The sequence below is a fragment of the Caretta caretta genome, chromosome 8 (genome assembly GCF_965140235.1).
Source record: "Caretta caretta isolate rCarCar2 chromosome 8, rCarCar1.hap1, whole genome shotgun sequence".
Lineage (NCBI taxonomy): Eukaryota > Metazoa > Chordata > Testudines > Cheloniidae > Caretta > Caretta caretta.
In genome coordinates, this window is record NC_134213.1 from 2348738 (window position 1) to 2925453 (window position 576716).

General features: G+C 43.2%; 1 protein-coding gene and 1 long non-coding RNA gene across 11 annotated transcripts; one reads left to right on the forward strand and one right to left on the reverse strand.

Annotated features, from left to right (window-relative positions):
* The first annotated feature begins 14288 nt into the window (after nucleotides 1-14288).
* On the forward strand, nucleotides 14289-345090 carry EBF1 (EBF transcription factor 1). 9 transcript variants are annotated; one of them, XM_048861294.2, is made up of 17 exons: nucleotides 14289-14838; nucleotides 16552-16708; nucleotides 17278-17341; nucleotides 18021-18076; nucleotides 29318-29391; nucleotides 38172-38240; nucleotides 218204-218285; nucleotides 227831-227972; nucleotides 252402-252535; nucleotides 260050-260176; nucleotides 306255-306343; nucleotides 329342-329407; nucleotides 330038-330215; nucleotides 331517-331696; nucleotides 336360-336554; nucleotides 336919-336987; nucleotides 341976-345090. In XM_048861294.2, the coding sequence occupies exons 1-16, from the start codon at nucleotides 14705-14707 to the stop codon at nucleotides 336984-336986; spliced, it is 1815 nt and encodes a 604-aa protein (XP_048717251.1). In that variant the 5' UTR covers nucleotides 14289-14704; the 3' UTR covers nucleotide 336987; nucleotides 341976-345090. The 9 variants fall into 9 exon arrangements, with proteins under 9 accessions (XP_048717251.1, XP_048717253.1, XP_048717254.1 ...); XM_048861296.2 differs by having other exon boundaries at nucleotides 227831-227948; XM_048861297.2 differs by having other exon boundaries at nucleotides 227831-227948; nucleotides 252405-252535.
* On the reverse strand, nucleotides 314649-442378 carry LOC125641886 (uncharacterized). 2 transcript variants are annotated; one of them, XR_012669546.1, is made up of 4 exons: nucleotides 442303-442376; nucleotides 340340-340454; nucleotides 316393-316464; nucleotides 314649-314783 (listed from the first exon to the last, which is right to left on the reverse strand). It is a non-coding gene; the product is annotated as an uncharacterized LOC125641886 (long non-coding RNA). The 2 variants fall into 2 exon arrangements; XR_007358183.2 differs by lacking the exons at nucleotides 314649-314783; nucleotides 316393-316464; nucleotides 340340-340454 and adding exons at nucleotides 380899-381552; nucleotides 382849-383038 and having other exon boundaries at nucleotides 442303-442378.
* Between the last annotated feature and the right edge of the window lie 134338 nt (nucleotides 442379-576716).

Here is a 576716-nt window from a genome sequence, read left to right on the forward strand (position 1 = left end):
TTACACCGTGCGAGTTGGCAAAGGGAGTGTTTACAGTGCATACAATTAAGCAAGTGCATCAGACTTCGCAGGATCAGGACTATGTAGGTAGTAAACTACGTTAGACCCATAATGTCCCATTTGTTGCTTTACTCACCCTCTGCAGAAAGAACTTGAGGATGTTCTTTACCCTGCTGGACACCATCAAGCTTGCGTTCCCTATTCAAATCACAACCGTTTTACCTAAGTGCTGCTTCAAACTGAAAATGAAAAGTTCTTCTTGGGGGCTATGCCCCGAGGGGTGCTCGATCACAGGATGTGCCCAGGCCTGTGCAATCTCCCAGGGATGGTGTAAAGCAGAGTCTGCGGCCCTGGGCAGAGCAGCTCCTCGTGGGCCTAGCGGGAGGTGAGGCCCCACCCTCACTCAGTTTGTTCTCGACCACCTGCAACTCAGGAGCAAAACTTGGTGTCTGCAGTTCTGCAGCTTCCCGCCTTTTCTCACGTACTGTGATGTTTCCCCCTCACTTTAGTTATTTACTTGTTATTTTGATTTAATTGCAGCACAGATGTGCTTTCCAAGGAGGCGGGTTGGCTCCCCCATTCAGGACTTTAGGTTTAGTGCTTTGCAAGCCAGATTATGTGAATACCCAGGATTTAAGGCCAGGTCTTTCCCCCGTAGTGACAGACCTTATAGCTGTCTCCTGTGTCTCAGAGACACCCACATCGCACCAAGGTGCAACGTCAGCGCGGGCTTTACAGGCAGGCCTAGAAAAGGCAAAGAGGCTACTTGAAGCTTATCTCACTGGACCGCTCCTGAGGGTCCATTTCCGCTCCTTGTACATTGGCACATCTCAGGCCACTTTGGTAGCACTGGACCCTTGGCAGCAGCCCCAAAGACTAAGACTTCTAAGACAAAGAACCCTCTGTCCCAAAGAAGTGGGGTAGGTCACCCCATCCATCTCACTCCTGGGAGACCTTGGGTCCCTTGTGTGGTTCTGTGGAGACCCTGTCTGAGATTGGTACCAAGGAGTCACTATGGCGGAACACCCCTAGGGATATATACTCAAAGAAGAAGGAGCGGTTACTTACCTATACAGTCCTTTGAGTTCTTTTGTCCCTATGGGTGCTCCACCTCCTGCCCTCTGCTGCAGAGTCTCTGGCTTTGCAGTTGAGAAGGAACTGAGTGATGGCAGGTCTGCACCTCTATATACACCCTCATATGGGAGCCCGAGGAGTTGCTCTGTGCAGGGGTCGTAAGGACCCGGGGACTAGAGCCTGGAGTGGCTGATATTCTCACAGTGCCACCAGCGGGCCATGCAGAGGTGCAGCTAGGGAGCAGTGTAGCAAGTAGGTGCTGCCGGAAGTACCACCCAGGAGACCCCGAGTGGCAGTACCCTGCGGCCCTCTGATTGGCCAAGTGCCCCTACTTAACCCCAGGGATTGCCCCAGGAAGCTGTCTGGGGGATTACACAGACCTTGGCTTGCTGTAATGTCAGATTTTGTCTTGCCTCCTGATCTCTGGTCTCTGACTCCAGCCTGACTCTTGTTTATGGGACCTGGCCTTGCGATTCCTCTAACTCCTGCCCGGTGACTCCCGTCCCTTGCGTGCAGACCTCCACCCAGCTGTGACCGCTAGACCAGACCACCTTGCAGCCTGGGCCAGTGGACACTGCTTTAAAGTCTCCATTTGAGAGCGCACAGGTGTGCATGCCTCTTACAGTGGAGCCCTTGTTTAATCCTGAGCTGATGGTGTCAAATCAGCTCAGGATTAAACAAAGACTGTGACTGGCTCACCAACTAGGAAAGCAGTTTCTCCTCCCTTGGGGTTCACACCTCAACTGCTAGAAGAGGGCCTCATCCTCCCTGTTTGAACCAACCTCGTTATCCCCAGCCTGATTCTTGTTTGCATCCTTATACCTGCCTCTGGAAATTTCCACTACGTGCATCTGACGAAGTGGGTGTTCACCCACGAAAACTTATGCTCCAATAAGTCTGTTAGTCTATAAGGTGCCACAGGACTCTTTGCCACTTTTACAGATCCAGACTAATCTGGCTACCCCTCTGATAAGTGACCATTAGTTAAGTCTGTTGTTGTTTTATTAGGCCTGGTCTACGCTACAGGGTTAGGTCGAACTTAGATGCATTAGGTCAATTTTAAAATAAATGCATCTACACAACCAAACCCGTCCCGTCGACCTAAAGGGTTCTTAAAATCGACTTCAGTACTCCTCTCCGGGGAGGGGCGAAGCGCTAAAATCGACCTTGCTGGGTCAAATTTGGGGTAGTGTAGATGCAATTTGACAGTATTGGCCTCCGGGAGCTAGCCCAGAGTGCTCCATTGTGACCGCTCTGGACAGCACTTTCAACTCCGATGCACCAGCCAGGTACACAGGAAAAGCCCCGGGAACTTCTGAATTTCATTTCCTGTTTGGTCAGCGTGGCGAGCTCAGAAGCACAGGTGACCGTGCAGTCCCCCCAGAATCGCAAACGAGCTCCAGCATGGACCGAAAGGGAGACGCTGGATCTGATCGCTGTATGGGGAGAAGAATCTGTGCAGGCCGAACTCCGATCAAAAAGAAGAAATGCTGATATATATGCCAAAAACGCACAGGGCATGGTGGAGAGATGCTACACCAGGGACACACAGCAGTGCCGCGTGAAAGTCAAGGCGCTCAGGCAAGCCTACCAAAAGACAAACGAGGCAAACGGTCACTCCGGGTCACAGCCCCATACATGCTGCTTCTGTGATCAGCTGCATGGCATTCTCGGGGGGAGGCATTGGGAGCTTAACCCAGAATTCCAATGGGCAGTGGAGACTGCGGGAACTGTGGGATAGCTACCCACAGTGCACCGCTCCGTAAGTCGATGCTAGCCACGGTATTGAGGACACACTCCGCCGACTTAATGCGCTTAGTGGGGACATACACAATCGACTGTATAAGATCGATTTCTAAAAATTGACTTCTATAAAATCGACCTAATTTCCTAGTGTAGACATACCCTGAGTAACAATGTATTTGGCCTGTTACAATCCAAACTGTGGTGTAATACATTTACAAAGCTACACCCGTGTGTAACAATACCAACCCCCTGTCGAATCCTTCTTTAGGACAGTACAGCAAATTCCCTGTCAGTGTATAATAATGCCACAGCTGAACCTTGCCTACGAGTTTGTGCATTCAACTCAGATATTTACTGTGTACTTATCCGTAAATATCCCCATACAACACAGACATGATTCTACTTCAAATAATTGTTAACCATATAATAAAGATAAGGGGCCTGTCTCTGTTGCCCCTGGCTTCAGCAGAAGTAGATCTGGGCCCTGTGGGCCCAAATGGGAATGTGGAATTTACATCCTCTACAGGGCAGGACCCTAAAGATGAGAGCCCTTTTCTGGTGAAGACTTCAGGGGAGGTGGATCAAGTGAAATGACTCCTTGCAAGTGTTTTTTCTTTCTCAGCATTCATCGGTCAAGCCTAACTTACAACAGAGAGAGGGATACCTACTTAACAGGATCTATGGCATGGCCTTGACACTGATTTCAATGGGCAGAAGTCCGCTCCCGTTGTTGCCAAAGGGGAAGCCTGCCCCTGGTGTCAGTGGGGGAACAATTCAAGCCCCGTGTGTCTTATTGAGGGTACAGTTTTGTTTTCTCCCCTTTTTACTTTTAACATTCAGCTGGTCCTTGGGCAGCTGGCTAGACACGTACTTCTCTCTGCATCAGCAGAGAGCCTGAAAGGGGAAAGGAAGAGGCATGTGAGGCCACGGTGAGAAAGCAATCTCGGGTAGTGCCAGGTGCGGGAGCGGAGGCTCTGTAACAGGCAGAGTGCAAGGCCGAGCCAATGCTCGGGAAGGGTGTGAGTCAGTCCCCAGCGTGACTCCCTCCTAAGTAATGGGATGCGAGGCTCGGGGCAGCCGCCCCCTCCATTACAGCGCGGACGGCCAGCAAATATCCGGTGAAGTCATAGGGGATCTCACAGGCCATGGTGTCATGCAGACAGTCCAGCTGGAGCCAGAAACACCCCCGGCCCGCAGGGCGACGGGAACCGAACCCGCGGCTGGAAGGGGGCAGCTGAGGCTGGGGCGAGGCACCTCTCAGCCGCAGACAGCCCAGGCCGGGGCCCGGGAGCGGGCGAGGGGTAACGCTGCCCTTCCCCGCGCTGCCCGCTAGAGGGCCCCGTTGTTCCACACAGCCAGGCCCGGAGCGGCAGGTTCGAGGCAGCGCTGGGGCGAGCCGGGGCTCGGCTGCCCGGGGCCCAGGCAGGGCTGGCTGGGCGCTGGGGCTTTGGGACGCCCCTTCCCCGGACAGCGCTGGGCAGCACCTGCTGGGGGGGAGCCTGCTCCGTGTCCGGCGGCGCAGGGTCCTTGGGCCCGGGCAGGAGCGTGTGGACAACGCCGGCTGGATTCCCAGGCAGCTGGGGGTGCGGGCGATTTTAGAGGGAATATTATTAAAGGCATCGTCAAAACCATTCCCAACCCCCCCCCCTCCTTAGCTTGTGCCCCAGTTGAAGGAGCCCCTCCCCCCTCTCATCCGCAACTTCGGGGAGGGGCTCAGGTGCTGGGACTAGGGGGGAGCTGCTGCACCCCCCCCCCCGACTTGAAGTGGTTTCCATTATATGCAGGATTTACAGGCTGGTTCAATAAATCTCAGCACCCCCACTCTAGCGTTCCGGGGTGGAGGGAGGGGAAATTGACCGTTTAATTTGGGAAGCCAGAAAAGGAAAACTAGCGCTCTGCAGAAGGGTGGAGGCAGGAGCCCAAAAGGAAGAGCTGACCCCCCCCCCCTTTGCTGCATTAATTCAGCCAGCTAAACTGTGTCAACTGCTGCTGCCAGGGTCCCTCCGGCGTGTGCACTCGCCAACTGGGGCTGGGCCGCTGGTGGGGGTTTTTTTTTGCAACAGACAAAGGATAAGGATCAGCCAAAGAGGCAGCCCCCCCAGTCCCTTGAAAACAGAGGCAAATAGAGAACTTAGCGCCCAGCAGCCTCTGGAAAAAGCTGCGAGGGATTCAGTGATCTGGTGACTGTTTAATTCAAAATAAAGGACCCCCGGCCTTCCTCTGGCAGGTGAGCCAGAAGCTGCTCCCCACCTGCTTGACACAGGAACTTTTCTATAGTTGAAATCAGCCAGTCTCAACCCAGGGCACCTGCACTCCTGGGGGTGCGCAGGGGTCTTCCGGGGGGGACATCAACTCATCTAGCTATTTGCCTGGTTTTACTACAGGCTGCATAAAAAGCAGGAGCCTGAAGTCAGGACAAACTAAAATGTCACACAATGACTTGTTCAGACTGCTCTATGCACTGAAATGTAAGTACAATCTTTCTATTCCAGCCGATGTATTTTATTATTGTATGGTAGAAATGAGAGAGCCAGCCATTTCTCAGCACTGGTCTGGGGGTGACACTTTGTACATCTGATTTTGTAAGCCAGTCGTTTTTAAGTGAGGAGTAACTTGGGGGTATGTGAGACAAATCAGGCTCCTGAAAGGGGCACAGCAGTCTGGAAATGCTGAGATCCACTGATTTAAATGAGCTGTGGGGGATTCAGATAATAAACCTGTTCTCTGGGTGACGATTATTATTTGGGGAAGGTTGAGGCTAAAATGTGTGACACTTCTGTGAGTAAACCCGGCATTACCCAGGTGTAAACAGAGTCCCTCCTGCCTTGTACCAGAGGGAAGTGACAAGTAGGAACAAGCCCCTCTGTTTGGTGGCTGTCCCCTCCCCTCTCTCAGGGGGCGCAGGGCTTGCGGTGGCCTCTGCTCTGGGATGGGGCCCAGGGCCCAGGGAGTGGCCACTGAGTCTGTCTCTTTCACTGCACAGGATTTGCGGGGTGGGGGTGCCTATTCCATTGCAATTAGATGCAGGAACACCCCACCCCCCCGCCCCATGTGAGGCCCAGGGGCAGTTTAAGCCCTTGCAATAAGATCTGTAATACAGGATCCCGCGTTGGCCCCCAGGCAGATGGTTCATGGGGGGCGGGGGAGGGAGGTACGCAGCTCTGAGCGCAAAGCAGATCACTGAGCTCAGTCTCAGCCTAACCTGCCCCTTCCTAACCTCCCTATAACCTCCTCTTCCTCCACCTACAGGGCCAGGCAGACAGACCCTGTAACCTTCCCCAGCTCATCCATGCAAGGCTGGCAGACAGCTCCTAAAAGCCCACAGCTCAGTTCAGAACCAGACTAGTTAACCCCCCACGCACTCTCCCTCCAGGCTAGGCAGCCTCCCCTCCATTCAGGAGCAGATGGACTCCCCCTGCTGCCTAGACATTCAGAACCAGACACACCCCATAACTGCAGCTCCAAGCATCCAGGGCCAAACTCACTCACCTAAATCCCCTCCCCAACCCCGAACATTGTAGAATTCGGAGCGGGGGAGCGCCTATCCATGACATCACCTGTGACACAGGGTATGGCTGCGTTGCAACACCCAGGACAAAGGTGGGATCCTAATGCACATTCCCCATAGGACAGACCCTAACCACCCTCCACTTCCATCCCATTCTCAGGCAGAGAGGCCGAGCCCTTGTCACCCTGACCCCTGCCTCCTTCCTAACAAGACAGATGGAGCCTAACACCCCTGCCCTCCAACACCTGCTTTCTAAACCGGGGGAGGGGGGGGGGCAGATAATTCTCCCCTCCCCCCGCCCTTCAGTCACCAGTAATGAAAAACCTTGAGTTTCTCATTGAGAGAACCAAGAGAAGAGTTGATAATCCATCGGGAAATGAATGGGAAGTGGGTGACTTTTACTGGTGCCAGGGCCTGGGTTACACGGCAGCAGCCAGGCAGCCGTGCCGCCTCCGGGGTGGTTTGGTTTGATAGTTGGTTTATGCCTCAGGTGGACTCTCCTTGGATCTAAGCAGGAGCCAGGTGGCTTTCTTTTCTTTAGCAAACAAACATCTTCTCTATGGGGATACACATGAGGTGTGCCCCAAAGCAGGGGTTCTCAACCCTTTTCTTTTTGAGCCCCTCCTGCCCCCCAACATGCTATAAAAACACGGCCCACCTGTGCCACCAGTAACTGGTTTCCTGCATAAAAAAGTCATGGCTGGTGTTACGGGTTAACAAGCCAGGCGACTGCCTGGGCCCCACGCCACAGGGGGCCCCGCAAAGCTAAGTTGCTCAGGCTTTGGGTTCAGCTCCGGGTGGCGGGGCCCGGGCCCTGGGCTTCAGGCCTGTGCCGTGGGGCTTCAGCTTACTACCCTGGGCCCCAGAGAGTCTAATGCTGGCCCTGCTTGGTAGCCCCCCTGGAACCTACTCAGGCCCCCTAGGGGGTCCCAGACCCCTGGTTGAAAATCACTGCCCCAAAGCACCCAGTCCTGTCCCTTCTTTCGTGCATAGGAAACATCAGGTTAACGTTCCGCTTGCAGCTGCCCTGCTCCTCAAACCCCACCTTGACATAAGGCACTAGCTTCGCCTTCTTGAATCCCATAGATCCGCGAAAGTGGTGTTATCACCTTCCTCCCCACACCAATGCTGGGCAAGGGCAGGGCGTGTCCTGGGACCCAGCTCTTAGCTAGCCAAAACCACACTTCCTCTCCCCTGGAAGTCCCAGGTTCCAACCAGGCCTTCACCCCTTAGGGTGAGGCAGGAGGAAACAGAGGCCTGATGGTCCCTGTGGCTGGCTGAAAGCTGGGGCTCCCAGGAAAGAGAGGCTGCAAGGCTGGAAGACAAGATACTAGGGAAGAGGAGTTATCCTATCTGGAAGCTCAAGAGGGGACTTGGTCCCAGCTAGAAACCAGGTCAACAGACAAAAGGAGACTTGCTCCTGCACAGCTGGAATCCTGGGCTCTGGGGACTTCTGGTTTCAGCCTGCTAGGGCCTCTCTCTTTATGGGTCTCTATTTCCAGTCTTTTAGGACTAGACCTTCCTGCTCCACCAGAGGTCTCAGCTTTCAGCCTGGGCCAGGCCTCCATGTCCTAAGGCTGCAATTACCAGCGGCTCCCTGGGGCCTTGGCTTCTATCCATGCAGGACTCCAGCCAGCTGGGCCAGGGCTCTTTGGGTATGTCTACACTGCAATTAGACACCCATGATTGGTCTGAGTCAGCTGACTTGGGTTCATGGGGCTCGAGCTGTTTAATTGCAGTGTCCACCTTGCAACATCCTAGAGCCCGATCCCAAACACCTACACTGTAGTGAAACAGCCCTGCAGCCCAAGCCCTGTGAGCCCATAGGCAGCTATATAAGACAAAGCACTGAACAGCAGGACTGTCCCTATAAAATCAGGACATCTGGACACCCTAAGTGTAGACACACCCTTTCACTTCCATCCCTTCCCCTGAGATCGAGATTCCAGCAATGACCAATACCTGCTGCCCATGCGAGTCCAGGCAGCCCCTCCCCAAAGACATTGCTCTCCACACCACCAGATCCAAGCCCAAACCCCAGACCCTGCAGCCCGTTTCACAGTCTGTTCTTCCTTGCTATCTCGACATTGTAGGTATTGGTTCACATTGCCTGGGTAAAATCCACAGCCCAAATGTGCTATTCACACAGGCTTCGGGAATGAAGCAATTTTCTCCCATGTGTGAGTAAACACAAGGCTCCAAGTTTCTGTGTGTTTTATGTTGCATTGTATGGTGAGAGCACGTAACTTCAAATTACAGGCAAGCGACATCTTAATGTGCTAGAGTTTCTCTCTGCAGGAAAAGAACAATCAAATGCACCTTCTCAGCCTCCCCCATGCAAACACCCTCGTGATACTTTGTGTAGTAGCCCCCCCCAGCTAATTTGCCATGCTGAGGAAAGGACACAAACACACTCCAGTCTTACAACAGGCATGGTACCGCTCTCACACTGGTGCACAATCAGGAGTAATTCCTCTGCAGCCCATGAATTGACTGGGGTTCAAAAGAGCGCAGCCCTGGCCGATCCGGGGAAAGGGAGGCTAAATGTAAGTGGGAACTTTTAAAGATAAAAATCATAAGAAGTTGTGTGTGGCGACGGCAGGCCTCGGAGTGCAGCACTCAGATTCCCTGCTGCCTGCCCCTTTCTGTAAAATCCAGACTTTCTCACCCCCTCTGTGTTTCAGCGCTACGTTTCCTTTCCCACCCCCTCTGTGGGGGTCGAGCAAGCCTTTAACTCCTTCACTCTTGCAACAATTAGTTGCTTACAACCTCTGAAAATGTGCAGAGCCTGAAGTGTGGCCTCTCCCAGCCCCTACGCAGCTGGGGCCCCCAGAGTGTCAGATGCTGGTTAAGCATAGTTGGGGCCAGAGAATTGCAGCAGTTTAGCAGCTAAAGGCAGCGTGTGTGTGTGTGTGTGTGTGAGCGAGAGAGCGACAGAGAAGTCAGCAGAGAACTTGTGATTTTCACTATAGTAGTGAATGGCCACTGTGGCTCAGTGAGGTGTTCAGACCCTGCTGGTGTGTTCTGCCCCAGAGCAGGAAAGCAAGCAGCCCCCTGTTCCCTGGAGAGATTTGAAGGGCAAAATCCACCAACAAGCTCAGTGCATTCACTCCGAAGCACTGATGTGATGATTATCCCCCCTTCTGGCAGGTCCCTGCCCTGGGAAAGGAACAATTGCTGCAGGTGCAAATTGCTTTTAATTGCAGAGAGTCTCTCTCACCATGGAGACATTTAGTCTGGGTATGATACAAGTCATGCAGGAGCGGCCCAGGGACTTACCCATGCCTCTACAATAAACGTGCCGTATAGACTCACCTGTGACTGTGTGTATTCACTCTTTTTCTACATCCCTAGGGGATGCCTCATGCATGACATGGTGTCCTGGTGTGAAGATTCAAATATCACTCCAGGGTATGTGAAATCATATATATTCATAGGCGAGTAGATAGGGCATATATATTAAATATGAATAAGTAAGTGCTTATACATATCTAAGCCCAAGGGTCAGGCAAAACTCCCATTGTCAATAACTATTTGGGAAGCTTTGCTGGCTATTTGAGACACGTGTGCATACATACCTCCAGTGTCTACCCACGGACAATATTTAGGCATCTACGTATCACACACACATTGATACACACGTATAAGTGCGTGAAGCTATATCCACATATTATATATGAGTGTCTATCTATGGTGTGTGGCTGTTATATTTTTGACTGTATGGACCTGATCCAAAGACCATTTAAACCCATAGGAGTTTTTCCATTGACTTCCGTGGGCTTTGGACCAGTCTTTTAATGAATGTGTTTATTGAACTCCAGGTGAGCTAGAGAATCAGACACCTGCAGCGTCAATCTATTGATTCTGTCTACAAAGGTTTGGAATCAGGCCCCTTTCCCGTTGGAAACGATTGAAATGGAGTGAAGACTGCAGGTCCCCCCTTCCACAACACCCACCTCTCCTCCTCCATCAGCACCCTTCCCAGGCCGAAGGGCCAAGGGGCCGGGGGACTTAGGCAGTGGGAGAAATTGCAAGGTAGCACTTGCAGCCAATGATCCTTTAGTTGGAAAACTCAGGGCAGCACCATGCCTGGGTCCCGGAGCTGCAGCCTCCCCGGGGTTATGTCTGTGCGCTCCCAGGCGGGGGTTATGCTGGGTGACATGCTTTAGAAATGAGGGGTAACGTTGCCGGGGAATGAAGCAGCCGGGCTTGCTGGTGTTTCTCTGTTTCTCTTTGGGGACTATAAACCTATAGTTGGCGAGACCATCGAGTCGGTCAGGACAGGACAGCACCCTCCCTGTGCAGACCCTCTGGCCCCCAACAGGAGCGGGGCGGCGTGGGGGGCTATGACTTTGCAGCAAGTTGACGGGGTAGGGAGGGGAATTTCACCTGGAGCAAGTCGGACAACCCACGGACTGGGCTGTAAGTGCTGCGTCGGTGGGAGTGTGTGAGACAGAAGGGCGAACGCCGCCGCTTCTGCTTCCGCTCGTACCGCAGCGCTGTGGGCCGGAGCCCACGCAGTGCCCTGGGGAGAGGAGGGTGGGATTGTCCTGGGGATAAGTCACACGCACTTTCAACCACGCTTCAACCTTCGGGCTGGAGCCCTAACCAGCCACGTCTCATTTGAACAGTGGCTCTTGGTTCGGCTTATTTAAGGCGGTTTTAAAAGGTCTTTGGGGTGGGGGTGGGAGGGGAGAAGATGCTGCCTTCTTGAAGGGACCCTTAAAATCCCACTCAGCTCTGCACGGTTTAGATCTCTCCCGCCTTAAAAATGCTACCAGCGTGAGAGACAGCCCTGGAGGTGCTGGGATCCACAAGAAAAAAAAATCATGTCCCTTTTCCCTAAGTAAAAGTTTTCGGCTACTCCAGCCTTCTCCGGTGCCAGTCCATCTTCCTCCCCGGCTAAGAGGTGGCTCCCTCCCTGGCATTCTGCAGCCCTGGTTGCTGCTTTTCGGCTCCGGTACATCCCCCTCCTCCCGTTGCTTTAGGGTCAGCTTCCTCCTGTTGACACCGGAATATAGTGAATGGGCAGGAAAAGCAAACGCCACCTTTTACTTTCCTTCAACTTTCCCTCCTCCCGCGCCAGGTTGTGTGCGCGCCTCTCCCTCCTCCCGGCCCGCTGCTGCTGAACCCGCGGAGAGGAAAGGTGCCGGTCCAGAGGGGATCCTTGGCCTCTGGGCTTAAACTTCAGAGCAGAGGGAGGCGGAGTGAAAAGGAGACTAGGAGAGAGATCGCAGGGAGTTGCCGGGGCAGGGCATGTGGGCAGAAGAGGGGAGAGGGGCAGGTAGAGTGGGGGGCTGCTCGGAACAGCTGCTCTCCCCCGGGGCCCCCAGCCTGCTCCCCCGGAGGCCCTAGAGCCTTCGCTGCTAGCTCACTGAGCCAGACAAAAGACCCCCCCCACCCGCTCTTTTCCCTTCCCAGCCCGGCTCCCCCCAGCCACCCCCAGCCTGGTTCCTCCTCCATCCGACCCGGCTCCCCAGCCGAGTTCCTCCTTCGACCCCCGCTCTCCAAAGTCCCTCGCCTGGCTCTACCCCCCGAGCTCGGCTTCCCCTTCTCTTCCCCCGCCTCTGTTCCCAGCCTTGCCTGCCCCCCCCCCCCCCCGCCTGGCCCGGCTCCCCAGCCCGGTTCCTCCTCTGCCCCCTGCTCCCCAAAGTCCCATGCCTGACTCTACCCCCCGAGCTCGGCTTCCCAGTCTCTTCCCAGCCTTCGGGTCTCCCCCTCCGCTGCTCTGTTCCCAGCCTTGCTTGCCCCCCCCCCGGCCCACCTCCCCCTGCTCACTCACATGCAAACTTTCGCTCCTGGCCCCCCGGCCCCCAGCTGAGGAGTGAGTGGTTGCAGGGGAGGGGCCAGGGAGAAGCCGGCTGGCCCAGCATTGCAGGAGTCCGTGCCCCAGCCAGGGAGGGTGGAGCCCCAGATTGTTGGGTGCCCCACTCTGCGTACGCCTAAGGACGGGTTAAAGGCCAACGCGCTGTTCCCATCATCCCTGCCCCTTCAGAGAGCCCCGCGCCCGGGGGAGAGGGAGGAAAGTTGACTCTCCTGAATATTGTTTAGCTCATGACAGCCTGGGTTATTGACGGCGGGAGAAAAATAATCCTATTTCTCTCCTGTCTTTGGTGCTGACACGACCCGCATCGCACCCGGACTCTGCGTGTAGACACGGTGTGGTGCGGGGCGGGTAGGATGGAGTGGCTGAGTCTGTTAAACACGTGCAACCCGGGTCCCGCGGGGGTTATTGGTGACAAAGCGATGCGATTCACCTCCTGCCATCTCCTGAGTTTCGTCTGGCAGGAGGCAGGGAATTTCGGCTTCGGAGGGGAGTTCTGGTCCCTCTCGCTGAGGACGCTCTTCTGCGATAGAGGGGAAATAAATCCGATTCATAGCCTGTTCGTGGGAGGGCAATGTACCGCGGAGAGGAGGATCTTTAAACGGGCACAGTGGGAGAGCAGAGGGGGTTTTTTGGAGGGGGGGGTCAGTGTCCCCTTGAAAGATCCTTTTACCCTCCGGCTGCTGATGGCGGTTCTGGCAACAGCCTGTCGCTGAGGGTGAATCCTAACCTCGGCCGCGCGAGTTGTGTTAAACAATCATCTGCAAAGGCGAGTATATTTCGGGGGGGAGGGAGGGGGGGGTCGGCCGTGCCTCTGAAACACCTCGAGCTCAGGGGCATTTTCCGGCCAGCCACGCTGCAAATAACCCGCTATTACTGAAGAGGAAATCGAGGACCTATAGTAGGGTCTGTGTTTTGGCTTCACACGTGGAGGGTCTTTTTGTCGGTGGTGGTGGCGGCGGGGGGGGGGGGGGGGTTGGAGGGAGTGTGTTTATTAACTCCCTGTAGCTAATCACCCCTTGGCTAATTGCTGGGGGGAGTTAAGAAACAAGGATAACTGGGTGCAAGCCAGGGGCCCTGCCAGTGTGTGCGCGCACTTGCAGAGCAGTGCCCCCAGTGTGTGCGCGCACTTGCAGAGCAGTGCCCCAGTGTGCGCGCGCACTTGCAGAGCAGTGCCCCCAGTGTGTGCGCGCACTTGCAGAGCAGTGCCCCAGTGTGTGTGCGCGCGCACTTGCAGAGCAATGCCCCAGTGTGTGTGCGCGCGCACTTGCAGAGCAGTGCCCCCAGTGTGTGTGCACGCACTTGCAGAGCAATGCCCCAGTGTGTGTGCGCACTTGCAGAGCAGTGCCCCAGTGTGCGCGCGCACTTGCAGAGCAGTGCCCCCAGTGTACGCGCGCACTTGCAGAGCAGTGCCCCCAGTGTACGCGCGCACTTGCAGAGCAATGCCCCAGTGTGCGCGCGCACTTGCAGAGCAATGCCCCAGTGTGTGTGCGCACTTGCGGAGCAATGCCCCAGTGTGCGCGCGCACTTGCGGAGCAGTGCCCCCAGTGTGTGCGCGCACTTGCGGAGCAGTGCCCCCAGTGTGTGCGCGCGCGCGCGCGGTGCCCCCCCCCCCAGCGAGGCCGTCGGCTTGTCCGCGCACAGTGCGCTGACGCTGCGCAGTGACAACGGCCTCCCGCCCCGCGGCAGCCCCGCTACCGCGCGCTCGCCCGCTCCTCGCCCGGGAGAGGCGGGGCGATGCTAATGAGGGGGGCGGCTCCCAGCGGCGCTGGCCATTCGCGGGCGGCGGCGGGGGCGGGGGCGGGGGCGCGGCGACCGGGGGCCCAGGAGTGGGCGGGGCCGGGCGGCGGGGCCCCGCCCCCTGCCCGCGGGGGCTGGTGCGCTCCTGGTTCGCGGCGGGGAGAGCCGAAGTGGATTCCACGGGGAGCGCCCGCAAATCACTCCTGTTTGAGCAGGGCCGGGCGGGAGGGCGGGAGGGAGGGAGGGGGGCAGGCGAGAGAATCTCCATCCACCCGGGCGGCTGCCCCTCTCTCTTTGCCTGCCTGCCTGCGCCTGGCTCCAGCAGCCCGCTCCCTGTCCTGCGCGGCCGAAGGAGGGGGCAGCGACCCTGGGCTGGGGGGGGGGGAAAGAAGAGAAAGAAAAGCGGAGACGGGAGAGGGGGAGAGAGAGCGGGGCGGCGGAAGAGGAAACTTGCCTCCCTTGTCCCTGGAAAATGACACTTGGTGTAGCCCAGCCTGCAGCGGCTTCGCGTGATCCCATTGTCTCCTAAACTGCCACCCCAGCTCCCGCCTGCTCCTGCCAGCCCCGGGGGTGTCCTCCTGCGCAGAGCGACCCTCTCCGGCTTGTGGGAGCGCCACCCACCCGCCCGCCCCGGGGGCCGCTTGCCTGGCGAGCCTGGCTTGCTTGGGGCGCCGGTAAATGTGTGTGGCCGCCTTTGCGGAGCCTCCCGAGAGCCGCCGCCGAGCGCAACGATTAACGCGACCCTCCGCTGCCCGGCGCTGTCCTCGCTGCTGTTCGTGCCCGAGCTCAGGCGGGCGGACAGTTCGGGATTCATGTTTGGGATCCAGGAAAGCATCCAGCGGAGTAGCAGCAGCATGAAGGAGGAGCCCCTCGGCGCGGGGATGAACGCGGTCAGGACCTGGATGCAGGGAGCCGGCGTCCTGGATGCAAACACGGCCGCGCAGAGGTAGGTAGGCTTGCGCCTCGCAGCATCAGTTGCTTCCACTTCCCCCTCCCCGCGCGGCCGTAGAGCCGAGACCCAGCCTGGGAGCCCCGGCGGCGCTTCGCAAAGGCAGCACCAACAGAAAGAGGCACTCGGGGCTTGTGCAAGAAGCGGGGAGTTTTACGTAGGTGTAACCAGGAGATATTTATTCCTACGGTCTTCCCAGAATCACTTTTTTTTTTCTTTTTTTTTTTGTGCAAGAAGCGGGGAGTTTTACATAGATGCATCCAGGAAATAAGTATTCCTGTTGTCCTCCCATGATCACTTGGCTGGCAAGAAGCTGAGTTTTCCAGAGCTGGATCAAAAATATACTTACTGTATATTACTTGCATATTGCTTATACTGACATGTATGCAAATATACAGATACTGTGTGACGATATTATCCGTCCAGTATCACTTTATTGTTACAGCAGCACTGGGTTTGGCGAGGCTGTAGTCAGCGTATGTTTATTTCTGTTAGCCCCTCAATAGCACCTTCCACCCCCCCCCCCCGAAGTGGTGAGTTTTGCAAAGATGTATTCAAAATATGTCTCCTCCTTATCCCCACGAGGATCGCTTTTAAAAACAACAACCAGTGAGTTGAGCAAAGCTTTGTCCAGGATATATTTAATTCTAAGCATCCCTCTAGAACCACCCCCCCCCCGCCATTTTTCTTTACAAGCACCAGTTAGTTGTCTTTTGCAAAGCTGCATCCACGATAGCTTTAATTCTTGTCATTCGCTCTCCTGCCGCCGCCGCACAGTGATCTAGAGTATGGAGCTGGAACCGGCGAGACAGCATCAGCTAACAAGTTTAATGTTGACATCTTCTGGTATATTTCACAGCATCCCCCACCCCCTCCCTTTGGAGCCCTCTAAGGAAGGGAAAGTTCTGCAGCGACAACCCAAATGCTGAAATATTTAAAGTTTTCTACTCAGGCAGCTTTGGGATGTTTACCATGAATCAAAAGCCTGGGGGGAAGGGGGGCAGCGCTTATTGCTCAAGCTGAAGGAGAAGGCACATGGTCGATTTACTGACAGCTCTGACTAGAGTTTGGGAAATGGCAAAACAACCCCACTTTGCAATAACACGTTACAGATTTCTTGTTCTGATCTGCACGGCAGTTAGCTTCATGCGGATGGGGGGAAATTAGTATGCATCTCGGGGGCGGGATGAGATTTTATAAGTTGAATGGATAAATTTCTCTCCTTGGATGCCTGGGTTTTGGGGGGAATCACACACCCATCTCCATCTCGAAATCAGGCAATGAACTTTGCTTCCCTGGGCTACTTTGCCGACTGGCTTCTTGTTTGCAATGTGGACTTGTCATTTGCACCCGTAACGAACAGTGATGGGTCGGGGGCAGCACAACCTGGCTCCAGGCTCCGTTATTTTTGACAAGTAGGAACCTTCCCAACCACCGATCCTGCTGCAAAACTGGGGTGCCCCCTCCCCAAGAACAGAAATAGGGACGGGCGGGCTTCACCTGCAATGCAGGCTTGTTCTGAGAGCCCAGCTTTCACGCCCTGAGTTTTCATGGGCCCCCAACAGCCGCCCGCTGCTGCTCTGGGCTGGGGAAGGGCGCAGAGCCTGTGGGGAGCTGCTTTGGGGTCCCTCTGGCTGGTGCTGGGAGGGGAAAGGGGTGCTGAATGGGGCTCTGTGCTCGGTCTCTCTAATCCGGTCTTTTTGGCCGCAGCGGAGTGGGGCTGGCCCGGGCTCACTTTGAGAAGCAGCCCCCCTCCAACCTGAGGAAATCCAACTTCTTCCACTTCGTCCTGGCTCTGTACGACAGGCAGGGGCAGCCCGTGGAGATCGAGCGCACTGCCTTCGTGGGCTTCGTGGAGAAGGAGAAAGTAAGTGGCCCACGAGGCGTGGCTGCTCCCTCTGGCTCCTGCCCGGCCCCGGTCTCTCGGCTACGCCTTGCATGGACCCCTCTGCACCGCCGGTGCGCCCCGGGGGCTCTGTTTTCCAGCTCCCCGCATGTTGCACCCCGTGGGGATGGGTCCGGCCCAGCCGAGGCTCTGGGCAGCGGTTTCGCGACAGCGCCCCCCCCCCAGGGGTCCCGATCCGTCTGTCCCTCCCCCCCTTGCTGGGTCCCGTTCTCAGATATTGGCAGAATCACTCCCCTGCCCCCTCCATCATCCCCCCTTTGGGGACTTTGACAACTTCCAGCCACCAACTCGCCTAATCACCCGTGCGCCCCCAAAGCGCGCTCCGGGCCGGGTAAGATGCCGGATCGGGGGGTCTCTGCCCCCACGCCGCGCTCCCGGTTTGCGCTCGCTGCTCCGCGAAGACCCCGGGCTGATGGGGGGGAGGGCGGGGTAGGGGGCATGAACCCCGAGCTGGAAGCGCCGGGCTTTGCAAGCGCTGCGGGCGATCGGGGAGGTTTAACGCTGGCTCCATGTGTCTCCCTCCAACGCAGGAAGCCAACAGCGAAAAGACCAATAACGGGATCCATTACCGGCTGCAGCTCCTCTACAGCAACGGTGAGCCGCTCCCCGCCCGCCCGGGGCCGATCCCGCCCGCCCGGCCGGGCAGCTCCGAGCCGCGGCCAGCGCGTCCCCCTCCGGGGACAGGACTCCCGGGGCCCCGCTCCCTGCTAGTCCCGGGGCTCGGCCCGCGGGGGAGTCTGGCTCTGGGCTTGGAGCGGGGCCCTCCAGGAACAGAAGGACCCACCGATTGCAAAGCGAAATGAAATAACCTCCCCTTGCTCCCTGGCTTCCCACGCGCGGGGCTGTCGGGTCCAGGCACACGCTGCCTTTCCCCCAAGAGGCGCCCAGCTGAGAATTGTTTTCTCTTGTCACATTTCCCTGCCCCCCCCCCAGTATTGATTGAAAGTCCCCCCCCACACACACACACCGCAAAGCAAAACAAGGCCACGGCTGAAGCTTTCCAGGGGGCAATGTTAGCCCCGACTCCCTTTCCCACGGACATCCCACGCGAGAAGGGGGAAGCACGTTTTCCTGGCGGGTGCATTTGTCTGGCCTCAGGCTGTTTTGCGTGGGGTGCTTTGCTGTGGAAGGAGATCGCTTCCCCTCGCGGCCAGGCGGGCAGCACCGGGCCCAATGCTGCTCCGCTCCCCAAGGCCCCCGGGCGCGCCGGGAGAGTCAATGAACTTCAGCAACTTGCTCATCTTCATTCCCCCTCCCCCCCTTTTGTTTTAAGGGATAAGAACCGAGCAGGATTTCTACGTCCGTCTCATCGACTCCATGACCAAACAAGTAAGTGAAGGTGCCTGGATCGTGGCTCTTCATTCATTGTTATTAGTCCTGACAAACACCCCCCATTGCAGCGTGCGCGGGGCTGGATACCGGGGGCAGCCCAGGGGCTGTTGGAAAGGTGGCGTCTGTGGCCCCCTGGCTGGTGAGGGGCAGAGTTGGGCTGGTTCCGAGCGGGGCCGGGGTGCTGGAGCCGGCTGCGGGGGGCGTGAGGGTCCTTTGGCGTTGGTCAAGTTCCCTTTTCGTTGTGTGAGCCCAGCCCGTCTGCACCGAGCGCCCGGGTCCGCAGGGGGCCGGTGCAGCCGGGGAAATGAAACCCACACTGGCTCGGAGCCTTTTACACTCAGCCCCCGAAGGAGGTTCTGGGGGACCAGCCCCTTCCCCGCGCTGGGCTCCCTCGCAGCTCGACTTCATTGCCCCCAAACCAGCCCCCTTTATTGGCCACTCCGGCTAGTTAAAGAGCTTTGCGACTTCGAGGGCGCTTAGCTGCAGCCGTCCTGCTCCGGGGATGGGGAGGCTGCTGCGCGCATGAAACCAGCCCCCAGCTCTCCCCAGCTCCCCTCCTGAAATCCTGGGCACCGCGCTGCAGCCAGGGCCAGGAACGCAGAGCAAAGGCCCCGCTGTAACACTGAACCCCCCAGGGACAGGGACAATAACAAACAATGCGATCCAAGCAATAAAAGCCCAGCGCGGAGCGCAGGAAGCGCGGCTCCCTGACTGGGAATGCAAACAGCAGCTTCTCGGACTGCGAGGGTGGCTGCGAGGGGGAAGCCTAGTTCCAAAAAGCGCCCCGGACCCTCGCTTTTAGATTGGCTAGGATCGAGCCGGTGCACTTAAGCTGGGGGTTTAAAGGTGCAGAAACAGCCCTGCTTTGAGCTTCCTCATATCCAAGGTCCAGTGTACATCCAGTCTGAGTTATGTCCCGAAAGAAACATTTATGAACAGAGACAGGATTTAAAAAACAACAAAAACCCAGACGTTTTCCCGTAGCTTTACAAATAAAGACGCATAGCTCCACATTCCCTAAAGGCTTTTCGATCCCAGGGTTTTTGCTTTAATTCTGAGAATGAAAAGACATAAGCAACCAAACATATCAGCACAAAACCCCAGCCAGGCACCGTAGCAAATATTTATCCTTTGTTTATGTGCAATTACTTTGTTAGTTGTTTTAAAGGAACAGTGATTAAATCATGAGTGATTTTCATTGTGTAAACAGCCACTGAAAATGTGCACGCAGGACAAGTAATTATTTTATACATGTCACAGTCAAAGATAACGGTAGTTTTAGAACAGCCAGCTTGAAAAAACTGATTGAAACTAATTTTAAACATGGCATTTAGTTTCCAAATCAGGAATTAAGTGTGTATATACCTACAAAACCACACCACTGTATGTGTGTGTGTATCTATATATAAACCAGTATTTTTGGGTAATAATTTTTTGAAAAAAATCAGATATTATTTTTCCAAAATAATTAACATTCTGAAGATTCTAGTATTCTATCCTGCTAATTTTAAAGAGCATTGATATGTTATCATAAATTTCCATTTAAATACATTTAAACAGCCTCCTGCTCCCCTAGAATTTTCATCTTTTTAATCAGTTAGTGGACTTGTTTCCAATTCTAATTCTATAGAAAAAAAGTTCTGTGTATTATTTACAAAAGCAAATTAAAATATTAAATGTCTTACATAGAAGAAGAAATGTCAGTTCCTGTATGTTCAAAATACTGTCATCTGCTGAGACACTCTTCCTGTGGCTTGTAGCATGGTTCTTTTTTGACACCAAAATGTAAAGTTCCATGTGCTGAGTTTGTTTTAGAAAACTGGTTTTGATGCTCTCAAAACATCTTTTCCTGCCAGTGAAGACTGGCCTTTCTTTAAAAAAAAGAGGAAACTTGGAGTAATTATAATATACAATTCAACCATGCATCTGATCTGTGTTAAATATACACTTCTAAAACATAGACCAGAGCCTGTGTGAATTAAAACAGCAACAACGTACCCTTGAACAACACATCTTGGAAAGTATTTCCTGTGTCACTCATATTTTTCAGGCACAGATTGGTCAGGTCATGTTTAAAGTAACAACATTCCTTCTGATATATCAGCTTTTTTTTTTTTTTTTAGTTGTTTTGGATCCCACATATTGCATTGTACACTGTACAACAACCATTATCAATAAATATGATCTTTAAACAGCTTTCATATCATTACAGAAATGCAAAGCTATTTTTTCCCCTCTGTATGCAACTCAGTTGAAAACAGATCTTTTAATTGATGTAGAGAAACGGATTCAAAATATTATTTTTTTAACAAAGGCATCTTGCATATGAGCAGTCCATCCTAAGGCACTGTTTGACCTCTTGCTCTCTCATTATTATCAAGCCATCAGAAGGTCTTTTGGAGAGAGAGAGAGAGAGAGAGAAAAGAGATTACAGTTTATTTGTAAAACATAATAATGCAGATATAAAACATATTTACAATTAAGGGAAATTGTCTGCTTTTAATTAGTCTTCATGTATAAAGCTAGTGCAAAATATCTACTTTATTTTATTTGGGAAAGCACAGTAGAGTTGATGAAGATAGTGTTTAAAATATCTGTCTGAATTTGGACTAAGAAAACAGTGAAATAAAGGGTATTTGTAGGAGAAAACTAATTTGCTTTCCTACTAGGTATTTGTAGGGGAAAACCCATTTGCTTTCCTATTAGTTGCATGAATGTCCTTTATGTAGACCTACTTATCATTTTTTTAAACAAAACTTGTGAATGATCATGTCATAATTGTGGCATGTCCTAATACTTATTTCTGAACAGTAAATCTCCTTGTTTATTCTTTATTCTGAGTGCAATTGTTCAGAGGTTTGGTAGCTTTTATTGCAGTCAATAAAATACTCATTAGACAGCAAAGTACAGCATATGACACAGATTTACCCAAATATGACTATAGCATTTATATTTTAGCCACAGTGAATTATATAGGGGATTCTCAAGTATCTTTCTAACCATCATATTGTAATTAAATATTAAACTATGTCTGAAATTTCTCCAGGTTTTAATGAAAGTTAAATATATATTGTCAGCCTCCGCAGAGGGGTAGTAGTCTAATACAAGAGGCGCAGAACAAATTGGATAATGAAACGATTACTTTAAAATGACGCTGCTGCAGGAGCATACACATTTGAGCAAGCAAGAGTCTTCTGGATGCTCCTAGCTGCGTGCGCGTGTGCACACGCGCACACACACATATTCAGTAATTGTGAATGTCTGGACTGAAATTACAGCTGCTCTGAGGTTTCTGGTGACAACTTAAAAATCCCACAAAAGCGAAGCTTTGAGTGGGTTAGGCCCCCGGAATATATAGTAAAATAGCCTCAGATTTTTGTAAAATTTGATATAATTGGTCTGATTAATGTACATTCCTGACGTCAGAGCCGTAAATTGCAAATGTTATATCACTGTGAATTGCGAAGGAGTTTTACGTTCAGTAAATCAAAACCATGATCTCTCTCTCTATAACACATTTCTCTTAATTTTAGCGAAAGCTGTACATGAATGGTTATTTTGTATTATAATAGCATTTAGAGACCACCGACTGAAATAGGGCCCCGTTATGCTCGGTGCTGTAACCACACAGAATAAGAGAGAGTCCTGGTCCCGTATGGGTGTGTCTACACTCCAGCTGGGAGCGAGATGGCCAGCACTGGTACACAGACTCAAGCGAGCCGGGCTTGAGCCAGCACACTCCAAATAGCTGTGTGGACACTGTGGCTCGGGCAGCCGCTCGGTTTTCAAACCTGCCCCGTCCCCTGGGTCTAACCTTGGCTGACTCGCCCAAGTCTCTTCCGTAGATGCAGTGTCTGCATTGCTAATTTTAGTGCCCTTTAGTGCGAGCCCTGCTAGCCTGAGTCTGTCTACCCAGGCTTGCTCCCAGCTGGAGGGCAGACATACCCTGAGTTCCTAGTCTAAACAGAGCGGGCCGCGTTAGTATTTCTTGGGTGGCTGAATGTTCAACACACACACAAACGGACAAAAGCTCTGTCATGCCTACGGCATGGTAATTCACCGTTCGTGGGGTGCGTATGTATTCTCTGTCACCTGCGATATTCTGGGGGACATGGGACAGGACCCTGCTGGCACTGAACTCATTGAGAATTTCAACATGGACTGCAATGTGAGGTGGATCTGGCCCATTGTGCCTGTGTACACACCAAAATTGGAACCTGCTGTCTTGCACATCTCAAACTGGAGTGGCTTCCATGGCAGTTTTATATGGGCAAGGAATGTAGAATTGGGCTCAAAATGTGTAGTATCATGCTATATCCAGGCTAATGCTTGGCCTTTGGTGGTTTCACCAAAGAAGTGGTGGTATGACCAGCTAATTTCAGCCCTTTGAGGTGACTGCAATGTTTGTAAAATGCATCAGTCATTTCTAAATTGTAAATACTAGATACAAATAATTCATTATATGGATTAATCATATGGGGAAATTATTTTTCTAAGGGTAAAAGCGTTAAATGTTAATATTGTCTTAATTAAATTTTCTTTTATGTTATCTCAGCACCTCATTGGACATCAGTATCACATTCCTACTGCCTTCAGAGCCCTGTAGGGTCCCCAGGTTTGTAGCTGTTGCTTTCAGTAAACCAGCAGCTCCTAACTGTAGTAGGTCTGTTGCTAACAATGATGCATTTTGAATTTGTCTGCAATATGTGAAATGCATCCACTGCCATAAAGCTGGTGCTTTCAGACAAGGCCGAGGATATAGCTATCTAAATGCCCCCAGTCCTTCAATCGCGTTTTCATAAAGTTTGAATATTTCATGGTTAGGAAACATGTAGGAAAATAAAATAGTAAATACTTTACCTATCCCCTTCTCTTTTTTCCCATCCATTCATGTACATAGAGATCTGGTGAATAGAAATAAGGCTAAGGAGTCCTAGTATTTCAGGTCATGTGTGATACCTCTAGTCCAGTATCCAGAGTCCTACTGAGTTAAAATCCTTCCTTCAGCCTCACACACTTTGTTTATGGTTTGATTTTTTTCAGTACTTTAAACTCTAGTTGCAAATGCATTTTTCTGTTGATTGCCCTTTCGCATCCTGCCGTGCACGCAGATATTTGATCACCTCTCGATTCAGTGCCTAGCCTGATTCTTCATTGGCAGCCACATATTTGTGTAAAGAAAGAAAATGTTATCCATAAGTTCAGAAAAGACTCAGTAGAATATCAGATATTCAGCAGAAACGTGAAACAAAACAAGGACGTTTTCATTGTGCCAGATTTTAGCAGCTTTCTTGTTCCTTTGGTAACATGTCAAAAGCGCAGGTGATTTTAATTTTCTTGGACAGAGAGGAATGAAGAAGTTTGGAATTTGCATGCACGATCAGGACCTGTGTTTGGGAAAATGTAAACTCATCACAGTGGAAAATGTGTTGTTTGGAGTCTGGGGGTGAAAACAAAGCTGAGGATTTTGGAGAGACTGCTCAAGCCAGATGGCCTAGTGCATTCCCAGTCTGGCAGCCCAACTGCTGCCTCCTGTGTAATATACAGCCATTTGTTCGGGGATATTTACGCTAGAACTGTTTCCATGTGAATGTTTGAAAAGCATTAAAAATAAACATATTAGGAGAGAGAAATTATTTAATTCGTCTGAATAAGTTACTAAGCTAGCTGGCGTATCAGAGATGTAGAGAGACTGGACAAAATAATTAGATATTAGTGAATTCTATTTAGAGCTTTATAGAAAGAATTAAACCCGCTCTCTTTGAGACCCACTGCTGCATTACTTGTGCAGGCTAAATCCCTGTTGGAATCATTGGGAATTTTGCCTGAGTAGGGAGTGCAGGATTCGGTCATTAATGGCTAATCAATCATTCCAAGTCAAAATAATGTATTGCGCTGTTATAGCTGACAGCATTTTATATATAGGTGATGTCGCTGTAACTCTTTCTGGGTGAAGTCCTGGCTCCATTGAAGTCAATTGCAAAACTGCCATTGATTTAAATGGGGTCAGGATTTTATCCTCTCTATACATATATGCAATATATATATATACAAAACTATATCACTGTATATTACCAGCCAAGACCCTTTGGTCCCATCTTTAAGAAGCCCCTCTTTTTTTAAATCTGATTGTTTATCATTCTCCTTTATTTCAATTAATGAGACATTTTGTTTTGTGAAACATAAATGAAGCATTTAACGGTGCATGGCTTTCGGTGCATGTGCTCTCTCTCTCTCTCTCTCTTTTGTAAATCAAGGCTATGACATAACCAAATAATATACTCAACATGATCTCATTCCTTCAGGATTGCTTCTAATCCAGTTCTGAAAACAGGACTGCTTGACTGGTAAATTGACACTGGGAGCCATATTTTTGCCCTCAATTATACTGGCATAAATCTGGATGATCCTGGAATAGCAGAGGGCAGAATCTAGCTCTGTATCTTTCCAGTTTATACACCAGTTATTTCATGGCTTGATCTGGCAGTCTTTACTCAAGCAAAAACTCCCATTGACTTAGCTGAGGATTAGACCCTTATTTTGATATTTCCCTTTTTCATGTATTCAGTGTCACTGAATACATGAAGTCAAGGAATGACTGTAGTGTGCCCAGTTGAGTAATTTTCATAGTCTGGAAACAAGTGTTTTACAGCTGATACGTCTTCATACTCTGTTTCATTTCACTGGAAATCAGTATCTGTCACTATTATATTAGGGGCCAATCTTGCAAACTCTTTTGTATGAGTAGGTCTTACTCAGTGGACTTCTTGCACGAGGATTACTTACAGGCGTAAGGTTTTACAAAACAGAAGGTGAATTTTAAGGCAAACGTTTAACATAAAGTCACGCAGAAGGAAGAAGAACCCCTTTTAAAGTGTCTTCCCACTGTAGGAAATAAATTGAGTTAAAACTACAGTAGAAGTAAACAAAAATGAAAAACAAAATATATAATTGTGTATTTCCTTTGGCGTTCTTTTGCCATGTGATTCTGCTGTGTATTTGCAAACTTATTTTTAGCCCAACACTCGCCCCACCCCATCCCCTGCCCCTGTGATCTAACTTTGTACACCGTAACTTTCACTTTAACTCTTTGTTTAGTGCAATAGCTGTTTGGCATGATTACGACTTGCCAGAGCTCTGCTGAATCCTGGTGCGATGACCCAATCCAAAGCTCAGACTTCACAAATTAATATTTAAATAGGTTGGGAAATGAAGATAGTTTTGGTGAAGGAATGCCTTTATTTAATTTAACGCTGACATTTTTCACTGCAGCACCGTTTTAGCCTCTTCCTGTAAAGTAATCTGTGCTTGTGGCAGCTGTAAAGATCTGAAACTTTAGCAGTTCCTGTTTCCTTTTCAAAACAAATTGTAGAAATAATTTTTTATAACTGCACAGTTTGAGAGTGAATAGAATAACGATAAAGCCAGTAGACATATCAGCTGATCATTTTATTTTGTTGGGCTGCTGAATGTGTGCTTCATGTAAATGAACAGTTGTGTTCACACACCCTTTTCACAAAGAAATTGGGAAATAGACTATGGGAGGGTGAGTTTGGGGCAAACTGCTAAGAAAATAATTTTCTGATCAAGCCCATAATACTTTCAAGGAAAGAGAAGACTGAGCTCTAGAGATGTGTATACATTATTTTGGGAAGTTACAATATGTATAGATTCAGTAACAATAGTCAAGTGCAAACAAAGCAAAAAACGAACCTTTAATGTACTGGAAGGCTAAAGAACGTCATGCACCCAAGCAGAGGATCACTGATGATAAACACAACCGACAAGGTGATTAGGTACCATATTGTTGACTCTGTGTGTTCATTATTGCTATTTAGTTGGGTTATTTAAGTGGGTACCTGGAGGTTAAGTAAACATAGCAGCAGGAAGAAAGAAGGGAGAGGGAGAAAAGGAAAAGAGGAAATTTAATTTCCTCATTCTCATTTGTAGTTTCTGGCAGACCTAATCCTGCTCTCATTGACTTCAGTGGGCCCAAGATTGGCCCACATTTGGTGAACCATATTGTAAAAAAGCAGGGCTTAAACATAATGGGTCAAATCCTTATTCAGGCAAAATTGTGACTGGGTCATATTGTGCCAAGGATTATTACACAGAACTTAGTGGGGAATTCTGCATGATAAGAAATGGCATGACCATTGATTCCAGCTGGCATTTCGCCCAGCTAAGGGTGTCAGGAGTGGTCTGGTGTTTCTCCAGTCAGTGACTTGATTTGGGGGTAACTTTTGCTTTATCCCAGGTTAGCAGTCAAATTCCGCACTGAACCCCTTATTAGATTGTCTGGATGATTTGTTTGTTTCCCGTTTGGTCTCCAGATTCCCATTTGACACGTCAAATAAAAATAGGGCTCTTTTGTTGCCCAGAGGTCACAGGCTCTCACCACAAGTTTTCATTATAATTGGTTCATGGTAATTACTTTTTAGAAAGCCCTCCTGGTTTGACTGGTGGGGTAATCCACCCCCTGAGTTGACTGATTTCCACCATTGCATGTGACAATCCAGCTCTTCCAGTGTGTCTTTCAAGCCACCTGCTGCTGTCCTGCAGGCTGATTTGAAACTAAGGGCCCAATCCTGCCAGGTGCTGAGTGACTCCTGGGGGGGAGGGGAGGGGCTTGACTTCAGCGGGTGTTGAACTCTCTCAGCAGTTGGACTCGTGGGACCAGACTAAGGTGGGGTCGGACTTGTGGGACCAGACTAAGGTGCTCAGTGCTGACTGTCAGCAACAGCAGCAGCCTTGACTGGAGTGAGATGGGATCGGAGACCCGGGATGAAACGCCACACCCATTAGACGGACTCACAATGGAGTGCTGGGAAATCCAGTCCCTTATGTCTTTTGTTTTATCCTAACGGCAAAAACATACCGGTGGTTGCTTTGGGGAGACACACACTGATGTCGGAGTCATGCAATGAAAATTAGCATGGATCCTGTGCAGGGATAATACTAACCAATCCCTGATATTATTTGTGGTATTGCTAAATCCATATTATAAAGCATATTGTTAATATGACATACTATTGCTGTAATACCCTGTTTAAAAAATCAGCTCATGGTATCTAAGATTCATGACTCTGTATAGGAAGAACACTTATTGATTTCAGTGGGAGATATTTTTGAATTCAAACCAGTCTATCATCATCTCTTTTTACCATATATTAAGATACCTTAATTTGTTACTTATTGTTTTCCATATTTCCATTTCCATTTTATCTTGTAACATAAGAGACTTTTTTATTTACAATAACTATTTTATTGCTGGTTTTAGGGACTTCATCATATGTAGCTTAGTTGTATTTTCTTTAAATATAGTTTTACTGGATCAGACATATATGGGAACACGTTTTGTGCTAAGCAAACCTCGTCCCCCTCCAAGCATTATATCTGAGGCCTTAGTAGCTGAATCAACTAGTGATGTAAAGGTTCCCTTGGTTATCTTATGTTATACCGCAATAATAAAAGTAAAGGTTACTGAGTAATGGGAAAACATTTCCTAAGGGTGCATGAAATCCTCCGGCAGGGTCCCTGGGAACGGACTCCATGCTGTCCACCTCACAACATTTCCTTCTAATGCTCCCCTCTATGGGGTGGTGTTTATGGGCTTGTGGAGGAGGCGGAAGGCATGAACCTTTAAGGCACCAAAGCCCTGGGATCTTACTGCGTTATGTGAATTGCAGTAGTGCTTACAGGCCACAGCAGACTTCATGGCCTCATGTGCTAGGCCCTGTACAAACACAGACAGTCGCTGCCCCAATGAGCTTGCGTTCTAAATAGATGAGACAGGCAAAATGGGGGTGGGCATAGGTCTCCTCACTCCCAGTCTAGTGCCCTACCCACTAGACAACACTGCCATGCCTGAGGAACTGTACTCCAAACCCATGACTCTTGGGCTGCCCTAAACAGGCCTGGACCCTCCAGTGTGTTCTCCAGCTCCCCGACGGCAAGGTGACTTTGTGCTGCCATTGCCCGCCCCTGCTGCTCATTTCCTCTCCCAGGGCAGAGGGCAGTGCAGGCTGCTTCTTGCCCACTCAGCACCATGGAGCTTCAGCCCCACACGGATGCCCTGGTACATCTTCTCTGGGCTTCTGGGAAGGGCAGACCCCACTGGGGGTGGGTTGTTGGGACTTGGTGACATTTTCCAAAGCGCCTAAGTGACTTAGAAGCCTAAATCCTACTAGAAATTATGTGGGTGCTTTGGAAAATGTCACCTGGTCCCTCTGTGCATTCTCGTTGACTCCCCTCCCAGGGGACTGGTGCATGGGGCATTGCTAGCAACGTGCAGGGCTGTGCCGTGTTAGGGTGACATTGTGGTATGGCACTGACCTAGTTTAAATGTTTTCTAGGGCAAAACAATAGTGATAGATCATCCTTTCTTGCTACCAGCAGCAAATGCAGCTATGCCGCTGCTCAATGCATACCTATCACTGCTAAGCAGGTAGGAACAATTCCTAATCAGCTGTGAGCAGCGTTATTCACTTAGCCTGGCATGTAACGCCAGTCCATTTACCATATACCCGTTAGCCGGGTGCCATTTGTGTGTACATTGTAGGGGTAGACCCTATTTTAGATGTGACTGTATCATATTCCCAGCGTTTTTGCAAATAATAAGGATTTTCCTCCTAACTCAGCTAAGATCATGTATCCATGCCTATTTGTTTTATCCTCACCCACTTCCCAGTGGTCTTTGCATTCAGAGCCCCTGATTCTCATCTCATTTATACAACTGTAAATCAACCGAGCACTGTGGGCGGGAGTGGAGAATCCGTCAGACCCTAACTTCTTTGGTAGCAAGTAGTAACGTGCCCAGGTGGTACAGCAGACTTGCTTTTGAAATAAAAAATACATGAGCTGTTTTTATTTATTTATTTAATTATTTAAAAAAGAATAGGCCCCGAAGTATGCTAAGCCCTTCTGGGTTTTAATGCTATTAGGTCTATATTTTATTCTGAATTAAAAGGGAAATTGTGGTTGTCTTGACTACTAAAAAAGCCCGTCCTACACACTGCTCTGAAGATGTGCATAATGTATTGGTTGAGAGGAAGGAAACTACCTCTAGTCAGCCTGTGTTCTCCAACTACAAACCTTGAAAGCAGCCTTTACGGTGACGCAGTCGGTTTAAGCAAGCCATCCAGCCCGCAACAATAGTTCAGCATTCAGTTATTGTGATGCATTTTATTTTCTCCAAACTCAGTTTGGCATGCAGCTAAAAATGTATTTTGTTTCTAGGCGATAGTGTATGAAGGCCAAGACAAGAACCCAGAAATGTGCAGAGTTCTTCTCACACATGAAATAATGTGCAGGTAAGAAAGACCCTGTTTCCAGTTAATTAGCAAGGAGAAGATGAATTTGTCTCTCAAAATCTAGGTTGGACCTGGAGCTATTTTAGGACTTAAATGTATCTTTCTTGTGTTAAACAATCCCAAAATAACAGAGTTCTGCTCATGTAATTAGCAGCAAAGTCTCAGTCATCATACCAGTTTTCAATTATTTATAAAGGTTTGTCCTTAGCAGTCGGCTACTGGTTTGCATTTAGACACCTTAGCATTAATGGGCCCAGAATATGTTTCCTCACCAAAAATAATAAAATAAACTGCAATCTTGTTAGCTGTAATTATCTAACCTCACAACCATAGCTGCACTAATAAAATGACAAAGCATTCTGTTGATGGCCCAGGTGGCTTTAATTCAGCCAGCTTCAGACTTGAAATTTATAGCTCTCTCTTCTTCCACTTAACGCAAACCTTCCTTGCAGTTTGTCTTTACTGGGGCTGCGCTTGTCAGTATGGGTTGCAGAATTGGTTAGCCCTCTGTTCAACTAGCAACATCAAAACACAGGGGACTTTTCTTGGTGATTTCCTAACTTGCCCCACTGTGGGTCTGCTCTCTTTTATAGGAACTTCTCCCCCCCCAGCGTTCCTTTCTGGGGCTGGCCCTTTAAATTTGGCAGAGCCAAGCAGTTGCTCTCCCTAAGGTGGCCATTTTAAAACTGGTGGCTGCCCCTGTCTCTTTTCTAGCTGGTAAAAATGCTTAACTCCTGTTTTCTCTGTCTTATTGCTAAGGAAATCTTTTCACAGAGTCCTTAGAACACGCTTATGACCCTGGCTTTGCAATCCCAGGGAAGTTAGCGGGTGTTTTGCCTGCTTGAAGAGTGCAGGAGCTACACAGTAGACAGTAGCAATGCTGAAAAGAATGAATTCTCCAGTGAGACACAGGGAATCTTGGCATGAGCTTGCTGTTAAGAGCAGTCATTTGAATGTGTGAAAAATGCATGCTCAGTACTTGCATGCATGGTGGCCTTTAAAAATATTTACTAAACAGTAGCAGTTTGGCCCAAATCCTGATGCCCGCTTCTGAGCGAATGAGCTTTGCTCCGGCTTTCCCTGTGGATCTGAGAGTGCCTGGGTAAAGTCTCCAGGTGGATTTTCCACCACCAGAGCCTACCTATTGGGTGGGCTTGGCCCATTGATCTGCACTGTTGCTAAGCCACTGGCTTCATCGTCAAGCCCAGATCTCTTCAGATGCAGTGTTCTGCCCCTGGCCATGGCACGTGGGGTAAGTGGATTAGGCCCTTTGCATGGCCAGTCTGTGGCTGGGACCCCTGTGCAGCGGAACAGCATTGATTCAGCTGTCTGTGAGGCTGCCTGCCGCCCTTTTAATAGGATTTGGCCCTTTAGCTTGCAACTCAGTTTTGCTAAAATACACGTTTTTCAAGTACATTTGAGATCATCAGTTGTAGCATGGAATGATGAGGCAAACTAAGGTCTGCAAGAGGTGCCTGGTGCTGCAGTTCCTGACTGCCGTTGTGATTTTGCTTTTCTGTGGACTCCCAGGCCATTCTCTGATCACAGATGGAAGCAGAGTCATGTCAGTAGCTGAGGGATCACCCTAAAATAAGTGGGCCCTGTTTGCACGGCTTGCTGTCTAGAGACCCAACAATGAACTGTACATACTAAATAAGGCCCCTGAGCTGCACAAGTGTCACTTTTTGCACATAAATAATCCTAGAACAACAATGGCACTGGTTACTTGATCGAAATTAAACACCCACTGGAGAGTTTGGAGGGTCAGTGTCCATATTTGCTGCTGTTACTGGATAATGGGCTGATCAGTTCTTAAATTCCAGGTGCTTTGGGCACGGATTGTCTGCCTATTTGTCTGTATGTACGCCTGATTAGGGCCTCTGGGTGGTACCACAATACAAATAATAATCATTCTACGTGGAGGACCTGACCATGCTGCCATTGAAGACACTAGCATGATGCCCCTTAACTTCCATTGGAGCAGAAGCAAATCCCCATTCTAAACCCAGCAGAGTGGCTTCATTTTTCTGCAGAGCCAGCGCCAGCAGAAATCTCACTCAATGCTCTTTGAAAGACCCCAAGAGCTCTGTGTAGTGCAAAAGCTTGTCTCTTTCCCCCACAGAAGTTGCTCCAATAAAAGATACTCCGTCGCCCACCTTGTCTCTGTTTGAGAGAGTAGGAATTATAGAGACTTTGATGCATTAATTTTCCTAGATGTACTTTTTTTAAAAATTGGAGAATATACACACAGCTAGATTTCAGCCAACAGACCAGCACATATTGACATCTAAGATTTACACTCATGTCAATATACTTTGACTGAAATAACATTTATTCTATTATTGGAATGCTGAAAAATATGACATTCAAATGCTGTCTTCCCTTCTATTAATGCAGTTTATGCTAAAGTTCTTAAAATTCATTGGCTCAAGCACTTTATTATGATTGTCTTCCTTTATCGCTAGTTGCTTTCTGTGTTTTTCAAAAATGCAAAGTACGGGTTAGAAAAAGAATTCTCAGACCATTGCAGGCAAATGTTACATGCCTGATAGGGAAAAACCAAATTCAAATTTCATACTGCAAATGTTAGAGATTACAATTTTCCTGGCAGCCCACAGATTTGTAAGGAGTGCTGTTTGTTTACCAGGCTGCTTGACCCTATTACACAAATCTGTCATCTATTGTGTTGCTAACACTCCTTTAAATTGCAAATCTGATGCTCTTTAGGGGACTCGAGGAAAAAAAAATCTCTCTCCATACCATTCTATTTCTCTTGATTTCTTGCCTGTTTTAAGTGGAAGTTGGGATGTGCTGAATTTGCACCAGGGGTGCAAATGCAGCCTCAATTATAAGCATAAAATTAGAGTCTGTTCCCCATTAATCAGCCCAGCTAATTGCTATGCACTACCATTAGCCATATGGTGTGAAAGACAGCTTGCTGTCCCTAAGATGAAATTTCTTCATTTCAGGCATGAAATAGTGTGGGCTCTATATTTTAAAATAGCTTGTTTTAGATATTTAATTCCTAAATAACTTTCTGCAGTGCTTTCTATCAAGACTAACTGCACAATAAAACTTTGCATTTATGTGACAAAAGTGGTTTATTTATAGTGTACTAAAACAATGGGGTGGATAAGACCAAGAATTCAAATGTACAGGAGAGACCCCTGACAATTGTAGAGAAAAGTGAGTGAGTTACATTTCAGGTGTTTGTTTATCTGTGGGGATTTCATTGTTCTTTGCAGATTACAAAATAAGGCTGTTCTTTTGGCTGACATGTTAATGGTTGGGAAGAATTCATTGACTCAGTGGAATTCATTATTGTTACAGGCAGCGCAGGTAGGGACGCCGATAGTTAGAATTGCCTGACACTTTCCTTTGTAAAACCCTGTTTTCAGTCGCTTCTAACTTTGGTGAAGTTGATTACTGTTCAGGCTTGAAATTCCCTCTGCATGGTAAATGGCTAAGGCTGTATTTTTGGGGAAGTTTAAGCTACTATGGCTGTGCCATTTCCAAGAATGAAGTTAGGGAAAATATGTTGTTTTGTCCATGTTAAAAAAAATATGACAGCTGTTGTGCTGAGAAACTCTACCATCTCCATGCTGTGGAGCAGGGACTTGAAATTAGGCAGCACGGTCGCCTTGATGTCAGACAGCTGCCTAGTGCCATCCCCATGAAAAACCACGCATATTTGGCTAAGTTATCAGCCTCTTGAAAAAACGCAGTTTGCACATGCTCAATAGAGACTTGTTGAAGTTTGGCATCAAAATCTCGGAAGATGCCCTCTGCACTGAGCATGCTCCAGCCCCTCACAGCAGCCCGGCTGCAGCTCCGCTCCCATCCCAGGTGGCAGCCCTGGCCCAAGCCTCTGCCCCCTTGCCTCTGCCCGTGTCCCCCACCCCTGAGCTGCAGCCCCATTCCTGACCCCAGCTCCGGGAGGGTTGAGGGGGCATGGACAGGGGTAAGGGCAGGTCTGACCCTCCAAAGTTTGGGGACGCTGCTCCAGAACAACTGAGCAGCTTCTGCGTGAGAATGCATGGATTGAGCAGGACTTTACCTGCAGTTGCTCCTCCTAGCTGCCAGGGGCAACCATGGTACTGGGTTCCAGGACTGAGAGAAGGGGGACTGTCTGTCCTGTGCTCTCAATAGAAACCCCCCCACACACACACACTCCTCACCAGAACCTGGAATCCAAACCCATTATTCCTGAATCTCAACGTTGTGTTGCTGTGAATCCCACTGCCAAAGTGTGTGTCTCCATCTCCCTCTGGTGGCAGGTCCATGCTGAAGATAACAGCTTTCTACTGCTACCAGTTTTTCTGTTAGCTCAAGGGGCTGTGGACTGTGTGGTGGATCTCAGGATCCCCACCCTGCTGATGACCCATGTCAGGTGCAGAGTGGGGAATGAGGCCAAGCCCCTGCCTTCTCCCCATCCCCTTTAGGGACATGGGCGTCCCCTAGGAACCATAGAGGGACTAGTCTTTGTGCTCCCAAGTGCAGGGACTGTCATGTCAGGAGGCCCTTCCATGGCGTGTGCAATGGGAGGAGGCTCCCTGTATGCTGCTCCCGTCCCCTTCCAACCGCACAAGGGCCAGTCACAGCCTGGGCCTAGGCCAGGCAAACATCATCGATGATGTTGGCCAACAGCTCAAGGGAGGGAGCATATAGGTGGTTGGTGTGAAGAAGGCAGGAAGGATTGTGGGAGGAAGTAGGCTATACGGAGGGGAGAGATGGTACCTGGTGGATGGGAAGCAGGAGGCTGGTCTGGACGTGAAGAGAGCAGCATCCGTCTGATATAGAGAAGGAGAAGAAAGCAAAAGGAGCAGAAAGAGCTAGATGAGAAGGGTACATTAGCATACTCTCTCTTTCCTGTATTCAGGTCAGATTTGGTTGAGAGCCTCTTGGTGGCTTCCTTTTTAATGCATGTTAAATCAGAGAGAGATGCAACCATCAGTCTCTGGGTACCACTTCAGAATGGGCACTGGCATTCTTGCATGGTGCTTGAGTTTACACGTGCCCAAATATGCCAGCATTACCGAAAGGCCTAATGCAAGCTGCCTGGCCACTGTCCCATGTGGACCTTCTCGAGAGGTCAGCAGGGGGAAAAGTTGAACCTCCATGCACACTATGTTTCCTCTTGGTTCTTCATAAGAAAAGCATGTTTGAAAAGTGACCCGGAAGGGAGGAAAAAATTGGGATTGAGCCCTTTCCCCGCATTCATTATGGTGATAAAGAAAAGTATTTCTTTTATTTTTTTAAAAAACAACCCTTTTCTTTGGTACTTTTTAACCTTGGAAGCATCAAGAATGTCAAGTCTCACCTTCCCTGTTTTAACTAGAGGATTTCTTGGAGGACTCAGAGAAGAGTATTGAGAGCTTTCTTGGTTCTTAGCTGAAGGGATGAGGGAGGTGGATATTTAGCACAGACAGTTGTCTTCCCAAGTGTTAATTAGCTATTCACAAAACTCAGAGTGTTTGAATCAGACTGAATACAAAAATCACTTCTCATGTCAGTTTATGAGGTTTCAAACTGACGCTTTCTGTGATGTCTTAATTCTCCAGTTGTCCATAGAAAAACCAGGATTAGACAATGCTTGAATTTCTACTGTAAAAAACAAGCAGGGGAAAAAACCACTTAAACCCCAGCATTTTGGCCCTACCTTGTATTTCATTAAGCTGCAAGGAAAAGGGCACAGACTCTTTATTTTTCACCTTCACATAATACACAAGGCTGCATTCGTCCACCCTACTCCTCTTTACGGGTACCTTACTGCTCAAGAAGCTCTGTTCAATGGCCACTCAATAAGGAAGGCAGTGTTTCCCAGACTTTTGAAAGGGAGCTTCCCTGCAAGGAAATGAAACCATTCCATTCCCCCTTTAGCCTTAGTATGTGTTAATCCTCCCCATCTTAATTTATGCATCTTCACTCCACCTTGGCTTGTTCTTTACAGGGGTTCTTTTCAGGGGGTGTGTCCCAACACTAGAGTGAGGTGTTTGGCCCTGATCCAGGAACTTGTTTCATGTGGACAGGCCCCTCTTGGGTAATGTGTGGACACTGGCATCTGCCCATGTGGATCGGCTTCTAGGGTTGGGGCCTTGAACAGCATAAGTAAGAGTGGCAGATTCTGGCCCCGGGGGCCAGGTTTTGATACCCGCACATTCAGTGCCAGCTTGCTCTAGGAATAATCCTTTTGGAGTTGATGGGGCTACTCACGGGATAAGGTTCTTCTAAACTTCAGTGAGAATGCCAGAATCTGGCCCTGCTTCACGTTGGTCACAAGAACTATGTGTCTTAACTTGTGCCAGCTATGCTTCTAATTAAAATTTAATCATTTAAAAATATTAGTGGTTTTTATTACTTTGTTTTTGGGTAAATTTTGCCATCCCACATATGCTAGCTAAATTTCCTTTTATAAACAAAAAAAGGGGGAAAAAAGGCCCCAGGACCTATGAGCTTATTTTATTCCTTCCTAAATTCTGATATATTTTGTGTGCCAAGGCTTTTAATTTTGTTGGTGAATCAGTTATGGGGTTGTACTGTGGAATGATACAGCTTTTTGGGCTGTCCTAAACAATGTGACTTGCACAGAATTGAACATCCCTCAAATGCATTACCTGTGAAAAGTTTCAGTCCTGAATAGTTGCCTTGAAGCTTTGACAGTGAAAAGCATTATGTCTTTTTTTCCTCTTCAAAACTTTTTTTTTCCTGTTGGAAACCACATTTCAACAGGCTGGGTTTGTAAAGCCCCCCCCCTTTTTTTTTGGTGTTTGTTATTTTTAGTGTGGCTAGTGGCTGTCTTGCTAGTCTTGGTGGGTTACTGTACATTATTCGCTCTATTGTTCAGAGCATAAGAGAACCTTTGTCATACTCCCAGCAGAGCTATTTATATAGTGTGGCATTTCTAATGACTGCTTCCTGCGCTGGTGTTCTTCCACATTCTGCAGGAACAAAATAGTCCCTCTTCGATGAAGTAAGAGTAGCCTACCAGTAATTCCTACCAGTACCCTAACCCTGAATGTTGAAATTGAAAATAGAAGTGACGTACAATTTACAGTTTTCTTCAGTTCCACCCAGAGCATAGCTGGCACTTACAGAAAGGTTTGTTGTATGTGGTGAGGCTTGTCGGTCCCAGTCAGTTCGGGTGGCCAGATAGCAGGCGTGAAAAATCGGGACAGGGTTCGGGGAGATTATCGGCACCAAGATAAGACAAAGCTCTGAATATCAGGGCTGTCCCTATAAAATCAGGACATATGATCACCCCACAGTCAGTAAGTCTGCCAGATGCAGAGGGGCCATCTAGGTACAAACTAGGCGTAATATAGGCAGAGCCATCCCTAGGGTATGGCGAATTGGGGCAACTGCTCTGGGCCCTGCACTTTGGGGGGCCCCTGTGGGCCGGCGTGATTAGCTGGCGCGGTCAGTCCCAGAAATGACCGGTCACCCCTGAAAGCAACGGAGTCGTCACTTCTGCCCTGGGCCTTGCACCCCCCTGGGAGGGCCCTGAATATAGGGGACCCCAGCCCTAGATCCACACACAGACAGGTTCCTCCATGAACAGATCTCCACCCCCTGGCATGACAGGAAAGCCTAGTAACCGCTATGGCATTGTAAGCTCGGGCACTGCTGAGGGCACGGTAGGGATCTGTGTCAGGGCTGAGGAATGAGGGGCAGGCCGGGGCTGGGGCTGCACGGTTGCCCTGGTTGCACAGAGACAAAGTGCCCCTACGGCCCGGGGCTGTGTTCTTTTACTTCTTTTACTCCCTTATTAAGGGGAGTCACGGGGGAGGGGTTGTAAGGGGGAATCCTTGGTGGGTGGATATTTATGTCCTGCCATCAGGGAGGTGAAGGAAGTGGGTAAGAATCTGATTGGTTACATGGGACTGCTCATGAGAGTAAGGGCTTTGAGGTTTGGTTCCCAGGAAAGTCCGTATCCATCTCTAACTAGTTATGTCCTGGAGAATTTTCTGCCCTAAGTGGAAGTGGGTATATATTGTGTGAGAGATCATGTGTGATATTTTAATGAGTCAGGCTCTTAATAGACAATAACCCCTGACGAAATCATCACAAACAACAACTTAACTCTCTTTGGAAACTGAGCCATCTTAGTTCCTTAGTTCAAAAGAATCCAAGTCTCAAGGTCAGCAATGGAGCAATTCTTTGGTAGAGGGAGCTTACGTTTCACATGCCTGCTTTGTCTCTGACCTAATACAGGGCACCAGCCGGCAGCACTGTGCTTTCCATAGTACTGTTAGCAATCATTAAAATTCTCTGAAAACTTAGAGAAACAGATACACTCAAGCATAAAAATCATCAGCCAATGGCGTTTCTGGTTTAGCTTCCCTGCTAACAACAGTATTTTAAAAGGGGAAAATATTGTGCTGGGAATTTCTGCTTCCCCTAGAAACCAGTAGTATAATATGAGCACCAGCCCAGATGTTAAAATTATGTACACTGGAAAAATAGCCCACTCTTGTTACTGGTCTTGATATATGTGTATTGGCCCTGTGAAAAGGGGTAGACCACGCTCCCCATTTGAAGTGATCCCTGAACTATTGTTCCTGAAAGCAGGCAAAACCCCTTTCTCTTTATGTTTGCCGTTACTAACCAGCTGTGCAAGAAGTTAAACATAGTAATTAACCCATATGTGACCCACTAAATTCGACTGATTTCCAGACAGGGACAGAATGGTAACTCTAGCTTGCAATTTGAACCTCCTGTGTTCGTAATGATGATTTTACAGTGTAATGGTTGCACTAAATCCTCTCACTTTTGCTCTGTAGCCGGTGTTGTGACAAGAAAAGCTGTGGCAACAGAAATGAGACTCCATCAGATCCAGTGATAATTGACAGGTAAGGACCGCTATTGTTTCCTTCAATTTTATTTTATTCCTCATTATAATGAAACACCTGCACTGTGTTGCTAATGGGAAAGGGGCTATGTGTATATATATGGATGAAATTTTGTTGTTGATACCGAATTCGTTGCGCTGTGCAATTGTGATTCCCGTGGAAGGGCCATATGGAATGTAACTGTGAGACCTGCTCTTTGGAATGCTCTAGTTTTTGTATCTGATTCATGTTCATAAAGGGGATATTTTTCTTGCTGACTTTCTGTGGCCCAATTCACATGCTGTGCCAGGGAAGCTTCAGGAATAAAATAATAGTTTGTGATTTATGGAATGTGGTTGGGTGCTTATAAATATTTAACTTTTATTTGAAAAATGTTTGAATCATTATCACTTTTAGCTACAGTAGTTCTATTGGATGCAATCCATCTACATTTTAAGGTTTTTATTTATGCATAAGAACAGTTTAAAAAAATCTGCAAACTAAGATTTTCTCCAGTTATTTTCTTTGGTTGGAGTGCTATTTTGACTATATTGTCAGTTGATTAATTCATTTTGCCTGTCTTAATTATTGTGTTTTTAAACAGATCCATATTACTAATCTGACATGACCAAGTAAATCACTGTAGAACGATAAATCTGTTTTAGTTGTTCTGAGCAATTTGCAGTCTATTTGCAAATTATGCAAAGTTGTAGCCAAATAATCATTTTTATATTTTAATTATTGAAATTCATTGTACGGAAACATATATGATAAACAGTTTATTATGTGGCATTACTCTGCGAGAGTTAAATGGCCATGAAGGACTGAAACTGTCTGTCATCAAACAGGGAAAGCAATACCGTGCAGTAATCGGTGAATACAGGGACCCTGAAGGGAAACTAACCTATACTCAGAGAAGGCAGAGTATAGAGTATAGTTCTTCTTTGTCTTATTGTCTGAGTTAATGTTCGCTATATTAAGTTCAAAATACCTTCTGTGCTGGAGTGTCCATTTTTATGAAAAAAGGTAAAGAGTCAGATCTGTTCAGCACCACATCAAAACAGAATTATATAAAAGAGAACATAGCAGAGAGGCACCACTTGGCACTGTGCTTAGGCAATCTTTCAGGTTTATGTCTTGTTTGAGTTTGTTCAGCAAGCGCATTCTTTGGCAGCTTAGAGAAAACGTTTTGGTTAGTTACAATATCTAATCTTGAGATCGTTTTAATCTCCGAACATATATATTTTAACTATGCCTCCGTTCACCTGATATTAGAATTAGGTAACACCAGGGGAAGTAAAAGAACACATATAAAAACACATCTCTGTAGAGATATCTCTAAGTAGGCTGCAGAGTTGAACAGTATAAAATAGGGTGTTAAAGTGGCATTTTGAGCCACATGAAAGCTACAAAATTCACATGCATTTTTCATTGTACTGAAAAATGAAATGTTAAGATGCTAATACCTGGTTTACAGAAATATTTTGTTTAACGATCCAATATGCAGAGGCAGAGCTGTTAGTTGCAACTCATTTAAACTGTGAACCCTACAGATTTTCAGCAGCTTTAAGGGAAAAAAAACAACAAACCAATTATATGAAAAAATGGATTTAACTTCCTAGTAGTGATCAAATTAGCAGTATTTACTTAAACTGATACAAAACTTGCAATTTTGAACACCAGGTTTAAAAAACAAGTTGAATGCTGTTTAGATTATAATATAAATCTTACCTCACCACCCGCACTGAACCCCCTTTTGCTTGTGAATGGGTTAAGCTTTTAAGTTCTTCACTTGGTTTTAAATTGTGACTTTGATACCGAAGGTTGATATGACTGTGGTTTGAATAACATTTGATTTTGACCTGTTCCTGTGGGTTGCAATGGGATAAGAAATTTGACTCAGCAGTGCTGTAATTAGCCTTCCCTGTGTTTTTGAAACAGGATTGTGTTACCTGGATCGCATTAGTGTGGCTATTGTTGCTGCTTTGCATCTGTCCCAGTAGGGTACTTAAAACCTTTTCTTGGCCCTGGCTAGCTCAGACAATTTAGGCCAAATAAGTACGTGCTTTATACAGTTAGTGGCTTTAGTGATGTTTCTTGTGACATTTATCCTATTCATTTTTTCCCCTTTTGGTTTGAAAAGTATAAAGACATCTAGATGGAGCTGCTATAGCTTAAGAGGAGTACTTTAACAATTGTTGTAAAAAAAAGTCTTCACAAGTCAGAACGTGTGTTTAGTTGCGCTTGTTGTCACTTCTGCATGCATTAAATCTTAAACTATTGTGTCAATTGAGATGCAAAACCATATTTAGCTATTTTTATTTGCATGTGAGCTTGCAGAATTCATTTGACGTTTGGGCTGAAGCACTCCCACATGCCTTGCAGTCTGATAAAGCCTTATCTTTGAATTTAATCTGACTTTAACACAGAATCACCACTTAAACTCTTACCGTTTTTTAGACAGCCATACTTATATGAAAAACCCTGCCCTGTTCTTCCCCGTGACTGTCTTTTTGATTGGTTATTCAAGAAAGCCATTTGTGGGATACAGATAGAGCAGTCTTTATGGCTACAAAGTTAACATGTACAATCAACTTAAAAGTTAGATTTTTTTTTACTAGATATTTAAGAAATATGGACTGTACCTTTTTATTTACTTAAAAGTGTGGTTAAAAATTTCAGTAGGTGCATGTGAGAACAGTCCAGAAAATTACTTTATATTTTAGTCTATTATAAAAGTGAACTATAGAAATTTAGCGTCCTTCTCTTCTCTGAAGAGAGGTATAAATCTATTATTGTTATAGACCAGTCATCTCAAGGAAGCTCCTGGAAAAAACAGTGGAATTATCTTTTTAGAATTGCCTGTATACTTGATCACTAACTCAGCTTTACATGTATCTAAGTGAAGCTCTATCACCAAGAACTAATTGTAAAAGGGGTATTATTGTCACAACACAAATGCACAATGATTCCTGTTACAAGCGAAGCTATAGGCTGTGTAGTAATCCTAGATAAAGTAAAATGTAGCACTTGCAGTTATTATATTAAATTCTAGATTGATTTAACATTCAAATTATAACTCATATTTGAATTTAAAAGATTTGCAATAAAATTCCTGTGCAGAAATTGAATAAATTGTAGTTTTATTACCACACTAGATATCCCTGTGTCCTAACCTTTTCCCTTACAGTTATCGTAGTTCAATAAATAAAACCTCATTAGACTATTCCCATTTCAACGAGTTTATTAAATTTTACAGGAGTAATTAGCATAAGCTGTGCTAATTTTTCTGGAAGACTAATGAGAGAGCTTCCTAATTAGGTTTGCTTTGTAAGAATCAGAAAAGACGATAATGACAAAAGTCACAAAGGGTGGAAAGTGGAACTTTATATTATTTCTTGATTTGGGAAAGCTGCTTCCGTATCTTGGCACCCTTGCAAACTTTCTTTTAACCCACCTGACCATTGTAGATCTAGATATTCAATTGAGATACCAATGCTTGCTGTGTTTTTCTTTACCTTTTATGGATGGATCTAGGAAACAGTAGTCCTGCTGGTTAAGATAAATACAGATAGTTGTTTCAATCTCCACCATGCGGCAGATTAACTTCAGCATAAAGGGTCATGTTCAGTCTACAGGTTCTATACTATTCCTGAATTCTGTCATTTTCCAGACGGCATGGTTAGTCAGTGTGATTGTGATGACCTGAAAATGGACGGTGCTGCAATTTACCGATTTTAAAAGAGGACCTATTTAGGTAAATTTCAAGACTGATGTCTTCCTAGAAGATGCAGTCTAGTTCGACCGTAAGTTGTTAGGCTTGATGGAATCCTCACCAGGTGAATTTCTATACTCTCTGCTATGCAGGAGATCCGACTGGTGATCATAATGGATTCTTCTGGCCTTAATTTGTGAAAACTTGAAAGAGCTTCTCGTACTGCCATCTTTCCTCACATTGAAATGGACCCAACTTCTGAGGAGTAAATTGCATTTGTCATTTGCTTACATATTTTGGCCCAATCAGAGCTATTGTCAATAGGAGTTATCAGATTGATCAATATTTTTCTCTAATCTATCTGGGATGCACCCAATCACCAGGGTGTCTAGGGAACTGACTTGCTTACAGGTGTTTTTTGAAATCTTTCAGTCTCTAACCTGAAAACATTTATATTTGCAGATAGGATTTCATAGTGCAGTGACATGAAAAGAGGCGTGAATGACTTTCACTGCCTCTGTTTTACTGCTTTAAAAGTCATCGTGTAGCGGATTGTATTTTATGGGCCTGATCATCCTCTTTCATGCCAAAATGCTGTGCAGGGGAAATACAGGTGTTTTGCAGGAAAGTAGCACCAGTTATGCCCTATTGCCTCCCCAAGATGTGCGGTTCCGGCCTAGTGCAGACTTGGCAATGAGTGCCTTTAACAGTAGCTTTACATGCCCAAGGAAGGTCTCTGAAGTGCCGTAAAGTCAGGTCATTTTTTGGAGCTTTTCCATCATCAGCGAGGAGAGGTGATGTCAGGATGGGGGTTTTGCTAGTGAGGAAGCAATGGGTGTTTGGATGCAAGGGAATAGCTCAGTGCCCACAGAACCTTGATCGTGAAACAAGATGGCACAGGCCCAGAGTGGCAAAGGAGATTTCAGCACATGCCAGTGACCTTGGAAACAGTCTGAGATGGGTGCTAGTAACACCTAGTGAAGGGACATCTGTCCCTCTGGTAGTGCACTCTGTATTCTGGTCATAGACATACCAAGATGTGCCCAATTGGCTGTATCTGCATCCCAAGTCCCATTACCAGCGGTGAACTGAACTGAACTAAACTACCAGTGTGGTCTACAAGACTGCGTTTTAAAGCTATCTTCACCGGCCTTCATTTATGCTCCCTATTGGCCTATTTTTACATACGGTCAGTAGAGGAACACGGGGGATAGCCCTGTTACCCTGGGCCATACCTCCATTTTGTCTTGCAATCAGGCATGGGACTTTGATGGCAATCACTGCTAGGTGTATTTTGGGAGATAGGAGGTTTGTCTAACATGTGCTGCTTCTCCAGCTTGGTCGGCATCAGAAGGCACGATGACTTTCATGGAAACGTAGATTGTTCAGTGGATAATACCAGCAAGGGAGTCAGTATTAATGCAAGTGTAGAATAAAATGAGAAGCCATTTTGGTTTCACTTATCCAAAACAAGGTACATTGTAGGAACAGAAAAGTGGAAGTTAATGATCATACATTGGTGAAAGGAGGATTGTGGCAAAGGGAATATAAAATATGTTACCTACATGCACATACATGAAGTAGGCTGTCTTGTCTGTACCAGCAGACTGAGCAATATCTCCCCTGCCCCCCCCAGTAAAATTCAGCTACTCTTGTATCATGCAGACTAAATGCATTAACGCTCCATGCAAGTTCTCAAAAGGGACAGAATTCAGCCTAGATCAGTGAATGTGATTTGCTTTAAGCCTGTTACTTGACTTTTTGAGAGGGTAGCAACAAAACAGCACTCTACAGGATTTAGTTATGATTGGCACATCTGCAAAGTATTATCTAAAGTGTTTTTGCATGTAAACTAGGTGACCAAAAGAGTCTTGAACCTTCATACAGTACAATGGAGGCTCCAGTCAGTACAAACTTGTCACCTAGGAGAGTCAAATACAAATGTCTGAAACCCTCCCCCACCACTAAATAGGCTGAAGAGCAGTGGTTCTCAATTCTGGTCCATCGCTTGTTTAGGGAAAGTCCCTGGCGCGCCGGGCTGGTTTGTTTACCTGCTTCATCTGCAGGTTCGGCCGATAGCGGCTCCCACTGGCCGTGGTTCGCCACTCCAGGCCAATGGGGGCTGCAGGAAGCAGCGCGGGCTGAGGGACGTGCTGGCCTCCCTTCCTGCAGCCCTCATTGGCGTGGAGTGGCGAACCGCGGCCAGTGGGAGCCACAATCGGCCGCACCTGCGGACGCAGCAGGTAAACAAACTGGCCCAGCGCACCAGGGACTTTCCCTGAACAAGTGGTGGACCAGAGTTGAGAACCACTGCTCTAGAGGTACTCCTAATTGGCATAGAAATGAACCCTGATGTGGCTTCAGTCCTGCTTCCAATAAAATAGAATTGGGGGAGAACGTCACAGGGGTTTATGCAAGTATTTTCTTTGGTTTCAGTCCATGTGGGTTGTGTCTCTCTCCCCAGCTCTTGCTTACCCGCACTCCTGAGTTCCACTTTGCGTTTCAACTTTGAACCCAAAATCTCAAAGCAGAAATTGGCCTAAACCAAACGATTTCCACTTGTTTATTTGTGGGATTTGATGGAAAAACCCAAAGAATTTCATATCGTTTTAGAACTATGGTACAAACCCCTAACATGGTCTGAGTTTTGCTCAAGAAGTTTGTGAACCTCTCGGAAACCCAGTTCCGAATTTCCAGCTGGTTTTATGTTTTCTGGGTTTCTGTAAAAACATGACACACTGCACTAATAGTTACTTGCTTCTCTCAGAAATACCTTTTCAATCTGCAGTTAGGGTTATGAGCTTTGTTTCATTCAGATCTTATCCCTGATTATCATTATTTAATATCACATTAGCGTCCAGAGACTCCAGCCAGGATCAGAGTCTCATTGTGCTAGATGTTATCCAGTTTCAGGTAGATAGATGGTCTCTGTCCTGAAGAGACTTTTTACCTTTGTATGGTTTAAGAATTAAAGAATCCAACAGAATTAGGCATCCAACTTCCATTTAATTTCACTGGGATTTTGGCACCTAATTCCTTTAGGCTATCTTGAAAATCCTAGCCTTGGTCACTAGGGGCCAGCGTTTTCAGTGGGCATTAATTTTGTGTTCTCAATTTTTAGCAGTGCACTCGAGGGGATCTTTGGCTTAATTTTTCCAAGGTATACCTCAAACTCCAGTTATGTCACTGCGACCTGCCCAGAACTTCAGAAAATGAGGCCTCGGGGTGGAAAGCTGGGCACTCAAGATTAAAGGGCATCTGCAAAAATTTTAGCTGATGGTGCCTGGTGCTACAGGCCCCCTACGAAGTTCAGAGCATGCTCAGCTCTCCCCTGAAGTGAGCCATTCCCAGGAGGAACTCAGAACCCGCCTTGACTGGGGACTTTCCTTTGTTTCCATTCACAAAACTTAAAATGTGCTCTTCATACCTATCGATTTCTTAATGCTAACTGCTACCTCAAAGAGTGTCATGGAGCTGAGAGGACGCGCTCAGCCTAGGGAGTTTCCTGAGTCCATACAACTCAGCATAACTCTCTCCTTTTTTGGGGGGTGGGGAAGAGTTTTTGAAAATAAAAAAATTCAGAAATGTTGCGTTATCTAAACTGTCACTGCTGAGGATAAATTTACCATCCTTTCTTCATCCCCTGATTTATTTCAACATTTGCCATCGCAGTGGGAGTACACACATGATTGCTAGGAATGAGAAGGGTATAAAATGTGTTTGTGGAGATCATACTAAATTTTACTGTGGATTGGCTAAAATTGTTTTGAATATGAAATGTGTAGCCTGTGTCTCTGGCAGCTTTTTGTGCAGAAGAATGTAACCAACAGCTCCATCCTGCAATTGCTTATGCAAATGAGTAACTTTCAATGTGCGAGCTGTCCCGCTGACCATCACATGCATCACGGTTTCCAAAATTGGCCCCTCATCCAGCGTTTCCCAAACTTCTTTGGCCACGGAACACCTGATATATATTTATGGAACACGTCTAATATTATTTTGTAGTCGTTTGGTTTTCAAATAAAAAATTGCATTATTTATGCTCAAATGTATTTTATTTTATAAAACAAAGCAAAAATACAAATTTAAAATAACTTGAACTAACATTTTCTAACTGGAAAGTGCGTATAAAGTAGTACAAAAATCAAGTGCAAGACCCTTTTTTTTAATTATGATTCTTTCACGGACACCTATTCACATGGGGCGGAACACCAGTGTTCCGCGGAACACAGTTTGGGAAACGCTACCCTAATCTAATAAATAAATGACAATCTGTATGTTTGCATTTTATTGGCCACGCCTGTGAAGATAACCATGATATATTCAAATGCCCTTCATTACACTGGAGATATATCACTTTAACACAACATACTGCTAATAAATATAAAATACAGTAAAAAGCAAGTAGTGGTTTCTATGTAGATCGTAACTGGGGTGACATCCTAGAAATGTGTTTAACTTAGTGTCTGAAACAGCAGCATGTCATCCAGTAGAAATGATAAATTCTGGTATGAGTTTTCTCTTTTCCTGTAGTATCAGTTTTTCTTCTGTAACAGTTCTGGAAAAGTACAGAAAAGCCATACAAAGTTTCCAGTGTGTCACATTAGCAATTTTGCAGAGGTAGTTTGTGATCAGAATACATTACTGTATCAAATAAGTGTTTGCTTTTTTGCTAAGGACAGTATTTTAGACTTTTAAAAAGTGGCATAAATAGTTTTCTGTACTACTTTTAAAATTTTGATACAGGAAAGCAATACTTCTGGAGGTTTTCATTTGTGCTTTATGTGAAGAAATTATTAAAATATTTTATTTCATTACCCTGAAATTATATCCTGGACAGTTCGAAAGTAACCCAGATATACAGACTTTTACTGCTGTCGTTGAAATACTACAAACAGTACTGTTTTGTCTTTAGTTTCTAGCTGCCTCTAAAGGTAAAGCCGATGAAGATAAACCTAAGAAGGGCTGTTTCTCCAATTACAAGCCTTTGTCCTAGAGAAAATAAAGGTTTAGACTTGTAGTATTCATTTATAACAGAATTTTAATTTCCTTAACCTGGCAAAACTGAGTCTGAATTTTTTTAAAAAAGATATAGCAGAAGCAATCTGTGAATTCTGCATATTCCATGTCCTCTCTTATTAAGGGCACAGATTTGAAATGCAATGAAACTAATTCGGGAGCAGGGTGGAAATCGTAGTGGCTGATCAGTGTAACACACACCATGTTTGTAGTGGGAACAGAGTGGTCCTCAGTACACTTCTGGACTCTTTTTCTTTTGACGGTGAAGTGCAGGGTTCTCTTTCCAGCAACACAGGGCAGAGGAAAGAACAAAAATAAAATAAAATGTAATGTTTTAAGCAGACAAGCTGGCAAATCTGTATAGCTTTATAACAGCTCAGTAACCTCCAAAATGGCATACTGCAACTATGCCATCTAGCTAACTGTTTGAGACACAATAGTTTTGTAATATAATATAAAAAGTAATAGTGTTAGCTAACACATCTTTAATAAGATATTGTCCACTGCTCTGCCATATGCTACAGGGCAGGCTCTCACTCTGTGGGGCTTTTGATTCCTCTCAATAAGATTATTTCAAATACTCTAATCCTGAATCATTGACATGAATACAAAAGCCTAGTGACATCTAATAGATGCCTCTTAGCTTTGCTTTTTCTCTTGTTCCTTTCCTTTTTCTTCTCTTTTTACCTGACAAAAAGCTTCCAGATACTTGGGCTCTGTCTCTCAGTAGCAGCATGTGGGTCTCCTCATGAAATATAAAGGAGGAAAAAGGACTGACATAGGGCTGATAAGCCATAGAGCAAAGGACCATAGATTAAAAGTAAATGCCAGTAAATCCTACCCTGTACACTTGTTCTTTTATTGTTTTCTTTAACACTTTCAGTGCCAGAGAGAGAGAGATGAGATTTTGTTTTTAAGGATACAGGGTATTGTTGGAAAGATCCTAAAATCTTGCTGTGTAATCAGATTTAATTGACTGATTTCCCCCCCAGCCCTCCGACATTCTAAATGGTGTAATAAAATGTCAATTTCAGCCAATAGGATTGTTCAGTCAGCTCCGTGCTCAGATGCTTTTTTTAAAAAGTGATCTTTTCTTGCACAGAAGAAAGTCCATCGTACCAAGCCATTGTCCCCTTCAGAAGGGGCTGTCATCTGAACTGAATTAAAAAAATATTACAATAACATTCCTAGATGTCTGGTAATGGATTAATAAGTTCCCTTTTCATGTCAGGGTCTTGCCAGGCTGGCTGTTTGAGTCAGGAACTCCTTTGCCTTTTCTTCACTATCCTCTTGGACGCTTCCAAAACTGTTCATGAACTCAATATCAAAAGCATTTTTGGAAGAGTTACTATTATAGGATATAGTCAGCGGCTCTGCTGGGTAAAAAAAAACAAAAACACAAGGACTGAAAAACCATGGTTAGATCAATTCTTTTAACATCAGATGGTATTCAAAAAATCATTTTCAGTAATTTTCTCCATCATTGTCTAGGCTGCCTTCCAGGTTTTTTGACTGGGATAACTATCCACTTCTATCCAGTTGGATTCTCATCGTTTTTGTAATCTTTTTGAATATAATCTTTCAGTTAGACTTTTTGGCATCTATATCACTCCATAACCATTGGCTGACATCCCAGATGTTAAGTCAGTTTGATAAGTGGATGTTAAAAAACATATTACCTAGTTTGGATTTTGTAGAAGGCTGTCACAAGAAGGGGAGAAATGTATTCCATTGTCATTATAAAGTTCTGTGCTTTAAAAGAAGAAGAAAATTAGCCCTGCTTGGAGCTATTAAGCGCTGATGTAAGGATTCTTCCTAACACGCTCCATGTTTCTCTGCATGACTTCAGTCTTGTAATGGCCGAGTTCTGATCCCAGATGCATCTCTGCATACCTTGGAAAAATCTACTGTTACCTGTGTGCATGAGCAGACTCCAAAATGCATTCTAACGGATGCCACTCATCTAAGATTGGAGTCTGGCCCCACGTCCAGAAGTGCATTTAAAAAAAAAATTATACCCTTTGGATTCCCACTTCTTAATCCAGCGTTGGATTCTTCTTGGTCTAGAGCAGAAACATTGACACCCCGCCCTGGAACCCTCCTTCCATCTAGCTGGGCCCCGCTGCCATTTAGCAATTTGGTGACGTCAGGATGGTCCTGACTCCTTGACACCTGTCTGTGATCTTCCTTGGGGGTCACAGTCTCTCGGCTGAGAACTTCACAGTTGGAGCTCCTTACATTTTAAAAGCCTCTCCATAGAATTTGCTTTCTTATTAACGATCCATCGGAGGCTCCCTTTTGTTCCATGGCATGGCATTAATGGCTCTGTGGGTTGTAACTTTCTCAAGGAGTGGAGCAGTGGGCAGCTGTGTGGTTTGGGAGAGCCCGTGGCAGCATGTTCCCTGAGGGAGCCGCTCTCCTGCTGTTAGGTTGGCCTTGTCCCAGGTTTCATTGTGCTAGGCACTGTAGGGTCACATAGTAGAGACATTCTCTGCCCCAGCAAGCTTACCATCTAAATAGACAAGACAGGCTCTTGGCTATGTCAAGCTACTTTGTTTTAAAGCCTAATTAGTCCAGCTTCAGGAATAGCTCTGGCACTCTGGAAAACTGAATAAACCATGCTCTGACGAAGGAGGAAAACCCCTAGATAAAATCCGTTATGCATAGGAATTGTCATATCTTATACAACTTACAATATGAGAAAAGTTCCTGTTTCAAAAAAGTGCCTCACTCTGCCAGTGGTAGCTTAATTTGTCAGAAACTACAAGAGTATTAATACAGTAGAATATAAATACCTTAAAAACAGGGATTTCTAATACTGGAATATTAATGCCCATCAAATCATCGAGGGTTTATAATGCCTGGAGTATTAATATCCTTAAAGGCATTGGGGCTTTGTAAATGATTGTTTCAAATATTGTAACTAACTTACTTAGCTATTTTTCCTGATTGTTGTTGTTATTAACTCTTGGAGTGTATTCCTAACAGAGCCAGCCCTGTTTACATTCGCAGCCATCCATGCTTGAGAGGGTAACATGCTATTAGTTAATATTTATGTTGATGTAAGTAGCATGATTTTTTTCAAAAAATCTGAGATTGTTCTGGGGGAAATAAAAGAGAATTTTGTGAATACTTTTTTGTCATAGTAACACAGTTATGTCCCATTAGTCTGTCAAATATGAAACCAGTTTCCAACTACAACACATTTAAACAAGCCATTGTTTTACACAGCCCTGCAGAAGGTTGGAGAGTCATAGCCTTCTACCTCTTGCATGCAGTTATTATATTCATGGGCTGCTTTAGTTATTGAAGGGTTAATGAATTGCAGCCTGCTCCCAGCAATCCCATCATGTGCCTGGTTGACTCCGAAAGAAGGGGCTTGCAGTTGCCTAAAGGGCATCCTTTCCCAGCTTTCTTGTAGGCCACCTGGGCAGATGAGATCGTGCACAGTCTATCCCTAGGACACAAAATCCAATCAGGCATTGCCTCTTCTGGTCTCAGTGACCTGTATGCTAGGAAAGGAAAAAGAAACTGGGGAGCTAATCATTGATAGGTTGCATCTTTCTGGCTTTAGGGGACTCCTATCTCTCCATGAGGAAGGAAGTTTTTCCTTCATTTTCAAGATAAGGTGTCATTCATGAGAGCAGTGTGCTGAACTAATCAGGTTAATTGAGAGGCCCTGAATAGCACTCATTGAGCTGATCTCTTCTTCCTGTTAAAGGCAGATAGTGCAGACAGAGATTACACACGTTTTAAACTCTTTCTTACCATCTCTGAATTCTGTGCAGAATCCAGAGTGGTGAATGTCATTAGAGACAGGAGCCTACCAATTTATTTTTGGTGTGAATAAAGCATTATTTATATGACACACATAGGGCCAGGTTCTCAGCTGGTATGAATCACATCGCTCCATCAAAGGCAATGAAATGATGCCTGGTGAGAATCTGACCCACTGTTTTCTGAAAGACATGGCCAACTAATATTGTCAGAGGATTGGCTCAAGTTTGACATGTTCTTGAGTTTTATTAATATTAAAATTATTTTAGACCTAGCTCATGGCAGGGCTGCAGGAAACATTAATTTTGAAAAGATCTTGTCAGTGTTTGAAGCAGATACCGTACCAGTTGTTTTTATTGCTGTTACAGTATCATTTCCCTTTAAACCCATTCTGATCTCAGTGGCTGCACATGAGTTTATTCAAGTTTACCAAAACCCTCTGCTCTTGCCAAATTAGGAACATCCATGCTCCAAACCTCATTCTAATCTTCCTACTAGCCGCAATCTATTACATTTTCTTTGCAAATGTTGTAACTATTAGAGGAGAGGAGAGTTAAAAAAATCTATAAAAACAGGACTTTTTTTTGCCCTTCTCCAAAGCTAACTGGTTGTTAATGTAATTTAAACAAGGTCAGAGGTTCCCCTATTTTCCCCCTCTTCCTTGGAAGTTTTGGGAATGACTTTAATTATCTCTACAGTCAAATTCTCACTGCTATCCCTGTGAAAGCGTGTAGTCGTGGATTGCTGGGATTATTTTCTTTAGCACTTGGGGAATAGAGAAACTGGTTGTTTCAAAATTAGAACCAGCTGGGTTCTCATAGCTATCATTTAGGGAAAGAGGCTTGGCACACAAAGCCATAGCCCAGGTTAGTCATTAACTAAAACCCTAAATAAGCAAGGTTTGGTTTACCACTCTTGATTATGCAATGTGAGGAATGATTTTGTTTATCTCATTAATATGCATCTTCAGTGCTGCTACGTTCAGACCTTACTTTAAGATCAACTACCTTTCAAACTTCTTTGCTACAGCTCATTTAATAGCACAGGCTTCTTGAGACTCAGTCCTCAGCATGGTATTTTGATATTCTAAAAGTAGAAAATAAAATTAAGCCTACAGTACAAGATTTTCTTGTGTCTGATGTGCATTATACAGATGAAAGGTAAGCAGGTAAGCTGCTGAACAGATTAATAGAACAAAAGGAGAAGGAGAGAGAACTTGTATTATCTAACATCTTTTGTTACCTTGTAAAACAAGCAGCAGGGGTGATATACTGTATATATTCTGCCTGTCTTTTCAGCCTGGATAAATTAGTTGTTTGTCATACCTTATTAATCTGTATTAGTGCCAAACTCAATTTGAAATTAGGATCACACCTTTTAGTCAGAAATTATGTGAACCCAGATTTCTTCCTGAGCATTTTGTCAAAGTGAAAAATGCAGGGTCCTATTCTGCTCTTAGTTATATGAATATAAATATGAAGGAACACCACTGAATTTAATGGAGATGCTCCAGATTTGTAAGTGTGAGAAGGATGTGCTGTTTGATATATGAGAATCTCTCTCTTTGTGTCTATATCTATATAGAACGACAGCCTTCGTTGGTGGACTATGCTTAACAGTTTGCAATTATCAGGGTGGTTTATTCTTGAAGATGATTTTTTTAAAATTTCTAAAACTCAAATGTTTATTAAATCAGGATTTAGAGAAAGAGGATGTTCCAGAAAGACATTCTACAAGCTTTTTTTTTTTATTTTAAAGAAAGCTTATAGCACAAAAATGATCGATTACTCAGCTTTGCATAACTAATTTGAATGCCTTAATGCTGTATTTAAAAAACAAAATAAAAAAGACACCTGAAATGTAAATTTTTTTGACGCTGTGAATAACTTCTGAAGCACAGCTAAAGTATTTTTAAAGACCGATGAAACCATTTAGTGCTGCACATATTCACATATTGACCTGAATATTCTGAGATAGAAACCTTTTCTTAGGATTTCATATTGAAACAAATATATTATAAGCGCTGCTGATCTTACATTTATTAGGTTCTTAATTTTGCATATTTTTTCCTGGAGTACACTCATTCGATGCTTCAATTTGTTATCATCCAATATATATATTCTGTCTTTCTTAAAAGGTGTTCTTTTAAACAAATAACTGTTACATTTCCAGTCACTCAAATTTGGACAGAATTTTACTTCCTGTTTCAAAGGTCAAGGAAAGCTGACCTCAACAGCAGTGTTGAGACTGCTGAATTATTCATATCATTGACTTTGTGTCAGCTTCCACATTTGTGCAGAGGGATGTTTTATTCATTTATCTCATTTAGGGTCCTTCTCTGCACCTGTTTCTACCATTAAGTACCCTGTAATTTGCATTTGATGCTAATTTAGTTTCATATCAGCCTGGTCCCCCCTTGTTAATTTAATTTTCTAAGACCCTTTTCATTACAGTAGAAATGTTTCTCTCTTTAAAGCAAACATCTATAGAAGTAATTGTATAAACTGCCTTTTAAATAATATCTTTTAGAAGATTCCATCGTTTAATTCCTTAATTCCTATAATTAGCCATGGTTTGATTAATGTTTCAAAGGGTTAAGTTAAAATGCAGAGTTACGCAAATGCATACTTGAATAATTTTCTCTGCAGATAATATTTCTGCATTGCTGCCTTTATTCTATTTATGCTTCTGATAATTACGTGCACTAACAAGCCCTAATTTTCCTTACTTAATTATTTTTATTTTGTTGACTAATAGCTGTTTTAAAATATATAATCACCAGGATCTTAACACTGCTGATGTCATGCTTAATTTTTCTTCCAATAGATTGTAAATGGTTAAAAAGAAATGCTGGAGCTGAAAAGCTACTCTAGGCTTCTCTCAGAGCTGTAACAACATAAAATATCAGTGCAGTTTATTTCTCCAGAAAAGGAGATTGAAAATATCACTGTGGTGCTCTCTCAAACAGCGTGATTAGCTGTGATGTCTGACAGTGGTATACTTGGGAAATATTTTAGTACACTGCCACTGTATGTTTGTTTTTACAGGTCAGATTTTTACATAGAGGAAGCTACTATGGGGCAAAAAAATTACATGATTTTCACGTCCAAGGAAGTTTGTTAGCCTTGGTCTAAGAAGGAAAAAATAAATGAACAGAGGGCCTGTGATGGAAAAATCAAGTAATTTTGCCCTCGTGTGGGCTTGTTTAAAACCAAATTGTATAATTGCTTCTGTGCAATGGGTATTGTGCTCATATCTCCAGGTTGGAAGGTATTTAGACTGTCCTCTCCGCCCACCCCCCTTTAGGGCAAGAGAAAAAAGGAGAATCTGTTTTCATATACACATAACACTAAGTTACTAGCTCTCTTCCTTTCTAGTTACTAGCTCTCTTTCTTAGACCTGAAAACATAAATTGGTGTAAATGCATTCCTGTGGTTGAAAGGAACAAGCAGCTGGGGTTTGCTACTGCAGCAAAAGAGTGTGTGTGTGTGTGTGTGTGTGTTCACTCCTGTGTGTAGCAGTGGCATAATGGTGGACAGGCGCACGTCACTCCTAGGAGGTCTTTGACCAAAAACTTGACTGGCAGCCCTGTTGCAAAATTCCAGAGCTAGCCCTGTAGGCAGGATGTCACCACTTCAGCTACCAGCACCTCAGATGAAATGTCCTTTAAAGCTGTGAAGATTATAGGTACTATGGGCCAGATTTTTAAAGGTATTCAGGTGCCTGAAGTTGTAGGTAGGCACCTAGTGGAGTTTCCAAAGCTCCTATGTGCCTAACTCCCATGGATTTCAATAGGGCTGCTCACCTGGGGAAAGATTCCTCGCCTCAATGAGGGCGCCAGGGTTAGGGCTTTGTCACTCTCTGTGACAATATGCATCCGATGAAGTGAGCTGTAGCTCACGAAAGCTTATGCTCAAATAAATTGGTTAGTCTCTAAGGTGCCACAAGTCCTCCTTTTCTTTCTGTGATTATAGTTCAACTTTTAAGAGAAAAAGTGGGAGCCCCATGCTCTGCGTCCATGGGGGAGTTTGTCCCCAAGTTTGTGTAGTTGTGTTTTACCCAGCGTGTTTAGACTATAGGTTACAAACCAGAGAGGGCTGGGAAACCCCTCTCTGGGTATTGCATTTAAATATTGGCGATATCCTCCCTGGTCACTCAGCTGCAACATTTTCCTGATGCTCTGAACCATTTGTATGTTGCGTCAGAGAGTGATTTTTCTCCCTGCTGGTACATTTCTGTCCAGGGATGACTCTTTTGGGGGTGGAGGAAAGGAACCAATTCCAGAGCATGCCCATCTCTGCATTAGCTTGTCACCTAACCCAGCCAAGAGGTGACCCTCCTGTTCCTGGAACTCCCATTGGAGTCCCTGGGAGATCCAGAGGTGGAATGTTTTCAGGTTCAGGCTGCTAGCGTTATGTTCTGCTTTCGCATTCAGCCTGCGTAGCTCCCACTGATGTTAATGGGGGCCCTGTGCGTGCATCCTGGGTGCAGGATTTAGTCATTGAGCTGGGAGCGGTCCTCCCGACAGCATGCACTAATTTATACACTGCTCCTTTTAGAGTCATTAGCCTGAAACTTGGACTCCAGAGCTGCTGCTCTCATGAGCATTTCATCTGCAAAATATGGATTAAAACACAAATTCTGTAGTTGTGTTTATCTGACCTGTCTTTAACCCTAAATGTAGTTTAGGGAATATGTCATTTGTGCCTGATTCTGTGCCCATTACAGCCACTGTCTGTAAAAAATCCCAGAACCAGGTTCTGTATCTGAGGATGCATTATCAGGTGAATTCAATGCTGAGAGATGACCTAGGCAGTATGGATAGCTAATGTAGAGGAGCTGAATGCCCAGTACGTAACTGATATGACATCACCAACAAAAACATCTGTAAGCTTACTACTCTTCCCCCCCCCCCTTTTTATCATATATTCACAATAATGACCTTAGTGCAGGGTATTTCCTGAGTATTAATGACCTGCTGAGGTTAATGGCCCTTGGTTATACCTCGGGCCATCAGCTCCTCCTGGCTGGTCATTAATTCCTAGGAAATGCCCTACGCAGAGGTCATTATTGCTTAATTATCTCCATACACTTTAATGTTAGTTTTGACAATATACAGTCTCTTACTATGAATTGTGTACTTTACAATTCATTAAACAGCTTATCGTTAAAACTGTAGATGATCTTGATTATTATTTATTGTTTTCCCCTTTGATTTATCTGGTGCATACATGTTTGTACCATGGAAGGGACAAAGGTATATTGGGTATGTGTCTGATGGTGCAAGTCAGCAGGCAGTAGCCAGGGGTGGATTAATGGAAGATGCCTGGTGCACTCCGTCTGGATCTGGGCTTGTGGAGCAGTGGTCTTCTAGGCATCTGTCATCAGCAGTATGGGAGTAGCAGCTTGCACCACAGATGTGTAAGCCTGACGGCTGCATGGATTGCCCAGGGCTCAGCTTGCTCTCTGTTTGAGGGCAGACATAGGGAGCTGAGGGAAGAAGGCCGATGAGTGAACTCAATACCAAAGACACAATGAAGCAGTGGAAATTGGAATCCTCCCCTGTTCATATGGGAGGGAGCATGAAAGGGCCGCCCGGAACCTCCTTCCCACATACAGGAGTGAGGAAAAGGAGCGGAGACTCTCTGCGGATGGATAGAAAGGGAAAGCAGCCTCCAGCCAAGGGGCTTCCGCCATTCCCCTTTGCAGGAGCTGCCCCACACCCTACCTCACAACAGCCAGAAGGAGGGGTGCGCCTTGTTCCACAATGAATGTATGTTTGGCCTGATCTCCGCTGGGGGTCAGACTGTGAGCTCCTTGCTAGCCTTGGTGAGCACTTACTAATGGGTATGGCGCCGTGAGTGCCATGTGGACAGCTGGCTCAGGGGTTCACAGTCTGCCCCTTTGTGTCCTGCATTAAAGTGCCAACGTTAGGGTTTTTAGTTTACTTTGCTGCAGTGGAGAATAAAAGGGGCCAGAATTAGCCCAGGCAGTAGGGCAGCTGTAATTCCTACATTCTATAATTTTTTTTTTCCAGAGGAACCTTATTTTTAACTTGCTCATTTAAGCAAACACCGCCCCCCCCACAACACACACACCGTATGGCATGGCCCGCCCCCCTCAGTTCCTTTCTTGGATCCTCTGTGGTTAATTTGAACAAGGCCAGGGTTGCAGGGGACATTTCTTTGAATGACAGAAGAATACACATTCTGCACAATTTGAACCAGACAGCTGTGCATTTGGTTCCCTCATTTAAATTATGGCCATAGACGGTGGTAGGCTGCCATTAAGTGATGTAAGGATCTGGTCAGAGAGATCTAATGATATTGGGAGCCCTCACCTGTATAACTCTGAATGCAAGGAGAAGTTTTTTTTGTTTTTGTCTCGACCAGCCACCTTGGTGCTGCAGTCTTTTTTCAGAAGCGCTCCTACTGGCTGCAGTGTTTTCCCGATTTTTTTTGTTCCCCAGGCTTAAAACTGAAAAATCAAGAGCTAGGGATTCTAAACCTTTGTGTTTTCAGCTCCCCTATCAGGTTCCTCCACGTCCACGAGGCATTTGAATGTTCAGGTGTGACCTGCTTCCAATGACTGTCTTGACAGTCTGGGACTTTGATTTTAGAAACTCCCCAAAACAATCAGAGGAACGCTGAGAGTTTGGAACGACAGAGCAGGCTCACAGAGTTGATTCATGGAAATGTGGCAGGTCTAACTGACAATGCCACTGCTTTTACAAAGAACTTGTTGAAAAGTTTTATATATGGTTGCTTACAATGCTTTTTGTAATCTACATCCCCCATATCTCTATAGTGCCTGTCTAATTGCAGGATAGCTTTTGTTCTTTAAAAAAAAATTATGATTCTGAGCCATATCATCCCACATCTTTTTTGTTATTGTAATTATTTTTGTGATTGCTGGGAAGAAATTATCTGTGTGGGCATATGAGTAAAATACTGGCCCCATTAAGTTTTGCCATTGACTTCAATGGAGGCCAAGATTTCACCCATTATATTTGCTGCTCTCCCTCCCTGAGGTCTATGTCTAGAAAACCTTCTTCTGAACGGATTTTAACCACCCAAGCAATCATTTTACAGCTCATCTTTCTGGCCTTCATTCTGAACAAGATCTTTCCGAAAGCAGGCCAGGTTTGATTAAACTCTGACTGTCTTTCAAAAACAAACATATATACAAAGAACGATGGAAAGTTTGAATGTAGCATGTTGCTGCTGGGGAAAACAATCAATGGATCTCCTCTTACGACTGTCTTAGGAGAAAAACAGCGGGTTGAAGCTGATCAAAAGTTGAAAGTGTAGAAGAGAAAAAGACAGTGAAAGGAAGCAACATTTATTTATCTAAGGGCGGGGAAAGGACTTATGACAAAATAAAGGAAAAAAGGTCAGTGTTCTGGATTAATGCCGTGTGCAAGGCACAGGATCAGAGTCAGGATTTCAGGCTGAAGGGCTGCAGAAGTGGGAACAAACTGGTATTTCCCCCGCCCCCCTCCTCTCAGTAGTGGCATTGTAGGTAGCCATGAATTAGTTCTTAGATTGGTGTCTCCTTGCTATAAATCCTGACCATAGTGCTGCGCTCACTGTGGGCAGTGGAGCACAGAGAAAGGGCAGGCGCTGTTTGTGTTGTTGTTAGCGACACGTAGCAGAGTTCCTCCTGAACGGAAAAGCTCTGGCTCCAGATTGTCGCCAGTGAAAGCAGAAACATAAGTGGCACATGTGGTGAGAGAGAGAGAGAGAGCATTGCCTCAACCAGGGGGATTCACTCCCTGGCTGCAGTATGACTTGGGGCAGTGTGTGTGTGTTTGGGGAGGCGGAGCGAAGGGGTGAGGAGGGGGGTGTCAAAGAAAATAGCTGCAGGGGAGCTAGAGAAGTGCTGCTGTCTGGTGACTTTCCTCTGTCATGTTTAATTGTTCCTTCACTAAAAAGTCAAAGGCAGAGTTAAAAAAATATCACTCCTGCGTTGTGGCGTATGGGTTTGTTCGGAGGTATTTTTTTTCTGCTCCGTAACTTCCTTTGGGATCCTCAGTTTTGTGAAAGGTAAAGACTCTTTCACCTTTAAGAGGCACAAAAGCATGTGGAAACGTTAAGCGTAAGAGACATCTAACACTTTTCCCCGTTCTCGACATCCATATAATTACTGTTAAGCCACATTGAAGAGCCCGGGGCTTGTGATCACTGGGGTAAAGTTACATTTCACAAGCAGAAAACTGAACTTTTGGTACTTAGAAAAATTGGCTACCAACTATAGGTCATATGCTGTAAAACCAGACAAGATTTTTTGCTAGCACAAGCGAGTAAGCGGAGGCATTCAGATTTGTTACCATATGGAGTAGATTCCTTTAGTTTAATTTAAATCTGACTCTTTCTTCCCCGTTCATTGAGACCGTCCTCTGCAACGAAGCATATTGATCTCTTTGTTAAAAACCATAAACAGTATGAATGAACAAAGCAGGTTTTTGGAGAAACAGATTGCAATATACAGTGATGTTGTTGCTTTTTATTAAAGTTTAAATTTCAGGGTGGGAGCCCTGGAGAACAGAGGATGAGAAATGTTTTCATGCAGCGGAAGGCTGCATTTGAATGCAGCTCTTTTTGGTTTACATTTTCAGCAAAACCAAGATGACACAGCTGGGCATTGTCAAATCAAAATAAAAACTGGAGTGAATAAATAAATAGGAGTAAAGAATAAAAAGGAAACAGCAGCATGCTGAGCATGGCACAGGGCACCCTCCACCTGGAGAAGAACAGTCAGGCTGGGAACATGGTGTGAGCAAGGATCAATTCTAGGAAGAAACTTGGTTTGGTGGCATTGGGAGGAAAAGGAAAGCGGTGGAGACTGGCACAAGGGGGTGGGAGTGTTAGAGCCCTAGATCTTCAAGGGGGACTCTTCCTCCTGCACGGAGCCCTCTGAAGCCACCAAGGCAGAAGCAGAGAGTAAGGAGTGCATGTTGCAGATGCCTTCATGGGGCTGGAGTGCTACCTATTTTCCTGCACTATGAAGGACAGGCGAAAGACAGTGCATTGTTTTTTCCCATTCAGCTTAAAAGGCCAGATCCTCAACTGGTGTAAATCACCTTCTCTCCATTGACTTCAACTGAGCTATTTTATTTTTTTACTCTACACAGGGCTCTGGCCCAACTGCCTTGTCTACACTGGGGAAATTTACCAACCGAGCTGTTGTGGGGCCCCCCTATAATGTGTGTTGCAGACTCAGGCACCTAGGGTATGTATATGTGCCAAGCGCCATATGGGAGCGTGTGTGAGGCAGGAGAGCTGGGGTGCGGGGTGCAAGGAGTCATGGGAGCAGAGGGAAAGGTCATCAAGAAGAGCCTGCTGCCTTTAAACAGAAAAATGGGAGGGGGGACTGAGGACGCTCAGAGAATATGGGGGCCTGGAAGCTGAATGAAAAAGTGAGGATGGGAGACCTGGAAATGGCAGGCAGGCAGACAGAGATAGATCACAATTAGGATCTAGAAGCAGACTGGGTGATAAGGAGTCACTGAAGATTTACTGTCTGTATATGGACAGGAGGAAAGAGAGAGTACATTGAGAGCGGAGAGGGAGGTGTGTACATATAGTAAATCTCAAGTGATACCATATCGCTGGCTGCTTCTGCATCCGCCTTGCTGTCTCTCCCTCTTTGGCTGCTGCTTTCGGGGTCCAGCCTCTTTCTCTCTGCTCCCCCTTTCCACCTCCACCCCCTCTTCACCTCCTCCATTAATTCCCTGTATTATTGAGCTACCCTGGGATCAGCTTAGCTCCCAGTGGAACTTGGAGTAGCCTCCTCAGGGCTGCTCTTCTTTGCACTCTGTGCTCTGTGGGCTCTGATGGGCCCTGGGAAGCAGAGAATGGTCCGAGTGCAGAGTGCTCTGGCCGCACCCCTGGTGTTGCCCCTGCACAGGGGGCTCGGGGCAGGTTGGTGTAGAGCCCTTAGCGGGTTCTCCGCTGGCCCAGGATGTCTCCTGCAAAAGGGGGCCTTTCAGGAGGCTTTTTCCGCCAAGTATAAGGTTCCCATATGCTGCCAGAGTGATGTAAAAGGGCTCTGGCGTAAGCGAGGATCAGGGCCACTGACTTTAAGGGGTGTGGACCAGGAGCATTTCCTGCATCAGCTTTTTCCCCCGCTGGGTGTAACAGAGCCTAGCAGCTGGCAGGATCAGGTTTTCAATGAGACCATGTTACTCTGGTCTCAAGAGATTTTTAGTCACAGCCACCACTCTGAAATTCACTTTCATGATTCCATTCTTCACCCAAAAGAAACCTGGAAACGTCTTACTCTGTGGAACGATCTTTCTTTTTTACTTGACAACATGCATACCCAAGGAGATTTGTGTTTGATTTTTCTCGAGTCAAATTCTGTTTGCTTTGCTCACATGAGTAGCGCCCAGGACCAACTCATGAGTAAGGTGAGCAGGATTTACCCCTTTACATCAACAGGGTCGTCGTATCTTCGTTATTCCAGTGGAACTCTGTGTAGCTGTAACTTTTACAGAGAATTTTTTTCCAGACAAGAATAAAGTCTTCAAATCTGAATTATCTTCTTCATATTCTGCACATCTGAGAGACCATTTCTTGATTAGTTTAAACTCGTGCTGGTGTATCAGTAATGCCTAATTGGAGTAGTTTTATATCAACTAAATATTTTCTTAAATGTATAATTCATTGTGTAGGGAAGGAAGAACTGCAGGAATGGAAATCATACATCATTTCATTATTAATGGCAAAGTCTAAATAAAATGCAGACCTTGTCATATCTAATGGATGGCTGAGTACATTCTGCTTTAAAACACAAACTGCTTTTTTTAAAAGTGGCTGCATACTTTCAATTGGCTTAGGTGGAATTTAATATTTTTATAAGTCTATTCACAGGAGCTGAGGTCTAAAAATGTTTGGCAGCAAAATTGTAAGGGAATGGTATTGTCATGTTTTGAAAATCAATGCTTTGAGGGGGTTTTCTTGGAAAAAATATATTTGGTTACTTATTGCAAAATACATCATGCCTGATCATTTTAAATAAACCGGCCTAAAAAGTATGAATTCAAATATTAAAGTGCAAGATGGATTTTCAATTATTGCATAAATTTGCTACAATTATATTTGGGGTTAGATTCTCTACCAGAAAAACTGAGTCGAATTCTGCTCACTGTAAGTTTCTGTTACTAACTCATTTCTATTATGGCAGTGCCTAGGGACTAGCTGAGAACAGGCCCCCTGGGTTAGGGAGGGTACAGAGTATATTTACAGTGGAGGAGCTGGAAGGTGTAATTTCCAGTTCCTGGAGTCATACCCAGGCTAGGTCAGGTTGTGCTAATGTATTAAAGATAGAAGTGTAGCCAGGGCGGTGGGACAGGCTAGCTGCCCTGAGTGCATTTCCAGGGCCTCAGGGGATTATACTCGGGGTGGCTAGCCCCTCCTGCTGTTCGTTGCTACATTTCTGTAGTTAGCTGCGACTGACCTAGTGTCCTGGTGCAGTGATGTTTCCTGGAGCTGGAAGTTCTGCACGAGGGCCGGAATGTGTACATCTCTAGAGAGTAATCGGCAGTCCCTGTCAGGAAGAATTTACAATCTAAATAGACAAGGCAGACAAAGGGTAGGGGAGAGAGGTGTAATGTACTGTCTCTTGACGTCAGTGGGATTATTCACCTGAATAAAGAAAGTAGGGTTGGTTCTATCAAGTAAAGAACAGATCCTGCTTTTGCTGATTTCAGTGGAAGTTGAGGGTACTCAGGATCACCTTGGCCTTCACTCTCCCTTGGGAAGCTTTCCATAGTTTCCTGTGTGCAGCAGTCTGAATTGCAATACTAATCCTGTTTAGCTGGGGAAAGCGGGTCTAAAATTAGATCCAGGGTGGAACAGTTGTGAGGCATAGGCCCTTCTCCTGTGCAGAACCCCACTGAAGGCAACAGGACTGCACAGGAGAGTAAGGAATTTGCGTTTGCAGATACCCGTTTGGGATCAGAGCTCAAAATATTTTCTTGTGCTGTGAAAAGGATGTGCAAGATACCATCCATTTTGATTAAACGCAAAGGGCCAGATTTTCAGTTGGGGTAAACTGGCCTCTCTCCATTAAATGGAACAAGGCTGTTTTACACCATAAGAGGTTCTGACCCTTTAAGCTTAGTCAAAGAGGGTAGATCTTGCCTGTACTGGAGAATCTTACCAAACTAACTGTTGTGTTAATCCCCAAAGTGCTCCGCATGGTGTAGACTCATGCCAAACACTGTGTGGATTAGACTTCTGGCAAGGCTACTGATCGTATCAGTCTGCACTGTGTTAGTTCCCGGGGTGGCAGTGGGTCAGTGGTGGAAAAGCATCATGTGAATACCATTTGTGTCCGACATGAATTGGTGACTTTTCAAAGTCTACCAAACTCCCCTACTTCTGGGAACTGTGCTGGGAACTTTGAGAAAGGCACCCGTAGAGCAGAGTGATTGCAATGATGGAGTGGAGCACTAGAGTGGAGGGGGAATAAATGACCTTGAAATATCATGGCTCCCGTGGATATGCTGTATTATTGGTATATAATTCGTTCAGTTCTCTAGTGTAGACATGGCTGGAGTGCTTGGCAGAACCGTCATCTGTTCCTTGTCCAGGGCAGACCACAGAACCTTCTGATCTGAATTCTAGAGACCTCCATCTCTTCCTCATCATAAAATCTTTTTAAAATATTGCAGATCTGTTCATTTTTGAACAGCTTTAAACGCAAACCTTTGATGCTGCTTTTAGGAAGTTAAATTATAAACCACAGTGTTCCCCAAACGAGTGCTTTTGTAAGAAAACCTTGCTTTCCAGTGAACAGAAGGAAAACATAAATAAACAATACTCAAATATTTATAAAGGCATTCAGCAGATCAAAATGTTTCATTCTGCATTGAGTTTGTTACTTCATGTCTCCCTGTATGAGGCTTTTATTTATTTTTAGCTATGGTACGTAGAAGAAATTTTGCTTTTCCTTTAATTAATTTGCGGTATTTAATTGAGCCCTTTTTGGTAGGGAATTGGCAGGCATCAGAGGGGTGTGCAAATAAAGGCACGAGCCTGTGCTATATCCATTTTGCTGGATGCTCTGCTCCTAGAGGGGCTTCAGGATGGGGCCCTCTGCGTGGGGTGGGGAAGAGGTAGGGGTGATGGTGCAGTACATTAATCTGAAGTGATTGTTCGGCATTTACCCTCGAACGCTATTCGATTTGGGGGTGTACATATTTGGGAAATGCTCCTACCTGTGCATCCAAATATTTTTATTACTAGCCCAATTTCCTGCTAGGACTCCTGGGTTCTCCACAGTCATCGCTCCCCCAGATCCAGGACTCCCCTTCCTTCCCTTTGATGTGTTTTGGAGGAAGGGCCAGAGGCCCGCCGTCCTTCTCTCTGCACTGGCATTGAAGGGCAGCTCTCACTTCTGCACAGGTTTTCATGCGGAGCTGGCCATTGTTCCCTCTCGCCAGCCCTTTCAGGATTAAACTGGGGTGGTTCTTATGCTCAGCCTGGAATCCAGGAGGGGTCTTCTCTGGGGGCTGGGAATACTGCTGCTCTAGTGGGTCTGCCCATAATGCCTCGCTGTACCAAACAGCTCTGGGGCCTCAGGTATTTGCTCTGGAAACCGGGGGTTTGAACTTCAGGGTATTTGTCTCCAGCTCAGGCTGAAGAGTTTCCAACTTCCACGGCTGCGTGAAGTGGGATTGGTGGCCTCCAGGGTGCATAGGGGGCAGTGGTCATTCCAGGGGATCCCTTGAAGGTGGCTGATAGGAGGCATATCCCGGGGTGGGGAGGAAGACAGTGGAGACTGGGAAACAGCAAGTTGCCAGGCAGTAGCCCCTTATAAGACTAATCCAGTAGTGGTTCCTAGGTCCTTTGGTCAGGGAAATTGCCTAGCGCCTGTTGGGGAAGGAGCCCTAGGATGTAGGGGCAAAACCAGAGTGACTAGGAGCCATGTGTTTTATGATCAATATTTGGGATCATTTAGCACTGAGCTATTTGGGACAATCTCTATTCACATCCCATCCCATATATTTTCACCAGTAGGACCTGGCCTTGTTTCCACTGAAGTCAGGGAGAAGTCTTTCACTGACATCAACAGGAACTGGGTCATAGAACATAAGAAAGGCCAGACTGGGTTGACCAAGGGTCCATCTAGCCCAGTATCCTGTCTTTCGACAGTGGCCAATGCCAGGTGCCCCAGGGGGAATGAACAGATCAGGTAATCATCAAGTGATCCATCCCCTGTCGCTCATTCCCAGCTTCTGGCAAACAGAGGCTAGGGACACCATCCCTGCCCATCCTGGCTGATAGCCATTGATGGACCTATCCTCCATGAATTTATCTAGTTCTTGTTTGAACCCTGTTATAGTCTTGGCCTTCACAACATCCTCTGGCATGGAGTTCCACAGGTTGACTGAACATTGTGTGAAAAAATACTTCCTTTTGTTTGTTTTAAATCTGCTGCCTATTAATTTCATTTGGTGACCCCTAGTTCTTGTGTTATTAGAAGGAGTAAATAACACTTCCTTATTTACTTTCTTCACACCAGTCATGATTTCATAGCCCTCTATCATATCCCCCCTTAGTTGTCTTTCTTCTAAGCTGAAAAGTCCCAGTCTTATTAATCTCTCCTCATATGGAAGCCATTCCATACCCCTAATAATTTTTGTTGCCCTTTTCTGAACGTTTTCCAGTTCCAATATATATATTTTTGAGATGGGGCAACCACATCTGCATGGAGTATTCAAGATGTGGGCGTACCATGGATTTATATAGAGGTAATATGATATTTTCTGTCTTATTATCTATCCCTTTCCTAATGATTCCCAACATGCTGTTTGCTTTTTTGGCTGCTGCTGCACATTAAGTGGATGTTTTCAGGGTCAGGTCCTTAGACCTTTGCTGTGTGACTAATATTGGATACCAAATCAAAGTGGGAGAAAATTGTTTGTTAGTCGTAGTACGGTACCATCTAAGATCTGCAGTCAAGGCTCAGGGCCCCTTGGTGCCAGGTTCTATACAGAAAACAAGACCATTCCTGCCCCAGCGAGCTTACAATCTACGTGTCTGCTGGACATGACAGATGGACTAAACAGAGCAGCAGGATGGAGTGGGTGGGAGAATGAGGTAATAAAGCAAATGGCGTTTAGCTGAAAAATTGAAGTCTTCACTGGCATTTGTAAGTGCACATGTCCAGGTTGTTTGATTGGAGGGAATATGCAAAAAGTGTCTTACGATATATCTGGGGGAATTCTAAATAAAGATTTTAAAGGTGATTCTGAATCTGCAACATTGGCATCTCCTTCACATGTTAATTTTCACACTACTCTTTTCTTGAATGTGAATACAAGTTTTGTTGTTTTACTATTAATCAAGTTCTGTTTTGCAGGCTAGCGCAAAAACAATCGGCACTTACTGTTAAGCACTTTTAATTCTGCTAAGACCTAAATCTGGGTGAGCTGTAGCTTTTGGTCCTAGAAACTCAGATTCCTGGGATCCTCCTGTGAGAATAAGATTATCCTATTTTTGCAGTTGTGAACTCATCGTATTAATCTTTTGCTTTTTGTTGTTTAATCACTGTCAAGGTTCCTCCCCCACTCTGAACTCTAGGGTACAGATGTGGGGACCTGCATGAAAAACCTCCTAAGCTTATCTTTACCAGCTTAGGTCAAAACTTCCCCAAGGTACAAAATATTCCACCCGTTGTCCTTGGACTGGCCGCTACCACCACCAAACTAATACTGGTTACTGGGGAAGAGCTGTTTGGACACGTCCTTCCCCCCAAAATACTTCCCAAAACCTTGCACCCCACTTCCTGGACAAGGTTTGGTAAAAAGCCTCACCAATTTGCCTAGGTGACTACAGACCCAGACCCTTGGATCTTAAGAACAATGAACAATCCTCCCAACACTTGCACCCCCCCTTTCCTGGGAAATGTTGGATAAAAAGCCTCACCAATTTGCATAGGTGACCACAGACCCAAACCCTTGGATCTGAGAACAATGAAAAAGCATTCAGTTTCTTACAAGAAGACTTTTAATAAAAATAGAAGTAAATAGAAATGAAGAAATCCCCCCTGTAAAATCAGGATGGTAGATATCTTACAGGGTAATTAGATTCAAAAACATAGAGAACCCCTCTAGGCAAAACCTTAAGTTACAAAAAAGATACACAGACAGAAATAGTTATTCTATTCAGCACAATTCTTTTCTCAGCCATTTAAAGAAATCATAATCTAACACATACCTAGCTAGATTACTTACTAAAAGTTCTAAGACTCCATTCCTGGTCTATCCCCGGTAAAGACCAGCATACAGACAGACACAGACCCTTTGTTTCTCTCCCTCCTCCCAGCTTTTGAAAGTATCTTGTCTCCTCATTGGTCATTTTGGTCAGGTGCCAGCGAGGTTACCTTTAGCTTCTTAACCCTTTACAGGTGAGAGGAGCTTTCCCCTGGCCAGGAAGGATTTCAAAGGGGTTTACCCTTCCCTTTATATTTATGACAATCACCCATAGTCAAAAAGAGATCCCATTGTGAAAAGGCAGTTTGAAATGGGTTAGAAAAACTGCGACAGGGGTTCTCAAACTTCATTGCACCATGACCCCTTTCTGAAAACAGAAATTACTACATGACCCCAGGACCGGGGGCTGAAGCCTGAGCTTGCCTGAGTCCCACCGCCCCGGGTGGGGAGGGCAAAGCCAGAGCCCAAGGGCTTCAGCCCCAGATGGGACACCTGTAAGCTGAACCCCGCCACCCAAGGCTTTGGTCTGGGCAGGGGGCTTGGGCTTCGGCTTTGGCCCCAGCAAGTCTGATGCCAGCCCTGGTGACGCCATTCAAAACAGTTTGCGACCCACTTTGGGGTCCCAACCCAGAGTTTGAGAACCTCTGAGCTAGGAAGCCTTGGAGAGTAAAAGTTTTGAGAGATCAGTACTTCAGTATCTGGATTTTCTTGGCAGGTTAGGTGACAACTGCTATGTAGAACTGTGCAAAACACTTTCCCTGCTGGCCCAAAATACAAAAAGAAATGGTGACGGCTTAAATTCTCAATGTAACTAGTGATTTGGGTGCTTGGATTTTTGGGGACCAAACCTGAGTTTTACCTTAAGGAGGCTTAATTTTCCCAAGAGAAGACTTCAATTCCAAGAGCCATTTTGTGTCTCTCAAGTTGGGCACCCCAAATCACTCGTCCCTTATGAGAACATAGGCCTCTGAGTTTTGGGAGCTTTGCCAAAGAATTTATGGGCATTTTCTCTGGAGCATGAAAAAAGAAACAACCAGTGAAATCTTCGGTTCCTGCTCCCAGTTCATAGCCATCACTGGTATAGTTCTGGGTGATATGTGCTCCCAACCATCATTGCATTCAATTAACAGAGGTATTGCTTGTTTATTTATATCCCCTCTAGCTACATGGTCACTTGCGGGTAGAGCGTGGCTGGAATTTCCCTTTGCCCTGTATTCTGTGATCTTATTTTAGTGCAGAATGTCCTGTGCAGTGCGTGTGAGGGGGAATGCAGTATGATGGACCTTGACAGGATGGTGTTACCAGCCGCAATCATGTTGCAGTAACGCAAGTAAATCTGTTTCCTGACTTTTTCTTTCCGGTGTGGGTATAACACTGTGTGGCCACATGGCATCACTTTCCATACAGTCCCCTGGATGAGATCGTGAGAGATTTCACTGTGTGTTGTTTCCCACCCTGGATTTTTCATGAAAAGAGTAGACTGAAAACTGTCATTTTGCTGGGGGAAAAAATGCCCTGTGGTATTTTGTGGCTGTTGTGTGGGTGCTGGCAGGGAATTCACAATGGTGACTGAGCCCCATGCAGAGAGGTCAGCCAGGAAGAAGACTGGCTGGCCACAATTACTGATTCCCTACCAGCAGCCTCCAAGGTAAAGGCCACTCAGAAGAAGGGGGGAAGGAGGTGAATTCATAAAATGAGTGAAAAGAAACTCACACTGTTCACTCTTAAGGGGGTGACACAATGGTGGTGCTTCCCGTAAAACGTACGAGAATGTTTCAGGAGCATGAAGTATACACACAGTCTCTCTCTGTATATAGGCATGAGCTTGGTGTTTATGGTACCATCTGCTGGCGTTTGGCTGTTGATTGGTATCTGACACGTAGCAATGGCCGGGCAGGTGATGAGCTGAGACTGCTGCTTATTAGTGCAAAATCATGCTCATTTTACTGTTACCTCATCCTTGGCATCAATCTGTTTTGTGTTTTGTCAGAAACCTGGCCCCAGACTCAGTGTGATATGCCTGCGCGAAGCCCCGCTGTGGGGTTTGGTGTGGGTTTCAGTGGGGTTTGGTGTGGGGGTGTGTGGGTCCAGCTGGGTGCATCACGTTGCGGGATTGGGGATCTAGGCCATAAACTGGGATGCAGGTTTCGCTACATGTTTATACAGCACCTAGCGCAGTGGGGCCCTTCTTGGGATCTCTAGACACGAGTGTAATACAAATAAATAATAACAGCAATAAAACCCCTTGGGTCTGCTTGGGGGAATAAAGAGCAAAAATCAGTAGCTTTTGACAATTCCCCTGATCTAGCCACACATTCATTCTGATATGATGCTTAAATAAGACTAGCTTTCTGCTCCGGCACATACACAGTGCAGCTTTCCAGCACCCAGCCTTGGCACTGAGGAGAAGAGTTGGGATTGGGGCCTGTTTCTAAATGAGCAGGATTAAAATCAGGTATGTGAATCCTTTAATTCAGACAAGCCTGTCTCTTATTGTTTGGCAGTTAGACTGTAGCTTCGGTACATGGGAAAAAATTCTCTTCCAATTACACAGCAGTTCTGTGGTGGCTGAGTGCTATAATGGGAATGCTTTGCAGCCAAAGATATCTCATTCATAAATCCCACTCTTCCACTCTATAATTTTTCTCTTTTGGATAGATCAGTATTCTGTGGTCATATCAACCACAATCATGCAAGCAAAAATGAGTAGTTAAATATTATGACAGTCCTATAAGTCGTCTTAAGGCATTGTGCATAACACAGTTATTCAGAAGTGTCACTCAGTGTGTGGAAGGGAATTGACCCTTCGCTAATATCTTCCAGTCAAAACTCTTCACTTAAAAAAAAAATCACTGGAGAAAGCTCTAGGTGAGAATGGCTACGTTGCTCCATTTGTTAATTTTAGAGTAAATACAAAATGTTTTATCATGGGGAAAGGTTACAGTATCTCCATTTCACACATCAATATCTGTGTGTGTGTGTGTGTCCATATGTGCCATAAAAATGCAGGTACGGTATATGTACTCTCATACTTTATCCATTTTCATGCTCATGCCCTTTATACAGTGTGTGTTTATGAATTTAACATTACACACTCACTCTCTCCCCCTCCACCCCGCGGGATCACCTCAGCAGGTAAGCTAAGAAAATTAAATACGTAGCCAAGGAAATTTTCCCATAAAGGAAACAAATACCCAATACCAATGCTCTGCACACATGTACATATTAAGATACACTACTTAAAATACATCCCGTGAGTCCAATTCTGTATTCTTTGGGGACCCGGAACGTCCATACCCGTGGTGTAAATTGGTTTACCAGCTAAATCAGTGCGGTGCTGGTTTACATCAGCGAGGATTTGGCTTCTGAAATGAATGGGGGCTCTGTCAGCGCAGGATTGGGCCTCATACATACACCCAGCGGGTTGTGAACGTCTTCAGATGCATGCCTCCAAGCCCCATTTATAGGAGCTGGAGTTCACGTGCACCCTGGAAGGAATGTGTGTGCGTGTGTGTATGCACACACGTTTGTGTTTCTGGTAAGTGTTTAATTTTTCAAATCGGCTTGCCTATCTGAAATGCATGGAGCAGAATCTTTGTTTTCAAAACACCAATAACGGATTTTTTTTCCTATTGCTCTCTTTCCCCCTCCCCCCGCCTTTTGTAGAGCTGCCTGTCGAAGTATAAATTCACAGAGAGAGGTCTAGTTAGCCCTTATTAAGCACGTGTAGCTCCCATTAATGTCAATGAGAACTTCACCTGCATATCAAAAAGGAGAATAAATTCATATGCTGTGAGCTGGATCTGAAATTCACATTTCTAGTTCATGTTGGATTGAATGGATAAAGTCTTTGGCACCGAGCTAAAAACTCTGAGGTGTTTAAAACATTCCAAGCTCCCTCCTTTTTAGTTAAAAGCAATAGCAGGGAGCAAAATGTAAGTCGGTTTCTCTTGAACTCAAAATGCACATAGAGCAGAGTAACTTTTTTCTCACTCTTCTAATTTCTCTGTAATGGCTTTCCTGTTTTTAAAAACTCACAGATAGTGACCTCCAGGGGCTCTGAGGGCTGGACACACTTGTGTGGCCAGAGACCAAACTAAAATGAAAGATTAAAGCAATTCGGAAAGATTTCCTGATAGGCCCCTGCCAGCGCTACTTCAGAAGAAAAGTCCCCTACAATCTGGACAGCAGCCATTTTCATGGCCACCTCCGTGGATTTCAAAGTCTGGGCTCAGAGCTTTTGTGGAACTGTTATTAAATATTTAAGCTTTTCCTTTTTTCTGCCTCTAATTCAGCCATGTGAATGAGAACAGTCTTTTCTGAGCACAGTGTAAAATTGTCGCTTGCCTTAGTGTAGCACAGTGCCTCATAGCACCCAATTTAGGGGGATAGAAATTGGCCTTTATTGCACAGTCCCAGGCTATAGAAGGTTTTCAGGACTGGCTGTCTAATATTTATTGTCTCCTGTTGGTTCGAAATAACATAGGAATTGCCATAACCGATCAAACCACTGTTTTCTCTAGTCCAGTACCTTGTTTCCTTTCTGTTGGCTATACTTGGGCCAGATTTCCATTTTCTGAAGGCTACTTATTTTGCTCAAATAACCTCTCGTACTATGCCATTTAAGCATGCTGTCTTTTTTTTTTTTCCCCTGTTGCCTTCCTGGGGTGAAATCTTGGCTCCGCTGAAGTTAATGGCAAAACACCCATTGATTTCAAGGAGGCCAGGATTTCACCCCGCTTCCTTTTCAGGTCAGGGGTATACATGCTTTCTGTGACTCTGTTATTCTGTGCTTAAATAGCCTCCATGCTGAGCCTAAGGATTTTAATTTTTCCTCTCAACCACCTGGATAGGCAGTCATTTTTATGGTCTTTCACTGAGTTAGCCTGAAAGGAATCACAGTTTAGAGCTCATGGAATGGTTACTATTGTATGTGAACTAAAGAAACAAAGTCATTGATCTTAACACCATATATTATATTTAAAACATTTTTCCATTTAGAAATATCATCCTTCTTTGGGTCTCTACAAAGTGCCAGGATTGTTTAGGATTTTTTTTATAGATCTAATAAAACCTTTTAAAAACATTTGTCAGATAAATTTGAATCACAAATACATTTGAGGAAGTCTTAATCAGCTTGAAGAAAAAGATACTAAATCCTTTGAGCAAATTCTTTTCTGCGGATTTGTTTGTGTATGCCTGTTACTGTAATGCGATACAGCCCAAATTAAATTCTTGACACTCTATCTTGCATCCCCTGCCCCCTCCCCCCCAAATATTGCTCAAGATCTTTGCTAGGTAACGTAGTACAGGTAAGGTGAAATTCACCCCAGGGTGTGGATAGTTGTGTCCAATGCAACATTTAAACTCCAGTGGGAGGCAAGGGGGAAGTGTAGGAGACTGTGTGTGTCCGCCCAGGGAGGTGTATTCCAGGTTAGCTCTGTGTAGTCTGGTGTGGAAGGGGGCGATGTGTTTTAGAGAGCTCACTGGATCCTGGGCTGTGTTATCCAGTGACCTAAATCCTGCAGAGGAATGAGGGGGTTATAGTCTGGAATAAAGGGCAGGGAGAACCTGAGTGGCCTGCTGTATGGGTGAACTATATCCCCGGAGCCAGCCCCTCTTACTTCTCCATACTGAGCCCAACTGGCTGGCTCCTTGTAGTGAAGGGTTATCTCACCATTATTTACACAAAGGTTTTAAGTGGAGTGAGTGTTTAGAAGTTTATTCACAACAAAACCAAACCCACTATTAACATTTAAACATTATTTCCCCCCTAAAATCAAATTTTAAATCTGAAGGCAGTTTTATAGTTGAATTACTTTAGTCACTAGATTTATGGTTCAGTTTGTTTTTTAAATTGACAACGGCCCTAAATTAAAGGCTAATGTAATATGTAAAATAAATACACATAAAAACTGAAAATCCTGCCTCACCACATTGGTTGGGGAATGTCAATGTACACAGAAGCCTACAGTGGTTTTATTTGAGCTAGTACAATATAACAACGTGACATGCTGTGAAAAATAAATAACGTTTGAAAATGCATTTTCCAGGAATGAAAGTAATATTGAGAAATGACTGAAGTAATCACTTTTGTATGGATTCCAAGAGTGAAAGAGACAAAAAGAATAATTCAGGGCTTAATGCACAGGGCTACATGAAAATGTAAAGGGCTTTATAAAAAATACAAGGCCATGTTGTAATGTTACTTAGGGTCTGATTTTGTGAACTACAAGTTGAGTAGTACCTTATTTTGCAAATAGTCCCACTGAAACCAATTCGATTGCGAGGTAAAATTCTAGCCAACGTGAATAAAGATGACAGAATGTGGCCCATAGAAAGTACCTGAGCTTGTGAGGCTTCCTAGGTCCGCTTTGATTTTCAACAGATACCCTTGTTTGGAAAGTAAATGAAGAGTAAACTGGACAAATTTGGATCTAATCTGGCTCCTGTTGGCCTGGGAATATCTACACTGCAGTTAAACACCCGCAGCTGGCCCATGTCAGCTAGGGTGACCAGATGTCCCGATTTTATAGGGACAGTCCCGATATTTGGAGCTTTTTCTTATATAGGCACCTATTACCGCCACCCCATGTCCCGATTTTTCACACTTGCTATCTGGTCACCCTAATGTCAGCTGACTTGGGCTCGGGCTCCCAGGCTGATTGATTGCAGTGTAGACATACCCAGTGGGAACAGAATCATGTCTTCACTTTCTTTTTTGTTCGCTATGGTCTCCCTAGGAACTTTCTCTTTTGCTGTTATACCTTGCTCATGTGTTTTTCAGCTCTTCGATCAGAAATTCAAGTCCAATGAACTATAAGCAAGTCTTGGAGTATTTACCTGTATTTTCAATATTGTTTAAATTTCATTTTAGGAGTTATTGACCTTGATTTTGAAACTATTGGGCCAGGTTCTCCTCTGGAGAACACTCGTGTAAATTGGGAATAACTCCGCTGGAGTCAGTGGAATTCCTGTGATGTGGAAGAAGCATTCTCTTGGTAACACTGTCGGAGAATATTAGAATAGTCACAAGTTTTGCCTATTTCCTGTAGACATTTTAAAGAGTACTTTACAAGTGTAGTGTAATTCACTGCTCAGTGTGTTACAAGTGTCCCTGTACAGATAACATGAGTCTGTTGCAGCTCCAGATGTACAGTTTCTCTTTAGCTCAAGTTGTAAAGAATTGTACTTTTAATTCTGGAGGTCCCCAGTTCAATGCCTGGGGTTGGCCACAGTGGCAGCAGTTGTAGCAACATGTGGCTGAAACTAAAATTTTGCAGTTCTGCTAGGTTTTTAGAAGGAGGTAATGCATGATTTGCAAAGCATGTGGGTGTTCTGTGACGAAGGGGGCCTGAGGATTTTTAGGGGCTTGGCTGGCGCTGGTGGGGCAAGGAGGGTGTTTCTCTCTGTGGCCCTGACCTCTGTGCCTAGATTTATCCATAGAAATTTGGGCTACGGATAATATAGCTCAGTGCTGAGTGGCCCTGGGTTGGCAAGGAATCCTGCACTTGGATCCACATGAGTGGGCCTCTGCACCCACACAGAACCCCAGTAGGATGGATTCCAATGAAACGCTGGTGGTGCAAAGCTGCTTGCCGGCTAAAGCCCTGAAATAGCTTATCTGTGTACATTGCCTCACCCTGTACTTCCCTTGCAGCAGAAATTCCCATTGGAGTCAGTGGGAGTCCTGGGTGCACAAAAAATACAGAAGCAGACCCTAAGTAATTAACCTGCCCAAAAGGCACTTTGTGTGGCTTGATGTTGGTTTTAATGTCCTGGTGGAAAATGCTGTTAATCGCCAATGTTCTCCGTACACATGCAAGACATCTATTATTCCTCGAGTCATCTCGCCACACTTTTATTGAGTAGCCCATCTTTGTGGGGCTCCAGCACCACTCAAACATTGTACCAAGTCGGTAGGGGTGGGGGAAGACCAGCATGAACGGGACTGGTTCTGTGTCTGTGACACACCTAGGACATTCTTTGCATCCTATTAATTAGGTTGGTCTTGGGATGGACTTGAAAACCTGCACTGGGGCAAAAATCTGTGTTTTGAAGCAAGAACAAAAGGAGTCTGTTAGGCTTGCTTTAGCTAGACCTACGGAGCAGCATTGAGCTGAAAGAGGCCTGTCACTTCCCTCTTACAGCAGTTCTGTATGTGTAAAATGTTATATACGGGCAAGAGGGGGTTAATTCAATAAAATAAATATAAAATACTCTCTGGGCTGTCGGACAGAGCTGGAAGGGGGTCGGAGGTCACGGAGCTGCTCTCCTAGCGTACTAATCGATTTGCTGTCAAGGTAGTGGTGCCGGGGTTTCAAGTCAGAGAAGAATTGAGTGCTGCTCGGGCCCAATTTCCATAATTGCTCACTGCCTTTAGTGTACAACCTTTTATGAAACACAAAAAATATATCACTGAATTGTATCGATTAGCCATTGGGCTGAATAATTCACTTAGTATTTATTACCTGACCCTCAGAGGTTAAATAAATCCACTATCTACGTTTGGCTTGTGAAAATATTATTTATTCATAGAAATGTGGACTGATTATTACACAATAGGAGTCTATCTTTGTTGTTCTTTTACTCTCTCTCTCTCTCTCTCTCAAAGCTTAATCCCTGCTGCATTTTAATGGCAGTGAATTAAAAGGAATATTTACTGATAGCCAGGAGCGCTTTCCAAAATAAATACTGTTACATTCACAATGATATCATGGCTTGGCTTTCTTTTTGAAGCTATTTGTTTTCACCCTATGTTTTGGATCAAATTATGGGGGCAAATTTCAGAACGGCCCATCTTGAACTTTTAAGCGTGATGGTAAAATATATTCATAAACAAAGTTTTCATTGCAAACATGGAGTCTTGTCATAACAGACTTATTGCTTGTGATGGGATCCAAGTCCATTTTTATGACACTATTTTTGGATCGCTCCTGAAGGACATAAATCTTCCTTTCATATTAAACACCCTCTGCTAATTAAATTCCCAAGGAAAACAGAAACCTTTCCTAACATGAAAAGATAAAATTTAAACCAGTCAACCATGGACAGCTCACTGTCATTACAACAAAAAGTAATTTCACATCTCCTTTCCAGTGTTTTGGATGTAACCTGTAGGGCATTTTATGGCTTTGTTAACCATTAAGGCAATAATCAAATATTTAGCAGTGGATACTATTTAAACATTCTGCATATCTGCCCAGTCAGATCGCCCCGCCTTGTTGTTGTTGAGGGTGATACACCTTTTCTCCCAACACGTGTGCTCTCTCTAAATTTAATTATTGACTCAGTTACCGTAAGATCTCATCATCATCTAGGTACCACTGTGCAGTTGCTTGAAGTATTCCCTCCAAAAAAGATTTCCTAACTTTGTGTAAAGTCTTTCCTCGATTTCCGGCCTGCATCCTCCAACATCTCAAAGTATTGTTTTTGAAGTTCGATGGAATTTGTGTTAGGTCAAGAGGAGGAAACTATGTGAAGCCTTTTTTTTCCTCTTTTCGTTAAATGTAAAGGAAAAACCTAACGTGATCTCAGTGCTCCATGGTGTTTGTTGATAGTTGTGTATGTCTGTATCCAGGATCTGGGCTTATAGTTAGCAGGAGTTAGAAACCTGTGTTCTTGGTGTTATAATCCAAAACCTCTTTTCCTGTATCACATAATGGAAGGAAAAGTCTGTCCGAAAATAATGGGTCCTAATATGCACAAAACTCTCTAAAATGTTTCAGGTGGCCAGCTTCCTGTGTTCCGAATATAGAATAATAATGTCTGACAGCATATAGGGCTCTTCATCCCACGTGATTCAAAGTGTGTTGCAGCCTGTGTACATACAATACTAATGAAATGCAGCCAAATGCGTGTGTGTGTGCATGGGGTAGCCAATGCATTGCACAACAGTGGGTGGAGAGGAAACTTTGTCCAAACAGACCAGACAGAGCCTCAGTTTATAAAGAGTCCTCTAAAGTGCCTTCATACGGTAACCTGCCTGAAACTCAATTTATCCCTCTCTTGAGGGAGGCAGCTGGAGGAGACCTGTTGAGAGTTGCACCTGTGGATCCAAAGATTCTAGGTAATCCAAACTGTGTGCTTTACGTGGCTAGGGAGTCATTTCTGCAAAAACTTAAGCAGAAGCATAACTATACGCATGTGAGTACCGACTACTCCCCTACACAGTGTGGCTTCAGTGAAGCTGCTCACATGTAAGTCTCTGCAGGATCAGTACCTACGAGCTGGAGAGTTAAAGGAATTTAAGGGCCTACGATGCAGATAGGTGCTACTGTGATTTTCAGAAGTGTCTTAGGTGCATTTTTAGGCACCTACTTCCCTTTAATAATCTGGCCCTAAACTAACCCCTTCAGGTACACACATTTCTCCTTTTTTTTTAATGACTGCTTTACTTATAATTTGCATAAAAGTGATTTACTGCTTTAAGTGATACCTTAATCAATTTATATCTTTTTGCCCTTATTAGCATCACTTTGCTCCCCGCCCCATCTCTTTTGGTGAGGGAGGGAGTAGGAACTGCATGTACATTTCACCAACAGAGATAAAGAGATAAAACTACTTCTTTCCCTTTAGCATCCCTTTGCCTGCATAGGATTTCCTTAGTTGGGAAGCACAGTTAAGAAAATGATTGTAACGAGTTTATGATGGCATCTCAGGATAATTCTGCTGCACATATTGAAGGAAATATGTTATCCAAATGCTCTCATTTGGAAAGGTAATTATACAAATAACATTTTAAAGTAAGCTAATGTCATAATAAAGTCCATAATAACAGGCAAACAAGCTATTAGCATGAAAGTCCTAAAACAGCAACTACCAAGCTGAGAATAAACAGGGTTTAAAGATCTACCCAGCTCCCCAAGTTCATTTATTTTGGGGAAGTTTCCTAGCTCAAGTTTCTCCTACCCTTCCTCCTCTGGCTCTGGTCTCCAGCGGTTTAGCTCACGCTTGTCCTGCACCATGTGTAGTCATTTATACCAACACAGAGAGGGTATAAAAACACAACACCATGAGAATGGTAATGTTGTCCAGGGTGGGCAGAAAGTGGTTGAATATGCATTCCCTTGTAATTAGCTGTCCTCTGTGTGCATTTGAATTACTGTGTTTTCTTAATACTCCTGTGTCCCTGGCTGTCTCTTCAAAAACAAGAGCAGTCCAGCGTTCGATAGAACCCAATAAGGGTCTTTTAAAATAATCGAATGTTAATTGTTTTCGGTGGTTGTTTGTTTTTGGTGTGGGGGGAAGGTATCTTAAGTTCCTCAGAGGCTGTGCCTCCCCTGACAGAAATAAGCCCTGTTCTCTGTCTTGCTGTGACATCTGATGGAGAACTCCCGCTCCTTGGTCCCAGCAGAAGGAGGAAAGCAGCCCGGCTGCTGAAGTGAGCACGTCATCAAATCTGGGTCAGAGTGGACTAGAGCAGGGCTGTGGAGGGGAAAGGGATAGAATCAAGCAGTCCCTCCTCTCCCCAAACACTCCTGTCACTCCATCACAGCCTTGAGGTACTAAATCATTTCCATCCCTCTATCAAACTAGACCCATAATGGCGTGGGATGATGGATGGCCCATGCATGTTGAATGCATATGGAAAGGCTCCCGCTGCAGCCTATCTCTCCTATGGCGCATGCACACAGTGCCAGCCACAATCCATCCCCGTGTTTTTTGGCCAGAGATTCTTGTGCATGTATAAATCATGGTGCTACTTAGCAACACAGTGGTGCCAAAGATGTACATTGCAACTCAGATAGTCAGGGTCGGGGAACGGGTGTGGAAAACTAGCTTCTTTCTCTTTGTCTCCCTCTCTCCCCTCTTAATGCATCTTGGAACTTGCATTTTCTTTTTCTTTTAGGTTGCATTGTACATAACGTTTGAAAAGTGCTGTCAAAACAACTCGTGAAGGGAGGGGGGAGTAATTGTCCTGATGTCGTGATTATCCAGTTCTTAAGCTGCGCAGAAGGGATGGTTATCTTGTTTGTGATTTAAGTAAAAGTGCCCAAGATTTCCCAACTGTTCTATTTTTACAAATGTACAAGTTTCATAGAAGGTCAGCTTTGGGCCTTGTGTGGGAAACAACTGATACTGCCAGCAACAGGGCAAGATCACTGCTGTGTTGTGGTTTACATGTCTTATTACATTCCATGCATTGCTGAACTGTATATAGAATGACTGACTCTAAATCTCTAGTACTTTGTGTGAATTAGCAACCTTTTGATTCTGATTCAAAGTTTATGTATTATTTTTAACTCTAGATGTTTGTGACTGTTTGGTCAGGATCTTCCCCCAGTAAATGAAGGCTATGGTCAGATTATAACACAGGAAACGGTTGGGACGGTAACAAACGAACCTTAGAAATAGTGTCCATATTTATTTATTTTTGCTGGAATGTTGTTCTCTTCATTTTTCTCATCTGAACTGTTTTGGCACAGAAGGAACTGCAAAGGGAGGGGTGGGGAAATGACCATCAGCACAGAAAATGTATAGATTTCACGTGTAGCAATGATGTATCACAGTAGATTTAAGAGAACTGGGGATGTCACATTCACAGCTGGTTAACATTTTACACTTGAAGTCCTCATAACATTTGTATATGTTTCAACACTTCTTTTTTCTAACTTGGGACCATCTGCATTTCTCATATGTGACACTGACTTGGAAGAACAAACTTTCGCAGAACTAGCAAATGACTGGTTATCTCTAACAGATGTCAGTGCCTCTCCCAACTTTATTGCTCTGGATTGCTATTCAATTGAAATTAGAGGGCCAAATTCTGATCTCAGAAGGGCGTCCCAAAGAAGTTTCAGGTAGAGAGTTTAGTTCATGGGGTTTTTGCTACACTCATAATGATGATGAATTTGCACAGAGAGGAGAAAAAAATTCTTTAGGTTTTTAATACAGATAATCTTGAAATAGACTCTAAGAATTTAATCCATCAGAAAGGAAGGCTGTTAAGACTGATCAGCCTAAATTCCAACTTGTCCTTCTTTCTTTGTGCAACCTATATAATTCTTATGATGGTCCCCTTTTTGGAAACAAATGTTCAAGTTCTCATTCTTCTCAAGTATAAATGGATGGAGGGAAAAAAAAAGTTTTCTACAACTCATCTTCCATAAGGAAAATCCTGCAGTAACAAACCAGCATGTTTATCACAGCCATTCTGAGCAAATCACTTTTCAAACACGAATCATAATTTGGACCAAAGTATTTTGGTCATTTTGCACTGAAATACTGTTGCTATATATTTAAAAAAATTAAGAAACTGTGTGCATTTCAGTGCAGATTTAAATGCCCAATTTGGGAAAAGGCTCAAACATAATCAGTCATGTGGAATAAACAACTGCTTTGTGTTATACAATACTGTATGATGGGTATCATCTGAAATTACTGACCTGAATTCATTACTTTTAATCAACCTATGCTGAACAACTGAGCTAGGCACATCAATCTATCGTGTTACTGCTTTAATGTCCGATTTATAATCTGCATTGAGGTTCAAGGGAATGGATGTGACCACTCCATTCTGGCACTTAACTGAGAAAATCAAAGATATCTTCCAATGAAAGATCTGTGAGTGTGCCCTTTAAAAAGTGATCTAATGCTTGAAAAGGCTGTCACAAAGTTGTTTCACATCACATTACTGTGAGTGTTCACTCAAGGGAAAACGTACTCCTCGTATTCTAAGGTGTACATAGCAGAAACGAAAGGTAGCAGGAATCTGAATCCATTTTTAACATCCAGACAGACCTGTAGAGACATATTAAGTAGAAAACCCACAGAAAAGGAGAACCACCAATAGGAAATCTTGCAGGGTTCAGACAAGGGCAGTTTCATGTGACCTCGTAGATTGGATATAAAAAGGCGGCTATTAGTTCCATGTCAGTTCTTATAGTGAATGTTGCAGAGTAATGGAGGGTGTTAAGCTGTCAAATACTAGCAAGGGTTAATAAGGTTAAGGAAGAAGTAAAAGCAGGCCAACAATAAAGAACCACGGATAAATACTCTTTAATAAATAAAGGATGTCACATCACGTGGGAAAACTAAAATCATAACTCAGGAGCATAACAATTGCAGAATTCTTAACAGGATATCAACATGTTATTTCTTTAATAGGGGTCAACTGGCTTGTTCTGTGCAGTGTCTGGTGCTGGCTTTTTAGCAAATACCAAATCCCCCCCCCCTTCCCCGGCATTAATTTGGGGGAAAAACATCGGGCTGTGTCATTGAATGCCCAGAATACTCTAAATATAAATTTGAGGGATGCAGATTAGTGCATAAATGCATAAATTAACTAGTTAATTAAATTAAAGAACCTCAGCAACAGTACCAAAGCACCTGGAGTTAGATACAAACGGTATTTTGACATTGTCCTCAGGGACAATCCGGGATTGAGTTTCAGCATTTTCTTCTGTCTGAATTCTGAAGTGAATTCAGATCTGTGATTTTTAATGAGTTCTGAATTCTTATTATTATGGAGTTACAATGGTGGCTGCATAATGGGGGTTCTAAAAATTTATCTCCTCAATGAAAATTTGACCCATCCCTTTCCCTACAACTTTGTGGGGTAAAGAGGGAAAATATTACTTTCTGCCTAATATTTCCCCATGCAATGTCTACATAAATGAGAATGTAATTATTTTTGCAACCCATTTGGCAAAGGATCTTGGATTATGAAGTGTTGAAATATTGGTAGATTCATACTCTTTGAAAATTGTTTTAATGCTCTTTTTCTTGTTTCATATTTATTTTATGAATTATGGCTTCAGTTTTGCAATTTTGCTCTTACACATGGGCTTGGCTTTATGGATATGATAGTTTCACTAAGATCACTATTCACAGGCATAAAGGTAGGCACAAGGGTAAGTGTTTGCAGGATCAGGGCCTTGGAGTTGAAAAGGTATTAACTATTTGAGTACAAATCTGTCTCCCGCTTTTTTTTTTTTTTTGGAAGTTGGTCTTGTATGATTGTTGTGGTGATTTTAGATCTTGAATAGGATGGTATAGTTCAGAAGAGAAGGTATCCTTGAGAAACGCCAGAGTTCTAAAAACTAAGGAAATCTGCTGCTCAGAATCCAGTGCCAGCTTTAAACTTGTCCTCATGAATTAGCCCACTCTCCATCCGTTGGCTGGTGACCCTCACATCTTATCTCCTTTCCATTTTGGGCATCTGACCACAAATAGCCCTCACCTACAATTTATATACCATCTACATCATTCTACTGTGGGCCATATGGTCCAGTCTGCCTCATCCATCCTCCATGTATGGGCTAGGAACATCATAGACGTGCATGGTACTTTACAGCCATAAGAAGACAACATCACTGCCCGAAGCACCTTATACTCTAAGGTCCCAATGCTGCATTCTGCCAAGTTGCAGGGAAGGGAGCCTGTTGCCATGGTTCCATAATAACCTTTTAGGCTGGCATTTTCACAGAGGCCTAAGGGAATTAGGTGCTCCACTCTCCTTGGTTCTCAATGGGATGTGGGTGGCTAGAGATACCGTGTGATGGGTTATTCCCATTGTCCGCAGCAATGACTTCTCACCCTGGTGTTAACAGTCTTTATGTTGTGCTGATTGAAGATGCTCACTTAAGTGATTAACATTAACATAGGTTATTGCGATTTTGTGTGAATCTCTGTGTTCTCAGCCCACAGGTGTTCATGTAGACCTTTCCCTTGCTTTTGCCTGGGCTCATAAGCCCTGAGGTCTCTGATTCACAGAAATCCCATAAGTGGATGGGAAGTTCCATGGGAAACAACTGTTCCTTCTGATTCAGAAATCACGCTGTTTTCGCCCATGAGCCAGCCTGAATATCCAGGTTTGCAGACCTTGTGGATAGAGCTGGTTGAAAAAATGTGATGGAAATTGAGGAAAATTGGAAAATAAAATTGTTTGAAAATTTTGGCAGAATTTTTCATGTTTTTTTGGAAAGTGAAAAACAAAAAATGTGTGTTTTCATGTATCCCCTCCCCTTTCTCTCCATTCTCCACTAAAAAGTGGGGGGGGGGAGGGGGGGGGAGGGAAAGAAAGGCAGGAAAAACCCAAATAGAAATGTTTTTGGTTTCTGAAACCCAAGGTTTCCATTTTTCTGTGCTGTTTTTTTTTAATCAAAACCTGGAAAATTTCAGCAAATGAACATTTTCAATGAAAAATGTTTCTATGAAAATGTACGTTTCTGTTGAAAAGCCATTTTTTGCGGAAAAAATATTTTGGCCAGCTCTACTTCTGCAGAACCTACCTCAAATTTCAGGTTTGTCATTCAGCCTGGCATGTTGCTGGTTCTGGGTGGTGTTACAATAGTTACATATATCTCTAATGGATACAGTATAGAATGCTTGGAGAAGAGCAATATGTTTATGACTGTTCTTTTATGATGCTGCTGGCTTTCACTATAAATTTAAGCTAAGTGAGCGGTATTGGAACCAGCTGCTAGAATTTTCTGTTTGTTTTCATGAGAAAAATGTCAATGCAATACAATAAATTAAACAATGTACATATTTTTACATAGCCCTCTCTGTAAGCATTTAAGTGCTAGAAAATTACACAAGCCCAGGGCAGTGCTGTGTGCGGCGTTCATTTCACACGCATTGAAATAAGGCGACAAATGTTACAGAGTAACTGGATTTCCTTTTTAAGTGACACTTTATTTGTGCTTGAAAAATGTAATGAGCCTTCACTAACAGACTTTTTCTGACCATGTTCCTTTTCTAATGACATGCCCATTTAAAAAAAAAAAAAAAAAGAGCTAAGGAAAAAAGAACCCATTTGGTCAACTTCTCTTTTCATTATACCTTTTGAAAAACAGTGAGGCTTTAAGTTGAGGGGAAAAAATGCAAAGCCCATCCTTAATTAGTGTTTTATGGTTAATCTTCATCATATATCTTTTTAAGAGTTTCACTTGAGTTGGCTCCCTACAAGTTTTATTGCATTCAGAATACTTAAAGTGGCACACTGGCAGCGTGTTGTGGTGGGAATATATGCGGCCTCCATGAGAGGGGATAGCTGTTACCCATAATTGATTGCTCACTGGAGCTTGCCCTGGCTTCTTACCCCCAGGCCTGACTTTACTCCATATGCCTGGTGTCAAAGTTTGGAAGCCAGCTGGTCAGTCACAGCGTATCCTGTGGGAAGCAGGCTGAGCCGAGCCGTGGCATAGCCATCAGTATGCTAGAGCGGATTTTACTGGTGTTTTGATAATAGTTCTGTAAGCTTTAATTATGCTGTATGACAACACCATTCACAAACTATCAAAATACATCCTTGGAGGAGATGGGCTGTTAACAAGTTTTGAAGAAACAATGCTTTGTTGCAAAGTAATACATAGATCAGTCCCCGTCCCTCCCTCCCCGATATCAGAAAACTCTGCCTTGTTTTGTAGCTGATGAAATATTTTTGTACAAAAGGTAGGTTTTTTTACATACACAATTTTTGAATTTATCTGAAGACCTTATTTTGTCATGGTACATAATGCAAGTCTTTTACAATTAGCAGCTGTAATGCGAGCAGATGAGATCTCCACCAATATCTATAATTAAAAAAAAACACATTAAGGCCATTTAAAGTTGAGACGGAGACTAATGGTATTAAATTATTATAGTGATTGCAAATGAGGCATTACAAGTTAATGCCCACAAGTGTAAGAGGTCACTCTGTGTGGTTTTGTCAACACGGCAGGACTTTTAAGAATATTGCCAGTATTTGTGATAATTTAGGCCTAATCTTGTGTACTTTTTTTATGAGATATAACTAATACACAGCAGAGGGGCTGTGCATTCGCATTTGAGTAAACTCAGTTTGGAATAAATGACATCTGGTCGTCTTGGTTTAGTCCAGTGTATGTTTATTTTGCATTCACATAAACTGCATAGGAGTGCTGGGCTTTCTTGTAGGTTTGAAATGATTTTCAGTAATTAAACGGAAGAGGAATGACTTCCTCCCATCCACACTTTACTGGTTTTATGAGGACATTTGCCTCCTCTCTACCTCAGCTCCATCAGCCTGCAGGTATCAGCTGAGTAAGGTTGTAGTTTGTGCTACTTTGTAAGGATTTCAATTCCCTTGCTTGCAGAAATCAAGCTGCTGGAGAGTTGCATGCGCTGCAAATGGAAATTAAGGTCTAGGTTTCAATTTACGAAGCAAGAAAATTGCAAAAGGGAATTTGGAAGGGGAAAATCAGAGTGCCTTAGCACTGCTGCCCAGTTGTAATGCTGTATATCGAACAAGGAATGGCACTGGCAAATATTCAAGAGCGGGATGCCTGCAGCAATATTGATGTCCAGCCATCTATCCACCAGTAGGTGCAGCAGATCAGAATTAAAAGGAGCCAATACAAATTGGGGAGAATTCAGGAAAGGGAGAAAGATGCCAAGTTTTCTTTTTCTCATTTTCTTTTGTTTGGCAGACTGGCTGGTTTATTTTCTCCTGGCCACTGGACTCAATTCTGTTATAGTTATTGTAATTTTTCACTGCATGCCAAATACCGTTTTAGGGATGCAACAGAATTGTCAACATAAATAAGTAGTACCGTGGTTATGGCAGACATATTAAATGATATTCAGTGGTAAACCTATTCCAGAACTTGACAGCAAAGCAGAAATCTTTTGCAATCTTTGTATCCCTGACTTTGGGAATAGCCAGAAAACAAGTGAGGAATACAAACATTAATGAGCCTGATATAAAACATTTTTAAAGCAATTTTTATAGTTGCTATAGAAACACGTTGGCCTTCATTCTTGCTAATTAGTTGGATTTTGCACATTTTGTATTTGGAAATACAAATCAGATTTAATACATTATTACTTATTTTTCATTTATATTTACAGTACTGTTTTCCAGATACACACAAGATGTGTGAGATATTAATTAGTTATATAACACAAATAAGCATGACATTTATGGTCACAAAACACTTCTTTAGTTTAAATATTTGTCTACTAAATGTTTGGAGGAATTATACAAAGATTCATACTTTTTAGAGATGAAAATGGATAAAGATAAATGAATGGGATTTAAGGTTTTCATAAAATGCTTTTTTTTTTTTTTAAAGAGGAATTGGGAAAATGTTAACTGTCTAACCCAAGTAACTACAGCACCTCCTAACTGATAATGCAGGTTTTAAGATTGTGGGTCTGACTTTTTCCTCTCATTTACACTGGTGTAAATCAGGAGTAACTCCACTGAAGTGATATTGCATGACCACTAGTGTAAAACAGGGCTTGATTCTAGTCTCACTTATCCCATTTCTTTAATTATACGGAAGTGAGAGTTAATTTTATTTTCAGAATCCTTGTGTACAAATGTGCCAACCTCACCTCTCCAATTTTGGTTTCTTCTATCCATTTACAGTAATCTTATGCAATTAGACAAAAATTCTAAAGGCTTCTAACAATACACAATGGCCTGAATGCTGCAGTTCTTGCTCAGGCAAAAATCTCCCTGACCACTGTGATGAGCACACGTAGACAAAGGCTACAAGGATTACATTCACGTTTTTGTATGTGTGTACAGATGTATGCACAAACTGTGAGTACATTTTGAAGACCCATTGAAAATCTGGTTCTCTTCCATCTTATTTAGTCTGTGTATTTTCAAAACAAACAAAAACCTTATTGCCACTGTGGTCTGGAGGATTTTCTGTTTGACTTCACTAATAAACAAGAATCTTCCTCTTTCCTGAGCTTGTAGTTTCATATAAATCCAGGTTTTTAGATGTGATGAATGGTAACTATTTTTAAGAAGACAGTTAACTGAATTTTTAGAGATATTTATTTTGTTCAAATTTTATCATGCTAGCCAGTGACTTTCTTGGATGGATATATTTTGGACTGCAGAATGTATGGTTTAAATGATATCAACTGCAGGTAGGAACTGTCCATTAGAATCACACAAAATAAAACCCAGTAACATAGGTAACATAAGTTTGCAGAAGTCCAGTTCAGGTTTTGGTTTTGTGTGTGTGTGTGTCTGTGTCTGTCTGCCTGTCTTTCATGGCTTGAAAATGAAACTGACTAATTAAACTTTTTTTTAGGTCAGTTATAAAAATAACCCTCCATAGCCAGTAGCAATCCTAAGTATTGCAAACAAATCTAATTGAACGATACCTAGTTTCAGAACATTTCTGTTGGCTATTTGATGCCTGAAATGCCAGCAGACAGCCAATCTGAAAGGGGAAAAAAAACAATTACGTTTCTGATATGTTACATTGTGTTAAATTGGATTCTATTGTCATGCTCTGTACTATTATGTCATTTCATATATTGACTTTTAACAGGCTGGACCCATGATATCTTTAGAGATTGCGACATGACTTAACCCAACATGCATTATTGAAATGTCAGTATTATGTTTTGGGGTACCATAGATGGGGGACAATCAAGGGCCTAAACATTTATGGACTGAGTTGCATTAATGACAGGTACATTTGTAGACTGATTACTAGATTCCTGCTAGTGATAGGAATATTGGCAGTCTGGGATAACCAGGGCAGTGGTTGTATAAGCAAAGGCCCTGATCTTGCAAAGTAAAACAGTTAAACTTGTTCTTAATTAAGTTAAATATTTACATATATTCTTGCAGGAGTGGGGCCTAATGTGTGCGGATGCCCATCTGCAGTGCTGAGCATGGAGTGATTGTTAGGGGAGCTAAAAGGCACATTCAAACCTTTAGCAGTTCCCCTCCCTCCAGCAGCTTTTCATGGGGTCAGTTTACATGCAGCATGAGTGTGGGACATAACTACCAGATTCATAGACACCTATGTGCCGCATACATTTGGTGTCTTAATAGCGTGGTGATTGGTGCACTAGAAATATGGATGGAACAACAGCCAGGCAGCATTCCTTTAGGAAGCCAACTGTGCTTTGTGCTACTTGAGACGCTGACTAAAAGGGGAGGAGAATTTGATCTCTTTTAATGATTTCTGAGTTTAAATGTGGGGCACAGAGATACTACAATGATCGACGCATTAGAAACCCTTAGTGAGACGAAATGACACACAGTCACTCTCGGGGAAAAAGAAATTAAACTGTTAGATTAAAGTAACTTTTTGACATTCTGGGGTTTGGGAATGACAAATATATTTGCAGTTCTGCGCCCTAGTGCTGCAGGGTCTTGTGCACATGTTTAACTTTACACACATGAATAATCCTATGGATTTCAAGGTGCCTACCCATGCGCATAAAAGTAAGCATGTGCGTAAGTCTTTCCAAGATCCGCGCCATATGTATCTCTGCATCACTTCCAGGTCTGTCACACTGCGTTTGTGTAAGCAGCGGAACTCTTGGTGTAGGCAGGGCTAACTGCCGAGAGCAGATCTGCATGCCGTGGTATGTAAAATACCAGGGGCTGCTTGGTGCTTTGTGTATGCTGACGTTGGGAGTGGTAGGGCTTACCCCACTTTAGCAGTGGTGAGACAATATTAGCGAAACAAAGCCTCATGTAGACAAAACTGTAGAGTGAAATCTCCATGTTAAGCCTCATTGATGTTAACTAATATGCAAGGTGACCTGCATCTTAAATAACAAGTAAGCCCTTTCGCAACACAGGTCATTTAGCCAACTGTTTAGTTAAGAGTAGGGGCAAAACCAAATAATTTTGACTATAACAACAAAGTTAAAGAATAGGCTTTAAGGTACACCTCTGTGGGAATTCAGGGTGTATTGTGTGCACCAGCCTTAGGTCTGACTGCACTTGTGGTTTTGTAGTGAGTTAGCTGCACCAGCGGTAACCACTAGTGTAGACACATAATACAAGTGTGAAAACCTTGTGTTCAAATTGGGGTGAGTTGCAAGTGGGCAATTCTCATTTTTTCCCCCGATTCATACACAAAAAGCTCTGAAAAAATACCCTGAAAACATTCTGGTTTTTGGAATGAAACATGCAAATCTTTTGGGTTTTTAGTTTTTGAGTCTAACCCCCCTTTCTGCCTCCCATTTTTAAGTGGCAGAATTGAAAAAGGGGGCGGGGGAGAAAAAAACTAAAAATTCAAAAACCCAAACTTTCTCTTTCCGAGTTCAGTTTTGGTTTAAAAATTGGCAGTACTGTGCGACTGTGAGGCAATGAACATTTTTCACAAACTATGCTGGTCGTTTTTCACCCAGCTGCAGTAACTGAGTTTGTCTGTTTTTCTATCTGTCTTAATGAAGTCAATTTTTTCTTTGTGACATTTGCTCTTAATCTGAGGAAATGCTCCTACGTAGGCCTATATTGAAAATGTCAGTAAACAGAGCAATAAAATAGAGGAGAGGGGATTAGTAACAAAAGACATTGTTTCTTGGTATGTGATGAACAACAGGCTAGAACCCAAGTTTCTCAGAATAGAGTTGATACTTCATGACCAGGCCCTCATGCTCCCCTCACAGAGCAATAAATTAAATAACAAGGAATTTACCAGTCCTAAAACCCACCAAAGCAAACAAACTCTTGAATTCTGTGCTGTCATCAGACCCAGGAAGGTTCTTGTGGGATCACAAAACAAATCGAGCAGTTGAGGGCTTCCGGGCAGCTAGCTAACAAAAATATACTATCAGAGGATGCAGTCCAGTGAGCTCTGCGTCCGTCACAGCAGTAGGCCGCAAACCTGGGCTTCCGTTAGAGAGCTTCACCCCCACATCTGGTGAAGTTGTGACAATCAGTGTCAGACCATTTTAGAAATCAGATACTCTGGGTACCAGGAAGTTGATTCGACTTCCACTTCCTTAACAAAACACACATTAATATTTAAGCTTCACTTTTATAAAGCTGGGTTCTGTCTTAAGCACAAGTTAAAGTTATGCACTGGGAAAATTCACTTGCATGTAGCAAAAGCTTTTCCAGTTATTTCTAACCATTTTTTAAAAAGCAAGCTAATTGAATCCTGCAGGTTTGTTGTTGTTGTTTGACGGCTTAATATATGTACTAATCTTAATATTAAAAAATATATATCTCGAGAAAGCAGGAAAAACATCTATAAAATATTTCCTTATTAAGTAGAAATGAAATCATGTTTATTATGCTCTATTCTGTATTGTTTTTCGCATCTTTCTTCAATTAGATGGCCAGATGACACGGATCATCATGTTACTTTCATTACTGTGAACACAGGCTTTTCTCTCAAGGTTGGACCTCTTGCTTTTCCTTTTTTATTTTTTTTAAAGATCATTCCGCTTTAAAAAAATCCCATATTTTATTGTAACAGATTAATAGGGTGCCATACAACTGATAACACAATCTTGAATGCAGTGTGGGATTCCAGTTCAAATCCAGAGGTCTCATTTTTCAGACATTAGAAAATGTTTCTCACTTACGAAAGTTTCTTTTTCTTTTCAAATGTTGGTAAGATAAAAAGGGAAGCAGAAAAAACCCTCTTTATTTAAGAGCTTTGCTGAATTGTGTGAACAATCTATTTTTTCCAAATAACCATTTTGTATATGTTAATCTTTGTTATCTGAAGTTTCATGGTCTGCAGACGTTGACTGAAATAATATGCAAAGGTTTCAATTCAGTACCCACTGAATGTTTCTTGTATGGAAAGTTTACCTTGTGTGTAGATCCAGAATTGTTTATAGAAATGATAAACCTTAGTGGTGGTTTAGTCAGTCAGAATGTGCCTATTCTTCGAGCTTTAGTCGTATATGCCACCATTTAAAACAATATACATAATTTAGTGACGTATGTCAACCCAAAGGGCTCCCTCCCCTCCCTGGGTAACCTCATTCAGGCCAAACAGGCAAATGCAAATAGTTGAGCCTTGCAGCACACTCTGAAACTCAACAAACTGTGTTTCTGCCGGACCAAGGGATTAAATGCATTGCAGATCTGAGAGCCTGGTATCCAGAAGGCCCTGCTTCCAATCCCCAGATGTTCATATGTGGGAACAATTGACAAAAGGGTCTGGACGGATCCCAAATGATTGGCTGGCACATTGGGAGAGAAAATGAAACCATGGCTTTGTACGTCTGTGGGTGAGATTTCCAAAATCACGTTGGAGCCCAACTGCCCTTGACTGCTGATCACTTCAGTCACTTGAGGCAATTCTCACCCTATCACAGCATCGCACCCTGATGTGAACAGGAAGTCAGTGCAGCCTGCTGAGGGAAGAGGTGCAATGTACTTGGCGAAGCAAGACCAACCACTTTGCACTAACCAGATCTTCCAAGTGGTCTCAGATTAATACTAGAGAGGGGGATTTTGTTGGCATTCAGGTCATTTAATAAGTTGTCAGAAAGGAAAAACTGATTGCCATGGCCTTTCTGCAGTACAAACTGCAGGGGTTATTGTCTCATTGCCTCTCCTTGCTGCCCAACTCCTCAGGCCCCTTCCTCTTGACGTGGGGAGAATGGCTCACAAAGGCTTTCATGTTACACGTAACATACGTGGGTCTACCTTTATCGTGTGCTTGTCCAGTATATGCATATGGCATAATGCCCATTCTACTTGCTTTTGTGCAGCTGGTGCATATGACACTGAAGAGAAATTAGGGCAGGCTTGAACCAGGCATCTTGGTGATAAAGCATCACGTAAGCCTCTCACCCACCACTCTCGCCGGCGCCCTTCCATCCAGAGCTGCAGCAGCCCTTGCCATTCTATTCCTGGGTGTCGCTCCAACAAAGAATGCCAATTGCTGTCACATTAACTCCCAGCTCATCAGCTGCGCAGCCTGTCAGTCACAAACCCAGGGGCTTGTAAGTTTTAGGCATTTACAAGAATTTCAGCACTTTCCCCCTGGAAGAGCATGATGCGCAAACCTACCTCCAAGCCCTAGATTGGCTGACAGTGGGTTACTCAGATGTGGGGCTAGGATTTTAATTGGTTGTGAGGCCTCGCTCCGCATGAAAGAGTTCTTTCAGTGCCATGAGGAGGTTTGTGGTGGTGTTATTTTTAGGGTAGGTGAGGAATATTATTGGCTGCGATTTTCAGAGGAGCCTAAGGCAGTTAATTCCCAACTCCTTTGAAAATCTGAGCCTTTACCATTGTGCTACCATGGCACAAGAGAGTTGCCGATAAACAGAGCTGTGCCTGTGATCTCTAGTGCACTCTCCTGAGCATGTTGGATCTTTTATGCAAGAGAGAGGTTGTCTATTCTGCAGGTGAATATGAAAGAATCAGTGAGGTCCTCCGGGTGATTGTTAAAATCATACACAGCCTAGAGGTGCATCTTTATCAGATCTCATGGCTGCAGCTGTTGTGAAACTCACTTAAAGGCCAGTATTGCAGAGTACCATCAAGTGCCTTTTTGTGCAATCTCAGAGCATCAACAGAATGGTTTAATAGATGGACTGCAAAAGCCTTAACTTCCTATGTCCCTAAAATAACACCCCTTTTTGGTGGTATGTTTTTTTTTAAACCATTTTCATTTAAAAAAGAAAGAGTAAAGCTAAGAACAGTGAGTGATTTTCTTTAAAGAGGACAAGAACCAATTTTTTAACTGATGAATGGACATGAGGTTGGAGAATGTTTCTATGTATTTTAAGACTTCATTTTCCCTTAAAGCTTATGGAAAACACCAATGTTCTCATTGTATATGGTGTTAGTGAGTGAGGTTTTGTTGGAATGGATGAAAGTATGGTCTTGTGGATAAGGTACTGGGGTGAGGTCAGAAGATCTAAGTTCAGTTCCTGAGCATAGCTTTTCTATATGACCCTGGGCAATTTATTTAGGGTCAGAAGAGCTCAGAACATCAAGTGCCTGGCCATAAGTATCAGGATGGGAGCTGCAAGGTACTGAGCACTATTGGAAATCTGGTTCCAGCTGCAGGTGGTGAGCTCTTGAAAATCTGGCCCTGAGTTCTTTGGAACACCGGGGGTGAAATCTTGGAGTGGCAAAACTCCAGTTGACATCAGTGGGACCAGGATTCCACCCCCAGATGTGCATCTTTGCGCCTCAGTTCTCCATCTGGATCATGTGACTATCTAGATAGCAGGTGACTCTCCTCTCCTAGCTAACATTCTCCATGTGAATCTGCACTGCTGTGGTTAAAAACTCCAACACCTGTTTTTCAGTTGTTTTAGCCCACATCCCCTCTGTTACATCTGCATGGAGATGGATACAATAAAAGTTAAATGCTCCCCCAAACATCCTTACTTTATGCATTAACCTATTGTTGGAAAAAAATTTTTTTCTTTGTTGAAGTGTGATTTCCCCGTTTAAGGTATGAATGCTTCCCTTTAGGCTCTGTCTGCTTCTTGGCTTATGTACCCCTTGAGGTGCTAAAGCAGTGGCCATTTGGTCATTCATGAGGAAAAATACATTTCACAAATGCTTTCCTGACCCATATCTTGCTTTTAGGTGTGTGTGGGAGGGGTGGTCTTAATATATTCCACACTCTTCCTCAAGCACAGAGAAAAAAATTTACATAGACAGAGAGTCTGGTTTTTCCATGGATCAGACTCAAAATGGTTTTATTACCAAGGTCTTATAATTGCTTATATGATGCATAATATTCTGTTTTGTAAGACAATCTGAAATGTTCTTTTAAAACAAAAATGCTCATTCCAAAGTGGTACAACTTCTCTCATGTTGTTGAAGTCTGATTAAAAAGTGTGTGTGTGTGTGTGAACTTTTTATTTAGCAAAGATTCTTGAGAGATTGACACAACTCTCTCTAAACCCCCATTCCCCTTCCGAGTGTTTCCTCCATTTGTATGATACCATGTGCAGCATCCCTTTATTTAGTTGACAGTGTCTTATTCATTAGCCTTATTGTCTGGGCTCTTGAAGTTGCTGGGGAACTGTATTGACAATGATCATTTCTGATTCTATTACACTGTTCAACCACCATACCTTAGCAAATAGGCAACTCAACCTGTGTAATAGCACTCTTTGCGTGTTAGGTTTATATGGTGGTGGTGTTGTGCGACAAAGTTCCTGCTCTACCTTGCTGGGTCTTGCTCTTATTGGCGGATTTGCTCGCCTTGGAGCTTCACGGCAGCCCTCAGCTTGGCCGTTTTTCTGAATTCACAGTCCAGGTCGACTCCTCCTGTGTCTGACCAGGAGTTGGGAGGATTTGGGGGGAACCCGGGCCCGTCCTCTACTCCGGGTTCCAGCCGAGGGCCTGTGGAATGCAGCTGTCTAGAGTGCCTCCTGGAACAGCTGTGTGACAGCTACAACTCCCTGGGCTACTTCCCCATGGCCTCCTCCCAACCCCTTCTTTATCCTCACCACAGGACCTTCCTCCTGGTATCTGATAACGCTTGTACCCCTCAGTCCTCCGACAGTCCGCGTTCTCACTCTCAGCTACTAGCACCTCTTGCTCCCAGCTCCTTACACACACACCACAAACTGAAGTGAGCTCCTTTTTAAACCCAGGTGTCCTGATTAGCCTGCCTTAATTGATTCTAGCAGCTTCTTGATTGGCTGCAGGTGTTCTAATCAGCCTGTCTTAATTGTCTCCAGAAGGTTCCTGATTGTTCTGGAACTTTCCCTGTTACCTTACCCAGGGAAAAGGACCTACTTAGCTTGGGGCTAACATATCTGCCTTCTGTTACTCTCCTATAGCCATCTGGTCCGACCTTGTCACAGTTGCAAAAAATAAAAATATATGTATATAAAAAGATTAAAAGAAATCTGCAAGCAGTAGTTCTCCGTATTGGTTGTATGGAAGCATGTAAGAGTCCAATTCTGTGCTATTGACGTTGGTGGGATTTTTGCCATTGATGTTGAATGGGACTAGGAACACACCTGAATTGCTGAGCTGTCCTGTGATAGCACATGGCATAGATAATAGAGCTAACAGGTACTTTCTTGACCTCTGATGGATCTGAACTTCGTTGTGTGTAACTATTGCACTAATGACACTTAATAGTGAACACCAGTTCACTTATTTACTTTCTGTTCCAGCTACATAACGCACTAAGAAGCTCATACTCTGACTTTGCTCGCAGGGATATGTAGAACTTTATGTATTTTTAAAGATCTGCTGTCCCTATTACAAACCTCATTTATGCACAGCATTAAAAACTCTTCTGGTTTGGGTTTTATTTGTTCTCTTGATCTGGATTATCTCAGAGTAGCCACTTTTGCTGCACTCTGATTTGGTGATTATTGTTCTTGACATTTTTCTTCACGGAAAAAGAGGAAACTTCCTTGTGACTGCATTCTGCTCTTCCAGTCATGTGCAATGTACAGCATCTTTACTATCTACTGATACCATTTCTGAGGTTAATCTATTGTAAAATTAGATTGTAAAATTGGACACAGTTACCACATTTACTTGCCAGTGCCAAAGGACTCATGAAGTAATTCAGATACTGTACAATTCCTTGTGCAGAAATCACTGCAAAATTCATTTGTAAGTGACATGTAAACCATGCAAATTAGCATGGATTCTTTTTCAGTTCCATTAATCTTTCAAAGGTTGTTACCCTCCCAATCTGATTGCTTTAAGAACACAAAAACAAAAGGAGGACTTGTGGCGCCTTAGAGACTAACAAATTTATTTGAGCATAAGCTTTCGTGAGCTACAGCTCACTTCATCGGATGCATTCAATGAAGTGAGCTGTAGCTCACGAAAGCTTATGCTCAAATAAATTTTAGTCTCTAAGGTGCCACAAGTACTCCTTTTCTTTTTGCGAATACAGACTAACACGGCTGCTGCTCTGAAACCTGTCATTATTTAAGATCACAGATTGTCTTTTCTTGATGGTGAAACTGCTTTAATCCCTTTTTGCAAAGGTCAACTAATCTCCAGTTTTAAGTGCAATAGATGCAAATGCAGTTCTCTTGCAATGTTCCTCCTAATTTAATTCTCTCCTAAGCTTTCATGTATAAACCTAGTAATGGATCAAGTTTGGAAGGGGTCAAAAGGTTTCTGTTCTAGTAAAATTTAAATTGACATCACATACTGATAATGGTGTACTCTACTTTACTATAAACACTAGCTACGACTCTATTGGCATATCATTTTGTACAATAACACTGATATTCCAAGATGAGGCAAATAATATTCTTTGCTTTGTTGGCAAACCTAGTGCTTGCAACTGAAAAAGAGAAGAGACAAAAATACATTAATTTCGTTCATGGCTGTAGTGCAGTGTCTTCGGCTTAATGTTTTTGTTCCATCATCTCTAAATGTACACATTTGTGGACTACAGATATGTATGCAAGTTGCATATGAACATCAAGTTAATAATTCCTTGAATTATACATGGAAGAGGCCTCAAAGTCTAAATATTCTCTTCCACTCCAGCCTACTTGGAGAAAAAGACCCTGTATAACCCTCCTGTATAGCTCAGATTTTATTCTTTTTCTTTCTTTTTGGCTTACAGCCCTTCGCCTCTTTAAAGAGGAGCGAGGGCGCACTCTACCATCTTCTTGATTGTAGACAAGAGAATGGCAACACGCAGTGAAATGTTGGCAGCATCTGAAACATGTATGTGGTGGCCTCCAGAGTCAGAGCAAGCTTCATTGTTAAATTCAAAAGAGGGCCGGCGTTATCAGCCAGGGACACTTACAGGATTTGATTGATAAATTTACTACTCTTGTGGATTACCTCTTCCTTTTGTGCAGAACTCCGGCTGTATGTCTGGGCTGGGTCCTGACAGAATCCAGAACTTATGTCTATACTAATTTACTGTGAAGTACTGAGGAGCCAGAGTATTGTTACACAGGCCATTGTGACACAGAGAACAGGGCCTGGATTTTGTTGGATGGCACTTTTTCCTCTTTGGAGCACAGTCTTTCTTACAACTGATTTTTGTTATTTCCTGATATTCTAAAAGTGTTGTTATGACTATTCAAGGAATATATGGAGATGTATTCTCATAAAAGACAGTGTTCCTGATTACTTTTTTAAAAAACAAATCTAGTTGTACACAGCACAACTTTTATGCAGAGCATTTCAAATAACTTTGTTCTAATCCCTGTCTAACTCCCTGGGCTGTCATCACTACAACCAAGCAGGGAAAGAGCTTAACATCACATTGGGCAACACTTATTATGGTGGAGCAGTACCTTATCCCCCGAGAAGTCCCAGTGACGACTTTTGAACTAAGGTGCTGCCCTGAGGATTGGAATCCGCAATAGAGATTATTTGAAATCAAAACAGTTCTTTCTGAATAACGAGTGAGGCATTAAGTAATGGGCAGCTTTTAAATTCTCAAAACACAAAGGAATTAAGGCCAACTGAAACTTTGGTGATAGTGAATTTCTTTATTTTTGCATGCAGTGTTGTTGTAGCCGTGCTGGTCCCAGGATATTAGAGAGAGAGAGAGAATGTGGGTGAGGTCATATCTTTTATTGGACCGACTTCGTTTGGTGAGAGAGACAAGCTTTCAAGCTACATAGAGCTCTTCCTGAAGTCTGGGGAAAGTACTCAGAGCATCACAGCTAAAGACAAAATTGAATAAATAATTTAGCCATAAGCAGTTAGCACATATTGGAAGAGCCCATTCAAGGTGAAGTGGCCCATTAACACCCCTGTAGTCATAGGACAAAAAGGAGGGATAGTGGGTTACAGTGTGTTGAAATAAATAATAAATCCAATGTCTTTATTAATACCATGATTTTTAGCATCTAAAAAAGTTCTGAACATAAGTTCCCTGGTTCGTCTTTTGGAAGTGTTTTGCAGGTTTCCTTTGAGGACAAGGACTGAGAGGTCAGATATGGAGTGATCACTTTGTGAGAAGTGTTCACCCACAGGTGATGTGGTGTTTTTGTCTTTTATTATTTTCCTGTGTGAGTTCATTTGAGAGTGCAGTGATAGTCTGGTTTCCCCCATGTAGTTGTTGTTGGGTGAATTTAGTGCTCTGGGTGAGGTACACCATATTGTGAGAGGCATGTGTAGGACCCCCTGGATTTTGAAAGGTGTGTGTGTGGTCGGGGTAGGGGAGTTGGTCATTGTAGCAGTGGAGATGTGTGCAGGTTTTGCATCTGTTGTTCTGGCAGGTTGGTGCTGCTTTGAGTTGGTGGGTCCTGGTCTATAGGAAGCTTGCTTCTGAGGGAGAGGTTGGAGGGTTGTTTGAAGGCCACAAGAGGGGGTTCACGATGGGGTCCCCATTGAGTATGGGTGTAGTTGTTTGATGGTACCCCCCCTATGGTTTCCAGTGTGAAGTGGTAGGTGACAACTAGCGGTGTGTGGTCGGAGGGGGGTTTTATTTCTGTGTTGAAGCAGGTTCTCTCAGGGTATTTGGGTGGCCCATTCTTTGGTGGACTGTCCTTGTTTGGTGAAGGCAGTTTTGAGTGTGTTAAGGAGTGCATCCTGGGCTTTTTCCTTGAAACATATTCTGTGGTATCTAAGTGCCTGACTGTGGAGAACAGATTTCTTGGTGTGTTTGGGGTGCTTACTGGGTCTATGAAGGTAGGTGTGGTGATCTGTGGGTTTCTTGTATATAATTGTCTATAGGGTTTTGCTGGAGCAAGGACTGCAGGATCACACTTTTGTCTTATTGCTGCTTTAGTTAAATGAGTGTAAAATGTAGTCGGTGTGTCTTTCACTGGATTTGCTATGACTAAAAACCTCCTCTGAACAGGCCGAATGTGCCCTGCCAGCCTGCAATAGCTCGCTGCAGCTTTGAAATCCATTTCCCACAATGTTAAGAATTAAAAAGCCACAAAAGCCGACCTGTACATTTGTGCTGTATGAGGACTGCTGATACACAGCAGAGCTGTCATTTTAAGAGGAAATCATCCATCATCTGCCTGCTAGTCCTCAATAATCACCTTCTATTACAGTCAGATAGAATCTTCAATCGGTGGCCTGGTGCCAGCTTTTCCACAGTTCCCAGTTTCCTGTTCTTTACAGAGGTATTCAAAATAATTCGCCATTCAACTCAACAAATGTAGCATTTGAGGAGAATATTGTTGTCTGTTAGCATATTACCTCCAAAGAAAATCCGGGTTGGGGTGTAATTTGCAGAATTAAACATTGTTAACCAATTCCCCTGCCTGAACTGTATTTCGTAATTACTACTGTTTGTTTGTTTTTCGTACAATGTAAAACTTGAAAGACGTTGAGCAATGACCCTATTATTAACAGTATAAGCAATGACCTGATTAGAAGGATTCCATGAAGCAGAAAGGTAAAGGTGCCGGTGCAAGGGGAAGTCATGGAGATAAAATGCATTGGGAAAATGGCAAATGTTAAGAAATAGTTTGATTGTTTTTATAGTGTCTCTCTTTACTGTTGCTTGGAAAAAATGCATCCAGATTAAAATATTTTTCAAAGTATCTGACTTTTAAAATATTTTTTTCTCATCCAGCTGTGAAATAAAACACAGCAGAGTAGTGAATTGAATCTATCATTTATGGTGCTAACGGTAACCATATGCATTATAGCCTTCACCGAAGAGCAGGTCTTACCTTTTGCACAAAGTTGAAGTGCTGCACTAAAGCAAAGACATTGACACACATCACTGGTTTATCCTTTTGGAACATAAATAATAGTAAAATTGTAAGATAGTAAAAAAAAAAAGTAAAATTGCTCTCTCTTCCTGGTCTTAAAATAAATAAGTAGAAGTTTGGTTCTGTATTCAAAGTGTAGGGTCCTACTTTGCGATTAAAACTAGATTGTATATTTTGAGAGCAGTGCACAGAATACACTTGAATTCACCAAAGGAAAATAGGAAATAATTCACTCTGGCTTGAAAAGGGTGGGGGTTTCTTTGTTTCTTTTTATATTTATTCAGGAAAAGCTGACAATCGTCCCACATTTAATGAACAACACCATCAATCACTGTGCTGACAATGAGCGGAAAAGAGAGGTAGATGTCAGACTGACGGCATATTGCTTTTTTCAGCTAGGGTTTGGCTGTTTATAACACTTTTCACTGGCCCAGCTCTTGCTGGACTGGGACAGGAATAGAAAGAAGAGCCAGAAATTGGGTGGGAAGCTGCTTTTGCTTTTGTGCTGTGCAACCTGAAATAATCCTCGAACACACGGTAGCTATGGTGTAACTTTCACAAGTTTACTTGGCCAGATGACGCCATTTTCCTGTCTCGTATCGAGATTGTGGAAATTGGATTCAGTCACTGAGAAAAGGCTAGATTGCAACCTTAAAATCTGGTCTGAGTTAAGGGGTAGCACATAGCAGTAACAAAGTACCACCATCCCTCTCCAGCTCCCCTCACTCTGGGGAGGCAATCGGTGACTTCACCCCGTTTCGTGGAGCCATTTACTCTGCCCTATGTGCCCAGTCAGCTCTTCTAGCTAGAACTGTTTTTTCTGCACCCTCCTTGCCTGCTTGCCAGCAGTGGTGAGGAGCCCTTGCTCTCCCTTCCACAGTCAGGCTAAGCAGGGTTGACCAGTGGGGTTGCGGGCTGGAGAGGGCCTTTGCTCCCCTTTGTGACAGTCTAGCCCACCGGGAGGAGGACACAGAAGGATTTTAATGCTCCAGTTATGAAGGATGAGATGTGGTCTCAGCTTGGCTGGCTGTGGAGACAAAGGCTCTGACCTAACATAGAAAGAGAACATTCTGAGCCATGCCCAATCATGTTACTGGGAGGTCATCTTCATCCTCCTCATGTCCTCAGTCTGCAAAATGTGGGTCAGCCCAATCAGCTCTTAAAATAGCAGTTTAAATGCCTAACTCCGGAGACGTTTTCTTCTGCCCAGCATTTGTATTTTAAAATACATTCATCCACCAAAAAAGAAAAGAAGGAACTGATGCCAACTTCAGTTTAAATGCCTGGCCTGTCACCACCACTGTGTCCCCCCCATATCAAGCCATTGTGACTCCATTATTTTCATCAGCAGCATAAAACAGGAGCAGCATCGTAGTACAGTTTCTTTCAGCCATTTTAGAAAGAACAGTATTATAAGCAACAGCTTAATTTATTGGCCTCCTGTGTGATCTTGAGCAGGACGCGTCCCCTCTCCATGCCTTTCTTTTTGCTCCCACCCAGAATTTCTTGTCTGTGTAGATTGTAAACACTTCAGAGCAGAGACTGTGTCTCACAGCACCTGGTCCAATGGGGTGCTCAAAAATTAGGAGGGAAAATCATGGAAAATTTCAGTTATTTTAATTTCCATCGATTCCAAGGCCAGAAAGGACCACTGTGTTCATGTGCTCTGAGCTCCTGTAGAACGCAGGCCAGTGAACTGCCTCAAAATAATTCCTAGAGCAGATCTTCTAGAAAAACATCCAATCCTGATTTTAAAATGGTCAGTGATGGAGATTCCACCACGGCCCTTGGTAAATTGTTCCAATTTTGCAAGTTTCAGAGAGGAACAATTTTCTGCTTCAAATATTTTGGTGATGATATTTATTTAAAAAAAATTGTGAGTTTTCTTTCTCTTTCTACCATGGTTTCTTCTCCCCCCTTTTCCAATTTTGCCACAGCGAAAAAGGAGGGGGCAGGGGAAGAATCTTAACATTCAGTTTTTGATTGAGTGGCTGAGTTTCATGTTTCCTTTGGCTGCTCTTTAATTATGCCAAACGGGAGGAGGTTTTGGAAAATTAGAGCAGCAGAAGGAAAAATGGAGAAATCCCCTCCCCGTATTGGACGACATTCATTCTAATGCATTTGGTGGTGAAAAGGTGGGGAGGTTTTTTTTCAGTTAAAAAAAAACAGAAAATTCTGAAAACTTTTAATTAAAAGTTTTTGGTTTCAAAAAATAAAAGGCAATTTTTTTTTTGTTAGAGAAAAGCTTCAAACAAAAAAAGTGGACCAGGGTCTTTAACCACCTGCTGCGCAAGCACTGAACAGCAATACCTCTGGAGTTTGGAGAGTTTTAGGTAGGGGTTTGGCACAGCAATTTCCTTCTCCTATGGGTTTTCTGTGAAAAGAAGTAATATATCCCCAAAGGAAGTAGCTACACAACTGGGTTTGGTCTGGTCCAGATGGGAAAGTCTTACCCCAATGTCCTAGGCACTTAGTACCTTTATATCTCAAACTGGCCTATCAGGCATCTCTGCCAAGTGAGTGGACGGTCTCAGTCTATTTACTTTGGACAAGAGTTCACACCACCCCAGTTGCCCCCTCCGCAGCAGAGAGGCCAGGAAGGACAGGCTAGGTAGACTGAACCTCCTTTCCCATGCTAAGGGGTGGTGCCTTCACGTTAGGACTAAAGCACACCGGTGGGATGGGAGAAGCTGGTCCTGCTGCTCCTGCTCTCTCTGTGCTGTGGCTAGAGAGAAGACCTAGATCTCTAGGGCTGCCAAAAACACATCCTCAGCTGAACAAAAATAGACAAATAAAGAGTTTAAAAAATCACCTTCCATAGCCCCTGTTGTGTAAGATGCAACCTAGCTGGGTTCAATCCCTGGCTGTGCTATAGACTTTCTGTCTGGGCAAGCACTCCGTTCCCAGCACCTCCTAACCTCCTAGGGGTGTTGTGAGGGTAAATGCATTACAGAGATTGGCAGGTGCTATGTTAACAGCCATCTTGAAGTAGCTTTAATAGATAGGAATAAACAATCTATGCGAGCTTTCACATACAAGCATGGAGAACTACATATACAATCCAGTTTTGGGGGACATCTTGTAACACTCCTGCAGGAAATTCAGATCCAATAAACTTGCAGGTAAAACTCCTCCTTTTAGGTAGTGTTGTCCCTGTTTGATACTTACGCAATGGGTAATATTCTGCACCTACGCAGTAATGAGAGTCTAATCAAACCAAGATATCGATGCAGTGAGGAATGTTCTCTGCTTTGTTTAGCTGGCTCAGAACAGTGCATGAGAGAAGACACAACTGAGTGGATAATGTTTGTGAGACAGGGAGGGGCTTGCAGCATTTTGTGGCGCGTCGGACGCCTCTCAATGGAGTGGAAAACATCCACACGGGCTTTTTGTCTGTGGCATGCCTTTTGCTTCCCTGAAATGCATTCGACATATCACAGAATGCTGCCACCCTTACTGCTGACTTGTCAAACATAACCTTCTGCTGACAGTATGCATGATTTGCTGATGGATCCAGCACACAAGTTACATGGTATTTGGCTTTCCTGAGACATGTGACTTCTTTGATACAAGTTGTCCCGGGCAATCTGTCTTGGAATAATGTTTCAGATCACCTTCTGGATCTTTAGTTTTTCTGCTGAAATATAGTTGTGCTTCTAGTTCCAGACACTGAGTTGGACAAATTTGGCATAAGGAAATATCAGAGGAGTGATGCTGAATTGCTGTATAATGATAAGAATAAGGCATACTGCACATGGAAAGCACCTAGTGGGCAGTATACTGACTATATTGAGCTCAGGGAAACGGCTGCCCTTGCATCTCCTCCATCATTTGAAACAAATGAAAACTGTGCCGATAAATTTCATGATCTATTCCCAGATGTTTTGTTTAAAGGAAAATTTCCTTACGTGCAAACTAACTGCAAACTAGAAATGTAATTGCTATGAAACTTAAAACTATCTAGAGAAAATTATAGCTACTCGATGAAATATATATTTTCTCAGCATAAAAGAAAGAACATTCTCATCCAGAAATGGTATGTAAATAAATAAACTCTAATTGGTTTGACAATGCCCCTTTTCCTGGCAGTGCCAAGAATCCTAGCATTGTAATTACACAGTTCTGGGCAGACATGTGGTTTCCATTAAGAAAGACTTGTGATTGACTGAGTTCATGAGCCATGTCAGAAAAAACACATCAATGTCTTTATAAAAAGAAAAAAAAATAGATCCAAATTTACTTCTAACTTCATGAGAACTGTGCATTTGTAAATAGTTTTAAAGCAGTATGATGAATCGGATAAGTGAAGCAGGTCACTATCAGGAAAGCGTGCCAAGTTGATATTTGTATATAATCTTAGATGAACTAAATGCAACTACTTGCATTTCTACAATGAAAAGAAACAAATTATTGTAAGCTTTTGATGGGTATTTTTTTTTTTTAAATCTTTGGTTCCAACCATTTTTTTCAATTGTTGCTTTTCAGCAACATGATGTTTGTAAATGTTTTCAATTAAAATGAAAAATATGTTCAAAGTGTGAACATACTGTGTTTGGCTTGCATCAGACAAGAACACCGAAACAAAGCTAATATACTTCCAAGGTTTGAGAGCAGAAAACGGCCCATATTTTTCTAGAAAAACTAGCTGGTTTAGGAAAGGGAGCAATTTTAAACTAAAAATCTAATGACTTTGCCTTAATCACCAAAAGTGACTAAAATGTTGGATAGTTTATTTTCTGCCTTCACATAAATACTTTTAAAATGACAAACATTTTAGGAGGCTGCCAAATACTGTCATTTCTTGGCAACCTTAACATTTTATGCTAGATGTATTTTCTTGACAACAAAACAATTCTGTTTCCCTCCCCCCTCCCGCCCCCCAACTTGAAATACTGTTTTGTCAAAAAGTAGTGGCAAAATACTTGCTGATTTCTTTTAAATGGATAATATCTGTGATGGCTTTAAAAAGTGATTATTTAGACTATTTAAAATAGTGTGAAGAGCTCACCAACTGTGCTTTCTGCCCATGTGCTGAACAATGAGATTTCTTTTGTTGGACGCTGATTTTTTGCAATAGTAGCCATATCAATAAATAGATATTTGAATATTTTAGGCTCCCTTGTAGGGAGAAAGAATGGTCTAATTAGAGTGGTTTTCAACCTTTTTTCAGTTGCGGCCCCCCGAAAAAGTTTCTAATGGAGGTGCAATCTTAGAGATTGTCTGTGGACCCCCAGGTGTCCACGGACCACAGGTTGAAAACCACTGGTCTAATGGTTAAGTCACCAGGCTGAGAATCCAGGGACCTGCATTTTATTCCTGGCTGTGCTGCAGACTTCTGGTGCGAACCAAGGGTGCTGGAACCTTTGCTTCACACCCCCAGCAGTGCCCTGCCAACCAGTCCCTTATCCCACAGCCTCAGCAGTGCCCCCTGTTGCCTCATCCAGCCTGGATGGGGTCTCTATGAGCCAAGACCCTGGCCCCCTCCAGGCCCCCGCTTGCCCCTCTCTTTGCCAGGGCTGCCTCCCAGCCATGATCCCAGAGAGGCAGCTTTGCCAACCGAAGCGCGAACCCAAGCAACAGCTGCTGCTCAATGGAAAAGAGCCAAATTAAACAGGGCAATCTGCTGCCAGGAGTGCCACCCAACCACAAGGCACTGCGGAGTCCAGGCCTGCCCCTGCCCAATGGCCACTCGCCATGCAGTGGGGCTAGCTCTGTGCAAGCCTCTCTGGGAACCGTAGTTTTCATAGCCCACTAGGGTGGCCAGCAGCAGCCTGGAGGTGTTAGCTGCCTTTTGGCACTGTGTGGGCAGGAAGGGATAAGCTGCTTCCAGTTGCAGGGGGAAAGGGATGAGCTTGGCAAAGACACGGGCCAGGTCATCCCTTCCCCCTCCCTGGAAGCAGATGCCATCCCTTCCTGCCCACACAGTGCCGAAAGGCTGCCGCTGGCCATAAACCCTGGCAGAAATCGGGGGAGGGGGGAAGGGGTGCATGTTTCTTTTGTTAAAAAGTGGGGGCATGGCCCCTGGCTTCCCCTGTTACGGTGCCACTGATGTGAACATGGGCAAGTCACTTAATCTACCTTGTGCCTCAGTTACCCATACCCATCTGGTGATAATACGATGCTACTTCACACAGGTGTTGAGGATGAAATCCATGAATTGTCATGAGGTGCTCACATATGATCGTGAGCAGGGCTATACAAATACTGATATAGACAGATGCAAAGGATTTTAAGTGTACAGTCCCTATTCAAATAATGTAGGCATGTAGCTCTGTGTCTAAGATGGCTCACTCCCCAGAGCTGGGTGCTCCAAAATAGGTACTTTGTCCCAAACTTCAAAGAAATGTTAACTGGGCATCAAAGACCATTCTTGATTAAAATATAGTGTGGAGTCTCATACATTTCTCAAATGCATCTGAAGGTTTAGATGATCAGAATGCAGGACCTTTATAAAGTTCCTGGAGCAAATTGACTCACAGGAAGACATTAGATAGTCCATTTCCGAATCTGATTCGGCACAGGAGACCTGTACCACAAGCAAACCACTGTGGACATTATCCACTTGGGATTTCTTTGCTTATTGCTTGCTTGCTAGAGTCTCTTTGGAAATGTGTCTTCTTTCAGTCATTTGAAGCTGTCACTCCAAACTGCCCATGACTCAGGCAAATTGGCATCTCTGTGCACCTTTTAACTATCCAGCGCATGGTGTCAAATTAGACATAGAGCTGAATTCTATCCAGAAATTTTGACTTTGAGAACTTATTATGAATAAAACTGGGTTTAAATAACCTAGTTTGATGTTACAACATGTAATCAACAGAGTTTTGAGAGGCAGAGAGAGTTTCTGGGGGGCTTCTTTAATGTAAGAACTAAGCTTAGAAATGTGGGTGCACATCTTGAAAATCTGTATCCTACTGGGTGTGCAAAAACGGGCAGTTGTGTGCCAGATTGTTAACTGCCCATGTGAACGGCTCTCCTGTGGTTTGCGCGTGCAAATGCTGGTTTGCCATAGGTGTGTGTGCACATTTTTGTGGCCCACGCTTGAAAATCTGGGCCTAGGAATGAGTTTGCAAATGCAGACAATCTGTGCTGGTTGCTTGAATGGATTTATGAAATAGGAACCTGATCCCAAACCCACTGAAGTTAATAGGGGACTTCGTACTTTTGGATCCGGCTCTATATGCTTTCAAAGATGTGGTCAGCATGAAGCTATTTTGGAAAATCTCAGTCCTGACTTTCTTCTCAGATTGGCCCTTTCCTACATGAATAATATTGTAAAGGTCTTTCGGAGTTGGTGAGGGTTTGAAGTGCCCAGTAATTGCAGGATCAATCTCTTAGCCTTGAAAATGATAAGCAGTTCTTGGAGTCAATGCATGTTTTATGAAAAATGCTTTTCATAGCAATTTTTTTTTGTCTGTAATTTTTTATAGTACAGTTTCATTCAACCGTGCTTTCCCACTCTGGATAGTCGAACTTATACTATTATTGAAATGTCCTGTTCATGAGATTGCAAAAGAACAATTGTCTGGTTAAAAGTCTTGGTACACCAGTTAAAAATAGGAAACCCCAGACTAGTCATAGTGTCAGCAACATGCCGACTGTAAAAGAAAAATCTAAACTATGGAAAAAGAAGTAAGTTTTTGCCTGTTTGGTTTTGCTGAGCATTTGCATGTCCGGTTGCATTGGTTTTCAGAGCTAGAGGGCTGGTGAAATATCTGACTTTGCTGACACCAAAGTTTTCCTGGGTAAGCAGAGGGCCCCAGAACCATCCTTCTCAAACTGAAATTCTTCATTGGCTGAGACACGAGACTAGGACTCGGGAGATCTGGGCTCAATCCTCACCCGTGCCCCAGGGAGCGTAATGACACCATGTGCTACTCACTTTAGGGCTTGATCATGCAAGGCACTGATCACTCAGGTAGTTTAATGGGTCGGGACCAAAGCAAGTGAATAGGCCCTTTGAAGTCAATGGTATTTCACTAGTAATAAGCCATGGTGCAGACAGGACTAGGAAAAGGATCTTCCCTGAGCTTGCATAGCAGCCTACAGTCTCCACCTGGCCCAGCTCTCTTCCTTAGTCCCCTGCTGTTACACCACATGAGGTCACTCCTGCATTCGGACTCTTTCTCCGGTTCCGTTCGTCGTCCTACCAATGGGGCACGGAGCATGTGGTAGGGTGTTTGCTGGAGCAGGAGCGTTTAGCTCCTTGCAGGATCGCACGTGTAATATTTCCATGCCTCGGTTCCCTCTCTGTGTTCTGAGGAGAATAATGCTTTGCTCCCTAATTGGGTGGTGGGGGTTGTGTAATAAAGAGGATACATTCCTTAGTGCTGTGATGGGGCTCAGTGCTATGGCACTGGGCGCCATCTCAGTAAATACATGGAAAATGACTGCCTGACATTAACCTGAGCTGCAGGGAACTCAGCATTTTTTTGGCGCTTAACTTCAGGCTCTTGTTCCGTGTCCATTGTGTTTGCACCGGATGGAATGTCGCAGCAGTGGTGTCCCTCCCCCCCCCCCCCCCGCCCCTTAGCTGTGTTACCTTGTGAAAATAACTCAGTGGGGGTGTTGCAGAGTTGGGACGGCTGGGTGGGAATGTTGGAAAACCGAGCTTGATACTGGTATAAGAAGGGGAGGGAAACCTACAGAATCCGCTGTGAGAACCCGGCAGGCCTTGCCATGGTCTTGATGCATTCGGGGCTTTGTAAGTTTTGAAGGGGTGTGAACAGCAGACTCAGAGAGTGGCCGCTCTGCATGGGACGGCGCACCTTTGGACACTCCTCTGGACGTAAAGCTATTCAGGCTAGGGTTAGTGAGTGGCAGATAGGACTTCAGACCGGATCCAGCTGTGCTGCCTTGCGGGATGGGAAATCCAGGGAGCCTGGCAGAAAGGCCCCAGGATCAGTGGTTCTGGGGCCATATTCCTCAGGATATTCAGGTTCTGTTTGGTTAAGAGGCTATGCCCTCTAACCCCTTCTGGTTTTCACTGGTTTCAAAGCTGAAGCTACTGGGTAAATATTCAAAAGGTCCTATGGAGACTAAATCCTCACTTCAAGTCACGTAGGAGCTTCTCAATATTTTACCCATTGTGTATTAATTTGTTTCTTGCTTGATATTTATGGGGAAAGGTTAGGGTTAGGCATGGGACTGATTTAGATTAGGACTTTGCACTCTTTGTGATGTTGCAGGATACATTCCTCTTCATATAAAACCAAACTCAACAGCTGCTGAAAATCCTTTAAAATTAAAAAGAACACTTGGAAAATATTTTTAAAGCTTTATGCTGAGATCTGAGCAAATTGCACATTTGTGTGTGTGTTTTTATTCATGTTCAGTCTTGAGCTGAGACACCAGAACCATCTGACTTGCTAGTTCCACTACCAGAGACATAAAATCCCTGATGGAAATAGATGTCCTATAGTATTGGAGTGAATTTTTTGGCAGGAAAAGGCATCATTTGTCTTAAGCTACAGAAAATTCCTCTTTCAGGATCTGGTGTAGATAGGAAATTACTCCGTCCATGTTTGGTGGATAAACCCCCATAAAAGGGCACCAGGACTTCTCCAAATGGGTTAGAAACTTCTCTGTTTATCAGCTCTTGAAAGATGTCATTCCCTGCTTGGGAATCTCAGCCCACCAGTCAATACACCATGCTACATTTACCTAAATGGCATGTCCTCCTCCATGTTGTTGCATCCACGCAATAATTAAATGTGCCTTCAAACAGTATTGAAGGTAGGTAGTCTTTGAGCTTATTGGTTAATTAGTTTAGCTTTGTCCTGTAGCTTCCCATCACTGTGTAATCAATATTACTCTAGAGAACATTCCGTCAATATTGGAAACAGATACCTCCTGCCTTAAGGTCTGGCCTCACTGCCATTTAGGTTCTACTGTAAAATAGTTTTAGTGAGAGCATAGGGTCAGTTACACTTTCAGGAAGGCTGATACATGAATGTACCTTTTCAAAAAGCATATTTATATACACAAAAATGACTCCTCATATTTCCTCTGGTTCCTTTTTTTTCTCTCTTTAAATCTTTGGATTTCCAAGAAATGGAACCAAGTAAGACAAAGCTTTTCAGTGCAGCTGCCAAATAGAGCATTTGTTTTATTTAAATACCGTCCTTGGAAAGCAATAATCTTATATTTAAAAAAATTACAATGGGGGATAGAAGTGTAATGAAAAATGCAGAGACTAGGTACAGTTACCTCTTCTGAGGGGGGACAGTGTTCTAGAAAACTTTATAATGAAGTGAATGTGTTTTAATGCACATTAGAATTTTTAACCCTCTAGCTATTTCTGCCGACTGCTTTAAAAATGTTGTATGCAATGGTGTTGTAGCTGTGTTGGTCCCAGGATATTACAGAGAGAGAGAGAGAAGGTGGTTGAGGGAATATCTTTTATTGGACCAACTTTTGTTGTCTTGTTTATCTTGCTCACCAACAGAAGTCGATCCAATAAAAGATTAAAATGTGACTGTTTTATGCTTTTTGGATTTAAGCCGCACCTTGCTGCTTAAACTGTCTTATTTATTCTAATGTAAGCAGAATTTTAAATTAATAATAGGATGTCCATGCTTCTTGAATACATACATATTCAGGAAGAATGTACATGGATGGATATATGTATATAAATAAATACAGTATTTTCTGCATTCAAAAGTGATATGAAATAATTATTCAGACCTACCAAATATTAATTCGTATACATGTTTGTGGTTTTGTGTATAAAAATAGCACTTTGAGATCTACTGATGCAAAGCACTATATCAGAGCTGGTGTGTGTGTGTGTGTTTAAAAAGGAGTCTTTTCTGATCCTGCAAAACTGCAGCAGCAGAATAATGATAAGAAGGTGTTTAAAACAGAAGTGGTAATAACTTTTCTGGTACCACTGAATCAATGTTATTGAGAAAAGTCTTGGGGCATTGCAACACCTGTAGCTCACGTAGGTTGTAATACTACAAAGTGATACAATGACATCTGTTGTAGCATAACCAATAGCACATATTAGGATATCAAGCTAGGAATTTTTGTTTGTTAGGTAAAGTGGTTTTCAAATTAGTTTTTAATGAGTTCTAATATTTTTATCTTTCATGAGATTTTGAATAAGAGGTGCTTATATTAGATGATGGTATACAATATTACTTCATGGGATAACATTTAATTAAAATACACTAATTTATGTATTTGTATATTAGTTTTATCCCTAAAGCAGCAAAAAAAGTGTGTTTTTATGAAAAAATGTAAATGAGGACTTTGGCATCACTAATAAAGGGAAATTAGCATAAGTTAAAAATTTGTTCTTTCACTTTAGTAATGTTATAAAAATAACTTCAAAATAACTATTTGATTAGAAGCATGCTCAGTTTCCATTGAGAAGGTGAAGAAGCCAGTCCTACTCCCATTGGTCCCGATTTTGCTACCCTGACTCATAATGTCATTCAGTGCAATGGGACTCCATGTAAGGGACTCCTTAATGTGCCAGATTCTCATCTGGTGTAAATTACCTGAGCTCCATTGGTTTCAATGGAGAAAAACTAATTTACACTAGTAGAGAAGTCAGCCTAGCATGAGTAAGTGCATTTGGCTCACTGATGTTTAAGGGAGTTTTTACAGTTGGCTTCAATAGGGGCAAGATTAGGTTGCTGTGAGAATAACCTTCTATTTTCCTCATTTCCTTTTTGGCTTTATTAGGTTTTACCTGATTAGTTCTTGTCTAAAAATATGTTTCCTCTTAGTACTTTAAACATATGAGAAGTTGCAATGCAAAAGCCCCATCTCGATACTGACAAACTTTCCACTGACGCTTATGGGAATTCTGCCTGAATAGGGATTGTTAAAATCAGGGCTCAAATTTTTGTTTTGTGGTGATGTATTATAATAACAAGAGAAATAAGGTTGTTAGTAACATGCTAATGAGACGGTTTTTGTTTGAGGTCTTTTTTTGTTTATATGTATGTGTGCAAAATTCTGTACTCCTTGGCCCTGATCCAGCAAAGCACTTTATAACCTGGTAGTCCCACTGAAGTCAATGGGCCTCTGCCCATGCTTAAAGTTAAACAGGTACTTAAGTGCATTGCTGGATGTTCAGCAACTTTGGATTGGCCCCTATGTATGGAGCTCTATTAAAGTCAATAGGGCTCTGTATGGACACAGCTAATTGCAGGATCTTAGTCTAAAAGGATGGTTTGGTTTGTGTAGGATTATCTGTTGCCAACTGTCTGCGAACAAGGGGAGAGAAATCAGGAAGCAAAAAACCCCAAGTTACTCTATTTCTTAATCTGCGTGTACAATTTGTAAAACTAAGATCTAAGAAGGTGAATCATTTTGGAGGAAGTCAGTGCCTTGCCTGAAAACGAAGTCTCCGGTATTAGTTGCAGCAGAGTAAAATGCATGAGAAGACATTCCCTGAGATTTTTTCCCCCACGTTCTCCCTTTGTTACTTATTTACATTCACACTTCTTCACTTCAGTACAGTTTTTAATAAACAGCTTGTGGGGGGGGGTTACTGTTTGTTAATGAACTGTCAATAGACACATGGTTTAAAAAAAGCGTTGCCAGTTTTACAGAAAAGTGTTTACGCCATTAAGACAGAGAGAAAAACAGCTTTGGCTGAGGCTGCTTGTTCGCTCCGTCCTCAGCAGCACCGCTTCAGGTTGGATGTTGGGACTTAGCGTTTAAGCAGTAGGGGAAGTGGCAGGCTGTTTGCAGAAGAAGTGCCAATAATCATTAAGAAGAAGTTGTGAAGTGTTTTAAAACATGGCTGTTCACATTCTCGACAAAACAAGAGCTGGAGTCACACAAAAGTACATAGAGACAAATGCACACGTTTTTATGCCAACTTTTCCCTTGTTGACTTAGAAGTGAAAGTGGGACGACTGATGTTCGCTCTTAGTCAGAGCAACTGGGTTTGAAAGTAACTGGGTTTTATGTTGTTCTCTCTCTCTCTCTCTTTGCTGTAAATTATCTACATCATAGACGTGTTTGAATGAGGAAATTGTGCCTGTAAAAAAAAAAAAAAAAAGCTCAGCGGATGAAAAGCAGAGTTGATTTTAAAAATAACGCTCAGGTTTACTGTGCAGTCAACTCCCAATGCTTTTTAGGTGAAAGGAAAAGAAAATCTTGAAAGCAGTTAAGCAATAAAAATACAGCAAGAAAAAGCTCTCTACTATTCTTTGGTTGGCATGAAGTGGTAATGTATACTGGGAAAATGGCACAGCTTTTTAAAAAAGCAATTTACAATGTGAAAAGTAATACAACAATACATACCGTGTGTCTGTGGGTATTATACGTACCTATATGTACCTGGAATCGGGCCTGATTCCAAAAAACACTTAAGCACATGAGGTATTCTGCCTTTGTTCGCAATCAACTGATTAACTTTACAATTTTGTAATTAAATCATGTACTTAAATATGCACAGGGCCCATATATACCTATATGTGTGTATATATCATAAACCCTATAGTTTTAAAAACAAATTAGCCAAATGTGACGGATACCAATTTTCTCCCATTTGGGGTCCTTTAAAATTGATGTTTCATTTTGTAATATTTTTCTACTTTTGTCCTTAAAAATTTTATGTATCTTTTGTGTGTGTGTGTGTGTGTGTGTGTGTGTGTAAAGTCTAGCCTCGGTCACAAATGCATCCTTTTTCTCATGTATATTTGATACCAGGCTCCAGTCTAATCTGATAAAGTGCACTTTGCCTGTGGTGTCTTACAATAAGCTGGCTGCATTAGTGCCGGGAAAAATCAATACCGATTTATAATTTACCATTGCAAAAACCTATCACTTTTTATGACCCTCTATCCTGGCTCATTAATATTACATTAAAACACGCCCCCCCCTCCCCCACTGCAACAGGGTGAAATTGTAAGCTGGTCAGGTTTGCAGTCATAAAGAAAACTGTAATTGGCCTTAGTTTGGGAATTAACCTCAGATTTTGTTTACTTATGTGATTTAAAAAAAAATATTTACTTGTGGTGGATTTTTAAAATGTCTCACGGTACCACACCGTTCCGTTTCTCAGACCATACAGCTGCTTTCTGACTTCTTAACTACCAATGCTAGAAGACATTGCTTTCCTAACATGACTATTGACTTGGTCAATCACTCAGTGCCTTTGCTTGTTTATTTGCATTTCTTTTACTACAGTGACAAAGGATAACAAATCACATTCACTAACAATATTTTCTTCTCTTCTTCTAGTCATAGTTGAGTTATTTGCTGTTGTTGGTTTCAGGAGCACTATGAAGATATTTTGGAGAAAAATTATGGAAACCGAATCATGATACATTGTATTGTCTCTCTCCTTTTTTTTTTTTTAAAAAAAAATTCCTTTTCTTTTCTGAATTGGCAAGAGAAGAGTCAGAGTTGGCTGTTACTGGCCTGATCCTGAGGGCTGCTGATGGCTCCAGTTGACTTCGTTGGGGCAAGAGATGCTCAGCACCTTACACATTTGGGCCTAATATTTTGCTCTCTCCAGTGCACAGTGGAGACCACGACAGGAACTGAGAAATGTAAAACCAAAAATGCATTCAGTGGTTCTTATATTTTTAGAAATGAAGACACCCCCCAACAAAAAGTACTTTGCCCCCTGCAAAGGGAATTAAAACAGTTTCATGCTCATATGTTTTTAGACTCCAAAACTCCTTATATCTAAATTCTTTCCAGATAATGTCGAAAATAATGATGTCAGTGTTTATGTTGGCAAGAGAAAGGTGCTCTTTATTTATTTCATACTATTCACAGCGTTTCCAGGGAATCTTTTTTTTCCTCCTCCTTCTTCTTCTTCTTCTTTTCTTAATAACATGAAGATCCCATCCTAACCACATGTTTTGTTGTCTTCCTTGCTGCATGAAAGTTAAGGAATAAATAAGTAAACAGAGTGTAAACAGAGAAGCAAATAAATAAATTGGAAATTCAGTGTGTTTTCAAGTGTGCAGTAGATCCACACCATGCAGCAAGTACATGTCGTGATTGGGTTTTTAAAAGACATTCGCCTCCCTACTGACTGACAGGGCCTATTGATTTTTTAGGTTTCTGCCGTCATCAGTTTTCAGCCTCGCAGCGGCCATATGTCGAGGTCAGGGCGCGCGGGGGCTCAGGCAGGCAGCCTTCGCCACATCCCAAAGTGAAGGGCCGCTGAAAGAAAATCAATCATGTCATAAGTGGGAAGCATCAAAATTTTTCCCCTGTATAGCCAAAGCCCATCAGGCTGTCTCCACTCAGTAGCTAAGGTTAGGCATCTGTCAAGTCAGGCTAGGTGAAAAGTATTAGAAATGCCAGTTAACTCATGGTAAAGCTGAGTGGAGCAGTGCTTTCTTTCCTTTCGTTTGCCCGTTGGGTATGACAAGGTTAGCATTTTCACTTAATTTTTGAGACAAGGTAGCATTCCCTGTCCCCCGTTCCCTTTGCAGTTAATCTACACAGTATATTGTACTGGGTCAATTTTTTAGCAACTGATTACACAGCCAATAAGAACTAGTATAATACATATAAAACCTGATGTTTTTCTTTCATGATCCACTGGGAGGTCAGCAAAGTTGTATATTTATAAAGTCCCAAAATGTATACCCTAAATGAAGGATTATCCGGAGCACAGCTTTTTTGAGCAGTTCTCGGCACATGTAAGTTTTAGTGATTTAAAATTAATTGCCCATTTCACATATTGGTATGAATTTTACTTGACTCTTATTCCAGAATTTCTTCACTGAATTGACAGTAAATATTTTCATTGTTCTCTAATTGGAGAAAATATATTTCATGCACTTTGTGAAAGTATACTGCTCTGCTGTATGATTTTAATCTTTCCCCTCCCTGTACCATTTAAAATCCATACAATTAGATTGGGCAATTATGCTAAATAATGGATCTTCTGTATCTTGTTTGCCGTTTATATGATACCTCTTGCAGAGAGGAAAACATATCTGCGTATGTCCACTAAATTTGAAATACTGATTTGGTAATACAATGGGATAGTTAAGAGTATGTTTGCAATCCTTCAAGGGTTTTGATTGCAGATCATGCACCCTCAGGGACATTGCAATAGGCCATGGATAACTAACTGTGTGTAGACTTATTGTTAACCAATTAGACACAAAGAAAAACAAATTAATCAATATAAAAATGGGAGAGTAGCCCAAATGTGTTAAACTTGTGTGGAACAAAAGCTCTAGTTGCCATAAAGATAGGTTGTTTGTTTGGTTTTTTTTAATACATTACTTTCATATTTTAAAACTGTCCTTTATCTTATCTCCCTGGGTGACTCTTGTCTTTTCTGAGAAGGGGGAATCTCTTCCAAGATTGATGCTGCCAACTGAAACTCAGGTTCTGAAATCTCATGAGAGGAGTTGTTTCTGTGAGCATTTGATCTAGGATTGGAGTTGGCAGCGTGGTTTGCTTGAGAGATCATTCCACGTGGAGTGGACACACCAAAACCAGTGAGGGAATGAAGTAAACGACTGAACTAAGCTGTGCTTTAACTTTCCACTTCTAAATTGACATTCATTGCCCAAACCAAGATGTATACTTACTAATAAATGTTTTAGCTGTCTGTGCTTCAATAATTACACTCTCCATTCCATACAGATAAAAAGACAAAATGTTTCTTTAATCAGCACTGTGATGTGAGACCGTTAAGGTAATAGTGCTTGAAACTATTAGAAACTCAAAGATATTGACTGGCTTGCTTTTGGCATTGCAGTTATAATTACATTTTTAGGTTATATTATGTGGGCTTATACGAGTTATTCTAACACAGAAGATCTCACTGTCCACAGTTTTAACAGTGGAGAGAGTGATACGGGGTGGAAAAATCTGTGTTTGAGAGCTTTTGGGGCTGCTAAAGTGTGACCTAATTGGGACTGATGCTTTCTAGTTCCTGTAATGACGAGGCCCTGCCGGGGAATCTAGTCCATCCCTCTGAAACCCATGATGAATGAACTTGGCTAATTGGGGCAAAATGATTTTTGAAAGCTTTCTTAAAGTGTATTTGTTGCATTTGGTGATGCATTATGGGAAAAGACCAGTTAGAGAACATCACTTGTGTGAATTCAACCCACAGGGAAATCCCTCTCCCTTTGATGTGCAAATATTATTCCCCATAATGCAGCTGAGAGTTAAGAACTTTCACTGGAGATTCTATAGACCCCATAGCATCCAAGTGTTTGGCCTCATCCTGCAAACATCAATGGCTATTCGCTAAGATGGTCAAGAGTGCAACTCCATGCTCTGGTCATCCCTAAGCCTCTGACTGCCAGATGCTGGGACTGGATGACAGGGGATGGATCACTTGATAAGTGTCATGTTTTAGTCATTCTCTCTGAAGCATTTGGCGTTGGCCACTGTCAGAAGACAGGATGCAGGGCTAGATGGACCTTTGGTCTGACCCAATATGGCCGTTCTTATGCTCTTAAACACTCAGGATATGTCAACACTGCAATAAAACAGCTACAGCTGAGTCAGGCTCACAGGGCTCAGGCTGCAGGGCTACCAAACTGCACTGTAGATGTCTGGGCTTGACACTCGACGGTCGCAGAGTCTGGGCTCCAGCCTAAGTCTGGATATCTACCCTGTCCTGCAATTTTATAGCCCAGCAGCCTGAGCCCTGCGAACCCAAGTCTGTTGACCCTGGCCAGCTGCAGGTATTTTATTGCAGCATAGACATACCCTGAGTAACTTTACTCCTGGGTCCGCAGATTTTTTTTTTTTTTTAAGGCAAGAAGGGACCACTGTGACCATGTAGTTTGACCTCCTGCATAGCACAGGTGGCAGAATTTCCCTCCATAATGTCTGCATTAAGCCACAACTTGTGGTAGAACTGGATCCCTGCTCTGAGAAAGTCACACAGAGACTCCTGTGAGTAGTTCATTGGGACTCGTCACAGGAGTAAAGTTAGTTACGTGCTTGGGCCCTTTATTTGTGATGCTGGCAGAAGAAAGTGACCAAAGAGGGTGGGATTCTCTCTCACTTACAGTAGTGAAATCCAGGAGTGACTCCAGAGTAGTCAGCAGAGTTAGTGAGAATGTGAGAGGAGAATCAGGCCCAACCATTGTTACTATGTTGAATTATGAATGTCCAGATCAGAGAAGAGATTATACATTTGTGTAAAAAGGGCAAGAATGATTGTGTCTCAACAATAAGGCCTTATCTAAACTAATCTAGGTAAGGGTTAAACTGGTTTAAATGTGTCCACATTAGGAGTTTGCACCAGTTCAGTTAGATCCATTTAGTTAAACTAATACACTTTTCTAGTCCAGCCAAGAGCTAAGGTAAGATTTACTTTTGGAATGGACCTATGGTATATGGTATTATGTGGGTGTCGTAGCTTTTGTTTGACGGACACTGAACAGTTAATTCCATCTATTAAAGAGAAATGTAAACATTTGCAGTGAATATTTTAGAATTAAACCAGATTTGGTGGGGGGCTTATCCTAATTGCATTGTCCTTTTTATGCACTGCATTGTTATAATCAAATCCTGCTAGCCATCCACAAAGCGTGCATTAGCCAGATGTAACCTATCGACAACAGGTAAAGCTCATGAGGAAGTATAGAGCATACTTCACAATGCTGTGGTTGAAAAGTATTTTAAATATAGCAGAATTGGTAGGCTGAGCACATGGAAGAAGTCAAAGGCTTTTTCTGTATTTTAACTGGAACCTAATTCATGAGTACACAAATAGTTGGCTGAAATATTTTTTCCCCAGGCCCAAAAGTTTCAATCAAGAAATGAACATTTCTTCCCCAAAATGAAATAAGATTAAATAGCAGCAATGCAAAAAGGACGGAGACTTGTTATGGCAGCAATTGACCATCAGGTTTGTGGTAAGAAATAGTACAGAGATGAGATAAAGAAGACAGTTCCTATCCCAGAGAACTCTCCATCTATATGGGACAGAATACAACAGATTTCCCACTTGCTCACTTCAGGCCCCAGTGATAGTTTTGAAGGACAGGTGGCTGCAGGGTCAAAGCCTGTTGAGTCATCTTTGAGGGACCGCATCCCCTCCATCTTTTCTCTTGAAGGACTGCATTCGGCTCCCTTTGAAGGCTGATCAGTTAATGTTTGTACTATTGTGCTTTGAGAATGTGAAGTGCTGTCAAAATGTTACCATTAAGACCATCCTTGATCAGCCAGAGTGAGAATACTGCTGAACAATATGAACCAATCCTTTCCCACTGATGTAAATGAACTACCTCTGCAGACTGTCAAGGGCCTGCCAGGATGAGTATCATGAGGTGGCTCTGACCGTTAAGCCTAGGTTCTCTCAGGCACTCACTACAGAGGGAATGGCCCCACTGCTTAGCTTTTGGTGTAGGAATCTTTTTTTCCACCTCCAACCATTAGTCCATAAGGTGGATTAGTTACTAGACTGGATCAACCTAATGAGTATCCACGGACCATGAAATGTCCATTCTCCTGCACTTTCTTAACCCTTTATGTGCCCCTGTGCAAAGGCTTACCCCCATGCTCACCCTGTATAGCAACCCCATCTTTCACCAGACGGGGTTCTCCTCAGCCAGCTCTTTCCCATCCAGTCTCACTGTTTATACTACTCTCCCTTCCCAGCCAGCATACGCTTCCCCTAAGCTGACCACAAGTGTTAAATACTTGCTGGGAGCCCAGCCACACCTCAAGGAGTCTGTGGCTGCTAGGGTACCCTCACTTCTGCTTCTCTCCTCACTGCCCTCCGGCCTCTCCAGAATGGCACCCCCAATACAGAGCATCTTAAGCTTTGGCCATATGGGCCACTTCTGCATTGACCTTTACAGGATATAGGGTAGAGACCACAAAGTTCTGTTTTATTTGGAAAAAAATTGTCTACTGCGGCACACAAGAGTAACATTGCTCCAAACATCACTTCCAAAGGCATTTCCGCCCTATTAAAACAATAAATTCCAATGGTTCCAAAGAAGCTGTTTAAGATCTCTTGGGCCAGAAATCCATTTTAACAACAACAACAACAAAAAGTCCCTGAATACAGATGTACCCAATACACTTCACAACTGTTATGGTCTTCTGGAAAAATAAAATTCATTTTTAAAATGTCTTTATAATACACATTTAAAAATGTTTTAAATATATTTTTATGACAGACCAGGCTGGGTTCTAAAGAGCCATTAGGGCTTAGTAGGGAAATAATACACATTTAAAAAATTGTGTTTTAAATACACATTTTAGGACTGTCACAACACCAGTGAATTTCAAGGAAATTATTCTATTCTCTTTTCTCCAACTAGCATAAAAGAAATGAACATTTCCACACACATGTGTCTACTTTAAAACTGAATGCTGATGGTTGGTCTTAAATGGATGCAAGCTAGGAAGCTCCAAATTTAGGCTGAAATGTCCTCCTTTAATTAGCTCAATGCGTGGTGCAGCTGATGTGATACCATCCTGAGGCAACTTCAGAACTGTGGGTGACATTACATACCATATAAGCTATAGATGCAATACCCATGTACAGCTGGGAATGTAACAGACAGCACTGCAGCCTTGCTTGTGGATTATTTTTGGCTTTTGTCACTTCAGGGCAGACTCTGTGACTTCAGTGGAGTCTCACCGAGAATGAATTTTATCCTCTGTGTCAGATCCAGCCGCAATGTGCCTCTGTGGTGGCTGGACCATAGCAGTGCCATAGTAAGGGTTTGTTTATCTGGGGAAGTTATTCTGGAGCAAGGTAGGCTGTGAATTTAAAGGACTATAGATGTGCTGGCATAGCTCCCCATAGGGGCTCTCTAGAATAAGCACCAGAAAAAGGCACTCTTAATACACTTCCAATGTGGATCAAGGTAAATCAGAAAAAGGCACTTTTATTCTAGAGTCAGTGTCCAGAGAGCCACTCTGGTGAATGTGCCCATGTAGACAAGTGCTGAGATTCTTGCTCTCCGCAGCTAAGGAGGAGGTGCTTAAATGTGAGAGGAAATGCCCCTTTTCCAATAGGAAAGTTTGTGGGAAATGGAGGGCTCTTTTCCTAAGGCAGAGATGAGCTCTTCACAGTCTGGGTGAACATCAGCCTGGGTGTGTGCCCTGAATACAGAGGGTATATCTTAGATGATGTTTCCGTTCAGATCAGCCAGAAAGAGGAGAAGGTAAGGGGTTCATCCACCGAAAGAGAAACCTCCAGGGAAAACCCCCAAAATGATTAGGGGAGGAGAGAGCTCCCCACCAAAGACTGTACGGCAAGAAGAGAAAAGTCCCCCAATGACACAGCTGCCTTCAGGGAACTTGCTTCCCTCACAGTTTTTGAAATGTGGCCCCATCACCATAGGTGAACACCATGTGATTGGTATTTGTGGAAACTGATCCCAGATGAGAGGCCTGGTATGTCCTTCTCCTGTCCTGTATCAGTTGACTGGGGCCTGGAAATAAAGTTGAGTCTTTTATCAGAGATTCGGTGTGTGTGTCACACCATTATTACATGGTGTTAGAAGAAAACTAACTTAAATACTGGAGAGAAAAGAGCAAAGGAAGCCAGATGAATCCGTTAGTTTGGAAGGGAACCTAGCAGAGAACTGGAGGGAGGTATTTATAGCACTTCCAAATTATCCTGGAAGCAAGTGGCATTCAAAGAAGCTAGACAGGGTGAATGGTTATTTGCATTGTGGTATCATCTGGGGTCCCAGTTGTGGATCAGGGCCACATTGAGTTAGACACAGTACAAACACATGACAGCTGTGACAGGTACATTGGCACTGGAGATTACTATACATTCTGGTGGCATCATAAACGGGACTGATGATTGCTAGGCTACTTTGTGCAAAAATGCAAGAATACAATGATCCGTGTAAACATGTTTCTTGGCTATTATGTAACAGAGCTAGGCAATAAAGCTAATACATATGCATTGGAACAGTTAACAAATGGGTCAGAGCAAAGTTATTGTGAGAAATAGTGTAGACTTTGCAAAGAACAATGGATATTTGAAGAGCTAGTAAAAATTGTGCTTCCCAAATGAAAGTATTATAACAAGCATGAAAAGAACTGAAGTGCACCGAATTCAAGATGTATGTCTCAAAGCATCAGGATAAAATACAAGGGTAATAGAAGGTGGACACAAAATTTGTTTGAAATAAATGTGCAGGTAATCATGACACAACACAAAGGTATATGGCACAAGGGTTGAGCTAACATACATGAAATAAAAGCAGCCATTTTCCAAATGCATGTGTGCCGCTCTGCCCAAACAACAAAGAAATACAAAATAATGTTAATTTGGGACCGTTTAGCTGGTGGACAAAGCCAGGATGATGATGCAGAATTAGAGCTTTTTGTTGGATCTCTTAAGTTTACAAAGCCAGACTTTACAGATTGATTTGATACTAGGAATAAATGAGGAAAAAGTTAATTTCACAATAGAGGCTGGAGCTGCATGTGACATTACCACAGTAAGTGTATACAAAGCATATAGTGGTAATATGAAGATGAGGCTTGTTTCAAATATCAGACACAAAATGAGCCCACTACTATAAAAATTATATCTGCTAACTGACACAAGTGCATTTGGTTTAAATGGGAAAGATTACCTCTGATTAAAGGGTTAAATTTTTTACCCCAAACCAAGTTGTTGTACAACACATCAAGTAACAATGTAATAACTCATTATAAATCCATTTGCTCACCCTGGGATTCCAAATGAGTTAAATAACAGATTATGGCCCTCAATTCATGCATGGCTTTTTTTTTTTTTTTTTGGTAATTCCCTTCGATATGTCAGTTCAAGCACACCCTGTTCAAGCCCTGAGTGTACACACTCACATGGTTTAGCAGAAAAGTCATGATAAATAGCAAAGCATTTGATTTTGGAAAAAGAAAATACCCTGGCCGGATGCAAAGGAGCAGTACTTGGCACTGTTAGAAGATTCCAGTATGCCTCTCCAGGCTGTGTTGGGATTACCATTCAGAGACTCACCAACAGAAGGACAGACACCTTAGTTCCAGCATCGAATATCCTTCTGGAGCCAAAGATCCTGAGCCCTGAAGTTGTTATGAAGGAGGAATATACCACAAAGCTAAAAGAAGAAATATTAGGGTAAAGAATACTCAACAGTTGCTCTCACTGCAGGTGGGAGAGAATGCTAGATGCAAAGAGAAAGTGGCTAGCGACCTGCCAAAATTCATGGCTATATTATGAGCTCTCAGGTCCTACGTCCTAACTCCTCCCCTTTAGGGGCAGCCCAACTGGAGGACTTGAAGATAGCTAACTAAGAGCAAGAAGATGCTACTTGCTGGCTGTCTCTTGAACAGGCTACTGCAAAAGGAACAGAGCCTGGGATCACCTGTTCTATGCATCATTAATTCCCAGCAGAGCTACATATATTCCAGTGAGATTAACTTCAGTTCCTTGCCTACTTTGCCTTCTGAGGCTGTGAGAGTATGCCTATTTGGGCAGAGAACAAAGAGCATGGTTGTGGACAGGGGGAACTGAGTAGCTTGGCAGTAGACCTCTTTGCCTTCATACCTAGAGGGTGAGGGACAAGATTTCCTCGGAATTCTTGGGATCCGTGTTGTACCTTTTCTCTCTGTACATCTGTTGGTCCAAAAATGTCTTCCTCCAAGGTGGTGTGACATGGACTTGCCTTACTAAATTTTCTCTTCCTGTGGGATTTTCCCTGGTAAGGAATGGTTGGATCCTGTAACTTTTTTGTGTGTCTGTCAGAGTTACCGTCACACACACCCATAGAGGAAGAGTTTGTGAAACTACTCTTAACCTCCTGAAACTCCAGATGCGCATGTTCATATCACGAGTAGGTCACAGTCAGTGACCAGTGCCGCTGAAGTCCAATACAAGCAAACTGGCAAGGAATGTCTATAAACCAAACCATTTTCAGCACAAACTATCACAATAGTTCGTTGGGGGGGAGGGATAGCTCAGTGGTTTGAGCATTGGCCTGCTAAACCCAGGGTTGTGAGTTCAATCCTTGAGGGGGCCATTTAAGGATCTGGGGCAAAAATTGGGGATTGGTCCTTCTTTGAGCAGGGGGTTGGACTAGATGATCTCCTGAGGTCCCTTCCAACCCTGATATTCTATGATTCTATGAATAACTCATAACGAGGATAATTAATAATTGTGCCAGTGACCTTGAAAATTAATATTGTTTCCTATTCCTGTAAACAATCTGAGTTTCCTTTTTATTACTATTTTTTTTCCACAGTAATTTGGCATAAACACTCCTTTTCACATAATTTCCCCAGTTGACTTTTGTCTCCTTGGCAATTTCTGGCTTTAATAAAGAAAACCTAATTAAGAAGGAGCTGTTGATTGGTTTGCTAGTGTAATTAACACAGGTGATGCTAATGAGTTTCAATGAAAACAGTGGTTTATAGGGAAAAATAAACAGTTGTACTGCATATGGCTTGAGTGATATCTGCACTTTGGGAAGAAATTATGATGGTTTTTGAGCCTCATGTGAGTGGTTTGTGAGCGTGGGAAGGGGGAGATAAAATATTTTATAAGATGCATTAGTGGAGCTAGACCAAGCTGAGTAAACATCATGGTTTGGATGTATTAAAAATCAGATTTCTCCAAACTCATTAATAGCACTCACAAGTTTTATCTGGCTGAGGAGAGGAAGAAATAATTAAGTTTTGCCTTTTTCTGCGTGTGTCAAAGCTGCCGTGCAACCATAGCATCATGAAGAAAGAATCTTGGGTCTTTGCTTTGTGATGGTCCTGAGATTGTGGTTTCAGGGGTGGGAGTAGAGTTGGGAGGGAAGCCCTGTCCCTCCCTGTTTTCCCACTCCATCCCCTAAAAATAGATGGCTTGGGTGGGTGGGTCTGTGAAAGGAACCTTGGGATTTTGGACCACTGTTTTCATCACCTTTTGTGTTTTTTTTTCCCCTGTGAAGAGGCAGTCAGGCCCTGAGAGCAGAATTATGACCCTCCAAGTCTAAATCAATGCAACACTAGCTGCTTTATCTAGCTTTGAAGAGCCTGTCTTTAGTGGAGTGGGGCATGTTGAATTTCTGCTAGAAACATGAAAACTGTAACGTTATCCAATTACCCTTTCTGCACTGCAGTTTCTTTATAAGGAGTCTACTTTTCCAATAACATTGACATTAAAAAAGGGGGAGGGATAGCTTAGCGGTTTGAGCATTGGCCTGCTAAACCCAGGGTTGTGAGTTCAATACTTGAGGGGGCCATTTAGGAATCTGGGCCAAAAATTGGGGTTTGGTGCTGCTTTGAGCAGGGGGTTGGACTAGATGACCTCTTGAGGTCCCTTCCAACCCTGATATTCTGTTACATCATTTTTTGTACATGGTCTACATTTCTAGAAGGCATTTGTGGATGCCTAATTTACATAGCTTTCATTTTGCAATGTGAAAGAAAGTGATGGTTATATTTTCAAGGGTATGCTCTCTTTTGTTCATCCCCATTCTTTCTTTAAATCTTCCTTTTATTTGTTTTTTCCTTTTTTTCTTTTCATTTTCATCTCATTTTTCATCATCATGTAGTTAGTTCTTTTTTTCAGGCTCATGCTCCACTTTGTCTTGTCTATTGCTGTGTGACAGAAAAGCCAGAGACATTCCTTGTCTGGCAGTACACCTCCAGGGACATCTTTTGAACTCTCATAATTTGTATTTATTGCCACCCACTTTGTAAGTTCACAGTTTAATTTGCCAGCAGTGGCAGCATTAGGCCGACACAGTAAAACAAGATAACGTTAAAATGTCAGAACGAGAGGGGGCATGAATGATGCATTACCCACTGCTAGAACTTGCACTTGTCATGCCTTTCCACCAAAGTGATGTTAACTACCTTTCGAGAGCCTTATCTGACTGGTATTACTCAGAAATAGGATCATTAGTTCACTGCTCTGATTAGGAGGTTGCTATGGTTGATTAACTCTTCTGGAACTGGGCTTACGGTAGAAACGTTAAATGAATCTCACTGGGTTATACATCTAGAACTAATTTTATAATTATTTATTGCAATTATTTGTAGTTGTTTACATGTGTATTTCCATAATATGGGGCTGATCTGATTGAATCAAAGACATAGGGGATACATTTTAAACCATATTTTTTGGGGGGATATTTGAAATTGTCTAGACCAGTGCTACTCAAAGTGGTGGTCCATGGACCGGTGCTGGTCTGCGAGCCATCGGCTGCCAGTCTGTGTGCACATTGTGGGAAAAAATTGCCGGTCCCCCACATCATAGAATCATAGAATATCAGGGTTGGAAGGGACCTCAGGAGGTCATCTAGTCCAACGCCCTGCTCAAAGCAGGACCAATCCCCAATTAAATCATCCCAGCCAGGGCTTTGTCAAGCCTGACCTTAAAAACTTCTAAGAAAGGAGATTCCACCACCTCCCTAGGTAATGCATTCCAGTGTTTCACCACCCTCCTAGTGAAAAAGTTTTTCCTAATATCCACCCTAAACCTCCCCCACTGCAACTTGAGACCATTACTCCTTGTCCTGTCATCTTCTACCACTGAGAATAGTCTAGAATCATCCTCTTTGGAACCCCCTTTCAGGTAGTTGAAAGCAGCTATCAAATCCCCCCTCATTCTTCTCTTCCGCAGACTAAACAATCCCAGTTCCCTCAGCCTCTCCTCATAAGTCATGTGTTCCAGACCCCTAATCATTTTTGTTGCCCTCCACTGGACGTTTTTCAATTTTACCACATCCTTCTTGTCGTGTGGGGCCCAAAACTGGACACAGTACTCCAGATGAGGCCTCACCAATGTCAAATAGAGGGGAACGATCACGTCCCTCGATCTGCTGGCTATGCCCCTACTTATACATCCCAAAATGCCATTGGCCTTCTTGGCAACAAGGGCACACTGTTGACTCATATCCAGCTTCTCGTCACCCCTAGGTCCTTTTCTGCAGAACTGCTGTCTAGCCATTCGGTCCCTAGTCTGTAGCGGTGCATTGGATTCTTCTGTCCTAAGTGCAGGACCCTGCACTTATCCTTGTTGAACCTCATCAGATTTCTTTTGGCCCAATCCTCCAATTTGTCTAGGTCCCTCTGTATCCTATCCCTACCTGCCACCGTATCTACCACTCCTCCTAGTTTAGTATCATCCGCAAATTTTCTGAGAGTGCAATCCACACCATCCTCCAGATCATTTATGAAGATATTGAACAAAACCGGCCCCAGGACCGACCCTTGGGGTACTCCACTTGATACCGGCTGCCAACTAGACATGGAGCCATTGATCACTACCCGTTGAGTCCGACAATCTAGCCAACTCTCTACCCACCTTATAGTGCATTCGTCCAGCCCATACTTCTTTAACTTGCTGACAAGAATACTGTGGGAGACCGTGTCGAAAGCTTTGCTAAAGTCAAGAAACAATACATCCACTGCTTTCCCTTCATCCACAGAACCAGTAATCTCATCATAGAAGGCGATTAGATTAGTCAGGCATGACCTTCCCTTGGTGAATCCATGCTGACTGTTCCTGATCACTTTCCTCTCGTGTAAGTGCTTCAGGATAGATTCCTTGAGGACCTGCTCCATGATTTTTCCGGGGACTGAGGTGAGGCTGACTGGCCTATAGTTCCCAGGATCCTCCTTCTTCCCTTTTTTATAGATTGGCACTACATTAGCCTTTTTCCAGTCATCCAGGACTTCCCCCATTCGCCACGAGTTTTCAAAGATAATGGCCAATGGCTCTGCAATCACAGCTGCCAATTCCTTTAGCACTCTCGGATGCAACGCATCCGGCCCCATGGATTTGTGCACGTCCAGCTTTTCTAAATAGTCCCTAACCACCTCTATCTCCACAGAGGGCTGGCCATCTACTCCCCATGCTGTGTTGCCCAGCACAGCAGTCTGGGAGCTGACCTTGTTCGTGAAGACAGAGGCAAAGAAAGCATTGAGTACATTAGCTTTTTCCACATCCTCTGTCACTAGGTTGCCTCCCTCATTCATTAAGGGGCCCACACTTTCCTTGGCTTTCTTCTTGTTGCCAACATACTTGAAGAAACCCTTACTCTTAACATCTCTTGCTAGCTGCAGCTCCAGGTGCAATTTGGCCCTCCTGATTTCATTCCTACATGCCCGAGCAATATTTTTATACTCTTCCCTGGTCATTTGTCCAATCTTCCACTTCTTTAAGCTTCTTTTTTACGTTTAAGATCTGCAAGGATTTCACCGTTAAGCCAAGTTGGTCACCTGCCATATTTACTATTCTTTCGACACATCGGGATGGTTTGTCCCTGTAACCTCAATAGGGATTCCTTGAAATACAGCCAGCTCTCCTGGACTCCTTTCCCCTTCATGTTAGTCCCCCAGGGGATCCTACCCATCCGTTCCCTGAGGGAGTCGAAGTCTGCTTTCCTGAAGTCCAGGGTCCGTATCCTGCTGCTTACCTTTCTTCCCTGTGTCAGGATCCTGAACTCGACCAACTCATGGTCGCTGCCTCCCAGATTCCCGTCCACTTTTGCTTCCCCCACTAATTCTACCCGGTTTGTGAGCAGCAGGTCAAGAAGAGCTCTGCCCCTAGTTGGTTCCTCCAGCACTTGCACCAGGAAATTGTCCCCTACGCTTTCCAAAAATTTCCTGGATTGTCTGTGCACCGCTGTATTGCTCTCCCAGCAGATATCCGGGTGACTGAAGTCGCCCATGAGAACCAGATAGCTTGAGAAGCACTGCTCTAGACTGTTGAGCTCCTCCTCCAGCATCAAGTACCCTTTGTTTTTTTGTGGAGTGTTTGAAGTAACCTGGTTATGCAAATTACTTTAAACCTCGGAAATACTGCAATTGGATTTTCTAGTTTTGGACCAACTGAATTTTCTACTGATAGTGCTAGGGGACGCCGCAAGCTTCCTTCACGCCACTGCTAAGATCAGGCTTTATGCACTTTTCTGGGGTGCGTAGAAAAAGTGCTTTGTTTAACAGCACGCTGGGGCTTCCAGAAAGATCAACGAGCATATGCCCAAGGAAACACACTGGTTAGTAGCCATCTGGTGCTTCCGCCTGCGATGTTGGCAACCAAACTGGATGCAAAATTATTGCGAACATTTCTTTTTCTTGGATTGTTTGCCAAATCTGAAAAAATTAGAGAAAACAAAACAAAACCAAGGACAGTAAACATTTCAAATGTTAGAAGATTTGCTGCACTGACACATTCTGAATCAATGTGGGAATGTATTTTTCCAAATCATAGAATCATAGAATCTCAGGGTTGGAAGGGACCTCAGGAGGTCATCTAGTCCCACCCCCTGCTCAAAGCAGGACCGATCCCCGACTAAATCATCCCAGCCAGGGCTTTGTCAAGCCTGACCTTAAAAATATCTAAGAAAGGAGATTCCACCACCTCCCTAAGTAACGCATTCCAGTGTTTCACCACCCTCCTAGTGAAAAAGTTTTTCCTAATATCCACCCTAAACCTCCCCCACTGCAACTTGAGACCATTGCTCCTTGTTCTGTCATCTGCTACCACTGAGAACAGTCTAGATCCATCCTCTTTGGAACCCCCTTTCAGGTAGTTGAAAGCAGCTATCTAATCCCCCCTCATTCTTCTCTTCTGCAGACTAAACAATCCCAGTTCCCTCAGCCTCTCCTCATAAGTCATGTGTTCCAGTCCTCTAATCATTTTTGTTGCCCTCCACTGGACGTTTTCCAATTTTTCCACATCCTTCTTGTAGTGGGGGCCCAAAACTGGACACAGTACTCCAGATGAGGCCTCACCAATTTCAAATAGTGGGGATTGATCACGTCCCTCGATCTGCTGGCAATGCCCCTACTTATACATCCCAAAATGCCATTGGCCTTTTTGGCAACAAGGGCACACTGCTGACTCAAATGCTGCCTTACCTTGGTTTATTCATTGTAGAGACTGCTTCTCAATGACATTATGAACCCAGATACCACAGTGCACAGTTAGTTACTGTGTACTGAAAAAATTGGGATCCACTCAAAGGGGAGATAAGCAACGGAACATTAAAAATAACGTATATTCTAACTGTGTCTATTTGTTGTATAATCCAGTGTCCATTTGTTGTATAATCCAGTGTTAACAATTTAGCTGCTTATTATTTCAGTGCTTTTTCATTTTGCAAAGAGTTTACTTTATGTGCCCACCTGGCATGAATAATTCCAAACTGATTTAAGACAATGCATCAGAAAGAGCGAGATGAAATAAGTGCTCTTCTACCGCTATTATGTAATATTCTACCCAGCTCTTATTGACTTCAGTGGGAGTTGGATCAGAGGCTAATCCAGGGCCAAGTTGTGGACTCCTTACGCATGTGGGTCGTGCTATTGACTTCTACAGAGTTATAGCTGGGAGTAAAATGAGCAGGATTTGGACCAAGATTAGTAGTTAAAAAAAAAAAAAAGGTTTGAAGCACCAATTCAAACCGTTAACTCACTTTAGTGAGTGGATTTTGACCATTGGAAATGAAGTTTTGCTTTGATAAATTGACATAAAGATCCCCGTGTTACCAGAAACTCTTTTTTATTAAGCTGAACTGAGCCATCTGAGGCAGAATTTACAGTTGCCTCCTGCCATTGTACCAGCTGACTGTACGTTATCCGGTGAGTTAAGGCCAAATCCTGTCTCTTACTCAATCCTTAGACAAAAGTAAAGTAATTGCCTAGATTTGGGCCATGCCTTCAGCAGGGCTACTCACATGAATGAGGGCTGCAGGACCACATCACTGATTTGCAGTGGGTTTTCACCCATGCTACTACCACCATCCGGAGTGCGTGGGTGAAATTCTGTGGCCTGCGTTGTGCAGGAGATCGGACTAGATGATTGTAATGGTCCCTTCTGACCTTAGTATCTATGAATCTATAATTGTGCTGTATTTAAAATGTAATCTCTTGATGGATTTACAGCTGCTGGTCCGACTCCAGCTAGGTCCAAACCACACACAGAGCAAGCCAGAAGTGTGTGCCTGCAAAGGCGGCATTCAGCTTACTTCCCCCATCCTGGTGGTGGTTTTGCGCAGGGCCAGTTGTCTTGTGTGAGCTGGAGAAGCTTAAGAGGCTGTCGTACCTTACCTGATGTTAAAAAGGCCCCAGGAGGCCAGAACCACAATCCTGCATTGGTGTAGCATAGGTGTATCCTAGCGACTCGCCCCTCTTCACTGCCACTTGAGCAGACCCCCACGTTAGCTCTTCACCGCTGGATGATTCGCCTTACACCGGGTGGACCCTTTGGCCACTAAATCTGGTTTTAGGGCCAGATTATTCCAAGAGCTAACTCGGATCAATGAAGTCGAGACTTGCCACTACCTTTCCATGGGTTGCATTGTAGGACCCGCATCCTCAGTTGGTGTAAATCAGCATTGTTCCTTTGAATTCAGTGGAGCTACACGAATTTACACCAGCTGAGGATCCAGCCCTACACTTTTATTGCAAGGAGATCTTCCGCTTACCAGCACGAGCGTTTCTTGCCTGCAGAGTCTGGAATTAGGTGTCTGCTTTTGAAGACAGGATCCTCATTTGGCTTTAAAAAAAAAAATGGATGTTCCATTTGGAAACAGATAAGCCAAGCGATCGGAAAGAACCTTTCCTTTTACTAAAATTAAATAAATTGCTGTGACATTTCCCACTTTTATGATGTGTTTTAAATGTGTTTCTTGGGAGAAAAAAGGCTTAAGTGCAGACCCGATCTGTTAGACTGACAAGAAAGACTTGAAATTTTTTCTCATCGTGGCAGAGTGTTCTTCAGGGACTGGTGGATTTGTCTGTCCCTATAAAACAATTATTGCATCTGAATTGTGGTGCTGTTTGACACCTCCTGTTCTATGAGCTGCCTCCTCAGTGCCTTTTTGCCTTGTTGCCCAAATAGTCACACGTCTCATGTCATGTAAGAAAAAGAGAGAACAAAAAAGAAAGTATCACCAATTTTGCCTACCTCTTTTTGCTCTGAGCCAAGGCTTTTGCAGCACCATTAGGATGTAGATTATCATATTTAAAACCTATGATGACACCATTGTACCCATCTGAATGATTAATCTGCTCATTAAAAGAGTGCCGATGGGCTAGTCTAATTGGAACATGGATCTTCTTAAAGGACGTTGCAGGGTCGGGAATAGGAAATATTACTCATAACATAAAGTAGGGATTAATTATGCTACTAAATACTACTGTGTGAAATTTACATATGGGTTTGGTCATTGGCAACGGGTTAGCAAAAGTGTATCATCCCATTTTGATAACCCTAAAGGCATAAGGAATAGGTGTCTAGGAAAAAGCATGAATCTTCACCCAGTGTTGTTTAAAAGCCAGATGTATAGTCAGGTGCCACAGGAAGGGGCAGTAACACAGGTTTGTATCAATTCATCACAACTGTTTAAACTGAGATGATTTTCAAAGTGGAAATTGCAGCATTGAGACAGTTGGAACAATACTTCCTTTTAAAACATTCTAGCAGCAAATAACTGCACCATGCACCCCCTTCCTTCTGGCTTGTTGGGGTGCTCCGTGGTGGAATGTGCTATGGCAGGTGCGCAAGGTGAGGAAAACAAAACCAAGCATACCTACCCTTTTCTTTGACAGTCACCTCTGATTGTCCCCTGTCAAACAGCTGCCTCCCTTTATAGATGGGGTATGGAGGCACAGGGTAGATAAGGGACTTGCCCAAAGTCAGAAAGGAAGTCTTCCCCAGTCTCCTGAGTTCCAGTCTAGTTCCCTGTCCACTAGATCTTCCTTTCTGGTGAAAGTAAAGCTATATTGTAATCAGAGTTGGGGCCACTCATGGAAAAGAAAAAATACAGTTGTCTTTGAGTCCTTTTTTGCCAAATCTCACAGGAACATCATCAATGTAAACATATGAGTACATAAGTAGAGTTTCCTTAATGTAGCTAGAAAAGGTGTTAAATATATCTGGGTGATATTCCTTATAGAAAAGCCCCATAGAATCAAATTTAAAAGGCTAACTTTTCCAGAGTTCTTTCTGGACCATCTTATGGAATTCTAAAAATTTATTCAATTCTATGGGATGATCCATCAAGGAAAAGCACTATAGAAATCTTAACATTTGCTGTTAAATTCTGTAGCACATTGAGATATTTTGATTAATAATTAAAGGCCAGCTCCAGCAAACGCTTACTCACACAAAATCCCAGTGGGACTACTCATCTGAACAAGTATTATTCATGTGAGTAAAGATCTTCATTTAATTAAATATATAAACATTTCTGTATGTGGAATTGCTGTAGCCATGTTGATCCCAGAATATGAGAGACACAAGGTGGGTGAGGTAATATCTTTTATCGGGCCAACGTCTGTAGGTGAAAGAGCTCCTCGGAGGCTTTCTTCAGAGACCAAGCTTGTCTCTTTCACCAACAGAGTTGGTTCTCACCATCTTGTCTCTCTCAAGATTTTCTGTGTCATTCATGGCTCTGTTATCTGGTCGCCCTAATGAGTTTATCTAAGAGATGGGTCAACATTATTATCCCAGTTTTGCAGATGGGGGAACTGAGGCATGGACAGATTAAGTGACTTGTGTAAGGTTACATGGGGAGTCTGTGGTAGAACCATAACGTGAACTTAGCTCTCCCAACTCCCTGTCCAGAATCTCAACTACAAGTCCATCTATCCTTCCTCTCTTGGCTTGAACATCCCAATCCAGCTGAGCACTTAAATATGTTCACAGTCATTAGGGGCTTCAGAAGGAGTACTCATGTCCTTAAAGTTCTGCACATGGTTAAGTGCTTTATTGGTTGGGGCCTTGATGCTTTCAGGAATTGTTTTGAGGTCTGCTGTTCATTTTAATCCTCTTCTCCTGACTTGGTTACAGGTTGGTTCTGCCATGGAAAGTCCTGTATCATGGAAATAGGCTTTGATCTGTCATAGATTACAAGAAGAGGTTTGGTGTCATGTCCATGATAAAAGGCTCTTGATAATTACATCTGGTACGTTCCCAATGTCAAGTCAGCCACAGGAGAACCTGTCTCCATAAAAGGGACTCATCAGTGCCCGGGTACTCTGGTGATTAGGGCTGTATAAATATATGGAGTAGCTAGCCAGCTAGTGATCCAGCAAGCCAGATGGACAGGATTCACTGAGCATGGCTGGCAGCCAGTTGTTATAGATAGTAGTTTGCCTTGAGGGTATGGGAGGGGATGTAGAGCTTCTTACTGGCTTCCAAAGTGGGAGCTGATCAAAATGTTGGCTTTCATAATTGCAATCCGCCTCCCCAGCAGCAGAGTTCAGGATCCCCTTGGAGGCTGTTTTTTAATTCCTTAAAGCAACATAGAAGACCCAGAAGTACTCTTCAGTAAAAAAAAGAATACCAGAGTTGTGCTTTAAAAATAGGCTTTTGGGATATTGCAAGTTTTTGCTGGCAAAACAATCATCACAAGCCAGTATTTTTCCTGTAAGTAATGAGATCACTTGGACCTGCATGGGAAAACTTTATGAGCCACTTTTACAGTAGGTGAAAAAGAAAATACAACGCGTGATTTGAGCTAGCAAAGCATGTCTTGGAATATTTAGCCTCTGTTGCATATAATGACCTGCTGCTGTGGGGTCCTAAGTGGTAATGTTAAAAGTAAGTGTATTTCTGACATGTTTGTCAGTGTTTCACTGAGCCCTGATACTGTGTGGTGGTGATTTGTGGCTACGGACAAAGAATTTTTTAATAACGAATGTGTGAGAAAGAGGCGACATTTATTGATGGGCTGTGTTGCTGATAGTGTTGTTTATGTATTTGCAATGACGCCGCCCCTCAAGCTGCTGCAAACTTATCAAATCACTTCAGCTAACTCCCATGCTAGCAGTGGTCTAAACCTGTCACAAATGGCAACCTTCAGCGTGTGTTTGAAAAGATGGTTAACGGGGCTGAGCATTTGCAGAGATGCAAGGCATAGGCAAATGAGATTATTGCACAGAATATATGCTGTTCAATGGCTGTATCATATAAGATACAGAGGCTACTTCTGAAACTATTTGAATATTTTATTGATAATGATATTGCCTTGTGCTTTTTTCGGTTTTTGCACAGCTTTTCTTTTTGAGACTCATGTCTGGTGAGTTTTTTTTCTTTTTCAAATAATTTTTTTTCCAAAAGAGAGAGGGGAGATTGCCCATCTGTAAAAGAAATAAATGGTATTTCTCCTGTCAGAAAGGATAATTTCCTTTTTTTTTTTTTTAATGCTGTGAGGTTAAGAATCTCGCAGGAAAAGAATGGCACAATGGAGAATAAATTTTACCCAAGTTAAGTGTGTGTGAGGATTAAAAAAGAAATAGTGAGTCCTTGATCAGGACCCAATTTAAAGCAAGATGTTCAGCTAAGGCCAGACAAAATAGCTTCTGTGGGGCTTTGTGTGACGTGGAAGCCGAACACAGAGTATCTTCTGTAAAATTGCCCCCCTTTGGCTTACAAGTGTCTTAAGTTACGTGAATGGGGAAAGTTTTTAAACAGGCCTTAGAGTTTGACATAATATCTCTCAGCTGGAATCAGTGCTTGTTACAGTGAATAACAGCGTGGTTTTTTTTTTCTTCTTCTTCTTTTTTCATGTCTATAAAAGTGATTGGGTGACTGTTAGTGAATCCATGATGCTCCTGGTCTGTGTGTTTGACCTGGGATCTGAGAATCTCTTGGAGCAGTGGGAAAGGCTTAAAGCAATAATTTAGTTAATCACTAGTGCATAGGCCAAACAGGCTTGCTTTGCCTTGATGTTAATCAGGAAGCAGTCAGATGGAGTATATGGGCCAACCTGTAACAGGACTGAGGGTGAAGTCAGCTGTCACCATATTAAAAATTATTGCAATCTGTAAGTGTGCTGAGCTGTGTGTGATGGGCATGTCATTCTGTAGCTGAGCTCTGAATTTAAAGGTGTGGCATCCTAATCAGCACCACAAATTAGAATTGTCTGATTTGCATGGATTAACAAGGGGAGGTCATTGCCTGGAGACAGGTCAGTGATACCACCAGGGATTTGAAGAAAAACTTTGATTCTTCTTCCTCCCCCCCACCCCTCCTTTCCATGAAGTAATCATGCTGTTCTATTGTCAAAGGAGCTCCATTACTTATAAAGGGAGACTTGTCATTTAAATTCATCTAAGTTAGGACACCACTGAGCGCTGTCAGATGTCAATCACAATACAGCAGGGAAATGTTTTTCAACAGATTTCTACCTTCCTTTCTCCATAGTACAGAGTAGTGGTATAAAGGGGAGAGGGGGGTGGGGGGAAGGGGCCCTGAATGTACTTCTTAGAGTTAGATTTTGTTTTTCATCTGTAAAGCAGTGTTTTTGAAGCTCTGTAGTAAAGAGTCATTGTCATTTCTGTCATGGCGAGAAAGGAGAATACAGGAATATTATTTAAAAAAATCTAAAGTTTTTGGTATCTGTGGATGTTTTTTTTTATGGATGGCAAGGCTTGGGTTTTTTGTTCATTTTTTGTTTTGTTTTGCTAGAAATGTCGCTTGCTAATAAGAGTCTCCTCTGCTGAAGTAGCTTTGAAACATTTTGACTATACAGGGGGTGGCTTGGGCTCGCCCCCTTTCACCAAACCTCTTTCGCCTTTGGGTGGCTGTCTTACAATTCTGGTTTAAGTCTGGTAACGATTGAATGTCCTCCCTACTTGACGTGTGTTCAACCCAGTTTCATCACACCCCGCCCTTCCCCCCCATGCGATGCCCTCATTGCCAGTTTCAGCAGACAACTTAAGGATTGCATGAGTCTTAGGGTTGAACTGCTAAGGCAAGGATTCCCTGAGTCTTCAAGCTGAGCTAAGAGATGTCGTCTGTTCTGGGTTAGGGCCCACTCTTTGGCGTGAGAAGGCTTGGACTACCACCAGCCAGGGTGCCCAATGGATAAACGGAGGACTTCACGCCTCTAGAGATACGAGACTGGTACTTCTTGCTCGGTTTAGAAAAGTGGGCTGGGGAGGAGGGCAGAAGCAGACAGACCTGCTCTAGCTGTGAGAATGAATTTGTAAATCCCTGTGATCACTTAGTTTCAATCTGAGTTTTCTCAAACCACGTACTAACCCCAATAAATCATCACCAGCGTCTACTGCTAAAGGCCTCTCGCTGGGCGGTGACAGGCTCAAGAACCTCTCACATTAGTCTGTTCAGACCCCAGTTCATCCAGTGGCCATTGTGTAGGTCGGAGCTTTTTCTCTTGGAAGTGATACAAGACCGTGTTGGCGTTTGCCCCTAGGAATGAGGGGGGAGGGATGACCATAAGGTGCCTAGTAATGTTAAAAAAAGAGCAGATGCTGGGCTCACCAGCAATTTTGTGGCTGAAGATCAACGGCAGGGGAGCTCCTGGCAGCTGTTGGGGTGGCCTGTGCCAGTAGGTGTCACCACAGCCAGTCGATGGCAGTTTCTGGGAAGCATTGTGTGTTAGATGTGATTCATTGGTAGGCGCTTTTTGCCCTGTCTCCAAGAGTTACTAAATTAAACACTTTTTTTCCTGGTAAACTGTAAATCTGGAGAGGCACATTAACAGAACGGACTGTTCTGAATATTACTGAGAGGCAGATACACCGTCCTCTTTTTTTTTTTTTTTTTTTTAATCAGTGTTTTTTAACCAACTCAGTCTTTCCAGGCTGAGCAAAGTGCAGCTGTACTGTAGTGTCCTTCTTGACTAAAATATGCCTAAGTGTTTATTGAGATATGGATGGATTTTAAGCTCGCACGCCCCAGGATCAGCCGTGCCTTGATCTAAACGTTTACTGAGAACCAGGCAGTTGGCCACAGAATGCCCTGAGAAAATGAAGTTTAATCATGTGGAAAACTTTGCCATTTGCATCAGCACAATAATACAGAGATAAGTGTACTTTCAGTTCCTCAAACCAAATAAATGGCGTAACTAAATGCTCTATGAAGTTGAACATCATATTAAATACAACTCCACTGTAAAACCATTAGAAAAAATACAATGAAAATCCCCTATTATGCAAAAAGGTACATGTAATAGTTCCTGAGCAAAATGAGATACAGTAAGAGGTGTAACTTTATGGCTCATTTTCTCTCCATTAGCTTCTTGTTTACAGAAATCAGGTGCAGTATCCATCCAAGCGTAAATCTGCTTTGAAACAAGATATCTAGGGCCTGAATCAGCAATATTCTCAAGTATATATCGAACTTCAAACAGGTGAGTCGTTGCATTGACTCACATCTTAAGTTAAGCGCACATACTTGGTAAATCTGGGCCCTAAACTACAGTTTTAGGCCCCAATCCTGTACTGAACTCAAGAGAAGGCATGAGTCGACCCATGCGGGGGCTCATTGGACAATCATGGTCTTTCACTGTAGAGCATTGTTTTTTTCAGTACTATCTACTCCGGGCCAGATTCTGATCTTCAACCTCTGTAAACCCATTGATACTATCAGTGAGGAGAACCACCTCTATTTAACATAACAGCATTGAACCAGGGATGGGAAGACCAATACTGAGTCATAAAACCCAATTATCGCTTTTCAAAACATTCTCAAAATACACTTAAGTAGAGGTTTGTTACACAAACATCCAATTAAAGAAAGAATTTGTGATGGATGCAGGAATACACTACTCACAGACTGACTGTTTACTGCTACAGTTAACAGATGGATAGGCCAACTGATCCACAGATGTGTGGCTTATAAATATAAACTAACGTCTTACTAGTGATGTATATCTGCAAGTGGCAACAAATTACTTTCTATTTAACTCTTGGCTGTATGCTAGGGGAAGATTTGTAATAATACAATAGCTGTCTATAGAACTGGTGAATATTTAACCATTCATTACGTCAGTATAAGTTGGTAACTACTGATCAGAAAAAACCCTGTTCCTTCTGAATATTAGAATGTATTGCTTTAAAGTAATAGTGCCAGGCTTTAAAATGTTTGATTTGTACTTTAAAGCACACGGCCCAAACCTTGTATTCCAAACTGTATTTTTCAGTTGCTTTAAGCTAATTAATTCCTATTCCCCACTCCTCCCCCCAAAAAACCCCATTCTAAATTAGAATAAATAATTTTTCAGCGGGGAGAGAGATGAGTCAAGTTTTAGCCAGAAAATGGAAACCGGTCCTTGTGGCATATAATTATTTCAGCTAATAAAATGTAATATCTCTGTTCATTTCAAATAATGCATTGATGAAATGCAGACTGAGGGGATATGCATTCTATTGTTATATTTGCTGTTTAAATAATTTATTTGCAAAAAATCTGAAGGCTGCTTTAGCTGTAATTAATTATTCATTAATGACATGCTAATTGCACGATACCTTTGAATATTTAACTAAATGCAAAAATAGGCACTCTGGTTAAGTTTTTAATGTAAGGAAAAGATTCTTTCCTACACCACCTCTTTTGAGGAAAAAAAATAGGTGGGATAGAGTGAGTGATAGTAGTGGCCTACTTTCCTTTCACTCTCTTCAGTCACTCTTTGTACAGTGGAATATAATGTCCTTATCTAGACTTAACAATTGACAGGGTGGCAATCCCTTGACTTTTGTCCAAATGATTTCTCAACAAAAATGGGTTAATTATCGCTTTCCAGAGCTTTTTGACTAACAAAAGGCCACGGTTCCTTTTCTTCCTTTCTTTCCTATTTACTGTATATGGAACCCTTTGAAATGCGATAGTTTAATCGGCGACACCTTCTAACTGGGGGATTTCTCAGTGCCGGAGCCCTCTGCAGTGAGCTCATATTGCTGTGTGTGAACATTACCCTGATTAGGAGATATAACCTTTATTATGACAAAGCCATTCTGGACTTCAAAAATGGGGGTGGCGGGGGAAGTGCCTTTCCAAGCCCCTCCATGCACGACAGCAGATTTGGTTATTTTCAGCTAGTAAAAGCCAAGCAGTATGATAACAATGCTCCTTTAATAATCCGTGTCTGAACAAGAGCAGTATTTTGGCAAGCTCGTTAAAAATGTTAATTGTTATTACATACCTAACGACCATATCTTTCTGATTTTTGTGTGTATGTGTGTGGGTGAGAGAGAGTTTATAAATAACTTGTTAGTCATTCCTTTAAAATATTTTTAATTTGATTTGTTTTGTTTTATAGTGGCAAAATATAAGGCCATGAACATCAACCTTTAGAGCCACTGACCTTGGTTTTGGTCAAAAGTATGTTTTCAACCACAGTAAGGTAAATTGCATGGGCACTCTTCTGTTTGCCTCTATGGCTGGCGGTCTATCCTATAGACTGGGTTGTATTCTCGTGCTTAATTAGTTGGTAACTCCCCTTAACGTTAATAGCACTTACCAATGTGCATCAGTGAATCTGAACATTATTAGGGTGATTTGAAATTAGCATATACTGTACTTCAAGCTCTGTTTGAATTTTATGGCTTGGTTACATTATTCCATGTTAAGATGAAGAGAAGAAGAAATCAGAAGTACTCGAATACTAACTTGCCAGTAATTGGTGGCCAAGATGGTAGGCTATCAATGCATGTAAAGCATGTACAAGTTTATGCAGGTAATTTAGGATCATAGTAGAAGAACCAAAGAGGCATTAGCTCAGACAAAGTTTTCCCAGCCTGTCCTGTTGTTGTTATTTGCAATTTTGATTATGTCTAAAATAGTATTTGTTATGCTAGGCGGGCTTCTGACAATACCGGTAAAGTGACAGGATTCCTCCTCTGAGGAGCTTACCAACTAATTTCAGACATGACAAAACCAGGAGCGGCGTCAAGACAATTGGAAGGGGGTTGAAGGATGGGGGATGACATCAGTGAGATAGTGTGGTTACTCAGTGAGGCCTCTGTAGAGAATGATGGAGTAGAGGGTCTTTGTTTAAATTAATAAATGTAGTTGTTGGTTAATTTCTTGTAGGCTTCGCAATAGAAGTAAGTCTTAAGGGGAGGCTATTAAGGAGGAGACGGTAATGACCTTGTGGGCGACCTGAGGAAGTGGGTTCCCTGTGTCTAGGATGGTGTGGAAGGAAGTGCAAAGGCAGTCGTGGGAGAAGGGGACAATGGGGTGTGCAGGTGAGCATCATGGGCGTAGGAGGGGGTGTAGTAGAGACAGATAGAATCTCCTGAGCTGGATTTATTTGGACATTGACAGTGGTGTAAATTACTTATTCGTGTAAACTCGTCAAAAACCAGGTCAGAGTTGGACTTGCACAGGCCTGGCATTCAGTGGATGTGCAAAGCTAATGCAGGTCACAGAGCGCCAGGGAGAGTAGCATGAGGAGCAAGTGAGTGGAGGGTGAAAATAAGGCAGATTCAAACACCTACACTTTAATGCATGCCTGCCCTGTCCCTGATGCACCCAGGGCCAAATCCAGCCCTGGTGTAAGTGAGCACAACTTCCCGGTCTGATGTTATACTGGTGTAGTGCCCAGGGAGTGACTTTTGGTGGAAATAGAATCAGCATTGGGCTGGACTCATTTATGCCAGGGCTGAGTTTAATCACCACCAAATACCATGTCAGAGTAAATTGCCCTTGCTTTTCACTCCCAGCCTGTGCAAACTCCTTCGCTTTACCATACCGACCCGTTTGCTCCTGTGGCTGAATGCACTGTGCCGGAGGTGTACCTTGCAGCACTGCTTGCATCATGGTTGGATTTGGCTCTGTGGCATGTTTCCTCTGTCATTCCTAAGGCAAGGGGACAAACTGTATGGCAATTACACGAGCATACGGGAGAGCAGAATTTGGTCTGCCTTAGCCCGGGAGGACATTTCTGTTGCAAATGTGACTTTTAACATTGTATGGCAATTAAATGGCAGGCTCCTGCCTATAATTAAGAGTTTAGATTATGAATTAATATTTGAGAGTTTTCATGGCATTAAATATAATAAACTAAGTAGGAGGAAGAGGCTGAAAATGAGGAAGAAAGGTCCTGTTGAAATATATTCAGACATGACATTTCCTTATGTCGATAGCCATCAAGAGCTTTGCTTCCCCATCCATGAAGACAAGAATGTCACGTGTCAATCAAAGGGAGAGTCGCCAACAATGGATCAAGAATGAATGAAACAAAGTAATGGCTGCCTGGCTTTGGAAAAACATTGGCTGCGTTTTGGTGGTTTAATATAAATGAGGCCCGCATTCAGGCACAAGGGATATAGGTGGTGGGGATTAAAAGTTACAGTGCCTCGTTTCTTTTCAAGTTCGAGACTCCAGTGCGGAGGTGTTCTAAAAATAAGGCATTATGAGCCGTCACAGCAAGACCCAGATTTTTAAGTCGTTTTAAACTTTTTGCTTTTGTTATTTACCATCACTTTCTATCACCTCTGTATCAGTCAGATTTTCTTTTACAAAATATGCATACTTCCTCCTAAATGACAAAGGAGTGGCTTTGCTCACAGTCTTCCAATTTTATTGTGAGTCTCACAGTATTTGGTGCATTTCTTAAGTCCTCAGCTCCTGGAGTCAGGTGACTATGTGAGACAGTCAACTTCCATTTTTGAGAAAAATAAGTATGTAGCCCTCATGATTTCAGAGAAATGCTTGAAAACGTGACTCCTCCTAAAGGCTCAGAAATCAAATGGTGTCTAAATAGAGCTCCAAAGTTATTTAAAATTTAATGACTTGTAACCCAATCTCATAATTTTTGGGGTCTGACTCATGGCATAACTATTATTCTGTTACTTTTAAAGTTGAGAGAGAAGCTCGCAAAAACAATTAGTATCACATACACAAAAAGTTTTATCTGGTACTTTTTGTTTTCCTCCAGATGTCACTCATTGTCTTTGTTTGCCAATGTCTCTTTGGTACCGTGATGCACAGACTAGAAAGCCATGCTTCAGGTGCAGGCCCAGCGATATAGCATAAAGAAGGGCTTTTACCTCCTTGCTTCGTGACATGCTGCCTTTGTGTATCCAGCGCCAGCTGGTGCTGGTCTTCTCTGCAGCCATATCACATATCTCATTTAGTGTACACTAGCAGTATGATGGTCTATGGTTTTCTAGACATCCCCACGGTGACCAGATGGAAACGTTGGCCACACCTGTGAATCTTTATTCAGATAATGCCTTGATCCCTAGCATGCAGGATGTATTAAGGGACTTCTTGTCCAATATTACAGTGCCAGCTACTTCTGGAGAAGTGCCTCTCAGAGTATTTTCACGTTCATGTCCAGCTTAGTGGCGTCTTTTGGAGCTGTTACCAGCACAGATCAGGTACCTCTCAAAAAAGGTACGGAGATGAATTGGCACAGGGCAAATGCTTAGCACTGGGGATTCATGGTTAACCTTTTCCAGTGAATGGCATCTATTCTCCTTCTGTGAATATATGTAGCTCGCAACTGAAGCCGGTGGGGGTGGACGGGGGTGGACAGAGAGGTGCTTATCCACTGAGGGGAGAATAGGATCAGTGCTGATTGAATCTGTTTGATTGACCATGTGGGGATGGATCCATTACCGTGAGCACATTCGTGCTTGAAGTCAGCTACAAATAATTGAACTGCCTCCTCAAACACGGAGTTTGGACACCCCCGTGACTGCCTGTAATGGTGCTTTCCTGATTTCAGTGAACAACCAGTGTGTAATTTTTCTTGTAGAATCTGAATGTACCTGCAATCATCTGAGAAACAAAAAACAATGGAGATTTTCCCTTGATGGACCTCTCATGTTCTGATCCTGCCACCTCCATGGCCCATGGTTGCATTGTGTGTGGGTAGAGAGCAAGCCATAGAGAACCGGCCTCCTATGTGTGCTGCAGAATCTAAATGTTGACCTCCCAGGTGTCTGTATCCCAGTGCTCTTTGTCTGTTTTAGGTGCTTTCCTTAGGAACCAGAAATCAAGTTTCTTTTGGTCTTTTAAATTTCAAAAAGGAGAAAGGCATGTTCTTTATTTTTGAATGGGAAGATGCATGTGATTTCAGGTAGAATGTAGATGCCTCAAGTGGACAGTTTTCAGAAAGAAGCTAATGCCTGCTTCAAAAAGGTACAATTTAGGCAAACCAACCTTTTGACCTTCTAACTTTGAACTGACAAGATTGCGTGTACAGAACATCTGTTTTTGTCTGTAATTATAGTCCTCTGCAGTGATGATAATGACATTTCTATAGCAGAATAAACCATGTTTTGAGGCTAACTTTCCCAAGGGGAATGTATCTCTTAAATTTTTTTCTTCCTTTTGTCAAAGCAACCAAACCCTAATATCCCATTTGGAAACCAGAAGCCAGGAAGAAAGAGTTAAAGTATCAAGTGCTGAAAGTACTTGGATGTCAATGGGAAGTACTGTAGAATGGGGTTACTTTAAAATGGCAAATAGTCCCAGACCTTGTTGAATGAAAAAGGGCAAATGTCACAGAGCCTGATGGAAAAATAAAGATAAGGTTAGGGGTCATGTGACCCAGACACATCCCCAGCCATCCAGCTGAAGGGTGTACCCAACCAGCATCCTGCACCTCTCCCTGCCTTTAGGTCTGTACGGACAAAGCAATGATTTATGGTTCGCTCAGTGCGTGCGTCCGTGTGCGTGTATTGTTTGCTAGGGATTTCTGATTCTCTGGTTCCAACTGTAAAGCAAAAATCTTTTCATGCCTTTCAATTAAAGTATGATCAGTGATGGTGCCCCTCTAAACATTATTTCTAAAATCATTTTGGGGCCTATTTAATCCTTGTCCCAGACTCAGTTCTGCTCCATTGAAATGAATAGGAGTTATGAAAGAGTAATAACTGAAAGAAAGGCAAAGGCCTTTAACTTTGAGCCACAAATCGTGTTCCTGGCAGCACAGGACGTATCCCCACAATAAGAGTATGGAGGGGACGCTCTGCTCTGGGATCTCCCCATTCCTCCATCGAAGCAGGAAGTGGCCACATTGCCCTCTCCTTTCCCCATGGGGCAAGGACTGGGGAGACTGGAGGCAAAGAGCGGATGGTTTTGTACTGGGCAGGGCTGGGGCATTCAGATCGTTCCCCCTCCAGACACACAGAGGTTACACAGGAAAGCAATACAGTCTGGGTTTGGTGTTTCCAGGATTAGGGTTATGCACAGCCTGGTACATTTCACTTAGTTACCAATAAACCACAGAAAAGTGCCCAAGTGCTAGTTACTAAATGGTTGATTTTCTTTGTCAAGGTTTTTTTGGGGTGAGAAAGGGGGTTGGGATTGATTTGACAAAGCTTTTTAATTTTTTCCCCATGGAAATGAAATGAAAAAATGTGACCGAATGTGATTGAAACTGGAAAAAATCCCCCCCCCCCCGTCCTTCCCTATGGGAGGGGCAAAGGGACCACTCAAAACATCCCCTTCAAACCTAAAACTCCACATTTTTCATGTCAATTCAGATCTAAACAAAATTAAATTTTACATTTTGTTTTGATGAAGAATCCAAAATGTCCATGAAATAAAAAAAAAAAAAAAAAAAAGCTCTCGGAAAACCCTGGCATTTTTTGACTACTCCTAGTATTTACACAAACCCTGTTCGTTATTTTCCAGCCTATAGGAGCAGAAGTTGACATTTTGACCTTTTTCCAAGTGTCCTACACTATATTTTGAATGAGGCTGAATATCAATTCATTTTTCCTCTTGCAAAGCTTAAAAATAAAGTAAATGTAAATCCTTCTCATGCCCCTGAACATGTTCACCTTAGAAATAGGTGGTCTGCCTTTATTGTGAATGCCGTTATTCGAAATAAACATAAAATGCCAGTGCTGATTTTTGGCATTTAGAAATGTGATAGTCAAGAAATGAAATTTAAACATCATCAGTGGAATGGGACAGACTTGTGTACATGAGTGTCGCTGCACAGCGGTCTGTTGAGATTTGCCCATATATATTGGCTGAGAATCTGGACCGATGCGCCTTATGTGTTTTGGACAGCAATCCTGGAAACACTTAGGCATGAGAAAAGGAGTACTAGTGGCACCTTAGAGACTAACCAATTTATTTGAGCATAAACTTTCGTGAGCTACAGCTCACTTCATCGGATGCAAGTAGATCCATTCAATGGGACATGTCCACGGGTGTAAAGTTACTCCTCTGCCCTAGTGTTTGCAGGACTGGGGCCTTTGTTCAGTAAACTAATAATAGGGGCCTGCCATGGCAGAGATAAGCCCAAGGTGGAAGGGCAGGCTTAGCCTGTCGTGGCCCTGATGTGTGGAGTTGTAGTATTAATTGTTAGTGAGTATTCACTTAACCACTGGGCACTTGTGCAAATGTTCATAGATCCTGAATACTGCACTCGTTTTAGTATGCATTAATATTCACGATTCCCTATTCATTGTGCATTATTCTGTTCTTTAAAACATTTGCTATCCAATCAAGGAACAGAAAGAAGCACCACAGGGCTTAGGTGAGCAATCATATGATACTAGTACAAACAGTTTGCAAATATCAAACAGGCTGAAAATTTTGACAGGTTTCAGAGGAACAGCCGTGTTAGTCTGTATTCGCAAAAAGAAAAGGAGTACTTGTGGCACCTTAGAGACTAACCAATTTATTTGAGCATGAGCTTTCGTGAGCTACAGCTCACTTCATCAGATGTATACCGTGGACCGGTATACATCTGATGAAGTGAGCTGTAGCTCACGAAAGCTCATGCTCAAATAAATTGGTTAGTCTCTAAGGTGCCACAAGTACTCCTTTTCTTTAGGCTGAAAATTATTTGTCCAAACTGTTTGGTTACAGATAATGGACGCATTCAGAGGAAATCAGGATCTGTTTTCAAATGATTTGCTAACCAGAAAATAAGGATGACATTCATCATGAATAAATAGACTGGCCAGCGCTAGTAAAACCAAAAACAAAGAAAACTTAAAAACAAAGCTAACGTTTCCTTTGTTTTTAAGATATAGTTTTAGATGCACATTCATTTGTGGAGACAGACTGAAAGAAATGTGGAACAGACACACCTGACTCACTTGCATTTTGTATTTCTAACACTCCAAAGTAGAATGCTTATGGTAATGAATTTTATCTATTACAAGGGAAAACAATCACCTTTGATGACATTATAGAATAAACACATTTAACAGCATGCTGAATTGCTGAAGTATCATTTTCAACGACCTCATTAGTGTCACTTAATTAAAACTTCCTGCTCTTGACTTTGATGCTGGTGCAGGCAAAAACAGAGAGGGAATTGAACAAACAACTGAAAAGGGAGGGGGCATCTTCTGGTGATAAATAGCAGTAGTTTAATGAAACCGAATTATGTCCCGTTTTCCTGCAACTCCAATAAAATAATATGAAATGCACAGCAACTTTGCATCAAACAAATTAATCAGCCATCAGCAGATTTGCCTGATAATAATCTCTTGCCCTTATTGATCATTTAAAAAAATTTTTTTTTTCCTGTACACAAGCATTAGGTTGGTGATAATTAAAGCTTCAGCTTCAGAAATGCCATAATAACCGTTAATTAGCAGGATGCTATTTTCAACATAATTTGCTAATTAGGCAGGGAGCTTATATAGTGTATGTACCTAATTACGAAAGGGTCTTGCGCTGTAGACTCATGTGACTGGGGTGTAAATGACACCATTGGGGGGCTCTGGCAGGTTTTAATTATTTATTTTTAAGTATATTGTGTTCAGAAACATTTAGCCAATTTAATTGTATGGAGTAACTGCTTCTTTTTTTTCCAACTGGCTCACTTTTGCCTGATGGTTGGTGTATCCCTACAATGAATAAATACCAGGGGGTCAAACAATCTGCTGGCTAAACTCTGTTGATTTCAATGGAATTAGGCCAGCAGGAATTTTGGCCCAATTCATCCTTTCATGTGGGCTTTGTGCTGGGCAGAAGACAGGGTTTTAAGCTTATTTTGATTGTTGTGTTCTGAGTTTGTAATTCTGGCCTGGAAATTGTGTACATGGTGCTTGTATGGAATTAATCTCTATTTGTCTGTCAGATGCAGTTCATGCTCTGTACAGGACCCTGTAAATCTGCTCCTGCTGCGTGACCACAGTCTTTTGATTTCTCTACCGTGCAGCCATAGATAACACATCTAACATACACCTCTCTGTCTCACTTAACCATGTTTGGATGCCAGGCATAACTTTTTTTTTAAGGGACATTCATTTAATTTATTTGCAAGAAGAAAACTTGACTAAGATGGATCTATTTTATCTATAAACATTAAGAAAAAGAAATCATAAAATTTGCAAAATGCAAATTATGGCCATAATCCTGCAAAGACCTAGATGCTTAAAGTTAAGTATGTGCTGAGTAGGCCCATTGATTTCAATGGAGCTACTCGTGCTTAAAATTAAACATATGCTTAAGAATTTTCAGGATCAAGGCGTATATATATTTCACTCAAGTCTCCATATTGAATTTATTAAACAATAGATTAAACTGGGATTGGCCCAGCCACATGACGAACAACATTATATATATATATAGTGTGTGTGTGTGTGCATGATTATAAATACTTGTGCTTTTTTGTACATAGTGATTAAATTTAGCTTTTCACACTTGCAAAAGTAACATCTGCAGAGACACATGCTGGCTTTCTGGATCATAATAATTGATTTCTTTTAGCTGTTTTACCTTTTTTCAAATGAAACTGTATTTCTCTTTTCCCTTTTCAAAAGAAATGAAAACTTAATTCAATAATAAATGAGCTCCAGCTTAGCCTAAGAGTCACTTAACTTAAATCTTTTTGTAGAGGTTCCCACTTAAACAGCTTGAAAGACAGTAAATCATGTTGGGGAACGGACATCCCGGTTTCATTGCCACGCTGCGGAGCTCGGAATTAATGGCCATCTCTTTAGAATGTATGGATGTGCCTTCCAGCTGCTGGGCCTGACAGTGTTATTGCTCAATTAATGGGATTTTGATGTAATTGCAGATCGGAAACATAGCGCCTAAAAATTATATTTTTCCATAAGAATTGCATTTTATCATCCAGTTGTGGGGGTGAATATGCTACGTAATGGGGCTTCTATCAGTTTTTATTTTCCGATAACTTATTTATATTGGTTAGTTGCTGCCAACTGCAACTGCTCAAAGGCCTGCAAGAGATACACAACTATGTTTATAAGGGTTGCCCTGCCTGCCTATGGCTCATATGATAACTAATCTCTCTGTCTCATGGGACAGGATTCAGGAGAGACTGTGAGGCATCTCCCTCCTGAACATGGTAGGAATAGGAAAATTGTGGAGGTGTTTTCCTTGAGTTCTAGGGGTAGGCTCTAGCTCTATCTAATGCATTCACTAGCTGCTGGCTGTGAAAAAGCCTTGCTTCTCTTTGAGCCCTAAAGGGGTGGAATTAGATTATCATTATTTTAAAGCATGCACAGCAAAGAGATGGAAAAGGACGCTGCAGAATGGTTTATTGCAGTCAGATTACATGGGGATAAAGCATGTTATCCAGTGGTGAAGGTTATCCCTTCTATGTCCAGACAGCACCCAGCATGATGCAGCCCCTTTGCGCGTTATCACAATATCTATGTTTACCACTAATAATCTCAGAATGGTGGGTCTGTAGGACTCCCCATCTCTGTGGACTCAGAGGACGGTTACAGTAAGCATCACGGCAAGGGTGGTTCCGGGTTATCCTTATTGCATGGACTGCAGACATACGGTGAAATGTATGATTAAAATAAATATATATAAATTTTCTTAAATAACACATGGAATAAAGCATATGCACATACAGAAGACTCCTAGGTAGATGAATAAATAAAAGCCCTGCCCAGACTTATTAGAATAAACATAGTAAAGAGCATAACAGGTTTCCAAAAGGAATGATATAAAATTCACACTTCAATATGGGTCACATCTTTTCTCCAGCATCTTTAGGTGATCTCAGAGTTGATCAGTAAGGTTCACTATTAATGACGCCTGCTGTTTGATTACAAAGCTGCATCCGATGAAGTGAGCTGTAGCTCACGAAAGCTTATGCTCAAATAAATTGGTTTGTCTTTAAGGTGCCACAAGTACTTCTTTTCTTTTTGCAAATACAGACTAACACGGCTGTTACTCTGAAACCATTAAAAAGACTGTTTCAGATTACTAGTGTCCTGTCTAATTCCAATGCTAAGAACATGCCAAGAATGGCCATACTGGGTCAGACCAGTGGTCCATCTAGCCAAGGATCCTGTCTTCCGACAGTGGCAGGTGCCAGATGCTTCAGAGGGAATCAACAGAACAGGTCAAATATTGAGTGATCCATCCCCTGTCATCCAGTCCCAGATTCTGGCAGTTAGAAGTTTAGGGACATCCAGAGCATGGGGTTGCATCTCTGACCATCTTGGTTAATAGCTATTGATGGGCTTATCATCTATGAACTTACCTCATTCTTTTATGAACCCAGTTGTAGTTTTAGCCTTCACAACATCCCCTGGCAATGAGTTCCACAGGTTGACTGGGCATTGTGTAGAGTACTTCCTTTGGTTTGTTTAAAACCTGCTGTCTATTTATTTCATTGGGTGACCCCTGGTTCTTGTGTTGTGTGAAGGGGTAACTAACACTCAAGTCTCCATATTGAATTTATTAAACAGGGATTGGCCCAGCCACATGATGAACAACAACAGAGGCCAAACCATAGTTTCCCCTCTTTACCCGTTTCTCTGCACTTTGATTGGTTAAGGGTGTCTAATTTGCATAATCACAAAAATATCATTTCTTTATAACTGCACTGTATGGAATCTCAGTACTCTGACTGTACAGCTGTTGTTTGCAAATCAGAGTGTGGCGATTTGCATAATATCTGTGCAGTTATTTTTCAATAACTGTGGTATAATTATGCAGATCTCTTTACTCTGATTGGCTACTCTAATGCCTCTGCTCCTATTGGCTCTGGTACTTGGAATTTTCAAACTATTGTCTGTTGCAAATGTGCCAGTGGCATTGGGTTCTCTCTCTCTCCCTTCAGCAGGGGCATCAAACCCCTAAAATAGTTACTTGAGGCCAGATTTTTAAAGGTATTTAGTCACCTAAAGAAGGAGATGGTGCTTAGTGGGATTTTCACAGGCCCCTTGAATTTAGTTAGTTTTGGTGTTTACACCGTATGGACCTGTGTCAATGTGAGTTTTTACTGTTGGTCTCAGCGGGAGGAGGAGTTTCCCCTGTTGTTTTATGTGGATCTTTCACACAGCAAAGTGTGTATGGGTGGGAGGGGAATCCTTTAAAACACTCCAAGAAGATGTGACTATAAAACTTCAAAAAGTGGCAGGAGAGTGGGGTTGTGCAGTTGTAAATCCTGAAACCTCATTTAATATATATACATTTTAAATTTACGGTCCTTTTATTACCTCAATAATACACAGTAAATTAATTTTGATACATAATATTTACTAATATCCCAAAGCCAAGATATTTAGCACGTGGTGGTGCCCACAAACCAGTACATTTATTAAAAATTAACACTAACTTTTAGTCGGTATTAACAAATATTAAATTTCAGCATGATCTTTTTGGGTGGACTCATGCAGATTTCTACTGAGGCCAAATGGACTCAGCAGGGGCACAGGGGTCTGTGGATGTGGATCTTGATGCCAGATTTGGGGTCTGAGTTTCTAAGAGTCTTACTTTTTGTCTATAAATACTGCAGCATTAGATAAACAGTAATTTTGGTCACTGAGGTTACTGAAATGTTGACAGATGATGAAATCTAGGCTTTTATTGTTTTATGATACATCCCGTACATAAATTAACTTATTTTGTTAAAAAACATGACCCCTGACCTGTCAATGACTGACCGTAGTTTAGGATAGGGAACAAATCTAAATAATAAAGATACAAAATGCTGAAGGTAAAATAAATATTAAGTGTAATGAGTATGTGTAGCCACTAGATGGCAGTGCTATGTGGTGTTGAGGTTTGTGGATGATGTAATTGGTGACTGAGGGTGACAGGAACTTCCTGTCAGGATTCTAGATTAGACCCATGCTTTTAGATCTGCGGTATCTTGTGTAATCCATGTCGGAGCTATTGCACTCGTACAGATCAAAATCATTTGCTAAGAAAATCTTCATGCAGAAATATTTTTTTGCCCTTTTCTCATTATTAGGACAATTCCTTCTCTGTCACACTGGAGTCAATCCAAAATGACTCTGTTGACGTCACCAATTTACTCCAACGCAACTAAAAGAAGAATTTGCCCAACTGGTTTAATGGAATCACATGCATTTTCAAGATTATGCTGCCTCATGCTTTCCGATACCAGAATCTCCGAGCCATGGACTATTGCTTTGCTTTATATGCTCAGGGGTAAAGCCCGTGGGTAGGTGGACTGTGTGTAAGATGGACAATGCCGCTCCCACTAATGGCTGAAAGGAAAAGAAGCGATTTTAAATGATGTGCATGTTCCTTGCATATTGGTTGTGCAGGGTCAAAGGAAGATGACTAACCCAAACCAAAGAAGGTTAGATGGCCTCATCTCATCAGAGCTTCATTAAGTGAATGTAGGTGCATTGTGCAGACCTGTTCAAATATTAATTCACACACCATGGCAAGATGAATACAACCAAAAGGGATGAAGGAATTATATGAAAACAGCTACACTGATGTGCTGGTGCTGTTTTGAGTCTGGGGCTGGCTTGATTTCAGATATGAATTAGAGCAGTTACAGGCTTGCTCTAAACTATGTCCCTCTGACTCTGGCTCTAAGGGGCCATTCTGGCAGCTGAGAATAGCCGGTGTTAATACCTTCTAGATGTGTTTCTTATGCTGGCTTGGAATTCCCAGCTGGCCAGATCAATTGGCTTTCGGCCCCATTATATTGGCAGGTTTCAGAGTAGCAGCCGTGGCAGTGTATCACAAAGGGGCCATCTGGGAAGAGAGAATTGAACCTACCATGAGCTCTTCTATGGTTACTTTTAGTCATTCTTCTTTTATTGTTTTCTTACTGCAAATTAGAAGTTGTTCAGATTGTGAAAGTATTTGTCTGCCCTTTGAGTATGAAGGTACATACCAGTAGGGTCTAGCATTGTCAGGACATCACTGCAAGCCAAATCTCCTGAGTTAAAATCCCAGGTTTGGTTCCTCTGTTGTCCAAACAAATCACATAACTCCTTGGCCGCAGTTTTCACATCTGTAAAATGGGGTGAGAGTCACAAATTTAAAGGAGTGTTGTGAATGTTAATAAATGTTGAAGTGCCTCGAAGATAAAAAATATTGCATGAGGGTTTTATTACAAACTACAAAGCATTTGTGTTATCAGCATGCCAAAAAACAGTGAAATATTTTTAACTGCTTAAAAACCCCATTTTTTTCATTCTGAGAGCGTTCATAATTGCCTAGCTGGATTTTCTTCAAACTTTATATTAAAGTGTCCTTTAGAGGGACATATGTTTAGAGGGAACATAAGTATGCAAAATTTGAGCTCAAAAGTCATTTTGGGGAAAGTTATAAGTCACTGAAAATAGGGGCTAAGAATAAGTACTTTGTTAGGCCTAGATTACACAGTACGATAGATAGTTATAACTATCATCGCTTTCCATTCTTTGGCTTTTAGCAATTTGCATGGAATGACAAGAAAAAAATGATGCCTCGGGATATTCAGAGCTAAATAATAGCCCATCAACCTAGAAGTAGATCGTCCCTTGAATACCTTGAAGCAGTCCATGATTTTCTCAGCTGTAGGTGTTCAGGTTTTTTATCACATTCTGTGAACACATCCCATGTTTACCTCTTGTTTCTCTACCTTCCATTGTAATTGGTTACTGTACACAGTGTGATGTGTGGATTAATCTTTCGAGATCTTTATTAATTCTCACGGTAGTGTGTGAGTCTCTGCAGTGTTTTAAGATCTGTTTTTGTCTTTGACTACTTCCTTGAAGGACTTGGAAGCTCCTGTTTTTCATTGTTAGATAACGCTGGTCATTACTAACTCACTTTTCTGAATGTGGGCTTGGAATATCAAACTGAGCTGTGTGTCAGTTTCCACAACACACTGAAGAGATTATCAATTTTCTGTAAAAGTCTATTTTAAAAAAATTGACAAGGAACTGGACGGAAACTCATTTTTTTGGGGGGATTACAAAGAGTTGATTGTGACCTCCCATGCTCTGTAGTGTCAAGGACAGATGGGAAGATGGTATGAATCAATATATGTCAACTGCACAGATGGTACAGTCATGCAGTGTCCATAACCTGATCTCCTATCCCCTGAAACAGAAATTAATAATCCCTTCGTTATAGTCAATGGCTGCCAACCCAGCTGAAAGATCAGAGTGCGACTTAGGCTGGAATTCTCCACGAGGTATTTGAAACAAGCTTGTTAGTTGTTTTAAAAAGGGGTTGGGAATACATTCTGGACTATCGTCTATGGGCATGTGTCACAGGGTCCACTCACTGATGGTGGCGCCTCCTTCTGGCCATCCTGGGGATTAGCTCTGCTCAGAATCATAGAATCATACAATATTAGGGTTGGAAGGGACCTCAGGAGGTCATCTAGTCCAACCCCCTGCTCAAAGCAGGACTGACCCCAACTAAATCATCCCAGCCAGGGCTTTGTCAAGCCTGATCTTAAAAATATCTAAGGAAGGAGATTCCACCACCTCCCTAGGTAACCCATTCCAGTGCGTCACCACTCTCCTAGTGAAAAAGTTTTTCCTAATATCCAACCTAAACCTCCCCCACTGCAACTTGAGACCATTACTCCTTGTTCTGTCATCAACTACCACTGAGAACAGTCTAGATCCATCCTCTTTGGAACCCCCTTTCAGGTAGTTGAAAGCAGCTATCAGATCCCCCCTCATTCTTCTCTTCCGCAGACTAAACATCCCCAGTTCCCTCAGCCTCTCCTCATAAGTCATGTGCTCCAGACCCCTAATCATTTTTGTTGCCCTCCACTGGACGTTTTCCAATTTTGCCACATCCTTCTTGTCGTGTGGGGCCCAAAACTGGACACAGTACTCCAGATGAGGCCTCCACCAATGTCGAATAGAGGGGAATGGTCACATCCCTCAATCTGCTGGCAATGTCCCTACGTATACATCCCAAAATGCCATTGGCCTTCTTGGCAACAAGGGCACACTGTTGACTCATATCCAGCTTCTCGTCCACTGTCACCCCTAGGTCCTTTTCTGCAGAACTGCTGCCGAGCCATTCGGTCCCTAGTCTGTAGCGGTGCATGGGATTCTTCCATCCTAAGTGCAGGACTCTGCACTTGTCCTTGTTGAACCCCATCAGATTTTTTTGGCCCAATCCTCTAATTTGTCTAGGGCCCTCTGTATCCTATCCCTACCCTCCAGCGAATCTACCTCTCCTCCCAGTTTAGTGTCATCTGCAAACTTGCTGAGGGTGCAATACACACCATCCTCCAGATCATTTATGAAGATATTGAACAAAACCAGCCCGAGGATTGACCCTTGGGGCACTCCACTTGACACCGGCTGCCAACTAGACATGGAGCCATTGATCACTACCCGTTGAGCCTGACAATCTAGCCAACTTTCTATCCCTCCTATAGTCCATTCATCCAGCCCATACTTCTTTAACTTGCTGGCAAGAATACTGTGGGAAACGGTGCCAAAAGCTTTGCTAAAGTCAAGGAATAACACGTTCACAGCTTTCCCCTCATCCACAGAGCCAGTTATCTCGTCATAGAAGGCAATTAGATTAGTCAGGCATGACTTGCCCTTGGTGAATCCGTGCTGACTGTTCCTGATCACTTTCCTCTCCTCTAAGGGCTTCAGAATTGATTCCTTGAGGACCTGCTCCATGATTTTTCCAGGGACTGAGGTGAGGCTGACTGGCCTGTAGTTTCCAGGATCCTCCTCCTTCCCTTTTTTAAAGATGGGCAGTACATTAGCGTTTTTCCAGTCGTCCGGGACTTCCCCCGATCACCATGAGTTTTCAAAGATAATGGCCAATGGCTCTGCAATCACATCCGCCAACTCCTTTAGCTCTCTCGGATGCAGCGCATCCGGCCCCTTGGACTTGTGCTCGTCCAGCTTTTCTAAATAGTCCTGAACCACTTCCTTCTCCAGAGAGGGCTGGTCACCTCCTCCCCATGCTGTGCTGCCCAGTGAAGTAGTCTGGGAGCTGACCTCCCAGAGACATTGCATCCTGCTCTGGAGGGGTCTCTCCTGCCATCCTCTCATCCTGTGGACCCCTCTCGCTCCAGGAACTGCAGCCTCCTTTTCATGACTCAGCCCTCTGGTTCCTCCTTCTGTGGAGCAAGGGTATGTGTATGTGTGTGTGTGTGTGTAACAAAGTCTTTCTGGATCCAATCAGGCAGTCCATCTCCTCTGCCTGGTCTGTGTCATGTCCCCAGTGGCTGGCAGGGGAACCTGGGCACGCCTGCTACTCCGTGTACCAGCTCGGGGCCCTCAGGTCAGCAGCCAAGGCCTGCACTATCCTACCTTGCTGCTTTCCCCCTGAGCCTTTCCTATCATCCTGGCTTCCCCGCTCTCTGGGTTTGCCAGCCTCCCAACTCCCTCCTCTCAGAGAGTAAATATGGACTACCTCCTAGCCCCCAATGCACCTCCCTTCTCCCAGACTCCTTCCTTGCAGGCTGCTCTGTTGCCAGCTTCCTGGCTTCTATCGGGCCCAGCTGAGCCTTGAATCACTGCTCCCTGTCTCTTTCTTCAGGTGCTGCCTGGACAGTTAACTGGCCATTTAGCCATCTTAACCCTTCCAGGCCTTGTGTGGGGTGAACGCTCTATTACAGCATGGAAGGCCTTAAACATAGCGCAAAAGCTGGGGTGCTACTCTGCTGGATGGGGACAGGCCACTGATAGGAGTGTGAGCAGATTGTCCAGTCCACAGAGCCCTGTTCCACGGTGTCTGTGTGTGGCAGAGGAGTGGGAGCCTGGAGGCCTGTGGAGTAGAGAAGATGCCATAGATCTGCCATTATGTGGGTGCTCAGGCCTGAACCCCTTGCAGAGTGGGTGCAATAGTGACTCAGTGAGTGGGTTGGCAGTGGAGTGGCTGGGCAGCTGCACTGCACTGACTGACTTGGAGAATTCATTCTCCTCTAGTCCTCTTGAATCCCCTCTGCACAGTGGGGCAGCGTGCAGTTCTTGGGACAAGGTAGGGATGTCCTTGGACCTTTGTCCAAAAGAATAAACAAATCGCCACTGGAAGACGTTAGTGATAACTCTCACCATTTTATTGAGAGTCTGGGTCTTTCCCCAAACCCCAGCTCCAGGAGTTATGGGTTTACATAGGAATCTTCATTTCTGTTATTTTTTTAAAAAAAGGTACTAACTCCAATGGCTCGAAAACATCAACCCTAAAGGTGCAAAAGCCACATGGTAAAGAAAAAGAACCCCGAATGTGTTATTTCTAAGCCAATCTCCTGATCTGGGGGGCTGGACTTATGATTTTTGAACCCTCGGAGTTAACAATGTTGTGACCCTCTTTCTGCTGGGTATACTGCCCACTAATGTCTGTGAGTGGGGAATCAAAACCATGGCTGTGGGAACCTCCTCTGCGTCGTTCTGCGTGGAACTCTTGAAATACAGATTGTCAGGGTCGCTATCTTCCCATGGGAGAGGGTTGGCTCATCCTTGCCACTTTTCTGAACAGCAAACAATTCTTGGTATTAAAGGCTGCCCTTAGAAGGCGGCTATGTAATATAATCCGCTCCTGCAACCCACCAAAACAAGTGTTGGCACGCCTGCCCAAGCGCCAGCCAGTAATGATGAATTCAGGATTCCTCCCATGGACTAATTAATGCGCTATAATGTATCCCAGTGCAATTTGCAAGTCACAGATTGCATTAGGTGATACAAATGACTCATTTGTGAACCTGAAGGATGACCTTTGGCAGGACTAACTTCTGACCTCAGAAATATTAAAGAAAGGTTATTTCACCTTGCCATTGTCTCCAAATGCCAAAATAGCCCAATTAAAAACCTTGACATGGAACTATAGGAGCAGATGTGAGTCCTAAAGGGCATTAATTATTTTCAGTGTCAGCTGGTTGTATAACTGAGGCCAAATGGGAGTTTGGAAAGCTATTAAGCCCCTGTCTTACATGCATTGGGTCTAAGGTTTGAATTCAAAATTAGGTGTATGGTTTCATTTCATTTGGGTAGGCTACACTGAGTTAAAGTGCTGGTTGTCCTAGCAAGAGACGTGAGCTACCTTTTTATATAGTTACTGTAAGAAGACCTTTAAAATATACCCCCTCAGGAATAGCAGTCTATTTTAGGGTCTGTATTTATGACGAAATAATCATGAGTCGCCATGCTGAGAGGTCAGAAGCCCATGCATATGTTCAGCATTGTTTCCCTGTGTGCTGTTTCTACCCTCCTTCCATGACTGAGTGCCAGTGATCTTGTTGTGCCATGTGCTTGCTTTCTTTTTTTTTCCAAATGTGGTGACAGATGAAGATATTGTATCAAAACTCAGTTCCCATATGGCTAATTTCTACATTTGTTTTAACAACACACAGATTTATAACAAATGAAAACACAAAGACTTGAGTAATCTTGGCATTCTTTCTACTGCTGTGTAATTTCTTCCTCCAGGTGGGCTTTTATTGACACATACTGAAATGCCTTGATGTGTCTTAAAAAAGAAACTCGTCAGACCGTAATTCACTCAAAGACTTTCATTTGATTGGGGCAGCGTCTTATGTAATGCTCAACCTATTTCTCCTTTCCCCTCTCCGCAACCACAGTGGTTTTAAAATCACACATTTTCTCAGAGGGGATGAGCAAAAGATATGTGAAAAGTTATTCAAGCAGTACGAGTAAGAAGTGTCGTAGTCAGGTCTAATTGAGTGGGGTTTATATGCCTAAAACCTGTCTTGGAGTCTTTTTTTTTAAATTTCCCCCCTGCCACCTGTTCTCCCTTTTTCCAGTCACAAAGAAGGGCAAATGACAATAGATCTTGGATACCACGGTCATAAGCATGGAATAAAAATAGATAGATTGAGTTTGATAAAATGGCTTCTGCTACCATCCAAGGGAAAGACTTCCAAACTTCAGTTATTTCCTGAAAGGTATTTTTTTCTCACCTGCCAAGGACTGTATGTTCCCAATGTGACACTAAATCTCTATACGTCACATGTTGTATTTTATTTATCATGCTGGTACGTATTGCATAAAGGCACCTTCGCCCATCACAGCTTCTTCAATAACACCTCTGATGCTGGTTATTAATGGTCCCATGAGATTTCCATTGCAGGCTGACCATCTGACCCCACCTCTTCCTTCCCCATTAGAAACAAGAGCTTTGTTGCTCCAGCACTCCCACATTGCGTAAACTTTAGGAGGGAGATGATGCTGGGGAATTTGGGTTATGCTTTTGTTAAAGTGTTGTGTTGTCATGGATATGGTCTTCATTTTGTTCCTGGAGTCATGTGATGTAGTGAACGTTCAATGTAATGTGTCAGAAATATAAAATAAAGGCTTATTTTCCTAATTTTAGTTTGGTTAGTGCCTGTTTGATCCAAATTAATCTGATTAAAATCTTCTCAAACCCAAATAGCTAAGGATCGTGGCTCTGTTGCTATTAGGCTGGTGGGCATGCATGCAGGGGAAGGGGCAGATTAGTCTTGTGGTTTCGTCACAGGATTTGAAACGATGAGATCTGGGTAGTATTGCTCTCTGGCACAGACTTACAGTAACTTCGGGTGTCTCAGTTTGTTCTTTAAATTGGGGTAATAACGCTTTAATATGATGATAACAGTTAAATGGGGTAACTGCTTTAAGATCCAAGGATGGACAGTCCAAAGTAGAAGTGTCATGAGGTCTGGCAGACAAATGACAAAAACACTAGTCCCCAGATTGTCAGATAATGAGTCTCCCACCAATACAATCAGAGCAGAATTTTTTCAAAAATTGGAAAAGAAAAGTAATGGAAAAGCAAAATTATCAAATTGCAAACTGTTTCTGTGTGCTTCTGAAGAGTTAAGTCAATGGCATTCCTGTCACCTTTCTCGTATCTATGTGCCCTTCTGCTTAGCTATCACTTCCATGCACCTGTAAACAGGGGTCGCACTTCATGCAAAACGTGGCTTTACCACAATGAAACCAGATAGATGAGAGAAAAGAAGGAAAGTGAAGGGAGAAGAAGAGAGGAGGAGGAAAACCTCTGTCGGTCTATTGATTCAAAACTGTCCTGATTGCATCAGGGGAAGCAGGGAAGAAATTGGTCCATCGGCAGATTATGGCATGGTTTCTCAGTGGGGTCTTTGGCTAGCTATGGTCATAGGTACTGTATAATAATCTAGACATGTAGATAGCTAGGTGAGTCTGATTCCACTGTACAGGGTGGCGGTACAGAAACCATTTCTTACTTGGTGAACTAGCTGAAGATTCTTTAAAGAAAAAATGGTGACAATATAAATATAGGCCAGCAAAATGAATCCACATCCAGCTTTGCAAATTTCAGTAATGCATACTTGTAACAAGAGCTCTGGTTATGGTTGCCTAAGCATTTCTGTTCCAAAAGGCCTTTTCCAAAAGCTTATAATTTTGGCGAACTTTTACCTTTTTGGGTTGACATTTTTCATGTTTATTCAGAGTCAAGGTGTGAAACTTATCAGAAAGCTCAAGCAAAATCCGTTATGCAATTTTTGAATACGGCCAAAATAAATGTTGTGACCTTGCTATAAGCATGTCTGGTGCGTCAATGGTTTGGGTGTATCAACTGGATATTTAGCCAGTTGTAGAAGGGTCTCCTGGAGATCTGTTGAAAATCTGTCTTGAGCTGGCAGAGTTGCAGTGGTTTAAAAATTGTACCCTGCTCATGCATGCAGGCTTCAGTTATACAGCACTGGGCTTTTTACAAATGATCTCCCAGAATTCCAGTGGCACTGTGCCCACATACATGTGTATAAATTGAGTGGAAATTCTCCCTCAGTATGTGATCTCACAACTTTCTACTGTTTCGGTACATATATGGCTAGGAGAGTGGACTGGAATTCGTGTGTGTGTGTCCCCGTCCCCAGAATATGTGCTTGGATGTGCTTGGAATGAAACGGGGCGCTGAAGTGCCCTATGGAATTTTTCTGTTATAGATGTAAAGGTGGTGTGGAATAATTCCATGTAGTAGATGAAGTTTCTTATGAAACCATTTTATAAGCCAGGTGAAGATGCACAAGGAATGAGACAGGTCTCCAAAGGAGCCTCTGATGCTGATCCTACATCAGTGGTTTTCAGCCTGTGGTTGGTGAACCCCTGGTGGTCCACAGATTATGTCTAAGAGGTCTGAGAAAGGTTGTTGTCACTATAGAACAGTGGTTTTCAACCTGTGGTCCGGGATCCCTGGAGGTCCACAAACTGTCTAAGATTTCCAAAGGGGGTCCACACCTCCATTTGAAATTTTTTAGGGTTCTGCAAATGAAAACAGGTTGAAAACCACCATTCTACATCATATATTAATGTGTTCAGTGGATTTCAGGCTATGGGATGGAGCAGCAGCTGCAATCCCTTGTGCAGCTTATGCCAAGATTTTGCACTGGCTCTGCACGGTTGAGAGACAAGGAAGAACATGTGCCTCAATCTCCACCCCCGCGCAACATGAGTAGGATGGCATATCTGGTTGAACACCAAACTCAGAAGGTTGAGCCCAACTGGGAACCTGAACTTTGAGGCTTGCTTGTGAAGATTTGACCTTCTCACTAAAGCTCTCCCATGTACCTTACACAGGATGGCATTTTGCAGATGACCAGAAGTGCTGGCTTCCTCTTTAAAGTAGAAAGAGGAGCAAATTCTGCATAGGATTACACCCGTGTGACCCCACTGAAGTTAATGGGATTACACAGGGGTGGGTACATTCATGTAGAGTTTGGCCTTCCAAACTCATTTCTCTCCTTGGTGGTAGAATCCCACCAGTGTCAGTGAGCATGTGGAATAAGGGATGCAAGTGCAGGAGAAGTTTTCTTTAAGTGCCTCTTATAGTAAATGGAAACCAATGCGTTAAAATCCTCTCACTCTCAAGCAGTGGAAACACACATTTTTAAAATGGTGCTCCTGCATTCCTGTAGGGAATGCACTTTTTTAACCAGTGGAAATATAGTGTAAAATATCTGTGATACATTATAATACTTTGTTCCACATGGTTTGCATTGGCCTTACTTACGTTTATTGTGTGAACATTTTTCCTCTCTTGGAAGCAGCTGGAAAGTGTAAATTTCAGGTTTAACTAGGTGTTTGCTCTTGCCTGTGGATTTTTTTTTCTGGGAGCAGGTAATGGTGTGACTCTATTTTGGAGACGGCTATCCTGACCAGTTGGGTGCAGCTCACTCTGCTGTACTGTCTCTTTAAATAAGGCACGCAGAGTTCACTTTCTGAAGTTCATTAGCTTGTGTTATCAATAATTTAGGGTAATATTCCAGTGGTGCCTCAGTGCCTGGACCACCTTATTTTCTCTGTCAGCTTTCTCATACCCTAGCAGTCCAGTGAACTTGATAAGTGTCCCATCATCCTGTTAATCAAATTACTTATGAACCAAAATTGACAGTTTTCATTAATTATAAAGGATTATTCTAATTGCAATTCAAATTTATTCATTTAGAACAGACGGCATTCAGTAATATTTCAGGAAATTTGCATATTAAATGGAGAGGGTCGTCCATTAAGTATGGTAATGTATGCATATTTCCTTATTTTTAACTTCTGGGCCATATGCACTGCTGCTACTTCAGCAGGTGAAAAACCAGAACGTGCTTAATTTGTTCAACAAACACAGGGGCCATAACACATCTTTTGGCATGAACCGCCATTGTCCTTCTCCCTTTTTATTCCTTCCGCTCTCAGCCCGAGAATGACTGTTATCCTTCGAAGAAACTTTTGATAAACCTGTTTTTTTAAAAAAATTGTAGGCACAGCTGGTAAGAGTTGATTGAAATGTTTTGCCATCGAAGCTGTGTTCATTAATTTCTTCAAGATGCTGAAGCAGGCATTAAGGTTGCCTGCTGGAGTCCTTCCCAGTGTCATGTGGAACAGCAAGGGGGCTAATCGTCATCCTTGTAACATCAACTGGTTACCCCCCTCGTGCGATATGAACCTTTCCCCTCCAGTGAAAAATGAACCTGTCTGAGACAAAAGCACAAACTATGCATGCGATGAGACAGTGTCATTATTCAAACCTGTATAGGGCTGTGCTCCCAGATCATTAAGAATCAGATCTTCATGACAATAATAAGCAACCACCTAAACCCTGATCCAAAGACACATACAGGTATATTTATATCAACCCCTTTATCAATATTTTTTTAGCTCAGGAACACAAAATGCTGTAGATGAGCTGTAGCCTTATTCTTTGGAGCATTTGCTTGACTTTTAAACAGTTAAACCGTTTAATTACCTATGGGGAAAATGGTGGTGTCATGAATCATATGACCCACCTAGTAAGTCATTTAACTAACATACCCAGAAATTACTGATATCTTGTCCTAATGGTTTTAGTAAAACTTCTGTCAACTCGTTCATCTTTTTTTTTTTTTTTAAATCCTTTTCTTCTAAGAGGCCATTGCTCATTTAACTTGTTCTTAAGCAGGTTTCTTTCACTTTCTGGGCAAAACAAAAATCTTTGCTGTTTCTATCTGCAGATATTTTATTTTTGTTGGACACATTTCATTTAGGCTACTCCTATCTGTCTGTCTGTCTATTTCACATTAAATTATTTTTTAAACTGTGTTATGGATTGAAGGTTAATTCTGAATAGCAGTGTGAAAATAAGTGCATCTTGCAGCAAAAGCAAAGGGAAGTGCAGATGAACAGAAAATATATTGCAAAAGTTAATTATACCAGGTTGGGCTCTGATGCTCATGGGTTCTGATTTTGCGTAACACTTGATGCCAGTGTGATGTAAGCACCTGCTTAAGTATTTTTCTAAATACCGATGGACTTATGCTTATCTTTTCACACATGCTCAAGTTAAAGTGCTTTGCTGATTTGGGGCTGGAGGCAGTAACTGACAGCTAGTACTGGGAAACTAACCGTGACTTTCTACATGAGCTCTGTGAAGCTGAGGCTGAACACATAAGGAGGCGTGCTGTCCCTGTAAAGACAGTGGGGTGATATACTGTATTATCAGGAAGGTATCTTACAGTATCTTGTATCTTAACCCTTGTGTTAATTATCTTACGGAGGTGTATTAGGGAGTCATGTGTCTTGCAGCACAAAGAAGAAATCCAGAGGTTTGCTTTGCAGACACTGATGTGGAAAAAATACTCCAACCCGTCCGAGGGACTAGAAAAGCCTTTATACTCTGGGAAGCTACACTCTTGGTCCCTGGCTCAGTGCTTTGCTGGGTCAGGGCTATCACTCTGAAAATTACTCCTCCCAGTTCAGTGCCAGCGAGTTGCCCTGTGGCCCAAGAGGAATTCCCCTGAAGGAAATCGCATGGTTTTATCATCATTGCTGTCCCTTGGAGTTTCTATCTGGGTGGGGAAGCAGTTAGTTTATGTATGAGCTCTAGTGTTTGTGGTTGATGAGACAATGTTCTGAATCAATGCTTCCCTTGGTGCCTTGAGTTACCTCCCTCTGTCAAAGCCCAATGAAGCTTGTGACCACTTTGTGCCAGTGAATTCTGCCTTCGTAGCATTTCTGCCTCAGGTTCCCCACTGTAGGAGTAAATCTGGTCCTATAACTGTACTTGTTGGGGGAAATTCTCAGGCAAACACTCTTCATTAGCCTGGAGTTAAGAGTGGAAGATTCTTATCACTCACTTCAGCCAAAAATCCCTTAAAGGAATGTTGTAGTTTTCTCCAAAACCTTTAACTTACCCTTGAGTTCATAGACAAGCCTTACCCTTGGTCAGCCCCTGAACTGTGAAACTTCGGCTGGCTAGACTTGGTTTTGGCTAGTGATGGTGGTGGTGGTGGTCATTGGGAAGAACTCATGTTGCAAATATTCCCTTCTCCTGTGGTCGTGAATTGTTCTCAAATGTACTTGATATTTACTAATTTATTCACTATTATTTCCTATTCATTTAAGGGAAAGCCTCAGGCCTTTGGAAGCTCATAGGCTTTTGCCCTTTGGCTGCAGATATGCCTATGAGGCATGTGTATATTATCCTGGTCTTTATGCTGTCCAGCTCAGAGTTAGATTTCTACATTGAGTACAAAATGTTAGGAAACGCACAGCGGACATCTGCATTTGCCCCAGGGCAATATGGGAATGTTATGGTATTACCCTTGTGTTAATTATATGGAGGGATACGGAGAGAAATGCCTATGTGACATCCATACTTGTTCATTTACATGGAATCTACATGAAACTTTACAAAAGTAGTTAAAAATAATTTTTTTGTTACAAGGCCAAATTGGGTAAATCGGGTCTGATATATGTAGTGTAAATCTTAGAAATATGGTGAAAAGTGAAAAGCCAGACAGTTTTTGAGCTCCATATCTCTGAAATTCTGTGGGTAGTTTGTTCCAGACTTTCCCCAAAAATTCTACCTTGGTATAAGATTGCAGCATTTGGCATTTCAGGTGTGTGAAAATCGGTCTTCTAATGGGAAGACCAATGAAACTTCAAACACTAGACCCCAGATATTGCAGTGGTTAAATGCTCAGCCACAGGCTGGTTGAGGCGTTTAATAGTTAGAGCAGATGTTTCTTGAAACAAATAGTAGGTCATTTTTGCTGTATATTTTTTATAACAGTCCTGCTATAAGATCTAAATTTGCAAGTGAGATGCTATTTTCTACTGTACAGAACAGAACTTGGACTAGCTCTTAATATAGTGGTTTTGATGCAGCAAATGTCCACGTATGTGTCTACTGAGTAATCTATTGGTGAGAAATGGGTCACTATGAGTGGATAGTGGTGCACATAGGATAACTTATTAGCAATGTGTCAGGGGCAGATACAAATGAAGCTGAGGTGCTGGCTACCTCTGGCATGCCGCAAATTTAGACCAGATCAACAAGATAGAAAAAGAGAGGGAGGTTGTTGTGGCCTGAGGGGAAATGCAGAAAACACAAAGAAAAGGACACCTCTTCTCCTTTTTGTTTCTGGATGTAATAAAATATGCCGACTGGCATTCTGAATTTGTTGCCCCTTCTGTTTAAAAAGTGACCTCAAATGAGCTACAGTGCAAAAGCATTTATGGCATTGTGTCCTATAGTTAGTCTTCATTTTACAGGCAAGAATTGTAACTATGAACCGGAAATACCTGTGTGTGTGTGTACACACGTACTTTCTGTGTGTTGTCCAAAATATAAAAATGATATCAACACCCCACCACTGCCGGTCTGGATTTCAGCTTATGAGTCTCTTTGATTAAACGCCGCAGCAAACTTTTGTCACTTTCAGCTTCTGTCTTATTTTTCTGAGGGTTGTAGGTAGATGGCACAGAATGAACAGGCCTCAAGAAAGCAAACTGAGAGCAATAAATGAGAAACAGGAACTCAGGCATAGAGCGCATATGCTAAGAACCCAAGTACATTTGTTCTAAGAAATATTTAAAGATGAGAGAAAATGACCAGGTATTGCTGAGATTAGTCAGTGAGCACACATTAATACATTTTTTATTGAGAAAAGGAAATCATATCTAAATAAAACATGTGGTTTTAAAAATCATCTCTGCCTCAGAGATTAAACATACGATTTCTTTACTCAGGCATCTAATTTCACCAAGGTAGCTGAAGCTCACAGGTGTCTTCGAGATCTTTTCTGAACAGTAGGTATATAGAGGATTTCATGGGGTTTTGTTTTATTTATTTATTTATTTTATTGTATTCTCTGGTTAAGTTCCATAAACCATTAATGGCAAGTGAGACTACAATGTTTTTTAATAAGTTCAAATGGCAAATTATGCATCCAGGCAAGATGTTTATGTGGACAATACATTTAAATCTTTTTTAAATACACTTGGAAATGGAGAATTTATTATACCATAATTCAGACTTGGAATCTGTGTACTCTAGTGTTCTGCTTCCAGCAGTGGCCAATATCTGGTGCTTTGGAGGTGGAGGGGGGGAAGCTTGTATTCATGCATGCACTTATCTAGAATATTCCGCCAGAGTGAAATTCTGTCCGTGAGATGGGGGTCGGAGGACCCTTCCTTGTCCATTTGGCAATTCGCTTATGGTCTGAAGCTTTGGGTTTGCATACTCCTATCTTTAGCATGAAGTTCGACAACTGATTAAACAGTCGTTAAATTATCCAGACCTTTCTAAAATCAAGTTACAGTTTCTTAATATTCTTAAGGCCGAGCATGCCCAACTACTTGATTGCAGGTGCAAATCAAATAGTTAAAGAATCTGGTTGAAAGGATGGCCTTGTGGTTAAGTTACTGGACTGGGTCTCAGAAGACATGGATTTTAATTTCTGGCTCTGCTACAGATTTTTATTGGGATTTTGGACAAACTGCATAACCTCTCTGAGCCTGAGTTCCCAATCTGCTGCTTGCATGTTGTATCGCTTTATCTTGGCTGCTAAGATTGTAAACTCTTCGGGGCAGGGCCAGTTTCTATGCGTATGTGCTCTCACCTAGTACAGTGAGGCTGAAGTGCGCTAGGTGGAACTGTAATACACAGAATAACCATCTTAACAGAGGCACAAGCACTGTGGTTTGCACCTACAGTGTGCTTTGTGGATATAAAAATGCAGATGAAAATTTGGCAGGCAAAGGTAGTGAGCACTTTCTAACCACGCAGTGTCATGTGTGACAAGAAGTGTCACATTTCACTTTATCATTTGCTTTGCTGCTACCAGTGATTTTTTTTTCCTGGTGTGGCATAATATTAATGTTTTTCTCTGATGGCTTCCAAGCCTGGGGGTCAGAGCTCATGTTTCACCGCACGAGACACCCCACCATAAATCTCCTTAAATAATACAGAAGGCTGGAAAGGGTCACTGCAGAAAAAGCCAGCCAGTCTGAACGAAATGGCATTGATGCATGGCAGAAAAAAGAGCTTGGATTTGGGCTGTGCTGGGTAGGTACCGTTTAGAGGACAGCTTTCATGTACAGAGGAAGGATATGCTTTGGTTTTCTTGTGAAGAACCCCTGTGCTCGATTGCAGCCAACCACCAAACTTTCTTGAGTTAGTGCTCCATTGTGCTCCTTGACTCAAAGCTTCATTAATATTTTTACTCCTCAAAATTATAAATCAGACAGAGACTAATCCTGTTGCCTCTGCACACACGGAACTCCCATAGATTTAACGTTCTCTTTGTGCAGCATTTTTAGCACAGAACCCATTGTTTGGCAATAAATCTGCATTGCCTTACCTTGCATGATTTGTATTTATACCACTTTTTGTCCTGGCAGGACAGAAGTAAGTCATAGCTGCCCATAACACAATCTGTGCAGTACATAGCAATTTCTTGCTGCATAATACATAGAGGTTATTTTATGGGGTTTGCACAAGACCATGGGGATGAGCAAGGCACAGAATCACTGATAAAAATTTTAAAAAAATAAACAGTAGCTTTATTAAAACAGCTTTTTCTACTTACTTGGAAACTTTCTGTTCCTCTTATAGTTTTAATAATGATAGAAATAATCATAATTTCTTGGCACAAATGGCTAAAGACCTCTGGATGTCCTACCAAACTTAAAAAGCACAATTATAAAAAATAAGGCAATACCTTAATATAGGCCACTCTACATGGTGGTATGGAGGGCTATAAATCTTTTATCATCATGTGTTTGGGATAAGTACAGTAGTCACAAGTGATGACGGAGTTAGAGACACAAATGGGAGTGAAAACTTCCTAGGAGATGATATATCTCTCACTCACACACAGCATTGCATTTTGATGCCACTTATTTGTGTCTCCTCTTTTTTCTGCAAGTGACACGTTATGTAGAATTGAACTGTTGCACCTTTCCCTTGAGTGGTGCCTTGAGGAAGAGTCAGTGGCCTTTGGTGTAACTCCTTGGAGGTCTGTAGGGTTGGTTTCTAGCTGGGACCTAATTACAATAGGTGCATCTGATCCTAGTTAGGCTCAGCACCTGAAAGAAGAGCTCTTGGGGAAAGAGACAGGGATCTGCTGATCAGAAGTCTAGAGAGGGTGCTTACGGAGCAGCACAGTAGTTAGGAGACAGTATCTTTGAAGGACAGTGTTTGTGAGTCAGGCCAAGGGCAAGCAGAGGGAGAAAACCATAGTGGGAGAATAGAGAGGAGTCAGAATGGAGAGAAGAAGAGACCAGGAAGTGGTAACTAAGGAGAGACCATCTAAACATGACCTAGCTTGTGGTTAGGGAGAAGTGATATTTCATCCTATTCAGATGCAGGCAGAGGAGGGGTGATGCCCCCTTTTGGATCAGCTCAGGCAATGTAGGAGAGACTTGGGGCTAAAACCCCATGACGGGGAGCATGGGACACGCCCCTCAGTACCTCTTGCTTCACTTGCTCATGACCTGGCGAAATATCACTCAAGCAGCCACGCAGAATGTAGATGCTATCAACATAGAGGAATCAGAGCAGAAAACATCTTTGATCTAGAGTCCTCAGGCACTTATCTTTATTTTGGTGTCTCCCTTCCATTCCCTCTCTCTTTTACATGGTAGGTATCCAGCTCAGTGAACGAGCCCCTTTGCTGTATTGCTGACAATTTGGGGTCTGATCCTGCAGTCTTTTCACATCCAGAACCCCCACTGACTGCAGCAGGAGCTCGCAACACGGAAGGACAGCAGGGGTCTTAGATCAGTACATGCTGTTGTGTATTCTGTGGGGCTGTGGAGAATCTGGGCGCAACAGGGATAAGTGCAGGACACAGTGTTAGCCTTAACTCAGGGTTCCCCGGCACTTGCTGGTTGATTTCATGCCTTTAATATTAATGATATGTCTACATCTATATATAAAATACACACTTGCGCATCGCCACTGATTAAAAGTGCTTTATAAGAGCTAGATATTAATGATCATTTACAGATTGCTACTTTAACCTGCTGCTATTTCTGAAGCCACTAGTTGTGGTTGTGTGGAACCGTTGCAAAACGAGCTTTCCTGTTCCCGTTAATTAACATTAGAAAATACATTACTCTGAGTACACACCAAGGAAAATAGATTAGCCTAATGCTGTACACTTATAAAGATCAGTTTTGATAGGATTTTAAATTCAAAACCTCTTGCTTGTAATCAACAATTGCTTTTACTCTTTCTTTCTTTCCTTTTTTTTTTTTTGGCATCTTAAACTAAAACATCTATTACACGGGCCACCTGTGGTGATAAGTGAATATGCTCTGTGAAATTATTTTAAACACCACCAATTCACTAAAAGTGTGTATTTATTCCTTGTATTTGCAAGCTTCACATATAATTTCACTCCCGTACTTATTTGCACTATAATATCAAATTACTCTTAAACTGTTTTTGTGTAAGATGTCTGCCTTAAAAAAAAGATGCATTTGACTATAGTGTGTCCTCTTCCCCCCCCCACCCCCTTCCCTGCTCATTTAAAATACTTTTACTTTAGTTAAATGCTGTTGCAGGTGGTGTATGAATGGCAGGCGGATCTAACCCTCCTAAGTAATCTATTGCAGATGGGATAGTGAAGCTGTCACTTAGGATGTTATGGTATGAAATGAAACTTGAAACAACTCTCCGCCGGAGAATAAGGAAGTATTCGTTAAAGATGCAGCTCCTAAAAAATAAATAGCAGAGCCAGCTACTTATAGGGGCAAATCCTGGGTAATGTGGGGATTAAGACAGGGGATCTTCACTGGAATGGGGGAGGAATCTTCTCCCAAAGTTTATGGCTGCTCTGACTTTCCAGTGCAGGCTCAGGGTTTTTGCCTCGGTTGTGCCCCTGCCAGGTGTGCGTGGTTGTGTGTGTGTGTGTGTGTGTGCGCAAATAGAAGGGCAGGTCAAGTGGCTCTGCTCACACTCACCCCCAACCCTCTCTCTGTCTGCATGGAAGGAGCAGGACTTGGAGCTACATCCTCACAACCCCCCATGTAGGATCCTGGCTTCCTGCTCTCCCATTGGGCTGGAATGGCATCACATTTGCTGACTGGATGAGCCCTTTTCAGCGGTGGGCGGTGCCAAGAATTGCTGGAGGGTGCTGAGAATTTTGGCTGGCAAAACTCAGTGGCAATGCTGCTACTTTGGGAAATGATCAGAACGTTTATCTCCGAGTGTTGCTATCTGTTTCTCAGAAGCACCTCAGAGAATTATTGCTCCATTTCCCCGCCTAAGTGCTAAAAGTGACAGGAACTTAAATCTCTTCAGTGCCTTCCTCTGCTTAGAGGGATAGGGGCAGAACAGACAAAAGTGGCAATCCCCGGTAGCCGTGCCTCCAGAACACCAGTCTCTGCATGGCAGTGGCCTTACATATTTCTGTAATGAGTAAGAAAAATTGTTTTATGGTAGTTTAATAAAGCAGGAGACAAATGTTGCCCCTGTGCAAAGGGACTGAATTACACACTTCATGAACCAAATTAGTACCACAACGCTTTGCTTTGTTCGAAAGGTGATATGCATTTACGGGCCCATTTTTCAGCAAGATAAATATGACACACGCCAAGACTTCCCTGAAGTAAATATTGTAAATAATAAAAGACACTGCCAAGGAAAGCTGAAAAATGACTTAATCCTCACCCATTTATACTGCAATGCCAAAATGCCGCTGACCGAATTGTATAACAAACTGCCCATTTAATCAGCTCTCCTTAATATTACAGCACAGGTTCACAGCGTTTCCAGGGATATTCAGTATTCCTTGGTTTAATTGTTCAGCATTTGACTTGAAACATAATGCATGTGCACACAGGAATATTTTATACCATTAGAGTACTGAATTAGTACCATATGTTTTCTGACTGGCTGCATTTCACATTTGTTTTACAAATGAATTCATTTACTCTTTTGTTTAAATATTTTGTCAAAGCAGTTTGTCTTTCTGGAGAGTTCTCTGCTTTATTTTTATTTCTGCTTTGCTGCAAATGTTTGCCAATTTCCCTTGGACATAAGGATTGCCAGGCTAGATCAGCCCCCAGGTCCGTCTAGGCCAGTATCTTGTCTCTGACAGTGGCCAGTATCAGCTGCTTCAGAGGAAGGTGTGAGGACCCTGCAGTGGGCAGATGTAGGCTAATCTTCCGCTCACTTTATTTTTTATCTTTATCTCAATTGTTAGAGATTGCCATGGAGTGTTGTGATGGCCAAAAGTATAACTGGGTTGAGAAAAGTACTAGATATATTCATGGAATAGGTCTCTCAATGGCTATCATCCAAGATGGTCAGCAGTGCAACCACATGCTCTGGCTGTCCCTAGACCTCCTACTGCCAGAAGCTGGGAGGGGAAGAAAGGGGCGGATCACTCCAACTGCCCTGTTCTGTACACTCACCTGGAGCTCTGCTTCTGGCTACTGTCTGAGACAGGATACTCAGCCAGATGGACCCTCTCTGACCCAGTTGGGTGGTAGTTATATCCTTAAACCCTGAAACATGAGATTTAATGCCCCTTTGAAAATAACACCATTAACTGTGGTCACTTTAGATAGTCTTGTCATGAAACCTGCTCCACAATGATTAGTACATCAGGGAGTTCAGTCTGCTGACTAACTGTAATAACTTCAGCAAGTCTCCCATACTAGTGGGTATGGACGGATTGGGAGGAGAGACCTGCTACACCACAGCTCAATATGCAGCTGCTAGGGGCCAGATCTTTGAAGTGTGGAGTGCTCTCAAATTGAGTTCAACGCGCTTCACAGAATCGGAGCCTGGCACAGTAAAGAAACATTGAAGGCTAGTGAACGCTTGGTGAATTATCAGCATGAAGCTATTTAGCATAAGTTCATGCTTCAGCGTTTCAGCTGGCCATGGACTGAGGGCAGGAAAGGATTACCCTTCCCCCCAATATATTGTTTTTTTTAAATCTCCTTCTCCCCCTCCCCCCCCCCAAAAGCATCAGGGAATGCCAGGTCAGGGTGTAACTGATCGCCATGTGTGGGGTCAGGAAGGAATTTTCCCACAGGTCAGATTGGCAGTGATCTTTTTTTGTGAGGGGGGGGGGTTGCCTTCCTTTGCAGTGTGTGAGTGTGGGTCACTTGCCAGGATTATCTAGGCATAGCTCATTTGATCATCTTCCTCCCCTTGCAGAGTCCTTGGGCACTGGTGCCCCTCAGTCCTTCCTATTCTCTGCCTGTGGCGTGTCCTAGTCCAGTGTCCTGTGGGCTATAATATATTGGTCTGATTTTGGTTGTTGGGTTTAGTGTGTGGGTGCTGGTGGCCTGTGATATACAGGAGGTCTGATGAGATGATCCGGTGGCCCAGTCTGAGCTTAGATTCTAAGGCTTCTGAAAATAAGATGTCTGGGTAATGCACTTGATCGAATTCTTCTCTACATGGGTATGAAATTGGAATAATTTCACTAAAGATGATGGAGTTACTCAAGATTTACACTACGAATGGAGACCAGAATCTGGCCCACTGTTTCATGTTAAGGCTTTGTAAACATGAAAAGATCTCTGCAAACATGTGAGGTGGAATTTTCAAAACCATTATAACGTTGGCCTAATTGGGGATCTTCACCACTGAATAGAGTTGGGCCTGTGCTGAGTGCTTTTGAAAATGCCACTCTGATAGTATCAGTGTTTTAACAGACAGACTTCTTTGCTGTGGTGGTTCACCATAGCGTGTACTCAGCAAGTGTGAGATCTTTAGTCATGGACAGTCAGACTTGTAACAATGAGACATGGGCTTTAGGGAAACCACACTGTGTTATGCTTTGAAAATAGTGTAATAAGCTAATTGGAAAGCTACATGAGAAGAGGTTTTAGTGGTCACTTTGAATCCAGCCCTGAAGACTGACTACCTTCAGCTTCCATTGACTTTAACTTTTGTGATTAGAGCAGCAGTTGGGGGCACTTAAGACTCTGGAGGAGGCATTCAGCTCCTTGTAGGATTGGGTCCTTAATGCATATAAATAACTCACAACCCCAGAAAAAGAACTTTGACCTAAATTTATGTGCTTAAAAAATCAGAGAAGCTGTTGAAAATTATTTATGCTTGTATGCAATGAGTGATATTCTTATATGTATATACATTAACTGATCAAAGAGTTTGCACCTTATAATCATAACGAAATATAAATATAATCCATACTTATCAACCAATCAATCTTGTTCTCAACAAAATGAAAACATTTCATAATTATTTCCACCCGCACAATACTAGGAAGGCCCTGTGCTTGACAGACAGAGAGAACTTGGTTCCGAAGGTATGATGCATTTATAATATAAATGGCTCTCAATTAGTGTGTAGGTTTGTATACATCACAAACGTGGGCATGACAAAGAGAGGCTTGATTCTAATCTCTCACCGGTATGAATGAGCAGAAACTACATGGAAGTCAATGGTGTAAAACTGGTTGTGAGAACAGAACCAGGCTCAGTGACTTCCCTGTTTTGCCACCTTGCTTTAAGGGGGCAAAGTAGGATCACCATCTCCCACAAATAAAAAAAAGATACATTCTTCAATGCCCGGTATTGCACAGGGAAGATTTAGTGTAGCATGTCCATTGACTTCCGTGTGCTTTGGATCAGGCCCTTGGAGAAGAAGGGCAGCCCATTCACACGGTGAGCATGTGTCCCATCCAGAGGGAATGCCAAAGCTTTAACGAAAACCATCCCGAGGATGCCTCTATTAGGAGAATGGCAACCACAACTTGATGTCTGAGCCCCAGGGCTGCCATCAGGAGAAGAGAAATCGCCGCTGTGAGGGAGGGTAACTATATTTAATTATTTTTTTGCCTGACTCGTAAAAGAAAATAAGAAATTACAGTACCCTGGCACATCAAGATGGTCCTAATAGAACCTTGTGGTGTGGGAATTTCCCTCTGAATCCCTGGTTTGTTTCTGTTTGGAAACAGGGTTGAGAAGGATTCTGTACATACCCTTTGCAGTAGGTGCTACAGTCCTTTGTCATCTTAGCAATTTCCCTAACCCGAATCACTGTGTCACTTGACATAATTGAAGAATGTCCGCTACATTTATTAACTACTGATAATGGGCTCTGGCTGTAGAAGACCCAAATAATGACAAGCCCTTCCCCCCAAAGCTTACAGTCATAGATCCTGATCCAGCCGTGCCTGTGTGGAACTCCTGCGCAGGTGCAAAGGTTGCCCACGTGGATCCTGTTACAGGATCAGGGCCCAAAAACATGCACAGCCAACACCAGGCAAACTAGGGGACCTAGTGGAAAGTATCAGCTGAATTCCTCCCCCACCCTTATACAATGTAGGGTTAGAAAAGGGCATTTTTGAATCTGAGGAAGAAGTTTTGTATCCTGGTCAGAAAAACAAAGCCTGATACATTACAATATCCTCCTCCTTCGTTCAGGAACTGCACTTACCTGCATGAGCAGACATGACGCTAAGGGGGATGGTGCCCACAGTAGTTGCAAGGGAAGTTGAATAGGGAGACCCGGGTTCAATTCCCTGCCTTACCACAAACTTCCCGTAAGACCTTAAACAAGTCACGTAGCCTCTCTGTGCTTCAATCCCCCATCAGTAAAATGTGGCTAATAGCACTGCCCCATAGGCACTGACTCTGTGAGTGCTCCGGGGCTCAAGAACCCACTGAAAAAAATTAAGGGCTTGATTAATCTTTTGTGGGCCCTCTGGCCCTACCCCCGAGGCCCCGTCCCCACTCGGCCTCTTCCCCCAGAGGTTCCGCTCCAAGGCCCCCGCCCCACTCAGCCTCTTCCCTTGAGGCCCTGCCTGCTGCTTGCACGGGGGGCGGAGAGGAGCACCCACCGGCAAAGACAAAAGTCAGCGCCTGTGTACTGCCCTGCCTTTGAGATCCATTGAGGAAAAGCGCTCTGTAAGAAATGGATATTTTTATTAGTGTTTGCAAACTGACTAACTGCACCATTCCATGGAATCACGCTACATGAATTGCAGTCTGTGATGGCAATCGGATGTTCCTCTGTGTTCATAAAACACGTGTGTGTGTGTCTGTATGTGGACGACGAGTTCTAGGTTTTATTCTGGTGTTGGTCTGTTGACTATGAGCAAGCAGAGCTGTAAATGACAGTGTTGTTGGCAGATTTATGTCTCTAGAACAGTGACTGTCCCCCTTGCAGGAGTCTCATTTATCTTGCGTACCCTCAAGTTTCACCTCATTTAGAAACAACTTGCTTACAAAATCAGACCTAAAAATATGAAAGTGTCAAAGCCAAACCAGTACTGAAAAAATTGTTGACATTCTCATCTTTACCATATAATTATAAAATAAATCAGTTGGAATATAACGATTGTACTTACATTTCAGTGTATAGTATATAGAGCAGTATGAACAGGTCATTGTCTGTATGAAATTTTAGTTTGCGCTGACTTCGCTAGTGCTTTTTATGTAGCCTGTTGTAAAACTAGGCAAATCTCAATATGAGCTGATGTACCCCCAGGGGTATGCATAACCCTGGTTGAGAACCACTGCTCTAGGACACTGCTTAGGGCCTTGGCAATGTAGTAATTCTGATGGGTGTGGTAACTGTGATATAAGCATATTTTAAAAGTTGTTTGTTGATATGGTGCACCTGCCTGGCTTGGTGACAGCACACGCTTTAGTTTGTGCATCCTGCAGCAGGTCTAATGGCTCAGGCTTTAGAATGAGGTATGGAGGCTTTGTCACTTGTTCTGCCCTAGCGCACCTCAGCAACACGAGGCAACCACTTTCAGTAGTTACCTGTTGATGGCTCCTTGGGGGATTTTGTGAAGTGAGTTGATCTCCATCTATCTACTGTTTAGAGAGAGGTCTACCGCCACAGTGGGGCTCCCTGGGAGTCTCAGCAGAGCGGGGCATGGAGACAGAGCTGCTCTTCAAGGTCACTGTGGAGGGACGCTTGTGCTGACGTGTGGATGCTGAGATGCCCATGCTGTCTTCGTGCAGGCATGTCTCCCATTGATGTCAGTGGGAGATTTTGCCTGAAGATGGGTGGTGTGATTCAGACCTAGGGTATTGATCCGTGAGGTGAATTTGACTGTTCCCCCAACAACCTCCACCCCACCCAACATGTCTTGTACTCTTTTCTCCAACACACTTCCCTGCTCTCTTTACTCATCTAGCACTTTATCTTATGCCAATTGCCAGCGGTCCCAAGGGGATGTTCCTTCTTTAGTAGATATCAGCCAGCTGTGTCCCTTACCCCTTAGACTGGAGTAAGGGGTGGCAGGCAGGAGGTTGACATAGGATCTGCTATGCTAGAAGAGTCCTTAGGTAGCCAAGTCTGCCAGGTATATCGTCATATTTTGCCAGGAAAACAGTTGCACCTGAGGTCAGAATCTGGCCCAGGGTCCCTCTCTTTTAGTTGAGGTTTGGCCTGACGTCATGTAGGCAGAGATGACAGGCAAAAGGGAGGGAAGTTTGCATAAAATAAGGAGATGATGTTTGTTGTTTCCCAAGTTATGCACCATCTTGATTCACAGTCCTTTGAAAAATAAGAACGATAATGTAAATAGGAGTATGTCACTGCTGGAGAGATTGTGGAAAGAGGTGGCTATTGAATTGGTGGGTATGAAGAAAATAATTATTCTGTCACACACACCCCCTCCCCCCAAAAAAAGAGATTGAATTTAACTGAGATCTTAGCAAACCAGGTTAAGATGACTTTCTCCCTGTTGTCTCGCCTTGTCTGTTCTCATCAGCATTGCTTAGGAAATTTGTAGCTCTCTTCTGGTCACACACAAATCCAGTCCTCCCTAAACACACAGACAATGTAAAACACCCCTGTGCTAGTTTTCCAGAAACCCAGATTGGATCATCTAGATAAAATGCTAATATGTCTTTTTACCCAGGTTTGGTCATTTTCCTAATTCTGTGGCCAGATACCCTTCAAGATGATTTTTAATGAACCCCTTTTATTATTATTTTTTAATGACACATGCCTCCAATCATTGGGGATGCTGTAGCCAAGCTCTGAAGCACACACAATGCCTGTAACATTTTTCAGATAATTTTGTCACATACTTGGAGCAGGAGGCCCATTTTGAAACAGTAATTTGGTCCCTAAAGAGTTCTTTAGCCTCTGCCTTGCCTGCCCACCCTGGCCAAGCTGTCGAAGAGAGCAGCCCAAGATAGATGGTCTGGATTTGTGTATAGTAATTTAAAGCATCCTGCCTTTCTGTGCTCTCCTGCTGGAGAATTTATTCAGGAATCTATTTTATCTGCAGCATTACTTGCATATACAGCTCCTTGATTTTTATTTTCCCTTTTAGTAAAACCTTTATTAGAATGCAGATGAACCCTGACCGCAGCAAAGGATTAAGTGAACAGATTCTTTAAGTAATAAATCTAAAGGCATATTACATGCAAGGAAAAGGGATTTCCCTAGTGTTTTTGGATTTATAAGTGCCAGAGGCTAAACAACTTACAAGGGCCCTAAGATTGCTCCTTTTTTCAACCTGGGACATGTTCTAATATTGTGACATAGCTAAGAATTAAGCTGGCTTACTAAGTAGAAAACATGTAGCGTAATTGAAAATGCACCATACAGCCCGGAATGCTTGATGCAGCAACGTCCTGTTACAAAGATTACACTGATTTATAGGGAATGTCTTAACTCCTAATCCCAGTGACACAAGATCACATCAACCGTGTATTCTTTCCTAACTGGAAAAATAAAAAAGGAGGTTAATAATATATATGGTGGAGATGGAAAATAAGGTAGAGAGGGCCAAGCCAGCCTTTCCTTTCCCTTTAAAAGAATTTAGCAATGACAATATGTTTATGATGATGTTTTTGTGTTTAGCTTGCATGGGAAGCATGGGTATTTTATATTTCTGAAATGGTAGCTGTATTGAAGAGGGAGAGACAAAGAATTGGGGCTGGATATTGTGTGGCGTAAGCTGTTTGGAAGAGCTTAGAAGGGAGAGGAAATGGTTGAGGGCAGGGGGCGGTGGAGGCAGCCAGAGAAATAACCTTGTATGTAAAGCAGGGTCTGGGAAGCAGCTGAGAAAAGAGAAGAGTCGTCATGGCTTGAAGCTAAAAGGCAATAAAGAGAAGATGGTGAAAACAGGAATTTTCTGCAGACCATTGGAAAGGGAAACTTCAGGGAGAACACCAGCTATCCCTCAATATCACTAGAATCAGAGATGGCGACCTGCTTTTGGACAAGTCCAAGGGCAGCTTTTCCTCCATTTCTTTGCCACGATCAAAATAATCAGACATGCTACTTTCTGCTCAACTCACTTTTTACCATCAGCTTTTGGTTCTTCCTGCAGCTCTCTGACCACGCCACCATCTTATTCAGTATAATCTCTTCCTCCCCATTTCTGTTCACTTGAAAATCCAGGGGACCCTGTTTTTAGATACATCCTTCTCTCTCTCCATTCATCCGTACATACATCCATCCCTGGGTGACTTCATCTGCTCCCATGGTTTCAGGTACTGTCTCTGTGCCTTTGTCTCCCAAATCTACTTTTCCAGCCCTTTTCCTCTCTCCTGTCTTTAGTGTTGTCTCTCAGCCAGCATGTATTTGCTGCTCCAAAACTTTGCTTCAAGCTTTCATTAAAATAAAGTGGTTTCTAATCCTCAAGTTGGTGAAGATAACCTTGACAGCATAAACAGATTGGAAGTTGATGCAGTGATCTCTTCCTGAGCCTGCAGAGAGCCTGAAACAATAACTCTAAGTGTATACCATCTCAGTTATCTCAAAAAGAAAAGGAGGACTTGTGGCACCTTAGAGACTAACAAATTTATTTGAGCATAAGCTTTCGATAGCTACAGCTCACTTCATCGGATGCATGCATTTTCCACTACATGCTTATGCTTATGCTCAAATAAATTTGTTAGTCTCTAAGGTGCCACAAGTCCTCCTTTTCTTTGTGCGGATACAGACTAACACGGCTGCTACTCTGAAACCTGTCAGCTATCTCAGTGGATTGTTGACTCTTAAACCTAAAGACAGCAGCATAAACTTCAATATTGTTAACTGTTTCAGTGCTGGTCTTTTGAGAAGACGCATCTGGCTAATGTGCATAGGCCACAATTGCAAACAGTCTCCAATGCATTCCCAGCTGTGAAATATTTCAGCTTCCTCCCTGGTGACTTGTAGACAATGTAGTTACTGTCCCTACAAAAATCTGTGGCGCATCAAAAATGGAAAATGTGGGTACAGCATAACATACATTGAATTCAATGTCAAAATCAGGGACATGCGCACTTCTGTGCTGATTGTATATTATTTTTGTGCATTTTTTGTTGGCTTACAGATTTCTCCCCCCCCCCGCCCCGTTTATTGTGAAGGGGATCATATGGTAGCATGTAAAAGGAACTTAGAAAGAGATCAGTCCTAGAATTTGGCATAGTACAGAGACTAGATCTTGAAATGAAGGATATTTTGATAACTTAATTATGCAGACCAATAAAAAGGAAAATTAAGTTGTATTTCAAATGAGAACATTTTGGAAGCAAGTAGGAAGAATTGGTAATTTTTAAATATGTGGTGGAAGAAAAGTCCTGGGGGAACAGGAAATAGCCAACAAATATTTTAATATTTACAAAGGAGATCTGCATTTGTAATGAGGACTGGAAGCATAATGTAGGTTTTGTCTCCCTCTAATGGCTGGTCCATATAAGAGGCTTATGAGTCTTCTACTTAATCCTTTAATTGATTCAGTAGAGGGTTCATGCTCTTAGCTCCGGGAGCTCTACAAATCTTGCTGTCAGCCCAAGAGGAGTTGGTTACACATGCCATCAAGTAATCAACATACTAAGTGTAAAAAAAAAGGGTAATATGAATAAACAAGATAATCCCAAAAGTAATGATAAACATGGGCTACAAACAGGCGGGTAAGATTTGCAGAGTGCAATTAACAGTGCATGGAAAAAATGAAGTTGATGAATGGGAGGAAGTTTCCACTTCAATAAAATCAGTAAGGAATGTTTAGAAGCCCAAAAGCAATAATAATAAGGTGCCATTTAAGGAGAAAGCAGGTCCTGTAGGTAGATGACAAGGATGATTTTTTGACAGAGACCAAGTCATTGCTATAAAATATCGAAAGAACCCTTTGCCTCACTGTTCAGAAAGGAAAATCTGGAGAATTGCCATTAACTGATATAATTTTGCGGTACGCTAAGGAAGAAGAAATAGTTAGGGATATTATGAGAACATCCAAAGAGAGACTGAACCTGGGGACCAGCTGGGATGTGTGCATGTATTCTGAAGGGAGTGACATGCAAGAGAAGGAACTGTTAACAAGTACCTTTGAAATATTTGTTTGAGAATTACCCATGGGCTGTGGAAATGCTTGTTGGTCACATTGGGGAGTGGGAACTCGGTGTGACTGCAGGCCTCTAAGCTGAAAGCTGTGGCAGGGAAAGTACCTGCAGCACTACTGACAGGCAAAACAAGAGCTGAGGTGTAGCTTGGAATAAAGTCACAGTTGTGACCCTCACTGCACAGCCAGAGGGGCTGTAAGGGGCCAGACAGCCCCAGGAACAGACCAGGGACAGCCACACAGTCACTGCTTCCCCTTTGCTCCAGGTGAGACGTAATCTGTGCCAAACCCATAGGTGGAATGGGTTAGTTTCCCTTCCTTGCCGGTTCAGCTGCACTTACTGGTGCACTGAGGGGATTGACAGGGATCAAAGCACCTGATCCTCATCCACCTGCATGAGCGGGGGAGTGGCAGCCCCATGGACACTGCTCTCTCCTTCACGCTGCAGGCTGTGATGTGAATAGACTGCTCAGGAAGTTGCCATGTGCCCCCAGATGCCTCTGCATGGTTGTGTAATGGGAGGTCAGAGTTGTGCCCTGAAGCAGCAGCTAGAAGGGTATTGTCTGACTTGAACCTCTGAGAAGAGCAATCAAACCCAACGAATGAATAAAAACATTGTAAGAGAACAAACTTGTGGCAGGTTAGCCATGGACTTAATATACCTTGATGTGAGCAAAGCTTTGCTCATCTTCATACACAAGAGATTAATCTACAAGGTCACTCCATGGATTAGCTGACTGAGTGGGTACAGAACTGGCTTCAGGAATGAAGACAACACTTTATGAGCAGTAACTATTCAAAATGGAGGAAAGCGACTCCTTGTGCATGCTACAAGCATGCCAGGTCGCTGATTACATTTGTTGAGGCTACAAAACTAGAAGCACTGGGAGGTGGTCAATCCATTAGGAAGAGGGCTCTCAAATTCAAATGATGTGGGTAAACAAAGAGCATGGCCCAGGCTAGAGAAATCCCCCCCACCCCCCCGAAAGTTGTGTACAGCAGGGGTTCTCAACCCTTCCCATAGCCTGGACCATGTCTTATACAGCATTCACCTCATGGTCACCTACTTTCTCATTCAGCATCATGCAGGCCATCTTCCTTCCCACTGGCAATCGTGTAACATCCCCATGGCATCGACGCTGCCCTGGAAAAGTAACCTTAGGAAAGCACTTTTTTTTTTAAGCTTCTTTTCATGTGATCTAGCAGCTGGAAACAAGGAGGAGGGAAAGCAACAGGGGCCAGATTTTTTTCAGAGCTCTGCACATTATGACCCTGATTCATGCAGGTATTCCTGTTCAGGAAAGCACTTCAGCACATGATTTATTGAAAGCGTATGTTTAAATCCCATTAAAGTCAACGAGACTTAAGCACGTGTCTGAAGTTAAGTATCTGCTTAAGTGCTTTCCCAAATTGAAGGTTACAGAGGGGTTGGTAGGTGCTGAGCTGGTTAGAAAATCGGGTCCCTGTGGAGCACTTGTCAGTCTGTCTCTGAGCTGTTTTGGGTATCGGGCCCCTTGTTATAAGTAAGCTTTCCCTGCACCAGCAACAAGCACTGTGCATGGCACTGATGGCCCAAGGATGGCCGGTTGGGGACCAATCTTGGGTAAAGCCTTTCGGATCAACTGCTACAAAACTGAGAGATGGAGAGAGAGACTATTGATAGCTATTGTGGCTTAAACCCTGAAACCTTTGGTGCATGGACTTAAATAGCACTAAAAAGAAAAGGCAAAGAAAATGTTGAGTCTAAATAAAGTTGGAGAATTCTTTTACCACTGCATAAGGTAGGAGAAAGGTCACGTTTGGAATCCTGAGTGCAAATCTATTCCTTATTATGACAGGGTGATAGAAGAAGAGAAGGTATGGCTCCATGTTACAGGGGCACCCGGACTGAATTTCAAGTCACTTCCGAAACACGTGGTCTGTATTCTTTAGGAAAAGAGATTCAGAGGGGCCCATTGACATGCACAGTTCTAAGAGGAAGAGAAGACTGATGGCAGGATGCTACTTGAGCCGGTGTCAAGCACAGGAACAAGGGAGCTGGGGTGGGAAGACAAATAAGCTTTGGATGGTGAAGGAATTTAGGAAGAGTCACTCTTACAAAGAGAGCAGTCAGGCTGTGGAATCAACTTCCAAGTACAAGGAAAGCCGTGCTGCTTTGAAGAAAGAATTAGACAAGTCTTTAATGTTCGAGCGTAGATCTACTAATGAAAAGAGAGGGGTGGACTACATAGGTCAAATCCTGCTTGGTTTGGTGAAAATTAAAACACACAGAGCAATATGGACAAAACATCAGAAATGCCAAAAGAATTCTTTATTTCCCCAACTCTTCCTGTTGCCTGTCCCTTCAGGGAAACTTGAGTAAATGGGTAAGTTTTGCAAGTCCCCTGAAACATATGTGCCTCTGAGCCATTGGAGGAATGGAGTTCCAGAGTGAAAGGCTCTTCTTCTGTCCCTGGAACTCTAGACCTTGTCATCAAAAGAACAGCAATGCCAGCCCCAAGTCGTCAAAAGAGCCAAGCCCTGGGGAAAAAAAAAATCTTGAGACTGGCTTAAAAATCACCAGATCTTAAAAATAATAACCTTGGGGCTCTTTGTCTTTGCCTTCTGGTATTTGAGCCTTTAGGACTCACATCTTCAAGCATTTCTCCATTAACGTGAGGGCCAGAAACTTTTCCTTTAAAGTGAGAGTGGAGGTCCTTACGCAGTATCGTGGGTATTTAAGAAAAGCCCCCAATTCTGTGACACTTGGAATAAAATGGCGAGAGTCGGCAACGCTGGATGAGTCTTTCTGACCTGTGCTGCTGGTTTAAGAATATGGAGAGAGAGTTCCTCAGCTAACCAGCATCCGAACCATAAAGGACTTTGTAGGTCAAAAGCTGGATATTGCTGGGAACAAACAGTGCAGGTTCCAAAGCACTGTCCTAATAGGGTCCAGTTATGAAACACTTCGTTCTCAAGTATCTAGACCCCAAATGGTGTGCATTGCAGTAGTCCAGTCGGGACTGAATGTATCTACACAGGCATCCCTATAGCTGTCTATAAACCAATCTACCATCATTCAAATCAATAATCATAGAGCTCAGAGGTCCCACAAGAGATTAGGGCCGCATTGTGCTATGGCTTGTGCTAATGCATGGTAAGAGACAGTCCTTGCCCTAAAGAATTTGCAGCATAAATAAACACAGTAGGCAAAGGATGGCAGGTGGAAGCACAGGTGCAGAGAGGTGAAGTGTTTTGACCAGCATCACGCAGCAGGTCAGTGGCTGAGCCAGGACTAGAACCCAGGCATCCTGAGTCGCAGTCCAGTGGACCATGTGCACGGGCAAACATACTACATGGCATCTTGCTGCTTTAAGCTGTAAGTCTGGTATTAATCTATATCAAAAATATCATGTAGGCAGAGTAGACTATATTTTAAGAACCTTTTTCTTTATTTCTTTCCTGACTGGAAAAGATGGCCAAGAAAGCTGAAGTACTAACTGTCAATATCTGATGCCTTTTGCGGCTCTCTTTCGTGATCAAATAAATAATTTGTAAGGTACAAGGATGTACCCTCCGCTTAGCTCTCACCTGCCAGCACTGCTCTGTGCAATCTGATTTAGAGATTTCAGCATAGAAGTCTTCCTTTCGGCTGTTTCCCTTGGAAACAGAGAGCCCAGTGGGGAGGTTAATCATTTGGGTTTGCAATTCATAGTCAGGGGAAGCCAGAATAATTCCTCACTTTATGGAATCTACAATGTTCTACTAAACTTTTAGTGTTTGGAAACAAAAATCATGGTGTTTGGACCTGTGATATAACAACACTGTTATACTTTGGAAATACTGGTTTAGAATAGATGGTTCTTCACAACAGCACATGCCAAAAAAAAAAAATGCATTAAATCCAGTGGAACACGGAGGCCTGCAGGAAAGATGAGAACAGAATCCATCCCCCTGGTATGGGTGTTGCTCTGTGCCACATGGACTCCTTGTGCCCTGAAATTGCAGCCTTATAACATGGGGACGCAGCTATGTGGATCTACCAGGCCTTGTCCCCTGGGGTGGAGAGTGCATTGGGCATGAGGGGTACTTCAGCTCTGAGGCTGCAGTACCAGCTGCTCAATACCCTGGATTGGGAGGCTTCTTTCTCACTAGCCATTGCACAGCCCACCAATTTGCGCTGCTTGCAGCATTTAGCCCACGGCGTGTGTAGATAGAGTAGAGTTCCATTTGCAGAGAAGTAGAATTCAACAGCTGGGTTGTTTCATTGAATGCCAGTGTCCATGTTACCCAGGCAGCTGCTTATTGTGAAGCCAAGATCAGTAGCCCACATGGGAGCGAGGAAGAGGGCGCTGGAGAGTAGTGGGCATGTGACTAACAAGGTTATCAATTGCCCGGATCCAGTGGTTCATGGGACGCTGGAGTAGATGGTAGCAAGATTCAGCCACTACTGCCGTCCATGAGCTGCAGCGGAAGCTGCAGCATGAGGATTTGCTTGCATGTCTTTTATAGACAATAATCTGCTAAATCCCTGTGCCTCATGCTGCATGTAAGCCCCTTGTGTTTAAGGCTAACAATCGTTCTTTGTCTTCCTCCTTCTGTGCCAAGCTGTTGCAGCACATGCCACACGTGGTAGGTGAAGCCATGAACTTGCAATATCTAGGCGCAAGGGTGAAGTCTCAGCTTTAGCTCTGTATTTATTTGTCTTGGTTCTGTGGGATTAAGGAAAGCCAGCCATAGAGTGTTGGGTGTTACATTTTCAAGTAGCTGAAAAGGTGCTTTAAAAAAACCAAACAAGAACAAAGACTAAACAAACCTTTCTTCTTCCATTGTGCTTGTCAGGGTTGAAACCCAATATGTTGAATAGGACCCATTATAGTTTCCCATTATGACCATTCCAGTGGTGCCATTACTATAGCAAGCGTTTTCTGTGTTTGCATCGTGTTCTTCAGCTGCATTGCAATGGTTCCTGCAAAGCAATTATGGTAATTGCTGTCAATGCATAGTAAGAATTAATTTATCCTTGTGCAACTCCACTTACTCCACCCCGTAACATCCAGGATGAATTTGGCCTACAATATATTGCAGAAGTGTTCTCATAACAATAAAGTTCATTTGAAATCAGTAGCACTTTGCTTATTATTATTATAATCATTCCATAATATGCAGTTGGGGTGGGGGAAGTGAAGCAACTGGGAACATTATGTAAAATAGGTGGTGCACGGATAATCTGGGTTTGCCTTTCTAATTTAAATTACTTGGTCATTTAAATTTAAAAAAGACAGCGATCGTACCAATAGACTCATATTGGTCTACACAGTCCCATTTCTTGGGATCTCAGCAGTTTGCATGCTCTGGAGAGATGTGTATTACAAAGGATTTAATTAAGGGGTCCTCAGTGGATATGAAAGTCTGAGTACAGTAATGAAGAGCCTCGTATGGAAAGGATGATGTGTGTGCGTGTGTGTGCGTGTGTGATACATACATCTCTGTGTATGTGTATAAAAATAAGATTTGATAGAACTATACGCATGCGTGTTTGTGAACACACACATACACACCCCTCCTCTGTGTTAATGAGTTTTCCCTCTGGAGAGGACAAGTCGAAAGGAGCCAGTCCTTCCAGCCAAAAAAATCAATCGTTTCTTCATGAATTATTGAGATGTTTGCCATCAGTTTCTTTACAAAAAAGGAGTCATTGTTAGATATTTTCCCTCCAGAGTGTACTCTTTGCATTTAGCTCATGATGTCATGACATAAAGACGCAAATACTTATGCATAAAAGATTTTAATTCTTTGTTTGTAAGGTGTGTCTGATCAAATATTTTAATATTTTTTTCTCTTCCAATGTTGGCTGTATTTACGTACATGTAGCAAAGGTCAGATCTGCCACATCATTTAGCAGAGGGGTGGCTTGCAAGGGATTTTGCAAATTAAAATTAATTTCATAGCAAATGTACAAAATTTCCTCTGCCAATAAGGATAACACTCATGTGCTCATGCTTGCTAACGGATTGAAGGCTCTTACATTGAACTGCAAGACGTTACTAAATGAACATTTCTGCCTGTTGTGTAAATAGATAGATTAATGACATTAAGTGAAAGCCCAAGCCTGTGGAAATGTTAGTTTCCTTATGGGGTTTTGAATTTCTCTTCTTTTTTGATAAATGAACCAATCTGGCAATAAAATCCGTGCACAGTAGGTTAATAATGTCATAGCTGAACTGTGAAATAATAATGGTGTGTACTATCTCTTTGCAAACAATAATCCTTGAAGCCTGATAAATCTATTTGCAACCAACTTGCCTGTTCATTGTTACCAGGCGCTCCTCCTTTGTAAACACAAACAGTTTGTTGTCAAGAATTTTCAAGTCACAGGAGATTACTGGGGCCAGGAGAAGAGGCACAGAGATTTATAGGACAGAAGGCAGGTTAACACTTCTTCCTCTGCCTTGCCTTCCTGTCGGTCTCTCTCCCCTAGTAGCTTTGTGAGGATTTTAAGAAGGGTTTCTTTGCTACCTTTTACTGTCAAGCCCACCTCCCAGTTTGTCTGTTGCAACACACTCACTCATTACTTGCAGAAGTACCATTTCCCCTCCATGGCTTGTGAGGAGAGCTGGAGAAATGGTGGAAAGCTGTATTCACTAACATGCTCCCTAAATCCGGCTTGGAATTTGAACCGGCCACATCTCAAACCATTCTTTTCGTTGCTTTTCTATGAATGTATCCATTTTTGTTCCCAAAGGAGATCTGAGAGGAGCTTTTATTCATATGTGTGTTTGTACAGGGATCACCTTATTCTGTGCATGTAGGTGAGAGTATCTGGACACCAGTGACCTTATTCCTTGCCAGGAATGCTTGAACGTGTACTAAATATGTAAATACACACAAGTCCATGCTATATTGGCTTTGTGTGCTTGTGAGTGAGGGTGTTAGGATGCAGAAGGGGATGGAGACTATGGAAGCCAGTGATGCTTAAACAATCGAATGACCCCGTCAGCATGAGAATCAAGAAGATTGGGGTGGGGTGCGCGGCCAGCAGAAAAGTCCTTTGCCTGGAGAACCTTTGCGAGCGGTCCATGCTCAGAACAAGGAGGGAAGTGTCTACGCTTGGGCCAGATATGGACCTGTGGGGATAGGTCCCCAAAGACAAACCCCACACGGAACCCACACTGTTCACTGCACAGCAACTCTTATAGGGTGGCCAGATGGGTCGCTTGCCAGCTCAGCGTCCGAGAACTGCTGCCAGAGAAGGGGGCCATTGGAGAGACATGGCAGTTCCCTAGGCCTGATTATCTCCTGTTTATGCATCTCACCTTAAAGCACGCCCTTCCCGCACCTGAACGAGCAAGTGCTCTACTGGCTTCTTGAGGCACTCCTGTGTCTGAACGTGGGCACCTCCAATGAAGCAACGTATGGCGTCGGTGTCCAATCACAGCGAGTTCTCTCCAAGGAGTTCACGAAAGCCCCAAGTGCTGGTGAGGCCGGTGCTGAATAGCAGACAAATGTCTAACCCCTGTGGTTGGATGGCAGGCCAAAGGGCCAGACCTTGCCGGCAACGAACGATTCAGCCGCCGTCTCCAGTGCTCGTGAGCTGCTGCTCCCATCCGGATGGACCGATTTAGCGCGGCGAGGCGCAAAGCGAAGCCCTGGCAATTGGGAGCAGGAGACGGAATCGCGAAAAACCGAATACAATCTCCCATCAAATGGTTAGTAGCAAAGAGACAATTGTTCCATTTACAAGAGCTTGCCTGCCTGGAGGAGAGGCAAAAAAATGTATTGGGACAAGCATTTCCTCCCTGTAATGATAAGGAGCTGGTGCCTGCAGCGTTCAGACTACATGGTTTCACAGATGTTTTTTTAAAAAAATAACAACCAACGGCCCTTCAAACTAACTGTAGGCGAAACTCAATTGTATGTCAGCCTCACAGAAAGGGGACTGGAAATACTGCCCTGCAGCTTCTTTAAGTCCCAGGGACTTAGTAAAATTAACACACAATGTTTTAGAAGAAGCCCTATCAAAAACCACTGATTTCAAGTTACTATGTGAGCTTAGGGGGTCTAAGTAGCTCAGGGCAGCGCATATAAACTTGACAAACAGGGTACGTTAGTGCTGCCTGCCCATAGCCACATAATAGGGCGATGCAGCTTTTATTCATTCAAAGAAAGGTTGAGTTTGATTGGCAGGTCAGCCTGCCTGAACACGGCAGTCTTTTCCCTAACGCTTCACTGCTATCAATTACAGTTTTAAATATGACTAGTTTCTAATGTAAAATAATGCCAACTTCTGCCTCGAACCTCAGGCCAAAAAGCTCTTTTGTGCTTTTTTATTCCTGTTCTCAGACTGCCTCAGGACTCCTTGCTGCTTTGTATTTTCTTTTAGTATCTCACTGAAATGCTGCCATCAGAAGCAGGAGTCATGCAAAACCATGTATTTTCATTACATTAGTAACATTGTGGGTGAGGGTCATTAAACTGAATAGTTAAAAAGCTAGACAAGTTTTCCTATATTCAGAGGGGTAGCCGTGTTAGTCTGGATCTGTAAAAGCGGCAAAGAGTCCTGTGGCACCTTATAGACTAACAGATGTATTGGAGCATAAGCTTTCGTGGGTGAATACCCACTTCGTCAGTTGCATCTCTTTGCCGCTTTTCCTGTATTGTATCTCAAATTCTATCCCTCCCTCTCTCTCTCTCTTTCTATTTTGTAATAATTTTATTATCCATTACAAACAAACGTGGCTCTGGAATTGCTTGAATTTTATCTAGCAGTCAACTTAAATTCTCTTTGGAAAATTTGCCCTACTGAATTGAATACAGATCTCATTTAAATCAGGCAATTTGGTTTAGCTGCCATCTGTTGGCCAGTTCCCTATTATAATTCTGCCGTTGATAATAGTTGCCTGATTTCATGTATTTCAGTAAGATAGACATTAATTTAATAAATACTTGGGATGTTGCACAATGACTTTCATCGTGCGGAATTTAGGCTGGTTGTGTGTGTGTGTGTGTGTATATGGATGTATACGTATATATGGACGTATATGTATATAATGTTTTTAAAACCAAAACTTTCTGCATTCTGGATGACAATGTATACTGAAAGATACGTGTTGCACTGCTTTCAAACCACCCTCCCTCTTTAAAAACGAGCTGCTTTGGTTAATATTAAAAACGATGGGTGTTCAGTATCGCTGCAAAGCTGCATGCTCTCAGGGGATGGTGTTTTCAGCATGATTCCAGAATAGGCTTGTATGTTGGGACACCACAGTGTCTGGAACCGCTGTGAACAGTATTTTAGGACTCTGTTGTACAGTATAGAACTTAGCCCCTTCTTGTTCTGTCCCTTCTAAAGCTTTCATGTGATGGGCTCTGCTCCCAACTATATGAACCCTTAACTTAATCTGTATCTTTTTAAAATGTGCATCTGATTATCCCCTTACACAAATTCTTGAGTTCTAAATGATCCCTCAGTGTTGCAAGTGTCCATTGTTTATCTCTTTTTTTCATCGGCATTTATCCTCTCCCTTGTGCTTTTCATCTCCCCCATTCCATTTTGGAGCTACATAATACAGGGTGTGCTGTGCCTTTGGTGACATCATTTGAAGCTTTCTCCCAACACATCCATTAGTGTCCTGATAGAGATGTGCAGGAAAAACCTTCCTCTCCTCTTTCGTCTCTCTAGAGACAGCCTCTCTGCAAAGTAACCTAGAAACCCACCATCCCTCTTGGGTGCAGTTGCTTATGATACTAGTTTGGGGCTGGAACAGGAGTGTGCTTTGCACAATAACTCTCCCTTCTAAAACACTGAGACATTGTTTTGAATGTCAAATTCACTTTATCCTGTGTGGTTTTTGTGGGAGGTGGTGATTGTTTTGGGGAAATCATGAAGAAGAACATGGGTAATGATACACGTTAGCCAGGTCATACACCATGTGCTCAGCACTGCCCACTGCTGGATGGAGTCTGTGTGGCTAAGCTGTGTGTGTCAGACTCTATCCTGCTACAAGAGATCTGCTACTACCTAAAACTGAGTCCTTTCCCTGCTGCTGTCATGAAGTTCCAGAAGTCTGTGGCAAGCAGCATGGTGGCCAACATGAAGTCTGAGAAAGCCATGGATTTATTACAATAGTGCCTTGTTTTCAGCTAGACCTGGTTGAAAATTTTTCAATGGAACAGTTTTCTGTTGGGGAATTGAAACATTTCATGGGAAGGTACTGATTTAGTTGACATTTTTGATGAAAAAGTATTGAAGTCAAAACAAATCCTTCGACCTTCCTTCCTTTCCTTCAACAGGAAATGTGTTGACAAGGTCATTTCAGTATTTCCAAAACAATTTTGACTTTTTGTTCCAGTTGGGGAAATTTTCAGTATGTCAGAATTTCCTGTGGAATAAAAATCCCAAGTTTTGATCATCTACTTTTAATGATCTCTAAGCTCCTTATATACATTCATTAAGTCTTGGTACATCTCTGGAAAGTAGGTAACTATTATACACATTTTGTAGATGGGGAAATTGAGGCAGCGAGATTAGTAACCCAGTTCCTGTCGCTCACCAGTTTTACACATGGGCAGCTCTGTTGACTCAAGTGGAGAAACTCCTGATTTACATCACAGTCACAGATCAGAATTACACCCAGGACACCTCACCAGAATGTTGGCCCCTAGGTAGTGCCAAGACTAACTTGGGAGGTGTGATACCCAGTCCCCTGCACTGAATGTGAAACCACACTTGCAGAGCGTGTGTTGTGTGGTTTCGGGGCAAGCTCCATGCCAAGGGTAAGACCCTACAACCCCCACTTTGAAAGGATGTGTTCCTGATAGTTATTGCATTGCATGGCTCAAACCTTTGGTGAGATCAGTGACAGTAAAGAAGAGACAAGGATCAGATGCCTTCCAGTCCAGTTCCTCCTCCCAAACAAACACGCAATGCAAATACTTTGTGAATAAAAACGTTTTCATACACCGCTCTTTTCATCGGTGGATTACAGAATATCAGGAATTGTACTGGCAATCTAAACATTTCCTGGATTCGCCATTTGAATACTTTCTTTCCTGTGTATTGATTTAAGCCTCAAGAGCAAACAGCAGTCAGCTCATAGGAAGACAGCATTTGTATGAAACACCGAAGCATTGCTAGTGACTGACAGAATCAGAGTTTGGTTTAGTCAGTGACACAGGGTTACATTTCTTTCCAGTGCAACTCTGCGCCAGCATTTGCATGCCATCTCAAGGTGGCTTACAATCACCGGAAGCCATCATTTCCATTGCAAGTGGTGGCAGGCGGAAATGATTTTCCCCTCATTACTGTAATAAAGCATAGGCATTATCCTGCAGTAATGAGGGGGATCATGTTTATCTCTTGTTACCTCCACTGGGCTATGAAATGTCTAAGGCCCGATTAAGGAAAGCGGTTTAGCACGTGCATAAATCCATCCTGGTTCAGGACAGCCCCTAAGCATATGTGTATCTTTGACTTCAGTTAAACTTAACCACATGTTTAAGGTGTCATAGGTTTTTAAGGCCAGAAGACACCATTATGATGATTTATTCTGACCTTTTGCATAACACAATAAGTACATGCTATATTCCTGAGCAGAGATGTTTTCCTGTATAGGACTGAAAAGATTAATTCGCGGAAGATTTTGTTATGATATATAGTGCACAAACTTTTCTTTCCAATCGGAGGGCACAACGTAAATTTAAATGACTTAGCCTATAGTTTTACGAAGCAATAATATTTTGGAATAGTCAGCAGAATACCTCCTAAGTTGTGTGGAAGCTTAAAGGGTTTAGAAAGTTCTTCCGTGGAGATAAATAAGCTGTCAATTCATGATGAAGAAAATCAAACTCGCGCTGTTGATTTTGGCTGTGGCGCTTGCAAAAGTATGAGAGAAATTTCTGCCGAGTCTTAGAGTGCTCCATGTGTTAGCATTTAGCTTTCCAATGCCACATTGTGCTTCTGATAGCATTTTGAGAAGGTAAACAGAAATGTCAAAATAATGAAAATAAAAGATTAACCCATTCAGATATTTTGAGTAAGAAATCAAGCCTATATTGGAAATGAATAGACAGCCAGATTAGGTTGCAGAAGGTGCATTTTATGCCAGGAGTGAGTGTGTGTGTGTGTGTGTGAGAGAGAGAGAGAGAGAGACTGTTTTCCTGAAGGGTTTTTCAGTCCTAGATCGTGAAACGTTAAAACAAAGATTCTAAACAGAAACCTTGGAGGTATAGAAAATATGCCAACAGCAAATTAGTTTACTTAGTTCATGACTTTAATAAACCCTTGCAATTAGCAGGGCATTTCCTTTTGACTTGTGGTCTCAAGCTGTACATTTCTGTGTGTAATTTCCCCCACCCCCCACCCCAGCCCTTAAATGAGGAAAGCAAAGTTGATGATCCTGCTTTGCTACAGGCCATTTATACAGGCAGTTCAATCATGTGCAAGGCTGTGTTTGAATCACAGCTCAACCTCTCCGAATTCATGGACTGGTCAAAGTGAAAGGGCCAAGTTGTGGGGAGGTCGTCAAGACTATAAAATCTGCCTGTAAACCCATGTTCTCATACACTTGCTCACAATGAGTAGTCCCATTGGAGGCAATAGAGCTACTTGCTGAGTAAGGGATCAGAATCTGGCCCGAAGTGGCCAAATCCCCTTCTCTAAGAATGAGTATTACTGGGCTACTCTCTTATCTGCTGCGGGTATTAAAGGTCTGAATTTCAGGCTTTCCCAGTGGTGGTTCTGTAGCAGCAGACTTTGCAACTAGTAGTTTACTTTTGCCAACCACATTTTGTGCACAGGAAAAAGTAGTTTGGAATCTCTGCTAGAATCCTTGAACAGAAATAAACAGTTTCACCCTTAATAAAATGATTTTCTCTGCATTCGCTTTATTTATTTTTTAATATCTTTTAACATATAAAAATACAGATGTAACTTCTGCGTTGATGAATTTCTTTAGGTGTACGAGGGATCAGATGTAAGCCATGTCTGGAAGCAATACTTGGCCAACAGCTGAGTCTTTATATGGGTTGTGTGTGTGTGTGTGTTCATCTAACCATGATTCATTCTGAGGGCTGTTTTAGCCTTCATAAAATATTCATGCTGGTTGTGCATGGTTCTATAATTGCCATCTCAGGCCTTGAATTATTTATAGGTTGTACTGTTCACGTAGTCTCATTTACTGATAGAGCAGATAACACCATACAAGAGGATCCCAAACACTCTAATGCCTGTTACTTTGCATTAAGTAGTGGAATTATATTACTGTAGGTGTAAAATGCTGGCCTTTTCCTCCTCTTGCTTTAATATATCATTTTTGTATTTATAATATGCTAATTGTTGAGATGCTGTTAAGCCTCATAATTCCTGCCGAGTTTTACAGAAATCAAGATGTGGCTGAAATGGTTTATCTCTTGATCCTAAAATGATTGTTCTTAAAACAACAACAAACCTGCCCTAACCAACACCCAGACTAATTCATTAAATTTATACATACCTGATCTCCTTTGTTTTGGGCTATTGATTAGCTTGTGTATTTAAGTGCGAGCAAACATTCAACAATCCAGCTAACATAAGACATTTACCAAGTGTATTTTCAAGTTCATTGTACTCAATTAAACACTGACTCTGAATTCCTCCATGAAAGGAGATACCTTTTCTCTCTTTCATAATATTTCCTACCACCCTCTGCTATGGTTCTTTCTGTCATTTTTTCTTGTCCACTTCATAGTTGTTGGGGTTTTTTTTACTTAATATAGAGAATGAGCTGCAAACACAATGTGTTACATTTTTAGTTTTATTTGAAAACTAGTTTCAAAATAAAAACCTAGTTTTAGACTGGAAAGGTCACAGAGATGGAATTTACATCTCTTTAAAAATCACCTTCCTTTTCTATCTAAAAATTAATCAGTGGAGCACATATGTGTTTTCAGGAGAGGTAGGATGGCGCAGTGGTTAGTGCACTGCCTGTGACTTGGAGTACCTGGGTCCAGTTCCCTGCTCTGCTACAGACTTTGTGTGACTTTGGGCAAGTCATTAATTCCCCATGTGTGAAATGGGGATAATGGCATTTCTCTGCCTCCTGGGGGGGGGGGGGGGGGGGTTGTGAGGATAAACACATTCCAGATTGTGAGGAGCTCAGCTACTGCAGAGAAGGGGGCCAGATAATTATCTCGGCGAGAGAGATAAAGCTACAGTCGCACTGGAAAAGCGGCAGACTTGGCAAAACCCCTACCAATGATTTCTGCAGTGATGCCAGGTAACATAAGCAGGTGGTGAGTAGAGCTGGTCACAGCATTTGGAAATTCTCAATTTCAGTGAATTTTTTTCATAATGATTGTGAATTTGAATGAAAAAATGTTGGCTGAAAATTGTGTTCCATTTTTCAACACATGATAGAGATGGTCTGTCATTTTCAAAAATTGCAATTTCAATTAGATTTTTGTCATCAAAACTGTGTGTTAACAATGCGAATTGGAATCTTTGACAGAGGTTACACCCCCCCCCCCCAGCTGTAGTGGCGAATTGTGTTGTGCACACACGTAGCCTATGAGAAAAGGAGCTTGGAATATAGTGACCTGCATTTGTTTCATCCAACTGCTTTAATAGAGATTCTCGGTTTCTTAGGGCAAGGACCTTTTCTTTGCTATCTGTGTACAGCACCTGCCACAATGGGTCTTTGATTAGGTGCTGCAGTAATCACAGAAAGAAGGGGCATCAGGTTGGATTCTGCAGTAGAAGCTGCTTACGGCCTCGTAGGTATAGGGTTAGGGGTGGGGGATTTGCGCCGCCCATAGGACATACTCACTGGAAGAGCCTGCCGGAGAGAATTTCTGTGCGTGCCCACGTCTCTTGCCAGGGAAGGCGGGTTTTGCCCCACCCTATGGAAGAAGGAGGGATTCCATGGATTCCCTGTGCCTCTAGAATGTAGGTCTTTGTCTCATTCTAGTGGCTGGTCACCATGTAAGGACTAGTGCTGCTAGTATAATGGAGCTATTCCTTTCATTTAATCAGTAGCGACTCGTGCATTCATCACCGAAGATCCTGTGTTAAAACCCTGCTGTTGATCCAAGCAGGTTTGGTTTATGTCTCCACATCTTTCTTCCCCGTGTGGCTGTTTGGCAGCATGGGGCCAATGGAGCTGCACGACCTGGGAACCTCACATAGGGAGCTGCCTCTAGAATCCCTTCCTCTGCTTTAAGGCAGAGGTCAGCCAGTTTCTTGGGCAGTGTCCCAGAGGTGAAAATTCTGCAAAGTCCTGATGGTTGTCAGTGCTGCTCAGCTCGCATCTTCATCCATTCATGTTCTCGCAGCGGGAGTCCCCTTGACTTTGTACCGCAGTTGGCTTGTTGAGTGCCAAGCATAAATGTACCTTTCGCGGTCCACATACAGGACTGGTCAGTTGCTCGTAGCTGTACTGTGTGTAAATATTTATCCTATATAGTGCCCCCTGCTCCCACTCCTCATTGCATCTACCAGTGCCCACTCCCCGAATGTAACTGTATCGGGTCCCATCAACCCGCTCTTGGGGTGAATCTTGCTGCAGGGACTAGGGGCATGGAAAACTCCATGAGGGTTCCCTGGCTGAGTTTTCTCCGCAGTCATTTTATCAGGATGGGCCTCCACACCAGCCAGGCTGTAGGACAGCCCTCCAAACCCCACCCCTCACACTGAGCCCCACGATCTCCACGCCAGCTGTCCAGCTTTGGTAATCTCCAGCCCCCTGTTCCAGGTTCCCTGCAGCAGCAACTGCCTCTTAACTGGGGATCCCCACTGCAGGACTGGGAGTCTGTGTGTGTACCATGATCGCACTACATCTGTCCTGAGGTCTGTGAGGTTGGAATGTGGATGGTGCCTGCCAACCCAACCCCTTTGTGCCAACCCCAACCTCTTCATGGGAGCGGAAGGGGTAGTGGCAGATGGCACCAGAACCCCATGCCCACCTGTGGGGGGAATCTTCCTTGCATGGATCTCCAGGGCCACAGCTGATTGTCAGGGTTCTAAAGCTGTGGTTTTCAACGTGTAGTCCACAGGCCCCCTGGGTGTCCACAGACTATGGTCTAAGATTTCCAAAGGGGCCCGCACCTCCATTCGACATTTTTTTGGGGGGTCTGCAAATGTAAAAAAGGTTGAAAAGCCCTGTTCTGAAGGGAAGGCACCAGCTCAGCGTGGTGCCGGGAAAACGAGACTGCTGTTCAGGAATGACTATGAGACGTGTCACTCCTGTGTGGCACACGGCAGCGGGCAGCACAGAGGAGGACGATTTTAAAAATTATGCCTCTAAGAAGCAAAGGAAAGCGTGGATGAAAGCGGCTCCAGGATGAAGCCACAGGGAACTGCCAGAAAAAAATAGAGGGAAAAGAAATGTTTCTGCAAAACAAACCACTTTGGTGAACAATAAATTCTTGAGAAGATACGTCTCGCCTGAGCCCTTATTTTCCCTGATAATAAATTATTATAAAATAAACCTTGCAACGCTCACGTTCTACACAATGGGCTGAACTGAAAAGTGCCGTGTTTTTCTGTATGATTCCGCCAGCCTTGTTAGGGCCTTTGGAGGAGAAAACAGTGGGATTATCATGCAGATTTCTTTACTTCCCTGCACAATTTCACAGATTCCGTGAATCCCTCGCGACAGGGATTATTATTATTTTGCAACTGACTCCAGAGGTGCTGCTCCTGAATCTGTAGAGAGGGGCTCTGACAGCAGGGGCAGCAGCTTCCACCTATTCATGGAGTATCCAGAGTTTTCAGTGATGAGAATGAGAAGTCTGGGGGTGAGGGGTTACGCATGACCACGTTTCCTGCTGGGGTTTGTCTACACTGCGGCTCACGTAGGCATGGAGGCACTGGCTTTAACCTGCCTAGCCTGGCTAACAATAGTTGTGAAGCCACCGTGGTGAGAGTTACAAACCCCTGCAGCCCTGGGCATGTTACCAGTGTTCCTAGACTGTTCTGATGCTCGCACCATGGGAGCTGCACTGCTATTTTTAGCCACGCTAGTTAGAGTAAAGCTAGCACTGGTACGTCTGCCCAAATAGCCATCACACCTCCAACTGCAGTGTAGACAGACCCTTAGTTACCTGCCTCAGCCTGTCTTTGTTTTTCACCAGGCCCCCCCTTTACTAGTGCAACGTGCATGCAGGGAAAGGAAAGCCTAGTGCTTCCCTTAAGCTCTTGTTTATTGTGTATGTTGCAGTAGTGACTGTTGCCCTCAGCTGGGCCAGAGCCCCCTTGTGCCTGGCTCTCTACAACCAGTTTAAATGACAGTTCCTGCCCCAAGGAGCCTACAGTGCAAAGGGCAAAACATGCCAGGTGAATGAAACAAACAAGTGGTTGAGGGGGAGGACAGGTTAATGGGATCTTTTAGCACAGACTAACTGTGTGCCCAATTTATTGCCAGTCCATAACGGTCATCACCGCTTGCTGCTTGCCTCGCTGTTACCAAGTGTAGTAACATTTTTTGGAGGGGGAATGTTTTTATGCGATACTTTTCCCCTGAGTACTATGCATGGACTGAGAAATCCTCCTCAGCGACTGCTGCTTTTTAGGTGAATCACTGGTACATATTTTTATAGCTGGTTGCATATTATATTTCCTATCCTGAAATTGTTAAAATATTTAATATATTTGGGGGTTTTTCTGGCTAGGTTTCCTTGATCTTCCCAGGTAGGAGGCTCGACTGGTCCTGGATCTTCAGGGTGTTTATTGCCTTTAAAGTTGTGCGAATGGCAGGCTGCTAGAACACCAAGGCATCACTGAACTTTAATGGGTCAACTAGCCTTTGCTGCTACGCACTGCTGCACGTTGCCTGACCTCAGCCTGTATTCTGAAAGCGTTCTCTTCAGCACTCGACATTTCCCAATTATGCAGAGTGTAGGAACAGCAATGCCCTTGCTTTTCAACAAAATTTTACCATACCTATTAGTGTGGATGGATTGAACAGGTTAGTACATATTGGAACCAAAAAAACCTACACGGCCCCAGCAAAACAATTTGGGAAATATACTTGCTTCATAGATATTGTGTAAACTGAATAATTTTCTAATAAAAATGTAAAGAAAAGGTATCTGTAATTCTAGTTCCTTTTTATTTTCTCTTGGAAAGTGTTGCAGGATATGTGAGCTATTTAATGTCAGCAGTATGAGACTATCTACGTACGATGGCTCCATTTTCCATAGTAGTTGAGTACTCTCTCTCTCTCCATCTTTCATAGTTTTGTACTCTCAACACTTGTGAGGTACGGAACTGCTATGATCCTTATTTTACACATGGGAAACCGAGGCACATAAAAACGAAGGGCCAGGTTGTGAAAGATATCTAGGCTCTAAAGATGCAGATAGGCACCAAGTGGGATTATCAAAAGCCCTGAGGCACCTAATTCTCATTGAAATCAGATTTCGTCAAAACCAACATTTCCTCCTGAACAGTTTTTGGTTTTGATAAATTGGCATTTTCTGACCCCCCCAACCCCTCCTCCCCAAAAAAGTTGAGTCAGAAAATTCCTGACCCCCCTCAGTGCCAATACACTGGGTCAGCTCTGCAAGCTTTTGGGGGGCTTTATGTCCAGTGTAAGTGTACAAAAATATACTGGAGAAAAAATTAGAAACAAATTAAAAACAATATTCAAAAAATGGTGCATGTAATGATTAGTTTCAAAGGCAATCTGTTGCTGGAATACAGGTTCCGTCGCTAGAATAAAGGGTAAAACAAGCATCACCATCTGGGGAATTCTGGGAGAAGACCAACAGTGCGATCCCAGCTGCTAATAAGGACTACTAGCAGGGGTGTTGCAGGGGTTAAGAACTCAGTTTGCAAAGGTGCCTGTCTTATCTACTGCTTCCACTGCTGGCAGGTGGGTCGAGTTCTACTAATGCTGATTCCAGAGGAAACCTGCTCTCCTGGCCATTTTAGGCATTTGCAACATGCAGGGGGTTAGACTAGATGAAGGGGTTAGGCTAGATGACCCTTGCAGTCCCTTCTAGCCCTATGGTTCTAGGATTACTTCATACAGTACGTAATGCAGCCGTATGTAGATCCAGATGTCTTTTATCAATATGAAGCTGCCCATAGCTGTAACCAAAGTAACCAAAAAGGCATGTGTTTCCCCCCCCCCCCGTTACTTTGCAGTGAACACATACCTTTAAAAAACAGAACAACTAATAGTAAAAATATTACTGACACTAAAATCACACGTACTGGGTTTTCCACACATGTTTGTGCCTTTAAGAGCTAATCTAGTGAATTATTTATACCCATTAAAATATCAATTTTGGTCTCCTCTCTCTCTCTCTTCCACCTCTCCCCCCAAAGTCAGCCACCTAACTCAACTATTGGTGCCAGGCGAGTCATATTCGGTCTAACAGCACCTTTTGCAACACAGCTGTGTTCAAACGTTCCATTGCTATTTCTGTCCCTGGGCTGCATTTTTGAAAGTGCTGAAAATGGAAATATCACAGGAGCTGGAACCAATAGTAAATCGGCATTGACCACACCTATGAGAAGCATTGTTCCAACTAAACTGAATTGGTTTTAAAAGAAACAATGTAAAGAGGACTGTTAAATGTGTCACATGCATACCTTATACTTTTGGGGGGTAAACCTGTTTATAAAATACAGACATACATATATGTGTACACACACTTCCATATTATGAACCATTTATGCATACAAATCGTGTGTGCACGCATGCAACTTCAGCTACTATGGTCCCCAGTGTATAGTTTGCAGTTTGAAGAGAAATCATCCTCCATCATTCGTCATTGCCTAGCTGCAGTAGACTGGGCCAGCACATCATTTGTTAACAGCGACAAAGGCACACTCATAAATGCCGACATGTTACATTAATTTATAGGCACTGAGTGACTTATTAAATGTGATGTGTGAAATATAACAGGGCCCGGTATGGATGATTAGGTTTTGGGCTTTGAATTGTTGACAAGGCAGGAGTAATGAATTGAGGGACACAAGCTAGTATGTTTCCCCCTCATTAGTCAGTATTAGCTGCATTAATAGTAATAATTGGATATATTCATCATTTAAAATGTTTTAATAAATGTTTGGACAGCACCTGATCGAGGCTGTCAAGTGTTAGACTGGAAGGTTTGTGATGTGAGAAAAATGACGACTTTCCTTGGGAAGAGATTTATCCAGCCTAAAGGGTGCTCCGCTTGCCAATGTCTCTTAAGGAGTGATGGGTAGAGACGGTTTGGGGGAAAAAGTAGGAAACGCAACAGTGAGGGAACTCAGCATCTCTTTCACACTTAAAAGAAATGATAGAGAGATTTCCAAGGACAGTGTCACCCTAGAGACATCCTGATCTTCTACTCCAATCTCCAAGATGGGTCCTGAGCTAGAAATTTCTGATGAGCTTCTAGATTGAAATTTGGACTTCACGGAAGTTTGTGTGTGTTCCAGTCTGGATTTTTGATTCAACCCCATATAAAGCAGGAGTCCAGCCACAAAGTTCTGATCTGGACTCAAAGTTCCCCAGGACTGAGAAATATTTTGATTTAGGGTTTTGGCTTGGAGCCATGTTTTTTTCTAGACTATTAACACAGTAGCATTCCAGACAAGTTTTCTGCAGAGCATCCTAAAATCGTTGGCAATGCTGAAGGCAAATCATTTTCAGAGGGTGTTCTTCTGCCGGCCTCCACCTTATTTTTGGGCTGGGCGTGTTCTTATTCCGAGTGCATTATTGCCTACAATTTCATACAAGACTTCCTCTGATTAAGAAAGCAGTAAGATTATTTCTATTACTGTTTGCGGTCCTCAAAAGTAGAATGAATACCCCCCAACATTTACTAGGACTAAGGAAATCCGGGTGCATTCTACTCCTGCTTTGTGAGAGACGGGTGCTCTGTGCAAAGTGAAATGGTAGAATGCACCTTCTAAATGAATGGTGATTGGGCATTGAAAACCATGTAACATGTTGTTGATTGCAAGCAGCTGATGTCGCGAAACTTGCCATGTCTCATCACTTGGCTGCAACTGATTTTTGTGCCAAAAATTACTGGGGTATTTTTTTTCTAAAAAAAAAAAAAGTAACCTACAGAAGATACAAAAGCAAAGAAAGTGACTGTAGAGCTGCATGGAGTTCTCTGCAGTGCGTTAATAGACTGGATTTTTATTTAGAAAGGTGAGACCTCGAAGGAAAATACCCAGGTGCTATAGCAGGTGGAGTTTGGTGACTCAGTAGAGGATACTCTTCCGTTTTAGTCATGACTGAACCAGTCTCTCACTGGGAGCCATTGTGCAGCGGTAGGTGCTCTCTTTCAGGAGAGACGTAAAATCAGGGCTTTGACCACCCGTAGTCCTTACAAATCTCATTGCACTTGTTGCAAGGACAAGAGTTTTATCCTCGGACTCCTTCCCAAAATCCAGCTCAGGTACTTTTCGTTCTGACTGTCTGAAATCCTCTGTCTCGCTTCAGTGGATAAGAGGGTCTTCATTTCTCTCTAAGTGCAGTAAGCCAAATCCTGTCCTTAGTAGCTATATCCATTAGCCCCCACTACAGAAATACTCAGTGGAGATGCCTTGTTATAGCTGAAGGTAGAATTTACCCTATAGTTGCGTAGCTGGGGACATTTAAGTCATTTTGTGTTTGTGTTAATAAATTCTGCACAGTACACCCCAAAGTTAGAACCTTTGTCATTTCTCTGGATTTTTTTTTCATGATTCCCATTGTATTAACAGGAGTAATGTTGTTTAATTTATTAAACACCCAAACCATATGGAATTTGTTCTAACATCTGTTTGATTTTATTTTTTTCTTCTGTTGGGTGGGTCATTAAGTATTAACCTATCAATGTTGCATGTTAGTTGGGAGGTGTTGTCTTTGTTGAAAACTGGTTTTGAAAGGATTTTTGCATGTTGTCTAGCATTACAGCAGATGTGATTGTTTACAGGTTTGTCAATGGCAGTGTACAGTATTTCCTTAAACTTTCTCTTAATTTATGTGTGGACAATAAAGAGAGATTAAGAACTAAGGGTATGTTCTGATATGCTATAACAATTATTAAAATTATTTGTTGAACATACAACAAATCAGCATTTCTTTGGCCTTTTGGGCATATGTCTTTACTTTCCATTTATGTTTGTCGTGGTATAGCAAACCATGCAGGCACAGATTCTAATATCAGCCGCACCTCTGTAAGTCTGTGAAGTTAATCTGGATTTACATTGATATATCTTGAGATCAGAATCTGGCCTATGACTTCTGAGTTTACAGTGCTTTGGCAGTTATCATGTTATATTGTTTTAATTGACTATTAGCTATATTTATGTATTTATAGATAGATTAATAGTTTTAGAGTCTAACTGGATTATTGTGCAGTTTGGGTCTTCATAAATAAGACTTTCCTAGGGCTTTGGAAAGGCTGCAAAATTAAGCAAAAATCACTCTTGACATTCAATATTCATGTGCAATACTGATTAGTTTTAAGTCACTCTCTAGTTGAAAGGTTTCAGATAAAACCGGTTGCTGAAGTTTACGTTAACAGGGAATGACTCTTTGGATATTCTGAAAAGGCTCAGCTGTACATTTTTGCTAGTTTTCCTGGTTCTCCAGCAGTTGCCAACACAGCCATTCTTAAAGAAACAGCGATGGAATCGTTGGAACCCGTTAGGTTGTAAGCACTTGCTAGTCAATGGAATTAATTGTAACTTCTCTTGTTCTGAAGAGGATGAGCCAGAGCTCCTACTTTTCTGTCCTTGTAAATTGGTAACTAAAGGATCATTTTAGCTCTGCTTGTTGTCACCACAACCATTGCTACTGCTGACCCACTGTAAGAATAAATAATACAGCATACTTTGTGATTCATATAGAACTTTGCGAAACCCTCTGTCCTAAAATCTACCTGAGGAATAATGAAGATGGGATCACAGATCTTGTAGCTGTTTTCGCCCCAGTGACACACCCAGTGATCCTATAGGGTGGGACTAACCCGGCTTCCTGTCCTGTAATGTTAACAATTCTGGTTCCAGCAAAGGCATGTCTGGCAGTCCTTGCCAGAGATCATCCTCCTTCCCAGAAGACACCATCACACACTGGCCCCTGCCACTGGGACTAGGCCTGTCAGTGGTCTGTTGTCATTCTGAGTTTTTGGTTTGGTCTGTTTCCCTCTTGTCCTGGGGGCATCCTTAGATGGAAATGGGCAGACAGACAGAAAAGTTTTTCACTGCCATTCCCTGGCTGCACTGTTCCTGCTGGCCAAGTGACCTTGCTGAATTGGTGTGAAAGGTAACAGTGCAGCTCAGTGCCCCTTCCACAACCCCAGAGCTGCGATGAGAACTTCAGCAGCTGGCTTACAAAGTTCTTTGTCCTGTGTGTCCAAGTCTCACTGCTTTGTCCAGAGTTCTTGTAATGTTGCACCTAAATTACAAGTGAGGCAGCGGGCAGATTTTGTCTGGCTTTGTTTTAAAGACTGCAACAAAATCCAGGTGTGACTCCTGCTGGGGCTGGTTGTTTTTCGGAAAATGAATAAAACTTTTACAATGTCTTGTTCCAGCGAGGTTGATATAATTCTGCAGCATATGCGGTATTTATGGATGGCATCTCCAGCCCCATGCATGGTGTCGTCCTCTTTACCAAAAACCCCAAATCAATCTCTCTCTCTCTCAGCAACAGCTTGCAGGAATCGTGTCCAATGCCAGGGTTCCTCCTGCACGTATATGAGGAAAAATTCTACTGAGAATAAGGTGTATACCTTGTGACAATTCAGCATCCCCAAAACACCACTGGCCCACCTTCCCCTGCTGCACCGCCGCGCACAGAGCTCAGGATGAGTGCCTCAGCCTTTCCACTGAACAGTTCCTTGCTTCCTTCCAGCACTTAAAATAGCAACAATGCTCCGGATCCCATCCACATTGCCAGAGCGCCTTGCTGCAAAGGAAGTGAGAGAGCTTTTTGCTCTTAAATACTGTGAAACAATGGGAATACAAAATGAACTATCCAGCTTGTGTTAAGGAGCTCAGTGCAGTGTTCAGTTCTGTTCTTTAACTTTTTTTTTTGACTGGTATTTATTTATTTTATTTGTTTATTATGTAGCATCCATTTCATGCCATGGGCATCCTCGACAGACTCTTTAAGAATATCCTGTATACTCCTTATTTAGGCTCTTCCTGGATTGCAATAACCCAGTAACAGTAAAGATACAATCAACATATAAACCTCCCAGCAGTCTCCATCAGATTGAACCCCCTCACCTAATCTACTCAGCCTTCAAATGTACTCCCTACTTATGAGCCAGGGAGGAAAGATACAGGGTGAAATCCTGGCCCCGTTACTGTGAATGGCAGAACTCCTGTTGGTTTAGATGACATGAGGATTTCACTCGTGGTATAATCTGTGACCTGATTTTTCCATGTCAACATATGTCCTCATCAGATACGGCACTTCACTCCTGTTGCTCCATCTCACACAATCCTTCCACATGTACTTTTTGGGGTGATATTTGCATGCCAAGGGGAGGTGGCCTTTGCTTAACCACATCAACACCTACAGGGATTGCTCTATAAATATCCAAAGAGGTTGGGTGAAATAATTCCCACTCATCTCCTTAGTAGGACTGTGTGAAGAGGAGATTTACAGTTTAGGTTCTAAATCAGCCATGGCTGTTAGAGTTTTGCTGAGGATTTAGTGCGGCTAAAGACGAAACTGGGTGTCATCCCAGAGGTTAATCCAGAGGCTCTGGAATGTATCTCACACTCTCTGTGATACTGACACAGAGGAACAGCTGAAGCCGAGAGCCCTTTAACTTGCATATGTGCAGGATGTTGTGGGCAAATGTAATGACAGTGATGTCAATGTTATAAGTCAAAAGGCTTTTGCTTATAGACATGAGTGCCTGTGACTGGGAGACCCAGGACATTAGCTGGGCAAGATTGTTGATCCAGTGCAGTGATTGAACTGAAAATGTAGAGGTCTATTAAGAGCAATTAGAACACTGAGTTATCTGTTTCAGAGCAGCAGCCGTGTTAGTCTGTATCTGCAAAAAGAACAGGAGGACTTGTGGCACCTTAGAGACAAACACATTTATTTGAGCGTAAGCTTTCGTGGGCTACATGCAGCCGATGAAGTGAGCGGTAGCTCTCGAAACCTTATGCTCAAATAAATAAATAAATGGGTTAGTCTCTAAGGTACCACAAGTCCTCCTTTTCTTTTTGAGTTATCTGTGCAATTTGAAAGCCATTATGACCACCATTTTTAAAAGAAAATACCAATTCCAAACTGAATTAATGTTGCTAATGTGTTGTTTTTTAAAAAAACAACCTGGTAGTGTTGTATCAGAAAGCCAAATCATTGTCCTCACCCTTTTTATTTAACAAAAAGATAAACATTTTTATCCTTATGAGGGTCACACATTGCTATGGTATGAAATGTAGCCTCTTTACTCGCGGTGGATTTTCAGAAGCACTCTGTGCTCCCCTAAGTCTGCTTCTGCTGAAGTCGATGGTAAAACTCTCATTTGACTTTTGAAAGAGCAAAGTTAGACCGATACTGAACACTGCTGAAAAACCTTTCCCTATGCACGTGCGTGTACACACACACGCACACACACATGCACACACACGAAGATTGTGGAAATCTGGTTGGTTGATCATGTCACCAAATATGCAGGCATCCTGTATAATAAAACAAATACAGACTCATTTTCCAGGTTTTTTTTGTTTTTAGTTTTTTTTTTAGGTTTTTTTTTTTTTTTTTTGCTCAAATGTAACCAAAAGCATTTCAGTAGCATGTTTCAGGGCATGCATTTGTGTTGTACCAGATCGCTAAACATCTCAGCTGATTGAAAGCTCTTGGGCCATAGTGTCAGAGGGTCATAATACTCTCCAGACATGGTGCATTTTAGTAGTGCACATCTCTGTTTCTCATGTGTTGTTGCTTATGGCGCAGTATGGATATACACAGATTGCAAATGGCAAAATGCACACACAAATGGTAAAAAGGCCATGCAAATGGCCTTTCTCCTCCTCTTTTCCCTAAGAAACCTGTCCCCAGTGCCAGTCAGAAATTTCCATGTCAGTCTGAGCAAATGACATGGTTTTTGTTAATACTAAATAATTACCAGATCTTTTTTTTAAGAAGATCAAGGGAAAAAAATTGAAAGCAGGCTTTGGGCGTTGCATGTAAAGAAAATATGGTTGAGATAAAGTACTGTCTCGGTTTAACCTGATCTAGGTAGGGTTACGTTTTCAGACGGGCTTCTACCCAGAAGTGCACAAAATTGCATCTGCACTTTGTAGGTTCAGACACCAGCTGAAAAGTTTGCTTGGCACATGCCCTTTAAGTAGTCTGACACCCTTGGGTTTTGTAGGTTCATAGGCTAACACTTGTAATGTGCGCAGGTGTCAGGCTATTTAAAGGCTCATTAGTGTATTTGCAAGCACAAGTTTGTGCATGCAGTTTTACACACAGGCTAAGGGGTGAACATCTGATCTATGTATCTAATTGAGCCACAAACAGTCAGTCAAAAAGAAGGGAGGGGTTATTAAATATTTTCACTGTGAATCTGGATTTCATTAATACCTCAATGAAAGAATTAGCATCACCACAGCATGCAGCTGAGGGTGACGTTTTAAGACACCTTTATTTTCCCTAGTTTAAGACAGAAGTGGAGATTAAGTTGACTCTCTTTGTTTTCTTTAACAAACTGTATCTTGGATGTTACTGATGCCTAAGAACGGTTACACTAGTTTACCACGAGAGAACAGGCAGTCGAATACCAGTATCCTATTACAATTAACAGTAATTCTGTTATCTGTCATCACTTACACTGAACACAGGTTCTTCTAGCACAAGTATGACACAGTGATGACTGCTAATGCACTGGCATTGTGTGAACTATGACAGACCCCAGTGCTGCTTTTATACTTATCCCAGGGAATAAAGTCTAGCATTTTAAGTGGAATTAAAAAACTAGTTTTAACACATTTTCCTAGCCTGGTACTTGAAGGGTCAAATAAGGAAAAAAAGTAGTGTAAGGAAGAGTAATTAAACAGCGGCAGAGTGATTGAATATTAGTGCTTTTACTGAATCCATGAGGATAAATTCTGTTAGCTATGTGACTTCTCCCTGTACTAATGTGATAATAAAGTACTCTAATTCTGGAGAGGCCTGTCACAGTCTCAGCTAAAGCACTGACCTCTCAGCTCATAAAGAACAAACAATGACTGCAACGGTCTTAAAGAAAAACACAGCTTAAGACTTCCTTATCTGCACAGAGTAAAGTACCAACGGCAGTTGTGTATCTGTGTATGTGTAGATGGATACACCCTCCCTCTATGCCCACATAGTGTATGTGTGTTCACACTATACATTGCACCTCGGTATTCTAAGTGAACCTCTGGATACTTGGTGCACAGATGGTGTAAAACCCTGCAAACTTTTGTTTATTTGAGGTATTTAGTTCCAGTTGGATTTCAATAAACATTGCAGTTAAATGGAATGCTGTACAAATGGGAGCATATAGAAATATTCAGTCCCCATCAATCACTGAATAACTTTTTCACCCGTTTGAGAAGAATTGTTGAAAAGCCAGTCCCCAGGGGAAAAATTAAAACAGGGAAAAGCGAGAATTCAGACCTGTCTCTGAATTATTTTGCAATGTTTTTATTTTTATATTTTGCCCTATTTTGCATTGTTGTCTTTTGGTGCTGGGCAAATATTCTGTGGCCTCATTCAATTGCTAATGAAAGGTTGAAAAGCTCTCTGGGATTTTAACTCACTTGGGAGGGAAAATTCAAAACAGACTTTTCCAAAGAAGCCTAAATTTCTCTGATGCATTAGAACACTTGGTATTGGAGAGCTGAAGAATGTAGAAGATGAAAAATTGCTATACTGTAGTTCGCTGCACAGAGCACACAGACCTACGGAAAACCAACTTGAAACATTTGGTGAAGCAAGCAGTGAGTAATTTAAGGCTGCCTTTGGGCAGTTCTAACTTGTGATTTGGTGATTATATGAGTTCTTCTCCAACTATTTGCAGTGCTGAAGTATTTATTATACCCACAGCAGCAAAATGCTTCCTGCGCCAGCTCTGGAATTCAGAACAGGTTCACAAAACTACCAGTCTATTCTGTCTGTATTATTATGGGAGCACCAATAGAAGCTGTGAGTAATCAGAGCCCTGTTGTGAGAGGCTCACACGGCATGTCGTATCACATCTCAGGGACCTTTTCTGGACTTCAGCTGGCAGATGTGTATTTTTCAGAAAAAGAAAGTTATTCCCATAATTTTGTTGCTGGGTTGCGCTTTCTTAATAAATCGTTTTGCATTCCGTAAATACAAACTATGGATCTGATCCGGCGCCCCTTAGAACCACGGAGAATGTTGAGATCAGAAAGGGGAAGATTGGGTCCTTTTTTTTTTTTTTTTTTTAAATTAAGGCAGTCTGACAAATGAGGAATGGCTACATTTGGGGAAGAGGTAGTGAGGCTGACTGCAATGTTTAATTTCGCTTCTGTAGAATAAATTTTCAGTTGTAAAAATGCCACAAAAGGTGGCTACTGCTGTTTATTGACTAAAAACCCAGCTGTGATCGTGTGGGTAATAGGCGGTTTCCCCCATGCCTGTATTTGATTTCCATGCACAGTCTCACGCTGCTAAATATCAGTGTAAGCCGTCAATTTTTTTCTTTTGTGATCAGGGTACTTGATTTGGCCCCTTACTTGTACACGGAAAATGGTGCAATGCTGGATTTGGGTTTAAATGGAAATTACAGCTCTTTAAATACATAGTGTGTTTTTCTTCTTTCTCCTGAAGTTATCAGTAGCAATTGTTGGGGTTTTTGAATACTAGAGTTTCTCTCTGCTATCCTCACATATGCCCCATATATGTTGGATTTGTGCACAAATGGCCGTGGTTAATATTAAATGGCAATAGTCACATTGGTTGGCTTTCATTTGAATAATTTAGTGTAGGTATCCTTTGTCTGGTGACATTAGCGCACTAGGAAGGACTGTGATTAACAGCAAGACATGGTGGAGGTGACTGATGGAGAAGGGGAGGTGGTGTACTGAAAAGCAGATAGAGAAACTTGAATAAGTGGATCAAATGGCCCAGGTGTCTGTTCCGGTGTTGCTTTGTGGTGTGTGCAAGGAGACTGGTGCCTAGTGTCAGATTGGTAGGAAGGGCCTGGTTTGCACTAGAAATGAAATAACTTGCTCTTGTCTGCTTGATATTTTCCGCCACTACTGTCTTTGCACTAAGAAAAGGAGTACTTGTGGCACCTTAGAGACTAACCAATTTATTTGAGCATGAGCTTTCGTGAGCTACAGCTCACTTCATCAGATGTTTACCGTGGAAACTGCAGCAGACTTTATATACACACAGAAATCATGAAACAATACCTCCTCCCACCCCACTGTCCTGCTGGTAATAGCTTATCTAAAGTGATCAACAGGTGGGCCATTTCCAGCACAAATCCAGGTTTTCTCACCCTCCACCCCCCCACACAAATTCACTCTCCTGCTGGTGCTAGCCCATCCAAAGTGACAACTCTTTACATAATCAAGTCGGGCTATTTCCTGCATAGATCAAGGTTTTCTCACATCCCCCCCACCCCCATACACACACAAACTCACTCACTTTGCACTGCAACTCCTTGCCTGCCTCCCTTCCCATGGTTTTAGCACAGGAGGAGGTGGCTGAGCTCATAATGGCCCTGGTTCAGCAAGGTATTTAAGCACGGGAGTACTCCCATTGGCTTCAGTGGGGCTACTGCTGTGCTTTAGGTTAGACACATGCTTAAGTACTGTGCTGCATTGGAGTTTTCATGTAAAATGACCCTGAACTTCTTTCATCTGCTGGACGGTGCAAGGTATTACATCGGTATTCATATTTTGAAGGTTTTGCTAATTTTACAGAGAGACAGACACGTAGAGAACCTTGTTTGACAGCCCCTAATCCCAGAGTCCAGAATTGCCCTGTGCTTAAACCTTGGGCAGGTTTTGTTTGTCCTCTGAAACCTTGGGCAGGTTTTGTTTGCCCTCTGACAGGTTTAAGTTGTGCAAGCAGCCCTCACTCACTGGATGGCCACAGGTCTCGCTGAGCTTGGCAGCCTTACAGCTGTCATATTTTCACATGGGTGAACTGTTCTCAAACAATTTCTCCAATGTACTGGGAACAAACTAGCTTTTCTTCCGCATCAGGAATGCAGGTCTTCCCTTTCCAACTATGTTTTCCCCTTCAACAGACATATTTATTGTGGCAATGGCAAAGAAAGTCCTACTGCTAACCCTCCATGTTTGAATTCTCTTAAATCTCCCTCTGGGCCATGATGGAGAGGTGCATCTTGCTCCCCACGCAGATCTTATTTTATTTTTTAAAGAAAGTTCAGTTTTAATTTATAATCCTCCTCATGTTGGCCTGAAAACGCCCATGGTCAAATCCTTTGAATATTACTATTGTTTTGTTTGTTTGTATCACGGGCCAACCAAGAATGGGTCCCTACTGGGCTTAGCATGGCTGTCCAAAAACAGGATAATAGACAGTCCCTGCCCCGAAGCCCTTACAATATAAATAGAAAAGACAGATAAAGGGATATAACCCACAGGCAAAGTAGACAATGGGATGGTCAGCAAATGGCTAAAGGTGGGGTTTAGTTAGGAGGGCATCAACTGGAGGGAAGGGCAAAGGAAAAGAGGGGACATGGGAACAAGGCTGGGGAGAAGTGCATTCTGGGAGATGTAGTCCGATGAAGGAGGCCAACCTGTAGAGGACAGTGGGAGCATGAGGCACTGCAGTGGCATTTCTGAACCAAACTGTTCCAGTTTTGGCTCAACTTTGGTTTTGTTTTTTGGTTTTTGCTGAAAATTGAAAAGTTTTGACAAAATAATATTTTTCTTTGTTTTCAACCTGGGGGAATAAAAATCATTTTCTGGCCGACTCTACCGGTGAGTCATCCTGATGGGATTGCTTGAGGAGTAAAGTCCTACTCGCCATGACTCAGACCTGTAGGCTTCAGTGCAGTATTCCCCTTGGACGCAAGATACTGCGCAAAGTGCAGCTTTCTCTGAAGCACCCAGGCTGCTCCTTTCAAAGGACAAGGGCTCTGTGCTGGCTGCAATTGCAGTCTGTGTTCAGATGCTCCACGGTCAGAGGCCAGGACGAGAGCCTACGTTCTTGTTACCATGCCTTGCGTATACTCTTAAAATAGCTTCAACAGACACTACGGGTGTAAACAGGTTTCTTTTTAATGCCTTCCATTATATCTGTTTTTGTTGTTGTTCTGTGACTGTGGGCATTGCGGGGACTGATAGAAACATCTAAACATGATTTTCCAGGGGTTGGGAAGTCGGTCTGCACCGTCTGGATCTCAAACAATGTTTTGCATAATAATTAATGATGTACAAGCTGTTACCTAATGAACTGTTTTACTGTGTTTGCCCTTCAGTTCTGTCTTCTAAAATGTAAATATGGGTTTAGGATGATTTATTCCATGCTTACGTCCTTTGGGGAAGTTCTTCAGAGTGGGTTTTTCTTAATCTAGAGCCAAATTCTTACCCTAGATGCATGAAGCTGGCCGAGGGCGTATTGTTGCGTTGAGATGAGGACTGAAGCTGCATCGTACATGCAGCTCACCTTGAACTGAAGTTCTTGCAGTAGAGTCTGACCCTATGGGAGTTCCTCGTGTGTACCTGAGAACAGAATTTGGCCTTTTAATGTTGAACCATAGTGTGGGAGTAGCCACTGGAATCACTGAATACGGACCCCGGCCAGGTGACAGCGGTGTTAACCTTTCAGAACCCTGACCCTTGTCAATGCTCTAGGAGCAGCAAATAAGCCACACTTTCTTTCCAGCAATCCTGTGTGTCACGCCTATAATACAGGGTGTCAGAAGTAAACTAAATCCCTGGCAAAACTGGTGCAAATGAAGCCACCTCAGGCTCGGAGGAAACCTAGTATATGGCTGGAAGAGATGTCTGCAACAGTTCCAATTTTTCTGGAAGGTAAATGGTCTTGCAAAGAAAGCTGTGAGGGTGAAATCCTCCATGTTGTTGTGGTTTGCAAGCCCAGAGGCATTGAGAAGCTACCGTTGATTCCAGTGGGAGCGTGGAGGGGTTTTGCAAATGGCTAGACAATTATCATAGAAGGCAATTATCAGAGAACATCAGGGTTGGAAGGGACCTCAGGAGGTCATCTAGTCCAACCCCCTGCTCAAAGCAGGACCAATCCCCAATTTTTGCTCCAGATCCCTAAATGGCCACCTCAAGGATTGAGTTTACAACCCTGGGTTTAGCAGGCCAATGCTCAAACCACTGAGCTATCCCTCCCCAAAGTCACTGAAAAAATTTCCAGAATAACTTGATGCATGCAAAACCGAGAAATGCATACATAGAAAACCAAGCTGTCGAGGGAGGTCATTGACAATAATATTACAGCCCTACATGAAAAAGCTAAATCTAGACTAATTGGAGACCTAATTATCTATGATATAATTGATCTTTCGGTCCAGAGAAGGTTATCACTTGCAGATGAATTAGGGACTGCGCAATGCTAAAATAAAAAATATTGTTTTCTATAGTGGGCAAAAAGTGAGCCTAAGTGGCAAGACCACCCTGGGATGTCTGTCACTCTGCGGAGTTTGTAATGGCAGACTGGGATGTCCCAGGTGTGCTTGGTTGAAGAGCAGTCTGCAAATGCATCTGATCAAGCAGGCTGTCTTCTGAGCAAGAGGCAAAATGTGCTCTGAAAGAATCCAAAGTATTTAAGGAGCTGGGATGCATGAAAGATACAGTACATTGCACTCGTAGAGATCCCAGTGTGCCGCCAAATATGCATGCACCAAATAATGTCCCGAAAGCAGAGGGCGAAAGTGAAAGTTGTACTTAATAAGATGATAAAATAAGATGTTCTTGAGTGAATTCAGGCACCAGCTGACTGGATTTACTGTATTGTCTCTAGTAAACCCAAAGCAGTTGAGGATTTATATAGATCCAAATGGTTTGACTAAGACCATGAAACGCTAGTGCTACCGGAAGAAGCAAGTCAAGGAGACAGTGTCTAGATTTCAAAATCCCTGAGTATGTTCAGTTTCGGATGGAAGCTGTGAGTTTTGGAGGTCTGACTCCATCAGAAAGTGCAAAGGTCTTCAGCTTCAATTCACTGACAAAGTAGCTGGCAACTTCTCAAGATAACAGCTATGTTACCCAGACCAAGGCTTATCATAGCCACACCCAAGGGGCAGTTCGGCAAGAGGAATAGGTGACCTCTGAACAAAGCTATGGAGGACATGGGCTATGTTTTCCCGAGGACACCCAGAATGCTACTGATGTGTTCGTATATTGACAAAAGTAGTCAGCCTACGGCTGATAACGCACATCACCATCATCAGCTAATGTAGACCCCAGGTGGTGGATTCAGATCAGCACCTGCACAAACCACTGCAGAAAGTTATTTTCTGAGAACAAGTGGCCTTGAGATCGGAAACCACAGAGGGACAGAGATTATAGTTATGGGCAGATGCCCAATAAGCAGAATAGTACTTCCATCTGTCATATGGGGTTCGAGCCTCTACCTTGACCTCCATGCTAGACATATCTTTTGCTTTAGCTCATTTCGGAGGCATTTTGCTAGCCTCCAGTGTGACATCTGGCCAAGAGAGGGGTCCCCTCCGGCACAGGAAGGATGGTCAGCAAGGATCAGGCTCAGGAAGGCGTCGGGAACGGGAGGCAGCAACCTGGGAAATGATTGCAGAGTGAAGGACAGGTAGCCTGGGAGCTGGAGGAGAGAGGCTGAGAGCCAGGCAATGACGCAGGCTGTTACTGGCAGATGGGCAGCAACCACTACAAAAAGGCAGACCTGGGAGTGGTCTGCAAACAAGGGGGCTGTCTAGACAGACCCCAATGAGGCACAAGGGCTGAACAGTGCTCAGGGAATCTGCAGGCCGGTGTGGTTGCCTCCAGAAGAGCAGTGGCCACAAGGGGCTATTACTGGCACTTGGCCTGAGGACCACCCCTTCATACCGTTGTAGTGGACGGCCCCTAGGGGCTTGGCTGGGAACTGTTGTGTTAATCCATGTTGGAACCATTCGAGTAGTTGTGTCTAGGGCATGTGCACCACTTAGTTTCTTTCAGCCCTAGTACAGCCTAGTACAGCAGCTCTGTGTCACCTGAAGGGTGCAGGTATTGATGGGAAGTGTGCAGTGTGGCTGCGTTGGTGGGACAGAGACCTAGGGGGGCTTGTACCCCAGCCGCACTCTACAGCGGGGTCAGTCACAGTGTGTTTCCTTCATTGGCTGTATTAATCTGTGTGTGTGTGTTGGGCAGGAGGGGCTAGCCAATGTGTTTTGTTTGATTGTAAAAACCCAAAGCAGATGTCCCAGTAGGCACAGAAACCATGGGGGGGGGCTGACTTTTGTCACGTGACAGGGATACAATGGTGCTGGAACTGGGGGTGCTTGAAGCAGTAATAACAAACACCAAATACATGGTTTCCATCATCAGCACCCCCACTATACAAATTGTTCCAGCACCCCGGCAGGGGTACTAGCCTTTGGCAAACCTGACCCACGTCAAGTGGCTGGGGCTCAGAAATTAAAGTTCAGGCTTTTATCAGCACTCCTGGGCATTGCACATGTATTCACCCAGTGAGCAAATTTCAGACTTCGACAGTTAGCGTGAGTACTATTCCCCCCCATCATATGGGGAAAAAGTTAGCTCTGAAAAAATAACCTGATATTAAGAAGTTAGATGTAAACAAATACACATGTAAGTTATGTTTATAATGGGCCCAGTTTTGCCAGCATTACTCCTGGGCAAGTCTGACCTGTTATAATGGGATGACTTGCAGAGTAAGGTGGCAGAATGGAGCTCAAGGTGAAGAATGCGGCAGAACTAACAATTCTAAGATAATAAGTAAAAACTAGAATATTCTTGAGTTAAGCCATCGTGTATACTCATGTGACCCCGTTTCTATATTATTATTATTTGTATTATTGTAGGGCCTAGCAGTTTCATTTGTGGCCTGGGACCCCATTGTGCTAGGCGCTGTACAAACCACAGAACAAAACCAGTCTCTGCCCCAATGAGCTTCAAATCTAAGAATAGCACAAGGGACAACAGATGGATACAGACACACCAGGGAGTACAAGGAAACAGTGAGAGAGTATTTGTCAGCATGATAGGCAGTGGTATTCTAGCCACCTGGTTTCCAGCCAAAGTGGTTCTCCCTTCAGAGCCAACTAACATTGGGTCAGCTTCTGCACTCCATTTCACCTGTGCGACCCAACTGAAGCGGACCACAGAGATTTGTGCAGAACAGGATGTGAGGCACTCTGCTTGCCAGGAATCAAACCCAGGTCTCTCACGGGTTAGGGCAAAACATGACTCTCATGGCCACTGAGCCTGCTTGTAGCTGGTGCTTTCTAAGACAATATTCAGCCCATATTTTGGTTTGTTTCTCGGTAGAATAAGAATTCAGGATTGGATAGAGTATTTTATCAGGTGATTTATTTTTAAAACAAAGTAAGAGAAAATATAAGAGGCAAGCTCTGTGTTTGAAAACTCCTCTCCAAAATGCTGTGGCTTTAAAAAAAAAAAAAAAAAAAAAAAAGCTTTCCTGGAGTTTACAGAATTCACCAGTTTTTTGGGTTTTGATAGAACTAAATAAGTGCGCCTCAATTCTTCTTCAGCTTCTGTGGATGAAACACCCATTGACTTCAGGAGCGATGCACCCATGTAACTGTGGTAAAATTTTGGAGCTTTTGAATTAGACTTTGCAGACCCCAGACACCAGCTGTTGTATTTCATGTAGGTGTTTGGTGCTTTTGATCTGGTGCCAGCTTATAAAACAAGAAAATGACATAGCTTCTTAAGCAGAGAAAAAGCTTAGAGTTTTGCTAAAGAGGCTCTGTTAAGAGCTTTGCCTGTTTTGGGGGGACTTTTGAATTGATCAGCATGCATGCGTGCGTGAGCGCACACATACACACACGCCCCCCCGTGTTTACACATGCCATGCAAAGTTAACATGATAAATGTTTTCTACGTTTGCATGGCACGTTTGACTCCGTCTTTCAATGCAGATATTTTTAACTGTTACATCTCCCGCCCTCCCTTCCTGGTAATATATTCCTTTAGGGAAGTTCAAGCCAAAGTGGTCAGCTGCTTGGCTCCTACATTCTGGAAAACTCTGAAGAATTCTCTAGTAAACCCTTGGGGCAGAGCAGACTTTTCCCTAAAGAATAAGTGGTTCTGAGAGACTTTGCCACATAAGGGCCTGTTTGAGGCTCCAGGCACCAGTTGACAGGGACGTCTTTGCCTCCCAACAGATGGCCAGGATTTTTATTTCAGCCAGCAATCTCTCGCAGAGGGGTGGTCTCGCTATTCTGCCAGCATTCCGCATGACAGGGCCAGCTTAGGGCAAGAGGGATCTAATGTCCGTGCCCTTCATAGCTCACAAGCTAAATGATGGGCTGTTGACAGGAAAGCCATCATCTGAAGTGTAAGATCCTGAACTCTCCCTGCAGTTCGTTTTTCTTTGGCGGAATTAATGCCCTATTTGCTTGTCTCTCAAAATCCATTCTGGCACGAGTACAAACCTTTGACTGGTGGCAAGCAGTTGTCTGGATTCAAGATGCCAGGATTTGTGCTGACAGCTCCTTCTACACAATCTGAGTCAGGCTGTCACAGCTGGCCATTAGAGGCTTAAAAAGACACACACATGACAAATAGCACCAACTTTCGGTTATTGAATATCCAGACCTTCTTGATGAGAAAATGCAATGGCTTATACCCCTCTTTAATTGCGAGTAAACAAACAGCGCCCTTGCCATCCACCGTTGAAAGTGTCTTATGGCTCCTTATCGTTTTATATTGGTTGGTCTCTTTGATTTCCTTTAATGAAAGTAGCCCCTTGGAGTTTAAATTTGTCACCATGGCCATTGCCTAAAATGATGTTTAGAGCGTGAGGGAGCTGACACAACAGTCAGACAGGCCTCTTTAGGATGCAGTTCCACAACGGTGCAGGGGAGCAGCATCACAGAACACCAACCAGCAAAATGCAGCTGTGTGTTTCCATGCAACAAGCCCAGTTTTGCCCTTCTTGATTTCGGCATATGCAAATTATGCCACTTAGTGGCCACTGTGGGTTCTCACCGGGGATCAGGACGGACGCTTATAAAAAATTACCTTTCTGATTTTAAGTAAAACAATAACAAACAGTCACTCCTTGATGCCTCATTATAAGTGGAGACAGGGTAAATTAGCCTCTGCCTGGTTAATCAACAGCTATTGCAGGTATAATGATGCTCTGTCTGGTTGTGCCTGGTTTTAAAGCTTGGTGCAGGATTTAATTTTACACAGTTATCTTTAGTAGAGCCCTGGCTGCAGTTTGTTTTGGACAAAAGGCTGAAAAACCCTGGTTCCTGGGGGGGCGGGGGCGGGCAGGAATATGAGACCCACTATTATTCATCAGCTTGTCTTTATGGGTTTGTGGTCCATTGGTGCATAACAGTGAAGAAAATATTTTCAGAAAAATGTTTGCTTTTTGGGGGCTTGTAAAATGCAATGTCTCTTCTTAAAGCAACATATAGGTCTGGGCAGTCATTTCATTTCTTCCATGAAATCAGCCTTTTAATCAAGACTTCCCCTCACGCCCACAGTATTTTGTTCATTCATTTATGTGATTTGTCATGAACGAGCTTTAATTTTGTTGACAAATTTGGTGTAATTGTTGGATCAAGATTCAGATTGTGCAGAATGCTTTAAATTTTTTGCATAAATTGAGGTTTATAGGCTACACATGAACTTATGAGATGAAACCTCTTATATGCAAAGATGCTTTCTTGGCCAGCATTCTTCTGCTTTCTCTTTGCTGTACTGAAATTGTCTCTTTAACTTCCTGGTCGCTGTGGAAGACAGCATGATTCCATGACGCTAGCCATTTAAAGTGACATAGGGACCAATTCTGCAAACCTGTATGGCTATGACAAAGCAAAGTTCTTAAGCATGTGTCACTTTTAGCACATGCTGAAGTGTTTTGCTGGTTGGAGGCCATGTGAGCAGTCCTTACCCATGTGGCCAGTCAAAGGCACAGCTTGTGTGAGTAAGGATTGCTAATTGGAGTAAGGATTTGCTGGATCAGACTCAGGAAAGGGACATGGTGCTATACGCTGCATGCATCTGAGAGGCTAATGGCGGTGTCTCTTTTCTCCACAGGTTCTTCTTGAAATTTTTTCTCAAATGTAACCAAAATTGCCTAAAAAATGCAGGAAACCCCCGGGACATGCGGAGATTCCAGGTCAGTATGTCATGCTTCCTTCTTTAAAAATAATCTACTGGTGGGGTAGAAATAAATTTGACCCAAACTAAGCTGGTAATTAACTGGAAGATGCTGAAATTTACTATACTGATCTCAGTTTTGGAGATTCCCAGTGACAACAGAAATTAGCAGGAAGTTCTTGGATTTTCTTGCTCTCGGCAAGAGAAGACTTGAAGATGATGCCATCCCCGTGGGAAGTAAAACTGTGACGGGAAGAAACAGAAGTGGCCTTGTATTGTTGCTGTGTTGAATCACATGGCTGCTTCTCTCTAGGATATCCTGCTCTGCCTTAAGACCTAACTGTGCCTTCATGTAAAGATTTTAAGTGAGCAAGCAATATTTATTAGTGGGGGAAATCTTGTCACCAAAACAGATGTATGGTTATGCTGAAAATCTAAACAGGTTCCCCTTGGGGAGTCATTTGCTGCAGTTTGAAATATTTTTTTTATTTTTTGAAAGATTGTATTAATTTTATACTGGCCCAGTCCTCACTGAGGCAAAACTCCCACTGTCTGCTCTTCACTAGGGTATTTTTAGCAAATACTTCCCTACCACTGTAAGCTCCTACCCGTGGAAACATAGGCTGAGTGCTGTGGGGTGAACAGAGTTCCAGCTAGCCACCAATATTTTTCCATTATGTTGTTTAACCATGCTCAGGACCAGTCTAAAAGATATGTAAGCTCCTTCGTTTTCAGTTTAAACCAATTTTTAACAACAAATTCCCAGGTTTTACAAAAAGTATTATTCATTTTTTTCTGATTTTCACCTTATTTTTGTATCACTCAAATATATAAAAATAGCTTTTGTTTTATTAGGAAAATACAATACATTCCCTGAGATAGCTGTATTATGATAACACATTGGTCTCTGTGTATATGCAAAGCTGCCTGTTGAAGTAAGGCTATGTGTTTATTGTGTGTATCTTCTAGACTAATAAACAGGCACACATGCAAGCTCTGAAGTGCATGCGCATCTGAATGTACTGATGAATCTCATGCCTGCCACGTACACATCTCAAGCTGCTAGCAGATAACTGTTCAAAGATTTGACACAGTAAAGTGGGAAGAAAACAAAAATCTGTATCAGAATATGTTTCGGAACACAAGGAAGTATTTGAAAGTTTTTAAAAAAACAAAAAACAGGAGAAAAGGATGAAGTTGAGTGTATGCACCGCAAATGGTGTGGTCCAACTATTAAATGCAAATATTTATAGCCTAATAGTTCTAAGTCTACAACAGTAAACTGTTTTATTCAAATGAAAAGTTTTATTTGGGTATTGGTGGCATTGTGTTTGAGTTCTGTTTTAGTTCTGCAGTAAACCACATTGATGAATGGAAATCAAAGCATTAATCTACTGAATACTTTCCCCCCATCTTTCTGTCCACCAATATAAACCCCAATATTTACCCAGAAAAATTATTAATAGTTTTTTGCACTGATTTTGACCGGTTTTTGTTGTTGTGACTTGTGGTAATAAACACTAATAAATTCCTGGGAAAAAATAAATAAAATAAAAACTGAACATGAAGGGCCATAAAGATATGGAATTAAAAACATCACAGATCATGGGAGCATTGTCTACTCTAGACCTCCCAATGCTGGAGCCAGCGGGGTGTAGGCAGTGGTGGGAAATATTTGCCCAAAGGACCCCCCTGTGTGATCGTTCAGAGGGTGTTTTGCCTACAAGGGGTAGGTAAGGTGGAGAAATGACCCTCCCTCGTTGGGGGCAATGCAGGAGTTTAGTGAAGACAAGCTCCGTGAGGTTTCTTACTCAGGACTGTCCTCAGGGGTTGGGGTTAACCTTCACCCAGAAGCAGTGAGGGGTTTATCCCGCAATCCATGTGGGTCATAGAAGGGTAGCTGAGGCTGGAAGTGGGCCAAGGACCATCTGTTCAGAAGCCCAGCATGTGTGAAGCAGTTTAGGGTGCTCTGAATCCCCTTCCAGCCACCGCAGCACTTAGTCGTATGGGGTACGCGTTGTATGAGTGGTTATGATACTCAATGCCTCTTTCTTTTACTGTACACATGCTAACAGGTTAATCCCTATAGTTCCCCACAAAGTAGGTGAGTATTATTTATTCCTGTGCAGCTGAGATACAGGAAGGGAAGTGACTTGGCCGAGGTCATGCACCCAGTTAGTGTCAGAACTGGGATTGGAATGCCAGGAGTCCCTGATGTCTGGCTGCATGCGTCTTCCTCTATAGCGTGCTGCCATTGGGAGCTATTCCCACTTATTAAAATATATATTCTCCTCTAAGAGGAAAAGTATTCTCCAAGGGTGCTCTCGCCAGTAGGGCAATCTAGCATGAACAGCCAGGTCTGGGGCCTGTCAAAGCACACGGTTCGTGATATGTACGCACTGCCAGTTTTGTACTCCCCCAAGATATGGGCTGATTTTCATATGGTAATGCCTTTGTATGTTCCCTCAGAACAGCAATCAGGAGCCTGTGTAGGTGAGCAGGTAGGGCATAGGAAAGGTGGTTGATCTCTTCACTTGTAAAGACATTCTGTCATGCAAACCCAGCTTCACAGCAGTTGAGCTTTCAGTGTGTAAACAGAGACTGCTTAATTACACAGGTCATGTCAATTAGCGTGACCTTAGCATTTTCAAGAAATTAATCACTTTCAGCAGAGCAAAGCACGGCTCATACATTAATACAGTGAGCTATTAAAGCTTGTAGAAATCCATTAAATGCTGGTGCTTTTTTTTTTCTTTTGAAATAGCTGGGTTTTCTTCTCGAACTTGTTGCTCTCACAACAAACTTCTTAAAATAAAGCAACTGGTCACTGTAGAGGGTAGAAGAGACAGGATTCATTTTTCACTTCTAGGGGAGAAAAGTATCAAGCAAAACCACAGTGAGGTCTTACAGAGGACCCATCTTTGGTGCATGGGTGTAAACGTGCTGGGTGAAATCCTGGCCCCCTTGGGCATGTCTACACTGCAGCTGGTAGCCAGAGGCCTTTGCCCTAGCACACAGAAATGTGTGGACAGTGTGGACATTGTGGCTCTGGTGGAGACTCTGGCTAGCCACTGAGCTCAGACCCAGGGGTTAGGTGGGATTAAGAGAATGAGCTGCTGCCCGAGCTGTAATGTCTACACAGCTATTTGTACTGTGCTACCCACTCTGGGAGACTCGCTCCCAGGGGCAGTGTAAACCTCCCTTTGAAGTCAATGGGAGTTTTGCCACTGACGTCCGTGGGGCTCGGATCTCACCCACTAACCTGAAAGGCTTGGGTCAGTGATGAGATCGAAGCAATTCCAAGTCCTATTCATAGCTGGATAGCCGGCGTTTCTGGAAAGGATCAGATTGTCCCATTTGGCCCTGTCTGCGTGGCTCTCCACCTTTCCACACAGAAGTGAGGGAGTTTTGTTTTCACAACATACCTCCTCCTTCCTTACTTTATTGCCATTTTTTCCCACCCTGCTCCTGGTGTCATCTGGGAACTGGTTCGTCTTTGGGGCTGATCTCCATTGTCTGCCTGGAAAAGGCCCCAAGCCAAGGGAGTCATTAGGGATTGCTGGAATGCAGCCATGCTCTTGCCCTGCCTTCTGTTGGGGAACACGGGGTGGTGGTGGCAAAGATACGGGCCCAGGTACACAGGCTAATGCCACCTGAGGATGAACTTTGCAGAGTTTCCATCCTCTTTCTCTCCTCCCCTGGTGGGCTTCACTGTGGAAGGGTCACCTGGAGCCTAACTGTCTCATTTAGTCATAAAGTGGCTAACGAGTGAAGGGAAGGGGACAGAGGGTATGCTGGATTTGGGGAGCCGTGTGTGAATTTAGGCCCAAGTGTGGAAAGGAATGAGGGGTCCTGTCCTGTCCTGAAATGTATTTATGTCCAAGTGTGCCCTCCCTGGCAGCCTAAGGAGTCCAGGGGGAGGGAGGGTCCCAGAGCTTGGCCTCCAGCCTGAGCCGGAATGTCTACACTGCAATTTTATAGCACTGTGGCCCAAGCCACGGCGACACCTTGCGTCTTTTATTCCAGTGTGGATGCACCCTAAGTGCTGCTGCAATACAAATAGTAATTAGATGGCATTATGGGGGCGGGTGAGCAGCTTGCTGTGAATGGTGGGGGGGAGGCAGAGGGGGAGTGATGGGAGCTACTGAGATGCAGCTGGGGGAGGAGTATCCTGGGTGTTCTTACCGCATTTCCTTGGTGGCTGACAGCTGGTGCCATGTACTCCCCGCCACCCTTGGTGGCTGGTGCTGTTTTCTCCCTCTCACTCCCTCGGTGGCTGGCACCTGTGTGCCGACACCCCATGCCCCCCGCCCCAGGTGCTGGTGCTCTAGCCCTCACCCCAGCCTGGCAACTGGCACACATGCTCCTGCCCCTCCCCAGGGCTGAGTGTCTCCGCAGGACCCAGGGTGGCTGGAAGGTGGGGATTGGTCTGGGCTGAGGAGTCACATAAGCGACCACCTCTCCCAGGCGGCTGGAGGCATTTACTGTGTGACTCCGGCATGTTCCCTGTACGCTGGCCCTGGCCAGCATGGCTGCGTAACAGAAGCTAGGGAGAAGAGAGCTAATCCTACCCGTTCTCTGGTGTCTGGCCTGCTCCCACACCTCCCAACCCCTGCTCTGGGTTCTGCTCTGTCCTGCCCCCACCTGCATGGGGATGGGATATAGCTGGGTCCCCCTCTTGCTTCTGCATCAGCTAGATCTGCTCCCCTCAATATTCCCATTGTGGGGGCAGTAGCCCCCACTACCCCTTGCTCTGCTGCCCCCTGGCGGTTCTCTGCCCTAAAATACCACACAGAACTAAACCACGTGTTCTATACTTGTGTAATTAACAAACCCCAGACGACCTGGGTATTTTGTTGTTGCTGTGATAATAAAACTGCTAACCCGTGTCAGGTTTCAATATGGAGGAAACCTTTATGGCTGAGTCAGGGCATAAACCCCTCAAAAGGCATTTATTATGGAAACCCGGAAAGCCACGAACACATCACCGTGCTGGCTGATGGGTTTACCCCACAACCTCCACCTCAGCCTAAGCTTCAAACGTGTCTTAATGGGATGCTGCCAGTCAGGTTTGAATTGTAGCCATTTGTGTCCTGCTGTAAATCTGCATAAGAGACAAAAATGATGCTTCATGAATCCCAGATAATGGAGTTAGGACATGCAAGGTTCTCTCCCCAGAGGGATAAGGAGGAGGGGGGAGTTTGGAAAATAGCAGTGTGAGCTATGACCCCAGTTCAGCAAGGTATTTAAGCATGTGCCTAACTTCAGGCATGTGAGTAATCTCACTGAGTGCATTGCACATACGTGCTTAACTTTAGGCACTGTCTTAAGTATCTTGTTGAATCAAGGTATATTTGGGTTACCAGAATGACGGAAACAAACTTCACGAAGCAGTCTCCAACTGGTGATGAAAATAAAGAACTTTCCCATCCCTTTTTGTCATGACATCCATTAGGAAGCAGGGACAGCGAGATATAAAATCAGATTAGTGAATCCCAAAGACACAGGCCTAAAGCAAATGGCAGCAAGAGACATCTCAAACCTGGAAATTAGCGTCGTTGAATTTCTGCAGCCTTTGCCAGGAGGTGCCTGGGGTATAAACCAAAATATCAGGGCACTGCCAGGAAAATGGAGAAAATTGAAAACACCAGGAACATGTTATGTATTAATCAATTAGCAAAGCTTAATGGGTTGTGGTTAAAAATGAGGAGTCATGCGATGCTTAATTTTGATATATTAGGTGATGCACCATAACAAACAAACAGGCCCAGCACTAAACCTGGATAAATAGTTTGATCTCCAGCGTTCTTGTTTCAGAAGGTTTTTTAACTGACCTCCCCAAAACATTCACAACTGAGCTATTTTACGGCAGGCAGAATAATTTGCCGAGTCATTATATAATGTAGCGTAAATGATAGTGGTGGCTGGCTGAATAAAGTTATAACATGATGGGGGGGGAGGGGAAGAACTCTTCCCCCAATTTCCCCCTGTGTTGATACAGGATTTAGATTAAAAATCTATGACGGGTTGAAGCTAAAGCTCAAAATAATTTTCCATGTTTGCCTGACCCAAATTAAAAATGTGTTTTGTTGACAAAATTTGAAAAGGTTTGAGATTTGGCAGGCTTGGTTGTCCCCATGTTTACATTACTATGTCAGCACCTCATTAATCATTTATTAAACTGTCATGTTTCTTTTCCCTCCTGCTATAGTCTGTGTTCTACGGATGTCTCACTGGGCACTCCACATCTAGTTTGATTTCCCTCCCACACACACAATTTTACGATTTCTCCACCATTAGTTTTAACATGTGCTTTAACTTAAACACATCCCCATAATTTCAAAATCACAATGAGAAAAGTGTTGTATTTTAGATTAAAAATCTAAGTGTACCTTATAAGCCTGTATGTGCACTGAAAAAGTCCAAGTATATCATTGCAGTGCATAACAAATACACAGTCTATTTTTTCCCTCTACATAGTCATGGCATTAATATTTAGCTAATGCGTGTCTGCTAAGTCCTTTTTACATTCCTAGCAAAACAGAGTGCTTACATTAATAAAATTGTATATTTTAAGAAATAAGCAGAGCATGTGTGCTGCTTTTTACAGGTGCACTATGAATAATCATTTTTTTTTCAGACAGACACCCAGAGTAACCACTTTTTTTCTGCATTTCCTGACACTGGAAACAGATTCTCATGGTGATTCCTTTTATAGTTGCTTCTGCTAACGACTCCAGAGAACCACTCCAATGTGGTCTCTGTGCAGTAAATCAAACTCCCTGGTCAAGAGATAGGTAGGAAGGTACAGTTCAGTAAATCAAAACGTGGCACATCAACAGGTTCCAAAACCTGAGGGAAAAATATTACAAAGGCCTGATGCCGTAAATGACCTTGTTGGATCTACTCTTACGAGTAGAGTTACTCCCATGTTAGGATTTCTTATGTGAGAGAGGTTACTTACATGCGCAAGTCTTTGCAGTTTTGGGCCATAAGCTAGTATTATTTTTAACTTAGGAAGACTTTTAAGTCTGGATCCTGGAAACACTCAGATGCTTAACTTTAAGCATGTGCTTAACCTAATTGACTTCAATGAGACTACATACATGCTTTAGGGGAAGCACATGCATAAGTATTTGCAGGATTGGGGCCAAGTTGTGGGGAAAAATATTTCAACCTTTTGATGTTCTAGGAAATTCAAATTCTTCTGTGGCTATGATCATCATCATCATCATCATCATCATTATTATTTATTGTATTTATTAGTATTTTATTTTATTTATTATATTTCTACATCTAAATGTGCCTAGTACTTTACCAACTAACACAGAAGACTGGTCTAGAAGTCAATGGCACTATGACAAGTGACGTCAGCTGAGGATTTGTCCAAAAATCCTTGTCCTACGGAATTTACAGTGGTTGCAATCTCATTTGTGCCCTCACCAACTATGTGCTAATCACTGTAGGCTCACATTTTAGTGGAAACAGCAAAACCTTGATTCTACCCCCCAGGAGCGAAAAGGATAAATTCCATTTGAAATCCTTGTGGAATTTTACATTTTGGCAGTGTTTTTCTCCACTAATTTGAATTCAGAAGGATTTACCTACAGTATTTGGTGCGGTCTTTTCCCCCTCCAAATTACTGTTTGTAAGAGCTGTTGAATCCTTTATTCTGTATTTTAATAATATGTATTTAAAAAAAATCCATGGCAGAATGGCGTTCCGATGGACTATATCAGAAATCCTGAAATGCAAACTGTTCTGTTGTGTCCCCCCTTTAAAGACAAAGGCTTCCTGGCTTGGCTAAGGATGGTTTAGCCACTTGATTCACTTTGTATTTTTAAGTGTTTAATAGGTGGTGAGAAATAGGTAGAATGGCAAAGTTTTTAGTTTCCCCTCTTTATCCAATTCAAGTGATGACACTGAATTGTTGTAAGTGATCCCTTAAGTGTCCCCATTCGACCACTGCTGAGAGGTAGCAGCTTCCTGGGAGCGTTGAAGCAATGTTTGCCAATCCTTGTAAAGCATTTCACCTCTTCAGAAGCTAAAGCCTCTCAAAACCAAGAACAATTAAAGCAAGAGCCTGTCAGAGTGACTGGGGAATTCAGCAAAATAAATCAGAAATCCTCTGCCCTGCCTCTGGAGGCTCGCCTCATTATAAGAGCAGATCTATTAGCCCCCTTGCCATTGTCTTTCATTTCTCAAGTGAGGTGATTCTAATTAAATTAATCTGCATGTCAATCTATCGGTGATCAATCAAGAGGGCTGAGGTCCCCCTATGCGGCAGTGTGCTTGCGGCTGACAGGGACTGATAATGGAGGAAGAAATAAACTGTCGAGCAAAGTTAATTAGTCAACATAATAGGTGGATTAAACGGAGCCGCTGATTGCTGTTTCACATGTCGAAGCATGAGGTGGGAGCTGAAACTGCAATTAACAGACAATTATTATATTTGGTTGTAAGAGGTCGCATGAATAAACATATCTCTGTGGGTTTCAGTTTTTAATCCCTTTCCCTGTTTAATATAAGGAGAAGTGTAGGTCATTTCTTCTTATTGTTTTAGTTAAAGTTCTCTATGGCAATGCATGCTCTTGGAAAACTGGCAGTCTACCCAGGGCCCCGTCTTCAACTGGGATAAAACCCTGAAATGCTGTACTTCATTAGTATAGGACATAGGGGTCAGAGCGGGGAACAGGGTAAGAGAAACAGTGTGTGGTCCTGGAATTAGGGTGGGGAACTGAGTGACCTGGGTTCTATTCCCAGCAATGCTTCCAACCAGCTGTGTGACCTTGGACAGTCACTTTCCCTCTTTGTGCTTTAGTTTCCCCTCCCACACTTTGTGTCTTATCTATCCAGATTGGAAACTCCTTTGGGCAGGATCCATCTCAGATCGTGTCTGTATAGTGTCTAGGACAGTGGACCCTGATCTTGGTTGGGGCCCCTAGACATGAGGATAACGCAGATGGTAATAAGGGTGAAACGGAGACTGTCCCCAGACTCACTCAAATGCAGCTCAGAGCGGGAGAATTTGGGATAAATCCAGATATCCCCTGGTGACTGTGGCTAAAATATTGGAGGTTGGGGCTGGGTGAGAAACAGAACTCTGCTCTCGTCTCAACTTCACAAAAAGTGGTTTTGTTTTCTTTTATTTTGAATCGATTCTCATTTGCAATGTCAACAGCGCTATCTACTTCAGCAGAGAAACTGAAGGATAATTTAGGGTGAAACACAGCCGCCCTTGTATTTGCAGGGGGGAGGGGCGGGAGAAACCCTTAATAAAGATCTTCTTGTTAAAATGATGGCTAACAGCGTACCTTCTGCCATACAGCTACAAACTCTGCAATTTGACTTAAAGCTGTATCAGAAGGTTTCTATGCCAAAGACTCACTCATCAATAGCGTCTCTTGTTAGATTTGTACAGCATAAGCACCAGTTATTATGCGAAATAGCTATGCAATTTTCTGCAGCTCCCAGCTGTTATTTATTTAACTGAGTTTATTACAATCTGTGCTCTTTTTTTTTTAATATATCAAACGTTGATCCGTTTTACTCTTGTGCTCGCAGGTTGTGGTGTCGACAACAGTCAACGTGGACGGCCATGTGTTGGCGGTGTCAGACAATATGTTTGTACACAACAACTCCAAGCATGGGCGGAGGGCTCGAAGGCTCGATCCCTCGGAAGGTACGCCTTCTTATCTGGAACATGGTAGGCATATCATTTTCGTTGGTTGACATTGCTACTTTAAATGTGGATTTATTTGGTTTCTCTCTCATTTTTCATTTCAAATTGTCCTGCAGTCATTGAAACAAACTTCCGGGCCAAATTTTTAAGAGATCAGTCTCCAAAAACTGGGTTTGGATTTTCAAAGCAGCAGAGCACTAGAGGTTTCGGTGGTGGTGGTGGGGAACCTGAGAAAATGCTCATGAAAAATCTGCCCCTTCCTTTACTGAAAAATGTCCATTTTTGGGATCACCATCGCTCAGCACCCAAAATTGGGGTCAGGTTTTCAAAATGGCACAGCTCCCCCTGGCATGTAAAAGATGTGGGTAGATTTTCAAAAGCGCTTGGCACCCACAATTGGGACCAGATTTCTGGTAGCTGCTGGGTGCTGAGCTCTGTCGAAAATCTGGCTACTACGTTGAGTTTTTTAAATGAGAGCTGCTTTGAAAATCTGGACTTAATTAATGTTTTGTTTTTGCTTTGTCCTCTAAATTGGTGACTGCTTCTAAAAATTAAACAAAACAAAACAAAATCATAGGGGAATTCCCCCCAGCCCCTTGGGAGAATTGTCCCTTGTCTTTTGAAGTGGGTTATAATTCTGAACACATTAGGCACTTGCTCCCATTGACAGTCATGGGTGTGGAATGCACCCAACCCCTTGCATTGGTTTGTGCCATAAGTGTTTGCCATGGATTGCATGGGTAATTGGTTATATTCTGCCAAATAGTTAGAAGAAACCAGATAAAATTTGTCTCAAGGAAAGTGAATGCCACTTGGAAAAATGTAAACTACATACGTCAATACAAATAACAATAATGGGGGAATATGCCATTTTCCACCCCTCAGTGAATTGCTGATGAAAAAGAGTTCTATTCTACTCATTCTTTTGGGCTCCGATCCTGCAAACACTTAGTCATCTGCTTAACTTCCTGCACGTGTGTAGCCATATTGAAGTCACTGGGACTGTTTGCGTGAGTGAAGTTGAAGGTATGGATAAGTGGTTGCAGGATTGAGGTTGTAGTTCGCACTTACTAACCTAAAATTCTTAGCTCAGCAGCATTTCTCATTATATAAACATAACTTACATCTGTATTTATTTAACTCTAACTTTTTATGTAGGTCATGAGCCATTTTCAGCTATGCTTCTTCCTATAGAATTTTTTTTCATCCCTGCCAACAACCTAATCTAATAAACAAACCACTGTCATAATGTTTGCTCGATTTTTGTATGGAATGTGCAAACTGTGCTTTTATTAATTAACAAGAGGCAGAGCCTTACAAAGGACACGTCACTCTATTCAACCTTGCAATCTTTTTAACATGAACTCTTGTCTTTCAAAACCTGTTTATTTTTTGGCTTTGTTAGAACTAAGCTAGATACCCTTTTTTTCCCCAGTGAGGACCTTTGAATGCCTACCTGTGATTAAGTTTATACTTTTTTTCTTATAATTATTCTTGTCTTCACACATACTGTAATACTCCCTCCTTTTCTTGTATCTACCACTCACGCTCCCACTGGGTAAGGTGCTCTGGGTGCAAAAAGAAGAAAATGATAAAATTATACCTCTATTTCCAGGTAACCCTCAGGTCCAGTGGTTGCCATTAAATGTCAACATTCGCCAACAGGCACCACATAATCACCACAATTATCTCCTCTTCTAAATCCTGGGGGGAAAAGTGATTATCTAATCCAATCTAATTCTCGGGTACCTCTCGGACAAAATTATTTGGCCACCGCTGGCAAATTCTCATTACTGGTGAGCACTGCACTAAAAGATTCCTTCCTTCCTTAAGACATGCCAGGCATTTAACCCTTTTTCAGCTAAACTTGTGTCTCCTCCGACCACTGAACTCTACTCATGTTTATGTGCATGTGATGGCAACAAAACTAGCAAGTACTTTTGTTGTATGTTGTCCAAAACATCTGACCGAACTCAAGGGTGGAAAAATGTTAAATGGGGTGCATACCCACCAAAGTTTTGAGCAACCACCAAACACTTAAACCCCATTCCTGGAACAGTCGATAGCTCTCTCCACTGGAATAGGCTTCCCTCATAGTTCCCTCCCCAAAATGTGTCCCTCTCTTACTCCTACTTCTGGATTCTTGGTCCTAAGGCCTGGGCTGTCTTCCCCAGATTTGTGCATGCAGAGAACCCTTGGCTCTCCCATCTTCTGTGGTGGTGTTGGGCAGGTGGGGGAGAGGATGATCCAGGCCATATCAGGTTGCCGTAGCTGTGCTGCTCACAGCTACTTTGGCCCAGTGCTCTGACTGATCATGAGGTTTGGATTGCAAGAAGTGTGCTATAATACCCTTCTGACCAAATGTACCCATGCACTTATATAGAAATTTTGAGCCCAGAAGCAAATAATGAATACCTGATGTTGTTTGTAGAGAAGTGGGGGCAGAAGATAGTGATGTGGGGTGCTTGCTGGCTGGTTTGGTTAGGCATTATTTACCTTGCAATTTTCTTTACCAACCTGTATTGGCAAATGGTGCTTTTAAACATTGAGTTCCAGTGCGTGTGACAGCTAAAAAAGACTTTGGGTGCCGAAAAGCACAACCGGACAGAAAGTTTTACCTTCTGAGCCACTCAGGAGCCTTGTGTCTCCACACTTGGGTTTTTACCATCTCATTTGCAGGTAGCCTGGATTATTTTTGGGATCTCCAACACAGATCTCTGTTTATATCCTGCTGCTCGGACAGTAAAAGGAAAGCTCCTTTTTAGCGACTCATCTCTCTGTATATAAGTAGAAACCAGGATCATGGTTTCACATCCCCACACTATACTCCTTGATTCTGGAGAGTTAATAAGCTCATCTTTCAAATAAATATATCTCTTTTTCAAAAGGCAGAGGCTAATTATTTCATACCACTCTGTGAGGTATAAATAGGGTAGGCCACAGAGATCTGTGGTTTGCAATAATTATCACATTTTCACTCACAAATAGTTGGACCCTTGCTTGTTTGATATTTATGGTAAACCATGGGGCTAGTGTGGTTGACCTTTCTAAATTATACAAATACAGTAGGATGTATAGAGAAGAGCTAATCTAGATCAAAATTAGCGTATACTATATATTGGTTTATACTTCATCTTAAGGTGTAATTTTAAAAGGAAAACCTTTCCAAAACAACTTAAAGGACTAAACCCAAACAGGCGGGGAAAAGGAAGGGTATGCAAGAGGAAGCATTCAAGCAGGCCTGGAGGGACTCTTCCAGGTTTCTTAGCATGAAGTCCACACTCTAGATCTCTGCAGAGCTTTTGGCACAAACTCTTTTACCTTGCTTCAAAGTAATTTTTCAAATCTCTGGGTGTATTTACTTGAATTTAAAGCCAATTGCAGCATCAGTTTCTCTCTTATTTTTCCTCTCTGGCAGAATGCGGTGCCCTCAAAAAATGATTGTGCCGGAGACCCTGTCAGTTTGCATGCTCTAACACTTTATTATCTAATGATCTAATATGCAACAAGGCAAAGAGGGGGTGCTCGTCACTCTGACAGGATGCCTAAGAGAAGTGACTAAATTACTTTATGTACCATTAGCGCTAGCAGCTACGGTGAACTCACTGCGAGCGTTTATGCAAATACTCCTGAATACATTCAAGTGGCCTTGTCAGGCAGACGACTGACAAGCAGTTTAAATGCTCTTTTTTTTTTTAAGGGCCAATTTTATTTATTCTCCCTTCCCATTCCACCCTCCTCCTCTTCTCCACGGTGAGATCATTGAGGAATTAGGCTCATTGGTGACTGACTTGGTTCTGTGTCAGTCTCACCAGCAGCAGCAAAAGAAGAAATGAATCATCTATGTGCTTCAGACAAGCTACAGGACTTGATTTTGGAACTGTAGATAGAAGCAAAGACAGCTGTGATTTCTAATGCAATGCCCTGCCACTGCTGTTACATTTCTGATTCTTTTTATAGGCTGTTTATGAATCCAGAGACTGTCCTATCCTGCAAAATATAGTGACTGGTCAGATGCTGCACCTATGCAGAGTCTAGTAACTTTAGCGGGACCTTGTGTTGATTATATTAGTTGCAGGTTTGGAACATTAGTACACAACCTCCTCTCTAAAGAGACTGAGACAAATTCTGCTCTGCCTTTCTTGAGATACCACCTCTGTTAAATAACCATTTTTTGTTGGTGGCTTAAGGCAGGCTTCCGTGAAATAACGTTCAAGTGCCTTGTTCTTACAAAGCAGTATTTCCAGTTAAAAATCTGTCAGCTGCTCAGCAATACATACCTGCTGACTTTATTCCTGGAGACTTTATACCAGCATATCTCCCACTGAAAGCTGTAGGAGACCTGAGTGTGAAAGGTTTGCTGGAGGTTTTTAATTGGTGTCTTGTTTTCTGTTTTACATTCACAATATGGTGCCATCCACCCTCCTTTATAAATCATTCTGATAGGACAATCTGTAAGATGAAGCCTCGGTTCTGAATGCTTTTAAACCTTGTTGTAACTGCCCAGATTATAATAACACTATACAGACAGAGATGGGTCATTTCACTTCTAGAATTTTGCTAGATGTCATTGTCATATCAATTCATTCCTCCTAAAAGATATTCAGAAATCTGACTTACTGACCTAATTCTTGTGCTGCAGATGATTTGGCCACAGCACTTAGCTCTTCTTTTAACTGGTGTGAACTTGAATGACATGAAGAAACTTCCTGTATCAACTCCATTTTAACCCTTTCACCCCTGCATTCTTTAGTACTGCATGCAAAACACACTGCTTGTGTGTGTCTTAGTAGTTAAGTTGTTAATATAAAATGGAAGTACTAAATGGAATAAATGCCACAAGGAAAACATTAATGAGCTGAGAAATGGGGTCATGCTTTAAAAAATGACGTTTATCCTTCCCCTCAACTGGTTTTAGTCCAAAAATTGCTAGTCAAATATGGGGACTAATGCAATTTGTAAAGTGGTCCCAGGTTAAATAGGCAAATGTTGGTGTTTGTCTGACTGCTCCTTGTGGGGAGGGGCAGCACCTGCTACATCTGAGATGATTTTATTTATTATTTATTTACCAGGAAGTGAAAAATAGAATCACATGTACAGACACTTTTATTAAGCATATCAAGAGTTATATGGCATTAAAATACTCAGAGAGATGCCAACATTTGAATACAGCTTAATGGGACTTTGCAGAAGGACCTTAAAGCCATGGGGAGTTGAAACAGAGACATGTTTTATTTGTCCCCACACATACACCCAGACATACTTTGGACTTAGTTTATTATATAGGAGGGCAATATTGAAATATTAAAAATATTAGGATGGTACCTCTTTGATAGAGTATATAGGATTGTTGGACATCCCTAAGTTTACACAAGGCAGAAAAATTTGACTATAACAACATTGCACAATTTGGATATTAATAATAATAAGTGAACCTTAATATGCTGAAGGGTTGCAGAACTTCAAGCTGGAAATAATTTTCTTTCTGGTGTTTGACTTTTGCCAAGTCCCCTTTCTCGTATCGGTTCCCTCATAAATGTGGTGACTCAGAAATTCAGGCAGATTTTTACATAATGGTTTGTTATGTCTGTTTGTAGCTTGATATAACTGGGTGCATGATATTAACCTCTTCCCTGCCCTTTGAATATATAGAAGCCACATCATCTCAGATGTCAGGGAGTGCACCACAGCTGGATTTAATCCATTAGGTATAGCCAGGTGGAGTTGCAGCCTTCTGTTCATTTGGATGGACAAAGCAGGCCATGAAGAGTCTGGTTTTTATTTTTAGAAAACATGTAGTTCTCCCCCTAAAAACAAATAGCATTCATTCCCAGAGATCCCTGTGCAATGCCATTGGGATTTCTACAGTAAGGTCAATTAACCCCTGGAACAATTTACCTAAGGATGTCATTGAATCTTCTTCCCTTGCACTCAGGTCAAGACTGGATGTCTTTCTTAAAAATAACCTGTGTCTGAGCTATATCCTACGGGCTTGATGCAGAAATTATTGGGTGAGGTTCTTTGGCCAGTATTACGCAGGATGTCTGACTAGATTATAATAATAATAATAATAATTAATAATAGTCCCTTCTGGCCTTAAGATATATGATCGATCAAAGTAGTAGCAGCAGTAGAACCTGAGATTTATGCAACTCCAGGTTCTAGATTGCTAAATTCTGTCAACCAAATTATGTCCCACTGAGCTGCACTGATGAATTTCTGCTAATGCAGATCCTCCACAAGAGCAAAGGAGCTCTCCTCAGGACAAGAGCTCTGCTTCATAGTGCTTTCAGAGCTCCACAGGAACTAGGGGAGAGAGCAAAGGAGCTGGCTTCCTCAAGGCCAGGCATCTCAAACAGGAGTTTATAAAACTCTCTGTGTATCTGGGTTATTATATCGCTGTCCGTTGCCAGTCTTGGAGAAACTGGCAACTTAGGAGCTGTATCTTGAACTTTTATGAAGGTTTTGGGAATTCTCCAAGACCTTTATGGAATCAGAGCACGATTACAGAAAACCCTTAGCTGCTGTGTTTGGCTGAACCTTCATAGTTACCAGTACATTACTGCATTCAGCAGCACTCAAGCAGGCAATGAATATTCATAGGTAATGAACATTCGTTACATGTCAATTTGCTTTGCTGGCTGCCATGTCACCAGTACAATGGCGTCATGGGGGGATAAGAATGACACTAGGATTAGAGAAATGTTGGAGGGATGCTTCCCTGAATGGTGGTGAAGTTTGCCAGACGTTCCCTTCCTAACATGTCCCAAAATGTGCACACCAGTCAATTGCAAAGCCATACATTATTATAACATAATTAATATTTATTTCCAAAGATTTACCAAGCAAACGAATGCCTTCATTCGATATCTCTCAATTTGAAAAACACCCTGGCTGCTGTTGCTCTGGTAGAAAGAGGATTCTTTTCCCAAACACCTGGGGGAAGTAGGATTTGGCTGTGTGTACTGTGATTGGAAATAAAGGCCAAGAACTTTTAAAGTGACTGCAGATTTTGGATGCCCTTCTGGAGGCAACTCAGAGGAGCCTGATTATCAGAGAATGGGTGCTCAGCACTTTGGGAATATCAGGCCACTTCAAGGTATCTCAGGCGGGACACCTCAAAACTGATGCACCTCAAATCTTACTTTTGAAAATCTTAGCCAAAGGATCCCATTCCAGTTAATGGCAAAATTCTCATTGATTTCAGTGATGGAAAAATCGGGCTTAAAAGCTTAGTATTGACGAAATTTTATTTCCAATTTGTTGGTTTTTTTTAAAAAAACCCTATTTATTATTTTAAAACGCCGCCAATAAAGAAATCCTACATTTTCCTTGCAAAGCTTCAAGATGATTTCAACTAAAACAGTTTCCTGGAGCCATGTGAGCATATAGATCAACATCAGGATTTCTCCCCTAATATCTGTTGTTGGGACTGCAGAATGCTTCTGCTGTCAAATGGATATTTGACAGTGCTCCTCCAAAACCAGTGAACTGAGTCAGCAGCATGAGCCAGGAAACTGATGCAGCAAATAGCACCCAATGGGTTGGTATGAGCCACTCAAATCCAAATTGCAATCTCAGTGCTTATGAAGCACATGATTAATACTATAAATGAGCACAGGCTTTGTCTATGGGCCTAATCTGGAGTGCATTGAAGTCAATGAAAAGACTCCAACTGATTGCAATTGGCTGTGGATTGGGCATATATATGCGTTACATTTATGTATGTAGTGTGCCATGTAACTAGATGCATGGGCTATACAATGATATTTACACTACTGTGCTTATGCACTGCAGTTGTAGCGGTGTCAGTCCCAGGATATTAGAGAGACAAGGTGGGTGAGGTAACATCTTTTATTGAACCAGTTTCTGCTGGTGAGGGAGACACGCTTTCGAGCCACACAGCGCTCTTCTTGTATCTGACGCATCTCATCTCGCTGCTATGCTTCAGTGTTGCATCGTTAGCCATCGTAATATCATACTTAAAGTTTCCAAAAGTGGTGGAGAAATGTGCTGTACATTTTGCTCATGAATGTTGATCTGATAACTTCAGGCCTCTGAGACGGCGGTTCTCCAGGAAAGTTCAGGTGAAATTCCCTGTCCACAGTTTTAAACATAAGACAGTGTAGCAGCAGCAGTAGGAATACAATAATAAAATGTCCTTGAAATTTCCATGCGAGGAGAAGTAGACGTGGTAGAGTCGCAATCTTTAAGATATTCCTTCAGGCAAGGTAGGCAAGGAGACAGGCGGAGAGAAAGGCGGGCCTGATTCTGAGCTCACCCCTGTTTTGTTCCAGTTGTAACACCTTTATTTTCAGTAGCATTTCCTATGGTTTCTGTAGTTTCCAGTAGCAATTCCTGTACTGAAAATGTGCTTAAATGCTTTGCTGAATAAGGGTAGGCTGCTAAATCAGGACCCGTGCGGTGGTTTCATTTGATAATTTAAAACATTTTCTTTTTCAGTTTTTCAAGACAGGATTTTGAAGGCACCAATGGTAGGAAGGTGCCTCGTTGACTTTCAGTGGGAATTGTATTGGGCGCCTCGCTTCCCTTTGTGCCTTTGAAAATCTTCCACAGAATCAGGTTTTCCTAGGACGCTGTGCAGGAGAGTATAACAGGTAGTAACCACATACGGCTGATTCCTGTCATCAATATTGCCGCTGACGTCCGTGGGCCTCGTTGTCTGGGCAGGATCTGGCCCATTCAGACCATTCTCAGCATTACATCTTTGTTGGCTTCTAGCTGGTGGGTCTGTACTGATGTAGTTTATCATTAAAGGACAGCCAGTGGTTTACCACCAGTAACTGCTTGGGTGCATTTGGGCTGGGATTTCCAAACATGCTCCATCCTGGCCTCACCCTGCTCCCACTGAGATCCAGGAAATGACTCCCACTGAGTGTTTTTGGCAGTGCCAGACACATTTTTCCCGGAGTAGAACCTGACGCTTTTCTCTTTTCTAATCCACCTCTTCTGCATTTCTGATTCATTCCAGGCATTCACAGTCCCCTCTTTGTGCACAAAAAATCTTCAGCATGAAAGCAACTGTGATGTCACACACACACTGGCTTATGACCTCGCTGAGTGAAATGGGTGTGGTGAGGAGCCTGGTTACAAAAGGGAAAAGGGACATTTTTCAAAAAGCATCTAAATGGCTTAGCAACCGAAAATCATTTTCAAAAGCGAGTTAGGGATTTAGGCTTACATTAGGGAGGCAGTTTCCCTTAGGGGCTAGATCGCTGGACTGGGACACGGGAGGCCAAGAGTCTGTTCCTGGCTCTGCCAGTGGCCTGCTGGGTGACTTTGGTCAAGTCACTTTCCCTGCCTGTGCCTCATTTTCCTCATCTGTAAAATGGGGTGATGATGTAACTCCTTTGTAAAGTGTTTTGAGATCTGCTGATGTAAAGCACTAGAGAAGAGGACGGCGGTGTTAGTATTTATTCTTATTTTCAAAAGTGACTAGTGATGCTCAGTTTGAGATACATAAAAGGGGCTGACTTTCAGAGAATGGATGTTCAGCACTTTCTGCAAACAAGGCTCCCATAAAGGATGTCAAGTTGGGCACCCCAAATTCTCTAGTCTTTGGGCCAGATTTTCAAATTTATTTAGGTGGCTAAAGATGCAGATAGGCACCTACTGGGATTTTCAAAAGCGCTTAGCAGATTAGGAACCTAATTCCCGTTAGCTCCATTTCCATTTCCCTGTTAATCAGCAATGCATGTGAAAGGGAATTCAGACACTATATTCAGTGGTTTAACTGGTGTTTTGATAAATAACCGTGATTATGGTATTTTGGTAGCTGTTTAAGAGGCTCTGTACATATTCAACATGAGATCAAAGCAAGTTTCCTTTCCTGGTGTCGAGGGCGGGGCTATACACTTCACTGAGGTATTCCCTGAAAATGCAAACTTGCCTACAGAATTATGGATTTGGGGTTATCTGCTCCTTGCTGGAAGGGAAGGTTAGAGCTCAGAGTTAGTTTCAGGCATAACCATGAAGCGGCCCCTATTTCAATGCTGCGGTTCTCATTGGGTGGATTGGGATTTGAAGTCACAGGGACATGGAGCAGTGTGTCCAGGTTAAAACAGGTTGTTTACCATTCTCTGGCTCTTTGATGATAAGCAGAGGGTGAAAAAATGCTGAACAAATTCAGATTTCAGAGTAGCAGCCGTGTTAGTGTGTATTCGCAAAAAGAACAGGAGGACTTGTGGCACCTTAGAGACTAACCAGTTGATTTGAGCATAAGCTTTCGTGAGCTACAGCTCACTTCATCGGATGCATTTCCTTATATTAAAAGTGAGCTCTGTTCTTCTCCTGTGTGTCTGGTAAAGCGCCTAGCACAACGTGGCCCTGGCCCTTGATTGGTGCCCCTGGTGCTACTACAGTTTAAATAAATGAATAAAGTCGTATTATTTTATTATTATTTTATCAGCTGCATTGAAAGAGCAACTTCTCTAAGCATTTCTAGGCCTGGGTCCAAAGCATTCACTCTTCAGATTTTCAGCATGCTGGTTTTATGTGCTGTCAGTGCTGGACAGATACGACCAAGTACAAATATGTTTTTATGCTTGTGTTTTTGCAAGTAAAACCTAAATTATGGGAAAGAGGTACTTGACCCTTCCATTTACTCTAGTACAAAGAACAGAGGCAGGAACATTCTGAAAGACAAGGGTCTCTCAGTCTTTAGGATGTAACGAGGTCTTCTTCCTTAAATGCAGTCCAGGTTATGGTGGCTGCATTACCGTCCCACTGCCATCACAAACATGGGCTAAGCGCTATTTTCTTTCCTGCACCAAACCCTAATTATTATTAATAATAATTAATAATAATATCAATGGAATCATTGTTTATTTTTCTTTGCCATCTTCCTCCCTGTTATTCATTAGCCTGTAGTGTTTTTCTGGCTAGGAAAGCAGTTGAGTTAAACCATCTGACTACTTGGGCTGCTTTTCTTATAAAACAGCCAGTTTCTCTACCTATTCCCTTGGCCCAGAGCCTGGACACCTGAGGCCATCCTTCGGACCCAGATCTCTCAGTTGGCAACTCAGTGTAATCTGTCACTGAGCCTGGCTGAGCTGAATTTTTGCACGTGTTGAACATGCATCCTTGCTGCATCTGGCAGGTTGCAACAATGAATGCAAAAGCCTGTGTCTTTAAAGGTATTTTTTACAGGCCTTTTTTTCTTCGCCTGTGACTAGACTGAGACAGTAATAACAGGTATCTACACTGTTTTCTTTTCTTTTTTTTTTTTAATCTTGAATATTTAACCATGATATCTTCAAAGTGAAAATATATCATACATTCCAATACTGTGATAGATTTCAAAGATGAAGAGCCATGCTACTTAATGTTTAGTCATGCCTTCATTTATAAATTTATGGCAGTATTATGGTTTAATGAATTGAACAAGTCCCAGAACAACAACAAAAATCCTTTTTAGTTTGAATTTTGATACTGCTTACTTCGTTCTTTAGAAGAAGAATAAAACCAAGATGTTTCTTTAGTGGTAAATCGTAAAGCTAACTTCATCCCACATTACTAATTGTGTGTGTGTGTGTTTAAATGGCTGCTTTTAGTCAGGCTACTAGTCATACACTAAAAATTCGTATTCTGATAGGCACAGGCAAACCTCTGAGAACAGATGGAGCAGAGTGCAGCACAAAGGCTTAATCCTATCACGACGATTCCTGTACGGCCATCTGGATAAACCGGCGCACAAATTCAGCGCCTGTTAAAAATATGACTTAGGCCAAGATTAACGTCACAGATTTTCCACTAGACTTGTTCATATTTGACTTTATAATTCTCCAGAAAATTGCATTAGAGTACATCGTCTGATTTGTAAGAGAAATCAGAACAGGGATAAGAACTCTTAGGGTACTTGAATTTTCCTTAGCATAACTGGATTTCAGTTCCCTCCCCCTCTCTCCTCCAACTGCTTTGTGTTTCTACATGGTTTGTTCTGTTTTTGAACGATGATTTCCTCAGCCTCTTTTGTGGACTGTTCTTAACCAGAAGAATTGAGCTAAAAGTTAATTTTGGTCAGGAAACTTATTTTTCCGGGAAGAAAGGAATGATTCATTTGTTGTACAATCAGAGGCAAATAAACGTCTTATTGTTACAATAAATATCGCAATCAGCTGTATGAATAATTCATTTCAGATTGGTTTAAATAGATTTGTTTTTTCTTTCTTTTTGCAATAGGGTAAGTGACAGAAAAACTAATCTGATGTTAATGTTTGATTTAGGTTGGTTAGAATTAGAATGGCATACATTTCTATATTTTGTTTGGCTGCGAGGGCATTACTGGAATATTTGCGTCACCAGCTATGCTTCCTGAATTTGAAGAGTTAAGACTGCATTTGCATGTAGATTAGCTTTTAGATATTGCTAAATATTGTTATTGAACAATTCTTTCCACTGTGGCTATAAAACTACACACTTGTGTCCCTCAAAATGTCAAGACTTTACACTGTTGAGCAATTGAAGTAGGTCTTCTATCACTGAACTTTCTCATTCTTTCAGAACCCAGGAAACATTTGCTTTCCTAGAGCCAGATTTTATATTTTCTCTAACATTCTACTGGAATCTGAGTTTGTATTCTCTTCCGAACTGGAAGAATTAAGAACATCTCTCCCCAGAAATTGGGGAAGACAGAAATGTGATTTTTCTTCTGCAATTATATTAGCAAATGATTGATTTATAAAAGCTCAATCCCTTGTTCTAGGTCCTGATTCAGCAAATCACTTAAATACATGCTTAAATTTAAGCGCATGGATTGTCTGATGAATCAGGGCCTTAATTAGCACCATTCAAGGGGCACTCCTTTAAATTCACTTGGGGTCTGGGGTGAGCAAGATATGCAGCTAGATTGCAATACTTCTAGGGTTGAAATAGACCGCACTTTTCGAACCTTCATTTTCAGCATAGGTCTTGTCTCCACACAAGAATTGCCCTGATTTAACTAATTTAAAAAATCAATGTAAATTAATGCAAGCTTTTATGTGGACACACTTACTCGTTTAAAATTGGTTATATTGGTGTAGCATGTGCCTGCAACTTTACCAATGGAGCTAAACAGATATAAGCGAACTGAAATCATTGTGAAAGTCCACACAGGGTTTTGCACTGGTTTAATGAAATTGGTTTAAAAGAACACACATCATTGCATCTTTGTGCGTGCATTGGGCCTTAGATAGTACTTGCATTTTCCTGTTCTTCAATTTCTTGTTCTTAAGGGACAAACTGTGTCTTTGCTTATTTTAGGTACTCCCCAGTGGGATGGGATCGGGGGGGGGGGGGGAATGCATTGTTGTGCAAGTGAATGGAGATGCTGCAAGGCATTCAGCCTGCCCAGGGCAGTGCATGCAAATGGCCGCTGGGAATGCATGCTGTTGGGTGTTCATTGCATCAGCTTGTGAACCCTAGAGAGCTTGCAACCAGTCATGGAGTGGGGGCTATTCCAACAGCCTGGTAGGCCATGCAGTGGTGGTACTGGCTGATGCTTCTGGGTGCACTAGTCTCTCCTCTCCACTAAGGACTCTGGGCAGTGCTGATGTCAGCCTTCCGCCTCAGGGGAACACTTAAGTCCCATTTTCAAATGTGAAAGTTAATGGAACTTTGGCTCCTCTGGGTCAAATTTCCAAAGGTATTTGAACACTCAAAGATGCAAATAACCGCTGAGTGGGATTTTCAAAAACACCTGGAACCCAGCTCTTTAAAAATATGTATGTGTCTATCTGCCTCTTTCGGTACCTTTGTCCACCTAAGGCACCACTGAACTTTTCAAAGCCACCGTACAGTCGCCACATAACCCTGCCGGGACCTGAGTCTCCTAGTGTCTATGTTTATATCGGTTGGCATTTGCAAAGCACCTACATGTGGATGAGCTGTTCAGAACCCTAACTCAAATCAATGCCTTGGAAGCCCCAAAATGGGATTCTCAAACTGTGCAGGGGAATGCCTATCTGGCCAGCATGGTCTAATCCTGAAGGCATGCTCACCTATGATCTGCCAGCCCCCGCTCCACCCCCCCCCCCCCCGGCCTCATCAGGAGGGCTGGAGGCAGGCATAGTACCCCCACAAAAGACAGCTGGGGCACGTCTGGCCTCTTTCCTCCCCATGCACTCGTGCTGAAGCAACCAACGTTGAGAACTGTCGAGGAAGGGGTTGAGTGGAATGCACAGGACCATTTTCATCCTTCTAATTTTAATCTTTGAAGTGTGCTGTTATAGTCTGGCTGTGGAACCCTGGGTAAGGAGGAGGTGTATTATATCCTTCATTATTTAATGCTGCCTTTTTCATTCCGTGCAATAATGTGTCTCAACTGCTGGCCAAAACCAGAAAGCTCTAGAAATAGGGTTTAGGTTAAAGGAATCCTCCAGGAAAGAGAAACACAGAGGAGTCAGCAAAGTGTAATTTCATTAGCTGAAGCTTCAGTAAAGATAAGAAAAGGAAACATTGGTTTTAAGTATTGATTGTAGCAGGAATATGACACCAGGGGATTTGCATTCCCAATTTCCGTTAAAATTAATGGGAACTGGCCATCCAAAATCTTAGGCAGCTTTGAAACTCTCAGTTAAAACCTTTAATTCCACTATTAAACCAGACCAAAACCCAGCCCACAAGCGTGGCATGATTTGTGAACTGTTTGACGATGATTATGTCCAGCACTGGTGTCACACAGATCCAGGGGGGAGCTGCCATTTTCAGAGTGGTGTGAATCGCTAAAACTCATGTATTATCATTCTTAAATACAGAGATGCCTAAACCAGGGGGTGGGGAATATTGCAGCCTCCTGCATGTGTTGTATAAAGCTACATGAGTAATCTTTTCAAGAGGGAAACCTCTGTTACCCTGTTTCCTGCATAGCAGCTGCTTATTGTCAGAGCTGAATAGGGAGGGGAGCCGACCATACTGCCACAGAGGAAAGCAGGAAAATCTTCATTTTACTAAGATAAACAGCAAATACGTTGTTTAGATTTGGAGGGAAGATTTAATGCTGTGGGTACAGTATGTGAAACACACTGTCACATTCTCTTTCCTTCAACTGTGAAACACACTGTCACATTCTCTTTCCTTCAACTCTCTATGACTAGTACTTTAGACACTTACTTATGGGGTGATCCGGCAGCCCTTATGTATGTGGCTAGGCTCAATAAAGTCAGTGGATCAAATTCAACTGTTTTCAAGTCTCTTTGGTGAAAAGCAAGTGGGATTTGGCTTCATAGGTGCAAAATCATGTTTTGATTTGAAATAGGAGGGATGGTAAGTGGGCAGATATCTAGGCCTCAGTCCTCCAAGGCAGCAAGTGCTGCTGATTAAAACAAAATAATTTCTCAGGGTGGGGAGCAGGAATTTCAGAAATGGTAAGGTTCCTAGTTTGATTTTTTTGCAACAATAATAGTTTATCTTTTCTAGGGCTGTCGATTAATCGCAGTTAACTCACGCAATTAACTCAAAAAAATTAATCACGATAAAAACATTAATTGTGATTAATCGCAGTTTTAATCACACTGTTAAATAGTAGAATACCAATTGAAATTTTATTAAATATTTTGGATTTTTTCTACATTTTAAAATATATTGGTTTAAATTACAACACAGAATACAAAGTGTACAGTTCTCATTTTATATTATTATTTTTGATTACAAATATTTTCTCTGTAAAATGATAAACAAATGAAATAGTATTTTTCAGTTCACCTCATACAAGTACTATAGTGCAATCTCTTTATTGTGAAAGTGCAACTTACAAATGTAGATTTTTTTTGTTAGATAACTGCACTCAAAAACAAAACAATGTAAAACTTTAGATCCTATAAGTCCACTCAGTCTTACTTCTTGTTCAGCCAATCGCTAAGACAAACAAGTTTGTTGACATTTACAGGAGATAATGCTGCCCGCTTCTTATTTACGTCACCTGAAAGTGAGAACAGACATTCACATGGCACTTTTGTACCTGGCATTGCAAAGTATTTACGTGCCAGATATGCTAAACAGTCGTGTGCCTTTTCATGCCTTGGCCACCATTCCAGAGGACATGCTTCCATGCTGATGATGCTCGTTAAAAAATAATGTGTTAATTACTCCTTGGGGGAGAATTGTATGTCTGCCATATATTTCATGTTATAGCAGTCTCGGGTGATCACCCAGCACATGTTATTCATTTTAAGAACACTTTCACTGCAGATTTGAGAAAATGCAAAGAAGGTACCAATGTAAGATTTATTAAGATAGCTACAGCACTCGACTCAAAGTTTAAGAATCTGAAGTGCCCTCCAAAATCTGAGAGGGATGAGGTGTGGAGCATGCTTTCAGAAGTTTTAAAAGAGCAACACTTTGATGAGGAAACTACAGAACCTGAATCACCAAAAAAGAAAATCAACCTTCTGCTGGTGGCATCTGACTCAGATGATGAAAATGAACATGCGTCAGTCTGCACTGCTTTGGATCGTTATCAAGCAGAACCTGTCATCAGCATGGACCCATGTCCTCTGGAATGGTGGTTGAAACATGAAGGGACATATGAATCTTGAGCGCATCTGGCATGTAAATATCTTGCGATGCCGGCCTACAACAGTGCCATGCGAATGCCTGTTCTCGCTTTCAGGTGACATTGTAAAGAAGAAGAGGGATAGCATTATCTCCTGCAAATGTAAACAAACTTGTTTGAGTGATTGGCTGGACAAGAAGTAGGACTGAGTGGATTTGTAGGCTCTAAAGTTTTACATTGTTTTATTTTGAACGCAGTTTTTTTAATATAATTCTATGTTTGTAAGTTCAACTTTCATGATAAAGAGATTGCACTACAGTACTTGTATTAGGTGAATTGAAAACTACTGTTTCTTTTGTTTTTTACAGTGCAAATATTTGTATTCAAAAATAAATAGAAAGAGTGAGCACAGTACACTTTTTATTCTGTGTTGTAATTGAAATCAATCTATTTGAAAATGTACAAAACATTCAAAATATTTAAATAAATGGTATTCTATTATTGTTTAACAGTGCGATAAATCATGTGATTAATTGGATTATTTTTTTAATTGAGCAGTTAATCACAATTAATTTTTTTAATCGCTTGACAGCCCTAATCTTTTCAAAACTTTTTTTTTTTTTTGTGTGTGGAAAAATGATCATTTTCAGCTCTAGAAAAAAGAAATCCCACAGTGTGACTAAGCTGAGTGGTCAGAATGGGGAATGCAAGCAGCCCACAGTGAATGATGAATAGGAAAGAAATTCATAGAAAGTTAAAAGAAAAGTAAAATTTGCAGGAGGGGAAACAAATTTTCATGAAAATTGCCATTTTTGAAAATGGCCAAGAGGCAAGATTCTCAGCCCCTTCCGTTCCCACAAAGGGTGAGCATGGGGGCCTGGGTTCTGTAGAGCACTTCAGTGAAGTTCAGTGGGACTTAAGTACTTGCATAAATGCTTTGCTGAATCAGGGCCCAAATGGGGCAGGAGGTGAGGACTCTCAGCACCTTGCTGGATCAAGCCTGTAAACTCGAGTTTAGTCAGTGGCTGATTTCCATGAAGAGTTTTGGCCAGAGGTTCTAGCTTGGAAAATGTAAAATAAAAGTAAATACATGTCATTTCAGGCAGACATTTTAATCTTACCTGACTTTTAAAATTTCCTTGAGACGTATGGAAGCTGTATCTGAATTCCCAACTTTACCTGGCTATATGCAATTGCACTGTGTTTGCCTATCAGAGTCCGTCCTATGAAAAAAATGCAAGCCCACATCCCATAATTTTAACTCCTGTTGTGTTGATGCAACTGTTGCCAGAGCCTCCTCTCTGGATAATGAAGGGCGAAACAATATTTCATGATACAAACGGCACACCGGCTCACTCCTACAGTCTCGAGCACAAACGAGATATTAATCATAGCGCAAGTAGATTCTAGAAACAAAATAAGAGCAGCCCCAGAACCCTGCTGGTAGCTGTGCATCCTGCTAATTCACCTCGGGGAGCATGAACCTCTGAGCTCAATTAACCCTTCTTCCTGAAGCCACCCATAAACCCTGAAGTAAACACCATTTTCCCTCTGGCCCCTCTTTTCTATCAGTGACATAGATCATTTCTACGGTGCGGGTAAAATGTAATTCCTACTTATAAATTCAGGTCCCTAATGAAGAGTCTGATAGGTCTGGTGCATGTGTGCGGGGCACTTGACTCACTCTCGCATTGATTCTGTAAATCAGGATGTTTGATGGTCCTGAAGGCATCTGCTGTTTCTTCTGTCTTCCGTTGCTCTTTGAGTCTCCAGTGAAATTGTCTGCATGCAGAACATTAGTTGTTAAATATGTACGAGAGGCTGTAAGGGTTTTTTATTATTATTATTACTCCTGGTCTCCCTCCCTCCCAACCATTGTTCAGAGGCAAATTGGAAATCTGGTAATTAGGCCCTGACTCGTAGTGTAGTATTAGCGGCCCAAGCCAAAGTTCAACACCCTGAAATGAAATTTAAACCAATTAATCTGTTAGATTTTTATCGCTTGTCCGTGTTTTCTCAGCAATTCCCCCAGCACGTGGCCTTTGATCAACTCTCATACAAAAGGTAAAATGTGTGCCTGCTGCTAGCGAGATGGGGCTGACATTAACATGGCACTCATAAAACAATCAGAGCAGTGAAGCCTTCAAACAGACAGGGCATAGTAATATTTAATAAAAGCGCACACATAATCTTCAGAATTAGCATTTTGTGCCTTGCAGTACCTTTGGGAGAAGAGCTTTTATTTGTGGAGTGATCATTATTATAACAAAGAAGAGCTACCTAATAATTTCCACTTTAACTCTGCAATATGCCACAAGCATTTCTGAACCATTATGCTAAACTGTGGCGGGGTAATCATTTTATTGTCACAGTTTGAAGGAAGGAAAGTCTCCTCTACTTTGGTGTCTGGGGGGAAAAAGCAGACATACATACACATACATACACACCCAACTCCTCGGTGGAAAAAAAAACTTTTCTCTTCTCTTTTGTTTCTTATGCGCTGAAGTTGGTACATAGCATCCAGTTGTGGAAAGTTGTGAAAATTCACCAACACTCCAGAAAAGAAGGGGAAGATTTTTCAAAAGCACCTAAGTAGCATGAGTTCCCTTGAAAGTCAATGGGATTTGTGCTCCTAAATCCCTTAAGCGTTTTTGAAAAATCTCTCCCTGAGGATGAAATCCTTGCTCTATTGAAGGCAGTGGCAAATCTCCCAGACTTCACCCTAGATGCTTAACATCTCTCTCTGTTAATACAGATAGCAGGAGCTGCACAGCAAAACGCATGTCAACATTTATTTTTCTCAATGTCTTGCAAGGAATGAGAGGATCTCGTTAATGCTCATAACCACAAGCAAACTTTTATGGGTGTAGGATATGGCCATATCATCTTCAATCAGGAGTGGCAAGGTTCACATGTGCTGTTTGAGAGGTTGCAGTTAATGTGGTCTCCCGTGTTTATTCAATCCAGAGACTCTGCTTTGAGAAGATGCTGTGAACGGAGTACACTCACACTGAATGTCTGAGTGATTTTTTTTTTTTTAAATGGCATCTGGCAGTGACACTTACAAGCTCTTTTGGTTCAGGATACAGTTGGGTTGTCTGCCTTTCATTATTTAAAGTGTGTGTGCATTCACTGTTGTTTATTATGATAACTCTTACGGAAGCTTGGAATTGAATTCTGCCCTGTTTTATCTAGTGGGCATGTGTCACTACTTTACTGTTAGAGTTGGTCAAAAAATTTTCACTGACAGGTTTTCCTGATGAGATGTGGAGTTTCGTCGAAAACAAAATTATTCACAGAAAATGTCAATTTCAGTGAAATTTTTCGGGTTTTTGATAGGAAAATTCAAAGCAAAACTTTTAATTTCAAATGAACATTTGGAACTTTTGAACTGTGAACATTTTGAAACGACATTTTTGTTGTGGTTGAAAATGTTAACATTTTTCATTTTGATATTTTGGAATGAAACTTTTTGGAACTTTTTGTTCTGCAGTTCCCCCTCCCCCCCCATTTAAATGTTTTGTACTGTTTTGGAACCAAAGCAAATGTAGAAATATCAGAATTTTCCACAGGACATTATTCAGTTTTCTCGTCCATTTTTGTAGCGTTGCTGATAAGTAAATACCTCCCAGGAAGATAAATACAGTTAAAGATGCCAAATGATTAACAGATATACGCGGCACTGGGAGCTGGACCGTGCCTGCCCTGGTGCTGAGGCAATAAATAGTGGGCGGGTGTTGAAGTTCCAGTGAGCTGCTCCCCCATGTGTCACTTGCACTGTGCTGGTGCTGGATACTTTGGGAGCACTGCATTTCCATAACTCTTCCAGTGCCGGGCTGTGACTTGTGCAGTGATGTAGACCTTTACATTTACAAACCAAATATGTTTAAAACAAAACACTGTGGGTGCATGGGGGGAAGGTGGGAGGTGTAACTTGAAAGTGTATTGCCCCAAAGGGGAGAGATCCTATGGCTCCATGAACAATCAGAAATGCAACCCCACTGTAAACGGATCACATCTCCGGTGACGCACACTGTATTTCTAAAACGAGTCCCTTGTTCACTAATTTGCCCCAACCTGAGTTCAGGTCCTCAGGGTACTATATTTCCAGTGCTATTGTTGACAATTTCACTAAGGTAGTTAAATGTGTGTGTCATGTTAAATGTTTGAGAGAGGAGGTGAGGGAGGGAATATCTTTTCTCGGCCCAACTTCCTTTGGGGGGAGAGACACGTTTTTGAGCTTTCATGTTCACCATTCACTGGGACTGGTCACATGTGCACAAGTGCCTTGATTAATCAGAGCTCAGAGCCTCAATTTGGGAAAGCGTCTGGGCAGCTCCTTAAAGTTCCATTGATCTTGATAGGGCATAGACATATGCTTCAAGTTAAGCAGGTAACGTAAATGTTTGCCGGATCAGAGCCAAACATGTAAAACAGTGCAAGGAATTCAGCGCCCTTCACTGATTTCCATGTTGAGGATACAAAAGAAAAGTTGCAAGGTAAACATCAAGACGGTACGGACCTGTAATTGGGTCTCGCAACTACAAAAAATATTTTACGTTCATTTTAAAGATGAACTGAATCTGTAATTGTGAAGGCTGCATACTGTTTCAGTTAATGATGTAGGGTCTCAAATAGTTTTTATGACTGGAGTGGTTTTTTTTTTTGAAGTTTGTCTTCTAGTCCTTAAGAAGAGTAGCTCCTCTTGCTGACATGTGGAGAACTGATTATGTTTGGATTTTTATTGCAGTGTGCATACCCACCGTCAACTATAAATATCAAGAATTGTGTAATTTGGAATTGATTTTAATTTTTATTGGTGAAATGATTGGATTTTGTGAAAGGGCTAGATGACATTTAGAAAAGCTGGTTTCGTGGTAAGTCCATTGCTGTGAGCTCACTCAAAAGGAAAACGTTTGGTTTGGGCTTTCCAAAGTTTTTATGCACAGTTTTATGCGACAAACGTGAATCCAAATTAAACATATTGAAGTTACTTCTGTGTGTGTGCTGCCTTTTCATGCCTGTAATTTTAGGATGTTTCTTTTGTTAGTTCATGTAAAAGTTGAAGTGCTGCCCACTGCCAAGTTTGGAGCAATGTAATGATTTTTGGCTGGGGTTTTTTTCATGTTAGCTGGCACGCCCATCATCTTAAGTAGTGGAAAAGTTTGTGCCTGACTCTTACAGCCTTTGGCAAGTGGCGACAGGGTCTGTTTGCATCCCATGTACATCATCTGTCACTCTGGAGCTTTTCTGCATCAATATCCACAGAAACATCTCATGCTAGTGGCGATTCAACAAGTTCCAATTCCTTCCTTATTCCCATCCCCTTGCCCGCCCACCTTCCCAGTTGGCTCAGCGGAGTGGTCTTGTTGGGTGCATCAATTCAACTCCTACCATCTGGCACTTACCTAATGAATAACATTAATACCTAGTGTTTCTTTAGCGCTTTGTGTTAAAAATGGTTTAAAGCACGCTGCCTGCCACGGTCTCTTTTATTTCCTTGTTTTATTTACTTCCTTTAGGTTTAGACCAAAAAAATACCCGCACACAAGTTCTGAGCACCATGGCAATTATTTCAAATGACTAAACCAGGGGTCTCAAACTCAAATGACCATGAGGGCCACATGAGAACTAGTACATTGGCCCGAGGGCCACACCACTGACCACCCCACCCCATGCTGCCCCTGCCCCGCCCCCACTCCACCCCTTCTGTGAGGCTCCGCCCCTGCCCAGTCTCTTCCCACCCCTTCCCTGCCCCCATTCCAACCACTTCCCTGAAATCGCCACCCCAACTCTGCCCCCTCCCTGCCCTCAGGGGGTGCAGGAGGGGTGCAGGGTGCGGCAGGGGGCTCGGGGCAGGGGCTCGGGGTTCAGGGTGGGGCAGGGGATCAGGGTGCGGCAGGCAACTCAGGGCAGGGGGGGGTACGGGGTGCAGCAGGAGGCTTAGAGCAGGGAGTCGGGGTGCAGGAGGAGTGCAGCAAGGGGCTCAGTGCAGGGGGTTCGGCTACAGGAGGGTTCGAGGGGTGGATCCGGCTTGGCACGCACCGGGGGCAGGGCAGGCTGCCTGCCTGCCTGCCCTGCCCCCTTGCCGCTCTGGGAAGCGGCCAGGACCTGGGTGGGGGGCACAGGGGTCTGTATGTTGCCCTGGCTGCACCTCCAGGTACCTTCCCCGATGCTCCCATTGGCTGGGAATGGGGAACCGCGGCCAATGGGAACTTTGGGGGAGGTACCTGGAGGAGCGGACAGGGCAACACACAGACCCCTGTGGCCCCCCCCCGGCCTCCCCCAGGTCCCGGCCGCTTCCCAGAGAGGCAAGGGGGGGCAGGCAGGAGGGGAGCCTATCCTGCCCCCGGTGCACGCTGGGCCGGAGCCGCTCTAGGTAAATGCTGGGGGGGCAGGGAGGCTGCGGGGAGCTAGCGGACGGCAGGAAATAGCCCCACGGACCGCCGCGTGTTTGAGACTCCTGGACTAAACCAAACAGACAGTTCAATCTGCCAAGCCTTTCTACTAACATGCAATCCATGATCAGCTGCTAATGACCTCCACATAAATTGGCCTATAGCTGCAGATTGAGGACCCCATTCTCAGTGAAGCTATGCCAGTAGACGTAGGGGTGAAATGCTGGCCTCAATGAGCAAAACTCCCATTTGACTTCAGTAGGGCCAGAATTTCACCCCAATGGAGGACCTGGCCCCTCGTTTATTTCTAATACAGGCCTCTTTTGTAAAACTTATACTTATTGATGGGTTGGTTTTTTAAACAATTCCTCTTGTATAGCTGTTCAAGGAATAGGCACAAGTGACATATTGTGCACAAATATAATGTAAGGATTGGGTCCCACATTCTTTGTCCACACAGCGCCTTAGATGGGAGTACTGGGTGGTATGCAGGATCAAGTCCTATGCTGCTCTCCGTCTGTGCCCATATCTCTAATATCTCTGCCCAGGTCTGGCTCTTGAGAGTCTGCTACTGCAGGCAAATTGGCAAATGGCCACTCCATCAGCCTGCACTGACGCAGTTAACTGAGGGCCTGTTTGTCCTCTCGTTTGCATTGTTTTTACAGCAGCATAACGCCATTGGATTCAGGCCAGTTAACTCCTGATTTACTCCAGTGTAAGTGCAGAGAATCAGGCTATAAATATTTTGCTGCCCTGTTCTGCCTGCATGCAGTGCTCAGCTCGCTTGTGACTCTAAAGTCCTAAAACCTACAGGGTGTTGTGGCAGACAGGTCTAGCCCTGAGTGCTGACAGCTTTAACTCTGACTGCCCTCTCAGCACCCTCACGAAAGGTACATAGCCTATATCGTGCAGGAAAGGCAATATGTGAGAGTGGAGGTTTGCTGTGCACACGTGGCAGGGGACTTCTTCTGTCTGAAAGTGCATTGCACATCTTTCTTAATTGCACGATTTTTGACCTGGTAGCAGATATTTATTTTGACAGTTGCTGCAGGATTGCAGCGCGGCAGGGTAGTTTGACCTTGGAGCAGCGTGGATCTTGTTGCAGAAGAATTAAAGTAATATAGTTGTGTGCCCTTTTTTATTTAACGAACATTTTCTGTAGTATTTATGGTTAGTTTATATTGTAATGGACAATAAAGGTAGCCGGATTATCTTTTTGTTGAATCAAGTACTCAGCATTTAAATATACACTAACTATCGGAATATGTTCTGTTTTACCGTCGGTCTATGTCTATCATGCTGTGAGTTTCTTCGCCTAGGCTAAAAAACTGTTTATTGTCTTGACAGAAGCACAAAGACAAAAATTAATGGGCAAAAAAAAATCTCCTCTCCAAAGATCTAATTGGGGGCACATGCACATGCAAGGAAGAATGAGCTTTCTGGAATCTTCATGTTAGTGGGGGGAAGGGAGGGAATGAAAGCTCCCCCCCCCGCTCAAGTTGTCTGTCATTAAAATCCAGTTCTAACAGCCAAATACTTCTCTTTTTCATGTGTGTTGAAAAGCAGCTACACCATGTATCAAAGCTATCAGCCCGAGTGAAGGATGGACTACAGGAGGTGCCACTGTCATCATCATAGGAGACAATTTCTTTGATGGGTTACAGGTCATATTCGGCACCATGCTGGTCTGGAGTGAGGTAGGTGTTGTCTGAACGTTAATGTCTAATAGCTTTGTCTAGTTTATAGTAGGCCTGTCTTTCTTCTGGGCCCAAAGCTAAATCAGCAACAAAGGTTTAGATGTGAATTCCTTCTTTTGCTCCTCCAGTTCTGTGCAAACAGGATCAAATTTGCAAGTGGCACAAATCCAGTGTAGCCAGTGTAGCTGCACCTGCTTACATCAGAGCTGAATTTAGCCCAGTCGCTTTTATTTCAGGGAGGAGTAAAGGATAAGCTCTCATCTCTGTGAAGGATTCTGCATTTAACATGACAGTGGTCCAGGGCCCAATGAAATAAAGATGTGCGAGATCTTGATTTTTCAGAGGTGCTATGTACCGGAAGCGCTCATTTGCTTCACCGGGGGGTACAGAAGCCCAAAACCTCAGAATAGCAGGTCCTAAATTCTAGTTATTTTGTTCTAAGCATCAACTGGAGAATTTTCATTTGATATACTGAACTGTACCCACTGTGGGAAAGTATCCCACCAACCGGAGTCCTTCATGCTTCAAAGCAAGCCTTTCTTCTCTCTCATTTCTGTTTTTTTTACTCTATTCCATTGCTCATTTTTCTTAATTTCCTTCTCCATCTCTTCTCTCATATTATGGGTTTTTAATTCTGTTGTTTCCCAAACACCAGTGAAACATTACATCACAAGAGATATCAACAGAACTATCCTCCTGTAACATACAGGCCCACAGAAATCCATGCAAAACTCCCACTGATTCTCTGGCACCAGGATACTTCCGACAGAGTGACTTAGATGTTGCATTCATGAGGCTTTAAAGGCAGCATTGGAAGTTTTACCTCGAGTTGATATTTATGTGACTTTAGTACTGCAGTAAACCTCCTAATGTTAGTTACAAGCCAGCATTACTGCATTAATTATATAAATACACACCCAGTGACATTGAGATCATGGCACGATAGTCAAGGTTCCTTGGTAATCAGGTGCAGAGTTGCCTTTTGTGATTCCTAAACTAAATAGGATTAAGTCAAAAAAGCTTAAAAGAGAGGCTTGCCTCCCCCTCCCTTTCTTCTTAATCCCCAGGACTGTACATTTTAAATATTAAATCAGTCCTATAATTTGCTTCAGATATTACCCTTTTACCCCGGGTGAGTCTGCTACACATTTGGGAGCAATTTCCATAGGAAGGGTGCCCTCTACAATTTGCAGTGGACTTCACTTCTCTCTCTCTCATTCCCCCCTCATGGAAGACCAGTGCAGATGGATGAAAGGGTATTATTACAAAGCAGATGTAATAAATGGGATCTATTTTGAAGCCCTTATGTAGACCAAGCTTCCCACTGACTTCAGTGGGGGCTTTGCTTGTATGAGGGTCTGCAGGAATGGAGCCATTATAGTTAAAGACTTTTAATGGGAAAGGTGAAGAGGTTAGGAAGGGAAGAGGGTGTAGAGGCTGCAGCAGGAAATGTACCTAAGATTGGCTTTTCCATTTTAAACTCCAGTTCTAGTGATTAATAAAGGTAATTGGTTGGTAGCTTCAGAGATTGCCAGGTTGAAAGCTGGTGAATCAATTGTTATTGTGGATGGTGGAAAGGCCTTGTCATCAACTCAGACTATGGGAAAATTCAGACTGAAAGGAGTTAGTTTGTTTCTTTGTGAATTTTAGAGAGTGGGTTGTAATTGGGCTTAGAATGGAAATTGTTTTACAGCCTTCACTATAAAATTGTTACTGCAGTTCTGTAACCTAGAAATGGAATATGAAAATCCCAAAGGGAAAAGATATGACTGTGGAAAGAACCAGGAGTCCATTAAAAGCAAACCTGGAAATGCGTGAAGGTAGCTGAATGATCTCTAAATAATTCAAACTACACACAGTATCCACATACACAAGACAGGATAAGCCAGCCATTATATTTTCTCCTTTCGAAACATGTCCACTGGATTTTCAGTACCCAAAGTGAAGGTAGCTATCCAGTACGAATGTTTTAGCTGCCCTTTGCTAGAGGAAGAAATGAAGCTCTTCAGATTTCTGGATTTGATTTGCAAGCGCAAAACTCAGAGCAGGCTTGTCAGAAGTTTTGCAAATGTGAGGCTAGCTTTGAGCAAACCTGGTTGGATTTATGATTTTATTTTCAAAACCATATGAAACGTTTAGTTTCTCATGATTTTGCCATAGAACCAAGTGAAGCTTGGTAGTTTTTGACCAAGCTGCACAAAACCCAAAGCAATACTTGAGTTTTGGGAGGAAAGCAAACCCATGTGGATGGAAACCCAAGAAATTAGACCCAGTCCTACAAACAGTCCATTCACTGTGCTCTCCTTGGCAGCACTAGGAGTTCTGATTGCAGTGGACTTAAGGGACTAGGACAAATGTTTGGACTAAGCACAATTTTGCAGAGCTCTGCTAACCACTAAATTACCTCGGACACCAGTAAGCTCTTCTCAAGTTTAATATGGGATACACGTGCAACTTTATTTACATGGACTATACTGGCATAGAAAAAGTAGGTAGGGCTCCAGCCTTGGTCTCAGGACACCTGGGTCCAATTTCTTGCTCTGCCACAGACTTCCTGTGTGATCTTGGGCACATCACTTAGGGCCAGATTTTTTAAAGTATTTAAGCACCCAACTCGCATTGATTTCAGTGGGAGCTAGGCACTTAAATACATTGAAAATTCAGGCTCTTTGTGGCTCTGGGCTTCAGTTCCCCATCTCTGATACGGGGTAGCAACACTGCTGTACCTCACATGGGTGCTCTCAGGATAAATAAACATTAAAGATTGTAGGGTGCTTTGATAGTATTGTAATGGGGACCACGTAAGTACCTAAGATAGATAGATATTTCCAATACAATTCCCATCACATGTCAGACGCAAGGTAAAAAGAAAAAAGTTAATTTAAAATTTTTTATTGCTGTCAAGCTGTATATGTTATAAATAATTTGGAATGTAAATAACATAGTTTTAATTTATTTTACATGTAGTCAAGGTTTGCAATTGAAATATTCAGAGGCTTGAAATGGAGTTGATTATGTTAAAGAAGCAGATTTAAAATGATTTCTTGAAACACATATTTATTATTTAAAGCTATATTTTAGTTGTAAACACTCTAACATAATTACAACCTTTCCCAGATAGAGGAGAGCTAAATAAAAACTTAATTTGTCACATTAATTTTGTGCAGAAATGCAGATACCTTAAGCCACTGAGTTCAGTTCATCTTTAACTCTCATAGTACTTTAAAAATATCACATTTTAAAATCATTTTCATAAAGAATAGTGAAATGGGCTCTCTAATACCTTTCTCCATGTGACTTCGGAAACTGACAAACTATTTTGGTATAGGTTTCAGAGTAGCAGCCGTGTTAGTCTGTGTCCGCAAAAAGAACAGGAGTACGTGTGGCACCTTAGAGACTAACAAATTTATTTGAGCATAAGCTTTCGATAGCTACAGCTCACTTCATCGGATGTAGCTCATGAAAGCTTATGCTCAAATAAATTTGTTAGTCTCTAAGGTGCCACAAGTACTCCTTTTATTTTGGTATAGTTTGCGCACATTGGAACTGGGCAAATGACTCACAACAAATAATCTATTCAACAAACTTCATCTCTTTCTGTTTGAGGACAGTCTTGAACAGACTGATTTGTTCCTCAGAATTTGTTCCTCAGTGAATGTTCTTGGTTTGTGAATTGTTGTGAGTATTCCACATCCGAGCTGCTGATTAGACGCATGGGAGTTTCTGGCCCCTGATTGGAGGAGTTTAACTCTTGGAATCAGGTTTCAGGGCCAATACTCGTGACTATGAATTCAAAATTAGTTTCTCATCAATATTGTGCAATATTTGCTTAAAATTGATTGTTTCGTTGAACATTCTCCTGCCCGGGAACATTCCTGCATCTCCACAGAGTCAGCTGGAAATGTGCTTTTTACTTTTATGCTGAGAAAAGATGGAAACCCCCTGATATACCAGCTCCGCTACCCTTGCACAGCACAGAAGCTGGGATTGATTTTTATGCTGCTGAATCAAATTCTATGGCCAAGATTTCCAAAGCTAACTATTAATTTTGGGCGCCTCAATTTTGGAGGGCCCAGTTCGGGACCCTTTAATGGAGCCTGGTTTTGAAAAAGTGCTGGGGCTTTCGCCTTCTAAGTATCGGGGCTCTTTAAAACATCTGAGGCTGGGCATCCAAAATCACTTAGGAAAATTAGGCCTAAACCTCTGTGCAGACCCTGTTGGGCTCAAGGCTGCTTCTGTTGGAAACAGCAAAACTCCTACTAACTTAAATGGGTCCAAGATTTTGTTTTTTTGTCCTCACTTCTGTTTTAATGGCCCTCTTTATAAAGAATCCAAAGTAAATTTCTGACCAATTGTAATCACTTCTGTAACCACAAATCAGTGCTCACAGAGGCAAAAATAGACTAGTGACTAAACGTAACACCATCTTCTTAACTTTATATAATGCCACTTTTTTCTTTTAAGAAAATAACCTGGCAGTCTCCATAGTGTGAAATGATGCTGCATCACACAAGAATGTCTAGAATATATTAGCAAACCAAAAAAAAAAAAAAAGAAAGAAAGAAAGAAAAGAGGCTTGTTGCACAAATACAAACCCTAATATGTGTTGGATTTTAAAGCACAAATTCCTCCCTCTCTTTTGAAGACCTCTGTATCTGTGGTATTAATCCTATCCATTCTGGGTCCCAACTGACGTTAAGAGAGATGATATAAAATAGCCGATGCAGATGCCAGAAATTTAGCCCAGTTTAGTTAAATATCCCAGGAGAGAGGGGCCCAGTGCTAAGTTGATGTCCAGATCAGACTTGCCCCAAAGTTTGGGGGAGGCGGAAGTTAATGTGGGGTTTGGGTTTAATCTCTGAATCACAGAGCCTGCTTCTTGGCATATCTCTATTCTGACTGTTAATTATTTGTCCTATCACTGCATCTAGACTCTGAAGTGCCTGTCTGAGATCAGGGCCCTACTGTAGATACACATAGACATCCCCTGTCCTGAAGATCACACAAGGTAGAGAGACTAGACTAGGAGGAGTGGGAGGGGACCGGAAGCAGGGGCAGAGAGGCGAAGTGACTTGCCCGGTAGGTCATTGGCATTATGGCATAGCTAGTAGGACCCGGGGATGAAATCCTGGCCCCACTGAAGTCAATGGCAGTTTTGCTGTTGATTTGAACAGACTCAGGGTTTCACACTAGGTCTCCTGAGTCCCAGTCCGGGGCCTTATCCACTGGATCACAATGCCTGTCATCATGCTGTCTCTCATCATGTGTGACTACTGTGAGGCGTTTGTCCCACTGATGTCAATGGAACCACCCAGGGTAGTAAAAGTTCCTGGCATGGACCAGACCCTTAGATTGCAAGTTGGATTCATAGAGCTAGGCAGCAAATTTGTAAGTGCCATGGAATTCAGTTCTCACTTCAGTTCCTGTATGGTGATCAGTATTCCTCAGGGCAGTGAAAGCAATCTAACCGGATCATTTACGTTTCTGATCCTTGAATGCAGTCTCTCTGAGGCAGAGACTGCCTCCTTTGTTACTTGTCTGTACTGTACCTAGCACGGTGGGGCTCTGGTTTTGCCTGGCGTTCATAGGTGCAGTGGTGTTATAAATAACAATTAATAATGATCCTGAGAAGGCAGTTTACTGAACCTTTCCCTAGACACTAAAGACAATCCCTGACATGTCACCCAGCATTAAGCACTGTTGGTGGTTGTGACCTCTTGCAGACCGATGTCGAGCATGCTTGTTTATAAAATGGAATTACTTGATCCCTTTTCATACCCACCAAGGTCTAAATTAGACATGAACAAAATATAACCCAGGCATCCTGGAACATAGGACTTTAGGCATAAAGTTCACCCTTTGAGAATGTGTGGGTGACAGTGTTGTATGTAGAAAAGGAGGACTTGTGGCACCTTAGAGACTAACAAATTTATTTGAGCGTAAGCTTTCGTGAGCTACATGCATTCGGTGAAGTGAGCTGTAGCTCACAAAAGCTTATGCTCAGATAAGTTGGTTAGTCTCTAAGTGCCACAAGTCCTCCTGTTCTTTTTGCAGATACAGACTAACACGGCTGCTACTCTGAGTGTTGTATATGTGTGGCTTTAAACACAGCTAAATATACTTACTTCAGATGACAAAGGAAAACCAAACTGTTTGTTTGTGAAGAACCAACCAGCAAACTTGCTGAGCTCTTCCCATCTCTCACTATGTAACAGTGTGCCATAAATAGGACAGGCACTTCTTGGGAACCAGGGAAGAGGTCTTGGAAAATGCCACAAGCTATACTTAAAGACCACAAAAGTGGTGACAGACCAGTAAATGCTGAGAAATTCTAAGCTGTGGGTAGCCGTTGCCTCTTCAGATCAAGCCATCCTGGAGGGGAAGAGGCACAGAATGATGTGATGGGGGGTAGCACGTCAGTCTTTAATGTTAAAGTCCTTGGCTGTTTTTCAAAAGATGTCTTAGACATGGCACAACCAGCATAGGGCGAGCTGTAATAGCTAATGAGCCTGACTTGGCACTGCTGCGCCCCCTGGGTAATCAGTTACATCACTACAAGATGAGGGTGAGAGGCTCCCAAATGAAATTGGTAGCTTGCTGTGCACTCAGTTGGTACAGAGGTGAGTGCTGGCAGACTCAGAGTTAGCATGTTTCAATGTTTGGAATGGCACATGTTCTCCAGTGACTCTGAAGGCCTAGTGCACTTCACGTTCAGACTGTATGTGCTGTATTGCAATGGTCCTTGTTCAGACACTTAAAACTTATACGGCTGACATTTTTGGGGTTGGGAAGGAATTTTCCCACAGGCCAGATAGGCAAAAAAACAAAACAACCCAAGGCCCCTGCCATTGTCTGCACCCTGGGGAATGGATTGCTTGCTAGAATCATCCGGGTATATCTCACTAAATCAAATCCTTGCCCTAGCAGGGGCTTCAGGCACTGGTGCTCCTTGGGTGCGTCTCTGCCTGTGGCCCACAGTCATTTAGTTCTCTGAAGGCTGTAATATTTTATTCTAATCCAGGTTATTGGGCTCAATGGAGGGGTAACAGGGTGGAGTTTAGTAGCCCATGATGTGCAGGAGGTCAGAGCAGATGATCTGGTTGGTTCTTCTGGTCTTAAACTCTGTGGCTCTGTGACTCTATTTAACGCATCCATCATCTTATTGTAAAGTATACTTGTTGGTGCGAGGACTTGAACTTGGTATTGCCATGATCCCTGCATGTGCTAGGTGTGCTTATTGCATTCAGGCAGGCTTAATTTTCCCACTAGGAAGCATGTGCCTACCATGTATGAAAACAGAGATAATGTTGTTTTGGCTGGGAAGGAGAACGCTTGTAAATATTGGTGTCACTGGCTTTTATGTGGGTTACATCAAGACTGTATTCAAACATTGACAGGTTAATTACACGTTTCAAAGCTTTGTTTACTGAGCTCTAGGAAGAAAGTGTTGTTAAAGAAGAATTCTGCATCTAACTGTGCTTTTTTTTCCCCCCTCTCCCGATGGTGTCTTCTAGCTGATTACCCCTCATGCAATCCGAGTTCAGACACCTCCCCGACATATCCCTGGTGTGGTAGAAGTCACATTGTCCTACAAGTCTAAGCAGTTCTGTAAGGGAACACCTGGAAGATTCATTTACACAGGTAAGCGTGCGTTCGTATTAGCTACAACATGTACAGCTAGGGCATCGGGCTCTCAGGCACTCTATGGGATGTTGCTGTCATTCCTTAAAAGCTGCGCTGAGTTTTGCAGTTGTGGCTGAGTGTATTTGCCTCTGTCTCCTCCCGGAAGGGGGAATGAAAGGAGGAGGAGACTCAGGAGACAAGCAGGTACATGGGTATCATGGTGGCAAGCGCTGTATCCATGCCTAGACAGACAAACAGGGAGAGCGCGAGGCCCAAAACATCAAAAGGCACGTAGAGCATCCCACCCAGGAGTCTGTCTACACTACAGAGAGACCTCTATTAAATGCAAGCAGCCTGTGATATCCTCATCTGATGCAGGGACAGCAGCACATCTGTCATATCCAGGCCTCAGCGATTTCCCAAGCAGAAGCATGTTGGCCTGCCCACAGCTACAATGCTGCACTGTTGTGTTTGTCTCTGCATTCTAGGAAGTCTGGGCAGCCGCCCCATGCTGCCTCAGCTCCTGTTGCCAGGGTTAGAGAACGGAGGTGCACTGGTGCTGAACTGTATTGCATCTGGGGATATTCCTGCCTCCAGCGTCTCTGGGTGGGAGATGGGCGGAGCTGGTTTTAAAGACACTGCCAGGAGGTCCCATACAGTTAGGAACCTTATTAACCCTTAACATGCGTGGATAAGAACTATCCTTAAAATAGTTCAGGCGGTAAAATAGCTACTGACTTTATAAAAATGTGTCGTGTCGATCCCATAGGACCCAGCTGCACTACAAAAAATAATGTCATTGGACCAGCTTCCACCCTGCTTGTCCCTAAATGTGGTTTGAGGGTGCCTAGACCTACAGTGTAGACAGCGCTACGTGTTCTTTAACTGTGTTCCCGAGTTGTGGCAAAGACTTAGCCAGTATAGATCCCTTCTCCCTTCCTGTTATCTCCCAGAACATTACATATAAGGTATATTCTAAAAGCTCGTGGCTATGAGACACATTTCAAGCACACTAAGACCCAGATATTGCTCTTGATATGTGCCGAAGGACTAGGGTGACCAGATGTCCCGATTTTATAGGGACAGTCTAGATTTTTGGGTCTTTTTCTTATATAGGCTCCTGTTACCCCCCACCCGCTGTCCCAGTTTTTCACATTTGCTGTCTGGTCACACTACCAAGGACGTCTATCAGAGCTGCACGTAGGGGTGGAGGGCAGACTATGGGCTTTTGTGTACCAGCTGGATAGGCTAGTTTTGGTGTGATTTCATTAACGCAGAATGAGTTACTTAAAGGTGCTCGACAAAGATCTGTTGTTGTTCCCCCTCACCCTCTCAAAATTGGGCTTGTCATTTGCTTCTTTATGATGGAGAAAGAAGGCCTGTCAGTGCTCCAGTATGGTCTTTCCTGCTAAGCTGCAGACACCAGTTGGGTGTCTCAGAGCTGGTTTATTGTGAGTGCTAGCACTTTAAAAGAATGAGTAGGAGGCTCGAATCTTTAACAAACATAAAGCTGATTAAGCATGGGAGTTAAATAAACGTTAACAAGAGCAGAAGAGAAACAAGGGGCCAGACTGCCAGTTGGTGTAAACTGGCTATTTCAGTTTATACCTGCTGAGGATCTGACCCAGAGTTTTAAACAGTTTCACTGAAAATCCTTCTCCCTCTCAATTTTCATTCTCATGATTGTCAAGATGCCATCATTTCCTCAGTCATCAAAGACTATTTCTTGAGTAGATGAGGCCCGCAATGCAGATGCAAACAAATAAAAAGCAGCAGGAAACCATCTCCCCAATTTTTCTCTGGGAGAGAATTTTCAGGTCTTCGTTATACAACACAAAGAAGGGCTTAAGCTTGATTTTCTTTAACTTTTCCCATCTTTGTTTGCAGTGTTGTAACCATGTTGTTTCCAGGATATTAGAGAGACAAGGTGGGTGAGTCCATATCTTTTATTGGACAACTTCTGTTGGTGAAAGAGACAAGCCTTTGAGCTACACAGAACTCTTCTTCAGGCCCGGGAAAGGTAACCAACCTTGCATTTAGTTGTGACACAGTGAGCACCTTTCACAGACCGGAAGAATAGCTCTGTGTAGCTCGAAAGCTTGTCTCCTTCACCAGCAGAAGTTGGTTCAATAAAAGATATTCCCTCACCCGCCTTGTCCCTCTGCCTTTAATAATGTCATTCCAGTAGAAAAGAGGCATATTTTGGCCTTTCTGTACAAAAGCAGATAACTGCCTGATATGATGCTAAATTGTTCCAAGTTTTAAGAATGTTTCCTTATATTTTATTGTTTTATTTGTGCCATGTTCAGGTTAACATTTAAAATACTTTATTTTCATTCAATAAATGAAGGAGATGGAAAACTAAGCAAAACTGACAAAGAAATTCAAAGGCATGGAGTGGAAGACTCTGTTTATTGTACAGATGTAATAAAAATGTGATAAATTCTATTTTGACTGACCTTTTACCTCACACAGTCTTCCTTTCTGTGCCCCTTTATTGACACTTGAACTGAAACCTGGCTTCCTTTTTAAAAAAGGAAAACTCTTCTCTAAGAAAGAAAAACCTTAAACTAAAATAAAAACAATTAATGCATTCTGACCTTCAGAAATGCCTTGCAGCCCTTTAAACAAAATGCAGGTTCAGTGCATGCCTGCCGATTAGTTTTAGTTAATTGAAAATTATAGGATTGACCCAAGAGGAAAATTTTGTTTGCACTCCAATCACTTTTACAAATTAAGGAAAATTACCACAATTTTGTTGAGCTAAGGTTTCACACTGAGTTCACGAAATTAGCTCAGCCATCCCAAGAAAGTCAGCACTTTGTTAGTGAGCAGTAGGGAAAAAAAGGTCTATGGTATGTACAAACGAAGCATAGAAAAAGCTATGATGCTTTATAGAACTAGGCCAAGTGTTTCTAATTAGGATTATTGGTTCATTGTAAGTTTTGAAGAACAATCAAACTAGCAGATTAGCTGTTTTTTTAAAGCTAGAATTTCTTGCCATTTATTTTTCCCATGAGAACTTGTTTTAACTCCCACATAGCACTATTTTTTTATTTTATTTTTTTACAAGACTCATTATGGGCCTACAGGAAATGGACCAATTGGAAGTTCTGATACTGTAACATTCCACAGCATCATTCCAATAGATGGGAGTTTTTCGCAATGTTCTTCAGTGAACTCAGTGTTCTGGAACATATTACAAAACCACAGAGGCCAAATGTTTTCTCAGAGGAGTATGGCCTCTGTTTTTGGCTAGAAACATTTCAGCATCACTTGCTGCTCTTAAGAACAAAAAACGGGGAGAGAAGGAAAGAAGTGGGAGAAAGAAAAGAAATGGGGGTTTGTGGGCAGTACAGGAATTAATCAGGCATGGCTTCCTTTCTAGTGAGAATGTCCCTGCACCTTATGGCCCTATTTTGTGGTCAGCTCTCATTTAAAAGAAATTATTTTTAATTAGTGTTCAACAAAATATCCCCTCAAGCTACCTGGCTATAGACTGCTTTTTTCCCCTTACTGTTAAGTACTTAAGTTTTCAGAAGAAAATACCAAGTGACCTATTAATTTTAGCCTTCCCACCCTCTTTAACTACAAACAACTTAGTAACTTGATCTCTGAGTCCATGTGCCATCTAGGAATCAAGGTCACATACATATGGAGAAATCCTAGCTTTTAAAAATTATTTTAGAAAGAATGAAACCCATGTTGACTGTGCTTACAGGGAAATGCCCTTCTTTATGTTCTATCTGTAAAGCATATCAGAAGCAGACACTTAAAAGAGCAATTATTGCTTAGATTTCAGGGTTTGAAGTTCCCTGAAAGATATTGTTTATTAGGAATCTATTTGTAGAAAATACAAAAGCTCACACGTTTTACAAATAAACTATCAGCTTCTAAACAATGTTTTATATCCACTCCATGCAGAGGAATATCCTGACCAATTAACAAATTGAGGAACTGATTCTGCGACTCATATAGCGCCTTCTCTCTATAGATCTTTCAATGCACTTTGCAAACATTAATAAATTCAGCCTCATGTCGCATGTTATGAGTCAGGCAGGTATCATTATCCCCATTTCACAAGTGGCAAACTGAGGGTCAGGCAGAATCAAATCAGGGACCCAAAGCCCTCAGTAATTTGCAAGATAACTCAGGAAGTATGTGGGTGAGGATGAAAATTGATACTAATTGGTGATATACAGATGGGCCTGTGATTTCTTTCTTTCTTTCTTTCTTTCTTTCTTTCTTTCTTTCTTTCTTTCTTTCTTTCTTTCTTTCTTTCTTTCTTTCTTTCTTTCTTTCTTTAAAAATGTATGGATCACAGGCAATGTGCTTGTCACAGATGGATTGCTCAATGAATGGTGCTACTAATCCTTATGATTTACACATACTGAGACTTTACTAGGATTGCAGGGTGTAAATGAAAGCAGAAATTCACTCATTGCATACAGTAAAGGGCATATGGAAGGCCCATAACAATTAATTCTTCTTCGAGTGCTTGCTCATGTCCATTCCATATTAGGTGTGTGTGCTCACCACACGCACCGGTGCCAGAAGTTTTTCCCTCAACAGTATCTGTAGGGGACTGGCTCTAGCGCCCCCTGGGGTGGCACCCGCATGGTGCGGTATAAGGGGAGCCGCCTGCTCCTCCCACCCTCAGTTCCTTCTTGCCACCAGTTACGGTGCTAGAACATCTGCTGCTTCTGCCAGCGTTATTTTGTTTTCTGTTCTTGTGAACTTTGAAAACCTGTAATATAATTATATATAATTAGTAGTTTCCTAGTTACCCTTAGTAGTAGTTCTCAACTTTTCGGTAGTCCCAAACGGGTCTCAGCCGGGGACGGGGAATGCCCCGGTCCCCAGGCTTTAAGCCCTGAGATAGCTGCAAATGGCGTATGCCCGTCAGCAAGCCACATACCAGCTGCCTAAGGTGCTTAGGCGAAGGGCACATAAGTAACAAGTGCCGTATCTGCAAGTCCTTCAAACCTAGGATGAAGAAGGAGCATGCTACCCATCTAAGAGCGCTCCTAATGGAGTCGGCACTCACTCCGGCACCGGAGCAGCAGTCCAACTCCACACTGCTCAGCGCGCAGTGCTCCCCCGGCGCCGTCCACGAGCTGGCACTGGCTCCCCTCCACGGCTCCCGGGAAGAAGCCAAAAAAAGTTTGGGAGGGGAAGATCTCCTACCTCCCGTCAGGGAAAGGACAGGGCTGGGCCGCTCAAGTCGAGTGGTGCAGCCCGTCCCAGGCTTCACCTGTGACCAGTGGTGAGCAGGAGCTGGTTCGCACCGGTTCGCGTGAACGGGTTGTTACCTTTGGAAGCCGTTTTAGAGCCGGTGGTTAACCCGCTTCCCTGCAGGGGGCGCTGAGGCTATGATGGGCTCCCGCTGGGAAGTGACGTAATTCCTCCTCCGGCCTCCGGGGGCGCTGCGCTGCGGGAGCCACGTGGGCTGATGCCTGGCCCTGGGCACGAGCCCTGCTGCTGCGGCTGCTCCCCTGGCCCTGGGGCTCCCGCTGCTGCCTGGGGGGTCCCCGGCTGCTTTGCTGGGCCTGGGCTGCGTCCTGCTGCTCGGGCTGCTCACCGTGAGCATCCACCACCCTGCCTGCAGCCACCCCCGCACCCCCTGCCACCCCCTGCACCCACTGCACCCCCTGCCTGCAGCCAGACCCCTGCCTCCAGCCACCCCCGCACCCCCTGCCTCCAGCCACCCCCTGCCTGCAACCAGACCCCTGCCTGCAGCCACCCCCTGCACCCCCTGCCCGCAGCCAGACCCCTGCCTCCAGCCACCCCTGCACCCCCTGCCTGCAGCCAGACCCCTGCCTCCAGCCACCCCCTGCACCCCCTGCCTGCAGCCAGACCCTGCCTCCAGCCACCCCCGCACCCCCTGCCTGCAGCCAGACCCCTGCCTCCAGCCAGACCCTGCACCCCCTGCCTGCAGCCAGACCCCTGCCTCCAGCCACCCCTGCACCCCCTGCCCGCAGCCAGCCCCTGCCGCACCCCCTGCCCTGTATCCAGCCAGCCCCTGCCTCCAGCCACCCCCTGCACCCCCTGCCCTGCCCGCAGCCAACCCCTGCCTCACCCCCTGCCCGCAGCCAACCCCTGTCTCCAGCCACCCCGCACCCCCTGCCCTACCCTCATCAGCTGCCCCCACACCCCCTGCCCTGCCCGCTGCCAGCCCGTATCCAGCCACCCCCACCCCCTGCCCACAGCCAGCCCCTATCTCCAGCCACCCCCGCACTCCCTGCCCGCAGCCAGCCCCTGCCATGCCCCGTGCCCTGCCCGCACCAGCCCCTGTCTCCAGCCAACCCATCTCCAGCCACCCCCACATCCCCTGCCTGCAGCCAGCCCCGCCGCACCCCCTGCCCTGCCCACACCAGCCCCTGCCGCACCCCTGCCCTGTCTCCAGCCACCCCTGCACCCCCTGCCCTGCCCACACAAGCCCCTGCTGCACCCCCTGCCCTGCCCGCAGCCAGCCACACACCCCATGCCCTGTATCCAGCCAACTCCTGAGGCACGCACCCCCTGCCCTGTCTCCAGCCACTCCTGCACCCCCTGCCCTGCCCGCAGCCAGCCCCTGCCGCACCCCCTGCCAGCCCCTGCCGCACCCCCTGCCCTGCCTGAAGCCAACCCCTGTCTCCAGCCACCTCGCACCCCCTGCCCTGCCCTCATCAGCTGCCCCCATACTCCCTGCCCTGCCCGCAGCCAGCCCCTGTCTCCAGCCACCCCCTGCCCTGCCCGCAGCCAGCCCCTGTCTCCAGCCACCCCCGCATCTCCTGCCCACAGCCAGCCCCTATCTCCAGCCACCCCTGCACCCCCTGCCCTCAGCCAGCCCCTGCCGCACCCCCCTGCCCAAAGCTAGCCAGCCCCACACCCCCCATCTCCAGCCAACCCCTGCCGCACCCCCCCTGCAGCCCTGCCCGAAGCCAGCCAGCCCCGCATCCCCCTGCCCTGCCTGCAGCCAGCCCCTACCTCAAGTCAGCCCCTGCCCTGCCTCCAGCCAGCCCCACACCCCCTTGACTCCAGCCAACCCCGCCCTCCCTGCCCTGCCTGCAGCCAGCCCCACACCCCCTGCCTCCAGCTAGCCCTACCCTGTGCCCCTGTCTGCAGCTGGCCCCACGTCCACTGGTGCCCTGCAGTTCCCAGGGCATTAACCCTGCACATCTGCTTTAATGAGGGAGGCAGGGAGCAGCTGGGACGCACACATGTGCACACCCTAGGGTGACCAGACAGCAAGAGTGAAAAATCGGGACAGGGGATGGGGGGTAATAGGAGCCTATATAAGAAAAAGACCCCAAAATTGGGACTGTCCCTATAAAATTGGGACATCTGGTCACCCTAGCATACCCCCAGGGAGTGGCGGGGACCCACACATGTGAAACGGAGCTCGTTTCTACCTCAGGCCCATCTTTTTAAAAAAGAACTTTAGGCAGGGTTAACATACATCTGTATTTTCCTGGACAGGTCAGGCTTTTCGGTTCTTAAATTGCCGTCCTCCCAGGAAAATACGGACGTATAGTAACCCTACTGGTACAAAAAATACATTCTGGGGCACATCCCTTACATCAGAACTTTTTATAGGGAACCGGTTGTTAAGATTTTGGCAGCTCATCACTGCCTGTGACCCCAGATAGCGGTGCAGGCCCTGTCCAGATTCAGGTGCCATCGAAGCCTGAAACTCTTTGAGCAGCTTGGAGATCCTGACGCTCCCAGTGCCACCCATACTCGGGGAAAATCCGCGTTGGAACCTATGCGTGTGGCCCCGCCTCAGTGGTACCAATCCCCATCGAGAGGGACGTCTCGCCAGCGTTCACCTGTCCGAAGCCCTCACGCCTCAGGACTGGAGAGGCAGCTCAGCGGAGCCCTCTTTGGTCCCCACACCGGAGGCACTGATTAAGGTACTCGATGCATACCTCGCCGGTAGATTGCACAGACCCTCTGAGGCACCCGCCACCTGGCAGGAACTCCAGGACTCACCCCGACCGTCTCCACGGGCCGAGTACCGATCTTGGGACCGATTGGACACCAGAGACTGGTGATTGCTGGGCCGTCATCGCCTGTCTCCAAGAAGGAGGTCGCCCTACTCAGGACAATCCTCCCAGCAACCGGCCCATTGTAGCTCCTGGTCTCATTTGATGTCCCAGTACTGGTTGAGTACTGTGAGGCATGGATCACTGAGTATCCGACTCAACGCCTGAACGCTGTCATTCCCGAAGAGCCAAACCAAGATAGTCTCGCTCAGACAGGTCGGCTTTGGGACACAGCGACTGGCACCGGTTGGACAAGAGCCACCGCTCAGCCCAATCCTGGTCGCCCTGTACTGACTGCTCTGGTGATAGCTCCGGCTCGGAGCGAGGTTCCCTGACTGCCGGACAAGCCCCGGTCCCAACAGTGCTGACTACATTATCAGCACTGAAACCTGCCCTTTGGCCCCAAGCACAGTGGCTGATGCCATAGAATCATAGAATATCAGGGTTGGAAGGGACCTCAGGAGGTCATCTAGTCCAACCTCCTGCTCAAAGCAGGACCAATCCCCAATTTTTGCCCCAGATCCCTAAATGGCCCCCTCAAGGATTGAACTCACAACCCTGGGTTTAGCAGGCCAATGCTCAAACCACTGAGCTATCCCTCCCCCCATGGTACTCATAGAACTCCTGGGGGTTCACCCAAGCTTCCCAGCCTGCCTGATCGGCATCGGGAGCCTCGGAGAGGCCGCAGCCTCAGTATCCCGTCCCCCTCCGGTGCTGGAGGCTTCAGGGGGTAAGACCCTGCAGGTCCAGGAGGACCCATGGGAGCAAGCTGCTGGACTCACCCATGTACGTGGAGGTTCCCACGGCACTGGCATCATCCTCATCGTCGCCAGATGAAGCTATCACCGGGGCCCCTCACCCAGTTCCTCAGGATGATGCCAAAGCGCACCAGGAACTTTTGAAGCGGGTCGCTTCTAACCTGGGGCTTCAGGCAGAGGAATTGGAGGAGCCCTCGGGCTCTCTGTTTGATGTCCTCTGCTTCTGCCAGGATGGCCATACCCCTTCATGAAGGTGTTTCTAAGATCACTAATGCCCTGTCGCAGACTCCCTCTTCCCTGGCCCCTCTCTCTAAAAGGGCTGAACACAAGTACTTTGTGCCAACCAAAGGGCACAAGTACTTATACTCCCACCCTGCCCCCAATTCCCTTGTGGTTGAGGTGGTTAAGGAGAGGCAAAGACAACCCGGGGCCACCCCCAGAAATAAAGGCTCAAGGAGGCTGGATCTCTTTGGACATAAGATTTATTGGTCTTCCAGCCTTCAGCTGAGAGTGGCCAACCACCAAGCCCTCCTTGGCCAATATGATTTCAATATGTGGCAAGCCATGGCCAAGTTCGAAGGGTCACTCCCTGAGGCTTCCAAGGAGTTCTGGGTGATCCCCGTTGAGGGCATGACCGTGGCCAGGGCAGCCCTCAAGGCAGCGTCAGAGGCTGCTGATGCTGCTGCCCACACCATGGCTTCCGCTATCTCCACACGGCGAGTCTGTTGGCTGGGTTGTCCACCGAGGCCCAGCAGTCATTGCAGGACCTGCCCTTTGATGGCGGGGCCCTATTTGCTGAGCAAACAGACAGCAAGTTGCCTGGCCTCAAGGACTCCCACACCACCCTGAAAACCCTGGATCTCTACATCCCAGACCTGGCGCATGAGCAGTTCAAACCACAGCAGCCTCAGGGCCAGGGGAGTCAGCCTTGGCAGGACCAGCCCCATTAACAAGCCAAGGGTTAAAAGTGCCGTCCAAGCCACACGCCTCCACCCTCTGCCCAGTTGGGCTTGACCCGTAATAAGCAGGGGGCCAAATGGTCATTTTGAGGGTGCATCTTCGGCAGCCTTCCTGGTGCACATCCCTATCCAGGACATCTGTAGAGCCGCAACGTGATCCTCGGGCCACACGTTTACCGCTCGTTATGCCATCACTCGGCAGGCCAGGGACAATGCTGGGTTCGGCAGAGCTGTGTTGCCATCTACACGTCCGTGAACTCCTACCCACCTCCAGGAGTACTGCTTGGGAATCACCTAACGTGGCATGGACGTGAGCAAGCACTCGAAGAAGTGCAGGCCGTAACTAGTGTTCTTCGAGATGTGTTGCTCATGTCCATTCCACAACCCGCCCTCCTTCCCCACTGTCAACGTTTCCGGCAAGAAGGAACTGAGGGTGGGGGGAGCCAGCGGTGCCCCTTATACTGTGCCATGCAGGCACCATTCCAAGGGGCACCAGAGCCGGTCCCCTACAGATACTGCTGAGGGAAAAACTTCCAGCACCTGTGCACGTGGCGGGCGCACACACCTAATATGGGATGGACATGAGCAACACATCTCGAAGAACACCAGTTACGGACAAGGTAACTGTCTCCTACCGACTGCTCAGTTATTTCAGTTTTGCAGCTTTTGTTCTCAAATGATCTGCTAGAGCAAAGGACTGAGAATCAGGAGTCTTGGGGTTCTGTTTGTGGCTTTGTCAAGAGCGTCTGTCTAGACTGCAGAGTTAACCTGAGTTCTTACTGTTGTCCTTAACTTCCCTCCCCTCCAAATACAAACTCTCTCATCTGAGTTTGGTGGCGTCACACATAGGGGAGGCTGTGCAACCTAGTGGTCAGAACAGGCGCCTGGCCTGTTGGTCAGAGCAGAATCAGAGGGCAGAACCAGAGGTGCGGTCAGGGGAGAAGCCAATGATTGGAGCCAGGAGCTGAGAGGAAGGCAGGGACTAGGGCTGGTGCAGGCGTAGGTGCGGGTTGGAGCAAGGGCTGGTGCAGAACTTGTTGAGCAGCCAAGGTGCTGCTGTTGCTACCAGGTTTACACGGTGATCTGTTGGCCCTTCCGTCCAGTCACGGAACATGGTCGCTTACTGAGGGTTTATTGGGCCCAGCCCAATTCATTGGGTTGCCAGGTGACCAAGCCTGCTGGGGGTGCTTTAAAACCTGCAGTGAGGATGCAGGGTAAACCGTCCCCGTTCTTGTCATCCAATGCCTTCCCGCGCTTCTCCCCGTGCGCCCACAAGGACAGACAAGTACTCCCACAATTCGCGGGGGGAAAGCCCTGGAACAGCTCCGCTTACTGCGGCGCGAAGAACCGCCGGCTATGCCCTCCGAAGTCCTAGCGAGAGACACGGGTGAGTACAGCATCAGCGAAGAGACAGTAGCACGGGCATGATTTTGCAGTGTGGCCCCTGACACCCAGGCTAGGCTAATGTAGGCGTTCAGTACTAGGTGCCAATCGCCTGACTTAACTTTGCGGTGATGACATACCCTGACAGGCTGTGTGCTTTCGGTTGAGAAATGTAACCTTTCCTTGCCTCCTCTCCCCTCTCTCTGTAAAATTGGTATAGCCAAACATTAGCGGAGGGTTGACTCTTGACTGGTAAAGCTCTTTGCGATCTTTGCATGATCAGGGCTATGTAAGTGACAACATTACGAATGTCAAGGTGTGCTCAGAGGTGCGGGGGAGCTCGCTGTGTGGTTGTGATGTGACACTTCTGTTGAGGCAGCTTTCCATTCAACTGACTGCTCCGTAGGAGAAAGATCCTTATTCGATTTTCCCCTTTGCCCATTGCTTGGTTCTGAAATCAGTACAAGCAACCAGAAGCAGCATCACCACCCATGGATGATCTGTGAGCTATGGCTGGAATTTTCCAAAGTGGCTTGATTTTTGGGTGCCACAGTTGTGGGGTGTCTAGCTCAAGACATTTTGCAAGTTCTGATTTTTCTGAATGTGCAGGGGTAGCCACCTTTTATAAATCAGGCCCCTTTCAGGTTCGGATGTCAGGCACCTTTCAAATTGAGACCCCCTAAAATCACTGGTAATTTAAAAAAAAACTTGGCCCGTAGCTTTAGAAGTGTAGATTTCAGACGTTTCACGGGTATGTGAAGATTTGGAGTGGGGGAGCAGAGACCACACCCCCCCCCCCCTTCCAAAGCTTCTGAACTTTCGAGCCTGGTAGACTTCATGGAGACCTTTGCAAGAAAACTTTGCTGCTCTCCAGGAGGATCCAATGACTGTGTCATACTCAAAAGATACATAATCAATGAAGCAGGCAGCTTTCAGAAAAAAGGGTTCTGGAGTTTGTTGACTTAAAAATAAATGGAGTACTTGTGGCACCTTAGAGACTAACCAATTTATTTGAGCATGAGCTTTCGTGAGCTACAGCTCACTTCATCAGATGTATGTGATGAAGTGAGCTGTAGCTCACGAAAGCTCATGCTCAAATAAATTGGTTAGTCTCTAAGGTGCCACAAGTACTCCTTTTCTTTTTGCAAATACAGACTAACACGGCTGTTCCTCTGAAACCTTAAAAATAAATGGTACTAAGAGACAGGCTGGCTATCAGGATGCTCTTGTGGCCCCACTGGAGCCTTTGCCTTGATCCCTTTGGGAGGAGCGGGACTTTATGCCAACTCCCCTTGCCCATAGCTGTTTATCGGCTAGTTTCTGAAACGCGTTAAATCCAACGGCAGTTGTTCTCATCGTCAGTAATCCACAACCTTATTAGTTTGCCTCATTCATGTGTGTTTATTATTAAATCATGAGCACTTAAAGAGCTGATTAGTATGAATGAGGAGAGAAGGCCATCGCCAACTGAACAAGAAAAATAATAAAAAGGCCAGCATCGTCAGTGCAGTCGGGAATTTCACTCTGATGTATTCATTGAATTCTTCACACACACCCCCAAATAGGACGTTTGTTGCTCTGAAATGAAATGTAAAACACCTCTCCTTTCCTGAAAAGTGACTGGATGGGAGATCTCGTAGTGAACACATAAATGCCGTTTGTTTTTTAACACCAAACTTTAGCTGTGTTTGACAAGTGAATAGTGATCGGGGTGATAGAAGAAAAGAGCAGCAAATGGTCCTGTGTTAAATAGTCAGGTGTACTAACTGCTACGGAGGAACTAAACTAAACCCACAAATGCAAAGGAATGCAGGCTTAAGGCTAAAAACAAGAGCTGATGCTCATGCTGTTATGCAGAAAGCGAAGACAAGACTAGTCGTGTCCAGATTTCCATGTATAAGACCATTATACCGCTGTTGATCTCACAGAGATTCTGCTGAGGGTGGACCATATTCCCCAGCTATAGTGATATCAGGAAATGGAAAATGAAATCCATGCAAAATATCTCTTTATTGCTGAATTTTATTTGCTTTCAATGTTTATAAAAAGAAATTGAAACCCCTTATTAACACATGTTTTAAAAATTGCCTAATTATATATTTAACTGATTTGCCCCATCAGCTCATTATGCAAATTGTTAATTTGCATAATAAGAATACCTCGCCATGAGATTGTAGGAAGACTCTGATTCTGCAGTAAGTGCTGGATAGGCAGAGCTTATTTGAGGATCTGGGTCTATGACTCCATTATTTATTTAGAGAACATTTAATTATGGATAGACAGTACTAATTCAGTGGTTACTGTCTGCTGTGTCTGCTGGAGTTTCTCAGGCAGTGGTCCAGTCTACCATAACTGATTTCTTTCCCCATATCCAATATAAAATGATGTGTGCAGTAAATAAGGCCTATCTACTTATGTGGCCTTCCTTGCCCAAATAGAAAAGCAACTCACAATCCTTAATGAATTTTATTCCCACTACAATCTTGCCTGGTAACCAACTATTTTCCCACATGAACTGAAGAACAGGGTAGAGTATATGACTTGCCCGAGGTCACATGGGAAGCCCGTGACTGAGCTAGGAATTGAATTAAGCTCACTTGAATTTTTAGGTCAGTGTCTTATCCTCCAGGAAACCCTTCCTGCCCTAGTCAGGGTAGATGCCCCACCTGCTTGATATACCAAGCCTACTGGATAACACAAGCTTTTGAAATGTTCAGGGAACACCTGCCTCCCTATAAAATAATTCCAGCATTTATTATTTGGTTTGTTATTTTAGGTTTCTTAGGACTTCTACAGTAGTTCTGACATGTTATGGGAAGGAGTTTGGGCTTCAGAAATTCAGGACAGGTAGAAAGGTTGGATCACAGGGAAAGGGGTGTTTAGATAGTGAGGAGGTAACCTGGAGAATCCCTGTTGTATGCTAATATGATCACTGACACCTAGTACCTCTGGCATTTGTTAAACCCTGTCAGCATTATAATGCACTACAAAAAATACAATCATTGAAAGTATGCATGGTACCTGTAAGACATCTGTAGAGTGAAAGTGATTACAGCTATGGTCAGAATAAAGCTGGCTGTGAAGGAAACATATTATTATGTACATACTTTCCAAGAATTATGTCTTTTATTTTCTAGTTAAAGGGGAGTGCAGTCAGGGTCTATGCAGCAAAGGGGAGCCCGATCATTAAAAAGAATATTTTCTCCGATATTACAAGTCTAAATAGGTACTAGGCCTTATTCACAACCTTGGCTTTTTTCTGTCTGCCCTGAGTTAATAAGTGATAAGGCCAGAAGAGAAATAAATCACTGAAATCCCTGTCCAAAGAAAACATATTGACTACAGCCAAGCAAATAACAACCCATAACCAATGGTCCCATTCATCATTCATGTAATAGGGATATAAAGTGTTTTCTACCTATGAAACTCCGTGGAGTGGGGAAAAGCCTGATAAGCCTCAATCTAAGCTATGTGATTTGATTATTAAAGGACATGAACTATTTGTCACATGCCTTTAATCTAAGATGTGTTGCCATTTCTAAACGATAAATTTGTGTAAAGGATTAGAAAGCTATTAACGATAAAGGTATGAACTAGACTTTATAAGTATTCCCACAATACTCATGCCACCCTATCCACTGTTGGAGCCCTAACCTGTTTAATATGATATAAGGTAGTTAGTTATCTGACCTTCAAAGCCAATAAACCCCTTTGTGCTTTTCGAGTTTTATAGTTACTCCATGATAAGTTAACCCACTGGGTTCACAGCATATGTATTGTAAATTCCTTCCTTTATCCCAAAAGAAAACCTTCCATTTTCATCCTTTGCTTCCAAACTCTCTCACATCAGATTGAAATTATTAATCTTTTCTATTCTGTTGTTACTTGGTTACTGCTTAGATTACTCTACAAATTTGGTCAATCAAACAAGGACCTGAGGTGCATAATAAAATACCTGCATTATTTTAAAGGTATTTCCGGATTTCTACAGGATTTCACTGACTGGTTTCTTAATGTTTGGGTCTACAAACACCATGTGTACACTGTATAAAGAAGGTGCTATCTTTCTGATGAGGCAAAAAAACCAAGACAACTTGGGGTAATTTAAATATTTCACAGCACTCTTTATAAGAGTAGAGATCTTACCCCTGGAATTCTGACACCTTCTAGTCTGGGTACATAGATTCTGCCTACCTAATTCCCTCTACAATTTCAGTCGGACTCAGCATTCTTCAGTCCCTGTGCTAGACTGATGTGTAACGTTGCTGTGCACTGTGAAAGGGTTGCTCGGTTTCACCCCTGCTTTGTGCGTGGCAAAGTGAGTCTCGTAAACTGTGGGCCAGATTGTCAAGAGTGTGTGTGTGCGTGTGCACGGATAGATTGGTGTCTGCGAGTTTGAATCCAGGCTGTGCACATGCTGAGGAATTTGCGTGACCTCCAGCAGGCGGAACAGAACATTTATTCTTTGTGTAATAAAATGTTTTCAATCCACATGGATGACCTGCTCTGGTTTAACTCTTGCCTGTATTATATTCTCTCTATCTGTCTATCTACGGTGTGTGTTTCTGTACATGTGATGGCTGCCCCCTTGGCCCACAACTGAGATTGTACTGGGGACCTGCAGACCTGAAAGCATGAGTCTCAAGAGTTTGAACTGAAGAGCCAGACACTGTAGCTAGGGCTCGTGTCCAACTCCCCTCCTCTGTTGCTTGGGCACCTGACAAATGGGGGGTGTCTCTCCCTCTCCTTCTCCCTCTCTGAGATGCTGGTGGAGCCAAGAGCGGGGCCTGCTTTAAAGGAAGTGGGAGCTGAATATTTTATTATTTCTGGCCTGAGGCTATAAGAGACCGGTTAAGCAGGACATGGTCTCCTGAAGCTGGAGACACAACAAGAGAGCCTTGCAATCTGATCAAGTGAGAGCTGTGGAACAAAAGTGCACCTCGGAGGGGATCCCAAAGTGAGCTCATTTGTAGTTCAACCAATCAGGGAAGCTGGGCTGATGTCACCTGACACGGGTGTTGCTTTCCAAACAGAGGGACAGTTTGAGGATGCAAACCCAGACCACAGGGGTAGGCTATCTCTGGATCTTGTGTTTCCAGCCCTGACTCCTACCTGAGAGAAGGTTGTAAAATGCAATTAGATTTAATTCTTCCATTGGAAAGTGACCAGAACCCTTTGGCTAGTGTTTTTTTGTGGAATCCACTTTGATTTCTGAGTGTTTCCTCTGTTGTAGTTTGGCTTCTAAAGAACGTCAAATAAATACGAAGGGCCGAATTAGGCCTAAACCTGCCTGGGGGGGAGAGGGTCAGGGAGCTGCTTCCCCCCCTCCCAACCGACCCCAGCAAACAAGGTTTGGCTGCAAGCAGTGAGGGATGCAAGGGAACTGCTGACTTGTGCAGGCTGCTGCATGTGTAATCCTGGGGGAGGGAGAAGAGGGGAGAAGGGAGCAAGGGCCCCCTCTCCTCTTTACCCCAGCAAGTCTATGGGATTTAAGCACAATACAAAGCTGAAGTGCTTTGTTGACCTGGGACCTAACGTAGCAGCAAGGTCTGCTGCTCACCACACTTCTGCTGTCCCTCAGAAGACGACATGCCTGTGCACTGCCTTGGCAGAAACACAGTTTAGCCCATGCCCACATTGTTTTTGGCTGCACTGTGTTTCATCTCAGTGGCTCATGCTCTTCTTCCCCAGCCCAGTCCTGGGACTCCCATTCTGACGTTTCCCATCCATGACCTCATTTCTATACCACTCCTGTCTTTGTTGCCCCTGCTCCTACCTCGTAAGAATCCCCGTGGAGAGAAGCAAGCAGTACATCGGAAGGCACCTCTGGTCCTGGGAATCCCCAGTGCACCCAGAGAACCAGCTACCTGCAGATCTCAGTACTGTGGGACTACTCTCTCTTTGATATGGGAATGCATCACACCCATTTATGTTAGTGATAAGTGCACCCTGATAGCAAAATATCTTATGTTTTTCTATACATCCACTATTTATATTACATCTTTCAACATAAAGGATGTGTAAAGAGGACTGAAAAATTGTTTTGTTTTCCACAAAAAGATTTTTTTTTCGGCATGTTTTTTCTATTAGAAATTCTCACATCCTGTCTAGGCTGGAAGACACTGTGATTACTCTGTATGTTGAAGACACTGTGATTACACTGTATGTTGATGACATTGCATGGGCCAAGAAAGTGAACACTGAGCCACTGAGAGGGGAAGGGAATTTTAGCCAAACAAACTGGGTTTTGTTTGTTATTCTTTATGCCTATTTAACTTTAATACTTAGCGAACATTTGGGAGAAAAGTTTCAGAGTAACAGCCGTGTTAGTCTGTATTTGCAAAAAGAGAAGGAGTACTTGTGGCACCTTAGAGACTAACCAATTTATTTGAGCATAAGCTTTCGTGAGCTACAGCTCACTTCATCGGATATTTGAGCATAAGCTTTCGTGAGCTACAGCTCACTTCATCGGATGATGAAGTGAGCTGTAGCTCACGAAAGCTTATGCTCAAATAAATTGGTTAGTCTCTAAGGAGCCACAAGTACTACTTTTCTATTTGGGAGAAAAGAAGCTTTTGTTAAAGATTTAACTCTCCCAATGTTAGTGCTCCGAATGAACATCCCTGAGACTTCCCAATGGTTCTCCAGCAAAACCTGATATTCCAGAAACAAGCTGAAAAATACAATCTATCTCTAGCCTTCTTTTTCCACCAACAAGAAGCTAAAAAAGAAAACCCAAGACTAATTTTTTAAAAGTCCTTGGCACCTTTCACCCAAATGAAATACAAACTACAAAGAAGTTACTTCATCCTCTACTGAAATATACCACTTGTGTAGCAGCACTCAGCAGCATGCACTGATGTGTGGTCACAGTTCCATCATACATTCTGCAGTGAAATTCAGGGTTATGAGGCCATCACCACTTAACTATGTCTTGAAACGTATGCAGATCCTTTTTTCAACAAGGCAGGGCATTAGCAATGCAGATACTTTGCCTTGCAGTGAATTTCAGCACAAATAGCCACAGAGCAGCCTAGAAAAGCACCATGACAATACACGCCTTTCTGCTTTGCTCTCCCTCCTCTCCTTTCCCTCCCAAACGTAATCTTTCACCTTTTTCCTGTTAGCATAAATTGTGGTTAACCTCTTTGCATTAGGAGTTGCTGACTTGAACTGCTAGCGCATTTGCACCTGGTATCAGCATTGGTGGTTAACATCAGGAAACCCCAGCTCCCAGCAGACAGGGGGTTAATGTTTACACACACACACACACACACACACACAAACTTTTTCTTTTTAGGTCCCTATGGAACATAAAATGCACATTAAAATTAAAACATTTTAACAGGCATCTGTCAAAAATACATGTTTGTTAAAATTGTAGGCAGTTACAAAGCTCTCCATTTGAACTGTTTGGGAAATTTGCAAAGCTAAGCCTGCAGAGTCGCTGAGTCTAGGGCTTCTAGGAATGCAGCAGTACCCCCTGGCTTGAAGTAATAATAGGAACCGAGTGCATGGCTTCCATCATATATAGTTTTGTTCAAAGGCTTTCGGCACCCTCACTATAAAAATTGTTCCACCGCCCCGAGTGTCTCTTAATTACTGGGACTATTTGCAGCAGTGTGAAACTCATCATCTTCTTGTAATCCATCACTCCCTAGGAGTCCATTGTGCTAGGTGCAGTACAAATATATCACAAAGAGATGGTCCATGCCTGTACACAGGCCATTCATCAGGTTTTAAGCCAGACAGTCCTGCTTTTCCAAGGTTTGTGCCCCCGTCCAGCTGTGGTTTTGTCCAATGGTGGATGGGGGTGCTATTCTGAAGAGTACGCTGCCCAGCCCTTGTCAGTGTGATCTCATGCACTGTGCATGTGTGGTCGCACCAACAGGAGCATGGTCACTCCAGTGGGGTCAGGCCCACACCATACCTGGAAATAACGGCATGCATACTCGGCATGCATCAGTGGCTACCCGACATACCTCAGAGATTTTAACTTCCTGGCAGTTCCCAGGATTTTCTTGAAACACATGTAACTATCACCATTTACTTTTAAGTGTAGGCAGGGTTTTTTTGTCCCAAATTTCATCTCACACCTGGTGTCAGAGTTGCTTTAATTTAAAAAATAAAAGAACCAGTTTTTGCTCTGGCAAAAAAACAAAAGACTTGCATTTCAGAGATCAAAAGCAGATTCTGCTGAAAAAAATTGCCATTAATTCTTGCAGAAAATACAAATTTGTAATGAAACCCTAATTTTTATGATTGTTGTTTTCATGAACTTGGAGAAAAAAGGATTTCTGGCTAGTGCCATCAGTATAAAAAGTTGGAAGTTTCTCTGGGAGTTTCAGAAGCAGCATGTCATGCATCAGCAGTTAGGAGTCTAACTACAGAATGGTTCCTAAAAAAAGTTTTAAAATAGACATGGTCGTAGGATAACAATAATGTTGCATCTGCAGTTATGTGCTTTTGGTGTAGTTTTAGTTCCCTTATGCTTTGCTTTGAGCGGTTCATGCCATTTATTTAGAAGGACAGAGAGAATACAACATGCCTTTCCTGTTTACCTTAAGTTTGATTCTTCCTTCACCATTGTTTTGGTTCAAAATCTATAATGGCTATTGTTGTGTTTATCAGAGGGGGGCATAAAATCCACTCAACTCCAAGGTGTGGCTGAGAAAGGAGGTTTTTAGGAACAGGCTGGACAAATGTCTGTCAGGGAGGCTCTAGGTTTACTTGGTTCTGCCTCAGCGCAGGGGGCTGGACTTGATGACTTCTCGAGGCCCCTTCCAGCCCGACATGCCTATGATTCTGTGAAATCAGGGACAGACGTAAGAACATTTCTTAAGTGACACTTAAGGCCCCAGAGAAGGTAGGGTGATGACCTCCCCCTTGTATCTTTCTTTTTGGACATTCATTCCCAGATGTTTGTACTGCTTAGAGCTGGGAGAAAAGGGTATTTTGAGTACCATGAATATTCATTCGTTTTTGTAAATGAATTTGTGTGGATTTAATTTGCCTCCTTGTAGCGTTTGCTTTCTGTGTACATTTTAGTACATGAGTTAAGTGTTTCATCCAGAACTTGGAGAAGAGTAGCAGAAAGTATTCAGCATCATGAGTCTTTGCATGGAAATCGGAGCATAAGAGTTAGTTTTCTGTCAGGGAACAAAAAATATATATGACCCAAATCCTGCAAACAGGATTGGAAACAAGGCATACATTTTTAACAGGGAGGGTAATTAACCACTGGAACAATTTACCAAGGGTCGTGGTGGATTCTCCATCACTGACCATTTTAAAATCAAGATTGGATGTTTTTCTAAAAGCTCTGCTCTAGGAATTATTTGGGGGCAGGTCTCTGGCCTGTGCTATACAGGAGGACAGACTAGATGATCACAGTGGTCCCTTCTGGTCTTTGAATCTATGACAACATATGCCTGTGGCATCATTAGTAAAGTTAAAAGCATGTGCGTGTTTACAGGATCAGGGCCGTATATATAAATATTATACATCGAGAGAATATACATGTGGATAATATATATTGAATATTATATATTAATATAATTAATATATTATTGATAATATATATTGGATATTAGGAAAAACTTTTTCACTAGGAGGGTGGTGAAACACTGGAATGCGTTGCCTAGGGAGGTGGTGGAATCTCCTTCCTTAGACGTTTTTAAGGTCAGGTTTGACAAAGCCCTGGTTGGGATGATTTAATTGGGGATGGGTCCTGCTTTTGAGCAGGGGGTTGGACTAGATGACCTCCTGAGGTCCCTTCTAACTCTGATATTCTATGATTCTATGAATATTCATAACAATTTGCTTGGTAATAATCTATAGGGTTAGTCACAGAAACTATTTGACAAGTAACTTCAAATAACAAATTTCAGAGGAACAGCCGTGTTAGTCTGTATTCGCAAAAAGAAAAGGAGTACTTGTGGCACCTTAGAGACTAACCAATTTATTTGAGCATGAGCTTTCGTGAGCTACAGCTCACTTCATCAGATGTATCAAATAACAAAGACATTGAAGGAAATTGTGATTTCTCTTTGGACAATTAGTGAGCAAAAATGATTTGTTATGTTCCACTGAAATACAGACGCCCACTTCCAAATGAGTTATTGGACTGTCTCTTTGAAAGGACTATGATGCGATGCCTAATTTGTCCAAGTGGATATAAACAGAAATCTACTGGAATTCGTAGCATAAATTTCCAGGGTAATTTCTCGTTCTCCATTATAATTTGTTGAAGTGTCATCCAAAAGTGAAAGAACACTACCATCCCTTTTACTTTAAATACTGTAATTCCATGGGAGCATGATGATAAATGGGATAGCTAGTGCACAGTTAATTACACAGGTAGTGGCCATGATCCTGCAATGCAGGCTGCTGGTTTGGATCCCTGCATCTTTGTGGAGTCCTATTGACAGAAGAACTGCATGCAAGCAGGTTGCATTGTAGAATTGGGGCCAGTGTGGGCTGCCCACAATTACTATCATTTCCAATATAATGATTGTTTAGTTACATTGTGTTTTCTGCAGAATGATGTGCACAATTTCACAATAACTATGTAATTAACTCACTTCACTATTCCCTTCTCCAGGGAAACTTGTAGCTCCCATTAATGTTATAAAGAAGGTCCTTTGCATAAAACGCAGAAAGCAGTATAGCAGATGAGTTACCATGATTTGATTTGAGGATGCTTTAAACACTTAGCAGGAAACAGCTATGGAAGCTAATTAAATCACTCTAAATTGCACAGAATTATCTGCTTTGTAAGAAACAATTTTACTGAATTATGCTGGCCCTTTAACTGAAAGGAGGGGGAAATCATATTTGTTTGGAATTAAATTTCAGATACATCAGAACTCCCTTTTCCTGTGCTTCTAAAATTGTGTTCTTTCAGCTGCTAATATTTTTTAGGAATTTGCATTTTTCTGTTGCAAGAGCAGTGTTATTTTCAACTATTCTGCATAAAATTCCCCCCCTTAGCTATTGGTTAGGCTCTGCCTTTAACCATGGCATCGTGTCTTGAGTAAAAGATCATGCTGGTACATTCACAACCTTTCAGATACTGCATCTTATTTAGTGTACCGGAATTCCCAGTTTAAAGTAATCACAAAATTTATGGAGAAACGGATAAAAAAGGTTGTAAAATATTGATTTGGGGAAAATAATAACACAACTCATCTATAATAAGAAGAAAAATGAAGCAATAATTCAGGGGGTATCGAACGGCTTGCTGCTGCAAATATTGATCCAGTGCTTTCGTCTGTGAGATCGCACCTGAGATTGGAATGGAAGAACAGTGCTGCATTCCTCCCCTCATTATTTCGTAGATACTATTGCCTCGTTACACGGGCCCTGCAGAGCAAGGATTGTTAGAGCTCCCAAAATACTCACAAATCTGTATCGTCTTAAAGTCACAGTGCCCTACTATAACATTGCATACTTTTTAAGCTCCCAGGTTTCCATGAGCCTTTACTGTGTCTTACAACAACCCAGTACAATTTTGCTTTGTTTGGGTCTTTTTTTTTTTTTACACTATATCACATGTATTATGTGTGGTAGCTATAAAAAGTGTACTTCCATGGTGTCTGTCTTATGGCACAGAATCAGAAACAATATCATTGAAGAAATGCACGTTCCCTAAATATTGACTTTCATGATGTGCATTGAAAAATTGCTAATGGTGTCCCAGTACTCACCTCTCATTGCAATGAGCACGTCTTGAAAAAGGACGAGGGTCACAGAGATGTTTAAAAAAGGTACCCCGACATTTACATAGCATTAAACTCCACCGTGCAACATAGCTTTTCTGTTTTTCTGCTGATGTCTGCAAATGTATCACATGTAATAGCAATAAATAAAATTTAGCAGCAGAAATTTTATAATGAACAAAGTCATGATTTAACTGCGAAAGGAAAAAAATATAAGAAATTGCACGAGATTGTAACTCCTGTAACAGTAATATTTTAGAGTTTCTAAAGATACCACATGCATATATTTCTATCAGGATCTGCTTTATAGTTTCCTGCAGACTTGGTCCATCTCATCATGATTATTATCTAGAAATCTGAGCCTGATCAGCTGCATGAGTTCTCAGTGGATCAAGCCTTCTGAACATTTTCAGTGTGATTGCACAGGATCCTTGACATTGCCATTCCCGCAATATTTGTCTTTCTTTGTTACCCCAGCTGGGAAAAATTTGTAAAACCAACATTTTGTATCGGGGCAATGTGGGGGTGGGGAGAGGGAAATAGTCCTCAGCTAATTGAGTTGCAGAAGAAAATTACTTTCAGTAAACTGCAAGGGCCATGCTGTGATCCTGAATGGCACTGCAGAATCTTGAACTGTCAATACTAAAATGTACAATGTCTCGTGCAGGATTGGACTGTATACTTACTTGAGCAAAACTCCCTTTGTCCTGATGGGAAGTTTTAAGCAGGTAAGGAGGAGCTCAGGATTAGGACATAACTGCAGCACCGGGAGACACAGGACACAATTTATCATGTCTGAGTCGACTGTGGGTTAGACGGACGTAGAAAAGATACACTTGTTTTAGTCACAAAAAGAAAATTAGCAGTTTTATAAGCCCTGGAGAAAAATAATTATCAAGCAGCAGCTGGCAGAGCATGTGTTGCATCCCCATGTACGGAATGTTTACACTGCCTTTTAAACCCCGCTCTGTGGGACCCTGGCTTGTGGATTCACGTCCAAGCCCAGGTTAGAGTGTCCACAGTGCATTGTAAATCTGGGTGTCTCAGTTGTTCTAACACATCCATACTGTACTACACAGACCACACAGATCTGTGGCTTGACCTGTGGCCACACTGCAAAATGACAGCACTTGGATCCGAATCTTGGCAGGACTCAGGCTCTTAGCCACCCCCGTAGCAGGGTCTCAGGACCCAGGTCTGACTCTCACTGCTTTATGTGAGGGCTTGGACTCAAATCTGAGTCAGAGCCCGGGCTTAGTGTGCAGTGTAGACATAATTGTAGTGACTGGTCCACTAGAGAGTAACAATCTACTGGTACCAGCTAATGGAATTATTCCTGTTGCTCAAAGTGGTCGAGATCTGTCCTTAGTATCTGAAGGTCATGGGCTTTGCCACAGACTTCATGTGTGACCTTGGGAAAGTCACTAAGTGCTTGATCATGCTCTCATGGAAGTCAATAACAAAACTCCCTTTGGCTTCAGTGGTACAAAATCAGGGCCTTAATCTCTCTGGGCCTCAGTTCCCAGGAGTAAAATGGTACTTCCTTTGTGCTACTCTTTGCCTCTTGTCTAATTACGTCCCAGTTCTGCAGGTTGTCCACCTGCCTGAAATGCTTTCCAGGATTAGGGTGTTAGACTGTAAACTCTTCAGGATAGGAGCAGTGTCTTCCTATTATAGATTCTTCAGTGTTGGGAGTATATAGATGCATAAATTTTCAAAACCCCAATATAAATCTGTAAGACTTGCATTGTCATGGTTCCAAAGATACTCTGAGATGACATTTTCCTGGGGAGGTTGTGTAGAGCTGGCTGAAATTGATGACAGTTTCCCCCCCAAAGATTTGTGCAAAGTTTTCCAACAATTCATTTAGCCCTCAGATTTCACAACTCCCAGACTATCTCTTTCCACCAAATTCAGGGAGGGGATTAAAAATTATTTGTGAAGCCTCAAAAATCCTCTTTGTACCTTTTCTTGAAGCTTTCTTCAAAATCACTGGTGGTGTTTTTTTCAGGGGAAAAAGCTGACTCTTGATTTTCACAAGCACATACTGAAAAATATTTTGCACTGCAGTTTATTGACAAACATACATCTAGTTTATGGTTGGTTTGCCGAAGTTTTGCAAAGTTCAAAACAGTCAAATGTGCTCAAAAGAAAACCGCTCTGGTAAATACCTCATTCTGACACACATTACTACACAATTTGATGGCATTTTGATTAACAAAATCAATGCAATGATTTATGCCCCCACCCAGGCAAAATATTTAAGCATATGCTTAACTTTCAACCCACAAGTAATCCTATTGAAGTCCATGAGACTTGTTGCATGCCTTGTTTTGCTGGATCAGGGCCTGGTTTCCCAATTCTGCACATCATTCCATTTGGAATCGTGCTCTCGTTTGCCAGGATTTTACTCTTTTTTTTTTTTTTAAACTGCGGCAAACCTCAGCACAGAGGATGATGTGCACAGTTAGAATGCTCCCATACATGCAGTTCTGACGGCGGGGGGAGGGGGAAGATAGGAGGAGGGCTGGCAGTGTAGGTGTTTCAATGTAACAAACATACCTGGTCTCTTTGCAGTGGTACAGAAGATCAATAGGTCCAATGCAAGGAATGAGATGGCATCAGCTTTCACGCTGTTGTTAAAAATAAAAGTCATTTGAAAAACCCTACATAAAACTAGGGACACAGTAGTGCCTCAGTGCCCCTCTGGGTAGTTTATCCATCAGTGCCAGTTTCAGGGTTGCTTACACTTTCCTCTGCAACATCTAGCATGGGCCACTGTTGGAGAAAGTGTACTGGCCTGGATGGACCTTTGATGTGACATAGTGTGGTAATGCATAGATTCCTTCAGCACACCCAGGCTGGAATGCTTGTACTTTGGCCCCACAGTCTGGCTTAAAACAATTCTACCCTGAAGCACCTGTCATGCCAAGTTACTGCAGTACATGGTGGTACAGCAGGTAACACAATGTACTGACCTGAGACCCTTGCACCTCCTGGGCAAAACAGATACTGCCCCTTTCTCCTGCAGCCTATTGCTTTTTTGTTTTGTTAGTTTAATGTAAAATATTCATAGGAGCCTTTTAAATGCTTTGAATAGAGCTGCTTTTTGTGCACTTTGACAATCATTGGTGCATTCTGAAAGAGCAAGATGGTTAGGTACCCAGCATTTTCTTATTAAAAGATTTCCTGTAACACATGTATTCAGCTTGGTTTCCTTTAAACTGTAGCCTGGTAAAATGGCGGGAGACAGACAAGAGCAATTGTATTATCTTGTTAAATTGCTTAAAGCATGTTTAGGCAAAAAAATTACTTGATGCTTTTCTTAGTACTTGTACAATTCCTTTTTTCCCCCCAAAGGCATCTTTTCTGCATTTTGTACTTTGCTATTCCTACAGTGCTAAAAGGCAAAAAACCCCAAACTCGACTCTTTAATTCACTCTAAAAAGCTTACCCCTTTTTTTTTTAATTTTCTTGTTCAGACCAAATTGTGTGCAATATGTAGGAAATTGAAACCACATTTTTCACTTAACTGTCCAAAATTAAAACTTATGAGGAAAAAGAAGCAATAAAGCAGTTACAATCTGGTCATCTATAATTATCTCTGTGGTTGGAGTTGTTCCACATTTAAAGAAAGTGACACCAAAAGTTTGTCAAGCTTTTGTCACCCTCAGAAATTTCACTTCTCTTTTATTATTTCAGATGATGAAAACTGCTGAAACTAGCATTATGTATTTGGAAATTATCTTGATGAAAAAGGAATTGGGGATCTATAGAAACACACCTTTTTATTCTAACAGTGACAGAGCAATATTTACTTCCTTAGGCACTAATTTTAGAATTTCAGAGATGTTAAATTTATTGTAACAAACTGTACTCTTTACATTGATTTAACTGAAGTCAGAGTTAAAAGGCTTAATTTTCCCACAAGGTCTATTTCTATTCATATGTTCCACATTATTCTTTTTCTCTGAATGTTGCATTACCAACTGTCAGCCAAGAAGAAGAAATGTCCGTCCAGTGCCAGTAATCTTGACCCCACCACCCCCAGCTCTATAATTTTGCGGGGGCTTGTTTTAGTTTTGCATGTTGCCTTTTTCTGTCTCTATTTAAAATCAAGCCAAATGATGGATGCCCCCTTACAATCAACTGTTTCAGACAAACCACCAAAAAATGATTGTTGGTTTCATTTACACGTAATCAGTTCAGGGAACTGAGAACTTTGCTGTCAATCAGATATTTCTTCTCCCCGGCCCAACTCAGCACAAGCTATCCACAACCTTTTAGGTTGGTGCCTTGGTGTATGTTGCAAAGCTGCCAGCAACAAGCTAGCTGTCTTATATGGACTCTGTAACCCTAGTATCTGAGCACAATCTTTTAATACAGGTCTTAGGCTGCTGCCCAGCTCCACTGGCTCCCTTTAATTGGCAGAGTCCCGGGAGGGAGGAGAGGGCTTGCCTGTATCTTCCCTTTTTGTTTGGGGAATTGGAATCTTTGGGCCACAGGCCCCTTATCTGCTCCGCCATGGCTTATCTCAGAATGATGGTGCCATTCAAGATGATCCCCTGGCATAACATTGCACCCTTTAGTGTTTCCTCCACAGCTCTCTGGACTTTTTTTAAAGATGGAAGAACCTACCCAGTGTTATGAGAGGCTGTATCAAGCTCAGTGTATCCTCTGATGGTTAGTGACCACTGGTCATGGTCCATAAGCTGGACAGATTGCAAACCCCTGGAAAAGGATGATCTTTGTTCCAACAGAAGAATGGTGGTTAGGGTGCTAGACTGGTACTCAGAAGATACTGATTCCCAGTATGCCAAATCCCAGTTTTGCCACAAATTTCATGGGTGACCTAGAGCCAGATTTTTCGAGGTATTTGGGTGCCTAAAGATGAAGACAGACACCTGGTGAAAATTTCTAAAGCACCAACCTGCTAATTCCATTGGGATATTTTAAAAAATCTTGTCTGTTTGTTGGTTGGTTCCCAATCCCAATTCCCTGTCTATAAAAGGGAGATACTACAGTGTGGAACTGCCCTATTTTACAGGTGTACTGTGATGTTAACTAGATTGCGAGGAACTCAGATACTAACGTAATGTAGGCCATCTAAGTACCTGAAATGGATAGACAGATGTTTCTTCACTCTTGCTGTTAGAAATAGCTTCTGCAGCATCATACCTGGGGAGAGTCCTTGGCACTCAGGATACGTCCACACTGCGATAAAAAATTTGTGGCACCGAGTCTCAGAGCCCAAGCTCCAGCTAGTGTAGATGGTCCGGCTCAGGCTAGAGTGCAGACTCTGAGACCTGACGTGGTGGGAGGGTCCCGGAGCCTGGGCTCCATTGTGCTGGAATGTCTACACTGTAGTTTTATAGCCCCATAGCCTGAGTCAGCTGACCCAGGCCAGCTGCAGCTGTGCTGCGGGTCTTTTTTTATTGCAGTGTCGACATATCCTTCGAGGCTCAGTGGTGATAAAATCTTGTTTGGGCTGCATAGGTTCTGTTGTGTAAGAAGAATTCAGACCACATCACATAATGTGACTGATAATCCATTGGAGGTTCAAGACCCTTGTGGACAATGAATAATGTTCTGCAAGTCTAGTAATTATATGGACCATTCTGTAATAAAAGTCAGCCTCAGGTAGTTATTTATGGCAGGATTTATTTACTTGAGATCAAATTCTGCCACCTGATATACAACTTCTGTGGCAGTGAGTGCTGTATCCAGTAGCTGAGGGGAGAATATTGCTCTTAGAAGATATATAGTGACTTACAATGTAACAAGCATTGCAACAGATTTCAGATTAATCCCCCATCTCCACCTAAACAGTTTGGTTTTGGAATATTTTGAATGCAGTGTGTTTGTTCTAGAGCCCAAGAGATTATCATTTTTGTATGCATGATATATATAATTTAGTATTATGACAAAGTAAGGGGTGCTGCAGTCTGTAAAGGGTTAACAGGTTCCTGCCTGTCACATGGCTGCTCCCAGTGGATCATAACAGCTGTGTCAAAGGAGAACTAAGGGGAAGGATGTGTCTTTGCTCCTCTGTGCTGGTTAAAGCAGGGAAATCCTATGGGAATTATTACCTGGGGTTTTTTAGTTGTAGTTTTTTACTTTGCAGGCAGTAACCAAACCCTGAGGAAAGAGCCTTAAAAGACAAATACCTGGAGCTTCATTTCCCTTTACTGGCTGGGGAAACTGCCCACCACTTTACCAGGATATTAAAAGTTCTCTGCAAGAGACTCCAAATAATAGTTTGGAGACACATGCTCTGACACACACAAGTATATGCTTGTATGTGGCTTCAGTTAAGACAGGACCATTATAGCTCATGAGTAAGAAATGATTATATTAAATTTTCTGAGAAAGTTCAATCAGTTTTAGTGTTTAATCTGTCGCAGAATGTTTTCAGTGTCCATTTTTTTTATCACCGAACTACAACTTGGATTCATTTTGTATAATTACCTTTGCCACTAAATGTATATCACCTGCTCAGTTAGGGAAGAGTTTTCAGGGAAATCTGGAAATCAATAGTAATAAAGTGAGTAAACACGGACAGTGGAATCTACCACCTTTCTGTAGCCAGCTGCTGCATCTAATGTGTTGCTGGAATTGCACTGGCAGCTCCAAAGTAAGCAGGACCCTATTGCACTGGAATGATCTTTGAGCGCATAGCAAAACAATAGACGTTTTTAAATCGAAGAAATTCTCCAAAGCTCTTTTTCTGCACCCTGGCTTCCGTTTGTGCCGGTATTTGCGCTTGATTTGCACAGTCAGTTGAAACCCATCGGGCCAAATGATAGGCTGTTGCTGCTCGAGTGTGCAACACAAGGAGATGGTGCAAAGAGCGCCTTCTCCTTTCCCCCGCCAATCCATTGGGTCCTCTAGACACAGCTGGAATCCTTGAGCTCAGAGAGGGCTGACTTTTCTCTCACTTACGTTTTGTCATTCCATTAGCTTCAGTAGAGGATGATGAGGCCCAGGAAATGGGTGGACTTCACAGATCTAGCACCTCTGTGTGCACTGTCCTGTGCAAAGGGAGTGGGAAAGCAGTCGGGGTGTATCCCCACCTCACAGCCAGCCGTGCAATGGAACAGATCTCGAACCTTCTTCAGGAGTGTCACTGCGGCTGTGCTGTCCTCCTGGCAGGTGCTCAGACACTCAGGAGGTGGGCATGGGATAAGAATTTAAAGAGCAGAAATGCAGGGCTGTGTCTTATTGCCTTAATCTAGCCCCTCTTTATATGCAAAGCTGATTTCACCTTCTGACCTCCGAAGTTGGGTAATGAAACTCATGTGTCTGATCTAATCAGTATGGTACATCAGGAGCAGGATCGTAAATCAATGTATTGTTGGAAACTCAGCTGCCTGCAAAGTGCAGCATTATCTGAGCACCTCACAGTGGTTAATGCATTTATTCTAATACCCCCCACAGTGAGGTAGGGAAGTGCAATTGTTCCCATTTTACAGGTGGGTAACTGACACCCAGATCCTCAAAGGCACCTGGCTCCCATTGATTTCAAGTGGTAGTTAGGCTAGTTTCTCAGGCCCAAATCCTCAAAGATATTTAGTTGCCTAACGTCAAACTGGAACTCTGCGGCAGAGCAGGGAATTAAATCTGGCTCTCCGAGTTCCATGTAGCATCCTAACCACTGAACCATCCTTCCCCTTCCTTATGTTTATGCAAACAATTCTGTACATAATGAGCAATTTTCATTTCTAGTTCTAAACATGTAGCCCACTGGAGATAAAAATCTATGTATATAATATACTATGATTTCTGTGTATGATCTGTTGCAGTTCAGTTATCTGTATAGTATTTTTACTCAATGATAGAGTTCTGTTTTGCTGTTCTGAGAGATGAAGATCATCTAACGATTTTTAGGCTAGAGCTGTGCTGTGAATCACAGGGCAGGTTTTACATCTTTATTTAAATAGTGCCTCATCTTACCTAAACTTAAGAATGATATAATTACTGTTCAGATTGAAATAATTTTTGCTAACTCATAATTTGAAACTGCATACTAATTAGTTTTGGAGTGGGTTTTTTTGTTGATGTTCAGTATTCACAGCTTTGGGCACTATTTTGTTGATGCACAGTGGTGTGATGACATTATGGTAGTCATTAGAACTGGAGTGAGAAACAGGAAAAAGACTTCAGGAGCCAATGAGAAGTTGCTTCCATTTTGTCAAGTTCATGACTTGTCCATTTTTCGTGACATTTTTAAACCAAAATTTTATCAAAATCGTTAAATGTTTTTTGTTTACCTGAAAACAAATTTTCTTACCAAAACTGGATTTCAGTAAACAAAATTTCAATAATAAATTTCTAAAAAAATTCAATACATTTTTCAATAAATATTTGATACATTTTTATTAAAATATAATGAAAAAATTCATATAAAATGGACAATGTTGATAACAAAATGTTCAGTGGGAAATTTGTTTTTGAAAAGAGGCTATTTTTTTACCAAAAATTCTCCCTTTTTAGTGCAAAACATTTCAACAGCTCTAGACTAAATCAGTCCATCAAGAGGATGCCTGTAGGTGGGTGAACATATGTGGATAACATTGCTAATTCCTACTCCTTAGCAAAGAATGCTCAAATAAATTTGTTAGTCTCTAAGGTGCCACAAGTCCTCCTTTTCTTTTTGCGAATACAGACTAACACGGTTGCTACTCTGTAACCTAGCAAAGAATGGTGTACTGTGTATCAAATAAACAACAATGCAAATTGGAGAATCAACAATGTTTCTTTCACATACAACATACGTCTCTTTACATTCATCAGTGGCGCCAGAATACGCCGATCATTTTAGATGGGGCAGCTAGATAAAAAAACTGTTAGATTTGAGGTACTGTAACTTTCCCTCTTATGTCCTCTGGTTCTGCCATGTATGTTCTAGATGATAAACCGTGATGGTGGGAGTGAAGTAAGACAAATGTGAACAGAGTGAAATGTGCAATTATTTTTACTGCCTCACTTATTGTTATTCCTTTTCTCTTATGTCTGTTAGGCTCCAGTTTCCAGCTTAGTGTCCTCTCTGTAGGCACATTTCAAGGCTATTTAACTAGTATTCGGGGGCAGAATTGCATTATTTGTTGATTCCTTTGCAATTGACTTGGCAAGGTGATCTTGGTGTTGACAATTTAGCAAGTGCAGCGTTATTTGTCTGTTCCATGTTCGGCCCCAGAATGCTCATTTTGTCATGAACAAGAAGACTTAATAGGGCTGCCTTGGCCCTATCAGTCCCCCACCTTCCCATTGCTGAATCTCACATTCCTTGTAAGCACAGCGCTGAGACGAGACTCACCAGCAGAGCTTCTGTGCAAATGGGTCATTAATGGTTTGAGAATCTGAAGATGGTTAACTCATCTGTGCAGTCAATTAAGATGAGTTTTTCAGTTAACAGGCACCCTGGGAAGAAATGAGTTACTTTCATTTCTGGGATTATGAGCACTTAATGAAGAAAGCATATCAGAATTCTACCCAGGCTGCACAAGATAACCCCAAAATGCAACATCGTGGGTTTTTTTAATTTGTTTGACTAAGAAAAACTTGCCAGGTGAGAAGGAGAAAGCAATGCTTATGTGAATTGTCCTGCGGGTGATGAGCAATGGAGAACTGAGCCACGGGCCATAAATTAAAATGGCTGCACATGCAAAGGCAAAGGTCACTTGTTAATTTTCTCAACCCACCATGTCTAGCCCTCCCTCTGCTTCTATTTGTCTATTTTAAAATAATATTTCAAAGTTTCCTTTAGTTAAAAAAATTGCCGTGGTTTTCCTCTTGGGATTGTTTTTTTGTAAACTGAGGATATCAGTCGTAAAGTAGGTGCATCTGGTTAAAATTCAGTGCCAACCTTTTGCCATCAGATAGGCATATCCTGAAAAATAGGCCACATCCTCAGCTGGTATTAATTGGCATAGCTCAAGCAAAGTTAATAAGGCTGTTTTGATTGACACCATCTGAAGATCTGGCCCAGTGATTTTAAGTTCTGTCTGTGTTGGACTGAAATCCCTAGCTAATGAACCCCTGGATTCTCCTGAAATGTGAAATATGTTTCATGCCAGTTCTTTGTGTTTCTATCTCCATTGTTGGAGCTCATTGAAGAGATGTGTCCTGAAAGGGCCATTTATTTTTTTAGCACAAACACATCTCTTCTGCATATTGTGTCATCTGAAAATCTACTTACCCAAAGCCCAGGAGCATTATGTGATTGTTGGTTTTTAAGACTGAATAAGTCACTTCCCATATCATCCTCAGATGTGTAACTGATAGAGAGCTAGCTAGCAATATGTGTTTTTACACACACACCTGATAACATAAAGGTAGCATTGCAAACTTTAGCACTCAGGAACATTATGTGGATTTGAAACAATCCCCAGAGAATTTTGGTTCTCTTAAAAAAAAGTATTTTGGCAGCTTTTAACAGATATAATCCATCTCCCATATATTTTCAAACCACTTAAAGGAAAACTGCTCCCATCTACTCTATAGGAAAATTTGATTTGCCATACTAGATCAGACCACTGGTCCATCAAATCCAGTTTCCTGCCTTTGGCAGGTATCCTGTAACTGATTACGTAAATGTTTCATGTCAATTTAGCAGTGCTGTTCATGAAAGGGAATTTCTTCCTGACCCCTACAGAGATCCATTATGCCATGATACAGGAGATTTGAGAACACATTGGTGACATTAGCTTGTGGTACTACAAATATTAATGATCACAAAATGATCCAGGTCTTTCTCAGCTCCAATCACTGTATTTGACTTGATAATATCCTGCAGCAGTGGATTATATAGGCTGAATATACAGCTGTGTGAGGGAACATTTGTTTATTTATTCTATAGTCTCCAGCCATTAATTTAATCCAGAGTCTTTTCATTATCTTAACGAGACATTGGATAGTTTTCACCATATCCTCCTTCATTTTAGATTTCTCATGCACGTGTTCTCTAATCCCTCTCCTTCCCACAATAAATGATTGTTTTTTGTGGTCTTTCATCATTCTTCAATTTCCACCATACTCCCACCCTTCTCTTTCTGTGGACTGCTGCAATTTGCACTCTTCTTACAGTGAGGTTTACAAAACTGGACACACTGTTCTAGATATACTGCTTATTGTCATCCAATAACATTCCTTATAATGTTGGCGTGACTTCAAAGGGACTACTAAATCACGCAGATGTGTAAGTGTCTTTGCTGAATGGGGCACTCAATTTTTCACAAGCCAAAGTTCCAGACACAGTTATAGAGCAATATGACAGCTTGCTCAATTTAGAATTGAAAAACATGACTCCATTCTTTTAGCCCTTCCCCCCAAAGCACTTGCTATGCAAAAAGGTTTCTGTTTTAGTTCTGCAGTTCTTGTACAGTCAGCAAACCAATACCATAAAACTGATATTCCTTTTAAGAGTGGAACCTGCTTCACCCTGCCACTCCTACACCCAGGCTTGCTGCTGTTGTGTAGGGATTCTGCTAATGGGCGGTGGCTGCTGCTGCTAAACATTGCACTTTGTGTTGTGAAACTCTCAAGGGTCTTACTGGAGAAAACTATAATTTGATGGCAGCAACAAAAGCATGTTAAAGGGATGGTCCCTAACGGTAGGATCCAACCAATAGAAGTGTATTGGGACTTCTGCTTCACCCTAATGCAATAGCTACCCCTCTCATTAACAGCTGTATAGCAAGATTTTGCATACATTTCCTTTATCCGTCTCAACTATTTGTTCATTCACTCAGCATATGAGTCTACAATAAATAGTATATATACTCAGGGCCATTCTCTATTTTCACATATTTGGTACTTATCTCAGATTTTTTTTCTTATAATTGAATCAAAAAGTCATTTTAAATCGCAATAGACCTGTCTGGAAAATAGTTGCTAACCTCCAGTTCTCCTTGTGCCATAAGGTAGCAGAGTATGGAGAATATGGACCCTGAAATAGTCCAGGAGATAAGAAACTTGTGTGGGCAAAACAAAGTATCTACTGATAAATCTCACTTTGGTGTGTTAAAATTGGAGCCTCTAATTGTTGCTCACACACACACACACACCTCCCTACCTACATTTACACCTCCAATGCCTCTCATTTCGAGGCAGGGACTCATTTTGCTCCCAAAATTACCTTTTCCCCCCCAGATATTTGGTGTCCCCTCACTTCTATTATTGAAAATTATTGACATCACAGGTAAAAAATTTTGAACTGGAGATAACAGGGCTTTACAAAAGAGGAGAGACTCTCTCAATGTTTTAAGGTTCTTGGATGAATCTTTGTTTTGGATTTCTCAGTTTGGTTCTTTGTCCCACTTTAGGGCCTTGGCAGGTTGAGAGCTATGCCAGAGTAAACTATTCAGAAATAAACAGTTTTCAAAGGGGCACCATGCCATTAAAATCATCAAGAACCAAGCATGGCTCTAATTTCAACCGAAGAAGCCTCTGTTTCAAAATAAGGGTCAAATGGTTCCCGGCTTCTCCATCCCCCACAAACGCTGTCCGTCAGCTGTGAATGAAGTACAGGGCTATGCTTACGTGGCACTTGCTGATTAGGAGACATTAGTAGTGCTGAAAATGGTATGCGGCCCACTGATGTTGAGAGCATTAATTAAATGGGGGCCTGACTCTAGAATCTGGAGACTTTGAACTATGTCACTATGTTCAAAATAGGCCAGGGTGGTAATGGCAGAAAGTCATTTTTATCTGACAGCTGTTCAGTGGCATATGTTGCATAAACTGTTGGCTTTGGATCAGTTCTTAGTAGACAGGTATCTACATAAAAAAATCACTACTGGCGGCCTTATCTCGGCAGAAATGCTATGGGTAGAGTAGGCAGAGAGAGGAAGGATGTGCTAGTGACTGGCGTGTTTAGTGGGGACTTGGGACAAGACTTTGCAGTATTGCATATAGGCCCCTGGACATTAGAGAGACAAGGCGGGTGACATGCTATCAAACTTTCAAACTGCACTGAGCTCTTCTTCAAGTCAATATAACCTAGGCTCCTACTAGTGGGTTTTCAAAAGTGCCTGTAATGAGCAGGTGAGGCACCGAAGTCCCTTTTGAAAATTGTACTTAGCCATCTGTATCACTGAGGCTGTGCAATGCTGAGCACAGCAATGCCTAAATACCTTTAAAAATCTGGACCTTGGTCTCTCTGGGGCCCAGGTCCCCACATGTCAAATGGGGGTAATAGGGGTGTAGGGAAGATAAATACAGTAAAGATTGTGACACACTCAGAGATTGTCAATCTGGTATCTTTTAGGATCATTGCATTCACTTGGAGGGGGGAGGGATTAAATTAAAATCATAGTTATGATCCCTTCATACTTTGCATATTGTTTATTACACCAATTCAGTAGTCATTTGGAGGGTCCAGTCATGGTACCACATACAAATACATTTGCCCACCGCCAGTTGTCTGCATTGGTTAATTAATTAATTTCAGTTAAATTGTTTTCTTTATCTAGTTGTTTATTTTTAATTTTCTTAGTGTCCACTACCCGCAGTTGATTAAATTAAGTCAGCCACACAGACAGCCACCTTTTCAGTGAAAATTAATTTAAGAGCCATGGGTAGGATTTATTGTCAATTTCACAAAGTCTAGAAGAATAGCTAAAGCAGTATTTAGTTCTGCCCTGAGATAGGGCTAGTCAGTATTTAAGTTAAAAGGAGCACACCATCTTTAAACAGGCTTTGGTAGGGTTTTCTTAGCTATTGAGCCTAACTCTGTGATCTCCCCTGCTGTGAGCCATGAGTTGCTTGTAGGCTTGTTCTGAGAGAGTAATAAGTATTGTTGTTTAGCAATTGTGTTGTTGAAATTCAGCTCCACTATGTCTGACAGTATTTATCTAAAATACTTTCCCGGTTTGTGTTCAAGTTCCAGTAAACCGTGTCTTATTGTGCGACCTTTTCATTTTCCAGTGAAAAGGGATCAGCTCGTCAGATAAAAGCTACAAGCCGTAGTACAGGAAAAATGCGTGCTCAGAAAATCCGAGCATGATTGAAAACAAGATGTGTTAAATCAATGCGGTTTATCGCCTGCCTATTCCTGGCAATTGCTGTTCTAAGCTCATTCTGAGCACACACTAGATGATAAAAGTATAGTGTCACAGTGCTCACTGGGGTGTGAGGGCAGGGAAACATGTTTATCAGGCAGGCTGGTATGGTTTTTTTCCCACTTGATAACAGTTATTGTCAAAACTCTTTGGGAAGAAATTGGAACAATTATAGAAGTGAGTAATATTCCTGCTGTTAAAGTCTGAGGCCACTGAGAGGTCTAGAATTATAGATTTCCCCCAAATATTACAAACCGCAGACAAACCTGTTTTAGTTGTAATCACTTTAATACTGTATCATCCATTATACAGTCAAAATGACCTGTCTGCTTTCTTCTGAGCACGTAACCTTTTAATTATGTTGCATGCCCAAATCAAAGATAATGTTCAAAAATAAAGATGCATGGAAGCCTGGAAGCTTTAGTTTTCTCGAGGGATTTAATCTTAATTTAGATCTTTAATATAACTTCATAACTAAGCCTCCTGGAAGGTCAGTTTCTTCCAAGAACATCACACACGGTTCACAGGAGGCTTATTACAGTTGTGGGGCGGGGAGAGGGTGCACTTTTTCAAAGGGGTTGTCTGCCAGTGCCCCACTTCCCATCTCAGAGGCAAGGATGGGGGAAATGATTGCTGGCATAGTTCCCCTTTCCTCCCCAAGTAGAGACTTGTCATTGGACTGACATCCACGGGCAAAGGAAGGCAGAATTTTAAGACATTGTACTGTAGCAATGATCCTTGACTTTCAGTAAGGGACGTTGTGTTATTTATGTAGCCTTTGGTCTTGAATATTTCTTTTACCAAATGGCAAGTGAGGATATAAGAATTAAGTTCAGGCTAAGCTTTCACATCTTAAGGTCAGTGTGTATGTGTAGGATAGGTGCAGAGGCTTGTACTCAGACAAAAAGAAAAGGCACCTTAGAGACTAACAAATTTATTTGAGCAGACAAAGTTCTCCATTACACAAGGGGTTGAATGGAGTTACTTCTGACTTACAGTTCTGTTAAAGGAGCAGAATCAGGCCTCTTATCATTCGCAAAGAGAGTAGACAAGAGATGGTCGGATTTGCAAAGAAGGAAAGGTTAAAAATAAAGCATTTCCTCAAAGCAACTCATTAGAAGCTTGAAAATGTATATTGATGAAGTGAAAATAGGGTTTTTCTTACAGAATGACGGGTTGCCGCCTCTCTTTCTCTCTATTTCAGCCAAGACCTTACAAAAAATGGCTGCTGGGCTCTCAGCACTTTTGAAAAAGAGCCTAAATATGGACTTTGGAGCCGAACCATGGGCACCCATTTTTAAAACCTGTGGCCTCTTTGTCTAACTATATATTCACTTAAACAGAGTGGGAGTCCCCTGAGATCTGCGCTTTTCCAGCAAAGTCGTTTGCAGCGAAGTCGTCTTGCATTTTTTCATGAGTTTCCAGAATATGTTCCAGACAAATGGAAAATATTTATCTGAAAATGCTGTTTCTGCCCTGTTGGTGGAGATTGCAAAGTATCTCAATTAACCCAATATCCTCCTGACTGGAGTCAGTAACTAACGAATGTAACTTCTGTAAGCCTTTATGTTCTACGTACTGGTGCCCGAGCCTGTGCTACCAAGCTTTTTTAAACTTTTGTTAAAGGATCCAGAAACTTGTTTGATGCATGAAACCACATGATTTATCAGGTTCTTTTAGAGCCAGATCTCATCCATTGAGGCAAGAAGACAATGGAACAGTGAAAGGCAAAGGAATTAGCTTGGAAAATGGCAAATCATTCAGTTTTTCCACGTACCCAGATTGCAGCTGGGTCAGAGGTTAGCATTCAGAGTTAATGTATTTTGAGAATTTTATCATAAAATCACTGGCATTCAAGTGCTGCAGGAATGGGAACCAATATATGAACCTGAACAGACAGATCTTGTAATTTCAATGTTTAACTTTCAGCATTTATTTGGGGCTAAGTCTTGCATTTCTTACACACTCAAAATCACCACAGAACACCCTTGGAAGTGTAGTTGCAAAAGGAATCCCGGACCAAGCACTTAGGTACTGAAAGAGCAGAAAAATTGCCACCATAAAAAAAAATCACATTGTGTAACGTGCCTCTGAAACTGGCCCATTTCACCATTAGTTCAATAAAGAACAGTCGCTAAGGAAACCCAGAGACCCAGGTGCTAGTCTGATCATTGGATTTGGTTCCAGAATGTTATTTATTGCTTGGCAAACATATTGGATATTTGTTTGGACATTAAATTGCAATAAAATATAAATATTTCATTTCTTAATATCTCCGTCTCTTTCTGTTTCCAGTTAAAAAAAAATGACATCATGTCACACTACCGTTAAGAAAAGGAAATTAAACACACAAGAATATATTAAAGCAAGAGAGCCATGCAGCCATAAAAAGCAGGGAAATTCTGAGTTAGCTGTGGAATGGCCCTTCTAACACCAATTTTTCTGTCCAGGCAGTGGCTGCCCCTCCCACTTCCATTTTCCATTGCCTATGGGAATAAATACCCCTGGGAACGTTAATGGACAGGAAGCTTTACAAAAAACAAGTCATATTCACAACAACAACAACAGGAATAGCCTGAAAGCATGTGTGTTTTCATTGAAAGAACTTTAATTAGCAAAGAGAAATCTTTGCAGGGAGATTTGCAGGATACACTTTTTCATTTGACAAAAAGAAAAGGAGGACTTGTGGCACCTTAGAGACTAACAAATTAATTTGAGCATAAGCTTTCGTGAGCTACAGCTCACTTCATCGGAAAGTAGAGGAGAGCAGCATAAGAACCAATCAAGTAGAAACAGCTGTTCAGAGCGGCGGGGAGATGCGTTGCTGGAGGAGAGGACAAATGCACAGGAGAAAAAGTCCACTGTGATCCATGATATTTTTTTTCTGAAGACATTCAACAGTGTGAGACCCACCTGTATCAGAGACGGTCTCTCACCTGTACTCAGTTAGGCTCAGCTGAAATGCTCTTTGTCTCCAAACAAATACCTGGAAGTTTTAGCCACTTGATCAAATGTCCAAGTGGAATGAATTCTTCAGCCAAATGAAATTTGTCATTGTTTGTCCTGACTATTGCATATTTTTTGTATATAATTTTTAATTGTTTCAGATGACTGCCGTGTGAATAGGTACATAACGTTGAGTATGGGTATCTAACCTCTGTCTAGACACTCACGTTTTCAAATTCTGTACACACCTTTGGCAAATTGTGTCATCAACTAAAGTCCAGCTGCTGCTTTGTGAACCATGCGGGCACACGCCAGCACAGCAGCCTCCTGACAATGCAGGGTCAGTGTGTGAAACTGTACTGTCCTTCTGTTTCCCTTGTAGGGGCAAATCCAAAGGAAATGGGCTTTGCATAGGACACAGGGCTTGAGGTCAAAGCATCTTCTCAGCCGTGGAACTCCAGTGGTCCCACTCTGAAGCTACTGTTGCATTGTCATGCTGCAGTGGCATTCTTTCCCTCTGGCTAGCCCCAGAGTATGTGTGTGGGGGTGGAGCTGACCTGGGATGGACCCACTTGCCATGCTCTCACCACTTACCCAGCCTGCCCTGCATCCACTCCCTTCATGCCCGCCCCCCCAGAAAGCCCTCTGTGGTGCTACAAAAAGAAGCAATATGGAACACTAACGTGTGGTCTTTCTGCAGCCTCTCTTTCCTGCTCCACAAACAAACAAGGCCCTTCTGTTGGGAGGAGGACACTCTGCACCTGTGGAGCAGAGGCAAATTTTTTCCCATCACTGGTAACATATAGCTTATTATGAGTATTCTTTTCTTTTGTTGTTTGAGCTTCCTGTGTTCCTTGCCCTTTCATTCAGCCTTGCTGCTGGCTACATCTTCTGAAGCAGAGGATGCTCCCAGTTTATATAGTTAGGTGCCGGTTTCATATTGGTTTTGCACAAACAGACTAAAAGAAAAATTATGGCTGAAAAATAAAAGGAATAAATGAAGCCATGAATGCATGGGAAACAAATTAACTGGTTTTCCTTTATGCTTTGAACTCTTTGCATAATGCTTCTATGTAGTGTATGTTTATTTTTCTTCAAATAATAATGTTAAAATGTGTCTAATTCAATTATTCTCTGCATTAGCTGAATGAGTTTTCCTTGGTGAAGAGTTCTCCTAAACTACCCCAAGCTATGAGTTCCATATGATATTTGAACAGGTTCTTTTAATTGCTGATATTAAGTGTCGATCATTCTGCCATAAGTTGGCAGCATGGCTAGAGAAACAAATTCCTCTCTCAGATACATCAGACAGTCATTCAATTAACCACCAAAGTTTTATTGACACAGTAGGAATTCATTATGTGAAATATTAAAAAAATAAATAAACAACCCCCCCCCAAAAAAAAAACCTTCCACTGTCTGGTTTAAATAAAAAAGAGTGGCAGGGACTTTTTAATATGGTGGATTATCTATATGTCTTGATTATAATGATCAACTCAATCATTGAAATTATAGTGATGGTGGAAACATTTTTCTCAAAAGTTTAAGCAGCATTTTGGTTGAAAATCAAGTTGGAGGTGGAAACATGAAAATAATGCACACTCGTGTCCTTATTTCCACAGACATTGTGTGTGTTTTTTATTAAACCCCTTTGATTTTATGAATTATGGCTTCAGATTTTCTGCATAAAGAGCTCTGTGGCTTATTCTGTTAGAATTTAATTCGAAAGAAAGTTCTTCCTCAAGGGTTTAAGAAGTAATTCATAAAATGGTAAGAATAATAAATATTGTGCCTTAACTCATAGATAGACAGATTTTGTACACTTGGGTGTAATTTTAGTTAATTCACACAAGAGACAGGTTGAAAGTTTATTGTTTGGAAGTGAGAAAAATGGCTTAAATCTCCTATTTGCAAAAATGATTATATTAGCTTAAATGAAAATGCTATTCTGTTAACAACTTCAATAAGCATTACATTTGGAAAAGTATTTTAAAAAAAGTTACCTGAAGTTCATTACAACTTAAGATATATAAGTGAGCGGAAAGTACTTACTTTGATTTATATGTCTTTTGGAGGTGTAATTATTGGCTTTTTACTCACCTATGTAAAACAATATACTTTTGTAAATGGATTTCTGGCCACTTTACTCCATTTTTTTTAAAACATAAAAAGTAAGCACTGTCAATCAAATAATTTTAAGGTTTATTTCTTCTTTAGAAATGATTGATAGCCTTTTAGATTTACAAGTTGACAAGTTAAAGGGTTCTATTGGTATAATTATGTACTAAATTCATAGTCTTTCAATTTAAATGTCCTTTTAAAACCACAAGATTATCATACCTGTATTTTGAAAAGTGGGCCAGTCAGTTTGGGTTGGTATACAAATTACTTCCATTAGCCTTGGGACCTATTTGAATTTAATACAGTTTTTAAAGTTATTAGCACTTTCAATAGTACTTTTAAAAATTAAGGTAATGGGAATGCATTTTAAGTACAATATATGGTAACTTGTTTTTAATGGATGGATGGATGTCAAGAACACAAATACTGACTTTACTGCTCCGTCTGAAATTATGAAAAAAATCTTGATCACCTGCCCTCCTCCACTTTATATTAGGACACTGGGAAATGGAGAATACGTGTGGTGGAGTTCAGATGTAGAGGACAATCCAGCTCTCATTAAATATAATGCCAAATCCTTCCATTAGGCCAGAGTCTGATCTCGTGTGTTCACCGGTGTAAGTGATGGAGTTACTCCAGATTTTCACCAATGTAAATGAGATCAGAATCTGGCCCATTTCTTTGGCATTTTGATGTAATGGAGCAGGTCTTATTCATAACTGGAGGCAAAAGTTTAAGGTTGACCGAAATTACAAGTGAACTGAGTTTACTTGTCTAAATTTGAAGAAAAATGGAGGATGGCCATGGTCAAATCTATGGTGAGACGAGCAACTCAGTTTTATTTTGCATTGGGTCAAAGATAATACAATTCAAATAGTTAGAGACTGAATAAGATGACAGACAATAAATGCTGCTAAGGACCTGCTCCTGTAAATGGCTAAGCGCATTCTCCATCCTCACTGAAGAAAAACTGAAATCAGTTGAAGTTAAGGGTGCTCAGCACCTCTCGGGAAGCACTTAGCACCTTGTGGGATTGGACCATGGTTACTCTTTTTTTGGTTCTCCAGTTTAGAAAATAGTCCCAGGAAATACTCAGTGGATTTCTAATGTGTTGAAAGTGTGGGAAGATATGAGAAAATGACTAGTTACCTCAGAGGGGAATTTCAAAACTGGCCTCCATTTATAATATCCCAGAACTTAGTAACTACTTTCAGGAAAGATGGAGAGGGGGCAAGTGGGAAAAAACTAGATTGCCATGCAGAAGAAATGTACTTGACAGAACCTAGCTAAAATCTTTTAACACAACTTCAAGAGAAATCTCAATTAGAACTGTAGGGATGTTTAATGTCTCACACTTGAGCTATTTATTATAAATAATAATTTATTAGAAGAATTAGATACAGTTTAAGCTAGACATATCCGCAATGAAGGGCAGTATAAGGAAATTGCTAAATAATGAGCTCAGTGGTTTAAAAAATAAGTACATTGTGTCTAGATTTTTCTGCAAAATTACATGGCAGTGCTGACAATATGAGGCTAGACTGGGAAACGGAAACAAGCAAAATATCCAGAGGACTGGAAGGCTGTTATATTACTTGTTCTCAGTCATGAAGTGAAATACTATGCTTGGATGTTTCTGCATGTCAGTCTAACAAAACAACATAGATGCAAAGTTTATAGCAGAATACAGAGTCATCAGAGTCACAATAAGTCATCCAGCCCCCTGCACTAAAGCAGCACCAAGTAAAGCTAGACCATCCCTGACAGGTGTTTGTGTAACCTGTACTTAAAAATCTCCAGTGATGGGGATTCCACAATCTCCCTTGGAATCCTATTCCAGTGCTTAACTATCCTTATAGCTAGAACATTTTTCCTAATATCTAAGTACATCTCCCTTGCTACTAAGCCCTTTTTCTTCTTGTCCTGCCTCCAGTGGACATGGAGAACAATTGATCACAGGCTTCTTTAACAGCCCTTAATATAGTTGAAGATTGTTATCAGGTCCCCCCTTGGTCTTCTTTTCTCAAGACTAAAACATCCAATTTTTTTTAAACTTTCCTTATAAGTCAGGTTTTCTAAACCTTTTATCATTTTTGTTGTTCTCCTCTGGACTCTTTCTAGTTTGTTTACATCTTTCCTGAAGTGTGGTGCCCAGAATTGGATACAGTACTCCAGCTGAGGCCTCACTGGTAACGCGTAGACCCCAGAATGTTATTAGCTCCCGCATCACATTGTTGTGATCCCCAGATCACTTTCATAAGTACTATCACCTAGCCGGTTACACCCCTCCCCCCCACAATTTTGTTGCTGTATTGTGGAGGGATGCCCTAATACTTGGGGAACATCTCGTGTTGAAAGACTGCTGGTCTGATGTTAAAACATTGTTGCAAGAGTTATTTCAGGGATACACCCAAAAGATTCCTGTTATGATGCTAGAGAAACTTCCTGATTCAGTTTAGGTGAGTAAGGGTATGAGAATCTGAGCCTTTGTTTGCAAAATCAAATACCCACCTTAGAAATGTGGTTGCCAAGAATAAAAGAATTTGAATACCCTAGAGTGGACTAACACCTGGCCTATTTGGGGGAAGATTGGCCGAAGGGACAGAGGGATTGGTTAAAATCAAATCAGTGATATTACTTTTATACTATATGTGTGCTTACTGTAAACTGTAACCTGCCGATGATGTAAAATAAACAGATATTGAAATGGCCTTTTATTAAAAATAAAAAACTCTGGCAATGTTCTTCCACTCTTACCCAGATTGAGTAGTTGTATACCCTACCTTCATGGCAGTCCCATTTTGCTTTTCACGGAGTAAGGTACTACTCAGTGTGAGTAAGAGTTGCAGAATCGGACCCTAAATCCATTGAAATGAATTAGATGGTCTGACTCTAGTCACAAGAAGATAATAGTCCTCATAATGAAACCACCATAGAAGTCAATGCAAGGTGCATTCACAGTTCAGGAGAGCTCAGAGACTGAAATGGCAGGTGTCGGTTAGGACACGCCAAGGTATGCTGACAACTGTGTAAGGAGGCTTGCGAGTGCCTGACTCTGGTTCCAGCCTGGCAGATCACTTAAACACATGCTCAAACTTTAAACATGCACTTAAGTTTCATTGACCTCAATGTTTTAAATTAAGTGTAGAGATGATAGAGACCCAGTACACCATGGTCAAGGTGAATGCAAGACGTCTTTATTTCCTGTTTTCACAGGGTCTTACCTCTGTAGGGTGTGCCCCCTTGTGGCCACACTGAACAGTGGTTCTAGACATTCACAGCTAACACCATATTTAAGCACTTGCTTGAATGCTTTGCTGAATAGGGATGGGCTAAAGCATATGCTTAAAGTTAAGCAAGTGCTCAGCTGCTCTGCTGAATCAGGGCCTCTATCAGTGCTATTAATGCCACGTTCTCAGGAGAATTTAAATCTACCTCTTCCTCCCCTTTTCCTTCGCCTTGATGACTGTGGATAAAACCTTAAAAAGGCAAATGGCAATGTTAAATGAAATAAACTCGGTGGATGTCAGTTCAGGTGTTGATAATTTGAGGGCTGATCCTGGACCACTGAAGTCAATGGGAATTTTACAGTTAACTTCAGTGGGTGCAGAACTGAGCCCTTGCCGTGACAAAAGTGCACAAAAGCACATGATCTCTACATACAGGTGGTACTGAATACATAATAGCATGTGAGAATGCGAGTCTCCTATGCTTTGTCCTTTTGTCTTCCAATGAAATGGGACTTTCCTTCTAACTTGAAAAGAGAAACAAATTAAATGCGGGATGCAAAGCATTTATCAAATGAATTTATCAAGGCTTTCAGAGATAGTAATTGCTCCTTACTCAGAAGCTGTTTACAAAGCCCTGAAACTTTGCAGCAACCTTGTCACAGATACTTGAGCAGGAAGGTTTTGTTTCTTTTTAAACCAAAGCCTCAAAACTAACCTCTAACAGTGCTTGAAGCAAGACTTCACAGTCATTGCTGATGTAAGTAAAAAAGAGCAGTGAGAGATTTCGCTCTGATCATTTTCTGATCTGGCGATGCATCGCCAGTTGTTACCCAGCGTGCCTGAGCCTCCTTGCTTGATGCTTGTCATCTCATAATGGTTTTTGTTGTTTCAGCCCTGAACGAGCCCACCATTGACTACGGTTTCCAACGGTTACAGAAGGTTATCCCACGGCACCCTGGTGACCCCGAACGCTTGCCAAAGGTCAGCGCCAAGTTTTGTTGGTTTTTTTTTTTAAATATGGCAAAGGTGGGACTGGCTGGTGTTTGTTTGAAAATAAGCACTTTGATCTTTACCAAAGGAACCCACCAGTCTGCCTGTTACTGTAATGTCCTGGTTTGGCATCGGTGGCAGCTCACATAAACACTCAGCCCAGAAGGTTCAACTAACAAACCTTCATTGCAGCCTTCTGGGATATTGCACATGGCCTGCATCACAACTGGAGCTAGCCTGTCCACTGCCTGGTGTATGCTGTGTCTGGAGGTATTAAAGGCACAGTCCACTGAAGGTAGTAATGGTCAGGAATGCTCTACACCAGCATGGGGTATTGTGGGTATTTGGGAACACAGGCCTTCTGTACCTTTCAGCAAAGTTAGACCTGGATAGCTAGATGGCGTCTGTCTTAGCAGTGTCTGGTCCTGCAGTCACATCTTGCAAAATTACCCTGAGAACTCTACCATTGTATAAATCAGAGGAGCACAAGCCACTGTGAGTATGTGTCATTTTATGTTCAGCCATGTGTCTCCATTTAATATAATAATAGTACACGTCATTGTTTCAGTAACTCTGAAATAATCAGGCCATAGCTACACTACAGAATTACGTCAACCTAAGTTACACTGGCATACAGCCACCGCAGTTATTACATCGCTAGTGCGTGTGCACACTTGGCTCCTTGTGTTGGCAGGGGGTGTCCTCACTGGGAGCGCTTGTATTGATGCAGAGTGCAGTGCAGTGTGGGTAGGTATCCCACTGTGTAACTTGCCACCATCCAGCACAGGGTGTTTGGGGAAATTTTTGCAATGCCTGATGAGAGATGTGGTCAAGTGGCTTAGTGATCAGTTCTGCGCCCTTCAGTCATTGGAAAAAACCTGCCATTGACTTCAGTCCTTTAACAATAAGTGGTTGGGCAGAAGGGAATTGGGAAATTCCAAGTTTTATCCTGACACTGACTCCCTCTGTACCCCTGTGTAAAATCCCTTGACTTTTCTGCATTAGTCTCCTGAGCTGTAATGTTGGGATATCTCATAGCTCTGTTGTGAGCATTGATAAGCTTGTGAAATGCTTTGAAATGGAAAAGAGTTAATAAGCATCATCACGTTATTATGTATTATCTGTTGACACAGAAATGAAATTAGATGAGTTATTTTAAATGTCTTGTTAACTCTCCATTCTCTTTGATTGGAAAGGCTTCGGACATTGGCGCCTGGATTTTTTGTTTTGTTTTTTGTTTTTCCTTCCTGCCTCCTGAGAAATTAGAAGAAAACATGCTGTCCTGGAGCATAGTTTTTCATTGGCTTCATTTGCCCTCCTACCTCTCTCTCCCCTCATCCACATGATTTTTAGACAGGTTTGCAGCATGCTTTTGTACCTAGGACTGCTTCCTCAGAGGTGCAATCCTCCCTACGGATAAACAGCATCCTACTTCTGCATGAGGCTTTTGTGACTGCAGCATAGCTCTGCAGCCAAGGATGCCCACTGAGAGAAGCTGTTTGCCAGAGAATAACAACATGGTTATGATGCACTCTGGATTTGCAAGCCTAAAGGGTGCAGAAGTCATAAGATTGCTATGGACTCAACTTTCCAATTAAATAGCAGAGCCTTGTTTTCTGTTTTTAAATAACAGATCAAATGTAAATTAGGACCAAACATTTTCAGCTTGGGTTAGCAGATTTGATATTGCAATGGGCTATCAATCTCCCCTCTGGCCACGAATGCTTATGGATGGGCTACTGCAGCATGTGCCCTCCTGGGCCAGTGGTATGATATGGCTGTGCAATTTGAGTTTGGGTCAAGTTTGGGTTCATTGCAGCTCTGCCCATACCAGAATCTGAGCCCTAGTGGTTTGCACACTCCTAGTATAAAACAATGGCTCTTACTGCATCGGAAGAACCTAACCTCTTTGTATGGGAAAATCTAATTTTACTTATTCTCTACCTCTTCTGACACTCATCTCAGTTACATTATGGCCTTTCTCATTGTGACAGCAAGGAATCCCACTCGAGTAACTGGCAGCAGAAGTTTTCTGAGGTTCAGGTGTGAGAAGTACTACAGAGAATGTCTGAATTTCTACCTTGTTAAAAGCAGCCCAGGGATAAGAGCTGAGTCCACTAACCGCAAATTGCTTGAATTAGGGCTTTTCCACCACATGCTAGCCCAGCAGGCAAGAAAGCAGATTGAAAGGGGGAGCATTTCCTTCTCAACCCACAGGTATGGCCCTCACTGCAGTTCTTGGCCATGCAGTCATAGAATCCTAGAATCTCAGGGTTGGAAGGGACCTCAGGAGGTCATCTAGTCCAACCCCCTGCTCAAAGCAGGACCAATCCCCACTTTTTGTCCCAGATCCCTAAATAGCCCTCTCAAGGATTGAGCTCACAACCCTGGGTTTAGCAGGCCAACACTCAAACCACCGAGCTCTCCCTCTTCCCCTCGTGGTAGTGGTGTTTTTGCAGAGGTTCAGGGCAAAATCTGGACTTGTCAGGTTTGCCGCACGTCTCGTGAGCTGCTAACTATTGGCACCCAGGTGCAAATTTATTGGCTGTGCCGTCTGCATTACTTTTGTAACACACTCTTCTATCCGTCACCTTCTCAGATGTCACAGTTTGCATTTCCTCCCCTGCGACACGAGAAAGTGCTGTTTTGTGCTTAGTGCATGGGGCAGAGGATCAGGGTTCCTGAGTTCTTTCCCCAGCTCCACCCCCGGCACTCTGAGCAAGCCACTTCACTGCATCGCTGTTCCCTAGTGTTCCAGTCTGTATAATAAGGATGTTAATATTTCACAAAGGGTGCCTTGAGGTTTAAATAATTAATGCTTGCTGGGTGCTTTTAGATCCTTGAGTGAAAGGTTCTGGGGATTACCAAAATGTGGTCCAGGTAATCCAGCATTTTTCTGACATCCTATGAAGGTTTCCTCCTACTTGACTGGTCTTCCATGAAGTCGCTAAATCAAGGGAAATCATCTTTTCTGTATTCCGGGTGTGATCTCAGCTTGTGTAAATCAGACAGTGAAGAAGTTACCAATTTCCTATATCAAGGAATAATTGAACCCCTGGATGGAACCAACGTTCCTGTAAGACCCTAAAGGGAGGCAAGGGGCTTTGGCAGCTGCGTTAGAGAGAGCTTGAAGGTTGGGCCTCAAGTTCAAGACTCATTAATATGCCGTGCACAGAGGCTGAATGCAGCAGGGGCTGGCACGCATCAGCGTCTGCATTTGGGGCACTGATGGTTCATTCCCAACACCATTTGCTGGCTCCAGAATCCTAATCAAGGATGTAGTGAGTTTGTGTGCAGGCTGAATGCTGCACGATGCTCTTCCGTAGTCATTAAAACGAGGCAAGGCTTTGGCAGGATTCCATGGCAGGCAGTTGTCAGTGACTACTTAAATGAGAATTGTGGGCCATCTGGCTTTGGAATTTAAGATGGACAGAAGCACCAAGAGGGAAGAAGGAGAATGGGAGGGGGGCAGAGAAGGGAATGGAGAATAGTGCTCAGAGCTTTAGATATTGCTTTTCCTATTTTTTAACCATTGCCATCCCAATGTATCAGAACTTCTGTATATTAAGAGCCTTGTATGCTGTGCTTTTCCATACCCCGCCCCCCCCCCCATGTTTCCATAACTGCCCTTAGGGATTGAAGGCCATTGTTCCATTAAGCGTTATTGATGAAATAGACATCTTTTAAGAACTGGAAGCAGCTGTGGTCCTGGTGAGAGCGTGATGCTGACTCTTAGTGCACGCTCTCTGCTCTGCAGAGCTCCAAAGGAGGAATGTAGCAGCAACATCTGTGGTCCCAGGGATTGTGATATCCTACAGTAGAACTTTGGTCTCCTCTTGCTTTAAAACTGCTGGACCAGCTTTTCAAAAGTGCTTGGTGCCCACGCAGCAACTGCCATTGAGAACAACAGCGAGTTCGGACTCTCTTTCCCCACTGTTGGTTACGGGAGGTGCTGCGAGGTGCTGAGATCCATGGATAATCTGGCCTGATTTTTTTTTTTAAATGTAGAGTTTCTGGAGAAGCAGGAATAGAAGCAGGTGTGGGGGGATGGAGAGGTGGAGCAACCGGCTGTAGGGAGGAGGCTTCTCCCCTCATGCACAGGGGCAGATCAGGGGAAAGAAGCCAGCTGACAAGAGGGGTCACAAACAGATGTGCCCGGACACACATTCCAAGAGCAGACCCAGTACAGGGGTGGTGGGGGACACCCTCTAGCCCTGGAGTCAGCTCAGGCACCTGGGGTGAGTTGAGTAGAAATCTTTCCTGGTCAACGCGCCAGGGGAGGCAGATTACGGGGAGCAAGAGCTCTCCAGAGAGAAGTAAAGAGAACTAGTGGGATGCTAGACCTGAGGGATTGCATCACAGTCCCTAAGGTGGAGACTGGAGAAGGCCCACTCCATGGGGCTGGGAGATACGCATGTTTGTGTGTGAGATCACTCTCTCTGTCACACTCGCACACTCACATCTTGGTTCTCGCACACCTGTGTGGTGGAAATCTGTAAAGAGGTTTAAATCACAAGCACCTTTATTTATTAAGGCTTCTTCACGCTTTGTACCACGAATCTTGAAGATAAATCTAGGGCAGGCCCTAGGAGATTCTGGAGCTACGCTAGCAACTTCACAGATAGTTATAAAGCAGGTTCCATTATGAGGTAGATTTTAAACACCTCCTTTCTCACCAGCTCTTACACAGAAAGTTCGTTGCCAGACACAATTTCCCATGCATAGTCTCCTGCCTGGGGCAGGGAGCTGGGGGTGATGGGGTTCAGGTGAATTGGCCCCTAGTTGCTTTTGACTTACAAGGCTTTAGGAACAAAGAGTTTTGGCCATACTTACAGGGTGTGGGGCTCTATTCTGGGAAGCAGTGACTCTGAAAAAGATTTGGAGGTTGCGTTAGATAATCAGCTGAACTTGAGAGCTCCCAATGTGGTGATGTGACTAAAAGAGCTAATGCGATCCTGGGATGCATAAACAGAAGACTCTCGAGTAGCAGTAGAGAAGTTATTTTACCTCCGTATTTGGCACTGCTGTGACCATTACTGGAATACTATGTCCAGTTCTGGTACCCCCTATTCAAGAAGGATGTTGGTAAATTGGAGGGTGGTCAGAGAAGAACCACGAGAATGGTTAAAGGATTAGAAAGCCTACTGTGTAGTGTTAGACTCAAAGAGCTCAATCTATTTAGCCTAAAAAAGAAAGGGCTAAGGGGTGATTTGATTACAATACCTACATGGGGAACCAATATTCAATAATGGGCTCTTCAGCTTAACAGAGAAAGATATAACAATGGCTGGACTTTGAAGCTAGACACATTCAGATTGGAAATAAGGCATACATTTTTAACAGAGAGTAAGTAACCATTGGAATAATTTAGCAAGATGTGTGGAGGATTCTCCATCATTGACAACTTTTAAATCAAGATTGGATGTTTTTCTAAAAGCTCTGCTCTAGGAATTATTTTGGGGCTGTTCTCTGGCCTGTGTTCTACAGGAGGCCTGACGAGATGGTCACAATGGTCCCTTCTGGACTAGGAATCTATGAATGGAAAAAAGATTGTCTGTAAAAACTTGATGCTTATTTTATACATCACTCCTCTGTGCAAACTAACACCAAGTATGGGTTTTTTTGTCATTGTTGGCAACTGCAGGCTACCACTATACTTAAGATTGTGATTGCTCACTAGGTATGTGAGAAGCAAGTGTATCTACCTTGCTTACCCTTCCAATAGGGGTCAGAGATCCTACCCTCCCGATACAATCCAGCAATCCATATTTCGCCTGCTTGTCCTCCGCTGCACACCTTATCCTCAGAACAGGGGCTTTATTTCTGCTTATGTCTCTGTGGAGGAGAGAGTGGAGCTCACAGCAGTCTCTTTGCCTGTCAGGCAGTATACCACTGCCAGGTTCCACCTTCCCTCATGGACCCTCTCCCATGCCAGTCCCTGAGCCATAAAACATAATCTAAGGGGCATTTCTTCTTCCTCTGTCAGTTCAGCCTGTGTCCTGTACAGGGCACCGTTAGCAATCAGTTGGGCACTATCTACAGGGAACCCTTCCCAGCAGGAAACTCCACAGTACAACGATTTACCCTGAATCCATCCTGACATTGATCCAGATCAGAGAAACCTTTGTACTGAACAGAGGGTGGAGGGGAGGATGTGGATCGCGGGACCACAACCTACTGTTGGACTCCCTATGCTGACAGTGAATGTGTGAGACGTGATGACTGTCTCTAACCACTGAGCTGGTACAGGGACGTGGGAGCAGAGCGAAAGCTGGTCCTGGCACCTTTGCAGGGATTTTCTGGAGTTCTACACTGCTATTTATACCAGTACTAGGGGGGTTGGGCAGTGTACATCCTCTACCTGCTGCCGTGAGGCGTGTGCAGGGTAGACATACCCTTAGGGGGAGATTTTCAAAACCACCAAGATTTGAGTAGTCAAATGCCTTAGGCAGCAGCTTTGAAAACTTTCAGCCTTAAAGGGCACTATCCTGATCAAAGTGTTGCGGTGGGGTGTGGGGTTTTCTTTTTCTGGGACTATGTAGGGTCTGAAACACAGGAGAGCTCAGAAACAGTGAAGGGCAGAGTCATATACACATTTCTGGCAAGGAGCCCTTACTTTTCCGAAGGTCAGCAGCATGTGTACACATTTCAGTGAGTTTTCTTTATAATTGGGTCAGCATTTACTCAGCAAATGATTAGAGCAGATGGTATCATTTAGAATCTGTGACAAAACTTGAATACGTGCGGGCTCGCAGAATGACAGGGATCTATGCATCATTTCTTCACTCTGCCTGCCCGAGGGCAGGTTTCTAGATTGGGTCTGGACCCTCTAGATTAAATCAACCCATTCCAGATGAGTGACTTGAGCCACTTGTTTGAATGACCAATAAGGCTTATCCCTGTGATCTTAGATTCCCCTATTTTAAAAAAAAAATCCACAACAATGAAATGATGGAGGCAGGAGGACACTAACCAGGTAAACATGTTTCCTTCAAGCAGTAGCGCTTTTAGAGAAAATAAACCCCAGTTGAGGAAAGTAACAAAAGCTGCATTTGTGTATTTTGCTCCATGGAGCTGAAAATATCTCTTAAATTGATCCTGTGGGAGTAATAAATACACATTACTTTATCTTGTACTTCATGTCCTATACCCCTGAGTCTTGATAGAACAACACCGCTTAATAGACTTTAAAAAAAGAGTAATTACAGTCATTGGTTGTGTGATTTTTCAGCCCTTCCAGCCCTGCCTGACCTTCTAATTTAGCTCACCGTGTCTAACTAATGCATTTATATTCATCTTTTATGAAGCATGTGTAGTACAAAATTGACTTTGCAGTCTTTAGCAAGCTGTCTTACCAGGTTTAGGATCTGGTTAGTACTGTGAATAGTGTGTGTGCGTGTGTGAACGTGTGTGTAAATCTTGCAATACCTGTGCTTCCAATTAATTATTTTTGATCCTTTTGGAAATATAATAAAAAGTATTTATTCCATTTCCCCCTCTCTCCCCTTTAAAGCTTTTATACATTCCAGCATTATATATAGCTAAACATGCAGGCAAAAAGATGCAACTGTTTTTAAAATGATTACCACTAATGTTTCTGCTTGTCAGAAGTGCTTAAATTTCCCTGCTCTTTATCTAAAAACTTAGCACTGTTACCTTTTAAGAATTACAAATTTATAAGATCTTACGAAGCTGATTTACAAACACAGCTGACAGTTTATGATGAATGATGTTGCAAAATGTGCAGTTTGTTTCTTTGTCATTTCTAGATATGTATCTATTAGAAAGTGGATTAAGAAAAGAGAGAGCCCCCTCTGAAAGAGCCCTGGAGCTACAGAGCGCACACACAAATATCTCTCCCATGTTTCCTCATAACTTCCTACTCAGTGCACTCATCCCGTAGAGCACAATTGTTCTCTGTGCATTTTCTTCCACCATATGGTATCCTCATTACCATACACTAAGGGTCCATATGGAGAACTTGTGAAGTGAACTGTGTTCATTTTAACTGCCAGATGAGCAGCCTTTTGCTTTGCAAGCTTATCTTAAGTCATCTGCTGTCTTTATGTTGTTATGGCAACACAGTACCAATAAAAAATTCTAATCTACTGTAAGTGTCTTGGATCACAGTATTTTAAGTGCTTGCTGTAACTGTCCTCTAAGTGAGGATGCTTGTTCTTTTAGTATGACAAAGGGTTATTGTCAACTCCAGCAGGTGGCAGTAAAGAAATTGTTTCTCCACCTCCCCCCCCCCGCACCTCCCCCCCCCCCGAAAAAGTTAAAGTTATATAATTACAAAACAGTATATCACAAGCATATTTGTAGGCTGATCCTCCAAATTTCATTGTAAGGTTAGGATCACAGCTAAAGCTCCTTCCATGCTGCAAATCACACGCTGAACTGTGAAACGATGGTGGCAGCAAATGCGTTCCTAAGGTTTTGCGGAGAGAGGGAGAGAGAGAGAGAATTAGACTGAAGCACCACTTCATTGGAATTCTGAAGCCTCCATAACCATGAAGCTGTTTTTGCTACACCCCTGAATTACTCATTCAAACACCATGCTAATTAAGAGTACCTTAAAGTAATGGAAGTAGGCAGCAACATCCTTAAAAATAAATCATTTTCACCTCTGCAGGCCACATGATATGTTGCATCTCTCTCTCTCTCTCTCTCTGTATTGAAAGTGAATGTTTGCTGTCTCAGTTCATCAGTTCACATTAGCCTCATGCTGAATATTTAAACACAGAACAATTTGAACGCACCATGAAGAGAGACAGTGACTGCGCTTTCACTGGGAACAGCAAGGGCTCATCTAATAATAATTTAGTAAATCAGCCATTTAGTGGCTCAGTTGTACACTGCACTGTGCCAAATAATATTCACTTCAACTGTACGCTGATAAAATTGAAATTCAGACCCAAGTCACGCAGCCGTCTTTTGCTCAATGGGGAGATGAAACGGAAAATCGCCCTCCCAATAGAGTAATTGTGTTTAGTGATTTATCATAAATACAGTGGCATAGCAATGGAAACAGGAATTGGTTGTATATGGTACAATGTAGTCTAATTATGCTTTTATTGTTTTAGTTTCTAATGCTCGGGCTATTCAGCAATTCAGAGCTTGCCGTCACATCTTCAACTCAATACGTATGTGGATGAGAAACAGTGACATAGCAGCACTGGGCCCCTTTAGGGGGCAGTGTAGATCGGTACTGCCCTCGTGGAAGCCCATGGGGCCATTGTATCGTAGACCAGCATGATGTCCTGGAGGAGCTCTGGGAGTGCAGCTGCTATGGTGCCCTTTCACAGGATGCACTTTGCCCCACACCATGGAAGCACTGAAAGACTCGTTTAGTTCCTCCGCTCCCTGAATGCAGGGGGTACAGTTGTATGCTTTCAGCCCATTTCCCCCCCCCCATGCACACCAGGGCCAAATCCTTACTCTCATAAATAATCCTTTCTTACTTGAGTAAAACAGCAGGATTTGTTCTCAATTGTGTTATTTTCAAACACTTCTGCAGAGAAGTCAGTACACAATTAGGCCGACAGAATAATATAGGAAATGGCCTATGCAATTCATGCACTAAAAACTGTCTCTTCGTGTTAGCTGTACCTATAGGGACCATGTTATAACCTTAAATGTAAGTGGCATCATCTGTTACTTTTGAGTAAGAAACAGAATGGTTTGGGGGATTAATAATTTAGTTCTATACCTAGCGGTTCCACAGACTTTTTGTTTGACCTTGGACAAGCCTTGCCTTAGTTTCTCCATCTGTAAAATGGGGTGAATATTTTATGTAATATTTGTTTGTTTCAGTTCCTTGAGCTCCTATACAGGCTCTGGGCCTATACATATTTTATAAAAGCACCTTTCCTCGTAAGCCACAAAAGTTTCCCCATTCTCCACAAATAAGGTCCTTACCTCTCCACCTGCTCGGTCAGCCTGGCCTGTCAGAAACAGCCTAGGAAAATAACTAGGCTATGCTGAGTGCAGAGATCAAGACTCTCTGTGATGCAGGGTGTTGGGGAAATAATACCTACCTTGTGGGGGTGTTGTGAAATGTCATTCTTTCTTGTAATAAGGAACTTCGAGATCCTCAGATGGAAGGCATTCTAGAAGTGTGAAGCATTATCAATGAGCCAGCCTACAGTTACCATTTCTAAACTTAGTTGCAGGTGTTATACAGTGGTTCACTCTCTGATATAAAATATGATCACTGCATATTTCTCAATTCTCACAACACACTCCAGCTGAGCAGCAGAGAGCATCCTCCTTACCATCATGATGCCGTTTAGCAGTGTGTGCTAGAAGCATACGGTGCCATTGTCATAATTCTTCTAAGAAATACAGGGCTTCACAATCTATACTTAACTGCTGACACTTGAAAACTCAGACATTTTGGTAAAATGAATCAGGCCTTAATGTTTCTTTTATGAGATCTCTTCTCATAGGAAGGAGGTTTGGCACCATTTGGAGATCAAGCGTAGTGATCCATCATAGTAAAGTCAGCTGTCCCAGCCAGCTTCTCAGAGGTCACTCGATCGAACCAACAGCTCTTACAACTATATTATTGCTTATGGAACAGTAATTGAGGCACTATAGATAAAAATTACCTGCTCTAATAGGCAGTGAACAATTTGCTCTCAATACAATTATAAGCCAAATCATTCATTTCATAACACTTGGACTAATTTATTTGTTGACCTTTTAATATCCATAGCTCTTCAGCTGTATTAGTGGCAACTCAGAAATATCTCTTGTTCATTTTACTTTCATTGATTTTTTTTCCATGGAGGCAATAACAGGTGTTTGAGTACAGCCTTTTCTTTCTGTTGTAAAAGTCAATCATGTAACTTACGGTGATATAACTCCTCTGGACTGAAAAATCTTCTAAGTACAATAGTGTACACGCTCATGCTATCTCTGTAAACAAGGGTATGCATTTTTGCTTTGTTTTCATGATAGATCTGTGTTCACATTAATATATTGGACAGTGGAAGATGGAGAAGGTACACTGGAATGTTATATAAAGCTATGCCACCCTATGTAATGTAATTTTGTTTCATATACACAGTAGTGAAGATACAGGAATTTCAGAAGTCGTCTTTATTTTAATCCCCACAGTAGGATGAGCTATAGGTCTGCTCATTAATGATGATATCCTCGTCATTTTATCTTGATATAGTATCTTAAGAACATAAGAATGGCCATACTTGGTCAGACCAGTGGTACATCTAGCCCAGTATCCTGTCTCCCGACAGTGGCCAATGCCAGGTATTTCAGAGGGAATGAACAGGTAATCATCAAGTGATCCATCTCCTGTCTCCCATTCGCAGCTTCTGGCAAACAGAGGCTAGGGATACCATCCCTGCCCATCCTGGCTAATAGCCACTGATGGACCTATCCTCCATGAACTTATCTAGTTCTTTTTTGAACCTGTTATAGTCTTGGTCTTCACAACATCCTCTGCCAAAGAGTTTGACAGGTTGACAGTGTGTTGTGTGAAGAAATACTTCCTTTTGTTTGTTTTAAACCTGCTGCCTATTAATTTCGTGTGGTGACCCCCTAGGTCTTGTGTTATGAGAAGGAGTAAATAACACTTCCTTATTTACGTTCTCCACACCAGTCATGATTTTATAGACCTCTATCATATCCCCCTAGTTGTTTCTTTTCCAAGCTGAAAAGTCCCAGTCTTATTTCTCTCTCCTCATACAGAAGCTGTTCCATACCCCTAATCATTTTTGTTGCCCTTTCCTGAACCTTTTCCAATTCCAATATATCTTTTTTGAGATGGGACATCTATATCTGTACGCAGTATTCAAGATGTGGGCGTACCATGGATTTATATAGAGGCAACATGATTTTGTCTTACTATCTATCTCTTTAGTAATGATTCCCAACATTCTGTTCGCTTTTTTTGACTTGCAGCCCAAAGGACTGCCAAGCACTTTGCAGACTGGAACTGGTCAAACTTTTCTAAATTTCAAGTTTTTGACATTTCAACTGGAAAAATATCTTGGCTCTATTTGATCATTTTCATTACATTTTTGGGGCTTTCATCTTGCCTGATAGCTGTCTGAAATATTTTGACGTTTGAAAAAAATTATTGAATTTTTGAGATATTTTGGAAAATCAGTAAAAATTTTGAAACATTCCTGTGAAATTTGTTGCTGGTATTTTTCCAATAAACTCTGAGAGCAACTATAAAACAGTGATTGTTTCATTCACCACTGAAAATGGAGCCTTGTCTGGTATGAAATGTGATACCTATTTTCATATCACAGAGCCGTCAAGGGAACTATACTTTATCCAACTGAAATCAGCTGGCAGGAAGAATTTAATCAGAAAAATGTGAATGGTAATTGTGAATCATTTAAGAACACCTTACTAGATGCCCCAAAAGCCACAATTGAGGAATAAGGCCACACTTGTTAAAAAAACCAACCTGGTTTAGAGAGTAAGCGAACGCAGCTATAAAAAAACAAGTGTGTGTGTATATGTGTGTGTGCATAGATATAACAAATGGGGGGGAAAAGGGAAGTTGACAGTAATGAATATAAATCAGAAGTTAGGAATTGTAAAAAAAAAAAATTGGTAAGGGAAGCCAAGAGATACAAGGAGAAAGTTAAGGACAATAAGAAGGAGTTTTTAAAGTATATTAGAAACAAAAATAATCTGGACAATGGTATTGGCCCATGACTAGATGGAAATGGTAGATCTATCAATAATGCAGAAAAGGTAGAAGTCTTCAGTAAATATTTCTATTCTGTATTTGGGCAAAAACAGATGATACAGTCTCATTGAATGGTGAGCATAGAATCATAGAATATCAGGGATGGAAGGGACCTCAGGAGGTATCTAGTCCAACCCCTTGCTCAAAGCAGGACCAATCCCCAACTAAATCATCCCAGCCAGGGCTTTGTCAAGCCTGACCTTAAAAACCTCAAAGGAAGGAGATTCCACCACCTCCCTAGGTAACGCATTCCAGTGCTTCACCACCCTCCTAGTGAAAAAGTTTTTCCTAATATCCAACCTAAACCTCCCCCACTGCAACTTGAGACCATTACTCCTTGTTCTGATAACAACCATTCCATTCTACAAGTATCTGGAGGATATTAAACGAACGCTACTAAAGTTAGACATTTTTAAAGCATCAGGTCCAGATAACTTGCATCCAAAAGGTTTTAAAAAGCTGGCTGAGGATCTCACTGGACTCTTAATGTTAATTTTCAATAAGTCTTGGAGCACTGGGGAAGTTGCAGAAGACTGGATGAAAGCTACTGTTGTGCCAATATTTAAAAAGGCTAAATGGTACGACCTGGGTAATTATAAGACTGTCAGGCTAACGTCAGTCCTGGGCAAGATAATGGAGCAGCTGATACGGGACTTGACTGATAAAGAATTAAAGGAGGGTGATGTAATTAATGCAAATCAACAAGGCTTTATGGAAAATAGATCCTGTCAGACTAACTATGAGATTACAAGTTTGGCTGATAAAGGTAATAGTGTTGATGTATTTCAGAGGAACAGCCGTGTTAGTCTGTATTCGCAAAAAGAAAAGGAGTACTTGTGGCACCTTAGAGACTAACCAATTTATTTGAGCATGAGCTTTCGTGAGCTACAGCTCACTTCATCAGATGTATACTGTGGAAACTGCAGCAGACTTAGACGCAGACTTCTGTAAAGCATTTGACTGGGTACTGCACAATGTGTTTAAGTACCTATATGGGGCGGGGGGTGGGGGGAAGGAAGTCTTTCGTTTCCTGTAAGCAAGAAAGTTGAAAAAGTCTTTTAACAAGATAAGCTAGGAAGCACTTCACTGAAGTACTTCTGCTTGAGCTAAAGCCTCTTTATGCCATAAAGTACTATGAAGTCCTTTGAACACATAGTTGTAAAATATAATTGTTACACATTTGGCATTTTATGCTTTCCTAGAAATTACCACTTGGTATCTACACCTAATCTACGTTCTTTCTTTTCATTTCAATTGGGTCTGAAGTGGTCCTTCATTGTAATGAGAATGCCCCTTTCAAGAGACTTTTTTCAATTATACTGATGATAAAATGTAAGTGAACGTACTCATTTGTAGGGGTTACGACTGAGCTGTGTTTTAACTGTAATGCTAAAACCAATCAACATTATTCCAGTCTCTATTTCAACATTTTTATGCACTCGCTCTGGGCAGAACATAGTGGAATATCATTGTAGGTCAAAATCTCAGTGCTTGTTATTTTTCACTTTTCATTCCACCATTAAAAGCTAACATGTTCTCCAGCGCCTAACTAGAAACTCTTCTTATGGTAGATTTACAACCCAAAAACTCTTCACCATTGGACCAAAAAAGTGACAATTCCTCTCATCTTAGTACTTCATTCTTACGTTATTTTTATTTTCATTAAAACTGTTTTACGGGGATTTTAAATGAATTCCATATAGATGAGTTTATATCTTGTTTCTGGAAAATATCTAGTCAATCATACAGGTTTTTTATATCGACAGCAAATATTCATAAAGATAAATACACCAATAAAAACAAAATTCAGAAGATGAAATAATTAAGTAAAAACCAATTCATATATAATTAACACTTTGAATGCCAGATAGCTATACTGATAGACATTAGCTGAAGATCTGGCCTTGTAATACTAATTATAATTAGATTCTTTTATAGACTTAAATCCAGTGAAGTGGACCATGTCACCCACTACACTTCTGATTTGACCTGGAGGGCCAGCATTTTAAAGGGGATTTGAACCTGGCCTCTTCGTGCAAACAATTGTGCATGGATAAAATAGAGATTTCAACCTACTTGATTTGCAAGTGCAAATATGTTTCACACACACAAAGAAGTTAATCGTCTCTCTATATTCTACTATGTACACCTGCAAAATTACAAATCTTATTTGAAACTTTGGCCCCAAGTATTTTTCATAATTCTTTCTAATAGGATATAAAAATTGCTTCCAAGCAATTGTGAAAGAGCTAGCCCTGTATTTTTTATCAAATGTCTCACAATATAATGTCTAGGCACTCACAATGCCATTCCTATCAAATTCTTTTTATGTTTACATAAGTCCATGCCCTCCAAATAATTCAAAACATTCTTATTATTCCATAAAGGAACTTTGACAACTTTCCAAAAATATACAGGGTATAGAATGATCAAGATAAGAGCAAGAGTAACAACACTTTTCCTTTTTGGCCACTCTCGTCTGCAGCTGTTTTTAAGGAATAGGAAAGTTATTACCATTGAGAGTACCTGATTTAAGAGCTATCAGGAAATCTTACAGATGCAAAAAGGAAAAGCAAACCTTAAAGCCTCAATAAACTCAGTGAGCAACATCTGCTTCAAAATATACTAGATGCCAATACAAATAGTTTGGGATAAATTTTCAAAGCAATGAGGTTCAGAGCTGATTTTGCATTGTTTTGAAAATGTACATCTGCATGCATCACCCAGTGAATGCAAGTGCAATGCATTGTGTGAAATGAATTTAAAATATAGCTATTCAAATCCTTTAAATTTCAGGTAGAAAAAACATTCTAAACTTTAGAAATACTTGGTCCAATTATGCTTTCAGCTACACCTATGTAAATGAGGAATAACCCCATTGCAGGTAATATAAGTGAGAATAGAATCAGGTCCACTGTATTCTGATGGGAGCCGGGCATTCTCTTGCAGGAAGATGGTTGTGTTCTGTGAGCCACTGAGTTGAACACTCCTGGACTTACCCATTTTTAATTTGGACACCATTTACCTTGTGTTCCAGTGATCCACTGGGGCACCCAAGGTTTCCTTCCTGGCAAATTAATCATGGTATGGAAGATTGGATTGCATAATTAAGGAGATGGAGTTGTTGATAGAGTCCCTACCTTCTAGAGATCAGTGGTAGAGCTTTCTCTATAATACGAAAAATTGTACTGTTTCCTAATCTTACCAGTGTTTCAGACTGACATTCTATGGAGGTTTCAGAGTAGCAGCCGTGTTAGTCTGTATCCGCAAAAAGAAAAGGAGGATTTGAGGCACCTTAGAGACTAACCAATTTATTTGAGCATAAGCTTTCGTGAGCTATAGCTCACTTCATCGGATGCAACATTCTATGGAGGATATCCTTCTTTACTTCCTTGCAGTGTGTTCTTTTCCTGATAATCAGGAAAGAGAGACTGTAAAAGATGCCAGAGAATCACTCAGCTTCTGATGATGGCAGTTCCTTCAAGCAACAGTTAACAAGTTCCAAATAGGATGGACATCTTCCAGCTCAAGTAATATAAGATCTGGATGGATGGAAATATAATGAATGGCAGCTACCAGCTAGAGGATCTAGATGGAGGAGGCTGACCTCATGGATTAAAATTTGACATCACTAAAGAGCTCTGGCTTTAGCTCACAGAGCTGGATGTTGCTCAGACTGTGCAGTAATCTTTGTCTGCAATAGAGAATAAGGTAGAAAGAGATGGGGGAGAGAGAAGGTGGGAAGCTGCTCCAGTGGAAATCTTGCAATTGACTTTAATAGGAGCAGAGGTAAAACCATAAACTGAGAAGGCGGCTTTGGGGCAAGATGCAATATTCCTGTGTTTGAGCAGGAGAGGCAAAGCCCTGCAGAAGGGGAATATCTTGTGGAGAAAGATGAGAGTTTAAAATGTCATCTTGGCAAAGATCTCCAAAGAGAGGAATTCGTATTAGCAGAGTGATATTTGGTACTAAGTTTTCTCCTCTAGACACCTTCTTCTTTTTGACTTAGAGACCTACCACCAATGAAGACTTCCTCTGCTCTTAGAGATGGGGCTATCCTAATTACTTGCCAGATACTTCAGTTGATGATAATATACTGAGAGCAGCCATGCTCTCATACATAAGTATATTCCAAGGGTCCCACATTACTATCTACCCAGACTACATACCCTGAAGTTCAACATCTTTACCAGCAGCTGGGTGTGCGGCCCATTGGTATAGCCCAGCCAAACCCCACCTGGAATGTAAACACATGTGTTTTAGATTAACAAGGCCGGCCAATACTCTTCTGGTATCTAGGGTGCTGAATTAACAGGAGACATAGATAAGAACATAAACTCACAAGGATGGTCTTACGGACTGTCATTGTTATTTTGTTTCCTCTTTTTGACTGTAGTAGTTGCAGCTGAGAACTGTTTGAATGGGGTGTTTTTTTCTCTATTACTATGGATTTGTCACCCTTGTGGTGTCTTCATCATTGAGTCTCATCTTTTAAGGCTAGATATCTGCATGCTTTTGGATTTCAGCGTTCATTCTTTTTGGTGCCTCATATAGACTTTCTATATTTTATTTATAGGCTTGATTCATTGTGGAGCAGGTGGGTAAGGTCATGCATCCGTGTTTTTAGTGCCCTAGAGTTAGGCTGTGATCCTCTGTTTGGGTGGAAGCCGTTGAGACTGTTAAAGCTTGGAAAAGCCAGAGTTCTAGTCCCAGGGTGGGCCTTATGTGCTTTTGGAACGTGCCCAACGTGCCATTGGAATTTAGCAGCAAAAGCATGGTAAAATTCCATCCTCTAGTTGATATTAAGCTGTGCCTTTTTATCTCAGACACTTTTTCTACCCGTTGGCTTTCTTCCTCATTTGCCCTCTGGTCCTTATAGAAGCTATTCTGTGTTCATGTCTTCAGCGGGAAGACTCAGTTATGGAACATGGAAGTATTTTTCCCTGATTTTGTTTGTTCTTCAGTCAAGTTTTAGTTTCTGTGCGACTGTAACGTCTACTCGAGGATGTGTCCTGCCATTTTACACTGTTCTGTTTTTGATAGTTACAGTCCCATTAAATTGGCACATTCCCCTCATTTTTAAGTGGATTAAATCTCTTTGCATTTTGATTGCTTGTACAAATGATTTTTCTTTTCACATGCAAATGTTGAAAACACTAAGATAAAGAAATGGGCATTGTACAGATCAGGAGAGATGCACTGAGTTCATGGACGTCCGTAGAGATGGCAGCTGTAGCATGGCTTTGAGTCTCCTGTACGTTTAGCTAAAGGACTGGCAGTTCAGAATTGTGATGTCCTAACTGGCAGTCCTATTGGCTGTCTACCCAAACATCAGTTTTCTTTGGTGCACCTTACACAGAAAGGCGTTCTCATGCTTTATAATTATGTCTCTCTCACACACACGTATTGACACTCTCTCTCTCTCTCTCTCTCTCACACACACACCCCTAGGAACCAGAATACGTATGTAAATTGTGAGGAAATAATACATCTATGTACATTTTTTTTTAAATGTACAAAGTGGTCTTAGCTCTAGCCCACTGTAAGAGTATCCATAGTAAGCATCACCTGCCACTTCATCCATCGCAAAATAGTAACAAGTAATTAAGAATTTAATATTCATCATTTTAATCTGAAATTTCAGAATGTGACTTTTCAAGGGAAGAAGCTAATTGGCAACTTATACTCAGCATTTTAGCTCTGCATGTGGGTTTGTGCTGTCATTCCCATGAAATCAGGAAGTTAGGAGGCAGAGCCAATAGGTCAGAGATGAGTCGAGGAAGTATGAATGACATCATTATCCATGAGCAACCTCTCCAAAGATGAATGAGCTCTCTCTTGTATTACAAGGCTAATAGAGCATTAGAAGGCGATATGATATCTAGACAACACATAAGATAAATGCCTCATGATTTGCCAGAACAGCTTTTTTTTTTTTTGGCAAGTACATAAATCCTTTGGTAGACTAAATAATACGGTATGTGGCTGATGAACATCATGTACAGTGGACAGCTCCTGCCGGACAAAATTCCTGTGGCTTTAACAAGTCCCTCAAACATTCTGTAATTGATTTATTTAGATTAAATATTCTTTTTAAAATGCTAAAAATACTCAACAGTGCCCTGGCATCAGTTAAACCCATAGTCCACATTGGGATGGATACATAATTCTTTTTACTAATTGCAACATTGTAAGCAGAGGTCATCAAGAATGGTAACACATCTTCCTTAACCCTGGCACGTACTGGTCGTTATGATGAAATTTGACCCCAGTGAACCATATATGGAAAATATTATTCATTCTGAAGACAAGTGCATAGCAGACAAAGCACTAGACTTTTTAATATGAGATTATAATTCAGTTTAAACTAAATGTCATGGTCCTGATGAATTCCTGTTGGAGAGTTACTCACATCACAAGCTGAACAAATAAAGTTGGACAAGTGCTGTAGTATTCACTTTTGGTAAATTCAGCCAGAAGTGGATTTAGTTTGAATTTAACCTTCTGTGTTCCAAAAGCGCAGTCCTTCTGCTGTGATAATAAAATCCTTCCTGCAGTAAGGTTGGACCAGGTAGCTACAGGGCTTCCAGGCCTGAGACTCTGGTGCTGTTCACATATGTAAACATCTACCAGTATTTTCAAGAAGAAAGAGAGCTGAGAAGGCCTTTGGTTCTGTTAAAAACAACCCCTCCCCCCCCAACTAGACTATTTGGGTCTAGTTTAGATTGCATAGCCACCTAACAACAAAATAATGCTTATTTCAAAGAAAAGGCAAGAAAATCTTTATCCTGGAACAGGCTAATTTCTGTGTACTCATTTACTCTAAACCAAAAGCAGGGAGACTTTTAGAATAATGAGAAGAGTGACTCTTTCCTTACAAATGCCTCCATAAATGAGATATTTGCTTTAGTCATATTCTGTCTCTCAAGAAATATTTTCACTTCATATTCAAATAGATGGCCCGTTAGACGATGCCCACTTACAGCATGAAAATCTAAGCTCCCAAGATGAGAGCAAAGAAGAATTTCAGTGAACAAAAGAGTATATGGGACATCAACTCTTAACCTTAGCATGAGATTTTGTTTTGTAGCGTGCCAGTCTCACTCATTTTTCAGTTTAAAAAAAAGTCTGTTGGTCTTTCATCACCACTGCAGTGGTAACATACAGTATCAAGTTGATTTTTAAAGACAGAGATCTTTTATATTAGCTGTCCTTTTTTATAATACTTTTTACAAATTTAATCAATACATTTTAATATTCTATATACTTTAAGTGCAACATACAATAAATATTGAAGCTTCATCTTAAACATGCTTTAGCCTTTAAATTGTTAAAACTGCAGTGCCCTTTCAATCTACTTACATAATGTCATAAAATATACATTTCAAGGTAAATGAAGTCAGCTACTTCAATTTAGTCCCTCAAACTGGTAGTAAATGAGAGGTTAACACTATGGTGCCAAACCCATTATTGAGTAAATTTAGCACCTTGGACAGCTCTGTAAAATCTTTATTGCTTTCCTGACCTGCTCGTCATGTTCTGTCTATGTGTTCGGTGGCTCTCACTCTGATTGAAAGGCAATATATTAGATCCTGAACACAAACATGCTCGGGGGCTAGTTCACTGTGAGCGTAATGACATGGAGGTGAGAACAATTTTCTGGTCACCGCAATCCAAGCCCCTTGCAAGGTCTGTTATTCTAACTTATGGAGGATTTGGGGGGCTCCTCTGTATTTGAAATAATCACTTTAACACCATTGGTAATTTAAGCAGATCTGAAAAAGTTTTCAATGGCATAAAACAAAAACAAGCTAATATTTTTAAAATATGTATATAGTAGCATTTTACTGTGCATGTTTTGAAGACGAGTTTGTCTGTATAAGAGCTATGGTCAGCTCTGGAGTAGAAGATACCACTACCTGACAAAGGAGCTTTTGTGTAACATCCGCCTTGCGTAATCTGAAAATGTCAGATACAAGGAAAGCCTTTTATTGTCGGAAAATGTTGTTTAAAAAAGCATGAAGCTCACATTTACAGACTCTGGAAATGCTATAAAAATAACCTGGGACGAGCTGGAAATGTTCAGTGCCACTTGTCAAATGTACTTAAATAAGTCATGATGAAAATTAATTTTATTTACATGCAATATGATATGGGATCAAATAACTTCCAATTCCTTAATAGTGGGAACACGTTTGACATTACGTGATGCAGCAGTAAGATCTCATGTTTTGAGCTTTGCACTGGCCTTTTTTTTTCTTCTTCTTCTTCTTCCAATCTCTGCTCAGACTCAGTCCAAAGGATTTTTAGCTCAGCATTACATAGATGACCAAGATGGGTTGGGGAGAGATTGACTAATTTTTAATAATTTGGCATATTAGGCTAAAAGCATTACCCAAACAGTTTGCAGACTCTGTATTGCTTCCTGACTTTGAATTAGGGCTGGAAAAGACAAAATTTGACAAGAAGATCTTTAGTTTAAATCTTTAATGCAAGGCAGATAAGGGTGGTCAATTTTTTAGTGGCTCTGTTAAAACAACATGGATTGATTCTGCATGGGTACAGCATGCACTCTCTCTGCATACTATTCAATTATTAATTCCCATGGCCAAACAATAAAACAGGACAAAGGCTTTAGCTGCCTAACTGTTCGAAAACTGTTTCAAATGTCTTGATTCAAAAATCCATCAATTATATAATGCAATTCGCTTCATGTGTGAAAAATAATTGAAATGTGTGCTTTGGAAAGGGGATGTATAGCAACTTAAGGCAAGCCTAAATGTTTACCAGGAGTTCAAAAAACCTACATCTCATTTTTGAATTTAGGACATTATATATGTCATAAGTAGTTACTGCAGTATGACAACTGTTTTATCTTATATTATAGAGAATTTAAAATTGAAAAAAATGCTAATATGCATCTAAAAGCTTGTCATTTGAAGAGTTGTTCGAGGATTTCTGAAGAGGTTATGGTGACAGCAAAATGAATGCAATTATATCTCTATTTTCTGATCAGAGTGTACAATATATGCTACATTACTGCTCCTTTTTGGTATAAAATATAGCTATTGTGTAAAATATTTTAAGTTAAACTTTTTTAACTTTACACAAAAGTATTAAAAAAACCCTAAGATTTGGCGCTGCATCTATATTTGTAAACCTCCTGCAGAAATATATATTTGGATGCAGCTTCATGTTTCTATATTAGATAAACTCTCAGCTATGGGGAAAAGAAGAAACATCATTTTTATTTAGGAAAGTGAGTACGGGTAGTTTTTTTTTTTTTTCAGACCAATAGAGATCTGCTGGATATTTTGACATCATATAGAGGAAGATTGCTTTTGGTCTAAATTTTGCAAAATTTTCTTTTGGGATTGTTAGCCTGACTTCTTGCATGCTTAAAAATATAAACAAAGGAGACATGGTATTACCCAGATGTCAGAAAATATTTCCTTTAGAAAATACTAAAGGAAGCAACAGAGTTTGAGAGAGGAGGAAAGAAGAGTTCTTCCTAATACATATGATCATAGAGAACCACAACAGCGATAAACAGAGGAGCAGATGGAGAAAGTGACAAACAAGGAAATTAAAGGTAGAGTTATACCCCAAATTCAGAACCAGATCCCGGATTGTTTTAAATTACGCTTCCATGTATGGAATTTTGCCAGCAGTCCCTTCTCAATCCTGCTCTGTCTCTCCATAATATTATTGTTGTGCAACCCTTGCACATGCATGATCATGACTGTGGCCCATAACACAATGATACAAACCGTAGAAGTTGAATGTTACATTATTAGTAGTACAGGACTGATTGGATATCCTTGGACTGTGGCCTGTCTGATAAGGTCACAATTCCTGTGATACACAATTAAGAACGAAATAAAGACATCTAAGGGATGCATAACATGCTCTGAATGACATTGATTGCAGTAATCTAGTAAATGACCTCAGGATTGTATTCTGCAATAAACCTATGAGTGGTTTATAGCACAGATGGCAGAGACAATTGAGTGATGTATTCTATTTTGCAGCATCAATGACTCTCACCCTTTTGACTTGATTAAACATGCGTGTGAATAGGATGAACTCGTGATTTAACATTATTTGATGCGTGCTGAGAGTTGTTGCTTGTAAAGACTATCTGGCTGGAAAAAATAACGCAACCGATACAACAATATGAAAAGATTCTAACTGGCTGTTTTTCCTACTTCGTGTTTATTGAATTCCAAGGAGCACATCTGTTTTTCTGTTGACAGGAAGTGATACTGAAGAGGGCTGCTGATTTAGTGGAAGCACTCTACGGTATGCCACATAATAACCAGGTAAATGTATTCTACTGGAGCAGCGCTCTAAAACCCGAATGAGCTTCAGTCCGGGAGCGATGGGTAAGGGTATAAGCATGTTGTTGCAGCGTGAAAGGAGGACAAACGTATGAGAAAACATAACGTTTTGGCTGGTCGGGTGTTTTGGGCTGGGGAGCGAAGTGTGTGAATTTATTGCTCATGTAAGCAGCTGGCTTCTCAGCCATGACGAGTTTTATCCTAGTTGCCAGAAAACGTATAATTTGGGCAGCAACATTGTAAGATTCTTGCCCTGCCACTGTGATCTGCAAGTGCCTTACCCCTGAGAAATGAGTGAGTAGTTTAGGCTCCATCCCCAGTCAGACTTTGGCCTCTATAACCATCAGGGTGCCATTGTTTTTGTCCACTGGGAAGTGGACCTGACTGAGACTTCCAACTCCTTTCCCAGAGAGGTCAGTATTTATCATCAGACATTAACAATGTACTGTCGTTAACTATCTGGGTGGAATCAGTCCACTGATTTAGAAACAAACCACCCAATCTAAGCCTTTTAGCCATCCATTATCTAGTACATTTAACATAACACATCTCCTTGAATTTGTTGGAAGATAATTTGACAATCCTTTTTGTTTGTTCCTTTCCCCGCTCCAGGAGATAATTCTGAAAAGAGCAGCGGATATTGCAGAAGCACTCTACAGTGTTCCCCGCAATCACAACCAGCTCCCAGCACTTGCTAACACGTCAGTCCATGCAGGAATGATGGGAGTGAATTCCTTTAGTGGTCAGCTAGCAGTTAACGTCTCGGAAGCCTCACAGGCCACCAATCAGGGTCAGAGAAAGAAATAGCTTCTTCTTTTTCTTCTATGCTGACAAATGTCAGAGCATCAGGCGCTAAGGATGTAGGTCAATCAAGAACTGGTTATTCAAAGTTTAATAACATGCAAGGAGCATGCCTAGTGAATGATCCTCTTGCGTATTCCATGCGTGATTCTTGAATCATGCATGATTTTGTCAAGGGATAATAGATTGCTTAATGACTTTGCCCCCAATTCCAGAAAGCAGTTAAGCAATGCTTTCCTGACAAGGGATGGCTTTCCTGAATTGGAGCCTTAAAACGTTTCCTTACAACGAAAGAGTATCCCATTAATATTTGCATTAAGTAAGAAACCCACTTTGGGAACTATTTTTAAAATTTTGAAACTAAAAAAAACCCAGGCAAGATTTTCAAAGACATTTTCTTGATATTTCTCTGTCCCCCCCGCCCCCACTTTCAATTGGCTATTATCTTCAATTGAAGATAATAGTTTTTGAATTTAAAAACTTCTCACATTTTGTCAAATTCAAAAAAGTATTTGTGCAAATACTTTCACAGTTCCCTCTCCCACTTTCTGACCAGCTGTCCCAATATGAAGTTTGAAATATATTTTGGTGGTAAAGCCAGTAAAAAGGGGTGTTCTCCTGGAAGGTTGAAAGACCAATTTTCATTACATGAATATAGCTGTATAACTTTAGAATGTAACATGCATTCTGCCAAGGCACCATGGGACAGGGAGCAACATTTGGGTTTTATCTCTCAGAAGTGGAAATGTATTTTGTATGTTCAGTATAGTAGGGTCTAAAAACTAATCCTACATCCAGACATGATTTCCCCAACCCTGTTGCCCACAATTCTGTGGGAAATTCGGAATTGGGTCTGGATTTAAATTTTGCAGCTAGTTTACATCTCTACCATGAATTCAGGTATCTTAGAACTTCAGAGAATTCATTTATCTAGGTCTTACCCCCTACATTTAAAAGTGGTTAGTGATTTTGGTTGTCTTAATTTCTGAATGCCCAACTTGAGACACTTCAAAGGGGTTTGAGTTTTTGGAGGGCAGCACCCAGAACATTCAGAAAATGAGTCCTTTTAACTTGTGTCAAATTGGGCACCCAGAATTGCTGCTCACTTTTGAAAATTGTAGCCAAATGTATACACCAAGTCTATCTCTGATCTCCTACCAACAACCGCTGAAGAATAAGCCTCATGTATTTTACTGTAGTTTGCATCATTTGTCTTAGTTCAGCAGATTTTGGGGGGGAGGCGATGTTTAGAAATACTTCTCTTTAACTTTTTCCCCTCTCCAAAAAAAGGTTTTACTCGCAACTCAAGCAGTGTGTCACCTCATGGGTATGTGCCAAGCACCACCCCTCAGCAGACAAACTACAACTCCGTCACAACAAGCATGAACGGCTATGGGAATGCTGGAATGTCAAATTTAGGTGGTTCTCCAACCTTCCTCAATGGATCTGCTGCCAATTCTCCCTATGCCAGTGAGTATTATATGACACTTCTGCAGTTTGCAGTTTTTCGTTAGAATGAAATGGCGACTCACTGGCGTTTTGAAGCACTTTTTAGTGTTGCTATCAGTGCACTGCTCTGCTTTATTATTATTATTTGGGAGAATGTGCGGGATTGAAAAAGAATAATCTCTCTCTTCAAAACTTTTTTTGCATCCTGTAAATAAGAACACACTCCCTTAAACGCTGCTAATCCTAGAAAATGGAGATCACGTAAATGACTTCATGTCTGCTGGATTTTGTCAAAATTTGTAGCATCAATACTGAGATTGTTATTTGTGGGGAAAGGAGTTTGAGGCTCTTTGCTAAATGAAACCTAATTTGTTCCAACAGTAAGGTATCAAAGTCAGAAAAGAGAGGTCCTGTAACTTTGGCAAGGGTTGGTATTTATCTTATAAATAATATGCCAACACCCCTCTTAGCAATTATTAATTGTCATTGGGTCACATCTTGAGGCCGTAATTCGATGGTTTTGTCGTTGCTCAGTATTATATTGACTTCACTCGGGATGGAGTAAAACTTGAGCAAGAGTCTCAGAATTCAGCTTATTTTTATTAAGTGTTTATAGAGTGCCACAAAGATACAAAACATGTAAAAGCGTCTGTTCCATGCTCTAAAGAGCTTACAGTCTGAGATTCCAACCCTGCAAATGCTTATGCACAGGATTGACTTTATGCCCATTGACTTTAAAAGAACTACTCAAGTGTGTAAGGTTCAGCATGTTGGCAAGTGTAAGCAATTTCGTAAATGTAACTACTCATGTGCATAAGAGTTTACAGGATCAGGGCCTACAAGCCTGATCCTGAAAAACCTTATGCACATGAGTAGTAGAAACTAATGGGAGCTTACTTGTGTGGTAGCTTACTCTGTGAGTAGCTCCGCTGGCATCAATGCAAACTCTGTGACAGAACAGGTCTGTAAGGACTAGTCATGCAAGAGATTTTTTGCAGGGTCAGACCCTAACATGTTCTGTACATGTGGGATGCTAAATATATCAACACGTATAATTTTAAAGTTGTCTGATATTCAGAATGACAGTTAAATGCATGCAGTGAGTGCAGATTTGAAAAGGAACTAATAACAATTCAGTTTAAAAATAATGACCTCGGCTGCTTAGCTCCCCAATATTTCGAAAAAAATGTTCACCTACAAACCTAGCACTTTGTAACCGGGGAATCCCCAATCAGTATCACGCTTGTACTCTGATAACAATGGAATCTTTAATGTTATCAATTTTCTTTCTTGTTAACCTAAATTTCCTATAACAGAACCTGTATGCTGTAAATTCATAATGCAACATGATTAAAGAGGCATATTTTTTTTTGGAAACAGATGCCTGTAATCCATTAAAAATACTCATGCAATTTATTATTTCATATTTATGAATGAAGCCATCTTTGGAGTAACACTTCACATCTCAGTCCTGAATGTTTGCTTTATTCTGTTTTTATTTTTGGAGGTTTTTGTGGTAGATCTGTCATTCTGTTAATATCTAATCCATTCAATCAGAAAATGTTTCAATCATGACCTGAAAATTAAAAGGTGCCATTCTTAATTAAATCAATAAACTAATTGCTGCATAGTAGCAATTCAATTTAGGTGCTTTGATTGTTCTTCCTTAACAAGTGCTTGCAGACACCAAGTGACTTCAGACTAGATTATATCTGTCAGACTGTAAAACTTTGAACATCTAATTTCCATTAATTGATTTCCTCAGTGTTTCACAAATATGATATCCGATTCTCATATACGGACTCAGATGGGATGATTTTTATCTGCATAAATGCAAATAAAATAATAATCCAAAGCCCAGCTGATTTGAATTTTTTTCCTATAATATTTAATTATTCATAATCCACTCATGTTCATAAATAGTTTCTAAACCAGAGGAACAATAAGAATAAACAGGTCCCTTTCTGTTTTGGTTCAAGGCTGGAGTCCAATAATACTGTATTAACTGGAATTGTTTGGACGTATTTTTATGAAAACAAACTCCCTACATGATAAATCCATGACCCAAAGACATTAACTGCATTGTACAGTAAACCAACAGGATTTCAAGTACTCAGCCATTTAAAAATCAAACCTCCTTTGTGTCAACTTTGCAATGTAAAGGGGGGGGGGTTAAAAATCAGACACACATGAAAATGTTGCCGTCATTTAAAAATATTCTGAACCTGTTTATAAAATCTGAAGACGCCTATTTACTACCGTAAGTGGGGCAAGATGTTGAGCTGATATAAATCAGAGTAGCTCACTGGAAGACAATCGCGCTACACTGATTTACACCAGCTGAGCATTTGGCCCATGGCTCTGAATGAAAATGTAGCATTCTCGATATCCAGAGTGTGGTCACAGATCCGCCAGGAGGTTTTCTTGACCTGGCTGTCATAAAAACAAGTCCCTGTTTTCAGTATCCTAAATATCACCCAACATATGATTTGTTAATCCAGCCCTTCCCCTTAAAGCCATCCCATCCTCCCACCGTACCACCCTAACCCACCCACCCATTGGCCAGATGAGAAATACGAATGATGTTTGTGATGCTGTGTACTCTGATGATGGCCCTCGGAGGAGTCCAGTGGGGTCCCGAGAAGAAGAAGGCTTCCCAAAGCTGATTGACACTTTGAAGCTAGAGAACAGTCTGATTTCGGCCTTTATAAATGAGAATGCATCGTCACAGTAATCACAGGTCATCTTGAGATAGGCTAGGTGGAATTCACCTATCGGGATGGCAAAGAAGGTACCCTTGGGAAGCAGGATTTACAGGGGTGATGCCCACAATTAGAAAATTGCATTGTGCAATTACTACCACATCTTACATAGGATAGAGTGGGACTGGGAAAGGTTCTCAGACAGACAACAAAGATGATCAAGGGTATGGAACTGCTTCCCTACAAGAGACTAAAAAGATTAGGGCCAATCAGCTCAGAAAAGAGACGCTGAGGGGGGATATGATAGAGGTTCATAAAAATCATGAGTCGTGTGGAAAAAGTAAATAGAGAAGTGCTATTTACCCTTTCCCAGAAAACCCCAGGGTCACCCAATAGAAATTAATAGACAGCAGGTTTAATACAACGTGCTTGTTCACACAACTAACCTGGGGCAATCATTGCCTTGGGATGTTGTGGTGGCCAGAAGCATACATGGATTCAAAAAAGAACTGGAGAAGTTCATGGAGGACAGGTCCATCAATGGCTGTTAGCCAAGATGGTCAGGGACGGAACCCCATGCTTGGGACAACCCTAAACCTCTGACTGTCAGAAACCAGGAGTAGAAGATGGGGTGGATCACTCCATAATTGCCCTGTTTTGTACACTACCCTGAAGCTTTGGTAGAGGCTGCTGTTGGAGGCAGGATACGAGGTCAGATGGACCATGGGTCTGACCCAATATGGAAGCTCTTACGTTTTTATGTTCTAGTTCCAAGAATCAAAAAGAGTAAATGTAAATAGATGAAGCTACTACAGCAGCCATCTTGCGGTTTAACGTGCTGCATACAGCTCGATTAACTTTTAGGATCTTCTGAAAGTCACTTCTGCCATTAGCCCTCCTGACCCAGAGAACAAATCACAAATCAGGAGACTCATTTAACTCTCCACCCTCTTAATAGCGCTTTTTCAGCCCCAACCCATGCAATGGGAATAAAAGAAAAATCCGAGCCACTGGTGCTCTTCAGCTGAATCTTGTCAAATAGGTTGGTTGGGCGCCAGAAGCTCTGATCTTCTGCGGGCTTCTATGAAACACTGCAGATCTTTCCAGACCCCTTTAGCTGTAAAGATGGGCTCCCTGAAATGCTGGTATCCCAGTCCAGTTGAAAGGCTTGGACTTTCCAAATATGACCCTAGATCCAAGTTTCCATTTAAAATACTGTACTGTCCCTTCAGTGATTGAACTGGCATGATCTGTCACATTAAGTAAGTCCTACAGGTTTGTCCTAATCACAGCTAAAGTAGCTTAAAAATAATAATAAAGTAATGTGCTGGATGAAAAGGGGGAGTCTATCACACCGACAAGAACAATGATTAAGAACATAAGAGTGGCCACACTGGGTCAGATCAAAGGTCCATCTAGCCCAGAATCCTGTCTCCCGACCAATGCCAGGTGCCCCAGAGGGAGTGAACAGAACATTCATTCATAATCATCAAGTGATCCATCCCCGTTGTCCATTCCCAGCTTCTGCCAAATAGAGGCTAGGGACACCCTCCCTGCCCATCCTAGCTAATGGCCATTGATGGACCTATCCTCCATTAATTTATCTAGTTCTTTTTGAATCCCGTTATAGTCTTGGCCTTCACAACATCCTCTGGCAAAATGTTCCACAGGTTGACTGTGCGTCATGTGAAGAAATGCTTCCTTTGGTTTATTTTAAACTGCTGCCTATTAGGATTCATGATGAAGTATTAGGCAGTCAGGCCTGTGAGATTTTCAGTGGTGATGGCCATACACCGTGTGCCAGATTTTCAGAAGTGCTGAGCACGCGGGACTCTAACTGGAGTCAAGGGGAGATGTGGATGGTCTCAGGGCCTTTTGAAATCAGGACTTGTGCATCCTGGAATCAGGAATCTTTTCTTCCCAGTGTCTGCTCATGAATTCACAGTGTAAGAAATGCTTGGTTTGGGGTTTTTTTCTTCTAGTCGTGCCATCAAGTCCAACAATGGCCTCCTCCACTAGTCTCCCATCAAACTGTAGCAGTTCCTCCGGGATTTTCTCCTTCTCACCAGCCAACATGGTCTCAGCGGTGAAGCAGAAGAGTGCGTTTGCCCCTGTCGTGAGACCGCAGACTTCCCCACCTCCCACCTGTACCAGCACCAACGGCAATAGCCTGCAAGGTAGGTGAGATCAGCCTGGGGAGGAAGATCGCTCCTCTTGAAACCGCGAGCTTGCAGCGCTGCATTACGCACAGCATTTAATTAGGCGTTGGCAGAGGGGATGGACCTTGATGGGGCTGTTGTGGTCTCTGGCCTATAGTTTACTCCTGTAAAGAGTAACTGGAATCTATCCCCATCCCCCTGTGCCTAGCAGGTGACTGGGAACATGCCCTTTCTTTAACTCTACTCATCCTACTGAATTTAGATGCTGTGGCTTTAAAAGCACAGATCTAGTGTTTTGATAAAAACGAGAACTATTTCCGCTTACTAATACCATCCTTTTTCTTTCTTTCCTCTCTTATTCCCTGTTGTCGTCCATTATCAGACCAGTCTTTTGTGGACTCTAGCAAGTACTCCACTGCAGGGTCTCTCCAGGGGCTGGCCTTCTCCTGAAGTACGTCACTCAATCTTCCCTTCCTTTTTTTTCCTTTGTCATCGTACTCTTATGCAGAAATCCTTCTGACTCCGCAAGAGCTGTAGGGCTTCATGGTACATAGACAGCTGCAAAGCTTGGTGCATATGTTTGCCTTTAATAAATACAAGGCACATTCCTAACTAAAAGCAGCATTTCCCAATTTACTGCATAATGGGGCAAACAGCTCCTCGTGATTAATGGACTTCTTGTAAGCCAATGAATCTCCTAAATGATGCAGTGTCCCTTTGAAAGCCTTTTAGGCCGTTGGTAATACAGGAGCTTCTTATTTTCTATGTCCCTAGTTCTCTAATTCAAAAATATACTAATATGGTTACATAAGTACGTAATCATGTGTTCATGCAGACTGAGGGAATGGGAGATTAAAATACAGTCAGCACTGGGGATGCTGCAGGAAACAGAACTGCCCATTTCATTGTTTGGTGCGGCGAACAATGTGGTGCCTAACCCTCCCTTATAATGACTGTACGCCACTTTAGCATGCTGAGATGTGTACGTTTTCATGCTCACTTAGATTGAGGGGTTTTCATAAGCAGATGCAGCCAACTGTCTCAGACTACGCCAGAGGTGGAAAGGTTTTGTGATGCATGCTGTACTTTAGACCTCAGGTTTGGGCATTTTCCTTTCCATGTGCCTGTGCAACTCCGATAAAGCGTATTGAGTGGAGAATAAACCCTTTAATCACTAAACCCATTTCACATAGGGCTTGTTTCGGAATGATCTGTTCAAAATGTGTATCATGTCCTAAAGAATCTGTGTGTCATGCCACAGCTTCTGTCATTCCAATGGAGAGAGAAGCTTGCCTCGCAATCAGAGTTGAGATGGCATCATTCACAAAATAAAATCTATATGCATGTAGAGTGGAAAGAATTCATTCATAAAAACTGGCATCTATCACGGCTAAAGATAAGCATTGGATTCAGTGTACTTTTGACTGGTAAATTGGGGGTATAAATCCTTATGCTGAAATAAGTAGTTACAAGACTAGAACATATGAATTAGTAGCTTTTTTGAGGTGTCAGTCAAACCCCTCATTTAACACATTAGAAACAAAACACAACCAGGTTTTTAATCGACAGCTAAACCTTGGCTCACAGAAAATGTGCTGGTTTTAAAAATCTGTCACTGCCTGCGTGCTGCAGATTTGAACAGCATTTATTTGCAACGGCATCAACTAGAACTATTTAGCCTTGTGAATAAAAATTGGAAACCGATAGTTGGCTCACATGGGCTTTTGAGAGTGTTTGTGTTTCTTCTGTCCCTCCCCCGCCCCCTTGCTTTGGAGTGGAGAAAGAGAACGAGCAGCAGGAGGTTTTTTAAAATCATTGTTTTTCACTTCATCACACACAGAATTCCAGATTTCACCTACTGTATTATGAAAAGCAATTATGGAATGAGCTTAGAGCACTGGTCGCAGTTGGGGATTGCTGATTGCCACCTTGTTATGTCACGTCCAGAAAACACACCGATCTAAGTATTTTCCCTAATTTGTATTTAGCAATTCAGTTTCATAATAAGAATAAGACACCAAGAGAAACAGTTCATTTCTAGGGCACCACTGAACTTCTTGGTGAGTTAAAGACACATGGCCTTTAGCCCCGTGCCTTATGACACCACCCGAGGCATGCAATAATCGCTCAGAAATGCAGTGCCTGTTGTGTCTTATTGCTTAAATAAACAACTATGTATAAGGAGACTGACTTATCTCTCTTGGGCTTCTGGTTACACCAGAAAGCAATCAAGCTTTGCTTATGTAGCAGAAGTCACTGGAACAGCAGCCATGCTGATCTGCTGTTCTCTTTGCTGAGCAATTTTGTAAAACTCAAAATACATTATTTCTGTAATTTGCTAACAGCAGATACAATGAGCATGGGATGGGCAGAAATAATGCCCATGGGTAGGAGCTGTTCCTCTCTCTCCTTTTAGAGGAGGTCTGATCTCATTCCTACAGCATTTCCCTCTGATCTCTCCTTTTTTCAGAATCGATGGCATGCTGCAGTTGAAAGAATTTACATGGCCCTGTTGACGTAGCACTTAAGGAACAAAAGTAGCACGATCTAAATGAGGACCTGGCAGAATGGAAATGCCAAGGCTTTTAGGCAAAAAAGATGTCGTTTTCTCCATTTGACTTGTAATTTAATTCAGAATATCAAAGCTCCTCAATAAGAATAATAGTGATGCCTTGAAAACCTACTTACATGATGTACTTTTCTATCATTTCACTTTCACTCGCACCAGGTGCATCTCTTGCATCTATCTATCAGGAAATGTAACAGTCCTAGAGTGAGAAGTTGTGATTATTTGCATAAGGCTCAGTTGTGGAGTTCCCACAAGTCCCCACTAGGGGGCTGCACATAGTAGTACTGCCCCAGGAGAAGACCAGAGTGGGGGGGGGACAAAAGGAGGAGAGAGGGAGACAGAATCAAGACCCCACCCACTCCCTCCTTTCCCCTCAACTTCCCCCCACCTGCATAGGAAGAGGAGTAGTGGCTTCCAATGAGGCTGCTCTCATCCTTCGCCTCTCTCTGAGATCAAACTGCAGAGCGAACTTGGTGTTATTTCTTTAGCATCGTCCCTGGTTTTATGAACTTTGGGTGAAACTACAGCAGCTAGTTTGGGAAACCCTAAAAATTAAGTCCTTTAAAGCTGCCCCAGATATAACCCAGCCCCTTACCAGAATTCCTAGTGCAATTGTCCTTTGCAAAACATTGCTGGCTGAGACACTCAAAGAACAGAAATGCAGCTGGACAATTGGAACATGTCATCTCTAGAATGTCATACAGCATCCGTGGATGTGTTTTGCGTTCTCCCCCTCTCTCATTTTATTTCATTTCATCAGTGCAGTTGACTTGAACTGTTTTCCCTGCACTGATTATTCTTGTAATTCTTGCACATATGGTGGTGTTCGTGGAGAAAACATTTCCCTGCTCCCTCCCCACCCCAAATCTGCGAGTCTTTCACTTTGGCTTGGTTCTTATCAAGTGCATACAGCTGTAATTAAAGTACAATGAATTAGAACCAGTCACAGGACCGAATTCTTCCCTAAGAAATCATTTTCCCAGATGTCTGAGATGGCAACTCTGGTGTTTAAATCATGCACCCAAGAAGTGCAGCCACCCTGATGTCTAGTATGCATTTTATATCCTCTTGCAAATAATCATACAACTACCTTTTCAAAGATGCAATCCTGTTATAACATTCATGAAGAACCTATGTGACTGCCGCTTGTAATGATGTTTACTTTTAGTAAGATCAAAAGCGTGTCTCTCTCACCAACAGAAGTTGGTCCAATAAAAGATATCACCTCACCCACCTTGACTCTCCAATATCCTGGGACCAACATGGCTACCACACTGCATGCTTGCAGTATACCATTCAGCCACTAGATGTGCCCTTGTTCTGTACAGGTTGTAGATGGAGTGTGGTTCCTGGTAAACAAAAAGAGACAAAGGTGGAGGTGAAACTGTGAGGAAGTCTATGTTTTTCTGTAAAATAATTTAAAAGAGACTATGATTCTATATATAATGCAGTAAAATCACCTTACACAAAGAAAAGAGACGAAAATCTAAATTAAGACTAAAACTCTACTCTTAATTCATCCCAGTAGTGAAGAGGCACCTAAAGATTTGGTGAGCCCATAAGATGCCATGATGCTCAGGCCCCACAAAAAAAAAAACCCGGGTTAAGGATTGATTGCAGCTTTAACTTGGAACTTTCTTCTGTAGGGGGTTTAAGTTGCTCTCAGGGCCACTGGCTATGCATGCACAACTCCTGGTAATGTCAATATCCAACAAGTTTTTAAATAGGTAAAATGTTAAATGAATCCGTGTGTGCCACAGTCTGAGAGAATCAGGGAAAGGAGCATAGGTGGGCACCATGTCCACCCTGGGTCAGCTAGTGGTTGCCAACCTATCAGTTCTGCAGAGCTGCAACAACCGAATAAAATAGCCTATTGGAGGAAATCCATCTTCTCAGCTGGCTCCCATTAGTTAAGTGATAGGGTCTAAAGCTTTGATTTCCCAAAGGCTTAACTGCTGTTCTAATTTGCAAAGATCCCAGTCAGCCTGTGGATCAGATGTTTCAATCCTGTATCATCGTTCTCAGTATTACTTGGATCTGTATTGGCTCATACTGGCCTACTCCTAAACTCTCTCACAAAACAGCAAAATGTAATATATATTTAGAATCATAGAATCTCAGGGTTGGAAGGGACCTCAGGAGGTCATCTAGTCCAACCCCCTGCTCAAAGCAGGACCAATCCCCAATTTTTGCCCCAGATCCCTAAATGGCCCCCTCAAGGATTGAACTCACAACCCTGGGTTTAGTAGGCCAAAGCTCAAACCACTGAGCTAATGTATCCTCAGCCCAGCCCAGAAACACTGAGTGATAGGTTTGACCATCCACTCTTCAGGGGTTTGAATACTGAAACAATCTTGTCTGGGAAAGCTGGCTAAGAAAAGGATCCAGTGTTACTGTACGTAAGGCAGCGGACTATGGCTTTTGTATACACAGCTGGCATGTGGGATGATAGCTGTATGCCCATACAAGGCACAAATCTCTGTTCTTCTTGAGAAATTAACAGAATTTATGAAAGTTCTCACAGTTTAGGCCTTCTCAGCTTTGCCAGCAGCAACCAAATTCTGCATCTAAGAGCTGAGAAGGGTTTGAGTCTGAGCTCAGATATTATGCTAAATTTAGGCTAGAAAAATGTCATTGATGCCAGCAGTTAGACCTGATTTACACCAGTGTCAATGAGATCAGAATCAGACCTTTTGTATTTAATGCATATATTGTTACTTCTATTGTTTGACACTTGTGTATGAATTCAGCTCCCAGTATAGATAGTATCTGACTGGTAAATGTAGTGAGGGTTTTGGAATTGAAGTTATGATGCAAAGACGTCACTTTTCTTTTTCTTTTTTTCCCTCCCTCTCCTCTCCTTTTAACAGCTATATCTGGCATGATTGTTCCTCCCATGTGAAAGGATTGCCTTGAAGAATTTTATTGAAGAGGTTGAATTCTGCTTCAGAGAGAAATCTGATACAAGTCCCAGAGTGGAACTTTTTACTCAGGCCTTTTTAAAAAAATAAAATACAATAAAATAAAGAGGAATCTTACAATAACTGCAGATTTTTAAACAAAACAAAAATCACCATCCTTGCAAATACCGAAATTAACAAAGAATCTGCAATTGCAAGGTGTTGATTTGAGTTGTCCATCCCAAGTATATGGGAGATATATTTATTCTGTGTTGATAAAGAAAATCCACTTTTTTTCTTGGTTTTTGTTTTTTGTTTGTTTTATTTTTTAAAGCTTGATTTAACTCAACAGCCATTTGTCTTTTATAAATCATACAGTTCTGCAAGGGACACTAGAGATGAAACTTCATGTTTTTAATTTATGACCCTTTTCTAAAGCTGTGTAAAGGGAAATGAAGTGGTAACATTTACAAACAAGTCAGTAAGGGACAGAATAGAAGTGCCAGTTAGGTTTTTTTAGAAGAATAATGGCCATTTAATTAAGAGTCGGCTCATATGTGTTGTTTATCCAGGGATGGTTTGCTAATCCGACACGTTTTTCATTCTCTAATTAAATAGATACCACTCACTAAGAATCTGCTCTTTTAAAACAGGGAGAGAATTTGTAACCTCTGTTTTTAATATCAGACTAAATAATTGTGTAAATAATGCGATGAGAAAAGTTGGTGAAAGTGTAGCTAAGGACATGAATACCGTAAGCTGACGTCTTTAACTCTGAAACCCAGTGCCTCTGGATATAATGCTAAAACTGCATAATTAGACTAGCATGGCTCTCTGTTTAGCTTATATCAGAATCTTTCCAAATGAGTGGCCTCCCTTGAGTTTAGCATAACCTGAGCTGTGCATACAAATCTCCTTTGGATTGTGTGTCACTGTCTAAAGACACGGACTCAAGCCATTATTACATGTTGGGTGTAATCATAAATTTTCCTCCTCACTTTAATCTATTTGTTTCTATGGGGCAGAACCAGAATTGACTTGTCTGCAGTTCTACATTCTCAATGATCTAGAAGCACACACGTTTTTTGTCAGCCTCCCGCTAGGATTGTTGCTGTATCAGCCGACCCTCTCAGTTTATAGCATAATATATTAAGCAACAGGTAACTGGTTTTGAATAGTAAATGGAAACATGAATTTGAATTTGCAGGTGGGTGGGAGGGGGAAGGGCTGTGAGGAAGGTTTCAAATCAAAACCATAGGTTCTGTTTTACAGGAATTTTGCTGTCATTATCTGGGAAGTGTTCTTAAAACTAGTCATCAAAGAGGCAGCAAAGCTCTGAAGATGCATTATCTGATATTTTTTCTTTGCTGTTGTGTTTTGTATGTAGTTATAAATACTGTAGATTTTTTGTGATTTTTTGCCAAAGTTGTTGTTCTATTTATACATTTTAATGTCTTAAGACAGTTTTTCAATGTCACAAAAAGTTACTGCATATTTTGCAAAAAGAGCTCACTACCTTTCGCTTGCACAGACTTGCAAAATTAATTAAAGGGAAAAAAAGCTTTTCTGTTTTGTTGGGGGGGGTTGTTTGTTTGTTTTAAAGGGGATTTTGTAAAATATCCATATAAATAATGTATTTATCTTTGGAATTTGTACATTGCTTTCCCCCTCCATCCCCAGTTTATTTTATTGTGTACGTTTGCTATGTGAAAAGTGCTGATTTGTTTGGTCACTCACCGTTGTATTAGCTGTTTAAATGTGATTTTAAAACATTTCATTTATAGGGTTTTTTTAAGATTGTTTTAAACCATGCTTCATTTTTTTATTTCCACCTAAAAGCCATTGTCTATTTTTGTATTATTTGTAAGTTAAGAAGTTTTTTCCAACATATGGCAAAAAGTAGCATATTATTCTTGTAGCATTTAGTTATGTAGATTTTAAAAAAATATCCTTTGCTTTTGAGGCTTAACAAAAAACAATGCTGTTTTACTCTATTAATATGCATGGGATCTCTCCTCTTTGGGGTGACGCATTTTTGTGCATTAAATATGGGGAGAAACTTCATAGAACTCAATGAAAATACTTTCTTTCTTAAGTCTGCTTGTATATTTCTCTGTCTTTCACATAAATATAAACCAGCAGATTGGATGCCTTAACAATGCAAATCATATTCATTTCACTTGTACATTGTACTGTGCACCAGAACTGTCAATCATCACTAACATTCTAAGAAAAAAAAAGGAATTGAAAAGCACAAAAGAACTGTTTTTGTTACCTTAAGACAATGTAACTTTTTTCTAGTAGAGCAAGAAATCATTTCCAACGATGCTGCAACTGTGCATGCTTCCTGTATGAATTTTGCAATGGTTTTCACTAGAAAGTCACAGTGTGATCTTTTTGGGGCGGGGGGGAAGGGCAAATAAAAGAAAAAAAAACTGGAAAATGTGAGAGACATCAATGTATTGCTTCTCTGTACTCGAAACGATTATTCCAATTCACATAATAAGCAACAGCATGGCAATGTAATCAAATTTAAAGCCATATTTTGTCCAGTGACATCCTTGATTGGTCTTGTAGAACTCCATTCTAAGTTGTAGCCATTTAGACATCCATGTTAACCATGTACATTCGTAGGCCTTTATTTCAAAGTCCAAAGATTCATGAACGGCATGTTTTATTGCAGCTATTTACAGTGATCGGATGAAAGGAAATTTATCAAAATCTTCCTGAAAAAGACCCCAGTCTCTTACTAAGTAAAGGATGCTACTCCTTACGGAATATGGCTTTAAGTGGAAATGTTCAGATTTCAGTTTCAAAAGGTGAAGCTACACAATAACTGGATTGCATAAAAGTATGCCTATTTCCTCACAGTTGTACTAGGATGCAGCTAAAATGAAGTCATCTCTGAAACTACTAACCTTTCACCTTCTTATCTAAATCTTTTTGAATAGACACACACACTGTACAGTTCTATTGTTAGAGAAACTAACTACTGTAGAGATTGTTATAATTTTTTTGCAGAATTCAAGCTGTAAAAACTTTTCAACTTTCACAATATTTAATTAAAGTTACTTCCTGTCTGTGACTAGAGCCCCTGGTTGTGACTTTATTTATCTGCTTCTACTGCTCAACAGACCAGGATAACTATAAGGTGGAAGCCGGAAGCTCCCAAACTGCCCTTCTCAAAATTCAGAGCAGCAAAAAGTGACAGAATAGCACATGGAAATTTACTTCTCATGAGACTCCTCTCGTGCTCCATTGAAACTCCTCTTATACTGATTTCAGTGAACTTTTGTTTATCTTAAAAATGAAGCATTTGTTGTTCTCATTTACATCACAGTGTTACAATAAACCTAAAGGACACATTCTAGCTGTTATTATACAGTGACTACGCACAATCATTGTGCAATAACATAGCTAGAATCAGTCCTTGCTCTGAAGAGCTGGCTGGCTCAATGCATAGGGCTGATGGAGGGTGGGAGAAAGGAAGTATCATCCCCATATTACAGCCGAGGCTCTGAGAGATTAAAGGTTTGATCCTGTGATCACTGAAGTCCATGGCATAATTCCCATCGACTTCAGTGGTGCAGAATCAGACCGTAAGTAACTTGCCCAGCATCCCACTGGAAATCTGTGGCACAGGCAAAAACTGAACTAAAGTGTCCTGAGTTGCAGTCCACTGCCGCACCCTTCCTTTCCAGAGTGAAATTACGGGCTTCTGTAAGGAGATTCCACTTTGCCAGTCTTCAAATTAAGCCTCTGTTGCCTACCAGATAGGCATGATGTGTTTCATTTCAAAGAGTGTCACCTCCCCTTCCTCCTCTGCTCTACCAACGCAGAGGAAAGAGGATAAGTGGTCAGTAGCCCAGGGGTTGAAGATGTTGCTGCAGTGGCACCCAAAACTCTTCTTTTAGACACAACAAATCCCGCATCTTGGCAGGGGGTTACACTAAATGACCCTTGCAGTCCCTTCTAACCCTGTGGATCTCTGATTTAAATGGGAGGGAAGAATTACAGCCTTTTGAGAGCTCTTTTAACAGACACAAAGCTGCTGATGCCCACCCTCGGAGCGAAGGTGGGAAGGGGATATTTTCCCAGGGATGTCACTTCTTTTATGTTCGAGCACAAAACAAAACAGAACCATTGTTCTCCGTGGGCTGGAATCCAACCTTCCCTAGCACCTGTTACCGTACTGCAGTACAAAAAGAAAAAAGGTCGTACTGTATAACTAGATACAAAACTAACCTCCCCTCTTTCCCCCCCACTAAAAGAATATTCAAGTTGCAGAGCCAAGCACTCTAGTTAGGAGAGGCTGGAATTAAAAGATCTTGTGCAACCTTAATTTGGCATCTTGTGCAGATCTGTGGTGCTAGACTCTTGCTCACCATTACCGAGGAAGAGTGCGGCAGAGCCAGGGACAGAATCCCTGGGTTCCAGCCCCAGCGATTGAAATCTGGGAAAGTTGTAAAGACCTGCAAGCAGAAGTGTCTGGAAGAGCCGCCCTGGAAAGCGAAGGGCGTTCTTACGTTTAACTCTAGCAGAACTGATGCTCTGCTATAATAGTAGAACGCGTTAGCCAAATCTCGCCATACTCATGACTAGCTCTGCCTAGGCTACCTGCTAGACAGTTACCATTAGCTCATAGCCTATCTACTGTTTTGCTGGCCACGGTGGTGTTGCGTGACTGCTTTTTAAAGGCACTGAGCCCTGGCAGCTCTCGCTGCTGGATGATTGCTCAGCACCTCTGAAGAGCAAGCCCCGGATGCCTGTGGCCAATGATTTGTTACAGTGCGTACATGCTGCCAGCAGTGGAAAGCCAGGCCCCAATGTGTTCAGCGGACAGTTATTTTCAGCCAATTCTGAAGACAGGTGGTGTGAGCCCACATAAGCTGCAGGGACCCAAATTCTAATTAAGCCTGGCTAAGACGCCACGCTCTCCAGACAAACTCAGCGATACACCCAGAACTATGGCCTCAGCTAGGAGATGACACGCTGTCTGGACACCCATCCATAATGGACAAAGCTAAAATGTGGTGTTTGTATTAAATAAAAAATGTGTGTGAGGGCTCAGGTTGGCCTGTGCATTTGGACAGGATTGTGATAACATGGGTGTGGGGGGTGCACGCCCCCCGTGGTTGGGTAGATGTTGGCCTGGAAAGGGAGTTTAGGAACTGAGGATGGAGTGAGGGCAGTTGGGTATTTTGGTGTTTGGGAGGTCAGGTGTGTGAGATGAGGGCGGATGGGAATGTTGTGTAAACGGGTCATTTCCTTGCTTTTCAGTGGTTGCACTTTAATGTCACAAAGCTTTTTGTATGGGAATTTCCCCTGGCTTTTTAAAAGCTCAGTAAAACAGGGTGTCGCCATCCCACACAACAGGCTTCCCACATAGTCTTAGAATCATAGAATCATAGAATATCAGGGTTGGAAGGGACCCCAGAAGGTCATCTAGTCCAACCCCCTGCTCGAAGCAGGACCAATTCCCAGTTAAATCATCCCAGCCAGGGCTTCGTCAAGCCTGACCTTAAAAACCTCTAAGGAAGGAGATTCTACCACCTCCCTAGGTAACGCATTCCAGTGTTTCACCACCCTCATAGTGAAAAAGTTTTTCCTCATATCCAACCTAAACCTCCCCCACTGCAACTTGAGACCATTACTCCTCGTTCTGTCATCTGCGACCATTGAGATGAGGGATCTTGTGATCCCCTTCCCTACTTCTGTGCTTCTGCTCATCTGCTGTAGCCCCAGATTCCTGCTACATCCTCACTCCTATGCCCGCCTCTCCTCACGCTGCTTCGCGTCCCATTCCATGAAATCTCCTTACACCTCATCATTGGCCCTCAAGTCAGCTGCCTGCTGCTCTCTTGACCCTTGCATTGCCCCATTACACATCTTGGCCCAGTTCTCTATTCCTCTTGTAAGCGTTTCTCTCTGTGATGTGCAATGGGGTAGGGGATTTAGGGGTAGGGAGAGAGGCCAGCCAGCATGGCCCATTGGCCTGGGGATGCAGGCTGCAGAATGGGATTCCCTAGCCCCACTGAGCTAGGCAGTGGGGTTGGGGATGGGTTTGCTACAGAGAGACTAGAAACTAACCTCTAGCCCTAGAACTAACCTCTCTGCCTTTTCTAAAACGCTTCCCTTGAAAGTGCCCTGGGGCAACGTGCTTGGCAACGAACCTGAGTTTGCTCCCGCCTGTGGCAATACTAATTTAGCCAGGATGCAAATGCTCGTGGTTTACCCTATGCTGCTAGCCCAAGGGTAGGGACTGCACTTCTACTCGGCTCTTCTGGGTTGGCCTGGACGAGCAAAGGTGGCTGGGGTCAGTTACACGAACGTCAGCCTTTTCCTGAGTGGAGACAAAGGCTGAGACCTTTTTACTCAGCTTTAGCTGGTCAGGGTGCAGCCTGGGGCTGTGTTAGCCAATGGTAACCGCTTGTGCTAGTCTAGACCAACCCTGGACGGGGGATGCAAGTGGTGGGGGAATTCCTGGCACCCTCTCCCACCACAGAAGCAAAGCATGCCTGCAGCAGGGCCTGGCAGCCTCTGGCCTTATTCAATGGCCTGATGCTGCCACCCTAATACCTGTAGTCATGTGAGTGTTTCCATGGACTTCCGAGGGGCTTGTAACAACACACACTGGAGCCAGATGACACTGTCCCCTGCCCTGTGACAGGTATTAACTAAGCTGATGTTGCCCTTTCTCAGCTGACTGAGGACAGGAAATAAGGACTCCGCTCTGACCGTACGGAGTGCCCGGTGGGGAGGCAGGGTTACGGCTGTACGTGGCACTGGTGATGCTGCAGCTGGAATACCGTGTCCAGCCGTGGCGTTGACACTGGCAACGTGCTGGAAAGGATTCAACTAAGAGCCACAAGCATGCCTGGGGGGCTGGGCAATCCACCTCGCAGCGAGAGCCCTAGACTCCATCTATTTAGCTTACCGAAGAACAAGTTAAGAAGCAATTTGGTAACAGTCTATAAGGACTGACACGGAGCGTTGTTTGAGACCCTTTCAGCTAGCAGACAGCGGCAAACCAAGCGCCAATAGCTCGAAGTCCAAGTTAGAAAAATTCCAGTTGGAAATAAGGTGCAATTTTGTTTAACAGGGAGGGTGATTAACATTGGGATTGCCTTATCCAGGGAAGTATAATTGTCATCCCAGCTTGGAGTCCTAACAGCGTGAGGGCTCTCTTTTTGAAACAGAGGCTCTAATTCAACCACAAGCTGCTGGGCTCAGTAGCGTTTCCCTACACAATAGGGTCGCGTAGTGCCCTCCCCCCCCACTGCAGGGTTCACTGCATAAACGTCTATGACGCGGTCCGTGTAGCACTGCAGAGAAGATGATCCTGGCAGTTGCTTCTGGCCTTATAAATCTATGGACAGTTGGAATTAACTGCTCCATTCATCTCAATGGCCTGTTGACACTGAAGTCTAATGATGGATATGTCACCATTGCTGACTTTTTCCCAGCTGCTGTGCGTCTCCCCTGGCAGCAGTGAGGCGCAATGGGAAGGTCAGACTGCTGTAAGGGATAAAGTTCTGTGGTGCCCTCTGGGCCAGCCAGAGGAGTTCCATGCCCTACCCTACCTAGGAGAGAACTGGAGCATGGGGGAAGAAACATCCAGTGTGGAGGGGAGGGATACAGGAGCCACTTCTGGGCTTCCCCACATGCTTCCCTGGACAAGGAGGGGAGCAAAAGACATTGTCACCTGCCATTTTCGCTTTCTGGCTATTCATGACCGTTCACGTAGCCAGAATCTGCCACGTGTCTTCATCTGCTAGCTGGCGGCTTCCCTGCTTCGTGCAACACAAGCAGGCAGCCAGGAGGGGGCAGCACAAAGAGAAGCAGGGATAGTTGTGGGCTAGGCACAGGAAAACCACATAGTGGGCGACCATCCCTGCCCCTAAACGCTTGCAGTCTAACTAGAGAAGGCAAAGAGGTATTGTTATCCCTATTTTAGAGCCGGGGAAGTCAGGCACAAAAAGTGGGAGCCCGTGCCCAGCATCACACAGGGGACCGGGGCAGAAGGGGGAGTTAAACCCACATCTCCCGAATCCCAGTCCAGTGTTTTAACAACACGATCAGCCTTCCGCTTTTCTGCTACGCCCATCAAATGAGCTCTTTAAGCCTAACTCTGTGGCCCCTTTGCGGGTCACCTGGAAGATGGCGTTCGGGGAGACACGTTTGCCTGGGCTATACTGGTGCAGGGAAGCCATAGCCCAGGAGCTGAGTTGCACGAATGGGACACAGGGAGGTTTCAGCACGCCCGTAAGGGAGCGTGGATATCAACTTGCAGAAACCCCCACCCCCGACCCAAACTTGCCATTCTGGGACGATGGCTGACGCCAGCCTTCCCCTCTGCCACCGCCTGAGCATGCTGGCTTGGTGGGCTGCCCTCACAGAGGAGGGGAAGCCATACTTCACACTCCATCCCCCTGTCCATCCGTATTTCACAGCGACTTGCTCCCTGTGTCAGCCAGGCTCGTTAACGCTGCACTGCTTCCGTTGCCTTTGCGTTCCCTTCAACCTCTGCTGCATCATCAGCTCCTCCAGAGGGTTCCATATTTATATTAGGGGGGAAATGCAGTTGTGCCAGGAGTGGAAATATTTTGTTACCTTTTTTTACTTAAGTACAAGACATTTTTATCTGTGCTCTCTGGAGACGTACGCTACAGCGGGACTGATTTTTATCCACTTACGCAATGCACTTTAGTTCAATAATGATTACAGAACTTCTACATAATATATTAGGCAGAGCTGATTTCCCAAGGTTTGTAGCCCTCAATCTCCCCAAGCATTTAAAACGAGTCTTTTTTGATAGGTGTGCTGTGACTGCTACGCTCTGCCGCCGACAGGATTTCACACTCCTAGCAGCCCTGGGCCAGGCCGGAAAGATGTGGCAGGCTACCCCAACGGGTGCCGCTGAGCTGACAGAAGAAAAAGGCCGGTTCAGGTTTGTGCCAGGGGTTAGTTCGTCACTAGCGCCCACAAGGTGGGGGAGGTAACAGCTGGCGTTGCCCCAACAGATAGTTCGGTGGTTTGAGCGTGGGCCTGCTAAACCCAGGGTTGTGAGTTCAATCCTTGAGGGGGCCATTTAGGGATCAGGGCAAAAATTGGGAGTCGGTCCTGCTTTGAGCAGGGGGTTGGACTAGACGACCTCCTGAGGTCCCTTCCACCCCTGGTATTCTCTGATATGCTAGCTGTGGGTGCCCGAGGGACGCCTTCGCACTTACACAGTGGTCGCCTACAGGTTTATTTTAGCGCAGCTCAGGCTCTGCAGCACCTGCACTGGACGGTGACACCACGCAGGGGACCGACTTGCCAGGAGCTCGGTGCGCCGCACAAGCTGGGTTGGGCTTTTGAGAGACCAGCATCCAGCAGCGCCTATTGTGGCAACAGGCTGAGCGGGCCACCGCGGCGCTGTCTACACGGCAATTTGATGCCCGTAGCTGGCCTGTGCCGGCAGACTCAGGCTTGCGGGGCGCCGGCTAAGGTGCTGTTTGACTGTAGTGTGGACACTCGGGCTGCCCCTGAGTGCTGGGCCCGTAGATGTAGGAACTGGGGGTGCAGGAGCACAACCTGGTTTCCAGTATATACACGGATTACAGTTTTGTTGAATGGCTTTCGGCATCTCCACTATACAAATTGTTTTGGCACCTATTACTGGACCCCTTCGCCCCTCCGGGAAGGGTCCCAGAGCCCAGGCTGCAGCCCCAGACTGAATGTTTACACCACAATTAAACAGCCGCACTGGCCCGAGGCCCTGACTCCAGGGGTGCTCCGGGCTGCATGAGGCGTAGGCACAGGCAGCATGTGAGGTGCCGGAAGCTCCCTAGAAGTGTGTGTGTGGGGGGGGGACAACACCGGTGCCTGGTCCGTGGCCCCGTCCCCTGTGCCGCCCCCACAGCCCCACCCCTCCTCGGCTTCCCTCCCCCCCCGACCCCCGAGGCCCTGCATGTGTGCCACCCTCACTCCTCCTGGAGGCCCTGCTCCCGCTCTCCCTCTTACCGCCCCGAGGTGCCCCCCCCCGACCCCCATCCACTGCTCGCTCCTCTCTGCCCATCTCCCGAGGCTCATCCCCCATGGAGAGACCCATGATAGCCATATGAAAGAAGTATATACATTTGCTGAACCTAGCCTCCCGCAAAACTGGCAGAGTCCCCCCCCTCCGCCCCCACAACACCCCTCTCCCTGCCCCCCGTTTCAAAAGCACCAACTGGAAAAAACAAAAGTCAGAGCCTGTGGCCCAGTCAGCCGGCCAGGGGGGTTTCATTGCAGTGTAGCCATATGCTTATTTAGGTGGCTAAAAATGAGCAGATCCCTTTGGAAAAGTCTGCCCCCCCCATCCCCCCCCGGTGGGTATTTCATGGCCCTGAACAGTGGCGGATTAACCACTGGGGCCCACGGGGCCCATGCCCGGGGCACTGATCAACTGGGGGTGCCCTGGCCACTGGGTTGGGAAAGCCCCCGGGCCTCCCCGACCGGGTCCCCAGCAGAAGGTGGGGAAGGGGCAGGGAAAGCCCCCAGTGTTCCAGTCCACCCCTGGCAGAAGCGCAGGGGGTGGTGGGGGAAGCCCCAGCACTGGGACCCCCCCACTGCAGCCCTAGAGGGCAGCCTCATGGCTCGGGGGGCTCTCACTCCCCATTGTGGCCTTGGGCCGTGGCAGGCTGTGGGGGGCGGGGGGAGGAGAGAGACAGGGTTTCTTCTGTCTTGGGACCACATAAAGTAGCAAACGGGTTGAGGAGCTGCAGTGGGGGGTGTAGAATGGGAGGGACCCTGGGTGGGACCCCAGGGAAGGAGCAGAAAGGGGTGGACCCATGGGCGAGGCCGCAGGCAGACAGAGCAGAATGGGGGCAGGCCCACAGGTGGTGGTGGGGGGAGGGGGGCCCTCTCCCACTTGCTTTGCCCCGGCCCTGAAGTGTGGCACCAAATCGCCCCAAACGGTGAGAGGCTCAGGGCCAAATCCAGCTCACCAGCTTGCCATCCACGACTAGCCTGGCTGGCAACGGAACACCCAAGGGCTCGACACAGCTAGCCACGCTGCCCTGGCTGTGCGTCAGGACGCCCCACCAGCATCAGTGACCCCCCCCCTGCGTCCCCCAACCCACTGCCAGCCTTCTGATTGGCCCACTGGCTTTGACGCAAAAGCAGCAGGGCCCCATCTCTTCCAAAGTGGCCAGTGGAGGTTGGGCAAGGGCACCCGAGACTTGCCCCCCCCCCCCCCCGTTCCCCCCTGTCCCGTCCCCCCCAGCGGTGGGAGAGCAGCCACTGACGGCTAGGGGACTGAGCCGAGGAAAGGGAGCAGAGGCAGCATGTGAGAGAGACACGGAGGTGCTGGGCGGATGGGACACTAGCGTATGGGCAGGAGGGGGATGGTGAGTGAAAGCGTGGCAGCTCTCAGCCCCAGGGGCTAGGAAGTGAGAAGTGGATTTCCCGCCCACCCCCACATCCCCTCTCCCCGCCTGGCAAGAGGCCAGGAGAGACACGGTCATGTGGCCATTTCAATGGTGCCCACTCATGTGCTAAGTGGTGTTTTTTCTTAAAGTCCCAGCTCCTGGAGTCTCATGAACCAAGAGACTCTCAGCTGCCATTTAAATAAATAAGTTTCTAGCCATCAGGGTTCCAAAGAAAAGCTTGAAAATAGCTCACATTCCTCCCCCCCCCCCCCCGCAAAGTGCCCAACAAGTGTTCATTTAAAAAAGACATCATATAATTTTTTTTTGCTGGGGGGCGGAGGGGGAGCGGGCAGGACCTGACCTTCAAACACTGGGCTTGGCAAAGCTGGCATTTGAGGTTGAATTTGGAGCCTGACATGCCCATATAGACCAGGGGTGGCCCACCTGAGCTGAGGAGGAGCCAAAATTTATCAATGTACATTGTAAAAGAGCCACAGTAATACACCAGCAGCCCCACCCCATCAGCCCCCCCCATGCCTCTCACCCACCCACAGCCCCACTGATCAGCACCTCCCCCTCCCTCCCTCCCTCCCCGCACCTCCCAATCAGCTGTTTCGTGGAGTGCAGGAGGCTGGGGAGGGGGAGGAGTGAGGGCACAGCAGGCTCAGGGGAGGGCATGGGAAGGGGGGGGAGTGGGGCCAGGGCCCCGGCGTCGGTGCCTTGACAGGGAGCCGCATATTAACTTCTGAAGAGTTGCATGTGGCTCCGGAGCCCCAGGCTGGCCACCCCTGGTCTAGACATTGTGGGTGGCTTCCCGAAAAGGCTCACAGACTAATACCACTGAGCCTTATTTCTTTATTTGCTGGGGAAAGGCAGGTGGGACCTGAAGGCTCTGACTCATGAGTGGTTGGGATCAGCAGTATGGCAGATGTGACTCAAGGCCTTCAGGCCATGTGTGCTGCACGCCCGTAGCCCACCCATCGCTAATCCAACTGCCAGGCACCAGTTAGCCATCCCCCTGGGTTGCTGCTGCTGTCATATGTAACCCACCGGACAGTCAATGTGTGTTACCTACCGTCCCCGCTGTGTTCATGTTACACAAAGTGTGAGTCCATTACCAGTCACAGCTACAGAGCCTGGAGCCTTAGCTCAAGCTGTAGAGACTCATGGATTACCTTCATTCTGGCCTAAGTGGTACCTTGTGGCAATGAGTTCCCCGGGCTAATTGGATTTATTTATTCTCCATAAAGTGTTATGATTTAGGGTAAGAAATTAAGACAGCTGTTCCCTAATCTGGGCAGATTTTTGAGGGCACTGGAGAGGGTGTAGATAAACAGGGGATGGCATGGCCTTTTACAAAAGTCATAAGCATCTGAAAGATCTGTATGGCAAGAAGAAATGCAGCTGAGTCATCTTGCAATAAACTGATTAAAAAGGTCCTTTGGAAAAAACCTCTTATCGCCATGAAAATCTTTACACTCTGGTGCTTGTTTGCCTGATTAACTTTATAATTACTTAATGCAGGGAAATAGCAGTGCGGTAACATTAGTTACTTGTGCAAAGGGCTGTTTTGACAATTTGAATGCAAATGGCAAGCTGTAAAAAACAAAGACTCTTGAAACAACAAAAATCAATGGAACACCAGGAAAGGTATTCGAGAAATACCATGTAATGCAGGCGCTGAGCTCCCACAGGTCCACCGCCTGTTCCCAAAGCCTTCGGAATAAGTCATCCATCATTTATAAATATTGGGGGTTTCAGGCTGTTGCCTTGATCCCCCACTTGCAGGTAAACGTATGCTTCCTTGACGGGTCCAGCAGGCTGGGGAATGTTGTGTTGTCTAATCACAGCCCTGGTGCTGAGGAGGAGCTCCCTTGCTACAGGTGACTTGGCAAAATTGCGTGATCTTTAGATCAAAATGCTCAGGCGAGTGGGTGTCGGCGTGTAGCGCTGTGTTCCGCTTCACCATCACGGTTATGCCTGCTACGTTTTAAACACTCCCGATCAGCTATAACAACACTGGATATTTATTTTATTTCAACTATCACTCTTATTTGTCAGGTGTATTTTTATGCACAGCAGGTGTCCCCTAATGGTGTTAAGGACTAAACAGAAAATTGACGGGGTTAGACACCCATTAGCTAATGGATTACTAAGCAAAAAGGACTCCGTTTAACCCCAGTGCACTTAGCCCACGGTTGGGAGGAATGTTAAAGACTACAAGCTAACACTCCATCTTCACTTCATGGACCCAGGGGAAGAGAGCTCAAACTTGAATGCAGCTCTTTTGATAGACAGGTGAGTGAACATGGCTATCATTATGTAATCACGCAGCTTTGGGACTATTTATCATCTACACAGCATGAACACCTAAAGCTGCTTGACCTGCTTTGCTGTGAGGCTGTCATTGCAACTTGATAGGTGTATGGAAGGGGTTAAGCAGAATAAAGTGATAGCAAAGAGAGCAAATGCCCACATTCCACCGACATAGAGAGTATAGTGAGTCTACAACCAGGAGGACTGATGCATGAATGTCTATTGTCAAGAATACCGTACACCTTTGTAAATTAACAACATTTCATGTTTTACTAAGATCTTGTTCCAACACAGCCTTTAATCATTTATTTCAGATAGATGTGGCTCATTAGCATTGGAGCAATACAATCACTTTCCCCCCCTCTAAATCCCATGATTTTATTGGCCTATTAACAGTTTGATTTGTTGTCAGTGGGAACAGGGAAGGATTCCAAATCAGCTATCATATTATCCTACAGGTATCCAGCAGAATTAATAGCAGACAATAAAGTCCAAGCAAGATGCACAAAGGTTATGTGTTCTAAATTCTTTAGCCTTTTACATCATATTTTATGTTTCCTTTCAAATACAAATACACTGCTCTGTACAGTCTGAGCCAGAGCTTGAAACTAGGTTGTCACAAAAGAAGCAGAATATAAAAGGGCATCTTTGCAATTCAGGATTTGCCTTCCTACATGGAAACAAGTCACATTAGCTCTCACTGCCCACCTACACAATAAGGAACAACCTTGCAACATTGGCTTTTGAGAATGCACCAATTCAAAAGGCATCTTCTATGGATACCAGTTAAGGGCCCAAGTCTGAAAACATGTATAGGTTAATTTTAACCATGGGAGGAGTTCCACATATTTCTAAGGGATGGCTCTGGGGCTTGAAGTTAAGGATGCACAGGTGTGTTTTCAGGATGGAGGCCAATGGGAGGACGCCGCAGACCACTAAAATCTGGAGAGGGTAAAATTTGGCACTGTGCCTCTATGGATATGTCTACACTACACCCTAAGCCCAGGTCAATCGGACCCCGGCTTGTGGATATGGTGTCTCCAAGCCTGCACTTGAGCATCCACACTGCACTGTAAACCTGGGTTTACAAATGCTGGACCAGGGTCTCACAGCTGTGTTACCGTGTGTCCGTACTGCACTACGCAGCTCTTCTGACTTGGATCTGTGGCTTGACGTGCATCCATACTGCAAAATGCCCAGGCTTGGACCTGAATCTCAGTGGCATTTAGGCTCTGTCTCAACTCCCCCCTCCTCCCCAAGCAGGGTCCTAGGACCAGGGTCCAGAGTGCTTGCTGGCTCAGGTCAGACTGATCTGTGTGTAAATAGAAGTGGGATTAGGGCACCAAGCCCCACTTACTGTGCGGCATCGCCATACTCTAAGGATACATCTACAATGCATTAAAAAAACCAACCCACAGGCAGTGAGTCTCAGAGCCTGAGTCACCCTTGTGCTATAGGGCTGGAGTCTGGGTTCGGAGAGACTTCAAGGACCACCTCTCATATTTAGGATGGGATTTAGGTGCCTAACTCCCTTAGGCACTTTTCAAAATCCCAACTAACCTCTAGGGGTGAAATCTTGGCTCTGTTCCAATCAATGGCAAAACTCCTGCTGAGGTCAGTGGAGCCAGGATTGTAACCGAGGTCACCTAAGCGGCGAATGGAGCAACACAAAGAATACACTGCTAGCCTATGGAAAGAGAATTGTACGGCTGGCAATGAAGCCAGACTAAAGTTACAGAACCCACAACTGAATCCAAGGAACACACCGGATACAACTTCAGCTACATCCTCTGGGCGTGAGAGAGTTTAAAATACTTATCTAAGCATATGTCCAACATAGCAACCGGTTTGTTTGCTCCTGGACAATGATTTTACTGAGCTTCAAGATCACCAGGGTATTTATTTAATTCAGATTCTTTATTGTTCTTCCGACATACTGCTGGAGTTAATTTACAGTGGCTGCCAATCGTGATGGTAGTTGCCTACCCAGTAGTGGTTCCCATTTGGCAAGCTCACGACATGGAGAGCAGCGGGAGAGAGCAGAAGGGGGTTTCCCTCTCTACTCTCACCTTCCCCAGTGATAGACAATCTTGTCCACTACATCAGCGCACACGTGGCTGAGCAGTGCAGAGGAGCTGACAGCTGCTTTGGAAAAAAAAGGCGCTCTGTTTTCACCATCACAACTCCTCCAGCGTGGTCTCTTCAGGGCTAGGTAGACACACGTCACATGGATCATATGGGTAACCCTCAAGGTTCTGTCCATTTCTGTCACCATATTAAATGGAAACCAGCTGCTGCGCACATCAGACTTCTGCAGCGCAGCCAAGCTGCATTATCTAAAAGTTTCATGGTGTGATGAATTTAAGGGTTTGGGAATTTTTTTTTGGTACCGTGGTCTGTTGGTGAACCCTTGAAATTCACCTTACGCTCTCTCTCGCTCTCCCTCTTTACCTCTCAAGAGCTGTTGCCAACAGATCTACTTTCATGCTGAAAAAAAAAATCAGTAATTTATGCAAATTAGAAAACGGATTAGCATAAAGCTTCTACTCGTAATAGTGGGGTTACTGAAGTGGGTTGATAGGTAAAACGATCTCCTTAGTGATAATTAACTTTGATCTCTTAAAAAACAGTTAACTTTAATAAAAGAGAGAACAAATGACATTTGCATCATGGCAACTGTAAAAAGGCAGAACATCAACTTTAGTTGCAGACTACTTGATAAGCCCTGTTCTCAAAGTGAATATACTAATTTAAAAGCAAAAATGACAAGATTTGTAAAAGACTGTTAGGCTGGTTCTTACAGCCTGTGCAAATTCCCACGCACTGAGATGAGAAATTGCATATATTGATAGGAATGAATGTACACATACATGAGACTGATATGTGTTTATTGACAACAAAATAATAAAAAATACCGTAATTGACTTTTCTATAAGCCCTAACCACATGCCTGTGATGGAGGTAAATATTATCCCTCTATGAATGTAACTGGGAAACAGACACAGAGCAGTTAAGAGACTTATCCAAGGTTACAGGATGACTCGTGTCAGAGTCAGAATGTCTGGCTCCTAGTCCTGTGGGCTAAACTCCCAATGCTGTTCCTTCTCATTACTGAAGGTAACCAGAGTCTCCAAGCTAAATACAAGGTGGAACAGACTGTTAAAGCATAAGGGGTTCACACATGTAGGAGACCACTTAAAAAGAAGTGGGAAATGAACATGAAGTGGGCAATTATCATCTTTGCAGGACAATGGAGGGAAAGTAGGCAGCCGGGTGTGTTACAAATGGTTGTAAAAGGGCCATAAAACCAGTGTCTCTGCTAAGTCCATGGTTCAGCAGAGTGATGAATTTGAGTTCCTAGGCTCTTCTTTTGAAGGTATTGTGCAGGTTTTCTTGGAGGCTGAATAGTGAGAGGTCAGCTATGGCATGAGCCCTCTTTGAAAAGTGTTTGCCCACAGCTGATAGGGTGTTTTATCTTTTATCCCTTAGAGAAAGCTTGGTGGTTTATTATAGGTGGGGCTATTAGCCTATTAGTCAGGTGGCCTGACACATCCCCATTATAGGACCCTGTTCAGTTGCTGAGCGCTCAGGTTTCAATCCAAAAAAGACATTGTGACACCATTCTCTTTTCAGTAAAACATTCAAAAATGTTTCATTTTTGTTCCATTGTGGAAAGAAAACGTCAAAAGTTGCAATGAAATGGAATCATCATTCTACCAACAGCTCTAACATGAGGGGAGAATTGGGACTGGCCTGACAAAGAGCTGAGGTGGTGGGGGGGGGGCAGGGGGAGGGGGTAAGGAGATTGGTTAAGAAGCCCAGGGAGGGAAACTGTGAGCCAGTGGGGACAGGAGTAGGAAAAGAGACAGACTGAATGAGAAGCTGGGAGGGGAGAAACTGGGACTGGCTGGGCAAAGAGACTGGCGCTCGGAGAGACAGGATGGGATCTGGAAATAGGGGGTCTAGTTTGGGGAGGAAACTAGGCAGAAAAGCTTTCTGCTCATGAGTGCACACTCCCCTGTGGAGCCTGGAATAGACCCCAAATATTTGTGTCAACAAATATTTGTGAAGCTTGCTGCCAAAGTGTCCCATCCCCCTCTAGTGCTGGTCCACATAGAGGATGACAACCTACTACTGCTAGTAGTTATTGTATTAGCTCAAGTGAGAGAGGACTGTGTGGTGGATCTCAGGGCTCTGACTCTGCTGATGACCCATGTGGGTGTCAGTATGATGCCACATGAGAAACTTTCTTTTTTTCAGTTTGTTTTTTAAAAACCTAGGAAATCACACACACAAAATTACTGTAGCCCCTCCCCCGAGGCATGGTTCAAGCCTCTTCCCTGAAGCTTGCTAATCGCAATGGCTTCTCCCCCACTCTTCCAGTGGTTGGAGCCTGGGTTCTTTATTTCAGCGCCTGGTGCCTTCACCTGAGGTGACTCTTCTCTGTGTCTGGGATGCTGTCCCTTGGGAAAATAACTAACTCTCCTACTCTGTTCACAAGGAATAGACCCCTGTCCACATACAACACAACACATTAATATAAGCCCCAACCCATGAAAGGTTACACTCACTATAACACAGGGGACTTTACTTGGGACAGGAAACAAAGGCTCACAGGAAGGAAAGGATTGAGATTAACAATATAACAAATTCTCCACTTCCCCACAGCACACAACCCTCATCTCCCTCCCTAGCATCTTTATGGGCAAATGGGACATGGAGGATAAGTCCTGAGACAAGTGCTGCAGTACTGGGAACTGGCTGGCTGACACAAAAAGAAAGGGGTTCCCTTACTGTGTCTTCACCACTGAGTAGGGTAGGGTCCTCTCCTGGCTTCCTGGCTTGGAGTCCTATGAAGGTCCTGGCTGACTCTGGATACGTGGTGCCGGGTTGGTCTCTGCCTCCTGGACCACTGGTCTCCGCTGGGCTGGCACTCCCCAGTCATGTACTAAATCCCACAATAGTCTAAGTCTTCTGTATTGTGGAGCGTGGGAGTTGAGTAAAAACTTGAGAAGCCATGTTACTACCCTCGCCGCTCCAAATCCAAACAGCACAAAAAATGAAACTAACCCTAGTACCTTTGTGTCTGCATCAGGCTGTCCCCTCCCATTGAAAGACTGAGCTGTCATGGCTCCTCAGTGGCCCAGCAAACTGTTCACATAAATCACTCCATGTGACGTCCCCATTGGCTTTTATAGGAGTTTCCTATTTATTCTGTCCCCCCACCCCACCCAGACTCTAAGCAGGCTGGGAAATGGTGTCCTGAGGCTCCAGAGCCATCGTTGTAGTCCAGCGGGTAGGACCCCTAGAGGCCCAGTTCAGTGTTCCAGGTTCCATTAACGCTCCAAAGTCAAGTACCCAAAAGTTAGAAAATGGCAGAATGAAGGTTGCTTGTGCACCCTTAATTCGGCCTCTTAGCCTTGGAATCTATGAATCTATGGAAATGGAACCCAGATGGATATATAGAGACCATTTCTACTACTGGGATGAACTTGGGAAGATTTGGGGGAGGAGAAAGATAGATTAGAGATGTCAAGATAAAAAGATGAATTTGCTGGAAGTTTTTAATCTCAAATCTTGCTGGAAGAGAATTTCAGGGGTTCTTTTCTCTCTACTTGCCCCCAGTATTTGCACACTATATATGCAATCCAGAAACATTTTAATGCTTCAAATTAAAATGACCACTTTCCTTCTCTTCCTCCTTGTGGTTACATTAGTTTGGGCTTCCTTATTCCTTTCTCGTGGCCTGAATGACTGACTCTCCCGGGTGTTGGATGAAGCCTGTGAGAGTATGTCGACTCTGCAATAAAACGGCCGTAGCTGGCATGTGCCAACTGACTTGGGCTTGTGGGGCTCAGACTGCAGGGTTATAAAATTGCATTGTGGATGTTTGAGCACAGGCTGGGCTCTGAGACCTTCAAGGATCTGACTTCAATAGCTGCTGGGTCCAGTTCCAAGAGGCCATGCTTCCTGGATGGCCCAGTCTTGTCTAGACAGGAATTTTGGGTTGTTTGTAGCTTGTGTTAACTGACTGCGAATTAACATTGGCTATGTTAACTCAACGGTAAGACATTCGCAGACATTTGTTTATCGTCAGCTGAACCACGACCAGAAACAAACGTGTGTGAAATGTTTAACTAGGACTGGCTCAGAAATGAAAAAATAAATAAAAATAAAAAACTTCAAAGCCGTTTTCCCCCCACTGGGTTCTAAATGGGCCCATTTCCCCCCATTTGTGACATTTTTAGCAAGATATTTTGTCTACTTTTTTTTTGGTTTTTGGTAAATGAATAATTTCTATTGGATTTCAATTAAACATTGATTTAGGAAAAAAATTTTTTTAATAATGTCAACAAAGTTTTGCAAAAAAATTCATTTTGGAAAACAGGCCACTGTTTTGATTAAAAAGCTTTGTGATCGGCATGAGTGTCTACCTAATACAAACATGTGCACAAGGGTCTGCTAGTGTCTACATTTGCAGAGTGTCCCCCAAACTGGTGATATACAATGTAGCAGTGACAGCATCCCATTTATATGGATGTGGAACATGGACAGTTTGCTGCAGATGCTTGAAGCAACCTGAAAAATTTCACATGTGCTGTCTCCGCTCTCTCTGAAGGTCCACTGCGGACACAAAGTCTCCAACTTTCACATCCTTGAAAGAGCACAGACAACCAGCATCGAGGCAATGATCAGTGATGCTCAGCTTAGATGGACAGGGAATGTTATCAGAATGGGCAAAGCTAGACTCCTGAAAAAAGTTTTCTAGAGTGAATTGAAACTCAGAAAGCACAGGAAGGGTTGTCAACAAAAACACTTCAAAGACACCCTTAAGCAGAAGCTCGCCTCATACAGCATAAATATTAATAACTTTGAAGACAGCCACAGACAGAGTTGAATGGAGAGCAACGATCAATAAAAGTTGTAAACACTTTGAGGAAGACAGATACAAAAAACTGACTGAAAAAAAGGGCCAAGTGCCATGCCAAGTCTTTGGTGAGAGCCTGAATATACTGTGTGATGCCGGTTCATGAGCTTCTCCCTACCAATCAGCCCATACAGCCATGTGAGAGTGCATGATACCGTGACATCATCGTTGGGCATGGCCAACAGCCATTCATTTACACTTACAATTGTGTTAGTTAACACACATTAATTTGCAGTTAATAAAGCACATTTTACACCCTGACTAAAAAGTCTAAATATAGCCCGTATGACTAGCAAGGAGTTTCTGGCCAGATGGATTTTTTCCTTGCTCATCACTAGGGACAACTGAATCAGTTCAGATAAAATATAATGCAGATAAACGGAATCTTTATCCCAAAATCAAACTGAAACTTCGTGAGGGTTTAATAGGTTTGGTTTACTACTTTTTGCTCTACATCTCTTCACTTCAGGGTTCGGACCCAACTGAGAGTAGGCAAAGTGGAATAAAGAATTGTGTTTGGCCTGCTTATGCCCTACTGTAATCGGAACGAAAAAAAATTCCATGCAGCCTTAAAATAGCAGGCCTGATTTAAATAGAAAGCTCTAAAAGTCTTATCCTTACCTTTCCCAGACCTAAAAAAAAGCAGCAAAAGTCTGTAAGCAGCGTGTAATATGCCAAGTTGGCAATATTTAAACTCATCAAGTAGTGTTTCAACCTTCATTCCAAATTTCCTGGCTTCTGTGGGTTTTATTCAGACCTCTTTTGTTCTAATGTCATTTTAATGAAGATTTTATAAGGTACAGTTCCAGCACTAAAAATATTCACTAAAATTAGAGCTGTCAAATACTGTCATCATGAACTCTGAGGAAACTTATCTGGCTTCAGGCTTTGTTTACAAAGTCTGACTCAGGTTGACGGTTGTTTGCAAAGCTTTCAGGGAACTGGGGTCAAGTTTCAGGCATATTTACATCTCTTTCTGCTTTCATCAGAGAACCTGATGTTGGGACCTAGATTAGGCTGTGGAGTTTGGTTTTGTGGCCATGCCAAGGCTGAGGGCTGGATTCACAGTCAATGGTGCAGAGCTCTTGTGGGCTGTTTTGCTGATATTTTGTCTCAAATTGGAAGAAATCTCATGGGATCTGCTGATTTCATGAGATTTCCACCCTCGTGGACCACAGCTGAATGAATTCCAGGAACAATGTCCCCCCACCCCCCAATCTGGATTCAGCACTGTAGAGACCTGTTCTTAGCCAAGGTTTCAAATCAAAACCACACTGAAATTTGGGAAGGGGAAAATATTTAGATGTATAATTTCTACTGGGGACCATCCCTAGTGGAAACCAGGAGAAAACACACGGTGAGGTTTCTAGTTTAGACTAGCTAAAACTGGGTGATTTCACTGAGTTTTGCTGGGTTTGTTCACTCACAGAGAAACGCATAGGGATACTCAAGGGGTGGAAACCCACTTGAAAAAAACAACAAACAGGATTTCACGAAGCCCAGTAAACCAAAACCAAAAGCTGTTCATCTCAGTGCTAGTTACCATCCTGGCCCTATCCAAAGTGGAACTGGCTGATATGCAGGTCAGTGGTGAAGACAGAAGACAACAGGAAAAGAGAGGTTGTATATAACTACGGTATACAAATGTGTACGCACAAGTGAGAGAGAAGATTAGATTATTTTAAGTAGTTAATTTAAAACAGTATCTTAATAAAATCTATAGTTGAAGCTGTGTTGTTTCAGCACATTTCAATTCCTGGACACCATCTTAGAACCTCTGTGGTAAATGTAAAGCTCCAGGTACAGTGAGTCTCTGCAAAAAAGCTGTTGCAACATCTCAATGTATTTCCTCTCTAGCTACTGCAGATACAGACCATTCTGACCACTCCCCGAATCATCTCAGCTCTCTTCCCTTGATACACATGAAGTTAAAGAGAAATGGCTGTCTTCCTAATTTCTATTTCCATCTAATGTCAGGGGAAAGGGGAAGGCAAACATTTTTTAAAAAAAAATGTGGGTATTTTTATGCATCTTTTAAAAAGAAGAGAAATTTTTTTTACGGTACTTAATAGACCTTCCTTGCAATTTAAAACTGATTTCCAAGAGCTCAGCTATTCAAATCTCCAAAGCCTATTTGAAGGCACATCTGAAGGCGCACCCTGCAACCTGTGTGTAGCAAACTCTTTTGAATCTTGTCCTTGAAACAAAAATTAGTGCCCCATGGGAACTCGGCAGTGCAGACAACCAGTAACTGCAGAATGACTGAAAGCAGAGCCAAGAGTCCTTGCAGCCAGGAGGGAGGAGAGGGATGAGAGACAGAGAGAGAGAGAGAGAGAGAGTGTGAAGATGAGAAAAGCCTTCAGGAGCCATTTGGGAGACAGTCACTGGGAAGAAGAAAGAAAGACATGAACTAAAACCAACAGAAACACAGGTGGAAATGGCCTACTGGGAAATCAAGCTGTCAACAAACAAAAGCTGAAGGCCAGAAATCAGTTTCAATAACAGCCCCTGCTAACAGGGCTTCAGTGTTCAGTAAATAAATTAGCAGCAGCTTTGACTGTTTGTAAATTAGTAGCGACACCATGAAAGAAGCAAATGACTTGCTTTTATCTGGAGTGAAAGCATTAAACTTCCAAAGAAATCCTTGCCGGCGTAAAGAGAAACAGCTGGTTACATCAGCCCAGCTTCAAATAATACTAATAATAAAAGTTTCATTTCATTTATCAGCGGCTCAGAACTTCATTTAGAGCTAACCAGACCCATCTACCTCTGGGCCATTTCTGACAGCAACTCCTCCTGGACTAGTTTGTCATTTAGGATATGTGATATAAAAACATGATAATTATATATATAGTTGAAAGTAAAATAGGGTTTGGACACTATGCAATTAATAGGATACTTTGGATCCTATTCTCAGCTGGTGCAAATCAGCAAATCTCCATTGACTGTAGGGAAGCTGTGCCAAATTACCTCAGCTGAGGATCTGGCCCTTCGTCTGTAATTAAACAGGAGATAAGTGAGGGGCTGGGCAGTACAGTCACTCGTTGAGGACCTGCTTCAGGAAAGCACTTAAGCACCTGCTGAATGGTAAGCAAATCCTTAAATCCCATTGACTTTACTGGGATTTAAGCGCATGCTTAAATTGAGCACATGCTCAAGTGCCCTTTCTGCCTAGGGATGCTTACTGAATCTGGGCCGGTGGTTAGATGTGTATATTTGTTGCAATAAATAAGTATAAAAGAAGCATCAATGCCAGATCCTGGGAGCCTTTGACACCAAATAGAAAAACAGTCTGATGAGAAATAAACCTGCAGCTTCCAAATGGGATGAGCCTTTTAAATCTATATTTTGTTTGTTTATGTGATGCTGGCCGTGCTGTGTGTGTTGGTGACTGAGGGCAGATCAAAGAAGCAAGACTTGCACTTGGAATGGAGGGACGGGCTCTATGAGGCGGTTCTTGGATCCGATGGGAATTCATCCCACAGTCATGGCCCGGCCCCAGAGACAGCTCAATCTCCTGCATAGATGAGCTCTCCCCCTGCCATGGACAGCTCCATTGTGCTTGAGGAGCAGAGTTGTCAGCCACTGGCCTCATCCCTGTGTGTCAGTCCTTTCTTATAGGTATCCTGGGCCCAGGCCACTGACCACCTGGCAGATAAGAACAGAGATCTTGAATTTGACTTGATGCGATCTCTCATTAATACCCCAATCTCAGGCAGACAGGATTTGCTCCCATTGTGCTTGGCTCACACCTTTAGTCTTCACTTCCATGAAAAGTAAATTTTACTTACAAGTTTCTAGAGGAGAAAGAAAATCTGAGACAAACTGCTAAGATTATGTGGTATGTGGTAGCAGCCGGCATGGATCTGTGAAACACGCCCAGTTATAAGGAGAATTTAGTTCCATTAAGGCACATATCACGTATTTTGGTGTTAAGCAAACTCAGTGTTGCACGGGAAGTTCAATAAACAAACCTGAGTTCTATTGCCTGGATAATAATACAATAAGGTAGATAAAAAAAATCTATTCAATGGATAGGAACCAATGAGTTATCATCAATGAGTTTATGTCTGAAGAGAAGGAGGTATCAATTGGTCTCCCACAGGAATTGATACTGGGGCCAGTATTAATCAATATACTCATTAGCAGCCTAGAGGAGAATGTTCATTCAATGATCATCAGTTCTATGGAAGATGCAAAGGAAGGGGGAAGAGATGGCAAAGGGAGAAAATTACCTATCAACAATAGAGTTGAAACTGGTAAACTTAGGGATTTTGCCAGACCAATAGGAGATGAGATGTAATACTATGTACAACTAGAGATGAATACCATAATATAAGCGAGGGGATGGTGTCTGAATAAAACATGGGAGACCACAACTAACAAACTTAGTAGGACTTCATGGTGCAATGCCATTGTAGAAGGCCTAAATCATGGAAACACGTGCAAAAGAAATGGTTAAACTATCATTTTGCAATATGCTTGGAGTAAACTGAGCTATACTTATAGCCAGTGTCAGGAAGGATGTTTGAAAAAAGGATGTTAAGAAAGGATTGCTACAATGATGCAAAGAGCCAAATTCAAGCCAAGCAGAAGCAGGAGCAGAAGCAAAAGTAGCTCCCATTGATTTAGATTAAAGAAGGAAATGGAAGGGTAGTACACTTAAGCATGAAGCAGAAGAGAAATTGCATTAGTAATGGAAGTGGGGAATTTATTTGCTTTGGGGTTAAAATATTGTTGTATGTATCACTGCACAGTTGATGCTCGCTTTTTCCATGTTTCCAAATGTATTTGTGCAATCTTAATCCTAGGGGGTTGAGCTTTTGTTAAATATTTGTGTCTTGACGTGTCTTATAAAAATACACCAGTGACTTGAGGGGGAAGAAATGCTGGTGAACCTGGGCCACAGTTTGTCTTAATCTACCTTTGCACAAAGACCATGCTAGGGGCAAGGAAGGGGATGGATGAGATGATCCATGGAATTTAAGACCAGGAGGGACCATTCTGAGCATCTAGTCTGACCCCCATGCATTACACAGGCCATAGTATTTCAGCCAGGGATTCCTGCATCAAGCCCATAACTACCAGTTCAACTAAACCATCTCTTTTAGAAATCCATCTAAATCTTGACTTAAAGATTTCACATGATGGAGAATCTACCACTTTCCTTTGCAAGTTCTTCTGATGAGTTGCCCTCACAGTTAAAAAAACTGTGCCTTATTCCCAGCATGAATTTGGCTAGCTTCATCTTCCAGCTATTGGATCATGTTATTGCTTTATCTACCAAATTAAAGAACCTTCTACTTTCAAAAATCTCTCCCTCTAGTTTCCTAGTGGCACCATCTAGCTATATAGTTTATTAGGAATAATCAATATTATATATATTTTATGATCACTTGGGGATTTCTCCCTCTCTAATTGGATTCTTGTGGGATTCAATATGAGTAGAACCTGGTCTTTGTTCAGCAAAAGCTAGAGCTTTGTGATGGAAAATAAGAAATCTTTAAATGACGGTTCTTGGAGGCATGTTTTGTGATGTTACTGTTCAATGCAGCAGGGTCTCATATCCCCATTAGTTGTGAGAAAAGGATAAAATTACTCCTCTACATTAGAAACAAATCACAGCTAAACCTTTGCTAGTTCTGTAAATTTTAAATCCCCATTTTCTCTCACTAGTACAAATAAAAAAAAAAACGCATAGATGGCTGGACAAACCTATCAAGAGTTCAAAGCAATCAAGTGTGAATTTCCCCTGTCAAACTGTTAACAAAATGGAAACCCTTTGACTGAGAGGTAACTTAAGAGATAAGTAGTTAGATGGATTCTACAGACAACAAGACACAAACAAATTAAACGTATTCTACTGAAACACTGATATAATTTCCCTCCAGAGAATATCTAAGACTGACAAAATAAACAAAGAAATAACATGTTTCTTAACTTGTGAAATGTGACAGTCAATGGCATATGGCAAAACAAGAGTAAGCAGTGCTGCAAGTTCTGAGTGCAAATATGCTGCTTGGAAACTACGAGGCTATATTTTTTCTTACTTCAAACTCCTATTAACTTTGCTTTTTCGAGCATCCCCCGTTTTCGGTTTCCAACACTCCCTATCATTCAGGGTGATTTTGAGATCGGAGAACAGGACATTCTGGGAATCACCCAGGTAACCGTTTTGAACTCCGATGGCATCTTCTACAGGCCCTGATTCAGCACTCCATCTCTGTGCAACAAAGCTCTTAGCCATATGTTTAACTTTGGCTTCAGTGGAATTTAAGTACTTGACTGAATATAAATGGACTTCAGCATGTGCTTGAATACTTTGTAGGATCAGGGCTGGAGTGGGCAAACCTGATAAGCTGTGCATTCTCATGGTGCCCATTTCTGTCAGCCATGATTTCAACTGATTGTGGAGATTTTAAAATCATAGAAATCTTATGACCTCTGGGGCTTTTCCCTCCTCATGAGCAAGTGTCAGTTCAGTGATTACTGTATCTAGAATTCAGTCAGCCAACATAATATAGTGACCTCACTGGCTCAGTGAAAGCAGAGTCAACCAAAGAGTCCAAGAGAGTCCTCAGCTACCACCGTGATGGTCATGATATATGTAAAAGCATTGACATGCCCAACTACTGTGCAGCTTACATTTTCTTGTTACTCCCAGCAATCATTTTCCCATGAACAATCCATATGTCACTTACAAATATTCCAATTAGCCTTCACAGTTCATACACACATACTAATTCTTTCATTGTATTTTACTTCATAGCTTGCCTTTAAAATGTCAGTTTTTCCCCCTAAGTTACAACTGCTTGCACTCTAAAAGTTTATTATGGAAACCAGACTGGGTTGTTGTGACTCAAAGCTGCAGAGAAGATGGGGAAAGGATCTGGATCTTTTCACCTCTGATCTCTGGTACGAATTCAGCCCAAGTCACTAGTCACTAAAAGTCACTGTTGTTTGATGGTCATTTAGAGATGTGTAGAAATGCCCAGTTCCTCATCTACCATCCCAATTGACATTAATCTTGTTATCCTTGTTCTAAAGTATTTGTATGGCCCCCATCACAGTCCTCAATGTATTTATCCTCACACAAGACCCCTGTGAGGTAGGGAAGCAATACAATCACCATGTCACAGATGGGAATCTGAGGCAGAGAGTGACTAAATGACTTGCCCAAGGTGACAGGGGAAGGCTGTGTCAGAGCAAGGAATTGAAGCTGGGTCTGCTGAGTCATAGGCGGGCAGCATATCCATTGGACCATCTTTCCTCTCTCCTTGGCAGTTCCAGCAGAGAAACCAATTGCTGAATGGCCATAAATAATGAGCTATCCTATCATTCCTAGTTGTGTTGTTTCTGGAATAGAAGCAGCACACAGTGGGGAGTGGAAGCAGGAGAGGAAATCTAGCACTCTCACTGCCCATGCTGTAGCTGTTTTGCTAATGGAGAACTTCCCTTCCCATGACAGTCAGGTGGGCATCTCCTGCCAGCTGCACACTCACAAAAGTAATCATGAAAGACACACAATGCAAAATAGAACCACCACCTAATGGCCCAATCTGGGGATAGATTTTTAGAGATAACAAGCCGTGGCAGTTCCCACTGACTTTCCTGTAAAAGTCTGGGTGCTCATTGCATCTGAAAAATCTGGCTTCTAATATATATTTTTGTTTCTTCTGCCACCAAAGAGCATTCATTGTACATTTGATCTAGATTTTTTCAAGTACATGAAGGAGCCTGTCGATTTCCTTCCCAAATAAAAAGCGTCAATTACACAATGCCGCATTCCCTTCCACCTCTTGTCTGATAACAATAATGAGCTCTGTAACTTACAGCCCCGTACATTTATGTTGGCACTATCAGAAGCACTAATGCAAATTGAAGCTCTTCTGTGCTCTCAAACACTATCACACCATTCATTTCCTACTGATTAGTCTCAACCTAACAAGCATTTTGTTGAGCCCAAAAGAATATTTCATTTGTTGAGATAATGCTGATTGCTCACTTATGAGCTGCAACTCATTCAACAAGGAACAGATTGTTACATCTTGGTATCTTTAAAAAAAAGAAAAAACCCCAAACAACTTGGAGATGATATTTAACACTCAAGCCCGTTGCTATGAGAAGCAGATCTATTGCTGTGAATAATGGAGAGGGTTTAATCACACAATGGCACAGATACACTTAGAATAAATATTTAACAGCATGTTTTGCAAAGCTGAAGCATGTTCCAACCCGACAGTCAACAATTTGCGCCTGGTGCTATCATAGAGCATAATGTGAACTGCACTGATGCGCAGGGTCGCATGTCACTGACTAGTACAGAAGTGGATTTCAAAGGGATTTATATGAAATTTATCAATGCCCTCTGCTTAGATCTGATCATCCTCCCATTGGGGGTTTTGCATTCGACTTTAGTGGTGGCATCCTGGGCTCCTACAGAATATGGACATTACCATGTATGGCATCATTTCTCTGGGGCCTTAAGCCTCCACTATATTTAGGAAGGGGCCAAACTCATTTTGCATTCAAACAAAGGGCTTGGAAGTTTGTCTCAAATGCAAACCTTAATGAGATACTCATGTCGGGTGGAAATGGGAAGGAGCAGAGGGGAAGAGTGAAAAATGGACAGTGGTCAGAATAAGAAACAAATACAGAGAGAATGAAAAACAAGCAAAAAAATATCAGAAAGAGGTGAAAAAAATCCAGCAAAGTAGTCTTTATCATTTATTGGGAAGTTTAGACTTGAAATTAGACAAAGGTTTCTAACCATCAGAGGAGTGAAATTTTGAAATAGCCTTCCAAGGGAAGCAGTGGAGGCAAAAGACCTATCTGACTTTAAGATTAAACTCCATAAGTTTATGGAGGAGATGGTATGATGGGATAACATGATTTTGGTAATTAATTGATCTTTAAATATTCATGGTAAATAGGTCCAATGGCCTGTGATGGGATGTTAGATGGGGTGGGACCTGAGTTACTACAGAGAATTCTTTCCTGGGTATCTGGCCGGTGAATCTTGCCCATATGCTCAGGGTTTAGCTGATCGCCATATTTGGGGTCGGGAAGGAATTTTCCTCCAGGGCAGATTGGAAGAGGCCCTGGAGGTTTTTCGCCTTCCTCTGTAGCATGGGGCACAGGTCACTTGCTGGAGGATTCTCTGCTCCTTGAAGTCTTTAAACCACGATTTGAGGACTTCAATAGCTCAGACACAGCTGAGAGGTTTTTCGCAGGAGTGGGTGGGTGAGATTCTGTGGCCTGCGTTGTGCAGGAGGTCGGACTAGACGATCAGAATGGTCCCTTCTGACCTTAGTATCTATGAATCTATTGGCACCTGTTTTTGCCTGTCGAACTGAGTGGGGAGAAGATCTGCTATTGCTAATACAAGACATAGGCTTCCCTTTAGCTAGAAAAAACATGCTTTAAAAAAAAAAATTAATCATCCTTGGAGTGGGGCGGGAGAAACCTCCTGGGATTTAAATAGCAGAAAAAAATGGTTTGTGAAGTCAGACTAGTTTGTGAACCTAAAAAGCAGTTTGATTGATTTGCAAAACCTCTAGCTTCACAAAGTTCTCCCATCTCTAATGAGAACTGACAGCATTTTTGTCCAGCTTCCCTGTAAAATATTGTTTTAGTGCTAAATCCATCCACAGAAATGGCTAAGCATTAGCTTTCCTAATTGCCTCTGGTTTTGTCTGCCAGCAACTGCAGTTGGAGTTAGGGTGACCAGATGTCCCGAGTTTATAGGGACCATCCCTATTTTTGGGTCTTTTTCTTATATAGGCTCCTATTACCCCCCACCCCATCCCGATTTTTCGCACTTGCTGTCTGGTCACACTAAATGGAGTGGACTAAGCTCTGGGTTTGAAACACAGTGGCCTGCTGCATATCTCGGCTCCACTGTGCTGAATTGGAAGTGGGATCAAATAGTGGGTTTTTTGTGCATTCTGAACACAGAGGTTTTTAGAACCACAGGTTTTTTAGCTTGCATAAAACACAAGTGTGTGTAATCTTTCCATAACTTAATTAGTGTAAAAACTCTCATATATGGGCTTGTCTACACTACTGTTTAAGTCGAAGTAATTTACATTGCTCAGGGGTGTGAAAAGGCCACCCCCTGAGGGACATAAGTTACATCAACTTAAAGCGGTGTCCACACCGTACTATGTTGGCAGAGACGCTCTCCCGCAGACATAGCTTCCACCTCTCGTTGAGGTGGAGTAGTTATGCTGGGAGAGAGCGCTCTCCCATCGGCATGGCACGTCTTCACCCGATGTGCTACAGCAGCACAGCGGCACTGGTGTAGAGCGGTTGTGTAGACTTGTCCTTACACAAACCATTAGCCACCATTATACACAGGAGCTCCATGACAATAGAAAGACAAACAGAAAAGAAACACTAAGGAACAAATACAAAGGAAATAGTCAAGGAAGCAGGAACAGTTAGATGATCTTGCTTGGTGCTGCCCATACACCTTATCTTATTTTTGTATTATGTACGCTCCTCTTATTTGCTTTCCCTGCTACAACCTCCACCCTCCCACCATTCAATGTGTCAGTTACAACAACTTACACTCATTTTCTCCTGCTAGGGACAGAAAAAAGTTAGCTTTCCATCCATCCACTTGCCTATATACCTACAGGACATTCATCAATGGGGTATTTGAGCACCAAAGGCATGGCTGGAACAAGAGATATGATATATAGCCTGTATCCATTATAGGATCATAGAACTGTTGGGCTGGAAGGAACCTCAAGAGGTCATCAAATCCAGCCCCTCGTGCCGAGGTGGGACCAAGTAAACCCAGACCATCCCTGACAGGGGTTTGTCCAACCTGTTCTTGAAAACCTCCAGTGATGGGAATTCCTTGGAAGCTTATTTCAGGGCTTAATTCCCCTTATGGTTAAAATGTTTTTTCTAATATTTATACTGTATCTGTCTTGTCACTAGATTTCTCCCCTCTCTTTTTTCTGTTTCTTTTATCGCTCTGTCTCTCAAGTGGAACACAGAGCCAGTAAAGCTAAAGTGCCCACTGAGCTTCCTGACTACCATTTAGGTTCCAAATGAGTTTGTCTCTCCCTACTTTCCAGCCTGAGCAGGAACTGCAAGAAGTATGGATGTTCTCCAGTTTTCCATGGAATTTCCTGTCCCAAGAGGTTAAGACAGTTTTGATCAAGCTCAGAGAAGCAACCAAAAGACCTAGAGGCTTTTAAAAATTTATCTGAACTTTTGGGACCTCATGAGGCCTGTGCATTAGAGTCAAACAGACCTCTACCAATTTCTCTTTTAGCTGTGGGCTAAATAACCTGCACTTCCTCTTTGCCCTGCGCTGCAGCTCCATTTTCTGCCCAAAATATGTAACTGTTTCCCAGTGAGTCAGGAGTGACTGAAATTGGCAGACTGGGTTTAAACTGAGAATGAGAAACACCAATTCTAACTTCTGCTTCCAGTCAACACAAAGATTAATACTAAGCCCTCAAGATCTCATATCTAAGCCTCATTGTGTCACCTCCATCAATAACATCAAGAACCAAGAAATCTTAATAGCGATCGCCATAGAATGCAACATCTCCTTATTACAAGAAAAAGGCGTATTGTGGAAAAATCTCTTTCCTGCACACTCTACAACTCCTGGTTCATAAAAAAGGGAAAAGAAATAAATTTTCAAAATCAGTTACAGATGGTCTGCTGTAATAACGTTCCTTTTTAAGATGCATTCATGTTTTGCAGTCAGTTATTAGTTGTTCTTTTCACATGCATCAAGGACTTTTACACTGACAATTTAAACACAAGAGAACAAACCCCACATTCACAGCTGTGAAATACCAGTGACTTCAATGGACGTGTATGGGTGCAAAAGCAGAATTATGCCAAAGATCAAAATACAGCAATTTGCACTGTATCTATATCATACAAATAAAGACAGACTAAGGTTACAAGGTAGCCGTGCCTGGTAGTTTCAGTGACAAACAGCATACAGTAATGATTGACTGTGAAGCCATGAGTGACTTCAGATCATCCCAAACTAGTTCTGATGAACCTTCTTACCACACCCAGTGTCACGCATTCTGCATATGCCTCATTTGTTATGCAAAATCAATATTAGGCATATGTGGCCACTACAGTATACACCAAGCAGCGGTGTGGTGTAAAGTTTTTATTAGTACTCATTTGGGGTGACCTGCAAAACTCACCACCCATGAGTACTGTGTTCATTGTAAACTAATGCTGGTAAAAGCTAACATCATGCATTCCATATCTGCTATCTACATAGCAGCTCCGTAGTTAAGGAAATGGTACAATTTTTGCCTTTGACAGGCCTTTTTTTTACCTTGTCTAGCTTACACACAATTAGGGAAAGGCAGAATATATCTATAGAGGTAGATGTAGATATCCATTGTTTTCTCTACCAGATCAAAATTGTAAGTACATTTCCAATACTCATCATAGTAACATCTTTGGAAGAAAAGCAATTTGAGAGTTTGAAAGTGGGGGAAACCGCAATACCGACAATAATAAGGATGGAGGAACCCAAGGAACAGTTGGAGTAATACTAGAGAAATATATTATACATGCATCATACTGATACATCATATTCAGCATGATGTATCTGCCCAAGTGAGAGATTTATGAAGCTATTGGCATTGACAGGGCATTGTCTAAAAACAAGTGCTATAATTTAATTGTGTACATGTCATTGACATCTAATATGCATACATAGAATGATAGGCATAGACATTTCTAATTTCAGGTCCACATGTTTTTTTTAAGTAGGTGGCATAGAATGAATACCCATTACAGCCACAGAGTATTTCTAAGAGTTTATACCTGTAAACTTACACCTGGGCCAACCCACTCTAAATAAACTTACACTGAAAAAAATAATGCATTCTATAGAGAGACAACCATGCACTCACACACCTTCAAAATGGGACCTGTACCGGTTCTGATTGTTGAATATCGAACTTCTCAAAGGAGTGCCCAAAACATAGATAAGAAGCTAAAAACTGCTCTTTAAGTCACAGTGAATTGAACTAAAACATTGATAGACAGAGTGCTGTAGATCTTCGTAGTGGCTGAAATGTATGGAGAGTGGTGGATACCTAGCAAAGGAAACATTAGAATAAATGAATATTTAAATATTTAAATTGACTATGATGTGTTTGAAATACATTTTCAAAGCATTGGATGTGAGAAACCAGTGCTCAATTGGTTACAGATTCCTTGCTGGAAATTTGTGCAAGTGTCTCTTCTCCCCATTTCGACTCATTAGCAATAAGTGCTGGTTTTAAGTGCATAATGTCATTGTGACCATCCCTACAAAATTACTCTGGTTCACACCCTCAAAATGTTTCCAAGGCTCCCCTTCAACTGTCCTGTGGCAACCAGTAATACATGGTGAAAAGAGGACAAAGGGAAGCAGTACTGTGTTTTAGAGGGGGAAACAGGACTGGGGAATTGAACAAAGTATTCCTATATCCAGTCTTTATCCTTAAATGTTCCTACTATATGCAGTAGGAACATTTAAGGATAAAGACTCGTATGAATGTATTTTCTTTAGAGTTAATTTAATACCAGTATTATATAAGTCCCAGTTTAACATGAGTTATATATTTAATCACAGGTACACTTATAATGTGCTTAACTTTATATGTGTCAATAGCCCTGTTGACTTCAATGGGACTATTCAGGTGTTGCAAAATTAAGCAAATGCCGAAAGTTTGCAAGGTTGAGCCCTAAGTGTGGTTGCATTAAGGACACCTAACTATATTTAACAGTTCCTAAATTACATGATTAACTAGACAAACTGCCAGAAAGTCCCCTTAGGATGTAGTAAAGTAAATTTTCAAAAGCAAGCATTAGTAAAGAGGAAAAATCAAATTTCACACTGAATATTTTTTACTGCTTATCATACAGAATTATTATTATTTCTCTGCGTAGTTACTTATATTTTTCAGGACAATGTATTCACTTTGGGGGAAACACTACACACACACACACTTCAAAAACTGATGAGTAAGGAAAAACAGTGCTGCTGTTTAAGCCCTTCACAGTTTATAGCCACATTTACATAACATTAAATAAGTCAACAAAGGCATCATTAGCTCCCATTAAAATATGAGAGAAGACATTTAAATGAACAAGACAAGCTAATTGGTAAGTAATGTTGTGTATCAAAAATTATGACTATAAGATTCCACAGTTAATGAGAAGCACTACAATTGTGTTTGTTACACATTTAAAAAATAAATTAAAGATGAATATAGATAGCTTGAAAAGTTTTCCAGCTGTCATTTGGGCAGGCCAAAAACTATGGAGGTTACATCTGCTGTTTAATAAAGTTTGAATTTTTCCATAATTGCCATCATATCAATGGATAGCAATCTATGGACCAGATCCTGATCTCAGGCTATGTGCCAGATCTTTAATCATACTGATGTTGAATAGCACCAGTCTCCAAGAGCATCCCATTGAATTCAGTGGGACTGCTCATGAAGTTAAGAGTTCAGAATTGGGCCCCTTTGTACATAAAGGCATAGGAATTGTAAGACTAGAGGAGACTTCAGGTATATCTAGTCCAGTACCTTGTCTGGGAAAGTAGCCAGTGCCAGATACTTCAGAAGGAGGTTCAAGAAACCCCATTACAGTAGGGCACATGTGGGGTCATCTGTACTTTATGAAAGTCTCATCTTAAGACCCAATGTGATTACCTTGTTTTAGAGAAACAAGAAGAATGAGATGCCAGTGTCTTGCCAGGTATAAAAATGATCAACTTCTTATTAAGAGGGCTACATTTATTCTACAAATACAGAAATATAACAAATCACCCAGTGGCTCCTTTTGGTCTATTTTAACCATCATCTGCCTATAAATGCTCATGTTTTTTTTAAATGGGATGCCATGGAATCATTTTGCCAGCTCCCTAAGGGCTGGATCTATGCACTAGATTTCCTTTACATCGGTTACTTAGGGTTGGATCCAATGCCCAGTAGGAATCTTCTCGTTGACCCAAAGTGTGACCGTGCTATTCTCAGCTTACAAACACTTTTACCACAGATGGCGCGCCGTTAGAGAACTGCTGGGTCTAGAACCTGCTCAGGGTGTTTGTGTCAAATTGGATGTAGAAAAAGGCTGGATAACTCCAGCTGTTGTAAAGAAAAAGAATGAATCGCCCGGGTCATTGAGATCGACAGTGTAGAGTTCAACAGAAACCATCGACGTCTACCGTTTGCTCCTCAGAAAGAACAAACAACAGAGCAAACTCTACAGATGGTGGATGCCAGAATAAGGGACTCAAAGATTCCAAACCAACCACAGCCAGTTGTCGCACCTAATGGACAGCCAGATGACCAAGTTTGGGTCATGTGATTAGAAAACCATGCGTTTGGGTCATGTGATTAGAAAACCAGCACGATTCAGAGACACTTAACAGGCTGATCCATACTGAGCTTCAAAGGTAGCGTGATCGTGTACATTTTGTAAATGGCAGGAATGTAGAACTTAAAGGGGGAGATGTAATGGAATGCTAAACTGTATTGTCCTGTACAGTCACTAGGAGGCGCTGTGTGTAACATACCTTATTTTGAAAAAAATAAGAGAAAAAATAAGGAGAGGAAAAAAAAACCTTTTGTAGTGATAATCAAGGTGGGCCATTTTCAGCAGTTGACAAGAATGTGTGAGGAACAATGGGGGGTAGGAATAAACATGGGGAAATAGTTTTACTTTGTGTAATGACACATCCACTCCCAGTCTTTATTCAAGCCTAAGTTAATTGTGTCCAGTTTTCAAATTAACTCCAATTCAGCAGTCTCTTGTTGAAGTCTGTTTTTGAAGTTTTTTTGTTGAAGAATTTGCTAGGTCTGTAATCAAGTGACCAGAGAGATTGAAGTGTTCTCTGACTGGTTTTTGAATGTTTTGTGATTTGTTTCCATTTATTCTTTTACGTAGACACTGTCCAGTTTGGCCAAAGTACATGGCAGAGGGGCATTGCTGGCACTTGATGGCATATATCACACTGGTAGGTTATCACTACAAAATGTGTTTTTTTCTGTCTTGCTGGTAATAGCTCACCTTACCTGATCGCTCTCTTTACAGTGTGTATGGTCACACCCATTGTTGCATGTTCTCTATGTATATAAAATCTCTCCACTATATTTTCTACTGCATGCATCCGATGAAGTGAGCTGTAGCTCACGAAAGCTCATGCTCAGATAAATTGGTTAGTCTCTAAGGTGCCACAAGTACTCCTGTTCTTTATACCTTCTTTAAGCTAACCTCAGCCACACCTGGCAGAACTTTGACGGATCTTATGGTGAGCACATCTAGTGTGTATCTCACTAAGGAGGAAACTCCTTGCCCAGGCCATATCTGATACAGAAGCTTGACCTGCTAGTAGTAGCTCTGTAACCTACCCTGTATAAGACATGCATATAGCCAGGGGATACATATCTCTCTGCACCCCAACACTAGCGGTGTACGTTCTGCTGCAGTCTGCTCTCCTCCAAGGAATAGAAGCCATTGAGTGGAAATGTAATGCTGCAACATGCATTAGCAAACTTGGTCAGCATGCCATGGAGAGCTGCCTCTCTTGCTAATTGCATTTTCACCTGGCCATGCCCATGAATGCACACACGCACTGTTGCCACAGACAGGGAACCAGGGGGTACTTAGCTGAACATGCCACCTACCTGCTTTTCCCTTCCATTTGTGTTTCCCAGCTCCATTTTATGATTAGTACATGTTTAGAGGAGTGCATAGGGCTCTGTATTTTTATCTCATATGCCTCGGATGTGAAATTGTAATGTGATTTGGTAACATCACACAATTAGATCAGTGTCCTCACCTTTACAGACATGTAAAACTGGTACAAATGTACCCATTTATCTACTCCTAATTGATAGTGACGGAGACACTAGAAATATAATCTACTTTATTTGTATTCATTTTTTGTATCGCTCTTTAAGTATATGTGCTCAGAGATGAGTTGTGGTAGCTGTGTCGGTCTCAGGATATTGGAGAGAGAAGAGGGGTGAGGAAATATCGTTCATTGGACCAACTTCTGCTGGTGAGAGAGACACGCTTTCAAGCTTCCACAGAGCTTTTCTTCAGGTCCTGAAGAAGAGCTCTGTGTAAGTTCAAAAGCTTGTCTCTTTCCCCAACAGAAGCAGGCCCAATGAACGATATTTCCTCACCCCTCTTCTGTCTCAGAGATGAGTGCATTTCTGACAGGAGAATCTGCTCTTATCAAAATGCAATTGTTCTACCATCCTTCAGCATAATATTGTGAGATCTAAAAGCACAAAGCTAAATTTCACTAGGTTTAGTTGGCACCTAGATAGTGTTCCAGACTTGCACTGACCAAAAGTATCTGTGAACATTTGATCAAGCGAAGTCCATGAATTCACGCCGACACTGAATTTTCGTTCACTGAAGGCAAAAGTCTGGTATATATTTGTGGTAGGTTTACACCGACAATGTTGTCTGGCCCGTCTTGAAATCTCTTCTCATTTTTCCTGCTCCTGTTTATACAAGTGTCAGTTATCCAGTCAGGAAGCAGAGAGAATAACTGTTGCCTCAGGTGAGCAATCATGTACCACAAATAATGAATAGCCACAGATTTGGGCAAGGCTGTGTTTATTCACAAATAGTTCACAACCAATATTTTATTGCGACACAGGAGAGCACTTAAACATCTGATTAACACTAAGCATATGCTTAAGTCCCTTTGACTTCAGAAGGGCTTAAGCACATGCTTAAAAGCGAGCACTTTAAGTGTTTTCCTGAGTAGCGAGGATTTCCTGAAATGGGGCTTCTGTCCTGAAATAGCCCTACAATGAGAGCTTGAACAAACAGATTTGTAAATCTCATCGTCTAGTCCAGATAATTTGCCCACAGTAAAAGGGTGAAGTTCATCTAATTTTTCACCATGAGTGAGTCACCCAGCTCTGCTACAAAATCTGACCCTTCATGTGATCAACAAAACACTTTCCCTATTAAGCCCTATTTTGATCCATTCAGCACTATTCTGAGTTGAATCACCACCCAACTGATTGCAGGAACGCATGCAAAGGAGTAAAATGATAAATACATTAAAACATAAATAAATACAGCTTTGTTTGGATGAGAATTGGATATGGGGGCTGAATAACAAAGTAAGGGAAAGTAACTTTTACATTGCCCAGCTGTACTTAGAATAATATACAGAAACTCTGTGAATCATTTCATGGTTTATTAAATGAAATTTTGTTTGCAACTGGTGAGTTAGGAAAATAAACGTCCATGTTTGTTTTCATTTTACGTTTCCTTGGTTTGTCCAGATCTTCACAGCCTTGTGCGCCAGCATTGTCCTCAGGGGCTCATTAAAAAGCCCAGTGTTTGCTACTCTGATTATCCGGGGAATTCAGCAACAGATTGCCATTAACCCCATGAGGCTGAGAGGTGGAAATTCTTGATGCATTCCCCATTGCTGGCAATAGGATCTGTCACAGCCTTTGGTACCAAAGGGTTAATTTTATCTCTCCTATTGCTGCTGTCAGACCTCCAATAAAACAGTATGTGACCACGATGGGAGACTGACCACTTAATACAGCAGTACCTGCCAAAATTGGCTTAAGACTGTTAGAGATCAAGGGGCAGAAAAATACTGCTTTTTCTAAAGTACACTGTATTACCACTGTTTACTTACAATTCTCTCTTGGAAGGAATGCTGATTCTTAGTAAAATGGTCTCGTTTCCTATATGCTCAGTTCCATAAGAGAAAGCAAGTTGTCTCTAGTATCTTGTGTGTACTAAACCTTCTCTGAGGATAATGAAGTTATGAACTGCCGCAGATGGAAGTTCCAACCCGACAAGCGCTGATTTTTCACCTTGAGATGTATTGTTGCTTTATTACCGGAGTGATTCATACGACCTAAGAAAAAAAATGGTTTGGAATACTCTGAAGCAGTAAGAAATTGTCTTTCAATGAGTCACAACATGGAGAGCCCAGGAAAACAGAGTCCCAGATACCTTCGGATACAATTTTGCAGTGTAACTCAGGATGTCCAGTGTGTGTTATACATCCCCCTACTCTGTGCCTGGCTCACAGGGGACTGAGTCTTCTGTGCGATGGACTTGACCTATTAGCTCAAGCTGTAGTAGCTCGTACTCTTAGTTCCAGAGATTCAAGGTTCTACCCTTAGAAATGGCCAAGATGACAGCTGTTACAATAGCATTGGCATACCAAAGAAGCAGCATGTAAGCTTGCATGTGATATTATTATCTGATATAAGATTATCCCCACCAGCTGAATTCACAGTTAACTTGATGGTCAATGGAGAGCTTCCCCTAAGGTAACATGGCCCTTTAGGAACATGAATTATTCCCACTTGGCTGACAGACATCTCCCTCTGCTGAAGCCATGGGCCAAGTTCAGTGCACTCTAGCAGCTCCATTGAAGCCAGCACCCTGGAAGGCAGTCCGATTGCACGGGCTATAGGAAGCACCATCTTGACCACCCAGTTCATGCTGAAGACACATGGGAAGTGAAGATCTGCAGTAGTGATGCTGGCTTCTATGCTGTTTGCCTCTTTGATAGCATTCAAAACATTAGAACTCACTAATGCATATGATTTTGTAGTGAAACAAAGATCTGGGATTAGGACTTTACATGACAAAAAGCTGAAGAGCAGAATTAGGCCCTGTGGCTCGGGTTTGGGCTCCTGACTCCCTAACCCCTAACTCTCCTTCACACAATGCACAGTCAACCTGTGGAACTCTTTGCCAGAGGATGTTGTGAAGGCCAAGACCACAACAGGGTTCAAAAAAGAACTAGAAAATTCATGGAGGATAGGTCCATCAACGGTTGTTAGCCAGGATGGGCAGGGATGGTATCCCTAGCTCTGTTTGCCAGAAGCTGGGAATGGGTGACAGAGTCTGGATCACTTGATGATTCCCTGTTCTGTTCATTCCCTCTGGGGCACCTGGCACTGGCCACTGTCGGAAGACAGGATACTGGGCTAGATGGACCCTTGGTCTGCCCCAGTAGGGCCATTCTTATGGTCTTATGTTAAGACTCCTTTGAGAATCCCAGCCTGCGTGTCCTATATTGGGATAGTGGCATTTCCATCAATTTCCCAATATGCTCAGCTCCAGAGACCAGTCAGACAAGGTCTAGCTAAACAAATACACTGTTAACGTAGGTTTAAGAGCAGTCCTTGAGACTTACCTGCCTAAATACCTGAGGTAAAAAACGGGAGCATTTTAATGTAGTAAGCAGCAGCATATGTACTAGACGATGCCTAAGGGGAAATCCTCAGATGCAGAGCAGACCGAGCACTTAGAAGCTGTATACAGAATGAGCCATCACCTCCGAGCTAGGGATGGGGCCATTAATGGAGGAAGAGAGAGAGCTTTGCCTAAGGGTGTAAGCACAATACCAGGAGTCAGAAACTCTGGGTTGCATTCTGGCTTAGTGTCATCTCAGGCAGGCCAGTTCTCTGTTCTTTCCTGTCCCCACCCCCACCGCCATCTTATAAAGGAGATACTCATACTTACTTACAGCCAGAGGCAGATTAAGGTTTCCTGGGTCCCTGGGCCAGAGCAAGTGGGGGGCCCCCTCCCCACCTCTTCCACTTGCGGTCCCGCCCCCAACCTCCCCACCTGTGCCCCACTAACAGCCACATCCCTTTCTGCTCCTTCCCTGGGGTCCCGCCCCTGTTCCACCCAGGGTCCCCCACATCCCACCCCCTACCACTGTGGCCCCACAACCTGTTTGCTACTTTCTGTCCCTCCCCACAACTGCAGCCCCAAGACTGGAGAAACCCTGTCCCCTTGCTGCAGCCTGGGGCAGGTAGTGAGCACTCCTCCAGTCCTGGGGCTGCAGCGGAGGTCCTAGCGCTGGGGCTTCCCCCATTCCCCCGCCATGCTGGTCAGGGTGCTGGGAGCTTCCCCTGCCACCCCCCAGCTTCTACCAGGGACACAGTCGGGGGGGGTCACTGGGGGCTGCTTTTGCCAGGGACAGAGGGCACTGGGGGCTTCCCCTGCCCCCAGCTTCTGCCAGGGAGCAGGGTTGGGGGATACGGGGGCTTCCCCCGCCATGCCTGCCCAGGACTGCAGGGCCCCCCAGTTGGCTGGGGCCCCATAGGCCCAGTGGCTAATTGGCCACTGCTTACAGCACAGCAGATCTTCAGCTTTGAGATCCTTGCATGGTATGTGCTGGAGGAACCCAAAATATGACTACGACTGACCTTCTAACAGAGGAAAGCAATCTTAAATCCAAACCATTTGTGCGACTCACAGAGAGCTACTGTTGCATTATTCATGACACAGTTGCCTCTTCTTCAGTGGGCTAATATTTCTCCCCCATACAGCATTCATAACATGAATTCTCTCTTTCTAAACTAAACTCCACACTTCTTTGTAGTGGTCTGTAATAGGATTCCTACCCGTACTTAGCAGAGTCCACATCAGAGGCAGCACAATCAGCCATCCCATGAAAAGAGTTCCCAAGAGCTCCTCTTACAGAGGATTGTAAAATGTATAAATAGATAACTCTCTCTCCCTTTGTACCTTCTGGCCCTATCCTATGCTAGAGTAACATATTTGTCATTAGGACACACAATATGCACTTAGATGTTTGATATGCCGGTCCAGATCATATGGAGCAGACAGAATTTTTGAAATAGATGGAAACTCGGAAATGTTTTGAAAGTGGTTACAAGTTTTGAAAGTGGTTAGAAAGAGCGTTAAGAAGAATTAGCCATGGCAGCTTACTTGGTAGTTTGTTATAGCTCCCATTTTCTAATGCATCATATTCTTTTATTCCCCTAATTACTTTCTTTGTGTGAAAGACAATTCCCAAGGAAAGCACACTTCACTGCTTTGAACCATTGCCAGCAATATGCACCACAACTGCTGAAAGCAAGAGAGAAGGTCTGGCATATCTATTAGAGCTTTGCAAAGGTGCCTATTTCCCCCCTTCTTTTTAACCTTGGTTTTCCCTTAATACCATTCCTGATTAGATTAATTTCATTTTTCTTTTTTTTCCCCTCCTCTCCTTTATTGCAACTTCTATTTCTGTTTTGCGGTTGTTGTTTTTCTTTTTGTGAACTGAGGTTTGGTTGGTAATTACACCTCATGAGTTTTCAGTCTCCCTCTTATTAAAAGAGCATAAAATCTATTAAATGATTTTAAAAAAAGTGTAACTGCAGGATTCCTTACACCTGATGCTCCATCTGTAGCTTCCACTACAGATCTATCTTGCAGCCAAAACTATGCTAGTTCATCCCATAGCCACCAGACAGGAACCCCTCATTGAGGGAGAATTTACACCCAAATCTTCATCAGCATCAAGCCTTCACAACTCCTCTGACATAGCTCCAAACCAGCACATCACATCAGAATTTCCTCAAACACTGGTAAAGTCTGGATACAGCTTTGACCTTCACCTCTGGCTCTTATGGCATGTCTGTAGTGGGAAGATAGATCCATCTCTACTCACCAGAACAAGAATGCTAAATAGTTAATACTTTTTTAAAGTTTTGGAAGGGATATTAAACCGCAGGCTTCAGGGGTTTAAGCCCATCTCTAGTGACAAGGGAGTAGGATGAGAGGGTGTGGGTGGGGAAGACTAACCCATGTCTTCCCAGTGGAGTTTTTTGTGTACCTTCTGTAGCAAAGCGAGACTCACCGATGTGGCCCCTCCTGCTTGTCATCTCGGGAATTAGCTCTCCAGCGTATGGAGCACCTCCTCCTGGCCAGTGTCTCTTCTGCTGCTGGCCCCCATGTCTCTCCCAGACCCCAGTGCCCCTTTACCTTGGGGTGCTGTCCACTGGCAGTGCCCCCACACTCTGGGTCTCCCCTACCAGGGGAACCCCCAACCCTCTATCCCCACCTTGCCTCGGTGGTTACTGCCAGTCATCATCTAGCCCCCACTCTCTGGGGCAGACTGCAGTCATAGAATCATAGAATCATAGAATATAAGGGTTGGAAGGGACCCCAGAAGGTCATCTAGTCCAACCCCCTGCTCGAAGCAGGACCAATTCCCAGTTAAATCATCCCAGCCAGGGCTTTGTCAAGCCTGACCTTAAAAACCTCTAAGGAAGGAGATTCTACCACCTCCCTAGGTAACGCATTCCAGTGTTTCACCACCCTCTTAGTGAAAAAGTTTTTCCTAATATCCAATCTAAACCTCCCCCACTGCAGCTTGAGACCATTACTCCTCGTTCTGTCATATGATACCATTGAGAACAGTCTAGAGCCATCCTCTTTGGAACCCCCTTTCAGGTAGTTGAAAGCAGCTATCAAATCCCCCCTCATTCTTCTCTTCTGCAGGCTAAACAATCCCAGCTCCCTCAGCCTCTCCTCATAACTCATGTGTTCCAGACCCCTAATAATTTTTGTTGCCCTTCACTGGACTCTCTCCAATTTATCCACATCCTTCTTGAAGTGTGGGGCCCAAAACTGGACACAGTACTCCAGATGAGGCCTCACCAATGTCGAATAGAGGGGGACGATCACGTCCCTCGATCTGCTGGCAATGCCCCTACTTATATACATCCCAAAATGCCATTGGCCTTCTTGGCAACAAGGGCACACTGCTGACTCATATCCAGCTTCTCGTCCACTGTCACCCCTAGGTCCTTTTCCGCAGAACTGCTGCCTAGCCATTCGGTCCCTAGTCTGTAGCTGTGCATTGGGTTCTTCCGTCCTAAGTGCAGGACCCTGCACTTATCCTTATTGAACCTCATCAGATTTCTTTTGGCCCAATCCTCCAATTTGTCTAGGTCCTTCTGTATCCTATCCCTCCCCTCCAGTGTATCTACCACTCCTCCCAGTTTAGTATCATCCGCAAACCACTCATTACTGGCAAGGGAGGTTTGGACCTGCTGTCTTTCCCTTCAGCCCAGTACCTCTCTTTGGGCCCTGAACAAGGCCTGCAGCCTGAGGAGTTGCCAGGCTGGAGCTCCCCAACTCCTCTTGCCTTTCCCCAGCACTTCTCTACGTCTGGTACCCTGCTCCCAGGCAACTAGGTTCTTCTCTCTCCACCACTAGAGAGAAACTGACTTAGCTCCTGGCTCAGAGCCCTTTTATAGGGCCAGCTGTGGCCTGATTGGAGCGTGGCCCCAGCTGTGGCTGATTCTCCAATCAGCCTAGGCTTTTCTCTCAGGAGTGGGGTAACTGCCCGGCTACACCTTCCTCTGAAGTATCTGGTGCAGGCCCCTACTGGAGTCAGCACACTAGACTAGGTGGTCCTTGGGTTTACTCCAGTCTGGCAACTGCTGCCTGTCCAAGAAGCATCCTCTTCACTCACAGAAGCAGAAGTGATGTCCTCTTTTAGTGATGATAGTGGCTGAGAACTGGTGATTGTGATAACATTTCATGGGGAAATATGACTTATCAGTCATTTAGCAAATATTTATTTTTCCAGGAAGAACATAAGATCCATCCTGCAAGCTTTCTGCATGTAGAAATCCCTTGGGGAGAGCTTTCAGGATCAGGTCTATAGGAAGGGAATCAAGGAATATTCAAATAGGGGAGCCTAAGAGCATAGAATCATGGAATCGTAGGACTGGAATGGGACCTCGAGAGGTCATCTAGTTCAGTCCCCTGCATTCATGGCAGGCCTAAGCATGTTCAGTTAGGAGGAACTGAGCCCAGCAGAAACCTTGGGAATCCAGTGTGGACACTTCCATTGCAATCTCAGACTGACTCTTCATCAGTTGCCAGTGAAAGACGCAAGCTTCCTTGTACCCCGCATAAGGGAGATCTTTACACCTTTCCATGGTCTTGTGCTGCAAAACCTTAGAACATGCTGGTGCGTTTGCTTATTCTGGCTTGACCTATTAGTGGTGAGCTGAGGCCCATAGTTCAGGGATGCTTGGAAACAGAGATTTGGCTCAGGCCCATCCCTATTTCATTTATTAGCATTACAATTCAACAAACAGTAGCTCAGTTAAAAACTGGCAAAGTTAGCAAGGGTTAGTGTGGCTAAGTATTTACTACAAGAAGGGTTCAGTATAACTATATTTCCTTAGCATCTAAATGTGCATACGGGTACATATTTATAGCCTATGTTTTATTATGCTTAGAAAAGTCTCAAGGTTTCTAGATTTCTCTCCCCTCTTCCCGTGCATGGAACTGCCTAGACATATGAAAGCCAGATTTTCGAAGGTTGGCTCTTAATTTGCAATACAAAGTACTTAGAGGTCTAACTACCTGATTTGTGCACACAAATCCTCTTTGCACATGCACATTCTATTGTTTGAGCATGCAAATCACTCTGCACACAGATTCAGGGGTTGGATTGAGGCCTCTTTGAAAATATGGCTCTGAATCTCAACTGTTATTCACACGAACAGAAAAAAACCAAACCTAACGCTTCCTGCCATTCTTGTGAGTCTGAAGTGTTAGAATCATAGAATCATAGAATATTAGGGTTGAAAGAGACCTCAGAAGGTCATCTAGTCTAGTGTCGGCAAAACATCTTTCCAGTTAGTGACATCGGTAGTGATGCACAAGAATGTGCCAGGGCTGTTTTGCTGCTGATGTGAAATAATTAAAATATTAAGCTCAAAATATTTCCTGGCCCTTTTCAGATTCATTGTTTATCTGGATCTTGATGTTACCAGGAACATATTCTGAAAACTGCTTATGCTCCTTAATTGGCGGCTAATGAGCAGTTTCTCAATCACTTTAAAGCATATGAGCCAGATTCTCAAATGCGCGCGTGCACGGGCAGGATGTCAGGGAGCAGTTGCCGTTCCCTGATTCAGTGGAATAATCTATTGACATCCCCATGAATTGGAGCAGCCTAGGAGTGGCTATAAATTATGCCAGCTGGGGATGGTCTCTGAGGAACCATATACCAGCTGGGAAATGGCACAGCGCAGCTGCTTTGCTTCACCCTCCTCCCTCTCTGAAGCCTCCCCTATGCTACGTAGGAACAGTGGTGCAGGAGCCTCCTCTGCCCCCTTGTGCCAGTTGAGAATTTCCCCTGTGTGTGAAATCTCCGCTGACTAGCGATGGTCAGGTTCCAACTCCTTTGGGCCACCTGAGCAGTGCAAAAGACGCAGTTCAGGGGAGATAAACTAGCCTTATACTTTAATACACAGACACAGTGATGGCATCCCAGTCAAGTGCCATGGAGCTCAGTATCTTAGAAGTGCCATGAGTAGATAAGGATAAGAGAAGAACCTTTCTAGTTGAGAGCAAAGAGATCATCTTGAACACCTCGGTTTTGTTCATTTGTAAATAAGTCCTAAGTATGTTTTTAATTCAACTAGTTAAATATTTTATCCATATTGTCATATGGATGAATAACACCCCCCCCCCAATCTTGGCTTCATTTTAGTTACAAAATATTTTGGATAGACTCTGATTTAACATATGTCACTGGAAGCATTCAGACATTATGAAAAATGCTGTTAATATAGCGATATTGTCCTACTTAGCACTAATTCAGTGAATTGTTGCAGAAATAGAATTTTCGTGACAATATTTTAAGCAAGATGCCAAGCGTGTGCATCTTTTATAGGAGCCAGTCTGTGTGGAAATGTATCTACATCTCAAATTGCCCAGGGCCATCCCGTGTCCATTGTTTGTGCATGCAAAATGTTTCACTGTCTTTAATGTGTTTTCTCCCCTTTCCCTCTTCATGAGGGAAAGAGAAGAAGGGGGAGAAGGGAGGGGAAAAAAGATACAGAGCTCATTTCAAAATCCATGGGAGTTGGATACTCCCAAAATTCCAACAAGATTACACAGAAATCTCATCTGGTAAATATTACACTCTGTTTTTGTCTTTGCTAAAGTTTTTACACAAGTTGACAGCTTGTGGTATTGTGCCACATTTCAAAGTTAAGGTTTACAAACATCTGGATGAGCTTCAACATGCCATTTTACATGGACCATGATGTCTCCAGGGCACACTGCTTGTTTGTTTGTACCAAGTGAGGTAGCAAAGATGAGTTTTACTAGAGAACTATGGAGACGTTAACAGGCAACCCCACTCCCATCATTCACTGACTCTAGGGTTGGCCTTCGAGAGATTAATCCCTGTGCTGTTGGGTGGACATTAGAACTAGGAAGGAAATGGTTTTCTTATCCTATGAAAATCGATGAGATTTTGAAAAAGTTTTCCATCCCAAATGAGAAGAAAAAGTCAAAATCTCAAATATTTTTGCAAACTGAAAATCCCAGAACATTTTCAGTTTGGATCAATAGAAATGCTTCATTTCAACAGGATCAAAACTTCATTTTGATTTTGACCATTGTTAATTTTTGATTTTTTTTTTTTTTACTGTAAATAGCTTAAATTTCCAAACGAAAAGTTGTTTGGAACCAGAAAACCATAACATTTTCTGGATGATTTCAAAACTTTGTTTCCTGTAAAAAAAAAAAATTCCAACCAACGCTAGTGAATATGCTTTTCTTTCCTGGCACTTTGGGTCTCCTGCATTGGGTCAGCAGATGGCTGCATCCTCCTACATCACTGCAGGCACCTAAGATATACATATATCTATGACAGTTATATGCCCTCGCCAGTACCAGACCTGAGGACCTCACAATCTGTGGTGTATTTATCCTCACAATGCCCCTTTGAGGTAGGGCAGGGCTGTCATTCCCATGTTACAGATGGGAAACTGAGGCAAGAGCAGCTCGATGACTTGCCCCACGTCTCACAAGTAGTCTGGGGTGTAGCAAGGAGTGGAACCTGAGACTTCCAACTCCCACACTAGCACTATAACTAGAGCCAGGTGGAGAAAGATAATTTCATTTCACAGAGGAGTTTGATATTTCAAAATGTGGTTTTGGTCTGATTCAGAGCAAAACCCCAACATTTTGAAATTCTCTGTGAAAGGGAACGGAGCCTCCCTATGAAATAGTGCCAGATTGGCACCTGTGGAGGGCACATCTCCAAGGGTTCAACTGTACACGTGAGTACCATGAGTAAGAGGCAAGGAGCATCCATTGTGCCCTAAGGTGCAATCCCCACCAGAGTTCCCCCAGGCACAGGGACAGTGCACAAGTTGCTACTCCATTCAGTGGGTGTAACATCCTCACCCCCATGTAGGCATTGCCCCACGGTCCCCCTAGCATACCTCAAACCAGCCCAAGAAGCGCCATGTCTAGGGGGTGATTCAGCCTGCATGTTTATTCACGCCAGGATCACCAGGCTCCTGTCCAGCCATTCTATTTTCTACCATTCTCAGTGAAGAATTATTTACGCAGGTTGAGATTTCTCCCTTCCTTCACCATTTCCTTAATCAGCAAACCCCTTTGTACTTCATATTTAGTTATGCAATAAAATGAATTGTGCATGGTACAGAGCAATTTGGTATTGTATACTGCAATGCAATAGTAGGAAGCGTAGTATCTTACTGTCATATGGGGTGTATGGCTGAAGTATAAACACAAGCATGCTGTAAGTCATGTTTACACAGGGGGAAGTGTGGTCCAGCACAGGACTAGGCATCTGGGATCTGTTCCCATCTCCTCTACTAACATGCTGCATGACCTTTGGCACATTACTTGACTTCTCCGTGCCTCAGTTTACCCCCAGTAACATAGGGCTAATAATTCTTATCTGCCTTTAGAGGCTTAACTAATTAATTTCATGGGCTTTGATGAAACTTGCTATCAAAAGTGCAAACAGGTATGTTGTTCATTTAGAGACCTGTGTAGGTTGGATAATGACAGAGGCATTGGGGTTGGGTACAAGCTGTGCATAGGCTACAAGCAGTAATTCTTTATTCATTTGCAGACCGCAGCACGGACGGCCAACCTATCTCTGCTGCAGCTGTTACAGATCTTGTTATGGCATTAGGCTGACGCAGAGTGATTTCCTTCCAGAGGATTCTGGCACCGAGCACAAGCCTGCTCAGACCCTGAGTGAGGAAACCATTGTTAATGGCTGTGATGACAAGGAGGTCTCAGGGAGAGCCCAGCTAGAGTCCGATGTGGCTCAGGAGCATGCGGTGATGGGGGAGTAGGAATGGGACACTCAACCCTTTTACCACTGAACTGGCATCACTTCTAATCCACCACAAAAAAGAGACAATAGAATGGAACACCTGGTACCAATTTGGGTGCATACAAATGCTACCCATGTGCTGTGCTCTGAACTGTTTCTAGCAGAGAATTTTGTTTTCTGGTGGGAATGCTCACAACAATTGCGTGGCACCGCTTTCAGTTTGGGACACTGGTGTGTATGTGGGGGAGCTTCTCTCTTCTTGATCCCTGGGTGGAACCCCCCATTAGTGTCAGTATTCATTCACCCAGCGAGGAGAGAACAGACCCCTGTAAGAATGCATCAGTGATTTAAAAAAAACAAATCTGGGCATCCAGCATTTCAAATAAATGCAACCTCTCTAGAATGTCTTTCTGCTATATTGGTCTAGTGACATTGCCTGGTCTAAGTTCCTAATGAACAGGGAAAGAATATCTTCTCCAAAGGAGATTCCTTTGATGCCACAGCATTCCTTAGGCCATCCCGGAGAGATCCTCCTGAATGCTCAGTGTTTCAAACCGTACTCACATGCAGATTTCCTATCTGAAACATTTCCACTGGTCTACACAGGGCCAAAGTAACTCCCTGGAAGCTGCTCAGTCTCTCACAGTACACAATGGGGATCATTTTAGGCAGGTTATTTCAATAAATTGTGCAAGCTGAATAGACAGTTATGATACATTTTGTTGGCATCCTTTCGTCTGCGAGAGACAGTGGGAATTGCAGCCTAGGCTGTAGATGGTTTGCAGTGTCTCATGTGACTGAATAGTCCAATCCGAGATTTGCATGATCTTTGGCAGTTATTGCAAATGTCTGTGTCTTGGTTGGGAGCTGCTTGCTTCCTCGGGGCTCTTTTCTCTTCAAGCTTTGGGGGGCCAGCTTCTGTCATGGACTTTGATACCTGGATGGAGATGATGGCGCCACTTGCTACAATCACTTGCCAAGATTTCCCATTGGTCAGGATCAATTCCAAATTCGTTCATATCTCGCTTGCATGTGTCTTTATAGCAAAGCTTGGGACTTCTTGTTCTTCTTGTTCTTGTAACGAGTCACCGGGACCAGCTGGCATTCACCCAAGAGTTCTAAAAGAACTCAAATGTGAAATTGCGGAACTATTAACTATGGTTTGTAACCTGTCCTTTAAATCAGCTTCTGTACCCAGTGACTGGAAGATAGCTAACGTAACGCCAATATTTAAGAAGGCCTCTAGAGGTGATCCTGGCAATTACAGGCCGGTAAATCTAACGTCAGTACCGGGCAAATTAATTGAAACAATAGTAAAGGATAAAATTGTCAGACACATAGAAGAACATAAATTGTTGTGCAAAAGTCAACATGGTTTCTGTCAAGGGAGATCATATCTTACTGATCTATTAGAGTTCTTTGAGGGGGTCAGCAAACATGTGGACAAGCAGGATCCAGTGGACAAAGTGTACTTAGATTTCCAGAAAGTCTTTGACAAGGTCCCTCACCAAAGGCTCTTCCATAAATTAAGTTGTCATGGGATAAGAGGGAAAATCCTTTCATGGATTGAGAACTGGTTAAAAGACAGGGAGCAAAGGGTAGGAATAAATGGTAAATTTTCAGAATGGAGACGGGTAAATAGTGGTGTTCCCCAAGGGTCAGTCCTAGGACTAATCCTATTCAACTTATTCATAAATGATCTGGAGAAAGGGGTAAACAGTGAGGTGGCAAAGTTTGCAGATAATACTAAACTGCTCAAGATAGTTAAGACCAAAGCAGACTGTGAAGAACTTCAAAAAGATCTCACAAAACTAAGTGATTGGGCAACAAAATGGCAAATGAAATTTAATGTAGATAAATGTAAAGTAATGCACATTGGAAAAAATAACCCCAACTATACACACAATATGAAGGGGGTGGGTAATGATGTAATTTAGCTACAACTAATCAGGAGAAAGATCTTGGAGTCATCATTGATAGTTCTCCGAAGACATCCACGCAGTGTGCGCGGCAGTCAAAAAAGCAAATGGGATGTTAGAATCATTAAAAAAGGGATAGAGAATCAGATGGAGAATATCTTATTGCCCTTATATAAATCCATGGTACGCCCACATCTTGAATAGTGAGTACAGATGTGGTCCCCTCATCTCAAAAAACATATATTGGCATTAGAAAAGGTTCAGAAAAGGGCAACTAAAATGATTAGGGGTTTGGAGCGGGTCCCATATGAGGAGAGATTAAAGAGTCTAGGGGGAGGTCCCGGATGACTGGAAAAAGGCTAATGTAGTGCCCATCTTTAAAAAAGGGAAGGAGGAGGATCCGAGGAACTACAGGCCAGTCAGCCTCACCTCAGTCTCTGGAAAAATCATGGAGCAGGTCCTCAAGGAATCAATTCTGAAGCACTTAGAGGAAAGGAAAGTGATCAGGAACAGTCAGCATGGATTCACCAAGGGCAAGTCATGCCTGACTAATCTAATGGCCTTCTATGACGAGATACCTGGCTCTGTGGATGAGGGGAAAGCAGTGGATGTGTTATTCCTTGACTTTAGCAAAGCTTTTTATACGGTCTCCCACAGTATTCTTGCCAGCAAGTTAAAGAAGTATGGGCTGGATGAATGGACTATAAGGTGGCTAGAAAGTTGGCTAAATCGTCGGGCTCAACGGGTAGTGATCAATGGCTCCATGTCTAGTTGGCAGCTGGTATCCAGTGGAGTGCCCCAAGGGTTGGTCCTGGGGCCGCTTTTGTTCAATATCTTCATTAATGATCTGGAGGATGGCGTGGACGGCACCCTCAGCAAGTTTGCAGATGACACTAAACTGGGAGGAGAGGTAGATACGCTGGAGGGTAGGGATAGGATACAGAGGGGCTTAGAAAAATTAGAGGATTGGGCCAAAAGACATCTGATGAGGTTCAAGAAGGACAAGAGCAGAGTCCTGCACTTAGGACGGAAGAATCCCATGCACTGCTATAGACTAGGGACCGAATGGCTTGGCAGCAGTTCTGCAGAAAAGGACCTAGGGGTTACAGTGGATGAGAAACTGGATATGAGTCAACAGTGTGCCCTTGTTGCCAAGAAGGCTAACGGCATTTTGGCCTGTATAAGTGGGGGCATTGCCAGCAGATAGAGGAACGTGATTGTTCCACTCTATCTGACATTGGTGAGTCCTCATCTGGAGTACTGTGTCCAGTTTTGGGCCCCACACTACAAGAAGGATGTGGATAAATTGGAAAACGTCCAGCAGAGGGCAACAAAAATGATTAGGGGACTGGAAAACATGACGTATGAGGAGAGGCTGAGGGAACTGGGATTGTTTAGTCTGCAGAAGAGAAGAATGAAGGGAGATTTGATAGCTGCTTTCAACTACCTGAAAGGGGGTTCCAAAGAGAATGGATCTAGACTGTTCTCAGTGGTAGCTGATGACAGATCAAGGAGTAATGGTCTCAAGTTGCAGTGGGGGAGGTTTAGGTTGGATATAAGGAAAAAACTTTTTCACTAGGAGGGTGGTGAAGCACTGGAATGGGTTACCTAGGGAGGTGGTAGAATCTCCTTCCTTAGAGGTTTTTAAGGTCAGGCTTGACAAAGCCCTGGCTGGGATGATTTAGTTGGGGATTGGTCCTGCTTTGAGCAGTGGGCTGGACTAGATGACCTCCTGAGGTCCCTTCCAACCCTGATATTCTATGATTCTATGACTTTTCAGCTTGGAAAAGAGGAGACTAAGAGGGGATATGTTAGAGGTATATAAAATCATGAGTGGTGTGGAGAAAGTGAATAAGGAAAAGTTGTTTACTTGTTCCCATAATATAAGAACTAGGGGCCACCAAATGAAATTAATGGGTAGCAGGTTTAAAACAAATAAAAGGAAGTTCTTTTTCACTCAGCGCACAGTCAACCTGTGGAACTCCTTGCCTGAGGAAGTTGTGAAGGCTAGAATATAACAGGGTTTAAAAGAGAGCTGGATAAATTCATGGAGGTTAAGTCCATTAATGGCTATTAGCCAGGATGGGTAAGGAATAGTGTCCCTAGCCTCTGTTTGTTAGAGGGTGGAGATGGATGGCAGGAGAGAGATCACTGATCATTACCTGTTAGGTTCACTACCTCTGGGGCACCTGGAATTGGCCACTGTCAGTAGACAGGATACTGGGCTGGATGGACCTTTGGTCTGACCCAGTATGGCCATTCTTATGTTCCCTCTGATAGCTCCCCGTATAGCATGTCCTTGGGTATGCATCCATCTTCCAACCTATTCAGATGGCCCAGCCAGCGCAGTCATCTTTGCTTGAGCAGGGCTCTCACACTTGGTAAATTTGCCCTTTGAAGAACCTTTGCACTGGTGACTTTGTCCTGCCATTTGGTGTTGAGTATACGATGTAAACAACATAGGTGGAAACTGTTCAACTTTTTCTCCTGATGAGCATAAGTTGTCCATGTTTCCCCACCATACATGACAGTGCTGAGGACACAAGCTTGGTACACTAGCATTTTGGTCTTAAAGGGCAGCTTTGAGTTGTTCCAGGCTCTTTTAGTTAGTCTGCTAAAGGTGGTGGAAGTCTTTCCAATGCGAACATTTAGTTCTTCATCCAGTGAGAGGTTGGTGGTCACTGTAGAACCTAAGTAGCTGAACTTTTGGATGACTACTAGCTGGTTTGCATTTAAGGTACTTGAAGGATCTTGAGGAACCCCCTGTCCTAATAAACCCGCTTTCTTGATGCTGATGGTGAGAGCAAATGCCTGACATTTGAAAATGTTTTGAAAGACAGTCCATGAATTCTTGTAATAGATCTTCATTGTGGGCTATGAGGGCAGCATCATCAGTGAATAGAAATTCCCTGATTAGCACCTTTTTGACTTTGGTCTTTGACTTAAGTCGGGACAGGTTGAAGAGTTTCCCATCTGATGTTGTGTGGAGATACACTCCATCTTTCATGTCCTTAAATGCACAGTTCGAGAGTGCTGAGAAGAAGATCACAAAGAGTATAGGGGCAAGAACACATCCTTGCTTCACTCCACTTTTCATCTCAAAGCTGTCCAAAATGGACCTGTCAAACTGGACAGTTGCTCTCATGTTGTTGTGGAATGAACATATAAGACTTAACAGGGTTGGTGGACATCCTATCTTTTCTTTTGTGAAATTCTGAATCATAACTAAATAACTAGAAAAGATAATTATCATACAGAGTTTCACAATATCATAGATTTAAGGCCAGAAGGAACCATTACGATCATCTAGTTTGACTTCCTGCATAACACAGCCATAGACTTCACCCAGGATTCCTGTATCAAACCTGCCAACGACCTATGGTTAAACTAGGGTATCTTTTAGAAAGACATCCAGTCTTGATTGAAAGATGCCAAGTGATGAAGAGTTTACTATATCCTTTGGTAATTGGTTCTAATGGTCAATTATTCTCACTGTTAAAAATTCACCCTTATTTCCGGATTCAAATTCCAGCCCCTGGATCTTGTAAAAACTTTTGTCTGCAAGATTAAATATCCCTTTGGCATCACAGGAAAGGATTCATACTGCTGCATTTTAAACTCAAATAAGAAAAAAAACCCAAGGTCTAATCCTACTGTCCCTAGCCTTGCAATAGCACTTGCATATCAACAATCTCTACACACAAACCCCTTCATTTACTACACACTCTTGTATTATCTTGACACTGGAACACATGGAAACATATGGGCACCCTTTGTAGTTTTGCTCTTAGCGACACAAAACAGGGAATGAAGGAGGAACTAAGTGGGCCTACAGGCAATAAAATACAGTGAAATGGAAGCAAATCTTCTCATTGCACTCTTATTTCTATCCAACATCTAGATAACACACAGTACAAAACACACCTACCACGTATATCACAATTAATATGTTAAAAGGACTGGAGAGGACAAAGTCAGTCCACACACAGTTTGTTTTTAGTGAAACTTTCCTTTCCCCCAAAAGGACTTCAGAGTCAGGCAACATTTGTTGATCAATTCTACAGTACAATGGAAAATATACATCTGGCATGGATATATATGTCAGAGAAGAGAGAACTGATTCTACATCTCCACTCACTGGATGTTATCTTATTTGGTCTTAAACATTAAGCAGATTCCCTGTCTACTTACTAATGTCCATTGGCAAGTGACTCACCACGTACTGGATACCGATTTAAAAAGTCACCTCACTGAAATGTCAGGGCCTAATTCCAACAGGCACTGAGCTCTTTCAGTCCCAATGGGATTTAGGAGTGCCCAGGCTCTTATAGGAAGTGTTCAGCAATCCGCAGGATTGGACCCTAAGTGTTGCAGAAGCTGTCAAAGTTGTGGTTAACCTCTGTCATTATCTCTATCATGTCATTAGGACCTTGGATGAGGGTAAAAATGTGCCATTCAAGATGGGGGTGTATGGTCACATGCCATGGTTTGCACACTCCTCTAGACTCTGCGATTTCACAAGCGAACCCAGGAATGTCGGACTATCTTGGCCATTGCATGCTTTGTCCATTCTTGTGATGTGCACAAATACAAAACAGACCTCACTGTTTTCAACTCACTGATCTTCGTTCCACAGACTGCATTGAATTCCATCTTCTATGTGCCTGAATGAAACTTTCATCAATAGGAAGCAAAGAGCCAAATCACCACCCTTCTCTGGTATGTGTGCAAAGATGTTTTCTTCCCAGATCTGTGTTGGTGCTATTCACCACTTCTGTGGCCTCCTTGAAAACCCCTATCTCCTAACACCCCTGACGGACACAAGCTCTCTCCTGTTAGCCTTCTGAGAACGGGCCTGCAAGCAGAAGTGATGCGATGATGATGATGGTGATGATGAATTCTTTCTGCAGGCCTGGAGCGTGTAGTACAAGACAACAAGGCCCTGATCCAAAAATCTTACAATCCAAGGACTCAGTCCCGCTCCCGTCTGACGTCAGTGGGCCAGACTCACAGCTGGTGTGAAGCGGCCTATGTCCACTGCAGTCACTGGAGAAACGCCAATTCACACCAGCTAAAACTCTGGCCCAATTAGTTGAACCAGAGCAGGATCAAGCCCCAAAATTACGACATGTGGAATGGTAATTTGGGGTCTACTGGCAGGCCAAGAGGAGACTGCGACCAAATGCCTTCCACATTCTGCCAGGCCCCTTGTCATTTACTGAAAGACTTGTGTGTTTGCCATGAACATCAGGAGACAGAGCTGGCCTGTTTACCAGGAATATCAAGAGGCTGACCTTATAAAAATGAACAAATACTTTTGAACCTAAAGACTGCAATCCAGAGGAGGTTCCCCAACGGCCTAAAGCTAGAAGGAGCAAGAGGCAGATTCCTTTGTGACTAATAGCAGGAATGAAAAAGAAAATGTAAAGCAACATACATGTGATTTTTTTAGGCAATCTTTTTAATACTGCCGCTGGAGGGGAGTGGCGGGGGGGGGGATTTTTTCAGCCAGGGGGCCTTACAGAAGGTGCAGTAGGTTGAGACAATGTAGAAATTAAGGGTCTGATTTTGACACCCATACACTCACACGTACTTTACTCGACAAGCAGCTCCATTCGTTTCCACAGTACTACTTGAACAGTAAAGGGCTACTCATCTGGAGTAGTAGAACCAGGCCCCCAGGTGAGCAGGTGATAAAATACAGTGCCCTTGACAAAAGTGCTTTGTGTTGCACTCTCAGATTCTGCCTTTACACTCTACCCCAGTTAAAGGATGGTGGCATATTGATGCTCTTCCCGCACCAGCAGCACAGAGCGGAAATCATGGCTCCCTCTTCTCTCACTTGCTCCATCAGAGAAGCAAATTTGTTCTCCCGCTTGGTCTATACCAGCAGCAAATTGATGTCCCCAGACTGCACCAGTTCAGCTGCTTGGGTTGGTGTATTGGGAGTGGGGTAGGGGGTAGGGGTGGAGCCAAAGGGCCCACCCACTTCCTGCCTTTTTCCATCCACTTCCTGCCTGCCTACTCAAAGTGGGAGGTAGTAGCTGGTATACAGTGCTTGGTTACTACAATGCCGCTGGACCAGGTCTGTGAAGGTTGTGTTGGGACAGCACATCCCACTGCCCATTAGGCCTCCATGCTGGTGGGTAGGACAAAATCCAACCAAACATTTAAAAGTCAAGCAAAACCCAACGAGTGGAAGGCAAAGGAAAGTTTTGCTCTGTGAGAGTCTCATGCTGGCATCTCCTAGCACCTAAGTGCCAGCTGCTAGTTAGTTTAGTTTTTATTAGGCTGACAGCTACACATGGGCAGATGCCAACTTTTGTTCGTTATATTTCATATTTTATAGCTGTGGTTTAGGTTTGAAAAGCTGTTGGCATTTGGAGCAACAGCAGCCCTCATCCCTGAGGGCGTGCCAGGCTTTTTGTTTTTTAATTTCTATCTCCTCTGTGACAGCTGCGGTTTCTATCAGTGCTCATCGGCTGGTCTGCTTTTTGCCCCTGCAGGGCTCTGGTCCTTTCTTGCAGTCCTGTGTTTAAGTCACATCACGTGCAATGTGAGGTTTGGTTGAAAAAACTCCATGGCAATGCAACCAAAAACAAAGCAATCAGCATTTTGACAACACTCCACTCTAGACGTTGTAGTCCCCCTCAAGCATCCCACTGAACTGTCCTTAAAAATGACCTGGTAATCAACAGTAAGGGAGATGGGGCTCAACCTAGTCTCTGGTGGTGGGGGAGCTGCAGTTCGACAATCCTGGCGCAGCTGAGGGCTGGTTACACCTCCAGCATTGTTTAGAACAGCCGTGGGACTGCTCTAAACTACATCCCCAGAAGTAAAGGCCTCCCTGGGACCGTCTGCCAGGCAAGGGTTGCCAGAGTGCAGCATGCAGTGGCCACACTCTAACACATTACCTAGAGTAGGGGCTGGGAGCAGGATGTTGCACTGTTGGCTACACCAGCTTTACATTATCCGGGCCTTTCCCCTATACTGAGGGAATGCCCAGCTGGCTGTTTGAGCTAGGACAGTGCAAAAGGGCCTAGCGAGGCTTGGTATTGTGCCCGTAATTCCCACAATTTAAGAGGAGAAACGAGTGTGGAGAAGTTGATTCATTCGTGAGTAGAGCTGGTTACAAATATTATTTGTTCTGAATGTAGACTATCTTTTTGGTTAGGAAATAATCTGTAAACTAACCCCAATTTCATTATTCATAAATATTGACCAACGACTACAGTTTATTCATCAAAGCTATTCATTATTCATTAACTGTTTGCTTTGAATATTTACTGTGCATTATAGGGTCCAACTGTGCAAGCCTTGCTCACAACAGCAAGCAGTTCCTCCCCCAATTAACCCTTGTTCCAGTGCCAAAGGGAGCATACACATGAGCAAGTGTCTCTCCAAATGTTAATGAGGGTTTCACAACTGGGTAGTGTTTGAGGTTGAGTGATTGGTTGTCCAAGTCATGTGTTATTATTTTGGCTAACTGATTGGATGAAAGTTTTCTAAAAAAACCGCCAGGGGAATAACTAATGACTAGTAATGGCCCCTTATAATACGTTTTCAGATGATGAATTAACCATTCTTGCTAAAACTCATGAAGCTTTCAGGATTCACAGACGTTTGGCCATCACCTAACTACTGGTGAATGACAAAAAATATCACCTTACAATTGGTAGTGAAATGAGCTTGATGGATTTAACCTACACTATATTTACCTAGCAGGGTTTTTGTTTAACTCTTCAACTAGCTCAGCACTAGATTCTCCATCTGCTGTGATTGTTTATCTTGAGGAACACTCTCTTGGAACATACTTGAGATATCTGCAACTGTCAGACCCTAGTCCACGAAGGCAGCATCTTTCAAGGTTTCTGGGTATTTTTAAACAAATGAGTGTGTGCATGTGGGACTGTGGATGTGGTGGGAGAGAGAAATCATCAACATCCATCCAATTCTCCCCTTGTATATTGGTCAGATATGCAGAATCACATTACTGTGGTTTGTGAACTAGAAATCTGACAAGAGCAATTGAACTCTTGGATTTATATTTCAAGTAATTTCATCTTGTCATTTGTGGTTTTCTTCAAATTAGAAAACAATTAAATGAAGAATCTGGCAAAGAAAGGGAGCCAGACGTAACAATTTCTCTTTACTTTTTTTTTAATGGCAGCAAAAGCAATGTAATTTAATTCTTCCAGATCCTCAGCTGCAGCACAGCTCAGGAGATATCGTCAAGGAGGTAAAAGCCTCCTTCTCCAAAGATTGTGGATGAAGGTCGAATAGTCTATTTGCCAGGCGGAAGGGGGAAGCCCTGGAACTACAGAACTGAGTTCCTGCTAGGAAGCCAAAAGCTCAGCTCAGCCGTTCAGATCTGACATCCTGACCCACACTACTCTGACACTGCAGTTTGGAAAGTGAGGAGTCAGAGGCTCTAATTATACTGTAGCAAAGGCAGGCAAATAAAAGTCTCATTATAAAAAGAGATCCTCTAGTACTGTAATGAAGTGGAAGGAGAATTCCTTAGTGCAAATTGAACTCTCATATCTGGGCAGCTCCAAAGTCATTACCAAGTCAATATTAATTCTTGGGAATCCTAATTTTGTAATAAAAGATGCATGCATTTTATACATAGGCCTCACACACCTGCCCTCCATATATCTAGGCACACACAAGGAGCGTAGCCTGGCACGCAAAAGCGATTCAATTACCATGGTGGCTGTACGTTGATGTAACTTTGGTCAGCTTAGTTTTGTCATGTAGAAGTGCCCTGAGGCTTTTCAGAAGGAGGCAGTCGCCTCAGAGATCTGTGTGCAGTGGGGTATTCTATCTTCTTCTGCTGTGATGTGTTAGCTGATGATTGACAGTGTACAGTGGAGTTTGTTGATGGATTTGTCTCTTTGCCAAGATACCTAGATCTTGGGAAAGGCATCATTTTAAGTTCTTATAAGCATAAAAAATGGCGAGCTATATAAAAATGCTCTAATAATTAATGTTTTATAAAGTTTGGGGCTATTGTTCCATAAATTCATATCAAAGGGCTAAATACATACTATCCTTAGGTATATAGGTACTGATCCCATCCTACCAAAGAATTTTTCTTTGCAATAAACCAATTAATTTTTGCATACTAATTTGTGTGCTGCATTATAGATTTGAACTAAATGCTTCATCTCCCCACCCCCCCACCCCTGGGAATGGAATTTGCTTGAAAGCATCATATTACTAGTATCTTTTCCTTTGTGCTTGTTAGCACTAAGAACAAAAAGAAAACCAACTTGCAATGTTTCTGCTGACCTAAATTATTGACTATGAACTCGTGTGTTATTGGGATTTCCTTTCCTCTCCACAGAAGTGGTGAACGTCTTTTCGGCTTATAACATGAGGAAAGAGCACTTGCAGCTTCAGAACATTTTTAATTAGTGTATCCTTTGTGCTTGAGGAAAGAACAAGGGTTACACTGATCACTCTCTTAAAGAAGATTATAATCCTAGCAGCAAAACAAGCTGCTTCTCAAGATAAGGATCAATGAAAATGTTGTACATAGGGGCTAAGATTGAGGCCTGAGGGCTAGGAACCTGGGCTGTACAATTTGTGTTAATACTGCACGTTAATGGCAATAAAAGCTGAATCTCTGCTAAGTAAAATAGCCCATTGTTCATTCTGATTTGCATCGAGCCACAATAGTTATGTTCATGCGGCCCCTGGTTCTATGATCGGCAGACCTGATGTGTTTTTCTTGGCATAGCCAACTTAAACGTTTGTCATTCACAGAGGGGACTCGCACCAGATTGGAAACATTAGGACAGGCAATTTGACTGATGTTTTGGTTTCAGCGATACAATCCTGCTAAAAAGAAGTGTTTGACAGCAACTTTAAAAAAACCCCAACCTATAACAACTTTCTTATAGGAAACACATGTTTGTTCTCCACATTAACACACACCATTATGCTAATAAGAGCCCAAATATTGGGTTGGATTTTGCTCGTAATATTTGTGCAAATGACTATGGTATGAAATAGAGCTGACTTTTGTTTACTGCCCTGAAGAGATGCTGAGAGGGAGCAGAGTCCAGTGAATGTGCACTTGAAATGACCTTATTATAGACATCGGGAAAGTGTCTATGTAGCTTTCCATGGAACTGTATGAAATTAAGCATCAGGGGAAAAAAATCAAGGATCAACTACTGGTTTGGATTAGTTTCTTCTCACCTAGCCCTATATTGGATTATACAGTTCCTTTGTGATAAAGATGCATGGACTGAAATGAGGTTCAGGTGACGGCTCTGGTTTACTTTTTGTATGACCAGCCATAAGAAAGTGAACACAGTGGATTTCAGGGAATCTTTGCATATAAACTAAACAAATTATCTAGGTGTTTCCTCCCTGCCTCTTCCCACCTCTTTGCCTTAAAAGCCCAGCATAGTTTATCCATTAATGGATAGAAATTAGAAAAACCACTTTAACTTGATGTATGTACTTGGAAATACTTGTGAAAATCCTTGGAAACGTGGCACTTATAAAACACGGCAATAATGGATTGAGGAAATTTTCTCCTTAAACCCAAAATCATAATTAAGTACTTTCAAGATTAGCAACACTGTACTCCATGAAAATTACTGAATCCTTAACATTTATCTTCATCTAAGCATTACAGAACCTGAGTCAGATGTATGGGGGTGAGCAGACGGAGTTTATCTGCCTCAGACTTTATTTTATTTTTTTTAGAAATATTTTAGACAGACACCATCAAGGTCTTTTTGATCATATCTAATTCTTAAAAAGCCAGGTACAAACTTTATTTCCTTAGAGATTTCCCCCATTCTATTTGCATGCATGCTGGTTTGCTATTGTAAGGTTACTCACGCATGCCAGCTGGTATCCAGTTTTAAAATTTTATTCTTTAGAAAAATAAATATTGAAGTATTTATTTTGGGTGGAAAATATGCAAAGAATGGAATTGCCTTTTGAAAACAAGTACAGAGGAACCTCATTAATCCAAACTGCAAAGCCTTAAACAATAAACTGAAAGCCACGTGGATCTGAAAGGCTGCAGCTGACTAGTGCATCTATCTGTTTGGGGGTTGCAGACCCGAGATCAGTGAGGTTCTACAGGGTGGGGACCATTACAGGCAATGCCACACTTGTAACACCAGCTGTGTGGAGCAACAACCCCTTGTCTAGGCTGCCAGTGGGGTTTGAATCCAGGACTGTCAGGGACGAAACATAAGCCTCTTCTGCCTGAGTTAAAGGAGTAACTCCACCAGCTGGCAGCTGTAGTAGGGCCTTATCCTCATAGGTGGATTTAAGAAAACAACGATCCACACTGTGGTGGGGCAGGTCATGCAAGTAAAAGTAAAGGTGGCTGTGGGTTATTTGGGCTGTGGATTGGCTGAGCTTGGAGCTGGCCAGCCCCGGTAACAGTATGGGCTTGCTGGTTCCCACTCGCCCCACAGCTCAACGGGACTGGCATCTTTCTTTACCCCCAGGCACTGGGGCAGGCCCCAGAAGAAACTTTACTGACAGGGCTGCACAGAAAGGACTAAGAGAATGAGAGGCCAGAAAAGGCCATGGCTCAAAAAAGACCAGGAGTTCTTATGGTGAAACTGAGCTGCAGGGCAGAAGCAGAGTAGCTGCTGCCAGGAGGCACATAAAGGGAAGGAGGCATCGTCACAGGAGTAGGGAGAGCAAAACAAGCTGTCTTCAAGGCACAGGCGCTGCAGAGGGAAAACCCCAGTAGTGACAATAAATAAAGCAAAGGAGTTTGCAGTGGAACAAGGGCTTCCAGGTTCCCAAAATTCTCACCCCGCCCCCCACGGTTTTAACTTGTGTTTTAAATCAGGGTGGTCAAAATGTGTATAGCGTTTTCAACCCTTGAGATTTTAATTCCCAGTCTTTGAAAGCTGGTGGTTTTCGTAAAGCTCGAGAAAAAGAGTAAGTTTCTAGTCCACAGGATTGTGGAGAAAAGCTTGAAAATGTGACTCTCCAAGGTTCAAACCTGAGAAGGCACAAAGACATTTAGGTTTTTTGTTTTGTTTTTTTAAAATCTCTGGAGTTTTATGTTAATCTTCCCATTCTTTTAGGTTTGGCTTGTGACGAACTCTTGAGCAGGTGGTTTGTGTCTTGGCCACTGTGAGCATCAGGACTCGATCAACAAAGAAGCCCCAACACCACCCTTTAGCTGATGCCCCATGAACCCCCTCTCCTACTCACTTCTGCAGCCTCCTCTCCTCTGTTCTTAGCCCATGTGCACCTCCTTCTTTCCTTCTGGCTCTTTCCAGGATCCCTTCTAAGTCCTCTTTGCCCTTTACAACCCCTCACCACTTTATTCCAGGTTCTCTCCTCTCATCCTCTCTGATTTCAGTATCTCCCTGCTTCTCTCCTAGATCCCCCACTTCCTCTTATCCCATCTTACAGGACCTCTGTGCCCCTTGGAGCACTGACCCAACCTGAAGATCCTCCACCTGGCCTGGGCTGAAGAGAGAAGCAAATGGCACAGATGAAAATGCTGAGCCCTTGAATTTTGGCAGCATGTCTTTGAAAATGTGAGGCTTGTCAATACAAAGTGCAGGGCTGGTCTTGGCAGCCCACTCATTCCTGTTGGTAAATGCCTATTATCCTATTAGCTGGAGGACAGTACCATGTCTTCTCCTTCCCATCGCTGTTGCATAATAGGGCTTCATTTCATTTCTGAAAGAAGTTTGTTTACCAAGAGGAAAGGGGGAAAGAATATGTTTTGTCACCTCTGCGCTAAACCTATTGTCTCCTTTCTAAAAGCAATCATCTTTAGATATTAAAATGGCATGTACCAGGCATTGCATAACATTTCTTCTAATCTGTCTGCATTGCCAATCCAGTTCACAGATTGCATTCATTCTTCTTTGAAAGGCTTACACTGTTGAGTCGGAATTTTTCTAAGAAATAGCATTTGCTCACACTGGCAACATGTTCAGCCAGGCTGAAGGACAAAGTCAAGAACAGAGGAGTGACTGTGGCCTGTTAGGATGACTAGAAAATCAGAGGCCTAAACCAATGACTACATCGTTCAGGCTATTTCAGATTTTAAAAGAGACACTAAAGATAAATTTTCTTCTGCAAACACAGAACAAAGTAAGTAAGAAAAGTACAAAGCATAGACCTCATTTAAGTCACACGAGTCTGGTATTCCATCCTCCTAACCATCCAGGGCATTTTGATCTGCCTGAAAGTTACATGAAAAGAATCATAGAATCATAGAATATCAGGGTTGGAAGGGACCTCAGGAGGTCATCTAGTCCAACCCCCTGCTCAAAGCAGGACCAATCCCCAACTAAATCATCCCAGCCAGGGCTTTGTCAAGCCTGACCTTAAAAACTTCTAAGGAAGGAGATTCTACCACCTCCCTAGGTAACGCATTCCAGTGTTTCACCACCCTCCTAGGGAAAAAGTTTTTCCTAATATCCAACCTAAACCTCACCCACTGCAACTTGAGACCATTACTTCTTGTTCTGTCCTCTTCTACCACTGAGAATAGTCTAGAACCATCCTCTCTGGAACCACCTCTCAGGTAGTTGAAAGCAGCTATCAAATCCCCCCTCATTCTTCTCTTCTGCAGACTAAACAATCCCAGTTCCCTCAGCCTCTCCTCATAAGTCATGTGTTCCAGACCCCTAATCATTTTTGTTGACCTTCGCTGGACTCTCTCCAATTTATCCACATCCTTCTTGTAGTGTGGGGCCCAAAACTGGACACAGTACTCCAGATGACGCCTCACCAATGTCGAATAGAGAGGAACGATCACATCCCTCGATCTGCTCGCTATGCCCCTACTTATACATCCCAAAATGCCATTGGCCTTCTTGGCAACAAGGGCACACTGCTGACCCATATCCAGCTTCTCGTCCACTGTCACCCTTAGGTCCTTTTCCGCAGAACTGCTGCCTAGCCATTCGGTCCCTAGTCTGTAGCTGTGCATTGGGTTCTTCCATCCTAAGTGCAGGACCCTGCACTTATCCTTATTGAACCTCATCAGATTTCTTTTGGCCCAATCCTCCAATTTGTCTAGGTCCCTCTGTATCCTATCCCTACCTGCCACCGTATCTACCACTCCTCCCAGTTTAGTATCATCCGCAAATTTGCTGACAGTGCAATCCACACCATCCTCCAGATCATTTATGAAGATATTGAACAAAACCGGCCCAAGGACTGACCCCTGGGGCACTCCACTTGACACCGGCTGCCAACTAGACATGGAGCCATTGATCACTACCTGTTGAGCCCGACAATCTAGCCAACTTTCTACCCACCTTATAGTGCATTCATCCAGCCCATACTTCTTTAACTTGCTGACAAGAATACTGTGGGAGACCGTGTCAAAAGCTTTGCTAAAGTCAAGAAACAATACATCCACTGCTTTCCCTTCATCCACAGAACCAGTAATCTCATCATAGAAGACAAGGGGGGATGATCCAAAATGAGTGGGGAGAGGATGAAGAAGAAAGCCGAGATGGGACTGAATGAGAAGAATGGAGCTGAATCTTCTTCCTCCACCTCCCTCCAGAACTTTGGGGATCTGGATCCAAATTTCCAGACCTCTATATTTTAAGTGGGAGGGATAAATTCCAGCTTGGGAAACATACCTGTGCTAGCACTGATCAAGATAGCATGCTAAAAATAGAAGTGTTGCCACACAAGCAGAAAGGGCTAGCTGCCCTGAGTCAGAGCACTAGGCATGTAGGTAGGGCATCTAGTATCTCCTGCCACTCACATAATCACGACTACACTTCTATTTTTAGTGAGCTAGCTCAATCAGACCTAGTGTGGGTATGTCTACTTGAGGTGGAATTTACAGCTCCATCAGGAAGCATAGATGTACCTTGAAAAGAGCTGAACTGGCATCCCATATCCAGGCCTCCAAGAACACTGGTGAAATTCAGGTTCAGGTCCAATTCACTCGGGATGAATTTTACCTTTCTGCAGAAAACCAGTGTAAAACCTACGTGAAGTGTGTAGCAATCGGGTAGAATCCCTTTAAATAGTTTGTGAGCCTTCTACTGGCACTCACCATGCTCCACGTGTGAGAAGCTACAGAACCCATCCAAAAGCAATAGTGTGTATAGACTTAAAGCTCATGTCAATCCTGATGGGCTTTAGTAGTCCGTACTCCTTATGCTGGGGCACTGCATAGAGGTGAAATATATTCTGCTTAAACTTTGCAGGTTGGGCCCATCTTTCATAGCAAAGAAATAAGTAATTAAGCGCTACCCGCTCAACCTGCCAAATGATTCACATTATTCTATCCCAAAACAAACTGCTCCTTCACACCTGGGAACTGAAAGGGATTTAAACTCCTACTGCTGACATTATTTTATCCATGACTATTCAAGGTAATAAAAATATTCTCCCTTGTGATGCTCTCTGACACCTCTGATCCAGCTCTGCATTAAGGCTTTCATAGTGAAGCGCCAGGGCAAAGGCAATTCAAATGCTCTAAAGAAGCAATTTAGAAACATCATCCTCCATCAATGCAGGTTACTAACATGGAGGTAAAAGGTGTCATGCAGCACTGATGGCACAGATCTATTCCTATGTAAGATATTAATAAGGACACATTTTTAATTTTGCATACAGTAAAGATTGCACCGGGCTCACAAAACAGGAGGAATGGACCTATAACTCTTAAATGCATTTCAAGACAAATGACACAGGTTTATTTATGACATCAATTTATTTTTCACTTTGCAATTACGTAAAAATAGCCATAACATGGCAAGAGAGATGATGTGATGGATTCAAGTGCTGAATTATTCATTGCCCTTCAGCTGTTGACTTCACATCAGCTGTCTACCAATGTGCATTGTATAAATCACGATGGATCTTTTTAGCCACAACCACTCTAACCTCCTATCAGATGCTTTTTGTATCAATTCCCTTACACGCCATGGAATAGCCAGTTTGCTCTTGAGGAAACAACGTGCATAAACTGACTTGAAGGGGATGATGCCACTTGCGGTAGCTCTGGTTCTCTGTGATGAAGAGGAGAAACCTAATCAATAGAACCAAAGCTTTCTGATGCACAATGTTTTATATAAAGAACAGGCAACACATAGGATAGGTCTGATGCATTATAGCAGGGGAAGTATACATATATTTCATCAGTGCCCTATGCAGCATATCCCATATGATACTTTAGTCCATACTGTGCTCTCTCATAATAACAATGATAGAAGCTCTTTTCAAGGAACGGGGAGGTTTTCCTTTAAACTTCATTGACTCCATTTTGCATATTATTTAATCATATTCACTTTCCAAGCCCCAGGCTTTAATCCCACAAGTGTAAACTGTCACTGGTTTAAGTGGGAATCAGGAATGCTCAGCACCTGGCAGGATCCCACAACCAGGGTAATAACACTCTACACTTGCATCTGTGTGAAATATGGTAGCCTCATTGGTCAGTCAAGGATAACCTAGAAACTCAGAACACTTCGCACATAGTTAACTGAGGTTTTCATAACTGAGAAGAGTGAAGAGCTCAGTCCTTAATTTGAGCCAGGGCTTGCCAGGGCTGAACGCAGGCGCCTCTGGGCCTGGCAGTTCAGAGCCCCGGCACCTCCAGGCTTGCTGCATTGGTTATGAATGTTAAAAATTGTTTGAGCCCTGGCACCTCTTTCATTACAAATTAAGCACTGGAAGAGCTGTGTATTACATGCCTTTCCTGTCTCCGGTGTCTGTTTTGTTGATTAGATTGTAAACTCTTCCGGGCAGAGACTGGCTCGTACTCTGTGTTGGTGGCCTGCTTCTCAGCTGGTCCTTAGGAGCTACTGTCGTGAACATGATTAATAATAAAAACGCCATTTCCAGTTTCCAGCGGTTGAACCTACTGCTGCCTCTTATTTTAGTGTAGCGTGGGAGCTCACTTTTCACCCTGCATGCAAGGAGACATGTGGGTAGCCCTTTTCCCATTCCTCTCATTCTCCAGTCCTTGCTTTCAAAAGCCTGCTGAGCTCTCCAAGAATCTGTGTTAATTCCCTAATTGCAGCCCCACGAACTGACAGCAGCCAAGATCTTCTGCCACACATATAGATGCTCCTGCTCCCCAGACTGGGCAATAGTATTCGTGACCTTCTGCATCAACAGTTCTGTCTGTGACACACGTTTATTTCTCTGCTGCCCCATGGTGGAATGTATTACTGTTATTATTAATTATTATTATTTATTTATATTATGATAGCCTCCACAAGTTCCAGTCAGGGATCAGGGCCCCACTGTGCCAGGCACTGTACAAACACAGAACAAAGAAGAGCTTCCACATGCTCATATTTACTCTGTGCCAGAAGCAGAGGGTGTAGAAGCAATAGGATGCTAAGCAGCAGCAGAAAAAGGCAGGGGAGAGTTACAGGAAATCTCCATAGGGCTTCTTCTGTTACAGAACAGTTTTGTGATTTTAGGGGAGCCTACGACCAGCACAGCTGCCGAATATGGTTTTGTAGCTTAAATATCTGTCTGGTATGCTTTGTGCTTTTTTATGGTACTAATCACCAGAGTATATGAGCACCTCAGAAATGTTAACAGGTTTATCGAAACATCACCCCAGGAGGGACATCAATGGTCTTATTCCCATTTTTTACAGACAGGGAAACTGAGGCTCAGAGTAATTAACTGACTTGCTCCAGGTCACCCAGGGAGTCTGTCGCAGAGCTAGAAATTGAATCCAGCTGTCCTAGGTGCCAGTCCAGTGTCTGGACACCAGTGGGAATATTCATGTGTGTGGAAGCGTGTGCAGGATTGGGGCCCAAGGGTGTTACCCACATTGGAGGAAATTAATATTCTCATGGAATCTCTGCAGGAATTGCTGGTTCCATGAAACTGTTCCATTACTATCCATTTTTTAAAGCTATAAATTGGATAAATGTAGACGTAAATACAGACCACAAAATATTTGGAGCAGATACACAAAGGACATCCAGTCACCAAACTACAATTATAGGAAAATTGCTTCCCCCAGCCCTTCTTTCTGCCTTTTCTTGTGGTTTGATAATGTGAAATACAAAAAAAAAAAAAAAGGGAGATAATGTGCTTTCGTGACATGTCTGTTAAAAATACCACATAGCTTCATTTAAAAACATTTTGGTACCATCAAAATTCTTCTCAATTTTCATGAATACCTGAAATCTAGCGTCTCTGATATAGCAGAAATGTGATTAACCGTCATGTGAAATTGACAAAGATAATTGTGGGCTGAGGAGGGTGTTCATTGTGAATTGCTGTGAATTATTTCATGCAAAAGATTAGACAATGATGTAGAGGGAAGAAAAAGCTGAGGCTGAAGTTTGCCTTCAGCATATGCATTCAGAGAGAGGGGCTTCTGGTAGCTGCTAAGCAGTTTGAATTCCCACTGAAGTCTATAGGTGAGGTAGGTGGTCAACATCATGCAGAAAAAAACCCTGAGCCAAAAATTTCAGACCTGGGTGCCTTAAGTTAGGTGCTTCATTGCAAAGGTGCTGGGTGTCAGCAGCTCCCACTAACTTCAGTGAGATTGGTGGGTGCTCAATAAAGCTGGGGTGTGAGAAAAAAAATCCCACGGAAAAGGAAAAAAATCATTTTTGTAAAAAATTTCCATAGAAAATTTCAACTTTTCATCAGAAAAAATGAGACTCCAAAATGTTTGGCCAAAACCTGAAAACTTTTCATTTTTTTTCTTTTCTTTGACAAAAAATTGAATTTTCCCTCAGAAAGCCGGAAGCTTTTAATGAAACATTTCATTTAGCGCAATAACAAATTTTCTCTCAAAAAGCAGATTGGATGTACATTTTTTGTGAACTGGTCCTAGTGCTCAGCACTTCTGTAAATCAAATCACTTACATTTAGGTGCCTAAATATGAATTTGGGAGCCTAACTTTAAGTAACCAGGTTTGGAAATAATGGCTGTGTCTCTCAAAAATTAGATTGCAATTTGGAATTTCTGCATTATAATTTATAGCCTATTTTAGTTCTACAGAGACTAGTTTTGAACAGACTGAGATGCAATGATTGCTACAGACTAATGCCAAAATAAGTTTGTTAAAATTATCAGAAGATATTGATTGATGGATTTATGGATGTCATTAATATTTGGTATTGTAGTGAGCATGCGTGGAAGTATTCTTCTTTGATAATATACCCAAACCTATTTTTCTCATGTAATTAATTATTACTTTTTAAATCTCCATCCTTGCAGGAAAAAAGAAAAGATTTTTAAAAGTCTAATGATTCCACTTACAACAAAGGGCTCAGGGTGGTTCAGATCACGCATTCAGGTTAGACAGAATAAGCAGCACTGCAAAGACATCTGTTCATGCATTAACTGTGGAACCTAAACAGTTGTGCTATTTACAAACCAGCCTGATTGCTTTAGCCTCTTAGTATCACTAACCCACGCCTGGTATGTTGATTTTGAAGGTTCTGTTGCACCTGAGCATTGTAGACATGACAGTTCTGATGAAAACCTCTGAATTATTCCAAGCTATTTCACTTTGGGTTGCTTTCCCCCTCTGTACCTTGCTGCAATGGACTCAGACTCTTAGGCTTTAAGGCCAGAAAGGACCATTGTGATAATCTAGTCTAACCTCCTTCACATTGCAGGCTGCAGAACCTTGCCCACCCACTCCTGTCATAGACCCATAACCTCTGGATGAGTTACTGATGTCCTTAAATCATGGTTTAAGCCTTTAAGTTACAAAGAGTCCACTATTTATTCTAGTTTAAACCTACAAGTGACCTGTGCCCCATGCTGCAGAGGAAGGCAAAACCCCCCAGAGTCTCTGCCAATGTGACCCAGGGGAAAATTCCTTCCTGACCCCAGATATGGTGATCAGATAGACACTGAGCATGTCGCCAAGACCCACCAGCCAGATATCTGGGAAAGGATTCTCTGCAGTAACTGAGAGCCCTCCCCATCTTGTATCCATAATCAGCCATGGGAGATATTTGTTGCTAGCAGTTGTAAGACAAATGATTAGTTTTAACAACGATGAGAAAAATGGTAAGGAAATGCCATGACCAATTTTGAGAAAAAGGGGCTAACATGGCGCAAGGATCTGATTTCAATTAGATGTAAAAACATCCTGCATCATATTACACTATTCTGATTTAACTGTGTATATCCAGCTATCAATATCAGTGGAGAATGTATCATACTGTTTCTCCTTTAATATTTAAGAGATGGAAAAATCCTGCAGCAGGGAACTGACCCATCTCCTCTTAAGCCTTTTGGGTTTTAATTTTGAGTCCCCACAATTTAACTTTCAAAAGTCAGACCTGTACCTACATTACAGCCAACTCAAAGGTGTATAGTTGGTCTGATTTGAGGGTAAGTTGCTTTAGGAGTTTTGCTTTCTGCTATATTTCTCTTTGATAGTTATTGAGCAGTATTTTGAATCTTGGAGTCCAGTTCACATTAACGATATTACAAATAGTTAATATATATATGGATGACAAAGAATTTCATATAACATAGCATGTATCTCTCTATCTAACTAATATGGTTTGTAATATCATTAATGTGAAGGGGATTCTAGCAATTATATATATATAACATGGCACAATGTGTGGGTTTGTTTATATATTATATATATATCTATATCTATATATAGATATATAAAACCTTTAAGAACAAAACCCAAGAAACCTTTTAAGATCATTTTGTGGTCTTTATTGAGGAAAAACACTTCTTTTTGGCTGAACAAAGACTGGGCTCAAAGATTTCTTTGGTACAATTGTATACCACCTGCATGCATAGTTTTAGATTTCTATTGCTAATACACACACCCCCACACAAAATCAGTACAAGTCTATTTATATATATTTTTATAAAGATCACAATCCAATGAAGAAGGGTTTATTGTTTTGGCTTTTTTTAAAAATAGTTCACATTTGAAAACTTTCAAACTGTCGAGCAATTGATTATTTCGCTCTGAACTTAGAGGCTCTATGAAGGGTAAGGAAGCGACAAATAGATTTAAGAGGGCCTAGATATGTTGTAGCATGTGGTACCAGTTTAGAAGGAAAATGTTGCCTGAAGACTAGATCTGTTTATGGAGATTTTTGTGTAGGAAAGGTATCCCCTGTTTGGCCTCCAGGTTCAGATCTGAGACATCCAAGACCTACCATACCTAGTTCTGCTGAGAAAATGAGAAAGTGCTAATTTCATGCTGGTTATGATTGGGTTGCTCAGTCCTTTTTAAGGAAGGAATGATCATTTTGCTACGCAGGGGACATGCATGGGCCATTACTGCCTTAGGGCATGTCTACAGTGAAATCTGAGGTGTGATCACAGCACATGTAGACATACCTGGGGCTTTGATCAAACTAGCAAGAGTACCAAGAGCGGAGAAGCTGCAGAGGCACAGACTTCAGTGTGGGCTAGCACCCAAGTGACCCCAGGATCCTGACTGAGCTTGTATGTCCTGCGCTGAAGTCTGAGCTACCGTAGCTTCACTGCAATTGATGCTCATGCCAGCTTGAGTATGTCTACCCTTGCTGCAATCACACCTCTGACTGCCGTGTAGACGTGCCCTTAGGTTCTCGTCCTGCCAAAGTACTGTCAGATGTATTGCTTACTACTGCGAGCTGCCCCCGTTCATTTCAGTGAGATGGCTTTGAGCTGTGAGCAACCCACTCTATCTTAAGTGTTTTGAAGGATCAGCCACTTACCAACACCTACTATCCGGTTGCACTGGAGATAAAATGTGGAACAAGAAACATTAAAAATACACACTTCCTCGCTCTCCCCTCAGCAGAATTTCCTATCACATTCCCTGCGCAGGGATGGTCACATTTTGATTTAAATGCGTTAGACATAGACAATGTTATTAAACGAGCACGTAAATAGGCCCGTGTGCAGAAAACCGGGCTGTTAAATAAAATGCATGTACATCTCCAATGTAGAGAAAATAAAAATAAATAAATAACAACTGTTAATAAATTAAATAAATACCTTTACAGCTCCACTCTAAATGAAATTCCAGCGCACGATTTGTCTGGTGCTGCTGCTGCAGTCTGTAAGCAGCTGCCAGATGTTTAAAAAAAGAATCTTCTTCTCAAGTGAAAAATTTGCAAAATAGGGGAACTCTTCTGAAAAATGGACAGCCATTCTGAATGGGTAACAAACTGCCAACGAACTCAGCTTCTGAGAACTCTCGCCCTTCGTCGTGACGATCTTGCTTACTCTAACTTTAGAAGGAACGTGACTGTGCAAGAAGAATCCAGAGTAGATATAAAGATAATGTGATGAGTTTCCCTGTGCCCAGAGGCTGGGTCGCAGGTGGGTGTAGTTTGAGAGCGAGGACAGGGGAACGGAGATCGAAGTGAAGTATTCTTGTAGTGGGTGGTGTACTCAGTTGCCAGCTCTAGGTGGGTAGGTGCTACTGTGTGAGGGCTCTGGCTGTGTTAGATAACATGGCCTTGCCTCCTTCCCTTGGATACCCTTGTTACACTATTCTGATTTAACAGTATATGGCTAGCTATAGATATCAGAGGAGAATGTATCGTACTGTTTCCCCTTTAATACCTCAGAGCAACAGCTCACATCAAGAAAGGGCCGCTTCTAAGGTTTAACTTTGACTTTCTTATTGCAACATTTGTTTCTGCGGCCTTCATGCTAGTCATTATTTATAAAATATTTACGGCAGAGAGACAAGGCCGGTGAGGGAATATCTTTTATCAGACCAACTTCGGTTGGTGGAAGATACAAGCTTTTGAGCTACACAGAGCTCTTCTTCAGGTCTGGTTGGTCCAGTAAAAGATATCACCTCACCTACCGTGACTGTCTCATCTTCTAGGACCACCATGGCTGCAACAACACTGCAAAATACATACAGACATTTGTCACACAAGACGCTGAGGAAAAGTTCTCATGGGTTGCGCAAACCTTCAATGTTCACAAGGAGCGTTCTTTGCTCCCCTTTTTAAAGGGGCATCTCTTGCTTGCTATTTTGGGAAGCTGCCAGTCTATCAGAGATGACAATTCAAAATGAAAATGCGCTCTCCGTGTTTCATTGCTGTCACGGAAACTGTTTATGAGAACAGCAGCAGCAGCAGATAAACCAGCCATGAATAGACCAGACTGTGATTTCTTTCAACACATTACTCCAATTTTCTCCTTTCCCATTGATCTGCAGGGAACCGCCCCCTCAGCCCCTAGACAAATTGATCCTAGGAGTAACATCTGTGCACACAATTAATCTCTTTCACACATTTGATGTTCCGCATTACTGGTCATAGGACTCACACCATGACTCAAGTGTTAATCAACTAATACCTTAAAATTAGGCTTGTGTCTACTGTATAAACAGTGACAGACTATCCATCACCTACCTGAATGACCAAATGAATTTTGCTTTTGTATCCATGTACTCTAGTTCTCTATGGTCTGGGGTAGCTGTCGTGCTTTGAAGACATTATACCATCAAGCCAAAGTACAGTCACTGAAGAGCGTCCACCTGTGAGGAGCGGGGCATGTGCATGGCAGAGGAGGGCAGAATATAGATTCTAGTTTACCCATGCACACCAACCAGCTTCCAATTACTGTGACCTGCTTTTCTATGTATTCTGGAAACAGGATGTGGTGGAAATCGATCAGCCAGAAAGGCTGAGCCTGCCCCAGGCTACAATTCAACTCAGGTCCCAGAGGTAAAATGCTAATATTTTAATGGCGGCACATACCAGACCTGATCCTACTGCACATTATCAGAAGGCTTCACATTCTGCCGTGATACAAAGGGTCCAGATTTTCCATCATTATTATATCCTATACCAATGCTGCCTGACAGGCGACAAGACATTGCTTAGAAGGCAAAATGCTGGCTGCAGCCATCCCAAGGCTATATACCTTTTTTTAAAATAAGCGTTGAAACACATGGTCATTTCTTCCTAAGAGTGGGTAGAGCAATCTGATTGTGATGTCTGATTGTGACTGTTGCTGACTGTGATGCCCTCCTAACAGGCACCTTTCTTCTGTTACGTCAACTTCCATTTAATGAAAAAGAAAGAGGGAGAAGAGGAGAAAGCACCGCTGAAAGGTAGGGCACCAGGTTTCCGCTTTGGGCAACATAAGGGTGCGAGAATGTAACTAAAAGGATATACACTGTAGAATGGAGAGATTACAATGGACCCAATCCAGCTCCCATCAAAATCACTCGATAGACTCTCATTGACTTTAATGAGAGTGGACCAGGCCCAATGCCAACATAATTTCCAGGTATTGAAATGGCCTGGCGAACACAGCTGGCTGAAATTCTTCACGTGCTGTAGGAAACTATTAGAAAGGCAGTGAGCAACTAGCACCTCTTTAGTCACAAGACTCCTACATGTGTGAACCCCTCCATCTTGTATTTAGCTTGGACACGCTGGTTACCTTCTCCAGACCAGCGGAAGAGCTCTGTGAAGCTTGAAAGGTGTCCCTTCCATTGGTCCAATCACAGATATTACCTCACCTACCTTGTCTCTCTCATATCTTGGAAGCAACATGGCTACAACAACACCGCAAACCGATGCAGAAAGGTACGTAGGCCCCTAAACTCCCACTGGAATCCTAAACATCTTTGAGAATCTGGGGCTTGGTCTCTGTGCCCCATCCTAATAATACTTCTCTGCTTCAAAGGGTTGCTGTGAGGATGAACACACTAAAGACAAAGCCACTGAGGCCCAGATTTGCAAAGATTCCAACTTTCATTGTTTTCAATGAAAGTTAAGAGCCTACATATCTTTGAAGATCTGGCCCTCAGCTACTATGCTATTAGGAGCCATGTAAGTATGTTAGATCAAAATTAAATAAAAAGGCAGTCTTTTTCTACTGTCACCTTGGGACAAATTGTTTCTAAATAGTAACCTACCTGCCATCCAAAAATGGAGGGTTTGGGAACTATAGGGTGAAAATATTTACCATGATTCCATAGCTGAGGACATTCAGTTCATTTTGCTTCTTTTTTTTTTTATTACCTTTTAACTCAAAAAGTGCTTTCAGTCAATACATTCTGATTGGATTTGAGAGCTAATACCCAGAACTGTAGTGATCTGGGAGGGCCAGGAATGACTGGAAATAAAACAAAAACATGTTTTAAAATATATTTAATTGCTTTTGTGTGCTCTCCACGTTTCCTGCAGAAGAGTTCTTGGTATCAGCTGATAGGAGAGGTGAACCATGAAAAAGCTAGATTTCAGTCAAAGTAATTCCATTAGGGCCTGAAATTACTTGGTGAAACATGAGTAAGGGAAATCATCTGCAGAAACACAACAGCTGGCCTCCGTGACATCACTTGCAGGAATCAAAGGAAATGAACTAATAAGATATGCATAAAAAGCCTTTTTTGTTTGCTTGCTTATAAAGTTACAGTTTGCTTTCTGGATAACAAAAAAACAAAACAAAACAAAAAAGCCTTCGAACATTTGGCACTGATATTTTGCTCTTTTCAGTAAACTGCTTTCATTTATTGAAGCTGACACGGAAATAAAATGCCTGAAATCCTTTCTGTTTGTTGTGCATGAAGAAGAATTATTGCAGGAGCAATAGCCCCGCATGCTTCCACCAATATACAGTAGCGAGGAATTCAGAAACCCAAGAGAAAAAAATATTAGGGTGCAATGCTTAACAGCTATATTGTGGTCATTGTCATTTGTTTGCAGGGCTTGCCCTTGTTCGCTAGCTTATCAGGAACTAGTTCCTTCCTGGACACCATGTTTATTGTCAATGGATGTTAAATAAATGGTAAGTAACAGCTTTTAGAATTCATGGAGCAGACAAACAGTACAAGCCAGGAAGTTCCGTGAAAAGGCGATGCACCATCGTTAGCTCATCCTGCGGCTACACTTGTATTGTGCCTTTAAGCCACAGCCCAGCACTGGGGATCGTATGGGGCTAGTCGGACCCAGGGAAGAATTGAAGCACTACAAATCTTCCCTGGTGCTCTGCAGGCTGGGCAGATTGGTTATGACAGAGGCCAGTTTTAAGATTAAGTTATTTATTTAACCAACAACAAGAAATAATTTACTAAGTAAACTCATTACTGATGCTGCTGTAATTATTGCTCGTCTATATAATTGTGCATATTTTTCCTGAGCTCCTATAGATTGTTGGGAAAAATTCCTCACAAGAGTTGGACTTAATAGACCGCAGCTGCATCTTTAAATACTATATATTTGTGTTTTCATGTAAATCATGGAAATACTTATTAATAGGACTTTTAAAATACAAAAATATGGCTTAGATGTCATATCAAATGTTTTTGCCCTCTGATGCACCTGGCATTGGCCATTGTCAGAAGAGAGGATACTGGGCTAGATGGACCTTCGATCTGACCCAGTCTGGCCATTATGTTCTTATGTAGTTTCCATTCTTGTCTATCGTAATCATTTTGCAAAGTTAATTATCTTAGTGTTTGGAATTTTGAGGAATGTTTTATTTCAAAATGTGAACAGTGATTAGAACATATTATGGATAATTGTCTTGCCCATTTTCTTTTAATCAGGCTTTTTTCTATACAGAATGACGGCGATGAAACATCTAAACAACGCACACAACTTTTTCTAAAACAAATATACACTCATCTCCCTCAGGAAAAAAAAAAGCAGATTTTTGTTGGTTTGGAGAGGGTGAAAGGGTCTACTGATCTAATAACTTGACCCATTCCAAGTTTCAGCCTGGAGACGTTGGAGTTATAAACTCCTTAAGAGCAACATTCATAACCAAAATGGTCCCTACCCTTATTTTCATACTGCAAGCAACTGCCACTAGAGTTCCTGAGCCCCTTCCTCGCAGCATCTGGAATGCATACGTGAGCAATCTTATCATGAAAAATATATTATGCATTACAGCTGTTTTTCAAAGGATAAAAGCTGCTACAAAGGCGGTAATATGCTGGTACTGTGTGTGTGTTTTATTACAAGAACCAAGGTTTTCTTTCCTCTTTGGGGAAACTACGCAGAAGGTAGTTGAGTGGATCTTAGAGACACTTTTTAACAATGAGTGACTCGGGATGTGTGTTCAGCAAAGCTTTGCTATCTTACCTAGTAGTGAGCAGGAGCAAATCTAGCATATACATTTAATTCTAACAGCCGTCATTATGTAGAATCCCTTGGTTCTAGGTAAAACTGTTCTGGTCAATCTCAGCCTGAGCAGGTGTTTAAACTGCACCCAACCTCCTGGTATCTCAGTGCCGACAACTTTTCTTTCACAGCTTCATTTGCACAGTTGGTAGCGAGCGCCTTTGGATCCCTTCCATAGCTTTGTGAATGCTGTTGGTCAATGATTTAAGTGGCCATCCTAGGGGCTAACTATTCTTTCACACTTGCTACAGGCTGGATCTTCATCAAAAGTGTCTTTGAAATAAAAGCAGTTCCATTATGCTTTTATACCAAGTCTTACTTGAGGGCTACCTTCTTCTCTGCTTTGTACAGCTCTGCAGGTGAAGTGTTAAGTCAAGTCTCTGGATCGGTATTTCCTTTAGAGAGCCAATGATCTTCTGATAGGGAGGCAGAATGATACAATAGAGAGAGTGTGGGACTCAGACTTGGGAAACCTGGGTTCTATTCCAGGCTTTGCAGGTGACTTGGATAAGTCTCATACCTCTACGAGGCAGATGGTGCTCATTAGCCATGGCAAGCAGCCTGCCTAGGAGAAGGAAAATGCTGATTAACAAACAAACTGAGAACGTCAGGCCTGGCCAGCCAGCTTGTAAAAGTTGTGCCAATCACATGTGCTATGGGTCTGCACCTCTGGCTTATGGGACAAGGCCAAGCAAACCAAATGCCTTCTGACACTAATGGATGCTGTAGTTTGTTTAGGAGAGCGGCAAAGAGTCCTGTGGCACCTTATAGACTAACAGACGTATTGGAGCATGAGCTTTCGTGGGTGAATACCCACTTCTTCAGATGCATGGAGTGGAAATTTCCAGAGGCAGGTATAAATACGCAGGCAAGAATCAGGCTAGGGATAACGAGGTTAGTTCAATCAGGGAGGATGAGGCCCTCTTCTAGCAGTTGAGGTGTGAACAGGTGATGTCTTCAGGACCAGACTTCAAAGAGAAACTGCTGAGCATCAGTTCATTTGCAAATTGGACACCATCAGCTCAGGATTAAAGAAAGACCGTGAATGGCTCGCCAACTACAAAAGAAGTTTCTCCTCCCTTGGTGTTCACACCTCAACTGCTAGAAGAGGGCCTCATCCTCCCTGATTGAACCAACCTCGTTATCCCTAGCCTGATTCTTGCCTGCGTATTTATACCTGCCTCTGGAAATTTCCACTTCACGCATCTGAAGAAGTGGGTATTCACCCACGAAAGCTCATGCTCCAATATGCCTGTTAGTCTATAAGGTGCTACCGGATTCTTTGCCACTTTCACAGATCCAGACTAACACTACCCCTCTGATACTTGTTTAGGAGAGTTTGGTTAACTTGTGGGAAGAAGTGGTTGCATACTTCTGGTTCCAGATTAAAGCCTTGATTCAGGAAGCACTTAAGCACATGCTTGACTTTAAGCATATGCTTAATTCCGATTGAATTCAGTGTCCTAACTTCTTGTGGTGCCCTGCTTTGTACTTTGAAATAAATTGAAGTTGATGGGACTTCAGCAAACATTTTAAGTCAAGCTTTCCTGAACAGGGATGGAATTAAGCATGTGTTTAAGTACCTTCCTGACTCAGGGCCTTAATGACCATTTTGGCCTCTTCTTGTGACAAGGGAGATCTTCTGCCCCAAAGTTTCCTAGTTCAGCATTTAAGTAACAGTTTCCTGGTCTGGTGGCATAGCATGAGGTCATTGTCAGTCCACAGGATTGAATTAGAACATAAGATTGGCCATACTGGGTCAGCCCAATGGTCCATCTAACCCAGTGTCCTGGTCTCTTACAGTGGCTGGTGCCAGATGAGTCAAAAGGAATGAACAGAACAGGGCAATTTCAAGTGATCCTTCCCTGTCATCTAGTCCCAGATTCTGGGGTTTAGAGGTTTAGGCACACCCAGAGCATGGGGTTGCATCCCTGACCATCTTGGCTAACAGCCATTGATGGACCCACATGCCACACACTTATCTACTTCTGTTTTGAACACAGTTATACATTTGGCCTTCACAGCATCCCCTGGCAATGAGTTCCACAGGTTGACTGTGTGTTGTCTGAAGAAGTACTTTTTGTTTTAAACCTGCTACCTATTAATTTTATTGGGTGACCCCTAGTTTGTATGTTATTTGAAGGTGTAAATAATGCTTCCTTATTCACTTTCTACATATAATTCAGGATTTCATAGACCTCTATCATATGCCCCCTTGGTTGTCTCTTTTCTAAGATGACAAGTTCCAGTCTTTTTAATCTCTCTCACATCGAAGCTATTCCATACCCCTAATCATTTTCAGTACCCTTCTCTGTACTTTTTTCCAATTTAGAATCTATGTTTTTGAGATGGGGTGACCAGAACTGCACTCAGGTGTGGGTGTCCATGGATTTATATAGTGGCATTGTGACATTTTCTGTCTTATTATCCATCCCTTTCCTAATGGTTCCCAACATTCAGTTAGCTTTTATGTCTGCCATTTCAGATTGAGTGGATGTTTTCAGACAACTATCCACAATGACTCCAGGATCTTTTTCTTGAGTGGTAACAGCTAATTTAGACCCCATCATTTTGTATGTATAGTTGGGATTTTTCCCCCAATGTGCATTACTTAGCACTTAACATTGATTTCATCTGCCATTTTGTTGCCCAGTCACTTAGTTTTGTGAGATCCCTTTGTAACTCTGAGCTATCAGCTTTGGACTCAAGTATCTTGCATAATTTTGTATTATCTGTAAATGTTGCCACCTCACTGTTCGCCCCCCTTTCCCAGATCACTTATGAATATGCTGAATAGCATTGGTCCCTTTGGTCCCTATTTATCTCTCTCCACTGTGAACACTGACCATTTATTCCTATTCTTTATCTGTCCATCAAGAAATGATATTTGTAATGGTAAACTAATGTTATTGATGTTGCAAAGTTAAGCACTTGAAAGTTAGGAAATACCAGTTTTACAGCTGACTGTGCAACCTTAATTCTGCCCCCTTGGGCCCTGAATAAGACAGGAGTCCAGTGGAAATAAATAATACACTGTGACAGGGTCGGGCCAGATGGCTACAGAAGAGGAATAGAAGGCAGACATATTAGCCTCAGGTTAAGTAGGTCCCTTTTCCCTGGATAAGGTAACAAGGAAGGTTCCAGAACAATCAGGAACCTTCTGGAGGCAATTAAGACGACAGGCTGATAAGAACACCTGCAGCCAATCAAGAAGCTGCTAGACTCAATTAAGGCAGGCTAATCAGGGCACCGGTTTAAAAAGGAGCTCACTTCAGTTTGTGGTGTGCGTGTGAGGAGCTGGGAGCAAGAGGCACTAGGAGCTGAGAGTGAGAACGCGGACTGTTGGAGGACTGAGGAGTACAAGCATTATCAGACACCAGGAGGAAGGTCCTGTGGTGAGGATAAAGAAGGTGTTGGGAGGAGGCCATGGGGAAGTAGCCCAGGGAGTTGTAGCTGTCGCCCAGCTGTTCCAGGAGGCACTCTAGACAGCTGCATGCCACAGGGCCCTGGGCTGGAACCCGGAGTAGAGGGCGGGCCTGGGTTCCCCCCAGATCCTCCCAACTCCTGGTCAGACGCAGGAGGAGTTGACCTGGACAGTGGGTTCACAAAAACAGCCAAACTGAGGGCTGCTGTGAAGCTCCAAGGTGAGCAAATCTGCCAATAAGCGCAAGACCCAACAAGGTAGAGGAGGAACTTTGTCACAACACACACAGGGTACCTACTGATGCCCTTGTTTTTCTGTGCCTAATACGTAATCCTTTTATGCTTTGATTAAGGGTCTCTAATATGAACCTCCCTCAAACAAAGCATGAACTTAATTACATTGTGGGCCCTCCAATCCCCACAAATAAGTTGACAGGTTTGTAATCATTATGCCCCATGTGGTTCACCCATCCCTGCTAGTCAGGGGCTTGAAGTGAGATCAGCCAACCCGCTGGCTGCTTAGAACAGGAAACCTTCCCCCAGCAACGGTCCCATTTTCGACAGCAACTGCCAAAGCGGGACCAAAGCCATGCACAGAATGTCTCATTTACCAGACAAAATTCTCACAAAACACAAGTGACACTATTCAGGGTCTCAAAAGCAGTCGGTCAGAGAGTAAGGTGTTAGGGCTCTAAAAGTTTAGCAGGAGAGAGGAACATGTCCCCTGGCCACAAACAGCGTGCAGCATTCCAGAGCTAATTGCTACACATTCCAAAGCCATGTCATCACTGGACTGCGATGCGAACTCTTTAGCCATTATGGATGGAGAGGGCTTATGGCCCCCCGCCCCCCCAAAAACCCACATGCTTACCCTTTAAAGACAATCTCTTACCATCTACCTGCTGGAGCCAAACTAAATGCAGCTGATGTCTCTGTCCAATGTTTGGAAGCCAGTTAAAATAGGAACTCAGTTGTTTCTCTAAATACACAGAGTATATTACCTTAGTCATAAAATTGGGGACTTTCAAATCTAATTTGTTCAGCGCTAGTGCTGTTGAAGGCTGGGAAGTGTTCCAGAGGAAATCACCTCCACGCAAACAGAGATTAGCAGCTCCCCATTGCAGACATATGGAAATGATTGCTTATAATCTCCGGTAATTGTGGCTGTATTACATTCAAACCCTGTTTTCAATTTTCTTAAACTTCTAGACTGATTGTGTTATTAAATCATGCTGGCTGATGTGTTTAATAAGGACCTATTAAATGTTTATAAAATTAGGGAAATAAATATGGGCTTTTAGTCAGACTGCGTGATGGATCTGGTAACCTATTGTTAAAATAACAGCACTGTTGTTCAAAAATATACTTCAGGGCTCACTTTCAAATAAGAAATCCAACCTTCAAGGTGAGGTGTTTCCAAAACTACATGCACAGATGGTTAAAAATAAAAGACACCTAATTAGAGTAGGTCTAATTTTAACTGTCAGGAAAAGCTTTCCTTCTGTTTCAGACAATGGGTGATGGTGCAAAACGATCAGTTTGAGAGAGTTTGGAATGAGCTGAATTCTGCTCTTGTTAACACCAGCATGAATCCCAAGTAACTGCACTGAGGACAAAGCATTTATTTTGAATTTACAACAGTGTACAGCAAAGGGTGGAATTTAGCCTTCCGAGTTTTCTTAAACAGGGTCTTAAACAGACCCTGATTCCAAGGGTCTGATCCAAATCTTGTTGAAGTCAATAGGCGCTTTCCCATTAACTCAAGAGGCTTTGGTCCAGCTCCTAAATGAGCAAGCAGTCACACTAAAGAATGCAAAGGCCGGTAGGAAAGTGAATTTTGGGAACTGGACGAAGCAAAATGTTAGGGGGAGAAAATAAAACAAGGGAAAGACGCTCTCTGACACAAAAAATCAGGGCTTTATTGGAAGGTTCCCACACACCCTTTTGTTAAAGAGACATTTGCTCTTCTCTGTAACAGTATGCCCTTGCCAAAGATAATTGTGAGATGTAACAGAGTTAACAACCCTGACATCTCCCGACCACTTAACATCTATTTTTTTTTAATCTTTTAGTAGTTTTGATGAGTTAACAACATCTGTTTTCATCACTCTCAATTCCCTTCACTAATAGTTATCACCTGGCAATGAACATATAAGCATCTAACTTTTTATAACCATGGCCCACCTGCTAAAGTAATTTTGCCCTCTATCTTAAGGGCAAACATGAACCTGTTTTCTCCTGAAAATTAATATTTTATTTTGATTTTTGGGGGAATGGGGGGGATTATAAATTAATTAATTGTTAGATCTTTCAGAATAAAATGCACTGTGTCATTATCTTCACATAAACTTTTTAAAAATATAAGTAGACCATAACATTGCCATTTCAGAATATTATAAAGTAATGAGGAACTTGTATGATTCACATTAGAGAGACTGAAAGGTTTGAAGAGAATTAGGAATAAGACTAATATTTGGCAGAGCCTTGTAAATAGCTTGATTGTTATTTTATATTGGCTAAGGTATAAAAAGCTGTGTTGCGTGCCAGCAAAAGCCAGGCAGTGTGGCCAGGTAGTTACATGGCTCTGTTGTTCGCCGGTTTCACGTCGGAATGTTCTTGCTCTCAGTAGGTTATTTTTGTGGGTCTGTTTATACTCAGCCAAAATAGGGCAAGGACCCTGCAAGGCAATTATTTTTTACTAAATTTTGTTGGTCTGCCCTCAGGGGCGTCCTCCCAGTTTAATTGTTTCAGGGATTGTTGCCTTCTGGGATTTTTTTTCTTTTCAAAATGTTCCCGGTAGAATTTGTTTCTGAACAGAGCCAAGGCTTTTTTTGTTTTTTGTCTCTTTTTTAAAATGCATGTAAAATTGCAGAAACCTGCATGCCTGAAATTAATAGAGGTGTTTCTTGATGCATAGATTTGTAAATGATGTGTCTAAAGATATCTTTAGAATTGATTATATTAAAGGGGGATAAATCTTCTGTGCCCTTCCCCCACATAAAAGGTTTGGAAATAGAATTCAGTTGGGTTCCTTGAATTCAAGTTAAGACAAACATGGGAGAGATCATTTGTCTCTAGTTGTACATGAAACAACTTATAATAGTTGTGGCTAGTACATGAAGTATATGTTAGACTCCCTGGATATAAATCCCAGTGTCAGCTTACAAGGATATTGTATTTATGCACCCAACAGTATTCTTCAATAAATAATAAGAGAAAAATCCAAATTTATTAGATTCTGTTTCTGGATTTATTTTAATATGATGGCATATTCTCCCTGCTCCCCCATCTTTACATTGCTACGCTACATTAAACAGAGCCACAAGGCTCTGGCTGAAATCAGCTAAAGACAATAAATGCCTTGTTATGGCTGCCCAAACACTTAGGCACATTAGGCCATCCAGAAAGGGGCGAGCGGTGAGTGTGCGGAGAAAGGTGTGTGAGGGGTGAGGCTAAGAGATAGGAATCATGTCCTCTATTTTGTTATTTTTAGATCAGTCATATTTTTAAGACCATTCCCCCCCCACACACACACACCCCACTCACACACACAAAGGCAGGGGACACATTTTTCTCCTTATTCCCTTTAATTACTTGTATCGTTCATGACGCATTAGTGGGCTGGAACGGCAGCTCAGGTAAGTCAGCATCACTCTGTTGAAGTTAAAGGCGCACTGCTGATTTTTACCAGCTGAGGATCTGACTCAGCATCCCTCTAACAGACAGTAACTGATACATTTGTTTAAAGGACAGAGTGGACGCGCTCACACTTTATTCATTTTCTTCCCCATCCCTGCCCACCCATTCTGTGCAGGTAACCCAACATCTGTAATTAACCTGATCATAGGCGGCTCGTTATGCTCTTTTGCTATAGAGGAAAAAGTGCTGATATAAGATTAAAATGTAGGCAATAGAGTTGGCTCTATATGTCAAAGCATTTTTCCCCTTGAAATAACAATAGTGCCTGGACTGAAGGATAAATAAGCCTTTGAGGCTTTAAAAGTAAACTCATCAGTTAATTGAAAAGGCTGGATTTCCATCACCAGATCTAATATCAACTAATGTGCTCATTCATTAACCAATTGTGAGGCAGAATTGTAACTATGAGCCCAAATCTTTAAAGTTCTGCATCTCGTATGCAAATTGCAAGCATCCGCCTCAGTATTAGCAGTTTGCAAACAGGTTCAGCAAACCACATAGTGAATCGTATGCTGGTAGTGAGTTGGGGAGCGGGAAGGGAGGGCTCAGCTGAGCTCCCTGCAGACACCAGTCTGCATCACAAAATCACCACACGTAATACAACATCATTTTCCCCAATTAGTAGTCTCTCTTCAGGAAAGGCCTGAGGCGGTTGCAGCAGACGGATCCGTAGAGAGAGTGGTGGGGTCTAGGTAGACTTGCGATCACTGGCAGATCAGAGTGTGTGTGTGTGTAAAGGAGGAACAGGGGCAGGGAGGCAAACCTCACAATACCTTTCCCTAGTCTTATTCCCAGCTCAGTGCACCTCTGTTCAAACATCACTAACACACTTTTTTATGCAGGGAAAACAAAAATCAAATAATTAAAGCAATTAAAAAGCTCTGCTTATTTGACACCAAGAGTAAAAACCTAAAGAGCAGACAACAAAAGAAATAAACTAGGAAAGAGAAACCACTTTGACACCTTCCTATGCTGTTTTTCTGTCATTAACTTTGGAGCACAGAATAAGGTCATGTGGCAATCCTTTAACTGTTCCACAGAACAGTGGTGACAGGCATTTTTACTGGAGAAAGCAGGGTTGCTACAGCAGACAGTTTGGTCTGGAGGAATGTGCACAGGTTTAGATTCTGGGATCTAATCCCTATCAACTCACTGTTCGGCCTTGAGTGAGTCACTTCACCTTTCTATCTCAGTTTCCCTTATGTAAGTCAGGGACAATAAAAGTTACCCATCTCACTGCCAGGCATGTTGTTAGGACTAATTAATTAATATCCATATGGTGCTCTGAACATAAACACACTATACAAATGTTAAGTATTATTAAGAGTTTCTGGTCTTTATAGCCTAAACCTATAGTATTGATTAGAACCCTGCTTCTTTTGGTCACTGGACCAGATGCTCAGCAAGGTCATTGAAGCTATGGTGATTTATTCTGACGTCAATGGGAGTCTTTATGCAGATTTCAGTGAGCTTTGGATCAGGCCCTTAATGTTTAAAGCTAAGCTTTGATTGGAAGAAGATTCTCCTGACCTAGTGTTTCTGGGCTAGATGCTGTCTGACTTGTGCATTCTTTGCTCAGTTTCACACCATGTCTATGTTGCACAGTGTGCATGGGAAACTTTACATGATGGGCTACCTTTGCTCAATGAAATGAGATTTTTTTTCTGAATACATTTCCTTCCCTAAAGTTCACAACAATCAAATATTGGGGGCCAGATTCCCTGAGAGTGCAACTCCACTGATTTCAGAGGAGTTATACCAGTAGAGAAGCAGGCCCTGTTTTTCAGGAAAAGGAATGTGTGGGTTGGCAAGGAGAGGGAATCAATACATGACATGGCAACATACACCCTCCTATCATTCCTTTGCAACTGCAGAGGGCCTCAGCTAGGACCTACTGAGCTTTTCAATGAAGTTAGCCTTTTTGCCACTGCCTGAAAGGCCGTTTTGCAGACCACCCCCCATGATGAAGCAATTCTGCCAACTACTCTCAGGTAAAAATCTGAAGATTTGGGTAGACTCCTGAAAATTGGAATCTTTCGAAAGCTAAACATATACAAAGTGGGATTCTCTTCTGATCTACATTATGTGCACAAATTACCAAGCTGCAGAGAAAAATCTAGTCAGCAATTGCATGCAGGGGTGGGGGGAGAAGGCAGGGAGATGGGGGCGGTGTTGTTTGGCATATGTGGTTTAAAAATTGCTCAAGCTGTTGGGGGACGGAATGTAGTGCTTCATTACCTTGGCACAAGCCATGGTACAGTGCAACTGACAGCGAAGGGCTCAAAAAGAAATGAAGAGTGGGAAACTGGAAGGTGGCAAAGATTCAAGTTTTCTGTTAGAGCAATGTCAGGCGGGAGACGAGAGAAGGAATGACGTAATAGGAGGGGGTGGGGGAGAGAAAGGAGGCTAATGGGGAAATGTAAAATTTCAAATGCAGTGTTTTATTACCATATTGAAACTGCTGCTTATGATTTAACGACAGGACTGGCATGGAACAGCTCAGCAGCACAGGTCACAGTGCCAGCGGGATTTATGATTTTTTTTTAAATGCTGCAGAGGGAAAGCCGAACTCTTGTCTGGGCCTAGCAGGCCCCAAGCCCGGTAACTGCATTATGTAATCAAATGGTAGCCACTGAGAAAGCAGACTCAGCTTACAGCTCCAGGGGAGAGAGCCAGTACTGTTGGGTAATTTTATGGAGTCATTTCTAGTGGCTTTCCCTCAGAGGAAAAAAGATGAAGACTTTAACATGGGATCAGGGGCCTCTGGTCTGGCCTCCTCCAGGACAGTACTGCCAACGGAGATGTTCCTTTTATAGGACTGAACAGGGAGTCATCTCTGAGCTGGGACAAGTCCCACACTAAACTGGGAAGTTTTGAGCCCAGACAGGGCACAGATGGGCTTTTCGTGAGCCTGCTCTGTACAGTAATAAGCAGCATGTGTGGCCCGATCAGAGACTGGAGGTGAAATTCTCCCCTGTGCTGATGGCCAGCATGAAGCCTACGCATCATTTAAGTCCCACTTAAGCCTCTGATTTCAGTGGGGACTAGGCCCTGTGGTGGCTGCATTTCCCATTGGGTGAGGAGAAACACTGGGAAGGAAGTCAAGAGGGGTCGTTTTTGAAGACTCCAGCATGTGATCTCTGCTAGTTGGAGAACAGTTGAAAAAGTCCCAAGGGTCAACACAGAACTTGTAGTCACTGGACCAGATCCTCAGTGGTGTACATCGGCAAAGTCATTGAAGCTGTGGTAATTTACTGAGAAGTGGGTCCACTGTATTCCCTGTTGCCAACACTGTTTATTTTCATCTTTTCATGAGGAAACATGGAGAGGGGAAATCTTGCATTGAACTGTTTTATCGCTTCTGATTTGTTTGTGGAGCTGCCAGCTACATCGCCATTGGCACTGAATACCTCCTATTCACAGCCCATGCTCCTCTGCCAACAAATCCAACAGCCTTAGGTCAATAGTCTGTACCCTGCTTAAAAAAAATTCACCAAGAAGTCTGAGCAGCTACATTCTGCAGCATGATGAACAAACAAAGGGGAGAATCATAAATAAAAGATCCTTAAACCAGAATAAGCAGATAGATATTTCAATAAACCACTTGAGATTAGGAGTTGAAGCATCCAGGAGAATTAAGAACAAACATTGCACAAAAGTCGAGAAACAGTCACAAAGACAGAGCCAGCCTGGTGGATAATGAGATGCAGCATTATTCATCTCCTACTGCATATCACTACATGCATTGACAAATACATTTATATTTCCGTGGGATGAGTGTTTCCCGCCAGGTTCACTACCCATGTGAGGGTAAGGTAGTAAAACAACACCCATCCTGCTCCTTTCTCCACCATTACAGAGAAGACAGAATCCTTAGCTGTGGTTAAATTCTCAGGGTGACCCCACCCTCTTGTGTGTAATGCCCCAGAGAGAATCACAGCGAAACATGCCATGAGGCCAGCTCCAACGGAGAACACTGAACGGCTTCCCTCTTCCCTTGCAGATAGTCAGTGCAACATGCAGAACAGTAACAGGAAGTTCTTAACTCTGCACTGTATCTTCCTTTGATCTGTTTATAACTAAAAAGAAGAAAAGTGCCATGCCTTCATGACCACTGTTCCTAGGAGGAATTGGCAAGCTTTTGACTCAGTGGGGAAGTAGATGAATGCCTTGAGCTGACATATTAGTCAAGGGAAGATAAAGAATAATGAAAACAGATTCTTGGCATCTGGGAGGCTTGACGGAGGTAGCTGAGTGAGGGTTTCATAGACTCCATTTCAGGGGATGGATCTGTGCATTGTATATAAACAAGAGTGAGATAAGGGCCCTGTAGACCATCAGTGACATATTGCCATGAAGAGTCCTACCGGCTTGTGACAGGCTTGACCACTAGGATGGCATTTTGGGGGCGTGCTGGCTGTTTGATGGTGTAGGGATTTTCCCCCCAGCCTGCTGTAATTTTGTAGTGGACCTGTTTATACCCAGAGTTTCTTTTGGAAAAGCAAAAGGTGGCTGTTGTTTCCCGGGAGATCTTTTCACTGGATCTCCTGATGGAATGAGGGTGCTGATGCTCAGAAGGAAAGACCTGTTTCTGTTTAACTGGCTGCACCCTTATAGACGTACTTGTTCCTTTCCTATTAATGTGCCTCTGGAATAATAGATGGCTACATGCAGCGGGCCACATCCTGCCTCTGCCAGAAGTCCCCTTTGCCTGCTTTGGTAGTGGAAAAGGGACTTAAAACTGTCCTAGAAGGACATTTGGGAATTGGTACCCTTGCACAATGGCCCCTTGGAGACAGTTATAACACAATGCAAGTTGGAACAGCCCTGTTAGTTGGGGATGGGTCCTGCTTTGAGCAGGGGGTTGGACTAGATGACCTCCTGAGGTCCCTTCCAACCCTGATACTCGATGGTTCTATGTGGCTGCTAGAGTTTGTGCTGTGTGTGTCCTTGAGAGAACTCCCCCACACTGTCTCCTGGATCATGGGGCTGAAAGGTGGTATAATGCTACATTTGCCCCCTCCCAATCCCAGTACATTGAAGGGGGCTCTGGCACACTTAGGGGTGAAAGCAATATGTTAAGGTTAGGGAATTATTGCTATTTATTTGTATTGCAGCAGAGCCCAACCTCCTCCCAAATCAACCCCCCCACCACGTTAGGTGCTAAACGCTCCCCCCAGCAAGAGGCAGAGATGATGTTTTCCCATAGTAACCAAGCTACATATGTTCTGAAAGCTGAATTTATGCCGGTGGTTTGTTGTTTCCACCTAGAAGATACAGTCTGATTTGTATATCGCTCTGCATAAATTCCTTGTTAACCTTTACAACCATCTGGAGTGAGAGTCATTCCCCATATCGCAGCAGACCACAGAAATGGCAACGCGCTTAACCTAAACCACTGAGCTTTATGAGGCTGAGGAGGAGTTGGTGCCAAGACACAACTAAGGAGCTATGAAGAGGGCTAATCAGAGCCCACAGACGGAACCTGAGCTTGCGTCCACTGTCCAGGCCAGAGGGCTTTAGGGCATTCCAGGGTTCACCACAGTGCTGGCAGGTTGCAGTGGCCAGACAGCAACCTAGAAGCATGTGTTGTCATCCCTCAGAGAAACACAGTGTGGGGCATTCCCACAGGAGAAAGGGGAATGGGGTTGTTATTGCTTGTATTACATAGTGGCCCAAAACCATAGCCTTCTGTCGCTACCCATGTCCGTGCAGGCAGCAGCTTAATACAAAGCTGCTGAGTCTCTGAAGGCAGCCACACACTTAATGCTTCAATTTCCACATTTTATTTTATATGTAATTTAAAGCCCATGGTGCCTTAATTGTAAAATAAGCCTTATTAAAATAATAGCTTGAAAAGCAGTGGGGTACCCTGAGCAGCAGAATGAAGGTTGCTGGCTTAACTGCTGTTTACAAGGATTTAAAAGGAGATGCAGCCAAAATAAAGCTGTAGAGATGTTTCCAATGTGACTGATAGACCAAAGACCCCTGGATAATTAAGCCCCTTTTCTTTCTTTCTTTTTTGTGCTGTCTCTCGCTCTATTTAGCTACCCAAAGCACACCCTTTGCTGCTTTTATGATTGATGATGCAGCAAGGATACTTCAGGACTAGTAAGCAACGTGAGGCTTTGATTAATGATGGTGGGGGCACTCCCAGAAGACCAAAGAGACTAATATTATCAGAAAACAGCTAAAGCTGCTAGGAGGGATATGGGGTCCTGTGTTTTCAGAGGAAACTTTCCTTGCTAAGATCACCTTCCCACCTACTGGCTCCACCTGACTCCTGAAAATACCACACTAAATTCTCAGACACCCCAGTACTGTGCTTTGGGCAGGGATGTGGAGGGGAGGGTTAAGGTGGTTTTAAGTCATATTTGAACCCCATATATCCTGGGGCCTGGCAAGGGACAGCCTGCCTCTAGGGGTCAGTTAGAGCAGCCTCAGGATTTCTCTGATTTATACGCTGCTTCCCATGCCCCCTAGGAAATAGACAACTGCTGTAGTGAATTCTGGACATGACCCCGACCCAACCCATAGCTTGCCCCTGAATGCCCCACATATTGGGGGCTGGGAGCAGGGCCTGTGTAAGGCCTTTATGCGAGGTTCACATCAGCTAGGGAGGCCCACAGCACTGGGGATAGTCTCAGGAAGCTGATTTCCCCCACTTTATGCTGCCAGAGTGGCACAACGAGGCAGTAATATAACTTCCAGTTAGGCCAAGTGAGTCTTTGCACAAGGCAGGGGCACCTCAGCAGAAATTTCTTAAAAAGTCTATTTTGAGGCTACTTCCACTGCTTTCCGGAACGTGCATTTGGGCAAAATGCAAAGGAGAATAACAGAGAGATGTCATAAGTGTTAATAGGTCCAATGCTCCAATTTGTCGTGGTCATTTTGAAGTCTAATCCTGTTCTCGATCGTATTTGCAAGCCCTCCCAGCTTAGTGTCATCCACAATTTTTTTTAAGCATATTCACCACTCCATTATTCAAGTCACTAATGAAAATATCAACTCATACCAAACCCAGGACAGACCTCGGAGGGACTCCACTAGATAAACTTGCCCAGTTTGACAGCACACTCTTCTTTGAATGCAGTCTTTCAACACGCTGAACAACCATCTTATCGTAATTTCATCTAGAACACATGTCCCCAGTTTGCTTCTGAGAATGTCATGTGGGACTGTATCAAAACCCTTACTAAAAATCAAGATATATCATGTCTACTGCTTCCTCCCTATCCACAATGCCAGTGACCCTATCAAAGCAGGAAATTGGGTGGGTTTGGCATGATCTGTTCTGCACAAATCCACGTTTACTGTTCCTTCTAGCCCCATTACTAGATTGGCTAGAATCTGCCTGGTGCTGTGGTCTCCTTTATGACTCTTAGAGCCAAAGGTGAGCTGGGTTGGGGGAGGTGATGCACCACACAAGCGCTGCTGGCTAGAGGCATTGTGCCTGTAGAGACCAGGAGAAGACAGATTGCCTTCAAAGACACTGGCAGGAGCATGCTCTCCTGCAGCCCGTGCTCCCTCACGTGCAGCAAGCTGTTAAGCAGAGAAGGTAGGACAGAGGCCAGGACCCACCCTGTCACGAATAGTGCCAGGGGTTGGGGTAGGAGCTCCCTGTGCCTAGAGTCTAGCTAAAGATAGAGAGAGATGTTATAGCGGAGAGACACACACGCATACCACAGCTGTGATGGTGACAGCCATATGAGAAACTAATACCCTGTGATATAATTGTATTTAACATGCACTTCTTCCCACTCCACCTGTATTCTGCCCACAAATCCCACTCTCCCAGGGCCATTTCCAACATCACAAGCCCATTAGCTGATTCAAACAGCTACCTTTTAAAAAATAAAAATGAAAAAAAAAAGTGAGAAATATTTCATTTTTTCCATTCTATTAAAAAAAATCCCGTCCCCAAAATTGCACTGTTCGGATGCCCACAATGGGATTTAGTTTCCCTCCTGAACCACTAACAGATTTATTATGTACATTCTCATGAAACAGCAGGGCTAGAAACTTTATCAAACTTTATATTATTAGAAAAGGGAGAATGCCAGTTTGGCTCCAAGCAAACTGGCTTTAAAGGTGTGATATTTGTATTATATAAAGAAGCTATTTTATGCTATTTTTCAGATATGTTTTAAATTTCTTACTTTCTTCCCCTTCTGAGCCCTGACTTGTGAAGTGATGTACCTGGCTTTATAGGAATGATACTTAAAACAAAAAACACATTTAGAAAACCCCTCTAAAACCAGTTGCATGGCAATTTTTATGTAACATGGGATAGATGCACAAAATATGTTCACCTGGAGGATGGTATAAAAATTCTTATTTGCACTCATTTTGAATATCCCATTCATGGCTTCACCAGTCCTGAGTAAAATGGCTAAAGTCATAAGATAAATGTTTATTTCACATTGGACCCTTCCCCCACCCCATGGTTCCCAGTAAAGTTCAGAGACAGTTTAAAAAAAAAAAAAGCCTTATGGAAAATGGAACTTTTTGCAAAAACTGTTCACCTCATAAATTTTCAATTTTTGCAATGACATTATCAATATTTTAAAATCAAAGTTATATTCCAAATGATTGAATATTGAATATGACTGACTAAAATATTGATTAAAATGTCACAGCCTTTTGCGTCAGACAGAAAGTGGCTCAATTTTGAACCCTAAAAAAAGGAAACACGCAAATTAAAAAATTTCCCAGAAAACAGTTTTTCCCTGCTCCCTTCATTTTTGGGGCCCACTCTCGTAAAGATTTAGTACAAAACAATAGAGAAGCACTGTAATGTAGCTGAGGGGGATACAAAAATCTATGGTTATCCTCTTGCAATATCTGTGCAATAACGGCCAGTAACAGTGGATGTTACAGCTTCATATGGTTCTAATCAAATTGTTAGTATTTTACATGTCTGCATATTAAGCTGGTGATGGTCACTTGGACTCCCCACCCTCCCCTTCACTGTAAAATCTTGAGTAATATTAAATGGTTGTTGGAGCCCTGGAATTCTGGGCTTCAACAACATTTTCCTTCATTTTTCACGTGGCAAAGTGAAGGAAATATCTGGTAACATTTCAATTCCACATCATTCAGTGTGGCTTAGATAGGTGTGGTGCAACTAAGGCCTACACAGGAAAAGCTGATTTAAAGTCCTGGCAGAACTATTAGCTGATTCCCAAAAGATGTGGATATAAATTTCTTTTAGGCACATCTGCCCCGTCTGCTTTTAATTTTGAACCACCAGCTTTAATTTAGAAGCTGTACTGTAAGCTCTTCTTTTTTGTGAACAAGAATGACATAATTTGCTCAGCAAAGACCCAGAGCCAAGCTTTTGCTCTTAAGTAATCAATGAGTAGTAACCAACAGACAAATGCTCCATCTAACACTTTCCAGGGCAAAGTCTTCTAATACAGTGGTCCTCAATCTGTTTCATAGGGTGGGTCACTTAATAGAGAGATAATCCAGTGCATACCTCCCCTCTTATTCACAATTGTACGGATCATCTCCTCTCACATTCTTGATCAGCTTCCCTGTGGCAACACTGGCAGCTGATCACATGGAATAGTAGTATTAGGAAAGTATTTAATGTATTTACAGCTGCCTTTTAATGAAATTTACCCATTGGAAACAGGGAAAGCGAGCATCATGAGACCAGCCAGCTTTGAGCAACTCAGCAAGTGCTCTGTAGTCCACTGCCAACCCTTTCTCTCCATCACTCGTGTCTTGTCTTTTAAAGGGTAAGTTCTTTGGGGCAGGTAGGGACTGGCTTTTATGATGTTTCCAGGCAGTACTTAGCACAAAGAGACCTTGATCTTAGTTTGTTGGGCACTCGAGGTGCGACTTGTCATGTTCTTCTGTACCAGAAGTGGGCTGGTCACAGAGCTTGCTTATACGCACAAGATGTGTTCATCATACGATCCTTTAATGCTCTGTTGATTGTTCTGTCTGAGGAACAAACTGTAGATGTCGATGGTTTCTGTTGAGCTTTCCATTGTTGGTCTCTATCACATATGATCTGCGCACTGAGATCTTTTTCTTTATGACTGCTGGAGTTGTCAACCCTTTTTCTTCCATCCTGTCGGATACGAACATGGTCACCAGGTTCTAGACCCAGCAGTTTTCTAACTGGATGTCCTCTGTTGCAAAAGTGTTTGTAGCCTGTTTTTGCCTTTGTATGTTATTTGGCTACTCTCTTCATGTCTGGCCACTTTGGAGATGGAATTACTGTTCCAACTTTGGAAAAGCATCTGAGTTGTCTTCCCATCAGGAGTTGTGCTGGACTATATCCAGTAGCTGCTACTGGTGTTGATCTAACTCAGAAGAGCAAGGAATGGATCTTCCCCCTGCAGGATTTTCTTGGCTGTCTATACAGCTCTCTCTGCCTATCCATTCACTTGTGGGTAATGTGGGCTGCTAGTAATATGACCAAAACCATATTTCATTCAGAATTACTTAAATTTTGCTGCAATAAGTTGTGGGTTGTTGTCAGTCACTAATTGTTCTGGAATATGGAAGTGAGCAAAAGTGCACTTCAGTGCCTCAATAACACTATGACATGTTATGTCTTTCAAGTACACTATTTCTATATACCTGGAAAAATAGTTCACGACAACCAGGTAATGATGTCCTCTGAATTTGCATAAATCTGCAGCTAGTCTCTTCCAAAGTCTGTCTGGTAGGGGGTTTGTGTATTGTATGGTTCAGCATGGTCTCTTAAGTTGATTTGTATTGGATCTCCTTTCAGAAGTCCAGTATCATCAAATCCTCCAAAGGTTCTTCCACCTTTCTCACTAGGCCCATTATGGTGGCCACACTGTGCTGAGAAGGTTGTTGGTCTTTGATCCTTTGATCACATGCACTCTGAATGCATAGCTTTTGTGTTTGTAAGTTGTGGAAACTTTTTAAAGACACCATAATAGAGGTTCACCTTAAATGTATGCCCCAAATTAAAAAACATAGTAAGAGAACCAAAGAAGAGCCACCGTGGTGAAACAATGAAGTAAAAGAAGCAGTGAGAGGAAAAAAAGCATCCTTTAAAAAGTGGAAGTTAAATCCTAGTGAGGAAAATAGAAAGGAGCACAAACACTGGCAAATGAAGTATAAAAATACAATTAGGAAGGCCAAAAAAGAATTTGAGGAATAGTTAGCCAAAGACTCAACAAGTAATAGCGATTTTTTTTTAAGTACATCAGAAGCAGGAAGCCTGCTAAACAACCAGTGAGGCCACTGGACGATCAAGGTGCTAAAGGAGTACTCAAGGATGATAAGGCCATTCTGGAGAAACTAAATGAATTCTTTGCATTGGTCTTCATGGCTGAGGACGTGAGGGAGATTCCCAAACCTGAGCCACTCTTTTTAGGTGTCAGATCTGGGGAACTGTCCCAGACTGTGGTATCATTAGAGGTGGTTCTGGAACAAATTGATAAATTAAACAGCAATAAGTCACCAGGACCAGATGGGATTCACCCAAGAGTTAAATCAGCTTCTGTACCAGATGACTGGAGGATAGCTAATGTGACGCCAATTTTTTAAAAGGGTGATCCAGAGGTGATCCGGGCAATTACAGGCCTGTAAACCTGACTTCAGTACCAGGCAAACTGGTTGAAACTATAATAAAGAACAATATTGTCAGACATATAGATGAACATAATTTGTTGAGGAAGAGTCAACATGATTTTAGTAAAGGGAAATCATGCTTCACCAATCTACTAGAATTCTTTGAGGGGGTCAACAAGCATTTAAAGTCAGTAGTCTTTTCATGAATATTAAATTTCACTCTCCAGGAAGGCTCTATGTCATCACAAATGATAGACCCCAGAAACAATGGCTCTTGATTGCCTGTAATACAAGGCAGCTCCCTGGATGCTTTGGTGCAGCAAAGAGCTGCACCGTGTCCATAGTTCATGCATTTATTACACTGTGTGCCTCTAGCCAGACATGCATCATCTCTTACAATATGATTTTTTTCTATACTTTGTGCATGTAGGCTGGACTTTGTACCTTTTAGCCTAGGAGCTCTCTCTCCTTGCCTCTGGGGTTTTATGGTAATGACTTTTAACCCTCAGGTATCCATTTACAGTTTCTAAGCTAGTTTCTGGTTTTTCGAGTCTGTCAAGTTGCTCTTGGTTTTGCTGTTTCAACAGCTCAGACTGCTTTGCTCTCCAGATAGCTGTGGCCAGGGTTAAGTCTCTCTTCGATTACAGCCGCCATGAAATTTGCCATTTGATAGCTGCTTTCAACTACCATTTGATAGCTGCTTTCAACTACCTGAAAGGGGGTTCCAAAGAGGATGGCTCTAGACTGTTCTCAATGGTAGCAGATGACAGAACGAGGAGTAATGGTCTCAAGTTGCAGTGGGGGAGGTTTAGATTGGATATTAGGAAAAACTTTTTCACTATGAGGGTGGTGAAACACTGGAATGCGTTACCTGGGGAGGTGGTAGAATCTCCTTCCTTAGAGGTTTTTAAGGTCAGGCTTGACAAAGCCCTGGCTGGGATGATTTAACTGGGAATTGGTCCTGCTTCGAGCAGGGGATTGGACTAGATGACCTTCTGGGGTCCCTTCCAACCCTTATATTCTATGATTCTATGAAAGGGGGTTATCTGTTAACCCCAGTAACCAGCCTGTCTGATATTTGGGGGGGGGGGTTTGCATTCCCCCAAATCAGTTTTCAGCCAATGTATGCAGCACTCTTATAAAACATTCAACATTTTCCCCTGGTTCTTGAAGTCTCTGGTGGAAACATCCTCTGCCATAAACCACATACTTCTGCATTATAAAGTATGCATCGAACATAGCAAGAACCCTTTCACAGTCATCTTTGTAACTGTCTTCAGTACAGTCAAATGTTCTAAAGGTATGCTCTGCCTGCTTTCCCATAGCATAAATTAAAGATACCTGTATATCTGCAGTTTCTTTGTGGAGCTTTGTAGCAATGTGAAATCTTGCAAAATCCTATTTTCAGTCTGTCCATTCTAAAGGTTTGTCAAAGCTCACATTCTCTGGGGCATTGAAGAGCGTCAACCTGATTAGATCTTGCAATCTTTGTTGCTTTGTCCCTTCTGTTATTAGTTTACTTCTGACACCATGTAATGTTCTTCCATCAAATATCCACATATCAGAATATTGTCCATGAAAACCACAACTCCATTTGTGTTCTTTAACAATTCTGCCATCTTTTGGGGGAAAATTTCAGGTGCACTGGTAATCCCAAAAGGTAATCATCAAAGCAGAATCTCCCCAAAGGTATGATAAATGTAGTCAATTTAACGTTTTCTTTGGCTAAAGGAATTGCCAGAATCTGTTCGAGACATCCAGTTTGGAGAATACTGTAGCTCCTTTCACTTTGTGGAGGAAGTCATCCAGTGTTGGGAGGATACATTTTTCTCACAACTACTTCATTAAGTCTGTTAAGATCTGCACAGATTCGTACTTTTCCATTCTTCTTTATATCTGGTACCATTAGGGCACACCATGATGTTGGCTCAGAGTGTTTCTCAGTTATGCCCATCCTCTCCATTCTCTAACTCAGTTTCCACTTTATGAAGTAATGGGATAGGAATACTGTGAGGTGTATGTACATTATATGGTTCACTACTGTCACACAAATAAATAAAACCATAGGTCACCATTTATGAACCTTTGTTCTAATATCAGCTAAGTAATAAATCAGCATGCTCATACAATGCCCACACTAATACATTCCCTGTTCTAGACAGTTAACTTGGAAGACTGAGGAAAAACCTGGTTAAAGTGTCACAAGGTAAGTTTCAAAGCTCATGTTTGGCCACTGTTTGTAACAGACCTTCAGTGTTTTCAATGGCCCCACAAAGACTCCCCTGCACAGAACTCCTAGAGCCTGCAGTGGGAGGTGCCTGCATTTGATGGGCTTACAAGGACCAAACAATTTGGAAGAGAAAAGTAGTGAGATAGGTGCCTGAAAGTGAGTACACAAGAGTGACACACACAAGTGGATAGAAAGCCAGTTTTCAGCTGCGTGTAAAGATTATTGCTATATCGGACTCAAAGCAGAGGAGAGTAGTCTAGTCAAGTCTATTCAAATTCTTATACTGCCCTCATGAATTCACTGGGACTAAGCAAAGCTTAAAGCTAAGCGCCCTTCCTGAATAGAAACGCTTCCCTGAACTGGGGCCTCAGTTCCTGCTGGGCCTACCTTGAGCCTGTGGTTTAATTACCATAAGCTTTTTCTTCACTGCTAAAGAGGGTACGTTACCTCAGGGTAACAAATGTACTTGCGCTATCCTGAGGGATAAAACACAGTGAAAGCACGGGACTTTGGTTTTACTGTGAGGCTTTACTCAAGTGAGAGTTTAGAGCTGACCTCATCTGGTTCACCTCACAGTAAAACTGAAGTCCCTTGCCTTCATTGTGTTTTTACCTCAGGATAGCTCATGTGGATTAGTTATCCTGAGGTAACACCTTTGTTAGCAGTGAAGACACAACCTTTAAAAAGTTACTAACTCTACCCTAGCACATATTAGTGACCGCATTATTCCCCTGGTAGCAGCATAAATAATGTGTGCAACTCCACTGCAACTCTGAACATCCATCTACATTCCTAAAGAGACTCCCCGAGGAGCCTTACCTCCACACTCCTGAGCATCATGCCAACTTCATTGTAGGACTGGAGGGGTCTCCAGCCATCTCACTTGTGATTCTAATTGCTCTGACAAGCTGTGGAAGTACACATGGTTTAATGTGTAACCCTATTAAATAATCATTCACTGTCTGTGCTTTTGATACCCAGGATCTGTTGAAGTTTCACATAGAAAAAACAACTCAGTTGGCTTTTGAGAAATGAGCAACTCAGGTGCTTTTACAAATGCAGCAGGACTTCATGCATATCAGACTTCACATGTCTAAAACTGTATGTGTTGCTGATATTGGCTGACTGTAACATATTATGGAGCTTGTTTGTGTTGGTTGTGTTTCGAAGCTGCGAATTCAAATCCTTCCTTTTCCTGACGGGGTCGAAATTCAAGTTCAAGACATGAAGCAGTGGTTGAGAATGCTCAGTCCCCGTATATTGGTGAAATAATGACAATGAGAATAAATGAGTGAGGATACGATTATTCTGCCATCTGTCCACACAAAGTAATATTTAAGCAATAGACTATGAGATATTGCATTCTGCACTTGAGATGCCCAGTCTGATAAACTGCAGATTGACTTCAGTGGGAGCAGGAAGATGATCATCATGAGACCCTGCCCCAAGGCCAAGTGACAAAACATCCAAGAACTGATCCCCCCCGCCATCCACCCCAAACCGCTGGAAAAAAAATTCACCTAAGAAGCCATATACAGTAGGGGTGGTCAAAAATTCTGTCAAAACGTTCCCCCCTCCCAATGCAAAATTGGGTTTTTGACAAAATGAAAATTTGTAATAGGAAGTGCTTTTCCTCTGAGTTTTTTTTATTTTGTTGTTAAGCTGAAAATCCCCCCTCCCCCCCAAAAAACAAAAATAAGTATCCTTTATAGGCAGTTATCTGCTGAAATTTTTCAGTTTGGTCCCCACTCCCCCCACAACAAAAAGTCAACATTTTCTGCTGAAAAATTGACAAAGAAGGAATTTTTCTGTTTTCATCAAAGTTTTCCACAGGGGGAAAAAACCCCATTTTCTGACCAGCTCCAACTCTCGGAAATGCATGAACAAGCTACAAATTACTCACCATTGGCCTGATTCTGCAAGTGGCTAGCCACATACTCAGTTGTATGCCCACGAGTAGTGCTATTAATTTTAATGGGATGGTTCCTGTGCATAAAACCAAGCGAGTACATAACCATTTCCAGGATTTGAGCCTACAATGGCAAAATCCCTACTCTATCGATGAATGCTTGGAATTAATTTTGTACCCTGTCATTCATGTTTACCACCAGAATTTGCTGTCCCCTCACAGCCAGAGGTCTCAGGACACAGATCTCATTTGTCAAGTGCTAGGCTGCCAATAAAAGTTTAATTGCCAGTACACGTGTTGGTACGCTGGCTGTATTCAAACATATTGTCCGATGGAGGCGGATGTTGTGAGGGGTGAGATGGTGGTGTAAATCCAAGCACAACTGCTCTCTGTGAAAGTATACTTCAGTATGCTTGTTTATTTATCAGTGTTATCATCGTACATGTTCTGTACTATCCCATTATTATTTCTGTATCCTCAAGATTTTCTTATTTACCTTATTGTGTTTTCCCAATCAAATGGTATAGGGTACATATCTAATAGCACTGGTTAAGTACCACAAAATAGATTTTATTATTTAATACTGGCAATATGAACTGGATTACATTAATAGTCAATTCAAGAAACATTTAAATCATCTGTAGAGAGGGCCAATTTTTTTTAAAAAAAATCAATGAATAATATATTCAACAAAAAGTCCTATTGACTGTTTGAACAACATGCTCAGTAAGTATTATTCAACCAGCTCTAATACAGAGTATTAAAAACTGCATTGTTGTTTCTTTTGTGTTATAAGTATAATAAAGAGAATGAAAGCTAAGCTTCAATTATCCTTTGAAAGTTTTCTTTATTAAATTAATTAAGACTGCTGCTATTTCACTTGATTGCCATATTTCTGGTGTCACAAATAAGAGTTTTATCTTAAGAACAGAGTGAAAACTGAATAAATGCATGAGATTTAGCCAAATGAGAATACAAAGCCGGATCCAAAGCCCATTGAAGTCAATGGAAAGACTCCAATGTGCTTTGGATCAGGTCCATAAATGGGGCAGACATTATCTAAGTATTCATATAGCACTCGTCACAGAGGTATTTGAGTGACTTACAGAAAGAAAAACAATTCTAGATGAGGATTCCCTTCCTTCTCCCAAAAGCAAGATTACCAAATAGGAATAATAAAGGGGGGAAAGATGGTCAGGTTGGTGCATTTACAAGGCCATGGCAGTGGAATAGACTGGGACCCAATCATTTGTATCCAACATTCTAATGATATTTCATAACTGTAATTAAAATTCATTTAAAGGAACATGGACAGCACTGCTTACCTAAAGTGGTAAGTATGGTGTCTTTTCTTAAGCTGTGATGATATGTTATTAAAGTGTCAAATTCCAACTTATGCAACAGTAATTATATAAACATAGTTACAGGCTCCAGGGGGGCTGCAGAAACCAAATCCAACAAAAAGACTGTTCTCAAACAGTGAAAAGGAGTAGGCCTCTTCTTAGAGGCTGGCAACATATAGATCTAAAAGGGTGGAGATGACAATCCTTTCTCTTTAAAAAGAAAGAAACCATCTAACTTCAAGCAAGAATTAATTATTAACAAGTGGAAATCACCACTTCAGCATTTTATTCAGCTCAACATTGTACAGAAGAAAGCAGGCTCCCACGCTGATCAAACATCAGCATGGTTATTTTTTCCTATTTGAGCCCATCCATAAATGTTCAGAAACACTGAGGCACTTCCCACCATTACTGCTCTGCTGAAGCAATTGTTCAGATGTGTATTTTCCAGAGTGGTGGGACAGAGGCAACTGGGTTAAGAAAGTCTGTAATCAAGAAGGGATTAGCTAATCCACTACTTCAGGTTTGCAGTTGCTGGCAAACTCATGGACGCTCTAGAGAAGGGACAAGATGGATTGCAGTACCCTGCTGAAAGCCAACTCCTGATGAAGGCTATATGATGAATACGTATCAATGATGGTATGGATACAGAGAACATCTAGTTTCATTATGCACGGACAGTCATTTGCTATATGTTGTATAGTGCTTAGAATCATGACCCCTTGACCTGGAAGACCTCCTCTAGGCACTACTGCCATACAGAAAAAATTATACAATTAAAAAACGATAACGATATAAACTTTCATGCTTCAGGACACAAGCAACCCCACTAACTGCCTGGGCAGGGAAGAAATATCTCCCATAAGCAGGTCATTCCATGATTGTTCTTTGTGGGTTTCTTAGACCCTCCTCTGGAGCATCTAGCACTTTATTGGAAGAGTCGGGACACCAGACTAGATGGACAGTCTGATCTGCACTGTCAATTCCTATGATCCTATGTAGGGAGGCAACATGGATTATTCATATTTGCTGCAAAGCAGAACACTCCATGAAAACTACTTGGTATCTCTAAGAGAAAGGACCTTTATGACTATCATCCCCATCATACATTATATACTGTATAGCCATTTACATAAATCTCTTTGCCATAGTTCATATGTGGCTGTAATTGTTAAAAATGAGAAGCTATTAAAATTAAAGTCTATTATAATGGAGTTTTGTGTCAGTGGGAAGTCACAGGGAGTCTTCACCAGACTCTTCAGCAGTTGAGTAGAGAGAGGCCTTATGGGAAATGTTAATTGTCTCAGTCCAATTCCTAGACCAAGGATGCCGTCCTATCACAACGCATGCAGCTGCATGCAAGTCAATTGCCCTATTTATTGTAGGGTACTAATACATTCTGAGTTAAGACTTTCTCGGCATCCCCTAGTTTGCCACATTGGGCCTCTAGGGCAAAATTTACAGAGGTCTTGGAGACATATCAGAGCGAGGTTACATATTAAATTCTTCCCGTCTGGAACAAGGGCGCTGAATTACAAATAGTGGGGGAGCCTTAACTCAAATGACTGGCCTTGGAGCTCTAGGCAACAGGGTAACAAGAAGCAGTGTAGCCCAGTGGGTCAGGTACTAGCCTAGGAGTCAGAAGACCGTGGTTCTACTCCTGGCTCTCTGGGTGACCTTGGGCAACTTATTTTCTCTCCATGCCTGGACTTAGATTGTGAGCTCTTTGGGCAAGAACTGCCTCTTACACTCTGTCTGTACAGAATGGAGTACTATGGGGCCTCTAGGTGCTAGTTATTATCAAACCAATAACTAACCCATTTGAGCAGTTTGGGTTTAATAACTTCTTAAAACAGCTGTTAAAAAGGGCTCTTGAAAAATCATTCTGCATCTTGTACTGGAGCTGTCTGGCTATTGTTGATTCCCCAGTCACACCACATAAACGAGGAGGGGGAAGGAGTTCAGGCTGCAGTACACAACTACATGGTTCAGAGCGGGTTTCACGGCTCTAAACTAAACCTGTCTTTAAAAAGGAAAATGGCACTTCAGTTCTAGAGGTTGGAGCTGCAACATTTAAAGGTACATCTATACTGCAGATAGCCTGCCTCGTAGGTAGTGCAGCCGGTGAGGTACAGCTTAGGGTAAGCAGGGTAAAGACACGCCTGAAGGATGTGGAGATGTACGTACTCTCCACTCGCCCAAGCTGCCCTTCCCATCTGGACTGATATTTTTAGCAGTGCAGCATCCCACGGCTGGAGCCTTTCCCCTCCACGGGAGAAGACTCCAGCGGTGTCATGCTGCTGATGCCTTTTGCTGCAGCCCGTACTCCACACAACGACATAGACATGGCTTAAGTACGCTGAACATTTTAACACTGCGCAGAACTACAATAGTTTTAAGTTGTTTTATTCTGTCTTAGTGCAACCCTCTCTCCCCCTTGTGGTATGTTGAAAGAGGTTAAAATAGTGATTTATCACTTTAAATTCTCAAGGGTTTTACCTGCTCCTGGTTGCATGCAAAAGCTCGGTTGGGTGATATGCAATGCATGCAAAGTTTCAGAGGAACAGCCGTGTTAGTCTGTATTCGCAAAAAGAAAAGGAGGACTTGTGGCACCTTAGAGACTAACCAATTTATTTGAGCATGAGCTTTCGTGAGCTACAGCTCACTTCATCAGATGTATACCGTGGAAACTGCAGCAGACTTTATATACACACAGAGAATATGAAACAATACCTCCTCCCACCCCACTGTCCTGCTGGTAATAGCTTATCTAAAGTGATCAACAGGTGGGCCATTTCCAGCACAAATCCAGGTTTTCTCACCCTCCACCCCCCCACACACAAATTCACTCTCCTGCTGGTGCTAGCCCATCCAAAGTGACAACTCTTTACATAATCAAGTCGGGCTATTTCCTGCATAGATCCAGGTTTTCTCACATCTCCCCCACCCCCATACACACACAAACTCACTCTCCTGCTGGTAATAGCTCATCTAAACTGACCACTCTCCAAGTTTAAATCCAAGTTAAACCAGAACATTTGGGGGGGAGGAGGGTAGGAAAAAACAAGAGGAAACAGGCTACCTTGCATAATGACTTAGCCACTCCCAGTCTCTATTTAAGCCTAAATTAATAGTATCCAATTTGCAAATGAATTCCAATTCAGCAGTTTCTCGCTGGAGTCTGGATTTGAAGTTTTTTTGTTTTAAGATAGCGACCTTCATGTCTGTGATTGCGTGACCAGAGAGATTGAAGTGTTCTCCGACTGGTTTATGAATGTTATAAATCTTGACATCTGATTTGTGTCCATTTATTCTTTTACGTAGAGACTGTCCAGTTTGACCAATGTACATGGCAGAGGGGCATTGCTGGCACATGATGGCATATATCACATTGGTGGATGTGCAGGTGAACGAGCCTCTGATAGTGTGGCTGATGTTATTAGGCCCTGTGATGGTGTCCCCTGAATAGATATGTGGGCACAGTTGGCAACGGGCTTTGTTGCAAGGATAAGTTCCTGGGTTAGTGGTTCTGTTGTGTGGTATGTGGTTGTTGGTGAGTATTTGCTTCAGGTTGCGGGGCTGTCTGTAGGCAAGGACTGGCCTGTCTCCCAAGACTTGTGAGAGTGTTGGGTCATCCTTTAGGATAGGTTGTAGATCCTTAATAATGCGTTGGAGGGGTTTTAGTTGGGGGCTGAAGGTGACCGCTAGTGGCGTTCTGTTATTTTCTTTGTTAGGCCTGTCCTGTAGTAGGTAACTTCTGGGAACTCTTCTGGCTCTATCAATCTGTTTCTTTACTTCTGCAGGTGGGTATTGCAGTTGTAAGAAAGCTTGACAGAGATCTTGTAGGTGTTTGTCTCTGTCTGAGGGGTTGGAGCAAATGCGGTTGTATCGCAGAGCTTGGCTGTAGACGATGGATCGTGTGGTGTGGTGTCAGCCTGCATGGAGCCAGGCAAGAGTAAGGTGGGGTGAGTTGTGCCTCTCTACCTTAGGGAGAGGTCTGCTTGTCTCTCTGTTTTAGGCTTCTCGTGTGTTACGGTTCTGAATTAAGAAATAAATTAGTGTTGCCATGCAACCTTCCAGCAATAATATTTATGTTTTTATTTAATGTATGTGTACGCCAGGTACATAACAGAAAACTGGCAATGAGGATGGGGTATTTAATGAAGAGAAAGTTACAAAAAATGGCCTACATAGCAGAATATGAACAATTTCCAACTTAATGAAAAGGAGGAAAATCTTGCAACTTATATTCAGAGACTTGGGCAGTATTTTTACGCGAATGCTATACACAGTTTACTTTGAATCCTGAAAGCCATTTCTCTCCCTTTGCAGAGCAGATTCCGTCCGTCCGCAGCGAAAGACTGAATCTTCCAGGCAATTCCCCATCCAGCTACACCTTAAAATCTCTGGTGATTACCTTCCTGTCTGTCATATGAGCCTTTACTGGGCAGTAGGTGACACATGCTCTTATAATCATGAGATTCTGTGTTTAAAGAGCTACTGGGCAGGTACGGGGAGCCATTCCCATACATTCCTTCTCCAAACAGAAACTGGCACTTTAGTGCCATAGACAAAGGAGCACGCATCCCAGAACAGCGCAGTCTGCCTGCCCCTCCCTGCAAAAAATGATAGCATGCTTACCATCTTATCTCTTTGGAAGCTAGACAGTGGGTGATGGGAAATGCACGAGCACGCTCTATGCTGCTGTCAATCTGGTTTAACTCTTTCCCTTTCCTCAGCTCCATTGACTTCTCCGATTCATGCAAAAACAAGCATGTGTGTCCAGTTGTCCTGAAGTTTATTTAATTTAGCGCGAATGCTAGACAAAGTAGGCTGCTCCCTAAAACACAGATGCACAAGTGACTCCATCTTATTCTAGGCTGAGACAGTTTCTGATGTCATGCTTCCCTACAGAGTTTCCTGCCCACAAGCAAGACCAGGAAATCCCCTGAGAATGTAAAGATCACAGTTTTAACAATCTTCAATATACATCATGCCTGGTAACTATTTAAATAATGCATTTGAAACTCAGCATATGCTAAAGTAATGAGGAAGTTTGCACATCTCCCGTCCGCCCTGTGTTGTGATCTACCACATGGTAGTTGCTCTTCATCTTCAGGCTCTTTTGTTGATAGAATCCATCACTTCACTAATTACTGTAAGAGGAATCTCAACCCCTATACTACCTCTATATTGCCAGGGGTGGCGTTCGGGCGAAGGGGGCAAGAGTCCAGTGTATGAATCCAAATTAATCCTACACTTTTTGTTCAGTCAGATCCATATTGAAAGGACCCTCTTAGCTGAACTTGGGTTGCCATAAATATAAAGGGTAGGGTAACAACCCTTATGTATGCATATGTATGCATAATTGAGAAACTTAACAGTAACAAGTTACCAGGACCAGCTGGCGTTCACCCAAGAGTTCTGAAAGAACTCAAATGTGAAATTGCGGAATTATTAACTATGGTTTGTAACCTGTCCTTTAAATCAGCTCCTGTACCCAGTGACTGGAAGATAGCTAATGTAACGCCAATATTTAAAAGGGGCTCTAGAGGTGATCCTGGCAATTACAGACCCGAAAGTCTAACATCAGTACCGGGCAAATTAGTTGAAACAATAATAAAGAATAAAATTGTCAGACACATAGAAGAACATAAATTGTTCTGCAAAACTCTACATGGTTTCTGTCAAGGGAGATCACGTCTTACTAATCTATTAAAGTTCTTTGAAGGGGTCAACAAACATATGGACAAGGTGGATGCAGTGGACATAGTGTACTTAGAATTCCAGAAGCCTTTGACAAGGTCCCTCACCAAAGGCTCTTCCGTAAATTAAGTTGTCATGGGATAAGAGGGAAGATCCTTTCATGGATTGAGAACTGGTTAAAAGACAGGGAACAAAGGGTAGGAATAAATGGTAAATTTTCAGAACAGAGAAGGGTAACTAGTGGTGTTCCCCAAGGGTCAGTCCTAGGACTAATCCTATTCAACTTATTCATAAATGATCTAGAGAAAGGGGTAAACAGTGAGGTGGCAAAGTTTGCAGACGATACTAAACTGCTCAAGATAGTTAAGACCAAAGCAGACTGTGAAGAACTTCAAAAAGATCTCACAAAACTAAGTGATTGGGCAACAAAATGGCAAATGAATTTAATGTAGATAAATGTAAAGTAATGCACATTGGAAAAAATAACTCCAACTATACATACAATGTGATGGGGGATAATTTAGCTACAACTAATCAGGAGAAAGATCTTGGAGTCATTGTGGATAGTTCTCTGAAGATGTCCATGCAGTGTGCAGCAGCAGTCAAAAAAGCAAACGGGATGTTTAGAATCATTAAAAAAGGGATAGAGAATATCTTATTGCCCTCATATAAATCCATGGTACGCCCACATCTTGAATACTGCATACAGATGTGGTCCCCTCATCTCAAAAAAGATATACTGGCATTAGAAAAGGTTCAGAAAAGGGCAACTAAAATGATTAGGGGTTTGGAACGGGTCCCATATGAGGAGAGATTAAAGAGGCTAGGACTTTTCATCTTGGAAAAGAGGAGACTAAGGGGGGATATGATAGAGGTCTATAAAATCATGACTGGTGTAGAGAAAGCAGATAAGTAAGTGTTGTTTACTATTTCTCATAACACAAGAACTAGGGGTCACCAAATGAAATTAATGGGAGGCAGGTTTAAAACAAATAAAAGGAAGTTCTTCTTCACACAGCGCACAGTCAACCTGTGGAACTCCTTGCCTGAGGAGGTTGTGAAGGCTAGGACTATAACAGGGTTTAAAAGAGAACTAGATAAATTCATGGAGGTTAAGGCTAATGGCTATTAGCCAGGATGGGTAAGGAATGGTGTCCCTAGCCTCTGTTTGTCACAGGGTGGAGATGGATGGCAGGAGAGAGATCACTGATCATTACCTGTTAGGTTCACTCCCTCTGGGGTACTTGGCATTGGTCACCATCGGTAGACAGGATACTGGGCTGGATGGACCTTTGGTCTGACCCAGTATGGCCATTCTTATGTAGTAACATAACCTCCCTCCTGGCCAGAGGTACAGAATCCCCTTAATCAGTTCAGTTAACCTGGTTGGCACCTGACCAGAAGGACCAACAGGGAAAGAAGATACTTTCAAATCTGGGGGAAGGGTGGGGGAAGGTTTTGTTTGTGCTCTCTTTGTGGGTACCCTCTTGGACAGAGAGAGGGACAAGGACAGGAAAAAACATCTCCTAAAAAGATCCTGAAATGATACTTACAATTTCTGTAATTTTAGATGTAATAGCAAGAAAATGCATTAGATTATCTTTTATTTTAGCTTGTGAATTTTCCTTATGCTAAGAGGTAATTGTATTCCTGTTTTGTAACTGGGAAGCAGAGTAAGAGGGGAATCCTCTGGTTTTAAATCTTTTTATTTACCCTGTAAAGTTAATCTTCCATCCTGATTTTGTAGGTGTGATTCTTTTACTTTTTTTAAAAAATAAAATTCTTCTTTTAAGAACCTGATTGATTTTCAGTGTCCTAAAAAACAGGGATTTGGTCTGTGCTCACTTTGTTAACCTATCGGTTGGTATATTATTCTCAAGCCCCCACTCCCCCCAGGAAAGGGGGTGAAGGGCTTGGGGGGATATTTTGGTGGGGGAGATAGGGCTCCACATGGCCCCTCCCTGCATGTTTGTTTAAATCACTTGGTGGTGGCAGCAATACCGTCCAAAGACAAGGAAAGGAATTTGTGACTTGGGGAAGTTTTTAACCTAAGCCGGTGGAATAGAAGCTTCAGGGGTCTTTCATGCGGGTCCCCACATCTGTGCCCCAGAGTTCAGAGTGGGGAGGGAACCCTGACATAGGTCATGTGCAGTCTGAAGTTGGAGATCTTTTGAGAGCAAATTGCAAGATTTTGGTGCAATCAAAACCTGAGCTCCAGTCCTGATTGGTCTTTCAAACCAAGCTCTGAAGCCCAGGCTGACCCTAATGCAGATCCAGCCATCTGTTTACAGTGTTCTGAATAGGTCAGTCAAGAACTGGGAAAGGATTCATGGCAAAAAAAGGCTTTTTATGGATGAAACTTGCTAGTTTTCAGGATCACAACAATTTGGTGGAGAAAGCTTTGCACAAAATGAAAGATCTGTGGAATTTCAATGGCTGGATTAGAGCAAAAATTTAAGGTGGAGTAGCCTCAGTAGCTACATCCTAGTCTAACGGGACGGATTTACTCATGGGATGAATTTGGTCTACACTCAACTGTATCACACAGGGATCAACACACACGAATAGGCAGCTTCCTTAATTTGCAAGGAAGAGAAATTTGATATGAGGTCCAAGTGTAGATGAGGCGAATAAACAAATCCTTTAAAGGTAAAAAGAAAAGGAGTACTTGTGGCACCTTAGAGACTAACCAATTTATTTGAGCATGAGCTTTCGTGAGCTACAGCTCACTTCATCATAGTACAGACTAACACGAATACAGACTAACACGGCTGTTCCTCTGAAACCTTTAAAGGTAGTTATTGGTGAGTGCCTGCATTAGAATAGTATAATGGGTCCTGGGAGGGTATTCCAGGTTAGGGCAAAATGTTAACTAGTGACAGAGGAGGAGGAGGAGGAGGAGATGGAACGACTGTGCGCATCTTTTCCTCTTGTTTCAGAGGAATAAGTCACAGGCCAGGCGGTAGGGAGGGAGACTGGTGCAGGGAGTTTCTCACTCACAGAGAGAATAAACAAACCTCCGTGAAGGACCTTTCAAAAGGATCTTCTTTGCTCCGGTGCCGCCTAATAGATACTTGAGAGTAAAATGTGGTGGGAACTAAGTTACTTTAATGGGAATTGCACAGCTGCATTCTTCTGTATGTTACACTGACAATTTACACCTTTGGGATAAAGTTGGAGGATACTTATTTTATCTTTATTAGTTTATGCCTTGATCCTTCTCCCACTGAAATTTATACCATGGAAATCAATTGAAGCAGGATCAGCCCTCAAGACCTCACAAATGTGAAGTCTACACAATCTGTAAAACAAACAAACAATTACAGAATAAAAGAGTGATATATTAGGAGATCAACTGTAATTGGTGAGCCTGGAGGTCCCAAAAAGTTACAAATGGATGGTTGCCATGCAGACAGAGATAACCCCAGTGAGTTTGTGTCTGCTTGTATAAGCAACCTGTGCTTATATCAAATGTATAAAGATAGATGAGGAGCTTAGGGGGCATAGGAAATAGATTCAAATTTATCACTAATATGAGCACAGCAGCTGTTTTAAGATAATGTTTAGGGTTTGCATTCACACAATGGATAGAAAGAAATCAGTCTTAAGATTGGCTTTCTATAGAATACCACATCTTATTTTACTCTGAAGGAGTCCCCACTCAGATCTCTAATTCTTGTGGTGCCCTCTTGAACTAAAAGGCATCCACTCATATCTATCTTTAGGATCTACTACAAATAAATGGGTTTGCTGAGTTAATAAGTCTTCACTTTGAAGTGGCCTGTATATAAAACAGGAGAAATCAAAGAAGAAAATTGTAGCTCTGATGGTAACAATCTTCCAGTTCTTTTTAATACTATCCCGTCTTTCAGCCACTCAGTACTGAGGACTAGATTTTTAAGCAGTGTGAATCAGTCTAACATAGACCTAAATAATAATCTTCTCAATCTATTCATTCCAGAAAGTGTGTTTAGACTGGAGGCGGCTATTTAGATTATAAACTTTGGGGAACGGGTCTTCTGCTGTGTCCTGAGATATACTGAACATACTATCAACACTTAAATATATAATAAAGATTACATGGACATTGTTCCCTTAATTGTCACTGGAATGGCCTACCTTTCCCATGCTCCAGCTGAGGAGCAGCCTGGACTAGATGTGAGGAATTGAGCTGACCAAATTTTCTACCAGAACTTACTTATTCCCCCTCTGCCCCCTTCACCCACATGCAAGTGCACACAAATGGATTTGGAGAAACCAAAACATTTTGTGAATCTGTGTTAAATTTGCCAAATTGGTTCAGTCAAAAAAACCCCAAAAGAAATTGTGTTTCACTGAAATTTTAAAAATTAAATGATTGGATTTTTCAATTTTCATTTTTTTTAATTGAACAAAATGTTTCATTTGACCCAAAGTGAATTTTCTTCAACTCTTTCAATGCACCATAAAAAAATTTTTTTTAAAATTGTTTTGGGCTGACCTGAAATGAATTCTTCCCCTAGCCCTCCATTTCAGTTGAGTGAGCAAACTGAAGGGAAAAAGACTAGAGCTCTGGGAATAACTGGTTAAGACAACCCGAATTCTAGTCCTAGTTCTGCAATGGCTTGTTGTGTGATCTTGGGCAAATTCCTTCATTCTGTGCCTCCCGCACCTTTGTCTTGCTTATTTAGACAGTAAGCTCTTCAGAGCAGGGACTGGCTCTTACTGTGTGTGCCTAGCACAGGGTTCCCCCACCCACAGTGTCAGCAGGGGTCTTTGGGTCCTACTGTTATACAATTAATAAATATCAGTATATTCCATTACACACTTAGGGTCAAATTCTTCTCAGTTTTGCTTCTTTGAAGCCAAAATGTGGTTGCATGAAGTGTATACCACAGCTGAATCTGGACCTTTGAAGGTAAATAATGGTGCAGTGACCAGAAAATAACCTGAATTAAGAGAAAAGAAATCAGTGGAGTTGCTGGAGGAGTAAAAGGCTACTCAACAGGAGCAAATGTATCACAAACTGGCTCACAGGGATAGAAATAGATCTTACTGGATCAGGCAGCTGTTTGCTGAGGATTATAATATTATAAGCTCAGGTCACTATTGCAAATTGCAGGTATTTTGCTCATTTTACTTTCATAGGCTAGTTCAATATTTGTAACACACTGGTAGCAATTTTTTTTTTTTAAGTAAATGGACTAAAAATCAACTCCTTTTCATACCACCTCACAGGATGGTGTGAGAGTCGTGCCAGAACACACTGCAATGTTCCAGGGAAGAGTTCTCTCTCCTTGTTTCTCTTTACAGAACTGTTAGAGGAGGAAAGAAAAAGAAAAAAGTCACATAAAAAGTGAAAAAAAAAAGTAAAAGATAAATGGAAAAGGAAATCTTAATAAGGCTTTTTTTTTGGAGACTGCTGTATTAAATTAAAGTCATACATAGGTTTCAAAGCAAATCATATGTCGGTGGAATGGTGAACCCACCTGACAATGCATGCTAACAGAATTGTAAATGTAAAGGGTAATGCTTGTCAGTTCCTGACAGCTCTAAATGGCCTTTTAGTTCAGTACGCAGAGCTGTCATAAAAAAACATAAAAATGCATATGCAGACAGCTGAAACTGCAATGCACATCATTATCTGCAAATGGTATAAGTATCTCGAACAAAGGGCCTTCCAGTTTAAGGACAAGCAGAAGACATTTTTCTGCCTCTAGCCTTAAAACAAAGTGCTGTCAAGAAAACAAGTTTCCCAGTGCCAGAACTGAGGATTTTCTGTCAATCAGCAAGGTGCTACATTTGTACATATTTTTCTGACCCTGAATATGAGAAGAGCATCCTTAACAGATGTGTATTTAACTTCTGGCAGATACATCTGTTTCTTCTGCAATTTTTTTAAAAATATATTTAAAAAAACCACACACACTGCAGAGCTGAAGAGTTGTGTAGTATACTTACTAGTTCCATTGTTTCTTGGCTTTTCCTCATTCTTTTCAAGTATCCACTTAATGGCTTCACCATTTGTATGCCATGATGTTACAGGGTGCTTTAAAGATCATGCTACGCTAACTTGGGAATCTTATTAAAATGGTGAGTTTTCTTCAGATGGCATCAGTACTTATTATCCCTGCTTGATTGTGTTTAAATGTACCTATGCAAGGTTGCAAGTGCAGATTCATTTCAGTTTTTAAAAGGCACACAAGACTTTCAGTAGCCACCTTAACCTTCCCCTTCAGCCTGCTCACTTTTACTCAAGGTATTCCGCTTTGCAAAGCTACTCTAGAGACCAGAAAACTCAGGTCCTGTTGCACCAAAGGAGAAGAGTAAATGCCTAAGTCAAAGGTCCTCTGCCAAAAGCTCTGCTCCCGGAGGCCAGACTGGCACATCTAATGACTTTAGCCCCCCACATTGTGGTGAATTTCAATGGTCTGGGTAAGCCGACAGCAGAAGGGTAGTCTTGGAGACCCTACTCCGAAGCTCACTGAAGTCTATGGAAAGATTCCCACTGACTACTTTGGGTTTAGGAGTTAGACCTTAAAGTACATAGGACAAACCTTAAAAAGCTTTGGTATGTAAAAAGCAGCCCCTTCACCTCCTATATGGACAGGATCATCAAACTCAGGTGATGGCTTTTGACACCAAATGCTCTACCCATGTCTTTATCTAGCTTCTTGTACAACTCCAGCACGGTGTTATCTGGGCACTCTCATCCTTCTTGCTTCACCTACCAGCCCCCCCAAGAACACTATGCATTCAGAAGTCACTGCATTGATAATCAAGGAGAAAGGATTATAATGTGCAACAACCAGGCTATTGACAGAATGGCCTGGTGGCTTCTTGGTGTGCTTCCTCAGAGCCACCTGAAACCCAGCCGGTTTCGCTGCTCGGAGAGTATGCTGAAAAGGTACGTCCTCCACCCTAGCAGAAGAGGCACACCTTGACCTCAGCAGGCAGCTGTCTTTATGGTCTTTGAGCTGTTCACAGCTTTCTCAGCTGGCTGTAGATGTGGACCTGGACTGTCCCTGAGCCAGTCTCCCAGTCCTGAGCTCATGTTCGTGTTGGGCTGTACTCAATTTGTTGTATCAATATGTGTGTCTTCCTGCAGCTCAGACGCTGCCATTTCCTCCCAGCTAGCCAATGGACCCAGAGCTGACCAGATCTCCTGTCACCAATCTTATGTCCCTGCTTGAGCACAACTGAGCTCCCCTTCGGGAGTGACATTCCCCTCCCACAATGAGAGACAGGCTGGCAGCAGGAAGTCAGAGGTGGAAATTTCCCATACAGCACTCTAGCTAGCCAGGGTGGTAGGGTAGAGAGGTCAGATGGTCCTGTCTGCTCACTCAGTTCTCAGCAGTGGGAGCAGGGCTAGTCATGTCACAGCACTGCTGCCGGCTTATATATCAGTGGATGCACATGGACAAAGGGCACATGGGGAGTGAAGCAAAGACAGTGCTGCCAACTTTTACAGTGAGTTGTGCAACATTTAATCTTATTCTTAAAGCCCCAGATCCTGGAATCTTGTGAATCCAAGAATTTCAGGTTTCATTTAAAAAAACAAACCAACCACAGGTATGTTTCTAAACCAGTGTGTTTACAGAGAAAACCAAAACATGTGATACCTAAAAGATTCAGAAATAAAATGGTCCATCAAGAGACCCAATTTTTTTTAAACCTATCATTGATTTTTAACCCCCAAATCATCACAGTTTCAGTGTTGGATCTTTATTTGTCCTGTTGTCTTTTAGTCACTTAGGGGAGTGTTTTCTGGCTTTTCTCCACAACCATGAGAGCTAAAAAGTCCTAGTTTTTAAATGGAAGCTGAAATTCTCATTCACAAGACTCTAGGAGCTAAGGCTTTAAGAAAAAAAGACTAAAGACTCAAAGAGCACAAGACTCATTATATAATTGGAAGAGATGGCGACACTGAAAAGGAAAGGGGAATTATAATTATGCTCCGGATGGACACAGGTGCATGGCACGGTCTTTCATTCTTCTGTACACTACATCCTCCCTCTCTTCAGATTAGTTTTCCCTGTTTGAAGTCAACTACCTACCTACCTAGCCCTTCCCCACACAAGCCTCCTTCCACTTCTTACCATATCAATTCTCTCTCTATAGTGGTTGAAAGCTCAGTCAAATGTCCTACCTACCTTCTACCCTATACCACCTTCAAATTGTAAATATCCGGCCTTCAGCATCTACATAGACAAGAGACCATAACAATTCTAAGGCCCCCCCCCCCACACACACACACTTATACCACAGTGCCTGGTGTACCCAGATAGCTCCTTGAAGTATCCTCAAAGTACCCTAAATTGCCCACCAAAAGTCTCTTCCCACTGGCTCAGTGGTGACAGCATGAATCAGAAGTACTCCGAGTTCCTGAATGTCTAAGAGCAAAGAGGCAAAATATTTCAATCTACAAGAATGGCAGGGAAATAAATGTCAGAATGTTCTATCCCTTTTATGGCTTCTGTTTATGAAGTGCTACTGTGAAATTACCCCAAACAGTTGCTTAATTGCACCTTAATTTTCCCTTAATGACTTCAGAATTTCGAGCCATTTCTCCATTAAAAAGCCACATTTGTCACGTGTATAATTTCCACACTTTTCTTCCAAAATGGCACATGGAAGCCATATATCTAAAAATGGATCTTTGATCAATGACCAAAAATGGGAACTTGTGCACGTGTGTTGGGAGTACAGAAGGTGAAAGCCGAGATTTCCAAAAAGGTGACTAGCTCATTTGGTTGCCTCAGTTTCTGGCTACTCAGCTTGAGGCACCTTTGGGGGGCTTGATTTTCAGAGGATGGGTGCTCAGCCCTGTCCAAAAACCAGCTTTGAGGTGTCTCCAGCTGAGCAACAGAAATGGAGGCAATCAAAATTGCTAGTCACTTCTGAAAAAACTTGCTGAAAGTGCATAATTAAGAGCACACCTGGCTGGTTGAACACTGTTTACTTCCTTCATGTGAATAGCCCTTTTGAGTTCAGTGGGACTTTTCACAGCAGTGAGGCAAGCAGGATTTGGCTCAACACCTGGGCACTGTGTTCTGCCCTAGAGACCAGTTATTATGAGCCATCATGAGATGACCCATAACACTGCAAGGCACTATTTTGTGCCTACACAGCTAGCCAGACAGGAACAGTGGAACAGAGTGATGCAGCAGAACTTGCATTCTTCAGGACTCTCTCTCTCTGTGTCTGTAGCAAGACAATCCTGTCTCATAGGAATTTCAGCCCAACACCAAAACCTGGTTTCCAGGGAGTAACTGTTTCAAGAATTAATTTTAAATTTGAGACCATGACAAAGAGCAGACTGTCCAGCTGCTCCCACACCACCCTTTCTCCTAAAACTACCCCTGTATAAATCACCACTCCTGCAGCATGTCTTCCCAGGAGTCAAAACTTGCTCGCACTGTTATGAGAAAGGTTTTGGAAGCTTACGTGTAACAGCATCACTTGGTGATCTGTGCCATAACAGTACGTTTCTACAGAATTACAGTGCGCTTTCTTAAATATACACTTCTGTTCTAAGTACGGATTGTTGCAGGGTGCTCTACTCACAGCTAAATGCTGCCTCCTTCTGGCAAGTCCAGGGATTAGCTCCGCCCAGTTCAGTGCCCCCTTCCTTCTTTGTCACGGGTGCAGCTTTCCTTCCACCCAGAGTTGCAGCACAACTGCTTTGTGACTCGGTCCTCTGGCCAGGTCACACGAAGATCCCCTTCTGGGGGAGTCTCCCGAAGTCCCAGTGTACCAGCAGCATCAGGCAGTCCTCACACCTGCTGCCCTGACAAGGTCACTCCTGCCGCAACTCAGGCAGTCTTCCCCTTCCCTACCCCCACACAATAGACACTCTGCAGTGGATGATCGGGGAATCCACATACGCCCTCCACTCTGGGTTCTCATACAGTGCCCCACAGCAAACAGCTAAGGCCTGTGGTTACACCAGCCTTATTGCTCTTGTCCCAGGACTACTTCCCATGGTGCTTCCGCCAAGCTTTTCAGTCTCCAGACTTCCTGCTCAGACCCCTCTCAGTAAGCTGTCTCAGGGGTCCTTTTTCCCCTTCTTACCCCAGAGAGAGAAGCTGCAAGCTACCTCCCTGCAGCCTCCTGGCTTTCTAGAAGCCTCACCTGTTCCCTCACAGGTGAGCTTCCTTCTAATTAGTTCCATCCCCACAGCCAAAATCCCACTTGTTTGCAACTTAATTGACTGATTGGAACCCCCTGTCCCTCCCCCAGGCCTAATTCAACCTTCCAGGGAGTGTGCCCCATACAGGCCCCCACCACGCACATTATAAATAGATCATAAATGGCCTTTCATGATATTTAAAACATCTGCTATAAAAATCTGCACTGGATTCATTAAAGGATCACAGGAGATGATATTTTCATTTTTAGAAAATTAAAAACATTCTTCCTTACTTTGTCATTAAACTATTTATTTTCATGGAGCACTTTTTAATATTACTGATCCTGTACAGAGGGGATGATCTAAGGAACTGGATTGGAGGATAATGATACATCCCTCACTCAGAGGGGTGCTCCCAGGTTTGTTTAATTAATGTTTGTACAAATGTTTGGAAAAGGAAGGCACCATATAAGCGTGAGGGCCCAATCCTGAAAGGATTTATTTAGGCAAGTTGCCTCAGAGAAGTCAGTGAGCTTACTTGCCTGAAAGAGGACGAACTGTAGAACCACCATCATACTTATATAAAATCAGAACCAAATCTGATGTAGAAGGGTGGACTCACAGTTGGCGTGCCCCTCCAGGATCCTCTCCTTTCCAGCACCCCCTGCTTCAGGCCTGCGGTGGAGGTCTGCTTCTTCTTGTGACAGCCCTCCTATCAGCTCACAAGTTAGTTCCGGGGTAACAAAAGCACAACTAAAAGTCAAAGAACATCCCACTGCAAAAGGTCATTCTGCCCCATCTTGGGCTCTTCCTCATTTTGTGTCTCCATCTTCAGCCCCACTCTGGTCTCCATTGTCCTTCCATTAGGCTTGTATGCTCCTTCCTTGAGACTGGTAGAGGAACCCAGACCCATCCTCTACTCTGGCTTCTGGCCCAGGCACCCTGTGTTAAACATCTAGGGCTGCTCCTTAATAGGTGCACCGGTTTCCCTGGACCACTTGCTATCTCCAAGGCCCTTGGGCTGTTTCCCTGCAGCTTGTACTCAGCACAGCCTCTCTGCTGGTCTCCAGGCCTCTGGTTTTCCCCTAGGTCCTCCTGCCACTTCTTTCTCTACCAGAACATCAGCTCTTCAGGACTCTGTGCCTTGTTGCCTGTCTGGGACCCACAGCAGGGATTAATTTCACCTTCCCAGACCAGGGAACTCCCTACCTCCTGGGTTTCTCTGTCCTCTCTCCTAGACCTTCCCAGGAGTTTCCACTTTCCTTCCTCCCCAGCTGGATCTGATAATAAATTAAGCCTAACACACCCACCAGGTGCAGCAAGGTGGGCTAAGTTAGGTCTTCAGAGTCCGGTTAACCCTTTGTTCATCTGGGTGGGGTAGATGCCCCCCCCCGAGATTGAGATTTTTGGAAAAAACCAGCATGCATAAAGATATAACAGCTCAATTCAATATTTGGGGGGCAGTTTTTAAAGGAATAATGAAATCTGGTGGTTCTCAGCAGAGCTACTTTTTGTTGTGAGGTTAATGTTGGTGCGAGTGTACTGCTTGGAAAGCTACTTGAGTAGCCCACTGGGAGACTGATGTCCTCTGTGTAGCTAAACGCAGGTATAGCACAAGCAGAGAGGCATCGCAAGTTTCCTCACACAATGCCCCACTGATGTGTCCCACACCTGATCTGAAGGCCAGATTCCATTTCCTTTCAGTTCTTGGCTTCTCTATTGCGACAGCCAGAGGAGACGTTAACGACTGGAAAATGTGGGTTTTGTGATGTGGACAGCAAGGCCGACACCACTATGTCACTGCACACAGGTCACTGCCCAGCAATCAGAGAGTAAAATCTTTCAGTCAATACTGATTGGAGATGGTGCCCTGTAGGTGAAAGGGTCTATATCCCATCACTAAGCCCTCTGCCCTCTAGTGACTCACACTTGAGCTATTCTCTTTAAGTATACAGATAAGGAAAAAACCAAGTAAGAAGGGCATTCTTTTACTACATTTCTTCAAACAAAATGTCTATGTTCCCTTGCTTTTTCTCTCGGATGGTTCCAGCCTGATTTATGCAAGGTGAATTTGACCTTCAAGAGGCAGAACATCTGGGAATGACAATTAAAGCCATCTGCACCCAAGACAAGCAGGTTGTTCACTAACCACTCCATTCTGTTGCCTTCAGAATTTGGAGGAGGGGGGCTAATCTCAAGACAGCCATCCCTTTTTTTATTGGCCATCTCCCGTGCCTTTAGAGATGTGAAAATACTGAAAACCTGACTGCATTTCTTCCCAAGGAGGCTTAAAAATGACGGCATGAAAACCATGCCACTCCATCATTGCTCTCAAAGATTTTCGCTCTGTGTTCTGTAGTGGATGGCATTGTTCAAACTCTGGATCTCTTGCATGGTGGCAATAAACCCTAAAAGTTAGCATTTCCACCCTGGAACCAGCCTGTCTGAACTCAATGTCTTCCATGGAATGGCTCATGTATTTTCATACCACTGTGCAGCTTTCACCGGACTCAGCAAGGACTGTCAAATGCTAAGATGTCTTTCCTGGAAGTACCACTTTAAGTTGCACTTCTGTTTAGGCAGGTTGAAGACAACTAATACATTTTAATGACCCTGTAAGATCCACTCCATTTTCCCCAGCAGGACTTCAGAATAACTGACAATTATATGGAACACACCCCAGTGTCCAGATCCATTCTAGTACATGGTAGGACAGAATTTAGGGGGGTTGTTAAAGCCGTATGGTCATATCCACAGTGGCAACTCTTCTGGATCGGCAAGGCAAGTGCTGGCTACCCAGTGATAAACACTGAGGCTCCAAAAGCAAAGGAAAAGAGAAAAAGCAAGCTAATAGGGTGGTGGGGGGATGCTTGCAATCCAGGAATAAAGCTTTTCCATGGTATTTTAATTCCATGTATCTTCTGAGTCTCTCACTTTTCCTTTTACCTTGCTCTGGAAGTGAGGTGGAAGCCACAAGAGAACACTGCTCGCACAAAGAGCCGTACCTGCAGAGCTCCATCATAGGCAATCCTGGCTCTCTAAACTCCACCTATCAGCTATGTCTAGTCCCTGCTGCCTTCTCCATGGTAAAAAACATTTGTGGCTGAGAAATGGCGTAACGACAGAAGACACGAAGCCTGGGAATAGAGACCCTGCACACGGTTCACCTTCCCAGCTAACAAAGTCAATAAACTCATTCTCTGAGCAAGTCAAGCTAAGCCCCAAACAATAGTCCTGCCATTAGAGTTCTGGGGGTGACTCAAAAAAACCAGAGAGTTGAAGTTACACAAGCAGAAAGAAAAGGAGGACTTGTGGCACCTTAGAGACTAACCAATTTATTTGAGCATAAGCTTTCATGAGCTACAGCTCACTTCATCGGATGCATTCAGTGGAAAATACAATGCATCCGATGAAGTGAGCTGTAGCTCACGAAAGCTTATGCTCAAATAAATTTGTTAGTCTCTAAGGTGCCACAAGTCCTCCTTTTCTTTTTGCGGATACAGACTAACACGGCTGCTACTCTGAAACAAGCAGAAAGATTATTTTAGAAAATATTACACACAGTGGATGACACATGCACGTGTTACATCCTCAGAGATGTAACCCCTCCTTCCTTCGATGAGAAACCAGACGTTCAGATAATTAACCGAGATTATATTGACAGGTTTAGGTTCCACAACAATTCACCTTGTGTATGCCCTATAAACACCTTTCTTTTCGGTGTCACTCACGCACTCATTTTCTGCCTCAGTAATGCTCTGCTAAGATCCCATTCCCATAACAAAAAGAAGAAAAATGAGTGACACCTCAAACAATATTTGATAGTCTAACAACAATTTCCAACTTCAAAGACTATATACATAAAAGTTGAAGACTTTTGCTACAGAACCAAACCACTGGGAAATCTTTTCCAACTGACATTAATTCCCCAGCCACTGGAATGAAGACTTTAACTAAAAATATGACTTTTTAATGGGGGTTCTTTAACATTTTAATCTAGGCTTTAGAAAACATGTATAAAACCCAGGTCATTTTCCCTTTTAATCTAAGAATGGGGTGTAACAGAGGTAACCCCACAAACACAAAAGAACTTCCTGATTAGAGGGCAGTTCACGAACACTTCAGCTCAGGAAGATAAGGGTTGGCTGAGTCAAAAATATTTTCAGATTCTTTATGAACAGAGACACCTAGAAGGTTAAAGAAAACACCAAAAAAGAAAAGCCTCTTGTAGCAGGGGTTGTCTTTGGCTATACAAAGATATATGTACTTTTTGGCAATGACAATGACAGCAAAATTACTTCTTATTTATGAATCACTAGTGGAGCCAGATGATGGAGCTCAACAAGCCATGTACTATATTTGAGATTTTAATGCTAGCAAGCAAGGATCTATCAAGAGAGACAATGGGCCAATTTCTGCTCCCAGTGACCTTGGCAAAACCCCTTGGAATCTTTTATAATTGTCTTCATTAATCCCCACTTTAGCTGGTTGTGAACTAGAATGCTGTGAGATGGCCAGCCTGAGATATCATGGTGGGTGCATCTTTGGGGTGAATTTAATTGGTGAGCATGTTAGGAGGCTCATAAATGGATCTGGCCCTTCTTCTCACCATCTGTTTCATACTTGATGTCTTGATAGATGGCTTAAATTATTATCCACCACTAATGTCATCTCCCTGCTGAAGACTTGTTACATGAAATATGGGTCTTTCATTTGAATAGCACTGACTAAGAACATTGGAAGCCACTTAAATATGTTCTAAATGCATTAAATTGGTAACATGCAATATTGCTTCATACTGCTTGCCAAGCTGCATAGTAAAAGTTTAAATGATTAAACCAATTTAATGTATGAAACAGGCACTCCGTAAGTTTTTCCAGTGTTACATTCGCCTGTCAGTTAGTGTTGTGCAGAGGTATCTAGATACCTTGGCCAGGAGAAAGTGCAATAATTGATGCAGCTGAAAATGAAAATGACCTTGATATTGAAGTCATTACTTCATTCTCTTAAATACCTGAGAGTGCAGTGACAGACATTAGGGCTTAAATGTTTATTGTTACTTTTATTTTTTCCTGAGTACTAATTCAACATGTTCACATATGGATGCTAAACCATCACTCAGGCAACTGCTATAATGAAAAATCAAGGTCATGTTTTCAAATTGGCCGATAATTATTTTTTTGTCCGTTGCTCAAGAAGTGTTGACAGGCAGCAGGTTTAAAACAAACAAAAGGAAGTATGTCTTCAGACAACATACAGTCACCTGTGGAATTCTTTGCCAGAGGATGTTGTGAAGGTAAAGACTATAACAGGGTTCAAGAAAGAACTAGATATATTCATGGAGGATAAATCCATCAATGGCTATTAGCCAGGATGGGCAGGGATGCAAAACCATGCTCTGAAGCAGTGGTTCTCAACCCGTGGCCTGTGGGATGCTTGTGGCCCAATCAACACACTCAGCTGCAGCCCATGTGACATTTTCAGGGCCATACAGGTAGTATATATGTTGTGTGGATGTGGCCCACATAACACAGAGAGCTGCATATGCAGCAGTTGAGAACCACTGCTCTGAAGTGTCCCTAGCCTCTGTTTGCCAGAAGCTGGGAATGGGCGACAGAAGATAGATCACTTGATGATTCCCTGTTCTGTTCATTCTCTCTGGGGCACCTGGCATTGGCCACTGTCAGAAGACAGGGTACTGGGCTGGATGGACCATTAGTCTTAGCAAGTGTGGCCATTCTTATATTGGTTCCATTTCCTCTCACTTGCAGACCTTTCACCATGCACTGCTCTCTGTGCACATCTACTTAACAGATTAACAACATCTGTAGCTACTGGGATGAACATTTATGAAGTGTGAGGAAATACCATGCTTCAGGTCATAAACTGCGTGCCTGTGGGGGTCAGGAAGGAATTCCTGCCCATAGTTCCCATGCACAGCCCACACCATTGGCTAGTTGCATTGGAGAAAGGGGGGGGGGGGTCTGCCTCACTTTAAAGTTCCAGGAAGTGCCCACTGCTGGAGACACATTGCCAGACTGGAAGATCTGAGGGTTGTATCTGCTGTAGCAGGATTCTGTGTTCACTGCTGGACATTTCACTGAGACAAACTTGCCACGGGCTCTTTAATCAGTGGCATCATAGTTGGTTACAGACTTCATGTGTCTTCAGCATACACATTGGGGCGGCATGGGTTTATAAGCCCCCCTAATGCCAGATCTCGCATGTAGGGCCTGCCCAGTAAGGTCCGTGGAAGTCTTTTAATGGTCTTTGGATCAGGCCATAAGGCTCAGTTGTGCCTGATAGACACGTCCCTGCACTGGGGAAATTGCAGAGTCACAATCCCTCCCCCCAGCTCCCAGCTGGAGTGCACCTATGGGGGCCGCACATTAAAACAGTGGAGCATGATGCCCTCTCTACATGCAGCCAGCTTAACTGGGTGCTGCCCAAGGGTGGGTGGCTTGTGCCATACAGGTGCTCGAAAGTTGTAGTCATTTTGCTCAGGGGAGCTCAGGGATTGTGGTTGTTCTTGGCTTCTATGCAAGTGGGTGAATGTTTCCGCACCCTCTGCACTTGCACATCTGCATGCACGGGCCCATAACACAGGGGAAGGGTGTTTTAAAAAGGGTGGCTAAAAGTTGTGCAACAAAATATCTGTGACCAAACACTGCCCACGAAATGTTAAGTGACACGGTTCAGGAAGTGAAATGGCATGCCAAGAGATCTCACTGCAGACATATGTCGCAGACGAAATGCTGTGTGGCTAAAGGTCTGTGACAGGATGGCATGTTACCAGAAGAGCTAGCTACCCAAGGAAGAGCTTGGGAATTGTATGACATTTAGTGATCATTTGCCTTTGTGTGGGCTTCTGCAGAAATTTATCTGCATAAGAACTGGAGAGAAATTAGTGCAAATGCTGGCACTGTAAAAACAGCTCCTTTGATTTCAGTGGAATTAAACCTGTTGAGTATATGGCCCGTGACTACAAATATGCATCAGGCAAGTGATACTTTGTAAGTTTGTAAGTTTGTCTTTTTAACTATGATCATCTGGGTTTCCTTTCCAAGGAGATACACTATGGCCCAAGGAAAATTATTGTGTCATGGGTAAAACTTCAGAGATGTTAAATTTTCAGATCTATCATATTTAGAGCATATAAAAGTATATTTCCCTAACCCTAAAAGTTATAAAACACTTATGTTATAAAATATTGTTAATATATTGGCAGGGTCCTAATATCCTTTGCCTTACTCGTGACTCAGTAGTTTACCACTTCCCATGAACCGTGGTTGGGATTTTTTCTTATATCAAATTTACATAAACAGCAGTTATAATAGTGGTGATGGAATCTCAGAAGGTTCAAACATTCTCTTGTACACTGACCCCCGCCCTCCAGTCCAGGCCTTGTAGTTCAGATTCAGGTTTGAACTTTCTTATGTAGTCCAGTCTGGAATATAATTCTTCATTTTTCAAATTAATATAAATGATATAAGGTAGCAAAAATTCCTTCCTCAGAGGATGATGAAAAGTTATTCCTCCTGGCTACACCAGCATCAGAAGTCTGTGACTTTAGAACATTTTTTGAAATAGGATTTTCTTATAAAATCTTGTGTGGTCCATTCAATATAAAATACACAGCACAGGAAATATGTGACTAACCCTACACACACATATCTCAGTTTCTGGTGATATTCCAAACTGATCTATCCAGATTTGCCACATACTTACTGGCTCTCAAGATGTCATCCAAAACTGTTAATGTCCATGTATTGCCTCGTAGCCCACAAATTACCTGCACAGTTCATGCTTAGGACCTGATCTTGCAAAATCTTTTGCATTTGCCAGTGAAATACCCATTAACTTTAATGGAAATGCCACATGAGGAAGACTATGGAACTAGGCTTTTAATCTACGGCATATGCAGTCCCACCATATGTACATTTGTGTTTGTTTGTGGACTATATGCTGTATTCTAATCACATGTGGACTCGCTAAGCATAACAAACAGTGTCATCAAGTAAAAGATTAATCACACTCATTCAAATGGCAGGAATTTCACCATTGGCTTTAGTAGGCACTCAGCATAGTGTATGTGTAATTTAATACATTCCTTCAAATCTCACCATGGGAATCCAACATTTTTTTTAGCTGGCAGTCCTGTAAGTGTCATTTTTCTTAGGATATGTATAAATAAAAAGAGAATGTCCAAAGGGCATGTATAAATAAAAAGATATATACATACTTATACTCCATTTTATATTACAAAGCACTGCTGTTTAACAGATGCCATTGCATGAAAACATTCCACAGGAAATCTCCTGCCATATATGCCACATATTATAATAAAATCTTATTTAAAATCTCTGCTAAAAACCAGTAATACATCACAAACAAGTGAGAAGTATATCAGCTTTATAGGGAGGAGACAGCCTTCTGATTATTTTCTTATGAAGCTGACCTAGCACTGTCTCATAGCTTTACCTAGTTCCCGCTTATTAAGAAGGAAGAGGAATCCCCAAAGGATCCCAAAAGCACTTTATGAACAGTATATATCTGCACTCACCACTGAAATATAGAGCACTGTAGCTATTAAATAGCACAGGGAAAGCACCACACAACAACTTAGGATAGGAGGTGACCAATAATACGGTATCTTTTTGAAAAAGAAAGAAAAAAGGGTCAGGAAACTGGCATTTTCATTTTGTTTGTTTGTTTTCAAAACTGAAATGAAACATTTCAATTTGAAACACGAAACAGACATTTCCATTTTATGTTTACTCCAAATTTCCCAGAAAAATCCTAAGTTTAATCAAACAACATTTTCCCCACCAAAAAATTAGTTTTTGACTAACCTATTCTTTGGCATGAAAATTTTTCAGTCACAGTTTTTTGACCAGCTCCACACAAGTCCCTGGCTGTCTTTCTGGGTATCCTACAGGTCTGATTATGACACTGGGCAAGTCACACAACCTGTGTACCTCCGATTACTATCTGTAAAATGGGAATACTTATCAATTTTACAGAGCTGTTGTGAACCTTAATTAATCCATTAATTAAATATTTTCAAGTGTGTTGAGGTTCAGGGATAGAAGGCCTTTATAAGCACAAATTATTTATTATCATTAGTATTACTACTGAGCCATGTGTAAGTAATATAAGAAATGGAAAGCATGGATGGTTTCAGTCAGAGCTGGTCAAACCAAAGGGAATGTATATGGAATGTGAAACTTGCAGAGTCCTATTTAAACAGATGAAAAAGATTTTGAACATAGAAGAAAAGAAACCCAAAGTCCACATGCAAGAGTCATAACAAACCATACACCTGTTCTACATCTTCAAAGCATGCTTTCTCTCCAGTGTCATGTAATCGTGTAATGCAAGGCTGCTCTGTAATGCAGACAATGTTCACAATGCATGGAGCTCATATTGTCATGCAAGTGACATGAATTTACTGACTTTGGTGGGTTGAAACCTCTAAAGGGTAGATTGTACCCCCAAGGCACAGCAGTAGGGGAAATGCAGAGATACATGTTCCCAGGAGAGCCCAGTAAAACCTGTCCTTGAGTCCCCTCGTGCATATGGGGTTTCCTGGTCTGTTTCACAGGGTGCAAGGCCATAGACCTCTCCCTTTCTTGGCCTTCTTGGGGAATTGTGAATCCCGACTGGCACACAGAAGGAAGCTGTCTCTGAAATCCCTTTGAGGACAGGTACTTCAGGTGGAAAACCATTCAATATAGGATGCAAAGGAAGCTCCTTGCACCTTCACTCAATGCTGTGCGCTATGCAGAGACCAGCCAGAATCTGCCCCTCTGTTACCACTCAACCAATGCAGTGCTGAGTCCTCATCTTCAAGGATGAACCAAACACTCGCTCCCTTTTGTGTCCAGATATGTTTGGTTCCCAGCACTTGTGCAGGTTCACAATAGCAGGTAAAAAGATCCTCAGCCTGACCCTCCTGTTGGGGCACTCAGCTCTCGCAGTCAGGATTCATCTCTAACTCTTCCCCTTCAAAATTACTGCTGGGAGGTGCTGAACTTCATATTCTTTTGCTCCTACAGCTTCAGAGCCCAAACTTTGGTTTCTGCAGAACCTATGAAAGGTAAATGTCAGGTCTTTATTTGTGCAGACCTGCAGTACTGGTGTCAAGGCCTAAAAGACGGTGGAATGACTTTTATTCCTGTTTATTAGGAAGGCACCTACCCGAAGGGAATCGAGTTGCTTTGTCTGGTGTACAGTAAGTGTAAGCAATAATGCACAACAGGGTGGAGTCCAGCCTTGCATTCTGATCTCATATCGTGCAAGCCTGCAGAGCTTTGTGAATCGGCACCTCAGAATTATGTCCATGGCATTATAGCCGCCACCTTGCCGGGTATTAGTGCACTAAACTATTGTTAACTTTTATTGTGATTTTAATGTTTTGGTTAATTAGTTTCACCTCATGTGGCTAGGATCTCATACTTACATATTGCAGGTTCGTCATTAGCCAGTCAGATTGCTTTCTCAACTCAAACCATGTGAGCAGGTGCACTTTGCTCATTGTTTAAGGATTATGGTGATGGAACGGAGGATGGAAGCTGTACTGTGAGCCTGTCTTCTCAATGAGCTGATGGTTTGGACGAGGCTAAAGTGATTCGTAACTGAGCCAAACCTAAGATTTAACATAGACCTAGGTAGAGATGAGCGAATTATTTATAGTTCACAATTCATCCAATGAATTTAGCCCTTGTGTCTGTTTGTGAATCATCTCTGATCAGACTTTGATGTTTTACAACTATATTCTCTGATAAAAGCTTTACGCAAGCATGTATGAGTGGTCTGCAACCTTTTAACTTTGACTGTATCTTTGATTATTCACTATTTGTTATTCAGTATGGCCCCAATTCAGCAAAGCACATAAGCACGTGCTTAACTTTAAACATACACTTAGGTCTCAGTGACTTCAAAGACTAAAAATAACGAACCAGGGATGGCTTTAATAGCAGCTATTGAACACTGGATGGAATCAGGCCTGCCTGGTGTGCGCTTGGTTTGTGTGTTGTTTCTACTCACCTATTGGGTCACTGCTTAACGATGCACTTGTACACCAGGGAGCCCTGATCTCAGTTTGGGGTCTAGAGAATCGAGTACAACAACAATGATGCAGCCCGACCCACACTGTGTGTGAACTCCAGCACTCTCATGTGACAGTAGGTATTCCTGTTCCCCACACATTTGGGGAAACAAATCCATTTGCACGAATGCCGTGGAAATGCAAACAGAAGAGAGCATAAATGTGGTCAAAGCAACCATCTCTCTGGAATTTGAACTAACACTTCTGAACACCATTTTTCAGACTTTTGCCCAGGTCTAGGCCTGACTCCTGCCCTGTTACAATGTTGAGTGGGTTTTTTTAAAGGAAACGTTAGGTTTTGGCCTGGTGTATTTTATTAGAGATGATCAGAAACCACTGCCCCCAGACAGGGCTCCATGAAGACAGAAGCAGAAACACTATCCCTCTTTTTTAGGCTCTTATTAATACTTGTTCTTTATTAATAGTGATGCCTCAGGAAGTACCATACCTATTACCCACATGTTAATACCAACTTAGGTTTCATTATGACTAATACTGTCATAGTGAATTCCAAATGAATTATTCATGTTTGGCCCCTTCTTTTAATGCCTTTGGCATGTGGCATTTTTTCCTCATTGCCTGCAAAACGTCTGTGGTAGGAAAATGCTCATCAGAGTCCCTGGCAACTAGAGGTTGAAAATGTAACTGTTTTGTTTTGTATCCAATGGGGAAGCTGACATTTATTGTCAGAGTTAGAACGTTTCTTACCTCTTCCATCTGGCGCTGGTAGGGCATCTATATAAAGGGCTTGTATTAATTCTGATCCACCTATTCTGTTTCCTCAAGTGAGAGGCCTAGCTTTACCTTTTTTTCAAAATTGTTTTTATTACTTTTCATCACAGCATTTACCCTTGTGTTCCTCTAGGAGAAAAAGACAACCCTTAAAGTCACCGACCTTCTCTGTGCCTCAGTTTCCCATCTATAAAAGGGGGGTAAATACTACTTCTTTCTTCCCCCCTTCCCCGCTTTATAAGCATAGATTGCAAGCTTTTCTAGCATGATGGGGTGTTGATCTCGGCTGAAGCCACTAGGTGCGACTGGAATACAAATATATTCAAAATAAAATTTAAATCATGTTATTTATTTAGGACCCTGGTTCTGTTTATTTTTTATTCTTAGCACAAACAGCACTCTCATATTTCTGCCTCTTCAGTCCATGTGCACAGGCCACACTCCAGGCTTTTCACATTCAGGCAGCCATTTTCCAAACTGGGACAAGATAACACTTGATTGCAGGTCTCCAGAACAACTAAGCTCAGGATAACTGACAGCTTCTGAGCTGCTTCCCAGTTTGGGGGGCTTGATGTTCTGTAGACCTCTCACTGGTGCTTAATTTGTGCCAAGGTTGAGCCCTGGCACCTCTAGGCTTGGCAGTTCATAGCCCCGGCACCTCTGGGTTTGATGCATCAGTTATGAAAGTAAAAAAATTGCTTGAGCCCCGGCACCTCTGTCATTACAAATTAACACTGCCTCTCACACCTCTAAAATGAGATCTTACTCAACAGCTCTTCGGTTTACTGAGGACTGCAGACAACCCCTTTTCTTCTGAGCTGTGAGAAGCCAGGATCTGCTGATTTCCCTCTGCTTGGTGGCATGCCTACTTTGGCTGCTCTGGAATGTGGGGTGTAATTTTCTCATAGGTAAGATCAGAAAATATTGAAATCAAAATTTGCAGGCAAATATTTGCAAAAGGGATTGCACTTGCAGAATTCTCTGTGTATTTAATAAATCCCAAGTACATATACAATGGAATTTGAATACAAGACCTGAAAAAATCTTGCACTGACAAACTCTCAGAAATGATGAAGGGATCTGTTTTCTGTTGTGTCGGAATCTTGGACGAGCACAGATAGTTCCCATTTTCAATGTTATCTTCACTGAAACAAATGCCCTACAGTACCTGACGACATACAGCAACACTTGAAATCACATTAATCAAACTTATGAAAAGTGAACTTCCATTCTCTACAGAGGATGCACTCAGAACATTCTCAATTGCCTTTCTAAGTAAATACAAAAAGAAATGGAGTACTTGTGGCACCTTAGAGACTAACCAATTTATTTGAGCTATGAGCTTTCGTGAGCTACAGCTCACAGTTAGTGCAATATTCATATTATTCCCTTGTTGTGCTCTATTCTCAGTACTGTGGCAACTTACCTAATTACAAATGCAACACAGAAAAGTTTTAAGGGAGAACCACAGTCTGATCACTAAATGTTGGTTCTCAGCATAAAGACATCTCACTTACAAAAGCACTTTGGCATATTTTTGGATAAGTCTTACTGTACAATATCTATAACAAGGAATGACTAACAGGGGCCTTTCTGTACAAATGGCAAATGGGGAGAAGCTCGCAAACAGAAGGAAATTTATTCAGAGAAAAAAAGCCCTTCACCTAACTTTGTTTTATTGTTGTTCTTGTTTGTCTGGAGCACCATGAGGAATAGCATATGCTGTTATGATGATGTCCTCTTTCATCTGACTTTTGTTCCCATAACCAAACACCACTGTAATTATCAGATAGCAAGTATAAACTACTGATAAAATCCCAACATTCATTTTCTTAAATAGCCTGCAGAAATGACGGACTGTTGCATCAGTCCAGGCTGGAGATGTAATACTCTCATGACACGTTAGTTTCCAAAACAGTAACTACACTAAATAAATATCTAGAAATAAATCATTTCAGTACTTGACTCTTATTTATAAATGAAAAAAAAAACGTTTTTCACTTTTTAAAAGTCTTTTTTAGGCAAGGTTAGAAAGAAAAGTTAATAATTGCTTCAGAACTGGTGCCGTAACCACTTTGGAGATGACATATTGTTTATCTGAAATTAAGAGGACTGGATTCTGCTGTTTAAATCTGAAGTGCTGTTTATAATGGGAAGATGAGATTTCACTGAGTTCGGGAGCTGGCAGAGGGACATTCTGCTACAGTTTCCCCCCACATTGTATCTAATCCTGTTTCACATTTTGCCTATCATACAATGAAATTCTGAGAGCTCTTTGGGGGCAGGAACTGTTTGTTCTGTTTGTACAGCACCTGGCCCCTGGGCTGTGACTTGGGCTCCCAGGGGCTAGAGCAATACAAATAATCAATAATAATAATAAAAGAATCAATAACATGGCACTTTTGGGGCCTGATCCAAAGCTGATTAAAATCCACAGAAAGACTCCTGTGGACTGCAATGGGCTTTGGCTCAGGCCCTTAACATCTGGGATACACAACTACATATAGGAGATTGCCAGAGTCCAGGGCACTTCAGACTACTAGCCAATGACGGAACAAAAAATATAGGAATTATCAAAAATTGCCATTGGTTATTGTAGTTCAGTATCCACTCCCCAAGAGTGGCCAGTGGCAGGCGCTGCAGAGGAAGGACGGATTATCATAGGACATTATTGCTGTTGCGACCATTAAAAAGAAAAGTAGCAGTGTAAATCAGAAGGACCTATAAATGATGGTTAGAATTCAGATTTTAATTAATATGTAAATAGTGACACAAACTTACACAGCACATTACACACACACACACACACACACACTCATCCAGCTGTTGCCTTCCCTGTTTTCAGTGGGTCAGCCCAGATGTAGTTGAGGGCAGAATCTCTCTAATTTTGTGGAGAGTTGGATTATACAATCAAGTTGTCAAGCTACTTCTCTCTCTTTCTCTCTCTTCTGGAATAAAACAATAGTTTCTTGCTGCCATCTGATGCCTGTTCAGTGAGCCAACGTTGAACAAATCAGTGTTCTCAGCCCAGCACCCGTAAAGCTGGTGTCCACCCCTGAAAAGGTTATCAAAAATCAAATGAATTAAGAATAGCCCATAGATAAGCCCGCAGGTGCATGCAAGGTGCAGATTCAATATTAATAACGGTGCTTTTAGAAAACCAGCTTTGACTGAGACAAAACCCAGCAGAATGGGAACTCTGAAATGAGTGAGGATGCCTTTTCAACACATGTCAAGATTTATTCTGTTCCTAAAACGACCAGACAGTTAATCCAACCTTTCGGCAGGTGTGTGTTGGTAGGTGATTCTTTGCAGCATCCTCTGTAACTATTCTCATTATTTCTTCCTCCAGACGGGGACAGCTGGGAGATGGATGGCAGCAGGAAGCTTTTGGAGATCCCATTTGCCTGAACTTGTTACGTTACGGATCCTCTAACGGGACACACATTGGAAATGTTTGAGCGATTTGATGTCTTATATTGCTGTTGCTGGATCTCTCTGTGAGTGACTACTTTTCTCCTTTAACTTCAGTGGGGCTACTCATGTGAGTTGCATAATCCAGGCCTACTTGGAGTGTAAGTTAGACTTGGAGTGCCACTGATAAGCAATAATTTATTTGGAAGACTTTTTGCATTTGGGCACTACAGTGGTGCTTAGGAGTCATCTTTAAAGCAAGTATTACACCGTGTATAGGCAGGACATCAGGATTGCTGTGTAGAGGAAGGAAGTTCCATTTTGCAGAGGATTTTGAGATTCTGAAATTCTCTTCAATCTGATCAGGAGCGAAAACCAAAAATTTTGAAATTCTCGGTGAAGGAATATTTTTTTAAAAAATTATGTTGGTGGATCAAAATGTTTCATTTTGAGTTTGATTTTTTTTAAAAGATTGTATTATATTCTAATAGATAAAAATTGTAAAAAATGAAACAAAAAGTCATTTCAAAATGAAACATCAAAATGTTTCATTCTGAAAATGTTGAAATGGGACATTTCTGCACGGCTGGGCCCTTTTTTTCTTGTTCTCTTCTAAAATGAGATCCCAGAAAAACGGAGCTGATTTCACTACGTGTTTCCATTTCGATGGAACTACATTTTCCTTCGGAATATGATTCCTTTGCAGTTTCTCTGATCAGCTCTAGTCATCACCATTGTGAGCTGGACAGATCTGCAGACTTCTGGAAATGGTGCATCTCTTGGGAGTAATCTTGGTTATTCCCAGACAATGAATATTCCCACCACTGAGTCACTCAGTTGCTGTCACTGCCACCTGCCTAGATTCACGCAAGGTCACCAAGTAATCAATTTATTAAACTGTAGCATTTAAAATAGAGTCTTTTTTAATTCTCAGTTGGAAAAGAGTAGCTGTGATCATCTGTGAAGAGCCCCCTCGGCGGTTCTATGCTGCAGCCCCAGTGCTGCAAATTCCCAAACTCTGCATTTATGGAGACATGACACTCAACACAAGGATTTTTCCCTTATTTCACATAAAAAATGTTTTTAACCTCCCCTAGCAATGACCTCAGAGGTGTGTGGTTTTTATCAGCCCTCATGCACTTGTCATGGCTTTGGCCTGAAGGGAAGCCAAAGGAGGATTAGGGAAAAAAAATAATCCAAGACATTTCTTCATTTCAAATGTCATTGTTTCTTATTCCTAATTAGAATGCAGTTTGTCTTATGACTTCCAAAGCTTTTTGGATTAGTGGTTTCGAGCATGATATCACTTTTCCTGCCTATATGACCACAAAATAGATTTAGTTGTAATGTTTGGTAACAACAGACAAATAACTGTGGCAACCTTATGTAGTAATGCAGGGTCTGAACTGGTGCCGTGCCATTACAGGTCAGCCTGGGAGTAGACTGCCCAGATCTTTACAATGGGACATTTCTTTTACCTCTGATTCTTACTAGAAACAAAGGCTTTGCTTATAGAATTTCAGCTGTCATTCATAAGGAATTTTTGGCTTGTGCAGCTATTTACCCGATACATATACATATAAAGATGACACAGGTTCATTCTTCAAAGGAAACAGGCAGAAAAACATTATTCAATGGTCCAGATTCATTCCAGGTGTGACTCCAATAAGTAACCCTTGGGCTGAATTTCACTTGAGGTGCAGAAACATCGCCTTTGGTCCTAGAATGGCCTTATTAGGATTTTTTTTTTAAATTCTAGTTAAGATGCATATCTGTTCTGGTTGCAGAGCAAAGGAATCCAATATTAATTATTAGTTGGATCAGTATTAGGTGCAGCATTGCAGTAATGCCTGGTTCAGGATCCAGCTTAAGACCAAATGTAATAAAAGACAGTTCCAGTCCCAAATAGCTTACAATCTTAGCACATGGTGAGTGACAACAGGGTGGACGAAAACAAGCAGGGCAATGGATTGGAGGACAAAGCAACTGTGAAATGATCATGTTTTGGCTTCAGCAACATACCAGTTGTGGATGCCAAGAGCTGGCCATCTCTTCTCTAAGGGCCTGTGTACATTATGTGCTGTAGGGATCAGGAGGGGGGAATTTGTGGGGCTTTGGGGTTTCTGAGGGGTTGGTGGTTTTGGGAGACTTGAAATTGGAAGGTTTTTTTATTTGTTCTTTTATGAGTGACTGGAAGGGGTGAGTCTGGCTTGTGGGTGGTGCTTTTGTGGACTGTGATTTCAGATATCTGTCATCTGGCCTGTCTCCTTTGGACAGGCAGCAGTTCTGCAAAGATGCATGCATGGGCTTAACTTTACGCACTGCAACACCAAGCATGAGTCTTTGCAGGGTCAGGGCCTTATTTTGTGTTTGCATGTGTTGACAATGAAATAAATAAACAAAGTAAAGCATATACACATGCGGGTGCATACATATGTGTACACATCTTATGTACAAATCAGTTATATCTGGGGAATTTCCAAGGAATCCTCTCATTGACCTTCCCTAAAATCTTTAGGCCAAGCTGGTCCATACTGGAGTGATAATAGCTGACAGGAATTAGTTATGTTTGGCTTGAAAGGGAGTAGCCTCAAAAACTGTTTGGAAGGCTCACCCAAAAATGCAAAGGCTGGGCTCTGTCTGAACACAGAAGTTGGCCTCGTGTCTCTACTCCTACAAAAAAATGCTTGTAAACATTATGCCTTTTGGGTTGTATTTTCCTCTGCATTAAAAACTGAGTGAATTTAGTGCTTGTAAACCTAAGAGTCTGATAGCAACTGGCTAGAACCAGATGTTACGGAAAAGTGGAGCATATCGTACAACCAGATCATGCAAACTTCACTATTCAGAAATACATAGCTGCATTATTTATTTTCTGAACAGAACGATGTCTTATACAGTATGAAAACATTATGACTGGGCCTCCATTTTTTGGAATAGCCACAGACAACGCTGTGTTTTCCCCTAGATTCTACATTTCTTTTATACTGGTGAGTGGATTATTTCTTGGACTCAAGCTTGAGAAGAAGCCAAACACTGAGTCTGCAGGCATGTGTCAGGCAGCCCTGACCTGGGTAGGCCTACCCGTGCAGGCCTGGCCTTGTTGAACGTTTTCTCACCCAGCTCTCTCAAAGCATTTCAGTCAGCAGCCCTGCCATTATTCCAGTCCAGTCCAATAGCCAATTCAACAGTGATATAAGTTACCTAGGTGTAAGTTGGTCGAAAAGGAATGATGAATTAGGACCAGTTACTGGAGATTTATCACCATTTAGAACACATCTTGGTACAGAGACTTCAATGGGAGTTGAACCTGCTCATCTTAAGGATGAGTTTGTTCTTGGAACCTGTGTCAATTCAAAAAAAATGTATGCAATTAAGCTGTGACCCCGCTGATTGGCTAGTAACCCTGTCATGAGCACACACCTGTGCTTAGAATTGGTCCCCAGAAAAATTCCAAGAAAACCATTGTGACCCCACACACCATATTCTTCGCAGAGATATTGTTATGATAGGAATATGGCGTAACTAAGATGTGTTTTACGCAAGATGGGTCATGTGAGGTATCAGTGGAAAGGTGATGATATACTGAATGTGATTATCCTATTTGTATGCCTGTATGATTTCTGTATCTGACGTTAGGAATATTGACTATGTAACAATTACAAATGGGTTTGCACCTGGGCAACGCTCACCAGACAAAATGACTGGTTAGTCAATGGGCCATTAGGGAGAACAATAGGATTTTGAAGATGCTAATCTCCCACCTTCCTGGGAAGTCTTCCTGAGGATTTATGGCTGCTTTGACGCTACAGGGTCATGTGATCCACCTGGTACTGGACTCCATCTTGGATTCCTAGTATTTTTGCACAAAGGGGGTGGGGATCAAACTGGGAAACAAAGCATTCCTGCCATGTGTAAATCCTATTTAAGGCTGGGAAGTGAGTTAATCAGGGTTGGGTCTTCACTGAATCCCCACCCAAAATGTCTGCTGAAAACACCTCAGACTGATCTGGGGAAGAAAGGACTGGACCCAAGTGAGAAGGTGTCTGGCCTGTGAAAGAAATACCTGGAGTTCTAAGCTACAAGCAAGAGCAGTTTGTCTTCAATAAACTCTGCAACCTGCTTAAAACAACATTTAGGTTGAGAGATTACTACTTGTAGCCAGTTTCTTTAGAGTATTAAGCTTAGTTTGCATGTTTGTTTTATTTGTTCAGTAATCTGCTCTGATCTGTTTGCTATCCCTTATAATCACTTAAAATCTATCCTTTGTAGTTAAATAAACTAGATTTTGTTTTCTCTAAACCAGTTTGTGCAATTCATAACTGGTGGGTGAAAAGCTGTGCAGATCTTCCTGCACATTGAGGGATGGGACGATTTTTATGAGCTTACGCTGTACAGTTCTCTATGCAGCGCAAGGCAATACAATTTTGGGTTTTCACCCCAGAGGGGGTGTGCACTTGTGTGCTGGGCAATCCCCTAGCTGATTCTTCCCATGCAGAGTTGATTTCAAAGTGTCTGTGTCTTTCTGCAGCTGGGTGTGTCCCTACGTGTGTATGTGCTGGAGGATGCTTGAGGACCTGGCTCAGCAGGACAGGGTGAGGGAGCCCAGGCTGGTGGAACGGGCGGGCTCAGTGGGACTCCAGTACATCAGATGGCACCCTGGAGTAGGGGGGCCACCCATCACAACCACATGTATCGTTTTGTCAAAATCTTTCTTTGACGTTTTTCAGGTTTTGTTAGAAAAGAGAAAATGTATCAGGTTTCAGCAACTAAAAACTGAAATGTTTTGGTTGCCAACCTGTCCGTCCAAAAAAAATTCCTTCAAAGAACAGGTTAGACAGAAACATTTCAGCCAACTCTCCACTCCTCCTAGCTCTGCGATGGCTCCTTTAGTGTCTCATCTGATAAGTCCTCTGCTTCCCCTTTCTCTCTCTATGAGAGGGTCTGTCTTGGCCCCAGGTTCTCCTTATGCTACCCTCTTAAGTCCAGCTGTTTTTAAACACAAGTCTGGCTTCAAATACGCTATGCAGACGATTTTCTCTAGAAACCTCTCTCTTCTCATCTCTTGCTGTCTTTTTGGCATCTCTTCATGGATGTCCAGTAGGCAACTTGAGCTCAACATGGCCGCAATTGAGCTTATGATCCTTTCCCCTCACCAAGCCTTCCCCCATTTCTGTATCTCTGTCCACCCTCCACCATCACCCCCTCAAGTCACACAGGCCCATCATCTGGGTGTCTGTGACTCGTCTCTCTCTTTAGACCCACCCATCTGGTGTGACTGTGGCTTCTGCTTTTCTGCACTTCACCTGCACAACCTGCTCTCACTTCCTTGTCCGTTTCCAGGACCGGCTCTGGGCACCAGCAAAGCGGGCACGTGCTGGGGGCGGTGCGTTTCCAGGGGCAGCGTTCCGGCCTTCCTGTCTTTTCGGGGCAGTGGCGCTCTCGGAGCTGCTCCACTTAGATGGGGCGAGGGCGCCGCACCCCCGGCCGCAGCAGGAAGGGGAAGCCCCAGCCCCGGGATGCTGAACGGCTGGGGACCAGCCGCTCCCTGGGGAGGAGAGGGCGAGTCCTGCCGGGGCGCCGGGGCTGTGCCGCCTCCTCTGTGTCCTGGCTGCTGCGCGGCCTTGGGCCACCCCTTATATTGGGGGCTTCTCTGCGCGGCCGGGCGGGGGGAGGGGGGGACAGCCCCTGCAGGCGCTGGGAGAAGGGGACATCGCTCCCCCCGCTTCCAGTGCCGCCCGTGAGCCCCAGCCCCACCTCAGCTTGGGGCGGCAAAAAACCTAGAGCCGGCGCTATCTGTTTCATCCAGCCATTGTGTCTTATCTCCCATTCAGATCGTGCACCGGAGAGTGCACACACTGTCTTCCTTTACACTTGTCTGTACAGCTCCTAGCACGCTGAGGTCCTGATTATTGACTGGGGTTCCTAGGCTGTACCCTATTGACCAATACATAACATAACATAAATAAATAATACTGATGATTGCCGATGACTTTCAGGGCAGTGGGCTGTGCGTCTGAGTGACTTCGAAGACACTGAATTAGAGGAGTAGGGCAGTGATGAATTAAGTTGTGCACAGTTTACAAAAGTAAACTGAACATCTAAAATATAGCCCTGGAAAATTGCTCCTTTAAGCAGGGAAGCCAGCGAGCATTTCAGACAGAGCTGGGAGGATATTGTTTTCACAAGAAACACTCTGTGGGTGAGTTACAACTGTGGGCTCTGTTCTCTGGCCTGTCACCACATTATTTCTGAACTTCTTTTATTCCTCTTTCTCTCACACTGGAATGCTGTCCTGAGATCTAGCAGAAGTGCATTTATAGCTAAAATTACAAAAGTGGCCCATTATGTTTATCAAGGTAGTAAAAAGGCTGCAGTTTGTCATAGCTGTCTAGAGATGGGAACGCCTTCAGTTGGCAGGCTAGTGATCCCTCTCTGTGTGTGTGTTTGTCTATGTGTGTGTGTAGATTGAATACATGTGTGAATAGCCCTCATGAGATGCTCTCTGACAAATGGTGCCGCAGGGAGTCAGGCGGTCACAGCATTTCTAAGCGCTTAATTGCAGAATCTCTGCATTTCGGAGCCCACTTCCTGGTTTCCCACAACAGTTCTACCAGCTTTGCCTTCTCACAGTGCAGGGTGTGAGGACAGGGATGAGCCATCCCAACGGGGCTCTGAAGTCACCCATGTCTGGGAGAGAAGCAGCAAGAAGGTTTGAAGTAAGCCGATGACAGTGAAACTTTATCATTGAGTTGGCTTTCCGGAGGCAGAGCTCGGCAGCGCGGGAGAGCTGTGAGATACTTCCTGTTTTAATTAACAGGGGCATGGTGAGGAGATGGGCTTCGAATTGAGCTGTCGCCTGATGGGCCAACTTCAGCCCTGTCAGACATTTTGGGAAGTGGGCATGAGCAGGCTGTTTTGACTAGCAGGCAGACAGTTCCATCAGCATTGCTGGCACAAGACCGGGGCATTTCCATCTCTCTAGAAAACTTGGAGGAAGGCCATTGGAGAGTAAGCTACCTACCAAAGCTGGACCACATACCTTGTATCCACTTAGGGTCTGTCTATACTGCATCTGGGAACCAGCCTTCCAGCCTCCCAGCCCCGGTAGACAGACATGCTCTAAATCTGCTTGAGCTAGTGCACTAAAAATAGCCATGTGGGCATTACAGCATGCGAGGGAAGGGGGAACAGCACGAGCTAGCCATGCGACTACAGACCCAGGGGGTGGGGCAGGCTTATACTTGGGCACCTTGCTCATTCCACCAGCTCTGCTGCAATTTTTCATGCTGCTGTTTTGAGGATGTTCACTTGAGCCCAACTAGCGTGTGTCTGCCAACCCATGGAATGCTCCCAGCTAGACATCCCTGGAGAGGTTCAGTCCTGTTTCTGTTTGATGTTGGATGTATTTTTCCTCTTCAGATAAGCAATTTGCAGAGCAAATTGGTGTTTAGGAGGTTCGGGTCATGGTTTGATAAGGCGACAGTAGCTGATTCATCAGAGCCCTATTTTAAAATCTGTCCCAAAGTAGCAAATCCTTAGCCAGCTATAGTTTCTCTTTCTCCCACTCCCCCAACCTCCCTTCAACACAGGGATTGCAAGTGGACGGGAGTAACACCCTCAGTAACAGCCCGATTCTGCAGTCGGTGTAGCTGCACCAGTGCTGACCCCAAATGCAAACCAGGACAAGCAGCTAGAGGGATAAACCCCGATTAGCTCAATCCGTGCAAATCCTGACCTGCCGCTTTCTACACTTAGGCCATGGCTAGACTAGCATTTAAAGGGGTGATGTTGCATTGTGTTCTCTAGCTCCATCTAATCAACCCCTTCTAAACCCTTAGTTATGACAAAACATGTACTTTAGCACCTGCTGAACTGACGGAGGCCATGTCTACACTAGCACGTATGTCAGCAAAACTTTTGTCACTCAGGAGTGTGAAAAAAACCACACCTCTGAGTGACATACGTTTCGCCAGCATAAGTGGCAGTGAGCACAGCACTCAGTTGCCAGGAGAGCTTCTCCCACCGACAGAGTTACCACTGCTCGCTAGGGGTGGTTTCATTATGTCGACCGGAGAGCTCTCTGGGGTGCAGCTGCATCGGTCCTGCTCTGCCGCTGTAAGCTCTCTAGTGTAGACACAGCCTAAGTTAAAATCTAGGTTATAACTGGACCTGCTAAAGTCAAGCTAAAGATTTTAAACTGTGCCCACACTGGTGTAGAGTGAGGTTTTCCAGTTGAGTTTAAATGGCTCGACTGAGCTAACTTGAGAGAACAAAGCACCGATTTTTCCTAGTCTAGAGGAGACCTTAGGGATTGTAATCAGTTCAGCTGCACCAACTGCTGTGTCAGGCTCGTCCGGAGGATAGAGAAGTTCATTCCACTTGCTAAATGACAAAAAAAAGCTCTTTTTGGCAGAGATTGTCTCTTTTCTATGTCTGTACAGTGCCTAGCACAGTGGAGCTCCAAGTTTGATTGCAGCCTTTGTGCACTACCATAATATAAATATTTACTAAGAAGAAGGAAAGATCATTTTTTGTAATGGCCCTGGGTTAAGTACAGGGCACTGCATCTTAAATCCAGATGTTCTTCTCTTGGGATTTGCCCATAAGGCAAGTTCTCATGGGATTCCTCTGGCATTCTGAGATGGATGGTGGAAGGAAACTTTTAGCCTAATAATCTCATGGATAGATGCCCCTAAATGCTGAAGGGTTTTCTTTGTAAATTCTGGCAGCTTATTTCCTAAGTGATGCACAGGGAAGAAAGCTTCAAAAACTTGATCTTATGGTCTCTCTGCATCCCTGTTTTCAGTTAGCCTGTTCCAAGGGATGCTGCCGTCAAATGGGTGTTTTCATGTGTGTATGCTGTTACCAAGTTACCAGTGGAAAAACACATCCCAGTGCAGAGAAAGAAACGGAGTGGAGGCTGTATGTTGCCCCTTCAGGAAAAAAAACCTATCCATTTTGTAATTTTAATAAGCCACAACATTTAAAACTGTTGTTTCACCTGTGCATAAAAAGAATGACTGGAAAATCATGGGTCTTGTAATTTCAGTAATTCCCACCTCCTTTATTGTAAAGGGAGAGCCCTGAATTCTGAGGAGGGTGCATGGAAGTGTATGCGGAACTAGCTAAGATTTTTACCATTTACCAGTTGTGAACGTAAAAGTGAGCAGAATATTTTTTAAAGAGAGCTAAAGGTAGATGCAAGGTTCAGGGTGGGTAAATACAGCAAATTCAGTCTGTTAAACTGGGCAGACTTATCCAATGCAGTTTCATAACATCATCAATTCAAGGCTTCCATGGGTTTGATTTTTCTCTCCATCCAATTCACTAAGGAGTTGCACACTAGTTCACTGCATTTTCTGCACAATTACAGATTATTGCCATGGCAACAGCTGCATCACATGACAACTTTGTTACCTCAGAGACCCGAAACAACCACTTAAAGGAACACACATCATCCAGTAATGGGACTTTCTACTGTTGGCCTCACATTGTTTTAAGAGTAATCATTTGCTTTTTCATAGACATATTTTCCATCATTTTGGTGATTTTTAAAAACAGTTTTTATTTGCTCTGTAGCAACTCATTTTCTCTTATTTTATCTGTTTCTCCCTTAAAAGGAAATGCAAAGAATACATTTGTTAAAAGAAAAAGAAGAATGAAATAGGGATGGATACAATATTTTGGAAAAAACTTTTTTTGTTGAAAAATGCAGATTTGGGCCAACTGAAACAGTTTTTGAATTCACATGTAATTGGCCCAATTGTTTTGGTTTCAAAAAACCAAAAAAGCACTCCCCAAAATCAAAACATTTCATTCTGAGATTTTTTTAAAAGAAAACTTTTTGATTTTTCAATTTGAAAAGACTTTTTAAAATCAAATTTTACCTCTATTTTATTTTTAAAGGTTTAAAAAAAAACAACCCTGAAAATGGAACAAAATGCTTTGATTTAGGTTGAACAAAATGTTTTGTTTGACCTGGAATTAATATTTTTCGATTTCTTGGTTCAGACAGTGAACCAAAAAAAAGCAATTTTTTGCACAGTTCTAGACTGTTGTTCTATATTTGGGGACCCAAAGGAAACTAAGGAGAAAAGGAGGCAAAATGGCTTCTTTTCTGGCAGCTGTCTTTAGTGCTGCCATTTTGTTTTATTAGGTTATAGAAGTAGGTATTGAAATATTGTTAATAACATTACTTAGGGTGAACTCTTGGCTCCATTGAAGTCAACAGTAATTTGCCATTGATTTCTATAGGGAAAAGATTTCAGCTTTTGACTAACCTTATGTCTTCAAAGTGCTTTTATAGACATAGGGCCAAATTCATGCCTGCTCTAGGGATATTGAAAGCATTAATTATTCATCAATTAGTTAACTGTCCAGTTGAAACCAATAGGCTTATAAAAAGAAAAGGAGTACTTGTGGCACCTTAGAGACTAACCAATTTATTTGAGCTTAAGCTTTTGTGAGCTACAGCTCACTTCATCGGATGCATCCAGCGAGAAACTCAGAAATTCAGCAGTTTCTTGCTGGGTGCATCCGATGCAGTGAGCTGTAGCTCACAAAAGCTTATGCTCAAAAAATTGGTTAGTCTCTAAGGTGCCACAAGTACTCCTTTTCTTTTTGCGAATACAGACTAACACGGCTGTTACTCTGAAACCTGTCAATAGACTTATATTAGGGTTTTTAATCTCCTATGAAATCTAAATTTGTTTTGTGAGTCCCACCTCTCTCCTTCCCCATTTTTCAGTGGCAGTGTTTGGTAAAAGGCCCTTTTCGGCCAAAAAATGTGTTGGATAGAAAAATTTCAACCAGCTCTATAGTTAAATGTTATCCCATAGTCACTGATGGGGAAACTGAGGCATCATGGTTCAAGTCCTTTGGAGGTATAAATGCTGACATTGGTAAAAGGTGCCCTGTCAAGGTTCCTTCCCCACTCTGAACTCTAGGGTACAGATGTGGGGACCTGCATGAAAACCCCCCTAAGCTTATTTTTACCAGCTTAGGTTAAAACTTCCCCAAGATACAAACTATTTTACCTTTTGCCCCTGGACTTTGTTGCTGTCACCACCAAGCATCTAACAAATATATAAAAGGGAAAGAGCCCGCTTGGAACCGTCTTTCCCCCCAAAATCCTCCCAAACCCTACACCCCCTTTCCTGGGGAAGGCTTGATAAAAATCCTCACTAATTTGCATAGGTGAACACAGACCCAAACCCTTGGATCTTAAGAACAATGAAAAAGCAATCAGGTTCTTAAAAGAAGAACTTTAATTGAAGAAAAAGTAAAAGAATCACCTCTGGAAAATCAGGATAGTAAATACCTTACCGGGTAATCAGATTCAAAACATAGAGAATCCCTCTAGGCAAAACCTTAAGTTACAAAAAGACACAAAAACAGGAATATCCATTCCATTCAGCACAACTTATTTTATCAGCCATTTAAACAAAACAGAATCTAACGCATATATATCTATCTAGATTGCTTATTAGCCCTTTACAGGAGTTCTGACCTGCATTCCTGCCCTGGTCCCAGAAAAAGCATCACACAGACAGAGAGAGAGGCTTTGTTTCTCCCTCCCCCCAGCTTTTGAAAGTATCTTGTCTCCTCATTGGTCATTTTGGTCAGGTGCCAGCGAGGTTATCCTAGCTTCTTAAACCTTTACAGGTGAAAGGGTTTTTCCTCTGGTCAGGAGGGATTTAAAGGTGTTTACCTTTCCCTTTATATTTATGAGATTTGTCCCTCCCCTGGCAGTAGCACCAGCACAGAGATTAAGGACTTACACTCATTGTGCAGACCCTCTGGTTGCCAAATCAATGCTGGTTACATGACTTTGCCATGGATTAAACATGTTTTGTGACCAACAGGCATCACCATGGACGCCACCATAAGAAATGGCCCTGAGACTTCCATGGGTGTTGCACTTTCACCATCTCTGGAGTTTGCCCAAAGTGGCTAAGTTCCCAAGGCCACACAGTGAGCGGGGAGCACAAGTCAAGCGTTCCTGGCTCCCTGTCTTGCCATCCAACTGCCAGACCACTCCGCCTTTAAGATGAGAGGTTGATTAATTATAGGCTGTAGCTTGGAAGCTATAGCTAATCCTTATGGCTTCGATTAAGGGAGTTAGGTGCACAAATCCCATTGACTTTAGATGGAAGTTGGGCACCAAGCTTCTTTCAGCTCCTTTGGAAATCCCCAGCTGTATGTAAAATAAATAAATGAATAACTAAAAATCCCTCCTCTCTTATGCTCATAAATGTTTCCTTTGTTTTAAAGAGTTGTTGGTGCCTTACGGAGAGTGGAAAGAGAAATCTTATGCAGAAACAATTCTGCTTCTCTACATATTATCGCAATCCCTGCTGATGTTACAGGTACTCGCATAACTGGAGTTCAGATTCTGCTCGCAGTTCTCCTGCTGTAAATTGGATGCAGCTCTATGCAACACACTGGAGTCACACCAGGTTTATACCAGCATAATGGAGAGCAAGAATCTGGCCCACAGTTTTCATGCAAATCACCTTGGTAATGAGGAATAGTGCAGAGGAATACAGCAATCATATGACACAAACCCTGAATTCTTTCTTAATGCTTTTTATTTAGTTCCCGGGGTCAGATTTTTTTTTTTTTTTTTTGCTTTGGTGTTACCTGGATTCCCAGCTCCACTGAGGACATTTTTGTTAATGAGTCACAGTTTAATGTGGTTTTCCCTAGTTAAGTGTTTCTGGTAAATAAAATTCTGTTGTATAGTTTAATTGAGCACTGATATTTTATTTGACTGTGTGGAGCGCAGTGACTTGCAATGCACTCACTCAGCCTAGTTTTAAATTTCATTAAGACCTTTTACATATATATACATAAGCATGAGACTAGAAGGAGAGAACTGTGTTGCTTTCTTGCATAGTGCTTTTGTTTCACATGCAGTGTGAAATCATCAGTGAAATGAGTTTTCTTGGCTCTCAGCCCAATCCTCAGTGAATCCACCACGCACAAGTGATGCACGTTTCAGGCTCCAGAGTTGACTGCATGCATCAAGAAAAGAGCACTGTAATGGTGAACTGATCCTAAGGTGTATGCAGGTTTCCCTGCTCCTGCTGGTGGCTGGGTCAAGTAACCAAACATCACTGCACAGTAACTCAGAGTGCTCCTGCTTGTTTAGAAGGGAGCTGACCTGCACATAGATAGGAGGCCCCGGATCAGAAAGCCTGGTGAAAGATATCTGCATGGAGCAGCAGCAAAAGCTTCAGCTGGGAGAGGCTTTTGGAGAATCCAGGCAGCAGAACCTGAGTTTGGGAAGGAACCACAAAGTTGTGGGAAGATCTGTGTTGAGCTGCGTTGAACTGCTCAATTTCATTCACAAACCAAACTCTGAGGAGGTGGTGTACTTGAACCCCATGAGTTTTTGTGCATTCTTTGGGGTAGCTGCGAAGGGGAAACTGAGTCCATAGACACGTGCCCAGATGGGGCCCTCGACCCCCATAACCAGTACCCTCTATACCCTTCAACTTGGCATAGCTGACAGTGGCAGCATCTGCCATGGAAACTAAGCCCTTCCTCACATCCCCAAGCGGAAAGGTGAGGTTGTGGCGAAGTCGGGTGAGGAAGCAGCGTGGCATCCTCCGTGCAGCGTGACCTCGCACACACAGTGAGTGTGAGGTCACACCAGCGAGGGCAGGATCACGTTCCTGGACGTACCGGAGTGTTCAGTATTCTGGGGATGCGCTCAGGGGCCACCCTACCCACAGTCCCCAGCTCCACCTTTAGAGAGAGCGAAAGACCTTCAGTCTCTGTCACCCCGCTCCACATCCTTACACAGCAAGGGCAGCTACTTCACACGCAGAGCAATGTTAAGGTAAATCCCATCTGGGGCAACATGATGCTCCTGATTTCCAAAATACTTCAGGGAGCCCTCCCAGGAGACCCACCACAAGAGGTGCCAGCTTTGCACCTCCTCAAACCTGAGCTTGGCCAGGAGCCTTCAGGGCTGCTCTAAATTATGGCAGCTACTCACAGCTGTCTATGGGCCGCTCTGCCATCCAGAATAGCTGGAGTCAGATTGCTCTGACCACACCCCTTCCTATCCTCCACAGACACTGGCATGCTAGTTGTATCAGACCATTAATGCCCCAGGCTGAAGAAATTTCTTGATGTGGGGAATGATGATACAAAACCACCGGGCCTAACGTACTAGCAAATAAATTGATTGCTTAGATGCCCGTACTTCTGTAGTTAATGGGCTGGGCCCAGCTCCTTCTCCAGCAGCAGGACCCGATGGGAAACAAACACTACTAACCACCTTCAATTTTTCAGCCCTGGGAACCAGGGAGGAAAGAAACTTATCATCTGACCCACGAACACCCTCAGGCAAATTGAGGCCATGCAATCACTAGGGGTCCTGGAAATCACAAACATGTCCTCATATGGCTACTGTGCACTGATTTCTTGTTTTCACTATTGTCCATTTGAAGCTCTCGTTAATGTTCCTTGCTTTAATAACCCAAAGCTTTGGGCTCCCAAGCGTAGCTTTACTGACAGGCACATACTAGCTCATTTGTATTTTATGTGCTCTATGTCAATAGACAGTAACCCAACCACACTGACCAAACTCTAGTAACTTGGCTGCAGAAAAACAGAAAGATCTTACACTGACTGTAACTCGGAGGTTTCAGGGTAACAGCCGTGTTAGTCTGTATTTCCAAAAAGAAAAGGAGCTGTAGCTCACGAAAGCTCATGCTCAAATAAATTGGTTAGTCTCTAAGGTGCCACAAGTCCTCCTTTTCTTTTTGTAACTCGGAGGTCTTCCTAGGTCATCCCAAACCCCACTGCTTATACTGCTTGACAAAGAATTTTAGCTTCCATCTGGTGAAAAAAGAAAGAAGGAAAAAATCATTCATGTGCAAACCATAAGCAGAAAGTTTAGCTGACTGAAATGCCCTGAACTTAAACAGGGCATTAGGCAGAATTAACAGACTAGCCCTCCTAGCCATCAGAAATTCCCAGTTGAATAAAAGATTGATTTCAAAGATGCAAAGATACCTCAAGGCCAACATTTCCAAAGAAGACAGGAGCTGATTGGAGCTGAAGCATTCCTGCCGCTCAGTGCATTTGAGTGAGCACTTTAAATCTCCAAAGATTGAACTATAAAGAGAAATTAGTTTATTAATAATTCACAGACTTCAAGAAGAAAAAATGTCAAAAGCGTATGCTCACGAACAAAGCTGATTTTATTTTCCCTGTTTAGAGTTGAGCAACATGTAGGAAAGTGGAGGGTGTCAAGTTCAAAAATTTAATTCAGAGTTGTTGGGTTTTTTTCCTCCCTATCCCCCACGTAAGCATTTATTCTGACTTGCTTGGGAGAGCTGCAAGTTCCTCAAATCCCAAATGTTTATGTGAAACATTAAAAGCACATCATCATCTTCAGGTCTTTATTAGCTTAGGACATTTTCATGGCATAGTTATAGTAATGTGACAACACATTCACAGGCTGGAATAATAGAGGGTGTAGAGCCCCTATTCAGCAAGGTCCTTAAGCACATGAGTAGTTGCACTGAATTCAGAGCTTCCTCACCCTAGTTCACCAGGCATATGAAGTCTGTAGGACTATGCACGTGCTTAAGATTAGCCTTGTTCTTAAGATCTGTACTGAACTGGGACCCTGTTGCATACAGTTTGGTCAATAATTTGCTGAGTGGACAGATTTACATAACAGATAAATATGGATATGAAACAACCTGCTATTTACACTGCTACTAGGGATGAATGACAAAGATAACCTGGCTTTAGGATGAAGTGTCCTGAAGTCTCCAGTCAAGAGAGAATAATAATAGTAGAGTTGGTTGAATAATTCCTGTGGAAAAAAAAGACATTTTGTTAAAATGTTTCGAATATTTTTATGAAAAACCGAAAACCCCAAACCATTTTTGGGTTTTTAGTGAAGTCCTTTGGTTTTCAGTTTTTACCAAAAAAAAAATTTCATGGAAAGTATTTCCCATTTCCGAACCGTCTCTCAATAATAGCAACACCCCTCTCTATTATGCTGACCAGCATTGTCTCATTCTTTCCATGTAGTTCCCAACTGGCCTGTCTGTATCCATCTGTTGCCTCTTCTTATACTTTGATTGTAAACCCTTTGGAGCAGGGACTGTCCTTTTGTTCTGTGTTTGTACAGCACCTAGCACATTGGGGTCCTGGTACATGACTTCGGCTCCTAGGCACTATGGTCATACAAATCATCATTATCAATAAGATTAATAATTAATAATATTGTGCACTCAGTGCCTCTCAGCCATGGGTCTCTAAGTGCTTTGTAAACATCAGTTAATCAGTTAATAAAGCCTTACACACCCCTTTGAAGTCCGTAGCTATCGGACAATCATAGAACCATAGAAATCTGACTTGAAGAAGGCCATTAGGTCCTCTACTCCATCCCCTGCCAATGCAAGGCCAGTCTCTGCAGTAAGTGCCTGATACAAAGCCCATACAATACATACAGTGGACCGATTCCCATTGACTTCAGTGGGCTTGGATCAGAGCCTCCACAAGCCTCCTAGCACATTGGCCGGTCTGGTTTTAAATGTCTAAGGAGATAGCACTTCTGCCATTCCGCCCCGCTGCGTAAGATGACAATTCCACGCTCAATATAACTCACGGTCAGGAAGCTTTTCCTGAAATTCAACGTACATTTCCCTTCCTTAACTTCACCCCACTACTCCAAATTGCATTACTGTCGGGTACGACTATCCTCAGCTTTACACATGGGTAAACCTAGACCTGAGAAGTTTAAGGGCTAAATTCCAGTCCCTGGAGAGGGGGTGTCGAGGATGTCAAGGGACCATGACACCTCTGGGCTGTGGTGGTTCCAGTAGGTCCCTCCTCCTGGCTAGAAGAACACCATTTGGGAAGGTCAGCTTTTTTCAAGCACAAAGCTGTCCAGGAGGCACCGTCTCTCCCAGGTCTACTGAGCGTGCACATCTATTAGAATGGTGCAAATGGCTCCTCACAGTGCATGAGCTCCAATTTGCAGTCTGGTGAGAGGGCGGAGCATGGTCCTGGCTCCTTCTGTCCTTTTCCAGGCAATTTGCTCCCCAAAGGAAGTGAGGACTGAGCAGTCAGGTTCTAACATTGTCCTCTGCCCTAGTGTAGGCCACAAAGGAGTGTCACTGCATGACCCCTCTCCACCCACCCAGGCAAGGACAGTTAACGATTTAACTCAGCATTATTGTGTCAGTCACATTTGTTTCTCCATTTCCATTGTAGCTTAAATCACAGTATTACTGCTTTTGGCAGGAATCTGATGATAAAGACAGCCACCTCCCAGTAATCAACAACTGATGAGGAAGATTAAAAAATAAAAAAACACCAGTCATCAATCTAATGACATGGCCAGCTAAATCCACTAACACTGGGACCCTGAAACAGTGGTAATTCCCATGGGACTCCACTCTGACTCACAGTGTGGGCCACTCCTGAGGTTAATCCCATTGGATCATCCTCACAGCCAGCAAATGGTTGCTTTCTGAATATAATGCACTTAACCATGTGAATTTTCCCCTCTCAGAGTTAATTATTTGTTTATTTCACCTCCAAATGAACCAAAGTGGAACCGCTCCCAGAGCTGCACATAAAGAATGTGAAGGACTTAGACAAACCCATCTAGTGAGGTTTTTCTTTTTCTTTTCTTTAAAGGAATGGTTGACTAGAATCTCTGACCTTTTCAAAGGTTCAGGGCAAGATTCGGAGTTTAAGGTGCATGCTCTTTAGTTCAGAAGGGACACATAGCGGTGAGTGTAGTGGCTCCTGGCAGTTTGTGGGAGTTTGCCAACATGATGCAATACCCAAGCAAACAATAAATCTATTGTTGCTGTGACAGATGAACCACAAGAGCCACTGGTCCAAATTCTAGATTCACTGCTCAGTTCTTTCGCAGGCCAAATTCCTCTTGGCTTCAGCTTGAAATTATGAAGTTTATGGAAGTTTGGCCCAACCAAGGAATGAGTAATAATTCCAGGAATTGACTTTTGGAGATGTAGTAATTCTGGTGACAGGGAAACCAGCCGGAACATCTTTGATAAATAAACTTTCTTCCTAAGACAGTGTTTGTAAAACTCAGATGCACAAGGTATTTCTTTACATAATGATGAAATTTTAGGTATTTTTCATTATAAGGATAATGCAGAAATAATTGTTTATATAATTTTGAGGCAATCAACATCTGCTCATCCGCCCTCCCTTAGATGTGTTTCTTGCTGGGGAGCATTTACTCAGACTTTGTCAAAAACAGACCAGTATATACGACACTCAAAGGGGCCCTTTCAAAGCTCTCCTCAAGGGGACAAATGGCTGAAAATTAGAGATGGAGGCCGTTCACTGACAGGCAAAAGGGAAGAGCAAAGTGGAGCATACACCTGCTCTTTGGAGCCCCAGTTGAGAGCTTCGATTGGTAGCAGTAATGTAAGATACAAACCGATTCTCTTCCTTCCCCCATCCCGCCAAGAAGATGCAATGGAACAATTCTGAATGAGATGGAATGTTACTAGAATAAACCATCAATGATTGCTTCAGTGTTTTCCTAGCTCTGCAATTCAGTCACCACAATCACCCACTTCCTTCCTTAACAATTTGAAGGCCTTGTCTTTAGTGAGGATTTGCCTCCTTTCCAGCAATGGACAGTCAGTTCCAAGGGCAAACCCACAGACAGGAAAGCTGATGACGTGTACCAATGATGCTTTTCCCTGCTTGAAACTGACCCAAGGTTATTTAAGCCAGCCCTGCTGGGGCCACTAGAAACAGACAGCTTCAGAGGGTTAGCCGTGTTAGTCTGGATCTGTAAAAGCGGCAAAGAGTCCTGTGGCACCTTCTAGACTAACAGACATATTGGAGCATGAGCTTTTGTGGGTAAATACATGCATCCAACGAAGTGGGTATTCACCCACGAAAGCTCATGCTCCAATACGTCTGTTAGTCTATAAGGTGCCACAGGACCCTTTGCCGCTTTTTTAGAAACAGATAGGAGACATTTAGCAGGAATATCAGTGAAGGAGCAATATGGAAAGAAACCGAGGCTTGGCTGAGGGTCAGCTTATGCTGTCTTGGGTCTATGCTTGTGTCCAACGCAACACTGTAAACTCTTGAACAACCTGTTTCCCATGACTCTGTTCCCTGCTCATGCTTTTACAAGGGGCCTGTGGTTTCCCTTCTTATTTCCTCCCAGTGTCCAATAATAATCAAATATTGATTGTTCGATGGAGCTGCAGCTGCTAAGCCATTGGTTGTGCTATGCTCAGAAATAAATGTCCCCTTAGCTGCTCCACAGGGTTCTTCAGGAGCTTGATTTTTAGAGGCAAGCCTCACCTCCTCGTTTCACATCTCTCCAGCTAGACTTTCTTTTTCTTTCTTCAGCTGTTGGCATTTTATGCTGCAGTAAAACTGAAAACCAAAAAAACCTAGTTTGTTGGCCCATCATGCTGTCATCATGCCCATCATGCTGGACCCAAGTGTACTTCAGTTCAAGCCACCCGAAAGGCAGTTATACACATAGCAATGGCATTAAATAAAGTTCTAGGAGCCAGGAGCAGGAATGCACATGGAAGATTTAAAACTCATGGGCTATTCTAAATATTCTATAGCCTTGGGCTTGACCAATATCTTCATCTATAGGAAAATCTATAGGAGGGAGTTACAGGGAAGGGGGAGAAAACATATCTCTCCATGCCTCACTTCCCACCCACCCCCCCTCTAAAATGGGAATAATACCCTCTGCCTCCCATGTATGTTGTGGGGATAAATTCTTTAATGTGTAACAGGCACTCAGATACTACATCATAGACATATCTATGCATGATCTATTTGGAAATAAACTCTGTCTGTTAGTATGTGCCTTTAGCCCTGTAAAGCAGTAATAAGTCCAATTTTTCCTCCAAGACTCCCTGATTTATTTCTCTTTCCCGAAAGTTGCTTGTATCCAGATTTTCTTCCAGTGACTAACACATGCTCAATATCTGCATAAGCATTCCAGGGGAAAGGAAAAGAGCGAGAGGGAAGGGTTGAGCCATAGAATGTGGGCAAAGTATCAAAAATGTTAGATGAGGAGGGAAACAACCAGGGAGAGGAAACATCCACAGTCCAGGCCTTCACTTCAGTGAGGGGAATTTTCCTAATGTAATACAGAGAGATCTGCCGAGAGATCCTTCCTGAATGGCTCCGTGACAAGCTGCCCTCTCCCTGCTAGTCCATCCTCCTTGTGTTGTAACAGGGCATGAAACTGGGAGATCACCTCTTTTCTCAGCTCTGCCTCATCATCTAAGGTTAGACTAGGGAGGGGAGGGCTAGCATTAACTGTGCCTCCCCCTGATTCTACTGCTCCTTTTGATATATTAGTGAGGGGGGAAGGGAAAAGGCACCAAATAGAATTAAGGGACCATAGGGTAGGAAATTAGCTGACACTTATTTGGAACAGAGGGGTCTGATCTGCCACTGTGGGCTACTCCAGGTTTATGCCAGTGTAACTCCATTGATGCCTATGTTGCAGTCAACATGGGGCAATTCTATATTAGACCTTGCCCTGGCACATAAAATGGAACCGATCACAGAACTAAAAGTTAATGGTAGCTTAGGCACAAGTGATCATGACTTAATCACATTTATAATGTGAAAGCAGAATAAAGTCCACACCAGTAATATATACATTTGACACTTTAACAGGGCCAATATCACAAAACTGAAAACCATTCTGAGCCAAATAAGCCAGGAGGAAGAACATAAATGATAACTGAGATTCATTTAAGAACGACCTTACCAGATGTCCAAAAAATCCACAATTCCACAGCTGAGGAAAAAGACCATGCTGGTTAAAAAAACAACCTGGCTTAGAGTGAAGGCAGCTGTATGTATATATATATATACACACACACACATACACAATAAATGGAAGAAAGAGGAAGTTGATAGTAATTAATATAAATCAGAAGTTAGAATTGTAGAAAATTGATCAGGGAAGCCAAGGGACATAAGGTGAAATCTATGGCTAGTACAGCTAAGGACAATAAGGTGGAATTTAAAAAATATATTAGGAGAAAAAAATAATCCTGACAATGGTGTTGGTCCATTAGTAGATGGAAATGGTAGAATTATCAATAATAATGCAGACAAGGTAGAAGTGTTCAATAAATATTTCTGTTCTATATTTGGGTAAAAAAAGAGATGATGTAGTATCACTGAATTATAATGATGACAGTCTTTCCATTCCACTGGTAGCTCTTGAGTATGTTAAACAGAAGCTATTAAAGTTAGACCTTTTGAAATCAAAAGGTCCAGATAACCTGCATTCAAGAGTTTTTAAAGAGAGCTGTCTGAGGAGCTCGCTATACTATTAACGATGATTATCTATAAATCTTGGCACACTTGGAAGTTCCAGAAGACTGGAAGAAAGCTAATGTCGGGCCAATTTTAACAAAGGATAAACAGGATGACCCATGTAATTATAAGCCTGTCAGCCTGACATTGATGCTAGGCTAGATAATAGAGCTGCTGATACAGAATTTGATTAATAAAGAACTAAAGGAGTGTAATATAGTTAATGCAAATCAACATCACTTTATGGAAAACAGATCTTGTCAAACTAACTTGATATCTTTTTTTGATGAGATTACAAGTTTGGTTGATAAAGGTAATAGTATGATGTAATATACTTAGACTTCTGTAAGGCACTTGACTTGGTACCACACAACATTTTGATTAAAAAATGAGTACAATATAAAATTAACATGGCCCACATTAAATGGATTAAAACTGACTAAATGCTAGGTCTCAAAATGTAACTGGAAACAGGGAATCATCATGGACTGCATATGTTTCCAATGGGGTCCCGTAGAGATTGGTTCTGGCCCTTCACTATTTAACATTTTTATCCGTGACCTGGAAGATAACATAAAATCATCACTCATGAACTTTGCAGATGATACACAAATTGGGGATGTGGTAGATAATAAATAGGACAGGACACTGATTCAGAATCATACAGACCACTTGGTAAGCTAGGTGCAAGCAAACAATAGGCATTTTAATATGGCTAAATGTAAATGTATACATCTGTGAACAAAGAATGTAGTTGTTCCTTTCAGAATGGGGGACTCTATCCTGGGAAGCAGTGACTCTGAAAACGATTTGAGGGTAGGGATGGATAATCAGCTGAACACGAGCTCCCAAAGCCGTGACGCTGTGGCCAAAAGAGCTAATGTGATCCTGGGATGCACAAACAGGGGAATCTCTAGTAGAAACGGAGAAGTTATTTGACCTCTGTATTTAGTACAGGTGCTACCACTGCTGGAATCCTGTGTCCGGTTCTGGTGCTCACAATTCAAGAAGGATGTTGATAAATTGGGGAGGGTTCACAGAAAAGCCATGAGAATGACGAAAGGATTAGAAAACCTGCCTTATAGTGATAGACACAAGGAGCTCAATCTCTTTAATTTAACAGAGACAAGTTTAAGGGGTGACTTGATTGGAGTCTATAAGTATCTACATAGGTAACAAATATTTGGGAATAGGCTCTTCAATCTTACTGAGAAGGGTATAACATGATCCAAAGGCTGGAGCTGAAGCACAACAAATTCAGACTAGAAATAAGGCATACATTTTTAACAGTGAGAGCAATTAACTGTTAGAACAACTTACCAAGGGTCAAGATGGATTCTTCATCACTGACTATTTTTAAATCAAAAGATTGGATGTTTTTCAAAAAGATCTGCTCTGCTGATTTTTTGGAGGATGCTCTGTGGCCTGTCTTATTCAGGAGATCAGACTAGATGATTCACAATAGTCCCTTCTGGCTTTAGAATCGATGAAGTTACACTAGTATAAAGGTAGCGTTATGCTGTGATGTATCAGAGCTTGCATGGGATTGGAGAGGCGGGGCAGGGGGTGAGCAGGAAGGTTGTGCACAAATATTATGCTGAGAAATGCAAAATCTGCATTTGTGTATTAAAGATTTTAATATGCTCAGAGTAATTTTCCATAGATTTTATTGAGTGACTTCAGGCTTTGAGGGCTTAACTGCCATGTCAGTATGACCGCTTTAATTTACCATGTGGATGACTTATGACAACAGGCTAGTCTCATCACATGAAACCCTTCCTAATTAAAGATAGACAAAGGATAGTTGGAAAAACAAGCCAGGTGAGCAAATTCTCTTGCTGACTTAATTTTTTCAAAAGAAAAAGCTCTCAAAACTTCCAAGCTTCAGGAAATTAACTGAAGAAACACAAATAACTAAAGAGGTACATCAGTAAGAACAAAACAACCTGACCTATTTTTCCTAAATATTGGAATTCTTGGGCCAGATTTGGAACAAGAAGAATAAAATTACTTAAATCTTCTACTTTGCCAAATTCTTCATTGTCTGAAAATCATGCAATAGTGTGATTCAGTGATAAAAGGGTGCATAAATTGGGGAGTGAGTTGAGTAGTTATGAAATGGGACTAGGATCAAGGGCTACTGGGTTCTGTGCTGGACAGAGTGGTAGTCTAGTGAGAACAGGTTTTATTCTGGATTATGCCACTGGCTCATCTTGTCTCTCTGTGACTTGGTATTACATAGGCATTTTGGAGAATGAAATAATTAGTCTGTAAATTATAGTGAGATTCTCAGATGAAAGGCACAATAGAAAGACAACGTATTATTATGTGAACAGTTACATTGCCTTCCAGTGCACTTTATCGTTACTATAATTACTTATTAATACTAAATAACAGTAATAATAATAATAACGGGAAAGCAATGCAAATTCTCTTTGGTGAAGGTGCAGGCAGGGTTTGCAAACTTCTGCAGAATACAATAAAATGGTGTTGGCACTTTGCATTTTCTGGACTCACTCCACACCTGGGTACATTCAGAGCACCTCATTCTGAACTGCCTGCCCTGATCTGTGTGAGAGATAATCCAGTTTGTTTTCTAGCAGCAGCAAACTAAGTATCTCCTACTGAGCCTTCTGGAAGGTGGAACCCTGGCTTTAATGGTCAGATCAAATCAAGCCAATATGGAGGGTGTTGGCTTTGCCTGTCTACTTTCATGCAACAGCAGTATTACCAACTCCAAGTGTGCAAAAATCATGAGACAGGACTCCAAAAAATTCACTAGACTGGCTTAAAAAGAGTGAGTTTTTAAGGGACAACATGGGTTTTTTTAAATTTGTCTTTGTATCTTTAAGGTGTGCTCAGGTCACATTTTCAATCTCTTCTCCACAACCACAAGGGCTAGAAACTTACTATTTTTTTTAAAGTGAGAACTGAGAATCTCACATAATCACCTGATTCCAGGAGAAGGAGCTTCAAGAAAGAAAACCCAAGACACTGATTCTACTGCAAGAGCTAGCAGCACCACAATGCTCATCAGAAACTTAGCAGGAAGCTGCTTTAGTGGAAAAACTGTCCAGAGCCCGTCAGTGAAATGGTGGTGGCACCCTAAGTTTTTAGGTGTGCTGGGCAAAGGGCATTCATTATCTACATCTTAATTTACATCGGTTGTGTTAACCCCCCTTCCCGTAAATCAGCAACATACCGGATAGCTGGAGCACAAAGCACAGGGGTAATATACTCGTTGGTTTGCCTCGTCTTGCTGTGGGATTTTTTAAAAAGTTTTCTTTCAGACCCTTTTAGACTGGACATTCTTTAGCTGTGGTCTTGGCATGAGTCATGCAGGCATACCATTCATCCGTGAGCTGTATCCCCTCTTCAACTTTCTACACAGGGACGTTACACGTGGAACTCCCAATTAGTGCTGATGATGCTACTGATTCAACAAATGTCGATGCTCTGCAAATTGGGGGAAGCTGTAAATGAGTCCACCCCCCATATGGCATTAACCCTAAGTAGATCTGTAGGTAACACTTTAGCTACACACAGAACTTAGAATTAGTAGCATTGCTCTGGCATGCTCTGGCTCTATTTGTTTAGTGTGCCCTTACAAGAATATTAGCCTTGTCATTGACCTAAGAGATACCCCAGAAGACACTGTAAGTAGAAAAACAGGAGATCATGGGATAATATCATTCCTCCTAGCTCAGTGGAAAGTTAGATTTCATTTGTTCCTGTCCCCAAATATTCATAAAATGATGAAATTCTGCTTTAACCAGATGAGTTGTATCATCAAAATATATTATTTAAATCCCAGCCCCTCACCCCCCTACACAGCCCAACCATGAGGCCAAATTTAAAGAAGTGTCATTTAAGTATCTCCTTCCAGGCCAGGAAAAGATCAGTCACACTTTAAATTAAGTGTCTCAAGTAAGGATTTAATTTAGACTTAATAAGACAGTGATTGCACGTTAAATACCATTTGGTTATTAAAACCATATTCATTGAGATTTTACAGCCCTATCAGGACAATGCTCCATAAATGGAAAACCTGAGAACAGGACCCAGTTATTGATTCTGACCTCATGCCCTGCGTTGTGTGCATTCAGACATTCAATATTCTTAAGTAAAGCTCAGATAGACACAGCTCAGAGACGCAAGAGTGAGGCTCTACAGTACTTATATGGCCCCCTATTACCGGGGTATCTGAGTACTCTCAAACATTCATGGATTAGCTTCACAGCCCTCTTGTGAGTTAGGATGTATTAGCCCCATTTTAAGGGGAACAGAGAGGGATTAGGTGATTTCCCCAAGGACACAGAGGAAGTCTATAGCAGAGTGAAGAGTTGAACCCTGATTACTAAAGTCCCAGGCCAGTGCCTTGAGACCAAGAAGACCAGCCTTCTTCTCTCCATTGGAATCCTGGGATCAAAGGTGCCTCAGAATCTGAACCAGGAAATTGTTGCTGGCCTCCAGCAAAGTGCTCAATGCCTTCCAGTGCCCTTAGGTAAGAAGTGAAAGAAGGAGTTTAGTGCAACCTAACATACTAGTCCTCACTTAGTGAAACTACAAGACCAAGATTTAGGCATGGTCAGCAGCACCTCGTTGCTCAAGATGGACCATGGCTGGTAAAATCTGGCTGCACTGGGGAGCTTGTGTAGCTCCTGCTTGTATCATACTTGGCTTACTCTCTTATTGTCATAATCACTGCATGAACTCACCTATATTTAAAGGAGGACTTTCAGGAGGGAATTTCCCACTGGAGCACAACTTGGAAGACAAGAATATTTATACAAAAAGTCTTTTCCTTTGCCAGCGAATTTCTGTATTCATCTTGCTGTTATTAGAGACATTTATGTTGAAATTAGAGCTCTCAGTCCTGCCTCTCCTTCCATCTGAGTCTGCACAGATTGTGGAGTCCTGTGTTTATGGCATCATCTTCTGTTGCCATAGAAATGGTTGTGTTGATAATGATGATATTGTCAAATCACTCGGGCTGATAATTTCACTGCGGTATCCAGACGGAAGAGAAGAGGGAGGGGCCAGGAGAGAAAAAGATACAACACCAAACCAAACATCTCTAATAGTGATCAAAAGTAGCAAGCAACATTATTTATAAATCCTTGAAAGGTAAATGGAGCCAAGTTCCAAACAAGCTCTGTTTGAAAGTTTTCCCCAGTGTGAAAGTCCCCAGCTAGGCTCCTACTTTCAAAGGCTTTAGTTAGTCAACATGAGTCCTCCTTCAATTGCTCTTTTATGCAAAGCACTCTATAAACCTGTGAGCAGTTATGGTGCTACTGACATAGGAATGTGGTAACCCTATGAATACTTTGTCTGTCTTGTCTTACGGCTCTGTCTGGAGGTGGGCCCAAGAAGCGAAATTCAGATACACTGTTCATTAATACTATCTGATATTTCTATTGCAGTAGTGCCTACAGACTCCAAATAGGGATCAGGGATCAAACAAACCGCACAAACACAGTCCCAGCCCCAGAGAGCTCACAGTCTAGTATTTACATAGTGTGAAACAGGTGAATGAACAGACAAGGGGTCAACAGGACAAGCAGGGCATGAATAAGTCATAGGTAGGCACTTTAGGCCTGTACCTAGAGCCCCCGTTCCCAGAGTCACACAAGGGTGCAGAATCACAATTTTCATTAGGAGGGGAAAAGTAGTTTCTAAACCTCATAGTTGCGAAAAAAAGCTTGAACCCATGACTTAGGTGTAGCCTGATGCAGTGAAGTCTGACTGAATCTGCAGACAGCCTACAGCAGTAGGTACTTGGCTCCACCCCTAGAGATGACCAGACTCTCTGCCAATGCCCTGGGGGAGAGGAGGAGGTATCCCACTATGCCTTGGGGATGGGAGTGGAGAAAGGAAAGCCCTGACTCTGTTCTGTCACTGCAGAGTAGAGAAAGCAGCCACGGCCACTGACCTACCCTCTGCTGGGATAGGGGCTACTGGTATACAGCGAGGGCCCCACATTGCTTGGGACAAGGTACCAGCAGAGATGAGTGTCTTTGTGTAAGTTAGCAGACACAGTAGCCAGAGGGGGTGTCCAGCCAGACCAGTGCCCGATCCGGACCTGCATTTCCAAGCATTTCTCATTTCAGGGAGTGCTTCTGCGACAGCCGACACCCCAGCAACTGAATCGGGGACCTCCACAGCTAACAGCATGAGCTGAAGAGCCCAGAGTCTCTAAGCAGGGTGGTAACAGATTCATTTCCTCAGGTACCAACGCAGACCAGTAGCACACTCTCATCAGCGGGTTACATTTGGATGTGAGATGTTGGCTCAGACTCACAAAGTTAGGGGACAATTAGCACAATTCAGGTCAGCCCAGTTGTGGGAGAAATGGGGGTGGTGGACAGCCCTCAGACCGAGAATTTTTATTTGAGGCCCATTGCATGCTTAACTCAGACATGAGCATTTCTGCCTAACTCTCCGGTAGAATAAACTCAACTTTATATGACAGCTGAAGGAAGCTGATCTGAAATGTATCAGGACAATTATATTTTACAGTTTTACTACCTAGGAAAAAGCAGTGGTTACTTTTTTTTTCTCCCCAGATCATTTAATTCCAGCGGTATCCTGGAATGCCTGCATTGTAATAAAACTCCAGTGTGTATCTAGGTACCATGGGATTTATTAACTTGCACTCAGCTCTGGCAATCAGCAGCCGGGGTCAGATGTGCCTGGCAATGATGACATCATCATTTTTGGCTGCTCTCTCCAGCAAGTGTTGAGTGAGGTAATGTCCCCAAAATTAAAACTGACAGCCAGATTAATCATGATAGATGCACTGCATCACTCTTTGTGATTTAAATTGGTGTTCTATTTCTTCCATCCAGGATTGCCAAAAGATCATCATAACATTAACTTGGCATATCAGTGTGCTCAGAGATAGGGGACACCAGCTATTGGAGCCTTAAATTGGAAGAGATTTCGGGACTTTTTTTGTCCTGTGAAGACACTAAACCCCTGTATTTCCAACCAGGAATGGATGGATCTTACAGAGCTAGATTTTTTGCAAACCAACAAAATGGCCAATGTTTTTCATAAGTGACTTGTCATTTTGGGGGCCCAATGGGAGACATCCTGAAGTGTACTGGTTTTCAGAGACTGGCAGTCAAATTGTGGCCCCTTCGAGGTCATTGGCCATTCCCTATGGACTTCAATGGGGCCAGGATTTCTGCCTGGGTGTTCACTACTTTCCAGCCCTTAAAGTTGTCTCCTATTAGGCACACCAAAAATTGAGGCTCCCAGAATCACTGGGCATTTTGAAAATCATGGCCAACATTTCTGGGGGGCTTCTCAGTATTCAAATGACCCATTCTTTAGAGGTAATTTAAATGGATATTTTCACCAATTTCAGTGTTTTGCGTTTTTTTAAAAAAGTTTTCTAGCTGAAAGGCAACTCTGTACTCAGAATGAACTCCCTTCACCAAGACCACAATCACAAGTGGATGCCGTGAATAGGATATACTTATTCTGAGCCAAATCCTAAGCTGGTGTACATAGAGACAGCAACACTGATGCCAATGGAAATCTCTTACAAATAGGAATAGTAATTTAAAGCCTTATTCTGCAGCCTTTATTCACAATGAGTAGCATTTACCCTCTCTCATAGGCCTATTGACGTAAGTGGGCGTATTTGCCAAAGTGCTACTCCTCATGAGCACTGGTTGCAGAATTGGGCCCTTGCTATGCATGTAAACATTTTAAGGGCTAGACTCCCTTAAACTTAGACTCTGCATAGGGGCCCTGAAGAGCAGAGAGTCCTCCCATGCAAGAGGAAATGGCTTGCCACAAGCTTTACAGTGTATGAGTGCCCCGCCCTCTGGTTTCCATGTTTCAGAGCAGAGACATGCTGTCTATATTCCTAAATCAAAATGAAGCCATGGAACTCTGAAATAGTGATGGAAGAAATGAGCGAAGTTTTGGTCATTGTTTAATTTGCTAAAAGAACAACCCCACCTAAGATTCTTTCTGCCTTCTGCCAGCACTGACAAAGTGGCCAAAGATAAAGACAAATATGCTTCGGAGATGGAGCACAGCTGTTATAAGAGCAGCAAAAGTGAAAAGAGAACTGAAAGAATTGCATCAGTAGTAATACACTTTCCATATTCTTCCCCTGATGCTATTGGTGAAATTCTTGGGTTAAGGTTTCCACATCTCCTGTCCAAACATTGTCCTTGAAAACATCTAGCAATAACGCTACTTTGGCCTTATAGAGCTCCACATAACCCTGGCTATCAAAGTGCTTCACTTTATATCACAACTCCTCCCATGATGTATGGACGCCAAACAACCCAGAAGGCATAGGTGCTGGAACTAGGCATGCGGGGGCGGGGTGCTGTAGCATCCCCCGCCTTGAAGTGGTTTCCATCGCACACAGGGTTTACAGTCTAGTTCAATGGCTCTCGGCACCCCCACTATACAAATTGTTCCAGCCCCCCTGACAGAAAAGGGCATTTTGAAAGACATACTTCCAGAAATGTGGCTGTGGATTTTCAACAACTTGTTTTTCCTCCACATATGTTATCAGTCGCAACAGAATTAAATCTCATGGAAAGAGTAAATATATCATCAACAAGAGCCAGTCAGAACATTTTTGATTAAATGTTTTTCCACCAAAAAGTGCTGTTTCATCAGTGCTGAAATGTTTTGCAGAGATGTACAGATTTCGATGACATTATTAATGGGAAGATTTCTGAGGGTAAACTCTCTAGTCACCGAGAGAGAGAGAGAGAGAGAGAGTTTGTTCTCATTTCCTCTTCCTGCTAAGAAGAGTGGGGTTGAAGGTGGCTTTGTCCCTGTCCAGTAAGTTCTTTGGATGTGATGGTGGAAGACTCGGTGTCTTTAGAGACTGAAGCAGAAGTTACTGTGCACAGACCGGTGGATCCTGGGACGTTATCAGCCAATGTCATGAGCCTTGTTCTTGTGGCACCTGTGGTTCTGTTGGCTAGAGAGTCATTACCGAGCAGATGGGTCTAACAAATCTTTATTAAGGTAAAACATTGGGAAATAATGCTCAGTTACTCACAAGTGGGAAGCACATCAGGACAACACCTCACAGTCGTCTCCGGCACTGGTCTACTCACAGCTTCTGTTTCCCTTTGTTTAGGTTGACTTATTTCTAACTTCTGTTATCTTTCCTCATGTATATGTATTAGTTCCTCATTTCCATGTTAACTCTCCTTCCATGTCAGTACAGGTTTAGTGCTAGTTCAAACCAGTTTCTCCTCGCTTTGTGGCTACTTTTATTTTACTCACAAACATGATTACACTGCAACTTCTTACACATGCACAGTTCTACTTTAAGTGTAAGCTGTTAACCGTTATCAGAACAGACTTCTTATCAGGCCTAAATATGTCTTTTCTCCTAATAGGTTTGTGGCCCCAGGCCAACGGTACCTGTGGGGAAGCTGACTTGGGAACTGTACTGTGGGGTGGGGAAGAATTTGGGGTGAAAGGACGGGCAATAGGAGCATGTGTTCTAAAGAAAAAGAATTTGCTTTGCAGCTCCCTGCCATTGGGAAGGAGCTGCCAGAGGGAACCACTGGGATGGAGGCAGTGGAACTAGGTGCCCTTACTCTGAGTGATGTAGGGCATATTCTCCAGTTCAAACTCTGCTTGGGGTCTGGAGGAGGGGCAGGAATACAGCATAGCTTTGCCACGTTCGGGTTGTTTCAGGATTGTTGATTATTATAGGTAAAGGGTTGTTCAGAAGCCACACCTGTCATCTCCCTTTTCCCTGCAAGTGGAGAGGGCTGGGGGGGCGGTACAGGGGTCTCCGCTGTAGCAGGGGTTCCATTCACTTTAAGGGTCTCCACGCAGGTCTGAGTCAATCTGAGGGAAAAGTGACCCCAAAGAGATATTCTTTAGAATCTGAAGTGGGTCTTTTGTTTCTCTTGCCCCCAAGGTTCCCAGCAGCACAAAGAGAAGCCCCAGAACCGATGAGGGAGCACTGAGGCCTGTCGTGAATGAACAGCCAAGGAATAGTGACAACCAGGAAGGGCTAGAGGTGTCCGTTTCCAGCCATGGGTCTCCTGAGAGGCTGCCTAGGGAGAAATCCTTCACAGCTGTCGCTGCTGTTCAGGATCAGGCTTCTGGGCAAGACTCCTCACAATGGAAGCAGTACCCTAGGAAGCCTCCACAAAGAGGGGCAGCTACCCAGGAGCCGGGGTCAATGACCCACTAGGGATTTTGCTATTGGCACTCTATTGTTCAAACCTTTAGGGGATTCTCGCCTGCACAACTGAGAGCCGTGAGACACCTGTCAGCCAGCAGGGACCTGGATATCAGCTTTTACTCTTGCGATAAGATGACATTTTTCTGTGAGTAGTTTGGAATAAGAAGGGGACTCAGGAATGGGATGATACAGTCGCTGTTTCTCTATTCCAACCCACTATTAAGCCTGTGATTATTTTCTTCTGCAATGGAAATATACTTGAGGCAGATGTTCTGCACTGGGTTTCATGTTAACGTTTATGATCCATGTAGATTTTGGAATGGTGAATTTAAAGGCACCGTTGCATGTTTTCAGGTAAGAAATACAGTGCAACATCTCCCCAGTCTATTCTGAGTGGGGTTACTGTAGATACCCTGGGCAGCCATGCACTTGTTTTACCGGCAGCTCTACAGGGCGTTTTAGTGTGGGTTGTGCGGAAACATGTACGCTGTGGTTCGAAGGCACACAAGACCAAAAACTTCAGGGACTCCGTTAGATGCAATGTGTGGGGAAAGAGGACATGTTCATAGGCAGTGCCCAGAGGCCTGGAACAATAGGGAAAGACGCCATTTTCTGCCTTCCCAGGACCCTTCCTCCTTCCCTGAGCCAGGATTCTCAGTGGCCCTGCAAGAATTAATGAAAGCCCCATTTTGAGGGGCAGGGGCACTGTACTTTGGGGGGAAAGATTGACCTTGTTCTTTATGGATACAGGATTGGGAAGGGAGCAGGGCAGGAACCACGGAGAGCCCGGACAGTACAGTGGGGACATGAGCACTAGTAATGTGGGGGAAGACCACTGGAGACGGGGAGGGGGGAAAAGAGCAATTGGGGATGGAATATCCACAAGTGCAGTTGGTTATGCAGGAACCCCAACCACCAGGGAGGGACTGGCAGGCTCAGGGTATGGCAGATCCTGTAGCTGGGGACCAGGTTTTGACGTGCTCAACTTCAGGAACAGAAGAGTTTCTTGAAATGAGACAGGGAAAGAGAGGAACCAAGGAGTTTGCTGGGGCTACAGTAACTGAGGGTGGCCGACCACTGTCCAACCACTCAGCATTTTCACAGTTCAAACAGATGACGGGTTTTCTGAATGAGGCACTGTTGCAGATAAGCGATGATGAAGGAGATCACGCGCCTGCATGGTCTTGGACCTAAGTCTTTACCTAGATGGTACTTAAAACTGCAACATGGAATGCGCCCTCCCTCCTGAGTGTGCACTGGAGGCAGATGATTGTTCCTTTTTTGGAGGGGCAGGATTTGGAGCTAGTGGGGACCCAAGAAACAAGACAATGTCCTAGGCATGACGTTTTGGGAGCTCAGAGGGATTGGAGAAGGGGCCCGTCTTTTTGCGCCACAGGGCCTGATACTTACACGGAGTAGGGGTATTGTTTTATGCTTATATAGTAATGTCACTCATTGTGTTAGAACAGCAGCCAGGAGGGGTTTATTAGCCAATTTCTGTTGTTTGGCTTGGAGGTATCAGTGTCACCATCAGCAGCCCACAGCATCAGAAGTTGAGAAAAGATCTTTTTATAGAGGTTGCTCCTTTTTTACTGATGTCTCAACAGCTGTTTTTAAAGGGGGATTTTAATTGTTTACCTGCAGAGACTGACAGAGCAAAGCAGCATAAAGGGTTACATGCTCATGAAACTTACAAACTGCGCATGATGTCACTGGGTTAAAGGACGTTTTGGGGTATACTCATTTAAAGAAGGCGTGGACATTTACATTTTTAGAGGGAAATTGTGTAGTCAGTTGGACAGGGTGTATGGTGAAGCTACGTCAGTGATTGGACTCGTGTAACCTGTAGAGTTTTCTGACCTCTGTTTGGGCTGAGTTGAACTCAGGGAGAATGGAACAGTGACATTCGGCCAAGGTTATTGGACACTAAACACTGGTTTACTTCATAATGCAGTGGCAATTAGAAAGTCTGAAGACATCTTTCTGGAATGAGAAACAGTTTGGGAGTTTTATGCATCCCAGATGGAATGATGGGAACTGACAAAGAGGAGGCTGGTGTTCTCTCTATGTTCCATTTCAGGAGCTCTGTATTTCTCTCATTTCAAGCGTTATTTAGCATCGCAGAGTCGTTTGACAGATCTTCATAGTCAACTGCAAGCAAGGGAATGCGTAGAAATAAAGGTCATTGAGGAAGTTAAGAAGGAAAAGGTTCAGTACCAAAGGACAAAGCTGGAAGCAGCTAAATTTGCAAAGGACTTTAGGACAAAGGATAGGGCAGCCTTCTCTGATATATTTGCAGGATGTAAGGAAAAGAGACTGCAGTGGGCTATGGTGGAGTTATGGGACCGTAGCACTGGACAGGCCCACAGGGACCCTACTAGCATGTTGAGGATAGATCAGCAATATTACACTGAGCTCTTTCAGGGACAAGCCATTCCTCCTTTCAAGCAGCTGCAGTTTTTGGATAGTACCACGGGTTTTCCAACATTGGCAGATGAGGAATGGGACTCGCTTGTGTGGCCAGTAGAGGAGATGGATGTTTGTGCAGTGAGCTTTGACACTGAAGAAGGGAACTTCCCTGGGGGCAGATGGTTTGACAGGAATTTTATCAGAGGTTTGTGGAACCCCTTTATATGGGGCTCTCATGTATTTTCAGTGATGCCTTGCATATTTGGCTCTTCCTTTTATGAAGGCCTTTTGATTGGAGGAAAGGAGATTTGGAAGCTATCAGGAACTGGAGGCCTTGTTGCGCTTTTGAACATTATAGTCAAGAGTTGGGGGGAAAGGCAGGGAAATCACTGCTCCCCACGCAGTCTAATGCAGTTAACAGTTGCATAGTAGCCAACAGTTTGTGTAGTGTGTGGGAAGCATTTGAAATTTGGCAATGGGGAGAATTGCATGGTTATGGTTTCGCCTTGGATCAGACCAAAGCTTTTGACAGAGTGAACCTACCTTGCTTATGGTTGGTTCTGTCTGAGTATGGCATTCTCCCCCAGTTTATTAACTGGTTGCGGTTCTTGTATGTTCATGCACTATACATTCCTTTAGTAAAGGGGTGGAGGAGAGAGGCTATACAGATACATTCTGGGATAAGGTAAGGTTGTCCCTTGTGTCTATTGTTGTATCGTTTCTCTTTGGACCCTTTACTTTGAGTAATGTATAGGAACAGGGGATTTCAAGGCTTAAATGCATGGGTCAGAGGGGAGGAGCATTTTTTTCTGTCTGTGAAAATTTTCTCCCATGCAGATGATATTACAGTGCTCGTGGGCAGGACAGGAAAGAGGGACATATTTTTTTTACATGTTACATAATTATTCAGCTGCAGCCGGAGCAATGGTTAACATGAAGAAGAGCAAGGGTTTGTGGTGGGGCTGTCAGGTACTCTTCTGCTCTTCCAGAGAAGTTGCAAACTCTGAGGAGCCAGCCTCGGGTTACAGATATTTTGAGCTGCCTCTTTGGTGGTGATTCAATAGCCGAGTTGAACTGGAAGAAGAGGTTTGCCTCCTGGTAGGTTATGGTGATGAGGTGGAAGAGATGGACCCTGGCTTTGGCGGAAACGGTAATGTGTACATCAAACTGTTCTTGTTATCGCTTCACATTTACATGGCGTATGTGTATCGTCCTGGAAGATTACTCATCCAGTTCATGGTTATTTTTTCAGATGCTCTGGGGAAATAAATGTAGCCTAGTGAAGAGAGATGTAGTCTACCCATCAGCTGAAGAAGGGGTTTGGGGACGGTATGCCCTAAAGCTTTCTTGGTGGTGTTGGGTTTAGTTTTTGAAATGTTCATAGGGTTCATGTGGCTGAGAATAGCCGCTCATTCTTCCAGTGTGACTGGGAAATGTCACAGGGCAGAAATGGAGCAACTAGTGAGCAAAGGGGATGCAGCCCCTGAAAAGATATTTTTTCCCTGCAACAGTCCAGCAGGCTCCCTCTTATGTACAACTTGCTCTAAGACGCATTTAGGCAACAGCCTTCCAACAGGGTGGCTCTTGGTTCAGGAGAGCGCTGTACCATAGGGTGCTGACGGAATATTTTTGTTAGTACACCATTTGGCAATACTGAGTTGCCTGAAGATTGTCTCAGTGGGCCATTGTTGTGTCTTCAAAATAAGAGAATTCCCTTCAAGTACAGGGATAGACGGTGCTGGGTATTTCATGGTGTATTGTAACCTACAAGGGAAACACACAGTAGATACAGGCTGCCCTCAGGAAGCCTGCTTTGGATCAGAGGAGACAATAGAGTACTTTTTATTATTCTGCTCCTTTAGCATCCACATTTGGGATTTGCTGGCTTGAAAACAGAAAGTCTCGCTGTTGCCTGGCCAAATTTATGGACGATTGGCTTTGGGACTTTTTCAGACACCAAAGGGCTCAGCATCTGCCTCGACAAGAAAGGACAAATAATTGCAGTGCATTTTTTTGAGACTCTGGCCATTGTTAAGGCATTGGTTTTATATTACCAGTAGCAGAACTGCTGTTTGGTCTATCTTCAGGCATAGACCAATGCACCTGAAACTCTAGTTCACACTATTTATGCTCAAATGAATTAGTTAGTCTCTAAGGTGCCACAAGTCCTCCTTTTCTTTTTGTGAATACAGACTAACACGGCTGCTACTCTGAAAACTATTTGTGCAGTTATTCAGTAGCTGGTGTAAGCAGAGTCAGGATGAGCTCCACCCTGACATCTGTTGGTGAATTGTGGCAAGTTGTGGAAAAGAACTTTAGGGGCTGATCTCATTTGCATAGGCACACCCACCCTGCCTAGAATGAGGCCATAGCTGCCCAAATGGTCACTTTGGCTGCTGTGGGATCCCCAGTTTCTCTGTTATTGGGGAAGGAAGAATAAATTGTAATTATCCTGATTATGTGAATCAAGGACAGTGGAACTGTACTTGGCCTTTTGTTATGATGGAGGGACTCACCATCAACTAAGTAGCACTCGCTAGGCAGGGGACATGGGTTCCAAAACTCAGTGAATTGAGAGAGATTGGGGATAGGTATTAATATCTGGTTGTATGGGGCCTCTGGTGAGGGTCTTATATGCTAATTGCACTTTCTCTTTTCCCTGTAGAATATCAGAGCTAATTTTGATTCTATTAGGAGTCTAGTTACAGACTGCTGAGCTGACTTCACTTTGGGCCAATGGTGTACCAGCACTGAGGTTCCCCTACTACAGGCTGAAATAAAAAAAAGAGCTAAATTTACTAAGAGTTGAAATCACTGAGTGTTGTGTTAAGTAGTGGGGGAGCCTGAAGATCAATTGGGAGCAGTTTGCAGGATAGCTGGTAGAGGGGAACAGTTTGTGGGATGGTTGGAGCAGCTCATGGGGCACAGCTGGCAGAGAGGAGCAATTCGTGGGATGGCTGGTGGAGCGGAGCGGCGCCCCATGGAGAGGTGGAGCAATTGGCTTTGGACCATATAAAGTGCCCCTTAAACCCCCCCCCCCCCGCTCATCTCCACCCAGGTTGGGAAGTAAAACTCTGCAGATAAACTTTTGAGCTCTTGTGCTGCACTGACCAGGGACAGAGACTTTTGGGTTGTTGGACTTTTGGGAGTTTGGGTTGCTGGACTCAAGAACCAAAGGGAAAGGACATGCCCCAAATTGCTTGGGGTGGGTTTTTTTGCTCATGGTTGTGTTATGAATCATGTTGGTGGTGTTTCCCCAACATAATGCCACATTGTTTCTCTCTGTTATTGAAAGGCTTTTGCTACACTCAGACTTCGTGCTTGCAAGAGGGGAAGTACTGCCTCTTAGAGGTGCCCAGTGAGGGTGGTATATATTTGTCCCAGATCACTGGATGGGGGCTCGAGCTGGTTTTGCATTGCATATTGGAATGGAACCCCTAGATACTGAACCCCGCCCTTGTTGCTGCCAACTCTGATGGGCAGAAGGGTTACACTGGAATGGTGGAGGAAAAATGAATGAGTTTGGTGGAAAAGTGGTTGGCATGGGGGCCTGTCGTACTGGACTGACCTGCTAGTTTTCAGGCGAAAATCTGGAATGGGAGGGATTTGGGTGGTTTCTTTTTGAACCTGTGATTCATTCTGATTGTGACTGTCATGTTTGGCTTTTGTTTTGAAGATTTTATTTCAAAGACAGAACGAGAGACAAAATCAGAACCCTGACCCTTTTGCCACAATATCATCTTGCGAAAATGTTTGAAAAGTTTTGTTTTCAATTCCAATGTGGAACATAAACAAATCTTGAAACCTCAAAAGTTGTCGCGAAACAGAATTGTGCTCTATCCAGCTGTATCGCCGGCCAGTTTTTGTGCTGCCTTTGTGTTTCAACGTGAACATTTCCTGCAGTCCTGCTGCAATACAAACAATAAATAATAATGACTCTGGTCAGTATCACTCAGCACAAGTACTTTATATGGTAGAGTGTACACACGTGGGATTGTTTTTCTGAAGAAGGACATTGACTTCGAGGTTTGCTAGCAGCAATTCACCATGATGTGGGGGTTTTTCCCTTCAAATCCAGATACATCCTTCTTCTGACTAAGAATTCTGGATACAATAGTCCCAACAGACAGTCCCTTCATTAAGTTGTTAATACTTTAAAATATAAATGCAATATAGGGCTTTTAACATACTATGAGCCAACTTCTGTGCTGTCACATGCCCTATGCAACCTCACTGAATGTAATCTCTGGGTGCTCAACGGGTATTGTACAAGGGGCAGGTGAGCACATAATATTTATTCCTGCCTTGGTGCAGGGGACTGGACTAGATGACCAATCACAGTCTCTTCTAGTCCTACTGTTCTAGGATTCTATAATTTAGCCCTTCATTCACATGGGCCCTGATTCAGCAAAACTGCTGAAGCAAGTGCTTAACTTCAAGCAATCCCATTTCTATTCAGCAAAGCACTTTAACATGACTTCACTGGGACTAATCATGTGTTTGGAAGTTAAGTATCCACTTAAGTGCCTTGCTTATTGCAATATATGCTGGGTCTTCTTTGTTAATTGTCTTTCAAACTACCCCAAGACACTGGTTCACACTGTGGACTACTGGGATGCAGATTTTCAGATTATAATACAATGTCAATTTCAGGTTTTTGGAACACATTAGAAGTGTCAGACGCACACAAAGCCTCCTTTCTCTCACTTTTAACTTAAATAAAGGACAGTCTTAAAGAAAGAGAATGTCCCATCCAATTTGGTATTTGCTGTTGACCTGAGATGACCCCCACCCCTTGGCAAACTTCACCTCTTGCACAGAGTTTGACAGCTAAGCTTAAAATGACAGAAAACAAGGGGTTGTCTAGAGTGAAAACACTGACACAAACCTAATTATAGGCAGCTATACGCAGTGTGATCTGTCTGAGAGATAACAACGAGGGTAAGACCTTTCCTTATATCATGCCCTGACTTCACTCCCATAAATGCTGGGGGTCCAACAGAGGTTTCCTCCACTCCAGAAACTGCTAATTTAATATACACTACAGTCATTCTATGTGGGGGGGGGGGAATGAAATTCTTTCTTCCTTCCTGTTGGAAAACTCTTTGGCAGTAATGCTTGGATTGTTTTCTTTGTAAATTACATTCATGCTGTTTTCAAGATGTTTTTCTGGCTTTATTGAAATTTGACCAATTTAACGAGTAATGTAGAACTTGTTTTCATGTTAAAACTCTCAGGGCTGCTTGGGACTAATTATTAAAACTTCCATGTGTGCAGCAAAGTCAGCCACTTTTGCGTGTAGCAAAAAAAAGTCTTCCACAGCAGAAAGACCCCACTCTCACAACAGGAGAAGCCATGTGAAAGCAGAGGTAGCCAACCCTCGTGATACCAAGGCCATGCTGACATCTTGCCAGCAATGTGAGACTCAAATCTAATTTTCATGTCCATTTAAGTAAACTATTTTAATCACAAATAAGGGACTGATACAAAGCCCACTGGTAGCACTTGAGAGGCCCATTGAGTCCAACGGATTTTGGATCAGACTCCCAAGCCCTGATTCAGCATTGCATTTAAGCATGTGCTTAAGTCCCCGACTCAGATATGAGTTAAGCAAGCACTTAACTTTCAGTGCATGCTTAAGTGTTTTGCTGAATAGGGATGGACTTTAATGTGTGCTTAAATGAAAGCATGAGCTTAAGTGCTTGGCAGAATCAGCACCCAGCCTGTAGTCCATAATAATAATTTGTTCTTGGGTCTTCCTCCGTAGAGGGCGAGAAACTGCTCAATGATTGGAGCTCAAGGTTGATGAAAATCCTCACATCCTGATACGACCAGGAGAAAGCGACCAGAGGGGGCACTTTGGGTGTCCCTCTTTCTACATGATAATCCTGGTATTATTCTAAAGCAATCCCATCGCCTATGGTTAACTTTCTTAATTTATCTGCCCTTTTCCTGATTCATTTTATATGAGTAACAATATATGGAGTCGCGACTTTCTTAGAGATGTGATGGGATCAGTCAAACCTCCAGCTGGATATTTTCCACCGAGACCTATTCAAGCTGGTACCGACCGTACAACTGGAGATGCCATCCAGTTCCAGGTTAGAAGTCGATCACTGGCATTTCCTGGAGAAATCTGGAAAAGTTTCATTTGAGCTTGAGTCAGCTCAGGACTTGATTAGAGCAGTAATGCCGGGGAAATGTTTGTGATATGCAGCCCACCTGTCAGGAGGGTGGGAGACATTTTATTTGTTATTCAATCAGAAAGCTGACGGCAACTCTTGCTCGCTGTAACAGCGGAGTGGAGAGCATTCTGCATGTGTCATTTACAGAATTGAAATACAGAAGTTGACATTTTTATGACTTTCATAATCTTTCCAGTAAGTAGTGTATACAGTGCAGTGGAGATCTTCTCGGCCCCCACCTCCACTCCTCGCCACCCTTCCCCCACCTTCTTGGTGGGCTTTGATGATAGGTATGCAGAGAGACAGTGGCTGTGTGTACTGGTAACAGCCTGGGTATTAAAGCACTTTTGCTATTCCGTTGGGGAATATCTCCAAACTTTGATGCCAGGCTACACAATGCATGCTTAGCAAGTTATAACAGACACTGAAATCTTATAGATTTCTCCAGCTCTAGCTTTTCAGTTGTTTTTCCTCCCAGTGAATAGGAAAAACACACACGCACACACTTCCAATGCATGGGTAAGGGAAAAAACACCCCGAGAGCTGCCTTTTTGGAACTTGCTTTCCTCATAGAATTTCTGACTGGTGTTTACAGTCAATCAATCTCCTAACTCAGCTCCCAGCAATGAATCAATAAAATCGAAAGTTTAGGTAGCTGAAATTAGGGCCAAATAATTTAAATCAATGGTTAACAAGAGGGCTTGTGAATGTATAGCCCCTCCCTGCTTTTAGCCACCTGTGTCCTTCCATAGGTTAAGCAGCTCTGACCAAATCCCTTGTAACACTTATATTTCCTTGGCATCAATAATACAGCCTGTCAGGTTAGACTGTGCCAGGCCTCATGGAATCAGGTGGCATTGTACAACATGCTGCTGCAACCCACCGTAGACTGGATGAGGCTATTGCAACTGCAGTGTGCCAGGCATTATTAGGAAATAGAACCTCAGATCCAAGGAAGGAACATGGATTCAATCTGATAGGGGCACAGAGATTTAAATGGCTCCTTCTTGACATCGAAGACTTTATTAGCTACACCTGACTGGATTTCTTTTTTAAATTAAGGTCTAGGCTACCTTTAAAATTATATACTTCAAATGTCTTCCAGGCAAAGGACAAGTTCCTGCTCCAGATCTTATTTGTGCAAATGGTCTTGACCTGAGAAGGCCTCAGTAGGATGATTTGCACAAGTGAGGTCTATTCACATATAGAAGGGTTGCAGGATCCGGCCCAGGTCTTCAGCAGTGATTTTTAAGGGGTGAGAAGGGGTTAAACTTCCTTTTCACAGTGAGTATCAACTGGGTTTTCAAAGGGGACAGGTTACCATTCGCTTCCAACGACAGCTGGCTGCCTAACTCGTGGTTTTGAAACATCCAGCCATAATCCTGGCGAGAACTGCCAGGCTGATGCCTGCAAAACCCTTGATTTGTCCCCAGAACAAGTGTGATGCAGGCATTAGGAAAGCAAGCTGAGAGCAGCCCCAGTGTAGCAGGGTGGTTACCTGTGCCTGCCCTGTGGGGCTTAAAAGCCAGCCCTGGGAGAGAGCCGGGGCTGAGGGCAAGAGAAGCTAGGCTGACTGGGGAAATGGCCACAGCTGGGCCACACCCCAATCAGGCCACAGCTGGGCCTATAAAGGGGCTGCTAGGCTAACGCTTAGCCAGAGTCTCTCTCTGCGTTTAGAGGGGGAAGGGCCTGGCTGCAGGGACCTGAGGGACTACCTAGACTGGGGCAGGGCTGAGGGGGAAAGGCCAGGGGCGCTCCAGCCTGGAAACCCCCAGGGCTGTGGGGCCTAGATTAGGTACTGGGGTAGACAGAGGCAGCAGGTCCAAACCCCCTCGGGTGTGATGGGTGGCTGATACACTGCAGTCAGCCCCAGGGAGCGGGGCTAAGTGATGACTGGCAGTAGCCAAGACTGAGGCGAGGTGGGGGTACTGGGTGGGGGTTCCCCAGGGAGAGGAGACCCTCAGGGATTGTTGGGCTTTACTGCCAGAGGGCAGCACCCCAGTGGGAGGAGGCACCAGGTCCTGGGAGGGACTGGGGCCGGCGGTAAGGCGGATCACCAGACGGCAGAGTGCGCTCCAGAGGCTGATGAGCTAATTCCCAAGGACAACCAGTAGGGGGCGCTGCTGGGTGAGTCCGGCCCTAATACAACCCGCCAACGTGCTTCCATCATGCCCTGCAGGGTCAGTTCTAGGGCATACCAGGGAACTGAGTCTCTGCGGCCATTGGGCCCCCGGCTTCTGTTTGCAGACTGAGCACAACAATATATATAGGAACTTGAGGCTGAAGAAAGTTTAACAAACAAAACAAAAAAAACCCACTTCACAGAAGCAAAGGATCAGCGAAGTCTGGAGTGCGTTCCTGGGAGAGCATCGCAAAGTAAAACCCTGACACAACTTTCCTTTTAGTATCATAGGAGTGATTCATCCTGAATGCATTTTAACAAATGCCCATGTTGCTCCAGTATGAATGGCGTTTATATGTAAAAGGAAAGTAACTCTTTTTGATTTCTGCTGTATTCCACAATGGCACAAAAAGGTCTGTGGGCTGAAGGAATTCTGCTGACCGCTTGTCTCTCTCACAGAATCATAGGACTGGAAGGGACCATGAGACGTCATCTAGTCCAGTCCCCTGCACTCAAGGCAGGACTAAGTATTATCTAGATCAGGGTGGACAACCTGAGCCTGAGAAAGGAGCCAGAATTTACCAATGTACATGGTCAAAGAGCCACAGTAATAGGTCAGCAGCCCCCCATCAGCTTCACCCGTCCCGCTCCTAGCGCCTCCCATCCACCGGCAGCCCCGCCAATCAGCTCCTCCCCATCAGCTGTTCCGTGGCATGCAGGAGGCTCAGGAGGGAAGGAGCGAGGGCACGGCAGGCTCAGGGGAGGGTGCAGGAAGGGGTGGAGAGGGGGGCAGGGCCTATGGCAGAGCCAGGGGTTGAGCAGTGAGCAGCCCCCGGCACATTGGAAAGTTGGCACCTGTAGCTCCAGCCCCAGAGTCGGTGCCTAGACAAGGAGCACATATTAACTTCTGAAGAGCCGCATGTTACTCCAGAGCCACAGGTTGGCCACCCCTGATCTAGACCATCCCTGACAGGTGTTTGTCCAACCTGCTCTTAAAAATCTTCAATGATGGAGATTCCACAACCTCCCTAGGCAATTTATTCCAGTGCTTAACCACTCTGACAGTTAGGAAGCTTTTCCTAATGTCCACCCTAAACCGCCCTTGCTGCAATGTAAGCCCATTGCTTCTTGTCCTACCCTCAGAGGTTCAGGTGAATAATTTTTCTCCCTCCTCCTTGTAACAACCTTTTATGTACTTGAAAACTGTTATAATGTCCCCCCTCAGTTTTCTCTTTTCCAGACTAAACAAACCCAGTTTTTTCAATCTTCCCTCACAGGTCATGTTTTCTAGATCTTTAATCATTTTTGTTGTTGTCCTCTGGATTCTCTCCAATTTGTCTACATCCTTCCTGAAATGTGGCACCCAGAACTGGACGCACTACTTCAGTTGAGGCCTAATCAGCGCAGAGTAGAGTGGAAGAATTACTTCTCATGTCTGGCTTGCAACACTCCTGCTAATACATCCCAGAATGATGTTCGCTTTTTCTGCAACAGTGTTACACTGTTGACTCATATTTAGCTTGTGGGCTACAATGACCCCCAGATCCCTTTCCGCCCTACTCCTTCCTAGGCAGTCATTTCTCATTTTGTATGTGTGCAACTGATTGTTCCTTCCTAAGAGGAGTACTTTGCATTTGTCCTTATTGAATTTCATCCTGCTTACTTCAGACCATTTCTCCAGTTTGTTCAGATCATTTTGAATTACAATCCTATCCTCCAAAGCACTTGCAACCCCTCCCAGCTTGGTATCGTCTGCAAACTTTATAAGTGTACTCTCTCTGCCATTATCTGAATCATTGATGAAGATATTGAACAGATCTGGACCCAGAACTGATCCCTGCGGGACCCCACTTGATATGCCCTTCCAGCTTGACTGTGAACCACTGATAACTAGTTTCTGGGAACAGTTTTCCAACCAGTTTTGCACCCAACTTATAGTAACTCCATCTAGGTTGTATTTCCCTCATTTGTTTATGAGACGGTCATGAGAGACAGTATCAAAAGCCTTACTAAATTCAAGATATACCACGTCTACCACTTCTCTCTCTCCCTCCCTCCGCCCCCCCCCCCCCCCCCCCGGCTTGCTACCCTTCAGAGAAAGCTATTAGGTTGGTTTTACATGATTTATTCTTGACAAATCCATGCTGACTGTTACTTATCACCTTATTATCTTCTAGATGTTTGCAAATTGATTGCTTAATTATTTGTTCCATTATCTTTCCAGGTACTGAAGTTAAGCTGACTGGTCTGTAATTCCCTGGGTTGTCCTTATTTCCCTTTTTATAAATTGGCACTATATTTGCCCTTTTCTAGTCCTCTGGAATCTCTCCCATCTTCCATGACTTATCGAAGATAATCACTAATGGCTCAGACAGCTCCCTAGTCAGCAACTTGAGTATTCTAGGATGTATTTCATCAGGCCCTAGTGACTTCAAAACATCTAACTTGTCTAAGTCATTTTTAACTTGTTCGTTCCCTATTTTAGCCTCTGATCCCACCTCATTTTCACTGTCATTCACTATGTTAGACATCCAGTTTCTACTAATCTTTTTGGTAAAAAGTGAAACAAAAATGTCATTTAACACTTCTGCCACTTCCACACTCCAGAATGGAAAGTGTCCAGTAATTTAGGCTTTGTGGTTGAATAGAAACAGCATGTAGGAGAAAAGCTAAGTGTGTCTAGATTCCGGAGTCGGTGGGGAGGTAACATGGTGATGGAGGACAGAGAAGAATGATAAAAGAATAGGCTCAGTGAACCCCAAACAAAGCAAAACTCAGCCAGAACCATCTAATTTCACCTGGTTCTATCCATAACCATGTTTTATGGTTCTGGTTCACTGAAGGATTTATAAACCTCAGTGGAAATGGTCCAGTTGTTAGGTTTGTAACGAAACAAGCCTGGGTAGTCTGATTTTGCACTAAAAATGGTCACACCATTCTGCTCACAACTCTTTCATAATGACTCTGGGACTCACTAAAAATATTTGATCTGCAGCATGGGTTGGGTTTAAAGAGTAAAGCTTATGGATGCTGTAACCAATGCTCCCAGCACTGATTCCTCAGTCTAGTGCAACCTAAGCCCTTTGAAAAGGGCCAGAACTGTAACAAAGAAATAAACACAGGCACAGAAACATTTGCAAAAAACAGTGAGTCCCTTTCAATTTGAAATTTGCTTTTCTTGCAAAAAACTTCAGGGATATTATTTCTGTATAAAGTAAGGCAGATATGACGGCTAAAGATGAAAACTGCAACTAAACAAGAAAGACTTCCAGAATTCTCAAATGTGAAAGAAAACATCTTTAGGCATGGCACATCACAATCTATTTGCAGTTTGCAAAGTAAAACACCATCATGCAAAAGAATATTTAATGCTATAAAGAAATATCTAACCTTCTGCCGCTAATAAATATCAGATTATCCCTTACTACGGCATGAGAAAAGAAACCATAAAGTCACAGGTGCCTGTGATTTCTGAATCAAAATGGAAATTAAGAAACTGGGGTTTAATAATCCTTAACGTTTTCTCTTTGCTAAATCTGTTGTTTGATGAAGATCGGTCAGGCATATATTACAAGGTCAGAAATTCTATAGGAGGTCCAGTACTGTTCTAAACTCAGAAGACGAATGACAGGTCATGTCCATATGTATTTTGTGACTATATAAATAAAACAGATCCCAAGGTAATTGGAAGTGAGAGATGACGGAGAAAACTAAGGGTGAATGACCCCATGCAAATTGGGTCCTGCCACAAAGGGAGGATTTTTTATGAATTTGTTTGCTATTCAAAATAACTTGAATTTTAAACTGGAAATAAGATGCATTGTTTTTTAAACAGGCATGGCGTATTACCCATTGGTACAGATTACCAGGGGATGGGATAGGTTCTCCATCACTGAGTCTTTAGATCAAGCTCAGAGATTGGGTTCTCAGCTAGTGTAAACCAGCTGAGGATTTGGCCTGGAATGACTTTCTAAGAGAGATGCTCTAGTCCAATGACAAGTTATTGGGCTCAAGGCAGGAATTACTGGGTGAATTTCTATGGTTTGTGTTAGGCAGGAGATCAGACTAGATGAGCCTTAGAATGGAGGAGGAAGATTTTTTGCGAAGCCTCCAGGTTGCCTGTGAGCTCTTTACTGCCAAGAGTCCTTAAAGTATTTGGTAGTTAGAATTTGACCCACAAGCTGCATGACTGGTCCTTTAAATCACCTGGTATTGTTTTTTTTCCTGACAGATATTTCAAGATGGCCAGGCAAGGTGAGGCCCTTCACGGGGCAGAAGTGCTCGTGCGATTTCCACTTACTACAAACATTCTGGTGAACAGATGAAAAATTTGGCGGCAAGAACATTCATGAAATAGCCACCACCAAAGCAGACTGGATCTGGAGTGTACCAAAATGCTGGCTAAAAATGTTGCTAGGTTTTCCCAGGACAAGCTCACAATGGAGCGAGCAAGCCCAGCAGCTTTCAGTGGAAGCAGCGTACTTTGGTTTTTAGCCATTTGAAGTTCTACGAAACAGCTTTGTTGCTTCAGCAGCTATTTCCTTTCCAGCAAAAACTCAAAAATATTGTGATGAAAACTGAAGAAAAATAAAGTGATGGCATTATGAGAGAAATAAATTAACAATATTTACACATTTAAGCCCTGTTCTTGTCAACATTGACACTCATGCCTAATTTGATATACATAATTCCATCTGAAGCCAGTGAAACTACTCATGGCCACAAGGTTAAGCGTATGTATAGGTGTCTGCAGGATGGGGCCTTAGAGGTGTTGGCAATATTTGAAACTAGAAAGTTCCTGATGCTTTAATACCCTAGGGCTGTAGATCCAAGCTTGAGAAACTGCTGATAATCTGACCTTGTTCAGTTACAAAAATTAAAGACAACTTCAAAAGCCAATCAGAAATCTGGCACGTAACGGGTACTGTCCAAGTAAGAGGTCAATATATACAATGAACAACCTTTCATCAAGTAGTCGCTTTTAACCTTGATAAACTAAAATTCTATTGAGGACTACAGATCAGGATATCTGCCCTCATTTTAATCAAGTTGTTATTCTTATTATGGCAGCTGTGAACAAGCAGTGCATCACACAAACAAATACAATTGCATTTATCAGGCAAGGAGCAGGCCAGGCATAAAGCAGAAGGTTTCTGCTTGCTGTATATTAAGGGAGGAAGTTCTGTGTGTAATTTTAAAGAAACAAACTCAGCATTAGTTCCAAATATTTTATTTCAAACATAAAGCACCGTACCCGTACCCATACTAATGAAGAACAGATTCATGCCAACGCTGGTGCATGCTTTCATTATTGCATTATAGTTCATGAAAGTTATTGTGCATAATTAAATAGAAAAAACTTGACCTTGAATTATAAAACCGTCACCACAAACCAACAACTCCACTTGATGTGTATTGTCATTAAATTTATTTAAAGGGGGGAGGGAGGGAATTCTTTCCCTTGTAAATCATTAAAAATGCATGAAGGTTTAAAGCACACCAGAAACAACAGACTGTGCACAAGAAACCCCACTGCATTAAAACCAGAAAAGGAGGTTTTCTGAAATCAGTGTGGCATGCTGGCAAAACAAACAGTGCGCAGAGAAAATGCTGATGGCAAGAAGGGGTGTCTGATTGCTGGGCCCCTATCCTGAAAGGGGTGTGTTTGGCTTGCAGGAGTTTGGGGGTCTCCCAGGCAGTGCAATTTGCCACAGCCCAGCAGGTCTTTTAAAGCTTCCATCCGCAGGGGACCTAACTGCAGTACAGTAGATGTGATTATAACGGTTAATGTGGAGTCCCGCTTTTCCCATAGAGAAACCTGTTGGTTTGAGTTAAACTAAGATAGTTTTCTGTGGGAAGAAGCGTAGCAATGGGCTGAGCGACAGATGCGTGCTCTCCTTTGAGCAAGAAAGGAAGTTTGATCTACTGGTTAGAGAATAGGGCCTGGGAATAAGAAAGATGTTAAGTTTCAGGCTCTGACACTGACTTTCATCTTGGAAAGCCACTTCAGTCTGCTGCCTTCCTTCCCCATCTGTGAAGTGGGAATACACTACGCACAGTGTCCAGCTTTGAGACCCCTGGGGGAAGTCACTGTATAAGTGGCAGGTCTTGTTATGAAGTGTGGGCCACCACAAACCATCATGAGATGATTCTCACCTCCACTGAATAAAGTGTAGCTGCTGTGTGACGACGTATCTTACCTTCATGTGTCATGGCATAACTCCAAAGAGAGCTCATGGCAGGAAAGAACTGGCTTTCCCCCCCCCCTCCTTTTTATTTTTTTTATTGCCCCCTTTACATTTTTCGAGTGAATTTATTGCTCATGAAATTCACAGCCCAGGAGGCCTGAGGCCTCTATTTAAGCGCTGAACAGAAGCAGCCATGAGGGGTGGATCTGGAACCTTTCTCACCAATATGCCTCAGCCCTGACTTGGAGAGAACCCCTCTCCGCTTGAGAAAGACAGCTGGTCTCTTTGGCTTCATGGTGTGAGGACCAATTAATGCCAATATTGATGATTTTACTTTATGATCGGGATACCCCCCAGTTCCTTAACTGTAGGCCACCTACCTGGCAGCCTATGGCAAGGTCTTAAAGTCACGGCCAACTCTGGCCATACTCATCCCTATCACCTGGAGATGAAAGACTGTGTATTCCATTCCCTGTTCTCTGAAGCATCCACTCCTTGCCTTCAACTGTGTGGAACATAGCAACCGATGCAGGCGTTTTGTTCCCACAATGGCAATAAGCAACTTCTTTGGCATTGAGGGGGGAAATGCGATCCTTTGAACACAAGGCTGCATATGCTGTACAAACCAGAGATCATGTGATCTGGTTATGGTGTCACGCCAGATTCACAATGTTGCATCAGAGATAGGTAGCTACGATTCTACTGAGTTACCTCTGAGAGCCACAGAAAGGCATCTCCGCGTGGTGGGCCCGCCAGGGGTTAGGATGAGACACCTCACCCTCCCGCCCACCTCCCCAGAAGGCAGATTAGCCCAATCTGCTTACAGCACAGTTTCTTTTATTGTCCTCTGAAGCAACTGACAGGGGCCCCAGTCAGAGACAAGGTACGGCACAGGATGGGCCACGGATCTGACCCAGTCTGCCCGTTTTTATAGTCTATGGCTTCTCTAGTCCTGAAATTCAACAGGCCAGAACTAAAGGGCACCCACTTTTCTCTCATCTGAGATACTCTCCTGGGAGCTATTGTGAGTCATTGCATGACAGGGTGTTGGCCAGGTGTTACATAATTCCAGCACTGTTTGCCTCTCTCTTAATGATGTCATTTTGTGTTGTCAGCCTAATGCAGCAAAGTTGGCCTTAGTCCGCAATTTCCTCGCTTTTGATTCCCTCTCATCGCCCTTTTTTTTCCTTTTGTCAATATTCATTTTAAATGCTCCTTTTTAGCTGACTCTGCTCCATCCGCCTCACACCCTTCAGGTGTGTAACTGACAAAGGACGATTTATGCACAAGGGAAGACTTTAAATGAGTCCCACAAGGAAGAGTTTGTGTAAGAATGAAAGGGTGTCCCAGGCTTTTGCTGAGTAGAGGATGTGATAATAATTACAAGGTGGAAAAACTCCAAACAGGATTTTCCTGTAGCAAGGCTCTTGATCAAAAGATGTAAAGAGCTGGCAGTCGTGAACATTTTGCTCCATGGGCTTTCGGGAGAGATAGTTGCCAATCCACAAACCTGCTATTACCACATTATGCTTAGGCAAAAGCTCAGCACATTGATCTCTTCCAATTAGCAAGTGAATTTCATATGTAAGAAGGGAGGGGCTGATCATCAAGACAAGGGCAAGGTAGGAGCTGGGAGACTTTGCTATTGCTACGACCTACAGCGCCCTCTGCTGTTCCATCCCTGAGCCTGTCTTGACCAGAGACTGCCCATCATTTCAAACTGTCTGCCAATTTTGAGATGTGGAACAGTAAGAGACCAAGGAAGAACCTTTCTCCTGTGAACAGAGTCAGGGCATGAGCCCAGGTTCCTCTGTGCCTCTTCTTCCCCTCAACATATGACTTTGAAGGAATTACTTCTGACAGACACCTGCATATCCCACAGCAGACTATGGGTCATTGTCTTCTGCACACATGCACTGCTGGTCAGAAAGGTCCTAGAATGTTCTGTGTCCTTGAATATTTTCTGCCTTCAAAAGCAGTCCCATAAAGAGCTTGGGAAACCTGAAGTCACCAGGAGAGCCCAGTAGAACCTCATGAAACCCACAGGTGAATTTCTGTAAAGGGGGCAGAGAAGGGAAAACAGGGGAGGCTGGGAGTTCTTATCAGGTTTGGACTTTTTCCCACCTCAACCACTCTTCAAGTTCTGCCATTTCTTAAGAGTCTCTGAACCAGTAATATATAAATGAATTACTTCCTTCCAGAAACTCACCAATGAGCTCTGGCAAATTAGACCAAAATTAGGACACAGTGGGCTAAATTCTGCTCTCATCTACTCCCAGAAAAACCTGTTGAAATTGCCCCAATGTAACTAAATGTAACCACCTCCATGGGGTAGGATTTGAATGGCAGAGATGGTCCCACTGCCCGTACAGTTCACAGATGGGACTGCTGCCCTCCTGTGCTGCAACAGACTCAATGCGCATAAATCCAGAAGTTACAAAAGTTCCCTTTTAAAGCCTGATCAGGTACAAAAACCTAATGCACTAATTAAACAATGAGGTGAAAGGGATTAGTCCACATTAATCTGGTTTTGGAGCTGGTGGCAAATCAACTGTTCAAGACAAGGGCCTTCTTAATTAACGTTTTAAATTTTAATGTGTCAGTAATTTAGGGAAGTTGCTTGCCTAGAACAATTTCGTGAAGCCAGAATCAGTCATAGTGAGGTGTGGGATGATGTTACCTCCAGGGCTAATAGGGTGTAGCCAGAGATAACTGGGTTCATTATGTGGTTTTGTGCACTCATTGTGCATCTGTGTCTTCATGCATTTGCACATTGCACAATATACTTTGAAATCTTTTAGTAAAACTCTGACAATCAAAGCAGAGTCTTTCCATTTGTGGGGGGGAAATGTCTCGTTTAACTACAGTCTCAGGACAGAATCCCCCCCCCCCCCCCCCCCGGCCCAGCAAATGAGCAAATAATCTAAATACATTCTGCATTTTAAAGGGAAACTTGTTGAGAGTGGAAGGCCCCTGAATTGAAACAATAGCATTGCTGCATTTAAAAAAAATAAATTGCGACTAATTTGGTGGGGGGAACCCCCCACTTTTAGTCAAAGGTTGCCATGCAGCTAAAATTTCAGCTTCTCTGTTGAATATGGGAAAGAGCAATTTGACTGCAAATATTCTTCCCAGAGACATGTAGAAGCCTACTCTCTTGGGACATTTAAAGCTAGACAGGACAAAGCATTAGCAAGTATACTGAGGGGGACAATCCTGAATTGCTAGGGAGATGGTCTGAATGCTCTGCTGCTAATAGGTCTTTCTCTCTCTATTGTCCATGATGCTAAGCCCCCTGTGGGGTTAGCTGAAGAATTCATACAAATAAGGGCTCCATTCCCCCATCAGTGCATGAGGATTAATGCCAGTAACTCCATTAGCATTAATGGAAGTCACCTGTGTAAATTCCTCCCCTCTCACTATGGAAGATAGGATATTTAATGCATAGAGTATTCCACAAGGATTGGCATGTGGAGGGGGAGGGGGTGTGAGCGTGGAAAGGGGATTCATTTTTCGGATCTGAGATATGCGTGACTGAATTATATTTGTTTGACTGTTGCTTTGTCTGTTTGGAGAAAGTGCCCTGGAAACAGACTTTGTGAGATATCCTGGGAACCGGTGTGGTCTACAGCTTAGTGGAGTAGGTTTTTATTGGGCGCACCCTGGGCTCCATTACAAAATCTGCAGCTAACTCATTGTGTGATCTTGAGGACTAGTTCATTCAAGTGTCACTCAGGACTAGATCCTGCTCCAATCCAAGTCAAAGAGAAAATTCCCATTAACATTAATGGGATCAGGATTGGGCCCTTGACCCATCTGTTTTTCTTTGCTTCCCCACCTGTAAAATGGGTCCAGTACTGCTGAGGAACCTGCCTCAGAAAGCGTGCTCAGAGGCTCGTGGAATGTGTCTTGGTGAGGTACTTGGAAAAGCTCAGCGGACAGCTGATGCTGTATACAAGTGCAAGGAAGGACACTGTTGGGTGATTATAGGAAAGAATCAAGCAGTGCAATGGAGCAGGGATGGACAACTGTCTGTATCCGCCCTGCCAGATCATTTTATTTGGCCCACCACAGCCCAGCTTGGGACAGGCAATCCGGCAGTGCCAGAGCCAGGAAGGGGGCTGTGCAGGGTAAGGCGTGAGGGGGAGGGCCCCACCTTTACATAGATGTGCACATGACATTGTGTCAAAAGCAAACAGCCCAGCTAGGCCCAGTCCTGTGGGACAGGAACTGCCGCTGTGGTGCAAGTGTGGGACAGGGTCACTCTCCAACCCACCCACCAAGGCCCTACCGCACCTGAGGGCAGCACCCAGCCACCCCCTATCCACCAAAGGTTTTTAGCGGATTTTGTGGCCCTCTCTTACCTTAAAGTTGCCCATCCCTGCCCTAGACTTTCCCCATGCTTTCTGAATGAGCTCTCCTGGCTGGATGTGCCGGGTTGAGAAGCCGGTCAATATGATTGATGACTGCACGTCACCTTGGGAAAGGGCTTTTGTTTATATTTTAGGTAGACAGCCTTCCAGCATTATATACGATCCTTGTGATTGTTACCACTGTCTGCTTCCCCTTAAATACAGGGCAAATGTTCATCTCTGCGTCACTTCCAACCTTCACACTTCTGCCGGGGTGAACGGCTACCCACAGTGCAATCATGGAGAATCAGGACGAAGGTTTTGGAAAACGTGCCTGTTAGGGAAGGAGTGGTGGTCGGGCTCTTCCATGGCATGTGGAATCTGAGTCTACTCTCCTACTCTCCCTCCCTTTATAGTCTGGAGGGCACCACATGGCAAAGACAATCTGAAGATCGGATTTCTTCAGGGGTTTCTTCACAGTCCAGTGCAGCCAACTCTGGGGTAGAGAGCAATGAACACATATGAGCAGCAATAAGATTACCACAAGGAAGAGAAGGGCAATTTACCTATTTAAAATTACAGGCGCACTTTGCATAGGCTGGAATGGAATGTCCAGAGTTAGTGTTTAGCTTGGACAGTGACATTAAAACCCATCTCTTAACAAAGAAATTCCAATTTTGCCTCATCCAAAATGCAGCACATCTGGCCAGGCAGTGCCCCCTAATATGCCCTTTGGTTCACTGTTGACTTAGAGAGAAGCATCCCACCGACATGACGTCACCCAACACTTGAGACTTCCTGATCATATGTTGACCAGGCCTAACTCTGACTGACTAGAAGATCTATCCCTGCTTGAGGCCGCAGCCCAAGACAATAGGACTATAGACAATGAAAATGTAGACCACTATGGATGCAACAGCAAATCAGGAAAGTGCAAATGTAGGTGACTCATTTGGTCTCTGTAATTAAGGTTCCCTGCAGATACTCAGCAAATATAGAAGTATCCAGTACTTTATGGAGTTCAGATTTTTTGGTGGCTTTGGTGGAAAAACACCAGTTCAACAGCCATGGAGAATGAAGCCCTCAATTTAGCCACCGAAAAGGTCCAGTCTATCCCAACGCTATTCTGGAGAGACTTCTTTCTATAGGTCAGAGAGTAGTGTACTTTCATACACACAGTCATTAAACTCTCTGCTGAAACTGCCAATTAGTACTTGCTTTGATTGGTGACTTTTGTGAAGTGTTTACACCAGCTCACTAATAACTGGTTTGGACACACAGTCACACTTCACACTGGCCACTGGACGGCCCTCGGATAGTAACAATTGGTTATCACTGCCAATCTGGGATACACTCAAGCCACCCATCTTGAATGGAAAGGCTTCCTAACCTGTCACTAAACTTCTTGAGCTATCCAGTCTGCCAGACTTCTCCATTTACAGTAACGCAGTCAGCTTAACAAAAACCCTACACACGTCTGTCTAACATGATTTCCTGTTATTATAAAAAGAAAAGGAGGACTTGTGGCACCTTAGAGATTAACAAATTTATTTGAGCATAAGCTTTCGTGAGCTACAGCTCACTTCATCGGATGCATTCAGTGGAAATGCATCTGATGAAGTGAGCTATAGCTCACGAAAGCTTATGCTCAAATACATTTGTTAGTCTCTAAGATGCCACAAGTCCTCCTTTTCTTTTTGTGGATACAGACTAACACGGCTGCTACTCTGAACCTGTTATTATAAGTGACCCTTAAGATTGATCTCTTTCAGTTACAGCAGAAGGGGAAAGTATTTCTATTTTTTCATTTTGTTTACATAGTGTATAGTCAATTTCACCATTTCTTCTACACAGTGTTCAGTTTAACAAGTGGGTCTTACACAGATGAACAGGGGGGTTAAAAATAGAAAAATCTGACTGTAAAATTGAGCAGTGGGACTCGTGTAGCACCTAAAACTCAAATTTCAGCTTGAGGACACCCCTTTAAATCAACAAGGCATCCTCTTGGATAAAGCTGTGCTCAGCTGGGATGAAGTTATAACCAGACCCTGGAGATGTACACATCAGCAGGGTGAGGGTGAGAGGGGTGGGGCAGGTGCCATTTATCCAGGGGTTCAGTTTTAATGACATATTCTAGAGAACAATATTTTCTGCTATTGAAATTGCAGCTACTTTGTCACATCTCAGGTGCTTTCCTATTGGTAGCTTCCATTCCAACAATAAACTGCAGCAGTGCTTTGCAAAATATAGTCATAATAAAAACAGAATAGGGATGGGGCTTGGCGAAATGAAAGGAAAATCTCCATGGTGTGGGACAGTCCAGAGCAAGAACGGAAAGCTAAAGGCCACATAGCACAGATGAAGTAAAAACCCACTTAAAGAAGAGACTGAAGAGTTCATTGCTTTAGCTGCAGCTCATTAATTTCCAAAACCTTTGCAGGCTTCCCCCGAAAAGCAGGTGAACTTTGGTGTCAGGATCACAACTGGGATTGCAGCGCTCCCTAAACACGTGCTTCTCAGACTCATCTGATAGCAAACAAAAATTGGACTGTGGAGCTAATCTGGTAGATTCCTGTATTGTCAACATAGGTTGTGTGTGCCATACAGTCAAGGGACACCGGGAATCCAGGGATGATGGGGGTGTTAATTTTTATTCTCCATTTTATGCACATTTACCATACACAGTTTCAAGAATGACAACACACAGAAATACTTACTGGAATGATAACCTTAGCTGGTGATGCCAGTTCAGCAAATACCTCAAAATCAGCTAGTGACTCCAGAGAGTTTGAAAACCCTGGCAAACTTAAGATGCATTGAGCGCCCCTTACAACAGAATGATTAGAGCTGATAGGGAAAAAATGTGAATTCTTCATTCAAAATTTCCCCCCAAAATCCTGATGTTATAGTGAAATGATTCAAAGTTTTTTAAAAGTGTTTTGATTAGACTCAAATGGAATAAAAATAATAGTGGGTTTTTGATCTCCTTCCCTCTCCCTCCCTTTTCCCCCCTCTAAAAGAAAAAGAATGGGAGCAGACCCAAAACTGTGAAAAAATCATTTCAATTCGATATGAACATTTTTAGTTTCAAATAGAATCAAAACTTTTTCCTTTTTAATCATTTAATTGCAAAGTTTTGAATATGAACACCTTACATATGCAATTTTTTTTTGCATCCTTCAAATAACCATGCAAAAAGGTTTCAACCAGCCCTAATTGAAATACTTCTCGGGCTTACCCAGATCCTACTGGTATGACAAGCATTGCAATGAATACTTGAACAGGGCCTGAATCAACACCCTGGATCTGAACATCCCGGAACTCTGAGGAAGTTCAGCTTCAGACGCAAACTTTTTGGTGACCAGGGTGAAAATCATTTTTGGTGCATCCTTCCCCAGCAGCTGAGCAAAACCAAACTAAACCAAACCCACAGCTGGCCAATGGGCAGAGCAAAATCAAAAAATATAGGCCAGCCAATCAGAGGGAGCAAAAACGACCGACCAATCAGAGTGAAAAAATAAGAGCCCAGTGGTTCGGTGCTCCAAGGAAGCTGGCACCAAGGGGGTGACCTCTCTGCTCACCCACCCTTAAAACCATCCCTGAGTTGGGGGTCCAAACATTCTTGCTAGCCTATAGGAATGCTGCTCCTTTTTCCCTTGACCGCATTAAGAAGTGATATTTCCTGAAATGATTTCACTCTCTTGCCCCTTGGGTCAACATTTACATATGTGCAGAGCAAGTAAAAAATGCCACCACGTGAGGAAGTGATTGGAAAATTCTGAAAGTGATTGTGCATGGCAATAAAGAATCAGACACATTTTGCTTTTTAACCCATGTATCACACCCATGTCCACATTTTTGTGGAAATCTTTAGCTCCACTAAATTAATTCTTCCCAGATCAACTAGTCTGGTACATACTGCAAATATTTTTTGAGTTCAGTTTTAAAACCCTGGTCCAGGTAATGCGAAAGAACAACAACCCCAAAACAAAATGAAGTATCCAACCATAGGCTCCCACGCTCCAATTCAACAAAGGACTTAAGCGAGTGCTTCATTTTAAGCAGTTTGTCCTTATTCAACAAGGCTCTGAAGCATGTGCTTAACCTGAAGGACATTTGCTGAATCAGGGGAGAGGGTATATATTGAAATGCCAAAATCCGCAGCAATCCTTAAACCGATTGGGAAAATCTATACGATAGGATACATAATAAAAGCAATAAAATAATAAGCGTGCACACAATTATCAACCTTGCTAAACCATAATAATACCCCTCTCCTTGGAATTGCACCCCTTGGAGATCCGTAATACCATTCCCCATTCATATTTGTGTGCGTGTTTTATCACAGGCTAACATGGGCCTTTCTTTGATTTGTATATGGGATAAAAACCCGACGCTTCCATCAAACTTATGAAGAATCTTAATGGTGATTTAAGGCTGTGAAATCTGGCTTGCCACAGGATTGTGGCAGGGCTGTATTTTTTTCTGCCAGGGTTAGATGCTCTGTAGTTCAGCAGCATTTTTTTTAAAGAAAGCCCATATTAATCATTGACAAAGCTGTGGAATCTGGTGTGGACTGTGAGGGGCGTTCAAGGCGCAGAGCAGACAGCGTGTGGCAGGAAAGGGCCATGTGGGAGATGGAACAGCTGGACACAGATGGAGCTTTCCGATTGGCCACCGGTGATGTCACGGCCATGCCTACCAGACTCAGTAAATATGCATCAGCTCCGCTGGCCTGGATTTTGTGTGTGTAAATTCCACTTTCCAAGTGCAACAAACCACTCCAGGCTGAGCAGTTAGGGATGATAATTGCATTTCTCAGGTGGTTCAAGTCACTCAGCTTTCGGCCTCGTGTGCTTAACACTACCCAAGGCTGTACTGTAAATGTACTGCCTGCAAATATTTTTTTACTTGAATACACCCTGCCATTTTTCATACCAAAGAATAAGGATTTCTTTCTAACACTGACATTTACCCCCTTGCTCTTGGGATAGCGCCAAAAGACCAGCACCCCACTGCTTCAAAAAGTAACAACATTCCTGTCCCCAGGAGCCCAGTTTTGCAGTGATTGATAGCTGAATGGAAGTACATTTTGCATTGCCACAGGCTTCTTCCCAAATAGGGAAAATTTCAAGAGACTATGGACTGCTCTCAGAATATGTAGCTGACACATATAATCTAGATTGGCTTTCCCAGTCAGACCTTTGATTGGGGAGGAAGAAGCGCAGCTGGTAAAATTAATCTTCTCAAAGAAATTTGCATAATTTCCCCCCTGTTTTCCCCTGGCACTGGAAGACTGGCTTTCACTGTCTGGAGAGGAACACAAATGGCAGATGCTGTGTCTGTCACAGGGTATAGTAAAGTGGAGAGCATGGGTCAGAATTCATCTACTAAATATCCCCAATAGGTTAACCAGTTCTGGAGAGCTGCAGTCACAGATCTTCCTCTGAAAGGCCTTTAAAAAAAAAACGGTGTGGAAATTATTCTATTTCAGCAATTGCATGTTTCCTTTCATACTCACATCCTATTCAGAAATAGACCTTTTGTGTTTCTTTACAGAACTGGCCTCCAGTATGGAGTATCTTCTGCTTGGATGAAGAACTCGTTACAAATAGGATTTTTTTTCCAAGTTTTGGGACAAAAAATAATGTAATTTAATAGTAAGAGGTCATTTTAAAGCACCACAGAAACACTCTCTAAGTGTTCCCAGGAGTTCTATCTTTGAGCTGGTTCTAGGATTTTTGGGCGTGCAGCAAACTCTACTTAGGACACATTTTTCAAATTTAGGTGTATAAAGTTAGGCATCTAAACTACATTTTGGTACCACAATCATTAGCCTCATTTTCCGAGCCCAGATCCCAGGTTGACAAAGCAGCTGAGAGAGGCAGTGCTGGATCAGGACTCAGAAAACCTGGGTTCTATCCCCACCTCTGCCACTGACATGCAGCACGACCCTGGGAAAGTCACTTCTTCTCTGTTGACCCTTGGTCTTGTTGATTTAGACTGCAAGCTGTTGGAGCACTAACTGTCTCTTTCTACATATGTCTGTGTACAATGCCTAACACAAAAGGGCCCTGAGCACAAGCACAGTCTGTGTAGACCCTACTGTGAATAACTATAGCTACAGGTACACTCTGTCTCTGAAAAATCAAGCTACTTATTTAGGTCTCGGTCACGCAGTCAGATATAACGGGTGGACCCTTGTAACCACACTGAGTCCCACTAAGGTGACGGGGGCTGGAGACTGGAGCCGTAGTTGCATACAGACAAGGGCACCTAATTTTTGGCACCCAGGTTTGAAAACGGCGTTTCACTGTTACAACCCGTATGGGAAAAGGGGCATCTCTCCACGAGCAGTCGAGTCTCCGGAAACCTACTTTCGCACAAGTTACAGCCAAATTGCTAGAGGCTGATAACAGTGATTTCCTTTAAGCAGTGACACAAGTCAGACAGATTAAAGGCAGCTCCCTGTTAGCTGCCCTGCGGCCTCATTTCTGACCTCAGAGGACCACTGCCTGCATGAGAAATAATTAATCATCATTGCTGGTTCTTTTCAAGTGCCATCCCTCCCCTGTCCCCAGCAGCTCCAGACACTGGTGCCAACTTGTGCCTGGCCTAGAGTGATGCATGATAAACAGGGACTGGCACAGCCCCAGAGTCCAGCTGCCCCCCACAGCCCACTAGCCACAAATGACCAGTCAATGGCCCCTATCAAGTTATGTTAAACAGGAGGTCTCAAAGTGCCCAACTCTGCGTGAGAACAGGTCAGCCCATCATGTCATAGAGTGGGCCAGAAAACACTGAATGAAAAGAGAAGTGGAAATGAATCTTTTCCCACATTTCTCCCCCGCTTTCCACAGTTCCATTTCTTTCAATCAGGGGGTATAATACAGTGCTCATGGCCTGCAGCGTCATGGGTCATCAACAGCGATGGGAGAAGTTCATATGAAATGAGGTCCAGTTTGGTTTGGATAAGCACCCGCCAGCATACTAAGGAGGGAGGTCTGAAGTCAAACTGAGAAATTTAGCTATAGATCCAGATTTCAAAGGTGGCCACATACATTGAATTCAGCTTGACTTGGATGCCCACCTTGCATCACTTGTCAGTCTCTGACTCCACCCTACCTGACTGCCTGTTGTGACAATAGGCTCTCAGCAATTATGTTGGGGTATGCAGAGAGCATGCCTAGTGTTTCCCCAACATCCTAGAAGGTGGCAGGTTCTTCTTGGGATGATTGAATCTTAAAGCCACCATGCAACCTAAATCCTTCTCCCTGGCTAGCAGCTTTGAAGTACAGCTCAGCTAGGGAGAGATGACAAGAACCATCAGGCTAAAGAATTCCTCCCTTTGCCCTATCCCCAAACAGGGTAATTGGGAACAAGAGAGATTAGCCTTCTCACAGCATCAGTATGGGCCCGGAGCACCACATTACTGATCTGGGGCAGACATGTCATCAGCCACAGCAAATGTTGCACTCACTTTGGGAAAAGGGAGAGGGCATTTTCTCCGGTCTTACCTCTGTAGGCATCACCTCTGCCATTCTCAGCTGAGACTATCAAAGCCAGCTCAAACTCCTGATTTCAGAGATAAGTCTGTTAGCACAGAGCTTTGGTTCACCAAGCCAAGCCACCCAGCCCCAGAGCTCTCCACTGAAGATGTAATTAATTGACTGATTAGTTGACATGACAGCCATAAACAACAAATCTCATTAATTAATATAAGACCATAAGTGTCTGTGTTGGTCCTCAGTTATACATTCGGTGACATTTACCCTGTCCTTGCTTGTCTAGAAATCTGTTACAAAAACCTTTTAAAAAATGGGACTTGGGATGGTAAAAGACACCCCCTCCTTAAACTCCATGCTAGCAATTTTCTCTGAAGATTATCAACCAGAAAGGCAGCCTTCCTTAATGTAGCTAATTAAGAGAATCACCAGAGTTAATGTATTCTCTACAAGCCACTTCCATTGTTCCGATGGCATAGCCTGTATTCTTCAGGGTGATAAAAATCACAGTTTCCTTTTAACCCAGTATGCCCCATGCACCCTACCTCTTGTTTCTTATTGCATTAATATCAGCCTGGTTCTAGCTCTCAGAATTATTGTGGAAACTACCCACCTTTCAATCACTGTAATGCTAATTTCAGAGCCATCCTAAGATAATGTTACCTGTTCCCACCATCTAACCTGGAAAAAACCTGAAGAAATCATATGGTCTGAGGTGGTTTTGCATTTTGGATTGGAAGACAAAGGAAAATCATTTTTTAAAATATATATAGAAATGCACTGAGATTAAGCAATGTAATTAAAATTGGGTTGATTTTATTTTAAGAGGGTGGAAGGGGAAATCTAAACCTTTTGTTTTCAAAAATGGAGGGGAAGCTGCAGTGGTAATACCCTGGTTATTCAATTTCTCAATGGATATTTTTCCTCTTAGGAGTTACACATTGAGGCAACAGCGGTATTCACTCAGGAGTACAGTATATTTGTCACATTTTCTTGCAGTGTCACTTTGTTGGTGCTGTTTCATTGAGCCCTGTTCACGAAGAAACAATTGCCTTATTGTCACTCAAATGTCCCAGGAGCAATGGAAGAAAACACAAAACAAAGGAGGGGGAAAAATAAAGAGACAGGAGCAGTGGGACAACTTGTCCTGCATAAATTGCTACTTAGTGAAACCATGTGAGACGTGGGGGTTGGGTTTGCAGAGCTCCTGGCAACCCCATTTTTGCTATCACTTCAGGAGGGTTCACTCCAGCCAGTTCATTTTGAGTAGCTGGGATCAAACTCAACACTCAGTGAAATATAACAAAAATGGCCACATTTCCATAGCTTTGGGTCAAAACCATGGATTTCACATCGCCTCCCCTCCACACACACACACACACACACACACAAAGACAGTCTCCAGCTATCGTGACACTGTATCTTGGACATTCGTGACTCTATTGAAACCCAAGCTCAGTGTTCTGAAAAGATTTTTTTTTTTTTACAGCTCTGCTAGTTATCACCAAGTAGCTTCTCCTTTCCCTTTTCACCAGGCCAGCAGTGTGCCTCAAATACGCAGAACAGACCAACCAGGGTCAGGTGAAGCAATCAGAAAATAGCAGGCCACATTCTCAAAATCCTGCATGCGAAGTGCATGAGGGAGAATTCTACCCACATGGAGGGCAGCACCTAAAATTAGAGGGGTGTGATATTTCCAAACTGGGTGTGAATGCACGCACATGTATCTGAGTCATCTGTTCTGCACTGCTTATAAATGGATGTACAGAGAGTAGAAGCGACAGGTCTTGTCAACAGAAACTTGTATGAAAGGCTTCCATTCTGGTTAAGAATAATTAATCAGGGGTTAAAAGCGGCGGGGCATGGGGGGGGGGGATCAACATCACATGCCCACCTTTCTAGCCTTCCCCTGTATATGGTTAGACAAACACTTGTCAGGAATGGTCTAGATAATACTGCGTCCTGCCATGAGAGCAGGGGACTGGACTAGACGTCCTCCCAAGGTCCCTTCCAGCTCTACGATTCCATGGTACAATTCCTAGCATTCCCCAATATACAAAACATTTTTGCTAGAACTAGAAAATGGACTGGACTGGAGACCCATCACACATTTCAGTGGCAGCGGGGGACAAAAGACAGGGTGATGGACTCAGATCCCCAGATTAAAACATATCCCTGGGATTTTGATTCAGAGATGGATTCAAAAACTCAAAGATCTGTTTTCTGGATCCTGTTGAGATGTATCCTAAATTACCAGGTGTCTGTTTGATTAATTGGAATCCTGTTATGTTAAAACAATTGCCCCAGCCCATTTATGTCTGTGATATAGATGGCACTAACAAAGAAAATATATTCTAGAAACAGATTTGGAACCTGATACGTCAGGGGAGTAGTGACAGTTTTAGAAAAATTTACCTCTCGTTCGCCGGTTCAAATCCAGCCCCGGTCATTAATGTTCAAATATTTTTACCCTCTGATGGCAGTTTACTGCCCAATATGAAGTGAGCTTGGTGAATTTCCAGTTGACGGGTATCCATATCACAGCTGCCACTAACTGACACTTATTCTCATCAGGGAGCCAGGAACAAGAGAGGGCATTAAGGTAACTTTTCTGACCCTTATCTGAGATTATACCCATTTCTGGGCTAGCTTGCAGCACCACTGCCTGGGATGTGCCTCTTCTGTGAGTAGATATAGGAGTTCAGTACCCAGTGCTATCAAGAGCATTAACTTGCCACGCACAAAACACATAGAAAAAATAAAACCAAAAAGACCAGCGTTGAAGGTATGGGATTTACTTTACCTCAGCATGATTGCAGTTTGCCGCTCCGTTGGATTCTACAGATACATTTAAGTGAAATACTACACATCCCCTTTGTTTTCTTCTTTTTTCCATTCTAGAGAACTTTACTGTTGCTTTTTAAAAAAATGAAGCTCAAGGATCATATCTGATTGCATGGGACAAACCATTTTAAGTGGTAGGCTTACGGATGGAAAAAATGAAAATTACGTAATTTAATAATGAACCGCAACAATGGAGTAAGAAACCTCTCTGTGGCATTGCTGACAATGATCATCTCCGGATGCCAGCACTGTTGGCTGTGAGGATCCAAGGTATTCCCTTTGCCAACGCAGATCTTGCCCATGTCTGTTTCCAAGCCTTTCCAAGTGCAAATAGCACATTGGCTGGTTTGCATTACCCTGCTGGATATCCATTAGTTTGCTATAAAAGACTTTTACTTTAAACAGATTTTAAAAATTGGCATATGCATATTTAATACAGGCATGGAACATCTTTCCATAAGCATCGTGCCTACCCTACATGAAAGGCATGTGGACCAAGCTGCAGGTCTAGATGTATGTGAGCAGTTTGCCAATGAGAAGTTAGCACTCGGTGCATATTTAGGATTCAAAATTGAGGGATTCTTGGCCTTTCCCCACCCAAAGTCAGCCTTGTGACCAGTTGTGACCCCAATCCCACAGCACCGCATGGTCATTGTTTGATTGACTCACCCCTCAGGCCTGGGGCCTCTAAACCTGACAGTTAGGGGCTGGACATCTGTGTGGAAACCCAGGTAGGAGGTAATTGTGCTGGTTCTCCCAACTCGCAGCTGCTGGGGAGACAGTGAATGGCAACACAGCTTCTGGTAGAACAATTCTACTGAGGGTGAAGCACATTGGAGCCAGCAGGCTTCCTCACAGGATATACCCACATAGCTCCAGTCTACACTTGGAAAAGTGTTCCCTCCCTTCACATCCTGGACACCTGAATTGATGGGGAGTGGAGGCCACCTGAATTTCAACCCACCAGGCACTTACCACAGGGACTGTGCCAGAGAAACTCTGCCAGGGAACATTGGGATGTCTTCTCCCTCTGGCAGGCATACCAGATAGAACCATAGGCTTGGCATGGTTTCCATTCAAAACCCACACACTGGCTATGTTTCATTTGCAACCCTTTCAGTGATGCTGGGGTGAGGTTTGTCTTTGTAACAAGCCCGTATGTCCTACCTGGTTTCAAAGTGTGAACATCCTGGACACTTGTACCTCTGCCCCTTCGACATGGCTTTTTGCCACTGAATGCAACAAACTGTTCCATTTGATAACTAGAGATGTCACAAAGCCGGTACTACTGGAATATGCAATCACAGGCTACATAGAAAGCAGTCATTTAGGGGCTTGAGTGTAGCACATGGGAATTCTATGGACAGATGCTTGCAGAACCAGGCCCTTACTAATCAGGAAATCCAAATTCTGAAAGAAATAATGGGAAAGAATCCAAGGAAGAGCCATGATGATAAAGATAACGCTGTTGTTGGCATTATAGACACTTTCCTATGCTGGGCCAGCTGTGATATGCACCCTACTGACTATGTGTGAAACCAGTTCAACTCTTCTTTTCAATCAAGTGATTGAAATAGACTCAACTGAAATGAGAGGAAGGCTCTGGAAACAGGGATGTGAAAATTAGTTCAGCTAGAATCAGGACTGGCCCAAACCTTCTCCAGAAATTCCACTGGAACTTAACCGCACCTTGAAGTTCCAATAAATTGGCCGGCGTGAGCAACAGATTCACTTCCTTCCTGTAAAACATCTGTGGATGAGTCTCCTTCCTTGTTGCGTCTGCACATTCCCACATTCCCCTGCCCAAACAATGCAAATCAGATTAGCTTCTAAGAGCCCAGCGACCTAAAATATTTGAGTGCAAGATGTGGACAGCTGCATGTTTGATTGCTAATCCATCTGCCGGGCTCAGCATGGGCTGCTTGTCTGAGTTTAGCGTAGGGATGGGGAAATAGTTTGGAGTTAAAATTTAGGAAAGTCCCTGGACCTTCGCCTGTTTCAACAACTGAATTTGAAACAAAGACTTAATCAAGATTCTGAAGTAGTCAGTGGACGCAGGACCACTATTTTTTCTTTTCCTTATGATACCCCTGCACATCCTGCTTCCAGCTGGGAAGGAAGAACCCAAAATACCATGACACTAGCTCTTATTACCATACTCCCAGCTCAGCAGGAAGCAAGACACAAAGAAAAGCTTGCAAGAAAGCCGGGCTTTTTGGAAATGTTAAGCCCAGATTTGCAGATCAAAAAGGTTCAGATAATTTGGGTACGTATGCACCCTTTTAGTTTGTCCATGTGGGCCCAAACACCAAACCTTTAAAAAAATGACCACACCAAGTTTTCAGTAGAGGGGATTCAATAGAACGAGCAAAAGAAATCCACAGCAGAGTGAAGCAGCCCTTTTTTTCTTCTCAGTGGTTTATATTTCTCTTTCTCCTTGTTCTGGCTCTGTATCATTTCCTCCTTCACACTGGAGCAATGGTGCTACAGACCACGGAGACAATATTTGATTCAAGCCCAGAGCGTCAGACCTATGCAAACAACAGTGAATCAGGTTACTTGGCAAACCTCCACAATTTTGTTCTGGACTGTGGTGGGGCGCCTGCACCATCCCTATGAAGGATAGGGCTAGAGTAAGCCAGAGTGGCTGCGCAGAAGGGCAGCCAATCAGGAAAAGGCCTACTGGGAGCCAATCAGGGCCAGTATTACAGCCAGCCAATCAGGGCTAGGCTAGGCCCTATATAAAGGCTGCCCAGGAAGAGAGCAGGCAGTCTATCCCAGACCTTCATGGGGGAAGGTCTGTCTCCTGAGCAGGAGACAGGCACCTCGGGCAGAGCAGTGCTGGGCAGGCTTGGGGGAGCATAGAAGGGCTCTGGCCTAATAACTGCCAGACTGCGGGCCCTGATAGAAAGGGCTTAGAGGGTGCGAAGGGCCAGAGGCCCAGGGACAGTTAGACAAGGGGAGAGAAGGAGGGTGTGGAGGCTGCCACTAGAGGGTCCCTGGGTCAGGACCCAGAGTAGTGGGTGGGCCTGGGTCCTCCCCTTCCTCCTTGTACAGCACCTGGCTGTGGAAGGGTGGCCGTGACAGACTGCAACCTTGAACAGAGGGGCTAGACTCGAGGGGTTGTGGTTGGCCACTGTGGCAGGAGAGAACTGGAAAGACTGCTGTTAACCCCCTCTGCCGAAAGGGGGTGAGTATGGACTTGGGGGCACTGCCAGAGGGCAGTGTCCTGAGGAGGAAGCTGCGAGCTGGGAGCAACGTGGGTCAAAACGCCAACCGAGGGCAAGAGATGGACAAGACACCACTGGCAGAGGGCACTCTGCATGAACTGAGCTAATTCCTGGACTGAACAGCAGGAGGTGCTGTGGTGGTGAGTCTCAACCCTGTCACATGGACCTATTTGGAAAGAAAATAAAACCCACCCTCAAAACCAAAACAACTATTCACCTTTTTTGGGCGCAAAGCTAGAACAATGTCAAATTTTATACCAAAATATAAATATGCTGGAATTGTATTTTCAGTTTGAAAGGAAATAATTCATACCCCATATATCATGATCTCAAACACCCATCAACCGGACAATGAGAGAAAAACTGAGCTTGCTTACTTTCAGCTCTGCTTCTAATTCCTGGAAAATTTGTTTGCCAAAATGAAAGTAAATGCAGGCCTGGCCAAAATGGTTTTGTACTTAAAAAAAAAAAAAGTTTCAGAGACCATCATGACACGTCAACTTAAGCTGACTCATATTAGCTGTAACCTTTGTACATAAATAGCATCTTTACTTCTGAAAAGTCCGTTCGGAAGATTCCTGTTTTGTGAATTGAAGTCGCTGCCCAATTTAGGCACAATCCAACAGCTACTGGAGTCAGTGGGCAAAACTGCTGTTGACTTCAATGGGGCTAGGATTTCACTCAGTAGTGAAATGGGACCTGGATCTTAAACTGACCTCCCAAATAGACTTCTCACAGTGTTCGTCCTGCGCAGCAAACAGAGGATTAACTTATGCATTGAAAAATATTCATTTTAACTTCCTTCATCTAGGGAAGATGGACCTGGTAATGTAAGAAACAAAGATCCCATCTTCGTGAAAGTTCAATTATCAAGGAATAAGACCAATAAAGGAGGAAAGAGAAATATATAAAATACACAATACACAGAGAAGGGAACTCTTTCTAAATGGATAGTGCTGCAGTTTTCCACCAGGCACCAGCTGATTATTAAGGAGACCCTTGCTACTCACTACTGCTTGTGATGGTGCATGATTCGAAATAATACTATTCCTTAACATTTATGTTTAAGAAGCTCCACAAATATTCTACCAAATCCTGCTCATCTTCCTCCCATGAAGAGTTGCAGTGACCTCGGTGGGATGACCTATGTGATTTAGGAATGCAGGCTTTATGATCAGTGTCTATTTAAACTGTCACACCACTAAATAAGTGTTATCATCCCCTGGAAACCGCAGGTGGAGATGTTGTAACTTTCCCAAGGCTGTAGGTGGAAATCAGGGCTAGAATCAGGATGTGCTGATTACCAGTCTGGTGTTGAGCTCCTCACTCCGCATTCTGTGCTCTATGCCACATGACCGAGCTTTCATTTTAAAAAGAAAAGAAAAATCGCCTGGATTTCTCATCCTGCTTTTCTATGCATTCATTCACGCTGTATCCCGCTTTTGTGCAGTCCGTACAGCAAGTTGTAAATGAGATACGGGGTGGGGGGGGGAACCCATCTGTTACGGTGCAAAGACTGCAGATGACTCTGTGCAATTAATGCTCTGCTGTACTGTCCTGTTTGCTGTGTGCTATATCACCCACGTCCACCCCAGGCAGAGAGAGATGGGCAAAGAAGTTCACTTTGTCCCTGTAGTCAAATCTGCCAGGAATATTCCGAGCAGCCTATGAAAAGTTTTCAGTTTTCTTGACATTATTCTTACTTCATCCTCGGGTGTTTCATTCTTTTTTTCTCCCTCCCCTATCACCCATTGAACCTGGACAGCTAAAGAAACGGTGCCCAGATAGATCATCCTCCCTGAATGGAAAAACTGTAAAATTGGGCCAGTTGTGCAACTAGAGCAAATCGGTGCAGCTTCATGGCCTTCTACTGCTGTTTACGCCAGGGGAGGATTGGGTGCATTGTGTTCACATTTCTTAAGGGATGATCTCGTTTGCAATTGTTACATTGTCTCTGGTTTGCTTGTAAGCCTGTGTATTCTTTGAAAGTGTAGGGTTTCCTGTACAGCACAAAAGCTCCTTTGAAAACAAAACAGGAACGTCAGCAGCCAAGCCCTCCACAGCTGCTCTGTGGTAAAAGACCTGAGTGTTATGAAGGATAGAAAAGATTTTGGCTTCAAGTTTCTAGGAGGTTATTAAACATCACAGAGAAAAGGAAAAGATTTCTTCAAACCATGGAAAGATTGTGCAATAGTTTCCTGTTAAAGTGATTTCATTGTCGAATTTGGTGTGTTGTCTTTGTTGGATTGCCAAAGAAATGGCAGGATAGTCACACAAGCCAACCCAGTGTTTCTTTCCTGCCTACTAAGAAATTACATGGGTGATAAAGAGTATGATGGTACGAGTGCTGGAAGGGATATAAAACTACATGCCTCAGGGATTAAACCAATTTCTAACTATTTGTGGGGTCAGATTATCCCATAGCTACCTTACATGGGGTTTCTTGCACCTAGGCTGAACCTGGGAAGTGAAGACCTTTGTATATTTATACAACAAACACCTGCTTCCCCATTCTGTCAAGGGGACAGTTCAGCCCTCCCACCTTAATACCAATGCCAAGGAAATCTTTGTGAGGTTCTTCTGGTAGAAATTTGCCCATGTTATTCAGTTGGAGGAGGTGGGGTGTATTCTCACATACAATAGACTGAAGGACTCACTCTTCACTCCCACAGATCCCTGGGGATCAGCTGGAGACTGGAGTCATTTTCAGAGGTAGGATACCTCATTGGCAGTCCTGGTACCTGTTACGTTCACAGCGCACACAAAGTTAGATAGAAAACATAAAATACTCTTGTTGAAAGGTTGTAATGTAACAGTACTTTATTTCTTAGAATTCAGAACCATAACACATAAGAACCCCAAACCAGAGAGAGACAAAGCAGGCTGCTCTCTAAAACAGCGAGGCACAGGTTCCCAGCCCCGCTGCCACCATATTGACCACTAGGCCTGACCCTCCACATTTTGGTTTCTGACGCACATCCCTTGTGAAAGGGAGAGAGACCCTCATCCTGTATGGGGCTGTGTAGAAGAGATAACATGCCCTAGGGCTGCAGATTCTGCAAGGCAGAGAGCGGAGATGGCACTCGCTACAGCTCTCTGACACTTTTTGTCAGAAAATATTGCTGATCAAAATGCCATTTTTAGAAGTGCTTGAAAATGTCTGTGTTGCTCAAAATTTTCCCATTTTCCACATATTCAAAATGAAAAATTCTAACTCCAGTAGATTGGAAGTGGTGGAAAAAAGGGATTCTAAAGCATCTAAAAGGAAAAAAATTGGGGGTTTTAACTCCCTTCTCTATCTTCTTCCCCCCGTCCCCAATTTTGTTTCAACTCCATTCAGTTTCAATTGCAATGAAAGACCTCCCCCCCCCCCCCCCAATCAATATGAATTTTTTTCATTTTGTTGCAAACTGGAAAGTTTTCAGAGGAATTTTTTTTTCATTTCATTCATAATTTTCCATGAGAAAATTATGCTCTACCCAATGTGGAGCCATCTTCTCCCCACCCCCAGCTTGCCCAGTCCCCACTCCTCCGCCCGGACCAGCAAGGTGGTTTGCCAAAGATATTGAGAAGTGTATGGGGGAAGGGCAATAGTGCAAAAATAGCTGACTCTGCCTTCCGGGCGGAATGGACAGAGCACAATTTTCTCTAGTCCCAATGTGACTCAACCACCTGAGGTAAGAAGGGGGAGTCATGGTGCCTATTTATCACTTGGCTCTTTGCTGCTGTATTTTTCCCTTCAGAAGAGGCCTATCCTAGCAGTCCCCCAAAAAACATCAGAAAGAATTGGGTCATTCAGAGGGTGACATGCACGGTGTGGAATCTCCCCCAGATCCCAAGATTTTCAGTTTGAGCTGCTTCAGTACCATGGGAGGGCCCGGGGCTCGCTCTCCTTTTCTATTTTGACTCAGCCTCCTCCTGGCAGGGATTATCCCCTCCTATCAAAAGGAAAGCTGAAGAGCAGCTGACCGCCTATTCTTCCTGAGCAATGAGCTTGACAGCCTTCTTTTCAACCCAGCTCACATTACCAGCTGCCCTGCAGTGAGGAAGCTAGACTCCACACCAGGCCTGTGTTGGGCTCCAGAAGGTGCTGGGGGGTGATCAAGGGGCATGTGGAGGGGTGAGAAGAGGGACGGGGAAGGGAAAGAAGCAGCTCCCACAGACTATGGAGAGTTAATCCTGTTTAGCACATGTAGATTATCAGTGAGTGTGTGTAGCTGAGGAGGGAGAACCCCCACTGCAGGCTGGACAAGGCAGACAAAAAAGGCATTCACATGTGGTCATGGTATAAAAAGATGGCACAATCTGTTGCTGGTTTGATTCCAAATGCTTCTTCGTATTCAAACTAAGGACCCCTCCTCCACTTTGTCCCCAAACTTCTTTGGCTTTTCTCTCCTCTAACCAAGAGCCCGGTATCATATTCTCAGCACTCCCCAAACTCCTTGGCTCCAGTGGGAGTTTGAAGTATAGCAGGTTTCAGGATTAGAGCCATAGGGCCATGAGCAGATCCAAATACCCTCAGAGTTCAGGGCCCAGTTCAGATCCAGGCTTGGCTTATCATGGACTTACAGACATGTTTTCCAAAGACGCTCAGCGCCTGAGTTTCAAGAACTCTAAGGGATAGGATACAGAGGGACCTAGACAAATGGGAGGATTGGGCCAAAAGAAATCTGATGAGGTTCAATAAGGATAAGTGCAGGGTCCTGCACTTAGGACGGAAGAACCCAATGCACAGCTACAGACTAGGGACCGAATGGCTAGGCAGCAGTTCTGCGGAAAAGGACCTAGGGGTGACAGTGGACGAGAAGCTGGATATGAGTCAGCAGTGTGCCCTTGTTGCCAAGAAGGCCAATAGCATTTTGGGATGTATAAGTAGGGGCATTGCCAGCAGATCGAGGGACGTGATCGTCCCCCTCTATTCGACATTGGTGAGGCCACATCTGGAGTACTGTGTCCAGTTTTGGGCCCCACACTACAAGAAGGATGTGGATAAATTGGAGAGAGTCCAGCGAAGAGCAACAAAAATGATTAGGGGTCTGGAACACATGACTTATGAGGAGAGGCTGAGGGAACTGGGATTGTTTAGTCTGCAGACGAGAAGAATGAGGGGGGATTTGATAGCTGCTTTCAACTACCTGAGAGGTGGTTCCAGAGAGGATGGTTCTAGACTATTCTCAGTGGTAGAAGAGGACAGGACAAGGAGTAATGGTCTCAAGTTGCAGTGGGGGAGGTTTAGGTTGGATATTAGGAAAAACTTTTTCCCTAGGAGGGTGGTGAAACACTGGAATGCGTTACCTAGGGAGGTGGTAGAATCTCCTTCCTTAGAAGTTTTTAAGGTCAGTTTTAAGGTAAGTTTGACAAAGCCCTGGCTGGGATGATTTAATTGGGGATTGGTCCTGCTTTGAGCAGGGGGTTGGACTAGATGACCTCCTGAGGTCCCTTCCAACCCTGATATTCTATGATTCTAACTCAGCATCCTTGACTGGGTCCAGATTTGCTTCAGAGCTCAGCCCCAAACATGCACCCAACGTGCTGAGCACTTAGGACCATCTGGCCCCAGTTATGGGTGCCGAACCCATCTGAAAATTCTGGCCATGGAAGCCAGATACTCCGAACAGTTTTGGCTTCTGCATCATGCTTCAGGCTCAACTCGAGTTTGGCTTTGGGCTAGTTACTCAAATGTGGGAGGAGCCTCTTCATCCAGACTTTGATTAGGATTTTTTAGGTTCCTCCATCTCGATTTAGCTGTACAATTCAATTGCACCTTTCCTCAGAAAGTCTTTACTTCTTTGTGGGAAGGATGAAGAGGAATCTGAACCCAGAACTTCTTTTAAATAACAGCAAGTGGATAAAAGGCCTGGGCTGGAATAAGTCATTTGAAATGCATAAGGACGCTCAGGCTTGAATCTACAGGCTGTCCCTTCAGAGAAAAAGTGAAATGTATTTTGGACAAACCACTTGACTGCTAAAGAACCACAAACACATACATTGCTCCTTAATTTGCATTCAGTGCCACAGGAGAGATACTGCCTTTAATGAGCACTGCCAGACACTCTTACCAGCCACCAATTCCCCAGCCACTGAAAGGAGCCTGCAATCCCTCCACGGACCCCACTGCTGGCTAAATCCCCAGGCTTTGGATGGCTGATCATGTTGCACTAGATGACTCCAGCTCTCACTTTCCCACCCCCCATGAGGTTCTTGCATTCTGCCTGCTGTCGCTGCAGAAGCCAGAGGACAGTGGGGCTCCTCTGATCCCTGTACTGTACATGCACATCGCTTTTAATCCAATTACGCAGCTCCTGCTCATTGACAGATCCTCTTTTTTCTTCATTTGCTTTCAATAAGGAAGCATAATTCATATGGGCGCTTTCCAGGGTTGCAGGAATGGGGCCTTTGCTTACTTGTGTTGCTTGCATGTGGAAAGCTGAGAATGGGCTCAGCGTCAATTTGAGAAGGAGGCTGGAAATGGCCCTGTGATGCCATTATTTTTAAATAACGCTTTTAAAACCCTATTAAGCAAATTAAATTTCAAGAGCCGTCTCACTCCCTCATTCTGGTAAGCGTTTCCCCCACCCCCTTCCTCCCATTTTAAATTGGCACCTTAGCCTGCACTTTCCCATTGGCTGGCTCTAAGAGAACCCATCAGACATTGATTTTGACACTTAACAGAATTAGAAATTCCGGCCATCCATACTTCTCTGGCCTTTCACAGGGAAATGAGCACCGGCTGTAACACCATTAGGATGCTTCCTTTTATCACATCGCTACTCTTATAATTAAATTTACTGTGTAGCACTTCCCCACCACACACCCTCATTTCCTCAGTCCAACACAGCAGTGCGCTGATTTACTGGACCTGGATCCATCCCTATCAGCAAGTTTAAACATGACCTCTGACCTCAGATAAAGTAGACATTTGTTGTGCCTGATTCTCCTCTTTGTTATTCCCATGTAAAACTGGAGAAGCACTGTTGATGCTTCATGGGTTTAATCCACTGCAAGCTATAGGTGAATCAGGTCCATGTCTTGTACACTTTTCAGTACAGACTAGTATTGCTTGAATTATGTAATGCTAAAAGCACTGGATGATCTAAGGACTTTGGTGAATCTCTCTTGTAGACTTGTAGGCTGGGAACCATTTAAAAGGCAATGGGAGCTGCAGGGGTGTGCCTGCAGGCAGGGGCAGTGTGCGGAGCCGCCTGGCTGCCCCTTAGCCTAGGAGCCGGACATGTCGGTTGGTTCTGGGAGCTGCCCGAGGTAAGCGCTGCCTGGCCGGAGTTCACACCCCTCACCTCCTCCTGCACCCCAACCCCCTTCCCCAGCCCGGAGTCTGCTCCCTCACCCAAACTCCCTCACAGAGCCCACACCCCACATATCTTCCTGCACCCCAACCCTCTGCCCCAGCCCTGAGCCACCTCCTGCACCCCAAACTCCTCATTCCTGACCCCACCCCAGAGCCCACACCCTCAGCCAGAGCCTTCACCTCTCTCCTGCACCCCAACCCCCTGCCCCAGCCTGATGAAAGTGACTGAGGGTGGGGGAGAGTGAATGATGGAGAGAGGGGTTGGGGTCTCGGAGAAGGGGCGGGGCAAGGGTGTTTGGGTTTGTGCGATTAGAACATTGGCAACCCTAGGTATTGTGAACCTGCGGAATGCAGTGACTAGCTGCCATGTTGTTCTGCTGGGTTCCCTGCCACTGAATCAAATAACTGACTATCCATGGGAAATAAAATATGTGAAAAATAGGGCTTAAAGGTGAACTGAACCACTTTTAAAGTGATGTGTTTTGCCACATGGCCTGATTCAACGATCATCAAAATCAGTGACAATCTTTCCACTGACGTTAGTGGGCTTTGGATCAGGCCCTATTTGAGCAGATAATGTGGAGTTAGTTAGCAGGAAAAGCAATTCTATATTGGTAGTCAAATTCCCAAGCAAGCTCACATAGGGCCTCAGTAGGTTAGCATGAAGTTTCTTATATGCTCATCTACCAGAGATCTAGGGAAGCATGATGTGTCCTGTACACAGCATTTATCCATTGTACAGTGTCTGGAATCCCAAGCCAGATGCAATAGGGAATGTAGGCACAGGGTTAAAAATTACACATAATTATGATTTAAACTGTTAAACTACTCAGCACCTGGAACCCTGGTGAGGTCATATTTAGAGATTAATCAAATATATATTTGAAAATCTACTTCCCTTTACTTATTTGCCAGGATCAGAGACTAGGGGCCATGTAAGAGCTACAAAAAGATAATTAATTAAAATAAGCAACATAGGTTCTAAGAACTGACAAATTTTGTTCCGTTTTAAATTGTAAAAGTCTCCGCAACTGTTGAGACTACACAAGTATTATGTGTGGCTAAGGATTGTGAAAATTAAAAAACATTTTTAAATGTATTTGCCAAAGCTTTTTTGGTTCACCAGCCTTTATCACTGTTTCTGCTGGAATGCAATGGGAGTTGGTAACACGTTGTTCCCACCAAATAACTTCTCAAAGTACAGACAATTGATGCAAATGATGCTACCCATTAGCAATAAATGCTTTCACCGTCTCCAACTCTATAAATCTCTAAACATCACAAAAAGCTACTTCTTAGTGCCTCCCATGAGAGATTAGAGATGGGACTTCCATGGACACAACTGGTAGTAGTAAGTAGGATTTTTTTTCCCCTCTCACTCTCTTTCTTCCTTTAATAGCTGTTTTGAGAATGGACATTTGGGGAAAAAAAAACATTGAAAATTAAATCCACTTCCCCTTGCAGTGTGTTGTTTCTCTTACATTGTTTTTTAGATAGCTATTGTCCCTGAAGGAAATTAATCTTGGAGATGATTTTTGTGTGATTTGCACTCCTTGTTATTTTTCAGGTCCTTTCTGCAAATGCTAGGAGAGTAAATACAGCATAAGAGTCCCTTGATTTATGGATTTAGTTTTAAGTGATTATTTGCATTTGTGGTACAAGAGGATACATCTGGAAACACACACACCTGACAGAAATGGCCTGCACAAAGTACAATACAAGGTGGGAGATTTGCATCAGGGTTTATGAAGGGAATACGTGTAACAAATGGAAGATACTGTCCCCCTGTATCCTGTTCTCTATATGCTAAGGGCCAAATTCTACTCTCAACTTCATTGTTACCAATACCCAGTGACCCCAGATTAATAGAGCAGATAGCAGAATTACTTTATTTCAATAGAAGTTACTTGCCCTCACTTAAAATCTCTCTCTCTCTCTCTCTCTGTCCCACACTGCAAATAATCAAGCCTCCCGCCTACTCAGAGGTGGTCTTCAGAATCTCCCTGTCTCTCTCTTTCTGAAATGGGGCTTTGGAACCTGGCAGAATTCATGGAAGAAAGAAACATGGCTGCTGCCCAGGACCCCAGAATCGGGTTCGGTCCACTCACATCAGCTCTGCTATCTAACTCCAAGATGCCTGCCTCTTTAAAAAACACGCCCAATCCCACATGGCTGCTGCTTCAAGAGGCTTTTGCTGCCATGCTGCGTCAGCTTTGTGTCAAAGTGGGAGCCGACATATTTTAACGTGACTCAGTGTTCCAAAGAGCGCCATTAATTTGAGGTGCAAACAAGGCACTGTGCAACCCGATCTCTCCTAGTCAATTGGCCAGCATAAATCCTCCCAAAGCCTGGGCCTTCGGGAAAAAAACATGAGGCTCTGGGGGCAGATGGGGTATGGGGACTTAGGGCTGGGTGGGGGGGACTGAGTGGTGACAGCAGGCACATATGGAAGGACCAGCCATTTTTCATGGAGACCTAGGTGGGCTCCTTTAAAGTCTCCCAAGCTTGTCTCTGGTGAGTAGTTTTCAGTAGATCAATAGCAGGAGCTGCCAATGTCACTTATCTCCAGCAAATCGTTTTCTGCAGTTTTCACTCCCGTACAGCTGCAAAGTATTAATGGAATAATACTTAACTGCTACTTGTGAATGGGGCATTCAAAAATGCATTAATTAATGCTACCAGGTACAGTACAGTCTTAATTATCTAGATATCAATAATAATTACAGACTAACTGTGCTTGTCTTATAAATCATATTATGGGCCTTATTCGCCTTTGACCTGGTCCTTGCATAGACATTTCTGCCAGTGCACAATGAGCGTAAATTATTATTTGTATCACAGTAGCACCTAGGAACACCACATCGTGCTAGGAGCTGTACAAACACAAAACAAAAACCCCAACCCCAAAGACCTTACGACTCAAGAAAGTAAATAGTTACAGATCAAAATGACAGCATTACACTCACTCTGCTCTGGTGTAAGTGATGATACAAGGCAATGGAGAATCAGGCCCTCTGCCTTGGACTCTTTTGTAAATTAATTTTCTTCTCATCAAACCTGAAGAATATGCAGTATATGTCTCAATATCTTGACCTGAATGTCTTTTGTTGTATGCATAGCCTTTAGTTAGACTCACTCCCAATGAAATCAATGGGAGTTTTTCCCAACTAAATTTAAGCCACGCTAAAAGAGTGTAGGTCTCAATCCAAGTGCGGCCTCAGGAACCTTACAAAGGCTAGCAGTCCTTCTCTTCTTCTTTGTGGCAAGCAGCCCTCATCCCTGCTCTATCACACATGGGGCCTTCTTCCATCACTTCCTTCCCTGGCTAGTGCTATTGAGATTTAGGCTTCTTCACACACTTCAAAGTTGTTTTTCCTCTCTCCCCTGTGGCTATTTTCTGCTGTCTCTGGGTGTGATACAAAGCAGACAACCTTTCCAGGCTTACCCTCTTGCTTTCCCTTCTGCTTTATGGCCATGCTCCAAAGTCCAAATCACTCATTTCTGTTGACTTCCCTGGGCTTTGGATCAGGCCCTAAACCTACTTATTAATCTGATCCTGCCTGCATAAGTCCCCAGGAAGTCTGTCTTCTGTTCATACTTCAGCAGGGTTGCAATGGGTCAGGAATTTTTTATCCATTAGGAAAGGAGAGCTGACTGGTCTCATCCATGCTACTTTGACCATCTGCCCTTGTGGACCACCACTGGTTTCCAAAACTTTCCTTTCTTAATCTCACAGGGCACCAGCTTTTTGTTGCTGTCCGAGCAAACACACTGGGCTCAGTCCTGACTTTCGTAGTCTGTGGAGAACTTGGCAGGAGCTGTACAGTAAAGGATTATATCTGTGTAAGGCATAATGCCTCCAGGGTCATGCGTATTTACTGACAACCTTTGCCACACTTGCATTCCCCTTCCAATGCTACCCTGGAATGGGGACAGGACCATGGCAACAGTCCCACTGTGTCCCCACATCGGTCTGTGTAGCACTACTAGAATACACAGGGAGCACAAGGGTACCTTCTGGCAGCTTCTTGCACATGGCCACTAGGTGGGGAAAGGAATGCCTAGGTATTCGTGCTACCGTAAGGCTATCCCTGGGTAGATGTAATTTGGCTCTTTAATGTGTTTGGCTAAGACCCTTTGGACTGAGTCTCTCTGAAATGATCCAATAGCCAATGTCACTATCAGTGAACCCAAGTCAAAATTTGGATCCAAAGCAATCCATTCCCAGCCGCAGTGCTATGTTTGGACCCAAGAGTTTGGTTCAGGTTCATCACTAATCAATGATAATCATACAGGTGTTTAGAAACTATGGTAGTGAGGGCCATAGAAGTACCCTGGGAAAGTATCGGGGAAAGAAATACTTTAGTATGGACAAAAGTGTGTTACAAAAGGGAACTTTTAAAGAACAATGTAAATATCATATCTTCCAACTGCAGGCTTAAAAAAAAACCCACGATAACTAACAGAGGCCTGGGTATTTGGTTTTTGGCAAAGCATGTCTGCTTTTCCCTTGTCAGGAGGTGCAAGTTGATTTCTGGAGCTAGGAACACCTTTTTCTGGCTAAATACCTGTTTCTTTTTTCTTTTAGTAGCACACCATCGAGGAGCAAAACTGAGCAGAGATGAATTATGTGTGGCGGAACTGGGGGCTTAATGAATAGAAGACTTGTAGAATTCACGAAGTTGGCACATTAATACACTTTTTTTCCTGTACACTGCAGGTAAGGGCTATGATTTTCTCACATAAAGCTGTGGGGGGGGGAGGAAAAAACCCTCAAGACTCAGACCATACGGTTATTTAAGCATTTTGATCATTCTGTTCAAATGACATGGGAATGAACCAAACCTAGACGTAGCAGGACATTGTCAAGGTGGAGAGGTGGAGGAGAGCCAAACTTGATGTATTTTCTTTGGTTTGTAGACTTGGCAAGTGCTTGTAACCCTTTGAACTATGGAATGTATGTTTTTCAGAACAAATAATTTTATGCTTGCTTTTATTTTAAAAGAAAAAAGTGGAAGTGTCAATAACCCAGTTTTCCTGAGCAATTCTAGAGCAACAAACCCAAACCCAAATCTGGCTTAGTGAGTCTGGGCCTCCATCACCAATGGAGGAGACATGGAGTGAATACCATATATACTCTTAGTAATGGCAAATGTTTTTGTATTTCCCCTGGTTGCATAAGTACTGCATACTAGAAGTGGAAATCTCTTTAAACAGAGCCCTGGGTCTGTAAATAAGTGTACATTGACTTACTTCTCATACTAATCCAATATTATAGAAAACAAGTTTGGTTACCAGGTTTGATTGATTATGATCCAAAATCCGTAAGTCAGGAATGTATTGTACACATGACTTAACAAGAAAGAAGGATGAGTTATACAGATGCTTAGCTACATGTGAGGGAGATTTACTTTAAAGATTGTTTGCCTTAACAGGAAAATTATAATCATGTTGTTTCATTAAACAAAGCAATTGTGCAACTTCCACAAGGCAAACTGCTTCTTACTCTATTCACTAGTATTAAGAAGAGGTCGTCTTGTTACCATTGATTCGCACCAGACATCCACTCACTGTTTGGCACAGAGCAAGTTCATTCATAATAGAAAAGCACGGCCTTTCTCAGAATAGGTTTTGCAGTGACTGACTTGGCAAAGGTAACACATGGAAAGCATTTCTGCCCAATGTCAAGCACTCACCTTCTGACAGTTCCAAAGGATGTCTATCCTTCAAGTGATGGCTTGAGCCCCACACTCCCCAGGCTGCATCATCACAGATGTAAGTGGATGTGCATGGGTGAAATGCAAGATAAATCATTTCCATATATTGCTGAGCAATGGAGTAACACACAAGAATGCTGATGCACCAGAAATTCATCATGAACTGATAACCAGTAGTAGTGAGAGAGGAGGAGGAAATATAACAGCAAAGAAGCCTAAAGTTCCATGTTGCATCTCTTGTAGTGTTGAAGAAGAGACTCCCCCAATCCCTCCTCCCATCTGCTCATCTCACTTCATTACAAACAGCCCAGAGAGCTGTCATGGACTCTCTTAGCACATACACACACCACTCCCCAGAGCTTGGTAACTATCTAGCATTGTCTCTTTGATCGGCATGTAGGAAACAAATGAGGAAGAGAAGATGTCTGAAGGGTCCATTAACATTGTTAGGTTAGATGCGTTGACAATAAGTCAATTCTTTTTGACGTGACTGTCGCAGTAATGAAGGTACATTTCTGGATGACTACTCTTAATGTACGATAAGATATGGATGGCCTGTGTCTTTCTGACACATGTCCAGCATATCAAAGGGTGGCATAAGAAAAGATTGTTTTACTGACACACTAATAGGAGATAAAGTTTCAGAGTAATGATGCTGCTGCCTTTTTCCTGTCTTATTTTTGAGAGGATGGGGGCAGATCCTCTAGAGAAGAAAGAATCAGTGTTCTACCTCCTGAAAGAAAAAGGAACACCCACCAAGACCCACAGTAAAAGGTCCCTCTTTTCTCTAGAGTCTGAGAAAAGACATTCATAGGGAGAAAGTGCGAGATCTTGAAAATCATTCTCCCTTTTTCTTTGGCTGCAGTGTTTGGAGTGACCCTTTGCCAGATTCTTCTTTGATTCATAAAAGTGATGTTTTACTGCAACGAGAAAATATACAGAGGGGCTGTAGTGGTAACAGAAGAAAGCAATGCAGGGCTGGGGAAGAGTATGGCTGCCTCAAGAGGAAGAGAGGTTTCAGTGCGTATCTTACTGGTGTAATCAGTGGTGTCAACAACAGTCTGGGATGGAGTGGAAGCAAATGCAAAATGCTTTGTGATTCATCCTTTTTTCCTTGAAAAGTCCATGGACTCAGTATCACCCTTCCTCTGTGTTCTGCACGTACTGATACTAGATACACTAGAACATTATTGTCTCGTTGTTTCCTTGTCTGTATTCACCAGCTGTCTCTTGTCAGACACTTACACTCTAAGAGCTTTGGGACCATCTTTTTGTTCTATGTTTGTACAGCACCTCACACAATGGGGCCCTGGTCCATAATGGGGGTTCCCAGGCGCTATCACAACACAAATTATTATTATTATTTATTAAGAATAGCATCAGAACATAAGGATGCAAGGCATTATGTTTGACTAAATTTAAAATATTCTTCATATTATTGTTGGGCAGCAGGGTAATTCCAATAGGAAAACACATAATTGGTGTATAAATGAAGGCGGCATAGAAAGGAAATTATAATCCCACCAATTTTACCATTTGGCTTTTCCATTTGTTGTATTTTGTAATGAATATAAAGTTTATATTTTATAAGCTGTAGCACGATGGGTCCAATTCCATTCCATCTTTAGATTCATGAAGATATGCAGTGTTTCCCTTTGGTTAGCTCAGAGGAATGAGAATCAGGATTCCTGGGTTCTGTTCTGCACTTTACCACTGACTTGCTGCAGGGCCCTGGGCATCAGCATTCCTGTTTAACAAAATGCTACCTTCAGTTTGTGTAGCGGAGTGACCTAAGTACTGTCATGGTGAGAAACAAACGTGCCATTGTGTTTTGATTAGAGATAAATAAAAAACAAAATCTTAAAATGAACACCTCCAAACTTCAGGATGGTTCAGGCTTGAATTCCAAGGTCTGAATTCACCAGTATGGTTTGATTCCACACTGATGCTAAAATCAGAGAAGGATCCAGGCCTCATTAGAACAGGTGCTTTCCTGGTATTTCAAGACAGCAGAAATCTCTCAAGACACCCAATCGCTCAAGATTTCTGCTGCTCTTAGACCAAATTTTAGAAGAAAACCTCACGAGATTTCAGGCTCAAACCTAATTCTGGATTCCAAACCAGACGGCTCAGCCCATCTCAGGTAGAAACTGTGAAATCTATTTGAAAATCCAGTTTGCAGTTAAAAGGACAGATTCTGAACCTGTTAGGTTATGTCTACACTAAAAACTTTCGTCGACCTATATTAGGTCGACTTACAGCCACTGTGGCGGTGCGCACTATCTTCTTTCGGTCACGAGAAACGCTTCCACTGACCTAAAAGGGGCAGTGTGGGGAGCTGAGCACCCGGGTTTTGCTCAGCTCCGCTTACAAGCTCCCCGCCTGGAGCCCAACTCCCCAGAAAGAGAGCCAACAGCCAATGTAAGTAATGCAAAGCCTACACAGCCACTGAGTCGCCCTAACGACACCGGCATAAGCCCTACGCCAGTCGTGGAGGTGGAGTTATGATGTCAATGTAGTAGGCCATTGACATCGGCAGGAGCAAGGCTGTAGTGTGTACTTTGACATTGTTTGGTCACTATAAGCTGCCTTACATCGACCTAACTGTGTAGTGTAGACCAGGGCTGAGCAAAGTGTCTTCTGGGGAAAGGCAGCAGCCGGCAGGACAGGGAAACCCTTATTCTGGCGCCGCTACACTGCCTCTGTGAGCAACAAGCGGCTGCACAGCTAACTAACGTTACACAATCTCTGTTGTTGGACCACTCGGTCTTCACACTACGCTTTCCTCTGCTCCAGCCAGTGCTATCGCCGATGCCCTCTCTTTATGTTCATCTGCCACACAATTAACACCCTGCTAAGGCATCCACCTGCATTGGTTTTAACCTCAGCCCACTCCTCTGTCACCAGGAACATTCGGCGTTTGACGGGCATTCAGAGCACGTTAATTTAACTACTTTCTATCCCATTTTAATATTGGTTCGATACGATAGCCACTCAAATATCGATTGGTTTTAACGTGTCTGACATTTTTCACCTGGAAGGATTTAAACGTTTTGCTGATGGTATACACACCGCTTTAGTGAGCCAACTGAGGGCAGCAAAAAGAAAAGGAGTACTTGTGGCACCTTAGAGACTAACCAATTTATTTGAGCATGAGCTTTCGTGAGCTACAGCTCACTTCATCAGATGCATACCGTGGAAACTGCAGCAGACTTTATATATACACAGAGAATATGAAAAAATACCTCCTCCCACCCCATTGTCCAGCTGGTAATAGCTTATCTAAAGTGATCATCAGGTGGGCCATTTCCAGCACAAATCCAGGGCAGCAAGTTGCTTTTATTTTCCCCCTTGACATCTCTCACCAGCCTGTACCCGGTGGCTGCAGAGGAGGAGAAATGGGGTTGGGGGGCGGGGTGCAGAAGAAGACTTGTTATCACATTTGTAACAACTCTGTATAATGATCCTTTTTTATTCCAATGTGTTGCCAATGCAAATCAGCTCTGAAGTCCTTGGATGCAGAATGCACTTGTGACTCAGCATACGATACACAGGGCACTTAACTCACCTTAGCTCCCAGTTAAAGGATTGGTACCTCTTCCTTCCTTCCAAGGTGAGTAAAGGGGTTATTGCCTGATCCCCCCAAACAAGTCCTGTGATCTCCTTCTTTTACCGTTGTGTCTCCTGAAGAAGGTACTAGATCCCATATCCTCTCCCTGGCCTTCTAGGACAGCTGGCTCTGGGCTTCCCTTGCCTCCTTTCTTTGGGAGGAGGGGACAGAGGGAAGGTCCATTCCTCCCTAATCCAGGAAAAGTGTCTGCAGGGAAAAGGCAGCCAGTGACCAGCAGGACTGGGAAATCCTCCCGTTGGTGCTGCTAGACTATCTCTTTGAGCAGTATGAGGCAAATATCTCCCAGAGCATGCTGTACTCAAGGTACAGCCTCAAGGGTAACAGCTGGGAAACTCTTTACTGGGGAGTTTAGCTAAGCCCAGTGCATTATGGGATGTCTTTGCTTCATCACATTTAAAATAAGAGTGCAGCAGGACTGGAAGGAGTTTATACCCTGTGTTGCAAAAAGTGACCCAAACACAATGATGAACTTTCAAGCAGCAATGTGCTAAGCAAAAAGGGTGCAGGTTTCTTTGAACTGGGCTGCAGCACATCAGGCGGTGAGCCTGAAAACACGTAGAATATTTGTATGGGTTTACTTTTAATTCTGACAAAACCCCTTTTACAGATGGGCTGAAGAGGTAATCTTCACATCTGGGTAAAGATCAAACTAGGCTCTGGGGTTCAGACTGAAGATCAAAATAAGGGCTAGGAGCCATATTTGACATCACCTACACAGTTGTTCTTGCTAGAGTTTGGCCTCCAACAGTGGAAATATCATAAGATCAGCTGCTCTAACAGGTTTTCCACAAAGATTTGGCTTGGATGAAGCCCCAAAAGAAAAATCGGTCTTCTCTGATTTTTAAATCCAACCTAGGCCTAAATCAGATGGGTTCTGATCTAGGGGTTCCAAATCGATACTTTACGTCGCCCTACACGGAAATTCTATCCCCAATCATCTCTCTGCCCCATTTGCCAAGAGGTTTGAAGTCCCAGCTTGGATCCACATCTGAATGTAAGATGCAATCCCTAATCATTGAGACAAGGAGCTGGAATTCTGAGCTGAATTGCAGCGCTAGCTCTAAGTAGATCAGCAACATGAAACCATAGCTACCTGACCGGCTTACACTAAAAGGCCTTGGAAAAAAATCAATCAATCAATTTGTTTATGGAGGCAACATAGCAACAGGGAGCACATGAAGCTGATTGGGTGACTGTTAATAAGGAAGTTGAATTGCATAGACAGTTGCATCAACTGATTTCAAACTTTAGGCTATTGATTTTCATTAAGAAGATTCATTCCCACCTACCCTCCCTCCCAGAGAAAGAAACGCTTTCCCTTTTATGTCTAAGTAGTAACATGCTGCAATTAGGAATTACCCAAGTTACGATTTCAAGCAAGTGATTTCAGTGGATTGGGGCATCATAAAACTGTGCTAAAACTGAAGCCAGGCTTGTCCACGACCCCTAATTTTTTGTAGAGGCAGTTCAGCAAATAGCTTTACAGAAGGGCTTAAAAAGAAAATTATCTGTTTAACATTAGTTTGGATGCTGGTAAACTTTCTTTAGTGGATGTTTATGTGTAAGTTTTGTTCATATGCTATACAAAACAGATGGGTGAATTTCCAGAAAGCTTTATGCTTATAATTTATAAAATAAAGGTAAATTTTAGCCTGGGTATATTTTAAAATATATTTTATAAAATAGTATGCAATGAATGGACTGGCTATAAATATGTACAGTGTCTTCCACTTAATCACTTCTTTAGGCCAGGTTCTGGGTCTTCTCGCTGGTTGCCTTTTTTATGAGGACTATCACAGATTTCCGGCGCCATCTGTTGAAAAGTACAGGTCTGGGACTTCCTATTTCTTTATGTGGCACTTCTGGAGAGGCAGTGAGCCCCTCTGGAAGAAGAGATGCTGTGATAAAGTGTCAGTAGCATGCTTTGGTGACCCAGAACCCTAGCGCATTCCAACAGATGGCATTATATTCGGAGCTTCTGTGGGGAAGGTGTGATCAGGCTTGTATGTGGAGTTTTCCCATTCACTTCACAGGGGGAAGGATAGGATTCATAATTACTATCTTAGCTGGGCCACCTCTGCTTTTAGGAAGTTGGTGATGTGTCTGGTTCACTTATGGGCTCGTCTTGCTGGATGAATGGCCATCACAGCTGCACATTTGCTGCTGCATTTCCATTCAGCACGGTTGCTATGCGCTGATCATCTGGGCCATGCAATTGTTTCTCTACCCCATTCATTACTCAGCATTGCAGAAGCTACACAGAACGGTGCACTTAGTGTCAAAAATCCTGACATCTTTTTGGTGAACCCAGCGCAGACTTGGGGTTTGTAACACATCCAGCTTGCATGATTCACAGAGCCCTACAGAGGGAGCTCTTCTTTATGTTCCCTCTCACACATGTATATAGAGGCAGACCCCAACCAAACCCCCACCTCCAAACACCCCCAGACTTTGGGAACAGTTGCCTCTGAACTTCACCACTGCCCCAGTCTTTCTACAGGGAACTGCTAAAACTGTGTGTCAGCCCTGGCTGTGGAAATTTCTGATCTGAGTCCAAATTGTATGGTTCAAGCCCAGATGCACTTTCATATTTTATATATATTTTATGCTGCAGAACCAATTTCCGTGATCCATGAGTGATGGATACTTCAACTCTTTGTTGGTTTCTTTTGGATTCTAAAGTGTGACCGAGAATTGTTGACTTCTTTGGGAATGAAGACACAGTTTCCATCCTTCCACATCCAGGAGACCAATTCAGTTCCAGTCACACTTGCACAATATATCTGCCCTTTACAGCTTATACAAAACATAACCTCATTGCTGTTGTCCTAAAGCTCCCTTGGTCTGCTGATGAACAGTGTACAGCCTATCTCACCCCATGGGCTTACGACTAAACTGAAGCAGGTTTCTGGGTCTAAGGTGACTCTGGAGTCTTCTCTGGGGGCCTGATACAATATCCTTTGAGGTCAACAGGAGTCTTTCTGCTGACTGCAATAGGCACTAGATTGGGCCCAAAGGGGAAATTCACCTTTGTGCAGAGACCCAGTGCTGGCCTGTGCATCACGTAAATCCCCATAAAACCTGGGACTTAAATGGTGCTTTGTGTTGGCCCCCTCCACCAGGGTGAATGTCACTCGAACAGAAGGAGAGAGAGAGATTTTTAATTCAAGCTCCAGCATGTACATTTATGCACTGATTTGGAGTACTATGGCCAATGACATTGTAAATTACAAGGCTTCAAACCAGCAAAGAGGATGACATAAGCTGTTTCATTTCTAACCCGCTTGCCTACCAGGACCCAAAGCATTCTGAAGACCATGATGTATAAATATAATCTCTCCTTTATGGGTGAACAAAGTTTCACGTGATTTATAACTCATTTTGTCAATGATTTCTTCGGGATCTTTGCCTCATTTATGCTCTTGACCTTGTGACCTCCTCATACGTTTATTTAGATCTGGGTTCCCTCTGTGACAGTGACATTAAATGTCACTCTGCAGAGACTGCAAGGGCAAAAGGCAAGGAACCACAGGCAAATGCTAGATGCAAAAAAATACGTGTTTGAAAGAAGAATAAACATAGGGATATGTGAATGTTTAAAGCATATTATCACCCCATGTTGATTTACTTCAGGGGCCTTTTTATTTACTGAACAATGGACAAGTGTCTGAATATACAGCTTTTGACGGAGCAAAGAGTTGGTACTGATAATAACAGCAAAACATTTGCTGTAAATGTCATGTCACGCCTCACCCGTAATATGATTTTTTCCAGATGGTTAGTTTTTCAAATGACTGAATGGAAAAATATGTCTTAAGACAAATACACATAAAAATAATTCGTTTTCCTCTTATTCCTTTTTTCTCTACATTTGTTAATGCACTGCTGCTTACCATCGAGTGATATGTCGAGGGAACGTGTACATCAAGACATCTGATTAATAATACAAGGCCATGCATACATAATTCTTCACTGACAGTAGAGCTCATCAGGAACTGTTTTATTATATAAACTGCAAAGGTGTGCAACAGCCCTAAACTCTTCAAGGTGGCTTTGAATACCAAAATAGCCCATTGATAAGTGGTAGACTGACATTCAAACTGACTCAACACCAACCAGCCCTTCCCCCTCTACCCCCGCATGGGACATAAACTTGATCTCCTGATCCTCCATGACTTCAGCTTGCAGTCCCACCCAGCAGAACACTGAGACCAGTGTCTTGGTCCTGACTTCAGCTGATTGTTCTCCATGGTCCATGAGACTATCCCAGGCAAAGGTGATCTCTTCTGTGAAATAAGATTAATCCTTGCAATGAAAGATGCTCTCTTCTGGGGCTGATGGGAGGCAATCTGGCCTTCACAGAGCAATTTAAGATCCAGAAGAGTTCTTCAGGATATTATTTTATTGATTCTATGGCAAGGGAGAAGTAGAATCTCTTTGCTTCGTTCATGGCAGTAGCATGGGTTTGTAGAAACACCTTGTGCCAGAGTCCACATGTTTGATGCACCATGCTGATGCTCGAGTGTTCTTCCTTCCCAGCTTTTCTGATATAAGTCTTCTGAGAACTACGGTGCCCTTTGTGGGTTGCAGGGTGGGAGAGGGCATGTCAGTGCTGGGACAGAGTCCAGAAAGTGGTGCCTTATTAGTTCTTCCATTCCCTGGCTTCATGGTTGGTTAGAATTTGCTATAAGTGAATTTCTATAAGTAAATCAGCCTCTGTTCCAGATGGCTGCTGGATAACTGTTGTAACACTGATATTTTTTTAAGGCTCCAGAGGTGATCCTAGCAATTACAGGCAAATTGGTTGAAACTATAGTAAAGAATGGAATTATTGGACACATAAATGTTATGTTGGGGAAGAGATAACGCAGCTTTTGCAAAAGGAACCCATGCCTCACCAATCATTTAGAATTCTTTGAGGGGGTCAACAAGCATGTGGGCAAGGGGGTTCCAGTGGATACAGTGTAACTGGACTTTCAGAAAGCCTTTAACAAGGTCTTTCACCAAAGGCTCTTAAGCAAAGTAAGCAGTCATGGGATAAGAGGGAAGGTCCTCTCATGGATCAGTAACTGGTTAAAAGATAAGAAACAATGTATAGGGATAAATGATCAATGTTCACCATCGAGCGATAAGTAGTGGGGTCTCTGAAGGATCTGTACTGGAACCAATGCTGTTCAACATATTCATAAATGATCTGGGAAAAGGGGTGAACAGTGAGGTGACAAAGTCTGCAGATGATACAAAATTACTCAAGATAGTTACGTCCAAAGCAAAGAGTTACAAAGGGATCTCACACAACTGGGTGAGTGGGCAACAAAATGGCAGATGAAAGTCAGTGTTGATAAATGCAATATAATGCACACTGGAAAATGTAATCTCAAGTATGCATACAAATTAGCTGTAATCACTCAAGAACGAGATCTTGGAGTCATTGTGGATAGTTCTCTGAAAACATCCACTGCAGCGGCAGTCAAAAAGCTAACAGAATGTTAGCAACCATTAGAAAAGGGATAACTAATAAGACGGAAATATCATAATTCCACTCTATAAATCCATGGTACGCCCACATCTTGAATACTGCATGCAGATGTAGTTGCCCCATCTCAAAAAAGATATATTAGAATTGGAAAAAGTACAGAGAAGGGCAACAAAAATGAGTAGGGGTCTGGAACAGCTTCGGATGAGGAGAGATTAAAAAGCCTGGGACTTTTCATTTTAGAAAAGGGACAACTATAAAGGTTTATAAATTCATGAATGATGTGGAGAAAAATGAATAAGGACATGTTATTTACCTCTTCATAAAATACAAGAATCATGGGTCATCCAATTAAATTAATAGGAAGCAGGTTCTAAACAAACAGAATGAAGTACTTCTTCACACAATGTACAGTCAACCTGTGGAATTCATTGCCAGGGGATATGATGAAGGGCAAAAGTATAACTGCGCTCAGAAGAAAGAATTAGATAAGTTCATGGAGGACAGGTCCATCCTCTGGCACCAGCCACTGCCAGAAGACAGGCTACTGGGCTAAACAGGCCATTGGTCTAATCCATCAAGGTCATTCTTATGCTCTTCAGTTTGGGATTTTCGAAGATTCCCAGAGTTTTCAAGGATGGATCATGGTGGTGGTTTCTTCTTGTCTTGCAACAGAGAAAAATCCTACTTCCAGCCAGTGGATGAAATGGTCTGACTGGGAAAGATCTGACCTTGACTTACTTGTGTCCATATTCAGCTTGAGGATTCAAGTCCACTGTATGGCTTGGGGACCTTTTCCCCTGGCTATGTCTTGTGCAAGGATCATTTTACAGTAGCATGAGCTAGCATGTGCATTGCGCTATGCTGGTTTTCTACCTCTGGCCAGGAAAGGAAATGCAGCACAGAGTATATCCCCATGACTACGTCTCTGTTTTACATAACCCCATCTATCTACAGCCACCCCAGACTTTGGCCCATTACACGGAGCATCAGAAAATGTTTGGCATAGCACCTCCTGTGTGTTTTTCCTGAGGGGGCGCATGTTACATTTCTTTCCTCTAAAGCATATGGCCCAGTAGAAAAGGGGCGTGGGCCCCATGAATGGAAAAGCTGTTATAGGTACAGTATGTTCTTGTGTATTAATGCCATGTGTATGCAGAATGACAGCCTTTCCAAGCCAGCAGTGGGTGTATTGTTTGAGAAAACTGGTTAACATAAGCAGGAGACTGGCTTTCTAATTTAGGACCTGAATCTGCCAGGTGCTGAGCACATCTTGCAAGGTACTAAGCAATCTCAGCTCCCAATTACTCTGGTGGGAGTTGAGGGCTCTTGGCATTTTGCAGGACAGAGCTCTTAATGCAAACCAGTGAGTGAAGGGGATAGAAGGGCAAAGTTCAGAGTGGTTTCAGATTCCCACAATAACAACGAGGCTCTACACTTTCCCAAACACTTGCACATTTCTTTAGAAACAGGTGACAGACAACTGCGAGGCTGAGTTCAGAGCTGGAACAGCCCGGGCCTCACTCGGTTGGGTTGTGGGTGTTCCGTTCTTCTAACGGTGAAAAAGATGCAACCTAAATAGTTCCAGACAATGCAGCAATTCATTGCCAGAGTAATAGCTGTCACTTTGCACTAGAAGGCTGTAGCAAGCATTCTGGGTCTGAAACTTGGGTCAGTAACATATAGCAACACCCAGGACAATCCAAACAGGTTAAATAAATTGAGTAGTGCCTCATCTATTCTTCTTCCTGTCACACACAGACCTGAAATTAAGAGACTACAGTGCCATTCACTGAATCGCATTGAGTTGCTTCTGTGCAGTGTACAGCATCCATTGGAGTGGAGTTGGAGGGGAGAGACGGTTGAGATGTCTTTATACAAGTAGATGCTCTCCTGAGCCAATGCAAATTCCCCCAAACTGGTGGGCTCATCACCTGCACTGCAAAAGAGGCAGGTGAGCGTTATGAAATACATTGAAATTACCTGCCTTCTGAGTGCGGGGTAAACACAGCTGTCAGCATTAGTTTGTTTGCAGTGCAAATAAAATAATAACACTTTGCACCTCTCATTTGCGGATCTCAAAGCACTTCATAAACAATTGGGGTCAGATTGTGACCTCACCAAGGAGTAATCCCTTACATCTCTGCTCAGCCATGTTAACCCTTCTCATGTTGCAATACTCCCTCCCCAAGGTGCAGGGAATGGCTGGAGCCATGGATGCTACCATTACACAAATAATAAATAGCAGTAATAATAAGGGATCGATTTTTCAAAAGAGAGCAGATGACAATGGAGAATTCACCCAGCCATTGAGAACAACGGGAGCCACTGAGTGCTGTGCACTTCCGAAATTCTGGCACACTTCCTTTAGGGCCATAAGGACCCAATCCAACCCCACTTAGGTGAGTGGAAAGCATCTCTGTGACTTTAATGGTAGTTGGGTTGGGTTCTATTTGAGGGGCAGCATTTGTAAGGAAGGTAATGTAGTCCAGTTGCCAGGTGATGGGCTAGCCCTTAGGAGACATGAGTGCTCTGTTACTGGCTGACCTTGGACCTGTTACTTCATCTTTCTGTAGCTCAGTTTTCCCATGTGAAAACAGGGGTAATGTGGAATACTTAGCTCTTTTGTAATGCACTTTGAGATCTACAGGTGAGCTGTGCTCCATGAGAGCTAGGTATTATTGTAACGAAGGCCTGTGCCAAGTTTTGGCCACATCATGGGCACCCCAAACTCTGCCTCTTGAATGTTACATTTAAGAAATGATCTGCCATCAGCATCACAAAAGAGCATAAATATGATTTCAAATTCAAGTTGTAAATCCATAAAAGCAAAGAACTAAACACAGCACTTGCCTTTCAGTGAACAAGAACATGATATTCATTAATTCAGCACACATTCAATTACATTTACAATGTTTTTAGAAGAGAAATATTTTAGTTGGAAAGCATCATCTTTTATAAAAAAAAATACCATAGATGGTTTTAAACTCTACAGCTGTGGAAATCTCATTAGGTAGTTTTAGATCTGCTGGCATCTGGAAAAAATCATTCCTTCTAAACAGAAAAATATGTCATAAATGTCATAACGGGGTGTTGGAGAACCATATGAAATTACTTTGGTTCTTCAAATCTGAATCGAGGGGCTGAATTGTTAAAAATAAAATACTTGTGTAGGCTTTAAACAGTTTTTTTTGTCAGGGACTGGTTACATGTAGTGAAGTACAATGTACCGAACACTGAATTCCTGATCCAGGGAAAGCCAAGAGACTGGGACAGAACGTGATTTTATACCATGCCTCTCATCCCAAGGTATCCCAAAGTGTTGCACAGAGCTGGGTTCAATCCAGGGAATGCAGGAGACTGTGTAGGCCTATGCAGCAACCCACAGCTATTTGCACTGATTGACAGCACATACTCAGCTCCGGACATGAGAGCAGCTTTTCAAAAGCATCTAAGGGCTCTGGAAGTCCAAATCCTATTGGCTGCCTGTGGCAGCTTGGAAAACTCTCAGCCTAGAATCTGCTTCAGAGCTTGAACCTACAAGGAGCTGTGCACCTCAGCAGTCAACACCAACAGATATCAGCAGGAGCTGAAAGCATTCAGCCCTTGCAGGGCTGAGCCCTCATTGCAGGTCCAGAATGTTGGCTGCTATCCCTGGCTCTTTGGGATAAAGATTGGTAAGTTCTACATGGGTAGCCATCAGAGGCAGGCAGAAGGGGCCTCACTTTAATATACCTTCCAAAATATCCCCTAACGATATAGCATCTCTTCCTGGTACTGATCGGCCAGGTTAGTCATAGGCCATATGCCCATCGATTACGGCAGGTGCATGGCTGAGTGCTGGAGAGAGGCGAGCGCACGCTCATTCATAACAAAGAGAAGGGTGGGTCGGATTTTCACTCCTGTGCATGCCCCATTTGTTTGGGTTCTGGGCGGGATTGTGACTCAGAGTGCTCCCAACACCCCAGGGAAGGTGGCTTTGCCCTGCCTTCATTGCAGCACTGTGCCTATCAGTTGTTTGGGTTGCTACTTGGATGAGACCTCTCCAAGGAACAACCCCCACGTGTGCTGTAGGAAGCAGTGTCCTGAGGGTTCTGTAGGTGTCATTCCTCCTTGTGTTCAGAATTGGTGTAAAGAGCAACCAGGGGAGCCTTTTGCAGTGTCCAATAAGCAATTTTCTTGGTCCTACTAAACCCAGGAATGATGATACATATTATTGAGTGCTACCTCCTGGTACCGTATCTAAGGATTATTTACATATCCACAAACAGATCGCTCCTGTAACTTTCTGAACCAGCGTTGAAACAATGCTCAAAGCTCTTAGGAGTGTGGAGCGGCTGCTAGTTTTGCAGGTGTGGCTACAGAGACCAAATTCCATGTTGGACAATGGGATACTAGACTGCAGGGATCTGCAGGTTGCAGTCACCGCCAGGCTTTGGTTACTGTTTATGTTATTATAGAATATTGAGTTTAAATTAATTTAGTTGTTCCGTGCCAGTTACAAATGGGGATAACTCTTTGTAAAGTGCTTTGAGAGCTACTGATGAAAAGCATTATATGTTATTAATGTCAATAAGGACATCAACAAGGAGGTAGAGCGCTGCTGAACTTGGTTTTGCTTGGATAACACATAAAACTAAGGCTCTGATTACCAATGGTCTTTAAATATCCCAAGACACTTTCTATAAGACTGGGGGTATTAAATCCAGTGTCCTGGCCATATATGAAATCTAATATTTACACTCTCCTCTGCCCACCTAAAATTCTGCTATTGTTTCAATTGGGTATAGGCTTCTACTGCACTTCCGGGCCTGAATAGTTAAACTGATCATAATTGTCTCATTGTTACAGCTGTTTGTTACATCCTCCTGGGTTTGTTACAATTAGATTGTAAGATCTTTAGAGTAAGGACTGTCTTTTGTTAAGCATTTGTAGGGTATCTAACACAGTGGGGGTGGAGCCTCCAGGTGCTACCACAGTTCAGATAATACTGTCTCTTTCTAAGCAAAAAATAAATACATCCAAAATTCTGTCCAGCTTTAGCCCAGGCTGGGGAGACACCCCCTGCCAAAGCCATCTCCCTTGGCATTCTGTAGATCATCCTCATTTTCTCTCGGCAAGTTATGGCACCAACCACTTTCTTGCACCTTCAGTTTCACCACAGCCAAAGAAGAGATGGTAGCACAAAAAAAGAGAGACTTAAACCCACTTTGTCGTGCTCTCTCTGTTCCCCTACCCCTCATCACAAACCATCCATACATTTAAATACCAAATGAGAGGAAGGGAAAAGCTTGTGTGCAAGGGAAATGCCAAATAATGTTTGTGTTTAAAAACTATGATATTCCTTTTAGTCCCTAGCCCCAATTCCCATGGGAAATGATGTTCAAATAAGCACAAAGAAACTATTCTTTTCTGACTAATGTTTTTATAATAGGGTTGGTGCCACTAAATGCAACTGGTGGTTCTCCCTTCCCCCCACCATCCATCCAGAACCGTATCGAATTTCTAAAGGCTTCTCTCCTATTAATATAAGATGTGTGTGTAAATTGAAATAGCACCCCTGAGCATATGGGGCAAACCACTTTCCCAGCTCCTACCTGAGATACTCCACAGAGATGGATGGGGTAGGAATCTAGTCTCTAGTGCGCACACACACACACACACACGGAGGGGAAGGGAAGGAAAAGGGGATCCACATAGCAGTCAATCCTTCTCTCTCCAAGTCCCCCCACCCACCCCTCCTCAAGCACCCTCTGTGTATTGCTGTACAAAGAACCCCCGTAGATATGGGGTTTGGACCATACATGGCGTGTGCTTCTTTTGTGCCTCACTCCAAGTTTTGCCCCCATCTTGCACAGTGGAACAGCACTGGGTCTGCTTTTGGGACTCTCTGCAACCCCTAAGCAGGACGACTCCCTTAGTGCACACACCGATCCAGACGTTGGCTGACAGATGCTGGCAGACTTATGTCAGAAAACCCATGAGTAACCTGAGATGGAAGTTTTCCACCATAATTCTACCTTGTCTCCAAACAGATAGAGAAGCTGCTCTACACACCCAAAACATCAGCTGCAACGAGGCCTGGGGGTGGACATGAAACATGAATAATCTGCCCAGGTGATGCGTAAAGGGAGGGGCCAGTGTTGATCAGAACAGGCGCAGACAAAGGCTTGTGGTCAAGACCCTAGAGTAGGACTTGAGAAACCTGAATTTAGTTCCTGGCTCTACCGCGGACTCCTTGTGTGACCTTGCATGTGTCACATGGTCTCCCTGTACCTCAGTTCCCCATTGGTAAAAGTTGGGATAATAATCCTTTCCTCCTCCCCTCCCAGCCATTGCCTTTCTTGTCTATATTGTAAGCTCTGCAGGGCAGGGGCTGTCTCCTACTATCCACAATAGGCATGGGCCTCCAGATGCTACCCCAATGCAATCTATAAATTAATAATAAGTAGCTAGATGGCCTGCGCACATCTGCCTCAGACAAGGCGTGAAGAAAGGAGATAGAGAGACACAGAAACTACATTGGGACCATGTCCCTGTCCCCACTCTCGTTGCTAGCTCTTTGCAGGTGCCACTACAGAGCAGGAGCTGGTAATTCCCGTAGCACCATCTGGGGAGCCACAGGACTGGGCCACAGCTGCTGCCCAGTTGAAGTTTTCTTCTGCCTCCCACTCCTCCTTATGCATCGAGCCAGCTCCGGGATCTAATTTGTGCACCTGAGTACATGGTTGGGGCACGAGTGTAGCTGACAGCCACTTTTTCCATTCATGTTTTACAATGGACCGTCCCCCAACTGTGCACAGTGCGGTCCCCTAAGCCACAGAGAACAGCTCCATAGACCTCAGCAGAGCGATGGGGATTTACACAAACTGAGGATCTGGCCCCTGGGTTGCAAAATTTGTTTAGCAACATTAACACCCTCTGAACTAAGTACAGTAGCTAAATGGTAGAAGCGCTGCTTGGCTCCTTGCTGTAGTAAACAGCCAACACACTGATACTATCTTAATCAGGCACAAGTCAGAGGAAGTCTCTGTGCAAACAGGTGCATGCTAACAAGGAAAGCACTCATGTCACGCTGCTAAGCATTTTTGGGTGACTGGTCAAGCGTAGCTGCCTTTCAAACTGCCTCGGAAGGAGAAATATTAATAAACTCCCTGCAGCATGCAGATTTGATTGAATTTCTCATGGATCATAGCTCGCCTGCAGCAGTGTGCCGTACCTGTCAAGCTAAGACGTTGTTCCATAATTGTTCCTGATGCATTGTGTGCTAATTACCATTGCTGAAAATAATCTCCAAAGATTATGGCAGGCATCATAAATAACAAGCCGGTGGTTCGACACTGCATTATGACAAGGCCTCAATCGCTCTTATCTTTTACTGGAGTGGAGCTTATGCATTAGCTTTACTAATGAATCTTTTTCATTTGTACAAGCGATGTTTCCATTTGACAATGACATGAACATAAAGTGGAGGTTAATTTACTCTATTGCAAGAGGTTCATTATTTAACCTGACACTGAGGACAAAACAATGTAGCCTAATAGACGGCAAATAGAAATTAGCTGTGATGAATTTTGCCATGTAACACTCACAGGCTCAGCGGCAACGTTTGGCACAAGCCGGTGAAAGGATGTGTTTTCCTCGCCAGTTACACCACTTCATCTCCCCTGTTCCAAAGGAAGATTTTTCCACCTCTCAGCACACCCAGAACTTGTAAAACGCAATGGATTCGCACTAACATAAAAAGCCACTGGTACTAATGGCTCTGCATTGTCACTGTGTCAATTTTTATCAGATTAGTCAGCATGGACGCTGTATCACCAACTGCCTTCCGAGTCAAGCTGCAGCGAATTGAATTGGATTCAGGTAGCTATTAGGATTCCCAGTTTAAACACGAGGAGCTTATCTCAGCTTTAAGCCATTGACACAAAGGTTTGATCACTTCCCCAACATTTTCCTACGTGTATGCTCCGGGCGAGCAGTGTCACATCCAGTCGCTGGTTCGGTTTATCCCCGTAAGCCTTAAAAATGTATCTATCCAAAATTAATTTAATATCATCCGTGTGGTTTGAATCAAGCAAATATTTTCCTTGTTTGTTACAGAAGCACATTGTACTGCATTTCAAGAGGGTTTATTAATAGCTTGCAATGAATTAGCTGAGTGAATTGCAATAAATTATGCAGCCGTATTTATAGCACTGACACATTTTAGAGGACAAAAGTTGACCTTTCCCAGGCCTCAAACAGAGAAGGGGCAGGGGGTGTATCCATCATAATCCAGCCTTTCATGGTTTCATATCCTGGGTCTTTCAGCTCACAGAGAGAATAAAATGTATCTGTCCAAATGCTAGTTTCGTTTGTTTACAAACTATGGGGTATATTCCTTAGGGCCATGTGAACCCCGCTGGGTTTGGTTCTTACGGGCCACAGGAAATGAACCCTGTAGTTTCTATTCAGATGATTTTGCAGTTCAACATCCCCAACTCCTCCTGATGCAGTGAGCCGGCTCCAGGATCTATTTGCGCCACCAGATATGTGGTTGGGTTCTAATGCAGCCGTCAGCCACATTTTCCATTCATGTTTTCAAGGGACCCACCCCCAAATTGTGGGCAGCCCAATCCCTGAGTCAAATCAGCACAGCTGCATAAATCTTAACCGTCTGGGCTGTTCTTTGCGGTTTGGGTTTCTACACAGACCAGCACCGCTCCAAAAGGAACGCTCACTCCACTTGCATTTCCGCAGGGCACTCTATGAATTCTGAAGCCACCCACTTCCCAGATGTCCCTGGAACCTCCCTCCACCTAACCTCAGCCATGTTCAGTGGAGGGTGAGACTACTGGCTATCCTTCCCACTCCATTTTAGGATGTGGATACGCCAGCTACCCCACTATGCCATAGAAAGCCAGCTAGCAGGGGAATGCTTAGCAGCTCAGACTACCGTGGGGTGGGGACATTCCTTTTCCAAAGCCCTTGAATGAACTGCGGGAAGCAATGATCTTGATTAGGCCCTCCCAAAAAGACCCCAGAGGGGGTACCGGTACCTCGTGTTGAAAGCTGACATAAAGAGCAGCCACAGAAGCCATTTGCAGTGCATGTGTTTTACTGGTCCTGCAAAACCCTGGAACTATGCTACATGTTCTTGATTGCCAACTACTGGCACCTTATCAATTAACTTATTACTCACATATATATAGATAGACCTCTCCTGCGACACCTGGTTTCTCCTGACATCTCTGGGTGACCACCCAGCACCAGAAGGGAATACCAGCCTACTCTGCATGCAACTAAGGTAAAGCTTGAGTTGGTCATAGGAATGGGAGATGAGTGTGAGGGCCCAGCTGGAGGAAGGACTCCACAGAAGTTTGTAAACATAAATTGACATGCAGACTTAACAGAGACGTCCTGCATCCACAACTGAAACACAACCTGTGTCGTGTGGCTACTCCGTATAGCGAGAGGAGGCTGGCGCTCATTATGTAATCTATAAGGGCCAGATTGGCAAAACTGGACTTATTCTGGTAGTTGCGAGCACTTAATTTATGCACACGCGCACCAGATGTGCAAATGAGGCATGTAACTGATATGTGCATGCACAAGCGTTTGATCTGACTGAGAAGCTGGTGTTTGTGGGGAGAATTTAGACACACAAAACTAATTTTACTTTGCAAAGCTGGCCTTGTATTAGTGAGTTAGCTTGCTGGAACTTACTTGCTGCCTCATTTTTAGGAAACTAGGGGTCAGAGAAATGAAGAACTACACAATCTAAGTTACTTAAATGGCCCTCACTACCATTGTATCTTTAGTGTATTTACCTCACAACCTTCAGCATAGTCATCTCAGGAACACCTCTGTATTTATCCTCGATGCCCCACTATTCACAAACGGAGAACTGAGGCACCAAAGACCAGAGTGCTGTGGAGCATGGACATTCTGTTTCACGGAGGATTCAAAAATTATGATTTTTTTTGCTCTGATTACAAGTAGAAACCTGAAACTTTCAATATATTCAGTAAAAGAAAATTCCAGGGGGAAAAAATTGTTTCAGGTCAATCCAAACATTTGGGGGTTGATTCTTTTATTGTCCACTAGTTCGTAATATAGCATACAGTACATTTAAACAATTGAAACAAAAAGTCATTTCAAAAGGAAAAGCTGACACATTTGGGTCTGGAAATTGCCTATACCCCTAGTTCCCATCGGAATCAATGGACGTTAGATGTCTAGGCCAGTGGTTTTCAACCTATTTTCATGTGCAAACCCCTAAAAACTTTCAAATGGAGATACGGACCTGTTTGGAAATCTTAGACATAGTCTGTGGACCCCCTGGGGTCTGCAGACCACAGGTTGAAAACCACTGGTCTGGGTGATTTCAAAAGTCCCACTAGATGCCTATTTGCATCTTTAGGCACCTAAATAACTTTAATACTATGGCTTAGAGATGCAATACTGTTATAACAATACAGTGTTGTTATAGCCATGTCAGTCCCAGAATACTACGCCTGCCTTGCCTCTGGCCTGACATACTAAGCTATTTGCACCAGGTCACACACAGAGTCTGTGGCAGCACAGAGAAGTCAACCTGGGTATCCGGAGTCCCGCCCCCTAGCCCCTGTACTGTCTTTCTTCCTCCCATAAGGCTCTTGCCATTTCAGCCCTGCATTTGCCCTCTGTGGTGGGTGGTTTCAAAGAAGCTGCTACACACAGCGTCTCCACATGCCCGAGCCATCGAGGGAAAGCATCATGCTGGCCCCCAACCAGCTGGTGCAGAGGGTTTAAGGGGCACAGCAAGCAGCAGCCTGCTGCACACACTGTGAAGCAGATCCGGTGACCTGGACACCACAGGTAAGTAGCAGTTGCAGTCTCCTCCCTGGAGGGGCTTCGAGCTGGTCCTGCACTCAAGTTACAGGGTAGGGATTTTGCTTCCCCAGCCCCTTCATGTTTCACACATGGAAAGTACCATTTGTGGGTGGGTGAAAAAAATATCACGTTAACGGCTGGAGAATCCAGAATCTCAGTGACACTGCATGGGCAAAGTAGGCTGGACGAACAAAATTCCTTTATACTTTGCCAGGACACCAGGGTTAAACCCTATGTATCCTGGCAAAGAGTGTGAGGGGATCTTAAACAGCCGCAAGTGGACAAGACTGTGGGTTGATATTTCACCTAAAAGACAGCCAGCCGCTCCAGCAGTATAGGGACTCCAGTCCTGACATCATGCCAGGTATTTTTCTTGGTGGGGGAAAGTGTCACCTACTGAACTGCCTTCCTGCAATCGGATAGGAAGGTGAGGGGGTAGGGGGAGGCTATATTCCCACTTCCTTCAGCAAGACTGTATTGTGGTAAGAAAAAATATCATTCCAGGAGTGGTTTAGGCAGCAGTTTGACTATGCCTTCCTTTTACTGCATATTATTATAGCATTACATTCATAGTTAAGGGTCAGCTGCCATTTCCTGAGGTTTATAACTTGCCTCTTTTAATTAACAACAGCCTGAAGCTTGGGAGGGAGGTGGGGTCAGCCCAGATGTTAATGTTATTCTAAAAATGCCTTGTATCAGTTAAGCCAGTTAAAGCTATATTAAGTAGTGAACATTTGGGGATGTGCTGATTCCGGCCACATTTTTGAGTAAAGTCATGAAGAGAAGGCCTTATTTGGGATGGGGGTGGGGGAGAATAAATTTGATTATACCTAGTCTTCCCCCTGAATGAGTCTGGAGGGATAGATATGCTTTGAAAAGGGCAGCTTCAGACAGCACTGCCCAATTTTCATGTTTTTGCAAGGCATGACCCTAGTGCAGCGGGACGCATGACGAAGTGTTAACCATTCCGCTCACTCTGTACTCATGCCTACAGAGCCAAGAAGATGTCTGTAGAAGTGAGTAACAGATCTGGACTGACCTTATAATGCTAATGGGCTGGGTGCATTGACATTGTGCAGGGAATGAAGGACATGCAGACCAAGCACAACCCTCTGGGAAGTCTCCCATATAATGAATGGTATGAACAATTCAATTGGCTTTGGTCTACTCCAGACCTTGCTGTCAATAGATCATGTGAATGCTGTACAGGCTCTAGGTACAAGATTGTGAATTAAAGAATGAAGGGGACTTCCTGACAGTTCTGAATTCCCTGAATGTTGTGGTTATGGTGGGCTATTTCCTGTTATTTTAACACGGATTTCTGTATTTTCCATGCCAAGCACAGCTCCTTATAGGTCAAAACCAAGGCAGAGTCAAGTTCAGTAAGAAACTCCTTGATTCCCAGTGCACTAGTCTGCAAACTCAAAAACCCTCTCAGGAAAACCAGGAGCTTTCCCCCTTCTTCTCAGCAAAGACAGCACTGGCAGAAACAATCTTAAGTAGTTACTGTAGGATCTGAGCACCTCATCATCTTTAAATGGGTACC

What these genes read in the sequence shown, in the direction of transcription:
- EBF1 (XM_048861294.2), top strand. Translation starts at nt 14,705, where the DNA reads ATGTTTGGGATCCAGGAAAGCATCCAGCGGAGTAGCAGCAGCATGAAG. An exon ending in GGGACATGCGGAGATTCCAG is followed by an intron (nt 218,286 to 227,830) that starts GTCAGTATGTCA and finishes TTGTGCTCGCAG; the next exon opens with GTTGTGGTGTCGACAACAGT. An exon ending in ACCCCGAACGCTTGCCAAAG is followed by an intron (nt 306,344 to 329,341) that starts GTCAGCGCCAAG and finishes TTCTGTTGACAG; the next exon opens with GAAGTGATACTGAAGAGGGC.